The sequence below is a fragment of the Syngnathus acus genome, chromosome 21 (genome assembly GCF_901709675.1).
Source record: "Syngnathus acus chromosome 21, fSynAcu1.2, whole genome shotgun sequence".
NCBI classification, from domain to species: Eukaryota; Metazoa; Chordata; class Actinopteri; order Syngnathiformes; family Syngnathidae; genus Syngnathus; species Syngnathus acus.
Window position 1 is genome coordinate 1,057,808 of NC_051105.1, and position 547,038 is coordinate 1,604,845.

The 547,038-nt window shown below is 47.2% G+C and overlaps 49 protein-coding genes and 3 long non-coding RNA genes across 118 annotated transcripts in view; 28 read left to right on the forward strand and 24 right to left on the reverse strand.

Moving 5' to 3' along the window:
- Positions 1 to 68,415: 68,415 nt before the first annotated feature.
- slc39a10 (solute carrier family 39 member 10) lies at positions 68,416 to 76,449 on the forward strand. Its single transcript, XM_037280866.1, has 9 exons — positions 68,416 to 69,387; positions 69,495 to 69,660; positions 72,996 to 73,171; positions 73,234 to 73,392; positions 73,458 to 73,557; positions 73,613 to 73,885; positions 73,957 to 74,037; positions 74,710 to 74,900; positions 74,979 to 76,449. The coding sequence occupies exons 1-9, from the start codon at positions 68,440 to 68,442 to the stop codon at positions 75,129 to 75,131; spliced, it is 2,247 nt and encodes a 748-aa protein (XP_037136761.1). The 5' UTR covers positions 68,416 to 68,439; the 3' UTR covers positions 75,132 to 76,449.
- A 142-nt stretch (positions 76,450 to 76,591) lies between these two features.
- dnah7 (dynein, axonemal, heavy chain 7) lies at positions 76,592 to 105,228 on the reverse strand. Its single transcript, XM_037280853.1, has 66 exons — positions 104,792 to 105,228; positions 104,264 to 104,354; positions 104,089 to 104,200; positions 103,830 to 103,896; positions 103,484 to 103,664; positions 103,328 to 103,400; positions 103,139 to 103,264; positions 102,955 to 103,074; positions 102,679 to 102,862; positions 102,414 to 102,599; positions 102,077 to 102,346; positions 101,866 to 101,993; positions 101,624 to 101,702; positions 101,316 to 101,540; positions 101,094 to 101,240; positions 100,423 to 100,602; positions 100,207 to 100,347; positions 99,685 to 100,055; positions 99,439 to 99,625; positions 98,001 to 98,194; positions 97,732 to 97,930; positions 97,517 to 97,657; positions 96,921 to 97,133; positions 96,737 to 96,846; positions 96,498 to 96,666; positions 96,271 to 96,373; positions 95,991 to 96,118; positions 95,687 to 95,899; positions 95,411 to 95,509; positions 95,095 to 95,343; positions 94,158 to 94,307; positions 93,482 to 93,664; positions 93,245 to 93,421; positions 93,038 to 93,169; positions 91,930 to 92,151; positions 91,532 to 91,729; positions 91,311 to 91,466; positions 91,076 to 91,244; positions 90,874 to 91,000; positions 90,581 to 90,800; positions 89,885 to 90,511; positions 89,577 to 89,822; positions 89,289 to 89,518; positions 88,894 to 89,224; positions 88,366 to 88,709; positions 88,089 to 88,269; positions 87,826 to 88,011; positions 87,590 to 87,753; positions 87,357 to 87,511; positions 86,358 to 86,548; positions 86,133 to 86,266; positions 85,692 to 86,027; positions 85,491 to 85,617; positions 85,092 to 85,286; positions 84,032 to 84,124; positions 83,787 to 83,963; positions 83,434 to 83,595; positions 83,155 to 83,355; positions 82,877 to 83,038; positions 82,217 to 82,402; positions 81,810 to 81,947; positions 78,986 to 79,216; positions 78,671 to 78,823; positions 78,373 to 78,550; positions 77,761 to 77,864; positions 76,592 to 76,993 (listed from the first exon to the last, which is right to left on the reverse strand). The coding sequence occupies exons 1-66, from the start codon at positions 104,792 to 104,794 to the stop codon at positions 76,787 to 76,789; spliced, it is 11,862 nt and encodes a 3,953-aa protein (XP_037136748.1). The 5' UTR covers positions 104,795 to 105,228; the 3' UTR covers positions 76,592 to 76,786.
- A 92-nt stretch (positions 105,229 to 105,320) lies between these two features.
- LOC119139847 (sterol 26-hydroxylase, mitochondrial) lies at positions 105,321 to 108,567 on the reverse strand. The gene is made up of 9 exons (XM_037280868.1): positions 108,363 to 108,567; positions 108,047 to 108,228; positions 107,579 to 107,778; positions 107,187 to 107,384; positions 106,935 to 107,098; positions 106,580 to 106,746; positions 106,311 to 106,392; positions 105,997 to 106,197; positions 105,321 to 105,860 (listed from the first exon to the last, which is right to left on the reverse strand). The coding sequence occupies exons 1-9, from the start codon at positions 108,558 to 108,560 to the stop codon at positions 105,732 to 105,734; spliced, it is 1,521 nt and encodes a 506-aa protein (XP_037136763.1). The 5' UTR covers positions 108,561 to 108,567; the 3' UTR covers positions 105,321 to 105,731.
- Positions 108,568 to 108,865: 298 nt separating this feature from the next.
- On the reverse strand, positions 108,866 to 111,116 carry LOC119139848 (mitochondrial chaperone BCS1). The gene is made up of 7 exons (XM_037280869.1): positions 110,797 to 111,116; positions 110,372 to 110,511; positions 110,108 to 110,302; positions 109,939 to 110,002; positions 109,696 to 109,868; positions 109,436 to 109,553; positions 108,866 to 109,360 (listed from the first exon to the last, which is right to left on the reverse strand). Exons 1-7 carry the CDS (start codon positions 111,114 to 111,116, stop codon positions 109,108 to 109,110), a joined length of 1,263 nt encoding a protein of 420 aa, XP_037136764.1. The 3' UTR covers positions 108,866 to 109,107.
- Positions 111,117 to 111,197: 81 nt separating this feature from the next.
- On the forward strand, positions 111,198 to 122,010 carry znf142 (zinc finger protein 142). Its single transcript, XM_037280863.1, has 9 exons — positions 111,198 to 111,922; positions 112,177 to 112,350; positions 112,525 to 112,627; positions 112,981 to 113,193; positions 113,383 to 114,207; positions 114,650 to 114,827; positions 117,908 to 120,353; positions 120,489 to 120,594; positions 121,278 to 122,010. The coding sequence occupies exons 2-9, from the start codon at positions 112,177 to 112,179 to the stop codon at positions 121,763 to 121,765; spliced, it is 4,533 nt and encodes a 1,510-aa protein (XP_037136758.1). The 5' UTR covers positions 111,198 to 111,922; the 3' UTR covers positions 121,766 to 122,010.
- Positions 121,826 to 128,488, reverse strand: plcd4b (phospholipase C, delta 4b). Its single transcript, XM_037280864.1, has 16 exons — positions 128,213 to 128,488; positions 126,906 to 127,071; positions 126,660 to 126,818; positions 126,285 to 126,513; positions 125,710 to 125,839; positions 125,404 to 125,635; positions 124,977 to 125,178; positions 124,753 to 124,897; positions 124,514 to 124,669; positions 123,930 to 124,073; positions 123,589 to 123,751; positions 123,408 to 123,524; positions 123,141 to 123,319; positions 122,939 to 123,071; positions 122,717 to 122,866; positions 121,826 to 122,634 (listed from the first exon to the last, which is right to left on the reverse strand). Exons 2-16 carry the CDS (start codon positions 126,922 to 126,924, stop codon positions 122,543 to 122,545), a joined length of 2,250 nt encoding a protein of 749 aa, XP_037136759.1. The 5' UTR covers positions 126,925 to 127,071; positions 128,213 to 128,488; the 3' UTR covers positions 121,826 to 122,542.
- A 919-nt stretch (positions 128,489 to 129,407) lies between these two features.
- cnot9 (CCR4-NOT transcription complex subunit 9) lies at positions 129,408 to 132,559 on the reverse strand. Of its 2 annotated transcripts, XM_037239127.1 has the most exons (8): positions 132,179 to 132,557; positions 131,142 to 131,327; positions 130,963 to 131,078; positions 130,689 to 130,798; positions 130,501 to 130,610; positions 130,181 to 130,279; positions 130,016 to 130,107; positions 129,408 to 129,889 (listed from the first exon to the last, which is right to left on the reverse strand). In XM_037239127.1, exons 1-8 carry the CDS (start codon positions 132,194 to 132,196, stop codon positions 129,721 to 129,723), a joined length of 900 nt encoding a protein of 299 aa, XP_037095022.1. In that variant the 5' UTR covers positions 132,197 to 132,557; the 3' UTR covers positions 129,408 to 129,720. The 2 variants fall into 2 exon arrangements, with proteins under 2 accessions (XP_037095022.1, XP_037095021.1); XM_037239126.1 differs by having other exon boundaries at positions 130,501 to 130,798; positions 132,179 to 132,559.
- A 56-nt stretch (positions 132,560 to 132,615) lies between these two features.
- usp37 (ubiquitin specific peptidase 37) lies at positions 132,616 to 139,976 on the forward strand. Its single transcript, XM_037239124.1, has 24 exons — positions 132,616 to 132,770; positions 133,335 to 133,558; positions 133,833 to 133,983; positions 134,106 to 134,197; positions 134,363 to 134,478; positions 134,607 to 134,684; positions 134,875 to 134,963; positions 135,061 to 135,157; positions 135,244 to 135,399; positions 135,483 to 135,614; positions 135,689 to 135,812; positions 135,912 to 136,096; positions 136,159 to 136,276; positions 136,653 to 136,732; positions 136,824 to 136,982; positions 137,054 to 137,107; positions 137,222 to 137,375; positions 137,467 to 137,680; positions 137,772 to 137,941; positions 138,028 to 138,088; positions 138,248 to 138,363; positions 138,434 to 138,503; positions 138,589 to 138,727; positions 139,033 to 139,976. Exons 2-24 carry the CDS (start codon positions 133,385 to 133,387, stop codon positions 139,115 to 139,117), a joined length of 2,814 nt encoding a protein of 937 aa, XP_037095019.1. The 5' UTR covers positions 132,616 to 132,770; positions 133,335 to 133,384; the 3' UTR covers positions 139,118 to 139,976.
- Positions 139,977 to 139,983: 7 nt separating this feature from the next.
- On the reverse strand, positions 139,984 to 141,434 carry ybey (ybeY metalloendoribonuclease). The gene is made up of 4 exons (XM_037239128.1): positions 140,727 to 141,434; positions 140,456 to 140,587; positions 140,316 to 140,384; positions 139,984 to 140,119 (listed from the first exon to the last, which is right to left on the reverse strand). The coding sequence occupies exons 1-4, from the start codon at positions 140,934 to 140,936 to the stop codon at positions 140,024 to 140,026; spliced, it is 507 nt and encodes a 168-aa protein (XP_037095023.1). The 5' UTR covers positions 140,937 to 141,434; the 3' UTR covers positions 139,984 to 140,023.
- Positions 141,435 to 141,820: 386 nt separating this feature from the next.
- Positions 141,821 to 147,013, forward strand: lss (lanosterol synthase (2,3-oxidosqualene-lanosterol cyclase)). The gene is made up of 22 exons (XM_037239125.1): positions 141,821 to 141,928; positions 142,337 to 142,505; positions 142,614 to 142,752; positions 142,830 to 142,938; positions 143,014 to 143,135; positions 143,230 to 143,326; positions 143,460 to 143,595; positions 143,676 to 143,784; positions 143,853 to 143,971; positions 144,085 to 144,182; positions 144,417 to 144,444; positions 144,530 to 144,586; positions 144,688 to 144,759; positions 144,900 to 144,950; positions 145,033 to 145,182; positions 145,380 to 145,476; positions 145,797 to 145,902; positions 146,071 to 146,136; positions 146,198 to 146,275; positions 146,345 to 146,515; positions 146,572 to 146,650; positions 146,736 to 147,013. The coding sequence occupies exons 1-22, from the start codon at positions 141,915 to 141,917 to the stop codon at positions 146,871 to 146,873; spliced, it is 2,205 nt and encodes a 734-aa protein (XP_037095020.1). The 5' UTR covers positions 141,821 to 141,914; the 3' UTR covers positions 146,874 to 147,013.
- Positions 147,014 to 151,295: 4,282 nt separating this feature from the next.
- Positions 151,296 to 152,646, forward strand: LOC119115428. Of its 3 annotated transcripts, none has more exons than XR_005096140.1 (4): positions 151,296 to 151,447; positions 151,545 to 151,585; positions 152,024 to 152,340; positions 152,436 to 152,646. It is a non-coding gene; the product is annotated as an uncharacterized LOC119115428 (long non-coding RNA). The 3 variants fall into 3 exon arrangements; XR_005096141.1 differs by having other exon boundaries at positions 151,341 to 151,451; XR_005096142.1 differs by having other exon boundaries at positions 151,442 to 151,457.
- Positions 152,647 to 153,410: 764 nt separating this feature from the next.
- hibch (3-hydroxyisobutyryl-CoA hydrolase) lies at positions 153,411 to 159,624 on the forward strand. Its single transcript, XM_037280514.1, has 14 exons — positions 153,411 to 153,531; positions 153,737 to 153,779; positions 153,942 to 154,073; positions 154,151 to 154,235; positions 154,386 to 154,466; positions 154,545 to 154,597; positions 155,098 to 155,176; positions 155,820 to 155,965; positions 156,340 to 156,426; positions 156,499 to 156,557; positions 156,623 to 156,704; positions 157,365 to 157,484; positions 157,574 to 157,607; positions 157,686 to 159,624. The coding sequence occupies exons 1-14, from the start codon at positions 153,500 to 153,502 to the stop codon at positions 157,799 to 157,801; spliced, it is 1,149 nt and encodes a 382-aa protein (XP_037136409.1). The 5' UTR covers positions 153,411 to 153,499; the 3' UTR covers positions 157,802 to 159,624.
- A 350-nt stretch (positions 159,625 to 159,974) lies between these two features.
- Positions 159,975 to 161,763, reverse strand: LOC119139673 (small membrane A-kinase anchor protein-like). Its single transcript, XM_037280561.1, has 2 exons — positions 161,579 to 161,763; positions 159,975 to 160,543 (listed from the first exon to the last, which is right to left on the reverse strand). The coding sequence occupies exon 2, from the start codon at positions 160,395 to 160,397 to the stop codon at positions 160,167 to 160,169; it is 231 nt and encodes a 76-aa protein (XP_037136456.1). The 5' UTR covers positions 160,398 to 160,543; positions 161,579 to 161,763; the 3' UTR covers positions 159,975 to 160,166.
- Positions 161,764 to 161,890: 127 nt separating this feature from the next.
- wdr75 (WD repeat domain 75) lies at positions 161,891 to 169,810 on the forward strand. Its single transcript, XM_037280543.1, has 21 exons — positions 161,891 to 162,025; positions 162,446 to 162,575; positions 162,752 to 162,817; positions 163,025 to 163,115; positions 163,207 to 163,331; positions 163,470 to 163,540; positions 163,639 to 163,752; positions 163,811 to 163,899; positions 164,010 to 164,168; positions 164,264 to 164,320; positions 164,445 to 164,560; positions 164,631 to 164,806; positions 164,899 to 165,059; positions 165,159 to 165,342; positions 166,477 to 166,571; positions 166,658 to 166,753; positions 166,834 to 167,003; positions 167,070 to 167,129; positions 167,460 to 167,606; positions 167,680 to 167,771; positions 168,139 to 169,810. The coding sequence occupies exons 1-21, from the start codon at positions 161,940 to 161,942 to the stop codon at positions 168,362 to 168,364; spliced, it is 2,511 nt and encodes an 836-aa protein (XP_037136438.1). The 5' UTR covers positions 161,891 to 161,939; the 3' UTR covers positions 168,365 to 169,810.
- A 535-nt stretch (positions 169,811 to 170,345) lies between these two features.
- On the reverse strand, positions 170,346 to 175,981 carry slc40a1 (solute carrier family 40 member 1). The gene is made up of 8 exons (XM_037280550.1): positions 175,640 to 175,981; positions 175,496 to 175,563; positions 174,572 to 174,731; positions 174,365 to 174,480; positions 173,486 to 173,612; positions 173,101 to 173,349; positions 172,371 to 173,012; positions 170,346 to 172,100 (listed from the first exon to the last, which is right to left on the reverse strand). The coding sequence occupies exons 1-8, from the start codon at positions 175,671 to 175,673 to the stop codon at positions 171,778 to 171,780; spliced, it is 1,719 nt and encodes a 572-aa protein (XP_037136445.1). The 5' UTR covers positions 175,674 to 175,981; the 3' UTR covers positions 170,346 to 171,777.
- A 1,233-nt stretch (positions 175,982 to 177,214) lies between these two features.
- Positions 177,215 to 182,903, forward strand: cops8 (COP9 signalosome subunit 8). Of its 3 annotated transcripts, none has more exons than XM_037280560.1 (7): positions 177,215 to 177,274; positions 177,840 to 177,910; positions 177,984 to 178,032; positions 178,166 to 178,298; positions 182,158 to 182,265; positions 182,333 to 182,395; positions 182,746 to 182,903. In XM_037280560.1, coding segments are annotated over exons 2-7 (435 nt in total). In that variant the 5' UTR covers positions 177,215 to 177,274; positions 177,840 to 177,908; the 3' UTR covers positions 182,826 to 182,903. The 3 variants fall into 3 exon arrangements, with proteins under 3 accessions (XP_037136455.1, XP_037136454.1, XP_037136452.1); XM_037280559.1 differs by having other exon boundaries at positions 177,232 to 177,403; XM_037280557.1 differs by lacking the exon at positions 177,215 to 177,274 and adding an exon at positions 177,531 to 177,683.
- Positions 179,407 to 180,932, forward strand: trim63b (tripartite motif containing 63b). The gene has a single exon (XM_037280554.1). It carries the CDS (start codon positions 179,582 to 179,584, stop codon positions 180,617 to 180,619), a length of 1,038 nt encoding a protein of 345 aa, XP_037136449.1. The 5' UTR covers positions 179,407 to 179,581; the 3' UTR covers positions 180,620 to 180,932.
- Positions 182,904 to 183,628: 725 nt separating the features above from the next.
- mlphb (melanophilin b) lies at positions 183,629 to 239,677 on the forward strand. Of its 3 annotated transcripts, XM_037280552.1 has the most exons (16): positions 183,629 to 183,830; positions 186,528 to 186,656; positions 231,579 to 231,745; positions 233,738 to 233,959; positions 234,028 to 234,173; positions 236,059 to 236,100; positions 236,579 to 236,637; positions 236,740 to 236,814; positions 236,911 to 236,974; positions 237,053 to 237,300; positions 237,379 to 237,435; positions 237,508 to 237,765; positions 238,155 to 238,298; positions 238,373 to 238,441; positions 238,806 to 238,854; positions 239,135 to 239,677. In XM_037280552.1, the coding sequence occupies exons 3-16, from the start codon at positions 231,621 to 231,623 to the stop codon at positions 239,182 to 239,184; spliced, it is 1,608 nt and encodes a 535-aa protein (XP_037136447.1). In that variant the 5' UTR covers positions 183,629 to 183,830; positions 186,528 to 186,656; positions 231,579 to 231,620; the 3' UTR covers positions 239,185 to 239,677. The 3 variants fall into 3 exon arrangements, with proteins under 3 accessions (XP_037136447.1, XP_037136448.1, XP_037136446.1); XM_037280553.1 differs by lacking the exons at positions 183,629 to 183,830; positions 186,528 to 186,656 and adding an exon at positions 224,409 to 224,566; XM_037280551.1 differs by lacking the exons at positions 183,629 to 183,830; positions 186,528 to 186,656 and adding an exon at positions 230,829 to 231,083.
- Positions 187,126 to 223,460, reverse strand: col6a3 (collagen, type VI, alpha 3). Of its 5 annotated transcripts, XM_037280515.1 has the most exons (64): positions 223,157 to 223,460; positions 219,910 to 219,994; positions 217,029 to 217,625; positions 215,868 to 216,461; positions 215,152 to 215,775; positions 214,431 to 215,021; positions 213,756 to 214,355; positions 212,932 to 213,507; positions 211,905 to 212,504; positions 210,999 to 211,592; positions 210,273 to 210,854; positions 209,580 to 210,185; positions 208,869 to 209,462; positions 208,159 to 208,752; positions 207,390 to 207,977; positions 206,661 to 207,257; positions 205,888 to 206,475; positions 205,159 to 205,755; positions 204,386 to 204,973; positions 203,657 to 204,253; positions 202,892 to 203,479; positions 202,163 to 202,759; positions 201,390 to 201,977; positions 200,661 to 201,257; positions 199,892 to 200,479; positions 199,187 to 199,759; positions 198,226 to 198,837; positions 197,240 to 197,860; positions 196,571 to 197,167; positions 195,870 to 196,481; positions 195,437 to 195,771; positions 195,082 to 195,160; positions 194,785 to 194,930; positions 194,612 to 194,704; positions 194,481 to 194,534; positions 194,274 to 194,345; positions 194,047 to 194,073; positions 193,922 to 193,966; positions 193,785 to 193,838; positions 193,641 to 193,703; positions 193,491 to 193,556; positions 193,251 to 193,304; positions 193,143 to 193,178; positions 192,984 to 193,046; positions 192,622 to 192,684; positions 192,439 to 192,501; positions 192,110 to 192,172; positions 191,976 to 192,026; positions 191,812 to 191,847; positions 191,621 to 191,683; positions 191,449 to 191,511; positions 191,328 to 191,360; positions 191,195 to 191,231; positions 190,974 to 190,985; positions 190,404 to 190,897; positions 190,166 to 190,268; positions 189,305 to 190,006; positions 189,067 to 189,172; positions 188,925 to 188,980; positions 188,494 to 188,760; positions 188,312 to 188,392; positions 188,170 to 188,232; positions 187,892 to 188,077; positions 187,126 to 187,812 (listed from the first exon to the last, which is right to left on the reverse strand). In XM_037280515.1, exons 2-64 carry the CDS (start codon positions 219,992 to 219,994, stop codon positions 187,772 to 187,774), a joined length of 20,535 nt encoding a protein of 6,844 aa, XP_037136410.1. In that variant the 5' UTR covers positions 223,157 to 223,460; the 3' UTR covers positions 187,126 to 187,771. The 5 variants fall into 5 exon arrangements, with proteins under 5 accessions (XP_037136410.1, XP_037136413.1, XP_037136411.1 ...); XM_037280518.1 differs by lacking the exon at positions 217,029 to 217,625; XM_037280516.1 differs by lacking the exon at positions 212,932 to 213,507.
- A 1,576-nt stretch (positions 239,678 to 241,253) lies between the features above and the next one.
- On the forward strand, positions 241,254 to 258,848 carry lrrfip1a (leucine rich repeat (in FLII) interacting protein 1a). Of its 22 annotated transcripts, XR_005101400.1 has the most exons (27): positions 241,294 to 241,887; positions 245,080 to 245,166; positions 247,355 to 247,372; positions 247,451 to 247,522; positions 248,130 to 248,171; positions 248,335 to 248,385; positions 248,650 to 248,679; positions 249,132 to 249,194; positions 249,270 to 249,311; positions 249,595 to 249,687; positions 249,989 to 250,060; positions 250,369 to 250,449; positions 250,544 to 250,645; positions 251,270 to 251,296; positions 251,371 to 251,496; positions 251,606 to 251,677; positions 251,953 to 252,123; positions 252,209 to 252,301; positions 252,438 to 252,530; positions 252,629 to 252,721; positions 253,002 to 253,128; positions 257,308 to 257,357; positions 257,675 to 257,786; positions 257,856 to 257,935; positions 258,019 to 258,123; positions 258,281 to 258,564; positions 258,674 to 258,848. XR_005101400.1 is itself a non-coding variant. In XM_037280542.1 (26 exons), exons 1-26 carry the CDS (start codon positions 241,798 to 241,800, stop codon positions 258,386 to 258,388), a joined length of 2,100 nt encoding a protein of 699 aa, XP_037136437.1. In that variant the 5' UTR covers positions 241,294 to 241,797; the 3' UTR covers positions 258,389 to 258,848. The 22 variants fall into 22 exon arrangements, 21 of the variants coding, with proteins under 21 accessions (XP_037136423.1, XP_037136427.1, XP_037136416.1 ...); XM_037280542.1 differs by having other exon boundaries at positions 258,281 to 258,848; XM_037280521.1 differs by lacking the exons at positions 257,308 to 257,357; positions 257,675 to 257,786; positions 257,856 to 257,935; ... (1 more) ...; positions 258,281 to 258,564; positions 258,674 to 258,848 and adding an exon at positions 253,773 to 256,607 and having other exon boundaries at positions 241,267 to 241,887.
- On the reverse strand, positions 258,643 to 260,678 carry tyw5 (tRNA-yW synthesizing protein 5). The gene is made up of 8 exons (XM_037280555.1): positions 260,532 to 260,678; positions 260,138 to 260,292; positions 259,999 to 260,068; positions 259,886 to 259,930; positions 259,651 to 259,788; positions 259,497 to 259,584; positions 259,285 to 259,401; positions 258,643 to 259,181 (listed from the first exon to the last, which is right to left on the reverse strand). The coding sequence occupies exons 1-8, from the start codon at positions 260,610 to 260,612 to the stop codon at positions 258,919 to 258,921; spliced, it is 957 nt and encodes a 318-aa protein (XP_037136450.1). The 5' UTR covers positions 260,613 to 260,678; the 3' UTR covers positions 258,643 to 258,918.
- A 206-nt stretch (positions 260,679 to 260,884) lies between these two features.
- On the forward strand, positions 260,885 to 262,304 carry maip1 (matrix AAA peptidase interacting protein 1). The gene is made up of 5 exons (XM_037280556.1): positions 260,885 to 261,254; positions 261,364 to 261,435; positions 261,565 to 261,691; positions 261,810 to 261,960; positions 262,049 to 262,304. Exons 1-5 carry the CDS (start codon positions 260,934 to 260,936, stop codon positions 262,125 to 262,127), a joined length of 750 nt encoding a protein of 249 aa, XP_037136451.1. The 5' UTR covers positions 260,885 to 260,933; the 3' UTR covers positions 262,128 to 262,304.
- A 713-nt stretch (positions 262,305 to 263,017) lies between these two features.
- Positions 263,018 to 268,411, forward strand: stat4 (signal transducer and activator of transcription 4). Of its 5 annotated transcripts, none has more exons than XM_037280547.1 (24): positions 263,020 to 263,128; positions 263,198 to 263,333; positions 263,570 to 263,705; positions 264,220 to 264,318; positions 264,447 to 264,545; positions 264,607 to 264,685; positions 264,769 to 264,854; positions 264,921 to 265,072; positions 265,166 to 265,324; positions 265,398 to 265,490; positions 265,556 to 265,615; positions 265,679 to 265,699; positions 265,858 to 265,948; positions 266,017 to 266,058; positions 266,135 to 266,218; positions 266,289 to 266,387; positions 266,471 to 266,606; positions 266,671 to 266,720; positions 266,783 to 266,877; positions 267,040 to 267,176; positions 267,269 to 267,460; positions 267,541 to 267,586; positions 268,044 to 268,149; positions 268,222 to 268,411. In XM_037280547.1, the coding sequence occupies exons 2-24, from the start codon at positions 263,206 to 263,208 to the stop codon at positions 268,237 to 268,239; spliced, it is 2,208 nt and encodes a 735-aa protein (XP_037136442.1). In that variant the 5' UTR covers positions 263,020 to 263,128; positions 263,198 to 263,205; the 3' UTR covers positions 268,240 to 268,411. The 5 variants fall into 5 exon arrangements, with proteins under 5 accessions (XP_037136444.1, XP_037136442.1, XP_037136443.1 ...); XM_037280548.1 differs by having other exon boundaries at positions 263,021 to 263,128; positions 265,861 to 265,948; positions 268,041 to 268,149; XM_037280546.1 differs by having other exon boundaries at positions 263,024 to 263,129; positions 263,192 to 263,333; positions 268,041 to 268,149.
- Positions 268,412 to 268,547: 136 nt separating this feature from the next.
- LOC119139681 (peptidyl-prolyl cis-trans isomerase FKBP7-like) lies at positions 268,548 to 284,401 on the forward strand. 2 transcript variants are annotated; one of them, XM_037280584.1, is made up of 7 exons: positions 268,548 to 268,626; positions 276,252 to 276,347; positions 280,367 to 280,420; positions 282,582 to 282,954; positions 283,191 to 283,342; positions 283,717 to 283,844; positions 283,909 to 284,401. In XM_037280584.1, exons 4-7 carry the CDS (start codon positions 282,752 to 282,754, stop codon positions 284,068 to 284,070), a joined length of 645 nt encoding a protein of 214 aa, XP_037136479.1. In that variant the 5' UTR covers positions 268,548 to 268,626; positions 276,252 to 276,347; positions 280,367 to 280,420; positions 282,582 to 282,751; the 3' UTR covers positions 284,071 to 284,401. The 2 variants fall into 2 exon arrangements, with proteins under 2 accessions (XP_037136479.1, XP_037136477.1); XM_037280582.1 differs by lacking the exons at positions 268,548 to 268,626; positions 276,252 to 276,347; positions 280,367 to 280,420 and adding an exon at positions 282,016 to 282,153.
- On the reverse strand, positions 268,973 to 282,318 carry glsb (glutaminase b). Of its 3 annotated transcripts, XM_037280566.1 has the most exons (18): positions 281,951 to 282,318; positions 279,529 to 279,625; positions 279,171 to 279,292; positions 278,736 to 278,865; positions 278,436 to 278,515; positions 278,029 to 278,192; positions 277,720 to 277,778; positions 275,601 to 275,633; positions 275,468 to 275,526; positions 275,300 to 275,366; positions 275,159 to 275,209; positions 274,759 to 274,935; positions 274,308 to 274,439; positions 273,958 to 274,050; positions 270,625 to 270,686; positions 270,270 to 270,346; positions 269,952 to 270,015; positions 268,973 to 269,873 (listed from the first exon to the last, which is right to left on the reverse strand). In XM_037280566.1, the coding sequence occupies exons 1-18, from the start codon at positions 282,202 to 282,204 to the stop codon at positions 269,726 to 269,728; spliced, it is 1,869 nt and encodes a 622-aa protein (XP_037136461.1). In that variant the 5' UTR covers positions 282,205 to 282,318; the 3' UTR covers positions 268,973 to 269,725. The 3 variants fall into 3 exon arrangements, with proteins under 3 accessions (XP_037136461.1, XP_037136464.1, XP_037136463.1); XM_037280568.1 differs by lacking the exons at positions 268,973 to 269,873; positions 269,952 to 270,015; positions 270,270 to 270,346; positions 270,625 to 270,686 and adding an exon at positions 271,414 to 273,807; XM_037280569.1 differs by lacking the exons at positions 277,720 to 277,778; positions 278,029 to 278,192; positions 278,436 to 278,515; ... (2 more) ...; positions 279,529 to 279,625; positions 281,951 to 282,318 and adding an exon at positions 276,399 to 276,442 and having other exon boundaries at positions 269,726 to 269,873.
- On the reverse strand, positions 284,218 to 286,618 carry osgepl1 (O-sialoglycoprotein endopeptidase-like 1). Of its 5 annotated transcripts, none has more exons than XM_037280571.1 (7): positions 286,088 to 286,607; positions 285,512 to 285,899; positions 285,216 to 285,420; positions 284,950 to 285,098; positions 284,720 to 284,850; positions 284,589 to 284,660; positions 284,218 to 284,525 (listed from the first exon to the last, which is right to left on the reverse strand). In XM_037280571.1, the coding sequence occupies exons 1-7, from the start codon at positions 286,309 to 286,311 to the stop codon at positions 284,444 to 284,446; spliced, it is 1,251 nt and encodes a 416-aa protein (XP_037136466.1). In that variant the 5' UTR covers positions 286,312 to 286,607; the 3' UTR covers positions 284,218 to 284,443. The 5 variants fall into 5 exon arrangements, with proteins under 5 accessions (XP_037136466.1, XP_037136467.1, XP_037136470.1 ...); XM_037280572.1 differs by having other exon boundaries at positions 285,512 to 285,894; positions 286,088 to 286,601; XM_037280575.1 differs by having other exon boundaries at positions 285,512 to 285,913; positions 286,088 to 286,217.
- Positions 286,619 to 286,822: 204 nt separating this feature from the next.
- alkbh6 (alkB homolog 6) lies at positions 286,823 to 288,116 on the forward strand. 3 transcript variants are annotated; one of them, XM_037280579.1, is made up of 3 exons: positions 286,823 to 286,924; positions 287,013 to 287,126; positions 287,218 to 288,116. In XM_037280579.1, the coding sequence occupies exon 3, from the start codon at positions 287,223 to 287,225 to the stop codon at positions 287,934 to 287,936; it is 714 nt and encodes a 237-aa protein (XP_037136474.1). In that variant the 5' UTR covers positions 286,823 to 286,924; positions 287,013 to 287,126; positions 287,218 to 287,222; the 3' UTR covers positions 287,937 to 288,116. The 3 variants fall into 3 exon arrangements, with proteins under 3 accessions (XP_037136474.1, XP_037136475.1, XP_037136476.1); XM_037280580.1 differs by having other exon boundaries at positions 287,051 to 287,126; XM_037280581.1 differs by lacking the exon at positions 287,013 to 287,126 and having other exon boundaries at positions 286,825 to 286,924.
- On the forward strand, positions 286,823 to 289,867 carry adat3 (adenosine deaminase tRNA specific 3). Its single transcript, XM_037280578.1, has 2 exons — positions 286,823 to 286,924; positions 288,211 to 289,867. The coding sequence occupies exon 2, from the start codon at positions 288,240 to 288,242 to the stop codon at positions 289,194 to 289,196; it is 957 nt and encodes a 318-aa protein (XP_037136473.1). The 5' UTR covers positions 286,823 to 286,924; positions 288,211 to 288,239; the 3' UTR covers positions 289,197 to 289,867.
- Positions 286,823 to 300,128, forward strand: pms1 (PMS1 homolog 1, mismatch repair system component). Of its 4 annotated transcripts, none has more exons than XM_037280563.1 (13): positions 286,823 to 286,924; positions 292,025 to 292,159; positions 292,526 to 292,708; positions 292,937 to 293,039; positions 293,152 to 293,315; positions 294,823 to 294,939; positions 296,106 to 296,228; positions 296,303 to 296,449; positions 296,526 to 297,160; positions 297,641 to 298,108; positions 298,466 to 298,596; positions 299,459 to 299,619; positions 299,724 to 300,128. In XM_037280563.1, exons 2-13 carry the CDS (start codon positions 292,028 to 292,030, stop codon positions 299,922 to 299,924), a joined length of 2,565 nt encoding a protein of 854 aa, XP_037136458.1. In that variant the 5' UTR covers positions 286,823 to 286,924; positions 292,025 to 292,027; the 3' UTR covers positions 299,925 to 300,128. The 4 variants fall into 4 exon arrangements, with proteins under 4 accessions (XP_037136458.1, XP_037136457.1, XP_037136459.1 ...); XM_037280562.1 differs by lacking the exon at positions 286,823 to 286,924 and adding an exon at positions 291,314 to 291,446; XM_037280564.1 differs by lacking the exon at positions 286,823 to 286,924 and adding an exon at positions 291,314 to 291,446 and having other exon boundaries at positions 299,751 to 300,128.
- ormdl1 (ORMDL sphingolipid biosynthesis regulator 1) lies at positions 289,274 to 291,452 on the reverse strand. 3 transcript variants are annotated; one of them, XM_037280586.1, is made up of 5 exons: positions 291,312 to 291,431; positions 290,694 to 290,772; positions 290,343 to 290,522; positions 290,110 to 290,261; positions 289,274 to 290,036 (listed from the first exon to the last, which is right to left on the reverse strand). In XM_037280586.1, exons 3-5 carry the CDS (start codon positions 290,514 to 290,516, stop codon positions 289,901 to 289,903), a joined length of 462 nt encoding a protein of 153 aa, XP_037136481.1. In that variant the 5' UTR covers positions 290,517 to 290,522; positions 290,694 to 290,772; positions 291,312 to 291,431; the 3' UTR covers positions 289,274 to 289,900. The 3 variants fall into 3 exon arrangements, with proteins under 3 accessions (XP_037136481.1, XP_037136480.1, XP_037136482.1); XM_037280585.1 differs by lacking the exon at positions 290,694 to 290,772 and having other exon boundaries at positions 291,312 to 291,452; XM_037280587.1 differs by lacking the exon at positions 290,694 to 290,772 and having other exon boundaries at positions 290,343 to 290,517; positions 291,312 to 291,435.
- A 517-nt stretch (positions 300,129 to 300,645) lies between the features above and the next one.
- On the forward strand, positions 300,646 to 303,508 carry LOC119139683. Its single transcript, XR_005101401.1, has 4 exons — positions 300,646 to 300,816; positions 301,708 to 302,034; positions 302,111 to 302,367; positions 302,750 to 303,508. It is a non-coding gene; the product is annotated as an uncharacterized LOC119139683 (long non-coding RNA).
- A 770-nt stretch (positions 303,509 to 304,278) lies between these two features.
- Positions 304,279 to 307,525, reverse strand: mstnb (myostatin b). Its single transcript, XM_037280577.1, has 3 exons — positions 307,112 to 307,525; positions 306,557 to 306,933; positions 304,279 to 305,807 (listed from the first exon to the last, which is right to left on the reverse strand). Exons 1-3 carry the CDS (start codon positions 307,497 to 307,499, stop codon positions 305,427 to 305,429), a joined length of 1,146 nt encoding a protein of 381 aa, XP_037136472.1. The 5' UTR covers positions 307,500 to 307,525; the 3' UTR covers positions 304,279 to 305,426.
- A 938-nt stretch (positions 307,526 to 308,463) lies between these two features.
- pgap1 (post-GPI attachment to proteins inositol deacylase 1) lies at positions 308,464 to 316,849 on the forward strand. The gene is made up of 26 exons (XM_037239491.1): positions 308,464 to 308,737; positions 309,647 to 309,800; positions 309,902 to 310,077; positions 310,157 to 310,328; positions 310,396 to 310,556; positions 310,763 to 310,815; positions 310,897 to 310,963; positions 311,037 to 311,142; positions 311,214 to 311,272; positions 311,351 to 311,434; positions 311,525 to 311,574; positions 311,667 to 311,718; positions 311,812 to 311,889; positions 311,974 to 312,049; positions 312,106 to 312,179; positions 312,254 to 312,305; positions 312,393 to 312,462; positions 312,539 to 312,644; positions 312,797 to 312,835; positions 313,045 to 313,229; positions 313,307 to 313,537; positions 313,815 to 313,950; positions 314,076 to 314,126; positions 314,203 to 314,390; positions 314,539 to 314,643; positions 314,721 to 316,849. The coding sequence occupies exons 1-26, from the start codon at positions 308,546 to 308,548 to the stop codon at positions 314,854 to 314,856; spliced, it is 2,853 nt and encodes a 950-aa protein (XP_037095386.1). The 5' UTR covers positions 308,464 to 308,545; the 3' UTR covers positions 314,857 to 316,849.
- A 1,272-nt stretch (positions 316,850 to 318,121) lies between these two features.
- LOC119115028 (histone deacetylase 4-like) lies at positions 318,122 to 357,976 on the forward strand. Of its 9 annotated transcripts, XM_037239149.1 has the most exons (28): positions 318,161 to 318,320; positions 318,629 to 318,752; positions 334,046 to 334,627; positions 336,685 to 336,870; positions 336,943 to 337,088; positions 337,318 to 337,486; positions 337,556 to 337,676; positions 338,000 to 338,118; positions 339,749 to 339,877; positions 339,948 to 340,054; positions 340,127 to 340,249; positions 340,412 to 340,601; positions 340,736 to 340,950; positions 342,229 to 342,453; positions 343,792 to 343,981; positions 344,047 to 344,180; positions 344,526 to 344,628; positions 345,279 to 345,325; positions 346,386 to 346,493; positions 347,874 to 347,929; positions 348,020 to 348,107; positions 348,864 to 348,983; positions 349,043 to 349,140; positions 351,373 to 351,491; positions 351,997 to 352,130; positions 355,768 to 355,852; positions 356,079 to 356,220; positions 356,339 to 357,976. In XM_037239149.1, the coding sequence occupies exons 4-28, from the start codon at positions 336,747 to 336,749 to the stop codon at positions 356,376 to 356,378; spliced, it is 3,132 nt and encodes a 1,043-aa protein (XP_037095044.1). In that variant the 5' UTR covers positions 318,161 to 318,320; positions 318,629 to 318,752; positions 334,046 to 334,627; positions 336,685 to 336,746; the 3' UTR covers positions 356,379 to 357,976. The 9 variants fall into 9 exon arrangements, with proteins under 9 accessions (XP_037095046.1, XP_037095044.1, XP_037095045.1 ...); XM_037239151.1 differs by lacking the exon at positions 334,046 to 334,627 and having other exon boundaries at positions 318,122 to 318,203; XM_037239150.1 differs by lacking the exon at positions 334,046 to 334,627 and having other exon boundaries at positions 318,161 to 318,413.
- A 3,045-nt stretch (positions 357,977 to 361,021) lies between these two features.
- On the reverse strand, positions 361,022 to 363,291 carry LOC119115385 (twist-related protein 2-like). Its single transcript, XM_037239831.1, has 2 exons — positions 362,452 to 363,291; positions 361,022 to 361,370 (listed from the first exon to the last, which is right to left on the reverse strand). Exon 1 carries the CDS (start codon positions 363,024 to 363,026, stop codon positions 362,490 to 362,492), a length of 537 nt encoding a protein of 178 aa, XP_037095726.1. The 5' UTR covers positions 363,027 to 363,291; the 3' UTR covers positions 361,022 to 361,370; positions 362,452 to 362,489.
- An 8,468-nt stretch (positions 363,292 to 371,759) lies between these two features.
- LOC119115426 (fer3-like protein) lies at positions 371,760 to 373,620 on the reverse strand. The gene is made up of 2 exons (XM_037239883.1): positions 372,694 to 373,620; positions 371,760 to 372,363 (listed from the first exon to the last, which is right to left on the reverse strand). Exons 1-2 carry the CDS (start codon positions 373,277 to 373,279, stop codon positions 372,326 to 372,328), a joined length of 624 nt encoding a protein of 207 aa, XP_037095778.1. The 5' UTR covers positions 373,280 to 373,620; the 3' UTR covers positions 371,760 to 372,325.
- A 9,631-nt stretch (positions 373,621 to 383,251) lies between these two features.
- LOC119115319 lies at positions 383,252 to 386,338 on the forward strand. The gene is made up of 2 exons (XR_005096126.1): positions 383,252 to 383,900; positions 383,952 to 386,338. It is a non-coding gene; the product is annotated as an uncharacterized LOC119115319 (long non-coding RNA).
- On the reverse strand, positions 386,178 to 393,827 carry traf3ip1 (TNF receptor-associated factor 3 interacting protein 1). Of its 5 annotated transcripts, none has more exons than XM_037239723.1 (17): positions 393,571 to 393,827; positions 392,688 to 392,756; positions 392,305 to 392,466; positions 392,099 to 392,227; positions 391,649 to 392,008; positions 391,510 to 391,581; positions 391,393 to 391,413; positions 391,209 to 391,232; positions 390,894 to 390,969; positions 390,786 to 390,806; positions 390,527 to 390,593; positions 390,360 to 390,455; positions 390,168 to 390,294; positions 390,073 to 390,109; positions 389,897 to 389,970; positions 387,351 to 387,565; positions 386,178 to 387,284 (listed from the first exon to the last, which is right to left on the reverse strand). In XM_037239723.1, exons 1-17 carry the CDS (start codon positions 393,691 to 393,693, stop codon positions 387,122 to 387,124), a joined length of 1,836 nt encoding a protein of 611 aa, XP_037095618.1. In that variant the 5' UTR covers positions 393,694 to 393,827; the 3' UTR covers positions 386,178 to 387,121. The 5 variants fall into 5 exon arrangements, with proteins under 5 accessions (XP_037095618.1, XP_037095617.1, XP_037095616.1 ...); XM_037239722.1 differs by having other exon boundaries at positions 390,168 to 390,291; positions 391,649 to 392,011; XM_037239721.1 differs by having other exon boundaries at positions 391,649 to 392,011.
- Positions 393,828 to 394,323: 496 nt separating this feature from the next.
- LOC119115058 (TRAF3-interacting protein 1-like) lies at positions 394,324 to 397,681 on the forward strand. The gene is made up of 12 exons (XM_037239232.1): positions 394,324 to 394,516; positions 394,928 to 394,996; positions 395,053 to 395,214; positions 395,273 to 395,717; positions 395,853 to 395,876; positions 395,950 to 396,064; positions 396,135 to 396,230; positions 396,310 to 396,433; positions 396,544 to 396,580; positions 396,691 to 396,764; positions 396,839 to 397,056; positions 397,121 to 397,681. The coding sequence occupies exons 1-12, from the start codon at positions 394,385 to 394,387 to the stop codon at positions 397,281 to 397,283; spliced, it is 1,659 nt and encodes a 552-aa protein (XP_037095127.1). The 5' UTR covers positions 394,324 to 394,384; the 3' UTR covers positions 397,284 to 397,681.
- A 2,836-nt stretch (positions 397,682 to 400,517) lies between these two features.
- On the reverse strand, positions 400,518 to 442,953 carry adarb1b (adenosine deaminase RNA specific B1b). 2 transcript variants are annotated; one of them, XM_037239753.1, is made up of 12 exons: positions 442,695 to 442,953; positions 428,209 to 428,266; positions 415,144 to 415,191; positions 409,905 to 409,979; positions 407,119 to 408,047; positions 406,310 to 406,424; positions 405,695 to 405,863; positions 405,460 to 405,608; positions 404,529 to 404,697; positions 402,928 to 403,109; positions 402,679 to 402,857; positions 400,518 to 402,602 (listed from the first exon to the last, which is right to left on the reverse strand). In XM_037239753.1, exons 4-12 carry the CDS (start codon positions 409,930 to 409,932, stop codon positions 402,426 to 402,428), a joined length of 2,097 nt encoding a protein of 698 aa, XP_037095648.1. In that variant the 5' UTR covers positions 409,933 to 409,979; positions 415,144 to 415,191; positions 428,209 to 428,266; positions 442,695 to 442,953; the 3' UTR covers positions 400,518 to 402,425. The 2 variants fall into 2 exon arrangements, with proteins under 2 accessions (XP_037095648.1, XP_037095647.1); XM_037239752.1 differs by having other exon boundaries at positions 405,460 to 405,611.
- A 148-nt stretch (positions 442,954 to 443,101) lies between these two features.
- On the reverse strand, positions 443,102 to 444,480 carry LOC119115334 (olfactory receptor 49-like). Its single transcript, XM_037239761.1, has one exon. The coding sequence runs from the start codon at positions 444,227 to 444,229 to the stop codon at positions 443,297 to 443,299; it is 933 nt and encodes a 310-aa protein (XP_037095656.1). The 5' UTR covers positions 444,230 to 444,480; the 3' UTR covers positions 443,102 to 443,296.
- A 907-nt stretch (positions 444,481 to 445,387) lies between these two features.
- LOC119115333 (olfactory receptor 49-like) lies at positions 445,388 to 447,824 on the reverse strand. 2 transcript variants are annotated; one of them, XM_037239759.1, is made up of 2 exons: positions 447,703 to 447,824; positions 445,388 to 446,697 (listed from the first exon to the last, which is right to left on the reverse strand). In XM_037239759.1, the coding sequence occupies exon 2, from the start codon at positions 446,488 to 446,490 to the stop codon at positions 445,510 to 445,512; it is 981 nt and encodes a 326-aa protein (XP_037095654.1). In that variant the 5' UTR covers positions 446,491 to 446,697; positions 447,703 to 447,824; the 3' UTR covers positions 445,388 to 445,509. The 2 variants fall into 2 exon arrangements, with proteins under 2 accessions (XP_037095654.1, XP_037095655.1); XM_037239760.1 differs by having other exon boundaries at positions 445,388 to 446,290; positions 447,703 to 447,816.
- Positions 447,825 to 447,958: 134 nt separating this feature from the next.
- On the forward strand, positions 447,959 to 449,635 carry LOC119115335 (putative methyltransferase DDB_G0268948). Its single transcript, XM_037239762.1, has 6 exons — positions 447,959 to 448,192; positions 448,258 to 448,418; positions 448,708 to 448,924; positions 449,011 to 449,114; positions 449,204 to 449,341; positions 449,429 to 449,635. Exons 1-6 carry the CDS (start codon positions 448,082 to 448,084, stop codon positions 449,529 to 449,531), a joined length of 834 nt encoding a protein of 277 aa, XP_037095657.1. The 5' UTR covers positions 447,959 to 448,081; the 3' UTR covers positions 449,532 to 449,635.
- Positions 449,636 to 449,731: 96 nt separating this feature from the next.
- On the forward strand, positions 449,732 to 452,469 carry LOC119115331 (creatine kinase, testis isozyme-like). Its single transcript, XM_037239755.1, has 8 exons — positions 449,732 to 450,228; positions 450,795 to 450,982; positions 451,047 to 451,201; positions 451,275 to 451,407; positions 451,475 to 451,646; positions 451,724 to 451,847; positions 451,916 to 452,105; positions 452,168 to 452,469. The coding sequence occupies exons 2-8, from the start codon at positions 450,805 to 450,807 to the stop codon at positions 452,344 to 452,346; spliced, it is 1,131 nt and encodes a 376-aa protein (XP_037095650.1). The 5' UTR covers positions 449,732 to 450,228; positions 450,795 to 450,804; the 3' UTR covers positions 452,347 to 452,469.
- A 178-nt stretch (positions 452,470 to 452,647) lies between these two features.
- Positions 452,648 to 458,995, forward strand: ube2f (ubiquitin-conjugating enzyme E2F (putative)). The gene is made up of 10 exons (XM_037239763.1): positions 452,648 to 452,877; positions 453,465 to 453,627; positions 453,704 to 453,733; positions 454,172 to 454,237; positions 455,462 to 455,529; positions 455,765 to 455,835; positions 455,943 to 456,000; positions 456,085 to 456,117; positions 456,224 to 456,286; positions 458,166 to 458,995. The coding sequence occupies exons 2-10, from the start codon at positions 453,513 to 453,515 to the stop codon at positions 458,214 to 458,216; spliced, it is 555 nt and encodes a 184-aa protein (XP_037095658.1). The 5' UTR covers positions 452,648 to 452,877; positions 453,465 to 453,512; the 3' UTR covers positions 458,217 to 458,995.
- Positions 458,996 to 463,350: 4,355 nt separating this feature from the next.
- LOC119115337 (receptor activity-modifying protein 1-like) lies at positions 463,351 to 475,640 on the reverse strand. Its single transcript, XM_037239764.1, has 3 exons — positions 475,198 to 475,640; positions 468,524 to 468,659; positions 463,351 to 463,837 (listed from the first exon to the last, which is right to left on the reverse strand). Exons 1-3 carry the CDS (start codon positions 475,253 to 475,255, stop codon positions 463,582 to 463,584), a joined length of 450 nt encoding a protein of 149 aa, XP_037095659.1. The 5' UTR covers positions 475,256 to 475,640; the 3' UTR covers positions 463,351 to 463,581.
- A 456-nt stretch (positions 475,641 to 476,096) lies between these two features.
- Positions 476,097 to 482,549, reverse strand: LOC119115329 (cyclin-T2-like). The gene is made up of 10 exons (XM_037239754.1): positions 482,341 to 482,549; positions 481,727 to 481,808; positions 481,510 to 481,638; positions 481,153 to 481,213; positions 480,738 to 480,800; positions 480,237 to 480,282; positions 478,798 to 478,961; positions 478,652 to 478,722; positions 477,319 to 478,513; positions 476,097 to 477,215 (listed from the first exon to the last, which is right to left on the reverse strand). Exons 1-10 carry the CDS (start codon positions 482,496 to 482,498, stop codon positions 477,142 to 477,144), a joined length of 2,043 nt encoding a protein of 680 aa, XP_037095649.1. The 5' UTR covers positions 482,499 to 482,549; the 3' UTR covers positions 476,097 to 477,141.
- A 193-nt stretch (positions 482,550 to 482,742) lies between these two features.
- acmsd (aminocarboxymuconate semialdehyde decarboxylase) lies at positions 482,743 to 485,290 on the reverse strand. Of its 2 annotated transcripts, XM_037239757.1 has the most exons (11): positions 485,122 to 485,290; positions 484,859 to 484,903; positions 484,490 to 484,586; positions 484,358 to 484,407; positions 484,039 to 484,275; positions 483,881 to 483,974; positions 483,682 to 483,777; positions 483,439 to 483,611; positions 483,254 to 483,352; positions 483,057 to 483,129; positions 482,743 to 482,928 (listed from the first exon to the last, which is right to left on the reverse strand). In XM_037239757.1, exons 1-10 carry the CDS (start codon positions 485,176 to 485,178, stop codon positions 483,067 to 483,069), a joined length of 1,011 nt encoding a protein of 336 aa, XP_037095652.1. In that variant the 5' UTR covers positions 485,179 to 485,290; the 3' UTR covers positions 482,743 to 482,928; positions 483,057 to 483,066. The 2 variants fall into 2 exon arrangements, with proteins under 2 accessions (XP_037095652.1, XP_037095651.1); XM_037239756.1 differs by having other exon boundaries at positions 482,743 to 483,129.
- A 1,729-nt stretch (positions 485,291 to 487,019) lies between these two features.
- Positions 487,020 to 497,785, forward strand: LOC119115066 (transmembrane protein 163-like). Its single transcript, XM_037239241.1, has 8 exons — positions 487,020 to 487,597; positions 489,373 to 489,492; positions 495,172 to 495,215; positions 495,578 to 495,669; positions 495,821 to 495,917; positions 496,907 to 497,018; positions 497,269 to 497,410; positions 497,498 to 497,785. The coding sequence occupies exons 1-8, from the start codon at positions 487,378 to 487,380 to the stop codon at positions 497,556 to 497,558; spliced, it is 888 nt and encodes a 295-aa protein (XP_037095136.1). The 5' UTR covers positions 487,020 to 487,377; the 3' UTR covers positions 497,559 to 497,785.
- A 2,706-nt stretch (positions 497,786 to 500,491) lies between these two features.
- On the forward strand, positions 500,492 to 502,819 carry nepro (nucleolus and neural progenitor protein). Its single transcript, XM_037239240.1, has 9 exons — positions 500,492 to 500,606; positions 500,768 to 500,922; positions 501,000 to 501,088; positions 501,167 to 501,295; positions 501,364 to 501,438; positions 501,526 to 501,818; positions 501,990 to 502,051; positions 502,124 to 502,320; positions 502,388 to 502,819. The coding sequence occupies exons 1-9, from the start codon at positions 500,522 to 500,524 to the stop codon at positions 502,677 to 502,679; spliced, it is 1,377 nt and encodes a 458-aa protein (XP_037095135.1). The 5' UTR covers positions 500,492 to 500,521; the 3' UTR covers positions 502,680 to 502,819.
- A 216-nt stretch (positions 502,820 to 503,035) lies between these two features.
- Positions 503,036 to 507,081, forward strand: ralba (v-ral simian leukemia viral oncogene homolog Ba (ras related)). Of its 2 annotated transcripts, none has more exons than XM_037239242.1 (5): positions 503,036 to 503,207; positions 505,446 to 505,613; positions 505,686 to 505,894; positions 505,979 to 506,156; positions 506,227 to 507,081. In XM_037239242.1, exons 2-5 carry the CDS (start codon positions 505,500 to 505,502, stop codon positions 506,347 to 506,349), a joined length of 624 nt encoding a protein of 207 aa, XP_037095137.1. In that variant the 5' UTR covers positions 503,036 to 503,207; positions 505,446 to 505,499; the 3' UTR covers positions 506,350 to 507,081. The 2 variants fall into 2 exon arrangements, with proteins under 2 accessions (XP_037095137.1, XP_037095139.1); XM_037239244.1 differs by lacking the exon at positions 503,036 to 503,207 and adding an exon at positions 504,637 to 504,710.
- Positions 507,082 to 544,600: 37,519 nt separating this feature from the next.
- The window catches only part of LOC119115382 (low-density lipoprotein receptor-related protein 1B-like), a 136,665-nt gene continuing 134,227 nt past the window's right edge, over positions 544,601 to 547,038 (reverse strand). Inside the window, 4 exon segments of the mRNA XM_037239819.1 lie at positions 544,601 to 545,505; positions 545,931 to 546,005; positions 546,324 to 546,474; positions 546,949 to 547,038. The exon segment at positions 546,949 to 547,038 is cut by the window's right edge and continues 1 nt beyond it. Coding sequence (XP_037095714.1) covers positions 545,365 to 545,505; positions 545,931 to 546,005; positions 546,324 to 546,474; positions 546,949 to 547,038 — 457 coding nt within the window. The 3' untranslated portion in view covers positions 544,601 to 545,364.

Below are 547,038 nucleotides of genomic sequence, written 5' to 3' on the forward strand. Positions count from 1 at the left end.
TTTACGTGACTTTTAGAAAAGTGTGCAAAGTGTGGGCGCGGGTGCCCAAGGCCAAAGGCTAATTACATTTGTGACTTTCTGAAATGTACACCGTCTCCTGAGAGAACATTCTGCCGCAACACTCAAGCCCCTATCGTATATCTGCTTATTGATTTTGTTTACCTCATAATTTCACCCATGCATTAATAAATCATCTTTTTTCGGGGAGGCGGGGAACGGCAGTGTCGCGGGAATCATTTCGCACATGTATGACCGATGAAGTTGAAAGGTTAGAGTGCACACTTGTGTGTGCGTGTGCATCGTGTGTGTTGATTGGTGGCTTGCATTCGAAGCCAAAATGTTCTTGTAGAGTTGGAGCATATGTTGACGCATGTGAGCTGCTGCATGATTTGTTCTTTCGATAATTAAAGGCCCATTTCCAAGAATTTTAGCGCGCGCCATTAGCCTCTTACGTGGCAACTTCAAGTGGGAGTCCTACACACTTACGCAGCAGGGATGGCAACTTTTCCAAGAATAAAAACCTCGCGACAAACCTCACAAGTCGAACACGTATCATTTTCACACAATAAGTGCTTTGGAAAATGGTTGAAACTGTAAATATGACTCAAAACAATTTCATATCAATTCAAGTCTTCATGGCAACTAGCGTTGCAGCGCCAAAATATGCAAGGGTTGGCTAAAATGGAATTCTGCTTTTTAAAGGAAAAAAGACAAATGTTGATGTCGGACATTTTGTTGTCCTTCATGTGATAGGAAGAAGGGCTGCGCTTTTTGGCTTGGGAGCCAGGCCAGGCCGGGCCAGGCCAGGCCGGGCCGGATGAAGTGCTGCCATGGTGAGGGAAAATGCTTTCATGCTTTGTCATGAGAGTGAAAGCCATACTGTACTTGAAAAAATCTATATGGATCATGTTTTGTTTTTATGGCCTTCCGCAGAAAATAAGTCTTGCGCACACTCTTACTTTTCATTGTGGAAAATAATATACTCATACGGTGTAATCATCCAGCTTTTGAGTGTGTGTAATCACTCAAAGGCACTTGTCAAAGCATGGATAAGACTCATGCCTGATGTGTGGAGGAGGGTCCCCTCCCCACCCCTCCCGCTTGAGTGGCTGCTGTACTTATTCCTCATTTTCTCAGGTTGTGTAACTAAAAAGTTGTGCCCTCGTACCAAAAAAAACGTACGTCATGATCCAAAATGCTCACAAGAGGATTGATTTCATCAGTTTAAAAAGCAAACAATTTGCTCTTCAAACGGAGGGGCTAAAAACCAAATAAGTGCAATTTTCATTTTGGCACAACAAAAACACGCTTTGATGAATGTCTCCTTGAGTCTTTGCAGCAATTTTTGCATTCCTTCGGAAACTCAGGCGAGCGGGGACTCCTCCGGCCGTCATGACTACTTTTTACCGCGGCACCATTGAGAGCGTCCTCTCCAGCTGTATTGCTGTCTGGGGTGGCAGCTGCACTGACCAAGACTTGAAGGCCCTGCAGCGCATTGTGAAAACGGCTAGTAAGACTATTGGTGCTTCTCTCCCCTCCTTGAAGGACATTTACACCTCCCATCTCACTCGCAAGGCGACCAAGATTGTGAGTGATGTGAGTCACCCCGCTCACTCTTTGTTTGAACTTCTGCCCTCTGGGAGGCGGTACAGGAGCCTGCGCTCCCGCACCACCAGACTTTCCAACAGCTTCGTACTCCAGGCTGTTAGGATCCTGAACTCGCTCCCCCTTTCAGCGTAGCGTCCTGTTCTTGCTGTATGCTCACTGGCTTGGTTTTGCCCCTCATATTCAATGGGTTATTGGTCTGTTTTTATTCATCGCTCGTTTTATTTTATTTATTATTTATTTCTTCTTGTTTTTGTTTTGTGTCGCCTACTTGTATGTCTCGTCACCGTGGGATGGAGGAAACGGAATTTCGGTTTCTTTGTGTGTCTTGACATATGAAGGGATTGACAATAAAGCTGACTTTGACTTTGACTTTGACTTTGATTCCGCAGACTTTCCAACACTAAACGTAGCTGTTTCTTTTTTAATCATTGATGATTTGTCTTTATTTCGAACATATTTAAAACATAAAGGGAGGAAAAAATGAATGAGAATAAAATACAATAAATAACACTGCCAGACTTACATCACAAAAACACAAAAGAATTTAGTGGTAAAAAAAAAAAGAAAAGCATTCACGTCTTGCCACTTTCTAGCATCACAAAACAACCTCAGCCCAAATAAAAAAAAAACTTGTTTCATCCTTTTACTCCACAAGCCATGCAAGTCAATGAAAGTGACTTAAAAAGTGCTTCCAGCTGAAAGGATGCTGGAAGGAATGAAGCGTTTTGTTTCCCCTCTTAGCCACACATGGCAAGCAATAGATTTACCCCCAGGGCCCGAGCCTGCGGCAAAGGCGGAGGGAGGGAAGCCAGCTCGCAAGGCGCCGCTCTCGCTCACGCCGGCCCAAAACATGAAAGAACGATCCGTGGCTGTTCAAAAATTCAGCCGATGGTGCCGTCGTTGAAAGCAAACGCTGGTTGGGGCAACAACAGCCCAAAATGCTGGCTGTGTGCAAACAAGTTGGGAACGCTTCAACTCCTCGCTCCGTACTCCAAATGACCATGGCCACAACAACAAAGTGGAAAGGTAGCAGTGAGTCATGCCTCCACCCACAGCGAATGACACCTGCCGCCATCGCGTACGGCGTGCCTAATTCCGTGCGCAAATGTGCATTTGACGCACACGCTCACACATTTCCAAAACAAAGCCGTTGTGTGAGACCATCGTCAACTCAAACGCTAACGTTCAGTACATCTGGAGGCAGCCGGTAATCAAAAAGGACAAAAAAAAGTTGGAGATGAAGAGAAGCAGACCTCCAGGACCTCGGTGGCAATCAGCGTCTCTCTTTGAAGCTCCGACTCGCTCGCTCGCTCGCTCGCCTTCTTCCTTTTGTTCCTCGGAGGCAAAGTGCGCCCACGCTGCTCTTGTTTCATTGATTGGTGCTGATTAGCCTCAAGTTGGCGTCGATGCCCTTTAAAAAAAAACAAAAAAAACTCAACAAAGTCACATCCAAAATGAAAGCAGGACTACCTTGCACACAAAAATTGTATTTCAGACACAGAGAACCATTTTGAGTTTTGTCATTCTCATGCTTTGCAGAAACGGCTGCTTGACTGTCACCGACCGTAACGCCGCCCGCCGTATGGTTCAAACGACGGCTTGTATCTTGGAAAGCTTGCAAGTTGGGCCTCAGATCCCAAGAACAAATGTGCAAGTGGAGCACCCCCAGCGGGCCTCTTACCTCCTCCCTGACATTTATACGCTATCTTGTTGTTTTGCCATAAACTTTGCGTGTGCCATTTTTACACATTGTATTTGTAAATGTCAAGCCCGTCATGTATCATCTATAGGTTGAATCGATAGTGCGCATGAGAAAAATGCCTTGGCCCTCATAGCTGCGTAGAAAAGAAAAAAAAAGAAAAGGGAAAGCTGTTCCCGTCCGGCGGAGAAGCAGCGCTAATTTGGAGTCACGGATCGTCCCTAAGCAGATGATCCTTTCCGAGCATGAAAGTTTCGCTTTTCCGCTTGTCTTTGCGAAAACGGATTAGCGAGTCTTTGTCATCGATTTGGGCCGCCACGGGTTCTGCACGTGGAATTTGGGGGAGACAGTTGAACCATCGAGACCTGCCGTCAAACAATTCACTCATTCGGTGCCATTGACGGTTATAGACGTCGTATCTATGAACTGGGTTGCCAGTGAATGAGTTAAGAAGTTGACGATTAGGATGCTTGTCATTTCTTCAGTCTTGTGTTGGCACCACGGCTGTGCTCGGATTGAAGAGCAACACGCCAGGGCCTCCAGTGAGTAAATCATTGTTGCCTTGTTGTAAAACGAGCCAGTTGAGCAAACAAATGAATCAAATGTGTTTGCCGTGCACCTCCTGGGTACACGGGATAACGCACTCGCCGCTCTTTCATTCATCTTTTGCGTTGCCGTGGCTACCCTCCCAAGCAAAGCCCACGTGACATGCAAATATGAAACAAACACACAGCCGCAACAGCAAATTGTTGTTTGGGCCGCTACGGATTCTGCGCGCTGTCCATGGTGGAATATTAGGGAGAAAGTTGAACCATCAAGACCTAGCGTCAAACAATGAACTCATACAGTGCCATTGACGATTATATATATATATACGTATATCATCGATGTTTCCTGCATGTCCCGTTGAGAGAATCCATTTTTTGCAATGAGCTTTGAAGGTTTCACGTGACCAAATGAAGCAATCAGCAAGGATCAAACAGCACCTTGGCCAATGTGTTGAAGTAAGCGCTCCCTCCATTCAGTTGAAATGACAAGTCGGTGGCCTTTTTCTTGTCCAAAGGTTAGGCGACTTAGTCCTTCCTCTGACATTTCTGGAGGCTCAGTCAATTAAGGGCGCGTTATCACCCCGCTGAATGATGTTGTTTTTCCACAGTTATTTTAATAGCCTTGATGCCGTGGCCTCCCATGGGGGTTGGCGGGCGGGCGGGCGGGCGGGCTTTTCGTCCGTCCGCACGTGACTTCCCACCATCGCCGGTTCCCAACTCGACGACGCCAAATGCGGCTCTGATTTCTCACTGAAGTCATATCTCTGAATCCAGAGCAGAGATGCCGCTCGGAGCCTATAAATATCGCTGCATGGGATCAGAAAAGCCAACCTGAATAAAAGATTAAAGGCAAGCAAAAAAAAAGTAAAAAATAACACCTGAGTCATGTCAAGGCTTGTGAGCAACTCGGCTTCCAGTTGAAGTCGACCGTGAGAACCTTCCGCAGAGATGGATGAAATGGTTTCCTCCCTTTTGCCGTTATCTAACATGATAAGGTCTTAATTGGATGCGGTGGGATCAGAAATATAACGTACATGTAGATTATTTGGAGTGTGTGAACGTTTCTTCGACGAGTGTGCATTTCAACGGCACCATGGAGCCATCCGTGGAGATTCGGCGCTATAATTGTCACGGCATGAAAACAAAAGTAACGACATAGTCTTTGCATCATTTGGTAGCTATAAATTGTGTCGCTAGCTTTGGATTGTGATCCCAAACAAAAAGCTTCCTGGCCGCAAGCACACTGAGCACCTTTCCGCTCTTGTCAGCTTGATTTAAATTTCCGCCAACGTCTCAGTTGAAGCAATTCGACGGTGGCCCCCAAGGACATCATTTTCCTTTCGGGTAATTATTGTGAGCGCTGAGCTGAGGAGCTGAAATGCTTCTTAAATCTTCTCATCTAGGAGGGAGGGACGGTGCCGACCTGCGGGCCTCCTGAAGCGGCTCCTAATGGCGGCCCGGCCGGCTAATTGCTTCGGCCCGGTTCATTCCGCACGCGTTATGATTTGCCCAGTCCAGCCGTTGGCGAAAGGGACAGTAATTAAAAACTGGAACTGAAAGCGGCTTTTGCAAAGAGGCTCAAATGGAGGAGGAGGAGAGTCGTGATTTCCATGACTGTCCTGTCCTTGGACCGAGCTTGACCATTTCATGGCCGCTCAAATTGTAACGTTTGAAATGCGAGAAAGTATTTTGTTGATGCAAGCCACGCTTTTATCCAGCAAATAAATATAAATGTATTGATTTAGTTCATGAATTTCTCCATATTTCCCACCTGCAAAAGGACTCAAACTTCAGATTAGACAACTCTGATGAAATGAAACCAAGTGAGCAAGTAAAAACCACAACAGAAGCAAGGAAATAAAAAAAAAAAAGAGCAAGTGTAATTTTAGCTGAGAAAAGCAGCACACCTGTTGAACAGGTTGGACGTATCTTGGATGCACAGGCCCGCTCGCCACTCGTAATGAAATACCTCAATGAGCAGATTACATGTTTCCCCATTTGGAAATTTCATTACCACTCCCATAATTGGATTCCAAATGTAATTAGTTTTTTTTTTCTGCACTAAACAGCCAGAGAATGGAGGCTGACTGTAAAGAGTGCATGTCAAAAGGTCCTCCTTTGACTTTTTGACACCTGATGAGAATTTCCAAGTATGCGCTACTTGAGTTTTGTTTTCAGGCTAACGCCAAGCAAGAAGATTTCTTTTTTATTTCACCAAGCTGCTCTTGGATGGGCAACAATAGCGGCTAGCTGAAGAACGTGTGAGGGAGGAACCCCAAAAAGCCATTTGTGTGGAGCCATCCAAATTTGCTAAGCATCAAATATCCCCTTTGGAGACAAAGGCTATTTGGAAAGGAGCGCACCTCCTGACTCACGTGACGTGCGAACACAGTGTGCTTGTTCAACTTCAAAAGGGAAACGATTGCCTCCGGCACACCACCGGCGCAAGAAGCCCAGCAAAATATGCTCTTCAGTTTCGATGTTTTCCTGAAACTTGCCCCTTCACGTTCTTTGATTAGAATGATTTCTTTTTTTCTAGCTTCCCGTGCAAGTCCTTGTTGGCGTTTTTGTGCGTGTTTCAGGCCCAGCCCAGTCCAGCTGCAATTGGACTCGGTCGGGTGTGCGTGTTGTGCATCTGAATGCTTGACTTTGTTGTGGAGGCACTCTGGCATTCTCACACGGTCACGTTACTCGCCGATTGCGGAGGAGGACGTGACGGACGGGGATACGCTTAATGTATAGCTCGACCTGCAACAGCGAGAACTGCAAAATGCATTTTTTGGCAAAAATCTGCGTAGCCCCATTTGAGCCCCTCCAACATTTATTTATTTATTTATTTATTTATTTATTTATTTATTTATATGATGCTATCTTCTGTTATTGATGTTAGTATCATCTATCTATCTATCTATCGATCGATCGATCGCAGATGATTTTCTACAATCTATTTTTCGATTTGATCTCTTCTCAGCACCCTATTTGTCAACTTTAGAACCTGCAAGAGAAGAGATTCCAGAAGGTTCCGATCAGCTGAGCCTCAGGTGTCTTGTCCAGGTGTTCTTCATCGTCTCGTCACTTTGTTTGTATTGAGCCGCTTCCTTTGCCTCTCAGACGGTCTTTGCTTTGTAGTCATTGTTCCGTTCCCATTCGCAAGTGCCTCGCTGCCGTTGTCTCTCTGAGCTTCGATGAATTTCCTCCGGCATTTGTGTTGGGGAAAGAACTCTTGTCGCAAACCTTGACGGAGCTTGACAAATACAGAGAGCATTGTGAATCTTAGCCCAAAATGCCACTGTATCATTTTCAACAAGGAATAAATGGATTAGCTTTGCCCGCCCGCCCGCTATTATTCAGGCCCAGCTGCAGTTTGTTGCCGATTGGGTGCACACAAGGCTCCACTTTGTTGGCGGCGGCGGCAGCGGGCGCTTTCGCTGGCTCATGTGATGTCACGGCCATGCCATAACTGAGGACGGCCGGGTTGCAAATCGCAAACAAATATACATGCAAAAGCGCGTGTCGGTGGGAATTGAACGGCGAGCGCTGCGTTTGTATTCACTGCAGACACAGAAAACCTTGAAGAACTTTCAAAATCCGTCTATAGAGAAGAATGGAAGAGAAGAATCAGCCAGCTTCTTTGCTTCCAGCAAGCTTTGACTGACTTTCAAGCGACTATTTATGTGCGACTTCGCCTACATTTAAAAGGGCCTTAAAGGGAACAAAAAAAGAGCAAAGGGCAAGTTCTCGATTGGTGCGCTTCACATTTTATTCTAGTTTGCTGAAAAATAAGCTGCATCAGATTTGGGCTGTTTTCTTGCGGCTGGAAGGTATAAGCCAGACGCCAAACGTGCACACGAGCAGGTTGATCTAGCGGCGGAGCAAAATGATAAAACGTCGGCGACTCAACACGTGCTAACGCTTGTTGCATCGTTGATAGAATCTTTCATCAAAAGTTCATTTGAAAGTGGCTCGATTACACTTTGCCACGGGCCGTTTCAATAGCGTCGCCGTTTGATTAAAAGCCATTCTTCACTCGGAAACATTATCAAGACGAGGATAATTGAATTGGTTTCATTTACATGTTGCGCTAATGCTTGTTTGAGAGAAGGGCTCCTTCCGTCCGTCCACTTTTGCTTTCGAATGGAAACGGCGTATTTGAAATCAAATATCCAAAAATGAAACCATTCCCCATTTTTTGCAACATGCGCCAAGTGATTACAGTAGCCTACTTTATCACCATATTAAAAGGTAAAATCGGGTAACCTTTGAATGTAATCCAACAAACTTTCTTCATGGCCAGACTTTTATGATTTTTTCAAACTTTGTTACAAAGCTTTGAGCCCCCGAGGAAATATTCCTTTTACGGCGACCACAGTCGATGAGGAAAAAGGCGAGTGAGGTAAATGTAGCCGTATATTGTCATTGATTAAATTGTCGTGTCCAATTAGCCCCAAACTTGGAGTGGCCTTCTATTCTTCCTCATGCCCTTTAAGTATTGAAAGTGCCTGCAAGGAAAAAATTAGCTCCATCAAGATGCAAGTTGGACTCAAACTGCGACTCAAGCACCCAAGTTTCTGACCAAAAAGCGGAGAAAACAGGAAACTGTTGACAAAAACCATCCATGCTAATATTCAAGTGCGTGTAAAGCAACAAATAGTGGACCGACATGTGGCTTTTTACGCTAACTCCCGGCACGGCTATTCAGCGCGGCTGCTTGATATTTGCTGTTCACTCCATGACGTTCACGTGACAATCCAAAGCAATCAAGGTCGCCCGTAATTAGTCATTACGGTATTCGAGCAATCTGAATTGAAGAGACCCTCTTCCACTGTCGGAAAAACATCCATACTTAATGAATTAAGCATCAGCGGCAACAAATGGTTGCATTCCAGTGGGCAAACATTTGAAAGTGCTCCTGAAACAATGAAATCGGAATATAAATATATTTTTCATCTCAGCATTAGCTAAGATAATGCCTGCTGCAGTCATAATGAGGGCTGAAGGAATCGGCGGTGCATTTGTGTGAACTCGCCTGGCGCTATTATCAGCCAGGAGTTGCGTAATGGCCTCTCCTTCTCCCCGGGTGCTGTGCCACAGCCCCAAGTGTTGGCTAATTTGCCGCTGTGATATAATTGCTTTCCAGGAGAATAAACTTCAGACAAATTTCAAACACCGGAACAGATAGCGCGTGCGCGTGTATGCATATCTTGTCTGGCTGCGAGCATTTGCTTCATTAAGGTTTAATTCACACAAGTTGAGAAGTGGGTAGAGGAAAGGATAAAAGGTGGAAATAACAACAACTGTGCAGCAGCGTAAGCCGGCGGCTTAACCGATACAAGCGAGCAAATCTACGGCCTGAGAAGTTTCTTCTTCTTAGGATGCCGCTCTGCGGTTTTATCATCAAAACCACAGACAAGGTAGCAGCATTTGCAAAAAGTGAACGTTGATCAAATCTCGCAAAGGCGACGGGGAGGTGCAAATTGCGAGCTAATTAGCTAAAAGTTTCAATCGCCCCACAGGCGGTTCGAATAACGGCGCACTGGCTTTCTTGGACCGACCAAATCCGACGTGAGCCAAGCTGCCCTTGGTCTCGCCGCACGGTGGCTAACGCTAAAGCTAAAGCCAACTGACAGCCAGCCCACTGGAGGCCTCCGCTCACTCAATATCACTCCGACGTCACTCAACAAGCCGAGGCTCGTCATTCCAAAGCGCGCCGTTTCAAATGCCGCGAATCCTTCGTGCGTGCACGTATCGTCTTGAAACGTTTGCATTGTGGCCGCCTCGCCTTCAGCCAGCCAATCTATTAGGCTCGCAATCAGCAGCACATTTCCAGGCTCTCCTTCTGGTCTTGTTTGGATTTGCATTTACTCAAGTCCTTATCGCTGGGCTCGCTCTTGTTTCTTATTATAAATTGCCTATTGATCAGCCACTAGACGATAAGGCTCTTCTCTGCGGGGGATGGAGGCCATTTCTGTGGCTAATATCCTTTTAACTACCCCTAGCCTTTTTTCATCCGGGCACACCCATGTGGAATGGGAGTCACGATGGAGTGGAATCGGTCCAAAAAATCCAGCAAGCTGCAAAGAATTGCGCTTCCACCTCCTGTGCTGTGCTCTCTTGTGGCTTTATTGTCCATCAGCCCGCGAGGGATGCACACACTCTTGTTTTAAAGTGCTCCTTATCTGGGCCATAACTCAGCACCTATTGCCCAAAATTGCTTTTCCACCAAGATGACCAGCAAAAAGTGTTTGGGGGGCAAGATAACGTGCCCACGCGCAAAAGCTTTTTTGGTCTGTGCTGTCTCATTGACATGGCGTCAAATTGGATTGAAATTTCCAAGATGACATTTTTCAGTCGTATTTGTCACAGCAAAAGGTTTTTAGAAGACACAAGAGAATTGTTAAAACGTGTTCCTTGAGAGGAGTAAGATCCTTGAAGACATAAAAACAGAACAAGCCCCTGCAGGAATAATTTGACCACCCCGGAGGACCGTTGCCACCTTGGGTCGGGCTCGCATCTGCAGGCTGTGACCAATTGAGCGTTTCTTTTGAAACGGCGCTCACCATCAATAGCTGTGACAAATTCAAATGAGGCAAGAGCAGCCACCAATGCCTTCGCCAGACCTCCATTTTTGCAGGTGTGCTATTATTGTCTTAAAGGGGAGGAAAGTCTCGGCGCCTCCGGAATTTGTGGTACAGCTGTCGATTGGCGGAGGGCCTCGCTCACTTGCGTGGTCGCCGGCCCATCTGTCTCTTCTCGGCGGGACTCGCAATTTGCCGCCTCGCTTTGGCTTGCTGTCGATCGCCAATTTGCCCATCGGCGCTATTCGCAAGCGTGATGATTGCTTTGAGCTCATAATGGCAACTTTACACACTGTAAAAAAAACCACACACACACACACACACACACTTGCACACCCCTTCCATTATGGGTCAGTGAAGTTGGAAAAACGTTCAAATTTTCTGCTATTTAAGGCAACAATGATGTGGATCAACCCATTGGCAGTGATTACAATGTAGCGGGAAAAGATTGGAGATTGTGTTTGTGAAAAAGTGCTCCAACTATAAAATGGATGCAATTGCAGGAAGTAAGATTGTTGAGGATGCTGCAATCCGCGTGTCTCCTGTGGCTGCATCCCATTAAACATTCATACAAGCAACAAAAAGGTAGGTCAGTAGCAGGATTTAATTAAAAGCCGACAACAGATCATTACTGCGCTGATGAATATATACTTTACAGCAGACGGGATGGCCACACATTTGATTTAATCCTCTTCTGTCCATTAATTGGAATGCTTGCTGGTTATTGATGGCAAAAAATGTAAAGTATTCTTTGCAAAGAACAAAGAACATTTTAGACTGATGAAAACAAAACCATGCTGAAATGCATTCATTGTGACACGTTTCAAAGAAAAGTGCCACTGTCATGTTGTTAAAGAAATGCGACAAATGCGTTCCACTTTTCAATCCTGTCTTTATAGAATGTCTTTTTGTCAAACTACACAAAGGATAAAGAATTACCGGGTACAAGACATCCACTTAGAACACGACATTTTATTTCTTTATTTCTTTAGATGGCTAGACATTTATTTATTTAGATATGTTTAGCCTTCTGAACTAACGTAAATCCTCATCTAGGAATGAACAAATGAATGAGAAAACGCAAACATGCGGTCGGTCGGTCCCTTTGGTATTTGTTCCCCCACTTTTGTTCTCCTCTCATATCGTCTTGCCACTTGAACATGAAGCGCACGCACCAAGTCGTCCAGACCATGCTGTTGCTCGTAAAAAAACGGACAGTTTTAAGTGAGCCCGAGGTTTCGGGCAGCGCAGCGTACGGAGCTTTTTCATTTGAAAAGCAAGCAAGCAAGCTTATTGTACACAAGGCGCCTGCCTTGATTCCATTGCGATTCCCTCGGCCGCTCCCAAAGGACTCCAATCAGCATCCTGTTTTCTGCCACGAGCCCGGCCTCCAATCTCCGCTTGTCCAAATTTGCCAATTGTTTCGTCTGTCTGTCATCTTCTCACGCAGAATGGGGAATGTATCGTCTGCATAAGTCGGTCCATACTCTTGCCATGGCGTCCCATATTGAATTCCAGCAAGGCGACTCGACGCCTTCACTCGTGCCTTATGAATTGTGCATGAATTTTGATTTTGGACGGCGTCTCCCCGCATGATCACTCCCGAAATTGGCTCTTTGCCGCCGACTTCTAATCAGTGCGTTTTGTTGTTTGAGCTGAGCCAGGCAGGCCGTTGTGATGCAAATGGTGGCGGCGGCGACCCACACCGTGGAGCGACAAAACTCGGGAATACTTGACATCAGATTTAAAGTGCCATTGATTTGTTTATCAAATAATCCCGTCACACTCGCCTACTTCAAACACGCTAATGATATCAAAACACGGAGAGCTTTGACATGCAAATTGGCTGTAAGGGGATAGAAGACATTTTTCTATTTGTCCCCGCACAGCTGCCTGCACTCATTTGGAGCACAAAGCTCCACGCTTAGATGGTATTTATAGACGCTTGCGGAGGACACTTTTGATGTTCCCGCACCAGGCTGGAAGAGTGCTAACTTTAGCTCGCGGCTAAACATTCAAACCAATTGGGGGCCAATTGGTTCCACTTGCATCCATTCGAAAATTACCACTACAATTAAGAATCGATGTTGTGATGATGTATTTTTGTGTGCGACTGGAGTCGCTTTGGGAATATGTCAGCGTGACGGACGACATTTAGGGCGTCGTTATTGCTGTCAAATGTCAAGCTGAAGACAAAGAGTAGCCAAGTGTAAGCAGATGTTTCTCCAACTCCAAAAGAAAAACAATTTGGCTATCCATTACTTAGCAGTGAGCCTGCTGCTCCTCTAATTATTGTCAATAGCGCTCATTAAATGATCTTAACCTCCAGATGGCCGTTCACTGTCACTCATCCTCTGCTTCGTCACACTCCCCGTGCGTTACGGCGTGCAAAATTCCAGCAGAACGCTTTGTGTGTGGCGGGCGGACAAAAGTGACAGCTCATTACTACGTTGAAAATTGAGCTGGGTGTGATCTATTAATCTGCCGGGGTGCCTCGGCCTGTCTCGCCATTTACAGTACAGCTCTTCATTAAAGCAGAACAATCGTTCCAATCGCGGCTGATTCATTAGACGCAATCAAAATGAGATCCGGAGGGCCCATCAATTCTGTTGATCGGCGTTCACGGCCGTCGCCGCCGTGCTCAAGGAGATGCCAGATGTCGTGTTGTGCATCATTCATGCGACCCTTTGACTTGTATAGCTTATATATGTATTTTGATTGATTGGTTGATTGATTTTATCATTTATTTATTTATATTTTATCATTTGTTTTTGATTTATTTTGAAGTACTGAGGCAACCGCTTAAGGTCAGCCCGCATCGGCTGAAACTCTCAAGCAAGCCTAATGAGGACAAGCGGCGCACAAAATGGATGGATTAAAAGTCACTTTGATGGGATTTGCATGGCGTTTAATACCTGTCTGTGGGAGGGGTGTTAATTCTCCACGTGGGGTCACGTTTGAGGTCAGCGTCGACGGCTAGGCGAGCGTCGTAACGAGCCAACGGCAGCTAAATGCTGGTATCGATCACTCTCTCCTTTCTATTGATCCTCTTGCCGTATGACAGCGCGAGCAATAATCACCAGTGGGGTTGGCCGCTTGACTCGCATTGCGCTTATCGGGCTATAAGGACTCGCTTTAGTTAAGTTAACTTTGCCAATGAGTCGTACGTCATTGTGAATAATCAGCTGTCAGGAGGAAAACTGCTTTAACCCCTGAACGGAAACGGCGCCGGTGCCCTGCTTAATGATGCAGTCTCGGTTGGCGAGCTTTGACAGTCTGCAAGCGTGTTCATTTGTGCGCACGCTCGACCCGCCGCGCTTCTCCCTTAGGTTGTTCTTGTAATTAATATGACCTTTCAAAAGCCCCACCAGTTGTTCCTTTAATTACATTTCCAACTATTCCAATATGATGGCCAACCTTTTTGCAAAAGCACCACCGTTGAGTGACTGTTTCCTGTTCAAGTCACATTGCTTTTATTTCCCTTGGAATATGTTGTGTACAACTGTAAATATTCATTCAGAGTAAAATCGTAGGGTCATTTCCTAAAGACTAACGTTAAAATAATCGCTCCTCTGACGATACGATTGAAAAGGTTCCTCGTTGCCGGCCGTGAGCGTGCAGACGTCACGGTGAGCAGGGAAAGGCAATTTTTTTCCCAATCTTAACAAGATAATTGTCATTGTGAAAAAAAAAAGGTCCCTCCACTCAGACTGAAGCACATTTTCAAACAGTCACTCGGTCTTCTCCCTGTGACCTTGGCGGAGGTAAAAGTGAAGTTCCAGTGCCCCGACGTCGTCAGCCGGACGGACCAAAAGTTTTCTTCGGCGAGAGGGGGATTAAATGTAATCAAGGTTTCAAAGGAGCGAGCCAAGGTCAGCCAGCGCCCGCCGCCACGGCCCCCTCCTCTGACCCGATAGCCCGGTTGGCCGCCTCATCAATCGGAGGTCTCAACCCCTCGCCCTCGTCATCAAGGTGTCAGGCCGGGATCCGGCCCCCGCTGGACTGATTTGTCAAGAGGACTTAAATTTGATTGTGATGGGAAGGCGGATGTTCAAATCAAACCTTCAGCTTCCATGTTTGCTTTGCCAACATGAGCCAATGAATATTAATCAAGACGCGGACGTGATTTCATAATCGCGCCGCCCCAGTTGAGCGGCGGGTGAACTTTGATCTCTGGCCAAAATCATTCACGTCACCAAAGCGCATTCCGCTCACCGAATAAAATCCGACAACTTGTCTCTGGGATTCATCTTGATTATTTCGTGGCAGTTTTTCAAATTGGATTCTGCAAAGTCTAAACACATTTCCAAGTGACACGCAAGCAGAGCGTTTAGTGAAAAGAGGACCATATTATGATTAGTTTCCAGCCAGCGAGCGGGAATGCGTGTTGGTTTTTTTTTTGTGCCCTCGGGCAATAGTTTCTATCTGACAAATTGCAGATAATTGTGAGAACCTCCTTTAATTCCTCTTGGATATGGCAATGGTGACATTTTGAAGGTCTTGTCAAATATTCTCGGCTGTCCTTCTAGATTGAGTCATTGGCCCCCTCGGGCAAAGCAAGCGCCACCTCAGACTCGCTATACGCTAACAGTCGGAGGTGGAATCGGTTATGGCAACGAGCCACGGAAATCATGTTTTATTCAAATCTTCCCTGCGTTTTGTGGAAAAGGAGGACAGATGTGAACAATGTATTTTCATGAGCAAATGTACACGCCGTATAATGAGGAGATGCGACAGCAGGAGGTCGCGGCCCCGAGGAGACGCAAAGTCCAGCAGCTTTCTGCTCACCATTCTTTTTCATTCTAGAAAGCGGAATAGTGGCAACTTTGAGATCACATTCATTGTTGCTGCAACTTGAATTTTGCGTTCCACGTCGCTCCTCGAAAGTAAACAAATGCTTTGTTTGCCAAAATGGAGACAGCAAAAAGTAATCAAATAGCAGTGAACAGATTGGGGAAAATAATAACTCCCAGATCAGCGCTATTTATCATCTTTTCCATCATTTATGCCAATATTTGGGCCCCGTAATTCTTTTTCCCAGAATTGCTATTGGGTTATAAAACTGTCAGTCCCTGCACACAAGGTTGAAATAGGGCACTCTGAAAAGAGCAATAACCAGAGAGAGATTAAAGATTTACGCATTAATGGTACAAACAAGTGCTCAGAAAAAGCAAAAAAAGCAATAATGGTTGCGTGATTAGGCCGGCAAAACAAGTTTTTATTTGCGCTTTCATCTGTTGCCAATGATACAAAGGCTTCATTTGCTTCCATAATCAAAGGCAGGTGCTCGTCCAGGTAATGCTAACGCTCATTTTGACGGATGGGATTGGAAAATTCGCTTTCATTCGGAAGCTGCACGAAAGATATTTGTCCCGACAATCACTTTGTCTGTCTGTCTCCATCGTCCAAACCTCGTCCAACTGTGGTCATCTTGGTAAAAAAAAAAAAAAAATGATGAACACCTTCGCTGGCAGCCATTTTCAAACTTTTGACTGAGCCACAAAATTGTGTTCTGTCTCCATATAAGCACTCAGTTAATGGTGAGGTTCCTGCTGACGAACAAAAACGTCCACGGCGGGGAAAGCGTTTTATAGCAGTCTTTGGTTTGACGTTAATTAAAAAGTACTCTCTAAAAATTCAACATTCAAGTGCCGTCATAAAACTTGGTAGGCTGGCGCAGCATGGACAGGCGGAGCAAAACACAGGGCAGCGAGTAGTCCATTTGAGGTTCTTTCCAATGGTGGTCTCCATTTGATGGCCTGTGTCCGAGGGCCGAGCGAGCAGCGGGCTGCGAGCGGCTCATTATCACCCTGGAATTATCCGTACTAGGCAGGTCTCAGAGGACACGGCACAGCGCGGCGACAAGAAGCTAACGGCAAATAATGAGTCGCTTCAGCGAGTACCTGAGGAACACGGATCGGCCGGTGAAAGCGTTCAACGTCGTACGGCAGGCACAAAAACCTGCCCTACAGAATTTCATATCGATTGCTACTAAATTTGAATATACTAGTCAGAAGGGCACGGCGATATTGCCAAACATTTGTTTGCCGTTGTGTGTTGATGACAGTTGTGTGATAATGTCACACAATAAATGTAGCTGAGCAGAGGAAGGGAGGGAGGGAGGGAGGGATGTTCATATGTGCCCATGTGTATGATGTGGCTCTTTGCAGTAAGACAGTAAGAAATGTGGCTCTTGGTCTAGGGGCTCCAGGCGTCCTTCTAAATAAAACTTGAACACAAGATTGGAAGCTCACACCAGACCAGACTGGCAGCACAAAATGCAGCAAGTTTTTTTGCCGATGGCCGTGGCCAGAGAATTTTGACGAGTGTCCGTAAAACACAAAACTCTAAGATATCCGCTTTACAAGATTTTCATCACTGCTTGTATCTTTAATTACATTTTGGTTTGTCAATGTGTAGCCTTTGACTGAGTGAAGCCCGATGTGAGGATTGAAGAATGATGAAGCAAGCGCTCAATACTGTGAGCATGCAAACTGGAGAGAAGCGCCAACCTGATATGAGACAATGCGCCGAGTGAAAAGGAAATGGAAAACATAAGCACAATGCTGAAGCATCCCAATCGGACTGAAATATTACATTTCACGTTGCTATGGAAATGGTTACCATGGTGCGCAATTTTCAAAGCACCAATCACCAAAGTGTGACAGCGCTGCACTTTCACAGCTGTTTACATGTTTATGACTCACGTTTTACCTGAACTCAACATCTGTCGCAAAAGATTTTATTCCCGTTTAACGTTGCATGGAAAGTGTGGAAAATAATGACACGCAGCAGTACTTCATAAAAACATACAAATAAAAAAACGGACAGCCCTAGTACCAGGAATGGGAATCTATTCTTTTATGAACGGCAATAAGAAAAAAATGCCTTTCACTAAAGAACACAAATAGCCGTCATTTTCTTTCTTGCACGAGAAACTAATATCCGGTGCAACTTTGTGCATTTTTTCTCCCACAATGAAAATCAACTCGAGATTTTAATATTATTGAGGTACTTTATATTGCTTTTCCAAAGCCACAAAAATGCTTAGGCCTGCTCATGTAGGTCAGTCGAAGTAAAAACCGGAAGCGGAATGTCTGCCATCTAGTGGCAAGTGGTGATATGACAACTTCAAACTGCACTTGATACATATTTGCAGTTCAGCAGCTGGAAATTGGCATATCTGCTGATTCAAAAAAAGAAATCATTTTCAGAATACAATTTTCAAACAAAAGTTAGAAAATGGCATAATTAGATGTTGAAGGATGTGCGTTGGGCAAAGTCCCTCCACATCTGTGCTGGCAACAATAAAACTCCGCATGAACGGCCATCACGGCTCATCAACTATGTTCGGACGTGAAATGAGCTCGGCCTTGATGGATGGCCCGGCGACCCGACGCCGTCACTTTGGGCTCATTCCTCTCCCATTTCTACTCCAAAGCTACAATTTGACCGCGGGTACTGGTCGGAGCTGCGCTGTGACAGCCTCGATGAAATTATAAGAGGCCGGGTCAGGCGCCGGGTCAGGCGCCGTTTGAACCACGGGTGAGCCAGTCAAAGGACTGATGGGAAAATGGCTGATTTAATGCATCAATGTCGCCGGACGAGAGAGACAATTGATAAAGAACGCCGCGATCGGGACTGCTTGAGCCTTTTTCCAGCAGCCGGCACGCAGCGTTCCCCAATCTGAGCCGTGCAATTAACTTGCGTTCGGGACACGGGGTCATAAAAGCACAAAACAAGATGAAGAAAAAAATACCTCCCAAAAACCCAGTTGCGTCCTAATAATGTTTGCAATTTTGTGATTGATGTCTTCAAGTCTCTTTAAGGCAGAGAGAAGAATGGCAAATCATGGAATGTTGCCAGCCCGCATACTCGGTCGGATACTCTGACGCAATATGAATTTCCGCTCATCTTTGGCCAGACAAATTCACCCGCATAACAATGGCGAGAAAAGCAAGCGGCCGTGAGCCAGGCCACGTCTAATGTAATAAAGCCAATCAATACGGCTCGTGATTGACATCTCGGCAATCGATTTCCTTCCCCTCGCTCTGGCCGTAACAGGGCTAATAAAATCGTCCGGCGTCACTTTGCGCGACAGGTGTCACTTGGAACGGCGCTCCACATCAAGGGAGAGAAAAGCAACGGCGATCAATTCATGTTAATGAGGCCGTTGGAAAGCGCTCTGGTTCTCCTCCAAATGTGTCGATGAAGGTCAAGCAAGTGGACGTTTTCTCCCGGCAGAAAGACCAGGCTGACGTTGGCGTCATCTGCTTTCCAATTGGACTTTGACTCTTAGTGTCTCCCAAAACAGCACTAGAATATAAGATGCGCTTTGACTGAAGGTCCAGATAGCCAATGTGAGCCAACTTGAGACACGGCAGACATGAAGTGCTGCACTTCTTGTCTGTCAATCAAGCTTTCATCTTGAAGCGCTTGATTGGATGGATGGAGGATTGGATGACTGTTAATATCTTTGACGTCTCCAACCGTCAATGGCACTGAATGAGTTCAAGTGGCATCTTGATTCCAAAAGTCTTTTTTTTTGTAATGACCAGATGAGCAAAAGGCTTGTGTGTTTCTTGAAAGTTTTGAAGCCCTTTTGTGTCCTCTCCCAATCTTGTCAACGTGATATTTGCAAGAATCCAAGCCAACGATGAAAATGTGCGAGACGTCAGCCAAGGCTCCAAAGCCTTCAGGCAACGATCAAAGCCCGAGACCCTGATAAGAATCCCCGGGGAGCCGGTTTGGAGATCCAGCCCACGCTGCCTGAGGGGAGGCCATCTTGTTGGGTTTCACCCGCTGGATGTGGCAAATATGTTTGAACCTCAGCGGACCTTGGTGTTGGATAGCGCTCATCCACAACGTGAGCTGCATGAAGTTGCTGACATTTAGCAAACGTGTCATGCATGGGAGAAATATAAAAAGGTGCCTTTGGGTAACCTCAGATCTTCCGACTGCAATCTGGGCGGCTATTTTTAGAGGCGCCGGCCGGCCGGCCCACCACCGTAAGGGGGTTCCATTAAGATTAAATGCGGCCGGTCCAAGCGACCTGCACACGTCACATAAAGAAGAGCGAAGGTTGCGGCGCGTGACGTTTATGAGCTGGTTGAGCAGCTAATGAGCATCCCGGGAAGCTGCTTGTTGCCAGTGTGGGAGAAGCAAGCAGACAGCCCGGGATCCCAGGACAAATGATGGCGCTTTTGTTCACAGATAATTACGCAAAGGCGGGCGCGTGATCCGATTGACTTTCACAGTACGCCGTTATTAGCTGCTCTCGCTACATTTGTCTGCGGCAGGCTATTTTGCTTTTGTGTTCATTTGCCTGAATAGAAAGGAAAAACAATCTGAGCTAATTCAATGCAGCAAAGAAAAAGGATGGAGGTCAATGTCATAACTGTTGAAACTTTTTTTTTTGTTTTGTTTTGAAAGACTCAACTCTATTTATAGAGCACAACCAGTTTGCATACAAAGTGCCGCCTCCTGATCACTTCTTTGACTTTTCCGGGTATCTCCGGTGACGTTTTGATTGTGAGAACCTTTGTCACCTCGTGCTTGGTGATGTTTGAACGTGAATCTTGATTGCTCAATGGAGGCTCCGGAATGTGTGCTTGATGAGCAGAGTCAGGTGGGCCCACGACGAGTGTCAGCCTCCAGCGGCCTGCTTCCCTTCCCTCCCTCTTTCCCTCCCTCCTTCAGTCAGACATCCCGCCGTCTGCAGCCATCATTGTGCAAAGGACAAAAGCAATGTGTGCCACCGCTGGGAGATAAGCGTGGTGATTTATGAGAGCCCGTCACGACGGCGGCGGCAGGTAAATATGCACTTTGGGACTCGGCCTGCGATTTCCTCACCAATCAAGGAGAAAGTGACGGGAATTTAAAATACGCTCGCCTTTAATTTGGCCGGAGCGACCATTACGTTGAATATGCAGCGTTATCGTGAAGTGATAAAACAAGCAAAACACTGCCTTGTTTTTTTTGTTGTTGTTTTTTTTGTCACTCGGAATGCAGCCCAAAAAATAACTCATTAGCGACTGATGATTATGCAGGAGAAAAGTCAAATCAGACAAGTGAAGGTTTGGCTTTGTAAATAGGCCAGAAATTATTCAAAATTATTCAACAGCCATCCCAAATGACATTTCTAAAGTCGAAACTTTCAGCAGATGGCCACTTTTAACAAATAAAGCCACGCCACACGTTCAGTTTGTTCTTTTGAAACGACTCAAAGTTAGCAACCTTAGCGTAGGAATAGTTTAGCACGGCCTGTTTTTTAAAGTCGACGACATATTGCTGATGAGCGGCTCGGCTGGGTCGTTGTGTGATCAATTACGGATCGTGTGACTTTGTGTTAATAAAGCCAGTCAGCCACTGCCGCAGCTACTGCGGGGACGGACGGACACAGGTCCCTCAGGGAATATGCTTTTAGGTGTTTTTTTATTTTTCCAAGAATTTCTTTCCTTATTCCGCCATCGTCCAGAGTGAATGTTTATCAGTGTTTTCTGAGGAATATTTTGGGTTTGTCAAAAGAAAACAAATCTTCGTTTTTTGGCTCCGTTGAGATATCCTTGGCCCACCCTAGGAAAAAACACACTAGCTCTCCCAGTGTGGACATCATTTGCGCTGGGTAAAAGCAGTGAGTGACGTCCAGTGGCTGAGGGTCAACGATAGGACGCTGGGAGGGCTCGCAAACAGTCTGGAGTGCCTTTTGATTTCTGCTTCTTGACTTTTAACACGGCACTTAGCAGCGGCGTGACCTGACCTTTTGCTCGCCAAGCGGAATGTCAATTTTCCAGCTGAACTTAAAGGCAGTACAAAGTTTGCCAAGAGGGCACCGGTTGGAGTCTTTTCCGTGATGTCATTCTCAATTTGGTTCGCGTCAAGCGAGCTTTCCTCGGAGATCGGAACTTGCGCTGCGCACACTCAAATGACCTCGAGTCTCGGCCCAGGTTGGATGGACGTGGCCGCATCGACCAACGTACGTACGTCTCGATGTTTCGCTTGTGGTGTGATGACATCAGCAAGAGTGTGTTGGAGTCACGCACGCTATCTTGTCTTGCAGTGCTGCTAATGAAGTCCCGGTGGTTTTAGTTTGTGTCTCGTGCTGCTGTTTTTGTCGAACTCCACACGAGCAGCAGATGTTTCATTAAAAAAACAAAAAAAGAAAGTTTGGTCCTCCCTGAGTGGCCAACACCTGTAAGCCACACCTGCAGGCAAGTGTCACATCTGGGAAGGCTTCTCTTCTTCTTTTTTTTGTGCAACTTTGATTTTGACAACAATTGTGAACACAAGTACGTTTACGGTTATTCTTTTGGCTTAGCGACTCGACTCGACTGGTTGTTACTGGCGCACACGTGCAATCCAAATTTCCTCCTGTCCTAAAACTGTCCATGTGCAACACCCACAAAAAAAAGCACCTGCTGTCTTCTATCAAATTCCACATAGAGGAACTCAATATGGGGGTGCTTTTTGTTAGAGGTGCAGCTAATATGAATGAAGAGAGAAATAAAAAAAGGGTTTTTGTCTGACAGTTGCGGTTGCAACAGCAGACAGCTGCTGGGTGCCAGGGGAACACCTTCCCTCCTCCACTGCCTCCCCCCCTCCTTTGCTTTCTCCCCGGCAGCTTTCTTCCCCGCTCGCCCCTGAAATTCACAAGCAACGTCCTTGTAACTTCTTTCGCCCTAATTTCCTTTCTGCCATCTGTCTTGGAGCAGGTCATGTAAGAAGATGGAATATAAAGGGAGGAGGGAGGAAAGGTGGGGGGGGGGGGGCCGACGTGCCTGGTGGGTTGACGGTGCCCTGCCGGCCTTAACACGAGCCGCCGCTTGTGCCGATCCACCATCACCGGCAGCACATTTTGGGTGTAGAACAATGCGACCTACCTTGTTGCTTTTTGGGAAAAGAAGTTGAAAATTACAACTTCCTCTTTCGTAAAAAAAGAAAAAAAAATCATTTAAGGAATGAAATGGAATGCAAAAATAGTTTCTTCCAAGACATTGTGTTATTAGGATAATATGTAGAGGCAGATTTTGACAAGGGAAGAAAGCCATTTTAACAATTCTATTCATTATTAATTATTTATAGATATTCTTATCATGCTGCACTTTTTTGATGGAAGAAAATATATTTTGAAAAAAATATCATTTTGAGTCAGATTTTGACAAGGGAAGAAATTCTATTCATTATTAATTATTTATAGTTATTCTTATTGTACCGCATTTTTCATTCTGGAAGAAAAGATATTTTAGATTATTATCATTTTGTTCTTTGAAAAATTGGACTTCATTCATATGATCATTCTTTTTTTTATTCTTTCAGAGGTGTCAAGATTTATTTAATGTTAAGTCACAAATAGTTTTGAGCTTTTAATTGAGGAGAAGTCTCTCGTTTATTTTATTGTGTGTCAATGTTTTCACTTCACAGGGACTTGAATGAAATGCTTTTTTTTTTTTTCGTTGAGCTACGCCATTCATATTGAAATCTATTGGCCGTCTCTGGGGGAACTTTCTTCTCTTTTGATGGGTGTGAAGTGAAGGGACTCATCCCTCCAACTGCCAGTCAACATCTTGTCGTCCTTGAGGCCTTATCTCTTCTATCCTGACCAAACTGTCACATGCGCACGCTCACGTGCACGCCCGCCCGCCCGTCTCTGGTTTCACTCGTGGTGGACGTCAGCTCCAGCTGCGTAGACAGCTTGCTGCTTGTCAAGGCCTGGAAGCTGTCCACCTCTGATTATGCTATCAGATGGCCCCCACCAACGCAACGCAACGCCACCGCCACCCTCCCGTTCAAATCAAGCGGAATACAGTTTCATATCAGCCATTAATGTTTTACAAGGCACAAATTGGGTTTGGATATCTATTCACCCTGCGGGCTTTTTCCAATCTCGTTTACAGTGGTGCCGCACCGCTACCTCAGATCTGCTATTCCTGATTTCTCAACTCTTAGAAAAATAGTTGAACTGTCACGGACCCCACACGGGACTATAGAAAATCTTGGATTTAAGAGTTTTGGTCGGAGTGAGTGTGGCGTGCTCCAATCATCGTGAGATTGTAAGAAATCTCGCATCATCGCACGATTCTTTTTGTTTTCTGCTTGCTTTCTTTCCAGACATAAGGCAAGAACCGCAAACAAAACATTGCAAACATCTCCAGCACATACTTGAAAAAGGGGTCAGAAGAAGTCCAATTTATATCATCCGAGCCCTGGATGATCCGGATTGCCATGAGTCTTGTAAATTATTGTTCCAACAGATTTTTAGTTTCACAAACAAGACCACTGCTTGACAAGATTTTCATCAAAAGCTCATTTTCTCTGCTTTTTAGCCAGAAAATGCTGTTAACTTTTCTAGTCAGTAAAGATGACGCTCATATTGTGACAGAACCCAATATTCTGCCGGCTGTGCAAAATCAGTCCACAATACTGGAAAGCGGTTGGCAGCAGATGAATATCGAAAGCTGTTCCCCGTCACAACAAACATGCCATTGCTTTGCTTTTACACAACACAGGCCAGCGCTTGAAGGTGAAGGTGGAAGAATCAATAAATAAAAGACGCCGCAACTCACAAAGTAAAGTTGGCTTCTTGAAAAAAAAGAAAAAAAAAATCATTGCAAGGTGGTGAATCCCGCCGTTGTTTGTCTTGGTAAGCATTTCGAAATGCCACCGGCTCCCCTGAAAGCTCGCCGGCAGGCTCAGCCGTGGGACTTAAAAGGCTTCCCTCGCCCCCCCCCCCCAAATAATAAATAGAAATCACAATACAGGCAGCAGCCCGAGACTTCTTGCCTTCCTAATTTCACATTCAGGCCCGTTATGGCAGAATGTCAATGCATGCAGCAAATCAAAGCAAAGAAAAGACATGCAGCAAACTCACAATTCCATTGATTGGTCCTCCTTTATCGACGCCACGGAACGCCGGTTTTGCCGGGAGACAATTATCGAGTGGCAATATCGCACATATGATCAAATGCACCTTTGCCAGAATTGCAAGCTGTGCCTCACCGCAGGGAGAGCCAATAAAACAACATGTTGACTGTCTCTCACAAACATGGACATTTTTGGATGCAGAACTTGGCAAGTAACGTGAGAAAGGAAGTAGGCACACATTGCTGTCTCCTTAATAGCAAAAATAAATAAAAACCACACAGAAGAAAGCAGCTGCATTGAGTGGGTAGCAATCTGAGTAAAGAAGCGAAGTAGAGGAGTCGATTGCCGGCGGCTGGCCGTTCACATGGCGGCGCTTCAACAAAGAGCGCCGTGGCCTTTTGGCTGGAGAACACGGGGAGCCTTCTGCATGCGTGCGTGCGTGCGTGCGTGCGCGCGTGTGCATGCATACGCGTGTGCTCGTCTAAGTTGATGCTACCACTGGAAAAGTGGTGGGAAGTCAAGTACAAATACGGTAGGAGGGTTTTGACTTATCTGGAATTAAAGGACATTGTGTCGAATTTTTGGGAGATAAAAAAACAATACAAAAAGATAGTCAAATAAAATAGAAGAATAAAATAAAAATCAACAAAATGTAAAAAATCTGGAATTAAAGGGACAGTGTGTAGAATTTTTGGGGGACAAAAATGGATATAATAAATAGTCAAATAAAATTGACAAAAAAAAGAAATAGAATCTAAAAAACAGTAAGTCAATCGTAGGCCTAGTGAGGGCGAATGTGTGTGGCGCCTCACCGTACGTGCATTTCACACACTAAATCGGCGTCAAATCGGCACGTTGGTGTTTCTTCAGTCTTGTTTTCCACAAGTATCTGTAGTTATATTTGAAGCGAGACTTTTCTAGTTCTGTGTGTGTGTGTGTGTGTGTGTGACAGACAGCGAGAGGGCGTCGGGCATAGCGGGGATTCTGGCAGTGGCGTTGTAAACAAATGCGAGCGCTGACTGATTGCTCGGCTTTGGTGCCAGCCTTTCTTCTTCTTCTTTTGGACTCGGAGGCGTTTTACTTTGATGGACGAGCAGCGCTCGTGGCCCGGCGAGTCGCTCTTAAATGGCGCGCGATCACAGCGTATGACAAATAGAGCAGCGACTCCAAGGACAATTAAAGCTGAGGACAGCCACGAAGGAGTCATGGCAGAACCTCTTTAATGGTGACGCCGCCATGTTACACCCACGCTTGGCAGGGGAAGAAGGACCTTTCACAACTTGAGCCTTTGTTTTGTCGAGGCCAAAGAGAATTCCTCTGCGCGAGGCACGGAATGCATCCAAAATGGCCGCCATCCTCTTGGATTTTCGGCATTGTTCCTTTTTCACTCGCTCTTCTGCAATGTTGATCAGACTCTGGCATTTATTGTCAGACTCATTCATTCCAAACATAAAATTTGTTTTCTGTTTTTGTTGGCCCGTTTGAGTGGGACACTTTATTCGTGCATCATTAAAAAGCAACGAGTAATAAATTTGGACAGTTTGGGCGAAGCCTTTTCATTTGATGCTTTCAATTGCAAATTTCGACGCCATTGAAAACGGATGGAAACAGAAATTTGCCCTTTGATGGTTTGATTTGAAATGCGCGGCGCCAGGGAGGGGAGGGGAGGGGAGGGGAGGGGAGGGCCTGCCTCTCGGAGCTCCTGAAAAATTAGAATGCTAATCATACACAAAGCCAATGATGAAGAGGCCCTCAATCGACACGCTTAATGTGCCAGCGCTACTTTCTGTGCCCGACACACACACACACACACACGCACAACAATGGATGTCTCCCTTGTGGCTGAGTTAATGTGGCCTCTTACAAACATCTGATCTGAATTGCATCATGTACTTTTAATGAGGCGCATATTCTCCTCAGTTAAGGGCTCTTTCACAGCCATGGTAAAAATTGCTCAGATGTGGATCATGGCCGTCCGGGGAAAACCTTCTTTGCGTGTACACTACTTAACAAGTAGTACTTTTCACCTCATGTCGTCCGTCTCCAAATGATTTCAGCAATGTCCAAAAATGATTTTACAGCCAGCAGCAAAGAAGACTCGCCACTCGTTGACGGCAAAATGTGGGAGCAGAGCAGACACTAAACTAGCTGTTTTGTAAACTGATCATTATTTGTGAGTAAACATTGCACAAATTGAGATGAGAACATCACAGAGTGGGTGTGAAAAGAACGGGGAGGAACAATCTGCCTCGTTTCAGTCACATTGGATCCATTCGGGTTCCCGAGCTCCAAACTTGACAGGTGGATAAAAAGCGAGCTCGGCTTTGTACGTCTCTGCCGTATCTGACTTTAAAATGTCCACGTCGGCGCGTCTTCCGTTTTGACGGCTCAGTCAAGTGGCGCCAAAAGCGGCCGGCCTCTTCGTTGCACTTGAAGCTTTTTGGCAAGCCGTAGCATCCCAGATAAGCCGTTGCTCGCCGGAGGCCGTGCCATGGGCAAATAAAAGCAAAGCAATCGACACGTAACATCATCTGAGGAAGAAGAAGAAGAAAGCCCCGGTTGCTGTTTTCATGCCACTTCAAAAGACGCTTTTCGATTCTGTTTTTTTGTGTGTGTTCATTTCCATACATGCGGGGGCGCAGGCGATTTTGTTTGCCGACTGAAATATGCTGCACGTTCCGCTACACTTTTTGCCTCTCGCGTTAACACGAGTCACAAGATTGTGCCGCACGGCGCAGCCAGCCAAACCGATTTAGGAAGGCGGCAAAACGGTTCCAGCGTTCACTTGAGAGAAAAAGGAAAGTCCATGTCACGCGACCGTACTTAGGAGCCACCCACACGTGCAGGAAAAGTCTCGCGGCTTTGCCGAATTGCCGTTCCTCACCTTACGAGTGAGACGAAAGCTCGCTGACTTGAGCAGATGGCCGCCGTTTCTTGAAAAACTGCGGGAATTTTTGAAAGGCTGTTTGTTTGAAAACGAACTTGCTGACTCGGCGTTTTGTTGCTTACGTGGCCTTCACCAGAATGTTTCATTTGACAAAAGTGGCAGAACAAGAATTTGGATTCATTGTGTTTGTTTAGTGGAAGCTTGTTTCAAAAGTCCCCAGACTACTGTTTTGTTTTGTTTTTAGTGTTTTAATTGCAACGAGTGTTTGACGCGGCGCGGCCTTCTTTTTTCGGCACGATCTGCCATTTAATTACATCTTTGGTCGTAAAAATAAATGAATTTAGTTTCCGTCTCGCCCTTCCTTAGCTGCCGCCTGCGCTCGACGGCATTTTTAGCAATGAGGAAAGCGGAGCCAAATTGTCACTAATTAGCGGCGGTCAAGCATCCTCGACTTGACGAGCAAGCGACGGGGCCGTGTCAGGTGTCGCTTGATATGCAACTTGACTTGATTTGCATTCAAGTGGCGACGGAAGCGACTCTCGCTGGGGCCCGAGTCCGCTTACAGTAACTGCCCGCACACGGAACATCTTCACCGGCCACAAAAACGAGGTGTCGCTATAAAAGGCAAAATGTGAAATGGAACTCCGCTCTTGTTTTCTTTTTTCTTCTTTTTTTTCAAACTCCACCTGTAGGGTCCACCTGTTGTGTTCGACATGTGCCGTGCCTCGTCCAATCGGGCCATCGCCTGCCCCGCCCGCTCGTGCCTCGTCCAGTCGGGCCATCGTCGGGCCATCGCCTGCCCCGCCCGCTCGTGCCTCGTCCAGGTGTTCTTCGTTGTCTCCTCACTTGGCTTGTGTTTATATTTGTTGGCTTGCTGTCATGGATCTGTTTGTCCCCATGCCACGCTTGTTTTGGTCCTTGCAAGACTTCTGGTGAGTCAGTTCCTGTCTTTTGATGCATTCCTGTACTGAGTTGACCTTTTTGTTCTTTTGGACTGAAATGATTTTGTGAGTGCAAAGCCGCCTTGCTTCCAGTCGTCAAGCCTGTCATGGTTCCCACGTAACTTGCCTAAAAGTGCTGTTTGATGACACATGATCAGAAATCCAATCCTGACATATTTCCCTGGTTGTTTAATTTCACGCTTGATAGCTGGACAAGCCCTCTTGGCAACCAAAATATTTGTTCGCAATCACGAATGCCCGCCTGATCGTGATGACACGACACAACAAATGGAAGTTCCAGCCTTTAATAGCTACTGGAGGGCAAAGGCTGACAAGTGGCATTGCATTTTTACACATTGGCTGAATAGAAATAATGATACATTTCGAAAAATCATATCAATAAATAATACAGTTAATAATAAATGATCAAATAAATAATAAAACCAGCTCTGATTTGTTCATTGGAGAATGAATGAAAGTGCAAAACTTTCTGTGTTGCCTTTTGGTCATGTTTTAAAGCGCTTCACTAATGACTCCAGGGAAAGGGGGGGGGACTTTGAATGTCAAATCTTTAACATTTCCGAAAATGTCAAGGCCTGAAAAACTTCACCCTGAAGGTCACCTGTGGCGTTTGGAATGGCTATTAGGACAACAAAGGCGCAATCTGGAGAGAGCGGGTTCCCGCTGATCGTTTTGTTGGCCACCACGGGCGGGCATTTTGCACACCAAACGTTTTAGCAGACGTACTTAATATTTGGAAGCAAGGCACTTAACCAATTCCTTTACTTTCCTCGGTTCTCTTCTTGAACTCAGTTTTTGTCGGATTTTCTGGGTCCTTCATGTGAGTCGAGATGTTCAGTTCAGTTCAGACCTGGATTAGCCGGAGAAGAACCTTCCTACCTTGCTCGAGCTTCACCGTTGCATTCTCGGCTGTCTGAGAAATGATGGTGCCGTGAGAGAACAACAGAACAAAAGTCTTTTTTGTCTTATTTATCAAAGGTTTAGTACATCTGGCCTTTGGCATTTTGCTTGCTAGAAAACGGCTTATCTTGGTCCTTTGCAACGAGAGCCCAAACCGAGCGAGTAGATGTTCCGATTTGCTAATTCCATGGCTACGAGGCTTTGAGGGTGTGTTGGGGGGCACAGGAGCAAGCCAGCCGGCCCTAAAATGGAGCTGGCCCCGGAGGGCTGCGATTGGCCAGCTGCTTCCAGGCCGAGCGAGCGAGCGCTCTAAGTGCTTTGACATCTTGATGCCATAAATAAAGGTTAAGCGCGTGGCTGCGTGTTAGGCTAAGCAGGGCTGCGCGCATCCCTAAGCCAGGAAATGCCCCCCTAATGGTCCGCTAATGCCTTGATTGCATTACGTCAGCATCTCCTCTTTCATTACGTAACATCTCAAACGCTGGGCCGGATTTTGATGGCGCGATCGTGGCCCCGTATTAGCCGGGCTGCAGATATGAACCTTTTTTTTTTTTTCGTGGATGTTTGTGAAATTCAGGCTTGTAACCCACTAAAAGACGCCCATAGATGGCGCTGTTGCGTCCGTGCGGATTCGAGATCAGCACGGCTTTTGAGCGGAGGATGGAATTTATTAGGCAGGTCAAAGAAAAAGTGAATTGTTTGAAAAATGCACCAAAAGTGTCCGTGCTGAAAATTCCCTGTACGAGTCGTCAGAGCAAAAGCTAACATGGGTATTCCCCAGACATGTCTTGCATAGTTAATGTGGAGGTAATGGATCCACCAAGCGAGAGCTTGAGCTCACACCCAAAGGACTTTGTTAGTGGTGTTAATGACGGTAGCTAAGGGAGCAGGTGGGGAGAGGGGGCGGGGGTCAGAGGTCGGTCTTGCTTTTAGCATCTGGTGGTTTCCGCCCCAGCTTTTGCAAGTAGGCATTTTGTAAGTGAAGCGTTTTCTTTGGCCACATGACAAATTTTGCAAAACCATTTCCGATGGCCGAGCACCGATGACCGAGCGGAAAAGTTCTAAATCAGCAATGAGTCCCGGCATAGATCAACGTGGGCCGTTTGTAAGACGCACGCTTTTGCCTTTTTTAATTACTCGGAACCATCTTTAATGGCTCGCTAGGTACGCAACATCGGCTGCTTAGTATTGTGGAAAAGCCAATCGTGCTTTTGTCCTTGATTGATGCTTTCTTCATCAGTCCTCGCTCACACTCTTAGTTTGCGGTGTGCTCGTCATATCTTTTTTTGCTCTAATCCCAAAGAGCACGGCAGACGAGGGGAGGGCGAGTTGAGGGAGAATAATGCCGTTTCGGGAAAAGCCTTATTTAATTTACTGCGGGTCGATAGAGGTTCTCCAATTGCCTGCAGCAGATTAATAAGTAAGCCACACGCGCTGTCCATCACTGTCCATCTCCCATTAGGCCTCCGAAATGGAGGCCCAAATTGCTCGGCAAGGTTGACTCTGATGGAAAAGGCACTCTTTTGCTTCCATCTCCGCCGCCGTTCATTTTTCCACATGGCTTTGGCTGGCCCATGTTTCTCTCGCCGTCAAAGTTGCATTTGATTACAATTGAATCGCGTGCAATGTGGAATTTACTCCTAACAGAAAATGTGTCTGCTATACAAAGCGGGCAAACGGTTGCTAACGGACAAATTGTGCTTGAAAGCGTTTCGATACAGAGGAACTCAGCTGCATTTTGTAACAAACCATTTTGCTCATGGAGCTAGCATAGCTGCTTGTGATCGGGCAAATTCCTTAGCTGGAGTACAAAACCTGGAATCGTTCAAAATGGCTGCTTTGGACCAAAACTTCCTGTTTAATTTTGGCTGTGCATCTTTACCCCCAATGCTCAGATTTTCTTCAATTATTCCTCCTTTTTGGTCGCGATTGAGGCGTTAAAAGACGGAGGCACCGATGGGAGGCGTCTTCATTTGCAAAGCCGACTGTCAAAGAAATGAGTGAATAAAAATAAGAACTCATCAGCGCTGTCACTGCAGATGATTATACGGCAAAGAATGAGAAGACGGAGAAACAAAGCTCCCGCCATGCTGTGCTTTGATGCTTTACCTTTTCCCCGGCGGAATTAAACCATGAAAGACTGTCACTAGAAAGTGAACCAACGCTAAGGAACGGCAGGGGAGGAGGAGGAGGCTGTGGAAAAGGAGCACACAAAACCGCAATCGGGGAGAAATTAATTGTGATTAACGGTGATTGTACTTTGGAAAAAAAAAAAAAAAGGTGTGGAAAAAAAAACAGCACGCACGCTCGTCAAACCCAAAGTGCTCAAGCCTGACACTGAACAGGAGCTCGGCCATGTTGGAAAATCGGAATCCTTTCGAGAGTGCCTTTGTAAAATGTATGCGGCCAACAATGCTTGACCTCAAATGTCATTATTATACATGCCGGTAGAAAAGTCAAGAGAACAGAATGGCGCTATAATTACGTTCTCGCTCGCTTCCATCATCCGTCACGCGGCGCTTGTTCAATGTCTTCTTGTAATTTGAAAAGTCATGTCGAGCTTTTTCAATTCTTCCACAGCATCTTGTTTTATAATTATCAGCGTGGCGAGCTTATCGGCGCCGTTTTTTACGGGAGGGGAAGTCGTCACACTCGCACAACGTTGCCAAATGTCAAATTGGAAGAGGATATCGCTTTGGAGATTTCCCCGGACGGAGTTGTGTGGGATCTAAACGGACCCCGGGGTTGCCCTGCCGATCGCGTTTGAATTTGTGCATGCAAGGCAGTAATGGCTTTTCCGTGTCATCGGCCCAGTTGCCTTTTGCGCAGACGGGCTCCGTTTAAATACCTCGGCGATTCAAGCGTCCTCGTTTCATGTCGGGATGGGCTTTTAATGCCGTGCCGTGCTGTGCCGCAAATGAACAGGTGCTTTGGGTGCACCGCCATGCAATTAAGTCATGTCAATTATTTCAAGGGCATCACTGAGATAATGAAGGAGGAAGACGAGCATTGATAATATATATTTGATATATAATCATATATATGTCTATATATATATAGCGTCTGTAGGTATTTTAGCGAGTATTGTGGTAGATTTAAAGGCATTTGCGTAACTTGAAGGAGGCGTTTGATGACAGATTAGCAGCCAGTGTAAGTCGTCCCAAACAAATAATTACGGTCTCTTCGTGTCTCTGCAGAATAATGCCGAAGCCGTTTGCGGGGCCACGCACAACTGACACCACTAAACTTTTATGGGGAAGTTATGGCTGCTCGTAAATTACAGTAAATATGTATCCCGTCCGGCCGGCCGCCGGCTGCAGTAACGCTTCGGCGTCTCGGCTCGGTTCCCAGCGAGCCACACCTGCCGCCTGCCATCGTTCAACCGGCCGGACATGGCGCAACGGGGGAGCCGTTTGATGGGGAAAAAAAGGCCTTTCTTTCTTGTTCTTCCTTGAAAGGTGATGAAATAAAAGCAATATTGTGAGAAGACGTTCATTTGAAGCAGAGCGGGGAACTCTGACGGGACTTAAAGGGCTTGTGGAAAGATCAAGCCACAGTGAGTTCATTATCTCCTTCTCACAACGTTTCTTTCCAGAAGCAGGCCGTGCATATGTTGCTCTTTGAAGCTCCTGTGCGTGCCATCCAAGCTTTGAAGGCTTTTCTGTCTCCTCCGTCCTATGATGCGGCCAGGGAAAGACTTGATTGCATGCGTCACGGCTTGGACGAGGGAAATATTGCATCTTAATGAACATGTACCCGGAGGTCACACGCGGCCCTCCCAGGGGGTCCCGCCCCGCTATTTGAGAAGGACTTAACAGGACTGATGTATGCATTCTCGTGCACCTGTTTGTGTGATGTCAAAAAAAAAACCGAGGAGGACATTTATGCCAGGTCCTTCTTGACTAATGTGCGGCAGCGCCAGCACGCCTCTCCGAAAAATAATGACAAAGTCTTGTTCCGGCTGCCAGACAAGACATTATTGTGACATTTGCCGCCGCTGTATAATTGATGGGATGCACAGCTGCAATTCAAGCCGGAACAAATGAGAAAGCGGCGAGTCGGGGATGCGTATCGTTTCAACTAAGTGCTGCTCAAGTCAAAAAATGGAAGCTTTCTTTTTTTTTTTTACAAGCAGGTAACGGATTATTTGCGCCATTTAGCGTACGCGAGCATGATAACGCACGTTCTGTTTTATGAGTAGTGGAGAAATCCCAGATGAGAAATTGTTGCGCTTAATGCCTCTAAAGGATAAATGATATAGTCCTGGATGAAGTGTTGCCCGCCCTTTTTTTGAAGCTATTGTAGCCCGCCGTCACCAGATGATATTCCCTCCGTGTGGTGCAAATGAGATGTCAGGGCTAGAGAGAGAGAGAGAGAGAGAGAGAGAGAGCACTCCAACGCCATTAAGAAGGAAAAGGAAAGGCTCCACTTGCATGAAAGAGCTTCTCCATTCCCTCACGACATACCGCTGATAATGACGCCCATGAAAAGTGTCGGGGCAGAATTAGCATGGGCATAATGGGATTTTTTCTTTTTTTGAACATGCTACCTTAGCTACCACGAGGACAGCAAGTATTGTCCAGGGCCCATTAGCTGCTAACTGGCGGCGTGCCAGCTAGTTTCCCTCCAAACGTTGAGGAAGCAGCACAAAAACAAGAACAGCAACAAGAAGAAGAAAGGCTGCAATGCAAAGAAAGAGCTGGCTGAATTTTTATGCAGCCGGAATTCAGGGAGACAAAAAGACACAATCATCACGAGCATCATGAAAGAAGTGGAGCCGTGGTCTCTGCGTCGCCGCAGCTTGGGGATTTGCGAAATGATTTGCAATTAATCATGTCTTATTATTTCTTGTCAAAGCATAGCCACAAACAGAATGGAGAGTGCGACGCCAACAAAAATAACATCACTAAGTCATTACTCCTCCTTAGTTTGGGTTTGGGGCAATCAACACATTGACTGACGCGGATGTTTCCGTTTGTTCATTATTCATTTTTCCCCCTAATATTGAGGCTTTTTTTGTCTTAGAAATAGGCAACATATTCATGATTATTATCATTATAATATAATATTGATAATAAAGCATTCCGATGAAGTGATATTGTTGTCGCCAAGGTCCATACTTACACTTGATCATCTGATTCGGCTCGGCAGCGCGTAGAGTAAACTTTTCCCGACCGGTGTTGAGCTTGTTTTATTTGGCGTTTCTTCAGCATGGCGGGTGGGTCGTGAAATGTTCCCGTTATTTCCAGGCTGTCTTGCCACCGCCGCCGGCGCACATAATGAGAACCCGGCGCCCATTACCGTCGCCGGAAGATAGCGAGCTGTCACAATGGGCCGAGGCAAATACGGAGCAACCCCACGCTGTCACCAAAATGAAAATAATTACTCGTCAGGGGCCTCTTACCCGAACCTCGTTACTCAGCGGGCAGAGAGGATCCATCGCAAACGTGAAGCTGAAATGACATGAGGATCCATTCCCAGGTGGCTTCTGTTGATCTTCCCTTTGGGCTGGCCAATGTTTTCACCACGGAAGGGAAGGGGGCAGAATGGGACAGGCTCGCCCCCATTCAAAAAGCAGCCGCCGACCGGATAATAAGTCCGATGGCGTGGCGTGGCTTTGAGACGTCTCACCAAACTCACCTTTGCAGCGATTAAAGACACGACGACAAAGGGAGGTCCCGTTCCCGGCATCAATAAATGAGCACGCCTCGGCGGCCGCTGGTTATTTTCGCCGACGTTAGAAGGAGCTGCGTGCCCAAAGGTCGCTCCGCATTAACAATCGGCCCTGCCCTTGTCACTCAAAGAATATCATGAAGTGTGTCTGCGAGCTCTTGAATTTTAAAAAAGGACCATTCGCAGATCCAGCCGTTAAAAGCGCCAGGAATCTTTGATTCTAAAGGGGAAAAAAAAAAAGGTTGCGTGTCAGAGGAGCATTAAGGAAGGATGAGGCTGATTATTGATTGATGCACTTTCTGTATATGTGCCCATTTTACTTCCCCCCTATATATGTGCATGATGTCATATATTGTATCTACAATCTCTGGAGGGTTAGCTGAGGCAAAAGTGCCAAGGAGCATGCCCCCCCCATCGATGAATCGCTGAGGACGCCTGCGAGCGCACTCAGCGGCTGAGCCATGACAACGAGGTGGTACTCCATTTCCATCTCCAGTGTGAAAATCCCCTGTAAAAAGCCACTCTGCGCTTTTTATGGACACTTTTACTTCCTCCTTACACATATACCTGCCACTCAAACTCCATTTGGAAGCCTTAAGAAAAAAAATAACTCTTGACTCTTAAGACAAAAAGCTCCAATAACACAATTAATCAGCCATGGCGAGAGGTGATGACAAATCGCTGTGAACTCTGAATTCATGATCACGATTGAGACTCTTGCAAAGGGCAACGAGTGGAATGGGCGCCAGAATGGACGGCGCGCCGTCGCTTCCCTATCGTGGAGCGACATTTTATATTATCCGGCTGGTTGCGGATGAGAAAAGCCAGTTCGGCCCATTCTTACAATGAGTCTTGAAGTTTTTCCAAAGTCGTTCCTGACAAGTCCGACGGCGTCCGGCTTCTTAAAGTCACCCCGAGCGTATCTCCCGCACAATAATTCAATTTGGCCGCCGCGACGGGAAAGCGTAAAAGCGTAAAGGAGGATTTGGAGCCGACGACACGGCGCGGGGGATTCACCGAGGGCTCGGCTTATCCGGCCCGGCAGAAACAAACGCGATGGCGTCGATGAGGTTCTCGGCCATTACCGAGCTAATAACACGCTGCGTCGTGCGCAATTTGTCCGAGCGCTTATCGGGACCGTCTCGCCGACTCCAATCCCGAGCTTTGGAGATTGCGTTTCTTATCGGATGCAAACATATGATCAAATCATATTTGCCCGGTCACCCCCTCAACCTTGCCTTTGAAAAGAAGCAAAAGATGAGGTCAGGGGTCGTCTTGGCAGTACTGAAAGGCGCAAAGTTGGTGATGGAAAAGCGGCGTGAACAACATCTGGCCGTGTTTGCGGTCACAATGCATTTGATTTGCCCACACGGCGAGACGAGCGCTTTCATCCGAGGCCGCTGCAGATTTGTTTTCATCTCATTAGATCGGGATGATGATAATTATGTGCGATTGTTTGATGAATGCTCCGCCGTCTGCGATGACCTTAAGACAGACAGCAGGAAACCAATCGTGTTTGAGTGGCGGCCGAGCCTGATCGACTGACTCCAAGGGTGGAATCTTAAAAAAAAGAATGATGAACTATTTCTTTCATTTTATGCCTCCACTTTCTTAGTTTTCCTCTGTTTGACATTTACGGGATGGGAACGTTCTTCGAGTGACCGAGAAAGCTCTTTTTTTTTTTTTTTCTTTTTTGGAAGCTCGCCCTACAAGTTGAAAGTGACAATTAAGGTGAATCCGGCTTTAATGGCATTCTTACTCTTGATGCACCCGCGAGGCTTTCAAAGCGCCAATTAGCTTTTGTAATCAAGCGTCGTAATAATGTCCATTAAAGAAGCTAATAGTTAAAGTGCTGAAGTGAAGCTTTTACTTTGCAATGAGAATTTTTATTGTCTCGTTTATTTATAGAGTTGATAGATGTTTACAAGCAAAGTTAGTGTTTGGATAGTTTTGTTGTAATTCTTCCGCACGATGCGCATCCGTCTCTTCGCACATTGCTGCTGGCTGGATGGATTTGAAAATGTGTGTGTGTGTGTGTGTGTGTGCGTGTGTGTGTGTGCGTGTGTGTGTGTGCAAGCTTGTGTGTGTGTGTGTGTGTGTGTGTGTGTGTGTGTGTGTGTGTGTGCAAGCTTGTGTGTGTGTGTGTGTGTGTGTGTGTGTGTGTGTGTGTGTGTGTGTGTGTGTGTGTGTGTGTGTGTGTGTGTGTGTGTGTGTGTGTGTGTGTGTGTGTGTGTGTGTGTGATGCCTCATTTAAACACACTGTGTCCGAGCGCGAGCATCAATCAGCCTCAGTTGAGTGAAAATGACACCTTTACTGTCACTCATCAGCTAATAAGCATCATATTAGCCAAGGCTGTCACTCCACACAAAGTAATGGCCACCAATTTTTTTTTAAGTAGATCAAGTAGTTCAAACACAAAACAAAGTTGAAACACTTGTGTGTTTTTCCCTATACGACAACAAAACAAGTGTGCAACATTTAGTACTTTGCAGTCAGACACCTGGCTAAAAATGTCCCTCAAGTGTCCCCTTACAATCAAAATGGCCGACTTACTGTATACGTATTTCCCGGCTCGGGCGACTGACGAGAGGCGTGCGTATCAAACGTTTTGCATTTCTATTTTGCCACATCCCGTTTCCTCCAGAGGTTGGAATGTCGGCGCCGTTCCCGCCGGCTGCAACATTTGTCGAGCTGCATTTGACTGTAAAATCCTGCAAAAGGTCAGCATCTGGTGGCCTTGATTGCTCGCTGTTAGCACGTCCTAGTTAGGCTTAAAAAAAAAAAATCCAACCTGTTGTTTGTGGGTCAAGCCTGCAGCGTCGTACGGTGGGCTCGTCTATTTGCGGCAAAACAAAAAGGCCGAGACCCCGCACGTGGTATTGTTAGCCCGCGGCGAGGGATAATCGGGCCATTTGACGACATTGAGCCTGAGCACATGCTTAAACGGCGTGGCCGTCGTCTGACGTTCCGAGCTTGGACTTTTTTTGTCCGGATAAGTCACGTAAACCCCGTGATTGACTGGCAACCCGTCCGATGCCAACGAGGATCTCGGCAACCCCGAAAATGAACAAGATAAGAGAAGGGAATCTGACGAGATTCGTCTTGGCGGCCATTTGTCAAGCAAGCATCAGCACGTGACGTGGCTTTTACTCGTTGATCGTGCGGCTGACAGACGACGGGCGACATTTGTACAATTGCAGAGTGGCTCCCACTTGTCTTTATCTCAGCTGTAATTCACGGCGTCCTTCACATTTGACTTTGTCTCTGGCGGGAGGCAGGGAGGGAGGCTGTTTGTTATTCCGCTCGCGCCGGTCTCGCCCCCCTGCCAGCGTCTCGCCCCCGTCCCGCGCTCTCATTTTCGAGGCTCTGTGGAAGTCATAATGAAGCGGTGACGAGGTAAATAAGCGGCGACCTGGCAAGTTGGGCCTTTCCTCAGCCCTCAGAGATGCTTTGCTCCCTCTGAAAGTTGAGCTGCACGACGGCCAATCAGATGCGAGCGAGCGCCTCTGTGTTTTTTAGGATGCTCGTTCGACAAGGTTGGCCCTCACGCTGGTGACCTGCGTTTCCATCAGAATCCTTGACATTATCCCGTAATATTTCTTGCATCCATTCAGCCATTTCTTCTCAGTGAAATGTAGTTCTTTAGTAATTGGAAATAATTGTATTTGTTTTTTATTCAAATTAATTTGTAAAATAAATCGATTCAATTACCATAATTATATCAAAGTTTTTTAAATTTAGATTTTTTTTCTCTCATCGAGAAATCACCTGGCCCATTTGTCCAGTTTAAAAAAAAGAAACAATCCAATCCTCCGTAAATAAATATTGTCATTGGTTAATGAAGAAATGAAGCAATGCAGATGTTCCTGAAAAGCCGCCGAGAGTGACAGATTGAACCGCATCCGTTTTTTTTTAAACCTCCTGTCCTGAACATGCCATTTGCCACGTTTTATTTGAGGATTTGGCTCACCCGCTGTCGAAGCAAGCATCCGTGACGGCGCTCTCTGCGGGAGGGAGGCGGTCGTATGGCTCCGCTGTAAAAACGTCCTTTGCACTCCAGCAGCCATTCATCTGGACCCAAACGGGTCGGCATGTTCCGTACATACAAAGGAAGACTAAAGAGCGGCGGCGGGCGGGCGGGCGCTTCTTTGTCCAACAGGAAAACTTCAAAGAAGAAGAAAGACACGTCGCACTCTTATTTGCCTTGCAAATCTTTCTTCCAGTAAACTTTTGCAACTTTTAAGCCATCATCAACTATCAAGAGAGTTATTTTTGACAGCTTGTCACAGCGTCCCGAAGGGAGCGGCTATTAAAAGTCCACTGTTGGGATTTGTTCTTTTTTTCTTCTTCCCTTGCCCAAAATGGGCACATCTTTGCTTGTTCCCTTGATTTCAAGTCCCATTTTCTCACGCTGGAATTTCACACAGATGCCTTCCACTGGAATTTGTCGGTGGTGGACTTGGCCGATCCGAGACCGCTTTGAAGTCCTTTGCAGTGTCGGCGGCGTGATTCGGCTCCTTGTCACGGAAGCTTCTCCTCATGCTTTATCGAACGCTCGATCTCCTCGTCCGAGCGTGACAATCCGTCACCCTGAGACAAAAAAGAAGCTGATCCCAAACGACAAGCGTGATCTTAATTAGCCCAAGTTGAACGCAGAGGCCGCCAGACCTTGACATCATATCCCGGGTTATAAATATCTCCAGGTTGTCAAGTTGTTTTTGTTTCACTCGACGGCACCTCCTCACGTGGCCAGCGTGTGTTTTCTGCCTTGTCGACACGCATCACGTCCCTGTCGCGCTCCTTAATGCGTGAATGATGATCTTGCCCCCGCAGCTGGCCGGAGGCTCCGAGCTGAGCCGGTTCCGGGCGGGCCCCAATTAAGCAGAAGTGCCGCTTCAACTATGGACGGGCCGAAAGCTGCAATTTGTCAGGTGTATCTAAGACGGCCTCCTCATCCCTCGTGGAACGTAGCTACCCGCTGTTTTCTGAAAAGGCCCCTTTGGATGTCACGTGTGATCCTAACCCTTACACACGGAAGGGCGACTGGATTTCTTTTGGTCGGCTGCTTCCGAGGTAGTCTTCCCGTATCTTTTCGGGCAGGACCTTTTTTGTTCAGTGTCAGAGTCAGTTCAGTTGCCATTTGTGGAAGACCGCATTGGAAAAGAGTTTGCGAAAGCTCAAAAAACACTGAAGTCAATTAAACAATAGCAGACCCGCCTACCAAATTCACGCTTTCTAAATAATACGAGCGGCTTAAATGGTATTTTAACCAGGATGATGATTCAGACGAGCAAACAAATATTACCTTTGTTGTCAAGTGAGCCCTTCTAAAACCAAATGACAAGAAGACGAGCAGCACCAAGCGTTGTGTTGTACAGGTAGTTGATGGACTTTTTTTTTTCCCCATTCATTTGCCCCCAAGCAGCAGGAAAACATTGGAGTTAGTAATGACATTAATGAGGCTTCTATTCCGTGGGCACGCTGTCTTAATGAACGCTATTAATAACTGGCGTGTTTTCCTGCCACTTGCTGTCAGCCATGCTGAAGGAATGAACGTTTGCGGCTCATCCATCAGCGCAGACTGACCACTGTGGCGGACGCCAACATCTGGAAAGGCGAGCAAACGGGAAGGACCACCTGCAGACTGGCCTCGGATGGATCGGAAGGGTCCCTCCAAGAGAACTCGGCCGTAGATTTCATTGTGGTGATTCCAGGCGACGAATTCCGTTGGACGATTGTGAAGTCTATTTTGGTCAAATGACATTTTGGAAAGTAATATGAGTTTGCTTTCTTGCTCTGGATGACTTTTGAATCTCAATCTCCACCTCTTATTTCCGAGGCTTTTGAATCACTTCCCTGTGTTGTCTCATTAGTCTCCATGAGCGCTTAAGGCGAGAGAGACGGTAATTGGAACTCGTGTGTCGGAAAATAATACAAATTACTCTCCGCGAGTCTATATTTGATCCTGAAATGAAGCGCATCCATGTAGATTTGGGGGAAAAAAAGAAAAAGAAACACGGAAGGTTGGTGTCGGGGCTGAAAAACAAAATGGATGGCAAACTTTCCTATGAACATGTTTTATGCCCTCTCCATTTGAAAGCGGTCTGCACTTAAAATAGAACACTCCCCAAATTATGCGTTTGCAGCTAATATTACAATAATATGAATTAGTCATTGTACCATTTATCAGCAGTGCATTAGTGTTAATAAATTATTAACAAGTGTCGAGTTCGTTTCCAAAAGGAAGGTCTAATAGCAGGGCTTCATTTCCATGATGATTGGCTGGCCTCCACGTTCTTCCTATCTTAGTCGTCAAAGATCCTTTTCTTTGTTTTCTCTCTTTGTTTTTCCTCATGTTTCGTATTACCACTAAAAAAGATGAATATACGATCATAAAAAAGATATAATTATAATAATGATAATCTAATAATAAATCGAAATAATATATAACAAATCAAATATCTAGGAATCTGGAGGTGTCCGATTTAAATCGGGCCAAAGCTAAAATAGGAGCAGTCACGTTTGTTTACAAGTCTGGCGACCCCATTTTGTGCGTTTTTTTTTTTTCTTTTCAAAGCTGTGGCCTTGTCACCTCCACTTGGGAGGCGTACGGGCCATCTTCTAATCTGTCTCGCGGCGTAACACAGTCGAGCAATCCATCGGCGAGCCACATTGGCTTTTTTTTTTTTCTTGGACGGGGCAATTTTGCCAGGGAGATGGCCGACGTGATTGAGGTGTCAGCTGTTGACGTGTCTGCATTACGTGAGCAGCAGGTGGTAATGGAACTCGGCTTTCCTTTCATTTAAAAAAGAGAAGTGAGAGGCAAAAAACCTCGCACGTTGCCAGGCTATGAAAACGCTCCACCGCCCAAAAACTAGGACACGCTCGCGCCAAGCCGGCGTGCGTTTCATCACAAAATGAAACGGTAAATGCGGAGAGTCCATCGTGCGTCAGTCACGCTGCAGCGTTAAAGCCAATATTTGACATGTCAACAAAGGGGGTGGATGATGACAAGTTATTTGTCCTTGTTTTTATTCAAGTACCCTACTTGTGCAAAATATTTCTTCCTCAGCACCATGAAGGAAAATGCTCAAGTGGCTGGTGCAGAGAAGGTGAGCGAAAACTCTTCAGACAGACAACACGCTCTCAGTTGTTCACCTTGATGTGTGCCTCACTTGACATGGTCATTTATATAAAAAAAAAAAAAAAAAGAAGCTTTCCTCCATTTCTCATCAGAATATTATTTGGGTCACAATCCGCTTTTCTTTAGTCGGTGCACTTGACCTTAACACAAAGTCAATTTGCTCTGCGGCCTCTCCAAACTCATCTGAGAAATTGGAAAGGGCCTTCCAAAGCCTTTCAAATGAGCCTCATGTGAAAATTTCCCACATTTCAAATGTAAAAATTGATTTGAGGAACACGATGGAGCCCGAAGGTCACAATCAACTTCAGCACCTAGAAAATGTGATGTTGACCATAATTGGCCAGATGATCAACGTTTGTTGTTCTTTCCTGCTCGTCTCAGTTTGAAATAAGTGCCTGACTGAAAGCCACTTGGGACATTTTCATGGGCAATTCCGTTTTTTCAATGGTGGCAATAAAGAGGGCAAGGCCAACAGGGGTGTGTGGTCTTTTGATGGTCACAAACGCTTTGGTGGCATTGGCTTCCTTTCCACCCGGTCGTCATAGCAACGAAAGCCCGATGGGCCACAGCGACACCGTAGCGCCTTTTTTCTTCTCTGGCGTCAGGTGAAAATGCCACACAAGGCCTTTTATGCCTTTTGTTTGTTTTTTGGCAGACCTTGCTTTAATTGAAAGGCTTATACATTCTACATCTTTGAGCTCGGACGTAGAATTTGTAATTAGCGACGCGCATGCTAGGCCAGGTTGGGCCATCTCCTGCAAAAGGTCGCGTCACTTGTCGTGCAAAAATAAAATGATTGTGTCGCAATCACATCTGCTGGCTGTTACTTGGGAGTTTTGACCTTCTGCTCAAAGATTGAACAAATGGCGCTGGCTCGCGTGCAGTCTGACAGCATCTGAATGTCCATCCATCCGCAATGAATATTTAACGAGACAGCGCCCGCAACATCTCCCTCCGCCGTAAACGATCATCGCGCCGGTCTCGCTACGCAGACGTGCTCGATTATACGCACCGTCGGAGAGTCCTCGGCATATCGTCAAACGTCTCAAGCCGAGGCGCTGAAGGACAAAGGCGTTCTCGCGAGCCTCGCTTTGACTTCCGGTTTCCTTTCTCACAAAGGCGAAATGACCTGTCTCTTTGCAACCGCGCTTGCAAAATTAATTGAAGTAATTAGTCTTTTTAATTTAGTCTTCAGCGCGCTTAATTAACACGTTTTTGGGCTGCACGGGATGTAATCCGTGTTGGAATAAATTCCGTGTTTCAATTTCTTTTTTTTCTTGGTCAGACAGATTTCATTTGCGAATCAGTTGCTGATCCCCGGGCAGAATGTGAGCAAATGTCGCACAACTGTGTGTGTGTGTGTGTGCGTGGGTGTGCTAGGTATCAGACGGCGTTAAAGGGATTTCTGTGAGGAGGCTGTCAGATTAGCTGCGGCCGACGTGGACGTGCATGAAAATTCAAGTCTCGCCTTCTTACGCACGAGCCGTAAAAAGCCGAGCGAGCCGCCTCGACGTGGTCCCCCGGCTGCAGTTGAACTTTTTCAGAAACAAAAATCTCTTCAAGTTATCTTGTGATATGTAAACTCTTTGGGGGGGACTCTCATCTCTCTCTCACGCTTTCTGTCGTCTGTCTCGTATGCCTCACCGGCGGCCTTCACATCTGGAAAAAGTCAGCACTCGTGTTTTATACTTAGGCAGAGGTGACAAAAGTACTCAAGATCTGTAGCGTACATCAGTGAACGGACAGATTCTGGAGGTAAAAAAAAAAAAGTACTGATATACGTAGCTTCTTCATTGCACAGGTGCTTTTTTGGCAACGCAGACTCTCCACGCTTCGCTTTCTCGCCACAAGTCTGCAAATGTTCCACAGCGTATCGTCGTACGGAGGTCGACGCTCGGCGTCAGACAAAAGCGATGAAGGCGGAATTTCCCTGACAAAGGCCCGAGCGAGCGAGCGAGCGAGCAAAGGCACGGCATATCCGGGACCTTCTAGATTAACGAGTGAGAGACAGCGCTCTTGTTAATCCTCCCTGACATCACTCAGCCAAGCTGAATCTGCTCATTTCCCTTCCTCGCAAGACGCTTTCTCTCGCCTCAACTTTAATTAGTTTCAGGAAAAAGTTGCTGCTCCTTCAGGTGATAAAACAGGAGCGGCCACCGAGCTTAGTCAGTCGGTCGGGGTTAACAGAGTTGAGGTCGAGTGTGGACTCGCGGGACCTTTTGATCGCACCGTAGAGGAAAGTAATGAGAAGGAAATGAGAGTCACGGCGCGAAGGAGGACGAGGATTAACAAGGCGCAAAGTCAAACGGTTGCGTCCTTGTTGCCATGACAACGTCCTGCCCAATAGTGGACTGTCATATATGGTTTGTTTTTCATTTCTTTTGTTTGCACCAGAGCAGAAAACAAAGTACGTTCTGTTCTTAGTGAGAGAATATGACGTTAGTGTTCCGCAACATGAGCCACGGCGGCCATCTGGAGCTGACTGCTTTTTCTTCTGAATGGCGCAAGAACGCCGGTAGAAATAAGATGACTTTGAATGATTGAAGTCATCTCAGTCAATGCTCTTTCGCTTAACATGACATCAGATTTGTTGCCTAGTCAAGACTCTAAAATTCGGGTCATCTCGAGAAATGTCTTTCTGAAATCTGGTATTCATTTTCATTGAAGAAGAAAATAGTACCAAAAAATAAAGAAAACTGGATACGTGCCACATTTTTAATCAATAAATAAATGAATAAATGGATAAATAAATAAAGTCTAATGTTTTTTATAAAATGACAAGATTCAGTGAAGCAAAATATGCATTGACTGTTCCATAGGAGGCGACAAAATGTCATGGGAAATATTGGACTTGATTTTCAAAAGCGTTTAATTGAAAAAGGCAGCCCGCGCTTAGCATTTGCATACGCGCTTTGTAGCCGCTTGCACGGTTCTTCCGGGCGGCGCTAACAAGGGGGGGCCTTGTCGCAATGTGACACAAACTCGCTAATCCCCGAGGATCCGATCAAAGGAATGAGATTCGATAGAGGAGCGCAATCAAAAGCCGCATCCTTCGATGAATCGTTATTGTTCTACCTCTTCTTTGGCACCTCTGCGCAAAGCAACGAGAGTCAACTTCAAGATGGCCGATTTTCAGAGGTCGTCAAACAACGGGGGCCAATTGAAATACCACACCCTATTTGTTGATTTCAAAACACAGACAGCAAAGGAACGAAATTGAGCAGTGCATCATCGTCAGCCAGCGTAAGCTTGCCTTTTGGCCCATCCTAAAACTCTCCACATGGAATGTTGGAGCAATGTTTTGACAACGATGAAATTGGAGAGGAAGGGCTATTCGAATTCCACCAGAAATTCACGTTGGATGGCGCACGTTTGACCACTTTGAGCCTTTCCCAGCGGGGCGGCTGTTGACTTTGTGTCACGATTACAATTTGCGTGATTGCCAGCGTGTTGGGTACGCGTTGCAAGCATTGGCGGGGCGGGGCGGGGCGGGGCGGGGCCCTGCCCTCCACTCCCGTCCCCTTTTGGAGATTTCTCATCAGCAGATAGCAATCTGTCATATTCAAAGTGACACTTAATTAGTTGCGCGGTGACGCACACGCGCACGTACGCCTGCCTGCCTGCCTGCCCGCGCGCGCACACGCCGGAGGGGCTTGGGCAATGAACGCGGGCCGCCAAGCCCTACGATGTCTTAAGAGTCTCACAACACAGATTCTTGTCGTTAATGAACTCCACTCCGCCGGCTGATGGATGAAATAAATCATACTGTCAGCTCACACGGGCTCTCAGACGCTTGCTCGGGGTTACGTTATGGAAAAGTCACTTTTCACTGAGCTTCCTCGTGGTACGAGCCGACATTTTTATTTATTTTTTGCTTTGTAATGGCTGCAATTTGTGTGATGATAAGCAGCTTTTTGGCAAATGCTAATGTTAACGCAGCATCAATTGTCCATCGGTTCATGATTTTGTGATTTTCATTTTGAAAACACAATTTATTTTACGGGTTTGCGATGAAATAATGGTGTTGATTCCGATTCAAAAGCAACGGCAGACCTATTATCATGTCACCTTTAATATTCATTATTTTTGTGCTTATACATAATACAAATTTTTCCCCTTGTCAGCAGAACGGTAAATTGAGCACTCAGCCATTTATTTGTTCAAAAAAAAAAAGGCCGTGTCAGCTATGCGTCAAGGAAACAGTCGGTAAAAGAGCTGAGCCAATGTGAATGAATGGGAATTATAACAGTTGACCGCAAAGGAATAAAAAGGTGAAATCTGAAGGTGAGTGAAGAATGCCAATGTGAGGAAAAAAAGCCACGGTGCCCAAGTTGAAGTAATCCTTGTCAAACATGGAAGATGCCAATGAGAGCAAAATCAATGTCTTCAATGACGGCCGGGCAATCAATATTCGGAGTAGGCAATGAGAAGGGCGCCCATCGACGATCACAGAATTTGGTTTGGAGGACACGATAACATCGGGGTGAGACGCAAAATGGCAGCCCGACGTCTGCCACGAGAAATACTTCCAAGTATCATCTGGAAGTTTTCATCAAAATTTGGACAAAAGCACAACAAAACAGCTTCCATTGATCTCTTCAGGTCGTGTCCGTTCCTGCATTGTTTCCTCCGGAGATGCCTGACTGAATACTTGAGAAACGCTCCCAGGTCATCTTTTCCAAACGGCCTCTTGGGTGTCACTTGGAAATGGATGGCCGAGGGCGCCGCTTTCGCAAAATGTGCTTTTCGGCCGCCAAAGGGGACGTCTTGTGCTTTTGCTTCAATGGAACCGACATGAAAGCCTCACATGGGCAATTTCTTCTGAAATCTCCCTTCGTAATCATTTTTTTGGGTTAGCTCCATATTGTTGGTGTCGGGTCCGGCCCGATAGCAAAGGTGACGCGGGCCTCGTCCTCGGCGAGCTTCTGCGGCGGGCTCGTCCGCCTGTCACTTAGCCCTGGCGCCCGAGGCGCTCTTGTCAGCCGGTTATTGCAAAGTGCCGCTGCTAGCTCACTCATTAAGCGTGTCCATTTTCACTGAGCGAGATGTATGACCCTGACGACCGCAACATGGCTGCTATGCTACCTTCAATCTTTTTTACTTCTTTGAGGGTCGATCTGGCGACATTTCTTCACACCTTCATGTTCATGCACGGCAAGCTGTCATGGTGTCGACGGCATTATATTTATATTTATGTTTTTATATTATATTTTTATATGTTTATATTTATCAGGGTCGAAGGCACTTTTTTTTTTAAATCTAATCTTGTCGGGATGCTTACGGACACGATGAAGGGTTTTGGCTCAAGGTTAGTCTGCCGACCTTTGTGAATACACGATGATCGCTTTTACAGGTGCGAGAGTGGTTACACGCAAAGAGGACAGGCTGTCATTTCTCTTTGACCTCAAGGTCCACACCCTCCTCCTCCTCCTCCGTTGACGAATAAAACCATCCATGACAATGAAGGAGTTGTTTTAAATTGGTGAAAAGCAGCCAAATGTCTGGTATGGAGGAGAGAGGCCCTCGGCATCCTTCAGTCCGGCCCCTAAACGGTTCTGTCAGGAGAATGGAAAAAGCCTTCAATCATGTTCAACGTAACAGATGCGGACACAGACACGGCACACACGCAAGCGTGCACACGTCGCTTTGAGCCATCTCCTCGGAACGCTTGCAAATGAGCAAATTACAGAAGAGCGGCCGTATTGACTGACGCGCTTTCAAAGCGGACGGCGCGCTAGCATATTTGGCCGGATGGGCGGATTACCGTGCTTTTTGTTGCATCGGACGTCAATATGAGGTTTGGCTCACAAATGGTGTTTATGGCAGCCGCGCGCCGATATCGAGCGCCCGGGAATTGTGGAGCAACTGGGCTTACGTACTGGAAGGAAACATTCTCGGAAGATGGAATATAAATAGCGACTAAAATCTTTGTGCAAAGACAAACATTCATTTTTCCTGACAATTCGAGCTAGTAGTTGGCTAACCATGAAAGAAGAAATCACCTCTCGCTAGTTGCTCTTTTTTATTCACATGATGATGCCGGCATTTGTAAGCAAGCCGATTGAAGCGTTTAACCTCCATTGGCCCGACGCTGATCCGACCGGTCAGGCGGGTTCACCCACCGCTCAAGTCTCGTCAGCGTTTGAAGCGGCGCTTGTCAAGCCTCCGAGCGGGAGGGAGCCTTTATTTATTCCCAGCTCCGGCGGCATCCTCAAATGTCCCCGTCTCTCCGCGTCAAGCTCAAAAGAGTCGGGTGAGGTGGAGCAGAATGCCCGTGTCGGTTGGCTCCAGGTCATGCCAACGCTCGGGCATGCTGGCTACCTTTCGTAGTCGCTCCACTCCTTTTGTTCCCGTCACTGCGATTGCGTTTGATTTCCGTCTTACGCGGTTACTGATATTGTGAAGACGCAGTGCTTACGTTGGGTCGGGCTGGGCCACCAGGCAGTGCATTGATATACTCGCAGAGGCTTTTAAATACTTGACTTGAAGGTGATCCTGTTTTTATATTCCCGTGCTATAAAGGCGCCGTCATGAGCAGTTCAGAAAAGGAATTTGTTAGCGTGCGCTAGCTAAAGGTCCACGCTAATTCCAGCTCTGAGCGGGCAAGCGCGCACAATAATTCTCGCAGATCTCGGCGACCTTCTGGCCTCGCATCGGTATGCAAACGACGGGCGGATGGCCGCAAAAGTTGACGGAGTGCTCAATAAATATTCACTTTACAGCGGCATGAAGGCATAATCAGAGCGAGATTGCGGCTATGCGGGGGAGATGGAGGAAACGGTATTGTTTATTCCACGCAAAAAAACCGAACAATCAGACGCCTCTGTGATCCACCCGCTGAATATGCATTCACATTTGCGCTGATTTGAAATGGAGACGACTGAGCACCGAGTGAAGTAATTAAGCCTTTTCCTACTCAGCTTCTTTTTCTTTTGACAGCAGGTGAGGAGGTCAGGTGAATGCGCTTGATATTTCGCAGCGCAACAGATTTGAAAGTGAATGAATACAAAGGAGGAAGGAATGTCAAACATCTGCTCAAAACAACATTTGCTCATTGGGTTGAGCCCAGTTTGACGTGGCCTCCCTTAAAAGCATCACACGTTCCTAAATGAGGGCTAATCAGACATTTACCGCGGTGCCTAAAAGCGGGTTCGAAGCGAGGGGAGCAAATCCAGCAGTCACCTCCATGGAGGTCGTGGCTCTGTCACAAGCCGCCATTTCCCATTATGCCCCCGACATTCAAAGTCACGCACGTGCGCCCACGCTGGCGCCAGCGTGATCTGTCAATGTCATTTTGCCATTTGAAAGTCCATCTTTTCATTTGAAATCTGCCCCTCTGTCCCTCGTCTGGCGCGGTGACAGATGCAGGTGCGGCCGTTGATCCGAGGTGACGGGCGGCCTCGGGGCCGCTTGGCTCCACGCCGACCGGACGAGGGAGCGGGCAAAATTGGCTCCCGGGTGGCGTGAACTCCAGGGTGGGTCCGTTTCAATTTCGGTATGTCATGAAATCGTTTGCCGCCGGAGCCAGAAGAAAAGGGGAGGGGCCGGTGGGTGATATGTGTGGCACTTCAACACAAGCGGACGTGTGATGTTGACAAATTGGATGTGTTAAATCTTTTCTACTTCCTAACGGCGTCTATTTTGGGATTTCAAACCTTTCCGAGGTGATCTGTTCAAGAATGGCACCACTAGGTGGCAGTGTAATGCATATACGCGTCCAGACACAAAGAAGAACTGTAAAGATTCAAACAGACGGCAATACTAGAGTTCTTAACCCGTCTGTTGTTTTTCCTTGAGTGTTAGCATTAAGCTAGCAGACTTATTTGACGGTTGCTGCATATCGCATTCATTTGCACTCCATCGCTAATATTCGTTCAATTCTCATGCCAAAGTGCATTTCTGTTTTCTATTCAGCCACAGCTTATTTTTTTCATCGTACTGTAAATGGATCCTTTTGAATCAAATTATTCATTGCATGTGGGAGCAAAAGACATTGAAATGTGCTGCTTTATTGGATGAAAACAAGAGTGCAGTCAATGTGTCGCAGACTTAACTGCCTGCATTGACGGCCGCGGGGGGTCTTCCACTTAATACAAAGCTCCACGCACGCACACGCACACCTTCCCTCCCTCCCTCCCTCCCTCCCTTCCTCCATCTGCTGTCCTGCACATATTGCCAAAATGCAGACAACTGTGAGCACCTTTGTGACTTGAGGAGCGCCATCTGCATCTGCTAATGGCGATGTGGTGGGAGGCAATGTGCTGCTAAATAACTACGCTGCCCAACTTGACAACCCGCCGCCCAAAAGATGAACCTTCACCCGCCCGCTTCACTCGACCGTGCGGAAACTCTGGCGTACGACCAGCCCGCCGCCGTATTTCAAACGTGCTCATCGACCACGAACGAAATGGATTTTATTACACAGGCCGGGTCTAAGCCGCAGAGTTATGCGGCCCACGTTGTCTTCTGGCACCTTGGATTAGTCGCCCGCCAATGGCAGGGCAGCACCTCCCAACGCAGAAACATTCACATTGACGGTCACATCAAAATGTGTCGCCTCCAACGTTTGATCTTTTCATTGTTTATCTTTTAATAGCATCTCAACGCATGTTGGACAATTACTACCGCGGCACACGATAATGTTTCGTTTTGATGCAATGGAGGCAAGATGACAAATCTCCTCCAGCCCAGGAGAATTTGCCTTGATCATTGGCATCAATTTGCGACGGATGCAGAATTAATCTCTAAACACAGATTAGCGTGACATGTTTTGACAGCACTCTTGGCAACTGAAAGCTGAGTTGAGGTTATCTAGTAAAGCCAAGACATTAATAACAGCGGCGCATCAAGGCGTGTTTACCATGCCATGAAAAGCCGCAGCACGGCTTTGAAAGGACGCGTCGGGATTCGCACAAATCAAAGGAACGGCGGACACAACTTTCTTGGCTGTGTTCATGATGACGTGCGCAAAGTGCAAGACATGACTCCTGGGACCCGCTTTGCTAAAATGAGACCTAATTTCAGTGAGTTTTCATAGTTTTTCTCCAACATGTTTGTTTTTGTTTTATTTTGTTGACGGAAATGATAGCGATTATTGATAATGTTAGCAAGTCGAGTTTCTGTTTTTACACAGCCCTTAATCTGGCAGAACTTGTCCGTCGGGTCGGGTCATTCCTCTCCAGAGGGAGCAGAGTTTCCTGCTAGCTTGTCTGTCGACCAGTCCCGAGCGTCTCATCGCTCATCTCGCCCGCTTTACTTTTTGACTACAAAGAGCTACGAGCGTTATCGGCGGTTCCCAAACACAAAAACTTTCTTTTTCTGGAAAAGAGGATGCAACAAAAGTCAGCCTGTGATGTTAGTGACACCAAATAAAATGCCAAACGCTTCTTAGTGAAAATGAATCCCGAGCAAACTGGCTTTTTACCAAATGCGTCGCAAGTCTTCATCCGTAGTGGATTTATCGACCGCCAAATAAACAAAAAGAGGGACGAGTTATTCCCTCGCCTTCAAAACAGCTTGTAATCCAATTTGGCATGAAAGTCTCAACGACGTATTCTATGCCACTGTCGGACCCTCTCGGTATAAATACAACAAGCTGTTGAAGAATACAGCGGTGGCCATGAATGTGCCCTGCTGTGGAGCTTTTTTTTATATTCTTCCACATCTCATCAATCCAACACGGACGCTGCTTTTCTGGGGGCAAAAAGAATGAAATCCCTCAGATTGAAGTGCGTTGAGCACGTGACTGAGGCCAGCCGGCACCCCTCGCCGTTATATGAGCACGACCGCAACTCTTTGCCCGGCGGATTGTTTTCACCTCTACCCGTCAGTCGAGGCCAGGCCCTCCCTCCCGCCTGACCCGGGTGTCGAGCAGCGAGACGCGCAGATTGCCGCCACGCATAAATATCAGCTCGGCAGCGGCGCGCCAATTAGCGGTGCGTCGAGACGAGGGCCCGCGTGCACCACCCGAGCGTTACGGCAATTAGTTGCTCGACACACACCGGAGGGGGGCTTTGTCTACCGTGAGCCGCTTCCGGGAAACATCCTAACAGTCGCCCATTACGTTATGTCGTCGTTTTACCTCTTGCACTTTGACGCTTACCTCGGTCATTTCGGGGAAATTACACATCTTTTGCCCGAAAATGTAGGTCAGCAGGAAAGGCCTTGCCCATCTTGACCTCCACCGCTCCTAAAAAAAGAGCTGCTCGCTTTTCCTAATAGTCATGTCAGTCTCCCATTATACCTTTTGTAAGTCAGTCAACAAAATCTGCAAAGCCTTGTTCCTGCTAATGGGAACTACTGGGGCATGTTGTGCTTGTAAAGCTCCCCTGGCTTAAGCCAACGACGGAGCCGCACCTCTACCTCCTCCTCCTCCCCGTACTTACCGCTGGCCATCCGTCCACCAAAGTCACCCGAGGCTTGTGAAATCCACAATTGCGTAGCCACTTACGACCCACAACAGAGTCGCCTTGGACCGGAGGCGATCAACAAGGGGACGGACGGACGCCTCCGCCGAAGCGTAGCGACTTCATTAACGCCGGTACATTAACTGCAAATCCGGGCAGACGCTCCCCGCTCGCCACCCGCCTCCCAGGTCTTCATCCGGACTATCAGGAGAGGCTCAAGCAGAGGGTCAATCTGCAATAAAAGGCATCCGTTTTCACGGGCTGGAGACCTCCCACACTCCTCTCTAAGTCATTAACTTCACCCTTTCCTGGTGGACACAGCGGCTATTCACTGAGCTCCCGTAATCCCTCGCATTGCCTTCACCTGACCTTCATACGCCCGTGAAAAGATGGAAAATGTATGCTTGGGGAAAAAACAAAGCGCATGCTGAAACTGGATGACAAAGATCTAGGCCAGATTGGATGACCCTTTAACCCGTTGTGTGCGGGCGGGTGAAATGTTTGTCTGCTAGTGCATACATTAGCAAATTAAGCATTGTGAGTTAGTCACGATAGCTGGTGAAAATATAATATAATTAATTTAATATAATATAATTCATATAATATAATGAATATAATATAATACACAGCCATTCTTTTCTTGCACTACCTGAAAGTACTGCAAGTAACCTTGTGTAGAGTGATGTCATATCTGTCAGGGGATCCAGTTGCTCGCTTATGTGTGCTCTGTGATTGACTTGCAGCCGGTCCGGTGTGTCACCCGCTTCTCTCGCCAATTGTCAGCCGGGATAGGCCCCCCCCCCCTCAATTCCCACCCACCCATCCACGGCCCTGGTGAACCTCATGAGGATAAGTGCTATATAGTGTACAGTATACTTACTCCCCATATAGGCTTGATGGCGAGCGAAAATGTCAAGCGTCTTCTCCTCAGTATGAAAATAATAAGTGGTAATAATTTATGAATGCGAATCTTGGCTGGCATTTGCTACTTATGTTCTGCTATCATTTGAATTGGATGTCAGACTGCACATTTGGTCTTTGTGTGTTGATAACACAAAGGCGCGGCGGACCGGAGAGAGCTCGGTTTATTTTTATACTTCCCATGGGTAGGAAAAAAAAAAAGGCCATCATGGGTTGAAAACGTGGAAAGAGAATGAAATAGCAATTCAGTTACAGGCAAATGTGGAGTCCCCGCGGAGGCAACATAGCACTCTGAGTTGCATTTGCACTGTTCACCTTGCGTTTACGCACACAGATAAATGGATACTAGGCATTGGTGAAAAGGTGAGTGCTCTCGTCATGTGTGTGCTTGGATTGTTTGTGTGTTGTGAAAACGTACCGCAGTGTTTTCCAAACATTCTGACCTCCTCATTTGAAAAGAATCTGTTGAAAATATCACATATGGAGTGACGCTTTAATGAATTCAACTCTTTAATGTGCACTGCAGCACACCATGAAAAGAACCACTGCGCCCTCTATAGGCCAAGATGGAAACATACTGTGATCTGCTTTTAGAGGAGTTTCTAGTCTTGGCAGTGGTGCACTATTTTTTTTTCATAATAACCTTAACGGTGTCCTACCCCACTAACTCTCTCCACCATAACCTGTAACCCAAAGCACTTAGTCTCAGCCTATCTTCCCTGAGTTTGTTCTGTAGGTTGTAGGTGGGCAGCACTTTCCATTCCCACCTAACGCATTGTAATGCAATGCTGTCAAACGTGTGCTGTGGCTATCTACTGCTTTCATCACAACACAACACTTGCCAGCGGGGTCGCTCTCAGATTGAAATGGCAGCGGCAGCAGCAGCAGCAGCAGCAGCAGCAGCAGCAGCAACCCTCAGGGAGTCACAAGTGGTAGAAGGTGAGGGGCTTAATGGATCCGGTGGAAGACGGAAAGCCCTTTGATTGATCACGACCATGCGGATATCCACCAGGCACGCCGGGCAAGTTGGACAATAGCTCACTTTGACGGCTATTTTTCAGACTCAGCATTTTAGTCAAGTTGACCACAAATGTCCCATTCTACCATCAAGTGGTCATTCTCCAAAGGCTATGGAGCGACTTGGGCTAACGTACGAAATCAATTTGAAGAGAGCCGTGAGCGGGATTGCTTGTTTGTGGCCTGCGACTGACAAGCAACCGGTCGAGGGTGAGTTCCTCTCGCTAAAAGTTCATTTCAACTTACCCGTAACGTCAATGAGAGCAAAACGGAGGCTTGGAAATGTAAAAACCGGGCGGAAACACGGCGCAGAAGCTTCAGTCGACGCGGTGACAAGTTCCATTGTTCCTTGGCCATCTGAGCTCAACATCTGTTGTTGCAAATGTAAACAGCTCGTGTTAAATGGTGTTGCCTCTTTCTTTTTGCCCGCCCGCCCTCCGTGCTGATATCTGTATTCCCAGATAGCATCTTGCGCAGCCGAGCGCTTTGCAGTGCTGGCACGTCAGCCCCGCCGCTGTCATCCCAAGTTATAGAGTAGCGCGAGCGGCTTTCAGGCTGCTGAGTGGAAGTAAATGAGCATAAATTCCATCCCATTATAACTCAGCGCGCCTTCCAGATGACGTTCAAGATGTTGCTTTAAGTTACCTCAACGACAGTAGTGAGACAATGTGGCTGCTCAATAAATCGCCAAAGGTGGAGCTTGGCAAACGTGTTTGTGGCGGGTGAGCGAGGGTTCAACAACCCGGCCTTCTTATACATAGTATATAACCAAACAAACAAGACGAGTGGTGTATATCTTTCTTTCCTCGACTCAACAAAGAGACTGCGGTGTCAAGAATGGCATCGGGAACACGAAATCCTTGCCCGTTTCCAGCTGAAGTGGATCCTTTGCCGTGGCACTTTTGGCGAGAAGCGCGGGGCACAGCCCGAGCGATAATTCTTGAGCTTTCGGCTATTTTGCCAGAAGCGTGTCGCAGGTACACGGAAGATGTATTTCTTCTCTTAATTGAACATTTGAAATCGTCTTGAAAAACGTTACGAGCGGGGTAAGTAGACAACAACGGGAATGAATAAGTGAGGTGGGGAAAAAAGTGTCATAGCAAAGTATTATGGCCACCATTATGTTATCTGAAGGTCCAGCCGTCACGGCGGTCTTGTTAACCACCCGCTGGAAGCACAAATGGGCACTTTGTCAGACACGGAGGCACAGCGGCAGCTCCGATTGTTTTCTCGCACCTAGCCAAGGAGATTCGGCCATCAAACGGCTTCCGGGGCTCTCGGAAAAGTTCACATTTGCATTTTGGATATCAGAAGGCCACAGCTCCCCTCCTCCGAGGCTGCGAGGCGGCCTGAAATTCGCCCGCACCAAAGATCAGACGCTTGGCATGCAACTTGAACACAAAGGAGCGAAAGCAGACGGGCAGTAGGCTCTCTCTGTAATGGCTTTTATTTCATTAGCATGTTCGTTGATACAGTCATTGTCTTCGTGAAAGGTTATTTTAATGTTATGTTAGCCATCTGTCTGGGATTGGGACTTGTTTGATCAGATTCAGCTTTGGAATGCACCCAAAATCAAAGTCAAAGTCAAAGTCTGCTTTAGTGTCAATTTCTTCACATGCCAAGACACAAAGAAATGGCTGCTTGGAAACAAAATGGCCGACTTCCTGTTCAATTAATGGCACAGAGACTTTTTCCTGCGTCCTGTTAGGATGTTGATACTCGTTAGGCTAAAGCTGAAGAACCAAAGGCGATCAATATGTTTTACTGCAATTGAAAAAGAAAAATCCAAGACCTATGGGAGACGGTGACGGATGATGGGAACCCGCATACACGGGTCACCGACATGAAGCTTCAGCCTTAATGGTTCCGGATGAAGGATAAATGCACTCCAGGGCTGGCCTCAGTCAAGTGATGGAGAAAGATTTTTCAAAGTGAGATTGCAATTCTGTTTTTGACAGTAGTATGTAGCAGAAGTCTGTTAAATGCCGTCATCAACTGAGCGTGATGGAACTGCTTTCCGAGATGCTCTTTTATCAATTCTAACAAAGACTGCCGGCCCAAATCATTTTTCTTTGACTGAAAGAATGTGAGTCAAATGCAACTTTGACCTGGGGGCAAATTTTGAGCTAATGTGAAATGAATCTGATTTCAATCAAGAAGTGGGCGGTACTACTGAAGAAACGTCTGTTAAGCGTTTTGGACAAATAAAGCCAGAGCCCGCTCTTCCTTTTGCTCCTTTCATCGTTTCGGTATTTCACTCAGCGTTTGATTCGGCGCTTTCGCCAAAGATGAAACGCCGAATGAAATATGGCAGGACTCGGTCGGTAAAGACAGGTGGCTCATTATCATCTCATCAACAACCACCGAGATGTTCATTTTTGACGTCTCCCTTTGAAAATTCTTGCCGCGCGTAATTAGGGACAAGGACAGCGCTGGAAAAACCCTAATGATGCATTTTGACTTTGTTCTATTTCCTTTTCTCACCTTTTTCTCCTTCCGCGAGGTAAAAGAAAGCTTGGGAAATTTTGCAGAAGGCTCTTGAGAGAATGCAAAATGTCACCAAGAAAAGGCCGGCTAATTGGAGTCGCTAATTGGATGGAACCAAATGAGGAGGGATTGAGTTGGAGACAAACAAAATGGCGGAGAATGTTGGTTGGAGCAATTTGCAGCATATTTTGTCTTGGAAAAGTGCAAAAGTGAGGCAACGGTCACGAGTCGTGCTCTTGACTGCGATCCGTGAGAAATCTGTTGACGGTTGGGCTCTTCGACGTCCGTCACGGCAATAAGAGCCATATCTAATATGGCTGTGTCATAACATTTGTTTTCTTGACATGCCGCTCGTTAGAGCGAGCGGGGGGACCGCTCTTTGCCGGCCCCGGTAACGAGCGGGATGCGTCACCAAACGACATTAGCGTGCTATGGATGCCAGCCGTTCGCCATTCATCCCGCCGTCGCTCGGGTGCACTTGTCGTGACCTCCCGGGAGCGCGGCCGGGGCCAATAAGGACCACTTGGAATGATCTATTCTCACAATTTCAACCATTTTACATTGAAGCGTTTGAGCTGCTCCGGGGAGGAAACGACATTTTGCCATCAAATACGGTTTGAAACGCATTTGCCTTCAGCTCCACCATTCGCTCGGGAAATGCTTTCCATGGCAGATTTTTGTGATGCTCCGAGAAAAGCGGGAAGAAATAGATACTGCCTATTTGTTTGGTTGGAGAAAAGACAATCTAAACCACGGGTGTCAAACTCAAGGCCCGGGGGCCAGATACGGCCTGTCACATCATTTTCTTGTGACAAATTATGCATCAAATTGATGATTGCAAATTGTGTCGCCAGATTTTCTGTCCACCCATCAAATATAAAAATCCAAAAAACGAGAAGTAAATGTACCTTTGTGAGCTGCCGAGTTTCCAAATGTGAGCTCATTTTCATGAAAGAGTCGGTTTGACCTCGCAGAGTCAATTCTGGCATTGTTTCCAAATGTGGCGGAAACACCCCAAAAATGAATCCCAGTAATTGTTGTTTTTATCTCATTCTTTCCATTTCTGGTAACAGTTATTTGAATGTTGTTTTGCCCTCCTGTGGTAAACAGCATCTGCTAATATTTCCAAGTTTCTGCTGGGATGGATATTACGCAAGCGAGCATGAGCGGGCGGACGCGAGAGCAACAAAGACTCGTTTGCAAATTGTTTGAGATTGGACCGCATCAGAGCGGCTGATTAATGGCCACGCTAAAACTCTTAATGGTCCCATTAGCGCCTTGGTCAGCTGGGAGAGGTCGAGAAAAAGTTCAAAAGAAATACAAAAGGGAGAGAGAGCGGCTTTCGGTGGGGATTGAAGCTGGAGAAAACGAAGTCTCCAGACAGCGCCTCGCGTTGCATTATGGGATGTCCTGGTTACCGTGCGCCGCCAGACATGAATCAAAGCCCGGCGGCCCTCCGTGCCCCCGCAATCTCGCCCCTCCCCTCCGCAAGAGATTCATTGGCATTCATTATCCATCGATTGTAGCTTTTTCTCTGTAATCGCCTGTCTCCAGTCATATCTGGGCCTCCTAGGAGATCATTATTTGGAGACGGGAGCAGAAATCCTAATGGCGGGGGATGGCCGAGCAGGGCGATGATCAACTGCAAAAACCTTGTTGCCCAAAGAAATCATTTACCTCTACGGCTCGGGCGTTTTCATAAGGCGCTAACCACGTTGAGGATTGATCGGGGACGCGAGCGCCCCATTGGCTGCTTTTTATTGCCATTCCGGAGCCGTTTGTCGGGACCACTTGGGGTCAGGGAATCCTTTTCACGTGATATCTATCTTATCTAAACGTACCCGCCATCATCGTAACGAATGAGGTTGCATTTTACTGGAGTAAAGTCATATTCATCCAAGATCAAGTCTTACGAGTCGAGTCGTTCGAGTGCTAAAATGGCACACGGGGGAATTCCAAAGTAAAGTTCTGAGAATCAAGTTGTATTTTCCATGTCCGAAGGATACCTGGAGCAAAATAGAAAAAGAAGAAACGAGAAAGAGTTTTTGAAGGACAATGGAACACAGCGGCAGATGCTGGGGGGGGGAAAAAAAATAAAAATAGCTCTGCTTGCTCTGGGAAGTGGCATAAATAATGATAATGTTTCATTTATTCACCCATAATAAGGTGATTGTTCCAGAGTGCACTTTGCTCTTGGCTTCATTTTCACCTTATTCCACCAACAGTGCCAGATGTGGAACGAATATTAAAACGTCCCCGCCGGTGTCGTGAATCGAGTTGCCGTGCCGACGTTAACTAGCGTCACTCAAGGGGAAGGCCTCGTTACATTGCGCAATGAAGGATTGCGTAGCATTTGAGGTGTGACACAGCCAAAGGCAGCTGCGGGCCAAATAAGCGTGACAATGTCGCCGCCGCCGCCGCTTTCTACCCAGGCTTGGTGGAAAAATGAGGCCGGGCGGGCGGATTCATTTTTAAATGAGGACGACTTGTCACGGAGTGCGCGCGTGGGAAAATAAATGAGCTTAATAAAAGTTATAACGTCTGTTTATTTACATTAGGAATTGCTGCAGTTTTACTGATTCCATAAGTACAAGCCTGATAAACTTGCTTTCATGCGGGCATTTTTTAAATAATCACAGACAGATGATTACAATGCAAATGATAAACATATCCAGGGAAAGCAATTACTCCTCCCTACCTTCGCTTTAGGCCAATTAAAAGCTCTGCTAAGACTGGGAGGTGTCGTCACATTCATCTGACATTCCTGCTGCGTCATTAACTCATTTCTACACATACGCTAGCTAGCTAGCTAGCTAGATTGATTGATTGATTGATTGATTGATTGATTGATTGATAGATAGATAGATAGATAGATAGATAGATAGATAGATAGATAGATAGATAGATAGATAGATAGATAGATAGATAGATAGATAGATAGATAGATAGATAGATAGATAGATAGATAGATTTGTACGGGAATCCCGGCCGTTAAGCGTTAATTTATTGGCATGAACCCATTTGCAGTTATAAAGCATCGCAGCATTTGGCAATAAAAGCATTGCAACGCTAGCCAGGGATAATCTATTTTGCAGTAATTTAATACATTCATAGGCGGCAAATGATGAAATATGGCGCAGGCAGGACGGGCAAAGCGTATTACGCAGGCCCTGGGTGGCGATTTGTTGCCTAATGAAGCCATTAACCTCACACTACCAAATCTGATGCTGGCAAAAAGAATGGCTTCATTAGTGCAAGGAATTGGATTGAAGTGTGTTTCTGTTAGGAAGCAAGCGGAACGCGTATTATTATGTTTAATGTGGCGCAAGGCCTCCCCGGGCACAAACGTACATAAATGATCATATTTGGTTTGTTTACATCTCCTATTGTGTTTGTAAGGAATCGATACCGCACCTACAATAATTCATCGTGCTTGAAAATATTGATCAATATAATGGACTTTGGCATCCAAGTTTATCTTTAGGGAAATGATCATCCGCATTCTTATCAAGCAGACTTCACTGGCTAAATAAGCAAGCGTTTGCGCCTGTGGATAATTTAAATGTTGTCATTGTTGATTGTAAGCTGCTATTTGAATTCTGTCAACTGTCACCGGGTTCCACCTCCAGCTGTGGATGAAAACCTGCAAAATAAAAGATGACATGTCCTTCGGTGTCAGTCTCCAGCCACAATAATGGATGAGCTGTAGTGAGATTTTTGGAAGTATACATGTGCAGACATCAAATTGCTGTTAATGTTTTTCCCCAAAGTGCTCCTTCAATCATGTCAGCCTTGGGAAGATCCTTGAAATAAATGTTTATGGTTTGAATGCCCACTATGGCCTTCCCGGCCTCATTTCGCCAGCAAGCCACTTCATTAAAGAATAGATCTCATCGCTAAACTAACTTGTCCATTGACTCACCCGCCGCGGAAGTCATCCATCTCGTGCTAACTAACTTGCTCACCCTTACTTTCATTGTGTGTCTCTTCCCTTGAAGTCAAAAACAATGCAGTCATTTTAATAAGTCACATTTTATTTCTGTACTTTGTTTTCAGATGTCTTTTGTTCTTTTGTTGTCGGTTTTAAAAACAAAGTGATTAAAAAAAAAGAAAAAAAAATACACACGAAAAATACAAACTCCCCCTTTAAGTAGCAAAGAAAATGATTTGTACTTCCCGACTGGTCGTTACCATGACAACGTACAGATAATGGCCCTTTTTTTTGGTGAAGGCGTGTGGGTTTGTCATATTTTACAATCTTCTGATGTTTACAAGGGGAAATGTAATTACAACATTGTGCAATAGCCTCTTTATCTTTTGTGGCTGTCAGAAATTAAGGTTGCAGCGTGGAATGAAATATTTAGCCAGCTTGCTCTTGTTGTATTCCGCGTTGCATGATTTATTCATTCACGTGGCCCGAAATGGTTGCACGGCGGGCGCGCAGAAGGCAGCCAGCCCCCGAAGGCCTGAAGCAAGTGGGTTAGCGCCACGCTATCTTTCTGCCTTGCTCTATTCACCAGAGACGCACTCAAGCTATTCTTTGTCAAACTTAATGTATAATAAATAAAGTACATCTCTATCAGGAATTCTCATTTATCAAACTCAAGTTTCCTTATTCCGCCGCCACATGACTAATAAAGCGGGAACGCTCCAATACGAGCAAGTCATCCATTACTCAGCATAGAAACAATTGCACGTTGGTTGGAATTACTTTTTTTTTTTTTCTCCACTCTGTGGCCTTTACCTAAATTCCATTCAATTTGTTTTTTTCAAGGTAGGTCCAACAGCAAATTGTTCCCGCCATTCAGTGGCAGAAAAAAGATTTGGGTGGGTTGACTCACTTTGCACTCACACACTCCACGTGATTAGGCTTTGACTCTTATTATATAACGCGAAGCCTCTTGTGTATTGTCTAGCCAGGGGGGGTGCAAACAGCAACCGCCGTCGAGACCCCCGGCATGCTCTCACGAAGACCTTTTTGCACAAGAAGCACTTGAACTTTTGAAAGAAACCTCCCTCAACGTAGTTCTAATAAAACTCAAAGCCGGCGCTCTAAATGTCATCCGACATTATTAGATCATCTGAAGCGCGCTGTCGTGCTTGAGGACTTTTTCTTTCTTTTATCCGGTCGTGACAAAGCAAAGTGGCCCGAGGCGGAAGCCATAGAAGCGGCTCTTCTGGGCCATTATGCAAATCTCATTGTTTTTACTACTCCTTTGGCCCCACTCAACTCATGATGACTGTTTTCTTCATGATAAATGTATAATTAGGCAAGAAACGTGTGTATTATTGATCGAATGATGCCATTTCATTATTATTGTGTGAACATGTTCAGCAATAAGATGTCACTGTTGAACGATCATGTGCTTAAATATGAGACACTTGCAACGTATCAAGATTACTGAAAAAAAAAAATGCCGTTTATTGTTACCCATTCATCTTGGATGCCGCCTTCTAATGGGGGCTGATTTAAAACTGAAGTTACCTTGCAACAAAATGCGTACGGTGTCTGGAATTGAGTCAACCCAAAATGGCCGACTTCCTGTTGGAGTCAAAGTTCATCGAGACTATCGGCACTAGATAATAAATCCACGGTCTGCCGGGTCAAACTCGGAATGCTAAATTGCTGGGAAGATGAACACACACAGAAAATCACCACCATCCGTATTTGAGGTGCTCACAGCTAAAGTCAGTTGTTCATATCCTAACAAGGAACGCGGTATCATTTCACGCAGTATTAACTGACGAATTGCTCAGTGCGGCGCGTGTCAATCCATTGATTACTTGGATATAGCACATCATGAGTCCAAAGTAAACAAAAGGACCACTCATGGAGTTACTGATGGGAAAATCGATACAAACTGTGCTCGGTCATTCTTTCTTTCTTATGTGAGAATACATACGCTTTCATATTTTTGCACATGTTTAGCTTTACAGTTGTTATTCCCATGTCTCCCAATGCTGACATGCATATAATGAAAGGGGCTTTTTGCACTCATTTCTGATTGTCGTCATTGTTGTTTTATATCACAGTATTTACAAGTGAAAACTTGTAAAACTTGTGTCTGTTGACACACAAAATGTGTAAAATGTCTAACTTTGTACCTGCAACACACAAAATGAAATTAAGACCACGTTATAGATGTAACATGTGCACCAAAATATAATTGGTGACTCCAGAATATTAAATAGTGATCAAATGATACTAATTTGTGGACAAGGAACGTATAATGAGCGCATAAAATGCCAATATATGGGTTTAATATCATCCCCAAGAATGGACATCAAATGGAGCGCACACTTGCCAGCAAGTGCCGTTCACGACTGCCTCTAGTCTACCAAGGTGCGCTCGATTTATAGGTCTGTACAAAACAATCGTGTTATTGTTATGAATTGCTATTTTTTTGCGCACATTTGATCTATATTGTATAGCGTGGCCACAATTGAGTATTTCGTAGCCTGGTAGGCCCAAATATAAGCTGTCTGCAATCCCCGCTTTGTGTCTTCTTTACTAGTTAGGCCAGTCTGCTCCCTGCTGCAGTGTGGAAGTAACGCCGCCGTTTTCTCCTACGCCAACTGCGTAGGCAGCTTGAAGCACCTCTTTTGCGACTTGGCAGATAGTGCGTAAGCGGCGTTGGGGAATGAGCGCCCCTTCCTCCCGCATACACGCGGAAGTTTCTTTTTCTTTTCTTTTTTTTCTTTTTCGTACCGAGTGGAGAGGAGCTGCACACGGCACTCGAATGAGGTAACGACCCGAATAAGGCATTTACTCTTCATTCACTCCCACAACATGGACACGAGCGCGTTGCTCTGCTCCCAAAGCAAAATTCGCCACTTGCTGCAAACGTTTCCACGATGTCCTTTGGGGGATTTTTCTCATCTCATTTCCTGCGTGCTCATCTGCTAGCTCTTGTTGCCTCGCTTTTTCCAAGCGACTTTAGCAGCTGCTTGTCGCCAACCCATGCAAATAAAGAGGCTGCTCTGAGTCATTTCCTCTTTTTATGATTCCTGCCGTTGCTGCTGTTTTCTCTTTTTGCCTTAATCGTGCGGCAGATTTAATAATCGCGATTTTGACGGAGGCTTCGAGCGTGTTTATCCTCCTCGCCACGTGCAGCGAACCGAGCGAGCGCTTAGCGAGCATCTCGTTTGATGTTTCGTTTAATTGAACATTTAGACGGGTAGTGATGATTTACGGAGAGAGAAAGACAGCCAGTAGGGCGGGTATCTTGCTTTTTCATTGGTGTGGCACATCGACTAAGCCCTGCTGGTTGCCGCCGCCGCCGCCGGTCTATTTCGGGGCCGCTGCACTTAAACCGCAATTGCTTTAAGTGGCCAATTCACCAACTTCATGTGACTACTCAAAACGACATTTTTAAACTCGACACACACAAAGCTATCGGAAAAGCCCCGAAGATGCCTTTTCCCTTAATATATATTGAAGTCATTCACTGCTAAGCATTTTCCATTTCTTAGAAAAATAGAAGAGCACAAGTTGCCCCCTAAGTTTCCATACCTGGATTGTGACACTTTCAAAACAACAAATATACGTATTTCCAACTCTTTAAAAATGCTCGTGTGGTTGCAATTGAATGTAATAGAAAATGTGGAGCACATTGAAATGTTTCCAAAAGGTGAGTCCAAAACAATGTGAGTCCAAAACAAAAAGCCCTTCCTCAAAGTTTTGGGCATCAACGTGGTCCGAAGCTCTACGCCTTCCTTGTAGAACATGAAAGCTGCTAAAAAGGTCATTCGGTTTTTGCCGAATTCCGCGACTGCGCTGCCGGAGCTTAGAAAAGCAAATATAGCGGAATGAAATCCGAGATTTAAAGCAAGACCGGTTAGCCTATGTCCAATAGTGATTTTCAAAAAGTAATTCAATGTTTAAATTCATGGTAATACGTCAAGCAACACAGTTAAGTCTTGCTTTTTGTTTCCATTAGGTGAAATGAACATTATCTCATGTTTGTGCCAGTGTGAGATTTAAGGATCGGAATGTAATGCATCTTAAGTAGCATAAAGTAATCCCCGCATATTTGCTGTTCTCTTGGCACCGACTTACATTTTATATTCCGTGAAAGACTAGCCGACTTAAATTCTGTAAGGTCCTGAGAGGACACACGGCCTACCAGCCTGCCAATATTCTCTTTGCAGTCATTAAGAAAGCATCTTCGGTTAATTGGTGGGAAGCGACTCCCATGTCACTCGCCCGCCCGGCCCGCATTCACAGATACTACAATGTACAACATGAGCATTGCCATGTGAACAAAAGTGAAACCTGCACTTCAAGTGCATATCTTGTCATTTTGTTGTCAAACAAACACTGCAACATAGAATCGAATAATAATCCGTTATAGAAATGTTTGGCGGTTGTTCCTAGCCCACCTGGAAAGTACTTCACAATGAATGCATTGTGACAAACTGTCATGTTGACTAGCCATCTTTCTGTACATATAGTCACCCGTGATGTTTGTTGCTCTCCACTGACAGCCTGCAGGTGAGTGAAATAAGACAAGTGCCAAAGTAAGAAAAAGTCATCTGACCATGTGCTCGCAATGCATTCATTCATCCATTTTCTGACCTGAATGCATGCATGCATGCATGAAGTTGCCATCTATTTTGCTGCCTTACCTGAGTGAAGGTCAGAGCGCTTGTGCTATCTGGTAAACATGGAGCAGGTTGCCGCCGTGGTGGCATTTCACACAGTGTCCACAATCTGCTCCGTGCCACCACTTTCGCACACTAGCCATGTAAGAGTAAGAGTGAGGATTCTTTCATTCCCTCTCTGTCCACCAATTTCTGGACAAAAGGCTGCAATATAATTGTGACGAAGGGCTGAGCTGAGTTAGTCAACAAGTCGACTTCACATCGACGTAAACGCTGAAAGTCAACTCACAATTTTTACGTCTTTATGAGGTTATTCTCATGTGAACATTATAGGACCTTTTGCATGCATTACAAATGGAGCTACCTGACACACACACACACATGCGCGCACATACACACACACACCCACACACACCCACACCGTGGCTCCCTACAAATGAGTTGAGCCTCTGGACTTGAAAGCATTTTGTGGTCTTAGCTTGGGTTCAAACGTTTGGTTGCGGCTTTTTGACAAGCGGTAAGGACTTAGTTTTCTGTTGTTGAACACATTCCGTTGTAGTTGCTCTTGTGATTTAGTTTGTTTTTAGCAAGTACCTGCCTGTCAGTCTTAAATTCTGCTCCAATCACGAACTTTCAAAACAATGCTGGGAAAAAAATATGCTTTCAAAATTTCTTTTGTCTTTTTTTTCCCGGTTCCGTTTTTCTGTCGTTTAAGAATTTGACAAACTGCTACGATATATAAAACAAAAATTATATTTTTGTGCATTTATTTCCGAATTTCAACTCCAAAAGTAAAACACATTGTAGTCATCGAAATGAATGTTTCTTTTTTTGTCAGCTGTACTAATCAAATTGATATAAGTCACTCTTTAAGCGTGCCGACATGGGTTTGACTTTTTGAACTGAGATAGCAAAATAAATGAGTACCATTATTATAAATAAATAAAAAGTATCGTGACTCGTGGCGCCTGCCAACCCTAACCCCAACGTGCTCCGGCTGCCTTCCAACATTTCTGCCCGCTCGCTGACTCTCTCTCGTCACATGACATTTGGCGTTTGCATTTTCCTGGAGTCCCACACTTGCAACTGACACGAGAAGCAACTGAATTGGTCATGTGAGAATCAGATGGAGCAGCTTAGGGTTTCAACAACAGCCCCCCCCCCCCCCCCCATATCTGCAATCCTGCAGTCATCGGTGACCCGGAAAGAACACGGGCGGGCACATGCAAACGCTTTCTTTCACTTGACTACATTTTAGCACGTCTATAAACGAGAGCAACAACAAAACGCTGCTGCATTTGATTTGATAGAAGGCAAAAGTGAACTTTTCATTTGATCATATTTTCTTTCCAGAGTGCCGTTTTGAGAAGAGCCCCCTGAAACAGCAGCATCACAAGTGGAGGTCCCACACGGACGAAAGAATATTCACGTGAGTTGCCAAAGTGTCATTGTTAGCTGGAGTTGGACGTTGGGCATGAAATAGTGGACATTGAAAAGTTTCTTGAAATATTTGTGAACTGCTTTGTATTCACTGCTCACAAATTCAGCTGCATTTGCATTTTTTATTGAGTGATTTTTCCCCCCCCCTCAGAATAGGAACTGATTGCATATTTGCAAATGGCAATGCTATGAATGAAATCACTTTTTTGGGTCTACCCCCCCTCTTTGAAGACTTATAATCAAGGAAAGACAGTAGGCCTCTGTGCCTAGTGAGAGGGTGTGATTTGCTTTTGCCCTCCCTCCCCTATCAGCAGCCAGGTTCATAGGTCACCGCCGCCTTGTTTATAAACACTGTGGACAAGCATGAAGTAGGCTCGTCGCCACACTTAATGCGGAACCTTCAGTCAGAGTGCCATCGTTGGTAATTTCACACCTCTCATCCAGCCGCCCGAGGAGGTAAGTCGCTCGCTCGCTCGCTCGCCTTGGCGTTTCTTCGTACGGCAGTCAAGTCACGGCTCGGGAATCAACTTGACTACGTTTGACACTCTTCTCTTCTTCTCTTCTCTTCTCTTCTTCTCTTCTCTTCTCTTCTCTTCTAGCAAGTGGGACACTTTGTAGCGCTCAGAATGAAATATGCCATCCTCTATTTTTCCACTCCTATTATGAATTGCCAGACCGCACGTTCATTTATTGCTTTACGACTTGCGTGGGAGGAGGAGACAACAGTCAGGAGCTGATAAACTTCGTCTGCCGGTTCATCTGGTATCTGAACCAGACCCCTCCCCTCCCCTCCTCGTAAATGAGTCCTCAAATGGTATTCCGCCACCACGTATGGCGATCAAAGCGTCTTTTGTCGGAGAGTTGCGCACCCCGACAAAAAAGTTTGTTTGCAATATTATCCCACGGTCACAATTTGCGCCTTTTGCTAATTGTCAACTATGAACCCGACTAAGATTGTGTTTTAAGTGTGTGGCCGGCAGCAAGGCTCATCTGACATCATCCGAGTCCTCAGCCCCCACATGCAGCAATCTTGCCCGACTGCGCTCGGCCTCGGGCTTCACCGAGACCTTATGATGATCATTTGACTCGGATGATATTGCTGCTTGGGGCTCTTTTTGGGGGGAGTGAGGAGAACAAGCAATTTGTTGCTCAATTCTCTCAAGCCTGGATTGTGTTCCACAAGGCTTATCTTGCTTATTAGATGCGTAATTCTCTGAGCAAGATGGCAACAGAGAGTGGATATCGCCTTCATATGCGATATTATTGACTTCTTTTTGCATCTTTTGTGTTATAAACGCAGCATCGCCAGTGCTCCAAATATCCTTTGAGAGCTTTTCAGGTTAGCCGCAGCTGATGTCGACGTCGTCACGGGCTCAATTTTATTCCTTGTGCCGAGTAGCTCAAGGCCCCGTTAACACGGAGCCCATCTAATTCGAGCGCTCAAGCGTGTTCTTTAGCGAGCGCGGCGAGAAGGGGGGAAAAAATACAAATAAAAAAAAGATGCGGGCAAGGACAGAAGGGAAAAAAGTGGGCACAACACGCTCTGCACTGAGCTAACTTGCTGGGCAACTGAAGCTATGAGCTGCCGGGTGGCTGCGGATCCAAATCAATTTAGAAGAATTGTTGACTATTTATCGCTGGTGATGGGAAAAAAATAAATAAAAAATACTGTTGTTTTTGCAGGGGAGCAGAAGTCGGGCAAGCACAATGCGAGTCCACGTGCACACCAGATTTTGTTTCCTGTGCGTGCTCACCTTCCTCTACCATCAGTCCAGCCACTGTCACGGCGACGGCCGCCGGCAGCAGCAGCGCGCTCATCGCCACGCCAACCACACCCACAATGACCTGCAGATTTCCCAGGACCCGTACGTAAGAAGAGCTTCTCCGCCGCATCCGTCGGGGGCTTCGTTAGAGGAAGAGCAGCATTTCTACATCCGCCAGTTGTTCCGGCGTTACGGCCAGAAGGACCGGCTGGATTTCCAAGGATTCCAGAGTCTGCTGGTTAGCTTGGGTCTAGGCCAAATCAAAGTGGTGGACGTGGACCACGAGGATCTCGGCCACGACCACGTGGCCCATCTAGACATTCTGGACGTGCAGGAGGGCCTCCACTCGCACGGCGAGGCTCACGACCATGACCACGCGCATCACGATCCCGACACCCAGCGGCCGCACGCGGAAGAAGGAGTCACACGGTGCGGCCAGACCTCCACCACGCCTCCCGGCGCATCTTCGGAGCACCCCCATAAACACCATCACGATCACAGCCACGATCACGCACACGACGCGGATCCGAGCCACGATCGTCCCGAAGATGACGCCCACCGACACTCGGAACACACTCGAGGCGGCACGGATTTGCCTCCCCCCGACCCGAAGCAACCGTCTACCGACCGAACGGATCTGCGGACCTCTCCCGCCCCCGCAGAGGCCAAGACCAAGAGGCCCAAAAAGCCGGGAAGGGTCCGAGGACAACGGGCTCAAAACAAAACCCTCCCATCTGCCACGGGCCTCTCCGATCACAACCACGAGCACAAAAACGGTCACGGCCATTCCCATAAGGAGAAACGGGAAGCGCCCAGAGGGCCCGACACCGCCACGGTTCCGGGCGCCGTTCTGGCGGGACACGCCGGTGGCCTGGCTCACAAGCATGAGGAGGTAGCGTGCGTGACACAAATGAAAATGCTTTTTCAAACTTGTCGGATGTGTTTCCCAAGCGGGCGTTTGCTGGCTTGCCAAACCTCCGTCTCCCTTTCCTCTCCCAGTGTTTGAACCTGACCCAGCTCCTCGCCTACTACGGGCTGAGTCCCGAGTCCCTCATCTCTCCGGGCCAGTTCACCTACCTGTGCCCCGCCCTGCTGTATCAGATCGACAGCCGCGTGTGCATCCGCCATTACCACCAGATGGACGTGGAAGAGAATGTCAGTTCCGGTAAGAGGCGCGCATCCATCGATCCGCTAAGATCAGTCCAAAGAATTGCAGCTGAAGCGTGGCAGCACTCGAGCTAGCGCAGACAAGATCTCACACACACACACACACCCTTTGATTTGGAGTGCACTTAGTCTGAACAGGAAGGCCGGCAGACGTCAAGTCTCATCAAGCACTCCAACGGGTTCAGGTTGTATCAACTTGACCAAAGCCGTATTTCAACCTCTCGCCTCTCCAGTCATTGCATCTATTCAAATCTTTTTTGGGTGCCATTTTAACTTCTCACTTTCGATCATTTCATACTGTACTTTTTGCTCGAGAAAAAAAAATGGATCGTCACAAACGGAGATTGTCAGCGTAAGGCCCTGTTACTAATTAAAAAGAGCAGCGTCATAAAGGAGGTTAAGGATGGCCGCGTGATCTCGTCACTCACGTAAACGCTTCATCAGGTTTACCTGCGCTTTTGTCCTTTTCATGAACCAGAAGATATGATTTCATCTACTGGTTTTGATTTGGTTATCTGCGTTAGAGGAAGTTGGTACTCATTAATAGCCTTGAGTGATCATCGAAAAGCTGAAGAGAGACATTCTTGTTCGATTGCCACTCAAAGCAGGCCTTTCAAACTAAAAATAGCAATCTGACTGGAGAACAATTTGAAATAACATGCCGAGAAAATGCTTAATGAAGAGCTGTAGCATTTTGTTTTTAAATTGAGTCCCCACAGCAAAAGAGCAACATCGCCACCAAGTGTAGTGGAGCCAGCCAAACCAGACAGACGAGAAACGTTGGGCAATTGGGGCCGCGAATTATAGTTACCTGACAACCGAGATGGTCTCATTTCCACTAAAGTGAAAAAGGCTTGCTGTCTTCCTCCCTCGCAGTTGGAATAATCCATTTTCTTTCTTTTTTTCTCTCATTTTCTGCTGTGCTGAGCACTGATGAAAACTCACCAGAGCATCATTTTCAAATCAACAGATTTAGTTTAAAAAAAAAACAACATTCCCAACTAATGGAGTGTTTTTCCCCTAAATGTGAATAAATACAAATTGTCAACCTTGATTAGAACACAAGCGCCATTCTAAAGATGTATTTGGTGCCTTTTGGTTGCATTTCCTGAGGAATGGCTAACAGCCATTGCGGTTTGGGGAATGCTCGTCATAAATTGCTCTCAGAAGCCAACGAAAACAGTGTTTGGAGTTAATTAGTTACGGGATGTGGAACAATGTTCACCAAGGCGCGGCAGGTGACTTTTGTGGCCAGACTGCAAATGAGAGACGCCTTTTGCTCGCAATCTCAATTTGAATTGTAAGAACCACGTGGAAGAGGATGAGCACCCTCCCTCTTTGATTAATGATTCAAAGCAAGCGTGACCGGAACCTGTATCAAATAAATGTGCTCCAGGCAGCACTGCGTCACACTCCTAAAAATGGAAACGTTAACAAGGAAGACGGCCCCGACGAGTGGAAAAGGGCAGCCGTGGCGCCTCGTTAGTGGCGCCATTCGTCGGTGGGCAGGCAACGCCGCGGGGGCTTTCTTCCCTTTACCTCCCGCCGGCATCCGTGGGGGAGGAGATTTGCAGTCGCGCTCCCACAATGCCCGCACCTCGTTTTAGCGCCGTGCCAATTAGGAGCGTCTAAGTGACACCGCGCGCCTCACGGGAGACTCATAATTGGGGGAAGGATGGGGAGCGGCGGGTTGGGCGGCCCACGTTGCCTCACTTTACCTGGACACGCGCAGCAGCCGCGTGCGGCAGCCGCGTGCGGCAGCCGCGTGCGGCAGCCGCGTGCGGCAGCCGCGTGCGGCAGCCGCGTGCGGCAGCCGCGTGCGGCAGCCGATGACCCGGAGATGAGCCGAATTGAATGTGCCGGCGGCCTGCTCTTCACGGCTGCCGTGGACGTCTCCGCGTCATTGCTGCACCAATAAGAAAGCAGTCAAGTGTAGCTGCTTGCGCACTGAAAACCAAAGCGGGGCTTCTGTGTCCACTTTTAACCACGATGATTTGGCTATTATGGCAAGCGCAGCCAAAAGTTGGGGAAAAAGAAATATAATGCACATACGTAGATTGTTTGAAGAGGCACACAATGTCAGCTCTGAAAAGAGTTGGCCACTTGCTGCGTTTGAGAATGTTTGATCTGGCCCGGCCGGAACTAGCATCAAATCCTTTGGCCACGATCCGATCTCCTTGAGCCAAAACATCACGGTAGCGGATGGCTTCAAAGAGGGCCCAGGCGTCGCTATTCGACCACTTGGTGTGAATATCGGGCTTTCGGGTGAAATGCACTTTCTCAATGAACTTTGTTTGACCTTTGAAACTTTTCAACGCACACCCGTGTGAAATGTGTGCGCTCCACTTTGAGACCACAAAAAGATTGTTTGTCTCCATCGATGCTCGCTTCACGGATGTCTCTTGATGCTGCGCGTTTAGCGCTAAGCCAAGCTAAGTGCTACTTGAAATGCTATGGCCAGGTTGAGCCGCGGCGAATGGTCCAGATGTCGGCCAGCCCTCCGAATTGTCCTCACTCGTGGCGTTCCGGCCGCCAAGAGGCATTTGGGCCCGTTTTCTGAGCAAGAACCTTTGCCAAGGGAAATGTTTTCCTCTGATCTTTCTTAATCCTACAGCTGCTTAATGAGACAGTGACAGCTTGATTGGGTTTCTCTCAAAAGCACTCGAGCTGCATCATCTGCTCACCGACTTGGCCACCTGGGGTCCGTTCCGCAAGGGGAAGCGGCGCCGCTGCCATTTTGCTTGCCACTTATTCGTTCTTTCTCCGCTCACTTGAGAGATGTAGCCTCGAGTACGCACGGCTGCGGTATATCGTCTCGCAAAGCTTTGTCAAGCTTCAAGGTGGCGGTCCAAAATGACAAAGCAGCCAATGGCAAAGGCGGAACGGTTGCCACTTGCATGCCAATCAAGTCATTTGACATTTTCTGTGCTCAAAGATGAGCATCCAGCCCAGACTTCACTTGACTTTATTGATTATTATTTTTCTAATTTTCTCTAACCTCGCTGTCAACGTGCTCCTCCGTTCCGCCCGGGTCAGTAAAAGCCCAAAGCAAAGGTGGGCGGTGAAGGCTCCGGCTTCGCTTTAGCAAACGCCGCCGCCGCCGCCGCTCTGACATTGAATTTCATACTCCATTAAGCATTTTGTGACCAAAAAGTCGTCAACTTTTTCCACTTTGGCCTTGTGCTGTTTTGACACTTGAAATGATAGCGTGGCTTTTTACGGCGCTCGCTCCGCCCGGTGTCCTCCATCAAAGGCGTTGAACGCGCAACAAAATAAATGACAGCAGATTGCGCTTTGAAACTTTCTCGCTCCTCTTCCGGCTTTTGTCTCCAGTGTGGATTTGGGTGTGGGGCTTCGTGTCCATCACCATCATCAGCCTGCTGTCTCTGCTGGGAGTGGTTCTGGTGCCCATCCTCAACGGGTCCTGCTTCAAGTTCCTGCTCACCTTCCTGGTGGCGCTGGCCGTGGGCACCCTCAGCGGCGACGCTCTGCTTCACCTGCTGCCTCACGTGAGTCAAAAAATCACCCGTCTGGACCCGATCCCATCTCGATCCGCTTTTTGTGCCGACAGTCTCGAGAGCAGCACGACCACAGCGACCCCAGCCACGGCGATGATCTGGCCACCGACTTTGACGGCGTGTGGAAGGGCCTGACGGCCTTGGCCGGCATCTACCTCCTCTTCATCTTCGAGCATTGCGTCGGCATGTTTAAGCACTACAAGGATCAGAAGGTAAGACGCCAGACTCGTAGCAGATGTCTGGACGGCAATGTTCACTTACTGTTTCTTGTCGCAAGGCCGCCAATAAAGAGGGCAAGATCGGCCGCAAGTTGTCCGACCACCAATTGAATCGGCGCTCGGATGCCGAATGGGTCCACCTGAAGACGCTCGGTGACGGTGAGTAGTGCCGGCTCGGGCTTTTGCCATCCGCTGACGCACGCCTTCCGTTCAGAGCCCGACGGCAGCGTCGTCGCCCTCGACGACGGGCGCGACCCGACGACGGCCGAGTCCCCCGGCGAGGTGGCGCCGACGGCCGACGGCGGCGGCGGCCTGTCGCCCGCCAATGCCAACGGACGCAGCAAGGCCAAGCGGCGCGCTCACGGCCACTCCCACGGCGGCAATTGCCACTCCCATCAGGAGATGAAGGACGCCGGCATCTCCAGCATCGCCTGGATGGTCATCATGGGCGACGGCATGCATAACTTCAGCGACGGGCTGGCCATAGGTACAAACTCCGCCTCTTCTTTTGTGCGCTGTCTAACGGGGGGGGGGGGGGACACTTTTTGTGGTGTGCAGGCGCGGCGTTCAGCGCCAACCTCACGGGAGGCCTCAGTACTTCGGTGGCTGTTTTCTGCCACGAACTACCTCACGAACTGGGTAAGTGGAACATTTGAGTGGCTCAGTGACAGCGTCTTGGTTGGCATTGGCCCCCTGAGGATCTTTGTTTTTGTAAAGTGCTGCCTTTTTTCAAATTCATCCATCTCCTGTGGCGCTTGTTGGAAATCAGTGTTTGCATTCTGAACTTGGGAGTGTTTTAGCCGCATGAATCCAGATGTTGAATGCCGTCTCAAGCTTATTTTGGTTGGCCTCGCCTTTGCGAAAGAACCCAGCGGGACGCACGCACGCGGCGCCGGCCTTTTGACAAGCGCTCCCGTTCAACAACAAAAAGGGCGTGGCTGAGGAGCAGGCAAAAGACGCCCGTCGCCAGCTGAGGCTCATTCGTGGCGGGGGCCACTGCGGAGGAGTCGGGCGGTTCAAAGTGCGTTCTGACTGACGGCTGATGGCGGAGGCTCATTTCTGCATGCTGCTAATTAGCCAGGAAGAGCCACTTGTCGCACGCGGGGAGGCAAATGGAGGCCGCCGCCTCCTCGCTACTCCTCCCACCAGCCCGCCCCCTTTCAAATTTCCGCTGAGAAGCATAGACGGAGGGAGGGCGCAGGCCACAGGCGGCCAACCTCCCAATCCGTCTGAAGTGGTGTCTTTCGGGTCGGAGCCGTTGGCCGACGACTTTTATCGGTTTGTGCTTTCAAGCTGCGCTCGTGTGTTCAGGCGACTTTGCGGTGCTGCTGAAAGCGGGCATGTCGGTGAAGCAGGCCATCGTCTACAACCTGCTGTCGGCCCTCATGGCCTACGTGGGCATGGTGATCGGCGCCGCCGTGGGCCAGTACACGCACAACGTCACCAGCTGGATCTTCGCCGTCACCGCCGGCATGTTCCTCTACGTGGCTCTGGTGGACATGGTGAGCGAGCGCCGCCCGCCGTCGGGCTGGTCTCATCTCCGGGTTGCGCTCAATCGCGCCCGCTTTCTTTCTCGGCAGCTTCCGGAGTTGCTCCACGGCGACAGCGAGGAGCACAAGCGCTGCCAGCTAGGACACTTTATCCTGCAGAACTTGGGCCTGCTGACCGGGTTCGCCATCATGCTGCTCATTGCCATCTTCGAGAACCGCATCGTCTTCCACTTTGACTTTTGAAGGTGGCTTTTCGGTGTTGACAATCGCGGTGTCGCATTCTTGACCTCATTTGTAATGTTTACGCCCCCCATCCATCCATCCATCCATCCATCCATCCATCCATCCGCCACCCGACGAAGTGTGACTCCCTGAAAGCACAAGCGAGCCGGACCGAGCTGAGCCGTTTCGCTCCTCTCCAACTTGTTTTGTCCAAATTGGATGTTGGTGCAAAGGATGCTCCCTTCCTCCCTCCCTCCCTCCAACCTCCCAACTTGCTCACTAGCGCACCCTGAAATGTGAAATGAAGCAACTGTGGACTTGATGGCAAAAATTGTCTTTACAATTTCCAATTGTCCATTTGTGTTGGCTCGATTGGGCAACACGCTGCCCAACCGAAGCGCGTCGCGTCAAGAAAACGAATGCCGTTGATGTTTGCATTAGCTGAGACGTCGAGAACCGTTTAGCAGATATTCAGTCTCATCTGTAGTTCCTTTTTTTTCTTTTTTCACTTCATTGCAGTGTTGATTTTAGTTTCCACCGAGCGGTATTTAGTGTAGTTTCATATTAACGCGTAGTGTTGACAATGTGTAAGCTGCCAATGACGCTATGAAGTGGAGATTTAATATCTCCTTTGAATTTGCGAAATAATAAAAGGATGCGTTTGTTTTTTGTTCTAAATTCAATCATTGCTATCTGGTGAAACTGTTATGTCCAATCTTGACATGACCCCAAAGGTCATCTCCTCCCTTTCCATCGACATTCCACGGCTGCTGATGAGCGAGGCCGCATTGCCGACTTTGGGCCGCTACGACACTTTAACCTGTCACCGTGTGACATCTTTGACTTTTTGGTCGTCACTCCTGCGGATCGGATGATCCTGACCATCGCATGACCGGCAACTAGTGCGTGCTCTTGTGTGTTGACTTTGAAAAAAAAAATGAATTTGAGCTGCACAAGTTCCAATGGAGACCAACTTCCATTGGCTTTGTAGCTCAATTCAAAGAGAAAAAAAAGCCCTTCTGTTAAAATGACCGATTTGATGATTCAAGAAATACAATCAAGTTGTGCCTGAAATGTTCCGTGTTGACGTTAATAATGAGGAGGAGGGTTTCAAAGACATGTTTGTAATGTTCTTTTCCACGGTGTCAAATTTGTTGTCTTCACGGTGTCGGTCGGGTCGGGTCAGCTGTCTTGTATTTAGAATGGTGAACTTTTCCGTTTCGTCGAGCGAGCGCACGATGAATAGCTTGTAAAATGAAGGTCAGCAATTTGGTTTGCTATGTTATATGTCCATATGCTGTCCTAACAAATGGGCAACATTAAAAGGATTTCTCATCAAGATTTTGTTCCTTCATCGTTCCAGAGTGTGCCGGAGTCCGACAAACGTAGCTACAGTGATTGATATGTTTGTCAAAAATAGCCAGAAGGTCAACATTTGAAAGACGATTATTTGTTGCATTGACATTCATTCGTCATCATCATTTTGAAGATTTCACATTAGTCTTTTCAAATGCTCAGAACGACTTTCGGGAGTTCCCTGCTCATATTCACAAAAGCATCAACTTTGTAAATTTGAACGAGTCAGACTTGTATACCAAATAGAGTTTGTCTCTTTTGCGAGATACAAATAGAATGCGTGATAATGGAAAGAAGAGTGAAGCCGTAAAAGGTTTTGTTCAGGCGTTGAGCTGACAGAGGAGCGCCACCCCTCGTCGGATCCAGTGGTCGGCGTCCACGTCCGAGTTGAGCGTCATGGCGATGACGTAGTTGGTGGAGTGGCCGGTGGTGGACAGCGTACCCCGTCGCTCGCTGGTCTTGTAGACGGGTGACAAGTAGCACATGCGTTCGGGAATTTCCAGACGCTTGATGGGCTTCAGCCACATCTGAGTCGCGAGGGAAACAACCAGAGGCACAGGTCAAGCCCAAACACTTGGGCCCAAATTGAAACTTTAGTGGTCGCAAACATGAAACGAGAACGGCGGCGAGGTGTCCTTCCCTTGAGGCCAAAGCAAAAGACCAAGTGGGCCACTCCCAACAACGACGTCAAGAAAAAGCCCAAAAACAAGCCTAACCAAAAAATTTGCATTTCAAAGCGGCCTCTGTTGTTTGCCGCTCCCCGTGAATAATAAACACATTTTTAATTATGTCATGTGCATTATTCATCAGCACTCAGGGCGACAACGAGGTAGAAAAACAATCAGGCAAAAACCTGATGACTTGCTGCTGCTGCTGCTGCTGGCACTTTGAATCTCCCGTCTACTTCCATTTGCTTCACACAAGCGCCGCTAATTCAGCAACGCAAACGGCGGCAAAAGCGCTTTGGCCATTTCACAATCATCACAATAGTGCTTGAAAAAGAAAAAAAGAGAAGACACCTCAGGAGGGTTTAGCGATAAACTAAGCACCACCTCCAAAGAAAAAGGGGGATTAGAAGGCTATTATATAAGGAGGCGTAGCATTCAGGGTTAATTCATCTATTAAATTGATCTCTCGTCATTTTGTGGAGTCGTCAGGGTCACAATGCCTCATTTGGAAAAGTTTCACTTGCTTCGTCGTCGTCGTCGTTAAACTGTTTGACCCCGCCCGAGTTGCAGTCCCGCACGCAGCTCGCCCTAATTCTAATGAAATGCTGCAAATGTTCCTGACTCACCACAGGCATGGCGTCATGCAGCACTTTGGGGTATGACTCGGCCAGAAGTTTGCTCTTCCTGTCCCAGCGGGCGCCATCCAGGAACAGGCCGTGGATGTACACACCTGAGAGGACACGAGAAAAGGGTGTTGGTGCCGATTTGTCCTTTTCAGGTGCCAGCTCCAATTTTCATTCCTACACCTGAGTAGAAGTGGCCGAAGCAGCCAAAGTATAAAAACAAACAAAAAAGTCAGACTTGGACTGGTACAAAATGCCGTACCCAGTCATCTCGCTAACTGAAAACTATAGTCTGTGGAAAAATGGATTAAGCGCAGCAGTGATACTTACTCTTTGTAAACAAATTGCCGCCATCTGCCGTGTTTTTTGTACACTGGCTTGTCTCCAATGAGGCAAAACCACGTCAAGGGAAGAAGACATTTGGAGATAATAGTGTGTCGGCGAGATGACATTAGCAGCCTAGCAAGCGTTGGCGCCCAGCTGGAGGCCTGATTTTTCTTTCTTCTTCTTCTTCTTCACTTTCACTATTCGGCATCCGGTGAGCCAGTTGTCAATTAGCTTCAGCTTCTCAATCTCCACCACGCCGAGCGCAAAGCGTCATATCGCCGGTCTTACCGTCGTCAGGAGCTCGCTTGTACTTGACGTCCTCCAGGACCTCGAAATCGAAGCCCAGTAAGTCGATGGGGATGGTGTGCTTCCTGGCGTAGTTCTGCTGGCTGCCCGTGAGGAAGGCCTGCGTGAAGAAGAACCCCGACACCCAGAATACGGCCGGGGTGCCGTTGTCGAACCATTCCTGTCGAGGAAGGACAAAGGCGGCGGCGGCGGCGGCGCGGTTAGCGCGTCCACCTCGCAGTCGACGGGTTCCGACGTCGGAGCTCATCTCGAGCCTTCCTGACCGTAGGTGTCCACATACCTGCAAGAACTGGAGTCGCTCCAGGAAGTCGTTGATGTAGCTTCCCAGAGGCTTGAGGCTGGGATAGGACCTCTTCATCCACATGCCCGGGATTCTGCCTTTCAAGATGCTGCTCACCACCTCCTCCAGCTCGGACGACATCACCACCAGGCCCTGCGCGCAAGCCCTCCCTCGTCTTACAACAACTTGGAACTTTCTTACTCGTCGACACGGGAAAAAGGAAGAAAAGGAGCAAAAGCAAACAACACCGACTGGATGGAATTGCGACGACGACTCGTGCTTGTGCAAAACTGCCGTTTTCCCGCATGCGTGTACCTTGATGGCTTTCTGGAGGTCGATGCAGGAGTCTCGGATGATGCAGAGCAGATTGTTGAAGCGGCCCATCTCCTGCACCAGCACGGTGTTCATGCTCTCGTTGTAGCTGGTGGGGAAGTGCAGCATGACCAGCTCCAGGTCAAAGTCGGCCGGCAGCTTGCTGAGGATGTCGGCGGCCACCTCGAACACCATGTCGTCCGACGACTTGGCGTCTCCGCCTGACGAGCGGGACTGATCGGAGAGAGAGACGGTGTCATGCGGAGCAGATGTGGCAGGGAGGGAGGGAGCGAGGGAGGGAGAGAGGGAACCCCGCTCGGCAACCCCGCTCGGCAACCCCGCTCGGCGACCCCGCGGGCGCGGCGCCTCAACGTTAGTTGGAAAGCTTCTTTTGAATTGTCAAATGATGGATTGATTTGCATTGGAACAGACGTATTTGGGCGGCTTTGACTTTCATCCCAAGTGTTTATTTGTGGAGTCAGTCCAAGTTGACTAAGTTGCCACAGACGTCTTTTTTGCAGCGTATTCCACTTGCTGGCGCTCATCCGTGAATTTGGTCATTTGTTCAATCCCCCAGCCGCCGTCTATTTGTAGAATTACGAGCTAATGACGGCACGGCCAAGCTCGCTTTCGTTCCGCCTGCTTTGCTGTCACTGAGAGCGAGCGATGAGAATGTGTTAGAATGCTAACAGAGTCCAGGTAATAGAAATTCATCTTGTTCATTGGAGTCCCTAAATGAACAAAGTGTCTCCAAAGGTCAGTGCACACCCTGTTTAACAGCGGAGGCAATTATTTATCTATCGGCCTGCAAATGCTGAAACAAGAGGTGACCTGAAGCCTAAAGTAGCAGAACCAGGTGAAAGAATGAAAAGATTCAAATTGGAGCAACAAACATTTTCATTTCAATATTTGGACAGTGAATCCGTTGCGAAATGGGGAGAGTAAAACAAATGTATTCCCAAAAATATGTTTGTGCTCAAGAGCTGGAGCAACATGAAATGTCTTGCATTTGATCTCTTTGCAGTATGTGAATATGCATATGAGCCAAGCTGGAAATGTGACATCATCTGACAGAGGGAAACTTTTCCTTTTCCAGCGGCGGCTTCAGGCAGGCAGGCAGGAAGGCAGGCAGGCGCTAATGACGCGGCATCACACGGTGGCGGCGGCGGCGGCGGCCTCGGCAACGTCAAAGGCGAGCCGGGCCTCTCAAGGAGAATTTGCATGCACTTTTTGGAGAAGGCTCAACAAACAGCTAAAAAATGCATTTGTACTTTGCCTTTAATTAATCTTGCATGGCATATTTCAACAGCGCGCAATCAAATATTGAAGCCTGGCAAGTTAACATGTAAAAAGACGGAGGGGGCCCCCCAGGAATGTTGTGTGTGTGTGTGGCGAGCATATGCACGGATCAAGTCTTCCCTGGCTGTCAGGCCTGTTTTGGCTGAAATGGAAATATTCACGGTGGGAGGCGAGTGAGCGAGCGAGCGTTCTCCAAATGAAGACCTGGGATGCGGGCCAAAGTTGGGCGTAGCGTGCGGGAAAGCGTCCAACGGCCTCGTTGGCACGCGGCGTGTTTCACGCTGGCGCGCCAAAACTGCTCATTCGCATGTTTGTGGGGTCAGAGATTGATTTGCTTTATGTCTTACTCATTGAAATTGTTGGAGCCAATTTAGTTTCCTTGGCTTCAATTCTTCTTTTTGTTTAAGATTTGCTGGCCTTGCGCCATGGACTTTTGACAAAGCCTTTGGTCACCTGGTCAGTCACCTGATCAGGTAAAGATGGCTGCTGGTAGTCAGTCTCAGTTAGACAAAGAAAGAAGATAGTAGGCCACTTCAAACGACTTCAAGCCTGCTCCAAGCTTGTATTTTTTTTGGAACTTGAAACCAAACTTTAGATGACTTCTTGGAACCCTTTATGTTGAAACCTTAGTTGGATGACAAACAATTTGGATTTGCACCTGCGTGCCACCTGCTTGCCTGCCTGCCTGCCTGCCATTGCCTCTCTCCCTCTGCCTGCCTGCCTGCCTGCTTGCCTCCATTTTGGACATTCTACCTCCACCTTCAAAAAGGTATGAGCAACAGCTGACAAAGTGTTTTAAGATGAGCGTGTGACAAGAACTATACAACATCTAACCTTTGAAATTTAAACTGAACTGAAACTGACACTCACATTAAGTCAAAAACTTTCATGAAGTGCTTAAAACATGGAAACTCAACTTGAAATGGGATTTGTTTGACAATGGAATGTGGATCTATTTGAATTGTGTGTAGCCATACACTTGGATATACTGGATTTTGGAACACATCCTCGCATTGGAATTGAATTTCCGGTGTTATCATCAATTTAATTGGGAAAAAAAAAAATGGTTTGAAGATGTCTCTGTCGGAGTCACCTGAAGTTGAAGTTGCTGATTCTCACACAGATGATGTTAATGTCATGTTTGGACCCAGGAGGACTCAGTCAAAGTAGGTGCCCCAAATGGCCCACTTTGTGCTCAAGTTGGGGCCATTTTTTGGGGGTGTCCTAAAATGATAGACTGGGCCTGTCACTTGGGAACTGGTGGCCAAAGTTCTTTTTTTTTCCCCCGCCAACTTTCTAACAAAGTATGACAGCTGGCATTTGGCCCCAATGGCCCGTCTCAAAACAAAATGGATGACGACCTGTTTAATTTCTCAATGTGGGTCCTTGAGACTTTTTCCTGAATCTTGAAAAATACGCCACTATTTACTTTGTGACATTAAACAGAAAGTTGAACAAAAATGTACAAACACCCTCGATGTAGCGGGAGGCGGTCAGACTGCGATTGTAAAGTAGCAAGAAGGTGTACCTGTGTTAGCAAGATGCTATCAAACAGCAACTGTGTCTCAGACTGGTCCTTGGTGATGTCGGCGTTGGCATTCATGCCGAAGATTTCCGGCGAGGGGTTGAGGGGCAGCGATTTGGTATACTCGATGTAACTGTCGTACTAAAAAAAAAAAAAAGAGAGAGAGTGGGAAAACGCTTGCTGGTAACACAGCACGTGGGACGGCTGACATTTGTTCTAATGACTATGTTAATGCGTGTTCATGAATAAAAGATGTGTGCTTGGGGGCGAGGGGGGGGGGCACACTTGAGAGGCAAGTGCCAAATGCAACACAACACGCATATTGTTTGTCTTTCCATATTGTCGCCACTTGCCTGCAGGTCCACACAAGTGCGTCCATAGCGCTCGTCCAGCGTTGCGACTGTACTTACGTCTCCTTCGGGGGGGGCAAAGTAGATCCCGCTGGGGTCAAACTTGTAGTCGGCATCTTCCACCAGCTTCTGGTGGTAGAAGATGGCGAGGATGGTGCGCAACGTCCGTCTGTCCCAGTCGTCCGTCACGCGGCCGCCGTAGTTGCACTCGCCCGTCATGTAACGCAGGGCATCGAACGGCACTTCCTGGCGGAATTCACAAAACAATATTACGTGGCGACGGATGACTTCAAAAGTCCCTTTGAGTGAAATGCAAAAAATTCAATAAAATACAGATGTAATATAATACATCCTAAATAAATATAAACTAAAAAACATGACAATAAATAATATTGTCTCCTGATATGGAAAAGGAGACCATTGTGATGATATGGCTGGATATGTTCTTCTCAAAGTCTCTCTGACATAATGAAGGGTGAACAAAGGCTGCGCGTTTGGCATTTTCTGGAGGCTGAAGGGCTTAAAAATTCAGCAGCACTTGAGAATGAAAATGTCAGGTCATTAGAAAAAGTGACACATTTATGTCACCATGGCAACGGTGCAATCCTTGAGAATGTGTAAAACTGTTCAAAGGTGTTGTGGAATATTGCTAATGTGAGACGGCCGCGAGACTTATTAGCATAGCAACGGCGAGGATACGACGGAGGTGTGAAAAAAAACCTGATGTTGCTCGAGGAACATCTGTAACTGCATCACGGAGATGCGAAGGTCGGTCTCGTTGAACTCGTACGGAATGTTCCATCCCAGCGGTCCGAACTTTCTCCTCTCTTGGGTGAGAGCGTGGAAGAAACACAAGCCATAGAGGAGTTTCTTGAACACGCCCTGGAAACACACACACACACACACAAAAGGTTAGCCGTAGCGGAGGCCTCGGAAGAGCATCAAAGGGCCACGCGACGGCCGTGGCGGGGAGGAAGCAAAGGGCGCCCCCGACCCACCGGCTTGCTGCAGCTGTCGAACCAGTTTGGGTCGGAGATGGGGTCCATCAAGAAGCAGCGGACGATATTGGGCCTCAGGCCTTTGGGAGCCTCGTTGGTCATCTTGACGCCGTTCTGGAGCACGGCCACCGGGAAGGTGGGCGACGGGTAGCTGGTGAGCCACAAGCGGAATTCCGGGTGCGTGGACTCCGGGTTCAGCTCCTGCGCAAAAGCCAGTTCAAATTTGAGGGGGAACGCAAAACGAGCTTGTGGTACGGAGGGGCTCGGCATAGTTGTGACCTCGCAGACTCTTTCCAACGTGGACATCCACGAAGTGGCCAAGTGACAGTTCTGCAGAACCACCCAGGTGCCGTCGGCGATCCCTGTCTGGATCATTTTCATGGCGATGGGACCTTGGCCTTGGCCCAGAGAAAGCGACGTCAGCTTGTCCCCCGTGAAGCCCTGCAACGCGCGAGATGCGCCATCTTGTCATTTCAAGATCAAAAATGGTTAGCGTAAAGGTGACGTGGTCTCATCCGCATTTGACTTTCGAACAAAATGACTCTCCTGCCAAAGGAGGAAAATGAAGTCAGTCAGCTGGAGTTTTGTGTTGCGGCTCAACCGCCTGGTGTCTTTTTGTGGTGTCTGGGCACCTTTTCGTGTCCAAACTTGAGCAGAGCCGCCATGGGGTCAGAGCCCGGGGACAGGATGAAGATGAGCGGTGCGCAACAGTGGCTGTCGCCGAAGGCGTTCCTCAGGTTGAAGGGCGGCGCCTCGATGAAGGGCCGGCCCAGACTGTCGAAAACAAACTGCTGCACCATTGGAATAATCTGCCGGCCGCAAAGAAAGTCAAGACGAGCATTCGAACCAAAGAAAATGACGGCCGGCGCCGACCGACCTTGTCAGGCCGGAGGCATCGGATCACCAGCATCCTCTGAAACTGGCTCAGCTTCTCCTGCCATTCGTTGGGCAGCGGCGTCTGGTGGGGGTCCTGCACGCGGCGCACACCACACCACACCAAACCCGTTACGAGACGCGTGCACGGACAGGAGAACGTGGCCCTTATTGCGCAACTTATTTACACGTCAACTTTAGGGGTGGCGGCCGCTTGGCTGTTTTATTGAACCGTTCCAAGATGAATCATTGCAATTAAAGCCAAAAATGGGGAAGTGATTTGTCATGGGTGCAGGCGCTAGGAAGATGTATAAATACGTTGGAGGGTCAGAAAAAGATGCAGCCAACAAGGAAGGGGGCAAGAAGAAACGCAGACACTGGGGGCAAGTGAGCGATGTTTAGCGTCTGCGAGACGGGAAGACCTCGTTCGGCTCTCTGGGGAGGGGAGGGAAGGGAAGGGGGGGGGGGGGGGCGCTCGTACGGTGTGAACTTGACTGAACAGCTGTTCTGGCAACTGAGACCCAACCAATGTAAATTCTGCAACTGGAACAAACTGGATTTAATTAGATCCAAGTGTGGTGGCTGAGTGTGTTGATTATAAATCAAAGCGTGTGTGTGTGTGTGTGTGTGCGTGTGTGTGTGTGTGTGTGTGTGTGTGCGCATGTGTGTGTGCTGCACAATACGTGCGCGACATAACAATTTAACAGCTGTTGGTGCATCCAAACAGCGCGGATGCTTCTAGCAAAATAGGGAATGAAGAGATTTAATTAGATAAAGTTTCAGTTCCTTTATCATTTAACATGGCGGAGTTGAATTGCACAGGCAAACAATTTTGGACAATTTTGCTCGAAGGAAACTTTAGCCAGACACTTTTGAAGCACTACTCAAGTGTTTGTTAGTGGAAGTGTTTTGCGTTTATTTACAATGTAATATATATATTTAATATCATTTAATGATAGTAAATATCATTGCTAATATTTTAAAGCATAACTTTGCAGGGGAGGATTGTGCGTGTGTAATGTACAGTCGGCCCTCAGTGCCTGTCATCAGAAGCCGCCACTCACCGGACTGTCGTAGACCTCCTTCCACATGTTCCTGTTTTGGGCCATGTCCCTACGCAAGCCTTTGAATGGCTCTATGGCGTCCAGGCGGCAAAACTCGTCCCAGGACTTCTTGGGCATCCACGTGCAGGGGTTGGAGTAGGGGTTGTCCAGGCCCACGCCGCCCGTCAACAGGAAGTGCCAGTCTTCCTCGTTCACCTACCATATTGATTTACACTCTTTGCTTTTTGTTGTGAAGCAGAATTAATTTTTCTTTTGTTTTTTGCCTGACTTATTTTTTTCTCCACTTTTTGATCAGAAACTGGTGTTTTTTTTGGTAAAAGTGTTGAGCATTAATATTTTGTGGGTCAGTCACAATGCTCGTAATCAGCTGGCAAAATGTTGGTGCGAGTGTTTTCCTACCAGCTTGCGGTGCATCAGCAGACTGACGCAGAGGCAGAAGGAGAAGAGCAGCTTGTCTTTCTCAAAGAGCGAGCGACACACGTTGACGTAGAGCGAGTAGGTGAAGTGATCCCTCAGAATCCGCAGCCTGGAGAACACGAGACGGGTGATACTCATGGGTTTATTTTTATCTTTTTTTTTTTTTTTCCGGGCGCCGCTCACCTCTCCTCCAAGTCGTCGCTCTTGTCCGAGTTGTCGATGGAGCCGATGAAGAGGTTGATGAACCAGGTGAGGGAGTACTGGTACATGGGCTCGATGTTGGCCAGGTCGGCGATGGCGAAGAAGAGGATGGCCGAGTGAATAGCGATGGGTTTGTAGCCCAGGCGAGTCTCGTCGATCTTCACCTCCGTCACCTCGGCCACCGCCTGCTTCTCTGTGATTTCGTTGGCCAGCACCTTGGACTGCGACAGGATGGTCACGGCCGTTTCGTCCTCCAGGATGTTGCCCTCCGAGGAGGACAGCACCTGCAGGATTTTGTCCTCAATTTCCTTCAACTGCCTGCATGCGGAGAGAGAGAGAGAGAGAGACACACAGAGAGACGTGAGGTTGAAAAAGAGCGGGAGAACCTTTTTGGGTGCAAGTGAATGCAGTGGGGGGGTGGACCTTTTGTTCTCAGCTCCTTGAAGGATGAGAGCCTGCTTCTCTTCCTCAAGGTCGGGCCTCTCGCGGGCCACCACGATGCCCAGTAGTTGGTCCTGGATGCCCTCCGGGGTTATCATGAAGTTCAGCAGAGTCACCTAAGGACAAAGCGGGTTGGGAGGGGAGCTCATCAGTGACAAAGGTGGCACGAAGGTGGCACGATGGTGGCACGTCCCCCTCCCCGCTCACCTTGACGGAGGTCTCGGGCAGGTAGTGCGGGTTCCGCAGCTTGGTGGTGATATAAAAGCGGAAGTTGGGTGCATATTCAAAGGTGCTGTCTCCCAAGCGGATGCATATGGCGCCGCCCTGTTTAAAAGTCTGCCTGAGCAGCAGAGGCTCCAGGATGGGGTCCAGCTCTTCACCAACATTCTCCAGCAGGACTGCAAGGGAACATGTTCAATTTGAAGAAAACAAATTGGCCAAATTGGGAATTTGCAGTTGCCGTGATTGGAGCTCTGCCCGATGAAGATCCAGAGCCACTTTCAATCGGCGGCCAGACAACACCGAAAGCGGCATCATGGACAATTACGCCGAAAAGCAAAATGCCATCATGTCCTGGAAATGAGCATCGTTTCAAAACACTTGGCTTCCATAATCAAATCTCTGTGTCTCGTCTTAATGTGAATTATACAACATTGCCTGAATTAGCATTCATGCAAAATAAAATATTAGCATTGTATGAATATTCATGCGGAGCCCTATTAAGTATGGTAATGCTCTTCTCATGTTGGGAACATTAACAGTGTCCATAAATGAGGCAACGCCTGGAGGCGGCCCGGGCGCAAAGCTTTTGAAAAGTGACGCTGACAAACTTTGCCTCGCCGGATAAACTAGGTCACTAACGCATTGTTCGCTGGTGTTTTTAATGAAAGCAATCATGAATACTGTTGCATGAATATTCTGTTTTCTTCATCAACGCTTTGATCCATTTTATTATATATGTTTTTTTTTTTTTATTCTACTTTCAATATTATATTTGATCCATTTTATATTTTGAGCATTTCATTTTAAAGTTCCAAGAGCACCATAATCTTCAAGTGAAGCGTCACAGTCGGGGAAAAAGGTGCAAATGAAAATAACAAATTGAAACTGAGAGCGAGAGCGGCAAGCAGAAGGTGGAAAAAGGAGCCGCGGGTTGCCGACGGCTGCCAAAGGGCGTCCGTCCGTCACCCGTGCTCGCTCGCTCACCTGGCGTTCCAAACTGGATGCAGTTCTCCAGGGTGCGAACAAAGCCGGGATCACTCAGCTTAATGATTGCCAGGTTGTTCGCCTTCTCCATGTTTTTGATCCATTTGTTGGCCTGGCCCTGCGGATCGATCATCAGAGGCCACCGCCTGGCATTGCTGCGCACACGCAAAATGCTAACACACTGAACACCAAAACAAACACACACTAGTTAGCTCGATGGAGAACGGCCTCACGAGATGATGATGCCGTTATCGATGGAGAAGCCGTCCGTCGGCAGCCCGGCGATGGTCCAGGCCCGAATTTTGACTTGCTCCCCCAGAGAAGTCATCAGCGTCATGCTGGGTGAGGAAGGGATCTCTTTAGCCTTGCACAGACTTGACCATTCCTCGATTTGCTCCTGGACGACGAGACGCAAGACATCAGCTTGAAGGTTTGTCAGGGGGCAGGCTCACTCGCTGCGTCCACCTGCCTGTCTGAAGCTGGAGGTGAAGGCCCCCAGGTAGGCCACGATGCCCGATGAGATGAGAATGTCCCCGGTCAAGTTGTTGTAGAGTTTGCCCAGAGCGAAGGCCATTTCGTTCCAGCGCGTCTTCTCGCCGCCCAGGCCGCCGATCAGTTGGGTGGCGCGCTCTAGTTTCTTTTTGCACAGATCCACCTGGAGGAAAACAAAGAAATCAAGCAATCAAACCAGCGTGAGGTAATTGCTCCCTTGCTATGGAAATAAGGCGGCACCTGATCCTCCAGTTCAATTTTCTTCTTTTTGTTGGCGTCCAGAATCTGACTGAGATTGAAGACTTGGTCTTGCACTTCTCTGAGGGCGGCTTGCTTCTTTTGCAGGGCCGTCATGGCCACCTCCAGCTCCGCCTCGGCCCCGGCCAACTTCAGCTTCTTGGGAGCCACCACCTTGGCCACGCTGCGCGACGCATCTCAGGCATTCATCGGCCAATAAGAATCGGGACAGTCAAACAAAGAAAGAAAGAAAGAGAAAACGGCGAGTTTGACGACGTACCCGTCATACTTGTCCATGGCGCAGACCCACTTGCAGAGGCCCTCGGCAGCGGTGGACGCCGTACGAATCTTCTCAGGGACAAAGTCCGGGTTGCTGATGTACCTGTCTCGAATGACGGCCATGATGCTGGCGGGAATGTTGTCCCGGTCGAACTCACGCAAGCTCTGCAGGAACTTGAGGTCGCTCAAGAGTTTTTTGGCAGGAGCCCAGTAGTCTTCCACTTTTTTGCCGCTAGCGGGGTCGGTCAGACGGTCACACTTGATCTTTTTCAGAATGCAGATGGCCTCCATGACCAGCTTGACGCCGCTGGGCGGGCTTTTCATGGACTTGACCAAAGTGATGTCCTGAAGACAAAGAGGTCATGTCACATTTTGCCTTGGATGGAAAAAGACAAACCTAGGAGGTCAAAGCTCATTCTGAATGGTGTATTTGATGCAGAATTGGAAAAGGATTTCTTTGGGGGAAACCGAGCAATGAATCGACAAATGTATCGTTTCCAATTCAAGTGTCGTTTGCCGGCTCGCTCACATTCTGCGTGAGCGTATCCAGCGCCGACAGCGCCGCCTCCAGGATGGGCATGGCCACGGCCAGCTCGGCCTCGCACTCGTCCTTGATGGCTTTGGCGGCCATGGCCTGCTCGTTGGTCACGGCCTCGTCCATCTTAACGACGGCCTCCGTTTCGGCCGCCTCGGCCGACTCGCGCTCCACCTGGACCACCATCTCGTCCACCTTCTTGCACGTCTCGATCAACTGCGGCTGCAGCGCCTCCAGCTCCACCTGCATGGCGGCCACCTGGGACGACGCCGACTCCAGTTTCTCCAGGCCCACCACGTAGCGACTTTTCTGCATCATCACTTCCCTGGACACGGCCGCGAAATGTCAAAAGGGCCCTCTGGGATATGCTGACAGATTTGCGTTCTTACTCTCGTTTGGCCTTCAGCAAAGACTTGAAGGTGGAGATGAGCTCCAGGTAGGAGGTGGGGGTGACGTAGTTGTGACGCTGCAGCTCGTCCAGGAAGCGGGCGGACAGTTGGATGGTGGTGGTGTGGAAGGTCTTGCACATGTCGATGCAGCCCCCCCGGTGCTCGTCCGACATCTCCACGTCCTCCAGGAAGCGGCAGGCCACCGCCTGCAGAGCGTCCTCGGGCCACGTCTGGATGCATCACAAATGGTTGGGACAAAAGGAGTGCATAGCGTTGGAGGGACCATACCTGGAACCAGTTAACGGTGCAGCAGTTGATGAGGGCCGGGAAGCGGCGCAGCCTGTTCCTGAAGGCGTCCCCGATGGGACTCATGGCCAAAGCGATGTGCATCTGCGAGCGACAGCGCTCCACAAACATGTTGAAGAGGGCCAAGTTGCTGCCGTCCGTCTGCTTCTCGCGGTCGCGCTGGCGGTCCAGCACTCGCATCTTCTCAATCACTTCTTGCTTCTCGTCGACCGCAAACAGGTTGGGCACCTGGGAACGCGACGTGCGGTCGTCAAAGGAAATCCCACGTGACGCCAAGCCCTGGCGCTTACCTCGCCCGTGTTCAGCATGTTACCGATGTCCTCCAGGAAGGACTCCATTTTGATCTGGGTGTCGGTGAAGAGGAAGACGCCGTGAGCCTCGCCCGACGTGGACCTGGTCATGATCAGCTTCAGGTCGTCGTGCCAGTCCACCGTGCCGTAGGTCTTGGAGATCTCCACCTGGAAGAGCTCGGCCTCGGCCATGTGCGCCGCCAGGCGCGTCAGGGACTGGCGCCCGCTGCCGCCCACGCCCACCAGGAGGGCGTGTCCGCTGGGCTGCTTGAGGATGCGGGAGATGCGGGAGACGTGCTCGATGGCGAAGCGGAACAGCACCAGGTTCATGGGCGCCTTGCTGACGGTGTTGTACTCGTCCAGGTGGGACTCCACCACTTGGCGGAGCTGGTCCAGGTCCGGCACCTCGCGGTAGCTGCGGTCGTCCCCCTTGGGGTCGTGGAAGTCGCAGAACATCAGGCTGCGCAGGTCGTCCTCCGTCACCACGCCATCCTGGTCCTGGTCCAGGTTCTGGAAGAGCTGATGGAAGTTGACTTCCATGTGAGCTTTAAACACCTCGCACAGGTGGCTCACGAGCCACGAGCGATCCGAGTCTTGGACCAGACGATCGTAGTTCACCCTCAAGACCTGAAGGAGGACGCGGGATGTGGCGCTTTGCAAAAACCACTTGGTCCGTGTCTTCTGTTTCGCTCTTACCTCGTGCACCCAGAGTCGTTTGATGCTGGACGGATCCTCCGCGGTTTCGGGGCGAGATAAACAGATTCCCTGGATGACGCGGGAGATGTCGCGGAGGTTGAACAAGTAGTGGGACTTTTGAGGGGTGGGCAGGAGGTTTTTGGTGGCTTCCTTGTACACGGATATGGTGCCTTTCACAATCTGAGCGGTCAGGGACGCAAAAGGCTTGGGGAAAGAAAAGCTGCCAAAAGGAAACAAATGTTCTGAGCGTAGTATCTTCATCACGGGATGTGATTTTGTAACTGCGTGCTTACCGGATGGTAAAATGCCAGTGTATGATCCTGGAGAATATGGTATACATGGTCTTCTCGTCAAAATCGTTAATGGTGAGCATGTTGAAGTGGCGCAGGTAGCGCGGCGTCACCGGGTTTCGCCCTCCGCCTGAAGGAGGAGTCAACAATCAGCAGGCGTTCAATATTTGGCCAATGCGGTCTCCTCCTGGATTTCTCCACTCACCGGGCGGGCCCATGGCGCACATGACCTGAATGTCCACCAGCTTAATCATGGAGCAGTCCTTCAGGTCGTACCAGTTCCAGTGGTCCAGCCACTGGCGCAGCAGTTCCACGGGGGGCTGGGCGCCGTACACTTCCCTGGCAGGCATGTTCACGTCGTCCACAAATACCACCTGGTCCATTTGGACAAGACACTCGATAACATAAATGCTTTACGGGCACTTTCGAGCGCTAGCTACCATTTTCTGCCCCACGGGAGGACCGAAGATTCCTTTGCGCCGCTTGTCCAGCTTGGACATGATAATACCCTGAGTCTGAGCGGCGGTGGTCTGGGCTGAGAAGTTGATAAACAACGGGTTGTACACCTCCTTGTCCACATGGTTCAGAAGAAAGTCCTGGAGGGAGGAAAAGTTTGAAATGTCGGTGTGAAAAAATTACATCGGATCGCACGAGAACTTACGGTGATGTAAACACTCTTGCCGGTCCCGGTGGGGCCGATGAAAATGGTAGGCTTCTGCTTGGTGACCAGGAGCTTCATGAGCGCCATGTAGCGCACCGTGTTCTCCGTGGGTACGATGATCTCGTTGAACTGCATGTCCTTGGAGAGGGGGGGGGCGCTCTTCAGCTCCGCCGTCCAAGGCTCCCATCGACCCGGGCCCTGAGGGAGTTTGGAGAAGTTCACTTCATTCACCAATCACGGTCACGTGTTCAGTAAACTTTGTTTCTTCACTTAGCATTCTAACCAGTGCACAAAGAAATGAAAATGAAAAAAAAAACATATTCCTGCTGGGCTATTTTCTTCTTGGCTTTGGAGATCAAACATGGAGCTAGGCAGATTGAACAGCAGAGCAGCGCAACCTCTTTGATGAAGCGGTACTGGTAGATGGTGTCCTCGGTAGGCAGCGGCACCGTCAGCTGCTTGGCGGGCGGCCCCACCGTGGTCAGGATGGCGTGGGACGAGCGCGTCTCTTCGCTAAGCGGCCCGCTCAGTATCTCCTTGACCATGTGGTCGAATTTGACGCGGCCCTCGTCGTTGCAGCTGGCGCCCACCGACCACACCAGGCAGAAGACAAAGATGCCCTGGGTGACAACGACGACGCCGTTATTTCTTTTTTTTTTTTTTTTTTCATACGGGTGCTGCAAAGAAAGCCATTTGGTAGATTTGTCTATCAAAGGAGACCTACAAAAAAAGTCTCAAGAACTCAGGGAGTCAGAAATGTTGTTGAAAGCTGAAATGTGATGTCAATTATTAGGACGCCTTGGAACTTTTTACATTGTGAGAAAGAAAAAAAAAAAAAAAGGCATCTAATGTCTTCTGGAATTAATCCCCCATTGGGGATAAAAGGCAGCCAAGCGTTTCAAACCTTTAAATAAATGAGCAAACAACAAAAGAGTGAGAAAATGACCTTCCAAAGTGCCCCAAAACAGTCAAAGTTGACTTTCCTGGCTCAAACGACTGTACGGAGGAGAAGCGCTACGCAGTCATTAAAAGCTACGACGTCTTTGTTGTGCGGAGGGAAAAGAACAGCAGGAATTCTGCGGGAATTGCAAATGACTTTGGAGACCCGTGTTGGTTCCTGCTGTTCATAGGTTGATTAATTGAACGCTTCTAATGACAATGACCGAGTGCGGGAGAGAATCTTTTTACACTGACATGCTTGCTCCATGGGGGGCGGGGAGGGGGCATCAGCAGAGGTTGACAAAAAAAAAAAAAAAATCTCTAATTGTGCATCCCACAGGGAGTGGAAGAAAGGGCTCATTTCCAAAATAGTCACTCAAAGTGCGCCTGTGCTGACAATGAATACAATGCGTTAAACGGAAAAACGCTTTCTTTCAACAAATGAATCTCTTTTTAGGAGACCTTGCTCAAAAAAAAAAACTCACCAGTTTCTGAAAATGGTATTTCAGGGGTCCTGACCGCACAGACATTTCGGCAAAGGTTTGATTTTTAAAAACTTGTACAAACCTCTAACCAAGAGCAGACGTCTTGGTCATTGATACGCTTCATCACGTTGGCGTCGTGAAACTCGTCCATCATGCAGTCCATCAGATTCATCAGAGACTTGACCAGGTTGCTGTCGGAGGTGGGCGACAGCTCCTGCAAGAATGCAAAGCAAAGCGCTTGGCCTTTGATTTCACCGTCCACGGAGAGGCGGGTCCCGATTTACGGCACCGTTGTGGCTTTGCGGATGAGCTCCAAGCAGGCGGGCAGCACGCGCTCGAAAAGGCCTCCGATGAGTTCTTTGTGGGCCGCCGTCACGGTGGCGGGCAGCACGTTGAACCAGGACAACATGAGAGGCTGCCAGCCCAGCATGTGCGGCTCCATGTAGATCATTCCGCAGCGGGACACCTACAAAAACAATTTGAGGGGCAAATATAGAAAACTGCCCGCGCGCTATTTGGGACTCACAGTCGCCGGAGACGCCACTTCCAGGTCCATGGGTTCGAAGATCAGGCTCATCTGGGGGGACATCTGAATGATCTCGCCGCTCATCAGACACAGCTTCTTGTTGTCGTCCAACACCGTGTTCATGTTCTCGATCCACACGGCATCCACGGGCCCGTCGAAAATGAGCCACTTTCTGTCGGGGGTCTGGAGGAGGCGTTGGCAATCATTACGAGGAGAACGTCACGCAAACACATGGTAGAATGCCAACGTGACTACGTTGACAAGTCCCCTCTGAGTTCCCAGGGACCAAATGTTCCCAAGGTACCCAATGTACGGTACGGCCGGGCCAATCGCCGTCTTTTCCATTCTTTGAAGGTCACAAAAGAAAAGAGAGTGGCAAGTGACGGCGGCAGAAGAAGCTAGGACAGCCGTCCTAGGACCCGAAGCCCCAAAGCAACTTAACACAAGTTAGCGGATAAATTGACGTGATTTGTCATCATCCAAAACCAAACGCAGGACGAGATGAAGTGTTTTGTCAGACGGCCGCCGGCTTCGACCGGGCACGGGGGCAAAACACAATAAGATTCTGCAGCGACATCACAATTGAAAGCATCAGTCGGAGCAGCCGTCCGTCAGAGGCGGCGTGAGCAGACTGCATCGCGTGCGTACAAGGCCAGTGGAAGAGAGAGCGTCTGACCTGGGAGGAAGCAAAGTTTCTGTAGCTGACAGCCAGGATGCCATCGGACCACTCGTGGGAAACTGGATCGAACTGACCGTACAGCTGTCCCATGGTGATGGATTTGGGATTGATAACGGTGATCTGCACTTCGTTTTCATCCATCAGGCCCTGGACTCAAAAACAGATCCAAAGTGGCACTGGAGGTGGGATCCCATGCAAAAAAAAGACAACCTTGTTCAATCCAGTTGAATGGTGCAAATTGATTTCACGTGGGCCACAAATGTGGAAAGTCACATAAGAAATGACGTTTGAATTTCTGACATTTTCTCCGGTTTCTTTTGACGTGATAAGTGGTTGTGCGGCACGGCACGGCACAGCACAGCACAGCACGGCACGGAGGAAGACGGTGACAAATGCGGCTTTGCTCGCCGTTCCATCAGCGGGCCTTGGCGCGTCGGCCGGGCCGGATTGATGACGACGGCAAAAACCACGGCGCTGACAAATTGGATGGACGTATTTACGAGGTGTATTGAGCTCAAAGCAATTTGATTTGATTTTGGGAGAGCGAGCAAGCGTTGAGGCTTTTCCTGATAAAAACGCAATCCAAAACGACTTGTTGGCAAAGTCTTTGTTGACAAATTGGCCCGCTTACGGCAGCCCGATAGATGAATCCGACCCTGAGGACATGAAGGGAAAAGCAACCCAGTGAGCGCTGAAGCAATTTACATCGGATATTGATCAACACTTTGTGACATTTAAAGGAAGGAAGGAAGGAAGGAAGGAAGGAAGGAAGGAAGGAAGGAAGGAAGGAAGGAAGGAAGGAAGGAAGGAAGGAAGGAAGGAAGGAAGGAAGGAAGGAAGGAAGGAAGTCCACGACTGGCCTCGTAGAAATCAGCAGCCAGCCATTTGTTGAAAAGCTCCACATTTTTGGGAACAAATGCGACCGCCCGCCCACCTTGACGCAGACGTCATGAAGAGCCGCCGAGAGGACGCGGTAGGCGCAGGTCTTGCCTCCGAAGGGTTCGCCCACCAGCATGAAGCCGTGCCTGACGATCATCATCTCAAACACTTGCAGGATCTTCTCGATGAAAAATTCGGTCACTTGGAGGTTCATGATCTCGCAGTTTTCCTTGACGGCGTCCAACAAAGTGCTGTAGTCTCGCTTGGGGAGCGTGACGCCGGGGAAAAGGTCCGACGTGATGCCCTGAAAGAAAAAAAATGGAGCACGAAGGTCACGGGACGCAGCAAGCACATTTTTGATTGCTACGCACCCCAAACAGTTGCAAGTCCTGTGCCAGAAACTTGGGCAGATTGACATCAATGATGGATCTTAGAAGCAAAGTGTCTTCGTTGTCGTCCGGAAAAGCAAGCTGCACTCCAACAAAGAAGACATGGAAAGATTTCAAATCCTATCAGTGCCAATGTTTTGCAAGAAGTTCCACTCGTGTTAGCATGAAGCAATCGATCTCAACTCAGGGGCGCTTGATCGTTATAAGAAGCTTCTTTTTCCCACACTCAGTCAAGCGACGGTATTCCAGCACGCCTACCTTGAGGTTTCCCGCGGCGGTCAGCACCGACTTGACGGCCCTCATGCCGTAGTCGTAGTGATGTTGCATGGAAAGCTGCTCCGAGCACAGGCGATAGGTGGCCACGATCTTCACCGAGAGGGGTCGCGCCGTCACGAAGCCGCACGAGTACAGCACGATCTCGGCGATCAAGGCGTAATCCGGCACCATCATGGCCACCGTCCGGAACAGCGCCTGCGGACCACAAAGCCCACGCTCAAGCTTAAAAACTTCAAAGAATTTTTGCTGACGACAAGAACCGTTTGTCGTTAAACACATGGGATACCTTGAGGTTGTCCGGGAGCTCGGATCGTCCGGCGTAACCGGGGTTCATGGTGATGAACACGGCGCAAGACGGGTCAAGGGACAGCTCGGTTCCTTCGAACATCAGCAGCTTAGCGTGGGCGGCGATTCCTTCAACGGCAAACGTTTGGAAGTCAAGATGGAAATGTGGAACGAGTGAAGCGCTGCTGACACTTTGAAGAAAGTATTCACAGCACGTCACCTGGAGGGACTTTGGGAATTAGTTATTTTTTTTTTGGAAGGAACAAAGACAAGGAAGGAACCTCTCTGTATGGTGAGGATCTGCTGAGCCACCACGGAGAGCACTTCCAGGTCGATTCTGTTAAACTCGTCAAAGCAGGCCCAGGCTCCACAAGACAACAGGCCCTGGCGCACAAATGCTGTCACTCATACGCTCTTGTGTGCTTTTTTTTTTTTTGGTCTGGGCTGTTTCGCTCCAGGCTTGAGAGGTGCGGAGATGCAACTCCCAATGTCAGACGCCGGTACTCACTTTGAAGAATTTTCCCAGGGCGATGTAGTCGAGTCCGTCGGAGCAGTTGAAGACCACGCACTGCTTGGCTACGGCCTTGGCCAAGTCTTTGGTGGTTTCTGTTTTTCCTGTACCGGCCGGGCCCTCTGGGGCTCCGCCCAAATGGAGATGGAGGGCACCGAACAAGGTGCTGACAAAGTGAGTTTGTTTATTGCGCAATCGTCTCTTCTGCACACGCACACAAGGCAAAGCGGCGTTACCGGTAGCAGCGGTCAGTCAGCGGGGTAATGACCAGGCGCAAGGTGTTGCCCAGATACTCGTAACCGTACGGCAGACCCGCGTTGATCATCTTGGTCTGCAGATCATTTTCCTGCACAGCACAGCTCAGTACAGTCCGACGGATCGGCCCAATATTTCCAATTGGAAAAGAAAAGCGTTCCGTACCACCCAGTAGTAGCGCAGCTGGCTCTGCCACAAAAAGTCGTGCTCGTCGCTGATCCCCTTTTGCACCAACAAGGCCAGCACGTCGCGGGCGTGCACGTCCAGCACCACCAGAGCGCCCAGGGTGACCCGGTTCTGTTTGGACAGCTTGCCCCGCACCAGCGTCACAATGTCGTCGATCTGATGGTTATTTTGAGACAGGTAGGCGTCCAAAGCCTGACGGCAAATCATGCCGGATGGAAACGTCAGTCAACAAAACATCCTTTCCTTGGCGCCGGCCGCACAAAGCCCAGAACGTGCCGTGCCGCCAGGGCACATGAGCGAGAATTTCAGCAGAGTTCACAAAAGGAGAAATTGTCTTGATCTCCCGCTGCTCGCTCACAAAGCAATCTCCAATTTGGACGCTTGTTTATTGACGACGGCTAATCGGGGGCATAAAAACGGACGTTATCCGATGTCGTGCGTTTGACTGAGCGAAGTCGTTCTTTCATCGCCGCCCATTGCGGCTCCGGCCATTCTTCGTGGCCACCATTGATTGCGTGCAAAGTCGGTCATAAAAGAGGCGACCCGTGATCAACGAAGGACGGCTGCGCTTTCACCTTCTGTCCTGATTTGATGGCGTCGTGGATATCCTTTGTCCAGTACACTTGCGAGACGCACAGAACCGCCTGGCCGGGCCACGAGCGCACCCAGTCGATGCGCAGGGCTTTGGGGTACGCCTCGATGGCTTCCCCGACCACCTGCGACGGAAAGTGGCTTAGCGGCTGAAGCTGATCAACGCGGTGGAAGGCAAAAAAGGTCACCAAAAGGTCACCTTATGCAGGGAAGCGGTCATGTCGTTCTCCAGCTCCAGGAGCCATTTTTCCACCTGGCCGCGGGCGTTGGGGGTGCAAATGATGTCGACCAGCTGGACTTCTTCGCCCTCGCTGCTCTTCATGTGAGTGATGTCGAGGTCTTCGGTGAAGGTCACGCGGGCGATGCCCTCAAAACACTTTTTGAGGAAAGGCTGCACCCTGGGGATGCACGGGAAGACGATTTTGAGGCCGGAGTCGTTTGGGGGCAGAGTCGCAGAGTCGGGTCTACCTGGTGGGGTCTTTGGTCTCGGAGAGAATTTCCAGCAGCTCCTCGTTGGACAGGAAGAAAAAGCGAGGGAAGTAGAGCCGCTTCTTCTCCAGGTAGTTGTTGAGCCCTTTGAGGATCATCTCCAGATGCTCGTTGGACTTCTTTTGCCTGTCCAGCATCTGACTGATTTGGATCACCGCCAACACGTGCTTGTCCTGCCCAGTGGGGAAAAAAACACATTTCAGGCTCCCACAACATGAAACGTGTGTGAAGTGCTGCCTCCATGAGTGAAAATTCAATCTTGTGCCACTTTTCATCCGGCAAACCTGTCACCGACTTCTCGTTCATTAAGACTCGCAGGAGTAGTTGTTTTAATTTGTGTGAAAAGATCTGCCGCCCGAAGAAAGTAATCAAGTGAGCGGAAGAGAAAGCGCTTCCTTCATTTGCTGAGGCGGCCGCGTGACAAATCCAAGAGCAGATGCGCGCATTTGTGGGCGCGCTCCCTCGGTGGCCTCATTTTCTTTGCGATAACGGCGCCCCTTCCAGACAAACAAAATCCATCATTTCCATTTAACGCTCGCGCCTGAAACTGACGCATCTGCTTTCAGGTCGCTTGGAAACTTTGTGAGGCCTCCTTGGCGTTGGACATCTCAAGCCGCCAAAAAGTAGTTTTTTTTATTGCAATGTTTGCCCATTTCCCTGGACTTAATGTCTCGTATCGGCTCGACCTTACAACGGAAACCGCACATTGTAAGATTTTTCCCACACGCCGTTTGCTAGCGCTAAAAGGCACGCGATGCTAACGAGGCACCGCTGCGACAACTTTCAGCGTTTTGTATTTGTCTTTTTGCCAATTGAAAGTAATAATCGCCATTTTTCTCCATGAAGCGGTTTAGCCGTAACAATGCGGCAGGCAATGAGGCTGACTGCCATATTGTTTGCTAAAAGACTGATGGGGCTCTCTCTCAATGACGGCCCAGAATGAATCGCCGGCTTCCAAGTGGGATTGCACGCCGACAAAATTGCGCAATGAAAAAGACAGCGATTGGCCGGCTGTCCTATCGGCTGAGGCCATTTTCTCTCTGGTCCCCATTGAGAGCATCTGCATGTGACATGAAAAGGCCATTATGGTGCATAATGCTTGCATTAGAGCACTGTTCGCACTTTGCTTTCCGCTGACTAAAGGCATAAAAAAAGAAGCCTTTTGCTATTGTCCCCGACGACAAGATTTGACTCAATCTGTGATTGTCAGGCGGCCAGAGTAGATCAAAGCGTCCGACCTGTTGACACCCAATCGGATCTGCTTTAGCCCAATCCATTGTCGCCGTCCTCCGTGATTATTCACAGCCCTGCTTGCGATGTGTTGGAAGCATTCAAAGAATTTCCATTTTGATTGCAGAGGCATACTGACAATTATGGAATGGGGGGGGGGGGGGGGGGGGATGAATTTAGTATTTACCGCGGCGACTTGCTTCATGGTGTCCTTCCAGGTTTTGTCCACGTTGGTGAAGCGCCGTCCCTCTTCGGGCATCTGAGCCATGATGTCGGGCGAGCTGAAGATGGGCTCCAGGTAAAGCCACGTGGACTGAACCTTCAGCCACTCGTCCAGGATCTCCTGGAGAAGCAGCAAGGTGCCCTCCCAATCGCTGCAAGTGCAACACAAGCTTCACGCTCCCGCTTTGCCATCACGCACGTTCGGCCTTACCGCATCTCCACCTCGAAAGGCTTGATGAAGGGCGAGCCCTTCATGGTCTGCGTCTTGACAATGTGGTCGTCCAGCAGCATCTGCACCTCGTCCACCGACGAGAGGATGCTGGTTCCCGTCTCGCGATAGGGCAGAAGCTTGAAGGTGATGTCGGCCCACTCGCCGGTCATCTTCTCCAGGGCCTTCTCCAGGGAGTACTCCTTGCTGGCCGACTCGCTGACGCCTTCGAACTCGGGCAGGAATTCCTCCATGTTCAGGGACAGGAAGTGGGACATGTTGGCGGACTCTTCGTCGGTGGTGCTGAGGGGTTTGCCCGAGATTTCGCTCAGCGATTCCCAGTGGCGCGCACGTAGGCCGGGATTACAGAGGACCTTGACAGAGAGAAGCCAAAAGGTCAAAATGGCATGTAGTAGCATTTCATTTTAGAATTAAAAATTAAAATGAAAAAGATTTTTAAAAAAAAACTCAAACTGAACTAAAGACCAAGTCTTCGGCGAGTTCCGGTTGTGTTTGACGGCCCACCTGCAACATGGGCACGTCCTTTCTGAAGGCCTCCACCTTCTCCTTCATGATGGTGGCCAGGCTCAGAGCGCTGGGCACGTCCGTAAAGGATTTCTCCAGCTTATACAAAGAACGCCAATAGTTGCTGACATCTCCTTCAATCTGAAACGACGGCACGAGAGAATTTCACAAAGGGCCGGCATCTGCAGAGAAGGTCGCTGCCGCCGATGGCGCCACCTTGTCCGGGTTGACGCCAGACAGCGGCCCGAAGAGCCACTGGTTGTAATTGGTCTGGAAGTCGTTGGCCGTTTCGTAGAGGCGCAGGAAGGGCGTCAGCTTGTCCTGAGTCTTTTTGCGCAGCGGGTACTGCGAGGCGGGCCATTCGTACGCGTCCTCTTCCAGGTTGAATTCGTTGATCTGTTGACGAGATTCATACCGTGGAGAGAGACCATGACAGAACACCAGCAAAATAAACAATACAATACAATGACATTTTTAATCGGCTATGCATGCCAGCGATGTCGAGTGACAAGCGCAACATTTTACATACAATATTTAATTCATACCGCGTGGAGCTTTTGGGGAACTCACTTTTACAATGACAGCCCTACGGAGCAAGTCAATTTGTGAATAAAGTGAGACCATTTTTTTCATTTGGTGGTGTGGAATGAGATTTTTCCAATGCCTTGATGCAATGAAGGTTTGGTAACAGTGCAGGAATGTGCGAGGAACAGGCCGGTGAGCTCATTCTCCAGCCAATACTGCTCTCTACTGGTAACGTGCAGTGCGTGGCACAATCATGCCTTTAGTGTGAAATGGCTTCACTCCTCTCTGCTGATTCATTGAATTAGCACAACATGGTGGTTCCCTTTAATTGACGTGAAAAAAGTCCCCCCGCCCCCAATTACCCGGTCTAAGGCAGCATCCAGTTTGGAGTTGAGAGCCTGGGCCTTTTTCAGGTACTTGCTGAGATCCTCCAGGTCGCCACAGGACGTAAACTCCTCCACTTGGACGCTGTACGTGCCCAGTTCCTCCTCGAAAAGCTCGCGTAACAACTGCAATCATCAAACGGCTGGCAAAAACATTTTGTCTGACAACACTGAGAGTTGAAAAGCAAAGCGAGGGCAAACCTTGAGGCTGTTCTGATATTGCGCGGTCTTTTCCGACACGATCTGGTCGTGCTCCTCGAAGATGGTGGGAAGACGTCGGAGCCACCGGATGGTCTTTCGGTTCAGCTCCATGTCGGACGTGCTCAGCGACACAAAGTCGATCAGGGAGCAGAGCTGCGTGTTGGAGTCGGCCAACCTTTGCTCCAGCTGCGGCAGGGCCGTGCTCTTCACTTTATTCACAAAGGCCTGGAGAGTTTGTTTCGTTTAAGGCCACCTTGCAGCTGCGTAAGGAGGATAAGATAGATCTGGGAGATTGTGAGAAGGTATACCTTCAACTCCATCATCGAATGCGTGTCAGGCGGCGTGCTCAGCGCCTTCTCTGCGATCTTTTCAAATTCATTGCAAAGCCTACGGAATCAAGAAAACGGCATTTTCTACTTGAGCGCATTTGCTATGAAACAATTGATCCAGGCATCCATTTTTGATAGGAATGATCGACATCCGATAGCAGGACACGCAGTCGACAAAGAAAAACCAAAGGCAATTTGCAGGATAGATTTTTGCAACTGACGCCGTGTTGATGTCTTGATGGCCCTGGAGCATCCGCAAGACCACTTGTTGCCGGAGGTCTTTGGCACGCTTCACCAGAGCATGGATGAGCTTGTGGGACTGGACCTCAAACATGCCCAGGCTGACCACCTGAAAGGACACAAAAAGATCATCGCTGGTGGCAAGCAATCGGATTCAATCGGGAGGGCTTTTTACGTCTCGCGCTGGCGTACCTTGCGCGAGGTGTACTGGATCTGGTCGATGAGCTCCTGGTAGTTGATGACTTCCGTCATGAGCTCCTCGAAGGTCGGGTCCGACCCCAGGAAACGCTCCATGGCCTCCTCGGCCTCCTTGTTCACCAAGGTGGAGTATTGGTCGTACTCGTGGATGTACGCCACGGGCTTCACGTACTCGGCGAGGATCACCTTGCGAACTTCCTCTACCTGCGCCTCCACAATTTCTGGCAGGATCACAGGTCTGAGGGTGTCCCCGGAGCCACTCGACTGGGAGAAGAATAAAATGCGGTTTGACTTTCAAGAGAAGAAACAAATGGTGATGAGCGTTGCTTACCGGTACCCAATCTGCGTAGAGTTTGGTTTCCACGCGTGGCAACAAGGTGACGGACCTGAGCATGAACTCAAAGACATTCAGTAGAATGTCTTCAAAGGATTTGAGGTCCGGCTCCAAAGTGATCTCGCGATCCTCCAGAATCAGAAGCAGCATAAAGCCCGGGTACCCAAAGCTCTGCTCTGACTCCTGAGAGAAGAGAAGAGAAGAGTCGTTCAAGGACTGCGGCCAGAGTGCCTCGACGAGCCGACTTTTTTGGAGTCCGTACGGGAATGGGGCAAATGAGCTTGGTGTAGTCGCTCATGGAGTCCAAGACCAGGTTCTGCAGCTGGATGCCCATGAGCGTGGCGGCGCAGTTAAAGAAAGACTGCAGCTTGTCCACGTGGCTTTGAGGGGGCACCAGTTTACGCCGACCCCCGTGGTAGAAAATGTTGTGCACTTCGGGAAGCCACCTGCAAATTCAAATGGAAAGAAATGGCCAAGGGGAAAGGCAATCATCAGCCGTCCGGCCGGCATTGGCACGCCATTTTGCCATCTCGCTCACTTGTTGAGAAGGGTCATTCGAACGTTCCCAATCTGACCGTTGGCGCTTTGCTGAAACGCCGACAACTCCATGGACTCGGCTCTGGCGCGGAGTTCGGCCGTGTCGATCAAACGCAATTCTCTGCGGGAAGACTGGGTTTTGCCGTGTCGTTTGCTCGGAGCGCGGGTTTTGAGAGGAAGCAAACCTGTAAGCGGTGTTCCACAGGTTGAGCACCTGCTGCATGGTGGGGTTGAAAGAATGCAGCCAGTTGTTCATCCTGTTGCGCGCCAACACGTAGGAGTCCTTCCACGCTTTGGGCACCCACACCAACCTGCCGTCAACAAAGGATGCCTTCAATCAAAGCTCAAAAGGGAAGATACTAAGATGAACGTACTCGAGTCTGTGAAGAGGAAGCTCTTTGTCGGGGTCCTCTTCCGCTTCCGCCGGATCGCTGAAAGTGTATTTCACTGCGAGAAAGAAATACGAAGGCAGAAAAGGAATTCAAACGGAATGTTACAATCATGAGTTCAGAATTGAAGTCAATAATTACGGATTGCCGTCTTGATGCTGAGCAAGTAGTCCTCCCGGACTTCGTCAAGCAGCACGTTTAGCGTTTCGTTCTGGTTCTTCAGGTGACCGGGGACCTTGCCCGTGATGTTCTTCACCCATGAGTCTTGCAGAGGCGTCAGATTGTGCAGGTTGATGCCGTTTCGAATGTAGTGGTAATATTTCTGCAACGCAACGTAATTGCTAGGACAAGAACGCTCTTTATAACGTGGCTGAAATGACTCTTGTGGGATGTTGCCTTTACGATTTGTTCATTATTCTGTCAATCATCTCATCGATTATTCAAGTCGTGGCATCGAAATTAACATCTTGATATTTTAGTGGATCACCTTATCGATCAAATCATTACTCAAAAAGTCATCATCCTCTTCCGGCTGTTGCAGGTGGTGCTGCTGGCTGAAAAACAAAAAGTAGCAACAAGTAACATTTCCTTGATGCAAAAATAGTATGACCAAAAAAAAAAGCTAAATAAAAAAAACGGAGGCCAAAACTAAAATGTAGTAATAGGTTCACTGGACTAACTAGCTTTTGAGAGAAATTATAACGCAATAAATCATTTACGAAGAAGTAAAAAATGGAACAATTTACCAAATGTACTTCACCAGACTCCTTCGTAGGCTCCGGCGTTTTTTAATCGGGAGCATGCGGGAGGACTTTGACGAGAGATTTGGCATAGCATCTGCCTCTCCGTCGACACACACTACCAAAAGAAAAACAAAACAGTAACAATCACGTCCAACCCCAATCTTAGAAACAAACTCACTTTCTCTATTTGTTCCCCGAGAATTCTCCTTGAGGTTCAGCCGTGGTGAAAATGAAGGTCTCGATTCCATCCATATCTCCTTTTGGTGGGCCTTTGCGAAGTGAAAGTCACGTAAGAAGGCCAATTTTCACTCACTAACGTGATTAAAGTCCATGTAAAGTGAATGAAGAGTTTTGTCTTCACCCAAAAGATTCATTGTAGTATTACTTACAGTAAGCAATTTGTCTTTAGCCATCTATCAATGACAGGTAGAAATTTTAAATGCTATTTAAACCATCTAGTTACCAGACATCATTAGTTCAGTTTAAATACATTTTTGTGCCATTTTTGTTTGATGATGTGACGAGTGATTTTTCTAATGTCGTTTTTTATTTTATTTATAGGAAAACATTGTACAGTAAGTAGTCATACATGAAACCAATGTGTTTGTCTTCCAGGGAAGATATCCTATTTTCCTAGACGCCGATTAAAACGACGCAAACCAGTTGCTATGGTAGTCAGAAAAATCAAAACGGGGTCAATGCTTACCATTCTGAAGATAACACGCCCACCGAACACATTCAGGTTGAATAAAAAAAGTCTTTTAAAAGACACATTTTAGCCCCGAACAAACGTTTTACGAGGTGTACACGACGAGACGAATCTATTTGTTTGAAGTGGAAGATGCATTTATTTATCTCCCGGGAAAACAAACTAGTTACTATGGTGCTATCCGAGGAACACTTGAATGCACCACAAATCGCAACAAACCCAATCTGTGACGTCACACCACACACGCACGCGCGAAAGTCAACAAACGACTCAAATCTGGACACATTTGAAATGTCAAACTATGTAAAAGACACATAAAATACGTGGTGACGTCCGTAAGAGACATCATGTCAAAAAGACATGCTTCAAAAGCAGCAAGAAGGGGGGCATTGAGTATGCGTTGCGTTCAAGTGAAACACGGCGATGTGATGTTTTATGACGTGACGTTGGCCGTATCTCGTGGCCATATTCAAAATCGCCAATTTTCAAATAAATGAACCCAGACGAGATATAACGGAAAGACAAGTTAGTTTGACTTGTGACTTATATTGTACACATTACACATACATGTACGAATATGCTTTTGTAAGTAGTAATGAGGGAGTCGTAGAGGATGAGTGACCAAGACTGGATCCAGTTTGGCATCAAGCTGGCTCATGAGCCTCATGAGATGGTGGTTGCTTTGCTTTGCTTTGCTTTGCTTTGCATTGAGTGCAGTCATTTATTTGGACTGCAATTGTGTACATGCCAGACGAATGAAAATGATGCTTGATGATCATCGCTGTTCAGTGCTTTGCGACTATCCGGTGGCAGCGTTTCCATTCTTGCCTTGTGTTAGCCATCCTCAGCTGTTGGCTGGCGGTTTTCCGATCTTCTTCGTGGCGGCAGCGCTCGACCTGACCTTCCCCTGCAACGAGTGTCTTTTACGAGCCGATTTCTAGGCTGGCTTTTCGCATCTGTCCACAAAATAGAGACTGATGGGTCGGTCTGGAATGAGAACGGTGCGGTTGATACATTTCACGTCGCCCATCCCGGGGTCTGGTTTCATTTCAAACGTCCTGATGATCTGAAAGACAAACAAAGCACGGAATGAAGTTGCACTCATCAATATCATTAGACGATGAAAACTAATAACTATGAAGTCATTGAGAACCATCATAAGCGTAGGCAAACTTGCATCCCTGCGGTGAAAATGTACTTACTTGAAATACAAGCAGATGCATCTCCAGCTCTGCAATCCTGCGACCGACGCAGCCTCTCACGCCAAAGCCAAACGGGATGGAGCTGAAGGCGTTGGGCCTTTCTCGGCCGTCGCGGAGCCATCTGTCTGGCTTGAAGGTGAACGGCTCCGGAAAGTTTTCCTCGTCGTGACTGATGGCGTAGTGGCAAAACGTGAAAACTGTCTGGAGGAGGAATAAACAAACATACTTTGGAAAAGGATGTCTGCGGGGGAAGGCTCTCTGGATCCAAAAGGTTTGAGAACCCCTGAGTCAGAGTTGGTGTGAGTAAGACCTACATTTGGGGGAAAGTGATAGCCATCAAGATCCAGACTTTTTTCCGTCATGACTCTTGCATTCAAAGGAACAACTGGGTACATCCTGTCGTGGAAATAAACAATTAAAACTGCAAGCACTGACCAAATGTTGTTTTTATTATTTCAATATTTATTTGTTGAATTAAACTCAAGGAAATATCTTTGTTGCTGACGCGCTTCTGGGCTACGCTTGGGAATACGACGAGCTGTGAAAAAGTAGCAGAAAAAAACCCAGATCCAAGGACCTGTACCTCAGAGCTTCCTTGATGACGGCTCTTAAATACGGCAAGCGGGCAAAGTCCTCTGCAGACGGGGTTCCATCTGCTGTTTTCAACTCAGATACTTCTTTATGAAGCTTTTCTTGGATTTGGGGGTATCGGGACAGCAGGTGCAAAGTCCATGTCAGAGTGTTGGAAGTCTGGACAGCGTAAAATGAAGACGAAAGTAGGAATAACATAAGAACACCCTTGACCATCTCTTATTTTTTGTAGAGGATTAGAATGAAGGTATATTAGTTAATACATTCTTTTCGATAATTATTTACAAAAGATTTTGCACATTTTGACATGGCCTAATTGTGCAACTTGCTTTTGTCACCCAAATTACCGTGTCCACTCCGGCTAAGAGAAGCTCGGCTATGCTCCCGTAAACGTCTTTGATGTCCATTTCGGTGTTTGACAGCAAGTACGTCAGGTACTCTCCCTCCACATCCTGGTTGCGGTCAACGCGCTGCCGAATGTCGTCCAGCTTCTTGTCGATCAATGGTTTTGCTCAAATATAAAGGCAGAGAAGATTCAGGGCAAATCCTCCAAATGTTCATCAAACGAGTTGAAGGCCATGTCTCAGAAGTCAGCTTACCAAAGCTGAAGATGCCCTCCCATCCGTCGATGAAGCGTCCCCAGTAGGGAAGCAGATTCCGGCTCCACTTGGGCAGAATCACCACAGCCAGGCTGTTGGAAAACATTTTGGCGATGGCGTCGATAAACTGCTGTGTCTCTGCAGGAATGTCCTTTTCCAGAGCGCCCAATCTGGTTTCAAACAATATTGTGCCGATACCTAGGTGGAATAGTAAGTCACGCTTGTCTCAGAGTTTATTGAACCACCCGCATTATTTCAGTTGCCGCTCAAAAATGGGTTTCTTTTTAAATGACTTTTACATCGCCCAATTCTAGCGTTTGAACAAGGGTGTGTGAACTTTTTATACCTCCTGTATTTGTCTTTTTTCTGCGTAACGCAAATTGGGTACTTACCTTCGAGTGAAAACCGATGGAACTCATTGGCCAAATTCATCACCATATCGCCCGTGGGGCTGCAGCGGCGCACATCGCGCAGCCTGACCATGAAGTCGTCAACCACGGCATTGAGAATCCTGCAATATCGAGCCGAATCTTTGGGGTGCATCATTCGCTTGTTCAAGGCCACCCTCAGCTTGTACCAGCTCTCGCCCTCTCTTGGGACACAAACAAAATGACATTTGGTCACATAAATGTGGCTCCCTTCAAGCTTGGAACATCACTGGCAGATATAAACATTGGTCAATTATTGTCCAGTTCTTATCTGTTGCTCGGTCTTCTCTGTTTGCGATTGCATTTGCCACCAGTCGTGCGCCCGGATTGACCGTACGTGTTCGCATGACAAGACTTTGCCTCTTTTACAAGATGTGGCTGGGACACGAGAGGGAAAAGAAATCGCAAAGGCGCTTTGTCGTGTGCGCTTACACTGTAAAAGGTCCATAGCCCAATCCTTTCATGTCACGATAATCCTTCCAAAACGACATGTCTCCCCTGCAAGGGAACTTGTCATCTCTTCTCAAGACTTGCTCCAGCAGCGCCACACTGTTCAGGGACACGGTCTTCAAGCCGTCTCGGTATATGGGCCCGTAGAGCTGCTTTTCGTACAGCTGACGAGTGAAAGAAAGTCGTCGGGATCACCGAATGTGTCCATCATCAGTCACACCAAAGTCTCAAGGACCCGTGCAGGATAAAGCAAAGGAGTGATTTCAACCTCACATTGAACACGGTGGGCGTAGTGTACCTGAAGCTCATGCCCCCGGCTGTAGAAGCCCTGGAAGACCATCCGGTAGAGCAGCTCCAAGACGCCGACTTGGGGGAGGTCCTTCACCGTCCGAGGCTTCTCCAGTGCGCCCAACTCGGAGGACGTACTCCTCGAGGCTCTTTGGTAGATCCAGGCCGCGGCAACCGGACCTCTGTGCAAGAGGCGCATGGTGGCCATGACGGGTAGAAAATAGCTTTATGCTCGTATTACAGTCCAGCCAAGAGCTCAAAGGGGAGGGGCTATTCCACATTAAGTTTAACCCTCTAGGCTCGCTCAGGAGAAATATATTACCACAAACTAACCTTACAACTTATTCTGAAGTTGAAATAAATGATTAGGTTTCATAATGTTGTGAAGCTTTTCTGTACTTGCACTCACAACACAACCCAGGCTAAACTTAGCTCCTCCCTAAAGGTACAGCCTCGTCCCAGTCGAGAGGATTATTTCAACATTCTTCCTTGATGCCCATTTTTATTTAGACGGTGCTTTGGGCCTTTCACAAATGCCATGGTGCCTAAATATACCCTTTTAACATCGCTTAAAACTCCAACGAATTATCTCAAATCAGCTTGAAAATGAATGCAAATGCCATTCGTCCATTCCCGTCTTCATAGAAATAAATATATGGAAATATTGTTGGAATATCAATTTTAATGGGGAAAAAAATAGCACTCCATAATGTTGTAGAGTCATAAGAAAAAGAAAAAAAAATATCCCACTCCTGTTATTCCTTTAGTTGGACGATGTTTTGTATCGATCCCGCAGGGTCCATTTTGTGCAGCAGAAAGTGTCCTTGCACCTGAGCCGCACTGATCTCAGTGCGGGCCGCCAGCGCGCACGTGGCAAAACGTTCACCCTCCGAGACGGCCTGATCCGGATAGAAGCGTCCAAACATCTGGCTGAGCTGCCAGTGGCTACAATGGCCGATATACTGCTTGAGATCCACGCGGCCGGGCCGGATCAGCGCTGAATCTAACCTGTGGGCACACCAAAAGATTGATGCTGTGTGGAAATAATCACAATGATACGTGAAGTGTCTTTTCAAAGAGTACCTGTCAATGTGGTTGGTGGTCATGAAGACAATTCTGGCCTCGGATGAAGCCACACCGTCCAGAGAGTTCAGCAGGCCACTAAAAGTCAGCCGTCCCATTCCCTGGTAGGCCAAAGGATCTGTCAGGAGGGGAAAATGCTCATTTCAAATCAGAGAACAGCCTCTGTGTTTGTTTGAGAAACAGCTCAGCTCTCATGGCACACTGAGTCAAAACATGAAAAGCAAAGATCACGGAGAGTTGCTGAGCCAAGGGGGACTTACTCTCCGTCGGAAGCAGCTCTCGGCTTACGAAGGCGGCGTCCACGTCCTCCAACAGGATGATACTCTGTTGCGGTGCCACGCTCAACAGGTGGTTGAGACGATCGTCGGAGAGCGAGCGATCGCTCAGACTCATCAAACAGATGCTGTAGCCCAGCTCGCCGGCCAGAGCCGTGCTAAAATACAAACGCTTGCGTTACAAAAAAGACCACGTCAGCTGCAAAGACAAAGCCGTAGGAAACGAACATAAAGCTGCTTTTCCCGCATCCTGGGGGTCCGTACAACAGATATCCTCTCCTGTATGGGATGCCTTTGGGGAAAAGGAATACGTACAAAGTCAATAAGTGGTGATCAGTGTTATTGTTGGGGGGGAGGTCATTTTTTCTAATTTCTTACTGAATGATTGATCACTTACCCCTATCTGTGTACCACTTGGGGTTCCCAATAAACTCCTTCACATCAGCCACAATCCTTTCAGCCACGCCTGCCTCCAGGACCACAGAGCTGAGGGGTCTGCGTCGCCGCGGAAACCCAAAGGGGCGCCACTCGGCGCCCATGGCCGTGTACATCACCGTGCGTCCTTCTTCCTGCTTCAAGGCCAACTCCCTGGCTGAGAAGGTGGTCGGAGCCTCGGTCAACATCCAGCGGTCATGATGCGAGACTACGGCTCTGCGTTTACCTTCTTGTAAAATATTGAAGAAGACTTTGCGGTCCCGGCCCAACGCCGTGAATGTGACGGACTCCCATGGGGTGCCCGTGTGCATGTCGATCATCTGTTTCTCTCTGGTCCTCTCTACCCTGATCCACTTGTGGCCATACCTGCACAACAGAAAACAAACTTACAATAACAAAGTCTGTGTAATGTTATCAGAATCTAGTCATATTGTGATGGAAAAGTCCTTGTCTAGTGTGAATTAAACTGTCATAACATTCCTGGTCACCAACAGAAGGGAGTCTTATTTATCAAGTGAATTTAAAATGACAACTTGTTCTTTTAATATTGCGCCTTTTTATACAGCAACATGCGACTTTAATCTCTTACGTCCCATTTACAAGCTCAAGTGAATACTTTTTGGAGTCCAAGAACATGCATTTGATGCTGACCAGATGATGTGGTTCCCCGGGCTGGGATGGAAGTCGAACTGGGTTTTAACGCGTCCGCTCTCGTGCGCCATGTAGGACGTCTCCACGCTCAAGTGCTGGGTTCGAGTGGCATGCTTGGTGATCCAGCTCAGGAGCCAGTGGTAGCTCTTGTCCTTGCTGGGCACCTCCAGGGTGATCATGTAGTTCCTGCGGAAAAACACCATCCCCACCTGGGCTCCTTTCCTGGCCAAGGCCAATGCGGTTCCGACCCCTACCAGTCCGAATCCAGCCCCGAAGTAGGGGTTGTCCTTCAGACTGTCCAGAATATCTGACAGTGGCATGTTGTATTTGTGTGCACAATCAAGCCCCGACCACCATCGTAGAGAGCAGCGTCTTATTTGGGTGTGTCTTATTGTCCGGCAATAAGAACATGTGATGAGGTTTTCAAAAGAATAGTCAAGAACATGATAACATTTGCTTTACAGTGGTCGCCACCTATCGCGCAGGTCCCGCGATAGAACCGGAAATGACGCTCTGTCAGTGTACCGTGTTCGTTTGCCATTTTCCAAATATAAAGATAGACGCCATAGCCCGGTGTGGATGCTTTGTCTTTACGCCTTGGGTTACCCAATATATATGCCTTTCTTTTGCCGTTGGGTGCAAAAGAAGTTTGTTTTGTGTTGTTTTTCTGTGTCTTCCGACGGGGGATCTGCTCCGTTGAAATTCAGTTCCGAAGACGTCCGCTTCTAAATTATTGTCATTAATAAGATATAGCTATGTTAATGGAACTAACTAAATTGTTGTTTAGTCTTTGATCCTATAAAACCATTTAAATGAGTTTGGTGTATCAAATAGCAAATAAGCGCAAGTGCCCACTCCGCACGTTTCCGGTGTTCATTTTACAATATTCCGGCTGAGTACATCCGCCATGTTCTATTTCGACCGCTATTCAAATGTGTCCCCGCATTTCGCTTAAGTTAAGCGTGAAACAACACATTTATTATGACTAATACATTTAGCCTTTAATCTGCCAACCTATTTGCACTATGGGAAAAGGATAGCAATATTTTGCTGCCCTAAATTGACAAGAAGCTAATGCTATGGCAAAGCTATCGACGGCGTTGGAGTCAAGTTGTTATTCTGTGAAGTAAGTGATGTAGCCTAAACGTTATGTAATGTCAAATTTCATAGTGTATACCAGTCTGCTGAAAAGTATTATGACACAGTTGCGACCTACTACATGGAGCAGCTACAGCAAACCCCTGCCATGTGCCATTGGCAAATTCACTTTTCATGATTACAATTTTCTATATTATATTTCGTGCATTACTGTTAGCCGAAAAAAATAAAGCTGAGTATCCACCGCTTTTCCCTTTTTGTACTGTTCTGTGACTCCCATAGATGCCGCCCGTGCGCCGCCTAAAAAGGGTTCTGCCGCTCCAGGAGAAGATCAACCTCCTGGATTTGCTCAAAGAGGGCAAAAGGTTTGCCGAGGTTGCCCGCTATTATGACCTCAACGAGAGTACAGTACGCTACATCAAGAAGAATGAGACGAAGATAAGGATGAGGCATAATGTGGGACATTTTGCATTTCTCTTATTGTTATGGGATGGCATTAGTGGTGTGAATAGTAGTTGGAAGTTTTGCCTTAAAGCTCCGAGTGTGATGGTTGAGATCTTAGCACAGTGTATCTTTGGGGTCTAAGCACTTGTTATAAGCTAACCAAAGCTTTGTTGATTTTTGTTCCAGAGCTTGGGTGGACTTGTCAAATGTGAAACAAGCGGGGAGAATGTTGCAGATGGTGGCCAGCCCACTAGTAACTTCTCAGAGAGCTGTTTGGGCAGCTTCAAAAGTAGGTCCAAACTTACATCGTCTCCTTACCCCTGTTTAAATTCTGTGGCAGGTGAATTTCAGTTGGAAGGAAAAACAAAAACCCAACTGAGGTGATTTCAAAACAAACAGCTAAGATGATAAGTGTGCACTCCCCATTGCAGTTCAAGTCATGTTAAATGTTCATCAGCCTGACAGTTGCTGCCATTTGAAGTGCCTTCCATTAACTCCAAATAAATGTCAGCTTTTCCAATACCGGCAGACATTATTTTTGCTCTCCACTAGAAGCCTGAAGGTTTGGTGTGAACACTGCTTTTATAAGTGTTTATAATTCCCTTCACCCAGACTGAATCATCATCTACTTTTTGTTCACAGCTAGTGAAAATGCAGACCTCCAACCCCAAGTCTCCACTGAAAGGCCCAAACGAAAAAGGCAATCAAACTTGCCTTGGACGTCACCAATAACATCAGATTGGGGTGAAGCAGAAGTTGAAGTAGAACTGGAAAATGATAAAGACGCAAACGCAAATGGTCACAGGCTGAAAAACCAGAAAAATGTGAAGAGAAACGACAAGTTGCAGACCAAAGGTATGTTCACACAAGTGCTATTCAAGAAGACAGATGAGGGCCTTTTCCACGATTCATATGTGTTCCCACGTGTCTTCATACCATTTTGCTGACATACTGTTCAGGCTGTACGCAATCAGGATTTTGAAGTTGAAATAAGTTGCAATAAGCGATTGTCGAAGAAGCTTTTTCTTATTTGGTGTTTTTTAGCGTGCATCGCAGACAAGGCAGAGCACACGCACGACACCTACATTTGCCACAACTGTCCACGGCGTTTCAAGATGCGCTCCCATCTGGAAGAACACCTGCGTTTGCATGATCCCGACCCAGGTCTGCAGTGTCCCACCTGCCTGCGCTTCTTCACCAGCAGAAGCAAACTGCGTCTGCACCAGCTCCGCGAGGCTGGCACAAAAAGCCACCGTTGTCATCTGTGCGACTACTCGGCCGTGGAGGCCAACGCCATCCGCCGCCACCTCGTCGCCGTCCACGCGGATGAAATAGAAGATGACCCAAAGCGCCACGGCTACGTGTGTCCCGCTTGCGGTCAAAGCTTTGGCAAGAGCCAGACACTGAAGGCTCACATGAAGACCAAGCACGTCCAAGCACCCAAAACGGCGGTGGCGTGCTTTCACAGCGGTTGTCCTTTCCGGAGTCATTTGCGCAGGGCTCACATGCGGCACTCGGCAGAGGAGCACGGGATCACGGCGGTGGCATGTCGCCATTACACGTGCGTGGCGGTCTTTCCCAGCATGGAGAGCATGGAGGCGCACTTCAGGACTCATCTGGCTTACCACTGCTCGCAGTGTGAGTTCTCGTGTTCCAACAAGGCCGCTTTGCTGGAGCATCAAGGACAGGGCCACGCGGGCAGCCAGAAGCACTGCTGCGACTTTTGCGACTTTTCAACATTCAACCCGGTGGAATTCAAACGACACGTGGAACGCTCGCACGCCAACGAGAAGATCCACCGTTGCTCGCAATGCGACTACAAGACCTCACACAAGAGTGCCTTGAATCGACACATTCTGACACATAGTGGTGAGGATCGTTCTCGCTTCTTTTTGGGGGTGGGAATTTGTGCAAATTTGGCAGAACGTCTGACATATGTTGTTGTTTGTCTAAATGTGCTCCACCGTTGGCTGGGGACCGGTCGAGGGTGTAAGAAGGACTTTGTCAGTGGCAGACAGAAGGTTTCAGACAGGCCAAGTCAATCCCCAGACCTAAACCGCATCTGTTTTACTTGCCAAAGAGACTGAGGGTACTCACCTCACAAATCAAACAACAATTGGCTTTGTTTGTCCGTTGAAGTACTTTTTGAGGGCAATTTTGAAGGTGAGAAACACCTCAAGTGGTATCCTCGCGAGAGAAGCTTTGGACTGGCCAAGACGCAATGTCCAGACTTCAAGCCTGTAATATGCATTTGACCTGCTGAAGCTTTGTGTGTTTGAAATACATGTCCACGTTTCCTTTGTCTTACAAGATGAGAAGCCCCACAAATGTCACTTGTGTGACTACCGCTGCCGAGAAGAGTCGTACCTCTCCAAGCATATGCTCACACATTCGGGCGACAGGAACTTCCTGTGTGAGGAATGTGGATATGTCACCAAGTGGAAGCACTACCTCACCGTCCACATGAGGAAGCACGCGGGAGACCTCAGGTAGCATGTCACTTCTTGTTCTGACCCTCAATAACTGATAGTGTGTCGCCTCCAAATTCAGTCGTATCTAAATTGGAGTCATTGCAGTACTTGGGTTTTTTCTTTGCTTTGTGTGGCGGAGCCAAATTTGAGGGAGGCGCAATCTTCAAATAACCCACCACCCGAGTGAAAATGAAAAAAATCTTGCAATAAGGGAGGGCCCTGTAATTATCTCATCAAAACAAAAAAGTGCATTGCACATTCTCAGCTATTCAATGAAAAACTCTATCAATATACTTTTCTACTTTCCTGAAACGTCCTTAAATAGGCTGGTGCTGAAGTCCTGGCTAATAGAAAAGTAATAAGTGTTGTCAAGAGTAACGTTGACTTGAGTTTGAAATGATGTTCCATTGTTTTGAGGTCATTTCAAGACGGTACTTGAATTTGTATGCAAGTCTCACGAACCAACACAAAATTAGAACTCGTCACAATTCAAGTCGATATGTCATTGAGAAAGCCCATTGAGTCCATATTTATACAAGCAATCAAGTGGCAAATAAAGCGCCGCTGACCATGCGTGCTTGCCTACCTGTTAATTGCATGCTCTTTGACCCCTCGGAGTATGAGAAGCAAGTATCGCGCTAACCTGGCGACCATCTGTACACACATATGAAAGGCAGTTCCTCCCAAAAGTATGACAACTGTGAGGTCAATTCCTTTATTTTTGCATCTTTATGTGTCATGGTTGCATTAGTGAAGTGTTTTTTTTTTTTTTTTTACGCTTCATTTTCAAGCCCTAAGATGTTGCCAAAACGCTCCGCACCTCTGGTGTTTATTGGCCCGAAGCTCAAACGCAAGAGGAAGATGATTCCCCTCTACGAGAAAGTCAAGATCCTCAATATGCTCCGCGAAGGCATGAGGTTTTCCGCAGTCGCACGCAGTTGTGGAATGAGCGAGTCGACGATTCGCTCCTTCAAGAAAGAGGAAGCCAAGATCCGAAGTACAGTATCCTTGAATGGCTCGCAAACCTTGAAGAGGGTGATATCCAATCGAAACAAGTACATCGTTAGGATGGAGTCGGCATTGGTTCGGTGGATAAGCGAATGCAGGGAGAAGAACATTCCTTTGAATACCATTGCCATGATGGAGAAGGCCAGAGAACTTTACCAGGAACTGGCCGGTGAATGTCGACAACGTGACAAAGAAGACTGCCAACAAGGAGAATCGACCTCGTCGGAAGAACCGATCGAATTTCTCGCAAGCAAGGGCTGGTTTGATCGCTTCCGAAAGAGGTACCAGCTCAAGAGCGTGTCGCCGCATTGGGAATCCGCATCGGCAGACGTGGAAGCGGCCAGCAAATACCCGGAGACCTTCAAGGCACTGGTGCAAGAGAAAGGGTACAAGCCTGAACAAGTCTTTAATATGGACCAGACAGGCTTGTTCTGGAAGAAGATGCCAACTCGGATGTTTTTGAAGGAGGAAGCCGGAGCCCCCGGATTCAAAGGGCAGAACGATTGGGTGGTGCTGATTATGTGCGGCAACGCGGCTGGTTTTCTGATGAAACCAGCATTGATCTACAAATCGGCGAACCCTCGGTCCCTGAAGAACAAAGACAAATCCCTGCTGCCTGTGTTCTGGATGCATAACTCAAAGGTGTCGATATCGAAAGCCCGAGTAACCGAGTGGTTCTTTGAAAGTTTCATCCCTCAGGCTAAGTTGTACCTATCAGAGAAGGGAATGGACTTTAATATTTGCCTGACGATGGATAAGGCTAGCTGCCACCCAGTGGATTTGTTCTATGAGGGAGTGCATATTGAGATCTTGCCTCCTAACATTCAGCCTTTAGATCAAGGGCTCGTTCGGACATTCAAGGCTCTTTACACTCGGAACATCATGCAACACATCGTGAACGGAAGGAGTACCGACGGAACTATTCCAGTTGGAGAGCTGTGGAAGAAGTTCAACATAGCAACAGCTCTTCAGGTCATTCAAGTATGTCTACAGGAGTTAAAACCGGAAACCGTTAACGCATGTTGGAAGACGCTATGGCCGGAATGCGTCCATGAGGGTGAAGGCCTCTCCGCTGAAGAAATTCAACGGTCGGCGGTGGATAAGGCAGTCAACCTGGCGGAGCGTTTAGGAGGGGCAGGTTTCTACAACATGAACCCTGATGACTTGAACGACCTCCTCGACACAAAGTCTGATCCAATGGCCGATATTTCAGACATTTCAGATCTCACCAAACCAGCCAGTGAAGAGGCAGAACAAGAAAGCGACCCATCGCAGGAGGACGGCGAAGACAAAGACTTGTCGTTTGAAAGGCTCTCAGTGATGTTTAAAATGGCAAAGGACCTTCAGGGGATGGTGGATGCGTGGGATCCTGATATGGTTCGTGCATTGCAGTTCAAAAATGCGATTGATGCTGCGATGCAAACATATGAGACCCTGCTTACCACCGTGAAGAAACCGCCCCAAAGATTGCATATCACTCAAGACAAGCCAACAGTGTCTTCAGAGGAAACACTTGAATATCCGGAATTCTATGGGCTACTCCCTCTTGAAGCGTCTGATGAAGAGGCGTTGAATGAAGAGCTATAAATGCACTGCTTTTCTGTGCAGTACAACCCACATTGTCACTGCACGACCTCTTCACTCAAGTTTCATGTCTTTACTGGTAAGTACGCTGACTTTAAAATTGGACTTCACTGTATATGAACTGTTTATCTATCCCTTGTCTCCTTCTCATCTTATTTGTTTTCGATCTACAGCACAAATACAGTCGTTGGGCACCCCTAATCATTTTCAAGATTTTTCCAGAAATTGCTGATCCAAACAACCAATGGAGGAAAATCTTGAAAATGATCAGGGGTGCCATTGCATACGACTCTAAAGGAATTGGCCTCACATCTTCCAATGCTTTTGGAGGGGAGTATTTACTGTGTAAAGTCCAGGCTGACATACCCCAAAAAGGACGAAACCAGAAATTGCACAAAAATGACAAACCCACGGCCCTAAGCTCATAGCGCGGAGGTAATAAAGTCCATCTGTCCTCGTGATTACCTAATAAACAACACCCAGCCTAACATACCCTCTTCTTCCAGGTACGATTGTGATCAGTGCTCATATCGTTGTCATCGCGTGGACCAGCTCAACAGCCACAAACTACGACATCAGGCCAAAACGCTGGTATGCGAGATCTGCGCCTACGCCTGCAAACGCAAATGTGAGCTTCGCAATCACATGTTGCTCAAACATTCGGCTGAGGGAACGCCGGCGTCTGTGCACAAGTGCAACTACTGCCCGTACACGACGTGTTTCCGGCAAGCCCTTCAAAACCACGAGAATTGTAAACACACCAAACTGCAACAATACGGCTGCGCTCTCTGTTCCTATTTGTCGTTCAGTCGCATCAGTCTCTTCCTGCACAAGAGAAAAGCTCATGGTTACGTGCCTGGGGACAAAGCCTGGCTGGACAATTATGCAGCTAAAGAAAAGGAAAAGTACTCCAATAGCATGTTGGAGGACTCGCTGATCGCGAATGAAGGGTCTGAAGTGTCCAAGGAAGAACCAGTTCCAACAGGAAAGCCTGATCCCGGCGCTCTAGAAGATCAGTTTGTTGGTGAAACTGCCGTAGTTCTTTCAGAAGCCGTTCCGTTACCGGATGCTGAAGATGCCCTGAATAAGGAGGCGACCGGTGAAAGAACATCGCAGAGTTCTCTACCTGATACCAGTCCAGAATACTGCACTCTTGTTTTAACAACATTGACTCCTGAATGTGAAACATTTTTTCTTCCTAATGAGGACGCGACTTCTCACATTACGTCCACCAACTCGGATTCGGCCAAGGAAAGAGATGCTATCGTTTCGTCAACCAACTTGGCAGAAGATGAGCGAAAGCCTGTTCATTACAAGAGTGAAAGATCTCGCTGTGAGTCTGAGGATGAAACTCCAAAATGTCCACCGGAAAAAAAGCACGTCTCTTGTCTTTTAGAGCCTACAAGAACGCAAGATGGAGCTCTTGTTCTGGACGGCAGAGTCCAGATGCTTGCGATGCCAACGCAAGACGTTTATCGCTGTGACCGGTGCTCTTATGTCACCAAGAAGGAGAAAACTCTTCAGCGCCACCGTCGATCTTTGTGTCGTGGTAGACCCCAATATCACAAGTGCCAGGCCTGCGGTGCGCAGTTCAAGCAGAGACGGGGCCTTGATGGCCACCTTGCCAAGAAGTGCCCACAAGCGCAAGCATTTATTGGCCAACAAATAGAGGATACTGCCAATCAGGACACTTCTGAAAACCTCAGAAGAGCTGAAGTTCTCTCTCAACCAAAGAAGATTTCAGCAGAAGTCCATGATCCAAATGTCTCTGTTCATAGTGTCTTGACATCCAGTGACTCAGAGCGTAATCCAAGTCACCATGGAGATATTCCGGTACATCAAAACATAGCACATCCCAAAAGATTCATGTGCAACTTTTGCAGTTTTTCATCAGTCAAACTCGCAACAGTCAATCGACATATTTCCAGTTGCGCAAAAGGACAAAAAGACAGCCAAGTAGCCAGGATGTCAGTCAACGGAAAACAACCTGTTAAGGAAACTCCTGGGAAAGGCAGATCGGGAAACGCTTTAGCTCTCCAGGAAGAGCTCGATGTGGTCCAGAGTTCCTCGTGTGCCGCCAAGCCCAAGCATTTACACCAGAGCTCTCCCGTCAAGCGAGAAAAACACAAGGCACGAAAGCAGACGGGTGCCTCGTCCCCTCACGCGTGCCGTCACTGTCCTTTCACCACCACCAGGCGCTACCGTTTGGAAGAGCACCAATCCCTTCACACGGGAACCGGACGCCACGTCTGCGATGTTTGCGACAAGACGTTTGGAGCCGCGACCAAGCTGCGGCAGCACAAGCGACGCGTTCACGACAGGCGACCCGCTCTGCCTTGCTCATTTTGCGACTACTGTGGCTACACGGCGGACGACTTGAGGCGACACACTCGCAGGTGCCACACGGGGGACTCGCGTCACCACTGCGCCGATTGCGAGGCTCGCTTCACTTCGGAAGCGGCTCTCAGAAAGCACCGCGCGCGAGCTCACCGGCAGCAGGCGCGTTTCTCCTGCGAGAGCTGCCGCTACGCTTGCAGCAGCGAGACCGCACTGAGGAACCATCGACGGAGTCAGCACCGGCACTCTTTTGAGACCCTGGACGACGTTGAAGCTCATCTGAGAATCCAACTCGCTCACCGCTGCCAGCTCTGCTCTTTTGCCGGCAAAACCAGGCAGCTCCTCGCACAACACCTTCTGGATGAGCATGAGGGTGGTCCCCCCTCAGACAAACCACTCCGGTGCGGAAGCTGCGCGTTCGTTTGTCGGCACCCGCTGGTGTTGGAATGCCACCTGCGCTCACACGGCGGAAAGCGCATGTACAAGTGCGCCGATTGCAATTACTCGACGGGCAACAAGCAGAAGATCACCTGGCATGTTCGCATTCATACGGGGGAGAAGCCGTACAGGTGTGAGCATTGCGGCTACGCCTGCGTCGATCCCTCCAGGCTGAAGGTAAGCCCAAAATGAATCCAATGAAGTTTCATTTTCAACATGCAAACCCTCCTGTCGTTGATTGAAAGTAAAACCTTTTCGAAGCACTATGCACATGTTCTCAGCTCTTTCTCTCCATGTTGTGCCTCCCTCAAGCTTCATATGAGGGTTCACGGAGATGAGAAGAAGTACCTTTGTCCAGAGTGCGGCTACAAATGCAAGTGGGCCACTCAGTTGAAGTACCACATGACCAAGCATACAGGTGAGATCCAGAGGTGGCTAAACTTATTAGCACGGAAGTACAGCTACTATTGTCTAAAACTAAGAAGTACTGATTCAGTTAAGCTCTGAAATGGACTTAAAGAAATAGTGAACATTGAAAATGAACGTGGGAATTTGTACCCTGCTCAGTGGCTTAGTGGTAGAGTGTCCGCCCTGAGACTGGAAGGTTGTGGGTTCAAACCCTGGCCGGGTCATACCAAAGACTATAAAAATGGGACCCATTGCCTCCCTGCTTGGCACTCAGCATTAAGGGTTGGAATTGGGGGGTTAGATCACCAACTGATTCCCGAGCGCGGCACCGCTGCTGCTCACTGCTCCCCTCTCCCCCAGGGGATGGATCAAAATCACATGGGGATGGGTTAAATGCAGAGGACAAATTTCACCACACCCAGATGTGTGTGTGTGACGATCATTGGGACTTTAACTTTATGTTGATGGACCAAGGTGGCTTAATGTTTGTCCTTTTGCATTTGCAGTTAGGACCAAAGAACGTGAGACACGGCGCGATATTTCGCGTGTGGTCTGGACCTAGCATAAGACGACCACAACGGTCCATTTGCAACGCCCTGAAATGTGCTTGGATTTTGCTCTGTCTGCTGGTTGACAATTTGTTCTCAGTTGCCTTAGCCAAGCTGAAATGAAACCCATATCATTTGGCCGTAGGGGAAAAGCCGCACGCCTGCGACCAGTGCGACTACCGCACCAACCGGGCGGACGCCCTCCGCACCCACAGGACCACGCGGCACTGTGACGTGCGGGCCTACGTCTGCGAGGAATGCGGCAAAGCCTTCAAGACCGGCTTCATCCTAAAGACCCACCAGCGGCAGCACGGCGACCGGCAGCCGTACACTTGCGGGGTGTGCCACAAGGCCTTCCGCTGGCCCGCCGGCCTCAGGCACCACTTCCTGACCCACGCCGAGCTGCTGCCGTTTGGCTGTCGTCACTGCCCGTACAGGGCCAAGCAGAGGTTTCAGGTGGTCAAACATTTGCAGAAGCACCACCCGGGGATGCCGGTAGAGCAGGGTGTGGCGAGGGACTCGGACGCCGGTGGCCTCACCCTGAAGGAGGCTATGCGAGGAACGCTCAACAACAAAGGAGCGGACGAGGAACAAGATGGAGACACCGTGAAGAGCAGACAAACTGTGAGTTGAAGGCCAACAAATGTTTGTATCCTATATTTTGACAGTGAAATAATGAGCAGCACAATGTCATCAAACCACAATGATCTTTATTTTGGATGCATAGAATAAGGTTTGCATATACGTACCAAAATTGTACACAACAGGCTGTGTGTGCATGGCCAACTCATGCAAGCTTGCATGTTGTTAGAAAGATCAAATAACAAAGCTGCATAACATTTGCATATACAAGATCAATACTTCGTGTTCCATAAACATCTTCTGACTCCGTCACAGGACTCCGTCCGGCACTCCTTTTTGGGGGCCCATTTGAACAATGCTCTGATTTGCAGCAAAGCACTGCACACTTGTAGATATTATTTCCAGGTAAGGCAGCCACAATTAGAGAACGGGAATTTGGGGGGCCTTCTTGGTCTCACGTTGATAAAAAGGATGCGTCATGATTTTGACTGTTTAAATCATTTTGGAATTTTCTTTCTCTGTGATTCATGAATCAATGGATACTGATGGTCACTTTTTAAAGTTTGCACAACATTGCAATTGATTAAGATATAATACACATCAAATGAGAATATTTCATTTCAAGTGTTAGTACATTAAGAAACATTTCAAAATGCATTTTTAGAACTAAAAATATGAAAGCAATAAATATTGATGGGAATGTTTAGTGAGGATGTTAATTGTGAGTGAGATATGTCGTGTTTGTTGGGATGATCATTTTTGTTCTGATAATTCAACAAGCCCCTGGGGTCAATCTTGCTGTTCCTGAGAACTGGAGGGTGAAGCAGTTCATGTGAGTTGGGAGATACTGACATTAACAAACAATGAAGCAGGAGGGACGGCCGTCCCGTCTTTTGAAAGCAGATGAATGTGACGGTAGCCTGCAACAAAATAAAGAGGAGAAAATAGTTGAATGTCCCGTTGAGGATTGATTTTTCAAAACAAATGTCACTTGCTGCTAACCTGCTTGCATACTCCTAAACGGTAGCGTGTACTGTCCGATGAAGTCGTTTTTGGACGTCTTGTCGTAATCTTCCACAACAAAGCGAATCAAGGCCAGATCAGGAGTGTGGATGACAAAATTCAAAGTCTGATTCCACACGGGGTTAAACCCTGCAGGAAGAGCAATCATATTTAATGGCCTGAATCAAATCGAAAGCATCCATTCGCACAAGCCTCTTGCACCATTGTTGTTGATGTGACTGGTTTCCTCCTTCGCCTGGTCCTGCGCTACCCCGTACACCTCCACCCTGACCAAGGGGTCTACAATAGAGCCCTCTTTCTGGTTCACCTTTGGTAGTTGCTGCCCACTTATAACCTGAAGGACAACGCAAGTCGGTAACAATTCAAATCATTGGCAATTCACCCCAGGACAAGACCTGGTCACCTGGATTGATAGGCGCATGGGTTTGTAGCCTGGCTGCTCTTGGGGTTTCTCCGGGTTGAACCGCGTGCGGTTGTCTCTCAAGAAGCTCGGTTTGAGTACGTACCCACAGTGAGCGTTCTGTCGAAACAACCCGTCGTTGAGGTCCATTTCCAGACCTGCCGTCTGGAAGTTCAGAGCCACTTTGAGAAAAGAGTGAAGCGCGCCGTCATTCGAGAGTTTGCCATCTGGCGCTGATGAGCACGATTGGAATAAAGCTTTGCTCCTCACCTATCTGGCATCCTACATTCCACAATTCCTGAGGGTTATAATTTGAAGAGTCGGTCCTGAGGCCACTGGGGTAAATCCTGCTTAGCTGTTGCACATTGTGCCGCACAAAGTCTGCTCCTGTGGAAAGGTACAGCGAGTGTCGTGCATCAACGTGCAAGACTCATTCATTGTCTCTCGCTACCTGCTTCCTTGGCGAGCCTCTTGGCTTTGGACTCGGAAAACGAGGACATCTCGTTACATTTGCCGTGTAAAGGGCTGTCCTTAAAACCACGGAAGTGGACGCTCTTGCAGTAAACCACCAGATCAGATAGCTCACGCGAGAGGTTGGACTTGGATTCCTGAGCCTGAAGAAGAAAATGTGCGCAATGAGCACGAGTGGTTGGAAAATCAACAAGCATTTTCAGATGCAAGGACAAATGTAGTCAAGGAACAGTCCGCTGTTTCCGCAAGGCACCGTTGAGTAAATCATAGTCCGAATGTCACGTCCTAATCTTTTGCATAGTTTTCGGGACACGGTTCTACCTTCTCGTGTTGGTTCTCAACATGTAGCTCTTTGACAGCTTCACCGTTGGCCATCTCTTCCTCGTCGCTCATGTCATCTGTGAGTGTTCCGTCCAGGGCTGCTCCAATTTTCTTGGCTTTTAGCAACACCTTCCCTTTCAGCTCCTTTGTGTCGACAAGACATTATCATTAGTGCTGGACTTTGAATGGATTGGAGTACTCTCTTGAGGACACCGTGTCTTCTTGCACTTTGTCTCCTGCCAGACGCCAAAATGCATTTTGCCTTTGCCATGCTGTTGCGTGAAAATCCATTTGCTAATGGCTAATGGAGAGCTAGCTACAAACAGGATTGCGAGTGCTACGATGTATAAAGTTCTACTCCAAATTGTACTGACAATCCACATATTCTGAGATTTGCTTCAAACTACACGTGTTCTGAAAAGTTGATATCGAGTTCATTTTTTTCACAGCGAATTTTCAAAATCATCAGGTGTTGCTTTTTGAGCCTTGTTCCTGAGTCTTGTCATGATAGACATATCCACCCTTGCTTTTGGGCGCTCCAACTTTCCAAGGGTTGCTATTATTATAATTGTGATTGGACCGACCTGTGGCGAGGGAAGAGACTGAGGAGTGGCGTGTCCGTCCAAAACGTTCCTTAGCAACGTGTCACCCAAGATCTTGCTCAGATGGCGAGCCATGACCGTCTGCTGCTCCACACTGCAATGATTCTCAAGGGACAAGATGACCGGGAAGTCGGATGTCTATCGAGAAAAGTCAGAACCGCATATCAGGTACATTTGCTTTTTTGTTTTGTTTTGAGTAATGTGCGGTAAGTGCTACCCACCGTGAAGGCGTATTCTTTCAGTGTTGCTATAATGTCCTTAAAGAGGATCTTGGAGGTGAGAGTGTGGCCGTGATACACCACTGGCTCCCCGTCGCTGCCGTCCCAGCAGTCCACCTCAACGCAGCGACAGCCTCTCTTAAGGGCCCTGTGTTGCACACAAATGGAAATCTCAAGTCCACTGTCCGATTCATGACGTGGCATGTGGTTTGAACAGCAGCTCTTACTGGATGTAGGCCTCAAGGCTGCTCTGGCCTCGCAGCTGATCCTCCATCAGGTAGGTGTTATGCGAGGAGGAGATAAAGTAGTGGCTGAGCGGCTGGCTCATGTCCTGGTAGAGACCCAGACGGTCGGGTTTGAATATGGAGCCCTCCGGGGAGCACAGGTACATTTGGAAGCCATCAAGGGACATGGTGCCTTGCCTCTTGGCTGCTCAGAGAGAGATCAGAATTGAACAAGTGACCATTTCCAAGAAGAGGTGGCCTTTAAGAAACATCCAGAGCTTCATCAAAAGACTATTTACATGCCCTCTGAAGAATCTAACCAAGCTATGATGAATTGCTCATGTCTTGGCTTGCAGTGGGTCGTGCACTAGGCTCCTCCATTTAGCCCCTCTTGTTGGCATAACGAATACATATTCAAGTCCGAACTGACCTGTTTCTGATGGTTCATGGCACTCTATCAGCTCCTTGGCATGCTGGGCGCTTCCTTCTCCCTCCTGTTGCTCTACAGTCAGGAAGTTCTCCAGCTCCTCCAGCATTAATATCTCCCCATCTCCAGAATAGTCCTGGAACACTCTCCACACTTCATCTCTCTGGGTCAGCATCTTGTAGAAAAGGACAAACTGCTCGAGTTCTAGGGACCCGCTCTGCGTTCGGTCAGCCATCTGGAAACCAAACGAAGATGGCTGATGCTTTTGTCGACATGTTTGAGGGCCAAAGAATTATTTGCAAATCATACTGTGAAGAGATGGAGAGCGTGTTCCTCGTTCATCTCCACGTTCATCATCTTCAACAGTTTCCGCACTTCTTTGAAGTCTATTTTCCCGTCTTTGTTTTTGTCGGCCTTTTGAAACCAGTCTTGGACCCACCTGAGAGGATGTTCAGGGAAATTTGGAATGGATTTATAGATGAGTTGGCATTTATGAAATTGAAACAGTGGTTCTTAAACTGGAGTCCAGCAACCCTCGGGGCTCCGCAAGCCATAACATGGGGGTCCACAAAATGATTTGTAGTAGAATGTCATAAATTTAAGTCATTCACTACAATAGAGGTCTTGCCCAAAGTCAGCTGTGATGGACTACAGCTCACATGTGACTTAAAGTCAAAGTCAAAGTCAGCTTTATTGTCAATCCCTTCATATGTCAAGACACACAAAGAAACCGAAATTCCGTTTCCTCCATCCCACGGTGACGAGACATACAAGTAGGCGACACAAAACAAAAACAAGAAGGCACAAACCATAAATAAGAAATAATAAATAAAATAAAGTGAGCGATAAAGAAGGACATGTCCCGTAGTAAATATTAAGGATACTGGTTGAGTCTCTGTTTCTCGTCCATGGTTTGAGCCCTATGGATGAGCTTGCGTAATCCCTGGATCCAGGCTCGAGTCTCCTCCGGGGACTCTGCCACGAGGTCCAGGTTGCCTTGACGACCGTGAAACACCAAAGTGAAACAGAGGTCGGCCGGGAACTCGTCCGAGATGCTCTGCAAGACCTCCGAGTGGTGACCCTCGCGCACCGCTTCCACGTCCATGACCGAAACTGTCAAGAAATCATTATGGGGGGAGTTAACTCTCGTTACCTAGAACCAAACTGACAGCAATATTCCAAGAATTTATTGATTAGTCATGAGATTGAAGGAGTAAGATCTACAGTAACGGAGTGACATTTGGTCGTTGGGAACTTACAGGTGGAGTGTCCTTTTCCCAGCCATCTGGACTTGTACCAGATACTAAGACCATCCTCCAGGAGTCGGAAATGCCTTTGCTTCTTCCACGTACGGGCCTTGACCTTTCTCAAAGTGGATCCCGCCATCATCACCTTGATGTCGGGGTCATCGTGTAGACCTGGAGGCCCAAACAATATCATAAATAGCGCCAACATGAAGGAGCCACCTTGGCCGTCCGTCGTGTGACTCATTCGCATGTACTCACGTGAACCCTGAGACTCCATTTTGTTAGCCCGAAATCATGCCAAGGGAAAGCTGCTAAAACGAGGCAAATGTTAGCGGATGGGATGGATTTGATTTGCTTGAAGACAATGTTTTTCCACGGAGCCTGAGTTGGCACCCCCGAGATATCTTATCTTCTCAACCGTATCCTGAAACAACACAGATTTAGCTTTGCTTCAAAAACACCGAAGTTCTCCAACACCTCAAGTTTAACTCTCAGGAACATGAGTAATGTCCCCGGGTCCGTTTGACCCGATCATGTTCAAGCAGCTGGCACAAAAAATCTTGCTTGGATCCAATTAACTATGAGTATGAGTTTTAAAGCTAAATTCAGACAATTCAATTATTCACTTTATGCAATAATAACTCTGTTGTGCAGTCACAAGGCGCTGTGAATAAGGTCGCAATTGTGCACTTTTATTTTTAGCGCCGTCAAAGTGAATTCACTTCCCTGAGGCGAGATGAGTCATTGTTAAAACCAATCCCATGGGGGGGAAGTTCACTGACCACACACGCAAAGCCACCCAGATGTCTGGCCAGACGGAATCTGGAAATGAATGACTCAGCCAGCCAGCAAAACAAATGTCTTGCGTCTGCCATTCATTGGCTCAAATCTCTCGAAATTGCTTCTGCTCGGCTTCATTCTGTTGCCCTCCTTTTAAATGTCGGGAATGGGACTGTTCTGGCTGTCTCATTTCGCCTCTGATCCTTGCACGCTTCACCGGTTCATGTGCAAACGCTGTCCTAAGACGAATTGATGAGGAATAGGCACAGGAGGAATATTGAGGACTTTTTGGAAATGAAAATCAAAGCAATTGTCCGTGATTTGTGATCTGCAGCGTGATCTGTTAGCGGCAATGCACTGAGCCTTAATTGACTACTTGAGCTCATCAGGAACTATAAGCAATTTGTATCCGGATTTGTGCCATTTGGAACATTTCAAGATCATGAAACAAGCAGGTCACTCTGATTGCTGTTTCCGGAAAAACGGATTGAACAGGACGGTTAAAGGTGGGATCGACAGTCCCATATTGCCAAAACAAACATGTCACAATCGCAGGAGACAGGCAAACATGAACCGGGGGGGCTCAGTCGTTTCCCTCCTTCCTCGCACAAGTAAACACGGAGTCTGCTCGCAGAGAACTGACCAAAGTCTTTGCTGCAGACTGTAAATTAGAACCAGAGACTATAAATATGGGACTTCATCTTACCCACCCCCCTCCAGAAAAACCCCAGTATGAATACATATTCATACGATATTACGGTGATACTAAGAATAGTTTGATTTACCGAAAGTGGAGGTCTCCCAGGAGACGAGTCAGACGCGGTCGACTTAAAGCGGCTCCCCCACTAACGGTCTCTTGCTTGTCCTGGGGGGATGGGCTTGATTCATTGTGGGCAGCCTGAGAGATTGTCCAGAAAATCAGGGATGACACGTCCTTGGATGTCGCATCCAGACGCTCGCTCGCTCGCAAGGTCCGGGGAGTGTTTAAGCACTGGGAGTGTCCGAGGAGAAGTGTCTTGGTCACCGAGCCACTGGGTTGCATGAGCTCCTCCTCCTCCTCCTCCTCCTCCTGAGGCTTCCTTCCCTTTGCAGCCACTCCCTCTTGCCGCTGCAGCCTGCATTTGCCTCATCTGTGGGCATCATGTGCCAAGTCTTCTCCGTGAACAATTTGGCAACGATTCAAAGGGCATATCCTACTTCCTTCCATTTTCTGAAGCGAGTATCCTCAGAGGGGGGATATGAGGGAAAATTGGACTTTAAAAAAAAAAAAAAAATTGCTCGTCCTGTACACAGAATTGGGTCCCCAGAGTGCATGTCCATTGTCCGCCCAAGTATCAAAAAAAACATTCTTTGTCATGATATTCAATTCCTAGTTTGATTGAATTTCTAAACAGCTTTAGTTTTGCTGCTTGGTGTTTGGCGGACTTAATATCTATTCAGTGCGTGTGCTGTTTACAATTGAGAAGAAGAAAAAAGTCTCGTTTAGGTCATGTAAATAAGTCAAGCCAAATGTATTTATGGATGGCATAAATGCAGACTCCTTTCCAATCTGACTAATGCACTCCAATATTGACTTGCTGTGTAGTCTCTGCTTGTAAAAGGCTATTTGGCAAGAATGCAGCGCACGTACTTCGTTCGGAAGAGCTCGCGTTGAGAGTAGACAAATGCATCTGACAGGATAATGGAGGCTATATGGTAGCATGCTACGCTAATGCACTGGCCATGCGCTTGTTCCTGTTGGGATGATATCCACCCAAAATGGCATTGACTTTTTCATTGCACAAAAAGTGATTTAACTTTTTGTCAACAGTCTGTCTTCACACATGGAACATTTGATTAAAAAAAAGACAACAATTTGCTATTTTAAAGTTTTATTAATCTGAAATGAACAATCCTGTTTCAAGTGTGTTTTTCTTACATCAAGAAAATTTCAGGAAAAACCAAAATTGGCAAAAACATTTTGGAAGGGCTGGCAGTCGCTTATGTGCTAGTATTTAGCCAAACGTTGACATTTGCTATTTACAACAGTACTGAAGGGACAGTATTGACAGCTTCAGACATGATTTGGTACAAAACCTTTTGATCATTCAACCGTAAAACAATTCATGGACTTCCAAAACAAAACACAGGATACCCACTAGTGGCGGGTCTTCCATCTAACCATGCCAGTGGAGATCAGGAGGCTGGCCACAAATGTGAGCAAAACCAAATGTAATCGACAGTAACGGAGCCCTTCACCACACAGCCCGTCTTAGCACCGCTTTTGGCCAACATACGAGCGACTCGCGCAGCATCACTGCGGGGCCAAGGGGATTCCCCGGGCGTCGGTCACCTGGCCCTCCTGGAGGTTCTTCACCAACTGGGCCAGCCAACGCTTGGTGGTTGTGTCATCTTTCAGCACCTGCGCAAAGGTGCTGTCCTTCAACTGGTCGGGGAGACACTGCCGCAGAGCTTCTCTGGCTCTGAACACACAAAAAGGATGACATTGTGTTGAAGATCCCACATCATCAATGGCTGGCTACACAGTATTCATCTTCCCATTTGCTTCTTTTCAGGTGAAATGAGAACGACACCTCTCCGCTACGTACCGGAGATTATCCGAGAGGCGGAGGTAGCATCGAACCACGTGCTTCAGCAGACGCGCCGAAGGCTCCTTGGACAACTGCAACACCATCTTGCCCTGCAGACACGAGGAGCGGCAGCGTCACTCACTCACGCGCTGCGAGCTTCGGACGGCGGCGACCGACACTCACCAGGATCATGGCCACGTGGGAGAAGCGCTCGTACGTTTGGCAGATGTAGGCCAGCCCAGTGTCGTCCAAAAGGATCTTCTGCAGGATGAACGTGGCCACCTAATGGACCAAACGGAGACATTAGAGACCAGCGACGACCTGAAGCCCAAAGTACTTGTAAGAAGACATTTCACTTTCACGAGCTTTTTTCTCAATTCATTTCAAATCACACAACTTGCTCTCAGACACCTTTTCAGAATTGGCCAGATTAAAAAGCACTTTTCCCATCACATCACTTGTCTTGAGGAAAGCCTTGGCTTCAACGCAGGCGTGTATCGTACCGTTTTGGAGAGTTCACTCCCAGATTCCATAATACGCAGACACAGTGGGATGATCTCAGTCGTGAGGAGGAAGTTGATCACTTCCTGCTCATCTGTTTTGACCAAAGCGCCTGTCGTGATGACAGAGAGGCTGCTTAGGCTGACAAACGGCAAGCAAAGACGTCGAAAAGTGTGGGAAACGCACGCACCGATGACACCCAGGCTGGTAAGGCGCAGGTACTCGAACGGGCGCGTTTTGCTGACTGTGTGCAGAAAGGGATACAGGAAAAGGGGGATGTGCGCTGCCAGAAAGGCCGACCTAGAGGCATTCAAATTCATTCTTTTAGGTTTGATTCAAAGTATGACTCAAATAATGATTTCACCAAAATGCTTTGCACATCATTCAATAGAGGGTGAAAAAAAATGCCAACTTTCAGCTATGATTCGGCTGGCAAAAAAGGCGATGAATCACACGTGCGTTACCTCGTTTCCGGGTGCGAGGCGACACACTGGAGAAGCGCTAATGCGTTGCACACTCTGTTGGACTGGTGAGCCGTCAGCGTCGGCGGGTTTATCGAGGGATAGATGTTGACGATTTCCTAATACGAGGCCAGAAACTTAAGACGACGATCACGGGAAATACACGAGTGAAGCTCGGATACCTGCAAAAGGGCGGCGATGGTGCCACACGAGTGCCAGAGCATGGGGGCCAGGTCAGGCACAGATTCTCGTTTCTTGCTGAGCTCCAGCAAGGCGTTCTCTCGGGTCTCGGGGCTGGACAGCTCATTTATCCACTGGTAGATCTTTTCCCGGTCTACCTGAGCCAAGGCTGTGACGTTGGTGACAGCCTGTCAAAAGGCCAGAGAAAGTCACAAATGTGCCATTTTTGTACCCCCTCAGTAAAACAAAATGAACCTTTTCAAAGTCCCACCACGATTCTCGCTTTTTCAACATTTTGTCAAATTTGGGTCATCTTTTATGACTGAGAATTGACTTTGTTCTATGCCAGTGTTGTTTCTATGCACCATTTTGTTTTAATATGTAATTTAAGGGATCAACTTTTTTCCTTTTTTTTGTGCTTCTTGGAAGCACAAAGGAATAACTTGAACCTTTATGACATCAGGTTCAGGGCTTAATCTGACTATCATCTCTGACGCCCCTTCTTCCAAAATTTTCAAAGGATTAAAGCTTTATTGAAATTTGTAACATGTTTTCCGCAATAAGTCATTTCTAAAATCCCAGCCACAACTGACTTTTGAGACGTTTTCCAGAAATTGGTACGTTTTCACCGTTTGTAGGAGTAACAACCTGATATTTGTCAATTGAAACAAATAAGGCTCATCATAGGTCGACGCTATTTTGCAGGTATCTTATCAGATAAGCTGTACAATACGTATTTAATGTAATATATTTGAGTTGGATCAATAACGATTGGGAAAGACTAGCGATATTTGCGTCGGAAAAGGGGTGTGCTTTTACAAGCTTTGTGCTTAACCCAACATTAGTAGTAGTATGCCGGTTTTAAATGATGTATTTTGACTTGTGAAATTGATTTGCTTGATAAAAAATGATGTCTGTGAATTTACGTGCATGACGCAAAACGGTGGGAGTGACTGTCTGGTTGTTACAAAAATAGGGGCATTCATTTAGCACAATAGTTGAATAACTCGATAAAACAAATGCTGAAAAAAAAACTTACGGCTCCCGTAGCCAGCATTCTCACAATCTTAGTGGGGATAGTTTAAAAAATAAAAAAAATAAAACATTCAATGGCGAGTGCAGGTAAAGTTGACCAAACTGTTAGCGCTAACGTTAGCCGCAACTAGCCGCTAGCAACTCATGTCTTCACGCTGGAGCAGAGTGTTCACACTACATTATACAAACAACTCAACGTGGCACAACCAAAAGGAGAAACAAATTGCGCCCTGGTCTTCGCATCCCGCAAACGCAAACAATACTTTGGAATTGGCGTTATCGTCGCAAAAGAAAAAGGCGGTCTCCACTTTCGAGTTCAGCAAAACCGCTAAGAGCTAGTAAATTATCGCGTGATCCGACGCGAAGTGCGCAAAGTGAACACCGTTTCTCGCGTCATTTCCGCGGTATTTATTTGTTTCCGGGGTAGAATTTCAGGTTCCCGCCATCATCGTAATACGCCGCTGCGAGTCCTCTCCTCCGTGTCAACAAGATAGCGTACAAATCGCCGGCGGTGAATGCCGGCGAAACAAACTTTGATATCCGAACAGCGACGTTTTGATAGTGAACGTTCCCGGGCGAGCGTAGACCAGCAGAAGGTAATCCCATTTCGAGCTATGCAGTGTCAAACCAGGTCACCGTTTTCACCTCCCCGATATGGCAAGCAGGCAAATGAGCCTGTTAGCCACGTTAGCTTTACTAGCCGAACCGCTAATGTCGGCCCTCCATCCTTCCATTCGATGCGTGTCGCCGAGAGGACGTTATTGCCCCCGCCCGGAATGGGCAACTCCGCGGGGTTCTTGTGAATTGAAATTGTTAGGACGTGTCCAAGTTTTATTGGTAGAATTTCCTTTTATTGAGCGAGTGCTCGGTCGCGTCGCCTTTTCGCTCCGCTTTCCTGCGGCGGTCACGGAGTGGACAGGCGTCGTTCTAATTTACCCCTCACGTCACGAGGCGGCAGAGAAGATAGTTGTTCAATTGACCCACAACTTGACTCGCGTGGACTTTCATCAGAAAAGTATTTGCATCTGTACTTTTTCATTTTATGCAACGTGTTAACGCTGCGCAAGCTAGTTTGAACTTTGTCTTTCAGTTATTTGTATGAGAGCTTCATTTCATTTGAGTTGAGCAAGTGACCAGAAGATGTGTCTTCTTACACACAGGATTCGATTGACCCACAACCTCCAAAGTGCACCGACGGGATCGCTAAGCCATGGCCACCCTAGTGCCCAAAGTGTCCAGTGGCGGCGCTGTGAAGATGCGCTACACCGGCGATGATGTCGGCGTCTCGCGTTGGAGGGAAGGCACCTTTGAGATCCTGGAAAAGGACAACAAAGTCAAGTTGTGTTTGAAATTCAACTCTGGAGGCTATGCCAAAACCTTTGAGGTAATATTGAAAGGATTCAAGTATGTTTTATTCTCTTATTTTTGCTTGCGAAAGCACCGTTTCTATGGACTTTCTCTGAGTCATCATGTGGATCTGCCATTGTTTTGACCAAATTGCCGTACAATTACAGCAATGGGTTGATTCTTTTGTGAATGAGTAGCTATTGTTGTTTCTGATAAGGTACCTTCATTGAGATTTGGTGTGACTGTCGAATGCCTTCCAAAATAAAAAGCAATGTAATTAATGAAATCGTAATTTCTTATCTCACCCCCAGCTGAATCAAAATGTGAAGAAAGTCTCCTTTGGCATTAACCGAATCTCGCTGTATTTGAAAGACAACCGGTTGATCGTCCTGGACCAGATGTCTTCCACTTTGGCCCGGAAGACTAATGACTATCTGGAGAAGCTAATGCAAGGAAAGACAAGTAATGGGAGGCCTATGACGATACTATTACTTTATCTTCCTTACAAAAATATGAGAACAAAATCACCAGTTGTCAAATCTGCAAAAAAATACTTTTACCAAGATTCTTCTTTTCTTTCTAAGGTGTTTTAAAATCATCCAACGGAAGTGTAAACTTCAGTCTGCCGACCCGCCGCTCATTGAAGAATGACATCAGTCCCTCTGCGGAGAGACAGGTGAGCACTGGCATTCAAATTTCACGATAAGCAATAATGGTAAATAGTAACGCTTTATTTATGCAACTCTCTGCAAGTGTTTACTATTTTCAGAATAATCACTCCTGCTTAAATAAAGTTGAGCCATATTGTAAGCGAAGGGTTTGGCCTTTGAACATCTTGCAGATAACAACAAGACGTCAGATTGCCGAGGGACGGGAGGATTCCACGCCGCGTAAACCCCTGTGCAGCTCGAGCAGAGCCGCCTCCACACCTACTCGAGCCGGACATTCCGACAACCGGCACGTTGAATGTTTGCTTTGCTATTGATGTTGGAAGCGACTCCTTTTTGGTGTCTCAAAGAAGCATTCGAGATTGTTTGAATCGTTTGCAAATTGTTGTTTTGTTTGCAAATCGTTGTTTTGTCCAGGAATGAGAAGAGAAAGCGACACCTCGCCTCTGAAAATGACTTGACTGAGGACTACCCCAAGGAAAACGACTCCTCCAGGTAAAAGTCATTCACACTTGAACAGAATTGCAAAGATAAACTGTGGATACACAATATTCAGTAGCCCTCTTGTGCGTGCGTTTCCCATCATGTATTAGCATTAAGCTGGGGGGGGGGGGGGGGCTAATAGAATGTGTGCAGCTGTATCAGTTTGGAAACATAAAAAAGTTCTTTGTGTTTTTCCTCAAAGCAACAACAAAGCCATTTCGGACCCATCGAGGGAGTTTTTGCTGATTTTCAAAGAAAAACTGAAGCAAGCAGAGGACAATCGCAGTTTAGGTAAAACCCCCGGCCGGCAGTGCCATCTCGATTTCTTCTCGCCGGTGTCACGTGTTGCGCAGTATCTTTCAGCGCTATTCTTTTGACTTCCTCTCAGCTCCCCTGGCTTCAACGACTCCCCTCCAGCCGACTTCATTCTACAGCAGAGGATCCGTGACCAAGGATAACAGCCAGGGCCACTCCTTTTCAGAAAGGTCAGCTCCGCGCGTCTTCCGCAAAGAGCGTCCCTGTTCGTTTGACATCGCCCAGTCAATGCGAGCGACATTTCCCAAAATCGCAGGGCCACAAGTACATCGGCGTCACCCGCGGCCAAGCGCAGCCTCCTGCTGCCCGTTCACTCCACTCCTTCCAAGAAAGTGCGACCCTCCGTGGATTACGGCGGCTGGAACAAGCTGAGGCCCTCGGCCGCAGTCCAGTCGCAGCCTCCCCTGCAAGGGTAACGGTTTAGCGCATTAGAGGCCAGCCTCGCCGCTGAGGTTTTCTGCTGACGGCGCTGTCCGATGTGTGAACGCTTGACAGGTTTTCAAATTTGGGCAACACTTGCTACATGAATTCCATTCTGCAGTCACTCTTGAGCCTCCCGTCCTTCTCCAATGACTTGCTGAGGCAGAGCATCCCTTGGAAGAAAGTGCCCACCAATGCGCTGCTCAGGTAGTCCATTCGATTGGCCGCGCCGCGCTCCAAATGTGCCGCCTTTTCTTCAACTTGTTGTGATGTGCGTCCAGTCGTTTTGCTCATCTTCTGGCCAAGAAGGACGTGGGTTGCCCGGAAACGCAAAAGGACCTCTTGAGGAAAGTGAAAAGTGCCATCTCATCCACCGCCGAGCGTTTCTCTGGAAATATGCAGAATGTAAAATGGCCACCTCATTCATCAAAGACGAATCTTTTCGCGGGTCACTTTTTTGTTTGAACAGAGTTGTCTTGTGTTGTGCCGCCTTTTCACCACCAGGACGCTCACGAGTTCCTCAGCCAATGTCTGGACCAGCTGAAAGACGACATGGAGAAAGTGAACAAAAGTCAGGCATCTGCAACCAAGCCGGATCCCGGCGAAGAAGCCGACACCTCTCGCATCTACACCTGCCCTGTGGCTGTCAACATGGCGTTCGAAGTGCAGCACACCATCACGTGCAAAAGGTGAGGCCGGAAGCTTGATGGCGAACAAGGCGAAGACTTCTAACTCTGTCTGTCTTTTGCAGTTGTGGCGAAGTGTTAATCAAGCGCGAGCAGTTCAACGACCTGTCCATCGACCTACCTCGCAGGAAGAAGACCCTCCCGCTTCGATCGATCCAAGATTCCCTGGATCTGTTTTTCAGGGTGAATCCACTTTGATGCAATCCTTAACACTACAAAACTTCGTATCGATCCTGTAGGTTTTTTTTTTAAATTATTATTATGATTATTATTTTAGAAACTTCCACTCCTGTTGTCGGTGCGAGCAGTCAGTAAGGAATGCTATTCATTAGCCTGTCTATGGCATTTCCTGTTACGTCTTAGCATGAAGCTAACAGACTTTAAGACGAGTGCACGGTGGTTTTGAAGACAAAACTTGCAATTCATGTACAGTCTGACATGGAATTTCACCTGGGAGTGGAAACGGCGCCGCCTTCTTTTTCCCCCATTATGTGTTGCAAAACCCTCTCTAAAAATACTTCAAGATACCCAAGTTCAAAAGAATGTTTCCCTTTTGCAGTTGGAGGAAATTGAATATTCCTGTGAGAAGTGCAATAGAAAAACAGCCACGGTTACACACAAATTCAGCAAACTACCCAGGTAAACCGCAAACGAGCATGGGCGGAGTAACGAACAAAAGCGGTGGCTTTTCGGTTGACTTTTTCTGTTTCTTTTTTTCCTCCCCTTGCAGAGTGCTCATCCTTCATCTGAAAAGGTACAATTTTAACGCCCAGCTGTCTCTGAACAGCAAGCTCGGCCAGCAGGTGGTGATACCCCGCTACCTGACCCTACTGTCACACTGCACCGACTCCACACGACCCCCCATCCCTCTCGGCTGGAGTTCCCAAGCGTAAGACCTCCAGGACCCCCCCTCCCTCCATTTTACTGAAATTTTTTCTTTCTTTCCCATCCTCTTTAAAGGTCCAGAGCACTCAAAACATCCCAGCCACTCAGTGCGTCCATGGCTCCTCTCCGGTGAATGCTGATTATGCAATAACGTTCTCTGTCTGGTGTTAAAATGGTTGCATTAACAGCGAACAATTACTCTTCAGCCAGTTTGAATGTAGATCCTGATGTTGTGCGTTATAGGAAGCTCGCAGGGAAGACAGTTAATTGCAACAACAACGCATCGGCGCTAGTGGAAGAGGAAGAGGAAGAGGAGAAGCTTTGCAGAAAGGCGAGCACCGCTCGCAGACGACGAATCAGCAACAGTCTGCCGGAAGATGATGAACGACCAGAAGAGGTGAAAGTTCCTGGAGGGGGAAATGACTTTTTCCCCCCTTCCACTGTTTTGCTTTTTGGTTTTTCCTTGATGCAGTTCTCGTTGTTCTTAGCGGGGAGATCCAACCGATCTCAGTGGGATCAACGACGATGAAATGTTAGAAGCCGTGCTAGAGTTCAGTCGGCAGGAGGCCGGTGTCACCGCGCCGCCTTTGGTCCTGGACGACGAGCCTACGAGCAGCCCGGACACGGGCTTCGGCGACACGGATGCCCAGGAACTGGCCTATCACACTGAGCTGATGGAGACGGACACCAAACAGCCCGCAAGTATGTGTGTGTGTGTGTGTAAAAGGCCACATTTGACCCCCTGCCGCATACTGGGTGGAGAGCTTTAAGTTGCACCTGTACCTGTATTTAGACGTGTTGGATTCCTTGGACTTGACCATGGACGAGAACAAAGAGAACCAAACCCCAGAAGGTTCGCAAGGCCAACAGGGGGAAATCGATTGGGTCCAGCAATACAACTTGGATCAGGAGAGGGAGGATCAGGAGTTGCAGCAAGCGCTGGCTCAAAGCCTCAAGGAGCACGTATGTCTCTGGAAATGGGACAGAAGCATTTGGAAGGAATCTTTCTACAGTTTCTAATTTGTTGTTTTCTTTGCATTTGCACACAGGAAGCCCAAGAGTTGAGAGAGGCGGATGATCTGAAGAGGGCCACCGAGCTCAGCTTGCAAGGTGGGAACCGGTCGGCGGCCTTTCCATATATTGGTGCACAACGTTTGGGGAAAATTGGCAGCTGCCAAAAGATTCAAAAAGTTCCACTTTCCACCACGTTTCTTATAAAGCCGCAAAGGTGTCGTAAATATGAGCTCAACAGTGGTGTCACTCTGACAGAGTTCAACAATTCTTTGCCCGAGCACATATGCTCGGACGACGACTCCGGCAACGAAGATGTGCTCGACATGGAATACACGGAAGCCGAAGTCGAGAGCCTCAAGAGGAACGCGGAGGTAGCTCACATTCATCCGTGGCGACGTGAGCGATTGTGTTTCTGAAGACCCCGTGGCATCTCTTCCGCAGTGCGGGGACTTGGCCAACTCTTTTCGGCTCATCAGTGTCGTCAGCCACATCGGGAGCAGCTCCACCTCTGGTGAGAGACTCCAAATCTTCTTTCTGCTCTTAAATGCTCCTTTTATTTTGGCAATGCACGGTAAGCGGGTGGCTTCTTTTGTCAGGCCATTACATCAGCGACGTTTACGACATGAAGAAGCAGTCGTGGCTGACTTACAACGACCTGGACGTGTCGCGCACCCATGAGGCGGCCGTCCAGCGGGAGCGCGACCGCAGCGGATACATTTTCTTCTACATGCACAAGTGAGTTGGTGGCAGTTTTCTGATTTTCCCAATCCAGACGTGATTTCAAAATGATTCAATGGCAAGAGTGGAGTTGTTTCGACCTCTTCCAAATGCACTTGCCGTGTCTAATCAGTGACGCGGGTGAGTTATCGTGTTAGAGGAGACGGACTTCATCACTGTGGGTGAGATGGCGGTTCAAACCAGTTCCTGCTGTCTCAATCAGCGATGACACAATGTTCTGCTCGGGCAGGAAAACTAGATTTGGACGTCAGCAATTGATTTGATCATAACCAATATTTATTTATATTACCTGATGTCCCCAGGGATGTGTTTGAGCAGCTGTCCGAAATGGAGAAGGCCCCCGGCAATGTCTCGGACCTGGGGAGAAATGTTCTGCAGCCCCTCTGAGCCCCCACCACGCCTTCGACCACGAAACAGCCTGAACGTAACTAGACTGGTGTCTTATTTACTACTGATTGCTCGGCCCCACCCCACCCAACCCAGTTTTCAATGTTGGCACTTGTTTCGCACAACAGAGAACAGAAACAACCCCGTCGTATGCGTGTCTGAAGCGCTTAAAACCCATTTGATCAGTTGTTTTGGGGTTTATGCTTTGCTACAGTTCTATCAACTAACTGTTTTATTAACTTGCCACAGCAGGAGCTACTGGAAGTGTTTCGATTTCCTCCCTCGGCCCTCTGTTTTGTGAACCGATTACAAAACGACGATGTTGGATGATAAGCTATTATTTAGAGTGTAGAGAGTGTTACTGTATTTTGCGGGTACAGTCAGTGCAATATCCTTTTTTGACACAATTCAAGCACTGTGTCGATTTTTCTGAAGCTGCTCTTTCTGCTTTAGTCCTTACAAGTTCCAGCAAAAAAGCCCTTCTATGTCTTGCGTTTTGCTCGTGTGCCTCCTCAAGTCTTTCGTAAATGTTTATGTATAAGCTTTAAACTTGTTTTTTCTCCACCCGATATTTTTGTCAAAATTAAGCAATTTTTAGTCAAGAGTTTTTCTATTTATTGCAACCTCGGGTTGTCCAAATCGACCGGCAAAGATGCAGAACACCAGGGAGGCAAGATATGTTACGTTTCAGTCTGAACCTTCATCAGTCCCATTCGGTCTTTTTGCAGAGACTAATAAACTCATGCCCGTAACCATGACACCCTCCAGGAATTGGCCACGTTCAGTTTCCTGTACAGCCTCCTTGTTCAACCTGACAGAATTCTTACAGCAGACTTTGGTAATAAAACACTTCAATGAACGTGGGATTGGTTTTGGAGTGTTTAATGAACTGGTCCCAAGCGGGTGTCACCTGTCTTGGTGGTATGGCTTCATCATGGGCATCAAATGTTGCCCTGTCAGTCTATTGTACTCGCCAAGAATGTAGCTTTCCTTCTGCAGCATCTACAGAAAGAAGCACAAAATGTCTGCCTTTGCCAAGATAAAGGAAGGCTACATGTTCCTGAGTCTTTCTGTCCTTGGTGTGCTTAACAACCCTTACATCTCAACAACTGTTCCTGAGACGCTTGCTATTTTCAAAACAACTTGGAATTGGGTCAATTTGGCCTGCAACATCAGGTAGAACCTTCTGTGAACATACCTCATGCCATTCCTCCTCTGTCTCGTGTCTGTAGCCAAGCAGGTGGCAAATGCCGTGGGTCGTCACCACCTTCGAACGCACCCGGTGGTCAACAAAGCCATAGCGAGGAATCGGATCAGTTGTTTCGTGCAATCACTCACGGTGAGCGCTTCGTGTAGATCCGTGGACTCCTCCTGACACTGTCTCATGAGGAACTCCACCCCCAGGAAAATGTCACCGAGATTCAGCTCGTCTCTGTGGAGGGGACACGGCATCTTACCGGGTCGCAGACCCTGAAAAGCCAAGCCAATCAACCCAATAGGCATTTCTCTCGAGGAGACTTAACGCAAATAAGAAATTGGGACAAACACTATCATCAACATGATGGTAGCAATACAAGATTCAGATCGGATTCCATCGGAAGTGATTTACCTCATGGAATGGAAACGAGAGGACATCGGTGGGTTCGTTTTTCTTCCTGTAAATGTTGTTGATGTGCTGAATTCTGCGGTTGTCCACACAAACGACGCCCAAATCGAACTTCTGGATGCCCAAGATGTGCCTGAGGGTGTTCACGTCCTTGCGGAGCCGGGCGCGGCGAAGAGGAACTACTTTTTGAAGATTCCGTACCACTACACCCATTTCAAATCTGCCGATCTTTTAATACTATGATTTAATATCGCTAAGACAAGGGGATTGTTTGCAGTCACACTGATGATACGACAGCGGCCATGTCTGAAATCAAGGTGACACGCGCCGGTAGCGTTTAGTACACAGTAGGGCAATCGGTTGAGTGTTACGGACCATTTCAGGGTGAATGTTGTGGTGCACACGATAAAAAAACTTCAGTTTAACTGCTGTCTATGGTTATCGTTTAACACAATTTAGGTGAATGAAACGCTCCGCAATGGCCGAATACACATTGGCTGTGTTGCTTTCAATGAAACTGGAACCGGCCGACAGTTTCACCAAACGAGACGAGCTACCCGCCCCAAAAAATATGAACGATGTCGTCAGTCAAACGGTCATCTAGGACAAACCTTTATTGAGGTCGTCAACCACGTTTGCCAGATAGTTTGATGTTGAAACGCGTCGTATGCAAGTGGCACGTTTTCGATTCACCAGTAGCCTCGAACGCAACGTCACTGAATTAGCACACCGGAAACCGGATATAATTCTTTTTGTAACAGTCGGTCGGAAATACTGTAGCCCCAAGGCTGAACCCTTTATAATTTATTAATTTGTAACTGTATTAAAAATTAAAACTGTAAGGGTGTCAAGCGTGTTGTTTCATGAACAAACGGTAGTATGAGAGCACGTGTAGTGATCCCACTAGGAGGGTTCTGATTGGTGGAGCTCTTAACGAACTCCGCCCACACGCCGTCATCTTTGCTGTCTGATAGGTCAGCTGCTCTCTGACCATGTCTTTCCATGCTGAAGTGTTTCTCGAACGTTGCCGCTATGCTTGCTGGGAATTGTAGTTTTAACTGTGGTTTACTTAAACGCTGTTTGCCTTCTTAGGCACTACATATACCACACGTAGCACATTAGAGGCGGGAACCTTCGAAGGTACCTGTAGACGTTCGTTCATCGGGAGGATGCTTGTTGACTGTGCCAGTTATGACTGAGAATATGTAAGTATTGAGCACTCTTAAATTCCTCTAAATAAGAACTTTTTGTGTGAAACGTCTGTACTTGCCGTGACCAATATGAGTTTTAATATATTAACTTTTGACTTGTTCAGGTTAAAGTTGCTGTCAGTAGTTCAATTTGACCTCTCACCAATGTATTAGCAAACATCTCATTATGGTTCAGTGCAGTCAGTTTTTCCAAACTTCCGTTTTTGTGTTGTATATCATTCCGTTTTTTCATGTCAACGTATTTTGGAGTTGGCAACACTGAAATGAGTCAACTGCGTACTAGATTTGGATGAACATATTGAGTGGCCCAAGCGGTACAGAAGATGGATGGATGGATGGATATTGAGTGGCCTTCCTTGCTTCTGCAGCAACACATTTTATACTTTTGTCGTCTTTGCTCAGGCACTTGCGGAGGCGAGGAGGACCGTACAAGACGGAGCCGGCTACGGACCTGAGGCGCTGGAGGCTTTCTAACGTCGAGGGCAGGCAGACCTGGTCATACCTGGAGCATGTGGATGCCTCAGAAAGGGAGCAGACCATGCTAGAGGCCCATTCTTTAGGCTTGGACACGGTAGGCACCAGTTGATATATTGTGTGCTTTCCAAAATAATCTTCCAAAAATCCTTTTGTAGAGCCCATGCCTTACGGATGAATCGGAATTTCCATTTTGTCACCACAGAGCAAGTTTGTGCACGACTCCCCAGCCGCCCGCACGGCCGTGGATGCCGCCCTGAAAGGTATGAACTTCTACAGCCACCTCCAAGCCGAGGACGGCCACTGGGCGGGGGACTACGGAGGACCGCTCTTCCTGCTACCCGGTATGCCGCATGTGAAGACGAGGGACCGATTCCAATTTGGTCATGAAAGTCGACAATGTTGCAAAATCTGGGTGCAGGTCTACTGATCACTTGCCATATTGCTAAGATCCATCTGGAGCAGACCTGGAAAAAAGAGATGGTGCGATACCTGCGCTCTGTTCAGCTGCCAGATGGAGGCTGGGGCCTGTAAGGCGCTTTGCAGCTTTTTGCACGCGGCACAATGTGAAGGATGACCTCGCCTGGCGTGTTGTTTGTCGGCAGACATATCGAGGACAAGTCGACGGTGTTTGGCACGGCTTTGAGTTACACCTCGCTACGGATTCTGGGTGTCGATCCGGATGATCCCGACTTGGTTCGGGCGAGGAACAACCTGCATAGCAAAGGTTTGAACAAAGTCTGCCTACTGCTAACCTTCCTGTTTATGTTGCAGGTCAATTAAGATTTAGCTATTGATCCTATCGATCTATTTCTCCGCAGGCGGTGCGGTGGGCATCCCATCCTGGGGTAAATTCTGGTTGGCCATTTTGAATGTCTATGACTGGGAAGGAATGAACACGCTCCTACCAGAGATGTGGTGAGATCAAAAGTTAGGAATTGAACAGACAGTGTAACATGAAGATGTTTTTCAAGGTCCCAAACCTGACTTTGATGCATGTGACGTGTTGTCATGCTGTGTGACTGAAGCGCTTCTTTCTATTTGACGCCAGGCTGTTCCCCAGCTGGCTGCCGGCCCACCCGTCTACGCTGTGGTGCCACTGTCGCCAGGTCTACCTCCCAATGAGCTACTGTTACGCCGTGAGACTGGTGGCCGACGAGGACGCCCTGGTCCTTGGCCTCAGACAGGTGCCACAAGGGGGCGCCATAGCGATACTCTGCATGACAGACCTGGAAGAAAGAATTTCATTTTTTTCCTCTCCACCTAGGAGCTTTATATCCAAGACTATGCCAGCATCGACTGGCCAGCTCAGCGCAGCAATGTGGCGGCGTGTGACTTGTACACTCCACACAGCAAACTGCTGTCTGCAGCCTACAGTAAGTTCCCAACGGAAAAAGAAATCAAAGTATTTTGACACCGAGTGGCCCTCACGCTCGTCTTGCAGCCATGCTCAATGTGTACGAGGCCCACCACAGCGCCACGCTGAGAGGAATGGCCGTCAAAGAACTGTACCAGCACATCCAGGCCGACGACCTCTTCACCAAATGTATCAGCATTGGCCCGGTAGTGGAGACACTTTGGGAAAAAAAGAAAGAAAAAAAAAAAGCGAATCGGCCATTAGTAAATGTCAACCAGGCCACGTGACACCATCTTGATGGCCGGGCCCTGTGCTGCAGATCTCCAAGACAATCAACATGCTGGTCCGCTGGTACGTAGACGGCCCCTCGTCTGCAGTCTTCCAGGAGCACGTGTCCAGAATCGCCGACTACCTCTGGTTAGTCTGCCAGACTGAGCTGCACGGGGGGCGGGGGTCCTGGGTTTGCAAGTTAGCGTTTGTTACACGTGGCCACGCATCACACGGTAGTGCGCGAGCTCAGTCACCCCCCACACTTGCTGTTTTTTTTGTTGTTTTTTTTTCTTCTTCCATAAAGTCCATCATAAACCCAGGACCCACTGAAGAGATGATAATAATGCAATCTGACTGAATGTAATCATTTTTGCGTTTTAGGCTGGGACTGGATGGTATGAAAATGCAGGTGAGTGATTGTGTCCCACAATCTGAAAGATGATGTAAATCATCTGAAAGCCATTGATTTGTTTACATTGTGTGCTTTTGTGCAGGGCACCAACGGGTCTCAGCTCTGGGATACTTGCTTTGCTGTTCAGGCTTTCCTTGAGGTAAGTCACTCTTGAAGCAGAGGGCAGGAATTTGAGTTTGACTCATCGGGATGTCGGCGGGCGAACACATTTCCCACGCCTCATAATTTGGGCTCTTTCAGGCGGGAGCCCAAGACAACCGTCAACTCGCCGAGTGTCTCCGACGCGCCCGGCAGTTTCTGACAATCACGCAGGTAAGAAAATGTGAAAATCGTGAGCTGCTTATTTTTGGAAAAGTGAGAGAGCAACTCTGGAATTTTGCTCAGGAAGGAAAAGATCAAAGTGTGATTGTAAAATTGTTGTTCTTTTTGTGTGCATGTTTCTCCTCCACCAGATCCCAGATAATCCTCCCGATTACCAAAAGTACTACCGTCAAATGAACAAGGTGCACGCCGTAGCAGCCGCGAGCGAGCCTTTTGACGACAAAAATGGAAGCAGTTTGAATTTGATCCCGTGGCTGCGTTCAGGGAGGCTTCCCCTTCAGCACGCGCGACTGCGGCTGGATCGTGGCCGACTGCACGGCGGAGGGCCTCAAGTCGCTGATGCTGCTGCAGGAGGCGCGCCCCTCGCTCGGCGAGCCCGTCGCGCCTCAGCGCCTCTACGACGCCATCAATGTGGTCGGTCGCCGCCGCTGTAGCGCGTCACGCCGCCGCTGTAGCGCGTCACGCCGCCGCTGTAGCGCGTCATCACGCCGCCGCTGTAGCGCGTCACGCCGCCGCTGTAGCGCGTCACGCCGCCGCTGTAGCGCGTCACTCCGCGCTCGCTCGCTCAGCCGTATGCGCCGAGCCCCGTCGTCACCTCTTTTTGTTCCTAGTTGCTGAGCATGAGAAACTCTGACGGCGGCTTTGCCACGTATGAAACAAAGAGAGGGGGGAAACTTCTCGAGCTGCTGAACCCCTCCGAGGTCTTCGGTGAGTCAATCACCCTGTTGGCGTTTTTTTTTTTCCTTTTCCATCGGTGATGTAAATGTACATTGATAGAAGTGCAATATTGTATACGTGCTTTCGAAACAAACAAAAAGTCTTCTGTTGACACATTCAAAACGGAACCCAGAGCGCAACTCCAGGCCGTGGGACAGATGTGTTGGCAACATGCAACCAACTGCAAAAGGAGAAGCTAAATATGTCTCGCAACAATTTTGACGTCTGGCTCAGATGTGACCAAGAAAGGACAAGTTGCAGTTTCCTTCTTCAAAAGATGCCTTGTGACAGAATCCACCTTTCCCAACCAGGTGACATCATGATCGATTACACCTATGTGGAATGTACGTCAGCAGTGATGCAGGCTCTGGGCCATTTCCACAAGGTGCATCCTGAACACCGCGCGGAGGAAATCAGGTATGGCCCAGAATGCCGCTCCGTTTGAAAGATGGCATCATTATGCATCGTTCTTTTCTTTTTTGCACACTTTTGGATTCAATTCAATGCAGTCTTGTCAGATATGTCGAGTTTTCCCGCAGCGTTGTTGCAAAAGCACACAAAGGGATTGTTGTACGTGCACCCCAGGAAGACCCTGGAAGATGGGCTGGAGTACTGTCGCAGGACGCAGAGGCCCGACGGATCGTGGGAAGGGTGCGCTCAGCCGTCGCGCGTCACGCTTTGACTCTGCGCTGACTCTGCGTTTCCCGCTCAGGTCCTGGGGCGTGTGCTTCACCTACGGGACCTGGTTTGGCTTAGAAGCCTTCGCTTGTATGGGACACCATTATCAGAGGTGAGTGAGGTAGGAGGAGGTCACCTGCGTCCAAGTCACACGCTGACGCCAGCGCCCGTCCTCGGCTAGGAACGGCTGCGCGGAGGTACGCCGCGCCTGCCGCTTCCTTTTGGATCGGCAGATGGCGGACGGCGGCTGGGGGGAGGACTTTGAGTCGTGCGAGCAACGGCGCTACGTCCAGAGCGGCTCGGCGCAGATCCACAACACCTGCTGGGCACTGTTGGGCCTCATGGCGGTCAGGTGAGGATTCTTTTATTCTTCTCAATGTGAATAAACGTCAACGCGTCCGTCCGCAGGCACCCTGACCGGCGGGCCATCGAGCGAGGTGTCAAGCTGTTGATGGACAAGCAGCTGCCCAACGGAGACTGGCCTCAGGTGAGGTTCTCCTCGCTGTTTGCTTTCCACCTGAGCCAACGTGACGGCGGAACACCACTGACTTTGCGTGGTGTCCCCCTCTTAGGAGAATATCTCGGGCGTGTTCAACAAAAGCTGCGCCATCAGCTACACCTCCTACAGGAACGTCTTCCCCATTTGGACCCTGGGCCGCTTCGCCTCTCTCAACCCCGGCAGTTCTCTGAGCGGCAAGGTCAAGCTGTGAACGCGTCAAAACGGAAGAGCCGAAATGTACATTTCAACTGTCAAAGTGTCTCTCCGCATTGCCTTGAGACTTTTTTCTGCGAGCAGGAAATGGCTTGTTTACAACCAGCGGAGTGGCAAATTACACAACCATTCATTTGAGAAAATACTCGAGCAGTAAAAGAACAATGTTTGTGCCTTAAAACTATTCTGACAACTACGTTTTGTCCAGAAAGTGAATTATTAGCCGTGTGTGTGTGTGTGTGTGTGTGTGTGTGTGTGTGTGTGTGTGTGTGTGTGTGTGTTCGTTCCACTTGATGGCTCTGAGGTGGACATTTCAATCACGTAACAATCACGAAGGAATATTCCTCCGTACAATTGTTCAAGTTTTGACTCACACTGACACGCCCAAAGTTTTCCATTCAAGCGCAGCTCGGGTTTTGTTTTGGCCGTTTGGTTGATTTAAAGGCGAGTTTTTGAATGTTTGGGCCCAATCAAGGTGAACAATCTCCACTTTGTGTGAGCAGTGGTGACGGCTAACAGATCTGTGATGAGGATAACACTCGAGCTGGTTCATCCTGTTCTGACATGACGCTTTGATTCATTATGCGGTTCATGGGTCATTTTAGATTGTTCCGAAATGTCCGAATGAAAATAAATCCCAATAAATATGAAAAGCTAGTTGAAACTCAATTGTGAGTAACTTTAAACGGTATGTTGTCCTCATTCAAGCAAAGCAAGTCACTTTTCCAAGTCTCCATTGTCTTCCTTTGCACTCGTGCATCCTCGTGCTGATGATGTGACTGGCCACATTACAGGAGAGTTCCCAGACACGTTTGTGCTCTTGTCAATCCAAACAGAAATGGCCCAAATCCCCCTTAAATGTCCAATTTTCCGTCAACGCCCATGTTGTCTTGACACTTGCATGGTATGCTGGCCTTGCATTGTTTGTGGTGCACAACATACAGTATTTGTATGCCCAAGCAAGCGCATGCATTCTCCTTCCTTCAATTGTTGTCCTTGAACATTCTTCACGCGCGCCGATGCAAAGAGTGGAGACGGCACTTTGTGTCTGCTGGTACATTGCCAAGATAGTTCAGATTCACCAGATTGTCAAACAAACAACACTTTTGTCCTCACCTAACCACGTATTACTGCCCCCCCTCCCACAATGAGGGCGTGCCAGCAGGTAAATAAATGTGCACGGACCCACACCGAGAAGATATCTGCATTGAGCGCAAACGGTAAGTGTGTGGATTTCTTCACATGGACACTTCTTCTGTGTTGTCTTGAATTGTTTTGGTGTCATTTCAGGCATCAATGCATCACAACAAGCAAGGTGAGAGAGAAATCCCTCGTCGCTTCTTCCTCAGCCTTCCCAAGAGCTGACTGATTTTTTTTTTCTCTCTCTCCAAAAGGACGCTGTGGTACTAGAGGTGGTGGGCATGGCCACGGGCACGGCCACGGGCATGGCCACGGGCATGGATGCGACCGAGAGCCCGGATGTAAAAAGTGTCGCAGACGGCGGCACAGGAGAGGACACAAGCATCGCCGCTGTCACAAGAAAGGGAAGGAGTGTCACGGGGTGAGTTTCGCAAACTGTTGTCATCACAAACAGCAACAATGTGTATCTGATGATTACACGAAAGTCACATTTTAGAGGTTGAAAAGTCAAATGAGCCGGAGGTTTCCACCAAAGCTTTGTGACTCCAAATGTGGTTTTGTGCTTTGCGTCTGCAAAAACTTGACGTTGTGTTCCCGCCGCTCTTATATTTGCAGTCCTCCAGCAGCTCCTGCAGCAGCAGCAGTAGCAGCAGCAGCAGCAGCGACTCCGATTAGAAGAAGAAGAAGCAAGTTGGAAGGCCTTCCACTATCCGCTTTGCACAATGGTTGGATTGAAAACATTTTGTGCTTGATGTAACAAAGTGGATTTTCAAATAAAATCAGAAATGAAGGTTTCGTGGCACGTCTCTGAAGCACGAGGCAAAAGCTCACAATTCGGCAGCTCGAGTAAATGAGCTATTTGGAAAAACAAATGAACTCAAAATGGCCACACAAAAGTAACGCAAAGGCCGACTTCCTGTCTCATTCTCGAGACTTTTTTCATGACGGTCACAAATTTCAAGGTGCAGAGTGAACGTGGCTCCGGGGCCTGAATTTCAATTTCCACCAGGACCAAGACGGCAAGAAAATCGGTTGTTTTGGAGGAAAGGAAATTCCCCAAGACGCGTTGAGTCATTTGGTGCAACGCAATTGACGGCGACGCAAGAATTTGCAATTTCGTTAGGCCCCGCCCTCCCTTCCTTTCTGTAGGTGTGGCCGGAGCCAGAATGTTTTGTCAGACTCGTTATAAAAGCGCTGCCCGTCGGTGGGCAGGTGAGCAAGTGAGTGTCTCGACTTCAGCGCACGGTACATTGGGCAACTCTGCACATTTGAAGGCAACTTATCAAAGGTCATTTTACAATTTTGCTGTCTTTCATTCCAGATTGACCATTTGGAATTGGGAAGCTGAGATTTTGACAAGCGCAAGGCAAATCAAGGTAGACCTATTCATTGCTATTGCTCCAGAATCTCTTTTTTCGGAGCATTACTGTTCATTTCCTCCATAGGGAACAAGCTGCCAAAGCGCACCCGTTTGACAACATTTCCTGTTTACTTTACTTCCTTGTTTGCAATGGCTTCTGTGAGCAACAATGACAAAATAGAAAAGTTTCTCAAAATGTTGATATTCAGGATGCCTGCTTGCCATCGGGCCCCATTTGGACGGCGAGTTCCAATTTGCACAAAAAGGCCGCTTCGAACTGAAATGGCCGACTTCCTGTTTGAGTTTGGCAATGGATGAGTGAAACTTTTCCATCTTATTACCAGAATAGACACGCCCACCAAATTTTGTATCGATATGTAGATCTGGTGTCCAGGGTTGATTTTTGTTTTTGTCATTTTATTTGTGACAAATGCCAAACCTTCAAATTTTCTCCCACTTTAGGTTCATCTTAGTGACGATGCCGTACGGTCCACATAGGCCACACACTCCTCGGGGGGTGCACCACCATGCACACCCGGCTTACGGAGGTTTTAGGCACGGCTGCGGGGGGCACGTCTACGGCCACGGCCTTCATCACGGCCTCGGATACGGCCACGGCCTTCATCACGGCCTCGGATACGGCCACCTCGGATACGGCCACCTCGGATACGGCCACCTCGGATACGGCCACCACGGATACGGCCACCACGGATACGGCCACCACGGAGGATACAACCATGGACACCCCTCCCACGTACATGTTCGAGGATGTTCGATACAATAACCTTGAAATGTACCCGTTCACATATGCAGCATGTCCTGTATATCTCGTTTCAATAATAATCATTCGAACAGTGGCCCATAGCGGTTGTTGCAATAAAGTGCGATTTTGTTTTCGCTATGTTGTTGCTTTAAATTTCGTTGTACATGTGTGACAATGACAATAAAGATCTATTCTTTCATGTTCGTTTCTCAGGAACAGCAATGCTGTTGACCATGAATATATTTTGGGGTGTACCGAAATAAACAAAGATAACAGGAGAGGAAAGAAAGAAAGAAAGAAAACCACAGTGCCACCTGGTGATCACCAAGCCTTATTTACTCCGAAGCAAAAAAAGGTCATGTCCATCAATGTGAGCTCACCATTGTTTGCCTTTAGCAAAGTCCATCAGGCATAACACTCCCACCTCCGCCTTCCAAGTAAACCCTGACTCTAGGCAATTAATGGGCAGAGCGAAAACACAAACATGGACAAATGCCCCCTTTTTCTGACTGACTGATTAATGACCGGCAGGCAACATTTCTGCATTGACACCTACTCTTCCAAACTCACGCATGTTCACGTCCAAATTGTCCACAAGTGCAAATGTGAGTGGAAATGAACACACTGCGATTGGCTGCTGGCTTGCCCAGCCAAATTGGCCCGAATGCGGGACAAGCCCTCCAGTAAATGGCTAGGTAGCATGTTATCAGCCTCCTAATGTGTGTGTGTGTGTGTGTGTGTGTGTGTGTGTGTGTGTGTGTGTGTGTGTGTGTGTGTGTGTGTGTGTGTGTGTGTGTGTGCGTGTGTGTGTGTGTGTGTGTGTGCGTGCGCGAGATCTTGTTTGTTTTTGTTTGATCACGTCGTTGTGTGTCACAAGGGAGGTCTGAATGAACACTTTTGTTCCCCACCATGTGATTTCTGTGAGCGTGTTAAATCACATTGCTGGTTTGAGGGCATTTACTTGACTTTTGTTGTGGAATTTCTGTCAAGGAGGAAAAAATGAATTGAAAAAAAAAGAGCTTTATTTAAAGAGCAAATGAGACGGCTGCAAAAAAGGCCTGTGGTGTAGTTCAAATGATGTCTGTCTATGTGCGCCATGTGAGCTGTATTAAAGCTCCAGGCGCAATATTCAATATTGATGCCAGGACAGTTGAAGAAGCTTTCTTATAGTAAAAACAAAACAAGCACTTTCTGAATGTCATCTTGTGAGATGGAGTGCAAACGGGGAGGCAAGTCAAGGAGTGGCTGCTCATAAAAGGAGCTCCAAAGAAAGCAGGCGGCTGCATTTGCAACTCCACTCTCCAACGCAGTAGGTAGAGGTTCTCTTTTTGCTCCTTCATGATTTACTGACAAATTGTGCCGATTCTTAACTTTGTGTACTTGTGTTTTTTCCATCTCAATTGTAGGAGCTGCACTTGCTGGTGAAAAATGTACGGCAACAACCAAGGTAAACCACAAGGCTATTCAGATTTTTTCTTTTTTTTTTTAATCCTTTTTACAGACTTTTAATAACTTAAGTTTCAGTTTTCAAGAAAAGCCGTAATGTCCTCCAAAAAGTGCTGTTGATTGGATATTATTCCGCTGAAATGGGTCTCTTTGACCCCGAGCATAACAGGTGCATTTACTGTACGGTATTTCTGTTGCTAAGATTTTTGACCTGCAACGTACAATAACGGGATGAATGAATTTTATTTTATTGCAAAATTTCAAAAAGAGTCAACTTGACCCGTGACACAATGGGAACAATTCCATGTCTTTAGGGTTCAGTTCGACCTGCCGTCAAAAGTATTTCCGTGACTTTCAAAAGGGACAAATTGACCGGCCTGTATCTTAGCAGAAGGAGTCACTGAATCGACTAATTGCGCTTCTTGCTCTGTTTGGAAAGGGAACCCTAAACCCAAAGGCTACCCCAACCAGCCTGGGGCACCAGGGGGATGCCCACCTCAGCCTTGCTGCCCTCCTCAGCAAGGCTGTGGACCGGCTCACGGGCATGGACACGGGCAAGGGCATGGACATGATCACGGACACGGCCATGGACACGGCCATGACCATGGGCATGGTCACGGTGGTCATGGAGGTCACGGTGGTCACGGTTGTCATGGTGATCATGGTGGTCACGGTGGTCACTGCCATGGCAAGCACAAGCACAACAAAGGCCACAAGCATGGCAAGTGCCACAAAAAAGGAAAGGACTGTCACGGGGTAAGACTCGTTGTTCCATGTCAGCATTTATGAAAAGCAGTTTGCTAGCGTTTGTTCATGGATTGTCCATCTTTCTTCTTGGATTTCCTTTTTAGTCATCCAGCAGCTCTTGCAGCAGCGACTCAGACTCGACCAAATGAGCAGAGACGGACGGCGGCAGAGATGTGAAGCCGCCACGTGACATCTGAAGAGAACGAGGGTGCCATCAACCCCTGTTATGTGATGTTTGCTTCTTAGCTCCCACCCTACACCCTGGTCGCTGGGACTGTTGTTGAACTATTAAAAAAAAAAAGTACTTTTTTTGCTCGCCATGTGTTCTTTTCAATGCAAAAGTACATCCAGTGTTTATTTTAACAAAATGAATACAAATATATACTAGAAATTTAAACTTTTAAAAACATGACATGGTTATGTTTAACCATTAAAACCTGATTTGACAAAATTGGTTAAATATGTCATGTAAATGAACCATTCCGAATATAAATTTACAGAAAAACTTCAGCTCATAGAATGCAGGGGTGAATTTGACCCGCTTCATTTTTACCAAATCCGAAAAGTGAAACTCCCACAAGCTGACCTCATGCGTGGGAGAATCTGACCCGTGTCTGTTTGTGCAAGGCGCACCTTATCCCAACACCATTTGTCTTATTGGAATCTCATATCTAATCCCGTTTTGATAGTCACAATAAATCCAAGATAGCTGTAGCACACCTCTGCCCTTGGATGGACCTCGCCTTGCCGACCGTTTGAGGACCTACTTCTTGCCTATACACTCATGCTCTTTGCTGTAGACTTGAATACGTCTGGCTTGTGGGGGGTTTACATTTACAATTTATACTGCTTCAGCTCTGTTTCTTTCCTTTGGTTCGAAAACACAAACTAAAAGGGCTTGGAAATGACACTTTGGTCTTTTTCTACGCCTGTGCCCACTTCTGGTTGTCATAGCACCATTTGTCCAGTTGGTGTCAGTGTCGCCCCACACACACACTAATATGCACGGGCCCAGGGAGAAGTAGAAATGGTGCGGCTTTCATCCGGGTGTTTGTGGCGTCACGAATACTGACCAATCAAGAAGAGTTGCGACCTCTTTCAGGAAGTGAACACGGAGCAGACGCCGTGTCCCAAGAAAACACACGCTCAAGCTAACCTAGTCCAAGTCATGTCATTTACAAGAGTAACGTCTAAACACAGGTATTTGTCTTCTTTTGTTACCATGAAGCGTTTCCTTTGGTGTCGTTGTGAAATGCTGGAAGCGTTTTGTAAGGGTTGTTGTAGTTTCTGACAACTCTGTGAAACAAAATAATCACTGCCTCGCCGACCAATCGGCATAGCGTTCATCAACAATAACTTCTAGGGGAGAATAAGAAGGTCATCGTCATGTTGTTGCTTGTTTCAGACTCAGAGCCATCTGCAGACTTCATCGAATCCAAGGACACATGGTGAGAAAACGACTGCTTAGGCTCCCCGCTTTACGACATGCGATGTTTTGAGGTTACGAACGGCGCCTACGACCGCCCGTGTATTTTTCATTGTTTAACAATGACGATATTCAATGAAGTTATTTTTACATATGAAATGAAATTGTTTTCAATTGATTCTAGATGTCCAGTCACGTGGAGCCCGAGGTTCTCATGGAGAAGGTGGGCCGGGCTGGTGTGATCACCATGAACAGGCCCAAAGTGCTAAACGCCCTCAACTTAACCATGATCCGATCCATCTACCCTCAGCTCAAGGTACGCGCGGACATGCTCGGCATAAATGTTCAAGCCCAAATTCATGGTGCGGCTTTAAAACATTGCCTCGTTGTCAGAAATGGGAGAGTGACAGCGATACGGACCTTGTGATCATCAAAGGGGCAGGCGGGAAAGCGTTTTGCGCCGGTGGAGACATCCGAGGTGAATACGAGCGATTGCACGGCAAGCCTGCACTTTCAAATCGTTCACTCACAACATTAGATTACACCTCTGATAATGCTGCTAGCGCAAAAGCCGATACGGACTGTTGTCAAATATATATAGTTATTTTTTTACACGATTCCCTTTCAGCAATTACGGAAGCGGGCAAAGTTGGCGATCCTCTTTCGCAGGTCTTTTTCCGTGAAGAATACATTCTGAACAACGCCATAGGTGAGCTTTACCACCATTTTCTTTGCACTTTAATCCCCACCGATCTCTCACATTTGTACCCGCGTGTGATACTTTCAGGAACATGCAAGAAACCATTCATTGCCTTCATTGATGGAATAACAATGGGAGGGGTGAGTGAATTTTTCAAATTGAAATCATAATTCAAGTGACACAGTGCTGCAGATGGTAGAGAAAAGACTTGCATGGATAGTCCCCCCCCCCCCCCCCCCCCAACGCATTTTTCAGGCTGCTCCACCGCTTCTTCATGGGGTGGAGGTCGGGGGCAGGAGGAGCAACAACACGCGTTTTGACGTCACGTAGTTAGCGCCGCCACTGAGGTGCAATGTGAAATTTGCTCCGAGGGGGTCAGCAGAGGACCGTGCGTCACCTGCGCCGAGTGCACGGTACCGTCTGATTGGATGACGCGGCAGTGTTGCCACCCTGCAGGAGTCGGCTATAGCTTGAATTGAAATGATGACCTTACTCCCCCCACCCCCACTCAAAATAACCAACATGAATCGTTAGAGAGCTTTGCTGCCGGGTTTCCACGTGTTTGTCATTCAAGCCCCCTGTCGTCTTCAATGTCGTGACTGAACGGTTGTCAAATTGTTTTCTGGTTCTCCACTCGCAGGGAGTTGGCCTGTCGGTTCACGGACGCTTTCGAGTGGCCACCGAGAGAACCATGTTTGCCATGCCAGAGACCGCTATCGGTAAGCCGCAACAAGGCAGGCAGTGAGCACTCAGGGATCCCTTTGGGGAGAAGAAGGATGACATTAGCTGAGGGAGGGCGTGGACTAAATGCGGATACTTTGAGCCTGTCGTGGCCCGACGCCGTTTACTCGCAAGACTTCAAATCGACGACCGTCGCTCGGCCTCACCTTGATGATGCGGTGTAGGGAATTGCTTCTAAATTTGGATGCTCAAACAGCACAAATATGGTCACAACAATAATCGCGTACTCTTGCTGAACTGTGAATATCCCCGCGACAACCTCGTCACATTTAAGCCTCATCGGCGGCGTGCGTGCGTGCGTGACGGACGATAATACATTTTCCCCCGCAAATGAGGTCAGGCGGCGGGATTAGGCGCGTTTGCCGAGCCTCGGCCACGCAAAGACGCAAAAGCCTCCTCGCAAATGCTGAATTCCACTGCAGGCACTGACTTGGTTTTATACGCATCACATTTCGCAAACGCTGTCGAAACCTTTGGGCGTGAGTCTAATGTGCATCTCTGCTTTCTTTGCCCCCACATTTAAATGCAGCGGCCTGGCGTTAATAAGACGTTTGCGACGTACTTGCGTCCTGGAACCAGGGGGGGCGCTCAATGCAATCAAGTCTGTCCCTTTGCCGGCAGGTCTGTTCCCCGACGTGGGAGGTGGTTATTTCCTGCCGAGGCTTCAGGGCAAGCTGGGCCTCTTCCTGGCTCTGACGGGCTTCCGCCTCAAAGGCCGCGACGTGCACCGAGCTGGAATTGCCACTCACTTTGTCGAGTCCGACAAGGTACCATCGCGCTCGCCTTGTATGATTGTCTGTGAAATGGCCTCAAAAGGGAGCATTTATTGATTGGTTTAGCGTTATCCGTCGTCATGGTAACATCGGAGCATCGTCGCTCGAGCCGTTTCGAATCGAAGAACGACAGCACTAATACATTTGATTCATCCTTTCCTTTGCAAGTTATCGTGACCTCGATGTCTGAGTGTCCGTGCAGACATTGTGGGGGTGGGGCTTTTGTTACCATAACAACCAGGGCCTGAGCTCACCAGCCGCTTCTTGTCGTGCCAGTCTAGAAAAGTGACGTCCGTAGGAGTCAAAGCGCCGATTGTATTTTCCCTCTCACTTTGCTCCTTTTTGGCGTACATTTTCCCCCGCGCTAGATGTCGGACCTGGAGAAGGAGCTGGTGGACTCGAGGTCCCCCTCTGCTGACAACATTGCCAGAGTCTTAGATTCCTTCCATAGCGAGGTGAGGAGCCTGAGCCAAAGTGGTGCGGGCGCCCGCTTTGGGTGTTGATTTTCCATTTGGTTCTTGTCTCAGAGCAACCTGGACTGTGACAAGCCGTTTGTCCTGGAGCAGCAAATGGCCGACATTGACAGGTAGGCGGCTCGACTGCTGCACGCGCAAGGCCGCATCGCCATCGTTGTGCTTGTCGCCCACGCAGGCTGTTCGACGCCACCAGCGTGGAAGGCGTCGTGCGCAACCTGAAGGCTGACTGCTCACAATTTGCAAAGAAACAAGCGGAGGTAGGCAGACATCCCAAATATGTCCTGGCTCGATGTGAATGCTTTTTCATTTTCTACCTGGAGTGTTTTTGAACAGCTGAGCTTCTCATTTTGCTGCGGCTCCAATCGACAGATCGCAACCTCAAAGAGATCCAACAAAAAGCGCTCGGCACTGTGCGAAGAGGCTTGTCCCATTAGCGCCTGGCCATTTTAGTAATTAGCAGTTAGCGCCGCTAAGCATTTAATGGGCTTACTGGTGTTTTGGGGCCTCCTGGGCTGCATCTCAATCCCCTTCCAGGGAGGGGCAAAGGAGCCTCCCGAAAACTCATTTGCCTAATTCTGTTTTTCCACCTCATTTCCATTTGCGCCGTCCACTGCGGTTACATCCAGGGGGATTATTAAAAAAAAAAAAAAAAAAAAAAAAAAAAGATTAGCGGCCCCTCCCCCACATACACCTCCACTATTGGCTGCTCTTCACACTCGGGATTAATAAAGCAAAAGCACTCTGTTCAATCCCGCTGTTTTGTAGCGGGTCAAATGGACCCATTTTGTAAACAAAGCAAGCATAAAAACATGTATTTGGTTTCTGCGCCAATCTTGAATGACCCTCAATGGATGGAACGTTATCAGAGTGGTAAATTTGCTCGAACGATTGATAGCAGTGAACTTGTGGTCCCGCAGACTTTGTCCAAGATGTCCCCCACCTCCATGAAAATGACCTTCAAACAGCTGCAGCTCGGCACCACGCTCAGCCTGCAGGACGTCTTGCGCATGGAGTACCGCCTGAGTCAGGCCTGCATGGTACAGACGTTCAACACTTGCGCAGCAAAACCACTAGTCTGTCATGCAATGAAAAAGTCATGTGAGCTCAAACCGTGTTTGCTTCGCAGCGGGGCTGCGACTTCTACGAGGGCGTCCGAGCTGGTAAGTTTTTTGGTGGCGTGCGCACGTGTCTGGTGGTGTGGAAGTGGCGCTCAACTCGTTGTGCGTGCGTGCGTGCAGTTCTGGTGGACAAGGACCAGACTCCCAAATGGAAGCCGGCCACCCTGGAGGAGGTGACCGACGCCAGCGTGGATGAATGGTTCACCTCCCTCGGAGACAAAGATCTGGCCTTGTGAGCTCGCCCGTGAGTTTCAATACATGCCCCGTCGTGACCGATGAATTTTGAATCGAGAAACCACTCCCGTCCGGGCTGATGAGTACAAAAATAACGATTCTTTAGTGATATACGCCATGTTGCCGTGTCTCATCAAATGTGAAATGAAACAAGCAAGTCAATCTTGTGTTTTCTGCGATTTGTGAACAAGCGTTTGTTTGAGCCACTTGTGAATTTAGGCCAGTGAAAATGTCCCGCCCCCAAAGCGCTTTGTGTGCCTTTTTGCTCGTCGTCACCGATGCCTGCTGGCATGTCCTTCTACGGGCAAGGCGTCTCCGCTGATTTAGAGCCGGCGGAGCCTCGCGTACTCATCAGCTAAACAAACGAGAGTCCTGCTTCATCCGGCCGTGCTTTTCTGTCTTCCCTCGGGATGGCCACGCAAACTGGCAACACATTGCAAGAGTGACTTTTCCCTCATTGTGTGGACTCCTTCCTTATGTTGCCTTCTCCATTTCAAAATGCAGCCCTCATGAAATATGCTAGTCGAGTTTTTCAAGAGTAGAACCACAAAAACAAAAAGTCTCGAGTATCCATGAGAAGTCTTCCATTTTGTTTCTACCCTTTAGGATCATCAAATGAAATGGAACCACAGACATGATCTCTTATTGATTCTTCATCCCAATGCAGCCAGACTCATCATCAGCGGTTCCAAATGGAGATCTAAATGACACAAAAAACAAACAAATGGGCAGCCACAGGAAAACCTAATAGCTTGTCGTTGACGCGGACGGCACTAAACGAGACAGGCCCGCAATTATTGATGCGGATAAATGGCATCAAACAAGATAAACGCGCCATCTTGAAAATGGAGTGAAGCGCTCACAAAGGCCGGATTTTATGACTCCGGCTCAACGGCCTTCCTGTTCCACTCCCGCCTTAACAACCCTGGCTGTGTAATCATCAGCCCGCCCGCCCTCATCTGGCCCATTTCCACACAATTTATTTAGATTGCGCAACAATGTCGAAAGAGCACAGCAATAAAGATTCCCGCAGAGCAGCAGCACGCCATTTGCGTCCGCAGCCTCCCGCTTGCTCTTTGTTTCATGTGACGCACCCGTCGAAGCATTTAACAAGAGCGCGCAATCTCGGCACGTAGCAAATATAAGATCACTAAGAACTACAATGGCCACAGATGGTCACGGTTCTTCCACCGTTATTGTCCATGTGCTGAGCGGCCGACTGTTCCAAAGGGTCAACTTGCACCAAAATGTGTATTTGCGCTGTGTTTTCAAGGTCATGCTAGTTACACAAGCCAGAGCAGGTTTTGTGAAAACTGGGACGTTAAAAAAAAAAAAAGTGTGTCAAAAGTGACCCGCTTCATGGACAACGAGCGCAGCGGCTCCGCAGGTGGAAAGCTCGCTTCTCGAAAGACAGATTCATTAGCACGCTTCAAAGACACATGTTTTTCAGATTTCAAAACATTTCTCAGGTGCCTCAATATCAAAATGCCAAAAGACCCCGAAGCTCAAGTCCACGTTCCGCTCTGGAAAACAGGCAGTCCTGTCTTGTGCAAATGAGCCGCTTGCTCACCGCGCCCCCTCAATTCGGAGGTACGGCTGCTGTTACCATGACAACCAGGGGATGACGACAAGGTGAATGGAAACGGGTCAAAAAAACTCTTTTAGTCTGGCCGTGTCTAGCCACATTTCCATAATATGCCTTCTTTTATGATAGTGGGAACGGTACAGAACTTCGCGGGAGGTCATTAAGGCGAGTGTGAGAACCAACACAGCAGTTTAAAAAAAAAAAAAAAAAAAGGGAAGGGAAGCTCCAGCCAGTAAGCGCTAACATAAACACACAAAGTGTAAAAGGAGGACAAACAACGTTTCAGCTTTGATGCGCATAATCCCAAAATATGTGCGGGATTGCTTCGGGACGGAGGCCAGTTTCTCCAATCGGTCCACGTGTAATCCAGTCTGGAAAGTAGGTCAGAAGAGAAAGCAAAAACCTTCACACATGCCTACGGAACGATGGAAGACTCCATTTCATTGATCCGATTGTTCCTCTCGTGTTTCTTTGGCATGTCCGAAACGCAATATGACAACAATCCATGAAATGAATCAAAACGAAACAAATGTCATGTGGGTGTTTGCCAATAAAAAAAGAATAACAAAGCAGAAATCGCATGAGGGTTGGGGGCGAACGGTAACATCCGTCAAGGTCCCTGGGGCAAGAGCTTCACGCCAATTCCCAGCCACCGGCGTCCCCGAGCTCCGATAAAAAATGGCTGATGTCGCCTAACATGTCGCTGTGCTGACCCCTGAAAGTCCAAAAGTCACTTCCTCTACTTTGATGTTATGGTCTCCGGAACATTTGGTCCCTCATGGTCACGGCACGTCGCACTCGATGTACGGGATGTCGCCGTAACGCCGGTCCACCTCCGCCCACTGCTGCACAGCCCGGGCCATGATCTCCTCCGAGAGTTTCTGGGCGTACTCCAGCAGCGCCGGGTCGGCCCGAGGGGAACCGTCCTCCGAGCGGACCAAGTAGGCCTTGTCGCCCCGCGCCGCTTCACTGTCTCGGCGGGAAGCGCTCCCCTTGGATTTGACGCAACCCATCGTCTGGAGGATGTGGCAGGGGTGGACTGCTGGGCCGAGACCAGAGGCCGCATGTGGAGGTGTTAGACAAGAGACGGGGCGGGTCTACGGACAGCCATCCTTGGTGGAGATGCTTTGGATCCTCTGGTGCTGGTGACAGCTGGTCCCTGGAGAGAAAAGAGGACTGACGGTGCGTCCCGAAAGCTTTTGCAACACTTGACTCCGAAAATGGATTCAAGTCGTTTTTGAAATATCTGTGGGTTGCGCCTCAAGGCATCTGGCCACTTTTTACAATGCTTGCCTTTTTGCACATTGAGCCGGCCGAGTGTCAGCGTCTGGCGGTGGGGGTTGCTTGCTTGCTTGCTTGCTTGCGGCGGTGTCACTTTAAAAGCCGCCGACCTCCGCGACTCTCTTGTGCTGCGAGTGTTTTACGGCTTTCCGCCCTTTTGGCCCATTTAGGTGGCACGGCACGTCGTCTCGCTCCCATCTGCTCGTCTCACTGAGCGGAGCAGCTTCGAATGATTCACAAAGACATCACATTGTGCCAGCCGGCTGATTTCCAATGAATCTTTTTGTCTTTTTCATACAAATATTGACTTGAATTATGACTTTATGTACAGCATTATTGTTGCTTTACGCATAGGCTGCAGTGCATTCTGAATTAGGTGTGATTTATGTCTGCATTTTATCATTGAGAACTTTTCCCATGCAAATTTGATTTTTCATTTTGTAAACCATATTGTCTTTTTTGTCACATTTTTGAGGCGCAATGTCAATGTTTAAACTGCATAGTGTAACAGTGGCCGACAATGATATGAAATACTAAATGAATAAACCTTTGGGCCTACTACACTACTGTATTTTAATGGTGGGTGGTTATGATGATGGCACTTTTTTGTTGAGGTGGTAGCTGGCGTGAAAAGTTTGAAAAACACTGGTGTGGACTCCCTAGCAAAATATTGCCTGACAACGGAAAGGATGTTTTTGTATGAAGGGCACAGGGCGTTCTCGACTTACGACCGGCCCGACGTATAACGTTTCGGGGTATCAAATTGTGTTCCGATGTACGCACATGGGAACGCGGCTCCGTCGTATCGTGAGATCGACCCCCTGTACGCTGCGTCATTGTATTGAATAAAAAACAGATGCGTATCAACCTCTGCATGGAAGAGCATGTGAGCCCGAAAAAAAGTATGACGTACCCCGAAAAGCGTCGGCATCCTGGTCTTCTCCGTGCCCGGGGACGGTCGAGTTGACGCGTGCAAATAAACAAAAACAATCTTCCTCATCCACTAGGATACAATTCGCGCTGGTGCCGCTTCTCGTGCTCGCTCGATGATCTTCCCGACTGATCTCAGCCCAGCAGGCGACGTGCATAAGTGAGAGAGAGGTCACAATTGACCGAAGCCGCAGCAGCAGCGGCAGCAGCAGCAGCAGCGCCATCTGGTGAACACTCTCACAACTGCAACAGATTTTACGCAAAGACCTCCAGTGCTGTTGGTGGCGCTATTACGTATTCTCAGTAAGACGTCACCGGGTCAAAGTTGAACCCACAGCGAAATCATGGTGGAGCACGAGAAAATACGCGTGGTCCAATGTGGCGGGTGTAGACTCAACTTTAGAGCGCCTGTTGTTACAAACGATTCCAAGTAAGTACACGTTTGTCCACGTTCGAAGGTGGCCCGTGTGCGTTGGCGAGCGACCCTCGCGGTGGTCAAGTTTTACAGCTGTGTTGCTATCCCGGGCTAGCAATTAGCATCACGGACGAATCATTTTGCCTGTGGAAAAGTTCTACTAAATGCTTGTGATGATTGTAATGATCGATTATGCATTTATAACAATTGATCTGAATCGGTAATTTGCTTGATTTATCTTTTGTCGGGATTGGCATCATGTACACGGTTTGGTTTTTGTTTCAGCTGCTTGCTTTGTCCACTGCTGCCCCATCTAGTGTAACTCTTAACAGAGCGGTGTGCTTTCGAATCTCACTGATACAACTCTAATCTAGTCGCATTCAGACATTGCATTGTTGCTGGTCACCACTCAAATAGTGTGCGGTGTGACTGCAGGTTCCTCCTGTGCGCGTCTGGAGTGTGTGTGAAGGTGTACAGCACTGCCACGGAGGAGTTTGTTCATGAGCTGCGGGGACACAGTGACCTGGTCACGGCTGTGCTGATCAAGCCCTCCAACCACCTGCAGGTACACTCATCTTTGACAGTGATTCAAAAGTCATTCGTGGCAGCATTTCCTCAGCAATCCAACCTCCAGTTCTTCGATGTCTCATTAATGTGGAGGAGACCTGAGATGTTGTTTGATGTACGTACACTATAGTCTTAATCCTTCATTCGACTTTTGTGTGTTTGTTGTTGTTGCAGGCCTACTCCTGCTCTGTAGATGGCAGTGTCAGGCTTTGGGACTTTACAGATGGGATCCTCATCAAGGTGATTTTTTTTTTTACAGATGAACAATGCAAAATTGTGAAGCTTTATTTGCCACACCCATCTAACATAGCCATGGCATTCCTGTAGATTTGATGATTAACAAGCTTGCAAGGGTCCGTTTCATCATCACTTTTTGAAAGAAGGGCCTTAGCAAAATTGGTCACAGCCAATTTTCTAGAATCCTGACTGATTTCTCTTCTCTTCTAGTCTTACTTTATTGGACAACCAATCTACGCCATGTATGCCACTGCTCAGCACAAAGGAATGGTCTTCATTGTCATCCAAAACCAAACAAATGGTAAGACATTCTTCAGATGTACTAAGCTTAACATCTTTTAAAAAAAAAAGGTTAAAGGTCACAAGTCGTTTGCCTGTGTGTGTGTTTGTAGAGGTCTTCCAGCTGGTGGCGGTAGAGCTCTCTCAGGATGCCGATGAGCTAGTGAAGGACGAGGATCGGTCCTTGGTGCTCCCACACGTCAACGCCAGTCCAGAATGCATCGCCTTTGGCAGAGAGGTGTGTGCGCCGCTTCTGTCGGAAATCTTGAATGGCAACTTGAGAGGCATATCGCTCATAATTCCAAAAATATCCATACCACAAACGCTGGCCGTGGCTCGAAAAGGGACTTTAATTTATTTATTTTTTTTGTCTCAGAGCGAATATATTGCTTCTGTCGAGGCTTTGTGTATGACGGTCTATTTCTTCAGGAAGGGAAAAACATCCAGGTGAGCTACACAAAAAAAAGGGGCGGGGCATGATGTCACGATGAGCACCTCTTTGGTTGTCCGCTGTTGTCTGACTGTTTTTGCTGCTTTGTCAAAAGCTTTCCGTTGTGCAACAAAAAGACAGTCGGCAAAAACACCTTCACGTGCGTCGCCTGTCACCCCAAAGATGACGTCATCGCCACCGGACACGTGGACGGAAAGATTCGCTTGTGGTGAGTCGCATACCAATAAAATGTCGATCGTTTGAGTCTCATTGTGTGGATTGTCCAGGAGAAACTTCCACCAGAAGAAGCAGTACACCCAGATGACACTCCACTGGCACCACGACACTGTCAGCTCGCTGTGCTACACTCCGGAAGGTCCGCTGCACGACCGCTTTACTGAGATCAATTTCCTGCTGGGGCGGGCAACTGGTCCCTCGCTTGGGTTCTTCATGGTTTCAATCTGCATTTTTTTTGCTTGCGAGCAGGTACCAACCTTCTGAGCGGAGGTGTGGAGTCTGTGCTGGTACAGTGGAAACACGGCCAAGAGAGCCAGAAGGAATTTCTTCCTCGACTCGGTGCCTCAATCACACATGTGACCGTGTCGCCCGACGGTGCGCTCTTCTGCACCTCGCACTCCGACAACAGTAAGAGCTTTTGGACCTTTTCAACCAGCAATAAACACACACAGGAGAGGGAATGACCATCCTTAACTGTGCCCCCTCCTTTTTGTTTTCTTCAGAAATCACAATTATCAAGAGCTGCAAAGTGTCCGCCGTCATTCAAGGCCTCGTCAAAGGTGAGCGATAAATTGAAATGCAGACTTGCCTCTCAGAGTTTGCCCAAGCCTTCATTCCTAAATGTCGCCATGGCAAAAGTCACGAGCCCTTTCAAGAGCTAAACACGGCGTGTCGCGTGCGCAGGACAAAGCATCGCCACAGACCTGTTGGTGGACCCTCGCAGCAAAGCGCTGGTCCTGAACGGAAAGCCCGGCCACTTGCAGTTTTACTCACTTGAGAGGGATAAGCTGCTTTTCAACGTAAGCCTTTCTAGCCGCGCCTCGCCATTTTCTTGCCGTCTTCCCGTCCGTGCGTCCTTCCCTCCCGCAGTTGGATATCGTCCAGCAAGAGTACATCCACGAGCTGGCGGTGCTGCAGTTCCGAGTGGTCAAGGCGGCTTTCGAAGCCTCCGGGGAGTGGCTGGCCACCGTGGAAGAGCTCCGACCCAAAACGGCCGAGTTGGAGCTTCATTTGAAATTGTGGGCCTTTGACCACCAAACGCAAAGGTGACGCACACCAGATGGCTCGGTGCTCCAATTTTCCCAGCTGCGCTGTACCCAAGAAGTCATTCAATGAACAATTGACGTGCCGTCGACAGTTTTGCGCTGACCACGACCATCTCGGCCCCCCACGAGGGCGAGATCACGGCCATGTGCTTCGGCTTGGCCGACCACCGCGGCGGCCCCCCGCTCATCACCACCAGTAAGGACGGACACTTCAAAGTTTGGCGGCAGGTGCCGTCCCCCAACCACACAGAAGGTAGACAAAAACCTCCCTGATTGTTGCTACTTGGGTCGATTTTGATTAGCATTCACCGCCTCGTCGTGTCAATATTCTGTTTCTCTTCGACCGGCACAGATGAGGCGGGTTGGTCGTGGGCGTGCGACTTTGTGGGCTCGTATCACAACCTGCGGCCTCATTGCTGCTGCTTCTCGGCCGACGGCTCCCTGCTCGCCGTGGGCTTCCGGGAGGTGGTGACGCTGTGGAGTCCGGCTACTTGGGAACTCCTGACAACGCTGTCCCAGCCGCCTGGGGAAATCAGGTCAGGTTGATGTTTCACGAGGGAATTGTGCACTAGATGACCGCCTTGCCCATAGTGGTGCCGTGGCAACCAAAGGAGCCTCCGGGACGTGACTGTGGTGCCTCCAGAAAAAACGTTCCGTTCGCCAACCGTATGCGTTGGCGACTCCATTTTGCACTTATGGCCACCCACGAGTGAGACGGAACGAAAACGATGCGCTTGCTTCGTTGACTAAATTGTAAAATAAGCCAATGCAGCGCTTTTCGTGCGGGGCAGATTCCTCGTTGGCACTCGTCTCAGCACTCGAGCTGTTTTGTGGACAAACTGGAGAATCTTTGGCAGCCTGTTTGCAGTAGCCCGGCAATATTCTCAAGCACGTTCTGCCGTCGTTTAGTGACGGAACACTTGGGAACCGAGCGGTCCACTCGATTATTTGCGTCGTCGTTCAGCAGCTAGAAATGCCGTTCGACGTTCCCACGGAGCGAGTCTACTTCCTCGTTTCTGTACCACTTTTCTTCAAGGAAGGCAATGGTGGGGGGGGGGGGGACTACTTTGGGCTGTTTTGACAGCTGCCAGCGGCGCCGTCTTGTGTAATCACCGCCTGCCTATGGATGTGTTGAGCCGGTCGGTCGGCCGGCCGGCCGGCCCAATTGCTTGACCTCAAAGCCGAGCGTCTCCTGACTTATTGTGAAACTGCCAAATATTGAATAATGCTGAGCTCAGCTGCTGAGCGCTGCGGCTCGGGCTCGTGGTCCTGGATGACCCTCAAATCAAGTACACGCTGCAAATTTTCATCTTTTTTTTCTTTCAATGTTTCCCCCCACGCAATGACGCATTGAGTTTTACCATGCAAATTTTAAACGTAAAAAAAAAAAGAAAATAATCAGGCTTTTGCTCATTTTGGCTGCTCAACTTGGACCAGATGCGTGTCGCCAAGGTGCGGAGGTTTACACAGCCGCCGATGAGGTGAAGCTGTTTTATTTGATCCATGTGGGTGTTCTAGCCCATCTTGCAAGTTCTCTTTGACAGTCTTCACAGAGTGGCAAAGGGAAAAAAAAACCCATAATCCTTTAAAAATGTTGTCTGGAGCTGGCTCTGAAGTCTTGACGCACGCACACAGACAACTAAAGTCACTTTTTTTTTTGGTTCTACCAGGAATCTTTGTTTTGGCCGACTAAGCTGCTCCAAGTACTTGCTGGGGACGACGGCAAAGAACCTGCTCTGCTGTTGGAATCTCCTCACGTGCTCGCGTAAAGCTCTTACCATGTTCAAACACACTTGCACATTGTGCACATATCCAAAAGTCCCGTCCTCTTTATTTTTGTTTGTTTGCCAGTGGAGTGGAGCACCTCCATGGACGTCAGCTTGCTGCTACCTGACCCGCTGTCTGAGAACATGGCGGCGTTCTGCAGTCAAGACAACTGCGCCGACCGTAAGCGCCGCATTTGCGCATGGTTGCCCGTCAGGCCAACGTCACGTCACATCACGTCACGCTCGCCTTCTTGCGCTCAGTGTTTGTGTTTAAGCCCTGCGAGCCGCGGCCGCTGTTTTGCCAAAAGGCCGTGTGTCCCGGGAGGGTGACCCGGGCCGTCTTCACCCCGAGGGACGCCATGCAAGACAGCTGCGACGAGAGCTGCCAGTGGCTCAACCGATCCCGGCTCTACTTTCTCAGCCAGTGCACGGTGGGCCGTCCGTCCCCATAGCGTTGATCTTTTTGCGTGAATGACACACGTGCTTTTTCAATACAGGAGCTAATGACGTTTATCACAGAGGACGAAGAGAAACAACTGCTGGCTTCTCATAAAGAGGTAGACCGTGCGGCGACATTATTTGACCCGTCTTGGATTTGACAGCATTTTAGGACATGAACTTGCTCTCAGTTTCCGTTTATCTGCAACAGAAGTCTTCAATCATCACAAAATGAATGTGTGAAAATCAGATAAATAAAAATATTCCAAATAAAATGATAAATAAATAATAATAATAAACAATACAATGTTTAACTAGTTAAATAAAAAATATATTTTTTGCTTCGTTGTTAAATATTCATTTTACAACTTGACGTGTAAGGTAAACGCGCTCGTGTCTTTTCACCTCGATTGGATAACCGACAACGTGCACTTCTCGCTCCTTGCTAGTTCACCATTGACGACACGGTTGCCAAGACGCCGTTCCGCCTGTTACTGGGCCAACAGCCGCAAGGAGGAGGCGATCTGGACCGACCTGATCATTCCGACACTGCGAAGAGAGAGCCACCCCCGCGGGGTTCCGCTGCCGTTCGAGAGGTGGCGATGCTGACGAACAATCGGGGAGGGGCGGCAGAAGAAGGCTCTTTTGACTTGTGGCTTTTGTTTGCAGCTTCTGCAGACCCCCAGCCACGTCCTACCTGCCGCCACTTTCCTATGCTCCATGTTCGTACAGTCGCTGCTCATCTCAGTCGCAGAGTCCAGGTGGGTTCCTCCCCTCCCAATTCAATGCTTAAATCGTACACGAGCATATCCAGGTATTGGGGAGCGGGATTAGTTTCTACCACATGTAATCGTGTTTGCACTCGCTTGTCAGTATTTGCAGGTAGCGCTGTTGCATGTTAGCACTAGCTTCAACTTAGTAAAACACACTTTTTTTACATGGACGGGGCTAACTTGAGGTCATTTTCAATTTTTGGCTCTGCTGAAATTGCACAAGCGGATCAAGCAACTTCTGCAATTTTTGTCAAAGGGGTCACATTGCATGAAAACCCCCCCAAAAAAAAGTGCATTTATGATGAAAAACTGCAGAGTCACGCTGAAGTTTTTTCGTTGTTTTGATGCCCTTCAGTGACCCAAAACACGTCGAGAAGGAAATGGAGAGCGAAAAAGAAGAAGAGGATGACTCTGAGGAGGAGGAAATGGAAACTGGCCACGTTGGAGCAAAACGGCCGTCGACGGCAGCAAGCGAGGCGGCCGAGGACGCTGCGCCGGCGATGACCCGAGCGCAGCTCAGAGAATTGAGGCGAGTGACAAAACTGGACCGCAGCTGGCTCAGTGGCCTCCTTGACTCTTGAGCAAATTATTTTTCGTTATTATCATTGTTATGGGTCTATTTTACAATAAATGTGTATCGGTTCTTGTTTCTCGGAATCAATGAACGCCCCATCCCCAAAACACTTGCTCATACCCCCCCCCTCAGTTTTAGTGCCTCGTACACGACAACAATGCTGCAACTCCACTGCTGCTTCCTACAGGATGGATTTGCATCCCGGTGATGGGCATGGAATTGGGCTGACGCGTCTATGATAACAGGATGCACAAAATGCTCTCCCTTGCCGTCTGTGACACCAATCATACTTTGAGTAGCGTCATTCTTTCTGTCCTTTTCTAATATACAGTACGTAGTACGTGCGTCTTTATACTTGTTGCTGTCGCAAAGGTTCAACGTCTACAGACAAGAAGGCCAGATAAAGACGGCCTTCAAATGAAGGCTTTTCCTTCTTTGCAAACAATTTAGGGACTTGAGCGAAAGCAGCATTTTTGGAAGGAGGTTTCCGAGAAGACAGTAAACTCAATCGTTACGTCACAAGTCCGAGCGGAACTGATAGCGTGGCTGATTATTGCAAGTTGAAACCTTGCTCCCTCAGACAAAAGGTGAATGAGTCTACGTGCGGACAAAGTCCGGCACGGATTGAGAGGAAAATGCAAAAAAAATGAAGTGCACTCATAAACGTCTCTGTGCTGGAAGGTTGACCAACTTTGGCCACCTGACTAAGAAGCAAACCCAAAGTTGTAAGATGGCTACATTCTTCATCTTGCAAATGATACTGTGGCGGCTTTTTTTTGGTCTTCTCGCTAGCTCCAACGACCCGCTAAGGAGGGAAATGAAAACTGCTGATGAAAGGGAAGTCTTATCCGACCGACCCTGAGACCAGAACGGAAAACCGCCGACTCGGAGCTTTGGGATTTGGGGCTTAAGGCAAATACTTTGCTACCTAAAGCTGTGTGTTTGGCTGCTTAGTCATGCAGTGAGGCCCATCGGCGTGTCTCGTTACGCTCGACACTTTTTGCTGCGTAACGGTTCAGTTCTGCAGGGCGTTGGAGCAATCAAGTGCAAAAGAGCAGGCCAGCGCAGTATTGTGCCCTTTGTACGGAAAGGCGCCTCTGTTGGAATGAAGAGTCAGGTTTTACTGAGAATCAAGAAGTATATTTGACGTTTTTTTTTCTTTCTTCAGATCCCATGACCCCAATTTATTTGTATAGCCCTAAATCACAAGCAGTGATTGGACCCCAATAACCATTCAGCATGACACTATTTGTATGATGAGGCTTGTGATACAATAGTGCCAAAATAGAATAGCGATTTGGAGGCGTCAAGAATTATAAATCTTATCTTGATGCTCCAGATGCTCACTTTACGACTTAGTTTGTCAAGGAGATGATGACGAGCTCAACCTTTATGAGGTCATGTTTCTCAGGTTTACTGGAGTCATCAACTAAAGTGTGCTAAAAAAAAAAAAGGATTGTTTCATACATGTAGGTGGAAACCAGGACACATGTCTTAAGCAGTCCATATACTCAAAAAGAAAGAAAAACTTTGAAAAGAGTCACGAGGTGCTTCCAGGTTGCTTGCGTCAATGCATCTTCTTGCCCCAATATTATTGACACGCAAGGAACTGGCAGTACAGTTGCAGCATTTTTTCTCTCTTTTAATTCCGGTCCTTGAGACCGTTTTGTATTGATCAATATGCCCACCCAATTTTAAATGGACTTTTTTATGTATTAAATTGACTACAAGACTTTTTTTTTTTTTTATGTATTTTTGACAACTTTCCATCTGTGTGAAAGGCAGTCAGTCATGTGAACCAGTGACATCAAAATCCATCAAATCCCTGCCCCAAAGAGAAACTCTTAAGCCACTCTTAAGTCTTTTGACCAGGAAAATTTAGAACAAAAGGGATTTTGTGGCGGGAGGAATGTGCATGCCAGACTGTCAAGCCAAGAATTCCTACAAGAGAAAAAATGGGCCGTCTATAAAATACTCGACACACCGTAGAGAACTGAAGGTCCTTTATTTTAGATGCCTCTTGCATCTCAAACAGTTCCCTCAATTTAGTCTATGGAGTGATTCATTAAAAAAACAACAACACTACGATTCAATGAAACACACATTATGTGAACAGACAAAACTGCGTCAGGTTCATGCATATAACTGAAATCACAAAAATATTCAATTAAAAACAAAACTAATATAAAAACATTGAAAACCCCACAATGACATCTGACATATTTTTTGCAATTGGATATTGATTCCGACTGACATTATAATGTTACCCACGTAGAAAATATGCTCATGGCCTCTTGTAATTATTCCTGAAGAGCTCTTGGAAAGTTGCAATCAAAGTCTGGTGACCAACTGTAAAGCCGAGCCGCGTACTTAAAGCAACTTTGCACTTTGTTGCGCAACCTCTTGGAAAATTGCCCTTACTTTCGACTGCATCTGGCGCTAGCGGCGACCAACTTCTTTTTCCTGGCTGACCAAACGTTTTGTGTTGAGTGGCTGTCAAAGCTACCATACAATAAGTGGTTCTTTATCTTGCTGAGATGCTTTGACCATTTCCTCAATCGAGCTGTTGAAAGTACTGTCTACAAAGATGTTTTGAGGTAGCCCCTGCAAAACTGCAGCTCGCCAAGCTAAACATGGCCTACATTCAGACCTCCCACCTCACAGGGACTCTTGCCCAACATAGTTCTGCACTTTTTCCAGCCACACCCCAAAGGAGTGCAAAATGTCCGACCAACTGATGTCAATCACGTAAAGTGCCGGCATGACAATCACAAACCAGGGGGTGAGTTAGAGAAGAACAGCAACAAATCACAACGGGGGCGGTCGGTCGTAAGAATAACAAGTCCACAGAAATGACAGTAGGATATCCACCATTTTTTGTCACCTGATACAAAATAGCTTTTCGGAATGCTTCAAGACACGTAAGTGGATTTCCCTCGCCTCTTCCTTTCGCACCACACGTACGAAAGTGGACTTTGGTAACTGAGAGCGATCGATGCGGCTGCATAGACTGATTTTTTTTTTTTTTTTCTCCTTCCCGGGCTAAGTACCTAACTGCTGACACCTTTACCTGAATAATTTCACCGTATTTAAAAGACGAGATTCAGGTGTTTGTTTGGTTAAAGTCATGGAAAAAAAAAAAGAAACGCATCACGTCTACCTTAGCACAGGACGGTGAGTGAAAAACGACACTTGAGGGAGGCACCCATGCCATCACTACATTGCTTTGCGTGTTGGGAGCGAGAAACAAACCCCTGCTGGATCTTTGGATTAGTACGCAGCTACGTTGGCAAGCTTTCACACTTGGACTGGCTACATGTGAAGAAGACGTTAGTAACGCTGGATTGGGCCATGTCTGTTTGTATTGTGCTCACACCAAGCGAAGCTGGGTATAGCAAGCATGGCCTGTGTGAAAGGCAGTTAGACGGCGGCGGCGTTGGTAGGCGAGGGGCTGTCGTCCGTCTCAACATTCGGCTCCGGCGAGCAGCACAGGAACAGACGACGGCCGAGACTCTTGAAGGCAAAGTAGAAGTACATGGCGTGGCCCGCCGCCACGAACGACACCGAGATGATGACCAGCAAGCCGAAGGCCTCCGGGTTGGGCGCCAGGATCACCATGATGAAGTGCAGCAGGTCCAAGAGGTAATTCATGGAGTTCTGGACGCCGTTGATCACGCCTCGCTCTGACTCGATGACATTCTCCTGGATCAGCTGAGTCACCGTCAGGTCAAAGGACCACAGGCCTGGTTGGGAGGAAGAACGGCACGGATCAAAAGTCGAGCACGGCGCCACTTTGTAACGACTTTCCACCTCAGCAAACTCAAGTTGCATTATTATTGGCATCAAGGGTTGGATGTTATTGCTCTGACGTGCCGCCGTACAGTCACCAGGGAAGGGTTGAGGTGACGAAAGCCGGCTTTATGAAGCAAGTACTTCTGATTTATTGCTCTCGAGTGCCACAATTAGGAGCAGGCGGCGTCAAGAGAAATAAACTTCCAAAAGTATCAACTTACCGACCCTTGCAGCAATGACGCCAGCAAACAGCAAACTAACAGACATGTAGGACTTGATGCTCGGTATTTCTTGGGTCGGCGCACTGGTGGCGGCGGTCACGTTCCCGCCGGTAAGGGCGATCACCAGCTGCTCGGCCTCAGGCAGCGTCTTCTCCCCGACCAGGTGGGAGTAGACGTCTTGGAAGGGTGAAACGCTGAGATCCAGGGGGCTCCCGGGAGCGAAGACGGAGAAGACGCACAGCACGAGGCAAGAGAGCTGCGCCACGCCGGAGATGAAGCCCGTCCGGACCAGGCCGCACTTCTTTCGGACCCACGTGAAGGCGACGGTGCCGCAGATGCCCGACACGGCCGAAGCGCCCATCAGGAGGCTGAGGACCGAGCCGTTGAGGCCCTGCGTGTAGGCGTAGCCGGTGGTGATGCAGTCGAATCCCAGCACCGTCATGTAGAGGAAGGCCAGGGACATGCCGGCGAAGAAGATGCTCTGGTTGTAGTACGCCTTCCAGCCGGCCTTGAAGGTGCGCAGGGGTTCCGTCACCTGGTGGCAGCAGCCTCGTTCTTTGGGGGCCACGCTCTTGACCGCCGCTACGTTGGCGTTCATCAGCGGTTGAGAGGACTCCTCGGGACTTTGGCCTGTCTCCGATTCTGAAGAACAGAACTGGGGATTAGCGAGGGTTCCACCTCTGGACACCATGGCATTCCAGGGCTCCAAATGTTGCTGGAGATAAGATACCTTTGACAGGGCTGAGTTGTTTGAGCTCCTGCTGGTGCTCCGCCTTCTGCCCGCCTTTGACGGCCAGCGCCGGCGTCTTCTGGTAGACCTTCCACAGCAGCGTGTACTCCAGAAACATGGAGAAGAGGTTCCAGCCCGAGATGAAGCCGCAGCCGATGAAGTGCGAGCCGAAGGCCATGATCTGGCCCACCAGCATGGGGGCCAGGATGTTGGTCAGCTGATCGATAATCCGCACCGTAGCATTCATATCTGGTGTAGGAGTGAAAGGTTTATTGGCTTCTGGAAATTGCCGTTTGATTACAAGCACAAGTCCAAACGGAGGCTACAAAGTCCAACGGGGCTGTGATAAAGGATCACGTGAAGGCCACGTGTATGACACACTGACCTGCCAACTTGCTGCTGTCCTGGCCTGCCACCACCACCACCCAGTCCCGCTGGATGGTGATGGACATGGCCGTACTGGCCAGGTTGGCCATGTTGGCAATGCTGATCACCAGAATGTAGCAGGTGGTCTGAGAAATAGATAGACAAAGGAATTGCTCTTACCATCATGTGAGAGTTAACGTTTGTGTGCGGTGAAAAGAAATGGATAGACAGAAGGAAGTTGAGACTATTATTACAGTGGTGCCTTGAGATAAGCGATGAATTTGCTCCGTGATCTCGCAAAGCACATCCCAAGTATTTTTTGTTTTGGTTTCCTGTTGAAATGAATACAAATGGTACGTAGAATGTGTTTTGGGGAAGCATTGGGCACCATTATACCTGGCAGACTGCTGCTTGTTGTGTTAATGCGGGACTTGCCACTGACTTTGTTTGTTATCTTGTGTAGCAGCCAACACAGCTGCTGCTGCTGCTGCTGCTGCTGCTACTGTTGCTGCTGTCTGGTCAGAATAGCAACAAGAAAAATGCATCAACAGGCCTGGCCACATTTCACCGTGTGTCATATGACCGGCCTTGAGGAACTCGTTGCCTTCCATCAGATCCCTAACTCGGAGTCAGTCGTCCAACAAGTGTGAACATGCCTCCGGCACTGTTTGCTTTCTGCTTTTGTTGCTTTGCTTACGGCAAGGCCGTCTGGTCAATCCCAATGATTGGGAATTCTTATTATTGGCCAGTGACTCTCTGGTTACAATATTTATGGTAGATTCCGGTGGAAGGGTCAAAGATAATACAGACGTGGAAGTCCATTAGCGAGCTGTTGTGGTTGAGGTGAAAGGGCAAAGAAAAGCTTGCTTGCAGAGAGTTCACCAGTTGAGCGTCTTACCAGCAGCCACCCGTTGTAGGCCTCCACGAGTTGCTCTTTGAATCGGAAAACCACCATGAGGATAATCCCGCACAGCATCACGCAACTGTTCTGGACGATCAAAGACATCTGGGCCACTGCGGGTGAGCAAATCGGACTTGAACGTATACCCGACTGTGGCGGGGATTTTGTGAAGCGCGTAGATTCCATTCCCAAAAGGTGCCTCACCTTTGAGTCTGGGATTCCTGTCCACCCAGTCGCCAATGATGGCCCCGAGCAGCAGCACGGAGCCGGCCACCACCAACCCGTACACGGCCGTGAGCAGCAAGCTGTTCCCGTACAGCTCCACCAGGAACACGGCCACGGCAAAGTTCCACATTCGGTCACCCTGCAAGTTGAAATCAAAGCTGCTCTTAAAGGGGTGGAAATGAATGACTTGCATACAAATCGCTGGGTCTCCTCCACCCGGTCAGCAAGTGTGGAATGAAACGGCTGCTTTTGTTAGCGGCCTGTCTTGGAAAAGGTTTTCTGGACATTTACATTGATGTCTGTGTATGTTCTTCTGTGGGTTTTTAGCTTGTTTTTTTTATCTTTTTATTCTATATATTTTTTATCGCATGCGCGGATCGGTTGGCACTTTTTAAATTTCGTTGTACATGTGACAATGACAATAAAGATCTATTCTATTCTAACAATGTAACAAGGACATTCATTCAACTTCGAGTGATTCTCTTCATTAGCTTTGTGACTGAGCTGGATGTGATCATTTGAAAATGTAAACAGAGTAATTATTGGGTGAAATTCTTAACATGATAGTGTCTTGAAATGAGAAGCATTAATTAGTAACAGCATATTACAATGTGATTTAAAGGTCATTTGAACCATTTTGTAATTTCAAATGTGTGGGTCAAGCTGTCACTTTCCTAAAGGATGGTGACCTTCCTTCGAGTCTTCATTTGACCAAAGTATTGACTTTCATGGTTGCCAGGCAAGGCAATGCTTGCGACAAACGACCCCTCACGCTCCGCTCGCATTACACTAAACGATCAATTGGTTTTCAACGTGGGGGTCGAGAATTCAAAGTGTCATGCAGACAGACGTAAATACCACCACAACACTCTACTGCAGCAATTTCAAAATGGCTTGACTTACCCAAGTGGACAGTGCATGACCCAAATAGATGAGGAATTTTGCTGAAGTGAAGAAATCTTGAACGGATTCTGCAGGGGGGAGCGCAAAATATGTATGCGAGAAATTCATTCAAAAATAACAATCACAAAGCCACTTGCCACCTACCACAGCATGTCTTTTTGGCTCGGGAATTCTCCATGTTTAAAAAGAGGTTTTGAAGGAAGCGCTAGAACCTTTTTTTTTTCCTCGCCTTACTGAGCTCGGCAACAATTGAGACAAAAAACCAGCAACAAAAAAATTGCAGGCAACGTCTCTTTCTCTCGTTTTTCTCCTCTCCAAACTTAGCTATCACTGTAGCTGAAGTCGGAGAGAAATGCCTGAATTAGGGGGCAAAAGAGGTGGAAAAAGCAGCCGAAAGCCGTTTCCCTTTTGGTGTTGTTGTCTCCCAAACGTCACTGGGCTGTGAGCGCCTCTCTTACTCTGCAGCGGCTGCTGTGTTTACGTTCTGCTCGGATTTAAGCCTTCTCCACCCCCACCCACCCACCCGACACAACCCCCACCCACCCACCCGACACCACCCCCCAATTGCTCGTGTCACGTGACAGGATTTCTTCTCCCTGGGAGTCACCTGATGCTGTCATGACGCTGTTCTTTTACTCATGAGAATGCAAAAGAACGGAGCTTGTTCTTTTTCTGCTGAAATAAGATCTTCGTGGTTTGAAATTCATGAAAGGATCATGCAACTTTATGTGTCAAACTACAATGGAGCTCTTTTTTTGTGCATACTGATTTAGACATGCTCACCCAATTTCGCGTGAGCAGAACATTAGAGGAAAGGACTGGTCCAACTGGGCCAACCAGGTGATCAAGCATGCTGTTAGTGGCCACACTGGTCAGTGTGTCAGCAATTATTAATGACTTGCATTGTGTCGCTGTCAAAACCACACCGACACACCCTTAAAACGATGTCAAGAAGCACTAAGTGTTTGGGGGGGCTGTCAAGTCCCAACAACAGAAGATGATCAACCAGCAGCCGAGTGACCAAAACACCGCACGCCTGACTTTTTGGCTTACTCACGTTCGGAACAGGGTCACGGCCTTGGTGCCTGCATGGCCGTAAATAAACGAGAAAAAAGGTCACTGTGTGTTTGCTTTTATTTGACAATGTTTGCTTTCTGGTTTCCATGGAACAAGATGGTGAACATTTAACAGCTGTTTGGGATCGATACATCATATACAGGTTATTACGCAAAGCTCACACGGCAGTTTTTTTTTTTTTGACACACTGCATGTCTCAGGGGGAATTATATCAAGATTCAAGAGATCCACCAGATGAATGGAGCCTATCCTGCAGTCATCGGGCAGTGGGCGGGGGACAGCTTGAACCGGGTTCCAGGCAATCGGACTAGGAAATGTGTTAAATAGAGACTTTGACGTGTTGATAAAGTGTATATACCGCCCTCTTGTGGCCAGAAGAATAAAGCACAGGTTCACCGGGCTATTTATGTTCGGAACGGTATAGTGATATTATTCACGAATATTGTATTCTTCTTGAATGTTTATTTATACCGGTGCTGTTTTTTTATTTTTTTTTATTAAAATAACAGTTTTTAAGTTTCTTCAAGTATGTCAGTGGCCTGGCTTTATATAGCGCTTCCGTAAAGGAATACGCGTTGCGCGTGTGCCCTTTCCTTTGGTAAAGTGTACTCGGGTGTAACCTTCTCCAAAGGTTACGTTTTTTTTCTTCATCAGCTGTTTTTGGAATGAGCGAAGTACTTCCGGGTCACCTCGCTCCGAGAGGTAAGCAAAGTTGCTAGGCGAAAACAAGAATCCGAAAAGGCTCGGACCCTAATCATCATGCCTGCTGCTGTAATTATGGAAGAAAGTTTTGACAAACTATTAGAGCAGTGTGAAGCGCAAGAGCTCGAGGTACATTACGAGGAATGCGCGAGTTTGTTTCATTTGTGTGCGTCTTTTCCCTGCTCATACTTTAGCTTGGAATGTTCTGCGGCTAACAGTGCTCGACTCGATGGGTCTGATAACACGAGTCACGTTGAACATTTCTGTGAAAATGTCGCTTTTCCGCTTTTGTTACATTTCGTGTGTTTCCTTCACCAGCTTGTCGGTGAGTCGTATAATTGTGGTGGGCGGATCAATCCAAACATTCGTAGCATCGCTTTGGGAAGCGGTCATTAAATTTGTGTTTTGGGTACGTCTCATTGATCGATTATAGATGTATATTTGTCCATACTTGTCAAAGTCAGTGCGATAGAGTCCAGTTATAACAACCGTGTTTCCGATTGGTTTCATTTGTACTTGTAATAGTCTACTTCATTACTGATATATTATTGTTTTGTTCCAACAGGCACCAGGAGGCATTACAACCCCTCAAGTATATGCGCAACTTCTGGCACTTTATTTACTACATAATGATATGTGAGTTTATGTGTCATTAAAACAAAAAACATCAGTAGATTTGTTTACTGAATTGTCCTTGTGGCTTGTACAGGAATAACGCCAGGTATCTCTGGAAGCGGATTCCACGGGCAATCAAAGTGGTAAGAATCTTGATACGCTCTATCCGACCGCACATTTCAACCAGTGTAACCAAAGAAAGTTCAATTGTGACCATTTCTGGTGGCTCCGTGGACCTTTTTATGATTAAGGTGGATTTTTCTTTCTTGCACTCAGGCAAATCCTGAATTAGCAGCAATTTGGACAGTTGGCCAGCACATATGGCAACGAGATTTCCCCGGGATCTACACGTCGATTGCAGCTCATCAGTGGTCCGAAAATATTCTCCCGGTAATGGAGGCCCTTCAAGGTATGTTTTGCGCTCTGACAGCAGGGCAATGTGTCAATATCACGATGCAGATGAAGGCAAGATGTTCTGAAAACATGTATGCACATGGTGAAGCTGACCTTTGGTTGGCGTGTGTGATTGTGTTCTCCTGCAGGGGGCGCTAATTGAACACTCTTTCAAGCCAGCTAGGACGGCAGTTTTGTATTAGGAAATAAAACGGTTGTTTTTATCCAGCTTTGAACACCAACACTAGTTTAATTTCACAGCAAACATCAACTGAGATTTTTTTTTTTTTTTTGCATTCACATATATTTATCTATAATTTGGAAACTTTGCATCGTGTGGCGCGCGTGGACTTGTGCAAGCGTTATTAATAGCGTCTCCGTCATGTTTGCGGTGGCGCCTCGTGTTGATGTTCCAGTGGTGTGTTGAAGCTGACGTACAGTTTGTCACAAGACACTTCGTGGAACCCGCAGGATGATAATTGCGACGTGTTGACGGATGTGAAATCAAAACTTGACTCTGGAATTATGAGTAAACAAAGCTGATTTAACCCTATTTATGTTTAAATGTTAGGTTGTGTTATACAGACCGTTTGTTTCCTTCTTGACAATCACGCCACGTGTTTGCCGTTCAATACCCAATAATATCATCAAATTGACTGTGCGAGCAGAGCGCCACAACCCAGTAAAGAGCCGTATTTGTTTTCCATTGTAGATGTTCAACGCGAAGTGACTCTTGCTGTAGTTTTGTCGTCGACTTGGATTTTCCATCGTTCACGTTTTTCGCCAACAAATATTGTTAATCGCTCATCTCTACTGGATAAGAGGAGGAAATCTTGTTTGGCAACCGTGTTTGTTTCTCACAGAGCTGTAACAAACAAACGAACAAACAAACTTGTGAAAGCTTGAGACACACTTGCTTGTTTGGCTTCCTTGGACAGCGGTCACATGCAGGCTGTTTATTTCACAGTGCGTCCACCATGTCCAGCTCTCACTTTAGATGCCGCGCACAGCCAACTGGGACATGTGACGCATGCCGTGACTGGGGGGGGGGGGGCATTTCTGTGAAAAGTTCCTCGAGCCAGCGAGCAAGCAGGCAGGCATGTGCACTTTGGTGGGTTGGATCAAATGTCAGCAGCAGGAAGGGAGGTGCTATAAAAAGGGACAGCCGTCAGTTGGCCAGCCAGAGTAGATCCCAAAGTCACCTAGCGGAAGGACCCCCCTGAGGATAACGCAGCGTCTCGACTAAATCCTTTCGAAAACTTTTTACCCCCCCGTGAGGTCGCACATTAAATCGCCCTCATGGACGTCCAGAGGACCGGATCGTTGCTTCGCCCTCCGAGCCCCATGGACAGCCTGGAGAAACAACTGAGCTGCCCCATCTGCCTTGAAATGTTCACCAAGCCGGTGGTCATCCTGCCCTGCCAGCACAACCTGTGCCGCAGCTGCGCCAGCGACCTCTACGACTCGCGCAACCCCTACCGCTTCTCCGGCGGCGTCTTCCGCTGCCCCACCTGCAGGTTCGAGGTGGTGCTGGACCGCCACGGCGTGCACGGGCTCCAGCGCAACCTGCTGGTGGAGAACATCATCGACATCTACAAGCAGCAGCAAGAAGTGACCGGCGGCGGCGGCAATACGGAAAGCTCCCTCAAGCCCAAAGAGTCCAAGGAGCCCAAATGCCAGGAGCACGAAGACGAGAGAATCAACATTTACTGCAAAACCTGCCAGACCCCGACCTGCTCCATGTGCAAAGTGTTTGGCCTGCACAAGGACTGCGAAGTGGCGCCCCTGGAGAGCGTCTTTCAGAGCCAGAAGACCGAACTGAGCAACGCCATCGACGGCCTGGTGGCCAGCAACAGCCGCCTGCAGTCTCTGCTCATCCAGATGGAAGACGCCTGCCGCGTCGTCCAGGAAAACGCCCAGCGCGCCAAGCAAGGCCTGGCCGAGCGCTTCGACCTGCTCTACGCCGTCCTGGAGGAGCGAAAGACCGTCCTCCTGGAGCAGATCGGCAAGGAGCAAGACCAGAAGGTGGCCACGCTGCGGGCGCTGTCCCAGCGTTACGGCGAGCGACTCCAAGCCAGCACCGACCTGACCGACTCGGCCGTCAGGGCCCTGGAGCAGAGCGGCGCCGCCGAGTTCCTGGTGGCGGCCAAGGGCCTCATCACGCAGACCAAAGACGCGGCCAAAGGCTCGGCGGGCGAAGAGCGCCCCGAGCCCGGTTTCGAGAAGATGGATCATTTCGCCGTGTCGACGGAGCACGTGGAAGCGCTGCTGGCCAAGATGGACTTTGGCTCCGACGACGATGATGATTTCGACGATGCCGAGGAAGAGGAGGAATGATGGACAATGACGTTCTGACAAGAGTACGGCGGGCAGGGACCGGGGCCATGTTCACAAAGTGGCGGGAGGGGTGAGATGGGTCGGGCTCGCGTCACTCGCCAGTACTTTCAGTGCAATATTTAACAGCAATGTGGAATACATTCACTTTCCTTTTTATACTTTTGTACTTGGAACCACTTGAATGTTGGATAAGAGCAGATGTCAACCAAGCAATGTCAAAGATTTTCTTTCAAATGTAGCTGATGCTTAGAGACATTTGCCACTTTGCTTGACTTACTTGGAACCCCAAATAAAGCTGCATGATATGAAATTGTGAGACGTCTTCTTTGTCGGCTGCAAGCGTCGCTAATCGCAGACCCCCGTTGTTCTTTGCGAGTCTTTGGATCGGAGCGGCGCTTCGGGCCGCATTTAAAAATAAAGGCATCGCTATGTGTCGCCCGCTTTGCCTTTGCCGGTGAAAGCGGGGGGGGCTATTTTTAAGAGGTGAGAGGCTGAGAAGTGATAGCTGACCGAGAATAGACGGCCAGAGAAGGACAGGCCGGGTCCTGTCACCCCCCCACCCCTCCCCCAGCTCTGGATAAAACTCCGCTCCCCCACACTGACATGTTTCTCAGCACGCTTCAACCCAAGTTGGGAGCGTCGAAAAGGGCGATGCAGTTGCCGCTCTTGTCATCGACCTCGGGGTCGAGAGACCGCGCTAAAAATACGAGTCTGCTCCCTGACTGGGTTTCAGAAAGCCCCTTGAGATGACCTGCTTGGCCTGCTTGCTCACTCCTCACCAGCACTTTCATTAATAACCCTCACGTCATGTCAAGATGAGCCACTTTAAAAAAACAAATGTCGATGAGCTTCGCATAAGCACCGTCGTTAACGCCAACCGATTGACACCGCAATCAAAACTCAACAAGTGTTTGCTGGACAGGAAGTTTGCTGGCCGGTAGTCTGGGAAAAACAGCCTTGACAAATCTCGGGGCTTCTCCACCAGCTGTCTTTCCTCATCCGTCGACGTTATTGTCACGGCTGCCGCGAGCGTGCTGTTGATACACATAAGCGAGGTTGCTTGGATACCAACAACCCCGAGCCGTTCAGCTGGCGGAGGTGAAGGTGCAGCCGACGCATTTGGGCCCCCTCGCACTTGGCTCTTATCTCCTCAAACGACGGCGGCTTGAAGGAAGCTTTGACATTTGAGACAATCCAGCCCAGGGTTGGCCAACTGGCGGCCTGCGGCCTGCTTGCGGCCCACGCTCAGCCCCCGCCCCCCCTGGCGGCCTGCTTGCGGCCCACGCTCAGCCCCCGCCCCCCACTCTCGATAAAAAAAGATGATGATAGGACAATGAGCTCTGAAACTGGGGAAATGTTTGTCGGATTTTCCAACGCAACGAAAATATCAGCGTCAATACTTGTTTTGGTGCCAGTACGATGAAGTTATCATGATTTCATTTTTCTTTTTTTTACCCTTTCATGATGACGACAATTTATACAAATGGGCCACGTTAGGCGTCCAACTGATGTCATGGCGTGTTCATTGTGCTTCCCAGAGAGTACGCGACAAAGGGCCTACGGGCTCGTGGCGCAGGCGTACACGTCCATAAGCGCCGAAGACTTCGCCGCCTTTGTGGGCTATTCGGTGGAAGAAGCCATCAAAGGTAAGGGGGGACAAAGTGGGCGATTCGGGCAAACCTTTTTGACTTGACCGCTTGTGTTTGCCTGAAGGTGTGGTGAGTCAGGGCTGGCAGGCGGATCCCACCACCAGGATGGTGATGCCCAAAAAGCCAGGTAGGGTTTTTGTTTTTGCTTCTATTTTTTAAATCGGCATCTGCTGCACACATGTTCAGCATCCACGTCGCCAATTGCTAACGGCGAGTCATCTCATGCTAGTTATCATCTAAATCACTCGCGGGGGGGGCGGGGTATCTGTCTGGTCGGGATGAGCCTGACGTGAGGCAATGTTGCTCTTTCAAGTCAACTCAGTCACCTCTGCGTGGTTAAAAAAGAAGCGGAGGTGGCGTGAGATCGTTTGCCCTTGCTGACACCTGAGTTGAAAAACGTGGGGGCAAAAAATGGCAGCCATGTAAAAAAGGCATGACTCAATGCACTGCGTTGTCTCTATGTTGTCCTCCGTGCAGATCCTCCCCCCGTTTCGTCGGTTCCCAACGAGCAGCAGTTGGCCAGACTCACCGATTACGTGGCGTTCTTGGAGAACTGATCACCACAACAAATATTGTCTTTAGATTTGTGCAGACTTATCATGCTTTTGTGTTATAAAAATAAATACTTACAAACACTCTGGTGTGATTATGATCTCTTTTGACATATAACCTCAACTCCATCTGGATGATGTTTCGCTAAAGTCTTATAGACCAGGTATGCAAAATCTCAACGAATTGAACATAAGTTGAAAATGTGGAGACATGATTTTGTTTTTATTGAATGACAGGGTTGGATATTTTGGGCTAATGTTTCTTACTATTACTACTTATGTACGGTGCCCTTTCTCCCATTTCTGCCAATGTGTCTTTTGACATTTGGAAAGTGCAATGTATAGATGGTTGCTAATACATGTGCGACTCCTGTGGTTCTTTTGAGCCATGCATGCATGCATCCATGTGAGTCCGTCCATGTGTTGCGTCTTCTTGACGGTGCGCATACCAGCCAGCCAGCCAGCCAGCCAGCCATGCATCCAGCCAGGCATCCAGCCAGGCATCCAGCTAGCCAGCCATGCATCCAGCTAGCCAGCCATGCATCCAGCTAGCCAGCCATGCATCCAGCTAGCCAGCCATGCATCCAGCTAGCCAGCCATGCATCCAGCTAGCCAGCCAGCCAGCCGCTGCGTGAGCGTGAGAAGTTACCGGACTCCCTGCTGGCCTTGGAGGATGTCCGCCAGAACTAAATTTGCTTCCTTGTGACACGTGCAGATAAAATTCACACCGATGAGCGCAGGATGCAGAACTTTATCGGTGGGTTTTTGTATTTTCTTTTTTCAACCTGTAGGGGAAGGCTTGCGTCAAAATGGAGAACAAGAGCACACGTTAAAAAAGTTGGCAGTAAAGTATTTGATTGATTGATTGACTTGCATAATTACGCGTTTTATTGTAGAAGTATTTTGGAGCACGAAAGCCAAGCCTGTCACATTGTGCACATCTATTGTTGCTATTTTTGCAAACGTGTGAAGAGGACGAGAAGGAAAAAGCACAGTCCGAGAATGGTGCAGGTACTTCCCACTTTCGCAGTGCGCGCACACCTGTCAGCCATGAAAGAGCGCATGGCGCTATATAAAGCTAGCGAGATTGTTGACCGCTGTGCAACCTCATGCCATGCAAACATTCCAAAGTGTTTCGATTGACTTCGTGAGGCAGTGTTGGCCAATGAGAGACATCCAAATGTGTTTTGGTGAGTTGATGTTGACATTTGAGCAACCACGTCGTGCGTTCAGCTTTACTGTTTAAAAGTTGCAAAGTGCACTCGGTGAGATTGTTGACACTTTTTCTACATCAAAATGTGTTTTGGTCCGTTGATGTTGATTGATCGTTGAGGTGAGTGACATCAACGACGTGCTAGCTTGCTAATCGTGTGTTAGCTTGTGCAGAATCGCTAAAGTGCAACAAAAGATTCATGCGCCAAATGAAAATGAGAAATATTCACCTTTTTTTTTTTTTGCAACATTAAAATGTGTTTTGCTGCAAACGGAAATGTTAAGTGTTGGGCAACCGCGTGTCGAGTGTTAAAGCAGATATGACTTTTGGGACATTCACTGTAAATGTGTAGGTGATATTGGCGAGGTCGTCTGAAAGACAAGCCCGACTTAGGCTGCTGGGAGCTGTTTTTGTCGCTAGCCAGTAACCTGATGCACTCAAACGAAATTGACACTTTATTATGATGATTAAAATCCATCGAGGCATTCATGCTATCAATGCTGTGAACGTTTGTTTTGAAATGGACACTTGTGTCACCACCGGGCGTCCAGAACAACTCCTTGGATTTCCTCACATTTACGCAAATGTTGAAAGAAAATATAGGACAACAAAAGGATCAAATTATTACAACAAATTATTGTACAAAAATACAGAAATGGAAAAAAAAAATTGAATGTTACACGTCATATAGCTACATATGGAAATATATGAATATAGATATTATTATTATTATTCTGCTCGAGTGAGTCAGTGTCCTGTAAATAGACTGCTATTGGTAACGTCACCTGTTTTATAAACATGAACCTCCACTGGACAGCACGCCACTAAATACAGTATTGTGTTGTCGAATGTTCAGCGCTAGAGGGCAGTCTTGTGCAAATATTGGTGAGTAGTTGCCATAGACTGGCACAAATTGCCTCACTCGAATGCAGGGAAATGGAAATATTAAAGGGCACACTATGGGGTCCCAAAATGTATTTGATAAAGATGGACTTGTATTTTTGGAAACTGTTGTGAATTTTTGAATTCAATTGCGAATTGAGGAGTCATCGGCATCACAGTCTCGAAAGACCATAGATTTCTTGTGTCTGGAGGTTAGGTGTTCTTTGCACAGCGTCTGCTGTGGCTGGTGAGCCTCTCCAGTGCGCAAGAAGCCTGGGCAAGTTTTATGGAAGCCTTGAGTTTCCCAGGCATCAGGGCTTCCCTCTCGGCCTGTCATCCAAAGGAACATGACTGGCAGGAAAGATCGAGAAATACACACAAATTGACTCCGTTTGGCTCACGAATGCAATTTTATTTCAAATTCTATAATATTATTTGGATAGGGGTGAATATAATCGAACATTATGAGTGGTTCTTAAAACATGTTAAAGGTGCCTTTACATACGCTTTAAAGTAGTAAAAATATGGGGCAAAATACATGTTTGATGAAAATTATACAGTGCATAGTTTATATTACACATCTGACAACAAAATGCAAATATTGGATAAAATATACAATTTTAAAATATTAAAAAACAAATTGATCCTAAAAAGATACTACAACAAGAGGGGTAAGAAAACAAAAATATGAAACAGTTCCCCAAACAAAAAATATTAGACAAGAATAACAGATTTTTAAAACTATATAACGTTATAGAATCTATTACTTGTTCATAGAATGCAGTTGGGTTTAATCAGGGGGGAAAAAAGATTAGTGGACCAACCTCTCATTCCTTCCCTTTTCCGTTTGCTACCACATTGGGGAGTTGTTTAATGTGTCGGTGGTCTCAATCCACACAGTGAAAATGTTTCCATGTGGGAAACGAGATGAGTCACAACCATGCGAACGTGGGAGACTCAAACGCGAGCGTAGATGAGAAAAAGATGGCGTAGAAGAAGCCAGGGGAGTCCGTGAGAGCAGGGGAAAGGGGCTCAGAGGGTCCGGTAGGAGCCAAAGAAATGCGGTCGGGAAGGAGGAAGAGTACTCCAAACATTACTTTTGAGTCACTCAGTAAAGTGAGCCGTGATGAGTCGGAGTCACCGGCTGCTAGCTGGAGTCGGTCGGTGACCTCCTATGACCCCATCCAGTTGAATCTTCAGTAACCCCCCACTGAAATGTGACTTTTAGCAGACTCGAATGCTTGCATTTAACCAAATAAAAATGAGGGGAAAACATCTCTTTGATGGGCTAACGCGGTGAGCCTGCTGGAGTCAATGTAACTGCTTACTGCTGCTCAATGTGAAAGTCATTTACAGCCCCCTCAACTTTTTATGGCGCTTGCTGGAAAGACGTACCGCCAACAGTGTTAGTCATCGTTAGAACGGTTTGGTTTGGGCTTCACAGAGGGCGGGTGTGGGGGCAGTGGTCTGTCATTTTTTTAATTCAGCGGTCAAGCCAACCGCAAGGACATGATGAGTGGAATCATCTTGAAATGATTGATATTGGCACTTTGATGTTGCTTTCTGATCAAATCGAGCGCCGTCCAATCATGTGACTTCTTTTTCTCCCGTAGGTGGACGTGCGGCCTACGAATTTCTGACAGCGGGCAGATTATTTTGCTCCAAATGTTCCGATTGTCTTGCAATTCCATCGTACCACGCGCACATTCAAGCCCGGAACATAAACGCCTTCGCGTTTCAAGGTAAGACCTCGTTTGGGAGTCTGTGTTTTTCATTGCAATTTTTTTTTTTTTTCTTCTTGCATGCAAGCCAGAGTTGAGATGTTAATTGAATGGGGAGTAATACAGGAAATGGAGAGTTTATCGCGTTAGTATTTGAAGAATCCCAAGAGATATAACATCTGGAAAAACTGCTCGGTTGAGAAGGGAAGAAAAAAAAAAGGACGACACATCCGCTTGGCAGAACAAATTCACTTTTTGAAGGGTGCATTCCTTTCCCACATTTTGTATTGCTGAAAATCTTGCTCCAACTAAAAGGTGTACTTTTGAAGGGTAAGTGATTTTGGCAAGATGTCAGCAATTAGAAAGGAGTTTCAGCCAATATAAAGCGACTGTTTTTTTTTTTCCTTTTCCTCATGTGTGTCTTTGAATGATTTTAGAGGCAAAATTTTGAACTGGAAAAATTGATAAAGTGGTCAAAAAAGCAGAAATGGAATGGTTATTAGAAAGTCTGTTTTATTTTGTGTTTGATAAGTCAGATGAAACACAAATTTCCGTAAATGAAACAAAGAACAAAGACAGCTGAACAAATACATTCTATCTTGATATTGCTTTGGTTTGTTTGAGGCAGTAGCTCTTGTGTGCACTTCATCTACTTGCATTCTAGCACTTGCTACCATTTTGAATACAAGACTCGTGTCAACGTTTTGTGTGTGGCTATCGATATACGACATAAGAAGCTTCGTGTAGTAATTCATGCAAATCCTGAAATGGCTGGAACATATTTTACCGCTGAAGTAAAAAATAACCTGCACTACGGTAAATCGGACGACTTGACTGTACAAAACAAAATGCACATCATTACCATCTGCAAAACAAACACTAAGTAGCACCAGTAGATTTAAAAAAACAAACAAATATCATGCGGCAAATGGTGTTGTTTTTCATTTGTGACGAGGGAACTGAAAGAAGTGAAATGACTAGCTGAAGCTATTGGGGCGGGTGGGGTCAAGTCCATTTGTGTGGAATCCAGTGCAGCCTCCATTCGTACAGTATGACCAGTGTGGTGGATGGTTCTCCTCAAAGCGCATGGACGGACGGACGGACGGGCTGGCTGGCCACGGCTGCCACGCGGCTCCTTATGTGCTTAGCGAAGCCATCCCCCCTTGCTTGAAGGGCGCTGCCGACAAATAGACAAGGTCACGTGACGTCCGGTAAAACATTCGATTGGCCATACTGCAGGATTTGGACTTGGTTACCTGGTTGTCCACAAGCCTTGGCACACTGTTCATGCGTGTCGAAGCGATTCTGGTTCCCGCCGCAGCCTCCGTACCAGAAGCGCGCGCAGCTCTTGCTAGGTGCGTCGTAGTGCCACTTGAGGACAAACTTGGCGCACGTGCCCTCCTCCTTGGGGAGTTGGCAAATGTCCACGGTTGTTGAGGCCGCTGTCGAGAAGCCAAACACAATGATTTCCCAGTTACATTTGGAAACGATGAGACGATAGATGTCAAGCAATGGACATTTTTGAGGATCCAACCTGGAGCTGGTTGGCGCTCCGCCGCTTTGCCTACTTGTTGCTCCTGGGGTTCAGGCTCCGGCACTGTGAAAGTGCATATGCAGATTTTTGAAGCATTGAAGCAAAGTGATGGGCTAGCTCTCCAAAAGTTAAGCCCACTGACCTGTGGCTGGTTTGTCCAGTGGCGTGTTGACTGGAGCGGTGATGACCTGGCTGCTGATGATTGGCCGCTGCGCCGCTGCCTCTGTCAGTGACACAACCGGCAATGTTCGTCATCCGCAGAGCCTCATTTAAATATTCATCATCAGTCGTGAGCAAGCAGCGTTGGGAAGTTTGAGAACTGACTGGTAGTCACGACGCCTTTGTGGGTGGCGAGCACGTGGCCGTCGGCGCCGTGGCCCGTCACCACGGCGTGGTACGTCTGCCCGCTCTCCAGCTTGTCCACGGACAGCTCGGAGCCCGACACGTTGGTCTTGACGGCCAAGGCGTGGTCGCGCAGTCGCGTCACCGTCACTTGGAAGTAGACAAAGTTCTTGGGGTCCGGGTTGGTCCAACGCAACTTGAAGCCGCTACGCGTCACGTTGGACACGTGAAGCTCCTCGGGGTCCATCGCTGAACACAAACAAAAGCAAGCAAGCGACATTTCATTATTAGTGTTTTTTTTCCCCCCAGTGTTTTTCTCATGTTTATATTTTCCTGATCAGTATTCATGTTTACAATATTTTGTGATGAAATAAAATCTCATCAGTTTTTGCTTTCGTACAAACGGATCTCACCTTTGTGCTTTACTGGATGAGATTCCTGCTGCTTTTCGTGTTGTTTTGTGTGGCTCCTGTAAATGGCAAGATCATGTGGAAACCTGATGATGATGATGTTGTTAAGGAAAAATAAAAAAGAATCAACAGAACAGTAGCTTACTCGGGTTGGCGTGCCAAAGTGGTGAAAGGGTTTTTTAGGGGCTGGTCACTCTGGAACCACTTGCAGTGTTTGGACACTTCAGGGGACATGAAGAAAGCGTTTTCAACTGCAATGGAAGAAAAAAGAATTAGAAGAAACACTCCAAAATATTATGACCGATCCCCAAATATCCCAAATCTACAAATGAGAGGAAATAACATGAGGATACAATAAATCAAATTGTAGTCAACAAACTTACTGCTGATGTACTTGGGCAGCATCTGTCCAAAGGTGCGCAGGTGCTTATCGTAAAACTGCGAGATGGTGTCCAGCCTCTTGAAGAAGACGTCGGTGGGCTCGCTGGCCATGCGGGACAGGACGCGAGCGTCGCCGGCGCTCAGCTTCTCGCCGACGCCAAAGATGACCAAAAAGTAGCCTCTGCACTTGATGTCGATGGCGACGCGTACCAGTTGCTCCTCGAGCTCCTCCACGCCGCCCGTCACAAAGAGCATCAACACCTTGCGTGGCCGCTGCAGGGGCGCCTTCTCAAAGACGTGCTCCACCGTCCACTCCATGGCGGCCGCCAACGAACGTCCGCCTTCCAGCTGCGGCGTCTTGTCCAGCAGGAACTTGACGATGCCCTCCGCCGACTGGTGCTCGGTCAGGCCGATGTCCACGTGGACGGGTATCTTGGTGTGGTTGTGGATGAACTGGTAGGGCGCCTGCTGGAGGACGGCCACTCTGGCGTGGTGAGGGGACGTCTCGGGGCTGGAGGACACCTGCAGGTGCTCCACCATGTGCGCGATGTAGCGTTTGATCTCGGTGAAGACGGCGGGGTACGTGCTTTCCGAGCTGTCCACCACGAAGCTCATGTCGATGTCCACGTCGGTGGTGAAAGACCTTCTGTCTCGACCGGGCGAGGGCGGGATGTAGTCGCACATTTGGTCAGGGGCGCAGATGTCTGCAAAAGAGCAAAGCCCGCTCTCTACATCTGTGCTTCTCAAAACGTGTTTTCCATCTAGCTCCGCTTCCAAAATCATAGACATAACATTTCTAAGATTCTTCTTCTTTTGGCTGTTCCCGGTAGGAGTCGCCACTGTCTTTAGTTAAACATTCTTACCGAAACAAAGATGGCAGTTCATGACTTTTGTCATGACTGAATTAAACTGGGCACTTCCTGGGTTGGGCATGACGATGACCTGGGCCAGAGCTGTGTTGTTCACCTTCGTGGGGCAAAATGACAGCATATGATTAAAAAATGGGACTCTGATTGGTTCGTCGGGCTCGAAGACATCCCAAGCGAAGAAAATCCCAAAGCAGGGCAAAAGTGTCGCGGTACGGCACCGCATCAGCATTACCTGCAAGGCTCTGGTGAGCGCCCTGTCGTCACTCTTGACCAAGAACAAGGTGGCGATGCCGGCGTCGTGGAGGCGCAGCGCGGCGTTGGTGACGGCCTGGGCGTTGGCCACCGAGCCGCCCACAAAGAAGACGGCCACCTTCCTGACCAGGAAGCCGCTGCGCACTCTCTTGAAGGTGTTGTGCGCCACGAAGCTCATAGCCGTCTCCAGGCTGCGCCGCTTGTTGGTCTGCAGTGTCTGCAGGCCCTCCACGTGGCGCAGCAGCGCCCGCTTCTTCAGCGCGTCGCTGAAGCGCACCTCGGTAGTCACCTCGCTGTTGTAGAGCGCCAGGGCCACGCGGGCACCTCGCGGACAGTTGCTCTCCGACACGGTGATGCCGTTGACCAGCCGCAGCACGGCCTCGCGCATGCCGTTGAAGGCCGGCCGCCCCACGTCGTTGGACGCGTCCAGCACGAAGGCCAACTCCGTCGGGTACAGGGGGCACTCCAGCTTGCCTGGGGAAGCCCACCGACACGTTTAGTTTTTCGTCCACCATGGCTAAAAATGGAAACGGCGGCGTTTGCTCCTTACCGTAGCAGCAGGCTGTTGACGAAAGGGACAAAAAATGAGTGCGGTGTACATAAGAGAGCATCGATTGTTCAGGCGAGACTTAAAAGGGACAAATTATGGAGGCTGCCCATTTGAAAGGATCCCATTTTGTTTTGGAGTTTGACTTCATACATTGTTGTAGTAATTCAAATTCAATATTTGTGCTGTGTTTCTGCATGCTGTGTTGAACGCCTGAGACTTACGACAATTGTCTCTGATCTTCTTGACGAGGTCGCATTGCTAATGAGAAAAAAGAAACAAGAAACACGTGACCTCACTCTGGAGCTCTGTTTAAAGTAAGCAGGATGATGATGGTGTAAAGTACGCCAAACGTACCACAACTCCCGGTCCTCTCGGCCCCTTCAGACCCTAAAGCGCCAAAAGCACAAATGGTGATGCTAAAGTCCGGACAAGATCAAGATTGCCGGATGAGGTGCGAGTGAAGGACGTTTCTTACGTAAGGCCCCGGATAGCCGACCTCTCCCTTCTGCCCGCCCGTTCCGGCATTTCCGGAAACGCCCTGCCGGAAAAGAAACGTCATTGCTGTTTCCGTTTTGGATTCACATGGACAGATAAACATAAGAATTGAGAAAAACAAGTGAATGCATAAAAACAAGCGCCTAGTTTACCCTCTGCCCAAGATTTCCTCGAGGACCAGGTGCACCCTTGGTTCCTGCGTTACCAGCTTCTCCCTGCACGGTTGGAAAAAGAAGCAGGAGTGCAGTTAAAGTTATTTGCCAGTGGGTGGAAATGTTTTTGCGAGATCAGTTAAACACCTAGTTGGCAAATAATGCCAAACTGAAAATAGTCTCTTCCTCACCTTTGGCCCCGGGAACCCTGGGAAGCCTTCATCACCCTAGAGATGAAAATCAATCGGTTAGGGTGGACGTCCAATGACGTGTATATTTCAAAACGATCCCAGCATGAAGTAAAATCTGAGCATATGTTAGCAGTACAAACAACGAGAAGACAAAATGGACTTGCCCTTCTTCCTTTGGGCCCCGAGATGCCGAATCCATCCCTGCCATCTTCTCCCTTGGAGAAAAACACAACACGTCCGTTTGAGCTGCCCGCCATCTTTCATCAGCATTACAAATACGAGATCAAAGATGTCTTACAGACTCTCCGCGGAGTCCCAACGGTCCGATGACGCCTTTAATTCCCGGATCTCCAGGCTCTCCCTACACGACCCCAGACAAAACAGGATGTACAGACAAAAAAAAAGTATAAGTTAGACATCTCTCTTCGGTACGTATTGAAAAATGTGACCAGGCTGTTTTCTTTGGTTTCATCTGTGGACGTTGCTGTTTTCCTCCAATTTATTACATATGTGCGAAGTAACATGAGAGAGAAAATAAGCGAGGCTCAGGCCCCGCGTGTTTAGAAATTAAACAAGGCTGTCGCGGAAGGAACACAAAGGCCCGCCAACATTAGTTCCAGTGTGTACCTTGCGACCGACTGGTCCTCTTCTTCCCTTTTCTCCCGAAGCACCTGGGCTTCCCCCGGGACCCTGCAAAGGAACAGCACTAGATTCTAGATTCTTTTCTCAGAATTCTACACACAGCATCCTAAAATGCGTGTGTGAATGCACAGGCTATGTCGAGATTTGATTTTTGTAAGGCTGACTCACTCTGGGTCCAGGATTTCCATCTTCTCCTCTGGGTCCTGGTGCACCGTTTGGTCCAGCCGGACCCTAGTCGAGAAGACGCAAAAAGGCAATTGTGGTGATGGGACATTATGTCATGTGAATCAGCGCCCCAAATGATCATTTCAAAGCAAAATAGTTGACGTCCCTTTCAGTTTTTAGAATGGCGCCTTGAGAAGGAGCAGAAGCGTCCCCCCCAATTTCGTGTTGATTGATTCAACTGGTGCCAGGGGCTTTCCAAAAAGCACTAGTGAGGGAATTCACCCAAAGTGGCTGCTTCAACCCAAAATGTCTGACTTCCTGTTCAGTTTATGGCCTCATTCTAAACATTTGCAAAGAGGACTTACTCTTGATCCTCCGATTCCAGGTTCCCCCCTCACACCGTCAACTCCAGGTGGTCCCGACTTCCCCTTTTTAGGCAACAGCAGCATTTTAGAATCAGGTGACATTACCCTTGTCGTTTCATGCCCCCCCCCCTCCCCCTCAAAAAAAAGGAAAACACTTACAGCTTGTCCCGGCGCGCCTCGTCTCCCATCCGCTCCCTAATGAAAACATGGGGATATTAAATACAAAATGGCCACATGGCAAAAGCAATCCGTGGTTGAAGGCCTTACCCTTCTTCCTGGTTCTCCAGCTGCTCCCTTGTTTCCGTCCTCGCCGGGATCGCCCTAATGGTCAACAACAAAGTCAAGATGTCCTACAGGCGGTACGGATCAAATACATTCCAAACTAATGACAGCACGTTTATGTAGCAACGCAAGTGGGGAAGTGTACTGACAATTTTTCCCCATGTGCTTATAATGAATTACATTATTTAATACATTTTAATATACTGTATGCTAGTATGGCATTACCGCTGGTCCCGCATCACCAGGGTCTCCTTTTGGTCCGGCTCTGTTATTATCCACTCCACTTGTACCCTATTAAGACAGAAATATCCAAATCAATAGCCAGAACAAACCTTGTTTGAATGGTTACAATCAGGAAATGTCGACGAAACTCACAGGGTCTCCTCTGATTCCCAGTTCGCCTTTGTCTCCCGCTTGGCCTTTGATGCCTTTAGGACCCTTGAAGATTCAAACACATCAAGTCAGCTGAGAAAATATTGCCTGGGTAATGATAATCCGAAGAAAAATTCCATGACTCACTCTACTGCCAGAATGTCCTCTGTCTCCCGAGGGCCCAGCCACTCCACTTTTGCCCTATAAAGACCCCAGCAGTTGCAAATTTATTCAAGTCTATCCATAAGGAAAAAAAAAATGGTTACGTTTTAGGACATCATTACCTCTTCACCATTAATTCCATCCAGGCCAATTTCTCCAGATTCGCCCTGCAACAGGTTAGCATTTGTTTAACATTTTACAAATCATTGAGTCTCACAATATGAATTTGAAAAGGAAATTAAATCACCTTTTCTCCAGAATATCCTCGAGAACCCTGTGGAAAGCGTCGGAAATCATAGTTAGCAAAAATACGTTTTTTAGTACATAAGGCCCTTGGAGACCATTCCATCAAACTTTCACTAGGCTGACAATTGTCTGCGAAAGGCCACAAAACAGCATGTAGGCCGAAACGTAATGATGATAAAGCCATTTCCTAATTCACTATAAATATGTCCAAGTGATCATTCCCCTCACCTTGAAACCTCTCTGCCCAGGACATCCCTGGAAGCCCTGAGTTCCATTCACACCAGGAGGACCTCGCTCTCCCTGTATTTGCCACAAAAAGGTTAACACGTGACAATAAAGAAATCAAAGAATTCATAAGAACCAAATGACTGCAAACAAATGCAGTTTACAAGTCTAGTGAGGGTTCGGTCAGAAAAGGACCACAGATAAGCTTACCGGTCCGCCCTCATCACCAGGATGTCCTTGGCTTCCTGCGCCACCCGGACGACCCTGAAACAACAATACCAAATGATCAGATTTCTTATTTCCTCTTTGAAGATGTTCTGATCTTGGCTTTTGACCCATACCTTAGGGCCTGAAACTCCGATGGAGCCTCGGTCTCCCCTTGTGCCTGTACATTTGCACGGCACTCCACAGCACTCCTTCTCTGCAATATTGTCCTACGTAACAGTAAGGAAAGTCCATGTTAGTTCATTTACAGTATTTTGTATTGTTCTGCATATTGACAGTGTCCACATACCAGTTCCTCCATTAGCTCGTAGTCCAAGTCCAAGATGTTAAGTCGTAGGGGTCTGGTGTACCTAAAGCCACGGCCAAATTCCAACAACGCAGCGTCTTCAAACCTGGGAACGCGTTCCAGGCCGACCAGAATCAAACTGCTGACTCCTGATTGGAATGGGATTGCAAAAAAAGTTTTCAAAAATGATCCTTTCACATCATCTCAACGCATTTAAACTCATCCTATGGCAGGTCTGTGTGTTAGTATCAAAGCGTAAGCAGTTCCTGGGTGTGTTCATTTTGGAAGGGTAGTCGTCACCTGATTGGCGGAGCTCCGCAATTCGCCTTTTCATTTCAGGATAGGGTGCATCGATACCATCAGTCAGATGAATAACAACCTAGAATAAAAAGATTACGCTCGATTATCATCGCGTCAACTTCTGTAGGCGGACATCCTGTTCATGAACAAATCAGTTTATGAACAAGACTTCAATTCACAAACTCAGTTTACGGTGTATTTTTTGGGAATGGAACTGGAACGGAATAATTGCATCTTTCATTACGTAAAAGGGAAAAATGACTGGCTCGTGACCGAGTCTCTGAAGGAATGAAATTTGTGAACAAAGTTTGACTGTACTTAGAATGACCAAGGCACGTGTGTCTCGTGAACCCACCTTGACGGCATCATCTTGTCGGTTTCGGAATCTGTCAGTGTAAGCCGAGATGGTCTTGCCACTGAGAACAAAGGGGCCACGATTGCGAAGGCCTCTAAAGGCCTCCAATAGCTTGTTGGGATTGTCGGAGAAGTCCACCTGGATGGGCTGCCCGGTGGAGTCGATGGCGAGCATGCCAATTTGAATGGAGGGAATTTGCCCCGACGAGCAACTGATGGTCGACATTTTGGCGATCCTCTGTAGAATGGCGCCCACTTTGCTCAGGAGATTGGTTTGGGCACTGAAGATATTCTGGGCAGAAACGTCGAAGCCCACCAACACCTCGAGGTTGCAGGCTTGAAAAAGAGAACCATTTTTAAAAATGTTTTTACTGTGTGGCGGACAACTTATTGAGCTATTCAACGACCATAATCGTGACAAAACAATGCCTTACCTCTGGGAGCTTCTTGTACACCAACGCACAGCTTGCCCTTCACTTCGTCATCTAACGTGCCCAGGATTTGCTCATTGAGTTCGGAGAGCTCCTGATAGGTTCTGGCTCTGGCCACAGTGGAGGAGTCACTGGCCAGGGTCTCTAGCTCATTCTCCATGTCCCCCACTCCAACAGCAAAGATTCGCACACCGCTCTTCTTTAAGCCAAGTGCAGCTGATTTGGCGTCATCAGACGACGGCCCTCCTTGGATGAGCATGAGGATCTGAGGAGTGCCTTCATCTTTTCTGCTGCCCTTCGGTTTGGAAAACTGAACATTTTGAATGTGTCGAATGGCTGCCCCCGTGTTGCTTCTACGTCCCCCTTTATAATCTGCACTCTCTATGGCACTAATAATGTCTGGTTTGTTATTGTGGGTGTTAAGGTAGAACACATCCGACACGTCGGTCCCATAATGCGCCAGTCCAATCCGCAGGTTGTCTCTGTCAGTGTAGAACAGGTCAACGAGTTCGGCGACAAACGCCATCACTTTATTGAAATTTTCTCTGCCCAGGTTTATGGAGCCGTCCACCAAAAACACGATATCAGCCTTCTTAGATGCAGGTAGTCCTTGTGCTGGGAAGAATTAGAGAAGGAAAAATGTGTCATTAGTTATTCTAGCAGCTCTAACATAGACTGGTCATAGTCATTTCCATGACACTCACTGGGAATCTCTTCTGGGGTGGGGTCAACAGGGAGGGTCCCCTTCAGTCTGGCAACAAGTCTGTCGTTGATTTCCGGCAGGCCAGGGAACGTACGAACCTGAAGGACATCTTCTGATGACTTAGCAATTTGGGCAAGTTGCCTTGTGTCTGCCCCACTTGCTCCAATACCAATACAGTTGACTTTGGATCCCTTTAGCAAAGGTCCATAGAGAGACACATCTTGTGGGGAACGTCCTCCTGTGAGAACCACAAGATGCTGGGAGGCTTCCACTGGACGAACACCGGCAGAGGGCTTTAACTCATTCTGTATGACATATTCAATGGCATCAGCCAGGTTGGAAGAGCGACCGCCCATTTGGCGTAGTTTTCTGACGGCCGTGATAACGTCTGGCTTGGCGCCATGTGAATTGAGCGAGAACTCTGGTTTGACTCCGTCGGCGTACTGGACAAGGCCCACACGCACTTGGTCAGGTCGCACGTCAAGTTGTTTGACGAGGTTCAATATGAAGTCACGAATGTGAGCGATACCCGTGGCGCCTGTGTTGTCTGAGCCGTCAATGAGGAAAATGATGTCCTTTCGCCCAACATCTAACACATCTGGAAAGAGGAATAGAACAAGCATTCTCAGTTACTTGTGGACGCAAAGTTAATTCAACATTAACATCTTACCGAAGACCTCATCCGGAGGGCGATAGCTTTCGATGATATCAGACGCAGACATGGTTTTGACTGAATTAATGAGCCGCTGCTCAACGGCCGGAAGCTGCTGGAAACTTTCGACTGTGTATGCAAGTTCAGGCTTCAGGGAAATTTTCCTCAGCTCATCAATGTCTGAATTCCTTGAACCAATGGCAATAGGTGCAACATGGCTTCTCTTAAGTTGGTCCGCTGGAGCTGTAACATCATCTGCAGAGGGTCCACCGGTAACTACAACCAAAAACTGAGGTACTCCGTCTTCTAAGCGGCTTCCCGCGGACCTCTGGTAGATGTTTCGGGAGACCCACTCAAGAGCTTGACCTGTGTTCAAGCGGCTTCCTCCTATGCTTCGAAGATCCGTCACAGCCTGGCGTACTTCGTTTTTGGTGTAATATTTTTTTAGGAGAAATTCTACCTTTGTGTCGTCGCTATACTGTACAACTGAAATTCTGACTTTATCCTCTCCAACATCCAACTTCTCCACAACTCTTTTGATCATTTCACGAATGGAAGGGAAGTCATTTCGTGCTGTACTTGAACCGTCGATGAGAAACACAACATCGCTCTTCTCTCCACCTGCGCTTGGTACAATTTCTGGACAAAAAGAATTCAAGAAACCAAGGTATAATTGGCAATACATTTTGTAACAAGCTAAATAACAATATACAGTTGACCTCCGCATACTTGTGGTTTGACACCCGCAGATTTGTCTATTGACGAAATTTTTAAAAATCCAATATTTTAAAATTGCATTTTTTTTAAAGAAAATTAATAGGTAATGCTTATCAGCCTTTCTTAAAGATTTGTTTGGCTTTGGAAAAAAAACCCATCAATTACACGCCGCCTTTCACTGTTTGAGAGCTAGCCCAGCTTTTATAAGAGCGAATAGTGGTGGTCCACTGTATAACAACACAGCATGACAATCAATTTCATAAGAGTGCAGCAAAATATGTAACTACCTTCAATGATAGGGAATTGTGGGACGATCCTGGCGATGTCATCATCGGATAACTCCGTAAGCCTATTGATTACGTTTTGTTGGACTGTATCCAAGCTTGGGAGATCATCTACAGTGAAAGCAAAGTTGGGCACAAAGGAGACGATTTGCAAGTCTTTAGGGTTCACGTCTCTGGTTCCAATGCTGAAAGGAATGACCCTCGATTGCTTGAGGGTGGTTGCCGGACGATTGATGTCATCTGTTGGCGACCCACTGGAGACAACAACCAAAAACTGTGGTACACCTTCTTGTTTCCTGCTACCTCGTGCAGCTGTCAGCATATCATCACTGACAAACTGTAAAGCCTGACCCAGGTTGCGCTGTCTTCCTCCCCGCTGCCTTAATCCCCTGACAGTATTCAAGACTGCTTCTTTGGTTGTATGTGTGTTCAGATACATGTCAGGATTTGCGTAATCGCCAAACTGAACCACGCCGATTCGGATCTTATTTTCGCCCACGTTCAGATTCTCAACAACCCTACGTATGAACTCCTGGATGATAGGGAAATCTCTTCCAACGCCGTCAGATCCGTCGACGAGGAAGATGATGTCTCTCCGGGGGCCTTGTGACTCGGCTAAGGAAAGAGGAAAATGGGAATTGAGTTAGTTTTCTCCGAGTGAGAATTATAGGTTCAAGTCATTGGAAAAATGCTTACAATATGCCCGCACATGGAATAAGATAAAAACAACAAACTCATATTTCAACAGACCGAGACTCAGGATTCTTTGGAAAGATACAAGAAGGGTAAACTTTAACCTAAACTAAAAGGAAATTTTTTAAATACCATCAAAGATTTTCTTCAAAAATTCATTCAAAACATTTATATTCTATTGTTCTGTGTTTGATTTCATTTATTTACGGGATACTCGTCCTATAAAAGAACTGCAGTGGGGTGGCTTGTTTGGGATGAGGACCTTGCTTACCAGTTACTGATGGTCTCATGGACACAGCACTTAACAACCTGTTCATTACAGAGGGGAGGTCAGTGAATTCAGGCACCGATAGCGCGTATCGGGGGTCGTGGGCTATCTTCTGCAGCTCTCCGCTATCGGAGCTCCTGCTTCCGATGGCAAAGATCAGCACTCCCAGCTGTTTGAGAGCAGAAGCTGGCGCATCCACGCTGTCAAGCGACCTTCCGCCGCTCAGCAGGATTAGGACCTGCGGGACACCTTGGAGGCGTCTGCTGCCGGCAGAGGCTGTGAAGACATTGTCCCTCAAGTACTGGAGAGCTGCCCCGGTGTTGAGGGGTCTTCCGCCTCTGTGCCTCAGTCCTCTGACTATGTCAAGGATCTCGCCCTTTGTGGTGTATGTGTTCAGATAGAACTGGACAGCCGCATCTCTGCTGTACTGAACCAGGGAGACGCGATCTTTGTCGTCATCCAAACTCAGTGTCTCTACGACTCTTTGGACAAAGTCCCTCATAGCTGGGAATGAGTTTCTTGTGGCCTCAGAGCCGTCCAACAAGAAAACCACATCCCTTCCTCTCGGTCTCTCCGCTGCGGTGAACAAAACATAAGACGTATTAGGGTTACCCCAAAGTCTAGCACCCACCCGCAGGTTGATTGGGCATTGGTCATCTCTTTGCGCATTTGAATAAGAGTCAACTTGTCATGTGTTCTCTGGCTTACCGGTCACTGTTGGTGTCATGGGCGTGGCTCTGAGTACCCTGTTTATTACCGAGGAGAGCTGGTCTTGGACACTGGGGAGGTCAGTGAGCTCAGACACTGCTAGAGCATGACTAGGGTCATGGGCTATCTTTTGCAGCTCGCTGCTGTCAGAGTTCTGTGTTCCAATGCTGATGGTAAAGACGCCCTGCTGTTTGAGAGCAGAGGCTGGCGCAGCAACGCTGTCAAAAGAGCGGCCGCCATTTAGCAGGATCAAGATCTGCGGAACACCTTGCGAGCGCCTGCTCCCTGAGGAGTTTGTAAAGACGTTGTCCCTGACATATTGGAGGGCGGCCCCAGTGTTGAGGGGTCTGCCTCCTCTGTGTCTGAGTCCTCTGAGCGCATTCACAACATCCTCTCTCGCGGTGTACGTGTTCAGATAGAAACTGGTCTCTGGATCTCTGCCGTACTGGACCACAGAGACACGGTCTTTGTTTACGCCCACATTGAGTTTCTCCACCACTTGCTCAACAAAATTGCGCATGGCCGGGAAGCCATTCCTTGTTCCGTCAGAACCGTCCAGAAGGAAGACAACATCCTTTTTGGCTTCAGCTGAGAAAAGACGGGAGGACAAATGATAAAGAGAACCTCTGCAAAACGCTAGCTAGCCGACAACCCTTATGGGGGGGCGGACGGACGGACGGACGGACGGACGGTCGGTCGGTCGGACGAACGGACACTGCTGCCTGGGACCCACACCCAGTGAGTGTGCTAGCAGTGCTTGTACACGTACCAATGACTGATGGCGTTTCTGGGGTGACGTCAATCACCACAGCCTCCACGGAGGACTGAAGCTGTTGTTGGACACTGGGGAGGTCAGTGAATTCAGGCACCGATAGCGCGTATCGGGGGTCGTGGGCTATCTTCTGCAGCTCTCCGCTATCGGAGCTCCTGCTTCCGATGGCAAAGATCAGCACTCCCAGCTGTTTGAGAGCAGAAGCTGGCGCATCCACGCTGTCAAGAGACCTTCCGCCGCTCAGCAGGATTAGGACCTGCGGGACGCCTTGGAGGCGTCTGCTGCCGGCAGAGGCTGTGAAGACATTGTCCCTCAAGTACTGGAGAGCTGCCCCGGTGTTGAGGGGTCTTCCGCCTCTGTGCCTCAGTCCTCTGACAATGTCAAGGATCTCGCCCTTTGTGGTGTATGTGTTCAGATAGAACTGGACAGCCGCATCTCTGCTGTACTGAACCAGGGAGACGCGATCTTTGTCGTCATCCAAACTCAGTGTCTCTACGACTCTTTGGACAAAGTCCCTCATAGCTGGGAATGAGTTTCTTGTGGCCTCAGAGCCGTCCAACAAGAAAACCACATCCCTTCCTCTCGGTCTCTCCGCTGCGGTGAACAAAACATAAGACGTATTAGGGTTACCCCAAAGTCTAGCACCCACCCGCAGGTTGATTGGGCATTGGTCATCTCTTTGCGCATTTGAATAAGAGTCAACTTGTCATGTGTTCTCTGGCTTACCGGTCACTGTTGGTGTCATGGGCGTGGCTCTGAGTACCCTGTTTATTACCGAGGAGAGCTGGTCTTGGACACTGGGGAGGTCAGTGAGCTCAGACACTGCTAGAGCATGACTAGGGTCATGGGCTATCTTTTGCAGCTCGCTGCTGTCAGAGTTCTGGGTTCCAATGCTGATGGTAAAGACGCCCTGCTGTTTGAGAGCAGAGGCTGGCGCAGCAACGCTGTCAAAAGAGCGGCCGCCATTTAGCAGGATCAAGATCTGCGGAACACCTTGCGAGCGCCTGCTCCCTGAGGAGTTTGTAAAGACGTTGTCCCTGACATATTGGAGGGCGGCCCCAGTGTTGAGGGGTCTGCCTCCTCTGTGTCTGAGTCCTCTGAGCGCATTCACAACATCCTCTCTCGCGGTGTACGTGTTCAGATAGAAACTGGTCTCTGGATCTCTGCCGTACTGGACCACAGAGACACGGTCTTTGTTTACGCCCACATTGAGTTTCTCCACCACTTGCTCAACAAAATTGCGCATGGCCGGGAAGCCATTCCTTGTTCCGTCAGAACCGTCCAGAAGGAAGACAACATCCTTTTTGGCTTCAGCTGAGAAAAGACGGGAGGACAAATGATAAAGAGAACCTCTGCAAAACGCTAGCTAGCCGACAACCCTTATGGGGGGGCGGACGGACGGACGGACGGACGGACGGTCGGTCGGTCGGTCGGACGAACGGACACTGCTGCCTGGGACCCACACCCAGTGAGTGTGCTAGCAGTGCTTGTACACGTACCAATGACTGATGGCGTTTCTGGGGTGACGTCAATCACCACAGCCTCCACGGAGGACTGAAGCTGTTGTTGGACACTGGGGAGGTCAGTGAATTCAGGCACCGATAGCGCGTATCGGGGGTCGTGGGCTATCTTCTGCAGCTCTCCGCTATCGGAGCTCCTGCTTCCGATGGCAAAGATCAGCACTCCCAGCTGTTTGAGAGCAGAAGCTGGCGCATCCACGCTGTCAAGAGACCTTCCGCCGCTCAGCAGGATTAGGACCTGCGGGACGCCTTGGAGGCGTCTGCTGCCGGCAGAGGCTGTGAAGACATTGTCCCTCAAGTACTGGAGAGCTGCCCCGGTGTTGAGGGGTCTTCCGCCTCTGTGCCTCAGTCCTCTGACAATGTCAAGGATCTCGCCCTTTGTGGTGTATGTGTTCAGATAGAACTGGACAGCCGCATCTCTGCTGTACTGAACCAGGGAGACGCGATCTTTGTCGTCATCCAAACTCAGTGTCTCTACGACTCTTTGGACAAAGTCCCTCATAGCTGGGAATGAGTTTCTTGTGGCCTCAGAGCCGTCCAACAAGAAAACCACATCCCTTCCTCTCGGTCTCTCCGCTGCGGTGAACAAAACATAAGACGTATTAGGGTTACCCCAAAGTCTAGCACCCACCCGCAGGTTGATTGGGCATTGGTCATCTCTTTGCGCATTTGAATAAGAGTCAACTTGTCATGTGTTCTCTGGCTTACCGGTCACTGTTGGTGTCATGGGCGTGGCTCTGAGTACCCTGTTTATTACCGAGGAGAGCTGGTCTTGGACACTGGGGAGGTCAGTGAGCTCAGACACTGCTAGAGCATGACTAGGGTCATGGGCTATCTTTTGCAGCTCGCTGCTGTCAGAGTTCTGGGTTCCAATGCTGATGGTAAAGACGCCCTGCTGTTTGAGAGCAGAGGCTGGCGCAGCAACGCTGTCAAAAGAGCGGCCGCCATTTAGCAGGATCAAGATCTGCGGAACACCTTGCGAGCGCCTGCTCCCTGAGGAGTTTGTAAAGACGTTGTCCCTGACATATTGGAGGGCGGCCCCAGTGTTGAGGGGTCTGCCTCCTCTGTGTCTGAGTCCTCTGAGCGCATTCACAACATCCTCTCTCGCGGTGTACGTGTTCAGATAGAAACTGGTCTCTGGATCTCTGCCGTACTGGACCACAGAGACACGGTCTTTGTTTACGCCCACATTGAGTTTCTCCACCACTTGCTCAACAAAATTGCGCATGGCCGGGAAGCCATTCCTTGTTCCGTCAGAACCGTCCAGAAGGAAGACAACATCCTTTTTGGCTTCAGCTGAGAAAAGACGGGAGGACAAATGATAAAGAGAACCTCTGCAAAACGCTAGCTAGCCGACAACCCTTATGGGGGGGCGGACGGACGGACGGACGGACGGTGGGTCGGTCGGACGAACGGACACTGCTGCCTGGGACCCACACCCAGTGAGTGTGCTAGCAGTGCTTGTACACGTACCAATGACTGATGGCGTTTCTGGGGTGACGTCAATCACCACAGCCTCCACGGAGGACTGAAGCTGTTGTTGGACACTGGGGAGGTCAGTGAATTCAGGCACCGATAGCGCATATCGGGGGTCGTGGGCTATCTTCTGCAGCTCTCCGCTATCGGAGCTCCTGCTTCCGATGGCAAAGATCAGCACTCCCAGCTGTTTGAGAGCAGAAGCTGGCGCATCCACGCTGTCAAGAGACCTTCCGCCGCTCAGCAGGATTAGGACCTGCGGGACGCCTTGGAGGCGTCTGCTGCCGGCAGAGGCTGTGAAGACATTGTCCCTCAAGTACTGGAGAGCTGCCCCGGTGTTGAGGGGTCTTCCGCCTCTGTGCCTCAGTCCTCTGACTATGTCAAGGATCTCGCCCTTTGTGGTGTATGTGTTCAGATAGAACTGGACAGCCGCATCTCTGCTGTACTGAACCAGGGAGACGCGATCTTTGTCGTCATCCAAACTCAGTGTCTCTACGACTCTTTGGACAAAGTCCCTCATAGCTGGGAATGAGTTTCTTGTGGCCTCAGAGCCGTCCAACAAGAAAACCACATCCCTTCCTCTCGGTCTCTCCGCTGCGGTGAACAAAACATAAGACGTATTAGGGTTACCCCAAAGTCTAGCACCCACCCGCAGGTTGATTGGGCATTGGTCATCTCTTTGCGCATTTGAATAAGAGTCAACTTGTCATGTGTTCTCTGGCTTACCGGTCACTGTTGGTGTCATGGGCGTGGCTCTGAGTACCCTGTTTATTACCGAGGAGAGCTGGTCTTGGACACTGGGGAGGTCAGTGAGCTCAGACACTGCTAGAGCATGACTAGGGTCATGGGCTATCTTTTGCAGCTCGCTGCTGTCAGAGTTCTGGGTTCCAATGCTGATGGTAAAGACGCCCTGCTGTTTGAGAGCAGAGGCTGGCGCAGCAACGCTGTCAAAAGAGCGGCCGCCATTTAGCAGGATCAAGATCTGCGGAACACCTTGCGAGCGCCTGCTCCCTGAGGAGTTTGTAAAGACGTTGTCCCTGACATATTGGAGGGCGGCCCCAGTGTTGAGGGGTCTGCCTCCTCTGTGTCTGAGTCCTCTGAGCGCATTCACAACATCCTCTCTCGCGGTGTACGTGTTCAGATAGAAACTGGTCTCTGGATCTCTGCCGTACTGGACCACAGAGACACGGTCTTTGTTTACGCCCACATTGAGCTTCTCCACCACTTGCTCAACAAAATTGCGCATGGCCGGGAAGCCATTCCTTGTTCCGTCAGAACCGTCCAGAAGGAAGACAACATCCTTTATGGCTTCAGCTGAGAAAAGACGGGAGGACAAATGATAAAGAGAACCTCTGCAAAACGCTAGCTAGCCGACAACCCTTATGGGGGGGCGGGCGGACGGACGGACGGACGGTCGGTCGGTGGGTCGGTCGGACGAACGGACACTGCTGCCTGGGACCCACACCCAGTGAGTGTGCTAGCAGTGCTTGTACACGTACCAATGACTGATGGCGTTTCTGGGGTGACGTCAATCACCACAGCCTCCACGGAGGACTGAAGCTGTTGTTGGACACTGGGGAGGTCAGTGAATTCAGGCACCGATAGCGCGTATCGGGGGTCGTGGGCTATCTTCTGCAGCTCTCCGCTATCGGAGCTCCTGCTTCCGATGGCAAAGATCAGCACTCCCAGCTGTTTGAGAGCAGAAGCTGGCGCATCCACGCTGTCAAGAGACCTTCCGCCGCTCAGCAGGATTAGGACCTGCGGGACGCCTTGGAGGCGTCTGCTGCCGGCAGAGGCTGTGAAGACATTGTCCCTCAAGTACTGGAGAGCTGCCCCGGTGTTGAGGGGTCTTCCGCCTCTGTGCCTCAGTCCTCTGACAATGTCAAGGATCTCGCCCTTTGTGGTGTATGTGTTCAGATAGAACTGGACAGCCGCATCTCTGCTGTACTGAACCAGGGAGACGCGATCTTTGTCGTCATCCAAACTCAGTGTCTCTACGACTCTTTGGACAAAGTCCCTCATAGCTGGGAATGAGTTTCTTGTGGCCTCAGAGCCGTCCAACAAGAAAACCACATCCCTTCCTCTCGGTCTCTCCGCTGCGGTGAACAAAACATAAGACGTATTAGGGTTACCCCAAAGTCTAGCACCCACCCGCAGGTTGATTGGGCATTGGTCATCTCTTTGCGCATTTGAATAAGAGTCAACTTGTCATGTGTTCTCTGGCTTACCGGTCACTGTTGGTGTCATGGGCGTGGCTCTGAGTACCCTGTTTATTACCGAGGAGAGCTGGTCTTGGACACTGGGGAGGTCAGTGAGCTCAGACACTGCTAGAGCATGACTAGGGTCATGGGCTATCTTTTGCAGCTCGCTGCTGTCAGAGTTCTGGGTTCCAATGCTGATGGTAAAGACGCCCTGCTGTTTGAGAGCAGAGGCTGGCGCAGCAACGCTGTCAAAAGAGCGGCCGCCATTTAGCAGGATCAAGATCTGCGGAACACCTTGCGAGCGCCTGCTCCCTGAGGAGTTTGTAAAGACGTTGTCCCTGACATATTGGAGGGCGGCCCCAGTGTTGAGGGGTCTGCCTCCTCTGTGTCTGAGTCCTCTGAGCGCATTCACAACATCCTCTCTCGCGGTGTACGTGTTCAGATAGAAACTGGTCTCTGGATCTCTGCCGTACTGGACCACAGAGACACGGTCTTTGTTTACGCCCACATTGAGCTTCTCCACCACTTGCTCAACAAAATTGCGCATGGCCGGGAAGCCATTCCTTGTTCCGTCAGAACCGTCCAGAAGGAAGACAACATCCTTTTTGGCTTCAGCTGAGAAAAGACGGGAGGACAAATGATAAAGAGAACCTCTGCAAAACGCTAGCTAGCCGACAACCCTTATGGGGGGGCGGGCGGACGGACGGACGGACGGTCGGTCGGTGGGTCGGTCGGACGAACGGACACTGCTGCCTGGGACCCACACCCAGTGAGTGTGCTAGCAGTGCTTGTACACGTACCAATGACTGATGGCGTTTCTGGGGTGACGTCAATCACCACAGCCTCCACGGAGGACTGAAGCTGTTGTTGGACACTGGGGAGGTCAGTGAATTCAGGCACCGATAGCGCATATCGGGGGTCGTGGGCTATCTTCTGCAGCTCTCCGCTATCGGAGCTCCTGCTTCCGATGGCAAAGATCAGCACTCCCAGCTGTTTGAGAGCAGAAGCTGGCGCATCCACGCTGTCAAGAGACCTTCCGCCGCTCAGCAGGATTAGGACCTGCGGGACGCCTTGGAGGCGTCTGCTGCCGGCAGAGGCTGTGAAGACATTGTCCCTCAAGTACTGGAGAGCTGCCCCGGTGTTGAGGGGTCTTCCGCCTCTGTGCCTCAGTCCTCTGACAATGTCAAGGATCTCGCCCTTTGTGGTGTATGTGTTCAGATAGAACTGGACAGCCGCATCTCTGCTGTACTGAACCAGGGAGACGCGATCTTTGTCGTCATCCAAACTCAGTGTCTCTACGACTCTTTGGACAAAGTCCCTCATAGCTGGGAATGAGTTTCTTGTGGCCTCAGAGCCGTCCAACAAGAAAACCACATCCCTTCCTCTCGGTCTCTCCGCTGCGGTGAACAAAACATAAGACGTATTAGGGTTACCCCAAAGTCTAGCACCCACCCGCAGGTTGATTGGGCATTGGTCATCTCTTTGCGCATTTGAATAAGAGTCAACTTGTCATGTGTTCTCTGGCTTACCGGTCACTGTTGGTGTCATGGGCGTGGCTCTGAGTACCCTGTTTATTACCGAGGAGAGCTGGTCTTGGACACTGGGGAGGTCAGTGAGCTCAGACACTGCTAGAGCATGACTAGGGTCATGGGCTATCTTTTGCAGCTCGCTGCTGTCAGAGTTCTGGGTTCCAATGCTGATGGTAAAGACGCCCTGCTGTTTGAGAGCAGAGGCTGGCGCAGCAACGCTGTCAAAAGAGCGGCCGCCATTTAGCAGGATCAAGATCTGCGGAACACCTTGCGAGCGCCTGCTCCCTGAGGAGTTTGTAAAGACGTTGTCCCTGACATATTGGAGGGCGGCCCCAGTGTTGAGGGGTCTGCCTCCTCTGTGTCTGAGTCCTCTGAGCGCATTCACAACATCCTCTCTCGCGGTGTACGTGTTCAGATAGAAACTGGTCTCTGGATCTCTGCCGTACTGGACCACAGAGACACGGTCTTTGTTTACGCCCACATTGAGCTTCTCCACCACTTGCTCAACAAAATTGCGCATGGCCGGGAAGCCATTCCTTGTTCCGTCAGAACCGTCCAGAAGGAAGACAACATCCTTTTTGGCTTCAGCTGAGAAAAGACGGGAGGACAAATGATAAAGAGAACCTTTGCAAAACGCTAGCTAGCCGACAACCCTTATGGGGGGGCGGGCGGACGGACGGACGGTCGGTCGGTGGGTCGGTCGGACGAACGGACACTGCTGCCTGGGACCCACACCCAGTGAGTGTGCTAGCAGTGCTTGTACACGTACCAATGACTGATGGCGTTTCTGGGGTGACGTCAATCACCACAGCCTCCACGGAGGACTGAAGCTGTTGTTGCACACTGGGGAGGTCAGTGAATTCAGGCACCGATAGCCCAAATCGGGGGTCGTGGGCTATCTTCTGCAGCTCTCCGCTATCGGAGCTCCTGCTTCCGATGGCAAAGATCAGCACTCCTAGCTGTTTGAGAGCAGAAGCTGGCGCATCCACGCTGTCAAGAGACCTTCCGCCGCTCAGCAGGATTAGGACCTGCGGGACGCCTTGGAGGCGTCTGCTGCCGGCAGAGGCTGTGAAGACATTGTCCCTCAAGTACTGGAGAGCTGCTCCGGTGTTGAGGGGTCTTCCGCCTCTGTGCCTCAGTCCTCTGACAATGTCAAGGATCTCGCCCTTTGTGGTGTATGTGTTCAGATAGAACTGGACAGCCGCGTCTCTGCTGTACTGAACCAGGGAGACGCGATCTTTGTCGTCATCCAAACTCAGTGTCTCTACGACTCTTTGGACAAAGTCTCTCATAGCTGGGAATGAGTTTCTTGTGGCGTCGGAGCCGTCCAACAAGAAAACCATATCCCTTCCCCGCCTCTTTTCTGTAGTACACATAAAAGACACACTCCTTTAAGATGTCCATCTCTCCCATCTACAACCTTTAAACAGTTCATACTAAGTTCGAGTCATATTTTGTAGTGTTTCGATGGTGTCTTACCGTTCATTTTTATTGACATGGTTGCAGCCCTTATCACTCTGCCCATTACAGAGGAGAACTGTTCTTGGACATTCTGTAAACTAGCAAAGTCAAGTACTGCTAAGGCATAGCTTGGGTCATGGGATATCTTCTGCAGCTCGTTCTTGTCAGAGCTCCGAGTTCCAATGCCGATTGTATAAATGCCTTGCAGTTTGAGGGCAGAGGCTGGCGCATCCACACTGTCAAAAGATCCTCTGCTATTTATTAAGATTAAGATCTGTGGAACACCTTGGAGGCGCCTACTCCCTGTGGAGTTTGTAAAGACCTTGTCGCTCATGTATCGGAGAGCAGCCCCAGTGTTGAGGGGTCTGCCTCCTTTGTGTGTGAGCCCTCTGACTGCATCCACAACCTCTTCTTTTGTGGTGTATGCGTTCAGATAGAAATTGGCCTCAGGATCTCTGCCGTACTGGACCACAGAGACACGGTCTTTGTTTTCACCCACATTGAGCTTTTCCACCACTTGCTCAACAAAATTGCGCATGGCAGGGAAGCCACTTCTTGTTCCATCAGAACCATCCAGGAGGAATACAATATCTTTTTTGGTGTCAGTTACACCTAAGAAAATAATGGAAAACTTTACTAAAGTTATAATATGTTTACATTTAGGTAAAATACTGTCTCTCTAAAACGGAAATGATTGTTTTATTCAAATTGATTTAAAACGACACTCACCAAAACCAGGCTCGGTTATGCTTCTATGGGATAAAATTGCAGAGAGCAATTGTTGCATTACAACAGGGAAATCGGATGGTGCTTGGACAAAATATGCAGTTTCAACATTTTGTGAAATTTCCTGCATTTCTTGTTTATCCGCACCATTCATTCCAATGCTGTAAAGGTCAATGCCAGCCTCTCTCAGGCCATTCAGCGGCTCTGCAACACTGTCGTCAGACTTTTTGCCACTTAAGACAATCATTGTTTGAGGTATTCCCTGCTGGGCTCTGCTTCCAGCTGATGCCGTAAACATGTAATTTCTCGCATATTGAAGGGCTTCACCGGTGTTCACTGTGGACCCTCCTCTTAGTTTTACATTACTAAGCTGAGCCATTAGATCATCTTTCTGGCCGTAAGAGTTTAAGACAAACTCAGCTGTGGGCACTGTGCTGTACTGAATTACAGCAACTTGTACATTGCCTGGCCCAATTTCGACTTGTTGAACAAAGTCTCTCACAAAGTCCAAAACGGGTCCTTCATTTGCTCGCATATCATCAGATCCAGCGAGTAGAAAAACAATATCAGCAGGACCACCAAGTTCTAATTGTGTTACTGTGGAGGTACCTGAAATTACACACAAATGCAGATGAATTCTCTCAAACGGTGCAGTTTCTTTCAAACAAACGCCAAAAGAATCGGTCTACAGCTTACCAACAGAAGGTGTATATCCGGTTGTATCATCAACATCTTTCATCATGGCTTTGACAGACTCATGAACACTTGGCAGATTAGTAAAGCTTGTGACGGAAAAATAATGTGAGGGTGTAAAGGAAATGTTTTGCATCTCCAATGTATCTGCATTCTTTGTTCCAATCGAGAACGTCCTTATTCCATTTTTCTTGAGGGATTGTGCTGGCCCTCTTACATCGTCCTTGGACCTGCCGCCACTAAAGACAAACAGATACTGAGGAACCAGAGATGCGCGTCGGCCTCCGACCGAAGCGGCAAATACGTTGTCTCTGACAAACTCCAGCGCTTTGCCAAGGTAGAGGGGTCTGCCGTACTTATGCCCAATGTTTCGGATGGAATTGAGCACATCCGTCTTAGACGAATAAGAATTCAAGTAGAAATTGACGGTGGAATTGCGGCTGTATTGAACGACGGCCATCCGGTCTCTGCCGTCAAAGTTCAAGGTTTCTGCCATTTGCTCGATAAATTGTCGTATCGCTTCGAAATCGTTTCGTGAGTCATATGATCCATCGATCAGAAACACTACATCATTTTTCCTTGGTTCTGTAGTAGAGAGAAAAATGTACAACAAATCAGTCACCATAATCAATCATTGACAAGTTCATATTTTTTCATCTTGAATGATCCTTTTGAACCAAGAGAATTCTCTCGTAAAATCGAGAAACAATTCCACACAGAGCAGCTTACCAAAACTCTCCACTGGGGCTGATTGTTCTAAATGGTGGTCTGCCTCTTTAAGTAGCGACAATACGCTTTCTTTAGCAACAAGGAGTTCCTTGTAATCGCTCACAGAAAATGCATATTTAGCATCGTGAGACATTGTTTGAAGTTCTAGGGTGTCGGCAGTAGCTGTCCCAATGGCAATTATTATCACACCGACGTCTTTCAGCATTCTGACGGGTGCTCTTATGTCATCGGCTGACCTTTCGTTGCTCAGCACAAAAAGGATTTGTGGAACACCCTGAGGGAATCTACTACCTGCATCAGGCGTAAAAATACGCTCCCTCAAATATTGGAGGGCTGCGCCAATGTTGTTTGGTGAACCGCCTTTGTGAGCTAGATCTCTTATTGTGCTGACAACAGAGTCCGGCGAGGAAAACCGCTTCAAGTCAAAGTGAATCTGTGCCGTGTCACTGTACTGAACCAAAGCCACCTGGTCGTTGTTTTCATCAATGTGAAGCTCTGCTACTACCCCTAACACAAAATCCTTAATATCTTGGAATCTTGGTTCAGATTTATCGGTTCCGTCAAGTAAAAATACAATGTCCCGTCTCATGGAATCTGTAACCACATAGGCAACAGAAAACAACAATACAGTTAGAGAGGTGGCCGGCCGGGTCTGTGGGAACACAAAGCAAAGCTACTGGGGGGAAAGGTAGGTAGGTAGGTAGGTAGGTAGGTAGGTAGGTAGGTAGGTAGGTAGCTAGCTAGCTAGCTAGCTAGCTCGCGAGCGGGCTCGCTAGATGGCAGGTATGGGAGGGAGGGAGGGAGGGAGGGAGGGAGGGAGGGAGCCAGGGAAGTAGCGAGGTGGGCGGACACAAAAAATCAAAATAGAATTTGGCAGATATGATAGGGACGCAAGTCATTTCTTACCTAATACAGTGGGAGGCTTTGATACGGTCTGCCGAGGCACTCTTTTCACAAAAGAAACTAGCTGCTGATAGATTCTTCCAGTATCCTCAAATTGTCGCAGAGCAAAGGCATAGGATGGTACATCCGCAATTGTTTGTAGCTCGAGCAGATCGGAATTTTTGGTTCCAACACAGAAGGTGACAACTTGGTCTTGTTTAAGAGCAGCCGCAGCGCTCGTGACCTCATCTTGAGATGCCCCTCCACTCAATAGAATCAATATCTGAGGCACACCTTGGTTGTGCCGGCTCCCAGAGGACTCTGAAAAGGCGTTGGTCCTCACATATTCAAGAGCTGCCCCAGTGTTAAGAGGCCCACCACCTTTGTGTTTCAACTGCTCGACAGTAGTAAGGACATCTTGTGAATCAGCATAGGTGTCGAAACTAAAGTGCAACTGTGGATCGCTGCTATACTGAACCACAGAGACCTGGTCCTCGTTCTCACCCACAGTGAGTGTTTCAACCACTTGTTTAATGAAACTTTTAATGGCTGGGAATCCACTCCGAGTTTCATCTGAACCATCCACCAGAAACACAATGTCTCTTTGTGGGGACTCTTGTTCCACTAAAAAAAAAGAGCGAAGCCATGTTAAGGATCCAAAACACATTTTAAAGAAACATCATTTACATGGTTTCTCGGCTTGGTTTGTAAGGATCATTCTCGAAAGACAAGTTACACGCTCGAAAATACAAAAGGCAAAGGGCATCCTGAAAGAGAAGACTACCATCAAATCCAGGTTCGATGTCAATGATCCGATCATCATTGGCTCAAGGAGGAGCTTCAGAAAGTGAGACAATGTGGAGCTGTCAAGAAAAGGCTCTCCAGAGAGAAAAGTAGGTGAGCCGTGGAAGGAAAAGGGTATCCAAGTTTCTCTGAACAAGTGGAGAAACTTTAAGCGATATGAAACGTTTCAGATATGGATGCAGTTTCATTGAAGCTCGAAAAAGGTGCAAAAGTCTCAAAACAAAGCAGAACCAGAGTCAATTCTTACCTAGAGGAGGCTCAAGTGCTTTCCCCACCTGAACAAATGACACTATCTCTTGTTGGACAGACAAAAGTTCACCAAAAAAGGGTAGATTGAAAATATAAGCCGAAGAGGAGGCGATTTTCTCGAGCTCCTCTTGTTGAGCGTTTTTCATTCCAATAGCAAAAGACAGAACGCCAAGTTGATGGAGGCCAGCTGCAGCTGCCGAAACGTCATCAGCGGATTCGCCTCCGGTCAATAAAAACAGAATCTGAGGGACTCCCTGGACAACCCTGCTTCCGGAGTCAGCGTTGACAATGAAATCCCGCAAAAACTCAAGTGCAGCTCCAGTGTTCCTTGGCCTCCCTCCTTTATGACGAAGGCTTCTAACGGCATAGACGATGGCTCGTTTGGAATCGTGGGCTGCCAAGTTGAAGTAAACGCTGGTGTCGTCGCTATATTGAAGGACGGCCACTCGGACCTTATCGTCGTCAATGTCCAGCTCTTCTACCATTCTTCTGATGAACTCCCGGATTGCCGGTAGTCCGTTTCTCGAGTCGTCTGAACCGTCGACAAGGAACACTATGTCCCTCTTAGTGCGGCCTGCGTCGTACGTGTGAATACATAGAAAGACCATTCAAAGACTATGAATAAGCAGGGAATGAAAGATAGACCCTAGTATGTCAAAGTATCACAAGAATCGTGGCGTGGAAAAAGGACACTACGGTCGCACGGCTATGACACGGAAAACAGTCTGGAGTTGATCAAACCAAAAGAATGTCATAATGTTTCATGCAAAACGCGTATCGAGAGAATTCATGAAAAAGCAATTATTAGGATGGGATTCTTACCTATTAAATCAGATGTGGATTCTGTGGGATCTTTGTTTGAGTTCAGTGCAGCAATGAGTTTAGATTGGATCGAGGGCAAGTTGGAAAGACGAATGACCTTGTATATGAAACTTGGCTCAAAGGCAACCATTTCCAAATCAGAAAAATCGGAATCGCCCACTCCGATCCCCACAGACATAATTTCGTGGTCCTTAAGCGCGAGAGCTGGGCTCCTCGCGTCATCGGCCGATGGTACGGTAGTTAGAAGAATCAAAATCTGCGGCACTCCTTCCAGCCTCCTGCTGCCGGAGGAGGACGTAAAGACACTGTGTCTCACAAACTGCAGTGCAGCCCCGACATTAAGGCGTCTCCCTCCACCACCGTGCCTCAAATTGTCAATGGCATTCATAACGTCGCTCTCGCTCTTGTGGGAGTTCAGATAAAAGTTGACATTGGGCTTTTCGGCAAATTGAACCACAGACACCCTGTCTTGGTTTTCACTGACATAGAGACTCTCCACTATGCTCTTAAGGAAGAGTTTGATGTCTGAAAACCCATTTCTTGTGTTTTCAGAGCCATCCAGTAGGAACACAATATCCCTTTTTACACCATGACCTTGTACTATAAATGAAAAACATTAATGCAGATTTTCAGGGAAACCCTTGAGCAAATGGTAGAAATCAAAGTTTTTCTTACCTTCCCGCAGGACGATGTCGAGCTCGGCTCTCGGAAGGGCCACGTAGTTATTGAGTCGTTGAGGCACGGTGTCGAGTTCGCTAAATTCCTTCACTTTGAAGGCAAACGAAGGGTTGTGTGAAATCTCCTCGATCTGCTTTTGGTCAGCGTCCTTGACGCCTACGCCGAACGGCACAACGCCCTCGGTCTTCAGCACGCCGGCAGGCTCCTTCACATTGTCCCTGGATCGGCTTCCGGTCAGAACGATCAGAAACTGCGGGACACCTTGCGCCCTACGGCTGCCGTAGGCCTCCGACAAGATATTGTCCCGCATGAACTTGAGAGCCGAGCCTGTGTTGAGACTACGTCCTCCGGCCAGTGTCATTTGACTGACGGCTCCCACAACCTCCTCTTTGGTCTGATAGGTGTTCAGATAGAAGTTCGGTGTTGGCCTCTCGCTGTGCTGAACCACCGCTACTCGCACCTTGTCACGCCCGATGTCAAGCGGTTCAATGACTTTGAGGATAAAATCCCGGACGTAAGCAAAGTCTGACCGAACGGAGTCGGTACCATCAATAAGGAAGGCGACGTCCCTTTCGGATCCAGTCACGGCTGTGGGGGAAAAAGTCATAAAAAATAACATTACATTGAGAAAGGAAATATACCGTAATTATCTGCCGTATTGCAGACGTTATCATGTGTTTAACAAGTTCAAATGTGTCAGACAAGAATAAACCCTCACCGACTTCTTCAGTGGTTGTTGTCAAGTCCGTATCTCCGACCACCGTGATTAATTTTGGCATGATTTGTTCAGCCATAGCTGGCAAATAAGCAAAATTAGCCTCATGGTAAGCCAAGTCTGGAACAAAGGCCACCGTTTGCAGCACAGCCTGGTCTGCTTGCCCTGAACTGACCACAAAGGTCAGAACACCTTCAAGAGCCACCTTATCAGCAACACTCTTTATCGCATCCTGGGTCGGACCACCCGTGATCAGAACCAACACCTGCTGGACTCCTTGCCTCTTACGTGAGCCCGCCCTCGTACTAAACATGTTACGGAGGGCAAACTCCATGGCGGCGCCCGTATTCAAAACGGCGCCTCCGGTCAGTCTGAGTTGTGAAATCCGGTCCACGACACTTTGCCTGTCGCTCAGGGTGTTGAGATAAAACTCAATTTTGGGCTGCTCGGCAAACTGCATGAGGCCAATTTGGACTCTCTCAGGGTTCACTTCCAGTTGATTGACCACGTTAATCATAAAGTCTCGCACATAGGGAAAGTTATTGCTGCCGATGTAGTTGGAGCCATCCACGAGGAAGACGATGTCTCTGATCACTCTTTGGGTCTGCACTGTTGTTATCTCCACCACTGAGGAAAAGCAAAAATACCACAAATAATGCAAATTAAAACAATGTTCAATGGATGAAATGCATCCATGTTTTTGGAGAACGAAGCCGGACCTGGCTCAGTGGGTACTTCAGTCACCACGACGCCAGCGAGAGTGGAAAGCGGGGTAATGATTATCTTGGGGCTGCGGAGTAGCTTGCGGAAGTCCGCCATTAGGAACAAGACACTCTCGTCAAAGGCGATCTCTTTCAGCTCTTCCTTGTCGGCCGTCTTGGAACCTGCGGCCATGGTCAATACGCCCATTCGCTGCAGAGCCCTGGCCGGCCCGATGGCTTCGTCGGAGGACTTTTTTGATGTCATCAAGAGCACAAGCTGCGGGGCGCCTTGTTGAAGACGACTGCCCTTGTCAGGCCGCAGCATGTTGGTCCTCACAAAGTCCAAGGCGGCTCCGATGTTGACTGATTGGCCCTGTCTGGGTTTGATTCGACCCAAAGCGGACATGAGCTCATCCCTGGTTCCATAGGAGTTGAGATCGATCTCCATTCGGGGGGTATCGCTGAACTGAGCCACACCCACTTGCACGCCGTCTGGGCCGATGGGCATGGTGTCGACGAACCTCCGGATGAACTCTCGTACGGAGTTGATAACAGTGGCGCCCATTGTGCTGTCAAGGAGGAAAATGATGTCTCTTGGTCCAACGGCCACAACTAAAGAAGAGAGAGCGTAGATTAATGGGAAGCACCACGTTAACAACTGTCGATAAATACTACAAAATTGCTAATTCCCCGCTAAATCATTAACCCGTTGCGTCCATAAAAAAATACAATATATAGAAACATCTAAATGTACAAACAAAAAGTAGATATATCAAAATATAATGGCCACCAACTAATTGAAGGTTTGAGACGATGAACTGCCTTAATTTAAGAGCAGAGGTGATGATCAAAATCTTTTTTTTAACCCTAACCCTGACATTATTCATAGTTATGCCAGATCAAAAGTATGATTCTGACCACCACCTACTGTACGATTGATTCCCCAGTTGCCCTGAAATGAACAGCAAAGATAACTGCCAAACCTTTTATGCTGTCAAATACTTGTGGCTGTAGAACATCTTCAACCCAAACGATATTTGTAATGCTAAAATGTCGTTTTTGTTGCTGTGCGTTCATTTTGAAATTGACAGTATTACAAGAAGTAACCGGATAAAAACACATGAGTATATGGACCATTGGGTGCCCCCTTAAACCCACAATGACAGAAAGGTGACCTACCTTCTGTGAACTCATTCTGTATTATAATGGTGCGCTGGACCACACCCTGAACAAACGGCATCAGCTGGTCAACCGTGCTCGTCACTGTTCTGAAATCAGGGGCCGACAGGACAAACGACCTATCGGTTGCGACCGCTTCCAAATCTGCAGGGGCGGTGTTACCGATGGCCACGCCAAACGTGACCACTCCGGCCCGCTTAAGGGACCGGTCGCCGGCGCCGGTATCGTCAGTGGATGGGCCAGCACTGATAACCACCACCATCTGGGGAACGCCCTCCTCTGCCCTGCCCCCTGCCGATTGGCTCAAAAGGCTCTGGGCTACTTCTTCCAAGGCCAGGCCCAGGTTAGATTGGGGACTCCCTGAGTATGCAAGTTCCTTCACAGCCTCCAGGACGGATGCTTTGCTCTCATAGGTACTGAGATAGAACTTAATCTCTGGGTTGGCGTGGTACAGGGCCAAGGCCACCCGAACGGCCTCCCTGCCCACATCGAGGCGCTCAATGATTCTCAATGCCAATTCACGCACGTATGGAAAGTTTGCTGCTCCAACGTTCTGCGATCCATCAATTAAGAGTACAAGGTCTGCGGAATCTTGCGCTTTAAGGGGGGGGAGAGAGAGAGAGAGAAACAGAACAAAATGGAACTTGTGAAAGGGTTAACGGTGAAAAGGTGAGAAAAAAGATCTTGGGTGACAAGTCAGTGCAAACAAATCATTGCAAAAACATCATGCTGCATGTCGGCTGAACCAAGGAGATTTGCCCGAGTGCTTTGAATTGTTTCTGGTTTGACTCGAATAGTTCAAAATGTAGTTTGGAATGAGGCGGTTGCTTTCACAATGATGGAACGTGTAGCTTGATTGGTTGACCACAATGGTGTCGACGACTTCCTAGAATCTTACATTGTGAAAACAAAGGTTCCCTTGTAAATGTAATGTTGCTCTGGTCTTATATTTATCTTTTTCATCTTTACAACCTAGTGGCGACTTCACTATTCCAATACTTTTGGAGGCGAGTGCATAGAACACCATGCGAAAATCAATTGGGTGTTGATGACGGGATTGAAAATGTCTACAAACTCCTTGGTGTCGGCCACTCATGCAGACTCGTGTTATGGACCTTCGATAAACGTGACCAGTAATGACCCACCGGCTCATCCTTTTGCTTGCGGAAGTTTGTACCAAGTCAGATTGGCGTTGTGATAGTTCGCAACGATCTCAAAAACAAACACTTGACTTGTTTTCAGTACTTGTTCAGCAGGATGAGGATGGAGCCCAGGTGGATTCATTACTGTCTCAGATACACAACGTCACACTTTTTTTAAACAAACACACAAACAAACAAAATACATTTACACATTGGGATGGAAAAGGGCAAACATTGTCAAGACACATCAGCAAGTGGTGGTGAGAGGTTAGCGATTGTTGGTGTGGAAATTGTGACACGTGTTGTGCTGTTATGGTACTAGGAGACATTTTGTCAGCTCTTAACCCTCCTCTTCACTTTGGAATCACTTTGACCCCATCCCAAGTCTTGAATCAGACTTTACTACATTTTCCTATTCTAATCAGGTAACAAACACCTTGCTATATCTATTTTCAATGTCAGACGAGGGGGCAAAATATCTGAAATATTATTTGGAATATTTAGGCAGTCAACAACTGCCATGTCAATTTGAAATCGACAAGAAATATTGTAGGCAACAGGAGGGTTCATTTTACAATGTTAATTAGCAGGTGATGTATGGTATGATGTATGTATGTGTATGTATGTTATACAAAATGTCATTCATAATTACAATAATTTAATTTGCATATCCCTAACCCGAAGGACCAAATTATGAACAATTCAGTGCGTTCGGTTCGAACACGAATTGTTGTGTGTCGACGTACGGCATGCATCTGAGGTGATTTTCTGAATGTGCATATCACAAGTGATGTTAATTTTGTGCATAATAGAAGGTTACCGTATTCCAAAGAGAATCCGATTGTGTTAATAATAAAAAAGTCAGCCGCATGTGCAGCGGAGTCCATCCGGCACATGCGGACACATTAGTATGGTAGTGGACGACCGTCCCATTTCATGACCTGTCCCTCCTCCGACCCCGGGGGCTTCGTTTGGCATCGACTGCGCCACGGCGCCGCAAAACCCCGCCACTAAGTCTCGGCTCAAATCTCGCAAGGCCGCAAAAGAGTCGACGCTGAACACGTGCGTTTGACGAGGCTGGCTAGCAATCTCCCTGAGCTCCCAGTCCACGGCGTCCTGAACCCCGACCGCAAACACTTCCACGCCGGCCATCCGCAGCACTCGCGCCGGTTGGGCCACGTCGTCCTGCGAGCGGCCGTCCGTTAGCACCACCACCACCTGCGCCGCTCCGTCGCTAGCTCGGCTGCCGGAAGCGGCGTTCAAATGGGTGCGGATCAGGAAGTCCAAGCCCAGTCCGGTCCGGGTGCCCCCGCCGTGATACGACATAGCCGCGACGTGCGCCAGGACTCCCCCAGTCGTCGGGTAGCTCTTGAGGTGGAACTCGGTTTGCGGCTCGGTGTTGTACTGCACCAAAGCGAATTTGAACCTCCCCCCTCCGACCTGGTCCAACGCTCGTATCGTACTGTACAGAAAATGTCTGACGTGCTCAAACGACGAATCCACGAGAAAGTATACATCGGCTGCCAAACCGCGGGCACAATCTTCGAAAAGAAGAAAAATTGCTATTTGGATGCCATGTGAAAGGCCAATTGAACACTTTTATGTGCTAACGTTAGCATTCTTAGCTTTTTGTGGGTCTACCTGACTGCTAAATTTCATCAAGCTAATTGGAGTTGGATTTCCCAAGGGCCTCATCACCTTTGAGAATCACCTGTAAAAGTCAACTCTTGTCAACTTACCCTCCTGCGCTTGGAGGTTTGGAAGAAATCCTGCAAGCAGGACCCCCACAAGGGCGCAGAGCGGTATCAGCCGATGCCGTGTCATCTTCACAAGAAAAACAGGAAAGAAAATGAGGCCAAGTTAGTCCACACGGGTGAAACCCAAATCTGAAACTCACAAAGCAGCAATAAAAGGGCCATCGGAGACTTTTTTTTTTTTTTTTTTAAATGGTAAATGATTGCCAAGGACATCTGAAATCAAACAATTTCCCCCCAAATCATTTCTGAGAACAATTTGGGAAAATACCAAAAATGAGTTGTGGATAGCCGAAGTAAATTTGTCATCGGCATTCACACCAATAGACAATTTGGAGTTAACTCGCCATGTATTTTTAATTTTATTTATTTATAAATTTAGAAAGCAATGCAGGCACTAGGAGAACATGCAAACTCCACACAGAGACACTCCAACCGCACAAAGCGGAAACTTCGCGCTGTGAGGCAACAGTGCTGACCGCTTTTCTACTGTGCTGGCCCACAAAAATACATGTTTGCAAAAATAGCACTCTGCGTGTGTGTTTGTGTTTGTATATGCACGCGTAAGTCATCTTATGCAACACGCTGACAAGGACATATTGAGGATGTTTAAGTAGGCCAATAGGCGCTCGTAGGGCGAGATTCTCCAGGCTGCAACCAATGCGAAGGTGGGATTGGAATGGACCACACACACACACACACAAATTGAACGCAGCAGACTGCACACATAACGACGCACTTAATAGAAACAAAATGTTATTCAAGCTGCGAACGATGATGAACGGGACCTGGAAGCGAGCCCAGGAATGCGCCCAGAACCAAAATGGCCGACTCGCTTGGATTTCAAATATGTATAGGTCCTTGAGACTTTTTTCTTCATCCTGTTAAGATAGAAATGTTGAATGCATTTTCTGTTGATAGCTGAAAGTGGTGTGATGTGTTACATAACATGCGCTTTGCTGCAGCTGTTGTGCAATACGACGTATAATTGACAATTTTGTATTTGCATTAGATTTCAGGCTTGCTTGAGACTTTTTTTCCAAACATAAGCTATTCCGTTACTTTCCCCAATTTCCTGTCACGGTAGCCACGTCCACCAAATTCCAAATGTGTATATACAACTACACACACACATATACACACATAAAAGTGTTTTGGCATGTCGAAGCTCATAAAAAAGTTGCCTTGGTTGCTGCAAAAGTAAACCCAAGCAACAATAATTCCAAGGGTGCCTTTGCGCTGGCCTTATAAGGCAGAACTACTTTTTGAGAGGCTTCCTTAGAAGCATTTGACACACCCAGAGATTTAGTCCATTCGTTAGAAATAAACGCTTTTCCTTCCTGATACGTTTTCTCCACGGAATTCGCTCCAGAGCAATCTTGATACATTTTACCGATAAACACGAAATTTGGTGGGCGCATCATTCCGAATAGGTTTGACTCCACACCGCCACCTGCTGGGCACAAAGCAATTCTGGGCTTGTGTAGAACCTCCCAGCTGGAGGATGTGACTCGCACATGAGAGGCGGTTCCATGATAAAGTTACAAGCTCGGGGAAGAGGGGGGAGTCTTCCACACAGCTGCTTTGTGTTAATGCGTCTGACACGACGGAGCAGATGTCCGCCGGCCGGATGACGGTGCCCATCGCGGGCCCATCGCCAACCCGTCACCTTGGCACGGGATGGCAACGAGGACAAGAGTCGCCACTGAGGGAGACGTTCGATTTTCAAGTTGCATTCCTTCAAACACTTGAACCGCCCGCCGCCTGTTGATTTACACCCTTTGCAATTACAGATAGCTGCTGCCATAAATAATAGAGAAGCTTTCAGAACCTTCCAAGTTTCCAAACATCTGCACCGCATCATGGAAGGGAAAGATAGAAAAAAAAAAAAGGCGAGTGCGCATGAGAGAGTGGAATAGCTATTAAACATGCTGATTTATAGTCTATTTCTTCAAAACCTTTGTTAGGAGTTCTTCTGCCAGAAACAATACAAGCAGCCAAGGGGGGGTGGGCGGGTGCCACTAAATTATGTGAACACAAATCAAGAGCACCTAGTTAAGTGGGCCTACAATCTGCGCCTCACAGCAAAAGACAAGGCTAATAACTTTTGGTGCTTGTAACGCCATCAAGATTTGTTGAAATAAAACTCATCGTGCATTAAAATAATCTTTAATGAATCGATTAGTCGTTCAAAGGCATCATTTGACAAAATCGTGACTTTGTCCATGCAGGTGAATGTGTGTCCTCAGCAAATTGCACTAAAACGGGATATTGACAGATCACACCTGGCGTCACAAGTCGCCCCCCCCCTCCGTCCCTCCCTTCACTTAGTCCTTCTCTTCTTTCTCCTCGAAACACGACTCATCTGGCTCGTTGTGTGGAAAAAAAATACTGTCCTGACACTTTTCCATTCTCTTGCTCACTTGTTGAGGAAGAGTGAGTGAGCGAGGAGGGTGTGGTTTTGGGCTACCGCTGCAGTGGAAACATCTCGCCTATCCAAAAAGACTCCTTAGTTATGCAAGTGCAGGCAGTCCAAATCTTCTTGAGCTCCAGACTTGAATGCAAAAGCCAGAGCAACTTCAGCAACTGTCATTTGTGGACAAAACTGACATTTGAAGTTGAATTTGTACCGTTTCATTGGAATGCTTGCATTGAAAAACTCAATCTGAAATTGTACCATTTAAATGTACGAGTTTAGCAAAGAAGTCCAATAAACTTAAAACGGAATTTATCATTACGAAACATACATTTACTCTGAACTGGGATTTGATTCTCACTGAGTAAATGTAATCTGAATGTTTATTTTTTTATCATTATAATGTACACATGTATCTGTATATCTGTTTAATTTTCCCCAGATTTTCAAAACTGAATCCATTTTTTTATTTGAGATTGTCTGAAATATATTTAAAAGATTTTTCCTAGATTTTATACATGAGTTAATATGATCCACTGTTCATGATTAGAAAAATAGAAGTACTTTTATCCTTTTGGGGATGTGATTTCTGTTTGCATTGATTTCTGGATTTTGAGCCAGTCCTGGAGGGCCCAGGTAGACGCCACAGCATTGCCACCAGCAGAGCAGCATCTGTCCAACGTCACCTTTTGCATTGCAGCTCACCTTTTGGCCCCTCACTAAGCCAAACGGACCAGCCTGTCATTAAAGCTCACCATGGACACGTGCACGTCATGAGCGCAGCTCAGACCGAAAAGCAGAGGTTGCAAAGCTTACCCTGAGCTGATGCGGCGCCCGCTCCACACTCGACTTTCTTCTGAAGTGGCAGGAAAGAAAGAAATGTATCAGTTGTAGATGTCAGCAAGAAGACTCGTGGTCATTATCCTCGATAAGATCCCAAAGGGTGGGGAAAGGGGTTCAGGACAGAACGGGAAGGCAGGAAGGCGAGCGAGCACCCTCTCGGTCTCGACCCAAAGGAGCTGTGGCGCCGAGTTCACGGCTGGGATGGGACAAATTTCCAAAGTCTTGGAATTCTGCCGCCTCGCTCTATTCCTCCCTCCCACTTACTTCCCTGTGAAGGAAAAGGAGGAAGGAGGGGATGGAGTGGGGACTAAATGAAAAGCAGACACATACTGCTGCCCTCTTTGGTCTGCTTCTGGAGGCACTGAGATGATGTCACAGATTTCTTTCTACCTCGCTTGTCATCTCCAGCAACTTGTGACGGATGTGCTACAAAAGCTTCACTTGTTAACATTTCAGTCTTCCCTTTCAGACGCACCTCTCCACCTTTTTGGGGTTGTTTTGATAAATAAACGACATTTTCAGGCCGACAATGGTCAAACAAAATACTTTTTCCTGGGCTCCAGGAATAAGGTAAAGTCATTTGTGTGTGTGATTTCCTTTTATGGTGAGTCTCCAGGCGTCCTATGATCATTTCAGCCAGGGTGTACCTTGTCTCTTACCCAAACTGCGAGCTTGAGATGTTTCAAAAAAACAAACAAATGTTATTCTGAGGTGCCGGCCGGACGTGAGGCTAATGCTAACCGTGTGCTCGTAAAGCACTTTTATTATTTGGTGTGTTTTCCTGGATAATGCCACACCTTCATGCTGCTACCAAGTGCCAGCTTTCAAAATGGCGGTTGAGACTCTTGAGGCTGTAGCATTCAACTGAACTTCAATTCATACATTTCTTCCATTTTGTTTCAAAGTATGATGAATTCGATGTGATGCTGTCAATCGAAATGGCCGGAAAATATGCAACCCCGCTCTCAAGAATGTGCAATTTGACTACATTGGTAATTACGCTGCGGAGTGAATGAAAGTCTTTGGCTTCAACAGAAAAAAAATAGCCTAAGCGCCAAAAAAGCAACTTTTTTATAGTTTTAGAATGACTGTTTGTGGCACGGCACAGCAGTTGACCGTGCGAGTCGCGCGTGTGCCACCGCCGAATTTTGGCGGTGTAACTTTTTATGAGGTGCAAATGAATTGATACGTACATATTTACAATGTTGGCCTCACAGTGACTTGCATAGTGTTGCTGCAAAATTTTACTTTGCAGACTAAAAGAACATCAAGCATGTTTTTCTTGGATGGATTGACGTGCTTTCTTGGAGGTCACGTCTCAAAGGTGAAAACTCCGGCGACATGGCTGCGTTGACGTCTGCTCTCTCGCCTCCGTGGGCGAAGGTAAGCTCTGGTATCTTCAAACATGCAGATCTTCATTCATGGAGTGCGCGCACACAGCAAAAAAGACTCATATGGAAGCGCTTATAACGCTGGCCTGTGTTGTGCTGAGTGCAAAGCATTACTCACGCCAACATTTGCAGCACAGCAATGCTCTGTTGTGGCGCCCGCCGGTTGCTAGGCAACCACTGCTGGATGAGCTGCTAACTTTGAGAATTTGATAAGTGCTAAGATCCCTCTATAAATAAAGCCCAAATTGTCATCTACGAGGCTCATGAAAAGAGCTTTATTTGATTTTCTTATTAACCCCACGCTTATGTGGAGGGTTAAACGGACCCCTTTTGAAATTTGCAAAGTGGAGGAATCTTCAGTTTTACTTTTCCTGTGCAGGCAGGCATCTGAATCTTTTTTGAGGTGGCTCAACTGTGGTGAAGAGACGCTTGGATGGCCGGCCACACGCTTCTTTGGCTGCATAACAATGCAGCGCTTGTTGTCAATCCCCTCTGACTTATCGTTCCCTCAGTTCCAAAATGTAAAAAAAAAAATGAGACAAACGGTCGTTTTCTTCAGTGGTCTGGGAGGGGTTCTTCCATATATGTGGAAATTGTGAAGCGCATAGCCGCATTAGTCATCAACTGAGAGTATACTTGGCATTTTGACTCATCATAGCAAAATGACACCATCACTTAACTGTCCTTGCCTTCTGACGACGTTTGATGTAAAGTCACCGGAGGAGAACATGCACTGGCCTGCACGTTGAGGAGAAAACTTTCCTCGCTCCAAAAAGAAACTCTGAGTCATGCCTAATATATACCAAACACCATTTTCTGTGGTTCACTTTAGCTTAATCCAGTGGTCAAAGCAATCTGTTGCACAAACGACTCGAACAAGTGGCACTCGAGCGAGACTCCCAAACGGAGTCATCGAAGAAAACCAGCCTCGGTGAGACGGTAACCCGATGGTCACGCCAACGAGACCCCGTGCGCCGACGCCAAGTTCCAGAAGATTAGCCAGAACTGCAACACCGGAGGACACAGCCAAAATTCTCTGCACTGATGCAACCTGAAGATTCTCTCTCATTCATCCAGGTGATGAAATAAATCATGGCTGGAAAACATGTTGCAGTCGCCATGGCTTCAACGCCCTGAGGATCTGATTACGAGCCACAGCACGGGCCCGGTTAACTCATTCACTGCCAACCCGGTTCATATCTTTGACGTCAATGGCACTGAATGTCAATGTTTCAGAAGCAGATTGAGCTGAGTGGGGGAAATGTTGTACACAAAAGGAAAATATGCCGCCATTTCTGCTTTGGGTTCTTTTCACGTGGGAAGGCCAACAAACAACAATCTCCAGCCTACTCATTCTGACAAATCGCTTATCGTCCGTCTCTGTTGTACTTGGCTCGGCGAAGCAGCTGCTGCAGAAACTCTCATCTCGTCAAGTGTCTGCTCGTTTTACAGCAAACGTTCGTCTCGTTCGCTTTTTTTTTTCTGCGGGACACTAATGAGTCAATGACAAACGCTTTCACTTCGGCTTCTCCATCTAGGATTGTGGAACGCCAAAATCAATTATTCATGGTCATTTCCTTTGAAAAGTGGAGAAACTGTGAAAGTTGTTCGCTAATGTTGGTCGTGGCCGACTTCCTATTTGCAAAGGTTGAGCCGAGGCAACTGGGCTTTTCTTGTTTGTCCAAGACGTTTTACTACTTCAAGCCAGATGGTCACCCCCCCCTCCCTGCCCCCCGGTCCATTTTGGCCACGGCTTCTCGATGATTTAGCGCCATTGAGTACATTCGGACGGCCCGCCTTCAACAATTTTCACCAGGAAATGTCAAGAGCGATTGTTTCTATTTGCATGCCACGTTTGCGTGTTTCTCTCCACGAAGAAGAGTCACGGGCTCAGGGGGACGATTCCAAGAGGAAGGCCCCAAACTATTTCTCCAGCCCCGTTTGGGATAAAGTCCGTCTTGAACATCTGTTTCAACGCTCTTTCCGTTTTGCATCTGCTCGCGTCTACGGAAAGCCGAAGCGGACGGCGAGATTTCGCACTTTGTCGCCTGGTCGCTCATCCGAACATTGCATCTTTTGATGGCTTGTTTATTTATTGTCCAAGTAAACAATTAGAAGCACATTTTGGAAAAAACACTATGGCCGCATAGCTCAAAGCACAAGTCTTCAGCAGGATGTCATGTTTATGATTTTGCATCACTCAACCTATTTGGATCCCCTTGATGGTTTGATTAGGAAAGCGCATTATAAAAAGAAAAATGTTGACGACCACAAGGAATGAAAACATGGGAATATGTTGCACATTTGCGAGGGCGCGCAGCTGCTTCCCATCCCGAGGGATCCTTTGATTTGCTTCACTGGTGGACAGCCACAGATTATACTGCCATTTTGCTTTTCTGATGCATCGGGCACAAAAAAAAAAAAAATCTTTTCATGTGCAGAGCTCGACGCTCCCGTCACATTGTCGTAATCATCCGTTCATCATGTCCGCACGGCAACATGTAAAAGACTTTTGTGTTTTGCGGAAAGATTTTACAGAGTCGAAGATTATTCACAATTTACTGTCTCTGATCTCATCTTGTGGTTGAAATTTGGTAAGAGAGCGCAACTGGAAATGACCAAAAATTGGCCCAAGATGGCCGACGATGCGTCTTTTTGCGTCTGTAGACTCCCTTGATAGACATGTCTACCAAATTTCATGTTGCGAAGTCAAACCGCTTTGGAGTTTCTTGGCGGATCATGTCTGTTCACAAAAAATGAAGACCAGATGGGCGGAACCGTTTAGATTGTAAAGTGGTGTAGACCGTCCTAGTTCTTGCTAGTTGGGCCATCTTGTCCTTGACTTGCAAATGTTTTGACATTCGTCAGCATATTTTGCTTGGGAATGTGTCCAGATTTCAGCTTTCAGATGCGTCCAATAAATTCTTTTTAAAATAATAGTTGGCTGCGTTTTATCGCTTGAGCTTCTGGATGTTTTTGTTTCGTTTTTTCGGACGACGCTTTCCAGAAGCTTCAATGCGTCGAAAGCAGTTAAGGTCTTTCCAATCATTCATTCACTTGCACTATAGTGAAAAAGAACTCAGTGTCTCCAGAGTCACGTTTGAGGAGAAAAGCCGTCTCTTACATGAGCCGTTTAGTGATGCGCACATGTTTCCACAGCCTATTTGGGGTTTGGAAAGTCATTCTGGAATATTCCTCTCCCTCCCTAACCCCCCTCCCCTCTTACTCAGTCTCTTTCCCACAATGGCCATTTCATCAGCGTTGGAGGTAAAGTTACAAGTAACATGTCCAAAAGAACATTTTTGCATCCCGTTGAAAAGATGTTGAAAAATGTACGCTGTAGCAACTTTCATCTCATCATTTGAAATTGATGCAGGAACAACCGGTTTGAATGTGGAACGGTGTCCACTCCAGGCTCCCGTTTGCGTCCGGAAGCTTCAAGAGTAAGCGGCCTTGGCTCCGGCTGGATCCTCAGGTCGGGTTCTGCCAAGCCCAAAAAGCTCCCTAGACGCGACGATCCAAGCGAACAATGGCCGCTATTGAGCGGCCGTACTGTGCGCGTTTAATCGACAGCTGGAGTCGATTAACGTTCAGGCCGGCGGCCATGACGACGACGCATGGCGAGCATGGTGCGGATGCGAATGGATGCGTCCGTTTTTCTTCCGGGAGATTTTGCCCCCCCCCCCTCGAGCTTTCAGCTCGTCTTTTCCGCCACGCTGCTTTACAATTTTTCGGTCGCCATCTGGAATTCATCGGGCCTCGCATCCTGGTCAATGATGGCCTTCTAGCTATTATCTGTCTTTTGACACTTGTTTGACTTTAGGAAATTGCTGTCAAACTTTATTTTCTAATGGTTACTCTGGTAGCAAATGAATTTCAACTCCACAACCTTCGTCGGCTTGACATTTCCATAGGTACAGTTTGGATGCTTGTGGGTGGGTGATTGTCTGGCCACTGTTTTGCCTCATTTTCTTGCTCTTGTAGAATTTCGGGCTGAGCTGTCTGCTGGAAGACAATGGACTTGTTTCTTTTCAGCCATTTTTTGTGGGTGCATGCTTTTGGTCTTCATTGTTCTGAACAATACAGGATTTTCCACCCAAACTTAGATGCTTTACAGTGGATTGTGCTTTTTGCATTCGTGTGTGTGTGTTTGAGGTGGAAGTTTTTACGAGCAACATTTATACGACAGATGTTTTCGAGGGTGTGGAAGGAATGATGTTAATGAACATTTTTAGCTTGCGGTCAGCCAAGAAAGACAGAAGATACCATGAGGAGTGTAAATGTGGTTGTTGTCTAAAATGAGGTCATTACAACTTTGGTCGGGCCAAAGGACAGCTTGTGTTATTTATTACATTTTGCAATTTTGTGTCATAATGGAGGAAAAAAAACATGATGTTTTTCTTTTAAAACCCCATAATCAGCTGTGAGTGTGTGTGTGTTTTGGCGGTATTACAAGTTGAGTGTGCTTGCATGTAGCAAACAACTTGAGCGCTGGCCCACATGGCTTGGTGCTACTTCATGACTGGGGAGCGAGCTTCCGGACCTGCAGCATCGTGTTACTGTCTGCATTTCCATTTGGAAATGTGTTTCAGGCAGTCCCCGAAATAATGAGAAAAGTACACATTGGTTCATTTTGATAAGACAAACGTAATCGCAATCGTCCGTGAAGATATTGTGTCTGTTTCAGATTTGGCCAAATTCCCTCGTAGGAGTTCTCCAAGTACGAGCCCAGTGATTGACCTGGAATGACCGCTTCCAATCAAAATGGCTGACTTTCTCTTCCATATTGACCTTGAGACTTATTTTTGCGTCGACTTTTTCATGTTATGATATGTTCCAATCATCTTGGAGCTTTGAATGGTTCCAAAGCTAAAGTAGGGAGGAGAATTAATGTTTGTTATTTTATTGGCCCCTGCTCTCCATATGTTGATTTTTTTTTAAATGAGGGTTAGGTTTTTGTGCGGGACGCCAAGTTACAAGGAAAGACTCAATTTGAGAACCGCCGAACGAGAGCACATGCTTTGATATGTTGTGCAACCCGAAAGTTACATCATGTTATGATCCAAACAGCGTCCATATGTAAAAAGAATCTCCAAGTGTTGGATGCGTGAAAGGAAACTTTGGACGTATCCAAAAGCTATAAAATGGAGGTTTTCCTATAAAACCGCTGGCTATCATCCACGTTGCGTAACACACAACGACCCTTTGAATAGGGGGCCGAAATATCTCCGTTCTAGTCCAAAGGCTTACTTCACTCAATGTTTCATATACTGTGTGGAATTTGTGAGGGAGACACACTCTCGCTCACCAGTAGGCAGTTTCTGTGTGTATACATTTACAAAAGTGCATGTTTGGGTTCCTGTCTGGGCTTTTATAAACATCCACAAAGGCCCGGCCGGTGGGGGGGCGTGGGGCATTTGCGTGCATTCAAGTGGGTGGAGCGGAGGAGGAATGCAAGTGCAATTATGGCTTCATCACAAAACGTTCTTTTTTTTGTCGCTCGATAATTAGCGGCAACTCCTGCGCTCCGAAGGGGAAAGAGAGAGAGACGATCCGAGACGCCGTATCAGAAGCGATGCTTACACTCGGATCTTAATCTGACGACACAGGAAAACGCTCAAGGAGACGCCCAGACGTTATTAAGTTAATTGGTCAACAGCTTTTACCACATCACCAACAGCTTCACCAAATTGGATCCAAGTGGCCGGACCAAAAAGTCTCGACAACCCATGCGTAAAATTGAATCGGCCATTCTCTCCTTGTTGATTATTTGACGTGGGGATGAGTTGACCTTTGCTCTTTGTCATCTTCAAATGCATTGTCAACGTCCGCTCAACTGCCGTCCTCCTGTAGGTGGAGCTAGTGCACAAGACAGCAGCCAAAGGACTGATGGAGAAGCCGACGTTCAAACGTTGACAGCTTGATGTGACCTCACTGACATTTGAGGCTAATGGGCACGTGGTTGTTGGCAGTAAAGCTCCTATGGAGTTGCTGGAAAGGTGCTGTGGTGTGTGATGCAGTGGGGGGAGGACCCTCAGTGGCCCAGGAAGATGGAAGAGCTTGTTGACTAAACAAATGAGGAAACAGGATTTCTGGCCCAAGGGGGATCAAATTAGCCACTTTGAAAACAACAACCAGTGAGTGATGAAGAGCAAATTGGACCAACGACTTGCCACACTGACAAGACACATGTGTTTCATTGCGCTCGTCACGTTAAATCCCACAAATGGTGACCGGCCGGTCGACATTCGCCCGTCCACTAAGTTGTTACGCATGACATGTGACTTGAGATTTTGGCTCCATTTAAGATGGCTGCCTCCAACGTGCTGCCCTTTTGATGTGAATTGGCTTCAAATAGTGCTGTCAAATGGAAGCGGCTTGTCTCAGCCCCCCCTTTCGCCCTCCTCCTCCTCCTCGCTAAGCAGACATGTGATTAGAATTGCCGGCGGCCGCCGCTGGCGTTTGCCCTCCAGTCGGCTCGGTGTTAGGCTCCTCGCTGGCTCCGCAGGGTAAGCAAGCCGCTTCCATCTTTGCGTTTTACATCTCCTCATTGGTGTTTTTCCTAAATAATCGTTTTTGGGTTTTTTTGCTGAAAATGTAGGCTACTGTTCTTTGAAATGGGAACTATTTAAGGGGGAAAAAAAGTGGGAAAATAAGCTCAATGGATATAGTTTGAAATATGCATCTCTGAATGAGAATTTGTTTTCCTGCCAACTTCTTTGGAAAATAAGCAGCCGCTTAAATACCTGTTGAGCTCATCCATGTTAAAAGTGCTGGACGTGTCGTTTGAAGAGGACGCATGGAAAAACGTGAGCAGGAACTTGAGCATTTTGGTTTGAAGCAGCAACATTTTCAATGTCTCCTGCCATCCCTTCCTAAGCTGCCACTGATGGCTTATTATAATCTTTCTATTTGATTTTTAAATCCATTCATTCATTTATTCGTTTTATTTTGTTTTTATTATGATTTTTTATGTGTCATTTTACATCCACCTCGTCTTACAGAGAACTGTTAAAAGTTATCAGCCAGGCCTTTGATTGACGAGAATGATGGGCGGCGTGAGCGTCCAGGAGCTGGATCTTTCCAAGCTCACCGACGACGAGGCCAAACACGTGTGGCAAGTTGTTCGGCGAGATTTTGACCTGAGGAAGAAAGAGGAAGACAGACTTGGGTAAGAAAGTCGAGCACTTTGTTTACACTCCTCTCTAACCCCGCCCCTCCCATCCTGTCTTACTGTTCCAATACTTTTGGAGGCCAGTGTCCATGGATGTAAACAAACATGTCAAACATTGTTTCATAATGGGATAAGTTGAGTGGGAGTCCAAAATGGGATTCACATGCCTGATCGTAAAAAGCCTTTTGCGCTCTCATCATGTTTCCACATGACGCTCGAGCAGCTCGACACTACAAATATGAAGCAAAAGTCGCAAAACTCTTTGGAAAGTTTGATCCAGACCAAATCATTTCTTTGGCTTTGTGTAGCTTTTTTCCTTTAACTTCTGTTTTTTGGTCCTCTCAGTAGTGGTTGCATAAAAATTGGTTGTAGACTACATGATCGAGATGGTTGTCAGATCATAAATTGCATTTATTGCCTATTGTTATGATTTCTTGGCTGTTCACACACGATCAGGCGGTCAAGTCACTTTCTTCTTGCATCACGAGAGGCTGATTTTACACCAATTTCCTCCCATGATCATAATCAGCCATGCCTGCCTGCCTGCCTGCACTTTTGGCTCAGTGAAGTTCACAGTTTGAAATGGAAATTTTTTTCTGGAGACAAGACACGCCAAAAAAATCGACACCGAGACCATCGCTTTGTCTGGGAACAATCTGTTGCTTAAGTCTTTACAGCTGTTTGAGTCTGAGTGAACCAAAGTTTGGCCCATGTCCTCACATTCCCCGCTTAAGGTTTGCCAGCGACGCAAAAAGAAAGAAAGAAAGAAAGAAAAAAAAATCCTCTCTGCTGCCTTTTTTAAATCAAATATGAAGGATTGACCGTCTTCTCACTCCTGAAAAGCTCAGGCCAAATTAGAGGCGCACTTATGATGCTGAGATGTCAGAACATGGAAATGGGTTCAAGAGACCGCCCTCTTGTGGTTGTTGACAGTGAGCGCATCCAGTCATCCTGCTAGCTTGCTTTCAATCAGGGCATGTTTGAACAAAATCGACTTGCTTCAAAAGAAGTTTGAGTCCTAAAATGAAATTTGCCCCAAATGACCAAAATGGCGCACGTCCTGTTCAATACCGGTTTTGGCGTGTGCCGTTATCCCACCCAAATTTTCGGCGAAATTCACCCAACAAAAAGGCTGCTTGAAACTTTCAGGCTGGCATTTCTTTTCAGCGTCATTTTAAGATGGTAAAGAAGAAGAACTCTCTTGTTTTTCTTCCCACATCTCGTAAATGTTTATTAGCTTGCCGCTGCATCTACGTATTTTTGTGAACTGAATCAGGCAGGCGGTTGCCTTCCAAATCGGTGATCCTAAAAACACCCGAGAATGATCTGAGCTCACGACTTAAACATCAAGTGGCATGAATAATAAACCCAAACGGAATTGAAAGCTAATGCTAACACTGATGCTAGCCAAGTCCAGGAGAGGAAAAGCTGCGTCTGGCAACAATAAACGAGTCTTGTTTTGTTTAGTGGATTTGTGCCTGACGTGATGTTTCAAATCAAAGCAGAATTACATGATTATTCATGGCCGGCTGCCAAATTTGCTGCAGTTTAGCGGGACATTAACAACGTCGTTTATTCCGTTTGACCTATTAATCGGGGCAATGAGCTAAAGATCTGGCCTTGAAGGAAGGCAAAATGAAAAACAAGCATCCTCTCATCCTTCCTGGGTGTTCTGCCAGATTCCAGCAAACAAGGCCACGTCTGATGTCTGGGACTAGTTGCCTGTTCTTCAACTTTTGGGCCAGCACATTCTGAATAATCAGTACACTTTAGCTTCAGGTCATGCCGCATTTGCTCAAAGCACTGAAGTCATTGAAAAAAGAAATGCGGCCAAGTCACAGCAAGGACGTGTTTGTTTGAGCAGGACTTGCGCTCGGGTTTTCCGGCCCCCCTTTTTAGTAGCGTGCAAACGGCAAAGTTGCAAAAGTAAAGCTCATCTACCACTTTGGTTTGAGGCAATTCAAGCACCAATTTGTTCTTCGTCCCCAGAGAACTCAAGACCAAGATTGAGCGAGAAGACTTTAAAAGAGAGATGCTGGCCGAGTGGGCCCATTTGACGCAGTCTCACTGCATTCGCTGTCTGAAGAGCTTCAAGTTCCTGGTGAAGAACAAGCGGCAGTGTCTGGACTGCCGTTTGCACGTCTGCGGCTCGTGCAGCCGTTACAACAAAAAGGAGCACGGCTGGCTGTGTGATGCCTGTCACATGGCTAGGTAGGCCAACAAAGGTTGCCAAACTGACACGTTCAAATCCAATTTGAACACAATGTTTTCTCCAAAAGGGTCCTCAAGATCGGCACCCTGGAATGGTACCACAAGAACGGGCGCATGCGCTTTAAGCGTTTCGGCAGCGCCAAGGTGATGCGATCGCTCTTCAAAAGACTCGGCGGGGAGAACTCTTGTGATGACGATGACGACGATGATGCAAGTGAGTGATCCCGCTCCGCCGTCCGGACCTTTGCACAAAGTCTGGAGGCGGAGTGAGTGACACCTCATCTTATCGCTGCTGAAACCCGTGCGAAAATCTGCAGGAAGTAAAAAAAAAAGTGCAATCACTTTTTAAACTTGGCAGTCAACAATGAAATTGATCATTGATTTGATTGATCAATTTGATCGATCGTCATCAATTTTAGCTGGTAGCTGGACTTCATTGACTAGAATGTTCTCCTGCTTTTTGTCGCATGGATTCAGGGTTATGCTGAGCTTTTGGGTTGGGGCAGGGCTAGCGGTTAGCGTTGAGGCTTCCAGAAAATGATTCGCCTTCAATTTGGGATTAGCCCGATTTGTGTTCTACTGCTTCTCCAAGCAGCTCTAAATTGGTCCTGTAACATTTTGGGCGACGCCTCCAGCCTTTGTGTCCCACGAAACAGACTTTTGTTGTCGGGGGTGTTTTGTGGTGAACTGCTTCTTCCCATGATGAGCTTGTGAGGACACAAGATGGAGGAAGCCTGTTTCCACTTAGGCAACCATGAGGGACCTTCTTGGGGTTCTGCTCCTGAATATTTATTTCTGGTTTAATTGAGTCGTTTCACTGACTTTGCGGTTGTGCCTTTGTTGTGAAATGAGCTCCATATCAACTTGTATAGTACTGTAACATCAACTTGGCTAAGCATCATTGTGACAAAAAGGGTATTTGTGAAAAAAGCCTGTTGTCCAATTCTCCAGAGATTTGTCAAAATTCAAATGCGGGATGAACGGCGAACAGCTCCAGAAAGCCGATGTGATTTGCGTGAGCTTCTTCATTCTTGTGACATGCAGTCAGGCTTGGGCTTGGGCTTGGGCTTGGATAACAAGTCACACATTTACGCTCTGCCAAATCTCTGATGGGATTTAATCTTTTCCATCTTTTCCCGTCCCCCCATCCTGGCTCCTCGCAGCTGCAGCCGCAATCGAGTCTCCTTCTCTGAGCTTTTTTTTTTTTTCTTTTTCCCCCCCCCCCATCTGGAAATATCCCATGTTCTTGTCACTCGGGATCAACCGGGAGCGGGAGGAAAGTTATACATGCAAGTGTTTATATGACACAATGTAAAAAAAACATACCATGACGTAAAGACAGCTGCGACTCGGAGGAAGGAACGCAACGATGAGGCCAACCGATTCGGAAAATCAGAATAATCTCTTTTCTACGTATTGCCGCAGAATTATTTTGAAAAAAAAAAACAAGATAAGGGAAACTTTCAGTTAAACGAGTTGTCATGACGATTTTTGATCTTGACCCGTGGGCCTAAGCAAGCGACACTCAATTACGATGACCTCACAGTTGGCGTTGCCGCTCCCTTTCTCAACTGATGAACTTTTGGCAACCTGGCCAATATATTCTCACGCCCGAGCGTGTAAATCAAGATACGCGAGTGAATTATGCAGACGCAGCTGCATAATTCTTCTCGCGTATTCGTCCCGGTCTCGCTCGGTCACACGGTTTGGAAAAGATGGGGAGCGAGCGTTGGTGGGCGGGGCTTGGCTAAGCCGACCTTGTGATCATCCAGTCACGTGTTTGCTTGCCAGTGATACCATCTGCTCCCAAAAGAATGCTCGCTAATGTTTGTTTAGATGAAATTGATTTGGAAACGACGAGCTTACGAAAGAGCTAATTACAAGGCGATGGCCCCAAATATTTTTTTTGGTGTGATGGCCGGTTGGTCGGCTGCTCCAAAGTAGACGTTCATGTGACTGCGGGGATTAAATGCATCTTGCATGACTTCACACACGTTGGCTGCGCTTTCCTGTCAACCTTTACGAAAACACTGCACTGCACCTTCCATTTGTGTTCAGCACACTGTTAAGACTGTAAATTTGCCCCCCCCCCCCACCAGAGCATCACCAATACGACACACAGAGCAACCCCGAAGTCCACAGTAAGTCCATTTTGAGATCATCTATTTCTTTTAATCAACTACAATCAACAATCTAAACAACACTCCCTTTTAAAAGGAGATGTGTAATTTTGCAGCGCTTTGCTGTTGTTTTGATGACATCCAGGGCCGGAGCTAGCATACAACAAAGGAAGGGCTCACCCAATCTTGCCAACAGTTTGCAGTCATTTGGACTCTCTTTAAAAAAAAATTGTTAGCTATATATTAGATGGATGACATTAAACATTAGATTTTTTTAATGATAATTTTTATTTATATATTTTTTATTATTGTTTTATTATTTTGATTATTATTTTGTTATTATATTAGATAGATGACACTAAGCATTTGATTTTTGTATGTGATTATTTGTGCTCGGAGCGTTTAAGTTTATTGACTCACCATTAAAGAAAGAATTCTTCACAAGACCAAATATTGTGAAAAATGTCAAGATGCATTGATATCTTATTGTGTCCTGCAGCACTGGGATTGGAAGACAGTTGTATGAATGCCACCGATTCACAGCGCTGCGTTAATCAGGTACACGAGCCCACACTGGAGGAAGTCATGCTGGAGTTCTTCCATCTGTTTTATTTTTGGACTTAATCAAATCAGTCTTGGTCATTTGGTTTTTCCCGGCAGATGAAAAAAACCCGAAGGCGTCTCACTGTGGACCCCATCGTTTTTGGCCTGGACTCGGGACCAGGCTCTCAGCAGGTGTGTGTGTGTGCGCTGAGCAAAGTCACCCACGGATGATTGATGATGAAGAATTTGGGCACGAGGGAGTCCGACATGACTTCTGTTTTCCAACAGTTGCTGAAAGACCAAGGCAAATTTGTGGACGTCGGTTCGGACCTTTGCTTGACTCCACAACGAGGTGAGGAGCAGAGAAAAATGTGGGATGAAAAAAAAAACGGTGTATGATTTGGATTCTTACGCCATGTTGTTTTTCTAGATGACCCGGTGTACTCGGACAACGGCACCTTTCCGTCTCGCTGCACTTCCCGGCTCAGCTACTCTTCTTATGGCAGCGGGAGCGGCGGGGCACCCCAGCGAGGCTACTTCCTGGGACCCCGTGATGATGATGACGACTCAGAGGAAGATGATGATCTCGCACGGTCCTACCCGATGTACCGAGCTCATTTGGGACCTCGCGAGCATGTTTCACAGGAGAGCCTCAACTACCCCAAGCAGCCACCGCAGGTTAGCGCCGACATGCTAACCGCTACCCGCCGTGCCGCCCGTATCCTCTTCTTCCTCCTCGGTGATCTTGTTCCACAGATCAGCGAGCTGAACCGACGAATGTCAGCCATCGAGAGCCTTTTAAGCCGCATGCAGGTCACTCAGGTAAATCGGATCTCTTGTAAAACAAGAATCCTCTCTCTTAAATGTCTTTTGTCTGTCCGAAAGGAGGCCGAGCTTTGTGACGACGAGGCACCTCAAGCCAGAGATAGTGCCTCTCCTCTTTGCGAGTGGGAGGACATGGACCTGAACATGGAGGAGCATCAACTAAGACAAAAACTGATGGCGATGGCGGGCGACATAAGTGACCACAGCCTGAGTTCTGACGAGGAGGAGTCCAGCCGCTCTCAAGAGACCTCGGCGGAGAAAATGTTCAGCAGAAGCGTGGTGGTCCCTACATGGAATGTGCTGACAAGCTCTCAGAAGGTGCTTTACAGTTTCTTCTTGCAGGTTGAATGAGGGGGGCCCCCTCTTCCATTTTGGGCAGATGTCATTTATCAACGCGTTGTAAACGTTTTGCTGTAGGACATGTGTAGCATTTCCTGGCAGAAATAAGTTCAACATAAATCTGGAGAACAGAACACTAATGAAAGCCAGGCCAGCAGTGGGTGCTCTGACGCTCCTTGATACTTTGGCTCCCAGTGTGAAGTTGTTTCTTGCCATTTGACACGACACCACGACAATGTAAGACTTGGACTTTGGGAGCGCCGCACCATTGCTTCCATAATTGTTCCACTCAGGCAAAAGGGTCCAGCAGGGACAAATGCAAAACTGTATACAAATAAGTGGCATGATTTCATTTGTTGTTTCTTCAGGCAGAGCATTCGAGCGAAGGCCTGGAGCACAAATGGCAAGAGGAAGGCTCCAAGTCCAGCTTCAAAGGTTCCACGGCGTTGCTGTTTGAGCTGGAGGACAAAATAGCCCAAGCCGCGGCCGACGTGCACGACGCCCAGACTCAGGTGAGGAAAACGCTCCATGCACCTTTTCGGCGTTTTCTCAACCTTGACGATCTTCTTTTCTGTTCGACATTGAGGTGTCCTTCATTGAAAATCGGATCGCCGCTCTCAACCCTGGCGGAATGCCGCTGGAAAAAAGACAAAAGGTGGTGGCAACTGCTACACAATAGGTCATTACAGTACAAAATGTTACCAAATGAGCCTTCAGGTTTTCCAAACAACCTTTAACTGACATTCCAATCTCACAGCGGGATTTTTTTTTCACCCCCATTAACTCCCCAAATGTTTGCTGTTCTTTGCTTCCATCTACTGGAGGAACACACTCTCATTACAACTCATTTTATGTCTATAATCTTCAATTCCATTTATTTACCAATCATTTCGAGATATTGTTCAAGGCAGATTAACAAAAAGGTTCAATGAAGGAAAAATACAAATGAATGCATTTAAAATGGTTTGCTTTAGCATTAGCGATGAGCTTCCGCTTATTTTGTCTTTCATCTTCTGTAGTCCGGAGTCCTGCTCAGAACAAGAAGACTTTCCCAATACTTCCCAGCAAGTAAGAACCGAGACGCGTACTCGTCTAGAGCTTGATCCCAAAAAAGCCTTTTTGCTTCATTAAAAAACATTTTAATCTCGTTAAACCCTGAGAACAGAATGGAGTGTTGTGAGTTGCATGAACAATGTGCCCTTTTTGCTTCAGCGCGCACTTCCTGTTGGATAGAAATGGAGCATCAGGGCATCCAGCACTACGCTGGCTTTTATGGCACTACCGCGTCCTGTTCACTTTTTTCCCTGCTTGCGATCACTCCTTTTCTCTCTCTTCTCTGTTCTTGCAGCAAATGGGAATGAAACAGGACTCATGAGGAGAAGACTAAGCTTGGTGTGAGATTTCAAGAAAACTATGAACCGTCCTGTGATGTTTGTTCTTCGAAACGCATCACACCACCGGTCAATATGACCCGGTGCACCGTTTTGGACAAGCTCACCAATGGCACGATATAGTTGTCATATTACAGTGACACAATATTTTTTAGAATATAGTCAAAACAAAAATAAGGAAGAAAAATAGAAGAGGAGCATATTTTTTTCTACGTTTTAAATTAACACACGAGGTTCATCTAAAACAAGTGAACCCATCTCAAATGCATTTAGCTGACATTGCTGTTTGTTTGTTTGTTTGTTTGTTTGTTTTAATGATACACTTTGCAATCAATGTATGCCATTTTAATTCATCTAATTTGAAAGCACTTTATGCAATAACATTCCTTGTCTTATTATTCTTGATAGAATGATTATATTTAAAAAATCATTTCATTTCCTCCTAAATCTATTAAGACACATGCAGCTTGTGACTCCATAAAGATGTGACGTGATTATTGGCCTCGTGTTCTGCTTTTGCTCTTTGTCTGACTTTTGAACATTACGAGCAGCATCACGCAGACGGAAAAACAACAACACAAGTATCTGAGCGTCACGGTGAAATGAGATATCGTTGAGAGTGCCCAAAAGAACTCCCCTGAGGAGGAGGAGGCGGCGGAGATTGAGCTCATCTGGCATTCGTCACATGCGCGCGCAGCAGGTTTATACAGCAACAGCTGCGGGGAAAGACAATGTTTGGATGTCACACTCAGCGTGGAATTACTGACTGAACAACGTGACACTACAATCGCCACAAAACACAAAGAACACGATTAACTCTCTTATCTACGATTGCTAACCCGACGACTAAATCCTTCCACAGTTATGACTACTACGGCTACAACAAGTCGTTGCTTGCTACTATTGACCTGCTACTTGTCCATATTACTCTGTGTGTGTGTGTGTGTTTAAAGGCGGGGGTGGAGGGAAACTCGAGTATTCATTGGCGACCTCAGGAAGCTCCTTCCCATGACCTCAGTGAGGTTTACAAGTCCTGTGCTTGTCTTCTCCAGCTTCTGCAATCCTCTCATCTAAACAGAGAGAAGACAGAAGAGAAAGCACTCAAAGCGCAGCTGGTACTGGTACTCAGTGAGGCTTATGACGACATATTTACAAATGCACAACTCTCACTATATGGGATCATTTCATTATTTCGAATTTTTTTCATTTTGCACTAAATATTCCAGGCCAACCAGGAGATATAGTTGCTCCTATCACTTCCGTTCTACTAGTACAAATTATTAGTAAGACTGTTAATGCATACTACACACAATTAACGACTACCATCGCTGTCCTCATTACACCACAACTACTGCTTGCATATCCTCCCATTTCTACTTGTTTTTACATCTTCTCCTTGACCTTCATGCTCGTGGAGCTACAAGTATTCATCGCTATCTAAAGAATGTGGAAAGTGTTTGTATCTTATCAGATAAGTGCCTAGCATGTTAACACAACTATGGAATGCAATAACTCATTTCATCAGACATGCACGTAAACATACCACGTTGCTCACAGTTTGTGTAACGTTCCTCCTTGACACACTTTTGAGCTTGCCTGTCTACTGTACTGTTTGTTATTTTTGCCTGAATCCATCCAGAGTTGCACTTGCACAAAATGACCACCTGAGGTCGCCATTGGCTTTGACTCACTTGTGACACTTCAAACACTTGGCGTCATATTAAAAAAGAAAAAAACAATCGAGCGTTTATTTAAATAAAAATGCCCATATTTCATTATTATTATTAATACGATTTGGGGGCACTGCCTCTTTAAGAAGAGTATGTCTTATTTTAGAAGTTAGTGGCGGTGGACTTTAAAAATAGAATGGGATGATGCGTTCAAACGCCGTGTGGAATTTTAGAAGACTTGTTTGAAGCCTCGCGTACTCATTGTGACTTCATTGACTTGTTCCTGTGGTCAACGCGCGTGATTCATCACTACAAATGAACTGATTACATTTTTCCATACTGCACTCTGCGGGAGTCTCAAAGTGAAATAGTAACACCGTCATGACTCCAACGTCACTGCGTGTTTGTCCCTGCGAGTCGTGTCTGGGGTTAGTTGCGCGGGGTTGTCAAACCATCGACATATTCCCACGTTCATTGAAGGCAGCGTTATTGAGTGACGATTTGAAGTGAAGTTCGTCCCCCGCCCCACCATCGATGTTTCACTTTCAACTTCCTAACTCATCCTATTGATTTAATGTTGTGACTTTTAATGGCGCGGGCTTTCGTTTAGTTAATTTTCCGGTAGCGCCGTGGAAAAGGAAAATGCTTTCCCACGTGGGTAAGATGCGGTCATTTGAAATGGATATGGCAGCGAGCCGCGCGTGAGATTGGCTGCCGTCCGTAAAGTCAGGAAGACGCGTGAACAACGGATGTGTGACCGTCCGTGACGACCGCCGACGCGTTTTGTTTCGTGCCCTCGTCTGAAGTTGACGTGTGCCTTCCTCCGGCTTCCTCTGGCTGTGGGTCGGTCGGACACGCACCGGTGGCACCGATCGCGAACTCCCCACAGCCGCGCCGTTCCGTGCCGTGTGTGTTCGAACAGGTCCTCTCTCCCTCCCGTGGGTTCAAACATGGGCACCCAGGGCACAGGACGCAAAAGAAACAGTAACAAGGAGCGAACCACGGCAGAGGACGATGCCCTCAATCTCATCGCCAGAGACGTGAGTAACACCAATCTGTCCGTGAAAAGACTGCTTTGGGATTTAAAAAGAGTGACAAAAGTCCGTTATACCGGTGTTTTCCCCCCATGAAGAAAAAAACCTATTGTTTTGATTGTCCCAAAGGTGTTAAGAGCACAAAACGAGTCACCGGCCAGCTAATATTGACCCACGATGTGACTCACAGCAAATGTTCTGGTCGTTCGTCATTGTGTATACTTAAAGTTGAATCAGCCGGATATGAAAAGAGATTTCTCATATTGGGTGAAAAACAACCAATCGTTCTTGTTGTCCTCACACAAAATGACCTTCATGTGACCCAGACCTCTCAAGTGAGAAACAACAATTTGTTTTGAGCATCCCTAACGCAAGTTATCGAATATTTCCGCCAGACAAACATCCTGGTGTTTTCATATTTATTAAAAAACAACAACCCATTGTTAAATTGTAATATGATCTATGCTTTAGATGATTGACAGACTTTGTGGAACTGGCCCAGACCAGATTATTTCAGTGCATCCTAGTGAAAACCAACCAATTATTCACCTTGTTGTAATGTCTCCTAATATAATGTCAGTACGAGCCACCAGTGATGAAAATGATGTTGCTGTTAATCGGCAAGACACATGTACGAACTTGCACCGCAACCAGCTGGGAGTAACACAAGACTGCACTTGGCACAATTTACAATCTGTTTCTAAACACTTGTTGAATTCAGGTTAGGGCAGGATTTTCCCCCTCCACTTTGATGGGGACAAAGTTTTACATTCATACAGCGGTTGATGATTGTTTTGCATTATGCTCTGTGTTTGTGATTGCCGCCACTGAGCGCAATAGAAATGTATAGAATGGCAAGAAATAATCCAGTAAGTAACAGAATACACGTTTGTCACCAATTGTCTAGTTTCCCTAGCATGCTCGGAAGAGGCGAGCCACGGCCGGCCGGCCGGCGCCATGGCTCAAGAGTCTTTTCCTCTCGCCAGGCCTCACAATAGAAATAAATGGAACAGCAAGAATGAGAACCCAGTCAAAAAAGTCATTATTCTTTGCTTGCCTAACCAGTTATTCCTAACGGCCTTCCGTGCCCAATACAAAGCCACAGAAGAATGCGCAGAAATGCTAGCGCACCTTTTGAAGCGGCAGCAAAGTCAAGTTGCTCATACACTATGTGACCAAGCGGGTGGTGGTGGTCCAAACACTCTGATGACTTGGCCTCAAGTGTTTAAAAATAGCATGGCCGAAAGATCAGCTGTCGCAACACCCTGCTTTTGGAGGAGGCCAGTGTGGGACACGGCTGTGCCAAGTGGCCGCCGCTGGCACAGACCAACGCCCAATGCAGTGGAAGAAGAAAAATGTGTCAAGGACCAATGCGGTGGTTTGAAGCTGACATTTTTTGGCTGGGTTTCAGTACAAGTCGTAAGTGGGCCAAATGGAAGAAAAATGGTAGCAGTGTTTTGAAGTAGTCGGGAAAAATAACATTGCCACATCCGCTGCTTTTGTATGGGAAACAAAAAAGAATAAAAAGAAGATTAAAACGGGCAGGTTGTCCTCACTGGGAAAGCTCAGTGGGGCGTTTTAAGAGTATGAGGAGTGGATTAGTCTGGTGGGCTTTGGTGGCAAAACAAAACAAGCCAACTTGTTAATCATTACTGTGAGCGGGGACAAGCAAAGTTCATGTCCACCAAGAGCCCACATTGGGTTTTGTCGGCTTGGGGCCAACACGGGACTTGCGCCCCCCTAAAGCTGCTTGCCAGTACCGTTTCTCCTTAAAAGGATGTGGTCCATTTTGTGTTCGCTTCCTCTCGATGACATCATCTCATCAGATTGTTATCGCAAACTGCTTCCTGTTTATTTGGCCCGGCCAACAACTTGAGGAAGTGAATGGTCGTCGCTGGAGCTCAGGTGCTCTGACGTTTCGAAGTCCAGCGGAAGGTCTCGGATGAAATGAAGGGTTCTCAAATGAACGAGGAAAATAAAGTCTACATTGTAGTCCAAATCAACATTTCAGTCACTGACCGTGAAGCTTTATTTGGTGCCACGCACCACCTTTGTCTTGACGTTCACCCCGGAGGAAGAGTCACGTGTGTGCTCAATTATGTCCCATTTAGTCCATTGAGGGCAATATAAATAGCTGTCATGGAAGCAAAGAAAAAATGCAGTGCCACGTCTTTTGGCCTAGTTTGGCGAATCCCTCTTGAGGTGGCAGCGATAACAACTCCCAAGAAAAGTCACTCATTACGCTTTATTTTTTCACAATGCCACCAAGCAAGTTCAAGTGTGACAAATGATTTCTACAGCCAAGCTCACTAACACATTTGATATTTTGTTGAGTTACAGTTGGGAAAACGGGTGGGTGGCTACATCCGGCCATAGTCAGCCAACAAAGTGAGTTGACATTTCAAAGAAAGCCACTTCCATGGCCATTTAGCGCCGGTCCCGACACATTGTACTGCATATTTTCCTTCGTGGCGTACGGGAACGGCAGCACTCTGCGATCGTGCGAGCTACGCCGGTGACCGGCTGCTGCCCCGGACTATCAATTGTGCCCTTAAATGATCAGACGCCCTCGCTGATAATGCTAATCTCCGCAGCCGACACCAGCGCAGCTCTGCTTAGCTTTGACGTGATAGTGGTTGTGTCATTTCACACTTGATGGGTGGGCAGGCCCAACTATTTGGATACAAGCAATTACAAAGTCGATTTTCTGTAAGACGCCCAAAAGTAGTGAGTGTTGGCACTTTGTTGCTGCCTGCTAACGTGCTTGTGTGTTCCCGTTGCTTGGTCATGCTGAGTGACATGAAGGAAACGCATTAGCGCAATCAAAAAAAAAAAAAGCCCCTCCTTCTGCACCCCTGCCTGGAGGCAAAACGCAATGTCCACCGCAATGTTAGAGGAAGGAAACGCTGACGCATTCTTTTCGCACAAGTAGTGCTCTGAGAGCTCCTTTTAAGGAAAAGACCCTCAGTTCCATTCATTGGCGAGTAGAGCGATGGCAATGTTCTCTAAACACGACGAGAAATACATCCCATAATTCACAGATTTTTACCGTTTGGAAACAAAACGTTGAAGTAGTACAGATGAGTGGTGAGGTTTTGCTGTGTCAGCGCCTGCGTTTGGCATGTGTATAGATAGATCCAAATGCCCCGATCATAACCATTTCCTTTTCCTCTGTTTTTGTTCCTGTTGCCCCGACAGGCCGAGGCCCGACTGGCAGCCAAGAGGGCAGCGAGGGCGGAAGCCAGAGAGATCCGCATGCGGGAGCTTGAGAGGCAACAAAAAGAGGTAAACAAAATGACAATTGGCTCCAAATGAGCTTTTCTTTTGTCCTTCCAAATTGGGCCTGAGCCAAGTTTTGAACCCAGAACCGACAAACATGTCAGTGGCGTTATTTTCTGCATTCCTCACTTGTTGTTTCTGTGGCCTTTCTTTTCTGGTTTAGCACGTCTGATCTCTACCAAGGGGGCTTTTTTTAGCTCCCTATTATTAGCGTCACTTAATCTCATCCATGCAGACAGACCCCGCCCCCCCAATTTGCTGCGACTTAGCTATGAAGCGTTAGCGCCATTAGCCTAACAGGTCCTGAAGTCATATGCACGGGATTACTGACCATTGTTTTGTGTATGTGCGTTAAATCCCTTAACTCAGTTGTAAAGTAGCTTAGCAGGTTGGGCTCTGCGGTCCAAGTTGCAGTGCCACACTCAGTTTATGTTGTTGACTCGAGCAATGAGGGCCACGGCACGCCGGCCACCGTCCGTTAGGCCTTTCGTAAAGGAACGCTTTATGCAAAACTGAAGACTTGGACACGACGGCAGATGTCTTTTTTCAATTGGATCGAGATTGCTTTCCTGAATCCCGTTTGGATTTAAATTGCGACTGGTTCTGTTGAACAATGCGCTCTGTCCCGGTACCCTGATGTCTACAAAAACGGCCGGGCGTCTCCTAGCGGGGAGGAGACTGAGGGCGGCCTTCGGCAGGCGCCCTCGGAGCCCCCCCGTCCAAAAGGCCAGCACGGTGAGTTCAATAGCGTTTGTACAAACATGATAAGCTGATTGATTGATTGTACGACTCCGTCCATGAATGGGCTTACGTGAGCCACTTGGCTTTGGAACTAATTAGTGTCCAGACGCGGTTAAGAAAAGCTTTGTCTGGGTTTCTCTTGGGCTTGGTGACCCCGCCCCCTCAGACCCCAAATTGGAGAAACTGCTTGTGTGTATAGAAAATAATAGACAAAAGCAAAACGATGTCAGGATTTGGGTCCTACCTTAACTACGACATTGATGCGCCGTTCCGTCCCATCGTTGTAAAAATGTCCGACACCGACCTTCAGCACCCAAATGGCTGATCCGGGACAAACACGCTGTTGAACCGGCAACTCTGCCTCAGTAGCTCATCGGTACAACTTGACCTAACAGAACCGGAGCCAGAACATTGGCTTCACAAGGGCATTACTGCTATCCAAGCGAGTGTTAATGAGGTCGCGAAGGGGTAAGTGGCAAATCTGTTCCGTCCATTTATTGGGCAAGCACACTGTACAACAGAGATGCTAGTAAATCTGGATTGAAGTGCCGAGTTGCTGGGACGGAAAGGTTGGCAATTAGCACACTGGAGGCATTTCCGAGTGATACCGCAATAAAATCCAGGGGATACTCCTCTTCCAACTGATCAAACGGATCGTCATGACTTTAGTTCCATTCCCGATCGACAGCCTGGAACGGAAAAAGTGGCTTAGCCTAGCTTTGCTTAGCTTAGCTTGGCGATCAACTGCCTCAGTAAGCTTGCTCTCACTTGAGAGGTTCTGGCTACAAGCCATTTGGAACAGTCAACAACTTAGCCGCATGGGAGCCAGGGCAAAAGTTTGGCCGGCCGGCGGGAGGGAGGGAGGGAGGGAGGGAGGGAGCGAGCCCAATCTTACGGCTGTCTGCATTCAAAGTACCTGATGCGTGACAAAGTCCAAAATGTGTCACACGGTGATTGGCTGTTGCCTTTCATCCTCCCGTCACTATGACGACTATGACACTTTCCCTGAAGGAGGAAGATTGACAGAACAAACTGGCACCGCCCGTTCTGCGATGTTTGGAACAACAAGGTAGAAAACCGTAAGTCGAATTAGTTCTGTGACAGTGCTCGTATTGAGCGTTTGTGAAAAAATCCCCTCAATGACATACCTAATGGATTGTCTGTCCTTGTTCTTCTTTTGTGTGATCTGTCGATGACGTGAAAAGCATCTTATTGGCACAGTAGCGCCACCAACTGATCTCGTCCATCCACTGCAAGGAACCTAATGTTCAAGGAAGCCTCTTGCCTGTATTGAAAGCATCAGCCTTCATTTGTTACTGGCTGCTCTTTATTCAGTTGCCATTTTCTGACTGGTTTATTTCTGTTTCCGTATTTTTTGACACTCTGGGATCTCTCTCTCTCTCTCTCTCTCTCTCTCTCTCTCTCTTCTGCCCCGGTTGCTGGTGGTGCGCAGATCTTTCAGGTGCAGAAGGTACGCTTGGTATTCAGTGTGTGGCCAGTAAATATTGACCACGGTTGAAGTGTTCCATAACTTTTTTTTTTTCTTTAGAAATATTACGGCTTGAATCCTAAAGCAGATGACCGATCAGACAGCAAATGGGGCGATATTGAGCAATGGATGGTAGCGTTTTTTGTCCTGCGGTGCCACTAACTTTTCATTCACTTCCATGCACGATATTGTTTGGAGTTGTGATTTGCGGTGGATTTCTTCTTGTTGGTGTCCCCCTTTAAAAAGCAACACCTCAAAGCTGGAGCTCGCCTGGGCATCTGCCCTCTCGGGCATCTGCCCTCTCGCGCCCTCGCCCTCTTGCTATGGCCAGCATGCCGTTTGCTGTGTCTGATTTCTCATGTCAGGACTGAGTTTCACTTTCACCAGCAAAGTTTATTTGACTGCACGCCGATTGTTTGACGAGAAGCGCAACGAAAGAAAAGTAACTGTCAAGAGCGCTTGAAGTCCCTGTAAAGTGAAATCAACTTTCTGAATTCACTTTACAGGCTCCTTCATTTCTGATTTATGGACTGAGTTAGTTGTTTGAGGTGAGCTATTACTAATCCTGATGAAAGCAAGCAGAACTTGAGTGCTGATCAAAAGTGTCACAAAGAGCCCGTCCAGCATCATCGAGTGCTTTAATGTGAACTCTTTCAAATCCATCGTGCGCGTGTGTGTGTGTGACCTGCGACTCTTCATCTCCTTTTCCCTTCCTTCATCTTTTGCCACCGCCATGCAGGAGGACAGTGAGCGATACTCGCGACCTTCGCACACGCATACGGTTTGTAGACCACGCGGATTTGTACAATTGTTGACATCTTGCTTCCACAAAGTGGCAAAAATCCAAAACTGACTGACTGACCGATGATGATGGGGCGTAATTAATATTCATTGACAAAAGGTCATCAGCCCTCCTTTTGAAACGTGTCTCGTTTCTCTCGCAGCTTTCAGATGACGACGAACGGATGTCTGCGGGGAGCCGAGGCAGCGCCAGGGTCAGTATCAAATCCATGTCAACACGTTTTCAGATTTCAGTGTGTGGCTATCGTCGAGAATTTCGATTGGTGAAAACACATCGTGCCAAGGTTCGGCGGATTGTTTGCTCAAGGTTTCGATTGTCTTGATGAAGCTTTTCTTGCGTCGTTGTCGATTTGATGCAAGGATGCCACAAACGCGTCAAAGGACATGCAGGAGTTGTTTGAACTCGTAGGTTGCTTTTTAAAAGTGGCACACTTGATGCTTTGGTGTCTCTTGCACAGTCGGAACTTGACGCAGTTTACGGTGCCGGGGTAAGGTCCGACTGTGGACTGCAAGACTTTGAACGACATGATCATGTGCTGTGCTGTGCTGTGCTGTGCTGTGCTGTGCTGTGCTGTGCTGTGCTGTGCTGTGCTGTGCTGTGCTGTGCTTCCTTTTTTTTTTTTTTTTAACTGTCTGCGCATGACTTGTGAGCTTGGTGTATAACACCCAAGCCGCCAGTTAATTAATCTTGACAGTTGCTGCTAACTATGAAGAGAGTACTGCTGAGTTTCACGTTCCTCTTTTGCACATGTTCACACCGTGTGACTCAGAATTTTTTATTTATTTTTTGCTGATTGTGGATATCTCACATTTGGTGGCCTTTTGGTGTTACCTTGGCTGCTTGACAACCTCCCCCCCCCCCTCACATGCGCTGCATGCCGCTGTGTGTATTTCTGAAAGCTTCTGCTGATCTTTTTTTTTTCTTTCTGCCACACTCAAGGGCTCGTCCTTGCTCTCGCATAAGTCCAAGAAAAAGAAGAAACATAAGCACAAAGATAAGGACGTATGTGATTGTCTTGGTAACTGCTGCGGCTTGGCCTAACCTTTGAAAAATGACTTTTGCACTCTTGCCTTGTAGAGGAACGGCCACGATGATGAGCACAGTGTTCTATCCAGCCGGGTTAGTAGTTGTCAAAACTCAAAAATCATTCCGTTTCAATCGCATTCGAGGAAATTGAACTCGTAAACTCAGTAAGTGTCATTTTGGGGATGACACGTAAATGTCATGTTTCCAGGCTGGGTTGATATGATAAGATTCACCTTGTGACCCAAATGTGACCCGTCATCAGGGGCACTTCTTCCTGTTCATTGGCAAAAAAAAAAAAGTAGCGCTAATTCCTCCAACGACAGAAAATGGTTCCCCGGTCTTACTGGCGATGTGGTATGTGGGCTCCCTCTCTCAGGCATCGTACGCCGCCTCATCTGACATGTACAGCCTCAATGGCCTGTCCGCCGCCGCCGCAGGCAGGAACCCGGCTTCGACTGGTTCCTACCAGGTTCGTATGGAACAAAGGCCACACACAAAAAAAAAAGGGCTGCCCTCCACTTGCACTTCTGCTGGGAGACTCTTTGGCCAACATCACACTTGGTCAGCCAGTCATATCGCATCGGACTTTTTATGGACTGGAGCGTCATCAGTGGCATCGTTCTTAAGCGCCTGATTGAGGGCTTTTCGGCAAACGTTGTGAAACGGAGCGCTTTCTCACCACTGAATAGAAATGTGTGAATGTGAACATGCTGAATTCAGCGTGAGCAAAAAACGGCCTTGTGGTCTCTATCATGTCGCATGAAATCCAGAGCTCCTTATACGAGGACGGGCTCTATTCCGGGTCGCGCCAAGTGTCCGGCTCCAACTCTGGCTCCCATATCGTAAGTCTTTTTTTTCTTTTTTGAGGCATGATGGAATTTTTGGTGTGGCGTGTGAGCTAGTTGAATGATGGAATCATTGTGGCGTGTCATTTGGTTCTTTGGTTTGAGAGCCCTAACAGTGCGTAACTGATGCTCGCCACCAGACGCGGGTCGGGCTCACACCTAAAAAATGAATTTGTGACTAGCAAGTAGGCAGAGGTTTGTTGTCGTGCCACCAACGTGCTTGCATCTGGTGCTAGCCTGAGCATGCGTGTGTCCGTCGCTCCACTACGGCCGGTCGGAAGCCCTAACGACCGTTTCTTTGACAGCCAATAGAGTACGCTAGCTACCGCAGCAGCTCCAACTCCAGAACTTCCAGTCGGGCCAATTCTGCCCGTACCAGCCCAGTGGTGAGCCTTGCCTGCAACTTTCAAAGATTGGAATATTTTGTTGTTGTTGTTGTGGTGTCAAGCCCGTCCGTCCTTCCGTCGGTGACCCTTCTAGGACGAGCGCGGTGGCTCTGTTGCCAGTCTGTTGAGAAGCGTTTCCGGTAGCAGGGGACTCCCCAGGGATCTGGCCAATGTTACCATTCCCGATTTTTTAGACGTGAGTTGTCGCCTACCACGGGTGGCCGCTGTTTTTAGTCTGCCGCGTCCTTCCTTTTCATCATGCACTTAACCCCACAAAGGTCTTTGTCTTGTCTTGGTGAGTTATGCGTCGGACTGAAATCACTGGAATGCTGAATGCTAAGACATTACCCAATGGAGTGACTCTGACTGAAAATGTGACCGGGGCACCTCCGCCATCAAGTGTGAATTTAACCCAAGTTTTGTATGCTGCCTATTTCCGCTAATGCACAGGTGTCAAACGAAAAATTGCAAGCAATGTCTCTATTTTGAAGTGACGACAATTTGTCATTTTAGTCATGACACAAAGTTGATGCAAAATTTGTCTTGGCGGGCCACATGAAATGATGTGGCCCCCGGCCGGGCCTCCCCGGCCGGGCCTTGTGTTTGACACTGATACGCTAATACGTGTGTGTGTGCCAGCTGCTCTGTCACAACACCCCTGAACTGAAAACCTGATTGTTTTGAAAGCGTGTTTGATGCCGAGTGACCCGAATGAAGGATTTGAGTCCGGTTTGTTTGTCGCATGGTTGCGGGCGGGCCCAGCGGCCGGCCTCCGCGTCAGCCTGACTTTGCTCTCATTGCTTTTTATCTTGCTCCACAGGTAGACGACAGGGATTATCCTGAGAAAGTAAGTGGAACAACAAAACGCTAAGCAGGTTCTCGCGCTACCTTTTTTTGATTTGCGCCACTCGCGTTTTGCAGGGTTCTCGAGCGGCTTCCGCATTAACGGCGACCACTCTCACCTCCCTCGGCGGGAGTTCCTCACGGAGAGGAAGCGTCGAGAGCGCCCTCACCGTCGATGCGGAAAGTGCCACAAGGGAAATCAAGGTAGCGCAAGAGAGCGAGCGTCTCTGTAAAGGCGTCCGCACCTTCCTTCCTTCCTGCTTTGCCGCCACCTGATGCGCCTCTTGCTCTTTGCTGCTGCGCTTTTCACCAGGAAATTCATGAACTGAAGGATCAGATTCAAGATGTGGAGTCCAAGTACAGTCAGAACCTAAAAGAAGTCAAGGTAGAAACCCGAGACTGTTTGCTCCCCGTTACGGTTTGCGCGCCCGTTGAGAGAAGCCAGTAGACAACTAAAACTCTCGCACACTTTTCTTTTTCATTTTTATTTTATGGCTACTTAAGTAATGCTCTTGTCATGTGTCCCATGTTAGAATGTGTGCTCATTGCATCAATGCTTTCTCTCATTTCTACGTTTCTGCTTGCACGTCTCGCGGAACTTTACAGACGGAGGAAGGTGTTGGCTTTTCACTTTCCTTTTCTGAATTCTTTTTTTTACAGGAGGCCTTAGCAGAGGTGGAGGAGAAGTACCGCAAGGCCATGGTGTCCAACGCCCAGCTGGACAATGAAAAAAACAACCTGATGTACCAGGTGGACACGCTCAAAGACTCGCTGATGGAACTGGAGGAACTCCTGTCTGAGTCAAGGCGGCAGTTCGAGGACAAGCTCAAGGTACGGCGCCACGTGCTCGCAACTCTCGACCGCGCTTGGCTTTTTTCTGCACAGGGTACATTGAAATTGTATATTGTGACTGCAGGATTTTGAACGTGAGCAACACGCCCACAGTGTGCTTCAGTTCCAGTTCAACGACATGAAGGAGACCCTGAAACAAAGCGAGGAGCTGCTAAATGTGAGCGTCGACTCGAGTCAACGCGGAAGCGGCGGGAAACTTGCATGCCGGGATTTCATCTCACGCACATTTTCCTTTCCCCACATCAACTCTGCTTCCTTCTCCGTTGCTCTTCTTTCTTCTCTGGTCACTGTAGGAGATTCGCCAGTTGCGTTTGAAGCAGGAGAGTTTTGCTAGGGAAATAGCCGATCTCCAAGAAACAGTGGAGTGGAAGGATAAGAAAATTGGGGTACGACCCAATTGTGTATTTGTGTCATCTTCTCGGGCCGCCGGCATGACGTCTTGTCTTTCGCTTTCCTCTCCGTTGTCAACTGCAAATGTGCTCAGGCCTTAGAGCGACAGAAAGAATACACGGACGCGATCCGAACCGAGCGAGACGATCTCAGAGAAGAGGTGGTGAAGCTGAAAGATATTCTGAAGGTACTCGGGTTGTTCTTTGACCTTTCTGAGCGAGTGCAGTCTTCCGGGCTTGGTCTTAAAACGTGGAAGTCTCAAGCATGCTTGCTGGCAAATGAACGGGAAATCTGGACTTTTTGCTTTTGGGCAAATTCCCGAGCTTCTACTTTGACCTACGCCTAGACAATTGCCATGGATGACGCTGAATCGGCATTTTTACACCTGTTTACTTTTGTATCAGTACTCCTAAAGTACAGTCGGTCACAATTGAAGGGTATGTGAAGCTTGTGACTGTTTTTGCCAGAAACACGGAATAGTGCTGGGACCCGACCTGAGCGTCAACGGCGACGCCAACGAGACGGAAACGGACGCGGCCGCCGGCGGAGACGGCGCTTCGCCGAGCTCCCCGGCGGAGGGGAGCAGCGTGCTTGGTAAAACAAATCATCTTTCCTTCTTTTGCATGGCTTTCCAATAACCCAACCAAAAGATGTTAGTTTCCAAAATGGACACTTGGAGTCAATTGAGGTAGAACAAATTCAACTCGGATATTTTGTGCTTTTGGACTATCATCTTGAGTTTTCATGCTCCCTCTCTTAGTTGTCTGGCAGATCTTAAAGAGGAACCACACACTGCCAGTACGAGTTGCTCAATCAGACCTTTTAGATCTTTGAATGACGTTGATTAGATTCTGTGAACGTCCACAAGTATGGGTAGTATTCATTCAAATAAGTCAAGGCTTCTCAAAGTGTGTGTAGTTTCTCTTCAAGTGACATGCTTGGAAAAAGGCACTTTCATCCTTTACAATCGTTTGAAATCTTCTTCTCATCGTACGTCCAAATGGATATTCTTGGTGCTTCTCGTCAAAATCTCAATGGCAATGTCTTCTCCCTGCCTGCCTGCCTGTCTTCTACATGTCTCGTGCTCCCGCCCGGGGTCCTCCTCCTCCTCCTCCCTCTATGCGGTTCTCTGAATCAAGCAGGTTCTTAGCTTTGTCTTCTGCCGCTGCGCTCCTGCTGGAGGTTTCTCTTGAAAAACGCTGTCTCCGTATCAAAGTATGCTCTCCGTGATTTCTCAGGAAGCTCAGACGACTCTGGGTTGAGAAGTAGAGGCAAGGAAGCGGTGGATCAAGAAGAGCGCGGACAAGTGTTTGAGGAAGGCCAGACGAGCGCCGCCGATAGGCTCTCGGACACTTATGAGGCGTCCGGCTCCGTGAAAGAAAAGATGGCAAATGCCGTCGTTCAAGACAATGACGCAACGGGTCAAACAGTCACGCGAGTCAACTCTGATTTAGAGGAGACAGACGCAATAATGAATGGTAATTTGATAGAAGCTGTCCAAGAATTGTGCCCCCAAGATCAAACAAGTCCCCAAACAAGTTGCCCAGTAGGCGCTAATGAGTCCGAATCAAGTCGCCAAGAACAAATGAAAGATTCCGAATCGTGTCCCCATCTGGAGCTCCTTCATGAAGAGATGGGAGACGTCGTAGCTTTTGAAGAAAATTCCCAATCGTGTCCCTTAGATGGTGAATATGCTGAACCGTGTCCCCGTGTGCAAGGCGTTGGAGAACCTCAGTCTGGTCTCCAAGCAGATTTGCAATCATCTCCTCAAGAAGATATTCCTCCATCTAAATCCTGTCAAGGGGAAGATGTCAAAACATCTCCCCATGGAGATGGGAAAGATTTCGAATCAAACATTCAAGACCCAGAATGGTGCCCCCAAGTAGAGGTCAAAAGTTCTGAATGGTGTCCCCAAGTGGAAGATGCAAAGGATGACGGACAAGAAGACGGAAATGATTCGGAACCGTGTTCCCGAGTACAAGTCGGCCAAGACTCGCAATCTGGTCCGCGAGTCGTGGAGGGCATCGCTGAACTGCAGCAGGAAACTGCTGAAGCAAGCAGCGGTGACGCAGAAACAAATGTCACCAAGCCTGCCGCCGGTAAGAGCGCAAACGTCCGTGGGAAAAAGAAAAAAAAGAAGAGGAGAGGCAAAAGGAAAGCTGAGGAACTAAGTCATCAAAGGGACAACAAAGGAGGAAATGGGACCACGGAGCAAGACAAGCTCCAGACAGAAGGCGCAGGAGCACCATTAGCAAACGCAGACTGTGCTCACGACATCCAGTGCCTTCAAGAAGCCACTCAACAGGCGGAGCCCGCAAACCTTCACCATCTCCAAGAAAGCACGACGGCGCAAATGCTCCATGCGGATGAGCAAAGCAGTCGACATTTGGAAATGGAAAAAGTAGAAATAGTGCAAGCGCAAGCTCCAAAAGAAAGTTTTGATTCTGCCGAAGCGCAGGAAGGATCAGATCCCATTTTGGACAAAGACGCCATTATAGATGACACCACCATCGTTTCAGGTCCTGGTGACACGACCTTTGTCCAGAATGAAGTTGAAACAAGTTCTCCAACGCTCAACGATAATAAGGAAGACTCCGTAGGCCAGTTGGAAAGCTGCGACGAAGCGGCCTCAGAAAGTCACAATCGGGTGTCTGTGACGTCTCCCGACGACATCGGCGACGGTCTCCAAGACTCGTCGTCATCGTCTGCGCTACGAGCCGATAGCCTCACGGAGGTTGTTTTCAAACAGCAAACGTTTACAAATCAAGAGGATGAGGAGATCTTGAAAAAGGACAACGACCACTTGCTCACTTTTGTCCAGCCGGAGAAATCCTCGCATGACCTTGACGAGGAGGAGACTCGGGCCGGACTCGTTGCCGACGGACGGACTTTGCTTTGCGAAGATGGTTTTGTTGACGCTGCCTTGGACACGCTGGAGTCGCAGAAAGTGAGCCATCAAGTCACGAATGAAAACCTAGCTGCTGCAGAGGAGCATGAAAGCATGGAAGGTGACCATCAAGCCGCCGATCTCCGCGCCTGCCAGCAGGACAGTGGGGAGGATGAAGATGAGAAAGGGCATTCCTTTGATTTTGACGACATGGACCTGGACACCGCCGTGGAGACGCTGGGAAATCCTGAGCGGCGGCGAGTTGAGGTGGGAGATGAAGACGTCGCATCAGATGAGCTCCAAACCGACAAGAACAGAAAGGATAGCGAGGCGGTCGCACCAGAGCAGACAGATGTTGAGATGGCCGTGGAAGTCCTGCCAGATGAATGTAGTAAGAATAATAATAATAGCAATACTGAAACGCCAACAACGCGGAGAGATGCGCGTGGAGCCGCACCAAACGTTTTGACCAATGTAGAAAGCCACGGGAAGGACGGCCAGCCTTCCAACACTGGACTTCCGCAAACCCCGGGCGAAGACCAAATCCCAGCTCAGGCCGCGCCGTTAGCGGTAGATAGCGTTGAGAATGCGCAAGATGCAAGCGCCACCCTTAGCAACATGGAGGCGCCCGTCTCTGGAAAAGACAGCAAGAAAAATGGAAAGCAGGGAAAAGGCAAGGGCAAAGATGACTGCAAGGTGACTTAGAGCTTACCTTTCAAAATGACTCTCCGGTGTGATAGGCAGTTTTTTTTCTGATTTGATTGATGGTTGCATAGCTTTAGAATAGACATCATGAGCTTTATTAGTTTTATTTTTTGCAAGTTGTATGTGGCAAAAAGCAATGAGAATGAAATTTACAAGCTTTTTCAACAATGCTGTTGATGTTTTGGGGTCCCTCTCTCTATTTGAGGGAGGAACTTGTTCAGCTCTTTTTGATGATGAAGTTAAATCATACAAAGTGGAGAAAAAGCATTTTTCTATGCAGGTCAAAATCAAACATGCTTGTCAATTCAGGCTGTAAATTTCACCCACGGCAAGTAGGGGAAGTGTTCAAGGTCAGGGGTCGAGATGGGATTGGGTCGGGGTTAGGATAGCAGCATGCACATAACAATGCATGTTGCTTTTTGTTGCACTTACTGAGTGTGATCCATCCACAATAATAAAAAATATGAAACAGAAAAAAAAAGAAATCTACTCGTCATACTTGTGAAACATTGTCCACAGTGAGCCCCCTGCCTGTTTGCACTTCGGCATTTTCAAATTTACATTCATAGTTTTTGGCACCCTATCTTGATATTAGTGGAAAATCTGATCGATATGCTGGTACGTATAGCAAAGCAATATAATTATTACTTTGGCGCCATCTGGTGGAAGCATAGTGTTGATGTTCAGTTTACTGTGCTTGTATTTCCTTCCATGTAATATTATTTAAATGCCAAAAAGTACCGTTTGTGTAAAGTTCTCGTATTTGCCCATGTGTGATGTTCTCTTTTGTGGATGGAGCCCTGTCATGGGGAGTCCACTGTGTTGTTGTTGTTTTTTTTGCGAGTGTGCTGTAGTTGCCTGTGCCGTGTGCCCTTCTCTCCTGAGATTGTATGCATGTTAACCGAGCTCGCTCCCTCCCTCCCTCACGCTCTGCTCCGTCAACCCCTCCATGGATGCCTGCACTTTTTGCATGCATCTGCCTCCCAACCAAGCTCCCCCTCCCACACCGCATCTTTGGCCCCGCCCACTCCTGGTATGTTCACTTCGTTATTTTATTTCTCCTTGTGCAGTTCTGATATGTAGTCATGTTAATCTTGGCACATCCCTGATATTCTTTGTGGCTTGCTGCTAGTTGCTGCAAAATTGTATTTTTTTTTTTTCCCCCTGCCATGTCCTTGCAGAGATTCGTCTCAGGAAACTTGTGGATGAGCGGGAAAAAATGATAGCGCAGGTAAGTCATTGACATTTATTTTCCTCTAAGAATATGTATTTAATGCATTTCTAGATCATTGCTGAACGTTGCAAAGCTGCTCTGAAGAAGCCCTTTCAATGGCTAACATGGAGGATTTGTCAATAATATTGTTTGCAGCAATTCTTATCCATTTACAGTACAGTAAAATGAGATTCTTACAACACTAGCACGGACTGCAAATTGCACAAATATAAATAGGACTACTATAAAGCCACCGATTGTCATTTTATCCATCCAAGTAGTTTATTGTGATCTTCCATGTTCTCCCCCCCCGCCCCTTCTTGCTATGTTTTCAGATCAAGACGCTAAAAGCTCAAGTGGACCAGAAAAATGGCACTGATGGCAGTTTGAGTGCAGAGGGTGAACTTTTGGAAAACGGGAGCGATCCCAACATCGTTGAGCTGCAGAGTAAGCTTGCACATCCATCAATGTTTTAGCTGCAATTGACCAACATTTTGTGTTTGTTCATTCAATCAGGAGATTCCAGCAGGCTAATAAGCGACATGAAGTTCAAACTAGTAAAGGCAGAGCAAGAAGTGACTGCACTAGAACAAAACGTGAGATCACAAACATGGAAACATAAAGGAAATCTTTTTTTTGAGTTTTTATTATACAGCGTATTTTCTTCATCATTGCGCAGGTGAGCAGACTTGAGGGTCAGGTGAGCCGCTACAAGTCAGCGTCCGAAAATGCAGAAAAGGTAGAAGATGATCTCAAAGCGGAAAAGAGGAAGCTGCAGCGAGAGGTAAGCTGTTTTATTGCAGTCGTTGAGCTTGAAATCCTTCCTGTTTTCACAATCGTTCAAATTGACAGTGGCAAACAAACTATAGAAAAGCTTCCATGTAGCTAACTTAAGCATACAGCACATTGAGCCAGCCATCTGCCCACTTTGGCTGTCTTAGTTGCGCTCGGCACTGGACAAGGTGGACGAGCTGGAGTCCAACAACAGCCACCTCAATAAGCGGCTGGAGAAGATGAAGTCCGGCCGCGGCATGGCCCAGACGCCGTAGCCCAAACCGTACTCCTCATTCATGCGCCCGCCAGCTCTCGTTGAGTCCGGTAAGAAACCAGGAAGCTGCTTTGAGCGGAGGCTCCACATGAACGCCGACGCGCATCCCAGGCGCTCTGCTCTCCTCGCCTTTGGTTTACCGTAGCGTCGCTGTCAACGTTTTAGGAGCGCCAACGAGTGAGCGTGTGCTTTCTGTGTGTCTTTGTAAATCAAAGAGCACATTTCTGAGTGTTTTTGCCTTTTTTTTTTTTTTTTTTTTTGCTCACTTTGCATTTCAACGCCAAAGTATTTCGATGATACTGATGAAATGTGACATCCGGGACTCAAAGCGGTGAAGACGTCAAAGACACTGAGGGAAATGCTGCTTCACTGTTTACAAAAAAAAAAAAGCTTAAATTATGAATGTGTCAAACAAACAAAAGTTATCTTTGTGCAATAAAGTGTCAAAACCTTTGCTGCAATCTTGCCACTGCCTTTTTTTTTTTTAGGGCCTGAAATGTGTGTGCTTTAATGCCACTTTATAGCGTGAAATCACTCCAAGTCCACCTGTGGGCACAACGTTCGCTCACGGATTCGCTGAATCATGCGGCGGCCGTAAAAGTCAGCGTAGTCTGACGGCAGTTCGTCAAGGCAGCGCAACGCCCTCTCGAGGCCTTGAAGGGCGCGACTCGCAGCCACGGGGTCTTTGTTGCCGTACGGGTCCTTTTTGTCGTAGCTGTCGGCGGGGAGCTGGCGCCAGAAGACGTTGACTCCCACGCCGAACTGCAGCGCCAGGGTGTTGTGGAACCACAGGGCTGCCAAACATACACAAATATCATTTTCTGCAGCTTACCCGTAACCCTAACGAGGGCAAGCGCTGTAGAAAATGGACAGATGGGAATGCTGAAGGTGTTTTACCAGGAATGAAAAGCAGATCTCCAGGCTCCAGCACGCATTCGTATCTCACAGCCTTCACAAACTCAGGATACAAGTTCACATCGGGCGAGTCAATTTCCAAGACTTCGGATTTGTCACCTAAAAGAAGCAGAAGATGTAAAAAAAAAAAAAGAAAAAACGGATCCACCACCACCAACCAAAATGTCAGACCTGGATAATCGTGACCCACTTGCCTGTCAAATAGAGGTGCAATGCATCCCGGGGGCTGTAGAGGACAACTCTCTTCCTTCCCGTCACCTGAGCCAGAAGGTTATCCATCACCTGGACAGTGTGAGGCTTGAATGTTAAACAGCAACGGTTCATTTCCCTTTCGGCTTGTGCACTCACATCATAGTGTGTCCACAGCTGCAGATGGCGGGAGCTGATGCGGAAGACGCTGGAGAAGAACTGACCAGGATCAAAGAAGTTTGGGATGTGAAAGTCCTCTGCTAGCTCAGGGAACTGTTTATGCAGGTCAGCTGGCTCCTGAGGAAACACGACAAAGGCAGAATGCAGCAAATTGCTTCAGATACCGGGATGGCTACATGAGATCTAACAGATGATAAAGAAGCGTAACAAGTACCTTTCGAACATCTTCTCCCAGGGACCGAAGGTAATAGCTCTCATCCTGAAATGAGATTTCAAATGTTAGAGAATGTATTTTGATCGTCATGCTGAGCATGAATCCAGACGTACCTCACACAAGAAGAAATCTGTATGTTTCTCCTCCGACGTTCTTTTCACAAATTCATGGAACGGAAGAGTCCTGTTCCCCACCACGAGGCATGTTGACCAATGTGTTTGAATCACTGCTTTTAAGTGCAGATGAGCTCACCTGTATACAAAGTTTTTTTTGAGGAAGTTCATCTGTGGTAAGCTGGAGACATGGATCTTCACTTCCTTGTCACCTCCCTTCTGGGCAAGATACTCCACAGTCCACTTGTCCACGCAGGGACCCAGAGACACTCCTCGCAGCACAGCAGGAATACGCTGGGGGGGGGGGGGAAAGGGAGGGTGTTCAAATGCTAACACAGTACAACGGTAATGTTTATTCTGAGAGGTAAACTGCTATTGAGGCAGACATCCATTTGCCAAAAACCGAATCCCCATTGATTAAAAAACAAACCAAAAATACAATAGTATTTCATATCACGTCTTGGAGTTACTCAGGTACTACACTAGTTGATGTACAGGGAGAATAATAGAGTGAGTGAAGTTGAAAACATCACCTTTGGATATATTTGTCGGAGAAAAACATTCCTGTCCACCTCTGTAAACACTGGAACAGACATTTTCATCTGAGTAGCCATTTAAACATAAACTGGAACATAAATGCCATGTACATGACAGCACACTGTTTTGTGTAACATTCACAGTAACCCGCCGGCAACAACAGTTGTTCCGGTATAAAACAGGCTTCATAGTGAACTCTAAAAATCTTATCCATCCATATTTATATGACTCGAACTTTTAAATTTTGGGTTCAACGTAGACTTAAAAAATACGAATTATAGACGTAACTATAATTTATACATTAAAAAAAAAGACAAGTGCGTAAGCGATGACAGCCAACACACAACAACAACACCCGAATGGTACAAAGTGACGGACCGGAAATCCGTTGAAACAAGATGGCGCTCTTCACGTTAAGATATTGTTCCAAATTGGCGTCGTTACGCGGCTTCGCTCGCGTTACAACCCACGAAAGCGTTCACTTAAAACGGTGCATAAAATCCCAGATATGTGTCCTTTCTCCCGCCGGGGTCGGGCAAGTGGTGGCGCTGCGGCCGTACAGCTCCGACCGCGGCGAACCAAAAGCCATCCAGAAGGTGGTTGTCGTCGGCATCCCGAATCCCTTCATTTGGCTTCGGACGCGGGTCTACTACTTCCTCATCAGAGCTTATTTTGATTCCGAGTTCAACATAGAAGAGTTTACGGAAGGGGCTAAACAGGTTCGTTGGATGACTGAACGGAATACAGTCATATTCTGCCATGTGGAAGTCCCTTCCAAATATCAAGCAAAGGCTCAAGCTCATTTGCCCGTGTGCTTTCTGCCTTCAGGCTTTCTGCCATGTTTCCAAGCTGCTGTCACAGTGTCAGTTTGCAGCTCTCGAGGGGCTGGTGGCCGGTGACGTAAGTACACATTGGCAAGCTGCTGTCACGTCAGCACATCTTGCTCGATGGCTCGCCCACGAGTCAAAACATGTTTTACCCTTTTAAGAAGTTCTGGGTTACATCTCTCTCTTTGCATTTTTGGCTCAGTTAATCGGAAAGCTGGAGGAAAAGTGCAGCCTTCTGCCGCCGAGCTACAAGACGGCCCTGTCTGCCCGGCCCGACGAGCTCATGTACAGCACGCCGGGGGACGTGGGAATCTACTACGATGACACGGGTCAGTTTTGATAACCCTAAGTTAAGAAATAAACTACTGGTATGTTCCCCAAATTCAACTTTGGAAAGACTTGAGTGATATTGCAATATATTGCTTACGTACGTATGTTGTCCACCAGGGAGAAGGTTTGTGAGTATTTTGATGCGTTTCTGGTACCTGACCAGCGCGCATCTGCCCGAAGACACTCTGGAGGGAACTCGCGTCTTCCAGGTGGCCATTGGTGGAGAGCGGGAGGCGGAGAGCAAGAGGCTGCTTACCGCTAACTACGAGTGAGTGTTAACTGCACGTTCCACACCCGCCTGTGTTATTTTAAAATCTGTATTGAATTCTGCGTTTTTTCCCCCCCACCATTACCAGATTTCAAAGGGAGTTTACTAAAGGGGTGGCACCAGACTGGACCATTACACGGATAGAGCACTCCAAGCTTTTAGACTGACGGACAATAAAAAAAAGAAAAAAATCCTGTGATAAGTGCCCCAAAACATGAACTTGAATGAATGAATCCACAATGTACTGTCTGCAAGATTTCAGAACCCAACTGAGATGATGTTCCACGAGGGTTTGTCTTTGTAGTTTCTACTTATAAAATGAATTTTGTTAATTTAACCTTCAAGAAGTGTATGTGTCTTGTTGCCACACAGTCACGTTTATTTCTACAGCCCTTGATTACAGAAACGTAGCAAAGGGCTTCACATGCCCACATTTGACAATTATCCTCGACACAGTGTCAGTTTTGTCGGCCTTAGTCAAGCCTTTTTATTTATAGTTTTAATACTTGTTCTAAAAGTGTGGAAGTACATACTTTATTTACATTTCCACCTATAAATAATAGCCTTCATTTAATATCAAGACACGACTTGGTCTTTATACATGGGCGAAGGGTCAACATACGTATACTGCAAACTCAGCTGACTCTGAACTCAGCATCTGAATGAAGACATCCATTGACACATTCAATATGGCGGACGTGTTTACGTAGCAAGCAACGGGTCAAACCATAGTGTCGTCTTCAATGCCTTCCACAATGACGCCGACAATTATTTACTTTAAAATGTCCGCATTTTATAAGCAAACTATATTTTATAACGTTCTCTCACATGTTTTCAAACAACAAAAAGTCAGCCTCTGTCACCTATATTGTGACGTTTCATTATTTGCGAAATGAGCATTAGCGCCACCAACAGCACCGGAGTCCTCCGCGTCAAACAGCGTTCCCAAAATAATGACTTTTTAAATGAAAATCTGAATTGACACTATTTATAATGTACTAATGCTTATATTGACATCATTGTTGATTAAATAATAAATAAATAAATAAATAAAAAGTGTAAACGTGGGCAGCTCTCCAAGTCCCTGACTACAAGACTTCCTGAATATGAAGCGCACTGAAAACGAAAGTCAGAGAAGCGTGCTCACGGTGAACGAAACTGACGGGAGGTAAGACAACAATTCCCTAACTTGACATTACATTTCAAATGTAATTTGACGCTGTCGTTTTCACTCAAGTGTGCAAAATGAGCCAGTGGAAGCAAATTCAGCAGCTGGAGATGAGACTGCTGGAGCGTGTGGATGAGTTGTATGATGATAATTTTCCGATGGACATCAGGCAGGGTCTGGCCTGTTGGATCGAGGCACAGGATTGGTGAGTAAGAGAAAAAAAACAAAAGTTCAATATTTTATACAAAGCAGTAGCGTGTGTTTTTCACGAAAAAAAACAAAAACAAGACCTATATTATCAAAGGGAAGCTGCCATATATGTTAGGGCAAAAGTTATTTTGAAGAAAAAAATTGTAATGCTTCGGGGAATATTTTTTTTGTTTTTTTTTATTATTTTAAATGTAAACTGTATGCAGTGTATAAAAATGTCTTTCTCATTAGGGAGTCGGCGTCTGCCAACGTCTCCATGGCGGCGGTGCTGTATTCCAACATGTTGTCCCAGGTGGAGGTGGCACTGTCTCAGGAGCTCAACTTCCTGCACAGACACAACATGAGGATTACGCAACAGCATTTACAGGTAGGCCGATTTGGATACTTAAGAGCAAAAGGAAGTAAAGGTTGTTTTGTTGATGAAGCGCACTTTGAGCTTTTGTTTTTATAGCATTCTGCTATTGCCTAACACTTGAGCACTTTGAGCTTTTGTTTTTAGAGCATTCGAAGCCCGTGACTCTGAAGGAAAGTTTCTTTTCTAAAAACTCAAGTAAAATAAAAAAAAAGAACATTCTTTATCTTTTTCATGTACTTTTGTCATTATTCTTTTTTTTTTTTATGACTAAACATGCAGTTTTGGTTAGCCCCCAAAAGCCAAATGTGGAAAACTAAACATCTTTGTAGGTCATCTGCAAAAACAATGCGTTACATACTGTATTGAGATGATAGAAAGAAAAAATCCCTCCTTACCACAGAAGCGTTTGTACTCCACTCAGTGGTGGGGGTGCATTCAACCCCAGAGGGGAAATTTACTTTGTGCAGAAGTAAGAGACATCTTTTTTACCAAGTTGACGTGACTGGTGAAAAATCATCTTCTGCAGATGAAATACGCCAGCAACCCGGTGGCCATGTCTAGAGAGATCGCCAACTGCCTCGAAGAAGAACGGCGGATCCTCTCCAGTGCTTGCATGCAGCAGCAGGTTTGAAGACACTCGTTCATCAAAATATCTCCAGATTCATTGTTAAGATGCAAGGGGAATGAACATGAAGGTGGCTTTTTTTGTGAGGGGGGGGGGGGTCAGAGTTGTGACGCAACATGTTTAAACAGAGCCCACTGGAGAAATCACTACAACTGCAAAATTCGGCGGTCCTCGAGAGGCAAAAGAACTTGGACCACAGACTCGGGATGATCCGGACTGGTGTGCAGGTAAAATATCCCAGATGTAAAAAAAAAAAAAACAAAGCCAAGAAAAGTGATTTGTGCACAGATCATGGAGCAAGGAGTCAAGTGCATCGAGAACATGCAGGATGATTTTGATTTCCGCTACAAGACCCTGCAGTCTCGAGGTTGGCCGTATAAATGTGCAAAAAGCAGAAGAGCCACACTTCCTACCGCCCTCCATCTCGTATCTTCTTTCGATGTTTCGCAGAGCCATCGGAGAGGAACTCTGAGTTGATGAAACAGGAAGTAACCAGACTACAGGAAATACTCAACAGACTCGATTTCAAAAGGAAGGTAGGTGTCTGAGCGCACGCTTTCGCCGCGCACTTTTGTTTCATCCGCGTGCCGCTCTTCGGCTAGGAAACCTTGTCCAAGATGGCCGTGGTCATCCAGGAGATCGACGACCTGATGAGTTCTCAGCTCAGCGTTGAGCTTCGGGACTGGAAGCGCCAACAGCAATTGGCCGTCATCGGGAGTCCGCTGCTCACCGGCCTTGACCAGCTGCAGAGTTGGTAATCCAGATTGAGGTTTTGTGAGAGGGGAAAGAGAACATGTGGGACAAGAAAGACTTGAAGAAGAGGAACGTTTCTCCCGTCGTCGTTCAGGTTCACTCTGACGGCGCAGAGTCTGTTCCAGCTCAAGCGGCAACTGGACAAGCTCGGCGAGCTGGTTTTGAAAGTCACCTACGAGAGCGACCCCATCCCCGCGCAGAAGCCTCGCATGGAGGAACGCCTCAAATGCCTCATCTATCACATCATCAAGAAGTAGGTGTGCGCCAACCATGATGCCTTTGGAAGAAAACAGGGAAAAAAAATCCCATCCGCGCTGTGTCCTCAGTTCCTTTGTGGTGGAGCAGCAGCCCTGCATGGCCACGCATCCGCAGAAACCGCTGGTCATCAAGACCGGGGTGCAGTTCATCACGAAAGTCAGGTAGGTACTTTTTGGAGCCATTGCATCCATTGGTGGGTTGGTTAATGACTGACTCTTTTCTGAAGGCTCCTGGTGAAACTTCCAGCGGTGGATTATCAGCTCAAAGTGAAAACAACGTTTGACAAGTAGGTGTTTTGCTCTTCTTCTCTGCAGATGTTGCAGAATTTGATTTGTTTTTTCGTATTTAGGGACCTCCCCCCCGGCCGTGTGTGAGTACCGAGAACCTCAACAGGAGATGTTCCGCCGTCCGTGGTTTGCGGAGTGGCGGGAAGTTGTCCGTCCAAACGTGTCGCGCCTTTCTGTTCACGCTTGTCACGGTGTCTCATTTGCATTGAACGTGTCGCTTGACTTTTATTTTCAACCTTAGAAGTCGCCAGTTTTTCATCGTGACCAATACCACCAAAGTCATGGACGTGGACGAGGTCAACGGCTGCCTTTCCGCCGAGTTCCGACACGGGGTACGTTTTAGGCGGCTCGCGTTGCGCCGGCCGACGCACGTTGACGTTGAACTTGTCACTCCCGACAGCTGAAGGAGAAGAAGTGCGGCAATTCCGCGAAGAGCAAAGAGGTAATCCCTCATCATTCCTTCAGTCAACCACAAACATCTTGGAATTGAGCCTGTCCATGTGTGGTTTTCTTTTCAGAGTCTGCTTTTTGTAACAGAAGAGCTTCACTCTCTGAGTTTTGAGGCCCACTTGACAACGCAGGGCCTCAACATTGACTTGGAGGTAAGCGCCAACATCTGGGGCTGCTCTGGGGATCTTGGGTCACAACACCTTCACCAACACCTGCTTCCAGACGTGTTCCCTGCCCCTGGTGGTCATTTCCAACGGGATTCAGATGCCGGGCGCCTGGGCCTCCATCATGTGGTTCAACCTTTTGAGTCACGAGCCCCAGGTCAGCCATTTTTTCATTTGTTTTCCAATTTGAAATATTTGGTTAGCCCAGCCCAGAGCGTGTCCGCATTTTCACTCCCGCAGAATTTGGCCTTTTTTGGCAGTCCGCCGCCAGCCACCTGGGCTCAGCTGTCTGAGGTTCTTAGCTGGCAGTTCTGCACTAACTCCGCTCAGGGTCTCAACAAGGAACAGATTGACATGTTGGGAGAAAAGCTTCTTGGTAGGCTTGGCCTTGTGCTGCAGATTTCCTTTTTTCTGCCACTGACTACTTTTCTTTTTGGTAGGTCAACACTGCTCCAATAGTGACCAAGTCCACTGGTCCAAGTTTTCCAAGGTACGTCAGTCTCAAAGCAGCATTTTGATGGATATTTGTCATATTTTGTTATCTCTCTTCAGGAGAATATTCCAGGCAAGCCTTTCAGTTTCTGGGTATGGCTGGACTCTATTCTGGAATTGATCAGGAAGCACTTGCTGCCTGTGTGGAACCAAAAGTAAGGGCGAGCTTTGTTAGACCTAGTACCATTTCCAAGCTTCTGATCTTCTATCAACCTCATAATGTTCACCTAAAATGGATTTTATTTTGTGAGCGTGTATTTTGTATTGCTCTCTCGTTGAATCGCAAAACAAAAGATGGTTCTCTTTTGTTGTTGTAGCTACATCATGGGATTTGTGAGTAAAGAGAAAGAGCGCACTCTGTTGCGGGAGAAGGAGTCGGGCACCTTCCTCCTGCGCTTCAGCGAGAGCCATCTTGGAGGAATCACCTTCACCTGGGTGCAGCTTGGCGACAACGGTGACCACCTTGAAGCCACCCAAAACCGATTGTCGGCTGTGCAAGGTTTTGTCTACCCAGGTGACTTTTATTTTTGGGGGGGTGGGCAACAGGAGAAGCGACGTTCAACTCAGTTGAGCCGTACACCAAAAGCTTGCTGAGCACGCTCCCCTTTCCTGACATCATCCGGAACTACAAAGTGATCTCCGATGGGCTGGTCCCCACCAACCCGCTCAAGTTCCTCTATCCTGACATTCCTAAAGATAAGGCCTTTGGGCAGCTTTACAACAATCTACCAAGCAAAGGTACAAGTTCCAGTCTGCCCACCCTTTCGATTTTTAGGCCTGGATTTTGATCAAACTGTAACATTCTTTCATTTTTCCAGCTAATCCATACATACCGTCCACTCTGATCCCCTGCTCGGAAATGCGGTGAGGTCACGACACCTTCAAATACACTCATGCTATGTTTTATTCTCATTTTCAGCAAGATTATTTTTCTTTTTGGGGAGTGCATACTTTGCTGGATGCAGGAAGATTGGAAGCTGCCAATAGGGGGGGCTGTTGTAGCTCCTCTTCTAAGATTTATTCAAACTGACCCAATTTTAGTAACACGTTAAAGAATCATCAAACTACCACAGGACTCAGGCTTGAAATTGAAGGAAAGATAAACAAAAAATGAAGAGAGGAAAAACCATCGAAAGCAGTGCAAGTGAAGGGTATCATGATAAGAAGAGAGAAACAATTCACCTGGCCCGGCCGGTTCCCGCGCTCTGTTTCCTTTTTCATTTTCCTTCGAAACCTCAGCCCTTGAATCCATATTAATATCACTCAAAATATTCCTTTCCGAATTGGTTCAAGTCATTTCTCTGTTCATCTTGCGCAGCAGCTCCAACGTGAGCCCCCCGTCGGCCCCTTGTGATTCGCCCGAGCCACCCATGACCCCGGGAGAGTTTGACATGCTTAACCAGACCCTGTGCTTCGACATGGACGTTGTGAGTCACACAATCCCGCTGAACCTGATTGTATTCATCACACGAAACATGATTTGGCTTTTTATTTTCCAGATGAATTCTCCCTATTGAGAATCAAAGCGGATTGACAGGATGCAAACCAAGAAGAACCTGCTCACATCATAGCTTGCTGTGCATTTTGTTAATATTTGGGCTTTTTAGTGCGCAATTGCATGTTTTGTGTGTTCTAGTGAGTAAATAAAGGCAAACCGATTTTTTGCACAATAAAAAGATGTCAAGAAAACGTTGTATTATTATTAGGAATGTAAAAAGTCCGCAATCATTTTGTTGAGACAAACAGAAGAGAAGGTGACAAATTTGTCATTTTATTTGGGGGTGTGGCGTTCCGGGATTCACGTGGCCTGTCAAGTCGCTTTCCTTCCTTCCTTCAACTTGCTCGCTTTATTTGGTTTGCAATGCACAAAGCGCATGACGCGACCACGACGCGAGCGACACACAGTAAGTAATGCTCAGTCTTAATTTTTCACTCAGAGGCAAGTTCCAGTTTGCAAGTGTTATTTCCGGAAATTCTTCTCGTCAATACGCTTTTTTTGATGAATTCATGCTAACGCCGTTATGCATCCATCAATTTTCAACACCGCTTATCCTGTTCTGCGATGTAGGAGACCTTCTCTTCTCTGATCACTATCAGTTTGGTAAAGCCACCAAATATTCATTCTGAAAATATTTGCGAGCAGATATTCATTCACGCATAGCAATAATAATTCAACTACTTCCCGTGGTAGGAAATGAGTAAATAGAGGTGAAAATCACATTTATAGTTGTCAATAAGCATATTTCATGGAAGTGGTCCCCAAATCAGCATTTATTTGCTACAAAACAGCTTCATTTATCAGTCTATGCCAGTAACGTCTAGTGACAGGCAAAAAAAAAAAAAAAAGATCTTCCTGACACAGGCCCACCTTTCACACTGAGTTTGTGGATTGAGTTCCACTGTGCTCCTTTACTGCGAAGATTGACCGTGTCAGGTCAAAGATCATTGTGCTTGCCAACTTATTACTTTGGCATGAAACGGCAGCCATTTTACATTTTTCCAAAAATACAGACAGTCACGATTCTGGGAAGAAGAAAAAAAAAAAAAGATAGCTGATGCCTTTAGTCGGTGTACATTTTCTAAAAAGCAGCACATCAGCGTCTGTTGCGAGTGGAGTTCTTTTCCAAAATGCCATCAAGAAAAATTGTGCAACCATTGTTTGATTTTAGTTAAATGTTCAGTGTTTATACCATGAATACCTTTTTTATTTTTTTATTTGGCTTTTTGGAAAAGAGCTCTTTGAGTCATACCGGAAAATATATTTCAAATACATTCTTGATCGTGTGAGTTGATTAATAGGTAGAACGCTTTTCTAAAAACGGCGGGATTGCAATAAATGTCTCCACAAATCTACAATTCTATTTTCCCGTTTCCACACACGGCAACGACGGAAAAGAGAGAATGCGCGACAGTTCACCAAGACACAATTTCCACTGAGATAATAGACCATATAGCCATCCGGGTCGTTTCCTGCGGACACGGGGAGGACGACGGCTTCTGCTCCTACAGCAGACTGTCCAAATTCTTCTCTGCGTTCTCCTTGTCGCCCGAGTCGTCGGCCAGTCGCTGTTTGTTGGCGTACGGCTGCAGAACCGCCACCAAGTCGTGGTGGCCAAAGTGCACGGCCTCGTCCATCGGCGTGTTCCCCCATCTGCGCGGCGCGCACAACCACGTGTTTGTCATGCAAATGGGAGAACCCGGGGTGGGGGGGTGTAGACTTTTTCTGTACCTGTCTCTGGGGACCGGGTTGACCTTGCAGGCCTCCAGCAGAAAACGCACCACCTCCGTGTGACCTGCAAGCACACTTTGGGTCAGTGGGACACGGACAAACCTTTGCGATACTTTTTCTTTGCCTCGCTGCCAAAATGTTGCTCGGTAGGCTCTGCGTCCTAAAATTGCTTCAAACCTTTCGGAGAATTCAATTTTATGCAGTTCACTTGTATAATGTCAATCTTCTAAGTTGTGTTGTATATTATATTGGGCAAAGTTAATCAAATTTGCTAAAATGAAGGAAATGACCAAACGTGAAAAAGACGATTGACGCTACCCTCAGCCGCAGCCACGTGGAGGGCTGTTCTGGAGTCGTAGTCCCTCTGCTCCATGTCCATAGACGACAAGGCGAACCTGGAGCAAAAAAGGAGAACTGCGTGCGTATAGAAAGGGAATTTGGACATTCAAAAATAATGGGCAAGTTCAATTTGATTCCAAATTTGGAATAATAATACAATCAAAATGACCAACCACGCATGAGTGATTCTGTTTAGTTTTTTTCCTAGCCCACGTACAGATTGGATTTCTTTAAACCGGTGGGTCAATTTGAACCGCAGTGTAGATTTATGAAAAGTTATTCAAAACGAAATATCAGTTTTCCAATAAAGAAGCATGCGTGCACAGCGTTTCACCTCCTCAGTGCGGAGACGTCTCCCGTGTAGGCGGCAAACAGCAAGTTAATGACCGATTTGACCTAAAGACACAAACCACACAGTCACAATTGATTGCTCGTTGTGCACTTTTGTGACTTGGTCAGCTGTTGGCGATGCCCTTCAAAGAGCCATTCTTGTTTTTTTGCTCTCTTACGACCCCCGTGGGGACAAGCGGTACACATAATGGATGGATGGATTCAATGGAAAGTAAAAAAAAAAAGTGTTTTGCGCACCTTGGCCATCGGGGGGCAGTGTTATGCTACAGATTTATTTGACCGCAGCCACGAAGCTTCAGTCGTGAGTCTTTTTTACAGAGGATAAAGAATGTATGATTAGGAATGTTATTCTCTTTACATGCGTGGCCATAACGTGTTCAAATACAAGTTGTTTAAAGCGTCGTTACTCTTACCACGACATTTAATGCTAACATTTTGCTTTGTGCGTTAGCAATAAACTAGAAGACGTTTGTAAGACAAAGGATTTTTTATTGCTTCATTTTTTTTCTTTGTCGCCTTTTAAACGAAGCACCGCTGTGTTGCGGTTGCAATTTTTATTCCTGAAACTACGTTAGCAGGCTGTGTTGTTTTTTTTGTGGCTGTGCTTTTAATCTTGCTGTTTTTCCTTCTGTCCAACCGCGCGCTAGTTTTTTTGGTTTTTTTTTTGCTGTCGCCTAGCTTTACCTTGGCCTTACCACACACATTTTAGCAAGCAGGTCTGAATTGTCGATTCTGGGCTAAATGCATCAATTTTAACACGGAAGTGGAGTCTTAAAATGTCCATGTGAGGCGCTAAAAGTGCTTTATTTGTTTTTTTACAATACCATATATCGAAATATATACTGTCACAGTCAAACAAAACAAAACAAAACAAAAAAAGCATGAAGTAATGAAACGAGTTACAAGTGTGGATTTTATGGAGATGTTTTGATACACTCGAGGACAGAAAAAAATAAATCCAAAGACAGAAAAAATGAACTTGGAAATGCAGGGTTCATTCAGACAACAATTTCTTCATATTTTTTGTTTCTTTTTTTTTTTAAAAATCACGTCATTTTGCCAACCTTGCAAAACCTTACATTTCCAATGTCAAGCTTAATGTACATAGAATTAATGATGTCCCAAGACACAAATCAAGCATGATAACATTACAATTTTGTAATTTTACATGATTATCATACAAATGATACACCAAAAAAATGTGTGCATGCAAACAGTGAGTATGACAAGTCAAGAAGCAAAACAAAAATTCAGAAGCCTCTGCCGGTGACTTTGATTTGCGTTTGATTTTGCGATTGTTGGAGAATGTTCAGAAGCGAACAGCCGATTCGTTGCGCAAGTGATTTCAAACGGCGGTTCTCAAACATAGCAAGTTTGAAGAGCTCTGATTTAAAGAACGCCCGCATCCATTTGAAGGCGGCGCTCCTTTTTCATGCACGTCGCAATCTCAGACACGTTCTTAAGAAATAGGCAGCTCGTAAATACAAGTGATTGAAAAATTCAGCATCCTTGCCAGGTCCCTTCTGAGCGGAATCATTTGTCCTTTGCAAAAAACAAAACAGTCACGAAGCAGTCAAAAAAACGCCCGCGACCTGATCGTCACGACGACGCAATTTCAGTAGCAGCGTCAAAAGTATTGCTAGTCTGAGTAACGAGAAATCGTCGTGACCATCTGAGGAATAACGCTAAATTGAGGCAAGACTGCAAAACTTTTGAAAGGAGACATGTTATGTGCCTATGATTTTTTCTTTTTTTTTTCCCTCCTCAGGCCGAAAGGTCGTCATATGCTACAAAAGGTGCCGTTTCCATAATATGTGTAATATGGCCGCTTTTGCAAAACTTTGCCTGCGCTTGGCTGGCCAGGACAAGTGGAGCAGTAATTCATGCTAAGGTCACTTATTTGAGAATACTTTATTCCCATTTAACTGTCAATGGCTGGCTCTTTGGATTGCGCTGTTGAACACGCACAGGTGTTCTTATTATTAGGTCCATTTTTCTGGATGGGTTCATATGAATACAGACTTGAAACATACAAACGTAGCTTAAAAACAAGGCCAGCAACTATTTCTTTATGCGCTAGCAACGTAACAGGAGGGTTGAAAGACACCCAGTTTTTATATCTTAGGATCGCCCGTCGGTACAGTTTGGAACGACTAAGCTAGTAGGTAGCGCCGGTTTGCAGCACCCCATTACGAGCGGAATGAGTGAATCCCGAAACTGAGACGCGGTACTGCACAGAAGTTTCGCATCTCTTGACCCGGACAGCCAATTTGTCTGATTTGGGCCAGCGCAAAACAATGTGTAAAGAAAAATACAAATAAATAAAAGTTTTGTGAATAATTAGGGATATATTTGAGGCTGATAAGCTTTTTCCACAAAACAATAACATTAAATAACTGTCCAAGTTTCTACCAATAAAAATAATTTGTTTTCATCTTTAATTCTGATTTCTAAATAGTGACAAATTGTTTTCCTAAATAACGTAAATATGTCAAATTCTACTAAACCAGTTTTATTATTTACAGTAAATCGATTAACCGATTGTTTAATACGATATAGATATTAAATATGAATACATTTGAGGGCAAAAAATGGCTAGATTATTATTAATACAAGACATACACATTTGTGTGTATGTTTAACACGTGTGGAAGTTTACTTTTAGCTCCAATAAATCAATCAACCGTTGAATGAGGTCAATATTTCTTTTCTTTTGACTAATGTTAGAAAAAAAACACACACACACACACAGACTCACACCTTTTGGTTTCAAATGTTAAGTGCTGAACAAAAGTGAGCTTGTATTGCGTGCGACTAAGTCACAAGGTCGTGTACACACTAAGGCAGCTAGCGGGTCGGGTGGAAAAATAAACGGCCAGTAATGAATCCATCCCTTACATCAGTCACAGTTTTAAGAAACCAAAAAAACCCCAGTAGTAACAGCTTCACAAGCAATAAATAGTGGTGCAATATTTAAGGGTGACGCGGTTGCGCTAATGTTCGTTTACGCCAATGAGCAGATCTACTCGCTGACGTTGTCCATCCTATAGACTACGGTGGTGGAGGTATCCTGGTGCGACTCGGTGGCCGAGACTTTTTTCCAAAGGGGGGCTTTCAGAGCGAGCTCCTGTTGGAGGCTCTCATAGTCCAAGGGTCCGCGCAATGGCTGCACGAATAACAAAGGAGTCACAAATTGGACCGCAAATGGTATCTCAAGCAAAGTGAAGACCAACGTTTGTGTCGGCAGGTTTACGTCAATACCGCCCAACTGCTACAGCGCGCGCACACACACACATTTGTGTTTACGTGTCCTTACCCGCTGTTCTCCTCCCTCCCGGCGAGGATCGTGCTTCTTTGCAAAGTGCCTCAAGTTGTCGTAGTTGTGGAAATTAAAGAGTTCCACCAGTTCCTGCAATGCAAATGACACTTGAGTCGAATCCTCATTTGTTTTCCTGACCAGCAGAATCCGGCCCAGCCCGTGTCTTACTCAATGACTTCCTGCTAAATAGGATTAGAACACCGTGGCTCACTTCCAACTTGTCCAGAATGTCACGAGAGGTTATTATAATCATCATTCAGTGATCAGGCCAACACGATACATGAAGACTTGGTGCGTATTTCCCGAGGGAGGCCCGCCCTAAAAATAGCAAAGGATGACTTCCGTACCGTGCAGAAGTGAATCCCTCTGACCGAGTTGCCCATTTTGTCCAAGGGCGGCGACCAGCACATGATGCCCATTACGTTGGGCACCACCAGCAGGATCCCGCCCGCCACGCCCGACTTGGCCGGCAGACCCACCTAGGGCGGGAAAAACAGGAAGGACACGATACGTTAACTGTATCGGGAACATTAGCTGCGCAGGATCGTTAAGACAAGCCCAAGTTTGAAGTGCCTCAGGGGGGAATGTATGGAATGACGTGGCGGAACGTCCAGAAGACGAGCCACTTGGAGATACGAAACTCAAAAGTCACAGAAAACGTGATGGCATGGTGGCACGCTTTTTAATCCATTCTCATCGTCTTCTTAGGTCAATTTGACCCATTATCAGAAATAAAAAAAACAAACAATTGGCTCGAAATGCCCCCCCACTCCCCCTTGGAGTGTCTTTTGCACTTACGTGGAAGGCAAACTGTCCGGAGAAGTCGTACATGCCGCAGGAGTGCATGAGGCTGAGGGTATTCCTGACCGCCTCGGGGCTGAGAACGCGCTCGCCCGAGATGGGACAGATGCCGCCGTTGGCCAGCGTGGCCGCCATCACGCTGGCGCTCTCGCAATTCACCTCGATGGAGCACAGCTGAAGGGCCCAAAAGTTAGTAGCGTTTTAATCATACACTGCTTCATTGCCCTTTTCTACCCACTTATAAATGGAATTGAAAAAAGATATTTATATTGATTCAGTTAATTATTTATTTATTTTTTAAATTAATTTAATTAAAAACATTTCTTTTTAATGACATTAAAATGTGTAAATTTGTAGACAAGGCCAACTTGGCAATGGAACGTCACTGATGGGCAACCTGAAAGTAGAGGTCCAGCACAGACGTCATGTCGGTCCCCTCGGGGAAGCACTGCAGGGGGGGGGAAAAAAGTGGCTTTAGACAAAAAGCCAAACACTCATGGCTGGGCTGAATATTTGCAGCAGCAAAACAACGCCCAACCTTTTTTTCTTTCAAGTAGTAGCCGATGGCAAAGTTCCTGTCTCCCGACTCGCGCTCCGACTGGAATCTGTTGCGCAAACAAAACGCTCGCATTGTTAGGTCATTTCAGTCATGTGACCATCTTGCGACCCCCCTCCGGTCGAAAAATGCCGTTTGCGAGTGACTCACGTGGCGTTGCTGAAACCGACGTACTCGTTTCCTGCCATGTCCTTCAAGAAGTTCATGATCTGGTGGCAAAAAAAAAATCTTGACATAAGCAAACTTGTTTGGTGAATTGGAATCAGGAGGCGCAGACACTTACATAGTCAAATTTTTCTGCGTTTCCTTCACCTTGCTGAGAGAAGAAGAAAGAAAAAGCAAGGTGGTTACGTGCGCTCCTTTGCGGGTGGAAGGAAACATTGTCGCGGTCAAATGATAAAACGCTACGGCAGCAGAGTTCTAAAGAATGAGCAGATATGAATAGATGCTTACAAACAGGCGTCAAATCACATAGTAATGCTATGAGTTACAGAGAATGGCTACAGATTTGTGTCGAGGTTACCAGGAGGGAAACGCTTTTGTACTTGCCTGGCTGGCTGGCTGGCTGGCTGGCTGACTGGCCGTTTAGTAGACAAAATTAAAATGAGGTGATTATGTGCAAAAAAGCTGTTTTAAAGCACAGCACAGCCCCTCCCTTCCTGTGTTTACCTTTAGAAATCATTTTGGCCACTTGTGTTGCTGTTGTCTTTGTTGAAATGGGAATGCATGTCGAATGTTGCTGAATACATTTGCAAGTATGTTCTTTTCTTTTTTGGCTATTTTAAGCACGTCGCCTTTGCCAGGGCTGCCGATGAGCACCGAGAGAACACAAAGTATTAAATGGACATGCATTTGTTCATCGTTTTACATGTTACATGTTGTTGTTTTTTTTTTTTATACCCCCCCCAAATATGAATTTCTACTGTATTTTTAGGATCTCCACTTAATTGTGCAGAAGAAATCGAAAACAAAGATGCACGGATGGAGAGTCACTACAAAGGATTTCTACAGGCTGATTGGAGAAGAGAAGGTAAGGGGGGGAATGCGAGGAAAAAGATATGGAAAAGGAAGAAAAAATTACCAACGTCATTTGACCTGCAGCAGCAGTCATTATTTCCCACAGTTCCTAAGTCTGGAAAATATGCAACATACAAAAACAGCAACAGTATGTGTAGCACCACGCAACACTTTGGGGAGGGAGGGATGGGGGAACTAATTGCTGTCACCAAATGTGAAAAGTGCTAGGAATACTTTTCCGGCACGCTCTTAGCCACAAAAGTCTTACTCGGCGGTAGACGAGGGAGAATGAGCGAGCCGCCCGCCCGCTCAAGTCCAAATGGGGCATTCCCAAGCACATGTCATGTCACTTGCAAAATGCAGACACACGTGGGCACTGCCCCCGTCAAAGTCGGCCAAAGAGGGAAGACTCGCACATTTCCTACTTTTCCAGGAACAATCACCTGCATAGTTGTCGTTCGCAATTCACAGATTTTATTTTTTTAAAGCATACATATAGGCAAAAAAGGTCAGGCTCTTTTTTTCTTTTTTTTAAAAATGAACATATAGGCAGAAAAGGCCAAGCTCTTTTTTATTTGATTTTTCAAAGAGAACATATTGGCATGAAAGGCCAGGCTCTTTTTTCTTTTTTTTAAAGCTAACATATAGGCAGAAAAGTCTCATAGGAAAGTAGTAAATGGTGTCAAGCGAGGTATGTTGACTGAGGGTTTAGCCTGGAAGCTGTCGCAAAAAAACCCCAAACAAAGCGAGCTAGCAAGGTTGCTGTTCCAAAAAAAACAAAAACAAATCGAGCAAGTTTATGTCCTTGAATCGATCCGATCATTTCAAATCATTGAAATATCACAAAGACTGTTTGCCTGGATGATATTTTCTAAAGGTCATGATGGGTTCTTGTTGCTCCGTTTACTTGTAGATATTCTGCCTCGCGATCGTACTACATAGAGGCAACCGAGGCAGTGTTTCTTAACGAGCACAGATCAAATCGAATTTGCTCAAACAAAAGCCCTGCACAACGGTCATCCGTCGGCGCCATGAGGCAAGACGACCGCGTGTCGATCTTTGGAATGAAGCCAAACCGGCCGCAATCCTCGCGCAGTCTGGAATGGAGCGTATGTTTGGCTGTTGAGTCCAAAGTTTGGAATGTGTTGACGCATATCAACACTTGTGTCAATCGGCAATTGGGGTCCTTCCACAAGTACAACCACGTTGGACGTTCTTGGACGAGGGAGGCGCAACGACAAGTCCGACGACCGCTCAAACGTACGCTGCGGCAACACCTCAACAAGAAACCGTGACTCGTATTTGTAGATACAAAGGGCTACATTTGGTTTAGCGTCGACACGAAGTGAAGTGAGAGAGGGGAAAAAAAAGAAAAAAGCTTTTACCTTTATCAGAGAAGTACAAACAATGGCGCCGGCGTTCACCATGGGGTTGTGGGGCTTATCTGCAAAGCGTCAAGCGCTCGGTTAGTAATTGCTAACCCGTGATGCAAAGCGAGCTCGTAAAGCCACAGACGTCGCAGTTTGTTTGGCAGTTAATCATTTGCCGGGAGATAAAAACAATGCGAGTCCCTCGCTAAGCGGCCAGGTTGCGTCACCTTCGAGCGCACCGACTGGCACGGCATAACTTCAAATTAAGAGATTTCCTCATGCCGTAGAAAAGAAAGAAAGGTGTGGTGGGTCCAATCTACCCACCGTCTTCATCCAGAAAGAGCTTGTTGAAACGCAGGCCGCTGGGCTCCTTGCCAATGAAACTGTGCACGTACTCGGTGCCGTTGTCGTTGACGGCCACGGCGTACTTGAGAGGCTTGACGCACGACTGCAGACAGAAGGGGACCTTGGTGTCGCCCACGGTGTGTCTGCAACAGACAAAGCTTTTGGAACTGGGAGGTAGGTGGTCCTTACGAGAGCATGCCATTAGTCCAAAAGTGCCTACACTTTGTAAACATCAGTGCACTTAGTCACGGTGTCCCGCAGGGGTCCGTACTCAGACCAGGACTGTTTACGTGAGCAAATTCGGTCAAGTTCTACAGCTATGTTGATGGCATGCATACAAGCCTGCCGACTGATGAAACTATTCAGCACCGGCTCCTCCCCCTCACCTCTGACCATCCACCGTGCACAGAGAGACAGCCCACATGTCTGGGCTGAATTTGGCAAGTTGAGGAATGTAGTCAGCCACCTGAAAGAAGAGGAGGGGAAAAAAAGAATCTGAAGAAAGAACATCACAGCCACAGCTTGAGAAATGTGACACCTCTTCATGAATCCTCCAGTCAGGACAGCAAGCACAAGGACCACGCGGTTCATGATTGATACGCAAGCTGCCATCTTTTTTGCTTCAAGGCCAAAGTTAACGCATGATCATGCCAGAAAACAAAAGTGACGTGGATCTACGGACAAACCTGCCCTTCAGAGAGCGATTTGGCCTTCTCGTAGAGCTCGTCAATGTGAGAAGTGAAGGACTGGAAGTCGGGGATGACGAACTTCTTGCGGAAGGCCTGCGTGAGCAGGATAATGTTGCTCTGGACACACCTGATGAACAAGACCACAAACAAATCGCATGCTCAAACACAGCCACCGCATGCAACTAAGAGCGGGGGGGGGGAATAATAAAAATAGTTTGCTCATCGAGTTCGCAACTCCGATGTGAAACAAACTTCGGTTTGTCGATGAAGAGGCTTCATGGACAATATGGTGGTTTATGGCTTCAGCCGCCATGAACCCATATTGAGAAGATGGCCGCCGTCCGTCATTGTGCTTGATGGAACAACTTCAAATGGCCGGAAGCACAAGAGAGAAACCACATGGCCTGAGTTATGCGTGTTCCTCTCACTCACTTCTTGAACTGCTGCCTGTCCAAGGTGACGCCGTCCGGACAGCTCTTTAAGGTCTCTTTCAGTGTTTCCATACATTCTTTCAGTCGGGGATCTCCGCTGCGAAGTCCTGTGCTTTTAAGAGCCTCAAAAGATAAGATAAGAAACATCAGCCTTTATTTCACCTCTCGTTATCTGATAGCCAGTCAAAATCGGCCCAATTTCACATCACTATGGGAATTTTAAAAATTCCAGGGGGCGCTGTTAGGATGTTAAAGGCCTTTCCGAGCAGCGACCCCAACGAAAGCGAAGAATCGACACCAAATAGGTTGCCTTTTGGAAAATCGTCAAATGTAAAAATAAAAGCAATTGCAGGACTTACTGTAAGGAATTTATGCGCCGGAATAGTTTCTTGACCTTCGGCGACTGTGTAGAAAAGCAAATCCTCCAGACTGGGCAGGATGCCGGCATTTCTTCTCCTAGGTGGGGGGAAAACAACAAGCCGTTTGCAACGTAGAGCTCATCTTGTTGCTCAGGTCCGCAACTTGCTCATAAAAAACAACTCTGTTATGCAAACCAGCAAGAATTGGCTCAAATCCAATGCTAACATTTGCTGCTGCTGATACTGTTCACGCCACAGATATCAGTTGAACATTCAAAATCGCCCCCAGTAGTCTGAAATGCACCGTCAAAAAGGATCGATAACGGCAGCGGGGTCAAGGCTGCTACCGTGACGACACAAGCCGCAGGGAGAAGAGCATCGGTGAAGACACTAAAAGCATCCGTTCCGTATTGATTGCATTTTCACCCGTGGAGGCGGAAGTTGAGTGTCATCGGATTCCACAGCTGATTCATTGTTGTCGTTTTCCCCGTTGATGCAAAAAAAAAAAAAAAATTGCAGTTTGCTGGTAAAAGTGGCAAGGTCGAATTCCGGGGATTCTCCGGCCTTGAGCCCCGCCAAATTGTCTGTGACGCTCGGATTAATAGAGTCAACACGGCAGTCCTGTTCACACGCCGATTGGGACAAAAAAAGTCGCACCACTCCAAAGCGCCAAATGTTCCCCTTTTGAAAACACTGCAAAATGATGTGCGTGCGTGCGTGCTTGTGTTGCACATGGATGATGCATTTCGCAAGACTGTTTTCCCCCCACTGAAGATATTTTCGCAAGACTGCCCCCCCCACCCCCCTGACGATATTGCCCTTTTTCTTTTTTTTACAGCACGTCACATGAGGTTATAAACAACGCGCAAACATCCCAGCCGAGCTGTTCAAGGTGAGTGTGAAAGTCTCGACTCCGAGTGCGTTCGGTGGCTGGATGAACTTTAACCCTAGTAATGCCATTGAGCACCATGAGTAGTGCGTCTGTCACAACTTTGAAATGTGTCACGGCGATTATTTGTCCATGTCATAGCAGATGAACGTAATCGTTTGGTCTGCTGGGCGGCTTATCGTGCCTAGTTGGCTCTCAAAGACGGCTTCTGCTTTCTATTTCTGTCCGTCATCCAACACATTATCTATCACGAGGCCTTAATTTGCTTTTGTTGACATGACTTCATCCTTCGCACGCACACCAGTGAGTCAGCTCCCTCTCTCAAGTTTTGCTGTGCATCTTCAGCCTCCTCTTATGTTTGTTTCCCAAGAAGCCACGTGTCACACTTCATGTTCAAGCATAAAATAGGAGCAGTGCGTGGAAAACCTTAATTCAGACTAGATTCACGGCCATAATGAAAGCTTTTAAATAGCACCCCCCCCGCGTTGCGTGCCGAGCTAATCGACTTTGTCAGCTCCAGTCTCAATTAACTTTGAAGAGAGCTCGCTGGGATTTTTTTAAGAGTGTGTCGCTACCTACATACCCCATTTAGACATTTGGCACCGTGTCCTGCTGGCATGTCATGTGTCAGCCGGTTCCCACCAAGCGCTAGTTTGGCACACAATGGGATTTAATTTGGAGCTGGTAGCCTAATCAAGTAACCGGATAGAAGTTTCCAGATTCTTGAATTGCACAGTCGCACAGAGTTGTTTCCTACAAATTTGGCAAATGCTGCTTTTCACTGCACCATCGGTTCTGAGACACACGCTTTCATTTTTTTCTGTCAAATGTTGCTGTTTCACATACCTCAAGCAAAATGTTTGATCACTAGCACCGAACTTGGTCTACCTGTTGGTCAAGGTCATAATCTTCTCGTAGCTCTTTTCTGCTGAGTGGAAATATCAAAAGGCAGTAGAAACCGCAGGCAAGGGTCGGAAGGGAATTTAACGTACAGGAATTGCTGTTTAGCAATTGCAGTTTTCAGTTCATTACGGTGGTATTACCTTTTTTTTTTTTTTTTTTTTTAGGAATTGGAGCTTTTGGCTCGTGTTTCTTGTTTTCCCAGATACCACAACCGGTTTTTTAGATTTGCCTTTTTTTTTTTTTTTTTTTTTTTAAAGCCTCTAACTAAGCATGTTGAAAATCTAAATGTAAACAAACAGGAGTACAGGGATGGGCACAGTATGTACTTTAAGTCGGCATGTTTACATTTCAGCACTCAGCGCCAAGAGCTATTTGCGCCATTACGACGTCATATATTAGCGGCAGAACCACGCGCATGTCAATGTGTGACTTCTGTTTCATATAAGCGGTTAATTCCACTTCCAGTGGACTGTTGCACATGACTTTTGGTTTCGTTTGGCGTGTTTTAAAAACAGAATAGCGAATCGACCAAATGTGACGCCATAAATACGGGCCCTGTCATTGAGCTCCAGACAGTCTTCGCCCGCACGCCAACTACGGTACAAGAAGCCACGACGGTAGCCGCCTTACTTCTCTGCGGCCGCATCAATGTCGTCGTCCTTCTTCTTAGGTTCGTCTAGCTTCAGCTCGCTCCCAGCCTTCGCGCAGTATGACCGGAGATGGACGGATGCTGCCGGGTACGCGCGGCCATTGAGGAGCTTGAGTCCGGTGGAGGAGGCGGCGCCCGAGCACCGGTGGCGGCTCGCGAGCAACCCGACCGATGGACACTTAAGGTTGGCTTTCAACAACTCCTTGAGCGCTGTGGCGATTCTAAAATGGAACATTTCAATCCCCGTCGGGTTATTGAAGACGCGTTGCTTAGATTAGAAGAAGAAGGTCCCGCGTGGAAAAAGACGAATGAACACACGTTAGGACGTCTGAGGCGATGACTCATAATACACCGGCGCCGATTTATAAATACAGACGCAAGCCACACCCACATCCGCTTCCATTGGGTAAAAGACGGCGACGTCACATATGACGTTTACTTAGTGTGTACAGTACAATGTGAGAGGATCATATTCGCGGAGAGAGGTACATCGATTTACAAGCCTGTTTCAGCTGTCTACTAGCAGTACGGGGACACATCCTAAACTGTTCAACAGCTAATCTCACAAAGTCCTTTTTCAATATTAGTCTCTTTTTGTTGTTGTTGTTGCAGTGGATCAAGAACAATCCAGTACAGGCAATCATACCTGTCAAACGAGACTGAGGGCAACAAATCCCAACTTTTTCCTCCACCACGCCCTCTAGTGTCCACACGCCAGAAGGGGAAAAGTTGCCACGACTGCAGCAGATAGACGGACGGACGTCGTACCGTGTTGCTCAAACATGTGCAAGTTGGTGAGCTACTACACACTGTGCGTCTTTGTGTGCTGTCAGCTCCGTTTTGCGAGCGTTTGGGCGGACGATGAGGTCAAGATCGAGGTGGTGCAGCAGCCCGACACGTGCGAAAAAAAGAGCAAGAAAGGAGACCTGATGAACGTCCACTACGATGGCTTCCTCGCTAAAGATGGAACTCAGTTCTACTGCAGGTTTTTATGGTTTTATTGAAATGCCTTTCTCAAATGCATATTGTACCACCTTCGTATGTCGTTAAAGTCTCAACACACCTTCATTTAAGAAACGCTAGAGATGTTCCCTTGTCTATTAAAGACACCAGAGCAAATAAAGAACAACTTTTTATCTGGAGCGTTACAAAGCATGCTAGGAAATGTGATGATGGAATGATGGAGAAAAGAAAAAAAATCTCACCTGGCCATTATTTCAGCCGCCACGACAAAGCCGGTCACCCGCAGTGGTTCATCCTGGGCGTAGGGCAAGTCATCAAGGGTCTGGACATCGGGATGCTTGACATGTGCGCAGGGGAGAAGAGAAAAATCACCATTCCACCCTCCTTGGCCTTTGGAGAGAAAGGCAAAGGTGTGGACGCCATCGTCGCTGGTGTCTCTGTCCAATCGGATCTTCTTTCACATTGTGTCTTTGCCTTGCAGCTCCTCTAGCTGAGGGGAGGCCCTCGCATCCCCTTTTTCGTCTCTCCGTGGCATGACCGTAAGCATGCGCTCAGGTTTTAAGCTTCTACACTTGACTTTGCACACCACTTCTGCTCACTTCATTGACTTGCCTTTGCACCAGTCTGCAATGCATGCGTGTGGGGGGGTCTTGTTGAATTGAATTCGCTTTAGTGGTTTCTGGTTTTCACTTGTGGAAGCAGCACTTCACCAAGATACATCAAGCCCCCCTCCAAAAAAAACAACTACGGGTATACAAATAATTTTAAAGTCTTTTAAATCCAGGTCCTGTCCCACCCAACGCGACGGTGGTCTTTGAAGTGGAGGTCTACTCCGTGTCCCGAGGTCCACGCAGCATGGAAGCTTTTGGCCAAGTGGACACCGACCAAGACCGAAGTCTCACAAAGGCCGAGGTAGGAACAACGGCGGGATCCCTACCCAAAAAATTGCCCTCTCAACTTTTGCCCGTACTTTCAGATCAAGGCCCACTTGAGGATGGAGTTTGAAAAAAACGGCAAGCCGGGAGACGACGCCCACTACGAGAAGATCATCACGGACATCTTCCGCAAGACCGACACCGACAAAGACGGGATCATCAGCGCCAACGAGTACAACATTTATCAACACGACGAGCTCTAGTCCTCTCGGCCGGTAGTACGTTCCTTTCTTTTTGAACATTTTTATATTCCACAAATGTATTTTGGGTCTGAAGGCACTGAAGTTAAAAACCAAAATGCAGAAAGGGTTTCATTTTGTACAAGTGCAAAGGAGATTTGTGTTCGCTCCATAGAGGCCTTTGCGTCTTTAATGGCTCATCCAGGAAAAGGTGCCAAGAGATGAGAATGTTGGAATTGATTTCATAATGGTGGTTTGAGATCTGTGTACGTTTTGAAGACACTTAAGTGTCAGAAAATGTCAAGGGAAAAAAAACGAATAAAATCTTGACAGATGCGGTCTGAGCTGACATCACGTCCCATGTGCTGCTTTGCTTCTGTTACATCGGGTTGCAAGTTCATGAGATGTTGATCCGGATGGACGGCACTCTGATGGCGGCCGCCTTCACTTGTGACGTCAGGTCCGCACCCAGCGGTGCCCTGCAACACCACGTTTCAGCGGCGAAAATTCTGAAATATGACGACCCAAACGCACGCACGTACTTTGGCTGGTAGCTGACGTCCGCGTTGGGAGGCAGAATTCCTTTCCCTTCCCTGAGTCGCTCGACACCGTTCCTGCAAACGGGTCCGTTTGAATTGAATTGATTCAAATCGTGTCACTTCATGTCACGCACCAAGCGATCATCACGCCGTTGTCAGTGCAGAATTGGGCCGGAGGGCAGAGTAGGCGGAGGCCCGTTGCCTCGGTGATGACGCCCAGAGCTTTGCGGATATACTGGTTGCTGGCCACGCCTCCCGACACAACCTGGAACCGAGGAAATTTGCCGCTCAAGTTTACGATTTGAAAATCTACTTCATGTATCATGCCTGCATAATTTTGGCATTTGGTGACACGCGCACTCACCAGTGTGGGCGCGAGCGAGGGCAGCAGTCCGTTGGCCTTACAAAAGAGGACGGCGCGATGCGTACGCTTGGCCAGATGACACGCGACCGTGTGCTGCGTCGCCGCCGCAATGTCGTTGACGCAGGAGAGCAGAGTTCCCTGTTTGATTCCTGCGGATGGAGGGAAAGAAGCACTCATTCTACTCATGATCTCAGTTGCTTTTCCTTTTCCAAACAAAATATGCACGTGAACATTTTTGTTGCCGTCTTCCCACTCTTCACCCGTACCTTCCTCCGCTTCTTTTTTTTCTATGGTCAATTTAATTTGATTTCGTAGGCCGGCAAAAGAGAAACTGCAGTCGTATGCTTGTCCCATGGGTGTCTTGAAAGGAAACCTTAAGCGGTCGCCGTCCCGGGCCAGCCGCTCGATGGCCTGCCCTCCGCTCAGCGCGGAGCAAAGCGGGTGCTTGGTCAGCGACAGACGTCTCGCCACCTGTGGGTGTACACAAAAACATCCGCCCAAATGCATTACACGGCAGGGTGGGGCACTTTGGTGGGCGGTGTAAGACTTCAACGTGTCTCACTTTATCCAGAGTATCACCTGGTGCTTCATCCAGTGTGCGACCCAGTAGAAGAAAATCGTCCACGCCGCGAGCCACGGCTAGCAGCGAGTGCCCGCCCGACACGAGCAGCACCAGGAAGGGGAAGGGGACCGGCTGGAGCAGGCGGACAGTCAGGGCGTGGGCCTCCATGTGGTGGATGGGGATGAAGGGCGTCCCGTGGCGCCTCACAAAACTGAGGCTGAACTCCAGGCCCACACCCAAGCTGAGGGCCAGGCCCGGCTTCACCGTGGTGGCAACGGCCGACAGCTGACGCGGGTCCACGCCGCTCCGCTCCAACGCCTCGTGGACTACGCGCTCTATGTGTTCCCTGTGAAGCTGCTGGGCCACAGTGGGGATGATGCCGCCTGTCCTGCAGTGGGAGACCTTAACTCAGGGAAGCAATTTTCTCTGTTTTTGGGGTTGCGGTGGTGCCTCAACAAAAGTTTAATTCATTCTATGACAACACAAGTCAAGGGACCACACTGTATTGCTCATTATGTATTTTGTTTGTCCTTTTAAAACATGGGGGGTAATGGCAGGTGAACAGAGGATGCTCACCTGAGGTGCACCTCTTTCTGGGAGTGTAGGGACTCCCCCAGGATAGAACCCGTCTCGTTGAGCACGGCCGCTCCGGTGTCGTCGCAGCTCGTCTCGATGCCCAATACCAGCCGCGAGGGACCAGAACCCGGGGAGCCTTCCCCCGTGGCGACGTCGCCATACCGCCGCTGTTTAAATGGTGACCGTAGTCTCTGAATGAGCTTGTTCGCTTTGGAAGCGAACATACTAACAGGAATTTACAGTCAGTTTAAATGAGCAAGTGACTGAGAAAAACTTCATCCCACGTAAAGTTTTAATCTATACAAATAGAAAGAGAACGACTGTTGATAGAAAGAACGTTGTTGTTTTTCCGAGGTCAATCTATCTACTTCCGGTTCATGTGTTCTTCGACTCCTACGCCGTCATCCCTGTTTGGCACCTCAGGGCGATGGCGTGCAGTGCAATTAAAATAAATAAATAAATAGCAACATCCATAATAATAATAATAGTGATAAATTATTCGTCTTCTTCGTTTCCTATTTCCTGTGCCGGAGCATCTTGTTAGCACAGTGACATTTATTAGGACATAAAATAATATAAACAATAAATAAGATATAATAAAATAAACCCAGGAAAGCATTTACAAAAGTATGGTATTTTTCTTTAATTACTTCGATTTTGTTGTTTTTGAGGCCCTAGCGGTGTCACATGGTCAAGGGGGAAGGCGTTATACTACGTCATTTCCGTTTAGATGAGGGGGGACGCTTTAGTCAGCTGTACCAAGTCACCGCCGCTAGAGTCACGTTGTAATTGGCTCTTTTTACGCTGGAGGATCATCAAATTGATGTCCAAACGAAGGTAAGGATGCTCATTAGTAACTTTATTCATGCTACTTATCAATGCGACGTTACGGCTATATTTTGTGTTGTTTTGTGGCGGACCTCAGGATCATGCTGTCTTTGTTTCTTCGATGACGATATCTAGCCACAGTTGTTGGCAGACAGTCATGGAATAAAGACGTGTTCCTCACTTCAGCCACAGTATTGCTGCAACGTTTTGGGTTTGTGCTTCCTGCTCCATCGTGATGGTGTCTGCACCTTTTTTGAACAGCGTTTTTATCGCCAACTTTTCCATATAATTTCGCCCTCAAGGAGACATGGAACATCCGACATCTATTTCCCAGGAATTGAGACAATTTGTCGTGCCCGGTGCTCCCCCGACAGTCTATTACATACCTGATTTCATATCTGCTGAGGAGGAGGCCTACCTCCTGCAGCAGGTCTATCGGTCCCCCAAACCCAAGTGGACCCAGTTGTCCGGAAGGAGGCTGCAGAACTGGGGAGGGTTGCCACGTCCCAAAGGGATGCTGGAGGAGAAGATCCCCGCATGGCTTCACAATTATTGCCAGAAAGTTTCTTCGCACGGGGCTTTCGATGGGAAAACGGCCAACCACGTTCTAGTGAACGAGTACAAACCAGGAGAGGGGATTATGCCCCACGAGGACGGACCCCTGTACCACCCAACGGTCACAACTGTCACCCTGGGTTCGCACGGCCTCCTGGACTTTTACATGCCCGTCAGCCGGCTGGAGGGCGACGATGACGCCGTCACCACATTGGAGGAGGACCGGCATCTTTTCTCGCTGCTGTTGAGGCCACGCAGCTTGTTGGTGCTTCAGGACGACGCGTACCAGAACCTTCTCCACGGCATCGGAGCTCGTGAGATGGACGTTCTGACTGACAAGGTGCTGAACTTGCGCGGAGCTGTGGCCCGGCCGGGCGAGACGCTGACTCGAGGGACCAGAGTTTCGCTGACCATTCGACACGTCCCCAAAGTCTTGAAGACCAAGCTGCTGCTTGGGCGGAAGTGATCGAAGGAAAACAGTGGACTACGTGAAGGCTTAACTTTTGTCATATAGTGGAAGTTAAGTGAAGTTGGATCATGGAAATGTGTGAACACAAATCTTTCTGCATAATGACAGATAAACGTCATTGTCATTTTGACTTGAACATGAAAAAAATAAAAGTGCGCACACAAGTGTGAAATCAAACAATTCTGTCAAATTGCATTTTTGTATCAATGAACCGAGAGACGAGAATCTGGCCAGTGTGCCGACGCTAACCTGCTCCAATTTGGTCTGACAGGAGGACATAAACAAAACAAAGGAAATAAAATGGAACCGGCGAGCAAGCGGCGGAAAAGCGAGGCGTGCGACTCCGACTCCTGGACGGCGTACCCCGTCCTGTCGGACGAGCAGACTCATGCCGTAGAGATGATTGACTTCTTTGCCGCGCCCGTCCTCGACAAGCGAGCGACGTCCCGATTGGTCGGAGAACTCAACGACCGCTACCCCTTGAGGGGTCTCCAGCACCTCAAGAGGGTTCGGCCCGCCGCGGCCCAGGATGGCCGCCCTCACTCACTGGAAATCCTCCTGTGTCCTGTCAGTAAAGTTCCAGACTCGGACTTGTTGTGCGTCGGATGTGACGGGCTGGGCGAACCCTTTGTGGTCAAGGTCCCCGTCCGCCCTCCTTTGACCAGACCCCAATTTGAGCTAGCAAGCAAGCACTGGCCCACCTCCTTCAAGGAAGACAAACAGGTGACCGAGGCCCTCCGTGGAGAGTCCTTCGGCCCGGCTCGGAAGGCCCAAATGCACGCTTACATGTCGGTGGCTTTGGCCGCCGCCCGAGAAGGGAAGGCCTTGGGGATGGAGGCCGTGGGGGCCGCGGTGGTAGACCCGCTCAATGAGAGAATAGTGGCAGTGGGCCACGATTGTCGAGGGCCTCTGCATCACGCCGTCATGGTGTGCATCGACTTGGTGGGCCGAGGGCAAGGCGGCGGTCGCCACCGGTGGGACTCCTACCCCGCTTGCCGCTCTACACCCGCCTCGGCCGAGCAGCCGTACATCTGCACCGGCTACGACCTGTACGTGACCAGAGAGCCCTGCGTCATGTGTGCCATGGCGCTGGTCCACTCGCGGATCGCTCGCGTCTTCTACGGGGCGGCCTTTGCTGACGGAGCGCTGGGGACTAAGTTCAAACTCCATGCGCTGAAAGACCTGAACCATCGCTTTGAGGTTTACAAAGGAGTCATGGGACAAGAGTGCGAGGAGCTGGAGGGATTGTCTCTTTGAAATGTATATTTTTGGACTTTTATACAATGTGTACTTTTGAAATATTTCGACAAAAAAATGTGCCACACCCGGAACAATTGTTGGATTGCACGGAGAGGCACAAACAATTTAATAGGATACAAGAAGTTTCAACTTTCCTTAATCAATAAGAAGACATTTCCCTCACTTCCACAATACCATTTTACACCACAAAAACTTTCACATTCTCAAAAGAAATGCACAAAACACCCGCCCAGTGATTGACTTAAAGTATTCATAGAATATATATATACACACACACACACACATATATACGTAGTTTAACAGTAGAAATTCCATTCCGTTACTTAATGGGGAATAACTTGACAGAGGTAAACATTTTTGTTTGCTGGGAAATAATACATTTGAAGTATTGCCGTGGTTAAAAGCAACAAACGTAGCGTCAGCTTGTCAATTCAGGTCGGAGAATAACAAACAAAAACAATCACTTTGCTGATACCTGGGCCAGCCCGGGTCAGACCCAACTAAAACTGCATTCATGTAGATGACTCAAATGTAGCTTTGACTTAAAAATGTGATGTTTCACCCAAATCAGAGACGCGCACGGCATCCGGTCCTCAGAAGCTCCCGTGATTACAAAAGTTATTCTCTCACTGATCTCATAATTGCGCCACGTCTTGCATTTTGCGTAACACGCCAAGAGGAAAGACACCGTCGAGAAAGACTCAGTACTTGTTGATCCCAAAGACTCTCACGCCGTGCAGCTGCGGTAGCTTGGGGATGAGCACGCTGAGAAGCGACGCCGTGTTGATGAAGAAGTGCATCGCGTCGTACTTGGTGTAGAAGCTCGCCAAGAAATAACTGGGAACAAAACAAGACAGTAAGCCGGCGTGGGACCGACAGTGAACAATTGGATGCTGTCTGACAAACTTACAGGATGATGGGGGAAATGGTGAAGAACTTTCTGGAGGACGTGAACTGTACGCCGTAATCCAACTGTTCCCAATGCGTGAGAAGTCTGGCCTTGCCCTGATCGGGGGTCTCGAAGGGCGTCCCTTTTACCGCGTGCATGAACACGTACATTCCCTGCAGCGTGGCAAAAGGAGCTTGTTAAAACGACCAAAGGAACGGGAAGACAAATGGAACTGGCAGCGGTGTTCTTCTCACCAAGTTGTGGATGACGTTGGTGAGCGTCCACACCAGCGGCACGCTGAAGAAGGGAATGCTCAGGAGCACAACGTGAAGGATCCCCACGCCCAACGCGTAGCTCAGCCAGATGCCGCGACTGTTCATGACCCGCGTGTTGGGGTTCACCTCGCTGTGTGCCACACCCACATTCATTCTGCTCTGGAACACACACACAATAATATAATAATTAGAATTTATCTCGCTCAGCTTTCCAGGACATACTAATGAAGAACGATTCCAAATATAGGACATTCGGGGCACTATTTCCAAACCATGACACAAATGGTCCAAAGAATTTCCAGACTTGAACTTTAGCCCAAAATCTGATACCAAGAAATGAAACTAGCTAGTCTTGTTGAACTTTGCTCCCTGGCCCGATTTCAGCTTCCAGCTTGGATGAATGCTTGCACTGTTTGCAACAACACATAGTGAAACCTGTTCTATTGCAGATTAAATTGACTCGGAGGAAAAAAAGACATCTGGATGCTTTTAAAATCCCTGTCAACTATGAACGATTTAGAGTCTTAGTGAACAAAACAAGCAATCGCTCCAACGTGAGGCACTGCACTAACCACTAAATGTTTTAAAATCTGTTTTATAAAAACATTTATAAATTTCATTATGCAAAAATGAAGTAAAAAAACGTAACAAAAAAACAAATCACACACGTATACGGTATTCTCGTCCACAAAGAGACTCCAAGCCAACTCGGGGCAACAGATGTTAGATAAGATCGGTGCGTCACAATTGACAAAACTGGAACAAACATCTGAAATATAATCGCAATTCAGTTATTGTGCATTGTTACTAAGTGGAAATATACATTTTGTGTAGTGTTTCACATCTAGCAGTAGACAATCTTACTGTCGATGTGTAGCAGATGGTGTGTAAATCTACTTTTCGTTCGATTAGGTGAAAAATGGAAATCCAAAGGTCCCGGACACTTACAGGTTATAGCAGCGAGTCGAGGAAGAGCTTGGAGTGGCGATCTGCTACGGAGGGGAAAAGAAAACAACCTTGTTGTTTTTGTTGATGTGCTTCACTTAGCCAACGGCGACTGGCGCAGTGAGACACAAAGCGGAAGTAGGTGGATACCGAATCCGTAACGTCATGCATTGTTATTAGATGACTTGCAGGCAAATACAAGTTTACATTTGGGCCAATAGTGCGTGATTGTATTAAATTTATATGCACACTGCATTATTTTATATTGTAAAAGTACGTGCATTTTTTTTTTTTTATTGCATTTACTATTAACGCCGAACGAAGATGAAATTGCCATTATCACGTGCCTTGCAGTTTTAATTCAGGGCAACGTAAATTTGGGGTAACGCCTACTTCTGCGTTTCAACCAATCAAGCGCTTAGTTAACCGGCCGGGAAATAGTTTCCGTTTTTGTTTATGATGCAGACCCCGGACGAGGCGATTTAACACCGGACCATTTTTTTATTTTAATTTTATGTAACATTCAGGCTTGGTAGTAACGTGTGAATATCCGCGTGACTATTTATTAACGCCTTAGTTGCTTTCAAACAGTCGCAGCGACCGCAATCAGTCAATATTTAGCTTCGAAATACATGACGTCATCTTTTTGCGACACATGGTCCCCCTTCAGTCACAAGTAGTACATATTCCCCCCCATTTGTTTTTGTGTCGTTTAGGTCATGAAGCAGCTGCCCGCAGATACCGTGCGGCTCTTGTCCAGCTCACAGGTCATCACTTCGATGACGAATGTAGTGAAAGAACTGCTTGAGAACGCACTCGATGCTGGAGCTTCAATCATTGACATCAAACTGGTACTATTGACATGAGTGAAATTACACAACTGTCATTCTTCAGTGAGCTCCGTGTTGCTTCCAAATATGTCTGAACGTGGTCTTTTGAAATTGTGTGTCAAGATTAGTAGGGTTAGTGGAATTAGGAATTGTTGCCATTTGGGGTCAGTTAGTAGTCTTGGGGCGAAGTCAGTAAAGCTGGGCTTTTGAGCTGGTAAGAGTAGCTGTAGCAGTTCAAGTTATTCACACGCTAATGGACAATTTTCTGAAGTGCTGCCTCCACAAGTGAAAACTCTTTCTTAGTCTTCTGCAAATCGAAGCAGCTTGCCTTGCCAAACCTCCTTGCACAAAAAGCATATGGAAATTCTCTCTGACTTGCTACCGTAGGAGAACTACGGCCTGGATCGAATCGAGGTTCGCGACAACGGCAGTGGAATAAAAGCCGCCGACGCCCCTGTCATGGCCGTGCGCCATTTCACCTCCAAGATCCATAGCCACGAGGACCTGGAGCGCCTCCAGACGTACGGCTTCAGGGGCGAGGCGCTTGGCTCTGTTTGCGCCGTGGCAGAGGTTAGAGGCTCACAGGATTTTAATTTAGATGTTGTCGTGTGTGATATTGAGCATTAAATTAAGTATTCTATTGATTAGACCTTTGATTCATCAATGTATGCAATGTAGTTTTACACAACCACATCTTTATTACATTTTATTAAACATTTATCGCTGCTTATTTTTTGACACGGTTTGATTCTTGTTTTCTGTGTTTGCCTCAGTGTTATTTTTACGATCTCGCTCCAGGTTACCATCACTACCAAGAGCGAGAACGATGACATCAGCACCCAGTACTCTCTTAACGCCCAAGGCGGCATCGTTTCTCAGAAGCCAACTCACTTTGGCCAAGGCAAGGCATCATTTAATATTCAATTTTGTCATCAATTGTTTGAAAACGATGAAACTTTTTTTTTCTTCAATGCTATGTCTTCTTTGATGATTGTGGATGACGCGTCTTACAGGTACAACGGTTAGCGTCATGAAACTTTTCAAGAACCTTCCCGTGAGACGACAATACTATTCGTCGGCGAAGAGGTGCAAGGACGAATTGAAAAAAATGCAGGACCTGCTGGTGGCCTACGCCATCATAAAACCCCAATTGAGACTCACACTCACACACAACAAGGTAAGCCTCCATCTTCTATCACCACCTTTTAACACAGCCTATGTGGAAAGCTCAAATGTGGATGTCCGTGTTTCGTGTAACCTTGCCGTTATGAAGTTTAAAAGTCGAGCAATTTTTACGCTTTGTCTATTGAATATTAACACAACACACGCAAAGGACTTTTTTTTTTTTTTTGCCCAAGAAACTGAACATGAGGCTTAACAATAACGTGTTAGACATGTTACAAGTGAGTACTGCCACAAGGTGTCCTCGGAATCCTTCTCATGTTTTCGATTGTGTACACTGAGAAAAATGAAGGTTCGCAATTTACAGTATGTAACAAAATACTCCTAGTATATTTTCTGTATAGTCCCTTTCTTTTCTCACGTGAGAGAAATGTCGTCACATACATACAGCGGTGTATAAATATTTCCCAGATTATTTGAAGACATTAAAAAATGGAAAGAAAATCAAGTTTGCATTCATTTATTGCTGTTTCTGAGAAACCATTGTGACAAGAGCATGAAAGATAAAATGAAAATTCACTTTTGTTCAATTTTCAAACGGGTCATCTTGGTGCAGTGCATTTTATTGTTGTTTGATTTTGAATCTCTATTTGAATCTTTTTCAAGTAGGCTGATTGGATTTGCTGCGTTTCCTCGCTCTTGGCACAGGAGTGAGTAGGTTGACTTTACCGTCTCTCGCAGCCTTTCTCGGTGTAGCTAATCACGGCCGTGAGGCGCTCGCAAGCACAAATATGAGCGAGCCGATTATGACGCTTGAGTAAGTTGCTGAACTCAGCCGCAGTTTGAGTTTCAGGCCGCGTGTATGTAGGCTGCGCCGCGGGTCAGCGAGAGGGTACGGCAGCGCCGACGTGCATGGCGTTCCTCGAAATCCCTTTCCAGGTTGTTAACGATGAGTAATGAATGCCCCCATTTGGTACATTCAGCTCTGGCCGGCCCCTATCCTTTACGACCGGGCCGTGTGTCATGTTTCACGGTTTCTTTACGAGCTGTTTACAGGAGCGATCCGTTTTCATCTGCTAACTGTACGTCAAATCGCTGATGCGCGAGCATCTCAAAGCGCAGCAACTGAACTGAGAAAGAAGTTATTCACGTCAAACTTAATGTCAAAGATCAGGTGCTTAGTTCCACATTGATTCCGTTTTATCATTTCGTTGTGTTTATGACCTTTGACAATTGCAATAGGAAGTTTTGTTTGCTTTGTTTATTGCCTGGCTGCTCTTTCATTCGCTTCTCAGACAACAGCAAATACGGTCGTGAGTCAGTTAGACCCCCAGGCCTGTTTAATTAATTAATTCCTCAAATAGGTCATGTAAACAAAAAAAGTATTCCTATTTTCAATTCACGCAAACAAGGAAAGGTTCCTACTAAAGGGTGGATTTTGCTCCCGATGTTTCTGTCACCGCTCAATTGTTTTTTGAAGGCGTGCTTGCCTTCTCCTGCTATTTCTATGTTTGTTTTAGGGATGGCAAATGTAACGTTGCACGGGTGTCCCATTGTTCCAGGTGACGGTGTGGCAGAAGGCCAAGGCGGCCGACCGCAAGAGCGCCCTCCTGGCTACGCTGGGCTCCAGCACACTTGCTAACCTGCTCCCGTGTCACCATCGTCAAGAGCAAGCAGAGGTTGGAAAGCGTCTGCTTAATATTAAGCCTGTCGTTTCTCTTAAATGCTCACTCCATTCATTTGACCCTGGCAAAAATTGGGGAGAAATTAGCGTATGCGCATCCTCCACCGATTGACACGGCACGTGATGAAGTGCTGCCTCCATCAGTGAAAATCAATCCGGCTGGAAGCATAACAAGGAGATTGTCTATAGAAGATGGATGAGAGTCCACGTTATAGCTGAGCGTGAGCTAATAGCCAAAAAGCCTGCGCTGGTCTGGAGCCAGCAAATGTGCTGAGTTGGGTGCCTGCCAACTTCTCCTTCTTTCCTGATGAAGAGTGAGCAATTTCTTTGTTAGCTAAGTTTGTTGTGCTGACGCTAAGTGAATTATGCTTTGAGCGGTAATCGCGGCAGGTGCCGTGTTCACGACCAATGCGCTCTGACAGATATGGAGCAGCACCTCATTTTTCTCTTTTGCCTGTTGTTGATTCGCCACCGTTACGAGATCGACCTTTCGAGATTTTTCTCCACTTTGTTGGGGATCGAGGGGAGCCGAGGGGGTGGACAATGGCAATTGAACGCGGCGACCGTTTTACGCCATCTTTCCTTCGACTTAGCGCCCTTGGAGGGCAAGGAGTCGCCTTTTGTGTTGCCGTAAAGCAGGGGTCTCAAAGTCCAGTCCTCGGGGGCCGCATTCCTACATGTTTTCCAAGTTTCCCTCGTTAAACACACCTGATTCAATGATCAGGCTCCCGCAGAACGTGAGGATGAACTGATCATTTGAATCAGGTGTGTTTCACGAGGGAAACTTGGAAAACATGTAGGAATGCGCCCCCCCCCCCCCCCCCCCCCCCCCGAGGACTGGCGTTTGAGACCCCTGCCGTAAAGTGATCGTAATGAGCAGAAAGGAGGAGGAACACATGTGGCCCCCAAATGAAAGCGTACTTCGTTTATTGACGAGCACTGCAAATAATGAGCCCGAGGCCGTGGGCATAAAAAGCGCGGCCACCTGGAATCCATACAAGGTTCATAGTGCTCGTAATGTCTTACAAGCTTGCTTTCAAAATGGACGTTTGAGGAGGATTGTTGGATTTTATGGCCACCCGTCAAAGTTTTGCTCCCAGGTGTGTCCAAATGTTGATCATGTCCTTTGTAGCCACCTTAACGCCTCTCTATACTTGTCAGATTCTTCTCGAGGGTTTTTTCCCGAAGCCGGGAGCAGACGTCGCTTTGACCAGCACTTGCGTTCCAGACAAAACGTTCATATTCGTCAACGATCGACCCGTCCACCATAAGGACATCATGAAGGTCTGCTCCTGGATGCGACACTCTTGGTTTTCAAAGCATTATTCTCTTCTTTTCAATTTGTGTTCCGTCGTCAGCTACTTCGCCAACACTACGCTGCGCAGTATGCGGACGAGTCGGCACAGAACCGCTACCCTATCCTGACGCTCGAAATCACCGTTTCCCCCTCGGCGTTAGATGTCAATCTCACGCCTGACAAGACCCAGGTTCTTCTCCACAACAAGGTATTTGGGGAAGCTTCAAAAGTGACGAATGAGAGCGGCGGCCTGATATCGCCATCACGTCTCTCTTTGCCTTTAGGAAGCCTTGTTTACCGCGTTGGAAGCACTGCTGGTTTCGCTCTACGGGTATCGGCCCGCTTGCCACGCTCCGGCCGAGCAGATCGGCCGCGGTACCTCATTTTTGCCGTCTGCCGCTGGAGAACCGGAGGATGCCACCGCGCCACCGAGCGGGCGGGCTTCCGACGGTAGCTCCTCTGCGCCGGAGGACCCGAGTGTCGGCCGGGCGCCCGACGGATTCGATTCCAACTTCTCTCTGGGTGATGACCAAACTGGACACGTGCCAAGTGAAGTCCCCGAAGAACTCGAGGCGGACGCGAGCGTACCGCGCATATCGGCGGAAGACTGGAGTAGGGGCACGGCGCTGACAGACCCGGTATCGGGAGAGCCCCTGCAGCCCGTCAGAATCCATCAAGCCGCCGAGCAGACGGAGACAAGCAAAAAGACGTTCAACGTCATCACAGAAAAGCGAGCGGCTCTGACCGCCTTTGACCTCATCAGCAACCGGACAATGAGAGCGCCGCTGTCTCCGGTCGCCCTGTTTGAGAAGCAAGCTCGCGTGGAACTTCTGAGGGGGAAACCGAGCGCCAGCCTAAAGGAGATCAGCGACGCCGTCGATGACGGGTGGAAGAAGCTCATGGAGGACGAGCGCAAGAAGTAAGTCTGAAAAGCTCAAAGGGTTGTCGAAAGACGAGCGTGACATTTGCCGGTTCTCACCGTTGTTTGTGTTCAGCCACACTTACTTCACCGGTGCTCAGGGAAGTGACACAAAGTTGGCTTGTCAAGAACAGAGTTGGCAGCCAACACATGGACGTAATGAGCCTTAGCGTTTGACCCCTTTCGGCCCCCCTGCGAGTCAAAGGATTTAACGTTTGTCAAGTTAGGCAGGGATGGAGTCATTTAGTGGCAAGAGAGAGAAGAAGAAGAAAAAAAAAAGCTGGTCTCAAGTTTGTGGTCTCGTCACTCTCATTTGTCATAGTTTCATATCTGATCATTTGGAGGATATTTGATCCAGTTTCCAAAGAGGAACCTGCTTTGCTGCTCAACGTGACATTCGTCAGCACACTCTTGACAAAAGAAGCCGGCTTGTCGTGCATTTCCGGTTTCAGTCCCTTTTTTGGTGTCTGTATTTCACAGGTATGAGGAGAAGGCCCAAAAGCACCAGGAGCACCACGAGCGCACTTGCGCTGCCAAACTAGCCGGCGGTTGGAAAGAGAAGCGCGGCAGCCCCGCTCTGGCTCGGAAGCGCAAGACGCCGCTGTCCAACCAGCAGCTGCTGGACGAGCTCTTCTCAGCTCCGCCGCCTCAGAAGAAGCCCCGGAGCCCGAGTCCGAAGCCCTGGCAACCCCTCCCTTGTTGCGTGTCCAGCCTGGGCGCACGGCTCCGGCGCCTCTGGGCGACCCGGAACACGGCGGCGCCGCCGCCGCGGGGCCTCCGACTTATAAACCGGCTGCCCTCTCAGAGCGTCTGGCTCATTTTATGTGGTCAGAGGCTGATGTTGTTAAACCCCTTTCGGGTCCAGGAGAGCTTGCTGCTGAAGAGACTCCTGCAGAATCAAATGGTTCCAGCGGTCACTCTGCAAAACGCTCTGCAAGTAACAGAAGGGTAACGCATCACTCGCAAACGCCGCCGGCCACCATCCAACAATGCTTTTAGTACCAAATTAGAAATGGCAGAATATGAACGTTCCGCCGACATCGGGAGTAAGTATCGGACTGTTGTCGGCAGCCCGAGTACTCGATGGCTTCCGATCCGGCCTGATACGGATACTTGGTCTCGGTGCCATTCACTCATCACGAGTTAATATTAGCAAGAGTCCTGCAATATTTGCTCGTTCAATTTACCCCCCTTCCCCATAACCTTAGTTGAATTAAATTTGAACATTTCTTTTTGATGATACATAAAAGCAATTGTAGTTTACGCACCTACACTGCTGATGTCGCTCCATTGTCCCCCGTGCAGAGGTTTAGGGGGACGAGACTACATGGAGACTTTGTGCAACATGGAGAAAGCCAGCCCCGATGTCAACGGCAGGATGTTCATCTCCGACCCAAGACTTGTGGCCAACGGATTTCAAATCAGAGTCACGCCAGGTGAACCGAACGGCAGTGGAGAAAGCTTTGATGGGTTGTTAATCGGATCAATAACCTGCGGCAGACATGGCTGCAGCCGCATTTCAGATGAAAAGAAAGTCAAGCCTCTATAGTGGCTCTGAATATTATTCTTGTTCTTTCAAATTCAAGCAAGTTGGCTAATTTAAAGTAGCTGCGGTTTTTTAAAAATGTTTTTTTAGCATCAATCTTTTAAGAATGACTTCAAGTTTCTTGTAATATCTAATATTACATGATGGCAGCGAACAAAAGAAAGCGCTAAGAAGCACCTTTCATAACATAATCGCCGCTCAGTCAGTGTTTGGCAGCATTTTGTCTTCATTAGCGGGATTATTTCTCAGCTTCCCGTGACTTTTGCTTGTTTTTGTTGCTTCGCCGCAGTCCGAGTTGGTGTTTTGCCCGACACGGCGACCTTTTCAGCGGGTCTGTAGCCCAGCGTGCAGTGCAGGTGATGGCAATGATTGCCCTTTGAAAGAATTTGAGGAATTTCCATCGCTCGCTGCCAGCCAGCTCCCGGCGGGGTGTGTTGCCTCAGTCGGACACGGACGGGGTCTTGGAATAGTCGCTTCTTGGAATGCAAACTAAAACACTGGCCTTGTGTCAGAAATATACATTTGCGTGATTTGTGATATTTCCTCTTTAAATGACAGGCCGTCTTTTTTTCCCGCTTCCTTTTGGTCTTCTGGGCCTTCTATTAGTCATTTAACACTCCATTTGGCCCTCCGCGGTTTGACTTGGTCAGCGGCCAAGCTGTAAATCACAATATTTATTTATTATGATTTCCCGGAGATAGAATCTTCGTCCGCAAATCTATTCATGCCGGTTTTCCACTCATCTGGGCCAGGCGCCGTGTCGACCGACGGACATCTGGAAGTGACGGCGCTGGCCGACTGCGTGCCTTTCCTGGGCTTAGAGGACCTCGGGGAGATCGTGACGGCGGTTCTTCGCAGGAAGGCCAAATGTGTGCAGGAGTGTCGCCCGCTCAAAGTCTCCAACTACCTGCAGGTGAGTGGGAAAAAAAAAAAAGGACCTTGACGGCGGGCAATATCCAGAGCCCAAATGCGGCGGTAGAACCGGCGTAGGTGAATCCGGCCCTCTCGTACGTGCAGACCGAAGCCGTGCGACTGGCCCGACAGATGCCGACGCATTTGCCCAAGGAGGACGTGGAGGACATCCTGAGACGGATGCAAGAGCAGCTTGGTGAGAGCGCGCGCACCTGTTTGCACGGAAGGCCTTTCCTCCAGCCGCTGTGTGACATCCCTCAGACGGAGCGCCAGGCCAAAGCACTCTTTAAACCTTTGGAACTGTGAAGGTAGTATTTTAAACATGAACACATCATTGTGTCACGTGTTTACAACTAACTATCAATTTGACGATGTACTATTACGGAGCGTGCAGGACATGACATAAACAATTATGGCTCCCCCTTGAAGACTTTTGCAGATGGATGCTAAAATGTCATTGAAGGAAAATTGTTACATGCTAAATGTAATAAAGCTATGTAAAGTAGCCAAGACGTCCTAGTTTGTTTCCATATGAACATTCACTTTATTAGGTACACATGCTCGGTCTCGTCAGTCAGTCATATGGCAGCATAAAATCTTTCTTTCTGATGCAGATGATGATTAGCCGATGGGTCAAACTGTCACAGTATAGTGCCACCTACTGCCGAGGAGGACTTACCAGAATTTGTATTTACTTTTTGAGATTTTTGGTGTTAGTGGCTGATATCGGCAAGGCCTGCAAGTAGCAGCACCTTAAAACAAATGTTCAACCAAAAAATGAAATGGGAACCCTGCTCGTTTGATGAGGTGGCCGCATCGGACTGGAAAACGCTCGCGCAGAAATAATCTCCTTGGCGTATACGGCCACCGGTGGGTTTTCACTCCCCGCCCCGTGGAGGACATCCGATCCCCCGAGGGGAAAAAGTGCAATCCGAGCGCTTATCTTAGGATAATATTATAGTTCGGCCGGCGAAAAGGTCAAAGCGTGAGAGGTCTCCTCTTCCATGTGGCTCCAGCATTGCTGCAGGCGACGCAAGGGCCGCTTGGTCCCTCGCTGCCGCCACCGCGTCAAACTCTCGCAAACACGCACCCGAGCTTCTCGTGTCACCAAATGCGTGCGGCGGCTGCGGAATCTGCTCCCGACGCGCTCGCCTTATCGCCCGAGGGCCGTATCCCGGTATTTGGGGAGGATTCAAAGGTCAGCAGTGCGAGGTGCTGCCTTTTGCCAGCTGTCTTGACGCCGCCCGCCACCTGTCGCATCTCTTCCCTTACCGTTGAGCAGATTTGCAGAATGCAACAATACAATATTTCTTCAAGACGGTCTGGTTACGTGGCCGATGCGCAGAGCCACGTGGTGCAAATCGGAAAGCATTCGGTGCGAGCCGAGATTTGCTTTCACTGAGCTTTTTCTTGATTCCAGTCATCAAATCTAAAATTAAGACGTGAATCTATATTAAACGGCGTGTGCCGTCTATTTTCGGAGCAGTGCCGTAAAAAGAGGGCCTGGCTTTAATTGGAGCACCTGTTTTTGTTTACAAATGTGACACTTTGCAACGTGTGAATAAGCTGACGCGCATGACTCATCATTAAATGGAATCGTTTTGCACATTGTGACTTAAAATATATATATATTAAAAAAAAAAAAAAAGAGAGTTGCTGAATCCCTCCCTAAATTTAATTGCAGCGATTAATACAGTCTAAGTATGCCACAATAAATGATACCAAAATATTTCATTTTTATGATGTAACTCATTTAAAAAGAAACATTTTTACATTATGTTACATTATGTTACAAAATGACAATCAATTAAAAAAACAAAAAAACCGCAGAGATGTTGCTAAGTCCATTCGGCTGCTTATTTTATTCTTATTTAAAAGTTGACTTTTGGTTGGGTCCAGCATCATTTGCATCTCTTGCAAACGCATTGCGCACAAACTATAGGCATGAATGCTATTTGGGAGATTTGCAAATCCCGCTTGACCCATAGCTGAGAGTCCAGCACATCCGTCTTGCGTTGGGAGAGCGCGCCGCATATCATCTCCTGACAGCAGCTTTCCATAATCTGCCCTCCCTTGGCCTCTCTTTCAGGAACATTTATTCTTCAACACCGTCACGTCTTTTCCCGAGGGTGTCGCGGCCTTGGACCTGGGCCGGCTCGGGGGGCAGGAGGTTTTTTTTTCTTCGAAGGCTCCCTTTAACCCCTCCGTGGACGGTGATTCATATTGTCAACCCTTCTGGAGTGGACACTGAGTTTGCGTCCAAACTTCCAGTGGCTGTACAAAGTCATAAATCATCGGACGGCGTCCCCGAGGTGACTGTCAGTGTCCACGTAGGAATAGTGATTCCTTCTCCCTAAGTGAAAAAGCAAACGGCCAGCAGACGGAAAGGATAAATCACTCCTTCAGGCGAAGACAGGTAGCGTTCAACAGCTGGCCATCTGGCCGTTATCATGTCCTGCGTTGCTTTTATGACTTTTCATTGCCTTCCGCAGACCCGGGAGGGATCGAAACAAACAGGCCGTCGGTCCGGACCGGCCTCGGCTTGTTTAAGCCATTACCATTTGCGACACCACCAAACGTGACAACGGCGGCAAAAATCTCCAAAGTGCCAGGCGGGAAGACTGGCCGATATGACACAAGTGGAGCACGTTGTGAGAGTTCTGCCCCAACCTTCCAAAAGCGGGCATGGTAGCTTCATGAAGCCTCCACCAATTGTCCAAATGGCTGCACCAAAGTCAGCCAGGGCAAGGTAAGCACTCGCCACAATGGATGGATTCAGAAAGGCCCGTCAGAAAATGCCTTTTCTTTTCAATTCTCTCTGTTGTTCAACTTTGTTAAGGCTTCATGTCTTTTCAAGAATCAATTCTAAAAATTACCAGGAAACATGCAAAAAGAGGTAGTCAAAGCCCAAACGCTACTTTTATGACTATTTAGCTTCCCTAAACAAATATATTGTTGACTATTCCCCCCAAAATAAAAAATGAGTCCCGGTCACATCCATTCCAGTTCTGTTAATGTTAGACAACAAGACCTGTGTCCAATAACAGGGTCTCCAGCTGTCTTGGAGCACTCGCGTATCCCCTAACATCCTTCTTCCCTGTTCTCTCACTCTCACTTCCTCACCTGTCAAGAGTTGGAATGTCACTGGCGGATGCAGTCCTCCAGAGTCCCGCCGTCAAAACAGATGTCGCTGCGCTCAGGCCGTCATAAACGGCAAAGGACGCCTCAACCTGGCTCGGGACCGACGCACGATATGTCACGCCGACAAAACATAAAGTTGCCCTGTTAGCGAGAGGTTTTGGACCTTTGGGCTGTGCCGGTCGGTCGGTCGGTCGGTGGTTTGTTTGTTTGTAAGGACAAGGATCTCTCTCATTGGGTTTGTTTGCCCGTCAAGTGTTTTAGCAAATATATTCATCATCATAAAAATTGTAGTTCTCTTGAGAAAGACAGAGGGAAAGGTCTCAGATGTGCGTTTGGGTTTGGCTCTTCTGACTGCACAAAAATAGGCCATGCAGTCTTTTCAAGTTTCCAGCGAGACGGGCTGGGCCAGGCCGGGCCAGGCCGGGCCGGGCCCCGTTTCTGCCGGTCGTCAGTCAGTCACCCCCATTAGCGATAATGACACGGACCGACCAAAATCCATTTCAATCAGAACCCAGGTCTGAAGTGGTGGCCATATTGGATGTGGCAAGACCCTCTCGCATCCGGGCGAGACGAGAAACACCGAGTTTCTGCCTCGGGTTGGGTCGATAACAACACTAATACTTGTTTTTCTGTCCTGTGTCAAATTAGAAGATGTTTCTTTTCACATTAGAGATACTTGAAGACCGTGGTTGAGAAATATCTCGCTACGACTCCGCATCTGTTGCGTCATTGTCCTCAATACCCTGTTCAAGCATATCTGTTTTCAAGTATCAAATTGATTTCAAATAACGACGCTCCCTGACAAATGCGACTCTAACCTGTCCCCAGTTTTCTGCACTCTCCGAGGAGGAAGAGGCCAAAATGTCAAAAATGTATAAAGCGAGGCTTTTGTGGCCGGGCTGCGGTCCAGCTCTCAGCGGGGAAAGGAAGCGACTCTCCAGGGGCCGCGCTCAATTCGCCCTCTACCGGGCGGAAGTCGAGTCTCAATCGGGCCCGCCAGAGGTCACGCTGTCACTTCACATCCTCTCATTAGGCTGCCGTGCCCGCCCGCAACAAGAAGCAAACAGCTGAGTCATGGGATTCAAAGCATATTTGCACCTTTGCCATCAGGTACAGTGGATAGGACCTGCGTGTTCCTTTCACTCGCACGGCGCCACGTGTCTTCTCGGTTTACAGCATGTGTTGAAGACATACAGATTCTCAGCTGCTGAGGCCAAGCTCTTCGAGTACGTCAAGTCGAGCCTTGCGCCCGCTTGTAAATCAACAGCTGCAAAAAAAAATTCAAATATCGATTAGCAGAAGGGGCTAAAAAGAGGGACACGTACATGGAGCTTTTTATTGGACGCAGTTTGCAAACGTTGAGCCTTGTGGGTCGAACGGAACCCATGCCTTGGGAAAAGAAATGTCTTCTACACGTGACACACGACAGGGAAGAATATTGCCCACACCCGCCAAAAAGGAAGTCACTCAAACTGATTCCAAGATGGCGTTTTTGCTAGCTAAAAACAAAAGACCAAAAGCCAAGCTAAACATTTTATTTGGTAAAATAAGTACGATATAGGGAGTTGCTGCATTACATCTGTTACTTTGTTAGAATTGCAGTTTGATTGGTGTGTACGGAAAGCGGTTATGAAAAGAAAAAAAAAGCAGATATATGATGTCAACATATAAAAATCAGTTTTTACAATTTTCGTAGCCACCAACTGTTTCCTTTTGGTGTGCCGTAGTGCAAACCGCATTGCGCAGACGAGTACTCGGATGTCAACATTCGGACAAAATCCACTTTTGTCTGCATTCTTTGTGCCTTCGCTTTGAGTTCTTTTCAATCCTGCGATTGAGTGTGATCCGGTCGTGATGTCGTCGATGATGATGATGAAAAACGGAGCCGGGAAGCCGACAACATTTGAGTCCGTCCCCACCAACGCTTTGAACCCGAGTCCACACGTTGGGGAAATTAGAAAGTCAAGAGCGGGTTGGTGTATATAAAAAGAAAAAAGAAAAGTCTTTTCAACTGTGTGATTATGGACACAGGATTGAAGAATTTAGTCTGTTTGGATCAGTGATCACAATCTCAGACGAGCTTTGTCTGGGAGGAGCAAGTTAGTAAGCAGAGGTGGGCACCTGACTCGGTTAGTGACAATTACGCTGACCCAGGAAAATCCTCTTCCGTCCGTGCTCAGTCTGTCATTTTTCAACGTTCTCGTCATTCGCCGGCAAAATGGACCATTAGGCCAGACTGACGGAACGTAGTGCCTAAATATGGAGGTCAAAGTGATACATCTGTTTTGTATGTTGGGGAGAAGTTAAGTTTAGCCTGGGTTGTGTGTGTGTGTGAGAGTTTCTTACGCCTTGGTCATTTTCTTTTCAATCAAATCATGCGTCAGACATTTTTTATGCTAATGTTGCAAGAGTAGCTTGAAAGTGTTTTGTTTAAAGCTCGACGACCGTTTATGACGTTTTTGTAACATGATGTGCCTCGTTGGGTTAGCGTCTCCTTCGGAAGGAAGCGGCAGTAAGCCAGCCGCCTGAGCGCTTTGGGCCTATCGGGGCCTCGAACCGCACCAGGAAAAAGAGCGCAATTGGTGTTTTGGGGTGGAAAGGTCTGCGGGGCGGTGGCCCCTCTCATCGGCTCCCTACTCTCTCGTAACGGGGCGGGGGGGAGGGGCTTCAGGAGCAGCCGCAGCGGTCCACCACCATGGACGGGATCTTGCCGTAGATGATCTGCTCTTTGCGGTTGAAGTAGAGCATGTTGATGGGCGACATCTTGGTGGGCGTGCAGCAGGGGCCGGCGTTGCCGCGGGGGTTGGCCTTGTTCACCAGGTGGGTGTGCGGGTACTTCTGCAGGTGCATGTACTCGCACTTGCCCGCGCAGTAGTTGGCCTTGTAGCGCTTGGGCGCGATAATCCAGTCCCAGCCGAAGTCCTCAAAGTCTACGGTGAGCGGGTAGCGGCAGCAACGAGACTCAGGCGAGTTCTCGTCGCAGTCCAGGCCCGAGTCCCTGCGGAGGCGCCGCGGAGCCTCGCTCAGCTTCACCTCCATGAAGGGTTGCTGCAGACACAGGCGCAAAGAAAAACAAACAAACGTGGAAACAGCGTGCCAACACAGTTGATAAGCATCCCTTTTTTGGGAAAGTGGAACAATTCGATTCAGTAAGGGTTAGGGTTCGAATGGTTTTCTGGTCAAATCCAGTTTTGTTCCACCCCTACTAACTCGCGTGTCTAATTGGCCTGTTTTTAAAAAAAAAAAAATTATTATGTTACGATAGCAAATTTTAAAGGGGGAAACATTTTTGCATATTTTTCTGAGAGAAAAAAAACGTTACCTTTGCAAGAAAAGTGACCACTTTGGTCGGTAAAAAAAAAAAAATCTCACAAGAACAGTCATGTATTTAAAAATATGCTTAGAAATACACATTTCAATAAAAAAGAATATAATACTATAAATATGAAGTTATAGTTTCAAATAATCCTATTTGAGCAGCAGGCAATTATTATTATTGTTGTTATTGAATATGAAGATGATGATGATTATATTTATTATTATTATTCAATGATTATATTATTATACAAACAAAGCAATGCACTTGACATGAGCAACATTTTGGAAGTCGAACAACCAGTGTCCATCAGAAATGGATGGTGTGCAGGTTGCAGCTTCTCTGACGGCAGCCGCTTTGCCAAACGCGGCGCAGTCACAACAGTATGAAACCTTTTTTTGGCTTCAGAATACAGTGAAGGCAATTGTGCGAACCGTTTTGCATTGATCCAAAAGTCGACTCTTTTTGGAGCGAATCTTACCAGTCCTTCCTCGCCCGGCTCGGCGGAGGTGACGGCCAGGTCGTTGCCGACGTTGTCGTAGGCGTTGATGTGGATGCCCCAGTTGGTGTCGGGCTGGCGCAGCCAAACGCTCAGCACTTGCTTGACGTCGATGCTCTGCCACGAAGCCGCGCCGGCCTTCACGTCCAGTTTGAGCGAGCGCACGCGCGCGTGCCGCCCGCCGTCCGACGCCGCCGCCGGCGTCAAGCGGGAGATCTGCAGGAAGACGGCGCTGTCCTCCTCGGCCGCCCGCATGTGCACCCAGAGCTGCGCCCGCAACACGCGGCTCGCCTGGAACTTGGGTGTCAGCGAGAAGAGGCAGCATTTGGGCCAGCCGTCGGTTTGCACCGCCGGGTCGGCTGAAGGAGACATTCATCGATTACGGAGCTGCCTTCCTCTTCGTTCGTGCATGCAGACATGAATCAATTACTGCTTAACTGCTCGTTCCAAATCAAATGAAAGTCCGCGCGTAAAAGTGACTTCAGGTTGCGCGTGCGATCCGGACCGAATAAAGAATCCAATCGGAGATACACTTACGTTCGGTGGCCATCAACATGATGGTCTCGGTGACGGCGTGCTCATCGTCGTCGTCCGCGACCACGTCCCGGTTGTCGTCCCCCAGGACGTCGTACTGGTCCAGCAGCTGCTGCAGCGGCGGCGCCCTGGGCAGGAGCTGCCTGACCACGTCGCGGCTGATGTTGGGCGCCTCCTTCATGCGCAACTTGCTCAGGATTTGGTACTTGATGGCGTTCAGACGCATGCTTTTGATTTGCTGCCGCATGTCGCAGGTGGCGCACGACTCCGACGTTTCCTCCGGCCCGCCGGAGGACTGCTGCGTCTGCGTCTGTGTCTGTGTCTGCTGCTCGCACAGGCACACGACAGCCAAAACCAGCAGCAAAGTCAAGCCAACGTGAGAGAAACGCATTGTGCACCCCACAACAAAAAAACACGCGCGTGCTTTAGGAGTCAAGTCCAAACACTGATTGGCATCACTTGATTAGCGCGCACGCTTTTATACGCACACACTTTTTTTAAGGTGGCGTCCCAAACGATGATTGGCTGGCCAGGCCAACAATGACTTTGAACCATGATAACTTTTTTTTCTTTCCTTGTCAAACCATAAAGGGGGGAGGGGAGGGGAGGGGGGCTGTCTGGGTCACGGGCAGATTGTGGATAGATTGACTTTTCGTCCGGCGATTGCGCAACCAGCGGAAGCAAACCTGGCCTTGTTTGCACAAGATGTAATGTGCTTGTGCGCCATTTTCATCTACTGTGCGCGTAACAATATGGGCACGGCAATGTGGCAACTTCATTTTACATACTAACACGGGAAGAAAATATTTTTTCCCATTGACGCACATGAGATTTCTCCTTTATTCATTTTTCCCAACAGAATTTGTTCTCTTCATTTTGAAATAACATTGCCATTTTTGAAAATATTTCGTTTTTTTAAAACCAAATCCCTTCTTTACATACTAGATTAAATAATAATTGTAAACCTAATAATTACTTGTCATTAACCAATGACGTTTGAGTTCAAATTCAATGTGTTATTCGGAATTCAATAACCTCTACCTTATTGTTATTGTATTCTGATACAAAGTGTTAAATGACATAAAATGGATGATTTTCGTTGAAACGGACTCTCACGCACAACCACACTGACAGGCACAACGTCTGAGGCCCTTTTCACACACGCACTCTCACATTGATTCATTTTATACTCACGAGATTCAACGATTTGGATCCAAACCCATTCCAAATAAGAAGCGAAGGAAGTGAATTGTAATACAACAGCGCTACCTAGTGGGCATTTGTAGCCGTGCGTTGAATTTTCTTCCTAAGGGTTCCATCCATCCCTTCCGCCACATTGCGGAAGTGACGTGTCAGTGCCTCCTCCGTCGCCATGGTGCCAGTTGCTTCCGGTGGCTGCGTGTGACAGCCCGGCGGAGAGTCTCGTCGGGGGGCAACATGACAAGTGACACGCAACCCCCGGGAAGATGCGAGTGGTTAGGAAAGTGGGGAAGAAGCACGAAGGCGGCGACGCTGCTCTTTTACGGCTTCGCTTTGGGGCTCGTCGCTCTCGGCGTGAGAGAGGTGCTAACTGGCTTTGAGGAGAACCGATGCAGTATGACCTACATGTTCCAATACCCCGAGTACCTGGTAGGTAACCATAGGCTGCGACTCATAGCTAATTCTGTCAAATATAAAAGAACAATGTTGTCAACATGAAAGCCGTTGGTGAAGAAGTAGTGAGGCCGCCATTCCGCGACATGACACAAGGGACGGAGCGGAGAGTCGTTACTACGACGCCACCCGAATTTGTACTGACGTCACAGAGACCGACGTCCTAATAAATCCACTGTCAATATGTTGATTCGCCAAGAAATACACAAGTCTAAAGGAATACACAAGTGACCGCTTCCGAAGCGTTTTATTATTGTTGTTTTATATGACTTTGAGTAATTAAGCATATGAAAAGTAGATTTTGCACAATAAGAAGACGTACATATGAGGTGCGAGCAGCTATGTCAAGGAGCCCTGGCAACATTGGGATTGGAATTTCGTGTCAATCAAGTACATCGGATTCAAAGCTACTTTGATCAAATATGACCTCAGTCAAAAGTGAAGCAACATTTCAAAGGAAAGTAAATAAACAATGGCCTACTTCCTGTTGAGTTTAGAGTAGAGCTCCAGTGACCTTTATAGGTCTTGGGCTGTTGCAACATTTGCTAGATCTCGGTGAAACATTTAACAAAGGCTGTTTCTAATTTTTGCTGTTACATAAACCACCAAATTGCCAAAAGAGGGCAGTCAGTCGTTGATGTTTCAGCGTTACCGGTTAGTCCGACCCTCCGTTGCAAAGGATGGCCACGCAGCTTTTCCTGACAACAATGGAGCAATGCGATAGTTGTCAAGCAAGTCAGGCGGGAGGGAGTTTTGCGCTTAGTCATGACAAGTGGCTGCGCTGCCTTCTGCCCTTTCCAGCAGGCTTCATGTGACAAGTAAAACGCAAAGTGCTCACCAGGCAGAATTCCGTAATATGGCTGCATTACAAAATGGTCTGTCCAGCGTGTGCCATTGCCTCGTCGCGTGACCAGGCAGTACCCGGCGTACGGGCTCTATCTGTACGGGGAAGGCGCGTACACTCAGGAGTCCCGCGAGCTGCAGCTCTTCGGGGCCCCCGTCATCTTCCTGCACGGAAACTCCGGAAGCTACAAACAAGGTACCAACACCACCAGGAATTGATCATTTCTTCAACCAGCGCATCTCGTCGTTGGACTTGAAATGGCGAGCGAGGGACGTTCTGTTTTCTGTGCGTCGCAGCGCGTTCTCTGGGTTCGGTGGCCTTGAGGAAGGCGGAGAATGCAGAAGGCGGTCTCCATTTCAACGTGTTTGCCGTGGACTTCAACGAGGAACTGGTGGCCCTCTACGGCGGCAGTTTGCAGCGGCAGACGCACTTCCTCCACGAGAGCATCAAGGCCATTCTCAAACTTTACAAGGTTGGGCCTCAAACACTTTTTTTGTAAGTTTGAGGACAGCACAAATATTTGGTTTGAGACGCTCTGCTTGTTTTTGTAGCACCTGAAGACGCCCCCCAAGAGCGTGCTGCTCGTGGGCCACTCTATGGGCGGTCTGCTCGCCCGGGCACTCTTCACGCTGCCCAACTTCGACACGGCTCTGGTCCATCTCATCATCACCCAGGCCACCCCTCACTTGGCCCCGGTGCTGGTTTTGGACCATTACCTGCGGGGTAAGCACCACGCGCCCGCACGCGCGGAGATGCGTCGTATTTTGACCCGTTGTCTTTTTGCCGCCAGATTTCTATTCAGCACTGAGGAAAAAGTGGGCGGAGCAGGCGGACGGGCTCGAGAACGTGACGGTGGTGTCCATTGGCGGCGGACACCGCGATTTCCAAGTGCGCTCGGGTCTCACCTCCATACCTTGCTCTCCAGGAGACCCTACAAAGTTGTCATTGGTGGTGAGTTGAATGTTGTGCATCATCAAAATAACATCCCAAAAACAAAGCAACATTTGGTTCCGCCTGCATTTCAAAATGGGATGATGGGTTTTTAGCTTTTTAGCCTATACACACTTGGCACCTCCACGACAGGAAATCTCACCGGACCTGTTTTTCTTTCTGCCTGTTACTTGTTAACACGTCTTTTTTTCCCCCCACCCCCCAAGGCCACTGCAGTTCCGAGGACGTGGGTTTCCACTGACCACCTATCCATCGTGTGGTAAACACAAACAACCCATTTGTTACTATTTTTTAATGAAGCTATCAAGCAGATGGTGTATGTTCATATTTTCCCAACCAGGTGCAAAGAGCTCGTTCTCGCTACGGTCAGAGCTTTCTATGACCTCATCGATCCCAAAACAAGACAAGTCCGTCCGCCGTGGCTGGTTAAGTTTGATTTGAAATTTGGCATGTCACTGGATATTTTTTATTTTTTTTCAGTTCACAGACAACCTGGCTAAGAAGAGCGCTGTGCTCAAACACCATTTCATGAGACACTCTGCCCAAATGTTGGGAGACACTCAAGAAGCCGCTTTTTCCCTGCAAGGTGGTTTTATATTTACTCACATTCAGTCATGTTCATTTCCTAATTTTCACAAATATTTTGGATGGTTTCAGATGCCGAGGAGGCTTTGAGCGAAGTGAACACTCTGCGGCTGGCGTATCGCACGCCAAAGGTACGCCGCACAATTTGGCATGTAAGATGACTTTTACTGCCTTGACTGCAAGCACCCCACTGGGCTCTGCGCTTCCAGGAAGCCGAGGTCAAATACTTTGTGTTCGCCCTCTCCAGTCGCAGGAAGGCCTACAGCCATTTCTACTGTCGGAGCAGCAACTGGGTGAGTTGCGCGGAAACGATCGCAGCCGCGCTCCGCCGTAATTAGCCAATGGAAATATCATCCGCACATTAATTCACGCGTGTTCGCCAGGACATGAGCGGCTGGGTGTACGGCTGCGTGCGGCAGAACGCTTCTTTGTGGTAAGCGCGCCGGCGCTACTCGGCCAGCGGCGACATTCCACGCGTAATGGTGTCGCCGTCCTGTAGCGCAGTAGAAATCTTTTTTTCCGCAGTGAGCATGCGGTGGATTTGTCCAAGGCGACGGAGCTTCTTCCTGCGTACAAGGTGATTGATTGGAGGACATTGGCTGTCTGAGCTGAGCGCCACTCGTGCCACTTGTTGATTTGTCCCGTCTGTCCCTCTCGGCACCCTCTCCAGGTGCTGACGCTGAGCCTCGGCGAATTGTCTCCGTTCACTCATCTGGTGGTGTCAGCCTCCAACCCCACCGGCAAACAGGTGGCGGCCACTTGAACCCAGATAAGCGTAACCCGAAGTCCGCTTGCACTTGCCTGACTGGCGTTGTGATTTGGTGGCTTGCAGTTCACGCTGGAGTGCGAGTGGCAGCGGCGAGAATCGTTGGTTCTGTCACTTCCTGTCCCGCATGTTTTATCCTTTGGTGAGTTGTTTGCGCTCCATCGAAGATGAGACGACATTTCAAAATACATTTTTTAGGTTTGACACTCAGCGAAGTCACCGTGAGCTCCAGTGGACTTTTCCACAGCGTCAAGCTGCAACACTTTCACGAGGTACGCGGCGAGACGTGAGCATCGCGTCCCGGTTTTGCCGCTGCACCGCTGACATCTGCCGTGTGTGTGTTTAGGTCTATCAGGCTTTCAGGATTCACGTCGCAAGTGAGTGTAAGCGAGACAATGGTAAGCCTTGACACTCTTTAAGCAAACCTTTGGGCAGTAGGTGGAAGAGAAAAAAAAACTTGACTGCAATTATTTTTTTTTGCTCAGTCTTTCGATTGCCAAGTGTCTACAGAATGAAGGTGCCGTGGTTCTTTGAAGATGTTTTAACAAGCGCCAGGTGAGTGATCATTTGTCTCCGCTATCATCCGTATTCACATTCTGACCCGCTGCTCCGCGTGCCATCGTTGCGCCAGTGCCCCATCGGTGACGGAAATCTCGGCGATGCTCCACACGAATCGTCCTGACAACGAGTCCAGTGTCCACCTTCAGCTCCACACTGCCCCCAACTGCCAGTATAAGGTTGCGGATGCTAACTTTGAAGCAGTTCACATGTGAAGTGTCAGAAATGGAAGAAAAAAAACAGTTTTTAAACTTTAAAATGTCTCCTTTTCATGAGGACCGTCTACTTTGAATTCTGAGCTCCAATCCCTTCATATTTTGTCTTTATCCAGGTGTCGGTGAGGACGTCTTTACCCAAGGTGTTGGGACAGGTAATTGTTTTGTTTTGAATTCTCTGTTTTATGGGAAGGAAATGAGATGGATTTTATTCTTTTCATATTTTGACACTTTTGGGTCGCTAAGCAGGCCCTTGAGTCAAGCTCCTGTCCGTAGCAGGAGCGTTAAAGTGGGACAGTCCCCGAACGTCAGCCCTGCCGGCCTCGCACTCTTGACAGGCTTTTGTGTTGAACTCCTGGCACAGATCCTGCGCTTCTTCATCCCCATGGTGCCGGTGTACACCACCGTAACTCTCCTGCTGGCCTGCGGCGCGCAACTGTCCAACATCTGCAAGTCACGCCGAGCTGTGTCCATGAGCCTGGCGCTCCGCAGTGGCCTGCAACCCCATAAAGTCAACTTGTCCGTTTACATCCTCCACATCCTCTTCAGGTGGGCGCGCTGCGCTGCGCTGCGCTGCCACCGGCGTGGCCACGTCAGCCTCGTTGAACATCTTCTGTGCTCATCAGTTGTAGTTGGTTGAAAAACACGTGGACGCTGCTGTGCCTTCCCATGATGGACGTGGCCCCGCCCATCTTTCCCGACACGCTCCTGGACGACGGCACGGCGCCGTGCGCCGAGTGGCCGTACCTCCTGCACCCGCTCCTGTACGTCATTGGCGCAGCCGTGGCCTACTGGGGCACCGTGCTGCTCCGACTCAGCACGCGGCTTCTTTCGTTGCTCTTAGCTCTGCTGCACAGGTATCAACAATTCGGTCTTTTTTGTCTTTTTTTTTTGTCTTTTCGGATTCAATTCCTCTGTCGACCACTGGATGGAGACAAACTAGTTGAGTCGGGTACATTTCAAAGAGCAATTAAACAAAAAAAGTCTTTTGTAATGTAAAGTAATGAGTAGCATCCTCTGTAATCCTGCTTTTTACGCCTACAGTTGATGGTTAAACATGCAGCACGGACATTTTTGGTGTATCAAAGAAACACAACAACCGGGGGTTCTTATTAATTGTTCCCGCCGTACCAGATCGTCCATCTCAAGACACTGCGGCACTCTGCGCCTCCCCGCTCAGCTCATCGTCATGGTACTTCTGACCATTTTGGGCTGGAACACCTGTGGAGCAATTTCAATCATGGCTGCCTTTGGCATTCACCTGTACAGGGTGAGTGAATGAAAAAGAAAAATGTCCCTTTCTAGATTTTTGTTTGAATCATAAAACGAATGTGCCCATTGTACATCATGTCAAAAGTTTAACTGGCTGCCACTTCTTTGCAATTGTGTGTCCAGGTACTGAGACTACAGATGACGGAAAGATCCTTGCGTCACATACTCAATCTGGTGAGTCAAAAAAGTCAACAACGCAATGCAATTGAACACAGGAAGAAATTTCCATTTTTCCCGCAACCGCTTCCAGGCCCCTCAGACGCACAGAAAACATTCCGGAACGGAGTCCAGAGAATGCGAGAGTGCGCCGCTGCTGTCAGAGTGTGTTTTGCGGGAAATCCGTGATGACCTGCAGCTCCACCTGTGTCTTTCGGCGCTCTTCACCGTCCCCGTGGTCCTGAGCGCACCCTCGCTCGTCTACTGGAGCCGTAACCTGAGGTGCATTTCGGCACGATAACGACTATTCCGTATTCTTTGATTTTTCGAATGCAAAGTTCTAGACTTTGAGCTCAGGGAATCTGCGGACAAAGTCAAGATCCTTTTTTTTAACGCAATGATTTACTTGTTGCGCTCTGTTCTTTGGCAGCTACTCCACCCAGCTGAATCAGGACCCTTATTGGCCGTACTTTGTCCCCCTGTGCGGCATCTACTTGAGGCTCGTCAACTGCGACAGTCAGAGGCTCACCGACAGGTAGGTGCACGTTCGCCCGGCTGCAGAAATACAGCCACAGCATCCCAACATCGACTTGCCCTTTCCCTCCCCCCCAGTAAACTGCTGCCCCTGATGTCATTTCTCCTGTTGCCCGTGTCCATCGCTATGGTGATCTTCTGCCCATTCCATCTATACAGAGTGACGTACTTCCTGTTGGGAGCCCTGGCCGCCCTGGCGTTATGTTGTCTCTGACGGTAGTTGCTGCTGTTGTTTTTGGGTTTCTTCTTTTCTTTTCGAACAAGCCTCGCCACTCAAAGGTCTTTTTGGTGAACACTCGGTGGAGCAGAGCCATAGATATACACATGACTCGGCGAACCACACTGGCGCCTTGACTAACGAGCGGTTGAAGACGGCCGGGCTCGCGCTGATGTCGCAGTCGTCGTAAGCCTTTAAGCAATGGCGATGTCGCACACAAACGGTGCAGCAACACATTTAGCGCGGTGGGGCTGGAGCCCAATCCCCAGTGAATAGCAAAGGTCCTCTGAAAAATGTCTGAATATTACTGTGCCTTACTGAGCTCAGATGAGACTTTTCTTGGTGCATTTGATTTGTCGGCAGTATTTCTAAGCAGTATACTGCCCTCTAGTGGAAAAGGAGCAGTACAACGTCAATGAACATTTGACATTCTCTGTCATTTAACTATGTTGTTTGAAGTGCAATTTTTCTCATCACAAAAAAGCTGGAACAGATTAACGGACCGGAACGTAGAAAAAAGATTTGAGATTTGGCACTCGTATCACAAGTCAAGGCACCGCTGTACCTGCACAAAGTGCTGCCAAAAAGGAGCAAGCCGGTGAGCCGAGTTTGCCTTCCGCTGTGTGTCTATAGCTCTGCCCCAAGTAACACTTGGGATGCGTAAGCTCATCGACAGGGCTTGAACCCTGTGAATGTTTTTATGATTTTTAATTTATGGCATGATACTGTTCACTGTGTATAAAGTCCTACACTGCCTTTACCGACGGACTGTTGAAGCTCAGCCTCATCTCCTGCCAGTCGTCACGCATTCCAGCCAGCCCAAAGTTGACGCCGCACACAAGCCAACGCAGTACACGAAGAACACAACGGGAAGCCTTCATGTCCTCCTTAACCTCTCCTCTTCTTCTCTTTTTCAATGTCCTCTCTCCCTTCTTACGTTGACTTGTCCTCCTCCTCCTCTCCTCCGGCGGTCCCCAAGCCCCAGTTGCTCATTCACATTGAATCAAAAGGACATAATGAAGGAAAAAGTTGACTTTTGAATGTGACTTGTTGCCCCTCCCGTCAAATGCAAAATGACACAGCCAATGGTTTTTGCACAGTGGCAAGCTGTCTGTCCCCTTCTCAATTGTGGGGGAAAGCTTTTAAGTTGAGCAGTGATCAATTGACCTCAGTCTGTGTGGACACCAGATGCCTTCACACGAGCTGGCTTTGCTAGCCTGCCTCACACTACGGCGACACAAATCCCTGCCACATCATTTGATTGGCAAGCTTCACACTTGTTTCCAACGCTATATGGACCAAGTCGCTGTCTATTTTACTGCCCGCTAACACTAAGCTTGTCCGACACTCGTGTGCCTCGCTCCACCCTCCCGCTCAGCAACCGCTGTTCAAGAATGCAAAAGTGATGTTTGCAAAACGTCGTGGCCATGTGTCAGGCGGGAGGGCTAAGCATACAGCGCTGACCTTAACACTTGATGAGCCGTGCGTGTGGAATCATCCTTTCATTTCAAGTGCCTCTTTGGAAACAAATAACAGCCCAAGTGGTCCTTTGGAAAGGCAGAAAGTGGGACTCATTTGCTGGATTTTGTTGACAATTTGTAATAACCAATAGCAAAAGCTGTGTGATGACGTGCCAACTTTTGTGCTTTTGGTATCTGTTGAGTGTCTACGTGGACGTGTCCAGCAACACTGTTTTTATTCGATGTACTCCTAATCGTATTTAGAACAACAAGGCCTTCTTCGGATCTGACGATATCTGATTTTCAAATCTGCCACTTGATGATACAAACTGGAAACTGTGAGGCCGATACGCGTGGTAACGCAGCACAATATTTTTGTGCTATCGTGTCAACGTGTTTTGTCAGCACAGTTGAGTATTGTGGATCAAATGCAAAACTTTCACTCGAAATTAATCACATGGACAAAACCCTTTAAGAACCCACAAACGGTCCTCTGTAATGACTTGAAACTGATGAGTAATAAATAAAAACTAAAAAAAAAAAATTGGAGCGTTGCCTGTTTTGTAGTCCACCATAATTAAAGTGACCTGGATGACATTTTATTATGACATGCACTCTTTGCGCCAACGGATGAAGCTAAGCCACATTCAAGAAGACACGAGCTGAAAAAACGTCAGCATGTCAAAGCCAAAAGGTAAGCAGAGCTGCATCACATTTTCTTGGAAGCACACTTTTCCAAGATAACGCGTTTATCAAGAGTTGTGAAGATGTCTCAAAGAAGGTAAGTCGAGTTGTATTTATTGGGGCACACATCTGCTACACTCATTGAATCATTTAGCGGCGTGAAGTGCTGCAAATGGAAAGGAAAATACAATACTGTCCGTGCCATCTTGTTTGGAGCCAGTTATAGTCGTCATGGTAACGAAATGGGGCGGGGACACGGATCGCCCCCGCTATCAAGCTGTGCTTTTTATTGGCATCATTATCCCAAATATTTCCTTTCAAAGATGCTCTGTTTCTGTGGAGCCATAGCAACTAAAACGCTGCGTTGATCATCTGCGCTCCCACTTTACGGTTCCCTCCATAAGTGGAAAGGCGAGCAGGAAATTGCCAAGTAGGCTCCCGTTGAGCGGGCCGCTGCTGCCATTTCCTGTCACTTTGCCAGCGCCACTGCGAGTTTATCTTGGACTGCTCGAGAAGGTCTGTCCGCCTGTCCATCGGTCCATCCATCCATCCATCCGGCCAGTCGTGATCTTAATGAGGACAAGCGCTGTTGCAAACGGACGGGTGGATTTCTTTGAAGGGCAGTTGTTGGCCAAATTAGAAGAAGCCATTAGTGAGTCGGCAATGAGCAATTACTTGCAAAGTGGGAGGCTGTGATCATCCAAATTGGATTTAGAGGACATTTAGGAAATTGTCGCAGTAAATGCTGTGGAGTTGCACCCCGTTGCAATTATTTCCAAAGCAAATAGCTCTCGTCCACCCGCTGGCACTCGCCTTTGCATTTGTAGGAAGCAGCCCAAGGCACACACATGGTAGGACACTATTCTATCTTTTCGAAAGTCGAGCATGTTAGACACTGAAAATTCCTCATGTACTTCAACCCACAATTTGTTTCAGCTAAGCCAAAATAAAACGGAGGTAATATAGTTTTTGTCAATGGAAAAAATATATATATATGGGTGTGAGAGAACGCATGGCGTCACTGTCTTTCGAAAACCAAGACTTAAGTGTACCTAATGGCGTGTCCGTCCACGCTCCGCCACTGTGACGTCGCAGCCGCCAATCAATTACACTGATCTCCGAGAGGCTCCGCCCATTCCGGAAATGGACGAAGCGTGTTATGACAGCTGAGTGGAAGAAGAAGAAGAAGAAGAAAAAGGAGTGAGTGGGAAAAGTCGCATTTCTGCCGACCAACTGATTTGATTTCGCTCTTTAAAGTTCGGCTGAAGCGGCAGAGGAGCACCAAAGGGTGCAGGCAGGCTGTCGTTGGCACAAAATGTGAGCGCGGCTCAGACTTTCGGCATTATTTGGACCACACAAGTTGTATTGTTTTATGTCAAGTAACGAGCTAACGCTTGAATAGTTTGTCAGGTTGGTGTTTTGTTTTTCCTGACTACTTTTACAAGTACCTACTGCTAATTTTAGCTTAGGAGACGGAGTGTACTTAAACTTTTGTATGTTGTCAACAAGCGCGGATATGACGTCCAAATAAATGCATAATAGAGAGTGGTAACATTTAGTTTTTAGGGTTAGCTCCCCAGCTGTTTGTGTGATGGAGGCCAACTTTTTTGCGTCTGTTTCCTTAGTGGACTGCTGGAGTCTTCCAAAAGTGCATCTCTGCTGCATCATGACGTCACTGGAGCAAAAGAATTCCCTCTTCAGCCTTTGAGCTCTGGAGAGCAGCCTTGCTGGGTCCAAACCACTGCAGCGGTGAGATTATTATTAGTTTAAAAAAAACAAAAAAAAACACTTGCAACTCTTACTTTCAACTGGTCCTTCTCTGATGTAATTTTTCCCCTCACCCTATACTTGGATATATATATGTATATATATGATTTCATAAAAGACTTCAAAGTAGGCCCGGGACTGGTCGATTTAAAATAGCTGTCACCTATTTTATTAGCATGCTTGCGTGGAAAGCCCTTGCCTCCTCAAGGGGGCGCAAATTCCCCATAGAAACCTTCATGATCTATTTTTCATGATGCCAATAGAAAACCGTCCCTTTTTCCTCAAAAGTCTCCGGCACTGTCGGCAGATATTAAAGTCAATCAATCCTTTTTCAAATGTTACTTTGGAGACCAACATTTACACATCGTTTTGCATTCTTTGGATTTATGTTGCTCATGACCGCTTTGGCACACACGGTCGGATGCAAAACAAAAGCGAAAGCGCGCCGTGATCCCTCTTTGCCCCGTCGCATCCCCCATCATGAAATATGAAGTTGACGAGATGAAAGAAAGGAAGGCGCTTATTGGCCGGGAGCGCTAAAAAGCAGACAAGGGGAAGATTCAACGCAGTCAAATGAACATCCAGCATTTAATGGGTGACCCTGCAGAATCGCTCAAGCTTGACTGATGCGATTTGAGGCTTGATGAATCTTTGTGTTGATCCAATGAGCTTGCCGCCGCAAAGCTCGCTCGCTCGACTTCCTATAGTTGGCCGTAGCCCGCGACGCCAACAGTAGCCCCCTTTTTGTGGGGTGGGGGGGGCAGCGCTACGCCTGGCCGGGCCCCTGTCCTGACTTTGAACCCGATTCCAAAACTCATTTAGCAAGTGTTGGAAGGGTTGGCGCTTTGGAAAGGCATCCTTGTTTGTGGACATGTTGTGGATGTCACGCTAATGCTTGCTAATGGAGTCTATTAATGGCGCCTCGTGAAAGGAGCACGCTGTGCTGGGGCACGCTTAGCCACGACCATTGTGGAGGCCGTCAACAGCCGGCGGCCCCTTTCATGCCTTTGCTCGCCTCACCGGCACCGGATGGACGCCCGTTTGGTCGCATCGATGGATGGATGGATGGATGGATGGATGGATGGATGGATGGATGGATGGATGGATGGATGGATGGATGGACGGACGGATGGATGGATGGATGGAGTTTTTCCATATATGGCGTTTTCCATAGATGGCGTTCATATCCGCCCTTGCCCCGACAGCAGATGTCGCGCGCTCTCGCTCCGTCTCCTCTTTGGACGCGGCAAAGCAGCAGCTCGGCGTCTTACGTCAGCGCACGCCCGTTGGAGCGGAAAGTGTCACTTCCTTCTTCCCTCGCACTGGCACCTAGAACACTTTGATCACTGACTCCTTGACTTAGTCACGCTCACAACTTACTTTCCCTTCTATCCAATGCTTGTACATGTCCATCTTTCTTTCTTTCCTTCCAAGTCGATGTTGTGTAAAATGAGGCCGATCAAATTCTACACGTCTTCGGAGAGCGTGTCGGTGGGAAATCTTTGGCCGCTGGCGGCTGAATTATTTATAATCAATTAGAGCAGAAAGCCCGGCCGGCCGGGGGCTGTCGGCGCGACACGGCGCAAGTGCATTCCGGATGAGCCATTTGGCGAGTTATGGCAAAGGAGGCCTTTCTTAATCCCCTGTTTACTGCTAACTATTGCACATTTGCCTTTTTTTTTTTGGTTAGTGGGAGTGAGGATAAGATAAGAGAAAGTTAGCTGGCGTTAGTTCCCGTATTGCTCCGCCCCTCCTCCGTCCGGTTGCTCTCCTTCAGGCCTTCTCCAAGTCCGTGACAGTTTGCTCTTTGCCGTTTGAGGAGCGCTGAAGGGCTTTTTTGTGCGCCTTAAACCTGGGTGGCAGAGGCTGGCATGTTGACACGCTACTTGGCATTTTGGACCTCTCCTTATGGCCTTGGACGCCAGAGTCCGAACACACACACAAAGTCTCTCATTCGCCGCCTGGTGCCAGCAGCAGTAATGGCTGGTGGGCCCTTGCGTCAATAAATAGTGATGCAGCAGCTCGCTACCTCAACACACACAGTCAGAGAGAATCCCTGTGCAGTGTGTTGACGCCTCCAACTTTGAACAAAATGAGAGCGCTGACTGGCCGACGCTATTCTGTACCGCTCTTTGTCTTTCTTGACGGCAGCACGGTGGAACAATGGTTGGCGAGACCGCCTCGCAGGTCGCCAATCTTTCCCTTGCGGAGTTTGCACGTCCTCCCTGCGTGTCTTCGGCAAGTGTTCCAGCTTCAAGCCAATAAACGGATTTCCAAATGATCCGTGCTGTCAAATTGAGAACGGAAAGGGAGTTAACTCGCAGATGTCGAGCTTGGAAGACGTGTGTGACATTCTGTCAGGTGCTGCATCAGGCTCAGGAAATGTGTAGAAAGAACAAAAGCATCTTATTCACAAGAGTGATCCGTGACAGGTGGTTGTGAATTATTCATGTGACGTGCGGGGAGCCGAGCGGGGACGTGTCGGTTTTATCCCGGGGATTTTTTGGTCACAAGGAGGAGAAGACAACAAAATTAAGACGGCTTGCATTAGCTCTATTTAAAGAAGAAAGAAAAGAATGTACAGTGCACTGTCGAGAATGAAGGCTTGTGATTGGTCCTCACCTTTACTATCTAAAGGAACACTTTTGACTGTCTTGAATTCTAGTAAAAGTCCCTCCTAAAAAAAACATTTCTCAGTTTTGCTGGCAAGTTTGAGAGCATTACGTTCATCCTCTCACGGTGTCGTTCTGATCAGCGGCGAGATGGAAGGAAGGCGCCAAGAGTTGATGGCAACGCTCTCTTTTGGAGCACAAGGGAAGCTCTTGTCGGCGAGGACACATTATAGCCTCATTATTGTTTGCCCTCGCTTTCTCTCTCTCTCTCTCTCTCTCTCTCTCTCCCTGGTTCTCGCTCGCTGTCTAGCATATGCGCCGCTTCTTTGTGGAGGACAAACGATTGTGTTCGTGTAACTTCGCATTTCGCTGGAGAGCGCTGAGCTTCTGTGACAGCTTGACCGGCGAGATTGTGTCGGCAGTCCAGATGTCCCTCGCAAAAGATCTGCAGATTAAGTAACACACAAGACCTCAAAGATGAAGCCCAAAGGCGGCACATCTGCTCCAGTATTAGTTCACAATCCAAAGTGGAAAACTGGATGTTTACTTCCCACCGCTGCCGTATTTGCGGCCCTCCTTGATGTCCCGTTGAGGCTGTGACCACGCGAGATTTGTTGTGTAGCCTGCGGCGGCGGCGAGGCCGGTCAGGTGGCTCGCTCGGCGAGGATGTAATCCCGCGGCTTCGATAACCCGAAACAAAATCCAATGTTACACAATGCCGCTGAGCCCAGCAGAGCGGAGGCTTAGCGCCGGCTGGCTCTCGGCAGCCACAATGAACTTTTCCAGCCACTAATCTGCGCGGACGCCATGAAATCTAAAAATGGAGCCGCAAATCTGGACAAAATCGCCGACAGATCGGGTAGCCTCTCCAAATGTACGCAATGAGATTTTGTTCTTTGCTCCACTCAGGATTTTCCCAGATTCGAAGAGATCTCGTATTGGTCGGATAAGTCAAGTTGGGACTCCTTGAATGAAATGTGCCAGACGTCCATTTTGTGCGGTGGCGGTAGTTTGATGTGAAACTAAAAAAAAAAACGAGCCACAGATTGTTTACGTGCGTGACGGTTTCATTTGTGCGTGCGCATGGGCATTGCGCTGACATAACAAGTGAGCCCATTTGTTTTTCTTTTACGACGAACGAACAGAGGTAGCGATCGTTGTCCCGCTTGTCACCCCGGGCCGATTGTCTCGTGTCGGCAGCCATCGGGCATTTTCACACGATTGCGCCAGGGGGGCGGACGCTCTAATGAGCGAGCATCCGTGCGGTGGCGGGACGCACTTTTCGCATGGAAATGCCATTGTAAGACGCCGACACACACACACACACACACACACACGGCAACACCGGACCATCCGTGGGAATGTTTGTTTGACCCCACAAAGATGCCTTCTCACACAGCCAGCTGGCGAGCCCAGGCTGCTTGTCCACAAGGAAAATACCGGATATCTGTGAAGAAATAAGAAGACATGAGGCAAAATTTACAACTGTCCGCCTTGACTCCAACATTTCTAATGTGAGACATTTGAGTTGTTTTTGTTCAAGGCAAAATTCATCTCAGGCTTTAGAAAATCAGTGAAATGATCACATGCCAAGTCTCCTGCTATGATGATTGATTATTCCGTGATGATTATACCCAGTGTGGTATTTTAAAAAAAAAAAAAAAAATCTTGAATGTTATTTGAGTCTGTCAGCTGACAATGTAAATTTGGCTTTGGCTTGGGTGCAATCCAATCCATAGATCACCTTTTTTGTCTGCTAGATGAGAGTGACGAGCTTGACTTGCTTCTCCCTCCCTCAAACAAAACATCAATTTTCATCTTTTCAGCGGGCAATTTGTTTGATTGGGACAATAACGCTTCTGTCATTAACCGTGTTCAGACCGCATGCTGGCCAAATTGGCCCTTTATCTACTTTGCTGATGACCAATTGTATTTTCCACACTGATGTGAGGGACATTACATCTGGGTTTCTTCATCTCGTGGAAAAAATACTTAGTCGTTGTAGGCAAGGTTATTTCATGGACACAAAGAAAATCGAATAATAGTCAATGCGCGCAAAGAATAACAATGTCAAATTCTATTCTTAGACACTATTAATAGACACAAGCAGCCCTGTTCTCCCTGCACACGTGAATCGGGTCCACAAAGGCCATTTTGTTGGGCATTGCACGGATGGATCCCAAGGGGGCCCCTCACCTCTTTTGTCCGCCGCAAATCAACAGTGGCCTGCCACCAAAAGCCAGCCCAAGAAAACCCAGCAAATCCAAAAGAAAGACAAATATGGCACCTTGCAAGCGGCGGATGACTTGGCCTCGTTTTTTTGGGGCGGATTTGCCTGATGCCAACAAACAAATTCTCATGTGATGCTCCATTCTGAATTGTGCCCCTTGAACTCAGAGTCCAGTCTTTGTCGGCGTCTCGTAATGCAAGCCCCGCCCCCTCGTTTTGTCTCACATTAACGATCCCGGGCACTTGGCTGGCTGCTGAAAGCCTCCAAATTGAGCCGGCGTCCGCGTTGCTTAATGGCCGGCCGGCCGGCGCACGCGGCGAGCTCAAAGATGTCTTACCCGCCATCATGAGGGAAAAATAAACCATCCGCCAAATTAGACATGAAAAGTTTCCCTTTCAACCTTGCATTTTATTTAGCATTTCTATTGCAAATGCTGTGTGACTCACTTTTTCTCTCCGCCGCCATGAGTCACTCGACAAGAGACAAACGCGTCGGTAGGTCGGAAATTGCCGCGGCGAAAATGTGCTTCGCAAAGACGACTCCGCTCCAGAGTAGATTAGTGCTACCGATGGATGAAGCTTGTTGACATCAGATGGCGGGGGAACTCTCCGTCCATTCGCACGGCTCACAAAAGAAGCTCAGGCAAACCCAAAGTTGGCACGTACGGCCGGGAAAAAAACCAAACCCGCTAAACCCAAAGCAAGTATCCCCTCATGTTCCCTTCAGATTGAGCGGATGGTGCCAAGAACATTTTTTTTTTTCTTTTCCAGCTCAGCCCAGCTCAACTATAGAGGAAGTGAACGATCAACTCCGATCGGACAGATAATCCCCTACCGAGTCTTATTCGGGTGACATGTCCGCTCGACGCACGCTCGCTACGTTTTCCTCACGTGGATATTTCAAATAGCGGGGCGGATTCAACGGGCGCTGGGAATTAAGACAATCCGGCCTTTCTTCTTCTGGCTGGCTGGCGAGCGAGCGAGCGAGCGTTTCAATGAATGAAGCTTTTTGATGTACCCAATGAATCCATGTCAACGCCTTTGCCAAAATACACCGGCGTTTGAAAGTGCGGGCGTTCGGAGTCGCCCAAATAGCCGCCGTCAGTTCACATGAAGACCTCCAAACCTCACCCGGCCGGCGCCCAGCTGGAGGAGCTTTGCCAAAAGGAGCCCAACGCTAAACATTGATCGGGGGAGCCGGCCGATTGACGTCAGAGGCATGTAATAAATTCCTCCCTAATTACTGTGGATGCATTGTACCAAAAGGCCCCTCCCAATTTGCTGCTCCTCACGTCATGTTCTTGAAGGCCTCCACCGCAAACGCCCCTTTGTGATCTTTGCCAGGATTTGGAGAAAGCAATAGCTTCTGCCGCCGCTACGTTCAGTTCCTGCTTTTCTCGCTACACCTTGGAAGACTTTAAAAGTGGTGCGGAACAATTCTGCCGTGCGTATGTTTCAATGCAAACTTTCTGAGCCTCGTGGCGGAATCTGCCATGTGATGTCCACATGTGTCCAAACAGAGAGGCCCTTCTGTCTTCCCGCTGACCCCTCCACTGCGGAGGTCACGGCACATTTTTCTCCACTTTCTTTTCCACACGCGCACGTTTTGGACTGGGCCCACTCGGGAACTGAATTTGCCGATTGGCGTCAAAGCCAGCCTCGAAAATGCCATGGATTAGGACTAAATGTTGGAGATATCCGTGGATGGCATGTCTGGCGGCATCCAGGTTGCTCGGGCGGGGACTCGCAGCCTCTCGGCAGCCTCTCGGCAGCCTCTCGGCAGCTTTCTCTGCCATCTCCCCAAAGGTGGAGCTCTCCTCGTTCCCGCTTGTGGGCCAACTTGTCTCCTTGCCAGTCACGGCTGGCTTGGCGTTGGCTACCTTTCCTTATTCCATGTGGCGTTCACGTATGTCTACCCGCAAGAAAGTCTGTCTCGGCCTTCCAGTCGACGTGTTATTTTTATCGACCGCACGTGCGCCGATGATGCCGTTTGTCGATTTCTGTTTCTATCAGACATTAGGAAGAAGGCCGGCCGCATTTTTTTCGGCACCGCCTGTTTGATTAAAACCTCTCCCGGACCGAGGCCCCACGTTCGCCTTTGCGTGTCTTTAAGCCTGCAGGCTTCTAACACCTCTCGAGTTGTTTGTTGCGGTTACCACGGAGACGGTCCGTCCCTCCTCTCCATTCCTGTGTGTCGAGGCAAAGAGCCCTTGACCCCGTCTTCCTCGCCGCTCGTCAATGACGTCGAGCTCACGTGGCGTTTCCTTACGTAGTCATCTGCACTTCTTTTCAGATCTTTCTTTGTGTCCCATCTTGATTGGCTTCAGTGCAATGAAGCGATGACACTTTTGAGTGCGTGTGTTTCCATCAAGTTGTGGTATTGCCTTGCGCCATCTGCTCAGATGCAAAGTAGTAGCAGCAGCAGCAGCAGCAGCAGCAGCAGACTCCTACTTGTTCCAGTTGATCATGGCAAAACATAGTACATAGTTTGTGAGGCCGGGGAACAAAGAAGCCAGGCTGAGCTTTGAATTTCCCAACTTGTGCATTTTGTGTGTGTTGCTGTGCAAGATGTGAATATTTAATCCGGTGCCTCCTTCTGCCATGTATTAATCATGGCGCGGTCTGCTCGGGCTGAAAATAGCGCCTAGCAACCCTCGAAAATGTGTAGCCTTTGTGTGTATTTTCTGCTCTGTTGCTTGTTCATGTGTGACATATAGCACACGGTCTGAACCCCCCCCTCCCCTTGCCCGCCGCGCTCCGTCTGACTTCAGGGGGAGGCTGGCAACGGCGGCGATGGTCTTTGCACAACACATGTTCACCTTTTAAAGAGCTTCTCGCTCGTCTCTCTAGTTTTGGAAAGCAACATTTTTGTTCTGTACCAAGGCCCACTTTGGATTGAGGTTCAAGCTTTTTGATTTGATTCTATCTAATATTCCACCTCAAAACCAAATAAGGTTAAGTGGGATGATGGTGGGACGGACAGGATAAAAGCTCTGTTTGACCTTCATGGGCCTCTCAAATATGTCCATAGAACTAAAATATACTTTTAGTCAAGCAAATGAAAATAAAGGGCCTAGGAAATATTCGGCGTAGCCTTGTATTTGTGTTGGAATGAAAAAGCAGGACTGATGGCTAATTTGCTAGAGGCGGGACAAAGGGGGAAATTGTCCAACTTCGTTTTGGGCGTTAAAATGAGAAGACAGTCGTTGTTGCACCGGTTGCATTTTCACGCTGCTGCGAGCGAGGCCAGATGAATTGAGCAAACATACGCTGTGAAACGCGAGAAGCCATAAGAGAGAGAGAGAGAGAGGGCCCATCTGCCCACTGCGCCTTTTTTATTGGGTCAACCTACATGATATGATATTGCGCAACCTAGCCACTGCCGATCTACCCGAGGTTTGTCCTGTGTTTATGATCAACACATTTTGACTCCGGAAAACGTTGCTATTTTTGCAGGCCGCTTCGCACCTAGTTAACGTGACACCATGTCATGTATTTTTTTTATTTTTTTTTATCGTAACGCTCTTGTGGAATGATGCTGCCCGATAACCACGTGTGGTGTGTTTATCTCGTGTGGCGGAGGAAATACTGATAAGGCATCGATGGAGCAGATGGCCGCGGTTACTAATTTTGCTCGTCACGTGCAACTACTATATTGTGCAATGCGCATGCGGTCGTGGATTGTCTTGCCAGTCTGTTTATGATCTATATTGCCAGGCAGTCACGTGGCGCAGCACTCAAAGAAATGACACGGTTGTCATTGGTCGCCGTGCATATTACGCATGTTGTTGATGTTGTCAACTTTGACATGAGCCCCATATATTCTGATTTATAATTGATATAAAACCTGTCAGAAATTGCAATCGATTTTGTTAAACAATACGGAGTCAACTTTCTAACTGAATCACCCTGTCGACGTCCATCCTGTCGGCAATCTCTCCGATTTTGCTCTTTGCCGGCCTGCCTGCCTGCCTGCCTGCCTGCCTGCCTGCCTGCCTGCCTGCCTGCCTGCCTGCCTGCCTGCCTGCCTGCCTGCCTGCCTGCCTGCCTGCCTGCCTGCCTGCCTGCCTGCCTGCCTGCCTGCCTGCCTGCCTGCCTGCCTGCCTGCCTGCCTGCCTGCCTGCCTGCCTGCCTGCCTGCCTGCCTGCCTGCCTGCCTGCCTGCCTGCCTGCCTGCCTGCCTGCCTGCCTGCCTGCCTGCCTGCCTGCCTGCCTGCCTGCCTGCCTGCCTGCCTGCCTGCCTGCCTGCCTGCCTGCCTGCCTGCCTGCCTGCCTGCCTGCCTGCCTGCCTGCCTGCCTGCCTGCCTGCCTGCCTGCCTGCCTGCCTGCCTGCCTGCCTGCCTGCCTGCCTGCCTGCCTGCCTGCCTGCCTGCCTGCCTGCCTGCCTGCCTGCCTGCCTGCCTGCCTGCCTGCCTGCCTGCCTGCCTGCCTGCCTGCCTGCCTGCCTGCCTGCCTGCCTGCCTGCCTGCCTGCCTGCCTGCCTGCCTGCCTGCCTGCCTGCCTGCCTGCCTGCCTGCCTGCCTGCCTGCCTGCCTGCCTGCCTGCCTGCCTGCCTGCCTGCCTGCCTGCCTGCCTGCCTGCCTGCCTGCCTGCCTGCCTGCCTGCCTGCCTGCCTGCCTGCCTGCCTGCCTGCCTGCCTGCCTGCCTGCCTGCCTGCCTGCCTGCCTGCCTGCCTGCCTGCCTGCCTGCCTGCCTGCCTGCCTGCCTGCCTGCCTGCCTGCCTGCCTGCCTGCCTGCCTGCCTGCCTGCCTGCCTGCCTGCCTGCCTGCCTGCCTGCCTGCCTGCCTGCCTGCCTGCCTGCCTGCCTGCCTGCCTGCCTGCCTGCCTGCCTGCCTGCCTGCCTGCCTGCCTGCCTGCCTGCCTGCCTGCCTGCCTGCCTGCCTGCCTGCCTGCCTGCCTGCCTGCCTGCCTGCCTGCCTGCCTGCCTGCCTGCCTGCCTGCCTGCCTGCCTGCCTGCCTGCCTGCCTGCCTGCCTGCCTGCCTGCCTGCCTGCCTGCCTGCCTGCCTGCCTGCCTGCCTGCCTGCCTGCCTGCCTGCCTGCCTGCCTGCCTGCCTGCCTGCCTGCCTGCCTGCCTGCCTGCCTGCCTGCCTGCCTGCCTGCCTGCCTGCCTGCCTGCCTGCCTGCCTGCCTGCCTGCCTGCCTGCCTGCCTGCCTGCCTGCCTGCCTGCCTGCCTGCCTGCCTGCCTGCCTGCCTGCCTGCCTGCCTGCCTGCCTGCCTGCCTGCCTGCCTGCCTGCCTGCCTGCCTGCCTGCCTGCCTGCCTGCCTGCCTGCCTGCCTGCCTGCCTGCCTGCCTGCCTGCCTGCCTGCCTGCCTGCCTGCCTGCCTGCCTGCCTGCCTGCCTGCCTGCCTGCCTGCCTGCCTGCCTGCCTGCCTGCCTGCCTGCCTGCCTGCCTGCCTGCCTGCCTGCCTGCCTGCCTGCCTGCCTGCCTGCCTGCCTGCCTGCCTGCCTGCCTGCCTGCCTGCCTGCCTGCCTGCCTGCCTGCCTGCCTGCCTGCCTGCCTGCCTGCCTGCCTGCCTGCCTGCCTGCCTGCCTGCCTGCCTGCCTGCCTGCCTGCCTGCCTGCCTGCCTGCCTGCCTGCCTGCCTGCCTGCCTGCCTGCCTGCCTGCCTGCCTGCCTGCCTGCCTGCCTGCCTGCCTGCCTGCCTGCCTGCCTGCCTGCCTGCCTGCCTGCCTGCCTGCCTGCCTGCCTGCCTGCCTGCCTGCCTGCCTGCCTGCCTGCCTGCCTGCCTGCCTGCCTGCCTGCCTGCCTGCCTGCCTGCCTGCCTGCCTGCCTGCCTGCCTGCCTGCCTGCCTGCCTGCCTGCCTGCCTGCCTGCCTGCCTGCCTGCCTGCCTGCCTGCCTGCCTGCCTGCCTGCCTGCCTGCCTGCCTGCCTGCCTGCCTGCCTGCCTGCCTGCCTGCCTGCCTGCCTGCCTGCCTGCCTGCCTGCCTGCCTGCCTGCCTGCCTGCCTGCCTGCCTGCCTGCCTGCCTGCCTGCCTGCCTGCCTGCCTGCCTGCCTGCCTGCCTGCCTGCCTGCCTGCCTGCCTGCCTGCCTGCCTGCCTGCCTGCCTGCCTGCCTGCCTGCCTGCCTGCCTGCCTGCCTGCCTGCCTGCCTGCCTGCCTGCCTGCCTGCCTGCCTGCCTGCCTGCCTGCCTGCCTGCCTGCCTGCCTGCCTGCCTGCCTGCCTGCCTGCCTGCCTGCCTGCCTGCCTGCCTGCCTGCCTGCCTGCCTGCCTGCCTGCCTGCCTGCCTGCCTGCCTGCCTGCCTGCCTGCCTGCCTGCCTGCCTGCCTGCCTGCCTGCCTGCCTGCCTGCCTGCCTGCCTGCCTGCCTGCCTGCCTGCCTGCCTGCCTGCCTGCCTGCCTGCCTGCCTGCCTGCCTGCCTGCCTGCCTGCCTGCCTGCCTGCCTGCCTGCCTGCCTGCCTGCCTGCCTGCCTGCCTGCCTGCCTGCCTGCCTGCGATTGTGCGGCTTAAAATACACTTTTGCCACATGCCAAAAAAGCTTTCTCCCACTCTGCACAAATTAGCAGCAGCAGCAGCCCACACGCTACTGACACATAGCAAGCTATCAGAGCACTGACGCCGCAAGGATTGAGGAGGAAGGTGGGAGAAGAAACTAGACGGGCCAGAAGACAGCCTTGCGTTACATTGACATATTTTGTCAGCCAAAATGTACAGGTTGCAAAGTCACCAAACATTTTATTCTCTCTATGAAAATATAGAAGCAGCACCTGGTGTGCAAAATCATTCAAAGCAATCGCCGTGGATTTTCTGCACGCAAGATGGGTGAATTGGTGAGCGGCAAACTCCTAAGTCTGTGCTAATTGGCTGCGATTGCAGCGCATCAATCTTCAGCTTAGCAGGGTCAACATCACCCGTGGCGTGGCGTGCACTTCAAGCAGCCATGTTGCGGCAGGAATTCGGGCCCCCGAGCCAAACCAAACGGAATATCTGTCGGCGGGAACACTTAGGAAGAAACAAGGCTGACTTAACTAACAGCTGGCAAGCCTCCCGACTCGCCGAGCCCAGCAGAAGCGTCTGCGTGCGCGCCGGCTACACAGTGTGTCAATATTTAGAATTATTTTAAGTGACGCAACTTGTAAACGGAATGAGCAAAGGAACGCCTTTGCAAAGCTCGCCGGCAACTATTTGGAGAAGCAATCAGTGACCACAGAAAAGTCACTTTGCTCATTTACACTCATTTGCTTTGATCAATAAATAATTCAAAATACGTCCTTCATGATACATGATTTTTTTTCCCCTAAAATGTCACCATTACCGCCCAACCTTTGCATCTGGGCAGTGAACCTAGATGGGCACCTGCACGCCTCCTGTTGGATCAGCAGGGGGCCGCCCGCGTTGCCCGCGTTGCCCTCGGGCCTGCTTGCCAGTTCTCCAGATGGGCCCGCAGAAACCCACCGCCACACCCACACGCTTCTGACCTGGCATGGAGATCCAGGTCTGCTGCCAGTTTGGAGTAGGCAGTATTCAGTGGCAGCTACCTCGAGTACCCCCCCTTGTATATCATACTGCAGGGGTGTCAAAATCTTTTTGCCGCGGGTCGCATCATAGTCATAGTTTCCTTCTGAGGGCCATTCTGGCTATCGAAGCCTTATATTGTATAAGGTATAGGCTACACAACAAACGGATGAATAACTAGCTTTAAAATCAGAGAGTAGTAAAAACTGTTCAAATACTTTTAAAAGATCAATGTTAACATAAATTGCTAGCAATATCTGTATTTTTTTTAAAAGTGAAGACAATTTGTAACTTGAGTATTGATGAAGTCAATGCACAATTTGTCTTGGCGGGCCGCATAAAATGATGTGGCGGGCTGTATCTGGACCCCGGGCCTTGACTTTGACACCTATGTCATACTGTATTGTATTTTTTATTTTTCTTTGTGATTTCCAATGTGAAAGTGCAGCAGTTTATCACGACCCAATTATAGCTCGGAGGTCGTGACCTTCATGTCAACATGCCTAGACGCACACACAGCTGTCAGCATAATGGCAGCGGAGCAGACAAAGTAGGCTAAAACATTGTCTGCTCTGCTGGAAGACAAAAACAAGTCTGGCTCTGAGCACGCCACCATTCTTGCTCGACCTAAAACAATGACAATGGGTTTTGACAAATATGATGATGGCTGTAACATTTCCTGGATCTGTTACGCAATCTACACAGTTAGCCGTAAAATTTTAGTGCTCTTTAGAAGAACAAAACAAAGGAAATGTGACATGACGTTTTCCTTTCCAAGTCTGAATGTTGCTTCATGCCAGGACATTATTGACTTTAAAGAGTGGCCAGGATGCTCCTGCTTTCTGGTGTCAAAAGTTTTATCACTCAGGGCTGCTTTGACGCTTTGTGCCAATGTTAGGTGGACGTATATTGTCTACATCTGTCTGCGGACATTCCTCGGCCCTCTTTGGCTTCCTCTGGCTAGTTAATGCAGAGGTGTGTGTGCTGTGTAAAGGCTTTTAAGAACCCGAGCAGAAGCTTCTGGAAGCCATGGATAATGGATGAGCACTCGAGACCTTTTGCTTTACGTTCCCAAAGATTTTTGCTGGGCTCGTGGACCACAAAACCATCCACGCGCTCGCACAAAGCGCTTTTTGTGCGCTTGCTATTTGTCTGTCCTCAACGGCTTCGGGATAAGAACCGGGACGTGAAAATTGCGCCCTAGCTGTCGACCAATCAGGAGTTGGGATGTAGGGCCAGTTGTGGTTCGAGGCGCTTCAACTTCTCAAACGTGATAAGCTGCGATTCATCGCTTATCTTCGACTCAAAAGCTACGCGACTCTCAAATCCAAAGCGACGCAACGCCGCCATCTACGGGGATCTGTTTGTCATGACAACATACTTGACGAATATATTCGTCTGTGGCAGTAAAGGGCGGAATTACAGTTGACAAACTAAAACAACGTAAAAAAAACCCCATCAAGAATAGATTTGCATGACGACTTCATGTCCTGTTCTGTGCCGTTTTGCCATTTTCGGTTAATTGCTCCAGCGTTTGCCTTTCGAGGTTACTCCAAACTAAATGTGTGCACAGGGGCAAGCGTAAGTGCCGACGGGCCGGCGTGGCCGCTGGCAGCTAATGGCTCTCGCTCTATTGCAAGCTCGGCGCGGGCCCCGGAAGGCATTAGCGTGGAAGGAGAGTGTGTAAAATATGAATGAAGGGAGTTCCTCGCTCGAGAACAAAAACAAATGTGTTTTGCAAACATTCGATGAAATAAGATCTTTTCCGTGATGGATGTCATTTTGCACATTTTCTTCTCAAAGACCGACGTTTTTCCTTATGAAATGTCACGTCTCACCAGGCCACATCAGTGAGACGACGTGACAGAAGTGTAAAGAGAATGCCTGTGTATTATAAATAACCCGAATCAATAATGTATGACAGCGCAGCTCACGTTTTCCGAGTCCCGGTCGGTACGTGACTCTCGGGGCGAGGATGAAAAAAAAAAAAGGTCCACCTCCATTTCCAGTCTCCAAGAAAAATCAAAGTTGACGTTTTGGGCCCCGAACTTTGCCGTGTTTGCGTGTACATTACGAGGCCGATGGCTTTGCATGATTTATTCATCGGTGCTGTCTGCCCGGCTGCCGCCGACTTCGACATGCCTTGAAATCATTATGCCGCATGCATTATTGAATGCGCACGCACACATGCACGCCGGATAACTACAGGAGATATTTAGCTGGGATATGCTCACTTACCGGCCACTGCAAATTATGGCACATGGACTCTTTAGTTTTTAATTTTTACCTAAAAATAAAAATGTGCGCATGCTTCATCACTCCGATGGACTCTCAAATCATCCCTCCCCATTGAAATGAATAAAAACGCCATTAATTCGTTCCAGCTTCCCCAAACATCCCAACCAAATCTTGAAGGCAAGGCATCTCTCCCCATTGAAATGAATAGAAACACAACTAATTCGTTCCAGCCTCCCCAAAAATGCCAACCCCAAATTTAAGGCAAGGCATCTTGTTTTATTGAGGGTATTTCATAAACATTGTGCTTGATAGTTACAAAACAACTTTTCAAAGGCAAAATAATTCATGTCATTTAAAAAGAACAGCATAAAGCTGACTTTGACTTTGACTTTGAATAAGTACGAAATGCTCCTGCACCATTTTTGCTTTGAACATGTATTGGATGTATTCACGTCCTAACTCCTAAAGCAATGGCATGCATTTGAAATTGAACTTCGGGACAAAGCAATCCCATCCAAATCGGCAGTGATCTTTGCCCATGTTTCATGCTTCCCGCTGCCTGTTTACCGTCACTTTGGTCGCCGCCACCGTGTCGGGTCATTGCCCTCCAGCGACGGGTCGCTTCCCCGTTCTAAAAATGAAGAGCGGCTTCGCGTACTATTTGGGCTCTTATCGAGTTTGCGGAGCTTAGGTAAGCCTTTGACGTCAGCGCTGCTGATAAGATGTTTGTGTGTGTTTAGGCATGGTAGAAAACCTGGACGTCATCCAACGTTCTACTCCAAAATAGTTCTGGAAACGCGGCAGGCGGGCGGGCGGGCGGGCAAGTAAATACATGCACACACACACACAACGGCTAAGCACAGGTAAACATCAAGTCACAGATGTTCTCATACTCTGCACTGGCAGATAACAAAAAAAAAAAAACTTCACACTGCACAGTTTTGTGCCAGAACCACCTGCGATGGGTGAAAATCTCAGATCATATAATTTATTTTATAAGCCACCCACATTTTGTTATCATGTTGAAACATACTTAAGATCGCTGGAAATGTATTTCTATGCAAAAAAAAATATATCCAACAGATAGAAGAACAGTGTGATAGGTGAAATTCACTATATGATGGAGTAAAAAAAATGAAAATAGAATGTCACTCAAAGCCTTCAAAGCTTTATATAGCCACTTTATGTCTCTTTGAATAGGAATGCAAGATTTTTTCTTTTTTTTTTTTTGAAAGCAAGAAAAGTGGTTACCACGTAAAAAGGCCAGGCAGGTGGTGCCCACTCATCAAGGGAAAGCGTCTGGACTGTTTGTCGGGCTGCTGGTGGGTAGGAGGAGCGCTCTGCCGCAACTGCGCATGTGTGGACCAACTCACACACACACACACACACCGAATGCGAGTCGCTCTGCTCGTCATCTGAAGCGTCCCCAAATAAAAAGCAACGTCGGTCAAATCTTGACAGGCGAGAAAGCAGAAAGTGACCCTCGCAGAAAAAAAGAGAGAGAGAGAGAGAGCGAGTAGGAGGGGCGAGGGAGCCAGGGAGGGAGGGAGGCAGCCGGAGGGCAGACCTGACCGAGCCAGTGAGGGAAAACCGAGACAGAGTGGGAAAGAGCTCTCACTCTCGCTCTACTAGGAAAACAACATCGGTCCGCTGTGTTTGCGTGCGAGAGTTTTTTTCTCCCCTTACGGACTAAGCAGCTCACTTCACTTTTCCACTTTTTCTCGCTGGCAGTAAACCTTGCTCCGAGGAAGCGCAACTGATGGGTAAGAGCTTCTTGTTATTGCTCTGTATGGAACGGAATGGAAAGCGTGTTTGCTCAACCTTTTCCGGAGCCTCCTGACGAGACTTGTTTGCGTTGCGTCTGAGTCAATAACGTGGACTCAATCTGGTTCTCTTGCCGTTCTGGCGCTCTCGCTGTTGCCTGGCCGGCCCGCCGGGTTGTCGCTCTCCTCCTCCTCCTCCTCCTCTTCTCCTTGGATGAGCTGCTTGCTGTGTGTGTGTGTGTGTGTGTGTGTGTACACACTCATTTGCTGCGTGGGTGTGCAGGCAGCCTTGAGTAGAGCCGCCAGTGTTTGTTGAATGGTCCCGGTGTGTGTGCGGAGACTCTCCTCCTCTCGCTGCCGTCCAAGTGGACGGAACAGATTCGCATCTGGACCTCCCCGAAGCTTCTTGCGCTCTGCCGTGCACAAAGGTTGACGGTCAGTAATCTGTCACAAATAGGCCTCGCCGAGGTTTGTTTTGAAAAAAGTTGAGGCGACCGACGTCAATTGGATTTTGAAGGTCTGCCTGGAAGTTCTCAGGTTTGCATGTGCACCCTGGCACGTTTCCAAAACATGCTTGATTGAAGACTCCAAATTGTCCCGAGCAACAAGTTGTCTGTTTGATTCCCTCAAGCCCAAGTTAGCTCCAGGTCAGCGTCGTACGCAAGTCGTAGCTAGCTTCAAGAGTAGCTAGGCCTGCGCCATGATTTGCCATCATTTTGATTGGCTGTCAAAGGTGCCTTTGGCATCTCTTATCTTATCTGCAATTAATGTGAAGGATTTTTAGGGATGACCTTTGAGATTTATCGGCCAGCTGTGATGCCTTTTCAACCTTGCAAAGAGGTACAAGTTATCGCAAAACCGTTGCTAACATGTTGATGTCGTTGTTGACGTTTGAGCACAAAATGCGATAATCAACCTTTGAACGGAAGGGTGGGGAAGAAAATGCTGAAATTGGTCAATCTTATTGATATGTTTACATCTGATCAACTTGATGAAATTAGCTCATTTAAGGAGCATCCCATAAAACTAATCACCCTTGGTGTCAAGATCTGTCGTATGACCTTTACAAGTAAAACACACACACACACACGCTGATGCACCAGCATGTCTGGTCCGGCCGGCCCGCCACACCCTTTCTTCTCTCCTTGCCGTTCTGTTGACGAGGTGTCAAGTTCCAAGTGCCGAGCATGTGACCGGCTGGCTGGGCCAGTAACCAATCGCCAGCCGATGGGTCGGCGGGGATATGTGGGAGACGCTCGCCAATGGCTCGGAGGTATCGACGAGCGGCAGCGGGCCGGTGTGATCTTTACAAACGGAATGATAAACAAACGGATCGCATCTCAAAGTAGCCGAGCGAGAGAATTTGCGGCCTCCCTCGTTCGTTGCGATACCACGCTAGATGGTTTACCACGGTGACCGGCAGTTTGCTTTCAGCCGTGTCGAGACTTTTCCGTCCCGCCGCTCGACACGCTTCACGAGCGTCCGCAACAAATCTGCATTGGGCTGAAAAGTGAGCGACACACACATGTGCGTGTCAATCAAAGTTCTTCTCACCCTGTCCGCTTTTGTTTTTGAATTCATCAAACAGTTGGCAATAAGCTTTTCTTCTGCTCTAGTTGACGTGAGCGCAGCAGCACTGCCCTCGCAGGTGCCCCCCACCGCCACAACCATCCTCCCCATGGACCTGCGGATGGTTGACCACCATCATCATCACCGCCACCATCACCACCAGCAGCAGCAGCAGACCCCGTATGGATTGCACCCGGCACCGCCCGACGAGCCGAACAACGGGCCCGTCGTCGGTGAGCGCCGTTGATCTCGGAGCCGCGACGACTCCGTTCGGCGCAGAGGCTGATTGATTGATTTTTTTGAAGGCCACCAAGAGCAGCAGCTGCAGCAGGAGCTGGTGGCTCTCAAACACAAGCAGCAGCTCCAGAGGCAGTTACTCATCGCTGAGTTCCAGAGGCAGCATGAACAGCTGTCCAGGCAACATGAAGCTCAGCTACATGATCACATCCAGGTGAGGGAGCCTCGGCCACATGGTGGCGCTGTCCAGTGGGGAAAAAAAAACAAAAAACAGACTCATTAAATGTCAAGTTTTAATCTTCTGAAGCAAATATCAAGCAAGTTTTGAGTGAGCGCAACCATTAACGATGAATCGAATAACTTCAATGATCTGCTATTGGCGAGCTAAATGATGACGTTAATCAATTCCCGTCTGATGATCCACTCTTGTGTTTTGTCATCAGCATCAGCAGGATCTGATGACGCTGAAACATCAGCAGGAGCTGCTGGAGCACCAGCGCAAGGTGGAGCAGCAGCAGAGGCAGCGGCAGCAACGCAACGAGCAGCAGCTGGAGAAGCAGCACCGCGAACACAAGCTCCTGCAGCTCAAAAACAAGGAACGCGGACAAGAGAGTGAGTGCTCAGAATGCGATGGAGACGAGAAGCCAGGAGAGGCCGGCTGACTTTGCGCCTCCGTCTCAGGCGCGGTGGCCAGCGCCGAGGTCAAGATGCGACTCCAAGAGTTTGTCCTCAACAAGAAGAAAGCCTTGGCGCATCGAAACCTCAACCACTGTCTGTCGGGCGATCCGCGCTACTGGTACGGGTGAGTGGCGCAAAGAAAGCATCAGCAAGTTGGCACACCAGTCTCATTTCTCCCTCCGGCGTTCAGAATGCTCCCCTTGACCTTGCAAATGGAGACAGGCTTTCTTTGAGTTGTTGACGGTGGATGAAGTTCATCCCACGGCTGGCTTTTCAGGGGCCGCTTGAGTCCCACGCCGACGGCGGTGATGGCTTTCGTTGCTACGACAATCGGATGCAAAGCGTTTGCGATTTAAAAGCTTGCGCCGGTTCACGCGGCACGTCGGACACGGCGAACGCACGAGGCTCGCGGGTTTGGTGACCTTTGAATCTTTTTGCCGCCCGCAGGAAAACCCAACACAGTTCTCTGGATCAAAGCTCCCCCCCACAAGCGCTGATGTCAGCATACCAGCACGCAGCGCTGGGCACGTACGACGCAAAAGACGACTTCCCGCTACGCAAAACGGGTAAGCCAAAGCAGCGATCTGAGAAATGGCAGGCATGAGGGCTTTTTTTTTAGTCTCTATTTTTCTGCCCCCTGGAAGGACCCGATGGCTTGATAGCGACAACTGAATTGAATCGTTTGCTTTTTCGACGCAAAGGGCGAAACCTAATTTGCGCTTTTATTTGCGGACGTCTTGGCCGTGCCCCGCCCCGCCCCGTTTGCTCGTCGTGTTTGGACAGATCCAGACAAATCCCCGATGCTGTCCCGCCTCAACCTTTGCCTCGGGGAAACGTGCCGTTCTCACGTCTCGCTCTCTGGCAGCTTGTGACATCACCAGCGCCGTGAACAGGAAGTGAGGAACACAGGACGCTACTGTTGTGCGCGCCTCTGACGAGCAACCCTGTCACGCACCGAGCGCCCCCCCCCCCCCCTCACGGTGACCCATTTCAGTGATGTCCATGTGAATTATAGATATGCTGAGAATTATTTTCCGTCTAGTGAGCTCAGACAAAATGCAAGAAACGAATCTGCAGCCAAACACTTAGGCTGCTGATTAGTGTAAAAAGTTTGGGATCCACTTGCTGGAAGCATGTTTGATCGTGTGCGTCATACAATATATATTTATTTATGTATTCATTTCTTTATTTCCCATTTAGTTATTTTTCCATTTATTTATTTATTTATTTATTTGTAGGAATGGATTTCCAAATATGCTTATGTTCTCTCGTTGAGCACATTTGTGGACCGTGATGAGCGTCAAAGTTACTTGATGAACCGAGCCAGTTGTCTGAATCAATTGTGCCGCCTGCATTTCCGGGAATTGGCCCTGTTGACTTTCAGCGAAAGCATTGATTGCTGCACATCTTGCTGCTTTTCCTTGAAAAAGCTGAATGAGCCAATCCGCGCGGGTGACAACAACTCACCGGTGTTCCAAACAGACAATTGATCAATATGTTTTGACTAATGGAAGCAATTTCCTCCCTCGTTGTTGATGGTCTCATCGAGGTGAGATTGTCCTGCTGAAATGTCTGCAAAAGTACAAAGCCCACCACGCCGTTGAGAAACACAAAAGAGCAGAACGGTCGAGCGTCCCACTTGAAACCATGTGGAAAATTCCAGATTTGCTTCATGTGTTATTTTTAGCTTTGGGTATTGCTGAGATTGAAAAAAAAAAAAAACTGAAGTTATGCCAAGGGCAAGGGAGAGGCGGGGAATTAGCGCCAGAGACGAGCGGAGGTGAGTCAAAGCGCCAATGTCAGCAGTAAAAGCAGTCTGGGCCCCGCGCACGCACGCACACGCACGCGCACACACAGCGGCTTCTTTTTTTGCACGCTCGGCGTTAACGAGCGTCAAAGTCACGATGCCCTCGTGCGCTTCTCTCGACCTCCCTTTAATCCGCCGCTTTTTGTTGGCTCTCATTGTTTCAAACTTAGTTGTAGAAAGGGATGAGTCGAAAGTCGTTCTCAGGATGTCCACAAATGGTCACCACGTTTTCCAAGCGGCCCCGCTCGAGTCATTAAGCCGGGAAGAAAGCTCCTTCTGTTTGAGATTTTCTGACAGGGGGGGGGGGGGGGGAAGGGCAAGGCTGGGCAAGGCTGGGCAAGGGCCGTCATCCACCATGACGGCTAACTTTGTCCTTGTGCCCTTTGCAGCCTCGGAACCTAACCTGAAGCTGCGTTCGCGGCTCAAGCAGAAAGTGACGGAGCGCCGCAGCAGCCCTCTCCTCCGCAGGAAAGACGGCCCCGTCCCCACGGCCAAGAAACGCTCCCTGGATATCGCCGGTGAGCGCATTTCCACGGACGCGGCGACGTTTGGCTCTCGCGAATCGCCAACGGCTTTTCTTTCTTTCAGACTCGGCATGCAGCAGCGCCCCCGGCTCGGGTCCCAGCTCCCCCAGCAACAGCTCCAGCAACATCCCCCACGAGAACGGCGTGCCCATATCCGGCAGCCCGGGAGAGGTAACGCCACGATGGCTTCTCTCTCACACGCAACCCGAGCGCGGCAAACGTGCCTCTTCTGTCCCCATTCAGACGTCCCTGCTTCAGCGTCTGGTTTTGAGGGACGGCTCCGTCAGCCATTTCTCGCTTTACACCTCCCCGTCGCTGCCCAACATCACCCTGGGGCTGCCGGCCGCCGCTTGTCCCGGAAGCGCCGTAAGTGTCCAATGTAAACGCACGCAGACGTCAGCCAAGCATCTTACGTAAATGACAGCAAGCCGCTTTTATTTCCTCCCTTCGGTATGTCTCATTTGACTTCCTTTTGCGTCTCAACAATGTCTGGCTTCTTTTTTTTTTTTCTTTTCTTTTCTTTTGTAGGCAATATCAGGACATCAAGACGCGGAGAGCCGCCTGGCCTTGCCCGGCGCCGCCGCCATTCCTTTGACTCCCCCTTTCCTGCCCGCCGCCGCCTACTTGGCATCTTCAGGTCTGGAGCGAGAGGGGGCGGCTGGCCACGCCCCCCTTCTGCAACACATGGTGCTGTTGGAGCAGAGCCACAGTCCAATGGGTCAGTACCGTCGGCAGTGGAAATTGTTTCCGGCGGCTCAGTTATGTCTTTCAAATGTAAGGTTCATAACAGATAAAAAACAGAAAAGTATCGGGTCCCAACGGCGGCGGCGGCGGCGCTTTTGTGTTTGTCAGTCGGCTTAGGCGGCCTGACGCTGGCGGCGCCTTCCGTGTCCAAGCTGGCGCGGGGCCATCACCCGCTGGGTCGGACCCAGTCGGCGCCCCTTCCGCAGCAGCCGTGCGCTCAGGCCCAGGCCCTGCAGCAGCTGGTGGTCCAACAGCAGCACCAGCAGTTCCTGGAGAAGCACAAGCAGCAGTTCCAGCATCAGCAGCAGCATATCATCAGCAAGGTGCCGTTGTTTGCTTACTTTTCTTTTCTCCTTGATAATCTACCATCTTAATCTGAATTAGCATAATTATAAGATTGGAAAATGAGCAAGGATTATGATTTTATCGTTTATTTACTCTGCTTTAGCATTCCAAAAAGAGATTTTCTATATTTGCCCAAATGATTTAGATTTAATTTAGATTTATAAATGTGGCCCTTGAACACCAAGGTTTGTTTGTGGTCCTTCCTAAAGGTGAGTGAGTGATGCCCTAATGTCTCCAAATCCAAATGTACAGCGGGCAATCAAAAAAGTCTCCTGAGCATTTAGTCTGTGCGTTCATGTTCTGTTGGTCGTCATGGCAACTGTTCTCCCGGCGATGCTGCCTCCGTGTATGGCTTCCAGGAAATGTGACTCACCCTAATGATGGTGGGCGTGTGTGGCGCGCTGGTGTGCGTATGTACAGTAGATGCGAGGTGCAAATGAGGCTTGGGCCAAGGACAAGCAAACGTGCCGCACATATGTGAGAAAATTACCTGAAGACTTCAATTATTTCAAGACCTCTTAACCGTTGTGCTTCTTAAGTCTCTCCACAAAAAAGGTCCTGGATGCTTTCATGAATCATTCATATGCCCTCTTTTTTTTTCTTTTCTGGTTTTTTTTTTATTTATTTTTTTTATTGCTTTTGACAAACTTATTACTTACCAAAATATCCAAAAGCTCTCATTGAGACATTGTGCGTTGCTAATTAGTGTGCAAGTGTGTGTGCATGGCGTGGTTGTCCCGCTCCCACTTTGCTTGCACTCTTTGGTGCAAAGAGAGAAAAGGAAGGTATTGAGGACGAGTGCCAATCGCTCGAGCGCGCACCACTGAGTGGCTGTTTTGAGTTTGTTTGGAAAAGAAGGACGGGGATGAAGCAAGAGCCTGCGCTCTGACGTCAATGAACTGTTCCCTGGGCAATATGCCCCCCCTCCTCCTGTGTATGTGTGTGTGTGTTGCATGCACAAACAGTGTTTCGCTCCATGTCTGACCCACACAAACTCCTCGATGATGTACTAATAATTCAATCACACAATGATTCTTAAAAAAACAAACAAAATATGCCTTTTCGCTACTTCCTCAAGTTTTTTTTTTTTTGGTAGCGCTGCCATCATTTACTCGGTGTTTTTTCCCTTTCACGCAGGCCCGGACACGTTAGCCATGCTTAATGAGTCTTGACTTCTGAGAACGGGTCCGCTCGAATGCTTGAAGTGAGAAATAATGTGCCAGTGTGACATTTTCCGCATTTTCCTTTCTGCTCAGATGATGTCCAAGCCGGGCGAGCAGAGCTCGGCCGCCAGCTCCACGGCGGGCGTGTCGTCGAGGCAGCACCAGAGTCACCCGGAGGAGACGGAAGAGGAGCTGAGGGAGCACCAGGGGCTCCCGTCCTCCTCGCCGGCCTCTTGCTCCGTGGCCATCAAGCAGGAGCCCCTCGACCCTCACGAGCAGGACAACAAACAGGCCGAGCAGGAGCTCCTCTTCCGACAGGTGAGCGAGCAACTTGAGATGCGCTTCAATCCCTTCTTGCAGTTATTACGCAAGACGAGTTTTTAAAAAAACGTTAGCATGAAAGGAAAATACCGAAATACCTTCTCACAATTATTATGCAAGACGAGGTGTTTTTTTTTTGTTTTGTTTTTTAAAATATATATAAAGGAAGCGAGCAGACAGCCAAGGCAGATGGACAACAAAACACCTCACTCGCACTCACGCTTGAACTATTCTGTCAGTTTCATTCGCACCGGAAAGTTATGCAACACCACAGCGCGGGGCGGGGCGATGGTGGCGAGCATTTCTGTCTGTCCCGCGCCGTCGATGCCGAGAAGAGAAAAGCCGTCTGTACGTGGCCCGCGATTGGTTGGCGGCCAGTCCAGGGTCTCCCTACTTTCTCAAGCAACATGTTTGCGACCATGAGACCTTCCTCGTGTTTGCAAAGTCATGACCCGTTTTATAGACGAGATAAAAAAATAGCCCCCGGTACATTTTGAAAGGACACGGTCTTACGCAATTTATCTGCTAGCTTTCCGCGACCCACCGGTTGAGAATGTGCAAACACTCGTGACACCAACAGATTGTGTTTGTTGATGGAGTAAAGCGGCAGCGGCGATAACATCTTTGCGAGACACGCTCACAAACCGACACGCATAGTCAGGACGCCGCGTCCGCTTCCTATCTCGCTCTGGCCCATCCCTGCCGGCTGCCGACTCGCCGGCCTCGGCCAAATTCAATCAGACGCTCCGCCGGCTGTCGCCATGGCGCCCCCAGTGTAAGCGGACACGCCTGTCGGGATGGCAACGCACGAGTGCTTGATGGCTTGACTCGGGGAGTGGAAAACGCTCGCCGATGCTTAACGCAAGTTTCATCAGATTGGATGTACGGTTGTACAAGGGCACTTTGATGTCATTTTCACTTTTCACAGTTTTTTTTCCCCCCTCCAAATACTGTCGCTTTTTTCAACCTCACGCGTCAGCAGTCGCCATCTGGACTCGCAGCTTTAAATGTGTGCCCAGGGCGCCCTCTTATGGCCAGAGCGAGCACGCGCAGTCCCCACTGACAGGCCGAACGTCCCGAAAACAGATGCTTAAAACCTCCGCTCGGGTCTCGGCGACTCATTGAAAAGCTGCGTGTAAATGATTTGCCCCTTATTTGTTTGCAAGTTGACTATATCGGTGTACGCTCATTAGCTTTCGCTTGAGTAGGCACTTTAATACTTTAGGACGGACATTTGGGGGATAAATGAGCAAATAAAATAAATAAATAGACGAATGAAATAAAATGATAAATGCGGGCCCACCTCACTTAGCAGTGTGTGTTTGTGTGTGAAAGCAGCAAGCCCAGCTGTTGGAGCAGCAGCGCATCCAGCAGCTGAGGAGCTACCAGGCATCCATGGAGGCGGCCGGCTTGCCGGTTAGCCTGGCCGCCCACCGCCCCCTCTCCAGGGCCCAGTCCTCTCCGGCCGCGGCCTCCTTCGCCATGATGGTGCAGGAGCCGGCCGTCAAGACGCGTTTCACCACAGGTCTGTTGGGAATCATGGTTTTGCAAGGATGAGCAAATGTCAGTGCTTTTGTGTCGATTGCTCAGGTCTGGTGTACGACTCGTTGATGCACAAGCACCAGTGTATGTGCGGCAACACAAACAGCCACCCAGAACACGCGGGTCGCATCCAGAGCATTTGGTCGCGTCTGCAGGAGACGGGCCTCAGAGGACACTGCGAGGTAAGAACTTCAAATTGAATGGGATTGATTCATATAACAATCCAAGTCAAATGTACCCGTTTTAAATGGCGTCCTTAAATACCAAGATGGCTTCGTGTATTTGAAAATGATCCTCATCGATTACGTTTTGATTACAAACTGAACGGACGTCAGAGCGCAAGAGTGGCTTTCGCCGATAGGGGGCAGTGTTTCGCCAGTTATCGCCTTGAGCTCACGTTTCTGTAGTCCAACTTGAAATAGATGGAGACTTGTTAATTCCGTCTCATCCATTCATCATTTTCTCGGAATGGCTTTGAGGCACTGGATAGTTTCCGAGTGTGGCTAATAGGTCTTTCTTGTGTCCAGTGCATCCGGGGAAGGAAAGCCACACTTGAGGAACTCCAGACGGTCCACTCTGAAGCTCACGTTCTGCTGTATGGAACCAACCCGCTGCGGCAGAAGCTGGACTGTAAGTAGCGCTGCCATTCATTTCTTGCAACTAAACAAACCAAAAAATCGAGTGACTTCTGCAGACGCTGCAGCTCTGCTTACCTTTTCTTTGCGTCTTTGGAATCCGGCAGCAAGCAAAAGGTTAACTTTGTTGTGCAATCTGACTGGCAAGTTAAAGAATATGCTATTGTCCTGCTGTCAACACTTTGTGTTTTATTTTCTTGCTCTCACAGTTTTTTTTTCCCCTCCATGAAACAGATCCTCTAAAATTGACTCTCCCAATAGACCCCATTGATGTTTTTTTTTAATCCCACCCCCAACCTTCAGCTTTCCCAATTAAGGAGTGGCCTTGAACACTTACTCACTCCTGCAATAGGTCACAAAGTCAAATGCAAGAGATTTGCGAGTTATGCAGCAATCTGTGAGAGTTAAACTTGTGTTTGCCCTCGTCGGGCCGGAGCAGCGGGTCGTGAAGTGCTTGTGTATTTGCGTTTTACAGTCTCTACAATCAGCAGTGATCTCATTGGCTGTCGTCCGCACATCAGATCTAACAGAACCGCTAAGCTCACGCTAAATCGCCGTCCAGTCTGACGACCGTTCTGAGGAGTGGTCATCAGCTGGAATCTTAATTGCTGTTTTTCCCCTCCCTCTCTGCTCTTTTGCTCTCAGGTTCCGTCAGTCCCATGTTTGTGAGATTGCCATGCGGCGGCATTGGGGTAAGTTGATAAAAGCGCGTCATTAAACACGTCTGGCCTTACACGCTTAATTGTGTTGTTGCAACAGCAGTCAAATGTTTTTGGGGTAAACAAATAAGTCCTTGACTTGCAGCAGCCACTCACTCTGCGTCCCCCGCCTCAATAATAATTCCATTACAACACACACACACACACACACGCACACACACACACACACACACACACACACACACACACACACACACACACACACACACACACACACAGAGCCCCCAACAAGCACCGGAGGCAACAAAAGCTGTTGCTCGCCTTTCCGCTGTGTTGGTAATTGTAACCAGATGTGTTGTGCATGAGAGGTGTGTGAGTGCGTGCGTGTGTGTGTGTGTGTGTTGTTTGTATAACAGTGTGTTGGGAAATTAGCGGGACAATAATTGGCTTTCTTGCCAAGTTTGAAGCGGCCGCGGCGGCGTTTACCTGCGGCTCGATGTGCACCTCCATTAAGAAAGTTTTTCTTCATCTCGTCTCCATCCTCCTCCCCTCCCTCCCCTTTCCTGACTCCCTCCCTTCGTCCCACGGGCCTTTACGGCTCGCTGTGGTGGGAACAATAAGCGCCAGAGCTGAGTTCTGCTCTTTATAACGGCAAATGGAGCTAAATTGTTGTCTTCCTGTCATACACATGCATACAAAATGCGCACGCTGGCTCACAGAGGAAAGGGGGGCTGAAATTAGCCTGTCAGCCTGAGGAGAAACATCATTCCATCACAGCAGCATGCTTTTTTTTTTTCTCCTTACATCATGCGCACGTAAACATCACTTCTTGCCTTGAAGCACCAAATCTTGGCCCTTTTCCCATCCTATTGGTCCCCTGCAAGCCGACTTGAATACAATTGCCAGCGATGGATTCCTCTCAATGCTTGCTCCTGAAAGACCCCAGAAGTTGTTCATGCAATGTGCTCCTGCCAAATGCATCTATGAGGAGATGCTATAAGCAACACAAATGGTGGCGCAACAAATTAAACAGACACTATCTATTTTTATCCTCTTTATTTATATTTTTTAGCCTCTGTGTGTGTTTTGCCAGGTGGACAGCGACACCATTTGGAACGAGGTCCATTCGTCCAGCGCGGCTCGACTGGCCGTCGGCTCGGTGGTGGAACTGGTCTTTAAAGTAGCGTCGGGAGAGCTGAAGGTTGGTCCATTCACATGTTCAAAATTAGTTAGAGCAAACAAATTAGGTTCCTTTGGTTAGTTGATGAAGATTTCCTGCATTACATTTGTCGGTTGAGGCCATTTTGAGCCAGACCTTTGCCAGCCAGCCACCCACCCACCCAGACCTTTGCCAGCCAGCCAGCCAGCCAGCCAGCCAGCCGTCCTTTGTCTGGACGAGCGGCTGCTTAGCGTTTGAAGGCAGCAGGGCGCCGCGCGGCATGTTGGCCCTTCACACTAACGAGCCCCTTTTATTGCGCCCACGCGGCAGCCACCTGCTTAGCACCCACCTTTGCGGGCCACATAAAATGATGTGGTGGGCCGTATCGGGGCCCCCGGGCCTTGGGTTTGACACCAGTGTCTTAGGGCATTACAATTGGTTCACACTGTTGTGTTTTTTTTTTAAATAAATGGAGATTGACTGTCGGGAACATTTGTAAATAGCAAATAAGATGTCGATTTAGTAGATTAATATTATTCTGGTCCGCCTAGTGGTTGCCACGGTTTCTCGTCTTCAATATCAACAACTTTGTTTCCAACTAGGAAAAGAAGCGCACGTCTTGTGTGAATATTATGAATGCGAGGTTAAAGTTGACTGTTATTGACTTGCCCTCGGCTTAACCTGAGTTTAACACATGCGCGTGCACACACACACACACCAGCTTCCACACGAGGTCGTCTGAGGAGCCCAATGAGCAAATTCCACCTGCGCCAACAACTGTCAACGCCGCATGACGCCGTAAATCGTCTCCTCTCGCACTTGGCCGCCCCTCGCGACCGTGTTTGTTTTTGTCCCCAGTGACGTTTCAACGTTTGGTCTATTTTTCTGCTACTTGGAAAAATAACGTCGCTCGTGTCTCTCAGCTGGGTTTTTTTTTTTTCTTTTCTCAAGGCAGCTGTACAAGTTGTCTGTGGGCTAATCTCCCGACTGGCTGCTAATCCACAGCAGCTGCCTCAACATCATTAGTCCATCTTGCCTCACTTAACATCACCCTGGACATTTATCTCATGTCCCCTTATAGCGCTGGGAGTCCCCCAAAAACACTTGCCTTCAAGGAAAAAAGAAAAAACACTTTTAACTCACTGTGGTGTGTGTGTGTGTGTCTGCATATGTATGGGCCCAAAACGGAAATTTTCGAGGTGCAAGGAGATAATTTAGCGGTGCATAATGTTAATTGACTTGCCAATCAATATTCATAATGCTGGGCAAATAAAAAAAAAATAAAATAAAATATGTATTTCTTTTTAAAATGAACAAATAATAATAATAATGAATAAATAATAATGAAAAATGTACTGCTTGAAAATCGATCAAAATATGAAAAGGCACTGGCGTGACCTGCACTTTGTTGTCTTCTGCCAGAATGGTTTTGCGGTCGTGCGACCGCCTGGACACCACGCTGAGGAGAGCACGCCGATGTAAGTCAATTGTCAGTGTGATGTGTGTGTCCTTTAAAGCTGGTGACTTGCAAAATGTTGACGTTGTGTCTCACTTGGCTCCGTCCTCAGGGGATTCTGTTACTTCAACTCGGTGGCCATCGCGGCCAAGCTCCTGCAACAGAGGCTCAATGTCAGCAAGATCCTCATTGTGGACTGGGTGAGTTCCAGACAAAACACTCCCGAGCGGCTCCCGTCCCGAGCAGCAGAGGAAATGTGAAAATTGATCCTTTTTTTCTCTCTTTGCATAAGCGATATACAGAAAAATAGATCACCCCTCCATCCAAATGAGCCATTGTTGCTCGGTGATTTTTTTGTTGACATTTTGTTGGTACCTGCTGTTTGAAAGGGCCGCCACATTTCCGCACTCGTCGTGCAGCGTGCCGCTAAGCAGATGAGCGGCCACGTCCGAAGCGGGATATGTCAGTCCGAAGGCTTTTGAAGCGCGCCGCGGTCGCGTCGAGGTGGCCCCGGCCGCTCGTGGCTATTCTCAGAAACCTTTGAAGGGCCTTTTCATTTCCTCTCTGGCCGATCATCCATCCGTCCCGCCAGCACGTTGTCGCGCCGCTCTGCCACCATCCAGCCAACAGGGACATTTTATGACTGGAGTGTATTGAAATACATTATTGCGTAATAGATTCTCAAGTCTTTTAATAGACACCATATTGCCGACCAGATCTTTTTGGGGGGAATTTGTATCCATTGCAAGGACCCGAGCCTGCGATTGATCAGGAAGTCAGCCATGTTGGTTTGAAGGCCTGAGATCGAACAGGAATTCGGCCATCTTGGTTTGAAGGCCTGAGATTGAACAGGAATTTTTAAGGGAATTCTGATCATCTTGAGCATTACTTGAATATATTTCGTTTTGATGAGACTTTCACAGTGTGAGCTGACTGTTTTGGTTTTGCGTAACCAGGACGTTCACCACGGCAACGGCACTCAGCAAGCTTTCTACTCGGACCCCAGCGTTCTTTACCTGTCGCTGCATCGTTACGACGACGGCAACTTTTTCCCAGGGAGCGGCGCCCCCGATGAGGTACGATTCCTAAAATGTATTTCTTGATGAATTGCTCGCTGACTCGCTGGCAACTTTAGGTCGGCAGCGGTCCCGGTACTGGCTTCAACGTGAACATGGCCTTCACCGGAGGACTCGAACCACCCATGGGGGATGCCGAGTACTTGGCGGCTTTCAGGTAAGACTTCCTGTAATTTCTTGTCACTGCTGATTGGCCGACGTGGATAATGGAAAGAGCACGCGTGTATGTTTCCGGCATGATGTCACACTATTTACGTAACTAATGCCGTTATCGGCCCAAGACCGCCAATGGATGGATGGATGGGTTTTTTGGGTGGATGGATGGATGGATGGATGGATGGATGGATGGATGGATGGATGGATGGATGGATGGATGGATGGATGGATGGACGGACGGACGGACGGACGGACGGACGGACGGATGGACGGACGCCCCGTAGCCCCAAAGCTTCCTCTTGTGCCACGTTTCGTTTGCAGGGGATCGCGGTTGAGCCGCAAGAAAAAAGATAAGATTATTGGCTGTAATGAAATCCAGAAGCTCTCTCTCCCTCTCGCTCGCTCTCTCGCTCTCATGCTGGCTCTCTCCTGCTCTCCTTTGGCTTGCTCAATGAGAGGGGAGAAGAATTAAAGTTAATTGAAAGCAGCTCTCCTCGGAGCCAGATGACATGGCTTTGAAGTGTTAGTGTGCGTGTGAGTGCATTTTTTTTTCTCGACTCTCTCATTCCCTCTTCTGCTCGACGTTTTTTATGAACGAAGGGGGAAGCCCTGAAGCTTTGGCAATGGAGCTTTTTGTTGGCGGCTCTTGCTGGGTTTTATACCAACATGGCTTCTTTTGCACATTGTAAAAGATGATTACATGGACGTGCAGTTTTCTTATGAAGCACATCGAGCATTTGCAAGAGTGTCCGTGACAAAAAATGGTCTCTGCATGAAGAACGGCATTCTCAAAGATAATAAATAAATAAATAAACAAAGCAACCAAACTGCAGATCTTATCTAAAAAACCTTTCAAATGGAGCCACTTGCATCTCTGTGAAATTTGTTCCAAAAACACCTACCTGGTCAATAGATCAGTCTTCCTTCCAAATTCCATCTTCCTCCCACATGCCAGTCTGCAAAGCCATTGCTGGAGCTTCTTCCTGCCGAACATGTCGAGGTTTGATTCCGCTTAGGGAGGGAGGGAGGCACCAGTCATTAGAGCAGCTGCTTTTATCATCCTCATCGCTCAAGGTTGGAAGAAGAGGAGTTCCGAGCAAATGTGGCGGTCAAGGTTTTTCCCTCGGCGAACAGCGAATCGTCACTGTGCCCCTAAGGCCATTTGAAACTACAGAGGATCTACGGCGGATCCCTGTGGTACTCCGCCGCTCCCCACGAAGCAACGCTACACGCCTAAATGTCAGCTACTCCCTCCTTCCCCTCTCGAAAATGTGCGTTCAGAGCCCTAGCCACGGAAAGTCGCCGGGAACCACGTGTTTGGCCCTGTGGTAAGCGCTCACCAAGCAAATGAAACATCAATGTTAACTTGTGGTACGCGAGGAACAGTAACACACTTTTTACGGCTTTATTCAAACACTGTCGGTCCCCGTCGGATTGTGCCGCTTGGATTGAAATGGAAGCTCGCTCGCATTTATTGGCCGCGGCGTGTCGGCGAACCTGCACAAAGTGTTGTCATTCACCACACCCATCCCACTTTTAGAAGTATCTCCTCTACTTTACGTCCATGCAATTATAACTGGCCTCGCTCTGCTTTCTACTTAAGGAGCTTCTATTACCGCTTGCAAATGTTCAAAATTACCCTTTCTAGAAGGTCGTGCGGTGACTTTCGCTTCCGTGCACGCAGTTGCTCTGCTTGTGTCTATGCGTGTGTCTGTGCCTGTTTGTGTGTGTCTGTGCGTGTGTGTGTTTGCTTAAAAATCTTTTCGAGTTGAGTGGTGATGTTTTGCTGTTCATTATGTCTCAGTTCTTGGTAAATACGTTGGAAGGCTCAGCAGTGACTTTGACTTGACTTGACAGAGCAACTTGAAGATTGTAGCCAGTTTGATCCTATCAAAAGGGAATGTCATCAATTTTGAGGGATCATTATTTGCTGATCCGGACTTTGTGGTTTTGATTGCGCTCCGGAATGGGTGGAGTGACAGTTCTTTTCTCAGGAAATGTTGTGTTTCTTGGAGCGCTCGGCGTCTGGCCTCGTCGGCGGCCGTCGTATCGTTCCGCCAACCTTTTTGCATGACAAAAATAACTCTTAATGAAATGCGGCCACACGGGACCGGGAGATAAAAAGTGACTCGGCATATTTAAGGTTTCCGCACCTGCCTTACGGTGTACATATTTTTCTTTAGGTACAAATTTGCGTGGTGTCGTAAAGTTTCCGCATTTGCCTCCCTCGTAGGACGGTGGTGATGCCAATAGCCAACGAGTTTGCGCCGGACATGGTTCTGGTATCATCTGGGTTTGATCCCGTGGACGGACATGCTCCACCTTTGGGTGGATACACGCTGACCGGCAAATGTAAGTTCACCATTGATTTGCTTTGCTTGACAAATAGTGTGTAAGAGTTGCCATGTGACAATTAATTCATTCACTGCTCGCCCAGTTATAAACGGAACGTTGACGTCTATAGCCGTCAATGGTAGTGAACGAGTTGGTCAGAATTTGTTAAAGAAAAAAAAACACAAGTGAAAACTGCAGAAGGCCCTCGCTATACCATGTTTTGAGATCACAAACTAGCTTGCACAGCGCCATTAGAACACGTTAGCCCCTCAATGTGGAGCCTCGGTTGCAGCTTCATCACAAGGCGTATATTGTAGCGTGAAACCTGCCTCATATTCTGGCCAGCTTTTGGCCCCAATAAATCCACAGCGCACCTCTTGTGGATTGTTTCCCTTCTTTTAAGCCATGTGCAGGCCCACTTTTTTGATTTCTTTGATCAAATTCCAGAAAGGAAGTGGGAGCTTCATCGGCCTCCCTCTGACTTTTTTTCCCTCTCTCTCACTCTGTTTTCCTGCATATCCAGGTTTCGGCTACCTGACCAGGCAGCTGATGGGTCTGGCGGGAGGTCGGCTGGTACTCGCCCTGGAGGGAGGCCATGACCTCACCGCCATATGTGACGCGTCTGAGGCCTGCGTCTCCGCTCTGCTCGGCAACGAGGTAAGATGAGAGAGAGCGAGAGTCGGGATAGGGAGGGGCGGGGCGGGGCATCATTAGTGTGGAAAAGGATAAGCCTCATCACAGCTATTGTTTGCTTGATTTGAAACATTTCACCGGCTTTTGTATGCAAGGCATTTCTTCTTTCGCGCTTGTTGTCGACACAGAGATAGAGTCCTTCACGTTTGACAGGAAGTCAGCAGAGGCTGCCAGAAAGACGGCACTGGGAGAGGCTTTCCGGGCAAAAGGTTAATTGTGGGCGTGTGTAGGTTGGATTCTGGATCGCGGCCGGCGCTGCGATTCATGGCGCTCGACAGAATAGCCGCCTCCACTTTTTTGGCTTAGTGGAGCTCCAGTTCGCACTCGGCTCCAGATTATGTAACCAAGTTAATTTTACATCTCTTGCTGTCCAAATGTGCTCCAGTTCATATTTTTTCACCAATTGATACAACAAATGTTTTTTTAGACATTGAGTAAACATAGTAAGCCATCAAAGTAAGTCATTCGAGATTTATTCCCGCTTAGTCAGCCATTGCGCCAAGAGTTAGCAGAGCTAGCTTGTGCTGTGAAGTTTGTACTGAGGACTTTCCAAGTGAAGGACAACTGCTTCAAAAATTCTGAATTGGATCAGGAGTTTCGGCGGCCTGCCGAGCACCAGACGTGGCGGTGTTTTTTCCCCCCCCTCCCGTCAGGAGGTCAATGGACGAGTGGCGCGTAGAGCTGAAAATGTGAAAATAGGCAGGAGGCGTCGAGCGTCGATTGCCCCACGGGGCCGCCCCGCTCGCTGGCCGACGCACATCTGAAAGCGGTTAGCCTCGCACCTCTTTCGGCGAGGTCAGTCCAGGCCTTGGGATCAGATGAGGTAATTGTTTGAAGTGGAGCGTGAGGAAACCAACCTGGGTTATTTTCATGCTGCTTTTATGATGGATTCTATTTTTGCATCATGCAAGGAGTTTGTAATTGCCCACTTGGAATGGCTGATGCTCTTTTCAAACATGCCTGAAGGTGGAAAGATTTGGGGCAAAAAAAGCCTCTGACAACCAATTGATCGACAGACAAGAAATGGAATGGTCACGTCTATCGTAACAAGCCACTTGGCTAAATTGTCCGGCATTGTTAGCTCCGCTTTTTTAATGTAGCTAGAGCATAGCTTCACAAAACTAACACCGCTTAAGGAAAGTTGAACCGTAACCAACAGAAAGCGAGTCAGCGTCAATAGAATTGTCTTGATTTCTGGTGATGCCAGTCAGCAGCAGCAGCAGCAGCAGCAGCAGCGAGGGGGGCACGTTTAGATTGCCGGAATTTTGATACCTGACAACCGGGAAAAAGCCTGAAATATCCCTGATGGTATCAAAACAGGAAGCCAGTAACTGCTTTATCATAATATCAGCAAAGGTCCTCGTAACGGATCTGGAATGCGGCTGGAAAACATCAATGGCGCTTTGCTGCTCCGAAGAGAGAGAAAAAAAAAAGAAACGACCGCTGCTTGGATGGTTTTTGGCTTTTCCCAGTTCACGAGTCAATCGTGGTCGGCTCCATGTGCTTTTTTTTCTTGCTTGAAAGTTTCTGGATCTGTCAAACGACAGGCAAGATGGGGAACTTGAAATTGACAGCCAACGAGGTTGCGGTCCTCTGCAGGTTTCTTTGGTTTCTGCCAAAAGCAACTCTTGCATTCAATCAAAGACCCATTTTGAAAGTCTCTATTTCTGCTTGACCTCTTTGACCTTTGACCTGCGTCGCTTGTACTTTTACTGGCCTTCCGAGCGAGAAAGACCTTTTATTGCCAAGTTAGGAAAAGCTGCGCTATAATAAGCATGAGGTTGCTTTTGAAAACAAAATGACAAAATGGTTGAGCTAAGAGCATTAGCTCTTTAACTATGAGCTAATTTATGATTGCTAGCAAACAGATGCATAGACGCACGCTTGTTAGCAATGATTTGATAAACAACAGGCTAATATGCTAATGGCTAGCACCCGTGATTTGATAAACAACAGGCTAATATGCTAATGGCTAGCACCCGTCTGTGCCTTTTTTGGGCATGTTTTTGCTCCGGTTCCAGTAAGACGCTCAAATTCACCTGTCCCCTCTCGGGGCCCAGCAGTGGAAAAGATCACCTGCTTTGCTCGCCACACGTCGTTCGCCCCGCTCACTTAGCATGACATAATCAACAGGTTTTGGTGACCGCTAACACATGTAGGCCGCCGCAACCGTAAACAATGGCCGCCTTGTGCGGCCTTTTTCTTTTGCTGAACAAGTGGAATCCCACCTCTTTCCACTGTTTTTGTTTCAGCCTCCCCCTGGAATGTTTATACCGGCGCACATTCCTCGCTCGTAGCTCGTGGCTTTCCGCGGCGTCTCGCTGCGGCGTCTCGCTGCGGCGTCTCGCTGCGGCGTCTACCTGTGGCGTGCCAGGACATCAGTCAACGTGTCGTAGAAGTCTTCAAACTGTTCTTGTCGTCTTCTTTTCATACCACCGTGGACCTTATGGGTTTCTCTGTAGCCATTCCTGCCAGGTGGGGACCCCCAGAGGACCCTGACATGAGCCATTAAAGTTTATAAGCATGGGGCCCGGCTGTCAGTCATGCAGACAGACCGCCCTCCCCAACCCCCCCATCCGAGCGCTGGCTGAGGTGAGCCCCCGTGAAACCCCAGAGAACCCCTGACCTCGCTTTGACGGAAAGCTCAAGCGAGCGGGCTTCGTCTGGTTTTGACGGGCTGGGGGTTACGGCAATTCGTTTTGGGCTTTTGCCTGAAGGCTCAAAGGTGACTTTGCAACCAAATAGTGGTCCACTCTGGCTTGCGAGAAAAAACTCTTCAAGACTGCAATATTGTCTTGTTTTTGAAAATGGTTGGTTCTTTTCAGATCCAATGGGCGGCTTCCGTCTAGCTTTGAAACGTTTGCAAAATCACGTGTGTCCATGCACAAGTACCCGCTCCTTTCCTGTGCTGGTGATGTAGCGTGGCGTGACACGGATGGATTAAAGTATCCCTCTCCCTGCACTGCCTCTTCCTTCCACCGCTACGGACCCCGCCCGCACACTGTTTGTTCAAATTAAAAGAACTATTCGGACCTGGTGGAAGGCAGCCAACTTGCCCTTGACATCTTCCTCTTTGGCTCTTGCCTGCCCGCCGACGGCCAACATGAACGTGTGCGCATCTCTCTTTGCAATCCACTTGATTGATTGGCAGCCAGTGAGGTTGCGGCATCATGTGTTGCCGGACAAAATTCGCCATGTAGTGCGTGTTTGTCTACACACGTATAATTTGGTGTGAGCAAGCAGTTTCCATGTCTGTGTCCTAGGGGTGGGTCACAGTACAAAGAGCATATTGTCTTTTTTTTTTTGTGGTCATAGTTCTGCGAGTTCACATCCAGAGGTGAGCTGGGAGGAGAGTTACTGGTGGATCGCTTACAAATAGTTGTGCCAATTCAAATGCAGCAAGAATGCGCAGCTTGAATCGGCCTCCTCGGTGAGCTCATCACAATTTACAGAAGAACCGCTCAAAAGACATCAATGGAAGGAGCAAAAGCATAGCCCATTAAACGTGGTCTAAATGTGCTACATTAGTCTCCATCTTTAAATACACAAAAGGATTGCAGAGTCATGTGGCGATGACCCTCATTTCATTTTTTCCTTTCAGTTGGAGCCCATTCCGGACGAGGTCTTGCAGCGCAGACCGAACGCCAACGCCGTCCACTCGATGGAGAAAGTTCTTGAAGCTCACAGTGAGTGAACTGTAATTGTTTTATGCGTCAATGTGCTGTTGTATCAAAAATCACACAAAAGTCCGCATGGAAATCAAACAAAAGTCCATTTTAAAAAAATGGTAAATTATTTTTGGATTTTCTTTTTCTTTTAATGTATTTGGTTTTTTTTGTTTTGTGAGTGGATTTTTTTTCATGCATATTTTCTTTTCTTTTTTCCACCAAATCTTGTTTTGTTTGCGCCCAGGTAAATACTGGTGCTCACTACAACGCTCTGCCTCCACGCTGGCTTGCTCATTGAGCGAAACCCTACGGCGAGACGCGGACGAGGCGGAAACCGTCTCCGCTATGGCCTCGCTCTCCGTCGCCAACAAGCACTTTGGAAAGAAGTACGTTTGCTCCAAATGCTTTTCATTGATTTTCTACGAGGCCCAAACACGAAATTGGCAAACTGTCATCTCTGGATTTGCTGACTTGTGTGCTCATTTCGAATGTGTGTGCACACAGGACTGAAGAGGAACCGATGGAAGAGGACGCCCCCATGTAAAGCGTCCCCGTTTGCCTTTTCCAGCACTGAGACTTTGCCACTCCGGCCCGTGTCATCGCACATCGCGTACTGGACAGGACAGGTCGGCACAAGCATCATCTTGATATGTACAAATGGAAACGAATGGAAGAGCACGAGCATCTTTAGTGCCAGTACTTTTCCCCCACACTAGAGTGACACACGATTCTTTTTTTTTGAACGCCAGTCAACAACGGACACAATACAGACGGACCAGCCGCATCCTTGAGCACGTTTTCATCAAAAGTGGTCGTGAAGAATGTGATTGTGCACTTAGGTTGGAACCTTCCCGCATTTTCCCCAGCTTCATTATCTGAAAGAATGGAACAAAGAGATCAATTGGGTGACATTTTTTTCCAACGTCTTATATGGTCCTTCTCATTCCAAAATGGCTGACCGTGTGGAAGAAGAGTGTGCATTTGTGCCTTTTTTTTATTTTTGGGGGATATTTTTGGATACTTGCTTTGCCTTAAAAAGGGGCTCCAAAATAACGGCGTCTCCCAATTCCACACGACTCGGCGACACATCGAGTGTGTGCGTCACCAAACTTGCCTTGTCAACTTTTGAGGCTTACTTACTTAAATGGCCTTATTTTTTTTTTTTTCCCGTCTCATCTTGGTAGGTGAGATCCAAACGTCCATTGGAGGCACTTACACGTAGCGTAGCATGCACTGATAAATAGAAAGCCATGTTCCAAATTGTTCAACATTAGAGATAGCGTAGCTTTAAAACGGAGACAAAAATCGTCCGAGAATGTTTGAACGTTATTAATTGGGTTTTACCCTGTCATGTGTGAAGAAGAAAAGCGTCTTACACGAATCAAATTGCTATTTGAAAGGCTTCACGTTATTTATCCCAAATTACATTCCGTATGCAAGTAGCTTGCATTTTTTGTGGCTTCTTTTGAGTTTATTAGCCCAACACTGGAGTCTCATCAAAGTTGCCTTATCTTTGGCAACTTTCATCTTTGCCCCAACATTGCTCTCAAAAGTGGATTTTTGTTGTTTGTTGGACATTTTGAGATCTATTTTCCGAGCACAAACTTTTGTTTTGTGCACCGTTGCAGGGATGTTGTGACCTTTTTCTTTCTCATTGTGTATATTTTCTTGATACGTATTGCCTTGTGTTGCGTCACAAAGCTGACAAGACTGGTCTGGAAATGGACTGAAGGGTTTGTGTGTGTGTGTGTGTTTCTACTTTGTATACAATTGTGCATCGTCTGTTCATAGTAGAGTTGTATACTATATATGAAAAAGAAATGATTCTATTGTATGATGAGTGTGTTGCGTGTACATAGTAGGCCTCCCGAAGACGCCGTTTGTTGTCCTCGCTTCCATTTTGCTGTCGACTGCTTTTCTTTTCTTTTCTTTTTTTACGCGCCGTCATTTGGGATGCGTCGGTTCCCATCGGCCTGGCCTGGCCTGGCCTGTCTGCTTCCCGTAGTCTTGCACATATTTGTACTTTTCCAAACGCTCCTTGTCTATTGCTGAACATGCATTTTTTTATATGGCACCTGTTACATTTGAGTCATTCAAAAGAAACTGAGACCAACATTAAATCTGGATTTTACATTTCATAAACGTCTGAATGTGTTTAGCTCAAGCAACCAGGCTTTGGACTGTCAAGAAATTTGATGAATAGAATTGATATTTAGCAAGTGGCTAGCTAAAGCATATTTTTAACTGGCGTTGAGGAATAGCGTCGAGGGTCCCACGCTAGTTGTGCCACCCGTGGGCGAAGGTCAAAGGTTTGAGCTTGTCTCCAAATAAACAGACGAGAATCCCCGTCGGTGGCGGAACTAACGCAAAGACAACACGTTTCAAAAGCAAATACGAGTACCTTCAGCTCCTACTCAAATAAACACGCATTCCGCCACCGCTTTTGTCTCACCGCGACTCGGAATTAAGAGAGTAAGAGTGTCAATAGCCATGGCGGCCGCCTCGGCCTTTGTTAGCTCCTCAGATTGTGTAAATCATTCGGACGCCGCGTCGCGTGAAAGGCAAAGCCACCGAGCTTAACGGACAATATTTGCAGAAAGCAACGAGCCCGGAAGAATGCGCCAGCTCCAAACGACCTAACACGTCGTGCACCTTCAGCTAAGCTAAAGTGGGCTATGCTACTGAAAAAATACTCGTAAGGCAGCCCACAACTCAGAAGAATCGCTTTGCGAAGCTTTGACGACTCGCCCTTTGCAAACATTGTGATCGTTTTCTGAGGAGATTGGGAAGTTTTTTTGAGCACACTCCACACCGCAGGAGAATCACTCAGGTTAATCGTTTGGAGACATCCGATTATCGGGTGTGCCCGCATTCATCATCATCACCACCGCATGCGGACACGTAACCCCGTGACCCCGCCGCAAAGTCGGGTCACCGGGGAGGTGGAGAAGCCTCCTTCTTCCTGGAGGCCTGCCCGCAAGATGGCGGTTGGGTCGCCACAACAAAGCGCACAAACGTCATGACCGATTGAATGATGGCAATACCAAAGCCCCGCCTTCGCTATCTTGGTTTTTTTTCCACTTGATTCCTCACTATGACATTGCGGTCTGCGGCCTCAGCGTCTGCCGTTGTCAGTTGGCTCTATCATTACGCAGCCACCCGGGTGTGTGTGTGTGCGCATGTGTGTGTGCGCATGTGTGTGTGTCCACCCAGCTGGACTCATCACACAGCACATTTTAATTGCAGGTTTCAGTGTCTAAATGAGTGATGTCGCTCGGGCCAGCGTGACTAATTACAGATGACGCTCATTACAATCGTTTTTGGATCGGTCGCAAAACAGACTTGGAAAAGGTAGACGGCAGGCTTAGCTTTAGGCCCCTTACTTTTCGGGCCATCTTGTTTGACGACTTTGGTGTGAAAAACAAGTGATCGCCTTTTTTGTTGCTGTCCATTCTGTCTCTTTAGAAACAGGGGAGGCTCCGTTATTTTGGCTTCATTCTCCGGGGGTGGTCCGGCACGGCCTGCACGTAAAAGCTCCTGAAATAGTGCGACCCTTCCGACGGGCGTTGATCTCTGCGGCCCGGCCGGCCATCATTGTCGCTGATGAGCCCAGGGGAGAACGTTCTCCCCTCATCGTTGATGTGGAAAACAAAACGCCTGGACCGCCTCCATCAGGCCCTGAAACAAGCAGAGTGAAAACGAAGGACTCGCTCTGTTTACGCGCTGGATCGCTTGTTGCCGTTACAACAAGCCTTGAAAATATTCCCCGGTTAGATTTGGTATTTCGGTCGGAGCGCTCTGCTCGTAAAAACTGTAATTATTGTTTGGCTGACAACACGGACGCTTAAGTTAGATCCGCTTGCAAGATGCTCCGTGCTGAGGTAAAACTGTCAGAGCAATGTGCCAAAGCAAAAGAGGCTGATGAGGCTTGATTACTTCAGGGATGCTCGTCATGGAAAAGGAAGCAAAGAAATTGGTGCAATAGCCCAGACGACGCTGCCTCTTGGCTTGGCATGACACACTTTTTTTTTTTTCTTCCACCCCCCCCCCCCCCCCCCCCATCAATTCACCTATTTTGAACTCTTTCTGTGAAGAGGCCACCAAGTCCAAATAGGAATTGGGTAAAAGAAACAAGCCCCATGTTGTTGTCCTGCTTCTTTCTACGGACGAAAAAGCCGGCCGTGGGAGGCAAATGAAAATGTTGTCGCGTTTTTCCGTGCCATTTTTACAGGAAACATCTGGATCTCCGGCCCCAGCCGAGCAGCGTGGCCCCGGGTGATTGGGAGCCGCTCAGATGCGAGGGCCCGGAATAATGAGCCCGTATCAAACGGGCTCCCGCCGAGAAGCGGGGGCGGCCGGCGGCGACGAGCGAGCGAGAACCAGCGCCAAAGGTCCAGCACAAAATAAAGAGTGCAAAAAAAGTGAATGGGAACACTGTTAATGTGCAAGACAATTCAATGCAGCTCTGCTTACCTGGAGAATGCTTTGGCTCTGCGGCGTCGAGCATTTTTTGGAGTGCAGATCGTCCTTTTGACCGTCTCCTATTTCAACGACACAGCTCAAGCAACCGCAGGCTTTTCTTTCCTTTTTTTTTTTTTTTTTTTTTTCTTCAACACCAACAATGCAAAGTCACATCACGCGCCAGCTGCAACCAACAATAACATTTGTAAACACTGGCAAAAACATGTATGATGCATTTCTGTATCAGATTAGATTCGAGTTTTTTTTTTCATCAAGGTCATTTTTTTTGTTTAAAAAAATGCTGTGTGAAATCAAACATCACCTTCATTCAGCAAATGATTTTGAACGTTTTGATGAAGACTAAGACGCCACACATTATGAGAGGAAAAGAATGCCAGGTGTGAGGCTATACTTTTCTGTGCACGTGTGTGAGATGTGTGTATTTTCTACGTTGTAGTTTTGATCTTGCTTTCAGCTCATTGCCACACGTTTTAGCAGACAAGCTTTTTTTTTTCATGTGTTCAGGGTTGAAAGTGGCTCAAGTTCCCTCTGCTGTTAATAAAGGTGACTTTTATGATTATTGGGTGGGGGGCGCTCCATTATCCAAGGCCAAACTTTGTGTTTTGGCCCTCGTAATGAATGCTGCATACATGGAAATGTAATCAGCACAAACTGTTTCTCAGTTGAAAAATTCTCCTTGTCAGATAAAAAAAAAGCTGCACAAGGTTTCCTTCAAAAATATGTTTTAATAAATAAGCAAAATGTACAAAAAAAGACTTCACGGGGATCACGTGTTTGGTCCCTTTGCAGGCTATAGGCGCACTTTGGACATCATTCTGTACACATTTCGACATGTCCGGGAACAAGTGAAATCGATTTATTTGCATCCTTCTTTTTGACTTTTGCTGTCACATGACAGTCAGCAAGTGGACAACGTCACGCACGTCACGTCCTGTCAGAGGCAGCGTGCTGGCTGCGGCCACGCATGCGCGCGTGACGCTTCTCAATGCACGCGAGTGCGGCACATGACGTCCACGGGCTCTTCGTGATAGTCCATTTGGGTCTCGACGACAGTCTGCAAGAGAAGAAGTGGATCAGGATCAGCTTTCATTCAAGGTGTTCAAAATCCAAATGACATGAAACGTGAACCTTCAATGTTGACATTAACGATGCATGACGTCTTTGAGCGAGATTTCCATGTTTTCATTTTCTGAACATCTTAAGCCTTTTTTCTTTTTTTTTTTTACATAGTTGAGTTTTTAAAAAGGAGCGATACAGAACTCACAAACTATAGGGAATGCAGGTTTTATTTGTATTTATTGTGACAAATCCTATTTGAGACTCGCCTTTCTGGAAAGAACTGATGATTCCAATTTGTTTCTTGGATCTTGCAAGGGTGCATGCGCAAGCCTACAAACGATCTCGGCCTGTTCGTTTAACACGGTAATGGTGCATTTTGTCCTGGCCGCCATGCAGTTCGTTTTTGCACTCATTCCTGCGGTGCGCACACAGCAGTGCATGGCCTGTTGCAGCCAGCATGCATGCACGCGAAAAAACGACGAGGTAAAAAGCAAATGCCTGCTGCGTAAAAGAAAATGGTCTTTTCATGAACACTATTCCATATTAGATCATGTAATTAATGGACTCGGATTGAAACCCCCAAAAAAATAGCTTTCAGCCACCAATGCCTAATATTTTTCACACAATCTGATTTCCCTTTTATTTGTTGACATTTTTATTTTTAAACATTCTTTTAAAGGATTTTTCTTTTTCCCCTCCGCTTTTTCCATTTTCGAATCCTTCCCGCAAGCAACATATACATATATATGGCCGATAATATTGCCAACACTAGGCTTTATAGGATCATAATGTCGAACTAAGATAATAAGTGATCTAATGATAAAAGGGCGACCGGGTAAAACAAATGATGTTATCACACCCAGGGGCGTTCCCGTTTTGAACAAAATACAAAGCAAAACGTCTTGGGAAAAAATGAAGGGATCCAAAACGATTAGATTCTCTGAGAAAGGTGCGAGTGAGATTAAAAAAAAATAAAAAATCTGCATGACTGGGCCTTCTTTTGAGTGAGCTTTAAAGCACGCGTTGGGGGGGAAGAATGTAAATGTGCTGCGTGACGTGTGTGGCAGGCGACGCACCTCTTGGGCATCGCACCCGGCGCGCGCCCTCGCCGCCTTTAATGCGAGGTGGACATGGACCAAGCGCCCTCCATCCTCCAGACGGAGAAGGCGTAGCTGAGTCTCTCGTGGGCCACGTAGCTGCAGCTGGACATCTTGTTGTCCATCTCGTCGCTCTGCAGCACCTGACACAGGAAGTCGATGTAGCGCGACGCCAACTTGAGCGTCTGGATCTTGCTCAGCTTGTCCGAAGGCAGCGTGGGGATGATTTTACGCAGAGACGCGAAGGCTTCGTTGAGCGACTGCGTCCGTTGGCGCTCGCGCACGTTGGCCAGCACCCGCTGGTTCTGCAGCTCCTCGTACGACTGGGTCCCGGCGGTGCCGACCACGCTGGGGCTGGGCTTCTTGCTGCGCTTCAGGGGCGCCGGGCTTCCGCCGCCGCTGCCGCAGCTGTCTTCTCCGCCACCGCCGCCGGACTTTTTGCTGGGCCTCCGCTTGCGGGCGCAGCGCTTGCCGGGCCGTCGGCGCTCAGCCTCCTCCTCGCTGGTGCCCAGGCTGTCCGCCGGGGACACCGGGGATCCGGAACCTTCTTCCATTTCTCGCTTGAAGAAATGCAAGGGGAGCGAGGGGAACGCGACGTCCACCTTGGAAGCCGTGGTGACGAATTGCAAAAGCCCCCCCGCCGCCCCACAAAAAGTATCCGACAAGATGGGAGGAAGAAGCCGAAGCCCTCCGCGCGCGCCCTGCCCTGCCCTGCCCTGCCCTGCCCTGGCTTACTTCAAAGACGTCCGAGTGCACTTTGGCATGCCTTCTCCTCGCGCAGGAAGTTTTTCGCAAGTGTTTTTTGGGGGGGAAACCTCATCCCGGGTTGGGATGCTAAATAGTTTGGAGGCTGGAAGGGGAGGGCTTTTGCAGCTGGAGGGGGAGCCTGCATGCGCCCTCCTGTTTCTTCGCGACAGTGCAACTCTGGAACTTTCTTGAATTCTTTCACTCGGTTATTCCAATGTCACCTTTGCGACCTCGCCAAACAAGGCCCCGTCGCCATCAAACGCAACACTTCAAGCAAATCGGTCCATCATAAGGATAACAAACAGAGACAAGAAGATCAATCTTTCATCACAGGCTTCTAAAATGCACCTTAAAGGAGAGGAAAGTCCATACATACGAATACGCCGGTGTGCATGTTGTTTGTCAGAGGTCCAGCTCTTCATCTGACATGTCATGTTTATTCTGCACACATGGCTCACATTACTTCAAGCGCCGCCAGAATGTGCACACGTTTTTCCCTAATAAAGTGGCTAACTTGGAAAACATATTGGAACGCGGCCCCGAGGACTGGAGCTTGACACCTGTGACCTTTGACCATGATGTTTCCCTAATAAAGTGGCCTGTTATTAGCTACACTTGAAAATGGCGGTGTACCTAATGGAGTGTCCGTGTGCTTCCCTCGTTAAGTGCACCTGCGTGAAAAGTTTTAGCTCATGCTGAACGTGAAAATGACCAAAATCTTTTCACGCAGGTGTGTTTAACGAGGTTAAGTTGGAAAACATATTGGAACGCGGCCCCGAGGACTGGAGCTTGACACCTTGACCTTTGACCGTGATGTTTCCCTAATAAAGTGGCCTGTTATTAGGTACACTTGAAAGTGGCGGTGTACCTAATGGAGTGTCCGTGTGCTTCCCTCGTTAAGTGCACCTGCGTGAAAAGTTTTAGCTCCTGCAGAACGTGAAAGAAGCTAAAACTTTTCACGCAGGTGCGTTTAACGAGGGTAACTTGGAAAACATATTGGAACGCGGCCCCGAGGACTGGAGCTTGACACCTTTGACCATGATATTTCCCTAATAAAGTGGCCTGTGATTAGGTACACTTGAAAATGGCGGTGTACCTAATGGAGTGTCCGTGTGCTTCCCTCGTTAAGTGCACCTGCGTGAAAAGTTTTAGCTCCTTCTGAACGTGAAAGGAGCTAAAACTTTTCACGCAGGTGCGTTTAACGAGGGTAACTTGGAAAACATATTGGAACGCGGCCCCGAGGACTGGAGCTTGACACCTTTGACCATGATATTTCCCTAATAAAGTGGCCTGTGATTAGGTACACTTGAAAATGGCGGTGTACCTAATGGAGTGTCCGTGTGCTTCCCTCGTTAAGTGCACCTGCGTGAAAAGTTTTAGCTCCTTCTGAACGTGAAAGGAGCTAAAACTTTTCACGCAGGTGCGTTTAACGAGGGTAACTTGGAAAACATGTTGGAACGCGGCCCCGAGGACTGGAGCTTGACACCTGTGACCTTTGACCATGATATTTCCCTAATAAAGTGGCCTGTGATTAGGTACACTTGAAAATGGCGGTGTACCTAATGGAGTGTCCATTGGCTTCCCTCGTTAAATGCACCTGCGTGAAAAGTTTTAGCTCCTGCAGAACGTGAAAGGAGCTAAAACTTTTCACGCAGGTGCGTTTAACGAGGGTAACTTGGAAAACATATTGGAACGCGGCCCCGAGGACTGGAGCTTGACACCTTTGACCATGATATTTCCCTAATAAAGTGGCCTGTGATTAGGTACACTTGAAAATGGTGGTGTACCTAATGGAGTGTCCATTGGCTTCCCTCGTTAAGTGCACCTGCGTGAAAAGTTTTAGCTCCTGCAGACCGTGAAAAGAGCTAAAACTTTTCACGCAGGTGCGCTTAACGAGGGTCACTCGGAAAACATGTTGGAACGCGGCCCCGAGGACTGGAGCTTGACACCTGTGACCTTTGACCATGATATTTCCCTAATAAAGTGGCCTGTGATTAGGTACACTTGAAAATGGCGGTGTACCTAATGGAGTGTCCGTGTGAATCCCTCGTTAAGTGCACCTGCGTGAAAAGTTTTAGCTCCTGCAGCACGTAAAAGAAGCTAAAACTTTTCACGCAGGTGCGTTTAACGAGGGTAACTTGGAAAACATATTGGAACGCGGCCCCGAGGACTGGAGCTTGACACCTTGACCTTTGACCATGATATTTCCCTAATAAAGTGGCCTGTTATTAGCTACACTTGAAAATGGCGGTGTACCTAATGGAGTGTCCGTGTGCGTCCCTCGTTAAGTGCACCTGCGTGAAAAGTTTTAGCTCCTGCAGAACGTGAAAGAAGCTAAAACTTTTCACGCAGGTGCGTTTAACGAGGGTAACTTGGAAAACATATTGGAACGCGGCCCCGAGGACTGGAGCTTGACACCTTGACCTTTGACCATGATATTTCCCTAATAAAGTGGCCTGTTATTAGGTACACTTGAAAATGGCGGTGTACCTAATGGAGTGTCCGTGTGATTCCCTCGTTAAGTGCACCTGCGTGAAAAGTTTTAGCTCCTTCTGAACGTGAAAGGAGCTAAAACTTTTCACGCAGGTGCGTTTAACGAGGGTAACTTGGAATACATATTGGAACGCGGCCCCGAGGACTGGAGCTTGACACCTTGACCTTTGACCATGATATTTCCCTAATAAAGTGGCCTGTTATTAGGTACACTTGAAAATGGCGGTGTACCTAATGGAGTGTCCGTGTGCTTCCCTCGTTAAGTGCACCTGCGTGAAAAGTTTTAGCTCCTGCAGAACGTGAAAGTAGCTAAAACTTTTCACGCAGGTGCGCTTAACGAGGGTCACTCGGAAAACATGTTGGAACGCGGCCCCGAGGACTAGAGCTTGACACCTTGACCTTTGACCGTGATATTTCCCTAATAAAGTGGCCTGTTATTAGGTACACTTGAAAATGGCGGTGTACCTAATGGAGTGTCCGTGCGCGTCCCTCGTTAAGTGCACCTGCGTGAAAAGTTTTAGCTCCTGCAGAACGTGAAAGTAGCTAAAACTTTTCACGCAGGTGCGTTTAACGAGGGTAACTTGGAAAACATATTGGAACGCGGCCCCGAGGACTGGAGCTTGACACCCTGACCTTTGACCGTGATATTTCCCTAATAAAGTGGCCTGTTATTAGCTACACTTGAAAGTGGCGGTGTACCTAATGGAGTGTCCGTGTGCTTCCCTCGTTAAGTGCACCTGCGTGAAAAGTTTTAGCTCCTGCAGCACGTGAAAGAAGCTAAAACTTTTCACGCAGGTGCGCTTAACGAGGGTCACTTGGAAAACATGTTGGAACGCGGCCCCGAGGACTGGAGCTTGACACCTGTGACCTTTGACCATGATATTTCCCTAATAAAGTGGCCTGTTATTAGGTACACTTGAAAATGGCGGTGTACCTAATGGAGTGTCCGTGTGAATCCCTCGTTAAGTGCACCTGCGTGAAAAGTTTTAGCTCCTGCAGAATGTGAAAGGAGCTAAAACTTTTCACGCAGGTGCGCTTAACGAGGGTGACTTGGAAAACATGTTGGAACGCGGCCCCGAGGACTAGAGCTTGACACCTTGACCTTTGACCGTGATATTTCCCTAATAAAGTGGCCTGTTATTAGGTACACTTGAAAATGGCGGTGTACCTAATGGAGTGTCCGTGTGCGTCCCTCGTTAAGTGCACCTGCGTGAAAAGTTTTAGCTCATGCTGAACGTGAAAATGACCAAAATCTTTTCACGCAGGTGTGTTTAACGAGGTTAAGTTGGAAAACATATTGGAACGCGGCCCCGAGGACTGGAGCTTGACACCTTGACCTTTGACCGTGATGTTTCCCTAATAAAGTGGCCTGTTATTAGGTACACTTGAAAATGGCGGTGTACCTAATGGAGTGTCCGTGTGCGTCCCTCGTTAAGTGCACCTGCGTGAAAACTTTTAGCTCCTGCAGCACGTGAAAGAAGCTAAAACTTTTCACGCAGGTGCGCTTAACGAGGGTCACTTGGGAAACATGTTGGAACGCGGCCCCGAGGACTAGAGCTTGACACCTTGACCTTTGACCATGATATCTCCCTAATAAAGTGGCCTGTTATTAGGTACACTTGAAAATGGCGGTGTACCTAATGGAGTGTCCGTGTGCGTCCCTCGTTAAGTGCACCTGCGTGAAAAGTTTTAGCTCCTGCAGCACGTGAAAGAAGCTAAAACTTTTCACGCAGGTGCGCTTAACGAGGGTCACTTGGGAAACATGTTGGAACGCGGCCCCGAGGACTAGAGCTTGACACCTTGACCTTTGACCATGATATTTCCCTAATAAAGTGGCCTGTTATTAGGTACACTTGAAAGTGGCGGTGTACCTAATGGAGTGTCCGTGCGCGTCCCTCGTTAAGTGCACCTGCGTGAAAAGTTTTAGCTCCTGCAGAACGTGAAAGTAGCTAAAACTTTTCACGCAGGTGCGCTTAACGAGGGTCACTCGGAAAACATGTTGGAACGCGGCCCCGAGGACTAGAGCTTGACACCTTGACCTTTGACCATGATATTTCCCTAATAAAGTGGCCTGTGATTAGGTACACTTGAAAATGGCGGTGTACCTAATGGAGTGTCCGTGTGCGTCCCTCGTTAAGTGCACCTGCGTGAAAAGTTTTAGCTCCTGCAGCACGTGAAAGAAGCTAAAACTTTTCACGCAGGTGCGCTTAACGAGGGTCACTTGGGAAACATGTTGGAACGCGGCCCCGAGGACTAGAGCTTGACACCTTGACCTTTGACCATGATATCTCCCTAATAAAGTGGCCTGTTATTAGGTACACTTGAAAATGGCGGTGTACCTAATGGAGTGTCCGTGTGCGTCCCTCGTTAAGTGCACCTGCGTGAAAAGTTCTAGCTCCTGCAGAACGTGAAAGAAGCTAAAACTTTTCACGCAGGTGCGCTTAACGAGGGTCACTTGGAAAACATGTTGGAACGCGGCCCCGAGGACTAGAGCTTGACACCTTGACCTTTGACCATGATATCTCCCTAATAAAGTGGCCTGTTATTAGGTACACTTGAAAATGGTGGTGTACCTAATGGAGTGTCCGAGTGACGTCACAGATCAAACAGCCAATCAGAAAGTGGGGGTGAGGGTCACTTTTATTCAAGCCAGTGCTTCTCAATTATTTTCTGTGATGCCCCCCCTAGGGAGAAGAAAACATTTCGCGCCCCCCCCCCATCTTATTAACATTAAAGAAAACAAAAAATAAAAAATAAAGATCAACTTACAATAAAGAATAACTTTATTAATATTGTTTTTTTAGTCTGTAACAGAACAGATTCAAAATGCATCACTTTTCCTTAAAATAAAAAATCAATTATAATTATTCAAACTATAAACATTCTTGACCAACTGCCATTTTATGCTGAAAAAATACAATAAAATAATATACATAATATTAAATAACAGCAATAAATAATATTCAATTCAAAGTAATCAGCAACATTAACTCAGGAGCACAACATATAAAACATTCTAACCTCGAAAACAAAAATGAATAAAACAATTTGTGCTCTAATCAAAATGAGGCAGCATTCCACGACTGCAGATAGTATCAGCAATGGTGTTTTTTTTTTTTTGCACTGAGCAATACGGTACGCTGCTTTATATGATGCTTACAATGCTTGCTGGTTGACTGAAGTAGCATTCACAAAGTGGGATGATTGTTGGCAATATTCAGCCTCAAGCATCTTATCAGCGTGATTGGGGTGCAACGACTTCATAAGTGCCGCCTTCATTGATTTGGCTTCATACTGTCCACTGCCAACATTGTAAGGCACAGTAAACACACCGCTCTTTCCTCGTCTCCCATCGTAGTCATGGATGGATGGATGGATGGACGTCTGGTGAAAGGATTTGATGGACACGACAGGAACCCAAAGTGGAAGGCCAAGCCCGGCGAGGTGCACAGGGGTGGTGTTGGGGGGGGGCTCCTCTGTCAAGTTTTTAGTGCCCCCCCCCCACGTGCTCAAGTGACGTTATGGACAAGATGATTTGTTGGCACGCGTCGCCGCTGGAATTTGGACTTGGAGGTCGTCACGACGGCGGTGACGCTCGGCCCCGAAAGATCTTGGGCCGAGGATGTAAAGGGTGCCGTGCGCGCCTATGCTGTGTATACATTCTCACCTGATTATCTCCACCTGCCTCTTCACGCATGCCCTCTGCTATGCGCGCCCGCCTGCCTTTAAGCGCTTCAAGATGTTCCGGCCGAGGAAGCCTCCATGCAGCTGCTTCTCATTGTGCAACGGCTTCTCGGCTACTTGCGGCCCCACAGATGGTATATATTGCATTTTCTATCCGTGTCACTACCAAATGCTCCAAATGTGTTGATGACATCATCAATGTATTCTGTCCACTTTTCTGAGTGAGCAGAATTAAATTAGTCAGTGGATCAATGTTTCTCAATTTCAAAATGTGTTCTTTGTGTGTCATTTGGGTGTCGGAGTTTGTGAGGCCAAAGCAAAGCGTTTTACTGCGTGTTGCTTTTCCAGTAAAGTGTGACTCAGCTAAGTCCTTCCCGAATATCAACTCGCACGTCAGCCTTGATTGCGAAGCTAATTTCGAGACGCGAGAGGATTACATCACGACAAAGGAATAATGCCTCATTAAAAAAAAAAAAAAAAAGTCATTCCCGGCATTTAATTGTACTCTCACGACACAATGCAACACTTCACATGATGTGAAAGCAAAAGGACCAAACCAAACAAAATGCAGGTACATAGAAAGTGAGACTTTCTTCTCCTCTCCTGTAAGCCAGCCTCCCTTGGTTGATATCCACAGCGAGGTGTTTCTGAAACGACATTAGGGTTCCCTTTCATAAAGCTTTAATTGGGAGTGCGGAGCAGCTTGAAGCATTTTGCGTTTCTTTAATGCCATGTAGACTCACTGCTTTGTCTCCTGCATGCGTGAAAGGGGGCCCGGCCCGGCCCGGCCCAGGATACCAGCGTCTGCTTTGATACGTGAGGATGGAGGCCCCCCTTCCCACTTTCTTCTCAACACATACTATAAACATGCACCCCCCTCCCCAAATACTGTACTGGAGCTTTGCAACCCCATGAAGTCATGCAGCCATAGGGACTAACATGAATAAATAAATAAATAAATCCATACATCCGTCCGTCCATACATCCATGAATGAATGAATGTAATCTAGCATGGCTCAAAAACGTTTCAAAGCTGTGGCAGGAAAACAAGGTCATTGGCGCTCAGGGCTCCAACGGATTCTTGCTTTGGTGCCGTAAGAGGGCGGCAACGTAACCCCAATCAACTCAAATACACTTCATTGCCTGGACAGTTACAAAAAACAGCACCTCGGGAGCAATTATTCCGCTTATAATGTCATTATATCCATTATGATGTACTACTTCCAGGATGTGAACTTTGAAACGGGGGGATGGCGCCGCACTTGTCCACGGGGTCCGAGTGAATTTGTTGAGCAAATGACGGCGTGACTGTGCACTTGGGTGCTGTTGGCCTAGCCTCCTGCACAAATAACCTCACCTAATTAGCGCTGCACTTGTGACCCGGGTGCCAAGGTTAGCATTACGGTTTCACAGCGCCATGTGGGCCGCGGCCAGGTGCAACACGCACCCGGCCGGGCCGGGCTGGAGAGGAGCTGCGCTCGTTTGGAGGAGGGCTAGGAGTGGGCAAACAGAGGCCGTGTTGATTCTACTGATTGGCCCACGTGGGGTGAAGACAAAGAGGCGGCCTTTACACTCCACTGTCACTCACGCAATGTCACCTGTGTCACTAAAAATATTCTCAACTTCTTAAGCCTGCGATGTTTATCTTGCGTCGTAGTGGGACTGATTCCGTTTGCAAGATTGATACAAAAAAAAAAGGTGTGCCACATGGATCAACGGTAGAATCAGAAGGTTGCGCGGCCCCCCACCGCTCGGGTCCTTGAAGGCGAGCCCCCGGGGACGCATTGTAAAGACGACACTGCATTTTTGCCTTTGCGCGAGGCTCGCTGAGGCTCAATGTGTGCTCTTGTGAAGACCTGTAATGAGAAAAGCAGGTGAGCGTTTTAACAAGGCTTTCGCAGCTCTCAAAACACCAACACATTGGGTCGCCGTGGCGACGAGAGCCGGCCGGGCGCTTCTGGGGAGTCTGCGTTGAAATGTTCTTTTGCAGAGACGTGATTTTGCAATATGGACTTTCATACTTCATTTATGATACAACAGTTTCAAGCAAACACAAATTGGAGGAAGATGCTTTGTTTTGAGCAAAACTGCAGCCATGTGACCTTCGAGCAGACATTTTTCGAAGCAGACGTAAATTGTTCCAGCAGGATGTGATGCATCTAATTGTATTTACAAATGCAAGGCCCAGACTTAGACATGATAAACACAACTGCCTCGCGTGTTTGTCAGTACAAACGCGCCGAATGTTAATCAAGAAACCGGGCCGATGCAAAAAAAGAATGACTGCTCATCACGTTGAAAGAATTTGACTGGTCGCGCTCGAAAAAATGAATGTGGAGTTGAGATAAAGCAATCGACATTGCTTTGCGTCAGCCTACAGCTTTATTTCAAAAAGTTTCATAAAAAAAGATGACAAAGTGCACCGTCACACAAGCTAACGTTCACATGAGCTCGAGTTGAACAGAAATGAGCAATAATTAAGAGTTCAATAAATAAATAAATAAACATATCAAGAAATAAACGATGCGAGAAACAAACAAAAGTGTCAGCAAGCTGCCGTAGTGGCGTCATCTGGGTCTCGCCGCCGCCGCCGCCGTCTCATTTACATGATCAAGACTCTTTTCTCACACATGGAGACTCGTGGAAAAAACAAAAACACTAACGCTGGATGCAAGGGCCCTGAAAGTCGTTCAGTCTCATGCCAGTGTGGCCCACTCTCGCTCTGTGACAAGTGGCATCCATTTGGGCAAACAATGCCCACGCCCTTCCGTCCCTCCAAGGCCTCGCCGCCAAAGCCTCTCAATGACCAGTGGACAAGAAATTACAATATTAAAAGCCCGAGGTGCGTGCGTGCGTGCGACCCAGTGAGAAGTCTGCAGATGTCGAGGAGAGAGCAAGACTGAGATCTCCACATTCGGGGGTGCCCCAACTAATCCCACTTTATCCAGGAGAGACGAGCTGTCAGATCTGGGGAGGGACAAAAGCAGGGAGTTTTGATACGTTTCAATGACTGTTTAACGAGATCTATATGGAGGCACACTTACTACTCAATGGCCACAAAAAGACACTTGAGGGCAGAATTTTATTAAGTAGGCTCAAAAAAAAAAAAAGATTAGGTGAACTATGGAGTACTAATAGCCAAAAGAAACACACAAGTGTGCAGCTAACAAGTGAAAAAGACTTTCCACCCAATTTGGGAGGAGCAGTAAACATAGAGACTAAAAGTAAAAAAAATGAAAAAATAAAGAGAGGCTATGATTGTGACTTAGAAGGCAGAATTGGATGGCTTTTGCTCACCGCTGGTGTTCCAAATGGCGTTGGTGTGATTCTTGTAGCCGTTCTTCATGCACTCGTCCACGTAGGACTTGGGGTCGCAGCCAGACATGAGGATCTCCCTGAGGAGGGCGATGTAGGCGATGGCCAGCCGCAGGGTGTCGATCTTGGACAGCCGCTTCTCGTACGGGAAGGTGGGCACGTGACAGCGGAGCTCCTCGAAAGCCGAGTTGATGCTCAGCATCCGCTTGCGCTCGCGGATGTTGGCGGCGTGCCTCTGCACCTTGTACGGGTGCTGGGACACCTGCAGCCGGTGCGCGCGCTGCCGCTTGGCCGCTTCCGACGACTCGTCCGCGGGGAAGCCGTCCGCCTCCTCGTCCGCGGGCGACGGCGCGTCAAAGTCGGCCAAAGTGAGCTGGGCCTCCGGAAACACCGACTGGCAACCCAGCGACGACCAGGGCGACAGCTGCTCGCCGGCCGCCGCCGCGGTGCTGCAGTCCAGCAGCAAAGTGTCCAGCTGCGTTTGGAACTGCAGGTTTTGCTCCATCTGACCCCAGAAGGCGAAATCCGGCAAGCCATCTTGGTCCAAATCGAACACAACGTCCTCCATCACTCAATCTTGGATTTTGGAGCAGGTGGGAGCGGAGGGAGGCCGCCGCGCTCGTGGAGTGACTGACGTTGCGCGTCAAAATTGCGCACGTTAAATACTTGCAGGGCCTCCATGTTTTCTGAAAGGAGCCTCTTGAGAACTCTCACTAAAAAACAATTACAAAAGGATCGGTTGATCTCCAAATGACAAAAAGGGGAAAAACACATGTCCAATTATAGACCCCCACCACACGCGCCCCAGAGCGCCTCCTCCAAGTAGTCCCGCTAATATTGACAAAACACTCCCTATTTAGCGGAGTGGAGGACTTGCGCCGCTCATTAAGTGGCGCTGCCTGCCTGCCTGCCTGGGCCTGTGTCTGAATGGGCACGTTTGGATCTATTTAAGCTCAGCTTACTACTGTCAAAAACACACGGAAGCCCTTCCAAATCTCATTTCATGACAAAGGTGCCGTCTTTGCATTCATCTGAAGTCATCATTCAAATAGCGCCAGAAATGAAAGAATGAAATGAAATTTGACTCCCACAAAATGAACTTTTGAAAAGAAATAAACTTGCACTAAGATGTTCATTATTTTGGTTCCTTGATTTAATGTCAAATTAATCTAAATCAAAGATCAAAAGTTATTTTGTCTTTGTATAAAATCAGTTAGGGATGCTGCCGGTCTACCTAATAAAGTGTCTTGACGCGTATACGCACAGCCTCAGAATGATTTTTTTTTTTTTTTTTTAAATTTGTTCCACATGAATTACCGCACTGACCATGATTGTTTCACGACAGATTTAAGATGAAATTGTAGTCCACTCATGAGTGTTTGCCAACACGCGCTTCCCATTTCAATGCTCAGTTGTAGCAAATCTGTTTGCACTCGTTAAAAGGAAAGCAAGAAGCAAAGTGGCCTCGGCAGCTAATTCGAAAACAAAGACACATGCAGGTGAAGCTTTTGACCAAACAAGCGACAGCAGGCGTTTGTCATTTTAAATGATTTACATGTTTATTAGTTCATTTAAGACTATTTTATTTTGAAATGGAATGTGGAAAATGTGTTATAGCTCATCTAAAAGAACCACATGAATTTAATCAGTGGTTTGATGACGGGTCAATTTAAAAATTAAACAATAATGACATCAGCATTTTCTAAATGTTTTCCCCTCGCCGTGAAATGTATAGCTAATAACGGTTTCCGAATAAACACGCGCAAGTTTATTTTGTAGCAGTTCCCAACAATTAAGCCATGGTCATTTACAGCAAACATTGTGATAGGCTATGCACCATTCAAACGTCAATAGCATTACGCAGGAATGTAACGAGGTCAATTTGATTTAAATGTGCCTAACGGGGCCGGTGGGAGGTTGTGTGTGTGTGTGTGGGGGGGGGTCTGGGTTTTTGCTTGCTTACCTAGAAATTTGGCTTCCATTCAATAGACATTGTGCTCAGCCTACTGGTGTGCACGCCTTGGCCAGTTGGAGGCAGTATAATACAGAAATCCTGATGAACAATTAGCCAGAAAGTCACAGTATAACAAACAGTTCTTTACAGAGGAGAAAGAATATACACCTTTAGCTATTGTTATATTATTTGTCTGCTCAAGTAGCCTTCAAAACCAAAACGCTATTTGCTAGTCTTTTTAGGGCGTTTTGCATGTTAGCATTATGCTAAATAGACTCTGAGGCAATTCTATGCAAATGCTCGGCGGGCCCCTCGAGCCGCCCCGTCAGCACCGTCTGGCTTCTCTCTGCCAAAGACAGCTCTCCCCCAGCTGACACTCCACCCATCGGGTCCTGTCAAAGCCAGCTTGGCCTCATTGTTCGTTCAATGAGCCGCCCGCTCGGGATGCTTGTTGTTGAGCAAGCTATTCGCGTGCTTGCCAAAGATGTTATAAAAACGATTGGATGTTCGCAGTGAGTGAGAAGTACGGCAAAGTCAACAACAGCGAGAAGGTCCAGAGTTGCGTTCAGCGACGCGCGTCCTGTTTGTTTGCGCGCGAGGCCGATAAGCATCGTGCCTCCAAAGGCCTCCGGGATCCAATCTTTTGCCCGCTTTTGATCCGCGCTCGGCCATTAGAGCGTCACGCCACATTGAAGCCACGGCTCAGAGCGCAAGTTAGCCTTGACTCGACGGCCGATCGGCATTCCGATAGGCCCGATTGTTTGCCTTACGCCGAGTACGTACAAATATACGGGCGGCAAGAAGCGGCGCTGTTTTCATGGCCGTCTGCTTTTCCGCCAGCGAGTCTGCTAAAGGCATCAAGAAGGTGAAGCAGGCCCAAAAGCAAACAGGCCCTCCAGGGGCCCGGAGCTGAATGTCCTGCAGCCTCCGCTTTGATAAAAACACATTTAAAAGACGGAGAGCAGGTGGAAGGAAGATCATGTGACCGTGTCCCCTTCACTCCACGCTCGTATCAATCAAAACAAATAGTAGAAAGCGGAGACGGTAGCACTGTCAACAACATCGTGACGTAGCCAGCTCCGCTCCGGCTTCAAAGTGGAACAAAATGCTCCCGATTTCATACGATGGAACTTTGGCAAACTTTTGAAAGTCAAGTTTGAATGCAATGGTAACTTTGGGGGGAAAAAAAGCACATCCATTGACACATTGTTTACTTCTTAGCTTGAGTCATCTTCATCCTGATGCGGCTCAACCTTGACGAGTTTGCCGTGAAGCCTGCGGGCATCTGAAAGCAGATGGAAATGTCCTCAGTGGAGAAGAAAAGAGAGTGTAGAGTAGACGCACGGGCGGTGTCCAGCTGCTATCTTTGTCATGGTCTCATCTCTCTTTTTTGTTCTCTGACCTGCTTGTCGCCATTATCAAGGTGCTTCAGAGTTGAATAGGGAAGAAAAAAAACATCTTCAGCCTGTTCATCCTTTCCTTCTTTCATTTATCTATCTATTTATTTATTTACTTAGTGCGGACCCTGTCCAGCGTGGACCTTGCGACTGAAAAGGAACGCTTTCAATTAGGACCTTCGACGACCTCGCGCAGTCACGCTGGATCTCTTTCTTCTCATTGGCTGAATGTGTCCGTTGTGGTGACAGATGTTGACCCATCCAGTTTCCAAAACGTTTGCATGGGATCAAGAGAGAAAAAAACAAAATAGAAAAAATAGAATAACTTTATCATCAATGATTCAGTCAAATGATTGAAGTTGATTTATGGAGGTTGTTTCTAAACTAGGCCAAGGGGATGTTTCTTATTAGCCGATGATCAAAATCATCAGGAAACAAAAGGCTCGGGCGGGATTACAGAGCAATAATAAAAAAAAGCCATTCGTTCCATCACAACGGAGGAAAGCAACAAGCATGTCAAATTGGACCGTCACAGACTTCACCCAGCTGGTAGGTAAAGTTCGGTTCCGACGGGTCCCATGACTACTCATAGGCTTCTCCGATCCAATCCAACCTTTGACTTCATTCCTTTACTGAGAGTTGGAGTCCATTTTTGTCGATTGCATCTGGACTCTCATCGTCGGGCAGCGTATCCGCAGAAAAACAAATCGGATGCATGCCGTCAAGTATGGATCCATTTGGCTTTGCCTCAAAGAGCGCATTAGCAAGAATGTGTCTTTTCAAGTCAATATTTACGCTTTCAAGTGGCAGTGACAGCAGCTGTGTGAACTTTGCCTCTCAGCAGCACGCAAACATCTCAACCTTCTTCTCCGTCTCATCCACGGCCAAACACTCAGCTGAAAGTCCATTTGTCACACAAACCTATTTTGTTATCAGGAATTTGGCCCGGATGAACCCGTCGCGCTCCCACACCCATTTGGACAAAATGGTTGGCGTAACAGAACACGGTCACACGCACGCTCAGCGTGGAGCTCGCACCAAGCGCTTCGCCATCTGAGAGCAATTAAACGTCTGCTTTCCATGAGCGGCTGACAGTTGCAGTAAAGGGGGGCACCCGACCCCCCGCCAATCCTACCTCCGCCCACATGAAAACATTCGTGCGGAATAAGAAAAAAAAAATGTCGCAATCAGAATTACACAACCAGCGATATTCGAATCCTCCCACACAATCGGACGACGGCCCCAGGTGGGATTCGCACACTGGAATCTTTGTTGTATTGATCAACGGACACACTAAGGTGGATTAAAAATAGAATAAAAATCAGCGAGCTAACATTCACCAAGCAAGTGGTGTCGGCGTTCTCAAACCGCTTCAACTGCTGCCAGCTCCGAAAGCTTCGCAACGTTGCGTGTAAACAATAGCGAGCAAATCTCGGGGTAGGAAGACAAAGAACTGGGTTGGGAGGAAAGAAGGTCCAAAGAGTGAAAAACAGAAACAGATTGTTCAACATAAACATCAATCAGTTGACAGGAGCAGAAACAGGAAATTAGATTCCCAGGAGCTGGGGGGGGGGGAAGAGCTAAACATCCACCAGCGAAAAATGAGAATCAATGATTCATTGTGATTCAACATTGAGTCGAGGAAGGTGAAGGGGTGGGCGGCCTTTCAAATGAGGAACGTGAAAGCAAACTGAGAAGGACAGGAATTCAAATGATAGGAAGAAATCAAAAGTTGTAGCAGGTCCAGGCTGACAAACGTTTGATTGAGTCCATTCGCTTTGGTTAGCAAGATAAGCGGCTAAGGTTGCCCCGCAGCTTTTTGGGAAACAAGTTTCCTCAAATTCTCTTGGGCCTTCTTTTCCTCCTGACTTGTGAAGCAAACCACATCTGTGTTTTACAATAGAAATGAGCTCATTGTTTTGGTCTACATCGCGTAGCAACGGTGATCAATGGAGTCGACCAACATCCCGCTGAGTCACCTGAATGACCAGAACCGTGCCACCAATTTGATGAGTCGCCACATTCTCAAAGCAAAAGTCAGACATTTTTTTCTCCTAAACTTGAACACAATGGGAACATTTGTCCACAACAACAGTTTAGGTGCCTTGAACCGGTCCAAGGTGTACGCCCGCTGGCCCCCAAGTCACCATTTTGAAAATGGATGGATGAGCGTATTCCTACTCAAACGATACTTTTGAGGGCCATCATGGTCCAAAAGAGTTGCTTGAGTGAAGATGGATTGGACAAGAAGTCCATTTAGTAGCTTTAGCATGATATACAACCCCACGTTGCTCGGTGGAGGCAACGATGGCTCCCATGATTCCAAGTGGCAGCTCACGGGTAGGAGCAAGTCTGACCTTACGACCTGGACGACCGTCACGAGGGCCAGGAGGCCAAGCCCGCCGAAGTCACAGAGTTTTGGTGGCAATGAAAAATAATTTCCTCGTGAAGATGAGCCCCCGGGGAGCTGGCCGGCCCGGCCTGGCCAGCAGCAAAAAGGAATGAGACATGCTGGAGGAATTTGAGGGCGGGAAGACTGAGAACATCAGAGGGAAATGGCAAAGACAGACAGCCGTGTCGGGCGGATGGCTGGACTCCGGCCGGACCTGCTTATGCGATCCGTGATCGAAGCGCACGTAGAAAGAGCTCAAAGACTTATTTGAGATGGGGACAAGTCCATTTTTTAAGAGAAAAGTTGGTCAAATACAGCAAAGCTCAACTCACACTGATGGAATGGGATAGACGGACGAGGAATACAATTGATAGAGCTGAGCTATTAGCTAGCTAGCTAGGTAACAAACAGGATGTTCCAGTCGTCTCCACAAACAAAACATAAGTCAAAGCAGTGGTGGCAAACCATGATTAAAGATTTGCATGTGAATATTAAATATGGAAAAGGTAGCGTCATTTATTCCACTGTGATCCGAAAGTCCGGAACATTACATAACATTATGAATTACACAACGCGTGAACTTTGTGAACGGAACAAAAGAGCCTGTTTAACATCACTAACTGTTTCCAATCAAAGCACCCGTTCCAATTAGCAAAGTGAAAATATTTTTGCTCCAGCAGCAGGAAGAATTCAACTGGTCCGAGTGACCTTGGCTTCCATCTTCCAAATGGATGCCCGGTTCTTCTGTTGTTAAGACAGCTTGGGTGGGAAATGAAAAGAGCATCATGGAAAATACTTCCCATCCTGACCATCCATCCGTCTCTCCAAGTTTATTATGAGGAAATGGTGATTGGTGTTTTCACAGAGCACTGCCATCGTCTTGAGGTCTAATCAGGCCTGGCAACGGCACGCGGGGAAGTTAGCGTTGCGCAAATCTACCGGCTAAACGCCGCGGTGTTCGTATAGTCTGATGGGAGGCCAGGTTAGGAAGTACACACGACACATGACATCATTCAACTAAATTCACTTCAATGATGCCTCAGTCTATGGCGTTTAGCGTTGTTCGCTAGCATGAAGCTATCTAAAGCCACATAGCATTAGCCTAGCAAGTCAAAGCAAAAGATCGTATAACTAGTAAGGCAGGTCATTCATATTTCGAAGCACTGCTAAACAGAAGCCATCTTTTATTTTCCCAGCATGGTGTTTTAAGGTGCAGACATCAAAGCGCACTTGAAAAGGTAGCGCTTTAGCTACTACTCATCCAGAATGGTGCAATGTGGTTCATATTATTTGATAAGCATCCCGTCTTGGCCAAAGTATTTTAATGACCGCGGCGTTCAGGCTTCTCCTCGGCGACGACGCCCTACCGTCTCGACTTTATCACACAATAACACGGCACGCGACGGCTAGGCCGGGCTTTCCTTTGGCTCACGACACTGGAATTCGTCTTCTTTCCCCCTCCTTCTTTCCGTTTATTTTTCACTGTCTGGAGATGTCAGCGCAAGCATGCGTTGTTGCCGTGCCGCGACTGGACCGGCGTGTACGGACGGCCGTGGAGAGCGACCGATTGTGTATTTTTGTAGGCCGCCTTGCATGCCAGCTGCCACGGATGACCTTAAGCGAAGTTTTCCTAAGGCCTCCGTGTTTCTCACTTGCTGGAAGTGCAGTCTGTGAGGTCCGCAGTGGCCTTCAAACAATCGGCCGATAAGTTCAGACGCAAAAAATAAAAGCCGTGCAGAGCCGTGGTGGGGTTGTCAAATGGCCGCCTCGGCCACCCAGGATCTGCTGCCAGAAGGTGGTAGACCGACCACGAGTTCAAATGTGGAAAGAAAACAATTGACGATGGATGATCGCTTTTGCCCACATAGGGAATTGTCCCTTCGGAATTCAAATTATACTTCAATGACAACAGCAGGTTGATGGAATCCTCCGAGTTCAAAAAAGGCGATGCAACCTAAAAATGGGCTAACGCTAACTGCACTAAATGTACGTCGGCATTTCGACGGAAAAGCTTAATTTATTTATTTTTTTCCCCAAAAGCCATTATTTTAGACAACTTTTATGTGCGGTACATTTCAATTGAGATCATTTTTGAAGATGTGTGGGGTCTCTGATCAGCTAATGTGATTTTAAAGCAGCAGTAAATTATTCCTACTAAACAGCGGCTTATCTTTGTCATTTTTTTTTTGCTATGGATCATTGGCATGTTTTAAGGCGCTGGTGAAATGTTTCATGCTTTGTTTGCCTTCCTAAAGCTCAACCACAAAAGCTAAGTGTCACCCTTGGGGCTTTGGGTTTTGCTGCTTGGCATTTATTTACAGACATGGGAGTTTGTTTTTGTGGATGACTTATGGACTTACTCAGCTGCTCTCTTCTTTTGTGGTTATCTGAAAGGCCCCACAGTCTGACTACATGCATGCAGAGGGCGACTTCCTCTAAAGTGTCACACAGCAACTTCTTTGTTTCACGCATTGGCGCAGTAAACGCACGCATCGCTTTCCTCAACTTGCACCCAAAGTTACAATCGGAGACCTCGTGGCACTTTGGGCCAGCGCTAAAAGCTCCAAAGCCAAACATCGGATTACAAAAGGTCCGAAGAAGAATTATTACTTTTGAGGGACCGAAATTGCAACATTTCTAAACCATTACCCGATTTTTGAGACGATTAATTGGATAATGTATTTGTTGTTGATCCATTTTGTGCAGGACACAAAGGGAAACGCAGGGCAAGCTAAGGTCGGCCATCTGACATGAAGCGTTGCGCTAAATTAGAACACAAAGTGCACTCTTGACAGGAGAATGATGGCGCCCACGCAGCTGCGTTGTGCGATCTCAACTTGCGGGAAGGAAGCAGGTGGAGGTGAACTACTTTTGGAAGCAGAGTGTAAATCAAGCGGCTCGTGCTGCAGAGTTCAGGACTTTCTTCTTCTATCCAGTCTGTCTTGACTTTGGACTGCCTTTGTTTGATGCCGGAGCCGCCGCCGCTACGTCCAGAAGGAATAGATTTGCTCCCCTTCTTTGATCCTCCTGTTCTGATTCTTTTATTTTCTGCAGTCACATCCGACGCTCATCCCCACAAGATGCTTTGAATTAGCCAATGACACGAAAAGAGGCCAGACTCGTCCGCTCGCCAACAGCGTGACCGAGGTGACGTGCAGGTGTGAAAAACGTCTTCACGCCAATTGATTTTCACGCAGGCGGCACGGCGAAGTCTGCCTGGCGGTTCCGTGGATCTGAGATTGGGCCTTCTGTGCTCACTTTGCTTGCGTGGGTGGGTTGGTTTCAGACATTCCAGAAAATGTCTTGCGTGGATCTTCCGACGTGTGTTCAAAGTTTCGCCATTCAACAACAATAACTAGATTAAAAACAGCCGCTAACTGTTTTCAAGGCTTTAAATCAAAGACGTGATAACACATTTAAGGATGTCTCGCAGTACGAAATCTCACTTAGGGACTAAGGACGTGTCCTAAAGTGACTGTTGACATGCGTGTTGATCGTAAATGGCGACTTGTTTGTGGCAGTAAATTGAAAAGAAGAAACCGCAGCTGGATGAGGGCTTTTTCGGAGCTATGAGGATACGCGATGATGAATTTGCCCTTCGGTGCGGTTGCGCAGCTCTGACGTGTCATCCTGTCACTGGTGCTACACGCAGAAAAATACACGTTTGTTTGTCGAGCTATTGGAATGTGTTTTCGCCTCTTCTTTTTCTTTATAGTGTGCATGCTTCACGGCAGTGACGTGCGGTAAGGTTCATGACTGGGGAGGCACTGACGTCAACCCCCGCCCCCCCCTGGTAAAAATTTGTCCGACACCTAACCGTGTCACAAAAGAGGTTGGGGAACGCTGCTCTAGAGTGGCTTATTCATGATTTAATTTGAACTATTTTAATTAAATTCTCATATCAGCAGTCTTCACACATAAAAACACTCAATTAAGCACATGGAATCAAAAACTTGTTTTCGATCGTACGTACCACTCCGTTCCGAAGTCACGTGTGTCAAACCTTTTAACTCCGGAGTTGCGCTTCCTTCACTGATGACCTCCTGCTTCGACCGAAAATCCATAGTTGAAAATCGTTTGGATATGTAATCCTGAAATGTAAAAACGAAAAAGAAATCGCGAATGTAAAACGAAATAAATGGACGACTGCTCCTCAGCTGTTCACTGTAAATTTGAACTGGAGATCACTTATTCTACAGGTGGGCGCATGAAGCATCCGGGATCACTAGCGCCCCCTGCCATAAGGCTAGAGAACTGTTTCTTCGTTGCTTCCGTTGGGTCTCTTTTCAAAGCTGTTTTGTTCATCTAAAGAAACACGACGTTACAGACAGATGACAAAAAACACTAGATTTTATATACATCAGCTTAACTACGGAAATTAGTTAATAAAGTCACAGTGTTTGAACACTTAAACAGCGACATAGACAGACAGCAGTTCAGTCGAACTGCATAGCATGTCAGCGTAGGCAGCCGTGTGATTACGCAATCCATATAGATAGTCCCAATCTATATTATTAATAATAATAATAATCATCACAATTTTACTCACCCAGCAAAACTGTCGATAAAGAAAAAAAAAAAACCCCAACTTCATTCGTGTATGCACAAAAACCCACACGCACACAATACATCCAGTCACACGTGTGTGCATTCATCCCAAAAATGTGTTGTCCATTAGCACACGTCAAGTGGATGTGATAAATAAAACAGTATCAAGATCTGACATGTTTACGCGTTGCAGGCAAATAAACAACAGGCCCATTTCCCGTGCGGGTCTTCCACACTCCAAAAGAAATACACGAAAGCAGTCAGCAGCAATCCGAAGCGTGACGGCTCATTCTCGTCGTGGTGGTGCACACAAATATGCTCTCGAAAAGCTCACCCCAAATCGTTTACTACGTGTCTGTGGCGAACCACACAATTGACGAGTTCAAAGCCTCATTTTTTTTAGTCATTGATCATTTTATTGTATTCAGATTAAATATGCATACGTATGAACTATTTCTGTTGTGAATTTTGAATCAGCACAATTCAAGGCCACTTGCACTGGGGCGATAGAAAAGCAAATATAAGCTGAACTATGAAGTCGTGGAAATGTAAAGCAAGTCGCTCGCGTGCTCCGCTGACTTTGAGAAGCGTGCGGAGGGGGGGGGGCTTTATTGAGGCGTGTTTAATACGATTGACAGCCAAAGTGGCATGTTTTGTCATTTTTTGCTGTGTGACTCATCACGATCCATCTGCTCAATATCATGCACAAATAAACAGCCTTGTTAAAAAGCTTGCCTCTTTGTTTGGGTCAGATTTTCTGGTGCGCAGTAAGCCACAAATTCCCTTTCATCTTCTCATATTTGAATGATTAGTTACGCCCCCGATGTTTCCCAGGAAACGTTGACGAAGTTGCTAATCCAAAGCATATTTCTCGGGAAAAGTTGTCTGTGAATTTCTTGTTCCGCGTTATGCAAAGGAAAAAAAAATCGCTTTTTAAATCTCTGGGAAGGTTCAATGAAATAAGCATGAACGAGTTCATTTAAGTTGTGCAAATGCTTTTGAGATACCTGATGATTTCAAACAATGAAATCGTCCACCACCTGTCCGTCCACCTGCTGCAGTTTGCAAAACTGCTCCCCTCCCGTCCCCTCACTCGTTTGGGAGTGGCAGCAGCGGTGGGTGAGAAAATAAGAGAGAAGCGGCATCCCTTCCAGGCGGCCGATTAAAGACACGAGCTAAGCTAATTGCTACCTGGCAGCAAGAGCGCACAGCGGCGGATGATCGTCAACACTGATTTATACATGCTGCTGGGTCCACTAAATGCATCTTCCTGGTCGCGGTCGACTGCAGATAGCGTCCTCTTTCATTTCCTGCACGGGCTGCGCATGAGGTGGGCGAGATCCTGGTTCCTGAGTGGGCGTCGTTTGCGCACATGCACGAAACAGAAGTGCCGAGGCATAAATTGAATGCATGAGACGCTCTCGTCAACCTCATCGCGCACACGCACTCCAAGTCAACGCAACCACAAACCTCCTCTGTGGAATTAAACAACAGGAAGTTGACTTCGTCCAACTTTGACACGCTCCATGCTATGACGCAATGGAGCCTACGTTAGCTTGTCTGAGATGGAACTTGATATTTTTGAAAAGCAAAAATTGGACAGGAAATCGACCCAATGGGTTGCTTGGATACAAATACAGTGGTGCCTTGAGATTCCAGTTTCATCCCACATTCAAAATACTCAACTCATCTTTTCGATCAGGCCGATACTGGTCTTTTTTTTCGAGCTATTGGGTACTCATGGGGGCCTCCGATACCAGCAATCGATACTTAAGGCAAAGGAAATTTGATATTGAATAGCTGGCGCAAAATGAAATTGTATCCATCCAAAGTACTGTACTGTACTTACAAAAACAAACATTTAAAGAACATCCAGTTCTTTGTTGGCAGCAACTCTTGGGTGGCGAGTCTAGGGATTAGCTAATCATCATGACAACGTCGTTACAGTAAACTGCCCATGTTTAATTCCTTCCGTAGAGCAGCAGGCTTCCTCATGGGGAGGATTTTCCACCACCAAGAAGATCCCGCGGTCAGAGAATGGGCTGCCGAGGGCTAACTCGAACAAGGAGGAAGAAATCTTTGGAGTGAGCGGATCTCAGGGTGGGATTGAGCGGTGGACGGAAAAAAAAAAAAAAAAAGAGAATCAGGAAGAAATGGGCAGCTTCCCAAACCGCTAGTAACATCACGGCCAAAATCTCAGTCGCGAGAAGACGAGGAAGAAAGTCATCCAGTGGTCGCCACTGTGGGAATTTGGTACACTGGCCTTTGCTGAGGGCTTGGGAATCCCACAGTAGAGAGCCAACCTGCGGGCATGGGAAAAACGGGGGCCGGTCACTCACCCCCTCCCACCCACCCACCCACCAGAGCAAACGTTTGAAAAATAACATTGGGCAGGAGCTGCATGGTGCAAACAGGATGCAATTTAGCCGCGTTGCGCCTTTTCACGAAAAGCCCACGAGCGTGACGTCACTTTGCGCTGAGTCCTGCAAACATTGAGTGACCGCTGACGGGCCGAGGAGAAAACTAAAGGCAAGAGAGGCAGCATGCCAAGTGATCTGGCGCACTTGAAAGGAGGACAGTGCCATCTAGAGACTTCGGAAGAGCCGACCGGCGGCAAAGCGCACCGGCTTGGCACAGCGACTCAATCACAAATGGACATTTTGGTGACATTTCCACAAGCGTTTGGAGAAAGTGGAAAAGCAGCCGGGGTCAAGTTGACTGTCTCAACGGCAGCAGTTGTTCATTCCGCAGCTAATCACACCCACAAAAGGCACGCACGCTAAAGGGGCTCCAGGGTCAGTCGGAGATCCGAGCCGAGGTCAAGATAAGCGCTTGCGGGGATTAGCTGGGCCTGCTTTACTGCAGAGCGCACGCGTTCAAAGGTGTAGTCGCTCATTAGCAAGCCACGTCAGCTTTTTTTTTTTTTTTTTGCTCTCAGGCTTCCTTCCACTGAGAGCGGCTCAGCTTTTTTTCTACCAACTTGCAATCCAGCAGGTTGCGAGCAGGTTGCGAGCAGGTGGCCTTTCATTCACTTGAGTCTTTGCAGCTCAGAATCTGCTTGAAAAAAAAAAAAAAAAAAAACGTTTCACGAGGTTTGGTGGCTGACAGCAGCTCTTTCATTTCTTGCTCGGATCAAAGTCGAGAGAAAGCGTGTTTTGAAAAGGAGTCTGTGATATTTATTGGAGCCATTTATTATTGTACTTCACTACAAAAAACATCAAATGATGTGCTCTATAATAATGTGCAGTGTACTAGTAAGTTCCTTGACAATGGACTTTCTACAATCTCATGACTCAGATCTGGTCACATTTTCACTCTAGTGTTAATGGACTCCAACATGGCGTTATGTCAAAAATAAAAATGTATTCTACTTTCAAATCTATATCCAACGCGTCAAAAGTGCAGCTGTGCCTGAAATGTAGACTTGACTGGCAAAAAACACGATGTGAACACGATTGCTGAGGAGAATGTTTGGAAGATGGATCCATTTGATTGCGTGTGACATCGGAAGGCCATTTCGTATCACATCCCCGACTGCTGAGCTACAATTTCTGCGCAACATTGAAGTGAGCGAGTCAGACCAAAATCCAAGCGTGCAGCACATTCAGAAAGAACTCCAATGTCAAAACTAATCTCAGAAACGGAAGAAAATAATCATGACTGCTTCTTTTGGCGTGTGCTTGACTTCGGAATAGGGCACGCAATCAAGCCAGCGGCTTTTGTTTAGTTTTTGGAGATTTCACATTCAAAGGCCCCATAATAGGAGTGAAATGGGGACTACATATGACAATATTTGTCTGCAGTCAATCAGTTTTAGTAAAGTGCGTTCAACTGTAAGGCGAGCCTCTTCTCGTATTTTTGAGACGACAATGTGTTTTCTTCTAAAGTGTTTTCAGGCAGCGTGCACGCTGAATAGCACCACACTGCCCCTCACAGGTCAGCTGCAGGACTACGACAAATGTTGACTGCATCTGCACAGCTTAAGGGATGGTCCAGTGTGGAAAGACTTTTTTTTTCCTCCCCCAACTTGGAGCAAAATATTGCTCCAAGGCATAAGGGGAGGTTGTGTCTTCCGTCACGCTGATGTCAGCATTTTCTTTCTGGGAAGATGATCTCACTTCAAGTGGAAGAGGAGATGATTCCAGTTAATTTCTTCTGAATCTTCTCTTCATTTCTCAGAATGTTGGACCTCGCCGCAGAAATTTTGTCCTGGTAATCCTTGATCATTTGGTCCAGCTCATAAAGTTCCGCCTTGAGAGGTTCTAACGCCCACTCTGTGGCTCTGCACACACGGATGGGCGACGGTCAATGACGACAACGGCGGAAGATGTTTACCACGTGCACTCACTTCTGTTCCTGCAGCAGAGCCTGCGCGTGCTCCTTGTTCTCCTTGCGCCAGCTTTGCAGCTCGGCTTGCATGGCGTCGATGTCCTCCTGCACGTAGTCCATGATCTTGCCCAGCGGCAACGCGCTCTGACACACCGACTGGATGGAGGCGCGTAGACGCTCCACCTCCCGCGTCACCAGGTCCTGCTCCTTCTTCGTGGCTTGGCCCGACGCCGGCTTTTGAAAATAAAACAACAGGCAAGAGATTGAAAGCAGACATTGGTTGAAAGCAGCTGAATTGAAAGACGTGAATTTAAAATGCGTCTTCGCAAGCAGGAAGCGGGGCGAGCGGGGCGGTATGCCGACTGGCAGACGGGATCAAAAAAGTCGGGTTGCCTCCCTTAACACGCGGCAAACCGGAGGATGTTTGCTCAGCTGGGCTCGGCCAAAAAGCGGTCCAAGTGTGCCCGAGAAGCCAGACACACACACACACGTCCGTGCAGACATAAACACTCGTTTGCGCGGGGACACACACATGCCCCACCTGCGCTGGTTTTGTTTAGTTTGCTAACAAGCTGTGGCGGCGGGCTGATTTTTTTACTGCCGTATTGAGTAACAAACGCCACACTCGGACCTTCTTTCTTTCAAGTCCGACTTGAGGGCTCGCCATGACAAAGACATTGGGCACGAAATGGAGGCAAAAGACAAATCGGACTTTTTTTTTTTGGAGGTCTGTCTCGGTGGGTGGCTTTGCGCCGGGTGATGAGAAGCCTGCAGCTACACAAACACTGCGGTCTCTCTCTCTCTCTCCCACCAGCCTTGTGCAGACGATGGCCAGGTCCTCCTTTCTTTATTTGCTAGCGCACGCTGACCTCTTTTGCTAACAGAGTGTGAAAGCGGCAGCTTGACTTTAAAGGTCACGCCGGGTCGACGTCGGGCTGTCGTACAGAAGTACTTTCTTCACAGTGAAAGAACTGAAAGAGAAGTGGCAAGGAGCATGTGACCAAATCACATCTCGAAGAATGATTCAAGTTCATTTCCTTGGGCGCTCCCCAAATTCAGAAAAGTGTTTATGAAGTATTGCAGAGGGGAATATTTATTTTCTCGGCGTTCACTCGACAGCCTTCCATTTGGGTGCCGCGTTGACGGTTTATTTATCTAGAACAAAACCTTCATCAAGGCAAATTTCAAAGTACACAACATTCTTGCTGCTGCGAGGGCCATATTGTGTGTAAATGCAAGGAGAAGTATCTTGAATAAATACGCCACGGCGCCACCGGGGTCAAGGCCAGGCCAAGCTTTCAATATGCATCAAATGTCCGACTCGCGCTCACGTAATTGAATTAGCGAGGAGAGTACAGTCCGCCTCTAACGTCAGCGTTTGCGGTCCGAAGCGGCCGCTCGCTCGCTTTCATGAATTGCGCCAGCTGAAATTTCAAAGCTCAACCAGCAAGTTGAATGTTGACATTGTTCAGCCCGGCACGCTCCGCCGTGATTACGCGGGGAAAATGACTCCATTAAAGTGACCTGGCTTCATGCACTTCCATGTCAGGAAGGAAGGAAGTCATCCCACTTATTTGGGCGGCCTCATACCTGCTCTGCTCTCGCACAGGAGAGTCGCAGGTGAGTGAAAATGGAGAAACTTGAATCAGGACAATTTGTAGAAAGTCACTTCTCACTTGACGAGGGCCTTTTCTATTTGGGAGATGAAAAAAAAAAAAAGCTTTGCTTTGCTCGGAAGGTTATTCCATGAAAGAAAAAAAAAAGGACTTGACAGACTTGATGTTCCTCAGTGGCGAACATCAAACCTGCCGTGCGTTTTATGACGGATGATGTCGTCTCGCTCCGACAGCCGACGGGAGGGCTCGAGCGGGACGCGCGCTTCATTGGAGAGGACCACCCAAAGAACGAGGCCTCCCGCAGCCACAAGGGAGACAAAAGTCTCACGTGAAATCATGCTGACGGAGGCGCGCGTACACGTGTCCAGACAATGAGGCGGAAATATACACAGTCGCACGGACAGACAAAATACAGCGAGACTAATACCGACAAAAGATGGCTTCGACAAGTGACGTTGACTTTTCACGCCTGACGCGGTCCAACGTGTTTGATGAGCAGTTGTCTTTAGCCGGCGCTACATAAGTGGAGGGGAAACTCCAAGCCAAGCTAGCAGATATTTGCTCACTCGCAAAGCCGCCATGTTTTTTTATTTGGGCCTTTATGAAGCTATTGAGCGAGACCAGAGCTTGTTTTGCTCCATGTGTGCATCACTTGTGTGCGTGTGGTCTGCGCAAAGCCGCGCTCGCTCGTCAGGACGCGAGACCTTCGGCTCGGGCGGAGGGGAACATTTTTGTGGTTTGGAGGCAACATAATTGCACGGCTTTTGTTTACATCTGTCCCGTGATAATGAGCAGGGTCGCACGGCACATTTCAAAGCAATCACCATCCGGGGACATTTGCCAAATGTCAGATTCGAGTCATTGACAGGCCCACGGCTGCCTGTGGCACACGTTTATGCGTTGAGGGCGCTCTCTAGTGGACAAGAAAGGAAAAGTCTGAACATGCTACCTCTTTCCGTGGAATGGAGGATGGTGATGCTTCATAGTCCTTTTTGGTCTCGAGGATCTTTTTCACAAGGCCACCTGCATTCACGGAAACATTCATTTACTCTTCGACACCGTTCACTTGCAACTTCAACATTTTTATTTTGGGTGGGGGGTGTAGCAACAAAAACATGCGTGTACCATGATTGTCATCGCCGATGAGGTCCTGTGCAGCATCCTGGAAGAGAAAAAGCAACGTTGCAGTAAGGTCCTTTTCCTCTGTTCTTTTCACCAACCTTGTCACGAGCTTCCGAAGGTTCAGGGGCCGCCTCCGCCACCAAAAACTGCTCGTCTTCCTCATCCTCGTCGTCGGACCGCTTCTTGCCCTCTCGGATGACTGACGGCTTGGCGCTGGAGAGCCCGCAAAGGAGACAACCACCGAAATTTCATACGTGACAATTCCGGATTAAACGATGCGACGAGATCACCTCTCAGCCGGGACGCCGTCATTGAAGCTCTCCTGTTTCTTGACTCGAGGAGGAGCCGGACGCGCACTGCTGGGCCGTGCCGCCGTTCGCTTGTTGCTGCACAATGGAAGGAGCTTAATACCATGCGTAAAAAAAAAAAAAGAACAATTAAAGTTGCTGCCGCTAACCTGGAGGTCATTTCAGATGGAATGGAGGAGCTCACGGCATCGCCACTTTCCTTGGCAGGATGGGCATCTGCAAAAGTCCGGCGGCCACGTCGTCAATATTGGCTATTTAGCACATTCACTGAAAAGTTCCTCGGAGATTAAAGTATTGCAAATTTGGGGGAAGTGCTTATCCTGGTTCAATTTCGTGCAAGCCAAAGTGAAAGCTTTGGGAATATTTGGGTCATGTTGAATGAAGTGTTCTTCCAATAGAAGCACTTACCGCCCTCACTGTCAGATTCATCTGCAGACAGAAAGCAAAGACATGAAAAAAAAAAAAAAAAGAACACAGGGTTTGTAAAGAACAAAGATAGCAAAAATGAAGCCTTACCCTGACCCGCCGTTCTGGGCTTCCTCCTTTGCCCTTTGGCAGAAGACGGCCGAGGTATTCTTGCCGGACTGTCCGACTGTGAGGAGGTCGACAAAAGAAAGAGGAGAAGGGGAGCTGTATTAGCAAGAACAAATATTGTCTAGATATTATTTTAAAGTTGTGGGTCAAATTGACCTTGTTAAAAAAAAACAAGATGTGGAATTCATCGATCATTTTGACCTCCTGCACATTTCCTTTTTGTTGCTCAAAATAGATTTTAGGATGGGTCAATTTGAGCCGCCTGACGAGAGCAGGAGCTCCTTCAAAACTCTTTACCTGGTTTTCAACGTTCTCCGCAGGCTGCACGTGCAAACAAGACAACGTTAAGACAAATTGTTTCGTGGCAATTCCGGACGGCACTACAATTGCAATGATCACGCCACGTCGCCGGCCGACAGCCTAAGAAATCTCAAAAAACGACGCAACTACTCAGGCCTGATCGTTGGACAGGATGAAATACCTCATCGGATGGCTCCGCTTCCTTCCGACAATATGCGGAGGAGCAAAAGAAAAGAAAACAAATCTCACTGACAATATTGATGATGAAAAATAAATAAATAATTTTGAGAGAACTTACAGCTGCCAGTGGCTTGGCTGATTTTCTGGGCTGGTCCTCGCTGGCTTTTTGTTGCACTTGTGCTATTCTCTCCTGGGTACAAAAAAGGTGTTTGATTTTCAAAATCATTCGTGGGGCAAAATAACGTTTTCCCGCTCACCTTGCTGTCACTCTCACGATTCGTGTTCTTGTCTTGGCGCCTTTCGGCTTCTTTGTCCACTTCTCGTGCTTTGTCCTTGCTCCTCTCCGGCTCCCTTTGAGAATCTCTTTGCCTGGTTCCGTCTCGGTCTCGACTCTTGTCGTGATCTCTGCGGTGCTCTTTGACCTTCTCCTTGTCTCTGTCTTTTCCTCTGACTTTGTCCGGGTCTCGCACCCGTTCGCGACTCTTGTCTCCGTCGCGGCGGTGATTCTTGGCAGAACGCTCGGCGTCGTGGCGGCGCTCGCCATCTGGCCTCTGGCCTTCTTGCTCTCTGGGCTGCTGCGGCTCCTTGTCTTCTCTGCTCCCGCTGCGTCGGATCCTCTTCTTGACCCGAATGAGTCGGAAACAACTTTGACATGAATGGCGGAACGGCGAGGCCCGTGGAACGGAATTTACGAAACGTCTTATTACCTCTCCTTCCGTCGGCTGTTGCTCAGGCCCTTCGCGGTTTTCTTTGTCTTGGGACTTGGATGTGGCCTTAGTTTTCAAGTCCGCCTTTTCACCGGACAGCACTCGTTTCACCGCCTCCTCGCTGGACAGCTTTGGATGAAATATTCGTCATGAATTCAACACGAAGACAAAGAGTAACGTGAACTACAGGGACTCGGACAAGCAACCTTGTTGAGGCAGCACTGGGCAATGGCCTGCAGCAGCTCGTTGGTCTTCTCGGGCTCGTGGCCGGCCACGATACGCGCCGGCTTGGCCGCGAGGGGCTCCCCGCTGACCAGTATGACCACATCGATTGCTTTCTGAAGGAAGCCTATCTTACTTTCTTTGTCCTACAAGACATGACAACGAAAAAAAGAAAAATGCTGCTTGAATTTTGTTGTCGGCCGTAACATTAGTGGGCTCAGCCAACTGTGTCAGCAGCTAAACTCGACAGAGACACTATTTACATGTAACACGAGAACCGACCCCGCCTTTGTTTTGTTGATGCCTTTATGTGAGTGTCAAAATTGAGTGCAAAATGAAGTTTGGGCAGCAGGGAAGGCATCCTTACCTTTACATTATCCGACTTGAGTTCGCTGTCTTTGTAGAGGCCTTTCATGAACCCGGTGGTTCTGATGATCTGAAAGTGGGGAGGGAGAGCAGATGTCAATTTAAATGGCTAATACGAGCTGTTGAATTTTTAAAAAATTGGACGATTTTTTTTGCCCTTTTTTTAATGACCTACAAATGCTGACACATTGTGCTTTATCAAATATACATGCACACAAGGTGACGCCGTACAACAACACGAACGACCCGAAGAAGAGTGTTGATGTCTCATTTAGAAGTGGAAACTTAAATTACCGAGCCTGACACCGGTGTCACCTGCCGTTAAATCGTGAGAAGGTCATTGTACAAAATGTTTCATAGATAGATAGATAGATAGATAAAGACAGACAGACAGACAGGTACTTATTGGGGAGAAATTCAGGGAAAATAAAGCAAATACAAGAAAAAAAAGGGGGGCTTTGTTTTGAGCAATGTCAATTTGCTATCTGGCAGACTTGTTTCTAATAAAATGAACGGATTACGTTGATTTGATGCAGAATTTTAAAGATCGACTCAGTTGGTATCCCTCGAGCGCATCTAGCAACCTTGACAACATTGTTTGCGTTGTGCCAATGGCAACGGGACGACCTAACTCACCATCCGTTGAGTCACTTTGTTTGCCGCTGATTTGTAGAAGCAGCACACAGTTGTTTCCCAACAACATAATCACGCATCTCGTAGTTTCGTCAATGTTGGCGAATTAAAATGGCTAAGCGGCTCTGCTAACGAGCTAATTACTTGCTGATGAGCTCAGTCTGGTTAAACAGTAGGCATTTTCCACATATGCGGAGAAAATGAGCAGAAATGTTTCATTTGGCAAATTAGCATGACCGCATCAATCTCACCTCGCTAAAGATGTCGTGCAGGTATCGAAAGGGTGGTTTGCCGAGCAGTTTTTCAGTCAGCGGTGGTTTCTTTATCACCTTTCCGAGCGCGTCTTGCGTCTTTTTGACAACCGCCGCGTTCATTATTATGTTTTTTTTTTAAAGAAAGAAAAGCAAAACAAAAGTAGCGCTAACAGAATCCAATCCGAGACGCTTTTGTTTTAATACCGAGGTTAAAACGTCGCGCATGCGCATTTGGGAGAATGGCTCCGAGCCCATACTTTCTTCTTCTTGTACAAATCTTAGTAGTTTGGCTCTAGGGCCCTGCCTATACTGCTACCTGCTGCCAACAATGGCAAATACAATAGCTTACTTAAGGAGTTCGTTTCATAATCAATTCCCAATATCCAATTTAAAAGCACACACGCACATTTGAATTCAAATTTAAATTAGAACATAAAAAGTACAAATGAAAACAAATAGCACAAAATACAAGCAACGATAAATAAATAAATGCAGAACATAGGCTACATTGCAGTTCATTGCTGTTACGGTTTACCTGACTTCCACAAGAGCGTGTTTGGGTAATTGAGGCCATAAGTCATTGATATATTGATTGTTGATTATTTTTCAAACAATGATAGAGTGTACGTGGCGAAATTGGCACTCCCTGGTGAAGATTATGACGTGCTTGTGACGTCACTGCTCATCAACGTGACGAAATAAAGGCAAAACAATTTCACCGGCCCCTCGGCATTTTAATGACCGAATAAGTTCATTTGCCAAAAAAAGACAAAACCCAAAGATAATCGAGTACCAGCTTATTAGTCAAATAATGGCCACCATAAACAGCCAAATAATCAAAAAGACACAAAGCACACTGGGCAAAGTGATAAAGAAACCGGCTCTCACTGATAAACTGCTGAACAAACCGCCGTTTCGATACCTGCACGACATCTTCTCTGAGGTGAGACTTCTGCAAAATAACGTTGAAAGAAAAGAACGGCCAACCAGAATAGAACTCAGACATGCATTTGTACAACGGCCAACCAGAATAGAACTCAGACATGCATTTGTAATCACCACAAACCGCAGAGATGCCGCCTGATCTGATCAATAACCTAATAATTGAATAAAATAAAAACCTACTTGTTTATGTTATACTGACCGCACGTTGTTCTAACGCAAAATAGCCAATAGGTGGTGCTGTTACTTTGTGAGAAACTTTGGATAGGTCGAATGAACAAGTTAAGAGTGGCTATGCTCTTACCCAATAGCAAGATGGCAGCAATTTGTTCATAAAGTTGTTGTCAAGATGACGACGTAAGATTGAACTGATGGCATCCATGTGATCGCTTGCTTCCTGCACCTTTCGCAGATCATCAGGACCACTGGCTTTATGAAAGGCTTGTACAAAGACAATGAATTGAAGTCAGAATGTATCAAGGTAAGTTGGACAAAAATCAAGACACCCTACTTGGTAAAGCAACCAAGCATTTTTAGGACAAGGAGATGAAGCTGGCGTTCCTCCAGAAAGCCATCGATGTTGTGGTGCTGGTCACTGGAGAACCCCTTGCGGTCAGACCGGCGCATATTGTCGCCGGTCATGAGCCCGAGAAGACCAACGAGTTCCTGCAGACCGTTGCCAAGTGCTGCCTCAACAAGGTAATGAATGTGGCAAATGTGGGACCGGTCTTCATAGTCATGCTGATGTGTCGCTCAGATGTCCAGTAAGGAGGCCGTGAGGAGAGTTCTTGCAGGAGAGAGGTTGGACGTGAGGGCCAGGGAGAGTACGCTCAAATCCCAAGACAAGGACGTTGCCGAGGGGCGCCAGGAGAAGAAGACGACGGAGCAGAGCGAGAGCAGGGTCGAGGAGGAGCCGGAGCCGCACGGAGAACCTGAGAGACGGCGGCGAGACGGTGAGAGGGAACACCGCAACGCCAAGGAGCACAGGCGGCGGGAACAGGAGCTCGCCAAAGATGGCGAGCAGGAAGACAAGAGTCGCCAGAAAGAACGGAACGGGAAAGACAAAGGTCAAGGCAACAAGACAAGAGAGAAGGACAAAGTCAAAAGCGCAGCGAGCGAGCGACACAAGGCGGCGTCACGCACGGAGAGTCCGACCGGAACAAGTTCTGCCAAAGGGCAAAGAAGGAAAAACAAGTTTGGAGGTACATTTGCTGCACGGAAATGTTAATGTGCTAATATGAACCTCATTTCCTCGGCCGAGTGCGCAAGGAAGGAAAGAAGGAAACGACTTTAGGAAGCTGATGTTTTCTCTCATGAGGTTTGTCTTTTGTCAACAGACGAATCGGACGGTGAAGGCGGCGGTAAGTCAAAGCTCCTTTCATTTTTTTCCTCCTGACAAAAGTGCTACTGGTATTGAAGTCTTGTTTTGCGCAGGTGTCTCTAAAGAAGCCACCATCCAGTGCAAAGACGCCGAGCACGGTCCGAGTCCTCCTAACAATGAAAGCGGCGATGTTGCAGGCTCCTCACTTTCGCCTGACGTGGCCTCCAGGTGGGCGGCGCCGACCTCGACTCACATCCTCAATCCATTCGGTGCAATTGATGCCTCTTGGGTTGCCTAGCAACAGCCGAGCGGCGCCGCGGCCCAGCAGCGCTCGGCCGGCTCCTCCTCGAGTCAAGACACAGGAGAGCTTCGTCGAAGGGCTTCCACCTGAGAGGTGAGGTGATTGCATCTTCTCGTCTCAGACGCAAAAGCGGTTCCTGTATTTGTACAAATCTGCATTTGTGCTTTTGCAGGCTCTCCAGTGCCAAGTCGTCAGTCATCAGAGAAGGGAAGAAGTTGTCTGATGATGAGGATGAGGAAGATGAGCAGTTTCTGGTAGCGGAGGCGGCCCCTGAATCTGTAGATGCTCTAGAGAAGGTAAGTAAAAAAATCAGACAAAAGCATCTTTCAGGAGGGCAGTGCCCCACCTTTGCTCCGCAAGTGGAACCGCATCATTTTAGCATTATCGTGTGTCTTTTCTGTTCCAGGACTGTGCACAAGACCTCCGCAGTGAAGCAAAACATGGTAAACATTCTTTTCCTCTTTTTGTTACGCTCCATCAAAAGAGCACAGCCAAGTTAAGAAGGAGTTGCGCAATCTCTGGCTTTGTCGAACCAATGTTTCCGTTCACGCAGGGGGACTGGTGAAGAAGATCCTCGAAACCAAAAAAGACTACGAACCGTCGGCGTCCTCCAATAAATCCAAAGAGGTCATCTTGCCACCGATGAATTTCTTTTTCGGATTTCAGTAAAAGACAACACGGCCGTTGTTTGACTGTCTCAGAAGCTGATGTCCGAGGAAGCCCGCCGGAAAGAGGAGGACCTGGTGACACGGGAGGTGGAACGTCTACGCGCTTCCATCCAGTCGGTGTGTCAGAGCGCGCTGCCGCTGGGCAAGATCATGGACTACGTTCAGGAGGACATCGACGCCATGCAAGCCGAGCTGCAAAGCTGGCGCAAGGAGAACAAGGAGCACGCGCAGGCTCTGCTGCAGGAGAACAAGTCGGTACACGCGCCGAGTCACGCCACGTTAGCGACGTTAGCGAATGCGTGTGTGATCCCGCAGAGTGACGGAGCAGGCAGTGGAACCTCTCAAGGCCGAACTGGGCGAGCTGGACCAGCAGATGAAAGATTACCAGGACAAGATTTGTGCTGTCAGGTCCAACATTCTGACCAACGAGGAGAATATCCAAAAGAAATTGGCGGCCATTATCTCTTGCAGATCCTGAAAGGACCAACGCGGGCGGCCTTGGGAGTACAAAGTTCTGGTTTCTCCGGCTGGCCAGATTTTAATTAACAAGATGTTCTTGAAGGTTCTCGTGGTTTTGCGCTCGCTTGAAGTCAGAGAGGGGGAAAACATTTTAGATAGGTCAGAAACTTTTCATTCATCTCCCTTTTAATGATTCAAACTTTGCCGCATGTTTTTTATTTGAAGTAAGCGTGAGCTAGCTAGCGCTCCATTACGCTTGGCCCAAATGAGGGCAGTTAGCTTATTGGCTTGCTTTATGGAGTTGGAGGAGATGAAGCTCCTCTGCACGCTAAACAAATATTTGCCCAAACAGAAATGAAGACTCGAAACGGTGGCCGGCTCTGTCGAACGAGACAAAAGCCGCCCGCTGACATTTTGGAAGCAGACTAATTAAGTCATTATCTCCATAATAGGAATTCAAACCAAGTAAACATGACACTGACTTGTTTCGGTTTTTAGAGCAGCTTTTGGGCACCCAAGTGTCCATTTTTGTTTACAGCTTGTCTGGAAAAATAAAACAAATATTCAATAAATAAAAATGTGTCTGTGAGCCATAAATGCAACACGAAAACCAAGGAAAAAAACAAAAACATGTTTACTACTTCAACATTCAAAGTGCATCGGCAAGCAGTTGTTAATTTGAAGTTTGCTTGAATTCTGGCTTCAAACACAAAGCAAAAATAAACAAATAAATGAATAATGTTGTTATGAATTAAAGTAACTAAAAACCTTATAATCTGGGTTCAAGCTAAGCTCGCCCTGCACTTGGGAGACGCTAATACCGTTAGCTTGAACTAATCTGCGCAATACAACAAAACTCATTGCAGCTCTGCTTACCTTTCGACTTGTCACAGCGGGGCCCTTTCTACATGATCATCTCCAACACACGACGTTTCTCTGTTGACCACACACACACAGACACACACACACAGACACACACACACACTCGCAGACGCCTCATGCAAAAGATTTTGTCCGAGGCCTGTCAGCGTCAAGGGCACGGGGCTATTAGCGGCGCTTTGCACACTGTTTTGACAATTTAGCAATTCAAACAGCGGCGGCTTGCTGCAAAATAGCTCATTAAGCGAGCAAGAGCTCTGGGTAATATGCCATCAATCTATTCAGTTCCTCCCCCCTCCCCTCAGAAAACACACTGTCTGAATGCATCTCGAAGAATGGGATGCCCCTGTGGTACTTAAATGCAGCCCCACAGGCACGCTGATATGATGCGGCGCGTCTGGAGGACAAGCAATTTGGCCGCCCCGCGTACAGCGCAAAGGTCACCATGCAAATGTCAGCTCGCTCGCCCGCCCGCCTTCCATTCTAATGACGCTCGTCGCCCTGCCTGGCCTCACCTCTCAATGAAGTTTTGCCACCAAGGTCTGATCTGAAGCCGATTTGAATCTGCTTGACGGCGCTTTACCTTGAGAGGCATTTATTTCCCTTCTCATCCATTGGCCTTGAACACGGCGGCCACATTACAGCGAGACACACGCACGCACGAGGTCACACCGGCAAGATGAGGAACGGGCGGACGAGGTAGGGAGCGACGTCGCACTGCCATCAAGTCCGCTAAGCAGAAAATTGAAATGCGGGCCTTGGAAGAGAAGCTTCCATTAAGTGGCGGACCAACGCTAATGATTTGTCATTCCTGTCTGTGGAGGTGGTTGAAGCCCCCTCCGGCCCCCCCTTTTACACGCCCCTTCCGGTTCTTGTTGATCTCACTAATTTTCATGAGCTTTCAACTTTTGCTTTGTGATGCATTATTGAGTTCGAGGCGTGATATTAGCACGCCAGCGTGCCTTCATTTCCACATGTCACATTTAATTGCGTTGAAATGTTGCCGCTGCTCTGTCGGGGGTCGCGTCGTCATGTTGAAAAGAAGCTGCATGAATTATCAACGGCGCCGTCCGTGTTTGGATGACTCAAAGATGACTTGTGAGAATTGGGAGTTATGTCACGGAAACTTTGGACTTTTTTGTTTGTGCCGTTTCACTCAATCAGCTTCAAACACTAGCTGTGCCCCTCATCAAAAAAAAAATCTGTCTTGTTTTTACTTTAAAAATAATCATTTGAAATTGTGAAAAAATCTAGATTTGTCATCAATTAGTAGAACCATTTTAAGAACATTATTTTTAATTATTATTTCTATTTTCCATTATTCTTCATTTTGTTTTCGATTCATAAATGTTTTGTTTGACTCAACAATTTATTTTGCATGTAAATTGAATGGCATTTTGTTTGATTTTGACATTTGGATTTGTTTTTGGAACGTGGCAGGCAGTCACGTCACATTGAAAGAAACACTCTTGCAACACATGCAAAAGTAAACTAAGAACTCTTTTATTCTTTTTATGTCTCTATCTTTATATTTTTTTCTTCCCCCCCTCCACGAGTCCTTTTAAGTTAATCATCATGCGAGGTGCAACGTTGGTAAATACATGCAAGGTTGTACTGTCGAGTTTGTTGGTTGGGGGGCTTCACACATGGGGGTGGGTGAGGGGCACTGAGCATCATTGAAAATGTACAAGTGGAGGTGCGAGGAGAATTCAGTTCAGTTCTTACTGCCGGCATCCACCAGCCGAACCCGAAACGGTTTCTTATGACATCATCGGTTGACATCTTCAGTGCAGTCGAAAGAAGGAAGAGAGACAACTTTACAAGCAGGAAGTCCTCATGTACAAAAAGAATAAAGTGTGTGTCTGGGGGGGGGTTAGGGTCAATTAAAGTGACATCACAGCGGGGGCGGGGCAGGGGGTATTGCATGTCACTTTGGTGCAGGATCCTACGCTCTTCTACCATCTTATCAAAATGTCACATTTTACATTCAGTCCTGGAAGATTCTCAACTCTTCATCAAACGACGGGAGGGAGAGAGACATGCGCTACTTATGACATCACACGTGTCGGCCGCTATGCTACGACGACAAGTGGGGGCCTGCAATTGTCACGACAGCGTGCGGGGCCGAACAATGAATACTTCACGCTGAAATATCGACAGCACTATCCCGGAAAGAAGGAAATAAAAATCACATTTTGAATTCTTCCTGATGGCGGGGTAGAAAATGCGCAACAAAAGCCCGACTGAGGACTTCAAATCCTTGGATGCAAGGGGGAGGAGCTTAGTTTAGCCTGGGTTGTTGTCGGTCGGAAGTGATCTGGAGTTCCTTTCTTTCGTCCGAGTCTTTGATTTGGTTCCATCAATTATTTGTGGATTTTTTCTACTCTTCGTGGGCTTCCTGGTCCCTGAACGCCCGCCAATAGGAAGGCTTGACTGCAAATTCAAACATCTGGATTCCCCCAAACACACGCACGTCGACATCATCTTTGGTGAAGATTCCGAGTTTGCTTCGCTTTGAGAAGCCCGAGCACCCCCCCGCACACGCCGAGCGATTACATCAAAGTCACAAAAAGACGTCAAACGTGTTCTCGTCGCGTCGGCGTGGACGACGTTGAGTGACATCACGGTGGAGCAGTAGATCAGATGACGTTGGGTGCACAAAGAATGAAAACCGGGACGATTTTGAGCCCAACAGCCAATCAGGAATTTGCAAATGCAAATATTGAACATGCTTAATAAGGTTTTCAGAAAGGGAAAAAAAAAAGCCCACTCGTTACAGTAATTGGTTGAAGAAAAACTTTCAGACGCAAAATTCGTCCCAATTGTCGGCATGCGCGTACCCGGCTTTACTGTCACTGTAGTTTTTTTTTTCACATAAAATGTCCTTCAAGATGTGCAAATCTTGATACAAAACAAAAAGTCTGAAACACGGGTTAGTGACACCTACAGGACCAAAGAGGAACAGCAAGACAGTCCGTCGGCTGTCAGGACAAATTTCAGCAAATGACTTGAGAATTTCAAGTAAGTTCAGAAGCAGTTTTGAGTATGGTAGAATCGGGAGGAAGTGTTCTACTCGCTAACGCTTCACCTTTTTGATTGAAATCCTACCAAGAGTGAACTCCAAAGTGACAACATTTAAAATGACGCTCACGTCAAACAACTAGCATACGATAAATACGACACTACCGTCTAGCGGGCCATTTTGCATAGTGAGTACTTTTTAAATACATTTCACAAACAGTACGTGTGTACCTTCAAACGTGTACGTAAAAATATCAGCCGTTAGCTCAATAGTGCTGTTTTTTTTTTTTTTTAAACAAATATCTGCATCAGTCAGTATTTCCACCCACCCCTCCCCCAAATCAAAAAAAAATCCAGTATCACTTAAAAGCTCTTGTCTTTTTGTTTTTTTTAAAGTATAATCCAGGATCTACAAAAAAAAGCCCACCGTTGAGAAAACATAAGCGACGTCTCCTCCGTAAACCCAAACAACCAACAGCAGAAATGTAGAAAACACAGACACAGATTGAAAGCTGCCTGTGGAGGAAGATGCTGGCATTCATTCGCACGCACGCAACGGAGGCTTTCCATTCTTTTTTTTCTACTTCTCCGCATGCGCCGCTGTCTGCTGTGTGGGTCCGCCATGCAAAAAAAACTCAACTTTCCCCAAAGCAGCAGCAGCAGCAGCAGCAGCAGCAGCAGCAGGCGAGAGCCGGCCGGGCTTCCGCCAGCTCAAGTCGACATCGGCACGGCCGCACACCGAGAAGGAATGTACGAGTACACATCAAAGTCCAAAAAAATCTAAAAAGAAAATAAAATCCCTTTGCGGTGAGCACGTCTCATCTAAATATCGAAGATCCAAATGACACGTTGGATGACGAGTTGGTTAGGATTTCATTTCCCGGCCTTCAACTTTTACACGTCTCTCATCTGACGACACTTTCTCAAACAAAATAGCGACATACACTTTCTCTGTCTATAGATTCCAGTTTTAGTACGTGGGGAAGCCCACAATCTGTCAAAAGCAAAAAAAAAAATAAAAAAATAAAACAAAGCACACAATTTCATGAGGTGAGTCCGGTAAGTGGTGACCCTGATGAGATGGGCTGTTTTTTTTTTTGTTTGTTTGAATTTTTGGGAACTATGCACATTTAATTTCCACGAGTTAACAGCTGCAAGTGCGTGCAAATATACGGGAAGGACGCGGCGGCTAAGGGGCTCTACACGAGAGAGAGGCTAACACCAGTTCTGGGGCGGGGGAGTTCAGAATCCCATAGTCCCCTCAGGAGGCCAGAGTGAACTGGTCCTGCTCGCTGGGCTTTTTGACCCAAGCCCCCAAGCCGGCCTTGTGGAAAGCCTTGATGAGCGCCTGCTTGGCCGAGTGGTACTCGGCCGCCGCCTGCTTGGCGTCGTGGTACGAGGCCGGCTTGAGCACCTTGATCCGTAACACAGCGGACAGCTGCGGGGGGGGGGCAGGCGAGACCACCAATCAGCAAGGGGATCGGAAAAATTTCCGCAACGATTGCCGTACGTACCTTGGAGTGCAGGCGCACCCAGCGGCTATAGAGGGCGTGCTTGCAGAGGCGCGAGGCCCGGCCCATGTCGTCCTTGCCCGTGGTGGCGTTGATCACCTCCAGGCCTTGGTCACCCACCGTCCAGTTGACGCTGAAGTTAGGCGCTTTGCCCGGCTGCCTGGCCTCGGCGTTGCTTATCCCTGCAAAAGTGGTCGGGCCGCTTGATCACAAAAAGGTTCCACAGTTGTTGGTCTCAAATGATTTTCTCACCGCTGAGAAGAGGTCTGTTGAGCGTGAACTGCTGGGGGAGGTCCTCGATATCGGCGATGCGCTGGTACATGGCTCGGGAGAGGTGGTCGGCGTGGTAGAGGCTCCCCAGGATGATGCTGGAGAAGTAGATGGGCTCTGTGAAGTAGCTCATCAGGGAGCCCTGGATGCCCACCACGTTCCACCTGCACCAAAATCCAGGAAATACCGTTCCATCCATATGCTGGAAATCCACCAGTGTCGGGTTGGCTGCTAATTATATCAACACTATTTTATTTGAATTTCCATTGTCAAATTTGCGGTTGTAAAGTGGAGAGGCGATAGGAATATGTTGTGCTGAATGGCAACACATGTAAGATAAATGAGATACGATGCCACGGGGCAACGCGTCGTAGCGCACACAATCCCACCGAGGGATCCAATTTTTTTTTTAATCAAATTGCCCTGTATTTTTGTGCTGTATCATTAGCCATCGCTCCCTCGTCATTTTCCCATTGACATGCTCTGCCAAGCATCACGCTCCCGCCTCACTTGGAAGGAGAAAATGTGCGTGCGTGCACTAAAATGTGGAAGTGAGGAAGGGGGGTGGGGGGGGACGCTTTTAAGAATAAGGCTCTGTCCCCAGTGTCCCCTATTTAGTGAGGCTAGTTCCGATTTGATCCCGTTACTCAGACTTTAGCCAGAATATCGTTCAGACTACAGGAGCCACGTAGAACATTTAAAAATAAATAAATAAATAAGCAAAATTAGTAAATAAAAAAAAATCTAATATGCAAAATTAAATAAGTAAATAAAATGAAATGCGCAAAATAAAAAAAACAACAAATAAATAAGCAAAATTAAATATGAAAAATTAACTAAATAAATAAGCACAATTAAATAAGCAAATACAAAATATGAGATATTAAATAAATAAATGAATAAATAAAGGGGCTGACTTTAAATGCAAGCGTTTGATACTGAGTACTACACTCGTAAGTGAAGGCCAGGCTGCTTCATGAACTCAAAGCGATTGCAACTTTCTCCCAACCGTGCCTGGCATCACATCATCTGAGAGGGCCAATCAATCGTTACTCATTAACTCCAGCGTTGCTTTCTTGATAGAAGCTATTTTGCCCTCTACTGACTTAGATCCCTCTACGTTTGACAAAAGGCGACAGCAAGACCCCCAAAAAAAAAAAGTGCAATCGATAGCACACGTCCGACAAGCTGCAAGAGTAACGGCACCCTGCAAAACAGAACAGGAACAGGCACAAGGCCTTCACTCGGCGTCCAATCATTCGGTGCACTGAGGCAAGGTATTACCGTCCCGAGACAAGAGTTATGGAGAACGTCAACGGTTTGCTCGGCAACGGGCAGCCTCGCTTCATCAAAGGACGGCCCGCCGTCGCCTTGAACGCCGACAGGGACTAAAGACGCCATGATGGCCGCGTGGAGAAAATGATGGACTCGGCAGGATTTACAGGCCCGGCCGACTTGATGGGAGGAGTAAATCTAGCTAAGGGGGAGACAGTGGATTTTTTCTTCTTCTATGACAATTTGCTATCAGCGGGGGTGGGAGGGCAAAGTCATAAAAACACTTTTGCGTATCAATCAATCTTGACCTGGCAATCTTGTCGCTGCAGGACATGGTGAGAAGCCGCTCCCCCTGGAGGACGCCGTCCCACGTTTGGATGGTGTTACTGGACCTCACGGGTATGGTGCCCTCGCCCGACTCGATCTTGGTCCGAAGCTGACCTCTTGCTTTCCGATTGGGGTGTCTGTCTCCTTGGTCTGGAAGGAGAAGGGAAAGGTTGCAAATTGGAGGCCGAATTTTGGAACAGCTCAATGCTGAACACCGTATTTTTGCAAATAAACGGATTTTTTTCTTATCAAGTGTCAACTAAGAAGAATAGCCTGTCTCCTTGACAGCTTTGAACTGCCCCGCAATTCAATTAGCTGGCTCGCAAGACATGAAAGTCGGCAAAAGCAAAAAGGTGCAAAACTGACAAGCAATTAGACGGCATCTGCTCGCACCCGAGACCGACGCCTCGTGTTTGGCCGGCTCCCTTCGACCGGAACTATGATACATTCACCATTGACAGACCTTGTTGAGTTTGGTACTGCAAAGAATGGCATGAAGTGAAAACAAAAATAAGCTGCCAGAAAAAAAACAGCAATATTTGCGTATTCATCGGGTAATTGAATGTGGTTGTTCTCCCGTTTACCCAAACACGAGGGAGGTTAATCAGTCCGACCGACAGTGAGGGCGGGTCGCCTGATAGACGCGAGCGGCGGCTAACAAAAGCGCTAATTAACGAAGCCTCCTATTCAATGCGTCGGATGCTTGTTGCGGCAAATTTGTAATTAAATTGAACCGAGCGGAAGATGCTCGCAATCTCAAGGATTACATTTGGCAAACTGTTGCCCGTCCTTATAAACATGTCGGTTAGGAGCAGGAATTCAAATGATCTTCCACTCACATTTGAGCTTTTTTCCCCATCTTAACTGGTCCAAGTGTGCCATCTTCAAAAGTAAGCCCCGCCCCATCGTTACCTTCCACTCCGGCCTCGTGCGGGGAGAAGATCCTGGCGTCTCCGCACGGCGAGGTGCTGATGTAGAGGTGGAACTGAATATTGTCCTTAAGCTTGTAGCCTCCTTTGTCACACTGCACGAATATCGACTTGTGATGCTCTTCCTTGGTGCTGCTACGGACAAACGTGGATTATCAATTGAGCAAAAGCTTGCTGACGGAGGTTCCGACGAGATGATGGAAGGCGCGTGCGCTGACCTGAGGAAGAACTCCAGCTGAATGTAGAGGTATCTGATAAGCGAGCGTCGGGCGATGATCTCAGCGTGGCAGTCGTTGAGGGCCAGGCCGCGGTCGCTCATGTACTCACCGTTGATGCATTTGGTGCCCGTCGAAACGCAAATGACCTGCGCCTCTTTTACGTCCGTTCCTGTTTGGAAGAGACAGACCCAACGGCTCAAACGGAACCACTTGTACACTAATCGCGTAATTGCCTGTCGTTGAAAACTTTCAGAATGTGGATTATCGTGACCAGAATGGCAAATGAATGAACAATAAATAAATAAATAAATAAGCGAATTAAAAAAAAAAAATAACATACTTAAAAAACATAAAACATACAAAATGTGGATTATCATGACCGGAATGGCATATAAATAAATAAAACAAGTTAAAAAAAACAAATTCATACATAAAAACAAAAACATTAAAAAAAACACACACACACACACACACACACACACACACACACACACACACACACACACACACACACACACACACACACACACACACACACACACACACACACACACACACCCACACCCACACACTACTGTTGCTTGCCGCACAATATCTTCCTTCACATGGATCTACCTGTTGTCATGACGACGCCAGCCAAGACTTTCCGCCGCGCGTGCGGGGAAGTGAAGTTGTCTGTGAGCTCGCTGAACTTATCCACCACCAGTCGAGAGACGGCGTCGGCGAGAACCTGCAACCACATGCACGCACACGCGCACACACAAATCTGGTGTCAAATCCGACGGATGGTGAAACACGAGCAGCGGTACCTGTCAGTGTTTGCCTTCGGCGCCAAACAGGAGCCAGAAAGTTGAAACAGTTCAACCTTAGCAGTTGAGAAAATTATTCAACAATTAGGACAAGAGAATACGTAGTAGACTTCTTTTTGGTTCCCTCACAATGTCAACTCTCGATAGCTCCGATTTTCACCTAACGGCGGCAGTTGTGCGCCACGAACCTCGAAAATGCCTGCCCGAATATCTTTCAAGGTGTCTCTTAAGAGAAAAGGTCCGTGCGGTTCAAGCTCCAGCGAACAGAAGACGACGCGTTCTTTGACAGCCGCTAAGCTCTCGGCTCGGCGGCTAATGTGATAGAAAATGACGACCACAGCTGGATGGACGCAAACTGATGAGATGATTAAAATATTACTTTGCCGCTAGCTCGGACTCACCCGCTCGTAGTCGGCGTCCTTTAACTTTCAAGTGACAAGGTTATCGACGTGACTTCTTTGACAGAAAATAATGCAAACATGACCAAAAATGCATTGTAAATAAAACGCTGCGACATTTTGATCGCCCTACGCCAAAAAAATGGCCCCAACTCTATATTTGGGAGAGGTCGCCCCACCGTCCCCCTAGTGGTGGCTAGCGGCAATAATGTCTTACCTGCGGCAGGTGAAGCTGCAGTCCCTCCCTGGGTATGGGCTGCCTGGACGGCGTCTGGTCCAGTTGCATGTTGAAGAGCGCCGAGAGAGCGGCCTGCGCCGCCCGGGCCTTGGCTAGCTTCTTGTTGCGCCCCGAGCCTTCGAACGTCTGCGCGTCCACCGTCACCGACATGACAAAATTCTTGGCGTGACTCTCGCCGCTCTCGGACACAAAGTCATATTTCAGGCCCGGCCTGAGTTCATTGAGAATCATGACGGGGTTTTTGCCGCTCGCGGGGGAGCCGAAGGCCGAGGGAGGGGGCAGCGGCGCCTGGGCAAGGTTGCTGCCAGGCGGCGTGGGCAGCGGGTACTCCCCGAGCGAGTTCAAAGCGCCGCCGCTACCGTTGGAAGCCACAAAGAAGGGCTCGTCGGGTACGGCCGGCGTCTCAAAGCCGTTGAAGAGCATGTCCGGGAAATCGGCTTGGTCGGAAGTGAAGTCCGTGTTGACGGTCAGCGTTCGGCCCATGGCCAGGTGCGCCTCGGAAGCGTTGGGGAACTGGACGAAGGAGCGCAGCGCTTTCTCGGCCGCGTTGAGTTTGGCCTTCTTCTTGGTGGGCCCCATGCCCTCAAAGGTCTGTCCGTTGACCTCCACCGTCATGACAAAAACCGGCGCGTGGACCGGTCCCGTTTGGGACAGCAGTTTGTACTGAAGACCCGGTTTGATTTCATTGAGCTGCATCAGGGCGTTCTTGGGCAGGATGGGCCCGGGCGTTTTCTTGCGTTTCTTGGCCCGGAACTTGGAGTGAGCGTGGCCATTGTTTCCCTCCTCCAGGGGGCGCTTTCGACCGCCCGGCCCGCTTCCATTGGGGAGCTGCTCGGCCACACCCACCCCCTCTTTGCAGGACACGTTGTCCAGGTTTCGGTTTTCCTTAACGTCAGTGCTGCTCGAACCTGCGGTGCCCAGAAAGAGTAACTGACAACGCCTTCGTTGCAGGACCTTGTAAATGCAAAATTTATAGATTCCTTTATCGCTCTTTGGAACTGAACCAATGATTTGTGTTCCTGCAGATCAGACTCTCTCTCTCTCTACTTGCCATTTTAAGCATCACTAACGGTACGGCTAGCGAAATAAACCACACTTGAGAGTCTCCTACTGTATTGATCTAGAAACAATCGGGCGCTCAAAGTGAGAAAAAAAACGGATGCGCTAATGTGCTAACGTGCTAATACTCGACACACGGACTATCTACAAACGGACAGTTTTCATCCCTTTATGACGTACAGTGAAATTAAAATGATGAAATTATTTTCAAATGATGAATCAATTTCGCATTTTTCATGGAGGACAACTTGAGGCTAAGGTTGTTAGATATGCTGGGGAACACGTATCACTGAGCCCAGTAAGCAAAGTGGATGGAATATTGGCAAAAATTTTCATTTATAACATCCTTCAGCAAAGGCTTGATAGGTTACTCCTTGCGGTACTCGGGAGAAAGAGAGGCCGCCGCAGTGTGCATGAGTGGGACTGTAGCTTGGGTTGAGGGAGTGCAGGGGAGGAGTGCAAGGGGGGGGGGGGGGCGAGGACCAGGCAAAACGGGAGAGCACATCAAAACCGGGCAGAACCAGAGGACTCTGCCGATCCTAAAAAGCTCGGCCGGTAACGAGCGTGACATCGAGCCCGCCCTTCACCGAAAAGAAAAAAGGACAATAATGACATGTCGTCGTCGTCCAAAAAGGAGGAAAGTTTCAAATTAGCGGGTCGTCGGTGTCTCCGAAATCCCCCGGCCCTCCCCCGGCGGTGTTGTGGTGACGTGCCGTTACCACGGCGATCAAATCGCGCTCATGTCTTAAGACAAGCCAAACAAAAAAAGGGACTGCGCATTCATCGTTTTCGTGCACTGGAACAGGCACATGCGCTCCTCATAGTTTGCCACTTGACGAGAGAAGGAAAAATGTTACTCAAGATCAATAGGTCAAATTAAATTCCAAACCAATGGAAATGAATATAAGCTTGATTGGTCACATACAACAATAATTGTGGAACCTTGAATTAAATTTGGTTTCAACACAGATCAATGCAGTGATCAAGGTAGACCTGATCACAATGAAATAACTTGCATGCAAATAGAAACAAATGGATTGCATGACATGCTTGCACGTTGACCAAAACGGGAACCAAAGTGGCGACTCAAAGCATGACGACGGAAGACCAAAAGTTCAACGGCGGAGAGCATCGACCAGGAGCCCATGCGCTAAATTATGGACGACCAAACAGCTCAAAACATTCTCTGATGCATTACTTTGAGATATTGTACGACAGCAATTCTTCAATTTTTTTTTTAATTAATTCATTTTTCGTTTTATTATTATTTTTTTTGTATTAATTTTAAGTTCAACAGAAAAGATTTTTTTCATTTATGCAGGGAATTTTAACTCATTCGCTGCCAACCCAGTTAACATCTTTGACGTCTATAACCGTCAATGGCACTGAATGAGTTAAGAAGTTGAAATCTGTTTGTTGACGTGAAGCATCCCAGATGTACGGGATTAACTTTTCCCTTGAATGTTGTCACCGCTGCACGTGCGGCTTCGCGCCAGGACAAGAAGTAACCGTTCCAGAATGTGCCGTAGTTTGCTTCGATTTACGCCAAGCGGTAAAAAAGAAAAAACATGATTTGCTACTTTGGGGTTGTACTGATGACACGTGGGAAGAACATCAAAGCAAAGCTCGGAGGACATGCAAGCAAGCAAGCATATTGTGAAGCAAACGACACCAGAGCTGGGCCGGGCCGGGCCGGGCCGACTCACTCATATTCTCCTCCTCATCCATATCCATGGCGACGGGTTTGTCCTGACCTGAGAGCGGCCTGGGCGCCACAGCACCTGCAAACCAGAGGACAGGACAAGAGGACGGCTTGAGTGCCACCGGGATTGATTTTTGGATGGACCAAATTCCCATTCTGGCCCACAGCCACAATTTGTATCAAAATGGGAAAGCGGGAGTGAAAGAAATAGCGCAGGAAGCAGGACTCTGAACCCGTCACCATGTCAGAGTCAAAACAGGTGCTGCCAAAACTTAAGAAGGTCACCATTCCAAACTTAGGAGGATGGATTGACGGAGCAGACTTACGTAAAGGCGGAAGAAAAATGGAAAAGAACAGAGGCACAAAGATGGCATTATGCTCGGCGGCAGATTTTCTCTGGCGCTCGCTCGGCTCGCTTCCCCCGTTCGCCAGTCACACACTCGCCCGCCTAAATGGGCTAATTAAGCTGGCCTAATGGTGGGTGACAGTAAATATGCTAGCACGATTATCACCCTATTAAAGATTCATATTGCCAGGTCTAATTGAAAATGAAAAGGTGGGGTGAGAGGGAGGGAGGGAGGGAGGGAGGGAGGGAGGGAGGAAGGGAGGGAGGGAGGGAGGGAGAAGGTCCAGCCGAGTGGAACGCACAAGATTCATTTTAGCGCAAGTCAGGTGTTCAATGCGGACGGACCTTTCTGTGCGGGAATTTGGTCTTTGAGCTGAGTTGCATTTCTATTTCATCGTAAAATAAAATAAAATATAAAAATATGAAAATAAAATAATTCAGATGCGTGGGAGAAACTCACTGCTTTTGAAATGTCGTTTTAATTAGGAGAAAGAAGAACATACTTCATCTGAACTCCAAACTACTGGAAACTGAAGAGATTGAAAAATAAGACCGTTAAAGGTGGCCAAGGCTTGCAATTGTTTCAGGTTTGAATCCGTGCTGAGCGTCGTCTGGCTCCAAATGAACCAGTGACACCACGTCGTCAGCTCGCTCGCAGGTAATTCTGACTTGAGCCGCAGGAGGCCCGCAAAAAGAGAAAGATGAGAAAGAAGATGAAAAAGGCGCTCATTTAATCTGCCACCGTCAGAGGGACTGTGGGGAAATGCAAGGCTTTTTCATTTGCCTCTCATCCACCCACTTGTGGCGCCACGGAGCCGCGGCGGGAACGCCGAACGAGAGACCGGCTGGCGGCGCGAGAGGAGGGGGGGGGGGCATCGTTGAGCGCTACGGAGGGGTGAAGGTGAACAAAGGCGAGAAAATGAGAAAGAGCCAAAATCCTATTTCGAGAAAAAGAATATCATTATGTCGGGGAAAAACACAAGACAATGAAAAGGTCTGCCCTTGGCGTGTTGCGAGGTTCAAACCGACTCAAAAAAGATTTTGCAACTGCTGCCAAAGAACTACAGATCTGGAAAAAAATAAATACAAAATAAAATATAAAAAGAAATGTAAACGTGATCATTCATTTTTACAATCTAATATTTTCAGACTCGATTACTTTTTCGATTACTCTTTCGATGATTCTATTGATTGAGGAAATAGTAGTACTCTTCATTTTTTACAGTTATTTATTCCACCACAGCTTTGCAATCGGCAGCTTGAAACTTGCAGACTAGTTTATTCGCGGCCGATGGCCGCAGAAGTCTGCCGAATCCAAAAATGGCGACGGGAGAGGGAAGGCGTCATATCTGACAGTGGGTCATTTATCATGGTGAAAAGGTGGAGGAAAGCCCAGCCGGAGTATCAATATGAATTTTGATTTGATGGCTTTTTGCGGGAGATTGCATTTCAAAGTCAAGGTTCGGCCAAGCGTGACGAGGAGATAGAGTGAGAGAGCCAGACAAAGGCCAGATGTGCCGTGATGTTAAAGAACACGTTTGCTTCATTGGGCTAACTGTTCAGTCAATGATCACAATGGATAATCCTTCATCAATAAAGTCAAGCACTTTGTTTTGGTCGCAGTGTCCCCAACACTTAACTGCTGTTTTTTATTTACGTTTAAATTTCTGCTCGATTACTGTGTACAGAGAAGCAGACTAACGCTCAAAGGCTAACGGACACTTTTGTTCTGCAGAGCTGAATGACAACGAAATTGATAAAAGGCTGCATGAGCAAAAGGGGGGGGGGTGGGTGCAAATATGAGGCTGTGGGGGGAAAAAGTGGACAGAGACAAATGACCAAGGGAAACGGCGTGTGCAGGAGAGGCTGCCTGCCGAGGAGATGCTCAATTTTTCTTTTTTCTGAGACGCTCCTTCTTAACGCAGACTGAGCGGCCCACCGGGCGATGCTTCCGAAATTCCAAATTTATGTCTCGAAACTACGAGTTGTTTTGAACCAGAAAGAAGAACCAGGCCCATTTTTTGCAGAACCTTGTTAAGCATCAATATTAGAGCTTGGAGGACGACTGTCTGACTGCAGCTCACGGTCGCTCCCATTACGTTCGTCAATAAAGCTTTGGCAGCCCGCTGATGACTTCATGAAAGAAAAGCACATTTGATTTGAAATGCTGGTGATGCTCCTCGGGCGAGGTCTCCAGGTGCCCCGACCAACACGGTGGGCTCGAGGCCCGTCTGATTGAAAGTGATGGGCCAAGGTAGAGCGGGCCACCGAGTTCCGCCGCCCTGTCAGCACCCCGCCCGCGCCGGCCTCATAGTCCATTATTCAATTTGGCAAGCCAATTAGGCTGCCAGAAAAGATTTGCCTCCGATCGGCACGCCGGATAATACCTTCCCCTAAACGGCATCGTTTGCGCAGGAAGCCTTTTAAACTGGAATCCGGGAAGCCCGAAGTCTTCATTAACGCACTCCGGACATTTTGAAACAAAATGGTGCTGAATGGACTCCAGTCAAAGAAACCAGGCGGAAATGAAGAGCACGCCATTCGGGATGATGTGGAGCACTTGTTGTTCGGCAAAGACCCGAGCGTAAACGTCTGATTGGAAAAAAGGAGATTGTGGCCAGTGCGCTCTTAAAAAGGAAACGAACTCTTTTACACTTTTTTGTTGTTGTTTTCAAGGTTGCTGGGTGCCGTAAAATCCACACCACAGTTTATGAGCTTAAAACCATCTTTGGATTCTACGGGAACTAAAATTGATACACAAAAGGAGCGGACAGGTTGTACTCCAGACAGCGGAGTGGACTGGGTCAAAGGTCATGACAGGGTCCCGCCTCCATTAACAAGTTGAAGGACCTTGATGGAGTGCATGAATGTGACCTCGCTCCCCCGGTGATGAACGGATGACATTTCTGTCGCCCTCCCCGTGATGGTTCACCTAACTAGCATTAGCAGCTTGCCCAAAGGAGCGCTTCAAAAACTGGACTGACACCACAGCAGTGCTTCCCGACCACCTGGTACCGGCCTATACCTTTTTTTTTTTTGCAGGTGAACGGCCAAAACTTGAGACGACACAATTCCTGCTTGGTTGGCGCTTGCTTGTCTTGGAGGAAGATGAGGGAGGCCAGCAAGGTGCGGCAACAGAGCCGTGTAATGCTGATGGATGGAGTCAGTCACACAGCAAAGGGAGCTCAAGGGAGGATCGGGGATGGGGATGATGGGAAGAAGAAAAAAGAAAAAATTGCCGCCTCAGCAGCGGCGGGCTTATTTGGCTCAATGCAGCCGCTGATGAGATGAGGGGAGAGTGGCAGCTATCAAAGGCAGCCTGCCGGACCATCCGGCCGCTGGGATTTGGACACCTTTGCCACCTTTGCTCTCGGACTTAATCCCCGGAGGAGCAAACTCCCCCCTCTCGACTTTGGCAACAAAACTTTGATAAGCTTAAAGGCAAAAGATAACTGGTGTACAGAATTACAAATAAATAAACTGGCAGAGCGTAAGAAAAACGCAATGGTCACCTATAGCAGTGGTGTTTCGGAGCCTCGGTACTTCAGCTCCAATCATTTCTGTCGTCCACATCTTTGGGAAGCGATCATTTCCGGAGCCCCAGTATTTAGAACAATTCGAGTTCTTTTTTTTCCCCTTTTCCCCAATTGACATGTGGTAGAAAACAAAGCTTTGTGACATCATTTTACACAATTCGTTCATTTGATTATTATGATATAATTATTAGCAAATTAATTTTAACGATGGACTTTCATTGAATATCCTTGACTGCTTGTTTGGAATTCATACAAAAGAGCAATCATTTAAATATAATATTTTGGTCATGTTTTGTCACTGCTGGGACAATTTCTTTTTTTTTATCATTTTGCCGCATGCCGTTTCATTTCTGCATTGAGGTATTTTATGTATCAACGGCCAAGTCCAACCCAAGTACAACCCGACGAAACCCTGGGAGCTTTTACCTTTGCGTTCCGAGCGTTTCTTGCGCCTCCTCTTGAACCTGCGTCGGACCAGGCAATAGTAGGAGTCCGGATTGTGCACAGCGGTGGCGTCGCTTCCGAGAGTCATGGCCGTCTGGCTCGCTAGGTAACAGCCGACCGGTGCTGCCACCCGACTGCTCTCCCTCCACACGACTTTCAGGCAACTGATCACACCTGAAGCATGTCTTTGGATCCACTCTGCTCACCCTCCCCAACTCCCTCTCTCCCTCTCACTCTCTCTCCCCTTCCTCTCCGTGTTCGAGCCTCGTCCGCCCTTTTCATACAATTACTATACACCAGTGCAAGCTTAACTTAAAGGAGGCATTCTGCAGAAACAAAGACCCCCCCCCCCCCCCAGATTTCTAAACAAATAAGTGGCTGCTAGGCTGGGATAGTATCCAGAGCCACTTTTCAAGCGACTACTCGAACATCAACCATGTGCCTGCCATCATACACTAGTAAAATAAAATAATAAAAATATCTAAAGCGGTACATAATTTTGTTTTTAAAAAGTGCAGCATCGCGTGAGGATAAAAGACTGAGGAAATAAATGACTGAACTTCAAAATTAAATATCTGCTCAGGTTCTCATTACATTACGTATGATATGTTGATGTCATTATGTCTGTTAAGACCAAAGGAAAAATAGGTGGTGGTGGCAAAATTTCTATTTTATTATTAATAATATTTCATATTTGCAGTTTTGAAATTTGTTTTCTTCATTCACCGTTAGGGAGCATTTTGGTTTCTTCCCTCATGCAGTTCATCTTGAACACAATGATACTCTGGCGCCCTCTAGCGGCTTTACGACAAGCGTAACAATTGCTTCCGACCAAGAAAATGGGGGAAAAGTTTAAATGTTCACCTTTTCTTTAAAAATCTATTTAACTAAATCAGTTGATGATTAAAAAAACTCACCTTTAGTTTCGGGTGAGGTCCTTTTGCAGGTCTCGGTAAGAAGGAAACCTGGTGGACACAGAACATATGAAGAAAAAAAAAAAGTTAGTAAGAAACATGACAAATGTCAATATCGCTATTTGAAACGCAACCAGATGTGACTTGCACATTTGCAGGTCATCTTATAGAACTGCTTTTCTTTTTCTTATCTTTTTTTTTTTTTACATTATGTGCAATATATTCATTAGATATTTTTTGAGAAGAGGGAATTCCAAATAAAAACAGCGCAAAAAGCAAGAAAGCCTGTAGTAAAACTTGGACAGCGGCCTTCTAAGTCGGTTCAACTGCGGGCGTCCTATTTTTGGGTTGGACCGGAAAAATAACAGCCATTGACAAAAACAAGCTTCTAAAAGAGAGCGGCGGGCGGTTTGGGCAGGGAAGCCAAAGACTGCGGTGGAGAGGAGAGGAGAGGAGAGCCCATCTGTTGGTACGCTGCATGCGCCACAAAAGCGCAAAACACTAAAAATAGACTCAGCGCTTCCACTCGGAGACTTTCAGACCTCTCTTACGGACATACAAAAACAAGAGAATGGCACGCAGAGGGCTGACCTCCGCCAAGGTGGAACTGTTATTAAAGGGGGGGGGGATAATTGTGTTTGTTTGTTGGCCCATTGCTGCAACTAGCAGGCAATTTCCCTGTCAGCTCTTTTTGAGAAGATAAAAATGGACCTCAAGGCAAACATTTTCTTGGCAAGATGATCAATGTCTCAACACGTTATTTTGATCATATTGCACGTGTGGAATAAGATTTTCATCCGATTTTTATCCAGTAGCGCCCCCTGCTGTCGGCTGAAACTGACAACAAAGCGCCCTCGGGCTCGCAATGTTTAACTTCAACTGTGACGACGTTGGCAATGAGGCGGATGAAAAAAGTTGGATTCATCTGCTTAATTCTTATTCTACAAACACAGATTTTCCTCTGAGTGATTATCTGGCCAAACACCAACAAGGTTAAGACAAAAAACAGTCAAATAGAGCTTTGGCGTCTATAGGCGTCAATGGCAGTGAATGAGTGAAGCGAGCGTGTAACCTAATGACAGGACGGAATGTTTTAATTGTCATTGCTCCTCGTTGTGTGACGTTCGAAACCAAGTGGGAACAACCAAGTAAGTTCCAACTTCTAAAATTGTGTCTGGGAGCCGGGTTTTTCCGCATTTGCATCATGACACAGTCCCAGATTGCCCGCAACTTGACAGGCTCAACTTGAAGAACATGCAACTACTTTGGGAACAATATTGGAGTAAAGCAAGCCGCATTTTGACCACTTTCAAGTCTTAGCGACAGGGGAAAAGGGGGAACGGCATAACGTGTTGATTTATATTGCTCTTAATGGCATCTCGTCGGCGCTGACCTTCTCGGGAGACCGAGGCCGACTCGAGTGCGGCAGGTGGAGCGGGAGCTGCATTTCATTTGACAGAGGTGCTAAAAACGCTATGGAGACACTCAACTTGAAGAGGGGGAATGAAGGGAGGGAGGGAGGGAGGGCGAGAGAGAGAGCATGTGTATGTGTGCGTCAGTGCAAACTCCACTGGCGGGCTTCAGCAACAAATTAGGCCAATGGCCGGCCGGGTGAGCGGGCACTGGCTGCACACAAAGCCGCTAACGAGGGTCCCAACAAGCCGTTAAACAATGCCAGGCCGGCTCCGACGCTGACCTACATTTGCCGGCAAAGACACACCCCGGGAGGGACGCTGTTTTAATTAACAACATGCTCTATTAAATGTGCTTGTCATGCTTTCGTTATTGATTGCGTGTGTGCCGCTGCGTTCGGCTCATCTCACCAAACAATTGAGATGAAGTGGCCGGCAGTGTTTTTGTTGTACTTGCAAGTGGCCAGCAGAGGGAAGCACTGCGTCAATATTAGTTGCATGCTCGCGGCTTCGTACTCCAGGCAGCACATCATTTTAGTTCAAAATTGATGACTAAGATCAATCTTGACCTGCTAAACTTTTCACATGATATGTTTTGCACATGCACTTGACAATTTAATTTACTGCCAGCGGGTGGCTTTATCAAATTATTTCAATCATTCTTACAATAAAGACGATGACATCAGGCTTATTTCCTACAGAAATTCAACTTGTTTTTGTGCAAGGTTTTAGTTTTACTGACACCTCAGTACTGGACAGGCCCGCATAGGGATCTGAAAAAAAAACTCAAGACACAGGGGAACTAAGCAAGCACAAACACACAATGTGAAAAGTGCTGATAATGCAAAAAGGTCTCCGTCACATCCTGGACACACATGCGAGTGCTCACAGTGACTCACTGATAGGAGTTCCTGAGTCAAATGACAAAAGTTTTCACTTCAAGGAGACATTTTTAAATGCCATGTATACAACAAATGGCTGTGTCATAAATTAGCACCCTCATTTTCCTCAAATGTTCTTTTATGTGGGAGGCCTTCTGAAATTCTACACGTGCAAGCACTCGCATGTCAAAGTTAAAAGGTCAACGATAATAAAAGACGATTTGCAGCAAATTTGGAAAAGGCTCACCGAGCAGCCCTAGACCATTTGAGAGACAGAACCAAAACTTAACTCAAGTGTGATTATAAAATCATTAAAAAAAATAATAATAATAAATAAATTAATAAAAATAAATACAAATAAAAGAGGCACACGGCACTCTGGTGTTTCCAAAACGTTGACATCATTTAATTGTTTTGCCCTTTCTACTCGCGTCCACGAGCACTTTCCTTTATTACCAACAACATGGCGGGCCTTTGACAATCAGTCGCGAGTATCTGAGCCAAAGACGGCGAGCCAGCACTACTTGCGCGTATTTATCACGCCGTTTACTGCCGTAGCTTGCCGGTGAGAGAGCCACTTATCAAAACCGATCGGACCAGACGACATTAGTTGGACCATACAGTAAATAATGCTATGTAAACAACATCCATTATCAGACACGCGCGACCAGGCCAAATAAGGTTCGCTGGCTTTCTCCACAAGTGCTTGCCTCACTGTGGGTCTGAAGAACGTTACTGTACATCAACACAAAGGTGGCAGACAAAAGAGACTTTGCAGAGTCTACATTCTCTTTATCAGGGGCTTTCCAAACTACGGGCCTAGGGCCCTTTTGGGGCCCACGGTCCAGAGCTTTAATAACATTTCTCTTGATAAGGATGAATTAAGACTTTGGGCTGTTTCAAGGTCTGATTTGTCAACATCACATCACAACTGATGCACAAATAACCGCTGTCAGCTAAACTACAGATGCTTCTTGTTTTGCTTTGCAACATGGATTTTGGATTGGGCCAGGGGCAGCTGGCCAACAGAGGGCACTAGAGAGTCACCCCACAAATCATCAAAACATATTTACAAATATATGTATAGCTATTTTTAGATGTGACTTTATAGTTAGTATTATTAATTTATCGTTTGTATGTCTATCTTTTCATGTCGACTTTGATTAAAAGCTGCACTGCTCTCACTATTAAAGCATGTTGGGGCACATCCCCAAATCCAAAACGATTTCACCATTATTGTAACCTGTGAAAGAGCAATTTTTTCAAATAACTACTTAATACACATGCGAGAAATAATGTCTTGATGTGTGCATTACAGTAGAAGAAAAAAAAAAATCCAAATGGTGCCCCATAGGTTTTCCTGGATGCGGCCCCAGGATGAAATCATTGGTGCACGCTTACTCAAAAGCGACAGAAACAGAAGCCTGCTTCTGTTCAAAAGTATCAAAATAGGAATGACTTAATTCTTCCTCTGGGAGTCCTGGCTGGGCGCGGCCCCCCCGCCCCCTCCTTGCCATTACGGGCACATTTGAGGGTTTGCTTACTAATTGAGCCGCTCTATCTTGATTTTGCCTACAGGCATGCTTGGGAACAATGGGCCAGTCTGTGTAGAGTCCCTCTGGCAGGATGCATACCTGAGGGCTAACGCCAAGGCTCTTAAAGAAGGGGGCCCGGATAAGAACAGTCACATGCTCACACGCAAGGCGTCGTCACAGTCGTTTTATCAAGTGCCACCTTTGAATTGGTTACATTTTATAAAAAATAAGACGTCCCCACGAAGGTTTTCAGACGAGCGGCGAGCAACATTTTGCTTTATTTAAGATTTGGGTGGGAAGAAAAAAACTGGAGGGGGCTCCCTAGTATCCTTTAGAACATTCACTTTAAGGTAATACGCGAGTTGCCGTGGCAACCCGGGCGAGCTGGCTGACCTTGCAACTCGCGTGGTCGTGAGTTTTACTCAAAACTAAGCAAGCTTCGAGAGTTGCAGGAGAAAACTGTCTCGAACTTAAATGTGGAGTTCTCGCCATGGCTTAGCAGTGAAGAAAGAGTCTTGAATAACATTTGCATCAGAATGTTCTGTCCAGCCATGCGCAATCTGTCATCCAATCAATACGCTGACAACATTTCCACAGCGGCATACATTTCATCTGCTTTAATAAATGTGATTAGACCTCCCCGTTTGTTCCTTCTCAAAGACAGTTCATCTTGCTAACCCTGTTCCTGCTGCTGCTGTTCCACTTATTAGTGTTACCAAATCAGTGGCAACTAACTTGACATTTCCTTTCCGTTGGTGGCTTATGAAATGTGCGCCTGTGCAAAGCAGTTTTTGGTTCAGAGAGGAAAAAAGAAAGAAAACACGAGACCAAGAAGAAGCTCATTGTTCAAGGTTATCAATCAGTCAGGAGAAGGCTACCAAAAAAAACTCAGCTAGTCGCTTCCAAGTGAGCTCATGTTTAAACATTCCGACTGAAACGTAGCTTAGCTGTCAGCGTGTTCACCGTCTAACGGCGTCTGTTTGTTGTTCGTGATCATCGCGGTGACGTCTGTGAACATTCTATTCTGCTCCAGCGATTTGCCAAAAACAACCGGTAGTCCATTTCTTCCAGACAATAAGCAAAGGCCATATTTTTTTTTGCTGAGTCAGACCCCGTCATTGCTTTCTGCTTTTTCCATTGCGTGAGGCGGGCGGGCGGGCGTTCGTTCTGATGCCACTTGAAGACATCAACTTGCATCAACTTGCGGTCTCAGACAAAGCCGCGTGCTTGGGTGGCAATTTGTTCAACACGCCCATTTGAAGGGTTCCACTTTCTTGGCTGAGGCCAACCGATCGACCGACCGACCGACCGACCGACCGCTCGACTGGCAAAATGGCCGCCGTGTGAACTAGCTGCGGCTGTTTCCCGGTATTCCTTCTGCATTTACTTGCTGAGCAGGCCAACATGGGTACAGAGCAGTGGGGAAATAAAATAAAATAAATGATGGGGACGAGGGATATAATCTCTGGAATAACCTTCACTTGGCTTTCTTTGAATCTGAAAAGCGCACAGCCAGGCACCGACCCAGAAGCCAAGCAACCTGAGGCCTCGCTCGGCATGCTCCCTGGAGGCAAAAGCCCTCATCTATGTTGACATCACCAAAGGGGTACTCGTCTGTCTTTGGTCTGGTTCTGGTTTCAGACGACTCGACGTGTCCAAAAACCTAGGCGATGGAACTTTGTTCACTTTTCCTATCGCTCTCATAAAAGCGCTTCGGGCTTGCCCACAGTCTTTCTATTGACAGAGACCAAAGATAGGTGCTCAGAAGTAGGACGAGCCATATTGTGTTTCCCTCTTTGTGTCACAAGAGGATGCAAAATAAAAAGTCTCCTGAAAGTAGGCCACATCTAAGGACGGACGCTTCCCGGCTTCCTTTAGCGACTCGCAGCCGTTGGGCCAATAACTCCGACAATCAGGGGAAGACCAACACGGATGGCGCAGTCACGCCGCTACGAATTGGTGACTCACCATCGTTGCGAGCGGCTGGGGCTCCGTCATTACCATTCCCGCTCTCAAAGTGGGACAAACAAGATACAACAAGCCGAATGAGCCGCGTGAAGTGATCGAATCCGAGCAGTTTTTACAAACAACGAGCGGGAACGCAAATCGTGTGGAGAGGGGAGCGGTCGGGCACCCAAACAGAGCGTAAATAAAATAAATAAAGGAATTAATTAAAAAAAAAAAAAAAAAAAAAAGATTCAGGTCTGCAAGGAATGCAAATTCCTTTCCTGCAACAATGGCCTTGCGCCATTTAGCCAAGACATAACTTCTCATGGTGAAGGTATTTCAATGGAGTGAGCGAGTGCTCTTTCAGTCTCAGGCCAAGAGCTCCTTTCTGGGAGCACAAACACGTTCTGAGGCCAACTGGAGCCCTTTTTCCTCCAAGTCATCAAAGGGCACATTCTCGGATGTGGCGGCGGAAAGATGATCCCAAGTGACTTGTGTCGTGCGTGGAGAATAGTTTTTTACAAGGAAGCAAGTCTCATCTCTAACCTATAACCCGGGAGGACTCAAAGTGTAAACAAGAAGCGACATTTTTGCCGTTTGCTGGTGTTGCTTTCATCGCGCCGGGCCAGAAAGCACAGACGGGGAACCGAGGCATGCATGATGCAGATGCGCCCGTGGCCTCCTGGCCTCCATCTGCGCATCTCCCCCCCCCCGCTTTCTCATTTTGACTGCTTTCCTTTTTGGGGGTTCGGCGCGTAGAAATTCTTTTTGCTCTTGGTGGCCGGCAGCAGGAGTTTGAGGTTGCGACCGACGGCGCTTATGTTGGAGTGTGTGCGTGTGCGTAATTATACCTTAAGCAGTCCAACTTGGGTCTGCTTTTGATTTATGAGGATCAAATAAGACGCAGGGATATAAAAATAATAAAACGCGGCCCTGGTGAAAAGCAACATTAGTGGAGGCCATTGAGTTGGGACAGAAAAGTCAAACCATAATTGAACGGAATAGCTTTTTTGTGGAACTACAGTTTGGCTGTGCTGGTGTGTGCCTAAACTGTCATTACAAATTGTTTTCTTGCCGCACCAGCGTCTCTTCATAAAAGCCAGTGGAAACCAAAGCCGCCATCCCAAGGGCGGCGAGTCGGGACAGGGGCCAACCATTGATTGAGCTCGGCCGATTTAGCTTCGCTACGCATCCAAACGTAAATTGGAGGCTATCATAGGACACGCTGAAATAGCGGACAGGTCTATCCTCGCCTGGGACCGTGTCAGAGGAAACGCTTTGACCTTCTTGGACTTTGCGGTGCCCGCTAAAGATGATAGGGGCATCAACAATGAAGGAGAGTGAAAAAAAAAACACAGCACACGGATCAATATTGTCTTTGTTACACAAGCTGGGAGTTATCAGAAGCCGACATCGTTGGGATCACAATGTACGCGCGAGGACAAACGGGGGAAGAAAAGGGATCTCAAGCGCATCAGAGAAGAAGCACTTCAATCATGCGGTTACTCCCTTATCCAAACCACAGCGCGATAGGAATCGGGCGGGCACAGTCACAATGGAGAGAAGAACTCACGAGCGCACCGTCATTACTTTCCCTCAAGGACTACTGTGCAGAAACTCAGGCGGATCTTTTTTTTTTTTCCACTTCAAACCTCTGAAGCAAAAGCTTGTCAAGGGAGCTCAGTTTGGCATAAATAAATAAACTGATCAAATAAAATATTCTTAAATAAATCAATAAAAATAATGCGTACATTGCAAATCCCCCCCAAGATTTTAATTTGTGCCGTATTTAAAGTGATCGCATTGTTGTGGTAAATATAGCTTCATTTTAACATGGCCCCCGATAAAACCTGGCTAGCTTAATGCTAACAGACGATGCAAAACTCAGTTGACAGGCTACCAAAACTAGCATCGATGGTGCCGCGTTATAAGCAAGCCTTTGAGGTACAGAAAGGGCTGCAGCGCAGACAATTTTCATCATTGGATTGCGTTAGCGATAAATAGCTTGTCGAAAGTAGACACTAAACATTTCAGCCTGTGCTGACTGACCTCAAAGTTTTCCAATCTTACCAGATTGTACGGACTCAAGGCGCGCTCGCCAGAGTGACGGAACAATCAATTAGCGGGACTTTCTCCATCATGGCTCCTTAAGTGCATCATCACTACATTGGCGACAGCCCTAATCAACTGCGGTACTTGAGAATCAAGTCGTCACCATGCACGTTTTGTACATTGGAACTTGTGAATGGAAAGCAAAAGGGAGGACAGGGGCGCCATTGTGCGTGCTCTGTGACAGCGAGCGGCGTGTTACAAATGGCTCAAGGCGTGTTTATATAACCGCTTTCCGAACATTGCACTAATGATGACATAAGAGCAAAAAAGAGGCAGAGAGTCCTTGCAAAACTCAAACGCGTAAACAACAATCGTGCCGATTCGCAATTAGCCTCGCAAAACAGACGGCCGCAAAAGGACGGACGAGATGAGCGGCAGGCAAAGGCAAATGTTTGACGTGAGCAGACAGTGAGGTCACGAGCCGCTCGCGAGCTGCCACAGCCCGTTTTGCTCGGAAGGTTCTCGTTACTGCAAACACATGGCGCTAACAAGAGAATAACACAATGCAGCTTGCCAAATGTTTGTTGCTTCTCTGGCCAACTAACAACCTCCTTTCCTTCCTTCCTTCCTTGCTTGCTTCGACAGCCACTTTATTTAACGCGATGCGATAAACACGTCAAGCCCCGGCACGCTACATACGAAGACACGATCGAAAAATAGCTCCGCATGGACGAGAAGAGATTTTTGTCGCGCGGTAAACAGGAAAAATCCATCAGCCATCTTTGGAATCATGTCGAGGGTCAAGCGACGGGACGTCACGTCGGCTGACGGCACCAAAGTGCACGAAAAGATGCCATCAAATTGATGTGGTTTTCCGCATTCGTCGTTGCAAGGCCATCCATTTTTCAGATATTGGCTTAGCTGTCAGATGTGGACTCAACTTTATCACGCCACGTTGTACCGTACATACGTTTTCAAAAGAAAAACCTATAATGGCTCGAGGGCGGGGGGCGCTCTGGGGAAAATGATCTTCAATATTTTAGATGTTTCCTCTAAAAGGGTAAACCGGCAATGGTGCATGACCGCATTTGATGGAACCGGAGCAGAACGGCCATTAAGTTGCAGTGGGCAGAATGCTCACATCTTTTCAGCAAATTTGTCATTGGTTAAAAAAATAAAAAAATAAATATATACATATATATATATATATATTATTATTATTATAATAATTAATAATTAAATACTTCTCTTTTTTTCGCAATTTTAATACAATATTAAATAATACAAGATGGCTGACATACAGTATGGTGCTGTCTGGCCAGACATTGGACACCGCAGTGTAAATCCAGTCCCACTTCCGACCCCTTATTGTTTCTCAACATGTGTGGGAAATCCCGTCTAATCTAATTAGGAGCACAAAAATGTGTCTGTCACTCTGTCTGCTGTTGGGGGGGAAAACAATCGCAAAAATGGGCTTTTGCTCAAAACAGCCGCGACACAGCTTGAAAAAACAAAGATAAGGGAAGGGAAGGGCGCGCTCTGCTCTCCGTTCTCTCGCCAGGCTTCAGTGGAGCCCGCTAGCCCGCTCGCCAACGCCATTTACCACCCCAATGAACGACTCCATGCCATGTGACCCGATACCTAGTTGCCTTTTGCATGTTGTCTATTTAGACTTCCCAAAGTGCCACAACTGAAATCTAAAATAAAATCATTTTTACAGTTCTGGGTGAAAAGGGAGTATTATTATGAATAATAATTATTTTTTTTTTTTTATTAATAATAATAATAATTTTCAAAGTCATTTTTGGACCTAAAAATTGTGTAAAGTTGACTTTTAAAGAGTCATAGTGGGCACGACGGACAAAGGACATTGCCGTATGTAATGTGTGTCTTTAAGCAAAGGTCAGACGTGACAGCATGCTGTCCTGTGAATAATGCATGCGTAAGCTTCGGTAAATATTCAATGATGAAAAGAAAGAAAAAAAAAAGATCATGACCTTGAACCTTCTGTTCTTCTTGAAAATGAGAACCTTTGCTGTCTCTGCCATTTTTAAAGCCTTGCAAAGAGAATTGAGAGATTTGATGATGCGGGTTTGAAATTGACCAGGTTTGTGAACAACGAACGCACTCGATTGTGCTGTGTTCAATTGAAAAGACATATTGACACTTTACAAGGACTTTGATAAATTGCAATTTAATAAAGTGAGACAGCAACGGCGCTTCTCTGCCTGCCAACACACACACACAAAGGCGCTAATGAATGAGTCATCAGTGCTAATTCGAACCGCGCGAGCTTGAGGAAACCTTGCGAAGGCAGTACGGCCAAGCCTGGTGCCAAATTTGGTGACGCCGTTGTGAAGGAAAATGGCAAAATCCTTCCAGAAAGGCTGCCATTTTGTCTTTGGAACAACCAGCGGAAAATAGGAATTCTTGATCGTTATTGCACTGACAATACGTTCTGAAATCCATTCAAAGTCAAATTGTTCTCAAACGGTGCCTCGTCACACAAAAATACAATCAAAGAAATAAAATCATACAAAATAAAATAAAAAATTAGACTTACAAAAGTAATATATTATAATAATAAAATGAAATAAAAAAAGGATTTGTAAGGTGTATTAATGTTCTGAATTCAGTTCTTACGCAATGGGCATCATTTCAGAAAAATGTGACGCCAAACCTATGCCACGATGCAGTCATGTTGAAAGTTCCCACAGCCGCAGGGGGAAAACATCACTCCACATCACCAATGCTACTCAGCCAGTGCACCAAGTTGAAAAAAACACACACACACACATCCACACGCGCGCCTGCACTTGCAGCAGACCACTAAAACAACAATAAATTGTGAAGGCCCGCAGTGGTGACAAGATGTTTATGTGCGAGATGGTAATGCTGATGAATATGATGGAGATTTTTGTCTGGCACGTACGTCACTTGTGTTGACATCTCACATTTGTGGACCACCACGCTCGCCTTTTCCGTAGTCGGACCTCAAATAATCAAACCTCGTATGTCCAAATATGGTCAATTGCAGCTGCTTTCCATTCAGACACAGCATTTAATTGTAATCGTATGATTAGGTGAACATTTTGGAGCAACATTTGAAGACAGCGGCGGCACGACAAGAGCTCACGTCGGGATTATCCCAGTTTCAACATAACACTTGCGCTCAGCGACGCTTGAGGGCAAAGTTGGGCCAAAGACACCAAAAAGAGCTCAAGCGTGCACGACGACTAACATACAGCGGATGGCTATGAATATTTGACGTGAGTTATCTCGCCGCTCCTTACGTAGTTGATGAACGAGCGGCTTCGCCTGGTTTAACTGGAATATTCTGATGAGGTGAAGGCACGTCGCATCAAATGAGAGCGTGTTTACATTTCTCCACAGGTTAACAATTATGCAATCCAGATTGAGTTTCAGAAGAAAAAAAAATTGCTGTAATTGTGGAGGGCCTCAAAATTACAAACGCAAGCGTTTGCATGATGTCACAATTAACGATAAGGCCGGATGCAAAAAGTGACAGGATGTAATTTGATTCTCGACCGTAGACGACATTTTTTTCTTCTTCAACTCTTTGCCGTGTGCGTGCACATGGACACACTCGCCTGCAACTGCGGTAATTAGACTAATTCCGATGTGTAATCTGATCAAGGTGAAAGAGCTCAAATCATAACCTTTCCGTTGAGCTGCCTTGGAAGCAGTGGGGGATGATATGATAATCACATTTCAGTCAATGGCTTATAACAATAGGAATAAAAACAGATGGAGCTTATTTCTGCGTACAGCACAGTTTTTGTCATTCTTTGAATATATGAATTTCCAAAGCGCAATTATTTTACGATACGTGCACGCGACGGGTTGTGACTGGCACGTTGCCAGGAATCACTCTGCCATGCAGTTGATGTTTATGCGTGTCCCAAGCCCGCCCCGTGATTTATCAAAGCAGAACGAGGATTACAAGCGACATATTAATGCAGCTTTGCTATTGTTGTGCGAACCTCCTCGACCCGCCCAATTTGCGCACGGCAACACAGATGTTGGTCGGGAATGAATGAACGGCGTCGGCGACAGTGGGTCCGAACGAGGCCGGGCCTGAATGACGCCATTGTTTTTGCATCTGGCCACCGCTCCCATGGCCAGGTTTCCAAAACAAACGCCGCCTTTGATACTGGATCCATCTGCGTCCTGTCTCCTCGCAGGGACGGACGGACAAGTGGATGCAAGTGAGGAACTTGCAGATAGCGCCGATAAGAAGGTAGCTGAGGCAAGCCCAGCGTGGGCAGAAGGGTGCGGAACAACATATTCATTCGGTAAATAGAAACACCGCCCGCCTGCGGTGTTGTGACTGACTGACTGCATGGTGACAAAAAAAACATAAGCTGTTGCAAATCTGAGCTGAGAAGCAAAAAGAGAGAGAAAAAAAAAAAAAGATTTCTGCGAAATGCACCAAAAGCCAGAACAAGCCACAAGACACTGAATTGCATCCAAGTTAGAAAACAGCAACCGAGCCGGCCACACACAAATTTGACTCTCGACCTGACATCCACTTTATTTTGGGATCCGCGTGCTAAAGGTGTTTTTCCGGTCCTCCGATGGCTTTCTCAAATAATGACGTAAATGAGTCACAAGAGAGCGGCAACGTGCTCGGAATAAATGTGGATAAATGGATTCCCACGCTGCGTAATTATCCATGAGTGACGGCTTTGGGAGTTTGGTGAATAACAAAGCAGAGAGTGACAAGGAGGCACACAGGAACGAACGAGCGAGCCAGAGCGAGCCGGGCTCCCCTGATATTTCTAAAAATAGCCACGATAAAGCAAAGACCCTCGGAGTGGCCCGCACAACGGGGACAACCATGCTTGCGTATCGAATCCAAATTGAGCCAACGCGAGTAGCTTACATCACGATAGCATCGGGAGCCCTCCGTGAGCCGAGGAACATTTCGAACGAGCCCGAGTGCTTTTCTGCCGGATTGGGGTAATTAACGAGAGGCGGCGATGCCTGCCACCCGGAGACAAAGATGGATCTGCAACAAACCCCGCTGCGTGCTCCACTTTTACAGATTTTGTTTTGAGTCATTTCTGTCCTCCGCGACGTGGCAACAGTCCCAAAGATATCTCAAGTCGTCGAGCAAATTATTTGAAGCGCTCATTATTCCCGCGCTTCATTTGGAAGTCATAATGCGGACGCGTTGAATAAAAAATGAAATCAAAGACGAGGCCGAGCTCCACTCACCCTTCCGATGAGTCGTCAGGGAGACGCCACTTTGATTTTCCAATCCCTTGAAGTCAACCTGTTAAAAACAAAACAAAAAACAGATTATTAGAAAAAGATAGAATGACTAAAATGTCAATAAACTGACTGCGGTATGATTCCTTATTGAAACTGGCTTGAGAGTTTCCGAGATGAAGTTGTGATACGATGTGAGAGGAACAATTAACAAGTCACATTTCAACAAGTCCATTTGAATAACTATTCTCTTAATATTAATTCCTGTCAAATATGTCCTTATTGGCGAAAACATCGGTGTCAAACTCAAGGCCCGGGGGCCAGATACGGCCCATCACATCATTAAATGTGGCCCACATAGACAAATTGTGGATCGACTTCATGTGTCAATAATAAAATTGCAAATAGTTTTCACTTTTAAAAACTACAGATATTGCTAGCAATTTCTATTACCATGCATATTTTTAAAATATTTGCAGTTTTTACTAGTCTCTCTGGACAAAAATGAGTTTGACATCCCTGGTCTAAGACAACAGTCTTTTTTAAAAAAAAAAATTAACTTTATTCATGCAGTGATGACAGCCGAAATGATCAAGCATAAACATTTTCCAATCATCTGTAATTGGCTGTGCAGCGCTCGCTTGCTTAAGTGCCTTCGAGCAGTCAAGCGAGTCCAAAACATTAATGAGAGGTGTCCTTGACACGCCGCGCATCTGCCTTGTTAATATTCGTTTTCATTTAATTGCAGTCGTGCGGCCGCCCGCGAGCTACGAGCAGCTCGCGTGCTTCCACGGGAGAGTCATCAGCGCGGGAATTCGCCGCAACTCGAGTGACGATACACCGGCCAGCGAATATTGCATCTTTTTTAGGCCGTGTCGGATTACTCCACGTGAGTCTAACAAGTTTCAACAAGCTCGGCGATTTGCTTTCGGGATGTCTCGACGTCTGCTCCCGCCTTGCCGCTGAAGTGGAGTCACATTATAATATTGCATTAGAGAGCAGAAATTTGCAAAAATGGAGGGTGATGACCCGACCTAGCCCCGAAAGGCCTCCGAGCGCTAGCAAGGAATTTGCATGATGTGATTTACCCTGACAGTCATTACAACTGAAATGCAAAGTCTGTCGTTGTTAGCGTGCTAGCGTGTTAGCGATCCAGCACCGAAGCAGTCGGCCGTATGCTGGTAGGAAAAAAATGACAACGTCCATGGTAAGAAACGGCGAGCGATGATCAGTGAGGTGGGCAAAGGTTGCCGATTCCCCTAATGGGCTTAGACAACTTCCGAAACCGTAAACGGGAAGAACAGCTTCCAAGGGCCACCTGGTGTTAATGGAAATTACCCAGAGCTAATTGGAGATGACACTCTTTTGCAATGAATGTTTTCAGAGAGTCCAAAAAGTTCCCTTGGACATCTGACGTTCACCACAGGGGATGTTTGAGGTTGGAACATTTTTTATTTTATTTTTTTTTAACTACGATCATCAAAACAAAAGAACACGGAGCCCGTCGGGTACAACAGTAAAAGTCGAACCAACACAAAGGAGAGGTAAACTTTTTTTTTTTTCCCCCCCAAGACCTCCACATCCAGGATGTGTCACAGACAGATTACAGCAAGATGAGTGTCCGAGATAAGCAACATTTGGGAAGACAAATCACATGCAGATGTGCTGGGATAAGCACGGAGCTTTTTTGCCAAGGTATTTCAAATAGATCGATATCGTCTGCGGTGTTTATGGGATCTCGTTGCGCGCTGGCAACGGCAGATATCGAACCATTGTCCCTTGTGTCCTTCTTGAAAGGATAAACGATATTGAGATATCAGGTGTGTTGTCGAGGAAGAGCCAAAAGCAGTCGGCAAATTGCGAACTTGATCAGCGATGGGCAAAATTATTATTTGAATGAGCGGGGTCAACCCATTGATTCGGGCGTGAGGTGGAGAAATTAGGCAGATGGCACAACAGCTGATGGCTACGGGAGTTGTTTACTTCCAAAGAAGGGGAAGGAAAAAATAAAAGGCAGAGATTGGAATGGGAGTCACATAGTGGGGAAGAAGCAGCAGCAGAAGGGGAAGGAATGACTCACTCTCACTCCCAAGGTATCTTTAAGGAATTAGCACCCAGGCTAAAAAAGACGGAGCTACGCATCCGCCCACAGTCCAAGGCTGTCAGTCTGACTTTGAAATATAACAGAAGAGAGTTGATCAAAACCGCCTGCCCTCCAGTCAAATTGTCACGTGGATGCAAAAGTTGCACACTCCCATTCAAATACATTCTGGAAAGAAAAAATAGAAAATTCCAGATGTAAATAGGTTATGGCTCAGCGTTGACAGCTTTGCGCGGCGGCACCTCAGTGCAAACGCAGCGTAGCGAAAAGACGCCCGTCAGCCAAGCCGAGCTGAGCCTCCTCTGAGACCAACGCGGGATTCACTTTCAGTCAGTGCTCAACAAAAGCAGCAGCAATGAAGTTGAATGGCTAAAAGAACGACAACATAAGGACGCCATCATTTAAAATGTACTGCTAAAAAAAAGAAGAAGACTGGCCTCCATCTGGTGGCAACCCGACCTGAATTTGTATTTTGAATTCACGACACGTAAACCTTCGCAATTAAACAACTGTCACAACAGTCATAAGACGTGATTTGTTCTTGAAAAGCACGAACGTGCGGGCGTATGACAATAGCAAAGAAAAAACCATGCTCGCCACAGGGGAGGCGGAGACGTACATAATTCCCTCCATGGCGTGTTCACGTCAAAGGGGAATGATTGAATGTGACGCGTGGCTTGCTGTAAAGAATACGCAAACGCCATTCGGTGGGCTTGCCTGAAATGTCATGTCGGGCTAGAAAATGGACTCCCCCAAGACATCGCCATCAATTAGGTCTCAGAAAGGCAGTGAAGGAGTTAAGTGCACTGTGCTGGTTATTACCCACTAAAGCGTAGTATGTTGAGAGAGCGGTAAGGACACACATGGTGATGTTTATTGTCACCAGTGTGGCGTCTCACTTTGAGAAAGAAATCGTTGGAAAGCTTTGCGTGCCGCCGACCGGCTAGAAAAATCACGTTCGGATTCCTATATGTCGACGCGAGTTGATTTCTGACCCATTTGCACAGCAGGCCGGACGTGCGGAAAATCAACATTGATGTGGAGCCTTGATGAACCCCGCGGCGTTTGTACACACTATAGATTATGAGTCACGAGCGAGCGCTCATTAGAGAAGCAAGGAAACAGAGCGGCCATGTTAAGAGGTCATTGGCATTTGATTGCTCCCATCGCGTACATTGTGAGTCAGCTCGGTCACCTTGGGCTACTCCTGAAAGGGTGTACGTCAAAAAAATAAATAAAAGGAAAATAGATTTGGAGTTTAAAAGATACACAAGCGAATACAAGATTATGGTTAACAGCCTTGGGAGGTCCAACTGCAAGAAAAACTCTCATCGCACACCACAAGAGAATCAATCAAGATGAGATCGATAATGATAAAACATTCAAATACAAAATAGCATTTTGACTGATCTGAACAGAATATTGTGCTCTGTGGCACCAAAGCCCACCAAGAACCTCAACTCATAAAAAAAAAAATTTAAAAAAGAAAATTCTTGCTGGCTGATTTTAGTAGAACATGGCTAGTTTCGGACCCAAAAGAGGAGAAAAAAAAGACCAAAATGCAGCTTTCTTGCATGCTTTTGCTCATTTACTCTGCCTCATCCTTTTCTCATGATCACAACACACTTTTGACTAACTACCACAACAAATATTCTTTAATGAGTGTGGCCTACATTTTTGCAACATTTTTTTCCCTCAATTTGGCCAAGGCCCCCATCTGTACTTGAAAACGTACTTGATCGCGGTGCTAACCAACTGGATTCCAGATGACAGATCCAAGCGTGCACGGCGGTGAACATGTTCACGTAAATGGAGGTTGAAGTCAACTGTTAAGTCTTACGGGGCGGAAAGCAAAATGTGTTCCACTTTAATATTTTATAGAACACAGCAGTTGGCTTCAATTAGCTAACATCCTTTATAACCTGAAGGGTTTAGCACTCGCTCTTCCTGCGCCGGTACCGAGATATAAACAAGAGAAAAAGGCCTTCCTAAGGTTGAACTAAAAAGAAACACAAGCAGCCGCTTTGAAATTTGCATTCCGAGAGTTATAACCTTCACGTTGACCAGGAAAAAGCAACGTTCCCTCTTTGAATCACGGCACCCCGTTTAACCTGCCAAGCGCTAAGTGGTCGGGCTTGGCCTCCGCTGCCACAGGCAGATGGTGGGATGATTTGCACAACGGCCACGGAAATAAATCACAACAAAAATGGGGTTCAGCCCGGCCCGTGCTATTTGAACCACAACATTGGCGGCGCGATGACAAGTCCAGGCCGTGGAAGCCAAAATTCCACACCCCAAACTCCAAACTTGAAGGCATTGAACATTTATATGGACAGGGCACAAGTTCTCTCCGATATAAAAGTAACGTGGCAAACTTAAACATTGAAGAGTCAATTTATTTTTAAGTATTATTCTCGACAGGTCAGTGGAAGATAAAAGGACAGTAGAAGCTACGAGAGGACAGTTAGGGAGCGCTGGGCAGTGGTGTGTGACTAATAATGCTTGCATAATGCTTTACAACGCTGTAGAACTAATAAGACTACAGGGGGGGGGGGGGGTCCTCGGTTTTGGACGGCCGAGTTTTCAACTTTTGCTGTGAGAATTCAAATAGTTGTCACTTTTCACTGCGCGCACAAAGGAGTGAAGCACTGGCTAGTTATTCCGATTCCGATGCATACGTCTCGATAGACGACGCCGTGAGGGAAAAGCGCTCATCTGATAAGGGGGGGGGGGGTCAGAGGAAAAAAAACCAAGTAGGCAAGATTATAACCTGTGCTTGTTGGTCACACACGGGCTGCGCCAACGGCACTGCCTGTCAATGAATAATGGAGAAATGCATCGACAAAAATAGATGTGCACTGTCAGAGGGGATCAAGAGGGAAAAATGCGGCGGAGAAATGATCCGGCAACAAATTAAAAAAAGAAGAATATAATATAATATAATCATTCATATATGGTATATCATTACAAGGGGCATTTTCCTTCCCTTGCCATTCATTTGACGTTCTTTCGCCTAATCCTGGTGGGCTGTCGACCTCACGGAGACAGAGGACACGCTTAACCATTCAGTCATTCACAAAGCGGAGAAAGCTTCCCTTGTTCACGCCACATAAGTGCGCACTTATGCGTGTTTGCGTGTATAATTTGCAGCATGATATTAAAGTTGCCGGCTGCCACGAGAAGATTATTGTAAAGTGTTGTGCTTCACTCAGGCGTCTCTTCCCATTGAATGGGAGCCCAGGCCATTCAGAAAGATTCTCTGGATGGTTCTTCTGTGGTTTTAAAGTGAAACGTTACCCATGGAAAACATGTCGAGAAGCTTGAATGATGTTGAAAAACATCCTTGACAAGTTTATTAGTCGGTGGTGGTAAACCGATGGATTCCAGTATCCATATGAATATCAAAAATGGCTGGCAATGTTGCTGTCATGGTAAAAAAATAGGCAAAGATGATGAAGAGCCCACACAACGTAGACGTTTAAAGCGTGGTCTCGGGCGAGAATGCCCCCGTGCCATGCTAAACGCCACGTTGTTGCTCCGAGTGTGAGCGATCACTTGTGACACATGGACAAACAATGAAGCACGTCCTTGAGGCATTGCCGCTGACAGCTTATCCAGTGCAAATTTCATTGAAACGCCATCCATCGGATTAAAAAGCAACTCCTCCTTTATTTGTTTCTGTCTTTTTAAAGTCACGGCAGGAACGGGTGAGAGACGTGTGAGTGCAAGTCTGCAATTGCCAACTGCTGTGACGAGAATACAATGGGACAACCATTCAAAGCTCCAAAACAGAATATATGGGGATGTGATTTTCAATATATATATATATATATATATATATATATATATATATATATATATATAAAAAAAAACTCATCAAGCACAGTGACACTTGTATCTCAAATCATCATTGACATGAATGGAAACGCCTTAAAAAAAAAAAATCAGTGCAAGATGAGTCATTAATTTAATTTAATGAATTGAATTATCATTGAACTAGCGGTGGAGGAGAAGGACGATGTCCTTGTTGTCGAGCGTACACAAGTACAAAACAGTCGGATGCTTCTGAGTGAAAATGACGTTGGGGCGCAAGTATTTGTGTTTGTGCAAGTCCCCGCTTTCAAGTGCACGTGACGTTAGTCAACACCAAAAAGCTCAAGCGTGTCAAGAAATCTCGTAAAGTCTCGTTTGCGTACGGACTTGCTTGGCAGCAATAAACAAAGTGTGGAGGGGAGGGGCGGAGAGCACATATTTCCAGCGGTAGATGGGAATGTCACCGCATTGCTTTTTGCTAAACGCGTTGGAGGATCTTGGAATCCAAAGCTGGTCAAAGATGACGACTTGCAGGTTGGCCGACTTGATCTGGGCTTGAGCGCTTATTACAAGCCGGTTGTCATTACATCATCACATGAGGTGCTAAAACGATGGGAATAATTCAAGTTCCAGCCAAAAAAATCTTTGTCGCCACTGGGAGCAAAATAAATACGTAAAAAGCACATTCATATGCAGACCGGCCGCCAAACTGAGCCAGCTCAGCAGGAGGCCGTGAATGTCTGCCAACAGAGATGCTTATTATCAATTATAAAAGATCTTTACAAGTTATTTATTGATTCTATGGCTTCTGAAAACCCTGCAAGTAAAATTCGGAAGTATTTGAGGCAATGTTTGCTCATCTTCAGCCAAGTGCTTTGGCACACATTGGACATTTGCTAGATTGACTGCGATGGCGCCCAGAACCAAAAAGAAGATTCTGTCCCAATATTTTTGAAGCTGACAGTGTAGCGAGACAAAAGAAAATCAGAGGCTGCCTAAGAACTTATCAGATGTCTTGTAATTGCTTTCAAGGAAATCTGATCGGATTGGGGCGATGTCACGAGAGGCGTCGGTGGGCGCTCTGCATCCCCAACGCTCGACGGCACGTCTACATTTCACAGAATCAGCCGTCCCGCAGATTCCGATCAAGCGTAATGAATCTTGTCGAAACACAATCTTACTTTCTACGCCGTTCGTGTTCACAGGAATGGCGGGAAAATCAATCAGCTCGAGAAATCTTGCTCGCACCCATACAGGCCGAGAGAAATAGAAAAGCAGAAACGATTTCAAAACAAACTTGTTAGCTTGAATCGTTTCCTGGAAGATTCTTTTTTGAACGGATTTGTAAAGGGTGGATGATTCGGAAATTTCTGGTGGCATTCCTTCGCCTCAGGGAAGCAAAGTAGAAGAATCAGCCAAGCGAGGAACTTGAGACTCTTTTGGAAAAGTGGCGTGCATCTTCTACAAGTAGGAGCCTTCAGCCATGTGAACAAACCACAATCGGCCTGCCATCGATTTTACCAACAAGCGGCATATGTTTTTCATACATGGCTCGTTGGACCAAATTTGTCAAACCGCAAGTGGTCCATTATTAGAGTCGCAAGCGGAAATGAGAGCGAGAGAGAGCATCACTCAGCCTCCCTCCTCTAACTTTGTAATCTTGTTCACGTTTATCACTTCATCGAAACCAGCGTTTATCATCTCAAGTGCTCTGCCTCAAGTAGTCTCTAAAATCAGCAGCCAGCACTCATTTATGACTTGCCACAGTCACAATTTGCAAATTTCCGTGTCACGGGAAATGCTGCAGCAGCAGCAACACGTTTGAAATTGAATGAAAAGTAAGAAAACTCAAAGGAGAGTGTCGATGAATAATATTTTTTTTTTTATCTTGCCAATCGCTAGGCACGTGCGTTCGCGTTCAATTTGATTGCTAACTTGCTTAAAAGTCTCGATCGCAACAGTGTCCAATGTAGGATGGAAGCCCCTAGTGGACGAAAAGATAACTGCACCTCACATGCACATTTTTTTATGGATACTTTGCAGACAGCTTTCAAATGATAATATCGTCTTTGAGGATGTTCCTCTCTCTCGTAGGGGGTTCTGGAATGGAGCCCCGGCGATTAACGAGGGACTAACGAGAAAGGCACAGGCTTTGAATCCTGCAAGACAACACTGAGGATTTGTCGCACGCATCGGCAGACCTGCCAACTTGAAAGCAAGTGTCCAAATCTGCAAGGCCAACTAGAGGACAAGAGGGACATGAGGAGGGGGAAAAAAAAAAAATGGAACAGCACTAGGTCAACTAGAAGAGAAGAAGCAAAGCGCAAAAGACGTGGGGGTGGGGCAACTAGTTGAGGAGGGGGTATGAATCACCCAAAGTGTGCCGTCAGCATCCTCGGCCGGGGCCAGCGGGGAGCGTTAAGTGAGTTGACGTGGGGCGCCCAGTTCCCCCTTCTCATCTCCTCCATTTCTCCTTTTGTCTTTCTCATCCATATGGCAGATTCCACCTCGTCACCCCCCCCCCCCCCCCTTGCCCTGCTGCACACTCCATTGAAATGGCCTCTCTCTCTCTTGCACTCTCCCACACGCACACACAAACCCACGCTTGCTTGCACAAGCATCCCGCATGAGCCATGTCTTATTTACGGTTCAATTATAGCCGAGCGCCCTGCAGGACGCTGGTGCTCTTCCGCCTGCCTCCCTTTCTCCTTGTGCCCAGATGTTGCTGCAATAATTGCTTGAAAGCCGTTTGGGTTGTAAAAATGTGTGTTTGTTGTTACAGGAAAGCTGCAGCGGCGCGCGCCACCGCAGCGCTGAGCCCAATATGCATAAAAGGAGCCCCTGGTGAACAACTATTTATTTTAAACACAGCAGCAATTTTCAAAGTTGACAAACACGCAAACGCACCTCTATAGGACGGATAGCTGCGGGTGGAAATCTCCATGCGGCGCATAAGTGAAGAGCAAAAAAAAAAGCTCTCCGGCGAGCGTGCGCACTTCGATGCAACAAGGTCATAAAATGAGTGTGCGGGCGCAACCCCCAGGAGCCGTAACACAGCACTACAAAAAAAAAGGAGCCGAGTAATAGGGCGGCTTAAAAAAACACACACACACACACACACACGACAATGGTGCAGCAGCAGCACTGTAGCCGCATTCCACCAAAGTATGCAACATCGCTCGGCTGCCGCTCGTAAATGCGCCAGGATGCGGGAATCCTCCGAGAGGTCCCATCGTCTCCTTGGTAGCGACTGCGAAGTGAAGCCGGACTTCATTTGATGATGAATAAAAAACATTTTTAAATGCTAGGACATGGTGTTCCACCGAGTCGGTGATCATCACCGATGACGGGCCTTTTATGCAGGTACAGATTGTTCAAGAGTGACATAACGGGGTGACAATAAAACACAGCACTATCTTTCAAAGTGGCAGGAAATGCACAATTCTGAGAGCTAGGTCCCACTTTGAATGATCCATTGTCTTTAGATCATCTGTTCATGACACATCCATTGGTTGGAAAGCTAATTGGGCAAAAAAAAAACATAAAATGCACAATTTATATCTGTTGTTTTGTTTCCATCTGAAAAACTGCTTGAGACGGATGGTTGCCTTCCAAGACCAGCATGAAGTCATAAAGGAAGACGTTACATCCTACAGTACAGTTTGAAGAAAGAGCAAACCTTTTATCTGCCTCCAATCACAAAACGTGCTTCTACCGCTGCCACAAACGTTGGAAACGCAGTCCAAGTCTGCGAGCCAGAGATGAACACGCCACGCAGGCAGCCAGGCAGGCGCTCGCTCCCTCGCTCACCCAAAACGACCCGATATCCAGGCCTCGCTGGGAGTTGTATGCGGTAATTATGCGGATCTTCATCTTGAATATGTGACAATTCTTCGCGTCAATCCAACATTTCAAGTCTCAGTGAAGAAAGGTACCCCACCCTATAAAACCAACAATGGCTTCAAACTTCACAGTCCCATTGTGACGTTTGTCGCTAAAACATTTGTACACTTTGCGGGCTCGCCAACCACCGCAGCGGCTTCTGTATTGCCCGGAGGCGGAACAAATCTGGACCTGTTTTATAGAAACATAGGGATTAAATTTAAAATGTTCCCAGTCAGTGAGCACAGTAGACAAATATGCCTCCATAGACGTGCAGCATCTGTCTCGCGCTCTGCTGCCAAAGACCCCGAATAATGGTTAGCGTCGGCCGAGCTAGCGTCTAAGCTAGCGTCCGAGCTAGCGGCCAGAAGAAAAAAAAACAGTGCCGGGCTATTATAACCCTTATCAAAGTAACAGCATATCGCTTCATATGAACAACTAACGTGATATCTATAATATTGACGTTTGACGGTGCCCGGCGGAAACCGGTTTTAGCCAGATTTGATGTGAGCCTTCTTCAAGAACTCCTGAGTAATTGCTTTGGCGAGAAAGCCATAGATATGAGAGCAGTTTGACCTTGGTATTTGATCGTAAAATTTCTAATCTAATTCTTCACTAACGCAAAGTCCAGAGAGGCTTGGCGCCACCTTTGAAGGAACGTTCACGTCCTCGCAAAACTATCGGAGGGGGGGGGGGGGGGTCGTCGGTCAAGGAGGAAACAAAAGTACGTGCTGGAAAAACACACATAGCCATAACGGAGACAGAAAAATATAGTCTGTGAAGGAACTGAACCCTAAAATAACATTGGGGGGGTGCAAATGCTTTTCCATCATGGAGGACATTTAGCTAGAAGGCATTGTGGTTAATTGATTTCTATGAGGCTATCTGAGAATGCTGAGGTTTGGCCTCTTTGACCTTAGTCAAAACATGCTAGATGGCAGCTACATTAAAGCTTTCAAACGTGACTGGCGGCATAAACACAATGAAAGGGACACTGTCCGTCATCATCGCCACTCATTTGCCTACATGCCGTAGCCGAATGACCTTGTTAGGCGAAACTGACCTTTGTATTATTTGTATAGACTGAATTACATTTGTCTCAAAGCCGAAACTATCTTCAATTTCATAACCCTCTCAGGAATGAGTTGATTTGTAAACAAACAGAGCAGAAATATTTTTTATCTTATGCAAAGAATATCTGATAGGAATTGCTGTAATAAATTAAATAAAAATATAATTACATAAAATAAGTCTAAAAAAAGAAAATGATGTACACACACACACGCACACACACACACACACACACACACACACACACACACACACACACACACACACACACACACACACACACACACACACACACACACACACACACACACACACACACACACACACACACACACACACACACACACACACACACACACACACACACACACACTACTGGATAGCAAGCAACCTTCACGGGCCGCCGCGGCAGGTGACGGGGTCGGCATACGGCCTCCGACAGGTTGAAGTTCTCATCCGCCACGTGCGGCGTGCCACCGAGGCGCACGTTTTATCAAAGCCGGCCGGGGTTACTCTTTGAGTGACAGCAAGTAGCCACGGGCAAGGCTGCGGTAGAGTCGAGTTGCTCTGCAGCTCTGTGCCAAGACTGCTCTTATTCACCATTTTCAGAATCTGGCCGCCGAGAAGATTAAACGACGTCATGATGGCTGATACTGACGGAAACCTGTACGCAGCCATTTTTCTGCTGAAGAACAACAAATAATATTCATCCCCACGCACGCTACTGATGCATTTTTGTACCTTCAAAGAATGTTGCATAACCTTGCATAGCAATGGAAGAACAACAACACATTAGGAATGAGCCATCGGCTCGCTCCCACTTTTCCAAGGCAAATGTTTCAAATGCTCATCGTGCTCTACTATCCACATGAAGGAAAATAAAAAACATTTGGAATTCGCGTTGTCCGGCTACAAGCCAATTCCCTGGTAAGCGTTCATCAATCAACATTCGCCTGGAACGGTTGCCAATCGCACCTTGGACTGTAGCAATCATGACTTTGAGTGTGTACGGCTTTAAAAGGCGGGGCCTAATCTGGTGAGTGACATGGGTGTCAGCAAATTAGCCGGTTGTTTACATCACTCACATTGCACTTGATCTTCTTTTCCAAATGTGAAATGTTCCCAAATTTTGGACATTTTGTCTTTTACACACCTTTCCTTGCTGAGTGTATCAAATGCTTTTTTTTGGGGTAGAAATTGCAAAGCTTCGAGACATATTTTACAACCACTGTTTAGAAAATGTATTTAATTTATTCAATAACTGGTGCCAGTCCTATAACATAACATATAGTGGCTGTCTGCCTGCCTGCAAGCAAGTGTGCGTGTGTACACAACACTGACTCTAATGTCACATCTGTGCTGTGATGCTAACGTCACGCGGCATGTGCAATTCGCCCTTTCTCGTACTTTTGCCGAGAACTCCGGATGACTTAAAATAGGTATGGGGCGGGCCCGACGTGGACACTTGGAAGACCGTGTACTTGACTTGTATTTATAGGTTTCGCCCCTTAAGTAAGAGTGATGCATTATGCATAAGCCAGTGCGTCACAAGTAAGACTAACGCATGAATAAGGGCCACAACCTGCGGCTCGCCATAATTTGGTGGCACGGCCGATGGAGCGGCATTGATGTAGCCGCCCCAAGGGAAGCCAAGAAGTCACGCGAGCTGGGGTCACGCGGCGTCATTTGCACTAGCCCCTCCAACTCTTGCTTTTGTCCAAATTCATAGCCCAATGTCCAAACGACTCTCATCACAGACGAGAGACAAGTGAGGACCAGAAAGACTTGCCGCACTTCCCGACAGGAGCAAGGAAGATTGCTTTCACTCAAGGTTCTCGCTGGCTCGCTCGCTCGCTCGCTCTCTTGCGTGGCCTACTTTGTTAGTCTGATGAAGCGCTCTCAGCAGTTTCAGCGGCAAATGCCATGAAAAAGAGGTCTTATTCCCTTGTGCAACGCAAATGCTGAGAGCGCATGAAAGGCTAAGATGGAGTGGGGCAAATGCAGTTGTGTCTTTTTCCTTTCAACTTTGTTACTTTTGACGCTGCACCGTCTAGAGCCAGCCAAAGTCGTCCGACATTTTTTGTTCAGACAGTGAAACTCGGCTTTTCAGGTCGAACTCCAGGAAGACGTGCGGCTAAGTGAGGAAATCCCACCCCCGCCATCAAGTCTCTGAGGTTTTCTTCATACACGTGCAATATGGCTTTGCAAATGTTGTGGAGTGGGACTTGGTTCCTTACTTAGCAATGCCGCATCCATCAAGGCTAAAACAAGCACGTCTTGGAGGCAGGGGCCATATGGATGGATGGAGAGCTCTGTCCACGGGGATGTGGGGGTCTCATCCCGTTGCCTCCGGTTACGTACGACACTTAGATTATAAGAGACTTGCCCTCACGGCCAGCTACGTTAGCTTGGCCTCTTGACTGCCACTGCTTGGATTTGCCAACACACAACCGAGGCACCCTCGCGGCCGCATGCAGTGGCGTGTGTGTGTGTGTGTGTGTGTGGTGGGGGGGTCAAAACTCACACGCACACACTCAGGCAAGCTCCACTTAAAGCATGTCACATCAGCAAGGTCAGCAGTAAAATTCTTTTGTAAATAATACAACATATTAGGGCAACTTTGCTTTGAGACGCTGCCTTTTTACTTCATATATAAATATTTGATATCAGATGACTCAGCAAGAAGGAGCAAACTGTACTTGGTTTAATACTGTTGCGGGCTAACGGCAAGTTCACTGCCACCATCCAGTGCTCGGCTCTCACTTTTGCAAGCGATGGCTCATATCGAGGATGTGTCGGATCACTCAATTGTCAAGGCACCAACACGAGTAGCGTCCCGTAAAATAAAACAAGAGTGATGACAAATATTTGGAGAAGATGCATTTGAAGCCCCATCCTCGGAACTGTGAGGCCGCCATGCTTACCGCTCATACCATCCAGCAAAGGTCAGACAGGATTCCCAAAAAATGTACACAAGAGGACCCTGGCACATTGACATCTCGTAATCATAAATCGATATATATCACTTTGTATAATAATATTGGAGTGTGCAACCCCCCCCCGAAAAAAAAAACAGCAAGACAAGCGACTGCATGCTTACAATAACAAATCGCAACCGGGCCCAACGTCATGGGGTGTTTTAATCATCCACGGGACCCCCAAAAAGCCTCGCCGCAGCCCGAACGCCCAATATCGGTTTTTCCCTCTCTCTCTCTCTCTCTCTCTCTCTCTCTCTCTAATCTAATCTAATCTAATCCAATCCAATCTTGCCAGTGCATCGAAGACATCATCTGACGGCACACTGCGGCGAACACCTGCATTAACACCCCCCCGATGTGTTGCAACCAAAACTGCGCGAGAGCTTTCCTCGGTTGACCGAGCACGATGCGGTAGATCGGCAGCCAAGCTGCCAGGCAGCGCTGTCAGGTACAACCGAGGGGACACGACAGCCGCCTCGCGATTTTTTTTTTTTTTTTTTGAGGGGGGTTGTTTATTTTTGCCACCGTTCCGCCCTCCACAGCCAATGTAATCTTTGCACACGCAAATGCGATCTTAAATAAAGATCGTGTGGTATTGCACAAAGAGACCCAAACGAGACAATATTAGCAGGCGGTTTCGTACTCACAGCTCTTCACCGTGGGGGGAAAAACAAACAGACAGACGTCTGGAAAGAAGCCTGCGCGTCGTCCGACGGTGGCGTGGAACGCAGAAGAAGCGAGGAAGCTTGGAGTGCTGGTTTGCTGGCGATCGCGTGTGCGGTGGCGTTGGAGCTTTGACTGGACGTGCCGCAGCAGTGGCCGCACGACTGAGGAGGCTGGCTGCCTGGCTGCCTGGATGGATGCGGGCGGGCGGGCGGGCGGACGGTTCGGCCTTCTTCTCCGACGCTGTGGCTCCGCGGGTCGGAGAACTCGCTGGATGTTGCGGTGCACTAGCGTCACCAAGTGACGCGGAGTATGCTTTTTTTTTTTTTTTTTACTCCGTGGTCTTTTTAATGAAGACTCCGTACAAAGGCGTAAATGTGAAAAAGAAAAACTTTATTCTTGTCATGAATACCAAAAAAAAAAAGGTAAATAAAAATGATGCCATATTCTAATGCATGTAGATGAGTCTGTGCATATCATTATGTGAAAGTGAATTGCAATAAGCATAGCAAAAATTAGATTCAACATTGCTCCAAGTTTTGTCTTTCCTTGACAAACGCATCCTTCACAACAGTCTCATCTCAATCTAAAAGCTGTGGATCTTCTTTTTGCTGTGAAAAAGGCCCACTATCCTGTTGCGGATGTGCGTCAGCTGCAACCCGTAGATGAGCGGATTGAAAATCGGAGGAATGAGTAGAAACTCGATGGCCATAAAGTTGTTCAAGTGTTGCGACACGTCGGCCGAACCGAATCTCATATACAACAAATCCAACAGCACGGTGCCGGTGTAAGTGATGAGGCAGATGGCATGCGGCATGCACGTCTGCTTGAACCTCTTCCACATCTGTGTGGACGAAATGCACATTTTAATCAGATACGCGTAAGACCAACAAACAAACAGGAAATGAAAAAAATAAAAGGCAACGTTCAGCCAGGTGATGATGGTGTGGGATCTGGGTGGCGAGCAAATGAGGCTGACCACCATCTGGTTGACGCAGTAGAGCCTGTTGATGTGAGAGCCGCACAGCTTTTTGCCCAAGATGGACGCCGTGTTGGTAAACATACAAAAGAGAGGCACGAACCAGGAGAAAAACACAAAGAGGGACACTCTCTGCCTCGTCATGTAAGATTGATAAACCAGAGGCTGACACAGGGCCACGTACCTGTCGTAAGCCATCAGCGCCAAGATGGAAAATTCGTACGTATTGGACGAGTGTATGACAAAACCCTGCAGCAAGCAGCCGGCGTAAGAAATCACATGAGACGACAGGAGGTCCACCAGGAACTTGGGGTAGAAGCCCACCGACCCGTACACGGCATTGATGCATAAGTTACACAGAAAAACATACATGGGCTTGTGGAGCTTCTTGTCAGTAAGGATGACAACAATAATGGTGACATTACTCAGCAGGATGATGAGGTACCATAGCAGCACAAGGACAAAAAGGATTAGCCGGTGTACAAAGGGGAAATTCAAACCAGAGAGAGTGATCATTGTGACACTGGAAACATTTTGCATCGTAAACAACCTCCACACAGACGCATCAAATTACCTCATGACACAAATGCAGGCGGGAGACGCGTGTCCGCCCCTCCGAACCAGCGTGCGCGCCGCCGGCTAGTTAAAGGCTTTGGGAAGAGCACGGCGTGACCTTTGGGACCCGAGCCGACCAATGGCTGCCTGTCACGTCGACGGATGTAGCAAGCCTTGGACGAGCGCGCTGACTTCAGCGCTCAAGCCAACGGGGACGCGACAATGCCAATCAAATGAAAAAATCGAATTGTTGCATGTTTGCTTTCTGGGTCGCGCAAACGTTTTGACGCCTTTTTCGTGTGAGTCAAATGAAGTCAGGATAGCCATTTTTTCTTTTTAAACACTCACCGTTAGGTTCTACTCAGCTAAATTATAACTGAGCATCTCCTTGGCAGCTAATCTATACTTGACTGCTAAAATCTGCGACTGTCACAGTCCACAGGTGCAAAATTGGAATGATTTTGCGGTCCACTAGCTGGCGCTCATGGCCCAACTTGAAACTGCGAGTCCATGCATAAGAATCACAGGAAACTGGTCACAATGGTGTCACCTGCAAGCTGAGCCGTGATTGGTCGCTACCTGAGCTGTGATGTCATTTTCAGTCGACAGCAAGAGACAAGATGGCCGCCCCCTGAGATGGATGAAAACAAGTGGATTTTGCCATTTCATTCCAATTCTACAAATGCAATATTTGTCAGAAGAGCTAGTAGGGCCACATAGTATATAAAATAGTAAAGACAATTTTTGACTTGATATCTCCTTTAATGAATCATTCCGTCTCCATGTGCTCCTGCCGCAACCCCAAAACACAAATGCTTGCTTCATTAAATATGTGAATGCAAGTGTGAATGGTTATTTGTCTCTACCAGGAGTCCTCAAAGGCCCCCGCAATGTTCTCATCTTCCTCAAACATAAAAAAAATATTTATTGGTTTCAATCCAATTTAAAAAAAAGTAATGTCAAGATTTTAAAATCAATATTAATAAAGCTGACAAAAGAGACAATTGACGATGTTGAGATATAAGCATGTGACATTAATAGAATAAAAAACAAAAATTAGACAAGAGTTGGCATTGTGAAAGGCATTCTCCTGTGATAAACACATTTGAATAATTTAATGACCAATATAAACCAATTTTCCACTAAATTCTACTTTATTTAAAGGAACCTGGAAATTACATGATGTGAAAAGGATATTCTGCGTTGGCTCCAAGTGAAATCATAACCAAAGCCTCTTTCACAACCATCCACAGTCTCATCTCAATCTAAAAGCTGTGGATCTTCTTTTTGCTGTGAAAAAGGCCCACAATCCTATTGCGGATGAGTGTCAGCTGCAGCCCGTAGATGAGCGGATTGAAAATCGGAGGAATGAGTAGAAACTCGATGGCCATAAAGTTGTTCAAGTGTTGCGACACGTCGGTCGACCCGAATCTCATGTACGACAAATCCAACAGTATGGTGGTGGTGTAAATGACCAGGCAGATGACATGCGGCATGCACGTCTGCTTGAACTTCTTCCACATCTGCGTGGACGAAATGCACAGTTTGATCAGATACCCGTAAGACCAACAAACAAACAGGAAATGAAAAAAATAAAAGGCAACGTTCAGCCAGGTGATGACGGTGTGGGATCTGGGTGGTGAGCAAATGAGGCTGACCACCATCTGGTTGACGCAGTAGAGCCTGTTGATGTGAGAGCCGCATAGCTTTTTGCCCAAGATGGACGCCGTGTTCGTAAACATACAAAAGAGAGGCATGAACCAGGAGAAAAACACAAAGAGGGACATTCTCTGCCTCGTCATGTAAGACTGATAAACCAGAGGCCGGCACAGAGCCACGTACCTGTCGTAAGCCATCAGCGCTAAAATGGAAAAATCGCAGCAATTTGATGAGTGTATGACAAAACCCTGCAACATGCAGCCGGCGTAAGAAATCACATGAGACGAAAGGAGGTCCACCAGGAACTTGGGGTAGAGGCCCACCGACCCGTACACGGCATTGATGCACAAGTTACACAGAAGAATATACATGGGCTTGTGGAGCTTCCTGTCAGCAAGGATGACAACAATAATGGTGAAATTACTCAGCAGGATGACAAGGTAGCACAGCAACACCAGCGCAAACAGGATTATTCGGTATGCAAATGGGAAATTCAAACCAGAGAGAGTGAGGATTGCGCCAACGGAAACATTTTCCATCATAAACAACCTGGACACAAGCGCACTAAGTGAGCGCAGGACACACATACAGCCGGGAGACGCGCGACCGCCCCTCCGAACGAGCGTGCGCGCCGCCGGCTAGTTAAAGGCTTTGAGAAGAGCACGGCGTGACCTTTGGGACCCGAGCCGACCAATGGCTGCCTGTCACGTCGACGCGCCAACAACTCGGCGGATGTTGGCCTTTCGTCGAGCCTTGGATAGAGCGCTCTGACTTCAGCCAACAGGGACGCAACGCTGCCAATCAAATAAAATTATTTTTACTGTGCAATAAAATATTTGGAGTTGAGCTGTTATTTCCAGTGTCACGTAAAGTGTCAGGACGAACTTCAATTCCCGTTCCAAGCGTTTCCCTCTTGTCAGCCTTTTTTTCTTGTTGTACGGTGAACCGAGCCACATCCTGTCATTTTCCCTCCGTTGACATTAAGGCCCCATTCTGAGGTCTTTGAATCGACTTACTTTGCTCATTCTGATCCAAGATCTCTGATCAGCTGTTTACATGCGATGTGATCAATTGGATCAGAACAACTCATTTACAGCCACGTGGCATGTGCAGATCCATGTAAATGACGTGATTCATGAAGACTGAGTTCATTCGTCCGTTTAATAAAAAATATAAAATTAGGAATAAAAAAAATAGTTGCGATTGTTTCATATCATAAATATAATAAAGATAAAGGCATGGATACGTTTCCCTTCGGTCTCGATACATTTCCTTTTAAATTAGAAAAGGCTATTTAGGTGATTGATTTGATGTGACTCAGTCTGTCAGTAGCTCAAGATTTAGGTCTTTGTTTTTTTTAAGAAAGCGACTCCAAGTGTTAATTAACAAGAATTTGTCATTTTATTTTAATTGAACTCCAAGTGCTAATTAACAGGATTTTTTTTTATTTCATTTTAATCTAACGAGTTTGTCATATTCGGTTGCTGTTTTCCTTAATCGGTTTTACTTGTTTTGAAAACAGTTACTCGATTTAATTTCAGTTCTGATGGATATTTATATTGCATGAGTGAGGTTAAACTAAGATCGAAGCTTCTACTACGATTAAATGTAATTACAATGCAAACACAAACAGAACATGACGAAAAGATACTTCTATTCATAGATGGTCAACAGGTCATTATTTGTCCCTATCGCTGTCCCTCGAGAACAATTAGTAGCAAAGTGCTCTCGTGGGGCATTCTACAATAACAAACATGTTTTTCAGTCCGACAAATTGTCCAGACGACTCATCAACAAACCCTGATGATGATAAACACAATTCTTGTGCGTGTCACTCGAGGTCGTGCGTTGTGCGCATGCGTACCACACCACGGAAGCGTTCCATTCACGCATTTGAACAATTGACAAAAGGATATTTCACAATCCGAATTGGGCATTGTAATTTACAGCGTGAAATTAGCCGTGGCTTGGTGTGGTCTGCAGCATTCCACGATGACACCCAACAAGAAAATAAGACGCTTTCCCTTTAAAGGCGCTCACTGTCAAACATTCTAATGGGGTCTCCCAGTTTTACAATCGGCCCACTGTTACTGCCTTTTTGTCTCTTCGTACATGTGACCTGAATATTGAGCGCGGTCCTCTACTCTCCGACGAGTAGTTCAAATCGTTCAACTGGTCATGGCTCACCGTCTATTTGAGGGCAAAGCTCATGCCGCTTCTTATTGGAAGTACAGAATTTCCCCATCGGATCAGCTGATCCAGCATGTGATGACATTTGTGGAAAAACAGGTAGGCGCTCAAGCGTCAAAATGCGCACACGTTGTTTGGGACTCAAGAGTAAATGTTCTCGTTAGAAAGGTGGACCCTTGTTGCTGGCCGTGGATGTGGGCTGCGGCTCTGGGCAAGGTACGGTGCTGCTGGCCAAACACTTTGCGTCCGTGGTTGGCACGGACGTGAGCCCCGCCCAGCTGGAGGTGGCTTTGCAGCGCGCGAGAGAGCCAAACGTCACTTATCGGTAGGTCACTTGGAGACGATTCAACTCCGATTTGAATGTGAAAATGACATAACTGTGCAAGCCATCGTTTGGATGTCAAATGTCACCGTTTCTCCCTTGCCTAAAGTCAGCTGGTATTTTTTCTGTGAAATGCAATGATCAGGTAAACAAAGCAATCCCAGTCAAGAACCGGTCGGTTCACGACTCCCATTCCTACCAACAACCCTGATGAGAAATGCTGGGATGGATGCCAGCGTCCTGAATGTTAAAGGTGTTTTTTGTGCATGTGTATGGACGGTTGCACCTTCAGACAGTGCGTGGCTGAGGAGCTCCCGTTTGCTGACAGCTCAGTGGACCTGATAACGGCCATGTCCGCCTTCCATTGGTTTGACAGACGGCGCTTCTTGCATGAAGCCCACAGGGTCCTGAAGCCTCACGGTTGCCTGGCTTTGCTCAACTACACTCTGGATATGGAACTGGACTATCCGGGCTGCTGCCTGCAGTCCCTCAACCAAGTTTGCAAAGAGGTGAGGTGAGGTTTTTTTTTTGGTAAACGTCAGCCAACAGTCGGTCCCATCTGTGAATCTTGCGCTTGTAATTTGCTCTTCTTCAGTTCTATGCGGCTTTGCGTCCTTATCGCAGTCCTCTTCTCGGTCCAAATTCGATTGACTTGTACCGGGAGGCCTACAATTCCATCCCTTACGCTGACAAAGAGTGGTAAAGCACGCAGCGACCTGGAATAGGCACACCGTCTTCTCGCGACCCTGAACGGGAGAAACGACATTGTGGATGATTTTCCGCTGCAGGTGCGAGAACGTGTGGGTGAAGACGCCCATGCCGCTCTGCGGCTTCATGGGCTTTGTGGAATCTTTCTCCAGCTATCAGGCTCTAGTGAGGGAAGACCCCCAAAAGGCAGAGAAGCTCTCGCAGGACATTTGCCAAAGGTGATTTTGACAGCTCCTCGCCCGTGGTGACATCGCAGATATGTTTTTAGAAATTCGTTTTTCCCCTGCCTGCCTACCTCTCTGCAGGTTGATGTCCATCATGAAGGTGACCTCTGCAGAGACACAAGTGGTGGTGGGTGTCAAGTATTTCTACCTGCTGGCAAGCAAAGATGGCCCACGTGACATCTAGACAAGGAGAAGCGTGCGCCATTATAACACGTAGCCGTTCAAAAGTGTTTTTATTTTGAGGAATTGTTGGTTATTGTGGCAAATAAATGAATGCATACATCCTCATCTGTGGTCTGTGCTAACGTCAACAACTCGAACTCTTTGTAGATTACAATCAGATTCAAAAATGAGCTCTGGGAAAAATATAGCACAATATTATAAACTGCCGCAAGAGGGCGACATTGTATTGACCTTTCCTCATTTATTGTCAATAAATGAGGCATGCGGCGATTAGTCTGGGGTCGAAGAACCCCAGAAGAACCCTAACCTAATATTTACAAAATAGAAACGTATGGGGGCAGATTATTATTTGACAAAACCCCTTTAAACAAACCATGTCAAATGTGCGCTTGCATGCGCGACGAGCGTGACGTCACGCAGGAGAGTCATTCAATGAAATGAATAAATAAACCCGAACGTCACGCAAGTACGTTTGGAGAAAAGCACCGCACAAAACTCGTTGCGTTGCGCTCGTCACCTTTGAGAGCCTTTGTCACGTCACGAACACAACACGCGCCCCTGTGATGCAAAGCGCGTCCGACGGCGTCGAGCTGGCCCGAATAATATAAAACCAGACTTTTTTTGGTCCAGAAAAACAATTGTTGCGTGCGAGAGCATCTTCACAATTTCATCGATCTTCTGAAGTGTTGCTGAATCAGGTAAGTGAGAAGAACGACCCATTTCAGCTTTTCACATGGATGGACAGGAAAAAGTCATTGTTGAAATTGAGCATGCAGGTGCATCGCTAATGCTTTACATTTAAAATTTTAAACTAATCAAATAAATATGAATAAATGAAATAAATATAAAAATGTGTATGTTCAATGTGATTATTCAGGAAATATTTTATTCAAATGAATACTCATTCAAAAAGTGAAAAAAGAATACGTATTTCTAAAGTTGCTGAAGACATGTTCAGCTTTAAAATTTCCAAAAGTACATTCTTGACTAAAGCTAAATCAGTCACGTCAAATGCAATGTTTATGAAGTTGATCATATTTTAATTTTGATACAACCAACTGATAAAGATAGTTCTTCAAGAATGTTCTATTTTGTGGAGGAAAGCTTATGACATCATACAAACATACATGCTTTGTGACTTCATCACTTTGGTTCCAAAAGGCCTTGATGCATTTTATGGTTGACCACGGTTGCCATTGGGCCTTCAAGCCCAACCTAACGATTGGCCTCCATTGGATCTTTGACGCTCCTGTTTGGCGTTTAGCTCTGAAGGAATGGCCAACCGCAAGAAGAGAGGGCTGACGGCCGCCGACGAGTTCCCAGATCTCAGTCAGCACAAGAACCACATGGCCAAGTTCCTGACTCAGGACATGTACACCGCGTTGAAGGAGAGGTCCACTCGCAGCGGCTTCACCATCGACGGCGTCATTCAGACCGGGGTGGACAATCCCGGTAAAAACTTTGGGATTCCCAAGCGCGGTGCCACTCTTTTTGATGACTCATTTGGTTCTTGCAGGTCACCCCTACATCATGACCGTGGGCTGCGTGGCCGGCGACGAAGAGTCCTACGACGTCTACAAAGACCTCTTTGACATGGTGATTGAGGACCGACATGGCGGCTATAAGCCCACAGACACGCACAAGACTGACCTCGACCCGGGCAACCTGCAGGTTGGTGGATTTTTTGACTGGCAGTTGAAAATGAAAGAATCATTCGGTACCTTATTTTGCCCCCCTCGTCTAGGGGGGGGACGACCTGGACCCCGACTACGTTCTCAGCTCCCGTGTCCGAACAGGCCGCAGCATCCGAGGCTTCTGCCTGCCGCCGCACTGCTCCAGAGGAGAGAGGCGTGCTTTGGAGAAGCTCTCCATCGAAGGTCAAGGGAAACGCACACTTGTCGTGGCCCAATTTGTCACAATTTTGATTGTTTTCTTCGTCTTCAGCTCTGGGTTCTCTGACTGGAGACTTTACCGGCCAGTACTACGCCTTGAAGAACATGTCGGAGGCGGAGCAGCAGCAGCTGATCGATGACCATTTCCTGTTTGACAAGCCCGTGTCCCCTCTGCTGCTGGCCTCCAGGATGGCCCGCGACTGGCCCGACGGCAGAGGCATCTGGTGAGGAACCGCCGGCGAAAGGTCTCATCCCACAAGTTTCTGTACTTGAAGTCAAGTTCCTCGCTCGTGTTCCAAAGGCACAACGAGGGCAAGACCTTCCTGGTGTGGGTGAACGAGGAGGACCATCTGCGCGTCATCTCCATGCAGACAGGAGGCAACATCAAGGAAGTGTTCACCCGCTTCTGCACCGGACTGGCTGAGGTGTGTCGACCGGAGGTTTTTGTGGCCGGTGCTTAGCGACTCAACTTTCTGCTCCCTGCCTGTGATAGATCGAGGCTAGGTTCAAAGAGAAAGGCCGCGTCTTCATGTGGAACGAGCACTTGGGCTACATCCTGACCTGCCCCTCCAACCTGGGCACCGGCCTGCGTGCCGGCGTACACGTCAAGCTGCCAAACTTGGGCAAGCACGCCGAATTCGAGGAGATCCTCAAAAGGCTGCGTCTCCAGAAACGCGGAACCGGTACCTGCAAATTTGATCTTTGGTCCACTTCTGCCGAGTACTCAATGCGGTTTGTCAACCAGGTGGCGTGGACACCGACGCCGTGGACGGGGTCTTTGACATCTCCAACTCGGACAGACTGGGATTCTCCGAGGTGGAGCTGGTGCAGATGGTGGTGGATGGTGTCAAGCTGTTGGTGGAAATGGAGAAGATCTTGGAGAAGGGGGAGCCCATTGACGATATGATACCCAACCAGAAGTAGAAAACCATTTCAATTTTTTCTGACTACTATCATGAATGCAGTTTCTGCTATTGTGTAAGGCTGGGATGGACTTGAAATAAAATGCTCAAAACGTTAACACGTCTCTTGTGTGATTACAACTCGTTTGAACGACTTAGCCCAGTCAAGCAAGGCAAACATGGAAGAAATGCAGCTTTGGTCAATTTGTTTAATAAATTGACCAAAGCTGTATTTTTTTTCCTGATTATAAGAAAAATAGGGATCTGAAATGAAACGATTTGTGGCGGAACTTCTATTCTGCTGCCTTTTCTACCCGGAAGGACATTCTGTACGGACATGATCGCACTTCCGCTCCCCATGATACCGGAGAGAAGTTCTGACAGCTGAGGTTCCACTCGGGTCATTCCCGGCCCCGGTCCCTTCCCCAAAATCACCCTTTATCATTTGCATCCGCGATTGCCTCAATTAATCGCCGAGTGGCGTTTGGGCGAGTGAGTGAGCGGGGGGCGTCCGATGATGCTGTAGCAGGGGCTGCTAGCTTCGATTTTACAGGTAAACAACGTCCGGATAACGCAAGCTAACACTGCCGGTCAGCTGGATAGTTTTGAAAACAACTTCAAAACAATCATTTGAACAAGTCAAAGTAGGCGGTTTTGTATTCGCATCTTTTGCTTTCAGTGGGGAGACATTATTAAGTGTGACACGATCATGAGCTGGGGAAATTCTCTTTGCTAGTTGTGGTTACTACATAGCTATTAGTTATGTAGTGACAACTGTCAGGCACATTACATTCTTTTCCTCAATGAAATTTCCCAATAACATGAACCCGTTCCAAAACCTGGTACGTGTCAGTAGAAAGACTTCAGACCTAGAAAATTGATCATCAGAAGTGATCTATAATGGATTTGGGAAATGTACAGGGAAGTGGATTAAAGTGAATGGATTAATCCATTGTAACGATGCACATCCAGTTTAATTAACTTGTTAAAATCTCCAATGCACTCATCATATCCAGCGGCGATTATGCAATATTAGGTTCAACGCTGCCCTGAGGGCAACCACAGGTGACCTGGGCTCAGAGACCCTGATTCAAAGGATTCAAACCGATGATGTTGTGTGTGTCATTCACACTGTGACAGGCGTTTGAGCAGGGGGCGGGGCGGAGCACAGCAGCGCCTGCAGTAGCCATGCTGACGCTGACCAGCAAGCTGAGGAGGAACGATGGCGGGCAGACGAGCCAGGCCGGCGGAGTCTCGGACGCCACCCTCAGGGTCTCCATCAGGGACCGTCTCCTTACCAAAGGTTTGCATTTTCTCCTCCAGGCAAGTTCACAAAGCTCACTTTGGCTGTGCTAACTGTGACTGTCGACTCTCCACAGAAGTTGCCGAACTTGAAGCCAATCTTCCTAGTAAGTTCGGATGTTATTTTTACCATTTCAATACTGTCTTCAGAATTACTGCAGTAGTCAGTCTTGGTTATGTTCTGTCAATGTGCCTTTGGGGGGCCCAATTTATCATCGGGGCTGGTGGGATGCGAATTTCGAAACTCCTCGTTCTCTTAAAATAAACTGTCAGTGAGGGGAAAAATGGCTGGTGACATTTTGTGCTATTTGGAGATTGGTGTTGTAGTGGCGACTTAAATCTTTCATGGCTCATAGCGTCCGTCTCTCAACCAACTAGGCAGAGTTATATCGTGAAGGTCCTTGAACAGCAGGGGGTAGTATGGAGCTGCTTTCAAACTCAGCCATGTTTGCATAGGGACACTCAGCCACGGCACTTGTGTTTGGAAAAACGATTTTGGTGTCTAAATGCACACCCGTATGCATTCACTTGTTTCCCTCTTCCAGGTACATGCAAAGCCAATTTCCCAGATGAGGACAAGTTGCACCATTTTCAGCTGGCCGTGTCTCCGGGTAAGCAGAGAACCCCGTCGACTCATGGGTGCGATCAATTGACATTTGGCCCTACCTGGCTGCCGTATATCCCCCACCCTCCCCTTGTAAATTGCGTTTTGAGCATTGTAAGATTTTCCACAAAGTGGTGCGCACACACACGTGCCCTATCTGTGAGTCATCAGTCTCCCTGTCGCCCCAATCGTTCTGGTCCCTCCAGCTAAGTTTCACAAAGGCCTCGGTAAGCAAAAATCCATGGCGAAAATCAAAGATCGGCAATTGTAGCAAAGGTCCGCTGTCATTTTTCTTAAGTGAATCCGATAGTTCCCAGAGGAAGACTTGCTCATTTATTCAAAGCTACGGCATCATATTATTTTTTAGATTTATGATCCAAAGCCCCCACCACTGTAGCAATCAAAGTGAAAATGCTTGTGTTTTCTAACATTAATTGCTAATATGTCAGGCCCAAAAAAGTCTCGGAGGAAAATTGCACTCGCAACATAACGAATGAGGACACCTTGGAAAAACGACCTTTTGTGAATTCCTCAATTAATTGTTCGTTGAGCGTCGCACTCGGTGGTGCTCGGCAGCCGTGACAAAAGAATGCAGGAGTCAGCAAAAGAAAACATTTGTGTAATGTCATCCTCACTTGAGGCTGCCTTGCTCGTGTGAGTGGTTCTTTTTTTTTTTTTTTTCCGTTGTTTTTAATTAACTTGGATGCGGGTTTCACGCACGCACAACTGAACCCGTTTCGCTCATTGTCTCACTTATTTCAAACAGAAGGATGACTGAACATATTTTCAGCGGCACAATGAACACAAATACAAAATTCCTCATATGTTCAAAAACAACTCTGTGTGCATTTTCTTTTTTTTTTTAAACCTAATAAGATTTTCAAGCGTTTGCCTCGCGTGCATATCATCAAAGTGAAATGAAAGTAATTCCAAGAAGTCAGCCAAACACAGCGCCTGCCGCCTGGACCTGTCGGGAGTTTGTGCTTCATTGTTGTTTCATACATACAAAGAGACATAAAAGATCAAAGCTCCTCCAGGCAAGTCTCATCGTTTGCGCTGACTGGCTCTGTCGGCCGTGCCGCTTAAAACTCAGAAGCCCGCTTGAGTCCTAAAACTTGGATTTTCATTCGAAAGAATTGAACCGCAAGCTTAACATATTACATATATAACATGCATATTTTCCTCCCATGCTGTCAATTTCCGCTCAATTCATTTGTGCCTCTGCTTGCAGATGAAGGCTACTACCAAAGTGGCAGGTTTCAGTTTGAAATAAATGTGCCCGAAGCCTACAACATGGTGGTGAGTCAAATCCACTCACTCATCTTGCCCGAAGCGTGTGCGTGCGTGCGTGCGTGCTAAATAAATCGATTTGATTGCCACATCGGCAGCAATATGAGCAAGCCACAAAGTGAAAAGGAGAACAAAAAATGACATCTCATGTACGCTGGATGAAAAAATTCCCACATGAAGCAAAATGTGAAAGCAGACCGAGGCAACAGTTGAGATTTAATGAGCGCTCTGTTTGCTCTCACAGCCTCCAAAGGTGAGATGTCTGACCAGAATATGGCATCCAAACATCACTGAGAACGGAGAGATCTGCCTAAGGTAGGAAATGTAACTTTGAAGACATTGCTCAAAGCACAGCACATAAACGGCGGCATCTTGTCTGTCTGTCTGTCTGTCTGTCTGTCTGTCTGTCTGTCTGTCTTCAGCCTTCTGCGTGAGCATTCGATTGACGGCACAGGGTGGGCCCCCACCAGAACCTTAAAGGTAAACAAACTCATAATGCAGAAGCCAAAACTTGGAGGGATTATTTTTGAACGCAATCTTTTTTTTTCTTCCCCCCCCCCCTAGGACGTGGTTTGGGGATTGAATTCCTTGTTCACTGTAAGTTTTTTTTGCTGTATGCCATCTGAGAAATATTAGCCACTTGAAAAGCTTCTAGTGTTTCACTACTATTGGAGGCTCTTTTTTTCTCTCTCGTCCACCTCAGGACTTGTTGAATTTTGATGACCCGTTAAACATCGACGCAGCGGAACATCATTTGAGAGACAAGGTGGGTTTGTGGTGCCGACAAAACACGTTCTCCATTCACGAGCCGCTTTGTTTCCTTTTCGAGCTTAACATTGACTGACGGCGTGATCTTCAGAAATAAATGACAACGCCCGGCCCGGGGTGGCGCTTCTCGAGCGAGCGAGCGTCTCGGCCGGCCGGCGTTGCGGTGAGACGTAGGCACAGCTGGTGTTTTGCAAAGGCTCTTGGCCCCGCAACGGGTGCGAGCAAGGCAGGCACAGCAACAATCTGCAAGTCAAAGCAGCACTCAACGGCACCTCGGGAAATTCAATAGCGGAATCCGATGCGTGACTTTTTCCCTTTTTAGCCGGATGGATGTTTGCAGGAAGTGCACTTTGCTATTCATGAACTCGCCTTTTTTTTCTTTGGAACTTTTCTGCAGGTACTTGGCTGAAAAACTCGCATTTGCACTCTCGTTCACATGCCGCAGATGGATAACGAGACGGGAAAGCGGCGATTGGTGTCGGGGAACTATGTTCATTCGAAGCTCAAAGAGGAGCAAATCGTGTTGTCGATTGTTCTCGAAGGCAGGACGGGACCTTGCGGAGGCTTGCTGACTCGCGGGACTGCGCAGCTCATGCATAGCAAATTCTTAGTCGCCTATCGACTCTCGAGTGGCTCGGCCTCGTCGGTCGATAGTCCGTCACTGCATTGACTTTCTTGATGCCCCGAAGCAAAACACTTTGCGTGGCTCTGCCGCTGGTCACCAGAACCTACGCACTCGGGATTTGCGCGCAGGAGTCGGCAAGAAAAAAAAAGGAAAAGCGAGCACAATGTGAAAACATGATTGTTTTTCGCAGCCTTTGTTTACACCCTGCCTTGTCGTTTTCACGCACTGAGTACTCTGATTTGTTTCTCAAGGCGTTTGAGTCGTCACCGCCGGGCTTTGCTGTGCTGTGCTGTGCTTGATTTTCAACTTTTTCTTGCCGTTTTTGGAGAAACACTTCCTGCCCAAAGGCGGCGAAAACTCCCCGCACAGATAATTAAGATAAGCGAGTGACTGGGGTACTGCCCAAAAGTTTTTAGTAGACTGCAGTGTTTCTTCAAGCTAATGAATGGCCAAATGAAGCTGGAAAGTTTTTTTTTTCTTCTCCCATCCCCAAGTGGCTAACTAATGATCTTTTTTTAATTGACTTATCTTGGATCCTTTTTCAGCATGGTGAAAGGCAAACGGGAAGTTTCATTTTGAAAATGAGCTCAGCTCCTTGCCGGTGGGAGAGGAGAAAACACCCGCTTCGAGCGAGCTTGACTCCTCTCCATCGTGTCCAAGAGCCAAAAGCAATTGGATTTTCACGAGAGGTCCTCTGGCTGGGGAACTCACACAATTAAGTTGTCACTGGCAGCTTTCCAGCACATTGTGCGAGCGGGTCCGTCCTTTCTCGTCCGCAATCCACCAGTTACCGTGTCCCACTTATGGTCGTTTCTACAGATGACTTTGTGGAGCTGTCAATCAACGCTGAGCATTATTAGAATGCGATGCGGTTGCTTTGACTTTAGACTTTGCGCTTGAGGTGAATGTTTGCATTTCACAGCAGCTTTGTGGGAGAGCGTAGGGACATGATGCAATCCTGATAAATGGCTTACAAGTTAATTAAGCTCGCTGCTAACAATGAGGTCGCTCGATGAAGTCATGCGCTAACAACTCGGTTGAAAAGTAACACGTTTTGCTGTCAAAGTCTTCTGAAGTAAGAGATGACAGAGGAGTGCCTCAAATTATCCTCATGATTGGATTACAGGGAAATAATAAAAAATGTTAGGGTTAAAAAATATACGGAAAAAGGGCAAGGAAGGAATGATGAACAGTTTGTGTGTTGAGCTCCCCCTGCTGGTTAACGACATATTGTGTATTCGTCTGCTTTCAGGAGGATTTTCGCAGCAAAGTTCAAGATTACATTAAGCACTACGCCAGATGATAGCCGAGGCATCGGGCCGCAGCGAATCTGCTCGCGCTGCTCGCTCCACCTTTGCCTCAGCTTTTCTCAACACTGAATGGGCAGCGTCAGCGGCTGACCGGCCAGTCGTCTCCAACGTCTCGCCGCGTTCACCTTCATCGCAATAAACCTCCACGCAAACCATCACGGGAAACGCATCATTTGAGCAAGGACACAAAGCTTTATGCTTTCATTATTCTTCGGGAGGTGACGGCGACGCGCCGGCCCAACGCCGCTGCTAGCTTGACGCCAAGACAGCCAACATCTTTTTGTGTTTGGTTTTGCTTCCGAGTAATGAATCAAGAGGTTTATCATTTATGTGCGTGCTCAGTTCCAGTGCCTGCAGTGTTTGTGTTGGCAGAAAGAAAAAGAAAAAAAAATGCATGTGAGTTGACATGATGTCACGGAAAGACATTTACACGTTTGCGGACACCTTCCGTGCTACACGCTAGCAAGCCAGACAGCGTTTGAATGATCAGCAACGTAGCGTCCTCAGCTCTTGTCCTGCACACACACACACAAACACATTTCGATCTGCTTTTTTTTTTTTTCTCGTCGTTGACGTCTATGTGCAAAATGGGAGACTTTTCACATCTTGTCATTGCTATTTTCACATTTCCCCCCATGAGTCTCACAAACTGCGAAAATGTATCACTGAGGAGAAGATAAAACACAAGAATACTGAAGTCAGTGTTAAAAATGAGTTGGGCAGTCGTGCTCCAAGGGCAACAATAAATGACCTGCAAGTGTTTTCTTCCAAATCTTCACTGTCATTATGACGACACGTTCTAATACAAATTGGGGTTATGCTTGGAATCTTCCAAGCCATCGAGAGACTACCGTGACTTTTGCTGATCCATCCCCCCACCCACCCAGCAAATGAACGGCACCTACACAATACCAATGCACAGATAGTCCTAAAAGATGCACTTGCTTGTTTGATTTCACACTTAATTATAGTGGCTGGTATTCCAGAGCCCCATTAGGCTGTATAGAAGCTATTAAAAAGTCACATTTTCATCATGTTAAGATGGAACATGAATTAGTAAGGCATATAGTACATTCCAAGAGAAATAATACAGAATGAGCTGTGTCATTATTGTGGTCTGGTTTTGAGCCCTTCTGCTAATGTGGTCAGTCACATATGTGAGCGTCAGGCCGGCTGTTAGGGAATTCGCCGGTGTCAGAGATCCAATCATAGCCAACATTTGGCCCGTGACAGTGAAGGCTGGCAGCCAGAGCACAGAACGAGACTAACGAGAGCGCCATCCTTTTTTTTTTTTTTTTGCACTCCCCCTTCTGCCTTAGCCTTATAAAAAGAAATAAAATAAATACGCCCTTCAGCCAAAATCCATTCTCCACTTGGGAAGCCACTTTTCAAACTTTGCTTGTTTTTGCCTGTGAGGAATTAATGAGGGGTCGAGCCGAAAGCTCCAAAAGGACTTGTGAGGACAGCAAACCCGCCAAAGCCATCAAGGACCTGATTAATGGGCTGCAACGAGGCCTCATTTGTTACCCAAACGCTTGCATGCAGCCAATAGTGAGTGCTTCAAACCCACAAGAGGAGCTCAGACAACACACGCGTTCAGAAGAGGACACCTCCATTCGTATAGCGTCAACAGAGAACGGCCAGATTAATGGCTTGTTGAATGGCACCAATGGTTTTTGGATCCAGCCTTGTTGCCATAGTAACCTCTCCAAACTGTACTGTACCGGTGTTCCTTTTTCTCACGAGTCTCATGGAGGCATCTGGCTGGAGTTTCTAATGAGGGTCAGCGGATGGACGGTCGCTTGTGAAATTCCTGCTGATGCGGATCTCGCAGCAGCAAGGCCGACCTTATTAGTCATGTCAGGCATCCCCGAGGCCAGACAGTCAGATATGAATCACATGTCAGACTCGTCTTTACGAACACGCACACTTTGTGCTCGTGTTGTCTTGTGATTTTTTTTGCTTCTTCTTCTTTTTCGGTGTTTGTTGTAGTGACCTGGTGGGCGTCGTGCGCTTGCCGCGCGTTCCCTCGCCTGGCGCCTTGCTCCGTCTCATTGCCAGGCCTCATTTGTCTGCGCGCAAACTTGCTTTCATCCGACACGGTGACGCATTGTTGTTTCCAGCCTGCATCCAATTGCGCCAAACAAGGCCGATGATTTACGCGGTGCTGGCTGACAATGACCTCGCCGTGTGTTTTGTAACATATAGGTTGCTGTATTACAAGTGGCAGGCAGCTTCTTGAACTGCAACAAAACTCAAGCAGTGAAGCCTCACTAATGCAAAAATAGCCAAATAATGGACTCCCCCAACATATAATTAGCTAGATTACATTCTCAAACTCACTGTACATTAAAAGGCTAATAGTTAACTGTGACCATGAGCCAGGTTTTTACATGATTTCAAAAAGTCATTATGCGAAGTCTAACCTTAACCGTGGCAATTTGAGCATTGCAGCACAAGAAAGGAAAATGATGTTTATCAGCGTGTGCGTGCATGCAATTAAAGCTTGCTGTTTGGGCACACGTACAGTATGTCCGCTTTAGTAAGTGGCTCTCCATTTGCTTTGTTGTGCTTGAAAGGCTGGCTGCCCACGCCGGCGCTGCGGCCGTGGGCGGCTTCTGCCTCTCGTTTCGTTGTGTTAGCTTGGCAGCCAGCAAGTCACAAAAGACACGGACGGCGTCAGACGTCAGGCCTACTGCAATGCAAACAGAAACAAAGACATCCTTCATTGCATTGCGTTTGGCTAAATTAGCACAACTCAAGCCATTGTCAACCGACATGCAAGCGGCAAGGAACAAAAGTGGTGTTTTCAGACCAACACGTTGCTTGGCAAGGTGAGTGACGATGCAATTAGCGATTAGAACAGCGCCTCCTGTTGCACAACAGGAGTACGTCATCTTGGTGATGAAGTGCTGCCTCCACCAGGGAAAATGCGAGCCCGCATTCATTCCAACTCCATCTACTCTGACTCCACTTCTTCAGATGTTTGCCTCTTTGTTTTTTCAGTTGCACGGGAAAAGACACAATTATATGACTCGACGCCTTGCGGGTAGACGATGACCCCCCCCCCCCCCCCCATGAATGACACGAGGCCCCCGGATTGGTTGCGTAATCTGGCCTGGAGACGCATTTGTTGTTTCAGGTTCCAAACTTTGAATTGGTGAATCCAAAGTCAAAATGTGACAACTTGCTGAGTCAGCGCTGGCTCAGCCACTGTGGATTTGAAAAAGTATCTTCAGTTAATGTTACATTTTTGCTTGAATCTAAATCCAAAACCAGCCTTCATCAATCCATTTCTGATGTATCTGCAGCAATGGCAACAACCATAATCTCGGAAATGATTGACACCCATGCATTTTGAAAAAAAATGGCCTTATTTTAGTTTTGTCATCGTGTTCAGACCTCATCTAGCAGAAGTTACACTGGGGAAATTGCAAACAAGACGGAAATCCGCGAGGGATGCCTGGGAATGGGAGAACGCACACACACACACGGAAACTAACATGCATCCACACACACATTTCAAACATCTGTGAATGACATTATGACGTCCAATGGGATTTAGGGCAAGGAAAACCATGTCTGCTGTCACGTCTTGCTCCTTGCACTATTTCATAGATATTGCCAACTATATACATATTTGATGAATTTGTCTTTAGAGACCACCACCGCAATGAATTTAAATGAAAACAAAGAAGTCAACATGATGGAAGTCGTGATAGCCACCTTCTATATTAGGTACTCACGAAGGCTGCCGATACCACCCGTGGATTGTTGCTTCGATGGATGCAGCAGGGACATTCCCCGCTGCATCCATCGAGGCTTCCGCTCGGGATTCCATCTTGATGCCGTCCCGCCCTTATGGAGCAACGTGCTATCTTTGTCCCCAATCCCTCAGCAATGACGCACAGGTACTCTTTTGGCAACGACGTTAAACAGCTCCAAAGCATTGGAGCTTTACTGAGGTTGCCATGGTCACCCACCAGCGATGTTTAGAAGCAGCTACATGACACCGGAAGACCTCAGTAAAGATCTCGGACTTGGCGGCAACACCGAGAGCGACTTGTGTAAAAAAAAAAGAATAATAAAATAAAATTGGACATGCGGGGTCACGGAATTGTTACAAAACAAATGCGGCTTTGCGCAAGTGTGCGATTTATGACATTTGACTCTTCTCTTGCCTGCCAAACAAAGCAGGATAGCGCGAGTGCCCACGCTCGCATCCGTACAGAAAATGCTTCTCTTACAAGGTCAAGCCGTCACACCGTGCGTGACGCAGCGGCAGGAAGCTTCCAAAAAAGGACACTTTGCAGCACCAATCATTATTTTGGTTGCTTTTTAGGGAAATCATTCAAGAGGGAACTGCAGATATACCATTTGAACGGAAAGCAATAAACACTTTCAAAATACCCCACAACATTCAGTCCTGACGCACATCAAGTCACTTTATTAAAGGCTTTCTTTCTGGTCTTTTGGTACATTGGAATCATTTGAAGACAAACGTTTTTTTTTCCATTGCAAATGCCGCCCTCGCTTCTCCGAGAGGCTTTGGCACAAAATACAAAGTGGGAGCGTGTCATGAAGGAGTGTGTGTGTTTTTGTTTCTTCAGAGAAGCAGGTTAGAGCTCAGGCTCCCTTAAGAGGAAAGAAAGCATTCAAAAATATCAATGAGGAAGGCGTTCGCACCGCACACTCAGATCAGAAATCAATCCCGAGCTCAGGTCTGCCATCCAAAAGCTTCGCTTGAGGCATCGGCAGCGCTTAGCAGAACTTGATCTTCCTTTGGAGCTTTCTTCTTTGAATTCTTCAGACATTTCACAAATTCACTTGGACACCGAGGACAAGTAACGGGGAGGAGGAGGACGACTCTCCAAGTAGTACAAACAAACAGAACGGGAAAATGTTTTGCGATTAATCGACAGAAATATTTGGAGATGGGGTCATTTTAAAACTGAGATCGCTCACTACAGTAGACAACATACGAGCATATCGCCAAGGAAGGATATATTGCAGTACCAAGACTGACATGTGAGAGGCACTATGGACACGGCATCCAGACTGCTGCAGTAGAAGAAGAAATAAAAGCTGTTAGCTTATCTGGGAACAAGTTTGTGAGTTAGAAAACTCAGGCTTAGCATTTTTGCAAGTAATTTAGGATGAGATCACAATTTCGTGCAGTGTTTGGTGGCGGGAGATTCTTCTCATGTAAAATATGCCTTGGTCTGGGAAAGTCCAGTGCTGCTTCAAACCGGTACCGGTCTGCTGTACAAGGAGTTTGGAGGTCATATAAATAGCTGCGAGATTCATCCCAGAAGAGTTTTTAATGTCCGAGGTTCCTCCCTGGAGAAAAGCGCTCCCCTACACGACGCCCTCGCTGCGCTTGCTCCTCCACACCACTAGGGCAGTCATGAGCAGGGTGACCAGAATGGGCATGGCGATGAAGGGCCCCAGGATGCGGTTGGGGGGGTCCCTGAGCAGCCGGCCCGACAGCGAGCAATTGTGGAAGTAGGTCTTGTGCACCTGGATGAAGAAGTCGTCCACCAGCAGGTTGGGCCAGAAGCAGTCCATCTTCAGCGCCACCAGAAAGGTGCAGTTGGTCAGCTCGCCGTAGAGCCTGAAAGGGCGAGCGAGCACACGGCGTCAGACACGTTTCATCTTTGGAACTTCCGCTTGGAGTTCCTCGTTCCGTTTTTCCTCATTTGCTCTTTGTTATGTTCTTCTCTCCACACAACAAGCCGTGATTGTCCTATTTGGGTCAGTCTTTCATTTTTAATTTCCTTAACCACACTAATTAAAGGACCTAAAAATGCAATGAGGAAAAATAGTCATCCTAAATCCATGATAGATTTTGTTTTCTACAGTTTTGTTTCAAATGACGTATTTGTTTGATTTGTTGATAGTCCCAAATTATCCATTGGTATTTCCTGCTTTCAAATGACATTAATACTTTTACTAGAACATCCCCATGGGGCACTTTGGCACATTCAAAGCAAACCATGCTTTATATAAACACTTTGACGTTTCTTTAATCCCACAAGAAACTTTTAAATGGGAACAAAACCAAAACAGAAAACTGAAAATCCAGCCACCACATATTATTCCATAATAAATAAAAAATAGATAAACATTTTTGATTTTCATTTTTTTACATATCACACAATTATTATTATTATTTTTTTAAGTGTTTAGCCTCAATTTTGTTGTTCTGAAAAGTAAGCAGAAGGACCAAAAATGGCTGTTTTGGTTGCCCGGGACAGGCGGATGTTTTCAGACGTGCTGCAAATTGCTTTTGTGGACTTTGCGGACACGCTAATTGGCAACAATACACCGGAGCAGCGGGAGGAGTCTGGAACCGCTCGTTCATTTTCTGGACGACCTGACGGGCATAATCAAATTGTGTCAGGCGAGGAGCAAAGGAACAAGATGACATTCCACCGCTCACACATATTTGCTATGTTTTGACGTTTTATTTAGATACTGAATGGCAAAAAATCCTCCCTGATCTCATGAAGCAACTATAAAACTCGGCTTCGATCTTTTGAGTTGAACTCGTGAGAAACGGGAGCGACAACAAGGGTTTGTTTTTGTTCACATCAAAGCAAATATTTTTAAGTCGGAATCCAGCGACATCAATTCTCATAAGGGCGTGAAAAAGCTCCGCGCTGCTCGATGTTATCAAGTGGTAGAAAGCGCCCGAAAGCCATTTGCAATTGTACGCCTAATGAGACGCCTAATTGGAGAGCGTCGCAGAATTGAAACGACACTTGGCTTTCCACGCTACTGAGTGCGCTATTGTGCCCGGCCGGCTTTTGTGCACAATCCAATGTGAGCTCAGACACAAAAGACTTCAAAATTATTACAGATAGCGGACAGACAGGCATGCACCCATGGCTGAACAAAACAGTCTCACACAAAGGGGGGGAAAACAAAACAAAAAACCTTTGAGGGCAAGATCTTGAGCTATTTTTACACTCTGAGCCTGGAGTAAAAAAAAAAAAAAATGGAGAACAGAGCCAGGGGAACAAACAGCTGTAGTTTTGATTAATCATAAGGCGGAAAAAATTAGCCTCCGGTTGATTCCAATCTTCTGTGCTCGCTCTAACTTTCAGAATCTCATCTGACAGAATTTACATATCTTGAAACATTATTCGGTCGTAGCTATGCTTGGCACACAGATCAAGTGGAGCATAGTTCATAGAGCGCTTATTCATAAAAAGTGGATTATGGCAAGTGTTTGATCCCAAGCCTTTTGGGAAGCAACAAAGGACATTGTGGAGCTAGCTCGCTCCAGCACACGTCAAAGTCGGCGAGACTCGACAAAGAACGGAAATAATAATTATATCGATGCGGCAGATCTTAGCACAAAATTAAACTACGGTTGGATTGCCCAATTGCAACTGAGAAGGCCGACATCCATTTTTAAAAACTTTAGACAGGTTTGAAATGAAAAATGAAAAAACACTGAATCTTAGGAGTCTTTTCTTTGTCTTGTGAGTACGATACTGCCTCCTGGGGGCCAAGATGGGCACACCAGAAGGAGCAGCACGATGAAATTGCTTGCCGAAATAAATCACGTTTACATTGTGTTTCATGAAATTATTATCGAGTGTCTGCCCCTCCTGATGAAACCAATGAAAAATAAACTGATCTCAACTTGTATATGCAAAAACAAACTGGCACTGTGAGCCCACTGCTCTGTGAATAACAGTTCATTCAAAGTCATTAGCAGGTTTGCAAGCACTGCTTTGTGGAGTGGAGGAAAAAATAAAAAGGATTGCTTTTCAAACACACACAAAAAAAGGAAAACAAGCTATGTCATGGAACCGAATGTGAAAAGTTCCAAAAAAAAGCTGAAAACAAATTAACAGTGGACAGAAATTCAACATGACACCGCAAGCTAAACATGCCACATGGCAGCAACAACCAACTGACACGAGCAGCTCAAAGCTGGGAACTAAATACAAGCAAAATAACGAGACAACGAGGCACACATGGGCTCGAAGGGAGCTGATTGGTCGATGAGGACCGGCGCTAACGAGAACAGGTGCGTCACATGACATGGAAAAAAAAAATATGGAACGGGTTTCATTCCGAATCTAATCAAAAAGTTGACCAAAAAAAAGGTTTTGATTTCTCTAAGATTAAATTAAATATGGCCAGCACTCAAATTATTGTACCGATAGGAAAAAAGTCAGTTCTATCTCTACAGTTTTTTTTGGGTGGCTTTCATTGTGAGCAATTTGGAGGAAGCGATGACATCGTTAAATGTTACAAATAAAAGCGGCTTCGCAGGTGAGACGCCATTTATCAGACAAAACTGCAGCGAAATGAAAACTCGCCACGCGTCGTCGTCCTTTTCGCAATCCCGGCGAAAAAAACCTGCTGGGCTCCACAACTCGCAGCACTTAGTTTGCGCTATTTAGTTAGTTTGTCCTTATTTTAGCTCCGAACGCATAATTGCTGCGCTCATTAAATACAGAGTGACTCGGGCTGTGAAAGAACTTTTCTGTTGGGCGGACTGCGGAGAAAATGAGAGTCAAACAAGTCATGGCCATCAGGACCAAGCAATTAATTCAAACGTTTTGCCGGCGGCGGCGGCAATTATATGAGCTGAATTTGAATTTACGGATAAGCCATTTTTCTTGCATCTCTCCAAATTGTTTGGATTCCATTTCAGAATCAAAACGATGAACATCAAAAAAGAAATTTTTACGACTCTCGGCTGTTTGCTCGTGACGAATTCTGCGGTTCGTATCGGATCGAAGCGCATCACAGCGTCACTCCTTGTGAAAACGACTCACCGTTTCCGACGCGTGTAAACAACTTTCCGGTATCGTCGTGAGCTGACCTCCCGCAAGTCTCAAGCCTCGGCGTATCGAGTTCCGAGACCATCCCGCCCCGTATTGATTCGGACAGTGAAAGAGAGGCCACGCGAGCTCGCTGCCCCGGTCTTCTCTAATTGCACGCTTGAGTAGCAGGGGAGTCAGGAGGGTTGCAGGTATGGATGGAAAAATATGCTCACTCTGCAAGCGAAGGGGAAGGACAAAGCGTTTTGAGTCTCTCACCTCTTATTAGATTCTCTTTGAACGCAAAGACGGCTTGCGACGCGGGTGTGGTGCGACGGAATGCAGCTGTGAAGCTGTGACGGCAACACGCCGCATGCTCTGAATAATGCATTCCAACATGCTCCGAATGTACGGGCAAAATGGAAGGTCTACTGAAAACAAGGATTCAACCATATAGGCGCAATCATTTGACGTCCCACCGTCCGTTTTAGAAACCAAAGAAAGAGATGTCAAGTTGCTCCCCACGTGGAAGCCATAAAAAGACAAACGAGTCTTCTGAAAGTGAGATTTAAACGCAGACGTGCACATGTCAGATTTCCCTCCAGTTTGGATCGACCGTCCCAGTAAGTCTACTTGACCTTTTTCTGCAGATTTAAATTTGATAGCTTCATTATCTTTTGCATGTTTTAACTCACGGTTCTGCTTTCGTCACCAGGTTGCAAAACGAGAAGGTGACAATCGCGCGTGGCTCCGATATCTTTTTACAAACCACACAACGGCTGCCCCACTAAACGACCTCGATGACGCACGAGATACTCAAATTTCAAATTGGCTGATAGCTTGACACAAACACGCAAGAGGTTTGAATTAGCCCGAAGTAATGAACACTGAATCAGAGTTTCTGGATTCGAATCAATCAATCAATCATTTCATATTAGCTTAGCTAGCTAGCCAGGATACGGCTAATGATGCTAGTAGTAAGCTACTATTTTCACCTAAAAGAGAAAACGTCGGTGTATTTTAGAAAAGGTCCCACGGCACTCAGCGCTTCGTGAACCAAAAGGTGAACTCAAGTGAATCTACAGCAACCTTGACATTTGCAACGTGTGTTTGCACTATGGCTGAACCCGCATGAGTCAAATAGCAAAAGCTATCTTCACAGAAAGGGAAAAAGGACTGTAAGCCTAACTTGATCAGGTCATACCGGGAGGCGGGTGGGGGGAGTATCAATTATTTAAAGAGCCATTCCTTCCTGACGCTGACCTTTAAGCAGATTTGCTTGGAGCTCACTTGGACAAAAAAACCACCCAGGAAGAAATTGCCTATTTTTAGGTCCATCCTGGATTGGTCGATAGCCAAGCCGTACCAGGTATGGCTTGGTGGACCTTGTGAATGGAGCCTCTGTGGCTACGCTACGCTATACTACGCTACGCCTATGAACAGGAAGCCGCATGCAAATATGGAGCGTTTTGTTTTGTTTGTTTGCATGTAAAGGTGGCGTTTGCAGAACTCACTCGACGGTGTCCTCCCAGCTGCACCAGTGTCCCTGGTCCAGTTCTTGCATGTCCAGTCTGAATTTGGCCAAGCAGAACTCTTCAATGGCGTACTCGTAATGGGGTCCGCAGCCCAGTGCGCTCACACACTGAGTCACTGTTGAGAGAAAATGAAAGAAAACAATCTTATAGAAAGGATCTCATCTTGTCATCTTTCATTCTACCAATGCAGCAAGCGGCGCGTGGTGAATGTGAACCAGGACGTCGGCAAGCATTTATTGATTGACTCCGAAGAAATAGGGACACGGCCTCACTATGATGAATAACACTTGATCGTCACACACGGATCATCTGGGTTTTCGTGCCCGAGATGTTACAATTGCGAGCAATTCCAAAACTCACGGCTCTTCTGGTGTGTTGGATAATCAGATCTATTTTTTTTCCAGGCTAAGATTAAATAAGCTGCGAGATGGACTGCAGCTATTTCCTCTCTCGCTGACGTCAATTTTATGTGATGATTCATGGAGAGGGAAATCTCAATTTCTGGCTTTTCATCTAACTTGCAGCTGTTACAATTCAAAATAGCAGCGCAACGCCCACTACTCTGACTTTTAAACCGTTTTTTGGTTGTTTTGCCGCAACTCATAGACGAGAATGCAAATGGGTTCTCACCCCCACGGCTTTGAACAGCTGACAACCGGGCCGGAAAAGCAACAACAAGCGAAAACAACAACATTCCTAAATGGGCTCTGATGAACTTTAATGGCAACCAGCGCGGCAAACTGCTTAATTGAGTGTTTGCGGCAAAATCAAATCAACTTGACTTTGAATGTACCTCGAGTGAGTGCTCAGTGAAAGGAAAGAAGAAAATAATTGCCGGTTCCGTTCCGCAGGCCATTCAAACACAATCAGCTACATTCAGGGGGAATATTATGATTATGTTTGATCAGAAGATATCAACTTTCCAGGCAGGTCACACAGCTCTCGCTGTAATGATCCCCCACACGGCTCCGAGCAGCTGTTCGCTCTTCTCCACGGCTTATTTATTCAGTTGGCTTTTGAAGAAAATGCAAACATAGCATAGAGGATCAGTAGAAATGGTCCATTAAGCATCCCCCTCAAAATATTAAACACGATAATTTAATGCCAAATTGCCAAATGCTAAAATTAGCCTGGCCTTTGGAAGTGCGTCATTACAGCGCTACCTTGAGATACAAGTTGAATTCCTTCCGTGACATGCTTGTGACGAAACACACTTGAATTGCAAATCGTCCCCATCGGAAAAAAAAAACATACGAATTTTGATATCGGTGTCTATCGGCGGCGAGGAAAAACAAACGATTCTAAGCGTAGGCTAATAATTACGTGGCGGGTCAAATTCAACCCAAGTCAGGTCAAAAGGTCGACTGCAGTCAAATGAGCCGAGCCGGGCAGACACAGTTTCTCGTTTTCATGAGACGAGCCGCGCATACGTCCGACAAATTAGAGGCGAGGGTGAGAAGTGCTGTCTTTCTATTTCACTTGGAACTCTGCAGCTGTCAATCACGTGCACACACACACACACACTCGCACATACCTCCGCCGATATCTAATAAGACAGCGGAGACCCAGGGGGCGCACTTCATAATAACTTCTCTGAACTGTTGACATCGTTGAGTGGAGAGCGAGATCAAGGACAGATTTTCTTCAAACAGAAATGTCGAACTGACCACTTTATTCTGTTTGCGCTGCTTAGCATTTATCAAGATGAAAAAAATGAAATAGCCTTCAATGAATTGTATGTTCAAGTGAAGCTTCAAAAGCATCTGTAAACCAGCGAATATGAAATACTGGTTCTTTGTGAGCATATCTTTATGGTTGAAATGATTCATGTCGGCGGGAATGGCACACTTTGCTATATTACCCGTAATTTAGTTCGAATGAAGCAATATATTTTACAAATGTAAAATGTATGTTGTTAGCCTAATAGCATAGTTGCTAAAGTCATTTTATTCCTATTATTCCAGACATCAGTTCGCGGTCAAAGCTCGGTCAGACTGTGTGCATTGTGTTATCGACTCAGTCCAAATGCTATTCGTCGTTGAGCTAACAGGCTGTTTAATGGGCAGCAGTTAAGCGGCTAATTAGCCGCACTATCTGACCGGGCAAATGGCTGCGGGCGGATTGTTTGTCAAGCAAGCGGCGGGTGTTGCCATCACGACGTTAGATAAGATGGAGACGCCGCTACAAAAAGACTTTGCGGCTTTTCTCTTTGATTGAGGGCCTCGGTGTGACGGGCGTTATCGCTATTAGCTTTGCTGTAATCGCTATTAGCTTTGTTGTAATTGCAATTAGCTTTGTTTGTACTCGCATGGTTGAAATCAGCGGATCGCAAACGCAAAGACTGTAACGACCTTGTTTTGGGCTAACTTTTCATTCTTTTAAGCTGTGCTGTAAAACTTGAAATTTGTGAATGAAGCCTGGAATATTCACTCCTCTATTTTTACACCGGCAATCATTGGCTGCGACCGACCGAGGCCGAGAAAGCCATTTATGACCCAGTTGGGATGATAATATGCCGAGAGCAGGAGAAGAAAAAAATTAAAAAAACGCGGCGGCTACAAAAACACCCACCCAGCAAATGTGATGATGCATGCATGAGTAAGTCAATGTTATTTGGGTTAAGACGATTTGACACAAACAAACAGCCTGTGACAGAAAGGGCTTGCCTGAAACAAGCGCAGAAATGTGTCGATTAATGTCGTGTTGTTGTTGTTTTTGCGCGGAATTATATAATTCAAGTATGATCGCAACGGCTATAAATAACACTGAGTGAAGTGGCGCTTCAGAGGGCAACGTAGAGCTTTCAGGCTGCTGCCATAGATGGAACCGTAACAAATGTCTCGCATTAAGCCCGGGTCGTAAAATCTCTCCCGTCAACGGGATCTGCAAACGCACAACAGAGTTGGATCAGATGGATGATGTTCTACAGATAACGCGCTGTCATTTAGAACCACTTGAATTGGGCAGAGCCGAGAATAAACGACGACGACGACTTGACTTTGCGCTCCGATAACCATAAAGAATCGATGCCATCCGAGACAATCTCGCATCTTCAATGAGCCTGAATTCTTTTCGAGTGTGGGAGAAAGCCGGCTTGGTCTTCAAAATTAATTTCAGGCATTCTATACTCCACTTTTCCGTCTTTATGGTTTGAAATATGTCACATTTGACGGCCCGCACTTGAACGACGCCGTTCGGCTAGCCCCGACCTGCTCAGGCTAAAACAAAATTGCACGCCTACGCTACACGTTGATAATTAGCAGGCGTGTGCGTGATGCCATCCATCAGCGAACGGTCATTAAAGTGAGCGGGCGGAGCTATCGGCAGGCACTCTGAGGTAAAAGCAAGCAATTAGTGGCGACAACAATCGGAGCACAATGTTGGAGAAACATCCCCGAAGGCTAGAAACTAGACAAAGCAACCATTTTCTTGACATTTTTATCATTTTATGAAATGCGAGATCATTGACTTAACGAAACAAATCCGTTCCTGTGTTTTTAATGTCGGAGAAGAATAGCGCCACCTCACATGCATATTTTGGATTCTTGACCAGAGCAGCTTAAAGAGGAAAAAAAACATCCAAGAATCTTTAGGTGTTTACCCCGTGGATAAAGAGAAACACATGTGCCGGAATTTTCCATTGCTTTGATCACTTTTATCTTTGTGCTCCAATGTAATGATTAACAACAGGAGGCAAACTCGGAACTTGCGCAAAGGGGAAAAGGATGAGCCGACATTCATCAAGAACCTTCCTTGTTGCATTGTCCCAACTGTCAGAATGTTCCGACTTGCATGAATTTTTAAAAAGCTTCCACACACGGACGGAGACAGTCCCTTGTCCGTGTTCTCGCTACTCGGCACGGTTAACTTTTGTCTCGACTGTTAAAGCTGCTGACCGCTGCTCTTTTCAAATGGATCGTTTCTTTTCTGACAATGGCAAGGATGCACTCAAGCAGGGGGGGGGGGCATGTATTATAAATGCTTTACAAGGACGGACGGGAGTGTGTCAATCGATGCTTTGGGGAATTTTACAATCTCAGCGTTTGAATGAGCACCGTGGAAGAGCCAAGTGCGGCTTGACATTGAATCTCTGAGGATGTTTTGGAGAGCGCATCAAGTTGTGAGATTCAGATTCCTGCAAGTGAATTAGCCGGGCTCCCGAAAGCGGAGAGCTCGTTATCTCGGCCCCAACTGTGGCCAAGGATTTATTAAGTGTGCCGGACTTCAAGAGCTTCCTGTGGTTGTTTTTGTTCTCAGCTGCTAGAAATAATATTTCCACATCATTGCTACGTTGACATTTTAATAGGAGGCATATTGCGGAAAATGTCCTTTTAATTGCTCGTATCTAGAGTTGCTGACCCATCAGGTGTAAAATAAAACACAGAGTCAATCTTTTTGCGAGCGGCCTGCCATGTGTGCCAATTGGAACGTCACCAATTACCACTAAAATGTCTTCACCGGATTGTCTCAATGAAAGACAATGTTAGACATTACGCACACACGCTGCGCTTGGTTTTGGCAATACGGGGACGTCGGCGGCTCGTGCAAGATTACCGATAAATTTAATCCGCAAATGTTTTCACTAAATACTGAGACCGCGGTGTAATCCCATTAGAGAATGCCACAAAGCTAGTTGGCGGGGGAAAGGCCAAGTCGGATCTCGGGCTGGTTCAGTGGACACCACGCAGGAATCAGGATTTAGTTTTTAGACTTTCTAAAAAAAAATCACTTTGCTTTTTTGTCGATCTGACAGCTAAACTGTGGACGAGAAGACCAAAATCACGCCACAAAAAGGAGAGTGAGAAAGCAAACGAGTGAGCAAGACAGCGGCATTATGATTTGGTGATTAGGCCAAAGGCCAATTAGGACAGTGTCATATTTTCCATTCCGGGAGGTGTAATTGAATTACAAATGCTGTTTGAGACACAGCAGAAGAAAAGGAAGGGAACCCAATCAATGGCGCGTCTATCTTCAGACGGACGCTACGGCCCCTGAATACAAGACGGGATGCCATCTGTGCCGAGGAAAAGCCACTCAAGCGTGCTTTCCGTCCTCACGTCCTTTTTTTTATTTATTTTCCCGCTAAGATTTTCTCTGATGGCAATTGTGTTTTGGTTCCTCCCACCCGCGGCAATCGTGTGTCAAATTTCCCTCAGGTGTTCAGATTAGTGTTGTAATGGGTTTCCCCACGATGCACTTTTGACATTGTTGACTGGCAAGGCAGAGAGAAACATTCATTGTGTCACCATTTGAGACGTACAAACACTTGATTGCAATCAGCGTATTTGAGCAGCTTTTTTTCCCTTTCGTCCTTGGAGGATTGTTCTGAAAATGTTTTTTTATTTCTCAATTGGTTTGTTTGCTTGCTTGCTTCCTCTCCTCCTCCCTCCTTTTCTATCTATAAATACCAACATATTACTAGTCTGGTTAGATAAATGCCTGTAGGAGGCGTTTTTTTTTTTCTGCGGCCCCGAATTTAGCACACTTTGACGTGTTCTTTCAGTGAAGCAGAAATGCTTCAAAGAAAAACGGTAACCCGCTGAACTCGTCTGACTGATCCGCAGCAACGAACGTCGTGGACCCTTGACGGGAACAGTTTGGAAATAAATCTCACCAGAGCGAGATTTGAAATGAGTCTCTGGAGGAATTATTTCACATTTCACACTTTGAAGAGCAGAGTGGATGATTTCCATCAATCACACTCAAAGATGTCCAGGCCGAGCCTCCCTGATTTAAGGACGGTGTTCCTTTACGGCACTTTGCTGTTTTAGCACAATGTCGGAGACAGATAATAAATACGACTCACTGAGCACCCTGGGAAGGGCCAAAATATTAGAAACACCGCCCTGGCATTCTTGTTCCAGAATGGCTCTCGCGTGTGCTCCTGCAGAGTTTATTTACTGTGACCAATGGAGACGCGCTACTGGCGGGAATGTCAACCCAAACACAAGAGCAAGTTCCGTTCCTATAGACCTGAGTCGGAACGCGTCACCGTCTCGGCTTATAGGCGAGCAAACGGACGTTGTTTTATTTCCTTCCCCACAACGGTTTACATAACCGCATGGCTTCTGAAGCCAAATGCTCAAGGCTACTGGAAACGAGGAGATTTAATGAAGGTGCTCGAGAGGTTCATTCATCAAAGGCGGTAATGTATAACCAAGCAACTTGACCTTGGTGAACAAACGCTGAGGAGTTCAGACGAACAAACTTTTTTTTAAAACTTTCTCAGCATGTCGGTGATGCATTTCCTTTTTTTGTTATTTTATTTTACGGCTGCATTTTGTATCCAAGCGGATTCTGGTTTGAAACCAGTTGCATCCATTCCGGTCTTGACACTTTGACATACAAGTTCAGTAAAGCGCTCAATTGTTTCTGCAAAAAGACAGCTCATAAAATACTCCCAGCAAAAAGAGTTATGAATATGGAAGGGGAAGTTGTTTGAGTTGCACAGCTCTCCTAATATGAATATGTATTGCAGATGTAGGAACATTTTGTTGACAGAAAGAGCCAACAAAATACTGCAAAGGTGGAAATATTGAAATATAAATATTGCACCCGCAAAATGTGTCGAAAAAGCGCAAAACTCAAATGACTTGATGCAGTCACGACACACAAGCGGAACACAGTGACACTGTTGTGTGCTGTTGACTTACCCACAATGAACCACAGGAGCGTCTGTTTGTGCTGGGCTGCCCTGGTCACGGTTCCCATCCTGGCTGCCCCCTCCCCTTGAAAAAAAAAAAAACTCCCCGGACGCAAAGTTATTTAGAAGCACCGGTGTCCCGCTGGACGCTCCTGAAGACGCATGGCGTGCTGCGCGATCCACCACAGTCACTGAGAGTGAGAGCGTGGCCCCCAGCACACTCACATGCAGCGGGGGGGGGGCGTGAGATGGGTGTGCGTGTTGGGGGTGTCGTTCGCTACCTTCCACCTCGGAGACGCTCCACGCGGTGCGCGCTCCTGGAACGCGCCATGGGATGAAGCAGCCCGAGTGGCGACGACGCTTGTCCGTGCGCGAATGAAGTTGTCTTTTTTGGGGGGTACTCGGACGGAGCAATTACTGCGCAGGGAGGCAGCTCGAGGCGCAATGAGGGGTGGTCGGGCCCGGGGGAGGCGCTACATTCTTTATGGTTCTTTTTCATTGGCTCATTGGAAATTTGTCGAATATAACTATGAGGCGGACAGTATAGGTGTATTCTTTTGTTGTTGTTGCGCAGTAATATTTGTAACGAAGCGGAATGGCTTTGCAAATACATTAAATGCAAAAATAAAGTTATGTTTGGGAGCTTAATTAAATAGTCAGGGTGTGTAATTGATTGGTTTGTAGTGTTGGCTGCTTTAAGATGCGTGTTAGTCAAATTGCATTGCATTGTCAGTTGGTGCCATCTAGCGGTCAAGTGAAGGCATGCAAAGTGCACCTTGCAACGGAATGAACTTTTTTGGCTTTGGCAATCGAGCTAATCGATATGGATCTGTTATGCGGGGGAGGGAACTATTTGTACAACTGATTTTCATTACGAGGTTGGACGAGAATCGACTTGATTCATGATTATAGGATTCAGGAATAGAGTTTAATGTCGAGAACTGTGAAGACAATGCTTGTAAATGTACCAAATGGATCAAGGACGACAACTCGACCAAGTTTGTCCACCAAAAAAATTAAATAAAACACAGCAGGGCATTTTAGATGCGATTGTTTTTTTCTAAATAGAAATTTGGCATAAAGAGTGACAACTTAAAGTGCCTCATTCAGTACAGACTTCCATGGCACACTATTGTCTTTTTGTTGTTTGGCGCTGGCTGATCACTGCATTTTGCAGCATTTTTTTGTTTGTTTTGAAATTGGTTTCTTCCAATTGTATTGTTCTAATTCCAATTTGCTCCAAACCTGAGTATGTTCGCATACCAAAACGTATGAACATGAATTTGTCTCCACTTCCTGTGAATGCTGAGCGTGTTTGAACGCATCCCTTTGATGACAACTTGGAAATCAAACAGTACTCTAGAAAACAAACTTAGTGAGGAAATGATAACGACACTTAAAAAAAAAAATGCACCCATCAATATTGCAGTAAGGAATGACAACAGACAGAAGTTGAACTCCTCATGCTGTCTATCTTTTTTTTTTTTTTAAATATAAAACCGAGAGGAACGAAAGAGGAGGATGCATATTCCGTGCCTTTGTAATACTTTTGTTTTCCTATTTGTGTATGATGTGAAATGCAGGGAGGTTGTTCCCTTGGATGTAAATACACACTTCCACCTGCCACACACACACACATAATTTCAATTCAAGGAAGGAGAGCAGCAGCAATTTGACCCCAGGAGAAACTGCAGGACTGCGGCCCACCCGGCCCGGAGGTGATAGAACGAAAGCTTTACGTTCCTCTCTCGTTTCTTTTATCACAAGCCCACCGCAGACATCCTTTTTTTTGTTTTTGTACGATGTTCTTTCTGCCTTTCAATAAAGGGTATATCATCAGCCAAGTTAGCGCCGAGGGCACTGAACGAGGAGACGAGCATAGTCCAAGTGGTAAGTGTGGCTAGTTTGTTGTTGCAATTCGCACGTGAAGAAGCAGGGCTGCAGAAGAGCTCGCTCAGTGTCTCTGGTCTCCCACTTCATGGGGCGACCCGCTAGGAGGGAGGTACTGCCGAGACGTCCGCAGCCCACCTGAGTGTAACAGGAGGAGGTTAGCTTAGCTTAGCCAGAGAACCGTAAGCTAGAGCAGACACACTGCGTGTGGTACAGGAGAGGCGCTAGGAGGAGAAAATACCTGCGGCACCCGCACCACCCTTGGAGAGTTTGCTCGCTTTGGAGCAAGAGGAGGAAGAGGAGGAGGAGGGAGGGTGTTGGTTGTGATTGACCTCAGGGTGCGCCCTCTTCCGCGACGCGGATCCGCTGTGAGGAAGCGCGAGTCCCTCAAGGGTCATCAGTCCCGGGGGTCCTCGGAACAGGCCGTCTGAGGCCCCTTGTCCGTTCCCGCTGTGAGCGTATTTGTGATGGCCTCGGTGCGCTTTCTCTTTGCTCACCAGCGGGCTGGAATGTTTACTCTTGATGGAGTTGTTGTTGTTGGCGGCCGCCGATTCGTCCGACGAACTGTGGCGCTCGGCCGACGAGGAAAGCTTGATTTTCATCTTGAGCTCCTCCTTGCTTCTGTCCGACTGGCTGCTTCCTCCGGAGGCGGGAATTGCCAGGTGGAGATTGAGCGAACTTTTGTCCCATTTGTCAGCGTGATGGCGCTTGTCCTGCCCCGACATTGCGCAAGGAACTCGGGTTTTGATGGGCGAGGCGGTGGCACCGCTGGTGTGGCCACTTTGGGTCACTTGATGCGTCTGCGAATACTTTCTGTGATCGACCTGGCTCAAAGACGACGGGTCCCCTCTCACGTTGTCGTCGGTGAGCGCGGCATGCTGTTGCTCTGCTCTGTTTTTCTGGCCGGAAGCGGCAAGCTCTATGGCGTGTTTTTCTCTGTATTTGTCCAGTGACATTTTGGGGGCCGAGGAGGGCGGCGGCGGATAGGAAGACGAAGTCGACGGCTGATGTTTGCTTGCGCACGCTCCTTTGAGTTCCTGCTTGATGTTAAGCTCGCCACTTTTCTCAGTCTTGATTGTCAATGCGGGTGGATGCAAAGAGGAAGCGGAGGCCTGCGAGGGCAGCGTCTGCGCTTGGTGAGGGGGGTCGAGGGGTTCCTGTTTGATGCAGATGCCTGCTTGACTCAGGTTGCTTTGGGGCCATTCGCTGTGGCTCGGTGGGTTGAAAGCGGCCAAGGAGTCCAGCGACAGCGACGCGCATCCGGGGGGAGCCGAAATGGGCAGGAACGGGGCACCCGCTTTGGGAAAACCCGAGCGGGGAACCCCGACGAGGGGGCCGTCGAGCAGGGAACGCTCTTGGAGCATCGAAGGACCGGCCATGGAGGCGTCTGTCAGTTGGCTGCTCTCAGATTTGGGCTTCTTAGCAGCTTGCGTTGCCTGAGACGAAAAGAAAACAAGTTCACTTCTCTCGATCTTGACAGATTGTACAAATTGGTCTTTCAAAATCCCATGCCTATATTCTTTATCCTTTGCAAAAGGTGTTCACATTGAAAAGAGGCAAAGGATTTGTCTTACTCTCCAGTTGCGTATTCTCTTCAAGCGGCTGGGCGTCTTTTCCAGAATCTGCAGAAACTCATGCGTCAACTCTGGAAAACATGAGAACGTTGCATTGACGAAACGGCGGCTCCTCTTCACGCGGCGGCGGCGGCTTCACGTCTTACCGTCGAGCAGCTCGAGGGTGACGGAGCTGTCCACGTACACCCACCAGTGCTTGCCATCGGTAGACACCGGGATCTCCCAGTTGGACCACTTGCATGCCAGGTGAATACACACGCAGGCAATCACGGTGGGCTTGTACTGAAGGCAGAACGTCGTCAGGTGGAGACTGAACGTGTGTGTGCGCGTGCATGCGTGTGTGTGTGTGACGTGAATGAGTGGATTGAGGCATTCCAGCCAAGGTCAGGATTGGTCCCACATGTGAACAAAAGAGGACAGAAGGCGCAAGTGGTTTTAATTCATTGTTTACATAAACACGCACACAAACAATTCACTTGATTTTAAACTTAACAGTAACACAAGTTTAACGTTAAATAAGCTAAAAGACCGAGCAATATAAACAACAGAGTGTTTTGATTATCATTAGCTTCGCAGTTAGAACTAGCAAGATGTCGAGTATATGAAGCTAACACCATCTGTTGTGGAATTTGATCTGTCGCCACAAAAAAATCAAACAACGTCAACAAATTGTGGACATCAGATGAGCTACTGTAAATCTGCGTTAAGTCTAATTAGCCCGGCATGGCTTGTAAAAGCTGAAGGTCGGGTTCACTGAATGGCTCTGCAACAACAAATCATCCCGTAAGACATTTGACAATTCTAAATTCGTCACACACGAAAGGGGAAAGAAAACATGCACTGGATAAAGTCGACATGATCAAATGAGATCACGTTTGTTAGCTGGGTGAAAGAAATACTTGCTTGCTATCAAGGTGATGCAATTGAAGTCAAACCCTTTAAGGACCCACTTTCAAATGCAATGACCTAAAAATATCTCATACAGACTCCAAATTGGGCCTTCGAATTCTTTTCCTAGCATGCAGGTCGTTAATGGGTAAGATGAAGTTTCCATCAATGATATCAATATATATTTTTTCAAAAGAGAAACGCCAATGTGCATTTACAGAGAATCAAAAGACATGAATATGAAGAGAGAATTGTAAAAAATGATTTGGCTGTACTTACCGGAAGGATCTCTATGAGAAATGTTTACGTCTGTGAAATCTTTAGCGGCTATTCAGGCTACCAAAGTGTCTTTTTCGAATTCTGCACTTTTTCGCAACCGAACAAACATGTGGCTTTTCAAGCGCGCCACTACACTTCGCATCTTGCATTCAACCCATATCGGTGCCAACACATGGTCCCTTGTACAATACACCGCACTGCGACCGGGGCCCGGAACGCCACGGGCCGGGCCGGGCCTCGCCGAGCCGGGCCGGCCCCCGTCCCGCTGACGGGGACGGAGCGGCGGGCCGGCCGGCCGCCCGGCGTCCCGAGGACCGCCGGTGCAAGGAGGGCCCGTTGGACACTGAAAGGGCACCCTGCATTACAGGAAGCAATGGTGTGCGGTCAAAGTGCAACAAAGGAGGGGCAGGGTAACAACCTGTTGGTAGCCATGAAATAGGAAGTCTGTGCCAGATCCTTGCTCGCTGCGAGAGACACAAAAGACAAATTATACGACGGGGGAAACCATTTGAGTGCCTTCAAGACAAACCGCGACAGAAAAGCAGCGACCCGAGCGCTGTTCGGATTCCGAGCGATTCAGAGTCGACCGGGTTTTTACTTTTTGCACCGAGCGCCATCGATCCAAGACTGAAAAGACACGACCAGAGTAGCAATACTAGCATTTTTTTTTTAGAGGTACTCGTGCAGTCAGCTTTCCGAATAAAAATGTGAGCTGAGCGCAAATCATTTCAGTCTTGGCCGAGTGAGCGGCTCAAAAGGTTTCGAGTATGCAATAATCACCAGACAAAGTCAAAATGAATCCAAAGCGACAAGTACGTAATTATGTCATCGGGCCTCCACAATTATTAGTATTTTTTTTTTGATGAGGCGGGGTAGGACAAGAGCAGAGGGCACAACAAGCAAAGAAAGAAGCCTCTACCTCGCACTAGCTGGGAACATTTCACCACATCAGTGTGTGGGTGATCAATTGTAATTTCAAAGCCTGGAACAAAATACATGACAGGTGAGTTCAACACAGACACTTGGGAGGTGACGTGTCATTTTTCTTCTCGTCGCGGTTACTCGGACGGCGCAAACAATGGCAAGTCAGTGTTTGAGTGGGACAGAGGATTTTTTTTTTTTTTAAGTCAATTTGGTGAAATAGAACTTGCTTGAAGCCATTTTCATAGCCAACGGAAAAAAGAATGACATGTCACCTTATGCCAATCCACAATGACAAGAGTTGATGTTGAGTTGTCGTCAATAGCAAGAAAGCCTCACGTATGTTTATGATACAAATGGTGCTCTCTCTCTCTCTCGCTCTCATTTCATCCACTCGGGTCACCACTACTTACCAAGCGTTTGCAGCACTATGGATTCAAGTATCACCAGCTCTTGAGCTTGCTGGAGGTATGCCTGAAGTTTGATAGACAGTCATTACATAACAATTGTAATGAGTCTATGATCTCAACCTTAACAGCTGAGTTGAAATGGCCAAAGCTGAAACCAGAGAGGCCATTACGCTAGTCAAACTGAAGCGCGTGGAGCTGTTTGGAGCGTGCCAACAGCAAAAACCACCCCGGCGACGGGGAAGTGGCGCAGGTTATATGTTGGCAAACCGTGGCCAATGAGAGGAGTGGAAAGGTGACACATGGAAGGAAAGGAATATGGAAGAAAAACGTTGGACTTGACAGAGAGATCCCCCTACTTACGTTACTCTTAGTGTCAAGGGGTGACTCTTGCGGGTTTAGGCAGGCGTGTGCAACTTTAATCACATATTCCAGTTTGCGTGGCTGCTCTTCCACTTTGGCAGCCAAAAAGAGCGTTGTAGGAGATATTGTCTGGAATGGACATTATGAAACATTTTAAAAGATCCATCTTCAATGTTTTAAAGTAGGTTTAAACATTTATTTAGGAGAACATACTTACATTCCTGTGAAATTTGGTGAACGAATGGTGCATGAAAAATCTATGCATGTAAACAATTGCAGTATTTATAGTTAGTTGAGAGCTGGAATGTGGGTCAAGGAAAATATTGCAAAATAATTTGAGCGTTCCCTCGGCCACGAATTCTTACATAGCGCGCCGTTCGTAACCTCGTAAGTCGGAACCGTGGCGCCGTTTAAGGTACGGCCCAAATCTTCAATGTTGCATAAATGACGCTTCGTCATGCGCAAATACATTTGTCAATGAGTACAAATATTTCGGGCGACACTCCTCTGTCGGGATTGCAAGCCCCTTTCACGTTTTAGAAACCAGGTGGCTGACCGAGTGGACATAGCCGCAACCCTGGTCCACGGCCTGCTACTTATCGACACGACCCTACAGCTAGCATGCTAGCACGCTACCCGGGGCAAAGAACAACGCGTTCCCGTCGGATTAATTCCGAAAGAGCGCAGACAATTTACGTAAGACACTTAAAAGTAAGTCATCGCTCTTCAATTGTACACTCGGAACACATCAGATCCGCACTGGGGGTCAAATCGGAACGTTTATTAGCTTTAAGCGTCAAGCTTAGGAAGCAGTTTGTTTACGAAGGATACACATTGAGCCTCTGTCCCATGTCTTGAATCAGATTCGCCGCTTGTTGGCGGTAAGACAGTTCCCGGTCCGGTTCTACTCCGCATCGGCGAGACGGCGTGCTTTCGAGCTGCTCACGGCTGAAAACCCATCTCGAAGAAGAACCCCGGCTCGCCGCCATTGCTGTTTGACAGTCATGGAGAACGCGGATATGACGTCAGTGTAGACCGGAAACCGTGAAAAATTCATTTCAATACAAATAAATCGAAATCAACTTTATTTACACACTGACGGACCAGGCAGAAACAAAACAAAACAAAATATAACAAAAAACACCGACAGAAAAGCCTTTTGGTCTTGTGATCACTAAATGTTATGTTAATCCAGCAATTTAAAGTTTGTTTAGTATAGATAAAAAGAAAAGCTGTGTTTAAACCACTTTGGGTCGGTCTTTTATTGATCATTAAAACTTCACATACAGTTAACAAAATTGGGTATGATGAATCTTGGAGTTTATGCAATAAAACAGCCCATTGTATCTTTTTATTTAGATAAACTGGGGACAAGCGGTACAGATAATGGATGGATTGTTGTTTTGTTGTACGGTAGTTTCCTTTCTCAGACGTTACGATTCAGAAAAACCTTTGGAATTTAATACTTAAAATGACTGCTAAAGCAAGCATAAACAACAACACAGACTCAACCCAATCTGAGATTTGAACTTTTATCAGATGTTGGAGTCTATCTTGTTACTCAAATTGTTCTCTTTTGAGGCCCAAAAACTCCAGTGCATTCCCAGCTAGTAGCTTGTCCTGTAAAACAAAGAGACAGTATTGTACTTATCCCCTGTAAAGTCAATTTGTATTGGTGACCAATTAACCAACCAGATGGCCCAAATGGAGTCTTCCTATAATATCGATCAAACATGACTAGTACCTTTAACGTTTGATCAAATTCTTCCATGGACTCAATCAGAGATCCTGGTTGGAGCTCACCCAGCGGGAACGGGTAATCCGTTCCAAGCATCACTTTATCCTGAGAACAAAAAAAAAGGTCGGCTCCGGCTCCCCCACACACCGCCCAGTGCAGGACCCTTTTCTGGCTCTGACACGGGAGCTCACTTTTCCAATGACGTCAGTTAGCAACTTCAGCGAGACCGGATCATGCACGAGGGAGTCGGTGTAAAAGGAACCCAGGTAGTTCCGGGGATTGGACTGGTTGTCCACGGCGCACAAGTCGGGCCGGACTTTGTGGCCGTGTTCAATTCTACCAATGGTGAATGGAAAGGAGCCACCTGTGAATCGTAAAAGGAGAAACACATTTGTATTGTCATGCGGCCTTGCTTGTATTAAACATAACGTTACCTCCATGAGCGAAGCAGACTTTCAGCTTTGGAAATCTCTCAAGGACACCTCCAAAAATCATGGAGCAAATAGCCATTGTTGTCTCTGTGGGCATGCCTTTGTGATGGATGCAAGAAAATTGCACACATAAAAATTCAACAAGCATAAAATGGGGTAGACCTGCAAGCAATCTCCAATGTTTCTACTCCATCTCCCTCACCCACCAGCCATGGCAGCCAATACTTAGCCATCCTGCCATCCATCTGCATGTCCCAGGGGTGGACAAAAATGGAGCAATTCAGCTCCTCGGCTTCCTGCGTGGGAAACAAAGCGTCCGTAAATATCGGCCCGTTAATAAAATGGAAGTGAAATTCTTACGGCGAAGAAAGGATGGAGGTCAGCCGAGTTGAGGTCCCAGTTGTTGATATGCGAGCCGATCTGCACGCCGGGGAAACCCAACTCCTTCACGCAGCGCCGCATTTCCAGCACGGCGAGGTCGGGGGCTTGCATGGGCAGCGTTCCCAAACCCACGAACCTTTTGGGGTGGCTACGCACCGTCTGCGCCAAATCATTATTTAAAAGCACGCAGAGATCCAAGGTGTCGTGTGGCTTGGCCTGAAACCGAATCAACCGCATTCAACCTTGAATCTCAGAAGAGTCGTAGCCGATTGCGCAATTGAATCACTAGGCCACTTACCCAGTAGTTGAACATGATAGGAACGGTGGAAAGGGCTTGAAGCGTGACTCCTGAAGATTGATAGAATCCAAAAGGTTCTTTGAGTTTATTGGTGATTAGCTTAGCGCTTGTACAACACGTGACGGTTTTTACCGTGTTGATCCATGTCTCGCAGCCGCGCCTCGGCATCCCAGCAGTTTTCTTGAACCGCACGAAACAGCTTGCCGTCCTTCATCATCATCGCCTCACCCTCAAACGCAGCCGAAAGTCAGTTCAAAAAGTTCGATTCGGTTTCTCTTTGTTCTACATTGAAAAATGAACTTTTCCGTAATACGGCCCTTTTGTGGAAAGCCAGCAAATGAATCAAACAGGATTTAAACACTGGCGCTGCTAGATAAGGGGGGTCGCGGGGCCACTGCCCCCTGAGATATCCTTGCACCCAAATCCTAATTCCGCCAGTGGATTCGAAGACTGCAGCCACTCTGATGATGCCATGTAAGAATCCTGCAGAACTTGACTCACCTTGCAGTGATGCTGAAGCTGGACAAAGCCACCGTAGCCGTACCTCTGAAACGTATTCAACAACAGAGAGAACTGAGCTTTTGTTGAAACGGATCAATTTAGGATTCAGGTCCGTTTAGAATAATGGCAAGCTCTGCGTGCTATATATTGTACATGCAAAAAGAAAAAAAACCTCGACTGCCCTCCAGCAGTAAAGTTGGCCAATCGTTAACCAAAGTCGAAATAGTGGCGGATAAGGCTGCAACATTCAAATGTGTGCCTACCTTGTTCAAATCGGGCCATTCCTTTGGTAAAATGTGACTATGTATATCAATCTTCATCCTTTTGGACACGGTGTAGCTCTCTTGACAGCACTTTCGGTTTAGTACCGCTAAGGAAATCCGGCAAAGTCCGCCCCAGCCTCGACTTGAAAGCAATGACCGTCAGGTGAACAACACCCGCTGTCATTTATTAACCGAGCTTGCGGTTCTCTGCTAGTTTCATTCATATTCCATAAACATCATATCATATCATGAAGGTGTTTTCTTTTTTTAATGCAGCATTTTGTAAATGACACTTATTTGCACTATTGCAGCTTTCATATGAAATATATTCACTGACCCCGCCCAACATCAAAATGATCTTTCTTGTAATTGTGATATTCATGCTTGTTTCTTTCATGGAGATGAAACCAACTGCCATGAAACTATTCAAAGGGCCGCCACTAGTCTGCGGCAGAAGGTTGCTCTCTGTTTAAGAGCAAATTCCACCTGCTCTGGTGCCAGTTCTTGACTCTCTCACTCAATTACAAATCCAACAGCATGATCGAGAGTTGAGATCGACAGTCAGCGGGCGATTAAATGGCGGCGCCCGTTTCTGCTGCTTTGGCTAACCATAGTTTGGCCAATCTATAAGTCTAAATTGGTTGAATCTAAAGATCTTGGAAACTATATGTGACCCTCAGGCACACTAACTGGACAGTGAGTACATTCAGCTCAGACCTTCACGAGACTGTTGTGAATGATATTCAGTTATGTGGCATCATGTGCTGTTTGGCCAACGTCCTATTTCTTCAGCCAGTGTTTCATCACGATGGTGGTTATTAGCACACATGTAGTTAGTCCCTCAGCATGGAGTCACATGTTCAAGTGTGACAGAAGCACCACAGTGGCCCGGCGTGATTTTGACCTGACTTAGCGGCTCCTCTGTCTGTGGTCGCAATGCGTGGAAGCTAATTGTGTAAGACTCAGAAAAAAAAAAAAAATGATGTAAGTTCTCAGGAGACCGTTTCGGCCGACGGGAGGATATGTGGCCATTTACTGTCGCAACCTAAAACCAGCCTGCATGGAGTGTTTGAGAGCAAAAGTCTACACACCCTGTGGTGATATGTTTAAATATCAGCCAAATGAATGCTTGAATGTCCATTAGACTGATTTATTTATGTTCTTTTTTTATTGTGTGTAGTTGAGGTTAATTTTCAAAAGCGCATTTGCATTCAAGTTTTGTCGCTTTTGTGAATTGAACTGGAACTAGATTCCTACGGAAGAGGAATTAGGGCCAGTGAAGAAAAAAAAAACGAGGGGTGACAGGATTCTGACTTTTTTTCTCAGAATTCTGACTTTATTCTCAGAATTCTGACTTTAAAGTCGTAAAAAGTTAGGCGGAGAGCCCCCCCGAGCACCGGCTGGAAGTCAGCTGGAAGCTCCATGATCCGTTGAAAATGCTTAGCCGAGGCCCTGGAAGCCTCCTCGGGCGTAACAAGTTAGGCGGAGAGCCTCCAGGAGGACCGGCTGGAGCTCCGCTAAAAGCTCCATGATTTCCGACTTTAAAGTCAGAATTCTGAGAATAAGTCAGAATTCTGACTTTAAAGTCAGAATTCCCAATTTCTGACTTTATTCTCAGAATTCTGACTTTAAAGTCAGAATTCTGAGAATAAAGTCAGAATTCCGACTTTAAAGTCAGAATTCTTAGAAAAAAAGTCCGAATTCCGACTTTAAAGTCAGAATTCTGATAAAAAAAAGTCAGAATCCTGTCACCCCTCGGTTTTTTTTTCCTCACTGGCCCTAATCCTCTAACATCGGCTTGGGTTTACAAAAATAACTTCACCCACTCGTGTTTATTATTTTATTCACGCAAACATGAGTGACGGGCAGAAAAGGGGGAGGAGAGCAAACGTGAGGGTACCGCCCGTCCGTCCGTCCAGCGCACAGTGCGGTGTATCGCATCACCGCATCTGTCTCGCACCTGCTTGGCACGCCCTTGTCGAGTGTGCAGGTCACAAGTTGCTCTCCTGCCCATTATCGGAGAACAAATCTTTTTTTTTTTTTTTCAGTCTCTCAAAGCCCTCCTCCTCCTCTTCCTTCCCCCTCCTCCTCCGCCCCACGACGATTGAGCCGCCCGGCACTGGAGTCGTTATAACCCTCGCGCGTGGATGTCTATTGCGCTCCATCCTTCTTCTTCTTCTTCTCGTCGTCGCCGCCGCCTCTGCTGCTGCTCCACTCTCAAACTATAATAGAACTCAAAGCAAGCCAGCAGGAGCAATGACAGACCCGACCAGCCGAGAGTCCTACCCAGTCCCGGACTTGACCATAGTGGACCCGTCTGCAGTCACAGTGCGGAACGGCCAGCGCGCCCCGGATGGCTTCGGCAATAACCATCACAACCACAACAACCAGCAACAGCACGTCAAGAGCCCCATCCAGCATGAGGCGCTCACCTCCGGACAAGAGATGAAAATCACAGACAATGTGGAGGGAGAAGGTACACCAACTCTCTGTTTCTTGTGTATCTTATTTTTGGTTATTAGACCCCCCCCGCTCGGACCGGGGAATGAAGTGCGGTATTTTTAGCCTGCCCCTATTTGAATAATTTATAAGTCAGAAGGATATTAAAGGAATCTTCCATACCCGAGGAGCAAAAAAAAAAGCAAAGATAAATAGCTTTGGGCAGCAGTGGATAGGCTGGATGCCTTGCAGCTGTCGGTTCAGGGTTTGAATCTGTGTTGAGGTTGGATGTTTTTTGGGTGCTTATGAGGGGGGGGGGGGGTTCTGAATATGAGCTTGATTGGGTTTGCTGGAAAAGTATGATGACTTGGCTGGTAACCAGTCCAGGCTCTATCTGGCAAGGTGCCAAATTGAAATGCTGACTGTATGTATTAGAAATATAGAATGGGAGGGAGAAATTGATGAAATCTGAAAGATGAGAATTTCTCCACTCATTTGGGAATTTTCATTTTAAAAAAAAAAGGGGGAATATTCAAAAAGAAATATTCTTTTTGGGAGGTTTCAGCCTTTGTCACTGGAATGGTTTGTATCAGAATCATAAGCTTAATTTTCAGAAATGTACACATTTTGGAATTTAACAAGTGAATGATGAATTCTTTTTAAATTATTGCGCAATCCAGAGCCCGAGGCTGCACAGACATTTGTTCCTTGAAGCCCCCTTGGTACCAGTCACAGGCATGACCAACAAATCCCTTTCTGTGTGTTTGCATGCCTGAAGAAAGACAGAGCGAGCAAATGGAGTTTGTGAAAGAGATTATGTATGACTTTTTAATCCCATTCATTATATGCACCATCGTGGAACTAAACATTCCATAGTGGATAAATCAGCCCATGTTGTATTGTTTGGTCAATCCTGAGCCTGTAAATGACTTTGTGTGGGCATCTAGCAGATTTATTTCATGTTTGTTTACTAAATGCGATTTCGAAGCACCTTTATCATGTTTAACCTTGTGAGCCTGTACACAATAAGAACTTTGCCACTTTGTATGTTTCGGTCGAACATTGGATTGTTATCAAGAATGTGAGTATAATTTCTAATTTATGACATGATCCATGTAATTGGTGGAGGCTAAATACAGGTCAAGGAAACACAGACTAGCTCACTCACAGACTCTTTTTGATTCAACTCAGTGATAAGTATGGAGATGAGTTTGGTGGTTTTGCCCAGTCAGCATAGAAAAAACTGCATGAAAGGGAAATTGACCATTTGTTAATCCCAATAAAAGTCTGTAATTGCATTTTATAGTGTAAACCTTTAAAATAATTCCCATGTGCCTCCATAAACGCTGCACTCACTCTCACTTATGGTTGAAATCATTGACAAGGTCATTAGAACAAACAAAAACGCCCACTCAACAAACTACAAATTTGAGACTGACAGCCAAACCATCAGACTAACCAAAAAACGGGGAACTAAATACAAAACCTCCCCTGACGAGACAACGAGGCACATCTGCACTAGACAAACGCGCGGTGGAAGCTGATTGGTTGACACGAGGAAGGCCGGCGGCGGCGGCGGGGGGGGGGAACGAAAAGACAGCAAAACTTGACAAAACATGAAACAAAACTAATCGCAACAAAGTAAACAAAACCACACATCATGAAAGCGATAAATATCCATTCTGTGAGCGACTAAATGGTTTTCCTTGAGTCTTGAACCGGCCACTTGGTTTGACCTGAGCCTGAAATCTTTTTTTAATTTAATATCTTTCATTAATTTTTTTAGTTTAATTAAATTTTTTCTAATTGCAGGTCTGTTGGAGAGCAGCATGCGCCTGAAGCCTCACGAAGCTCAGAACTACAGGAAGAAGGCGCTCTGGGTCTCGTGGGTCTCCATCGTGGTCACCCTCATCCTTGCCGTGACGGCGTTCAGTAAGTATTCAACGGTCCGAGTCGTGCTGCTCCTTTGCTTTCAGTAATTGCTTGTAACAAAAGATGGCGTCATGAAAACAAAAGTTATTTCCTTGAGATCATTTTTTGGGTTGCCAGGACCTGACAAACCCAAGTGAGACCAAAAACCTACAAGATAAGAAAGTCATTCCGCAGAGTCAAATGTCAATTTTATTTTCTTCGAATGATTGCCGTGACTGCTGTTTGTAGGTATAAATGTGTCCTGGTATTTTTGGTAACCTTATTCTGGTTTTAAGAAGAAGCTGATGAAAATCCAGTGAGACAATTGATTGTGGGCTTGAGTGGACACATTATCACTGGATTCTTTCAGTGTGATTGATTGTTCACACATTGCATGTGTGGCGCTATTAAGAATAATACTTTTTGATTTCACAATCAAGCGGTAGGGGATTTAAATCATCAATCGATTTCCCATTCAAGATGTATGATCACTGTCCAGTTCATTGGGGACACTTTGGTCACAAGAGTATTTTTTTTTTCCAAACTCATTTTGGGGAACTAAGCAGGGTCATGTGGTCAAAGATGGATGTTTTTGTTGTCTGACGCATGACTCAGCGCGACGCGACGTTGCGTGTACGATTCAAGATGTTGCTTTGTCATCCCGACTAAGCGTCCGTCAAACGGCAAAGTGCCGTCACATGTTCGCCGCTTAGCACATTTGCACTTCTCGGAATGATCTCATCTCCAAAGTGACACCCAATTTAGAGCCATTGACGATTGTTTGTCGTCGCTAACAGGATGTACATACGTGACAGGCAAATGTTATGCTAATGTTAAGATGTTGTTACGCTAGCGTTGCCGTTCCAAATTTAATTTATCAATGCGTTATCGGTTATTCCGAGAGTAGGAGTTGTCTTTTGGATTTCCAACATCCGGCTGCCAGATCAGGAATTCTGACAAATAATCTAGATTACGACAAGAATCTCAAAAAAGATATACTCGACTGGAAGGACGCGAGAAGTGCAATCTCTCAGCGGGCAAGAGGACAGGTCACAGGTTCACGGTGGGTGGGGAAATCAATCAGCGACTACGCCTTCACCGCTTCGACTCGGAAAGCGGCACTAGCGAGACAGCGAGGAACACGGAGATAACGCCAACGATAGCGACGGGATGAATGTTGGCAGGCGGCACCTGGGATTCGCTGGTTGTGCTTGAAACAACAAACCTGCCCTAGTTTCTGCTCGTTCCTCTCGCCATCTTGGCGATGTCTCATCATTTGCGGGCCTCTGACTTTCCTTTCTTTTTCGCTTTTCTAATGTTATCATATAGGACAGGAAGAGGAGAAATTGCTCATCTGGAGTACGCCGCACTTTAAACACTCAGTCTGTGTGTACCCAGCTTAAGACAACAACTGCGCTTCCTCCTTTGTTCTGTTTTTTTCTGCTCCCCGCCGAAGCACCGTCATCAGTGTGAGCTCCAACCCAGATACATAAAGTAAAAGACACCAACAGGGTTATAAATAAACCATGGACATTTGCCAATGGCTGTGATTGGGGATCAAAACATGTGACCAGAAGGACAAACAGTTGCGTTTGCATTTTCTGATAAAAGGCATTTCATGAACCAAATTGGTGATCCAAACAAGCGATGGCGCTCAGAGACCGACCATCTTGCCGTCATTACGTGGACATTTGCAGACTGCGGCGTCTTGAATTCATCCGGCGGCTGAGAGAAAAACAACAGCGGCGTCGCCGGGCCATTTATCACAGGCAGGTCGAGGCGGGAGCAATATTTTGCCCGTCTTGCCGCAGCTCTGCCTCCCCGCAACCAACTCCCGCGGGGGTCCTCGGCAGCCAGCCCCGCCCCGCCCCTTCCGATTCTCTCATCTTCATTTCTTCCTCACCGGCTGCGATCTACTCAAACACCCCAGATCTTCTTCAACACCTCGCGTCTGTCTTGCAGCTGAAAACACAATCATTTATTCATGTCTCTATTTTTAGCTGCGGCTAAGTCTATATATAGATGGACTAAGTGTGATTTGGCTTGTAGATGGAAAACCAAAGAGGCTTGCTTACCTGGCATAGAGATTATTGCTGGCTACGCCAAGAATTGGTTGAAGACCAACCACGGGTTGGACCCCGGCATACTTTCTCGGATTAGCCGTCACGCTTGAGATATTTGCGAAGAGCGAAGCAGAATGAAGCCTCAGACGACACGTGCGTTGGTATTGTGCCAAAGAAGCGGAGTCGCTAGCCCAACCTTTTGTCCCGTCCCAAACTTATTGCCGTTTAGCGCCAATTACCGAATGAACGGCAAATTGTGAAAGGGGGCCCGAGATCGCAACAGTGTGTTACTGTTCAAATCACGCAGACGGACAAAAGCTCCGCTTTTACCAGTAACGACCGTGTCCGAACAATGTAGAATTGCAAGAATGACCCGGACACAGCGTAACCTTTCAACAATCATTTCGAAGAACACAAGGGAGCAAGAAGTGCAACCGGGCGAGCGAATGATCATGACGGTAAAAAACCTGACGTGGCACACGAGTGACCTACAAAGATCCCAAACAGGAAATAATTGGAGGCCAATGCACAGCTGGGGAAGGGCCTGCTGAAGGACACCTCACCTCCAAAAACAGGAACAAAAACTGCAGAATACAAATTTTAAGCATTGACTGTGTTGGGGAGAAAAATCAATCCATATCACTTCAGAATCTTTTTCTTAAACCATGACAGCGCGAGATAGCAGCCAGCGTTTAGCTTCAGTTGTTCCAAAAAACCTTGCGACATGTTCTCGGGTTTTGCGTGGTGCTTGGCTGTCAAAAGCTGGCCATCTGCGGCGTAATTATAGGACTGGCCGTCTTGCTCTCTTGTGCTCGCTCTTATTTAGCAGTAAACACCGCTTGAGTATTTTTACCTCTCGTCGGAAAGATCAGATACATATACTGCGGGTGGTGGAGAGGAAGAAAAAAAAATGGTGACATCTCAACTTTCATTCTATCTGCATCCAGAAAGAATTTTCCGGCTTCCCTTTGGCCAAAGCAATCGGCATCTTGTTTCGTTGTGATCGATGGTAAACTGACGACGGCGAGGGATTCGTTAGCGAGAGGCCCGGGCTTTTTTCCATTTTCGCACAGCAGCGGGGTACAAATGACGTGCTGGGGAGAAAGGAGGCGTTTGGAAAAGGGGAAAGCCGAGCCGCTTCATCATTGATGAATTATTCATTAAATCCACTGCATGCTTGGAAATGTAAATAGCCAGATAGAAGGTGCTCAAAGTCTAATGTAAGACTTAAAAAATATATATATTTAAAAAAAAATGAAATTGTCCAAGACCGAAAAAAAAAAAAATATACAAAAACAATGAAATTGTCCCACTGACAATTCCAATATTTTTTTTGTTTACTCTCGAGCTCTGTGAATAATTATGTGAAAAAGTCACAAGGACCAAATATGACTGCATGACACATTTGATTTGTTCACACCACCCAATGATAATTTGCATTATTTGTGTGTCAAAGCATGCGCTCAAATGAATCGACTGACATTAAACACAAACACTCATGGCGCATTTCTGTACAAAAATGATTAAGTTGCCATCAAACGCTCTTTCATTTTCAGTCTTGATAGTTTGAGGTTTCACAAAAGCAAAACAAGTCTCGATTTTTGACACATTTGTTCCCGCCTAAAATGAATTTCTTCAGTTTTGGGTGACAAAACAGTGTTTTGGGTGTTCTGCTGCTAATGAATGAAGAATAGAAACAGCTCGAATCACACTTTTTTTTTTTTTTATTCGAGTGACTGCTTCCTTAATTACAATCTGCAAGAACTTGATTGGCTTTTTCTCGTATTTTCAGTCACAGTATCTTTTTAACAAGCTGCGCAGTGTTGCATCTGGTGAGCACTAAAGTGATCTGTGTGTGTGTGTGTGTGTCTGACTTGATTCCTCTTGCGGCCACAATCTGGTCGCCGCCAGACTATTTGACCATGTGGTCGGCGTTAACCGCAACGGCTGTCGGGTTAAAGCAACGGTTACCAGTGTTATTGTGCCGGATTAATAAACATCGCTGTTGTTTAGAGAAGTGCATGGAAGGTTCGGTAGAGAGTAAAAATTGGAGTATACTTGAGGCCAGTTGCAAGAAGCTCAAAGGATGATAATGGGATTAAGGTTGAGAGACATATATTGCGCAGAAGAAAGGGTTTCTTTTTTTCCTTGGTGAGAAGAAAGACTGAGGCAAGATTGTTATGCACGAGGGAGAAAGTAAAAGATATATGGGAGGTTAATGGGAAGGCATGTTGAAGTGGCAGTGCAGCAGTGCAGCAGTGCAGCGCAGTCGCTCTTGAATTATTGAGCGTGATATTTTGCAGCTGGGCAAAGGGCCGCAGCCTTGTCGGGTGTCCGCTAAGAGGCAGGAAGTATGCATCAGTGGGCCGGTGATGCTGCAGTATTTTTTTTCTGACTGACTTCACGTGTGCCTCATAAGTGCTTCACTGCTGTGTCTGTTAGCATCAAGCTAGGTCATCATTTTTTTTTTTTCAAAACAGCTCCTGTGGAAATGGTCATTTGGTATTTTTTTATTTAAATGTATTTATTTAAATCTATTTATTTATGTATTTATTTATTTAAACCTATTCATTTATTTATTGTATATTCATTTAGAAAAAAGTTTAGTTTGCCAAGAGGTAAGCAAAGCTGCAGTGAGTTTAGTCAGATGCAAAGATTAGCATTCGCTAACAGCGTTAGCTTCTGTTAAGTGGCACGTCGTTGATGACTCGGTGAAGTTCCCGAGTAGTAGTTCAAAACAATGGCAACGCTTTTATCGTCTTTCTGGGTAGTTGCATTATTTTTACGCACCCTGGGCTTCACTTCCGTAAACCGACACGCTCGCTCATCTCATTGCAACCACCTAGCTCTTCTCTTCCCTGGGTTGTCATGGTAACAAAAGCCACCATCGATTTTCCCCGCTCGGGCAGGCGAGGTGAGCCGTCCCCTCGTTTGCATACGAGACTGAACCCTCAAAACGGGCCAAGTTTCTGGGAGCATTAAAAATGCTATAATTGGACCCGTATCACTTTATCAAAGCAATTGGGTATTGATTTAAATGATGAAAGAAAAAAATGCATCTTTCTTGTGTGCACATACTGAAGGATTGGTAGTAACCCATTTGCAGTTGCACCAATAGCACAAGTTCTTTACCCTTCTGTCGTTCTCTCCTCAATTATCACTTTCTCCGCACGCCAGCAGCCCACTGAGCCCTTCCTGTCGACACCTCTCTTATCCTCTCTCGCACCCCTTCTCCACTTCAGCCAGCTTGTTAGCGCTCGTGCCTAAGCCTAAGCGTACACAAAGGTGAGAGAAATTGATCTGCCAGCAGATGACAAAAATGAGAAAATAACACCTACTTGTTTTACGGATTCTTCAGTTAGCCACGGTATAATTAGATGAAAGAATAGAAAAGGTTGTGATATCAGAGCTATGTCATTTTGCATTCTGGTCGGATCCAATCGGGCTCAAACAAGCCCATATCAATTGAGCGAGAGGAAGATTCGTTTCGGAGAACAGACAGATGGTGTGTCAAGCCATCTCTGCACGTTGATGCGATTGAAATAGAATCGGTTGCAAGCGTGCAAAAAAAAAAAGAAATGACGTGTCTGTTAACTGCTCTGTGTGTGTGTTTGTGTGTGTGTGTGTGTTTCCACAGCCGTATCATTCATGAGACACAGCGCATCGGCCTTCGGATTTGCCGTGAGTTTCCGTCCTCCATTTGCATTGATCAATTAGTCAGAACTTTGGTCTGGGTGCTTTATTAATGAGCCTTGCGAGTCGACTTTTATTGGCCCCCGTTGTCTCCAAGGTAACAGAGCAGAAAGGAAGGACTGAGATTACAGTGCAGGTGTACATGAGAACCAAGCTAAACGGGTGCGATGATCCTATCTTTAACCCATTCAGTGCCATTGACGGTTGTAGACGTCAAAGATATCATCTGGGTTGGCGGTTGTTTAATCGTCTACTACAATAAAACTTGTGAAATGGTATCTGATGATAACAAGGCCGTTGGGCTCGTGATTAAGTCGGCACTTGTTTCTCCCCTTGACTTGTTTGTGCAGTTTGATGCCACCTTGGATGTTCTCTCATCCATCATTGTGCTGTGGCGCTACAGCAACGCGGCCGCCGTGCACTCGGCGCACCGAGAATACATGTAAGTGTGAAATGCGTTACACCTTCCATGATGTTCGCAATTTAAGGTCTTGTTTGTTCATATGATGAACAAAATGTCCCAAGCTAGGAATCGGGACGTATCCAGATCCACCTTGCTCAAATCTTGTATCTGCTGTCTTGTGTCTCTGCAGAGCATGCGTGGTCCTCGGAATTGTCTTTCTGCTCTGTTCCCTGTGTATTCTTGGAAAAGCAATTCATAATTTGGTTACCAGGATGCCCCCAGAAGTGGTAAGATGACACACGTTTATGAGAATACTCACAGATGTGTAATTGCCAATACTTGCGGGTTTAAGAGGAGGAGGTGGTTCACTCAAAAAAGTATCAAAATATAGGCAAAATAATTCAAATATATAAAATAAAAAAACACAAATAAATAAAAATATATCAAATAAACAAATAAGATATATTGAGAAAATAATAATAATACACTTCAGTGGAGCCTCAAAACCCAGATGCTCAGAGCAATCTGGAAACAGGGTGGGAACATTTTATCTTCTTGTCAATCCCGTCATCTTTCTCTTTTTGCGATTGTCACACTGTGTGCAAATCGCTTGGTGTGAATTTCAACTGTATCGTCATTACTGTTTCCACTTCATGTTCCGTGGCCTCCTCTGGGCTCTTTTCTGACAGCGCTCGTCTTTCATTGGCACAATTAGAGCCTTGTTTCGGGGGTGTGAAGCTGACCTTTTGCTACTTTGATGTGTCCCTCGAAGTTATCACGCATTCTCGAGCCGGTTGTGATCACATTTGGGTTACCGTGAAGTATTGGGGAGGGAGGGAATCCACATTCGCGTCACGTCCCAGCTCACTGCTCTCGTCGCGAGCCGTCTGCATGCAATTGAGACTGTCATCACCGCGCTGCAACAAAAATGAGACACGGGAACACACTACAGGCTGTTTGCAGCATATTATTAGAGAAAATTGCAAGAAAGGTGTTTTGACATTTACATGCCTTTGTGACACAATCCACCTCATTATACCTTCTCTCATGCTCCAGCACAAACCGCTGCGTCGACGTGTTTGTTTGAGTGGCGGCGGCGCCTCTGCAAAACACAACCACGGTAGTCATTGTGTGAAATTAAATAACGGCGTGCGAGGGCCCGTCCATGTAACTAATTAACTTTAAAGGCCAAGTTTTACTATACGTACCGTATCTTGTCACCGTACTACAATGCAAGTGACTATGACGGATAAATAATGGGTTATTTGTCCTTTAGGATGACTTCCTCTTCAGTGTGTCCATCGTGAGTGGATTTGTGTGCACCGTGCTGGCTGTTGCCAAATTCTGGCTGGGCAAAGTGCTCACGAGCCGCGCACTCATCACGGATGGTAGGTCAATAGAAATAATCAAATGACAATCAAAGACTAAATGTAGCCAATAGATGCACAGGGGTGTGTAGATATACATATATTGTTTTGTATTATTCATTTAATTTAATTTAATTTAATTTAATTTAATTTAATTTAATTTTATTTTATTTTATTTTATTTTATTTTATTTTATTTTATTTTATTTTATTTTATTTTATTTTATTTTGGATTCATATCCTCAAACTAGATTTCTTGTTTTTTTTGTCAGGCTTTAATTCTTTGGTTGGCGGTATCATGGGATTTACCATTCTTATCAGCGCCCAAGTATTCAAGGACCACCCCGATGTCTGGTTCCTGGATGGCTTGATTGGAGTTCTCATTGGTCTCATCATCTTGGCATATGGGGTCAAGTAAGGAAGAAACTAACAGTTTACCACTTGACCTTTCCAAAACTTCATGTGTAGGACTCGCTTTTGACACCATTTCTGTGTCTGCAGGCTTTTAATGGACATGGTGCCCCGTGTGAGGCAAACACGGAACTACGAGCGCTTCGAGTGAGCTTCATTGACTGGTCACCTCCCTGCTCGCGTCTCTTTCCTTCGTAGCGCTTGGACATGGGATTTATAGGCGTACCGTCATCACAAGCGACTGTCTATGCTGCATTCATCCATTCTCAACACCGATTTATAATTTGCTTTCTAATACAAAGGCAAAAGATTCAAAGTGTAGCAGCATCGAGGCAACAACCGTAACTGGTCTGTAAATGTAATGTGTCAAAAAAACAACAATACGCAAACATCATGTTTGCACATTCTGTAGGCGACACTGCTGAATAGTCTCCATTGGAATTAACTGGTGCCTTTTTAAGGTATTCACCCTTTCATATAGGTCACGCTCATGTATTTATTTATTTATTTATTCCATGAATTTTATTTGATCTGAAAGGGTTTTTTGTGACACAAACTTGAACTGATATCTTTTAAAAGGGTTATTGAAAAGTGAACTAAATGAACAGTAATAATACCCAAGTTTGTATATCAGGGTTTTCAGCGACAGTATATCGACAAAGTTCCTAATCAAATCATCAATCGTGTGGGAGTAGACTTCAACCCAATTTGGGTTCAAAATTGGCCCGACCCAGGTTGTTTTTTTGCAAAACAACCCTTCCTGGGCCGGTCCAATTTTTAAGCCAGCGGTTTTAAGGCTCATGCTGTGTTTTGTTTGTAACTTCCTCTCAGGTTTTGATTATCAATACAAAGGCACTGAAATCTGAAGTCCTGTGCCACAGTCTTGGCTTGACTTGAAATATCTCATATTTACCTTTTGTTTGAACATTCTTTTGGCAAAGTTGGATCAAGCAAGGCACACACATTCCAATTTGTAAAATGTGATCGACTGTCATGCAGGTTCTGGTAATTCCCAAAAGGTTGACTGGAGGCAATTGGACCGTTGCCTTTGCTGCTCACCATGATGGATGGAGCAGAATGTACAACAACTCTGCTAATACAGCGCACATTATATTCTGAATTTGCTCACCAGCACATGAGACCTTTTTGTGCATGTTTCCATATTGTACTGAACAGAATGTAAATAACAACTGCACAATATGTCAAACATAGGGCCCGGATCCATCAGTTGAAAGAAAAGAAAAATCACAGATGTAGAGGTATATATTAATAGACCCACATAAAAAACATTTTAGACTAGGAAGCTTTCATTGAAAGTGTAAAATGTTGACGCTATAGTCCTTATATTCCGTAAATATTGTTTGACATACAGTATGAGTAATAAGAAGTCAAATGACACATATATATTTTTTTGGCGCAGTTGGGTGTCATCTGACAGCAGTGGTGATTTCTGGCATGTGGATTATGTACGGCCTTACAATAATTTGATATGTGCCCCAAAACTGAACAGAAAATGGTTTTTGAAACGATTGTGTCAAGCAATGTCATGACGAACCAATTGTTGCCGTTTGTTTGTGGAATTTGCGCCCCCCTGCGGTGAAGAGACGTAGGTACTGTATCCTCTCGCTATTGTGATTTTCATTTTCAAGCCGCTGTCCGACAGACTTGTTATCTTGCAAACATGCTGTCAGTTTGCATTTCCAGTGATCTCAGTAGGAGCTCAGCTGTACTTTCAATCCGAATCTTCTTGAAAATGTGGCTGATGTCCATTTTGTGTACTAGACAGACATCCTCGTGGGGGTTATGCTTAGTGTATGCAGATGATAGTGGTGTGTGTTGACCCAAGGTTAATAAATAATGACCCAGGTATTTACGGTATTGCACGTTGGCTTTTGTAGCCCTGTGTATTTGCAATACTGGTGAGCCCCCTTGTGGCTAGAAATGACATGGCAACGGCAAGAAAGAAGAAGAAATGCCCTGTCCATCCATAAAATGTGGTTTGACCTTGTCAGCTCACCAACAGCACAACGATTCGTATTCCGCCCACTCTCCCCTCTATCTGAAGCATCTGTGACAATCTTGAACAAAACATCATTTGAAGCACAGTGGTTCATATTGTGAGGCACAGAACAAGCATGATAGAATCATCAGGATTCATTCGAGTTGTTTATGTAGCTATTATGCTTTGGATCGAGACTTTTCTACCTCTCTCTTTGCACTGTTTCATTTCGAGATCTTCTAGTGCCCACTTCCTGCTCCTTCAACCATCTTCTAATGCTGCCATGATGGTCTTTTATTCCTGAAGCTTCATTCAATCTCACACTTGAACATGAATCACATATAGATAGCTAGACGTTTGTTGTTGTTTTGCTTAAAGTCCAATTATGAATGGTGGACCGACCCAGCTCTGAATTGTGATGGTTCACCCTTTTCTGACAGAAGCACATCTTTTACTGTTCAAGTTGCACTGATGATCATAGCAAACTGTTGACGTTACATGACTCGTCTCTGTCAATAGGCTTTGCATGGATTTAATACAGTGTAGTCCCCTCAGTGCTTACAACACATTGCAGAGACGAGACACACGCTAGAAATATGTGACAAAATGTCTATCTTGCCATGTTTGTACAGTAATATAATATGTGGTATTACCTACAATGTATACACCATCTATTTATGTAAACAAGTATTTAAAAAAGTGTTTTATTGATTAATAAAGATCATTCCTGCTTAGCCATCAGCAGATTTTTTGGTCTTTTTCTTCCACAGAGAGATATATTAACTTCAGCAATGTGTTTATTGTTAGGCTCTATGTGAGGAGCTTGTCGAAGTGCTTTGTGATTGGCTGACGATCAGTCCAGTTACCGATACTATTTTGCCGATTTTGCCATCCAGTCTTAAATACACTCCTTATTGATTAGTACGTCTGACTCATAGTCACAGCTTCCTCCTACATCATAAAAACATTTCCCCTCTTATTTTGGTACAATGACAAACGAAAAATATGAGTTGCGCAAAACTGCGCAGTTTTGATTGTTTTAACCTCTACTTCGTGACGTCACGATCTACACGTTTGCTATTGGCTGTCGCATTTCCGTGTTTTCTCAACGCAAAATGGCACGGGATCCCTGGAATAGGATCATTATTCCCATTCCTGGTGCTATTTCCAGTGTCCGCGTAAACTTCACTACAGAAACAGGTTAGATATGTTGTTCGGATGCTATTTGTGTTGTATTGTAAATCCAAACTAACCCATAAAAGCGGGTGCGTGGTGTCATGCGCATCACACGTGGGAGACACCTACTGTGCTTGTGTGTAAACATACAGTAGTGATTGTGACGAAAAAAATGGCGTTTCCAGACTTGATTGTGAAGAACCTGCTGACGGAGAACGACAACGTCCTCAAAGTGCTTCGGAGTACGTTTCTACAGACGGAGGTTCGAGTTCTGTACGCCTTGCTGTACAATCGCAACCATAGCGCAAGATCCAACAAAACCTTTCGAGTGCTAAAGCAGGTAAGGACGCGTGGTCACGTGTGTGATGGTGGGCGTGGCAGACCAGAGTGAACATGCGTCGAATTGATGTCATGCAGGTGGCACAGTGCCTCAACAGACTGAAGGAGATGAAGCTGGATGATGCTCTGCAGGGTCTGACGGATTTGTGTCCCAATAGGATTCAACGGTAGACAGCCAGCAAAATCCGATCTTTAGATTTGTGAGGTGGTGTCACTGACATTTTTGTACTTGTGTCTCCTTCCAGAGATCTGAGCGTGAAGGCGGGCGAGGGCGATGTTCCCAGTCAGCCCTCACTGGAATGGCAGTGTCTCAAAGTGCTGGGAGCTGCTCAACTTATGAGCTGCGCAATGAAACACTGCAGCCGAGCTTTCCTGTATCCTTTCTCTCAGTTTTTTTGCTTTCTACTCAGCGTCGCCACTTTCCCTTAAGTTTTTGCTTCAGCTTATCTAAGCAGCACATGAAATTCGAGTTCGTCGTCCTGAATGTGGTGATAACCAGCATGCTCAGTCGCTTCTGGTGAGTCACCTCATTTTTTGTTTTATAAACGCTTTGAGTGGATTTGCACGTCTGATGATTTGTCCTCGGTTGTTTGTTGGCCACCAGGGTTATTGTCAGAGGAATCCTGACCAGCCTGTCCACTCTCTACCAATATTTGTTGGAGCTGCGGGCAGAAGTGGCCCTCGCTCGGCCCATGCCATTCCTCACAGACTTCAACCTGCCCGCCAATATGGCCGACTTCCTCGGGCCTTACGATGCGGCTTTACTGCTCACGAAACCAAAATCTGGTCTCCACGTCACCACTCACAAACCAAAAGTGGAGAGACGGAAGGCTCCCGTCGGAGTTCAGAAGAGGACGAGGAGGGTTCGAGAAGACCTGGGTGTTGCTGTGCGGAGAGGTGCGACAAGTTTTTATCTGTGCTACTGGCGGGGCCACACGGGGTCGTGCACTCTTTCAACACATGTATGACCAAAAAGGAAAATGTCCACAGATAAGAGAGACAAACAGAGCAAATTTAACCTTTGGCAGAGTTAAAAATAATGACGATTTCTAAAATCAATTTTTGCAGTGGTGTTACCCGATGCCAACGCGGCGGCGCCTGTTCGAACCCTCAATCGGAGCGCGGCGCAGGTATGTCACCAGGCAACATTCGCCGTTTCCCGGCTCCTTATCTGATCGACGTTCTTCTTTCAACCACTCGAGACGACGATCCTCCCGAGGAGGCAACGGGCGTTCCGGAGACGCGCCGCGCGTGCCGCTACCTTCGAAGACATGGCCTCCTGTCTGGACCAAATGATTGTGTGGTGCAATTCCCAGAAGATGTCTCAAATTAAACGTCGCTTAACCTTTTTGAGATTAAAGTGCCGGCAGATGAGAGGAGCTGAGGCGGCGGGTTACAAGTAAGGACGGCGGCAGCGTACCCCCGGGCGACTCGTCCAGTGACGTGCGATGCGTTTTCTTTTGCAGCGTGCGGAACAAGCTGCTGACGTTCAAGCGGGAAGCTGGCCGGGCTTTCTGCGGGGTTCGGAAGGCTCGACCCTCCGCTGCCTGCCGGGGACGGGGCCACCCAAGAGCATCACTCGGGAGGAGACAGTTTTTTCGATTTTTAAAAATGAGACATAATGCAACAAGTAAAGTCAAGCCAAAGAGATGCGTGTCATCCCCTGACGATTGGATAAACCGAACAATGGCGACGATGGTTAATTGTGACAGCCACGATGCCGACATTGATGACATTTTTGCCTCTGCTGGTCTGTGACGCGTTTTGAAATGCACTAGTCATTGCTTGCTTTTTTTTTTGTAACTATACACTGCAGCAAAAACACCGAACCTAGTGGAAGCAGCAGCATTCATGAAAAAAATGCAGCCATTATAAAGTTTCAAATGAGATGAGAATTATTTTTGTGTGCAAGCTCATGATTTGTTGACGTATAACGCTGCCAGAAATCAAGCATCCCCTTTAATGGTGTTGCGTAGTATGTTTATCATGGGTTTGTAATTAGACCAGGGGGGGTGTAGACTTTTAATATGGGACTCCTGTTCACTATGTGGCAGTATTGTGCTCCAATTGGAAGGCGAGGAAGGGGGAAAATGGAGAAAAAAAACAGGATGACGACTGTTGGCCGTTCGCGTTTGACATCCGGAAGGTGGGGCTTTTGCTGCTTGTGCCGTTTTTTTTTTTTTTAATTTTACTTTTTTATTTTGACGGAACCAATGCGTCGATATGGTACGTTAACCCCAACTTCCAGGTAGCATCGACCAAACCACAAATACAAATCCTGCATTGGTAAGTTGAGAATATTTAACAAAGCTGTTGAATTCGCGTCTGGTTTTTATCGTTAGCCCCCGAGCTACCTCTCGGTGGTGTTATTACTACTTTACTAACCATATCTATTAGTCACTGACAAGTTTCCTCACTTTGCAACTCTCGTCATTAGAACAACCGAGCGCTAGTATGGTTTTAGTAACGTCGTTTATCATTTAATATGTTTTAAAGCAAAGTCGAGAATGACCGTCTACTACTATTAACACCGAAGCTAACACAGCTAAAGCGTCCATGCATCATTTGATATTGAAAGTCGAACAGTAGGCTTGCTGCCTTTTCTTTCCCCATCGTGGTGAATATTTGCTGCTCCAAAGTTTTCCTGCTGAGTAGGCGACACACCCAACCGTCCTCGTGATGTTCTTCTACGTCCACAGAACGGCCATTCAACTGGTCCGCTATTATTCGTCGTAAGTCGAAGCGAAATGACCAAATGTTCACAACTGCCCAAGATTGCACTTGTGTGCATTTTGTGGTTAACTTCAGAATTTCATCAGGAGCAAGCAACTGTCGTTTTCAGCGTGAGGGCAAAACAAAAGCAGAGCATCATGGCAAAACAACGGAACATTCACATCTGTTGATAGTGTCATCTGTTAACTGTCCTGTTTAACAGAATGCTAAACACGGATTCGATGTCGGATGGCTTGGGTCCAAATTCTGCAAACAACCAGTGAGCTCCTGGACTAATAACCGCTCGACTTCAACTCATCTCCCTTTAGTTTTGCTCGTTTAAGTGGTGAAATGAAGAACCATACCAAGCTGTCAGCGATTGTCTGTATTATGTCAACAGGGAGAGAGAACTGGTGCGTGTGTGTGTGTGTTTCCAATAGTTCCACTCACACTTCCACAGCTGGTTTTCTCGGGCCGAGTGAAAGAGATCGTGATCCAAAACCGGTGACGTCTTTCCTCACAAATTCCGGATAAATGTTTTGAAATCCCCACTGGGACTCTTCCCAGAACAAAAGTGGACCATGTCACAACTGCAACGCCCCATTTTCCTTCCCCTAACGGTCCATTTCACAGTTCTGACATTTTGCAGCTGCTGAGTTTTAATAGTTTGGTGGCGCTGATCAATGGATTCCGTTTCCTGGTGGCGGCTTTGGTCAAAGAGCCCTCTGTTGACATCCCCTGCCTGGCATCGTTTGTGTCCTTAGTATGCTGCTCTTGCCCCATTTCCGCCCGCCGGCTTTGGACCGTCCTTTCCAAGACACTCATTTGCGCTTAATATCCGATTCATTCTTCTCCGGATGCTTGATTAGGCGAAGAGGCACAATCTGACAAGATGATTAGAAGTGCATCGATGAATAGATTTTTAGATGTCTTTTGTATTCACGTGGCCTGCTTTGGCAACACACGGACGGACGGTGTTGTTGTTCTTGTTTCCGTCCGCTTTCATCACAGTCAGCGGGGGGTCCTCCGCTCGTTGGATCCAAGCTTGAGTGGGAGGGAATGTTGGCCGCCCCTAAAGTGAGTCTTGATGAAATCCATGTTGTACACTTTGATGTATATTTCAGAAGCTCAAGTGGTCTCGCAGCCCCACCACAACAGACAGTCTTGCTAATATGGGTCACTCAGTCCTAAATCCTATTTTGGCTTTTCCCATTGCTCAAACACTCAGGACGAGATATTTGGATCACTAATCGGGCCTTATTATACATGAAGTAATGATCATTATTTGCAGTGTAACAAATGTCTTTGTGTGGATGTGGAAGTGGGTCACGTTTGAATCATTTAGGCCGTCCCCACCCCCAAGGCGTAAATGCTGAGTGGGACACATGCAGGCATCCTGTCCGTCAAGCCTTTCGCTGACCTGCTTTGTTGGCCAAGGCAGGAAGGACCAACTCACTTCCTGGTCTGATGAGGTCACAACGGTCCTTATTAGTGTCTGTCATAAAATGAGAATACTCACAGGTATTTCTACTTGATCCTCCGCCGCCCAGAACACACTTCTATCATGTTGGTGCGAAGATACGGAAAGGGTGTCGTTTACAAGCCAATAAAAGAAGCTCTTTGCTCGACTCAGACCGAAGTCCGATGAAAGCAATTGACTCTCGGCTTGTAACAATTATTGCGCAACGAGATTTGTCACGCGTTCCCGAAACCTGCCCCCGGCTTTGTCTGTTTACATCTCGTCAACTGACACGGAAGACGTCATCCTAATTTCTGAAAGGTGATTCTGAAATGTCCGCTTGTCATTGGCAGGTTGCGTCAAGAGCGAGGGGAAGTCTTGCGAGCTAGGCCCAGACCACTGCGACCATGGCGACGGGTAAAAGTAAAAACCAGAGTTCTCTCGCTCTGCACAAGGTGATTATGGTGGGCAGCGGCGGCGTGGGAAAGTCAGCTCTGACGCTACAGTTTATGTACGATGAGGTAAGTGGCCATGTTGGAGGCGGCGCCCAGCAACTCCATCGCACTTCAAATCACCTGTTCTGTCGTCGCCAGTTTGTGGAGGATTACGAGCCCACCAAGGCCGACAGCTACCGGAAGAAAGTGGTCCTGGACGGGGAGGAGGTCCAGATCGACATCCTGGACACGGCCGGCCAGGAGGACTACGCCGCCATCAGGGACAACTATTTCCGAAGCGGGGAGGGCTTCCTGCTCGTCTTCTCCATCACCGAGCACGAGTCATTCGCGGCCACCGCAGAATTCAGGTGCTGCTGCGGCAGTTTTTTTTTTTTTTTCTTTCTTTCCGTGATTCGTGTAATTGGGGTGCACTCAAACAAATGTGGCGGCAGGGAGCAGATCCTGCGCGTGAAGGCGGAGGAGGACAAGATCCCGCTGCTGCTGGTGGGGAACAAGTCGGACCTGGAGGACCGCCGGCAGGTGTCTGTAGACGAGGCCCGCGGGAAGGCCGACGAGTGGGCCGTCCAGTACGTCGAGACGTCCGCCAAAACCAGAGCCAATGTCGATAAGGTACGCGCACTCACGCACGCACAACCTTGGCCCGACCTTTGCATGCCGAGCTTTTGTTGTTCCACGTCAGGTTTTCTTCGACCTGATGCGCGACGTCCGAGAGAAGAAAATGTCGGAGAACAAGGACAAAAACGGAAAAGGCAAGAACAAGAAGAACAAGAAGAGCTTCAGAGAGAGATGCTGTCTCCTCTGAGATCCTTCGGCAACTTCATGACGCACAAACCAACCGTCCGGTTGTTGTTTTTTTGGGGCCATTCAGTCAAGTGCACATTTTTTTTAGCCAGTACGAGTTCACGGGAAACTAAGCACGGATCCCGCCTGCCAAACGGCCACACTAAACTTAGTTTTGGGAGGGGGACGGAACTCGGAGACGCCGACTGCCATCGATGGCGTCCGCCCGCCATCACGGTGCAACGCTTTTGTTTGTTTTGCGCTTTGAATTTTAATGTCTACATTAGCGGCTATTTTCTCTTTTGACTGCAAACTAACTCGATTGTCATGTTAAAGCAAATTGACAGCAAATCTAATCTTGTCTTTTGTGATGCAATTGAAAAATAACCTGTTGAGAACATCCGTGGATGAAGTCATATGAGTTTTTTTTTTTTTTTTTTCCTGGTGCTTCTCCAATATTGATGTGATTGTAAAACCTTGCCGCTTTTTCCAAAGTGCACGTCGTACTGTCCGTTTGCTACCACAGCTCATCTTAGACGACTTTTCTTTCTTTGGAAGAACACGCACTACAGCAGATGTTGGGAGGTTGCCACTAAAAATATATATTCAAACTACTTGAACAGCGGCAGCGAGTTTGTCTTTTAAACACCTTCCTCCAACTAACATGCAACTTTTCCAACATTGTTTTTCCCCCCCCATGTTTTTATTTCTGTCCTGTGAGCATTTCTAAATAAATGTGTTTTTATATACACTGTATTGGCTCTTCATTTTTTTTTTTGCAGTCATAAGCAATTTGATGACATTGAATATTGATTCCCTGCATTCCAATGTTATGGATGCTCCTGCTATTAAAATGTGCCCTCAAAGCAGAAGTTGCTTTGTTTTTGTCCAACTCAAGTTATTGTACTCCCAAAGCTGACAGTGATAAAGTGCCATCCATTTGATGAAGCCCAGTCTTATCCCACATGGAGGAATTCTTTCTATCCACGCGTTTGTGACAGTGTCCCCTGACAGCGTGCAAAGCAACCACAGACTTAAAGTATTACTGTGAGTCTCCAGCAACCAAAACATAGAAGTCATTAAGTCCCTTAGTCCCACGAAGGGGGTCGTTTGTGTCTTTTTAACCCAAAGGGGAATGTACATCGACCTAGATTAGCGATTCTCGCGGCGTACCATTAGTGGTGATTTGTCGCCCTCTGGTGGTACAGGAAAAAACACTAAATTCTGCCTGACGTCAACACGTTTCAATCACACGATTTAACTGTATAATCTTGGTCATTTTACTTGAATTAATTACATGACATCAGTCATTAATATAACAGTTGCATCCCTTCCCCAGCAAAACCTATATTTAAGTGCTAAGTATATTTAACCTATATTTAATTAAATCCGACCCATGCATGTTACAGTCCTTTTTTTATTTATGATTAATTCCACGAATACGCACCCTGAGGCCCAATGTACACCACTAGTGAACCCGATTCGCCTTTTCCAGCATTTCCACTGGAGCAAGCCCTCCTGACGCTCGCTCGCTCGCCCGACACTGCACCTCCGCCCCTCCTTCGCTAAATAGACAGATTAGGTGGTCGGTTAAACTCACGGGACGGACGCCGCTTATTTGGAAAGATATGAAAGGGCAACGCGAGGCGGCCTAATGACCGATGCAGTGTCACCGGCACACTCCAAGGTCTTTAATCATTGTGCAGAGAGAGTCACCCGTCCTCTGAGTAACCCTCATTATATCGCAGCTAATGTTGGAGATGAGGATGTTCAAGTGATAAAACACCATCACGCTCCTTCATTAGACGCAAAGAGAAACACACTCGGTGGAATTGCACTCGACCTGCGAGATAAATGCGATGGACAAGGAATAACTTCTATTTTGGCGACTGCTGCTGCGGTCTCTGAGGAGCAGCTTTTCACCCCTCATCCGCTAGATGGCAGTGTTGCTATTGCTTTCAGTCCTAACAGTCTTTTTCGGACTATCTCAGTGGCCCGCCCGCCCACTGTGCTTATATTTGACTTATTTCTGCTCCTCCGCTGAGCTTCCTTCACTGGTGAGGTTTGGATTAAGTGAATGGCAGTGATTCGATGTTATTGATCTTTTAAACAAAAACTTGGTTTGATTGAAAACTTTTTTAGAGTCTGGATGCTTATGTTCATTCATTTGGTAGGTCAAAGAAAGTCTATTTTCCTATTAGTACTATTTAACTGTTGCCTAAAAATCTGCATGTGGCGGAGTGCAGCCACACGAGGAAAAATACAACAGTCCGAATTAAGAACAAAACTTATGTGGTTGGCTCCGGGGCCCGACCGACTGCAGCAAGGATCCAACAAGACTGAAAGAAACCAGGGAATTAAATACAAGCAGACAGGAAACACCCAGATTGAAGGGAGCTGATTGGTTAACAAGGGAACAGGCAACAGGTGGAAACAAAACCTGAGGCAGAAGAGAAAAAAGTTACATGACTAAACAAGACAACATGAAATCAAATGGTCATGTGACATTCGCAAACTGAATCCTTAGGCACTATGATGTCATTTTCAATTGACTGCAAGTGTAAAAAAGACAAAGAAAACATCAATTCATCAGTTGCATGATTAATAACACCACAACACAAATGCATTTAAAGGTTCAAAAGCAGATTTTTGTGTTCAGTTGTCAAATCTCCCTGTGAAGGTAAGACAGCTGCAAAGATGTTTTGTCAGACAAAGCAGGACTGTCACAAAACCACCGCTACTTCTGTCATGAAGTGAATGGAGCTGGGCAACTAAATGCAGCTCGGACCAGGAACTCAAAAGACAGACTATGTACCAAAGTCAAATTCCATGTTTGCATGGCCAATCAAATTTTTGGAATCTATAGAGGCGCAACTAGGGACGAGAATAACTGAACAAGACGAGAACAGACAAGCAACTAGAAACACAAGAAGACATGAGACGCAAACAAACCGACAGGAGTGCGGGGCAGACAGGACTTAAATACAAGACAGCTAACGAGAGGTAGGTGAGCGTGATCACACTGGTCAGGGCACAGGAGGGGAGGGGCGAGCACACAGACACGCCAACCCAAACGATGACAACATTAAAACAAGGAAACGAACTGTGACAGATCTTGACAACTTCAGAAGACATCAAACTTGAACAACACGACGACTCATCTTTACGATACCGTTTGGATTTCAGATGTCGTGTAAGCTACATTGGAACTCATTTGCATCGAACTGCCTTTTTGTAAGCAACTTGCAGACTTTATTGAGAAATCCGAATCTTTTGGAGCTGTAGTCGCAAGTTTTGCAATTCCCCCGCACGCAATTTGGTATTGTGCATTATTCAGTACTTTTGCTTCTCATCTGTCACATAGCGAGACGAGTTTTGGGAGTTGTGACTAATGGATGCCGAAGCCTATCCTCATAGGGCTCCGCTCAGCGGGGGCTGCAGTATGTGGCAGAAGAGTCCCGCAGTGCTGGAAGACCAACAAGAACATCCCATCCCGTGTCCCCGTTCCTGTTCCATCCAGCGCATTCCGTCACGGGCCTTGTTCCCAAATGCGGTCGGTCGCTTGATGCGTGCATGTCAAATTTGAACCCCCCTCAAGGTTTTCAAATGCCATCCACAATATTAAGGACAGCTAAACAAGGGGTTCTGGAATAAGATATTTCTCCAAGGACCCCCTTCATAATCCAAGCAACAATTAAGCCCTAACTCACATATCGTATTTGTAGTAACGGCATTACACCGCCCCCCGGTGGCCTAGTCACGCAGCTGCAATGAATTAATAATGATACACAAACTTCGATGCGGATCAAGGCGCCACTGTACATGTTAAAATAAAAAAGTGCATTTGTACAAATCCAAAAGCTAACGATTTAAAAGCAGTCGCGCGGTGTATTGTAAGCTAGCTCATCCTGACAGCCGCCTGGAGCGCGCAAGCTACTGGACAGAGTCAGAACTCAATTTGTTGATTCTCTCCAGGTGTCGTGTTGCGTGATTGACGGGCGGAGGTGACAGCACACCACCGGCTCCCCAAACTATAAAGGGAAGCAGAGGACTCCCAAAGGGCAGCTGCTTCCGTCATTTTGCTGCCTCATTTTATTTATGTCTCAGGCCTGTCTGCTACTTTCTTGATGCTTGCTTCTGGCCAGCCTTCAAGTGAAGTTGAGGTTGCAGCCAGGGGGTTGTTGCTTCTTTTCCAGACAAGAGCTCGAAGCGTGCTTGTGGAATTGGCAGCCGATTCATAATTGATCAAGCCGTTATGGATACGGGTCACTCAAGGCGTCACAATTTTGTGCTTGGATCTTTGGCCAATTGAAGGTTTCACCATTTGCCAGGTCCAAAATATGAAAAGAGCACATATAAAAGGCGGATCTGAAATAGACATGTTTTCTAAAAGTAGTGAATATACGTGCGCTTGGCCTTTTCCTTGAGAGAACACAAAAGCACCCAGCAGGCAAGCTGTTTGGTTTACTCCACATGAAGGTTTTTTTGCGTCACACACGAACGAGCATTATGATTTTCAATGTGCTCGCTTTTGATTGACACTGAAAGCTTTATAGAAACTCTCAATAGTAGCGCTTTTATTTGTATGGCACTTTTAAGTGGTGTCATCAACATTCATTTCACAAAATGGCATAGAAATATTTTTAATTGTCGTTGAATGAAAAAAAAATGTCTGCATTACGCCTGTCAGCATTAACGCGAGTGTTCAACTTTGAAGTGGTTTCAAATGACGGCTCGTAATGAGCCATCGACAATGTTTGGGAGCTTTCTCATTTTCCCTTTCTGACAGTTTTGGATAATTAAACATGATGCGGGTCAAACTCACTGACTGAGGTCGAGCGCTGTTTCTGAGAAACAAATGTTAATGTATTAAAATAACCCTTTTTTTTTTTTAAATAACCCTTTTTTTTGGGGCTTAATGAGTTTTTCTGGATAAACATGAAATTAACAGCATGCTATATTTTCCATGTCTCCTACACACGTTGGAAGTATTAGTTCTTTTTTAAATCATAACCAAAGCCAAGACAAAAAGAATCTAACGTTATTACTCTTTCCCTGTGGTTTTATTTTTGCCGTTTTTGACAAAGTTGAGTCACAGGCTGCGAGAGATCCTTTTTATCAAGTGGACGCCATCATCAATCCTGACCTGGTCCCACTTTTGATTAAGCTCAGGAAGTTCCCGGCAATTGGTGTGACCTGCTGATGGATAGATAGAAAGAAAGATAGACAGATTGTCTGCTTTCTAAATGGAAGGATGTGGAGAGGAAAAGATCTCTCTTCTTCCTGACGCCGGTGGACAGGATGAGGCAAAGGCTCGGCTGCAGAAGATGTCCGGTGACAGATCAGCGTCCCTCGATGCTCTCTGATGAAATTCTTGCCCAGGGGAGCGTGAAGACACAAAAAGTGGCTGTCCTTTTTCTTGGCACCAAAGGGGAATTTAGTATCCTGTTCAACCGCAACCTGGTCGAAGCGTCCGCTCAGGTTCTTCTCGGGTTTCTGTCAGTCACAATGGCCTTGGGTGAAGATCAGGAAAAGAGGCTGACGTCGCGTCGCATTGCCTCTACCTGCCGCGAGCATTTCTTTGTCCTGCCGTGACAGTGGAGGACATTAGCTTCATTGCTTCAGCACGTTTACTTGCACAAAGTCGCCATTTATCTTTTTTGTGTGACTACGTTTAGAATATTCCCTTTGCAGCACGATTGCAATTCTCGGAACGAGTAGACGCAACGTTTACAAAGCATGTGTTCAAAGTGAAGCCGACTACATCATATCAGTCCGATCCAACCGTGTGCCGAGGGAAAAAAGGCTCCAGAGTGTGCGGGAACTTAAGTAAACAAAGCCTCGCTTTCTATCTATCCGTCTGTTCAATGCAAATGAACAGCACTAGCAAGTCCAGAGACGGTTGTTGTTGTTGTTGTTGTCATCCCCGGTGAACGGCACAAGATGGGCTAAGCGCAAATTAAACTTCACTTTTCGACGCGAGGGGCGGTGAGAGGAAGTCTCGGGTCGTCGCCGTGCAATCCCGGCGCGACGTGAACGGGCAGCGACCCAGCTGGATCTGGCTCAGAAATGCAACCGCCATCCCATGTGACGCTTTCTGGCCGCGGGCGCTCACAATGGCGATAACTCATGTCAAAGGTGGATGGGGCGGGCTTTCATTAGAGACTATTAATAAATGTGAGCAGCGGGGTACCGCCGGGCTGCTAACATTGATTTGCATTTGCAGTGTGAGCAAGGATTGCATCAGGGCCTGCTGCATTAAGGATGGAGGCCTGGAGATCAACAGAGATTTTTTTTATGGGTCGAGCCTCCACGGGATTACCTTCAATTTGGTTCGGAAGTAGCTAATCGCCAGGCAGGCTCGCTGTTTGTCAAATGCCCCTCGGCTAGCTAGAGAGCCCTTTGTGGACCTGAAGGGTCATCGAGAGGACTGGAACACAAAGCCCGAGTGGCTGAAAATTAGCTGGCGATAATTGAACAAAAGTCCTGATAGGAATAGATGGATATTCTAATCAGTTCCTCCGTAGAAACCCGTCCTCCAGATAGACTTGCTATAATGGCGGAATTAGCGTCCACCGTTTTCCCGAAGACTAGCTCCATTTATTTGTTTGACCTTATTCATTAAGATCGATCGATCGATCGATCGATAGATAGATAGATAGATAGATAGATAGATAGATAGATAGATAGATAGATAGATAGATAGATAGATAGATAGATAGATAGATAGATCGCTAGCTAGCTTCTTTGGAAAGAATGGCAAAAGGAAAGGAAGGATTCCAGGACGATAGTGATTACATGCCGAAGAGGCTCCATCGATTCCTGGTGACGAGGCTGTGGGGCATAAAAAATTCAATGAAAGTCTTTGGCTCCCAAAAACAAAACAAATCCGACAAGAGATTGAGAGTGGCAGTGCGGTAGCCAGGTAGTCTTCCCCATGGCAGGCTTTTGTGGCTGGATGCATAAGATCATCTGCAGATCAAAGCTGGGGCGCAGTGGGAAACCCAAGATAAGCCCAGCGAAATACACAAAAGCAATAACAACAACTAGAGTTGCGGCGAGATTTACCGTGACAGCTGCGAAATCACAAAAAAACAAAGAGTCAACCGGGAAATTTATAGATGCCGTAAGAGCCTCCGACCTGCTTCATCTTTTACTTTCAAAATCTCGCCGGGATCGTATTGTTGGTTAGGAGTAAATTCCAGAGGCGAACGTTAGAAGACGAGTCGGCTTTTTTTCAGATTTTGCTTTTGCCGCTGAATACAAAAATGAGGGCGTGAAAACGGCTAACAGACATTTTATTTTTAAAGCATCGCTTGACATCTATAGGGTACCTAGAAGGGAACGCGAGCGGATCAATATGATCAAGATTCTTCAGTCTTCGTATCCCAGCTGATAATTAAGTACTCAATAATTACCGTAATTTCTTGTTGCTTTTTTTGCATTATAGATCTGCTCCTATTTTTTCATTCCCCTGACCACGACATCGATTCGCTTCGCAGTCGTAACCGAACGTAATCAATTCAACGAGCAAAGTAAGATAAACGCTGGCGCGCATCAATATTTAATTTGATTGGGATCCGTCTGCAAATAATGTATCGCCAGTCGGGACTGTGCTGTGACTTCAAAACAAGCAGACGGAATTGGCTGCTCAACTTCCCCGCTAGCCTCGTAAACATTGGTGTTACACTTCTCCAGGCGTACATCATCCTCCGTTATATTTGCCCCCGTTTAATATTGCTCGACCGTTTTGATCTCGACGCCAAACTATAAATCGCCGGCCATCTCTCAGAAGTCCCGCGCGAGGAAGATTTCTGCTTGCTTTGCCGAGCAACTGCTAACAATGCCCCGCGTGAGCCGCTTCAGCGTTACCCGGCCGGCCACGTTTATTATTCACTTTTTATTGTGGATTTTATTTCCAAAGTTGAAGCTACTAAATACTAAACGGAAGCTAATAATGTTAATGAACCTGTGTCGACTCGGTCGAGCCTGCCAGTGAGTTCAGGAAATGTTTTCAACAAGACGACGAGTTTTGCTGGAGAGTTTTGCTGTGTCCAGGCCCTCTGGGAATTAATTTCTGCCTCTCTGTATGCGGTTTACATTTTTGTTTTGTGCTTGTGTGGGTTTTCTCTGGCCACAGTCCAGAAAAGGGTATAAACTAGCTTAATTGAAGGTGTGAATCTGTGATTGACAGACGACCTCTCACCCTAAATCAGCCAAAACAATCCACGCTTACTTGACCTCAGTCGACATCACCGTACTTCTGCCGTTGGTACCTCATTGCTCGGTCGGAAAGAATTTATCTTCTTTGTCTTCCGTCCTAATTTTCATTGGCATCTCATTGTAAGGAATCACAAATTGAATCAAATCCGGCAGTCATGATCATATAGTTTAGCACTTGGAAATCGGTGAAAAGATACAGTATGGTGTGTTCAGTCTCGCAATCTCTTGCCTGCTTCTCCATCTGTTCCATTAGCGAGATATTCCTCCACCGAAAAGTGCGATTTGGGATGCGAGATGTGGTGATAAGGGCATTAGCCAACTGCTATTTTGCGCAACGCGGACAACGTTTGACATCGGCGGGGCTCTACACCATTAGCCCCCAGCTGTTTCCCCGGCCTGTTACACCATCTTTCATGTGGAATCACCTCGCTGGTCCCAGATATTCATTCGCTTCACAGACGCTTCCCTGGTGATTTGACAAAAATATAAGAAACATGATTCAGATGGCTCACACTGCTATGGAACCTAGCCAAAATCTGTACAAATTGAGCAATTTGTTGGACTTTGCATCTGACTACTTTTTGACTACAATTTGAATGTAGCAAGCATGATGAAAAAACGTCAACGGGTTTATCGTAAGACTTGTTCATGGTTGTGAATGTTTGTTCAGAGAGGCACTCCATTTATTTCCCCTCAAAAGTGTCAGGATTCCAACATTTCTGCGCAGTGTAGAGAGAATGAAAGGCTTATCTCCAAGGACAAAGGAAGCAACTAAAGAAGTCCTTAAGTTGTTTGTGCCTTTGCTTTGCCGCACTCTCACATCTCTTTCCCAAAGCACAGAACAGAAGGGGGTAAGATGAAGCAAGTCTTGATCTTGGCTGGTTGTTTTTTTTTTTTTGGGAGGGGGTTTGTTATGATGGATAGTGTAGACCGAGTGCCCTGATGTGTGTTCTGCATGGCGACCGGCGGGGTCACTCATCGATTCGCAGCCATCTCCACGAAAGCACTAATAAGACACTTGGCATTTTCCCGGCTCCTTTGTGAGCTTCCTCTACCCCTTTCATTTATTGAAGGGGGGTGCATTGTCTGCGCTTGAGGGAGAAACAGAAGACAGAGAGAGAGAGAGGGAGAGATTATGACTATCCGTGTTGTCACATCATCCATACGACTGCAAGACGCCTGCTGCCCTTTGTGTTGAATGTAAGCAGCTTGACGGACCCATCAAAGTTTTCCCAGGAATGGTCACCTTATAAACTAATGCCCGAACTTTGCCCGTCATACCATCTTTAGCTAGTGCCGTTATTTCTAACGTGGTATCTTTAGCTAATGCTAAGTTATTTTTAACATGCTAGCATTTTTAGCTAACAGGCGCAGGAATGAGTCGTTCACCAAATTTGTACAATCTCAAGAAGGATTTTGGCCCTCACTTTGCCCGTCATGCCATCTTTAGCTGGAGCTAAATCATTTTTAACATGCTAGTATTTGTAGCTAACAGGCGCAGGAATGAGTCGTTCACCAAATTTGTACAATCTCAAGAAGGATTTTGGCCCTCACTTTGCCCGTCATGCCATCTTTAGCTGGAGCTAAATCATTTTTAACATGCTAGTATTTGTAGCTAACAGGCGCAGGAATGAGTCGTTCACCAAATTTGTACAATCTCAAGAAGGATTTTGGCCCTCACTTTGCCCGTCATGCCATCTTTAGCTGGAGCTAAATCATTTTTAACATGCTAGTATTTTTAGCTAACAGGCGCAGGAATGATTCGTTTCCTGTAGTTGCTCACCAGATTTGTACAATCTCAAGAAGGATTTTGACCCTCAAATGTCTTGACTGGCTCTTGAAGCTTTCTTTAGGATTAAGGTCTGGAGACTGAAAAGTCACTCAATGACCTTTGATATAATTCTTTTTAGCTACTCTGCTGCAGTATGTTTTGGGTCAGTGTCAAGCCCGACACCCCGCCCTATCCGTGACCCTTCGTCAGTGTTCTTGCTGAGGAAATGAGGTTTTCATCCAGGATTTGTAGTCCGATACCCTTTGCAGGGAAAAACAGCTCCGAATCATAATGTTGTAACCTCTGTGCTTGACTGCGAGGGCTTAGGAGAAGGCTTAGATTCGACGGTGATGATGAAATGAGTTCCGATCGGGGCAATTCTTCATGCGAGACATCTGAAAGTTAAAACGGCCGCTAAATGAAAACACTGAAGGCACTCTGAATTATATGTTTTCTCCCCGTGCTCTATTAAAGAGAAATTTGCCAAGCGAATTGGCGGAATCGCTGATCGAGCATCAACAAATTGAATAAGCGCAACGTTTGTCGGAAGACATCCGCTCAGCTGAGCGCAGGATTGTATTGAAAAATCAATTTGAAAGGAAAGCCACTCACACAAGCCCAGGAGATGATCTACACCGACATCGCGCCGGGTGTCCCAGGACCAGCGACCTGCATGGTAATAAATTTGTCCCAGGAAAAATTATGACAAATAAAGGCCTTTAAATGTTCCTATTTTCTCGACACGACATGTCAGCAAGAATTGATGTTTCACTATATGCTGCCACAAATGACCCCCCAAGAGAATAAAACAGCTGAGGGGCGGAGAGGAGAGGTGGAGCTTCCAGACGTATTCGGATGGATCGGCCCGCGGGGAATTGAGTGGACCCTACTGTACCTTCCATCACGGCCCACGACTTGATGCAACATCAGCGAAACCGCTCTCTACCTTTGATAAGTTTCAGCTCGTTTTGATTCGAGGTCTCACCGGCGACTCCATCACCGATGACGCCGTACCTCCTTGCCACGCACGGATGGAACTCAACGGGACATCTCCATGCAATATACTCAGCGCCTGGGTCTCACAGAGTCAAAGATACGTAGACGGTCAGATCATAATGGTGAGAGTGGGTTGTTGGCAAATCCCGACGTGCCTACCGCAGATTGCTTCCGTGCTGCTTCAAGCAACAGGAGCACGCCGGCTTCATTAACTGATAGGATCGAGACACCCCGGGTGTGGTCAGAGAGCAGCTTGAACACTTTAGCGAGGGCAAACACATCACATCTCGTACCTCGGGAAAGCGTCGACATCACGGGCCCGTTTCCGTGTTTACTCTCTTCGGCTTGGTGATGCTGGGAGAGATTGCAACCAATCAGAGGTGCTCTCGTAAAGATGGATACTGCCAAATGATGGCCTGAATCTAATTACACTTGATTCCAGCATACAGGTAGGCGGGAATTAAACAACCAGAGGCAGTATTACAAAAGGATCCAGTGGATGGAAGGAAGGCACCCTGCTGCTTCTGTTTGTTATGCAGTCCATACTTTGAGATAATGACATCCCAGATGATTTCACAGTCCTGGCAGGACCATCTTTTCGGAATCCAAATATGGTCCTTCGAGCAGGTATAGTCTGACAAAGACAAGAAAATACTTGGTAAAAATTAGTATGGGATAATTCCTTCGCTTAAGGTGGTAGATATGTATTGGGGCAATACCAACATTAAAGCTAACGATGACGCCAGCACCAGGGGGAGCCCGTCGCGAGAATCTACCAGAAGAATTCAAGTGCTGTTTTTCTCCTTTAGGTGAAATGGTAGACTGCGGTGAAATGTCATCAGTCAAAAAGTGAAACAAACAAATAGTGTATTGATTGCTGCCGTTGCAGGAGAGGAGGGGGGACGGGGGGAGCAGACCTCTAAATCGTTGAAAGGAGCTGAAGCGGTCTGCCTCAAGTCCCACAAACAATTTGAAGTGAGTGCTAAGTTTCATGATGTTGCTTTTAAAGACGTAGCCGGCGACTGCTTCCCATTTTTTTTTTTTTTCCTTCATAAGATTCCAATTGACTTCAATGTGTGAGCTTTGTAATTTTGTTCTTGCTTTTTAGGCTTTCACACATGTTGTTGCCTTTCTTTGCTCAAAGTTGTTCAATAGATTTTTTGAAAGTCTGGCCACACCATTATTTGTCTGGCTTTCAGATAAAAAAAAAAGACGACAAATCTAAGCAGACGACAAAAATTCGTTCATTTTCTAAAGCATTTGTCCTCAATGTGGTGGCGGGTGATGTAAAAAAAAAAAAAAAAAACATTGTCTCTGTCATCTTGTGTTGGCACTTTCCAACTTGCTGAAAGCCTGCAGCGTCTTCGACGGGTGCCAAAAAGTGTTGGCGGAAAATGCCGGGGGGCAACAATCGTTCACATCCTTCCTTCATTTGGAAAGGTGCGACAAGAGTCGTGACCCAATTTGTTGCTCCAACTTTGTTATGTCGGGAGCGGAACTGTCACATTCAAAAGTTCGGGCTTGGCGAGAACTCGTAGAAAAAAAAAATAAAAATAGAAAATAAAAAAAATAAATAAAATAAAAAAATTGGAAACTATCCGTCATTGCTGTCCTTGATTCCACAATATATGGACACAAATTTGTTCTCCTGGGCCAGCATGTAAGGCGCTCACAACCTTTCATGTGTTGAGAGCAACAAGATGGCATCAGCTAAAAACTGAGGCAAAGTGACGACGGCGCAAGCGCTTTGCCAACCCTCGTTATTTTGTCGCCCTGACAAAATATGGACTCGCCTCCCTGAGTCTCAGTGGAGGTCATTAGAAAAGAGGATAAGCATATCCGTGCATTCTTTGCAGCTGCCTGCGACATGGCTTCAGAGAGAGAGAAAAGTTGACAAAAATGCTTTGTGGGAAATGTTACAAGACTCGGTCAACAATAGTCAGCGACAGAGAAAATATGACCCGTTTATTCCAAATCAGAGAACAAACGGATTCTGGAATGTAAACGAGTGCTAATGTTGGAGATTTGCAATATCATCAGATCATATTTTAGATCGGGGTGTGTAGACTTTTTATATTTATGTACCATAGCTGCATGGATATTTGCTCGAAATACAAATGGAGCAGTCCTCATGGGACGTAACCAAATTTATGCTAGCTAGTCCTGCTTACTTTCCCTTTTGTCCAAATAAACACAGTCAGTGGTGATTTAAATTTACTGGAAAATAAATCCGCAGCTGCCGCAGTCCGACAGAAATGAGCTGCACCGGTTGCTATCGTTTGCATATTGAATAAGTAATACGGAATTTGTGTTGAGCGACTCCATTTACTCCGTGCGTGATGAAGGATCTCCGTGTCAGTCGCACTTAATCTTTGTCACGTTGCCACTGTATTATTGCAAATATAATCTCACGCCGGCGCCATCAATTTGCATGTGATAATTGGTTGCAAGCCGCAAACGTGCACGGTAATTGCCAGTCACCGAGCGGGCTCGCGTGTTTGCCACCGATTCTTAAGCAAAAACAAACTCGTGTTGATTTCATGTGATGTGACTCAAGGTTCGCTTCTTCCCAGTTTGAGCAAGATGCTACGCGGGGGAGACGCCGCCACAATGCTATCGGTGGGCGTCAGCCGCATATTCCCCGTTGAGGCCTTAATTGCCTCTCTGGCTAATCCCGCCGCTTGTCAGGGAGTCTTCTGCCCGTGGCCCTTTACAGGAGGATAATCGCCAAACTGATACGGGAAAAACAGAACGCACCTGCTTTAAGAAGATGACAAATGAACAAGGTTGCCATCTTTTCACACAGTTGAGAGGAAAGTAGTACATTACGGCGGCAAAATGCATGCAATCATTCTCAAGGTGTTGTATATGTACCGTAGGTGGGATGTGAAAGAATTCAGTAATGTATATTTTGTTACGTACAGTTCAGTTGTATTTAACTTCATATCTCCAATTTGCCAATTAATCATTTATAAATTGTGTTTTCAAACAAGGGTCATTTTTATGGCCAACACAATTGAATTAAGTACAATTTTGGATTTTCTTCTATTTAAGGACAATCTTGTGATGTTACAGCGGTTTAAAAAAATGCCTTTTCAAACAATTATAGTGTTGAAATCCGTGTTAAATGAGAATTTAGCAGATTTATCGCAAGCAATCGCTCCAACCGCTAAAGACACTTTTTTGTGAGAGGACAGGAGCGCATTGTGCTGCTACTTGACATTCAATTGCTTTGGACTGGAAGATTGAAAGGAAAAAGAATGTGCGGGTTAAATGCAGCCCCCAAGCCAACAACTTTTAAGCTGCCTGTCAAAGAAAAACACTAAAGTCCGACTTTCATCATTGCGGTGACTGTACCAGGCCTGCGCCTACAATATTTTTCTTTTTCCTCTCAACCTTTCTCTTTTTTTTTTTCTTATGTTATCACAACATAGCAAGTCTTTGAGCGCGATCAACATTGCCAACAACAAAGGCCTTGTTGTGCTTGCTGCACACACATCTATTATTAATACTGGCACCATCAATATTTCACCAAAAAAAGAATACATTTTTTTATCTGTATTCATATATATATATATATATATATAAAATCGAATTGATCAACGTTAGTCTGGTGATGCTCAACTTCTTTTTGTTCGATCAGAATTGAGGATCAATCGTGGACTCAACTGCAAACATCAGTGAGAAAAGCAGCGAGGTGATAACATCACGGATTGCACAAAGACGGAGCTGGACCGGAAAACTAAACGCACTCAGGTTAATGAAGCGGAGGAGACACAGCTGGTAGCACAGGAAAGGATCTGATTGGCTGACGCAATCGCTGTGCCCAAAGTCGGGCTGCGTCCATGGGGACGGACGGACGGGGGAATGTGCGTTTGAAGTCTGCTGACATCTTCACGCCACGTGAAGCCGAATTCACCAACGCCTGAAGGCGCCTTCAAATGCAGTCCGGCAAATGCGTCCGTCTCGGCCTCTTTCGACTTTGGATTTATTTGCACATTTCTTCGCCTTCCGTATTCCAAGATGAGTTTCAGCACTCACAAATCAGGTCTAAATGGGGTCGTATTACGCAATATTGACTTTATAACTGCGCGTACGCAAACAGTTGGCTCTCTGAAGGGTCTGACCACTCACCCAAGTGTGAAATTAAACAACAGTACATTTCTGAGAATGTGAGCCATTCACACAGCCCGAGAACTATTTTTTCAATCACGACAAAAAAAATCCAGTTTGGCTTTTGTGCACCGGTTGATGTTGTGCAATATCTTATCATGTGTGCCTTATTACCCCCCATTGTCTTCTGACAAACTTCAAATTATGAGCTCAACGCCTGAAGTGACAGAGTTAGCAATTTAGCGGTTTAGCGAAGGTCACCGTTGCCGAGGCTCAACATCATTAATGGCCCTCCAGAGTTACAAACCTGGGTGACCTTAATGGTTCACCTTTACAAATGGTGAAACGATGGCACATTGAGAATTGTCTACACCGCACCAGGGAACCCGCATCCTGCCTCAGTGGACTTGAAGCCACTCACTTATAAATGTGACAAATTACCTTTCCGGAGATCTCGGTCCCAAGCATTCCCCAGCTGCCATCTAGAAATGACCGTGGTCATGACACTAGTAATGTAATTCCACCTTAGCGGACATTTTAATTGAACGGACCCTAAATGGGATCTGTAATTAAAAATATTTGAATTCTTCCCCATTTTCAGAGTTCTTTTGCCGCGTTCACACCTGTCCAACTGAACTGATTAAAATGACCTGAAGTGCACCTTCCAATGGCTGCTGCCGTCTTGAGAGACAATGGAGCTGTTGAAAGCAAATTGCAAATGTGGGAATCGGAGATGAATGTGTTACATTTGTCTTTTAGGTGGCATCTCGCCAGATCAGTCTTCTCCGACCATCCGTCCACTTTCCTGAGTTCTTGTCCTCATTATGGCTCGCGGATGAGTCTACACGAGTTCACTTTGGCAGCCACATAAGGACAATCCAGAGTCTTCCTTATCTATCTATCTATCTATCTATCTATCTATCTATCTATCTATCTATCTATCTATCTATCTATCTATCTATCTATCTATCTATCTATCTATCTATCTATCTATCTATCTATCTATCTATCTATCTATCTATCTATCTATCTATCTATCTATCTATCTATCTATCTATCATGAGCCTTTGGGGTTATTAACAATCCCAAGGCGCTAGCTTGCGCGGATCTAAATAATTTGCGGCTGTACTGTAAGCGAGAAGCTAGGCTAGGCTAGGCGGCTCCCGTGGGGAAGCATAGAAAGAGGATCTTATTCTTTTTTTTCCCATTTCTTGCATGAGTGGCTCTGAGTGCACACTTTGCTATGCTTTTGTCTCCTCTTTCTCTCTCTGCTAGTTCTCCTGCGTGGTTTCTGTCTCATGCTTGACATTTCTCCATGTGGGTCAGTCTCTCTAGGAGCGCAACGGAGAGAAAAGAACAAAACCCCAGGGTGACAGAAGAAGAAACAACTATTTAAGTATGCTCTGGTAATACATGGCAGCAAGGGTTCAATGCTAATTGTCTCCGGTCGCAGGACAATCTTTGCTTCATTTTACTCTCCCTTCTCGACGAGCCGGCGTTTCGGTTAATTAGTAGGGAAAGCGAATGTTTTGTCCGCTAACGAAAAAGAAATGAAAGACCGCGACGAGCGGCGGCGGCTTATGATTACACAGAGGTATATCTTAATAGAAAAAGAACTCAAAGCGAGTGCAGATCAAATGTGATTAGCAGCTTGTTCTGAGACTCGGCGAGTGAGGCAAAGTATTAGCTTGGGGAAGAAAGCCTTTGGAATTTTAAGTAAGGGCAAGATGGTGGAAGATCTGATCATTTTTGCGCACCCTCTCAATCATCCGCCTGTGAAGTCAAACACGGGCGTCGGCAGATAGAGTCATTTGTAAGATAAATAAAGCTCGACGCGGCGCTGCCGAGCGAGCCGACGGAAGAGCGCTCAGGTGTCTTCCCGTGTCATCTGTCGCCGAGCCGGGAGCTCAGCCTGCTAACCATCAGGAAGATGATGTGTCTCTCGAGACTAAGACGATCCTCTAAATCATCTGAGAGCTACTTTTCTGGCAATACTCCAGCGTGGGTGGGCACTTGCAAAATGCTCATACCCGTGTTTTTGTTTAGTCCATAGCAAAAAAAGGCAAAGGGTCCATCTTGTAAATTAGAGATGCCGATTGAAACACGGCTCATGTTTTCAAAGAGCCCGGCACGCTTGAGTGGAGAGTGACGGAGGGAATCCATTTCCGGCCTTCTTTTCCCGCCCATTAGGTCTGCACGGAGCCGCTGCCAGCCCTCGCCAATGATGGGCCGAGCGGATCAGCCAGAAAGGGCCATCGTTTGTCGACGCTCAGTCAAGAGGTTTGATGACTGACCGACCTGGAGAGGAATCGCATGCCGTATCAGATTGATGGAGACAATTTGTCTGTTTCCTTCATGGCGAGTTTAAAGTTATGGAAGTGAACTTGTTGGGAGTCCGTGTGGAAATGTTGCGGAAAGGGGAACTTTTTGCATGCAAACTTTCCGCCAAGACTATTTTCTGAGCAGATCGAGGGGGACATGCTAATCCAAATCCGCTAATTGGGCTTTGGCTGACTTTGACCGGAAGGGCTCCAAGTAAGCTCCGATACATCTCAGCAGGGTCGTAGGAAGCCAAGCATTGCACATAATCACAAATGTAATCCATTAGTCTATATTTATGATCAAATCAAAGGCACGCCATCAAATTAGACTAATAATCTCCACGTAGCAAAACATTGCTTTCTCTAGTTTTGCTTTAAAAACCGCTCTCGGTTAATCAAGGCGGATGCAACAAAATAAAGAGCAATGGACCTGACTTTACAACTGTGAGTAGAGGTTTCCATTTTTATCCTAGCCAATGGCAGAGTGGGAACCTGCGTGGAGTCCAGGTTATACTGTGCAGAAAAAAACAGAAGCATGATTTCACATCTCACTGGAGTGTGTGTTTTTTCTTCCCTTGCCTATTGGGGGCACTCAACCCTCACAAACTGATGACACACGAGCTCACATTGTTACAAGTGAGGACCAAATGAATAACGTGATGAGAAGAGTAACATGCTGAGGCAATTGAGATATAAAAATATCAAGGAAACGAGAAGAATCGAACGGCAATTTCCTGATTCACTGATGTTGATAAAAAAGTTGCTTGGCGTTGATAATCTGCCGCCAATGAGCCTCCCGCCTGCCAATAAAAGAACTTTGGCAGCCAAAGTTATGACACCTTGAGCAATCGAGCGTGGATGCAAAAAATATTGTCACTCTTTATTAGGCCTGTAAAACAAATTGAAGCTTTAATCAAGACAACGGCGCTGTTTATGATGAATCACAAATGAGTCACATACGCTCGCTGACGGCAAAGTGATTCGTTTACTCGCCCGCCAGACTCATTGACACTGTCAACAAGAGCTGTGCACTGGGGGGTGTCATTTTAGAATTTGACCATCTCCTGAGCAGGATGGATAGAAAATGAACAGATGAATCAAACGCCTGTTTGAACGCCGTTCGTATCATGTGGTGATCTAGCAACAATCAAAGTATAAAAAGCGGAACCACGACGGAATGGCTTTTCCGTTCACCAACCTGAGAGCAAGATTGCAATCCGGTTTCAGGAGGTCTCACTTGTATTGTTCTCCTCAACTGGAGAGCCAAACTGTGCACTTTTGTGACTCGCATGACAGCTGAATGGAACGCACGTTCACAAGCGACAGTTTTACCGGATCCTGCCGTCATGTCGCTCCTGTCAGATTACTGGCGCCTGCTCAGCTCCCTCTTTAATGATTAGTTAATCAGAGTGCCAATCAAAGCGGCAAGACATTCTAGAATAGACGCGACGGCCGTCATTCAAAGTGTGTCGAAAGCAGGCGGTCTGAAATTTGTCCTCATACTTTGGAAAGCCTCATGCCTGGAATATAGAGCAATTCTTTTGTTTTCCTCTAATGTTGTCTTAAGCCTATTAATATTACGCAAGTCTGTCTGGTAGACCGACCTGAACGTCAGACTGTGATGTCACTTTCAGCTCCAACCGGTTGTTAAACGTAAAAGCTCTCCATCGCAAGAAACACCTCAATTATACCTGCAATGGAAACAACCAGATTGCTGATGACCATGTTCAGTTTCCTTTTCTAGGCTGTCTCATTTCATGGGCTGCTCTTACTGGATATTGCGTGTCAGCATTTTGGGTTGCGGGTTCTGTGAATATAGGCCCATTATGCTACAAGAGGAGATGGTCATTAGCCATTATTCGGACAGCCGGCCGGCAGCTGCAGTCGGATTCCAACGAGTCAGTTCGCTCTCACTGGCTGAGCCTCATTTGACACCCCCCCCCCAGCGCCATATTTCAAACAGAGCCACTGTGAAATCATTTTGAATTTAGATCAAATGGATACGAGCAAGCAAATAATCACATTGTGCGTTTTTTTACTGTAATCGGGTCGTTCTCCGATGGCTGGATGAAGATCAAGAGTTACTTTCAAGGAATATAAAGTGGCCCCAAAATGTTTCAGTCTACCGAATATCATATGGGTGCTCCTCTGCCAGATATGTTCAGCTCGTATTGTTTCAGCAAGCAGTGAGCAAGAAGCCAGAGCTCAGGAGGTGGCCGGCCGGCCGGGCATTAAAATGATCCAGTCCATCGCTCCCACCTTCATTATCCCGCCAAATGTCAGAAGAAACAGCAATTAAGCGCATAAAGAATCGCTTTGATCGGGCCTCTACTTTATATGACGAGAGTAGATTTAAAAAAATATTTTTCAAAGTGGTGTTGCTGGCTGGCGATTACGATTGTCACCGCCGGCTTGGGGGGGGGGGGGGGCTCCAAATGTGCATCCATCCAGCTCTCTTATCCCCACATTAAAAGCGATTCATTCCAGGAGAGCCTCTGGATGATTTCCCAGAACCGATTTGATTAAACGAACATGCTTTTCATCACAAACTGTCAGTCACGCAGTACAACTGTCTGTTCCACAAGTGGAGCTCGGCAACTCGAGTGAGACGACTCGCATGCGAGCTTTTTCAAACAGTTATACTGAAAGGCCATTTAATATTCACGGCACGCCCTTCCGGGATGAATATACGCTAACGATACGTGGGTTCGTCATCCAACTCTTTTGTCCGTCTCATAATATAGCTAATTTCAATTCTACACTATTTGTGTACTTGTCGTAGAATTCATTTAGTATAAATGTGAATTGCAAATGTAAATGGCATTGACTCATTCTTTATGGTGGATGTAGTTTCAAGGAACAGGATTAGTTTGGGGAATTTCCAGATATAGGGTCACATGAACTCATTCAGTACCATTGACGGTTATAAACGATATGAACTGGGTGAATGAGTTAAGGGAAACAAACCAGTACAGCAAACCAGGCCAGACAAAAAGAGCGAGCCTTGTGAAATTCGGACACCGCCGCCGCCGCTGAGAGAAGAAGCTCGCTCTTGATGAGATTCATGATTTGGCAATGGCGGACTTTGTCCAATTAGAGCGGGTCATTTGACGTAGGGTCATAAAGCAAAAGGCAGACAGCGTATTTCATCAAACGCTGGCCATCTGCGCTGTGTTCCAATTAGCGGCGGTGGCGCGTCGTCAATTGAAGACAAACGCTTCCCTTTTTTCCATCAGGACCAAAAGCAGAAAGTCTAATTACCGCAGTATGCACGTTCTATCCTTTCAACGTGGACATCAATTATCAAGCGGCAGTTCAATGTGACAAATGGAAAAAAACGGTTTAACCGCACTCGATGCGTCATCCGACTCTTTGAGGAACCGGAGCCAAATATTCCATTTAGCAGCATCAGTGACTGCGCTCATTATATGATCTCGTTTTGCCATCAGTCGTCCGCGTTTGGTAATGGAGCTAAAACTGAATCGAGTAGATACGGAGGCCGTGTTGGTAACGACGGCAACATTTCTTCTGGCATCATTTCGCACTTTGGCTGTCACATTAAACACCTTTTTGGAGATTGCTTGCTTCGGAAGATGCGCGTTTAGGAGATTGCCGCTCATTTCCTTAATGCAGTCTTGAAAGTTGTGTTAAAATCACCAGACATTTTATTGGAAGTCTTGCCGCTTACTTTTCAGGATGCAATAATCACGATTGATTTTTTTTTTCTCGTTTGTCACTTTTGCATAATTAGAGGACTATGTGTCAACAGAAGCTCACTTGGGCTATGAAAATAAATCAATAAATAAATAAATAGAATCAGACATCTTTAGGTTCGATCGGTCCGCTTTCAAATGTGGATAACGAAACATAAAATTGCTTTCAAAAATAAAACGCCATTTTTTACACAAGCTGACAAACGTGAAAGACACGGAAGATGGAAATGTACCATCGTTAGTAAGCTAGCAGAAGCTTAGGAAGATCATTTCCATATTTGGGATTGTAAGCTAATTTTGCAGGACGTTTCTGGAGAGCAGCATTTATTTTTTCTCTGAATCCTGACAGACAGACAATGGATTTCGGTCCCTAATCCACCGGCATTACCTCGTAAGCATTCAAAGCTGTTGTGACATTGTTAAAAGTTTTCGATGTCACTTACTTTTCCTTTTTTGCTGTCTTGTCAGCAGTCGACGCCTGGTGCACTTTGCAAATGGACAGCAAAGTCTTCTCAGAGTCGCTCCACCTTGTAAACTGATCAATTACGTTCAAATCCCCTTAATGGAAAGAGAAAAGAAGAAACAAAAAACCTCTTGTTATGCACCCAAATTGGGGAATATAAGAATGATGACCTGACACAAACAACATTGGAGCAAAGTAAAAGACATATTTGGGTCAGAAAGATTGCCAAAGCACTGATTGATTGATTCTAACATATCTTAATTAAAGTCATCCACGCCAGTAAAAAAAAATGGATCGACTGAGTGACTCCCTTGAAAATCTGTCATGACGCCGATTAAAATGGAAGATGCCTATTTCGTTTCGAACAGACTTCCTCGTCTGGAACCGATTAGGCGTTCATTCATGCCAGCTGAACACTTTGTCCTCCATTATAGAAAAGTCATCATTGTCGTGTATCATGTGTTACCTTCCCCGCGGGAAGCGCTATGGCCTCATCATCTCAGAGTTTCCATTGTTGAAGTGTCCTTAAGCAAGACATCCAACGACTAATTACGTCTGGCAACTTGCGATGTAGCGGCGGCCATTAGCGTCTTAATGTGGCTGACAAAAACGCATTGAAAAGTCACACGAGAAGAGTGCCACGTAAATGCCATTTGCGATTAGCGTTTAGGAACTTAAGGGGGGATTCGTCCGGCCCTTTTACATTAGCATTTAATTGTCCGAGTGGCTAACTTCCAAGGAAGCATTTTGTCCACTTGATCAAAATGGTGGACACGAGCAGTTTACGGTTCCAAATATCAGCACGAGTGGAAATAAATACCCATTGGAATGTTTTTGCCAAATTTGAAAACTGTGAAATCACATCCACGGATGACGAGCTACACTTTGCTGCATTTGCACAGAGATGAAACAATAATACAAACACGCACAACCTGTGTCAATACAAAATGAATACATCAGACAATATTTATGTATCACAAAAACCCGCCCAGACATGGTTTCTATTTTGGCTCGTCTAAAAGCCCTCTTGTCGAACACATTTATAGTATTTGTTCACAGATTGTCACAAATCGGGTCACGTTTGTGTGCGCTTCTCTTGAGACTCTTTTTGCACTCTCAGCTCAGAAAAGATTGACAAATCTTTGGAAGTTTAAAAGTCGCTTGTCTTGACACAAGAATAAGAATCTGAGTTCTCCTCAGACTCGGCTAAATAAGGAGTCGGTAAGGCAGCCTGGTCTTTATGTTTGCTTAGTCATTGCGTGGCTGGATGGCTTCCAGCAGAACCCGCTAATGTCTTGAACCATCGCGAAATAAAATTATTTATGCTCTGCAACTATGGGCTTTCTACAAGATGACAAAAACTCAAAAGAAACATTAGAGCAGTCTGACGGCCAAAGATTGAGAACACAGTAACAGACAAGCGCAAAAATGGCTACAAAGTACTCCCGAAAGATGTTTCGCCGTTTCTCGTCTCTCCCGACGGAACTCGAGCTCGGGCCTATATTTACACGATCTTACAAGGTGGATGAAAATGGCTACCGTGATCAACGATGTGTCCAAAAGAAATGTTTTTTTTTTTTTCTACCGAGAAGTTAAGTCGCAGGACTTTGGTGCTAACGGCATTCGTAGATTGCGTTCTAGGGAAAAGCGCCCGGGTGGACAACATATACGTCTTTGAAATTGTCTTTTGAGTGCTGCCATCCAAATACACAACGGCCTTTTGAATTTGGATAGCAGCATTGAGTCAGATGCAGTAAAAAAACAACCCAAGAGAGTTGGAGGCACCATCACCTTGCCGCGTGGAGTTGATCATATTCATTTATAAAATCAAATGATAGAAACAAAACGAATTTTTTGTCTGGCCAAGTGCACTCTTTTTTATTTGATTGGAGGACGGTTAGAGATGAAATGATGTAACAAGCAAGCTCTTGCCTCACAGATTTGCCGTACTGAAAATAGTATCCAGGCATCCACAGAGACGTCGGAGAGAAAATACATGGGCGACTTTGTAAATTTGGGTCAGATCGGCCACCTTGGGGAGCAGCTTCAGGCAGATGTTCACAGCAAGACTTGCATCTGAACACCAGAGTAGCGGAGAAAAGCACATGAAATCTATCTTACTTCCTTTTTCATGTTTATCACTAAACTCACTCATGACTTTGTGTCCAAGTGGTCTCGCCCGACCTCTTCAGCTTCCATACACGCATTGCGAGAATAGTGACTGAAAAGATGCGCAATCAACTAAAAGTCGAAAGCCTGCATGGGTTTCGAATCCCAGCTGTACGACAATTTGTGTCCCATTGCCTGCGGGTGTTATTCAGAATTGATGACCCATATCAAAGTACAATATAGTTACCAAAGTGCATGCGGGTGGGAGCTGGCATGAGCCAGCGCGAGCTTGCAACTCATTTGGCATGCAGCCCTAATCACCGCACGTCTGCAAGACGCATGAGCAATCGCTAGCAAGTAGCGAACAGCACAAGGACAAAGTGCGAGCGAAGTCGATGAAGTGGCGATAACTTTGAACGAGCAGCGAGACGTTTTCTCGAGACAACCGAAATTGCATGCATACAAACGTGTCACAACAATTTAGCGGAAAATTACAAGAGTGAATATGTGACTTTTTCAGCGACCTTACTTGCCATATTACAATGCTGACAGCTCAGTGGCCTAGTGGTAGAGTGTCCGCCCTGAGACTGGAAGGTTGTGGGTTCAAACCCCGGCCGGGTCATACCAAAGACTATAAAAATGGGACCCATTGCCTCCCTGCTTGGCACTCAGCATTAAGGGTTGGAATTGGGGGGTTAGATCACCAACTGATTCCCGAGCGCGGCACCGCTGCTGCTCACTGCTCCCCTCTCCCCCAGGGGATGGATTAAAATCACACGGGGATGGGTTAAATGCAGAGGACAAATTTCACCACACCCAGGTGTGTGTGTGACGATCATTGGGACTTTAATCTAATCTTTAATCTGACATCATTTTATTTGTACTTATAGGTGTCAAAGTCAAGGCCCGGGGGCCAGATACGGCCCGCCGCATTATTTTTACAGCCGCAAAATCTAAGGCCGGCTCCATCGTTGCACAGTGACGGCCCATTGCATTTTCCTGTCAGTCTAATGACAGCCTTCTCGCTACGACTTAGCAAACTAGCGGCATATCCCTGCTTTTATCGAGACCGTTATGCTTAACGGAATGGCTTTCCGAGACAGGGCTTTCTGTAATTGGTGAGAAACAGGTTCGGGCCTTCTTGACAATAGAGGGCCGAGAGAGCGCACAATTTGTCAGTTGCGCGCAATGGCGTGGAACTGGATAAATTGGGCTAACTGGTGTGTGAGCTATAGTATCTAAGGAGCACAGTGATCACCCTCCATTTGCTTTAATGGCTTCGCTCGTCCCCATTGGCCTGTTAGGAACATATTGTGTGAGATGTTCTTTTGGAGTCAAACATTCCATTTGTAAGGCTCATTGACACAGCCATGCGACGACGACATTAAAGCTCTGTTGAAATAGAAGCGGCCGTGGCAGGCTTTTCAAATATGGACTCAACAGCTATAAAACACTGACTTCCAATTATGCCAGTATTTAATAACGACATGTGACTACTCCCATTTATCCACATCATTTTACTCTCAGGCCAGTGAATGGATCACAAGTGGACTGTTCAGCTTTATTTATTGATTTATCGATTTATTTATTGATACTTTATAATTTAATTTTAAATTTAAATTCTTTTAAATGTATTTATGTATGTATTTCAATATTTATTTATACTTTATCTGTCATTTAATTTAGTTTAACATTTAAATTCATTTAAATGTATTTATGTATGTATTTCAATATTTATTTATACTCTATCTGTCATTTAATTTAGTTTAACATTTAAATTCATTTAAATTTCTGGATGTATTTATTTATGTATTTAAATAAGGACAATGCACATTAATGAACATCAGTATAAAACCAAATGTAAATATGACAGATTATAGCTACAAAGCTTTCATCCGTAGTCCCCGGGCAGGCAAAAACCAAAATATAACAAATATTGTATAAAATATTGTAGGGCACTCACGTAGTATCTGCAGAGGAAGCCTGCTCCAGATGTCAGTGGAGCGTTGTGTCCTGCTTGTGATGTCACTTCCCTCCGACGCCATCGCCGTCCGTCCCTGCACGTGATGGAGCCCAGCTAAATGTTTGCAAAGCCTGGCCCACATCAACACGTACGCTCGGTCTCTTGGGTGAAAAACAACTCAGCTTGTGCGTATTGGGCCTCATGACTCTCTCGTGGGGAATTGTCCTCGCAGCGGGGGCCTCTGGGAGGACATTAACGCCCACCCATGCGTTGACTCTGGCTAGATCGGCTTCAACGCTTGCTTCTTGTTGCATTTTCGTCCACAGGTGTGATTCTTCCTTTATTGCGGCGATTTCAAAGCCACGGCTAGTTTCTTCTCAAAGCACATTTGAAGTTGTGCAGCTCACTAAACAGCAGGTGCAATTATGATTTTTTTCTTCTCAAAAAGTGGCCAATCACAACGGTTTTGTTTTGTGTATTCTACTTGGAGGTCTCAATGTGCATGACCGAGTGTGTAACTACCAAGTTCAAATTTTTTCCGCCTATTTCTGAAAATGTGTTCGTGAGCAAGCACAGCAGTTACCATAATGACTAAGCGCACGGTCAGTTCTTCTGATGTGTTAGCCGCCGCCATGTTTTTCAGCACAGCTGTTCTCTCGTCCAAATATTAATGCTCCCTTTTATTGCCTAGAGATTGTGCGATAGCACGTTTATGACTGGAGGAAATACATGACCCAATATGTTGGTTTTAATAAAGCGCCGCACTAATTTGCAATATATTCATTTTGACTAATGGGATTTGTTCCCCTAATTTACATTTGCTGACACTAGAATCTACATTCAGTGTGATGAAGGACTAAAACAGAGGCTGGAGGTTTAATTAACTGGTTGAATCTGTAAAATGAGCAAATATTGTGATCTTTTGAGGATGTATGGAGATACTGTGCTAAAACATCAAACATTTCAAATGTATCTGGAAACAAGTCTCTTGATTACAAGCTGTATGTCTCTTTCTCCACATCGAAACATAAAACCTGTGATTATTTTTAATTTTTCATGTTATTTTACGTTATTTTATTTGATATATATTTGTATTTATTTATTTAGGTTTTTATTTTATTTTCAATCTTCAATCAATATTGCAGAATGCTTTTTGGTGGAAAGTGTGGGGGTGATGTTGGGAAGTTGGGGTATGCAGCCGGAATACGTGAAGGCAACAGACGACTCTGTTAGCCCGTCTGTCGCTTTGGCTCCCATACATCAAACTGGGAAGAAGGCCGCTTTGCTCGCGAGATGATGTGCTCGGAAGAAGATCGACAAATAGAGCTGACAAATGTGTTACGCTTGCATATCGAGGGGCGGCTAGGTCCTGTCAAAATTTCGCCTCCTTAAATCGGCTTTCAATTGCGCCTGTCCTTCCTCATAATTGCCCGCATCATCGATTGTCTCCTCGGCGAGCGTCCGTCCGTCCTTCAAATTGAGATCGAGGTGAGGCTTCCGTTCAAACTGAATGGGATCGTCACACACAGTTTACATGGGATTTATTCATATAATGATGAATAAATAATATATTCATTAAATGAAGACCCCCCCCCCCCCCCGGAGGGGATGTCATTGAAAGTTTTTCGGCAACTCAGTTGAGTTTTAATTGACATTATCTGTAAAGTAATTGACACCTTCTGTCACCCATGCAGTGTTGTCACAAATAATTTTGTTCAAGGCCCCCGCGGTTTGACCTCCACCGGATTCAAAATATTTAAAATTCAAGAGAAAAAGCCAAAAGCATTATGCAGGCCTAGCGCTACGCTCGGAAACATTGCCATTCCGCATGCAAGTCATTTCTCATTGAAAAACACTGCTCTGGCTCCTGTATTGAGGTGCAGGCTTAATGATGTATTATTCCCTCCCCACACTTGTGACAGAGAAAACCTTGAATAGCTGCATGTGCAATACTGTTCTCCTCCTACTGTTAATCATACCTGCGCTAGGTCTGGAAGCAAAAAGAAGAAAAAAAAGTGAGTTGCAATTAAGGTTTAGTTTGATTCAAATCACAGAATAAATCCAAAAATGATGACAAAGATGTCAACTGTAATCATATAATAATTTACCTTTTAAATACCTGAGCCCAAAATAATTTTTTCTCGAAAGTAGTGAAGGTAATCTCATTTGACTCTTTTGAAGGATTCATTTGACTCAAGAGACGTGGACTGTGCTCGTATGTTTGTTTGCACGAACATGTTTCCCCTTTTTTTACCACAGCAATAACATCTGGTCCAAAATGGCGGCATTCCGGTAAAGTCAAATCAAGTTGCAGAGAAGCTCTTTAGTGTGTGCGCGCACTTGACTCGTATCGATTGTGACGGGGCGGACTTCAAAGAATTGCCGGAGTGATTTTCAGATAGATCTTTTCTCCGAGCGCATAAGACAACAGGTACGGTATCAAAGCCTTGCAAAACGTCTCCCTCCCGCTGCAGGCAACATGGAAGCTCTTGTCCGCTGTAAGATGAAGCGAAAGCGGCGGGATTGCCAGCGAGTCAACGGGAGCTCACCAAGGCTAACGTCTTGCTTCCGGGAACAAAAGCCTGTTCTTCTTGCACAAGAGCAAGGGCATAACTTATCATACGGACCCTGAAAGGTTCCCATATTTCCCCCCCCCCATAACCGTGCTTAAATTTCTCTTCCAAGAGCTCGAAGCGATGCTTAATTAATTTGGGTTTGACATTTTTATGGAGCGAGTATATTGGAGAATTACGGTCGGCTAATAGGCTAGTAAATTTCAAATTCTCTCGCTTAACGGCACAATTAATCACTTGAAAATAAATTACGTTATTTGGCAGCAGAAGCTCCAAATATGTACCAAAGAAATGATCATCATTTGTCCATAAAGAACAGAAGTTTACTCGATACCGTTACTCGGGACCTACACTGTCGTCCACAATATTATACAAATGATCTTGTTGTCCACTATTTTTATTTTTCTGCCGTCCCCCAAAGTCAGGGGTATAAAAGTCATTTTTGTCGTGGGCCACATCGTAGTTATGGTTTCCCTCGGAGGGCCATTATGATTGTCAACGTCTTCTATATACAGTATAGGCTACAAAAACAAACTGATGAATAACTAGTTTTGAAATCAGAGACGAGTAAAAACTGTTCAAATATTTGAAAAAGACCAATGGTAATGATTTGTCTTTGTGGGCCACATAAAATGATGTGGCGGGCCGTATCTGGCCCCCGGGCCGTGACTTTGACACCTATGCCCAAAGAGAAAAACAATGGGCGCGATCGATAATGAGGTGAAAACCGCCTCACTGAATCAGCATGGTCCGGCGTTGCCGTGGCAAAATTGCTTTTGTCCGCTCGGAGAGCAATTGAATTTCTTTTGCGGCTGTTTCCGACGAACGCCGCCGTGATGTTGACAAATGTATGTTGACCAATGCGGCCGTTGCAATTCGCAGCAGTTGTATGTAAAAGCTTTTAGGGTTGGATTATACAAGGAGACGCCTGAAAAGGCAATAAACCCCCCCAAAAAAAAAAGCCAAGGTGGAACCGCGGGGAGGCATTGACCTCCACTTGGTGTGAAAATGATCAGAGATTGAGAGCCCCCCCCACACCCCCTCCTTGGAGATCCACGATCACCCGACGTTAAATGGATATCAAATGAGTGAGAGTGCCGGAATGTTCCCTGGCCAATCCAATGGCGCATGGGGACTCTTATTGATCAATCCCACCTCCTGATGAAAACCATCAAGCTCCCTCTTTATTTGATGGAGATTAGGTCTGATGAGGCCGAGGCCACATCGGAGCGGGTTCACCGAGCGGCCGCTCCAAATCACCCAATGGCATATATCACGGCGAGATATTTTTTGCAATTAACCGATAATGAACGACAAGAATTTTTTTATTAACACTTTCGGCTCTTCCATTTAGTTTTAATGAGCACTTTATATGCACATACCTAATAGCTGTCCCATAGGTAGCTGTAAGAAAAATATAATTATTGAAGCTACTAAATTAGTGTAAACACTTTGCCACAGAAAGTAATACACAAAGTAATACCCGAGTTCCCTGTAGGCACTTCACATTGTCATCATTGTCTTTACACTTTCAAGACTAACAAAGCCTGTGACAATATACACGCCTAGCCTAGCAAAAGTGAGCACCCCCGCCTTCTAGCAGAAGAAAAGTTGAGGTAGTATGGGAAACCATTTTTCACTAATGCTGAGAGCGACGGTTGCTTTCAACTAAAAACACAGTTTCAGAACAAAAAGTCGAGAAAATAGATTTTGTGACCTATGACCCGAGATCGAAATCCCAACTGGAAAAGACTTTGTGTCATTTTTGCTTTTCAATAAGAAAGAAAAATGGAGGTCCCTTTGCAGACTCAGCTGTTTGACATTCGTCAGAGATGGCCCAAGCTCTCTGGGGAGATGATCTCATCTTAAATAGAAGAACAAGAAGGTCAGAATTTCACTCAAAGCTCTCCATTCAATAATAATAAAAAAATATTTGCTGCAATATTGTCATTTCCTATCAATTGGGGCTTTTACTTCATGTCCTCGAGAGAGCCGCTATTGGCTGCACTTTTTCCATTTTTTCCGGCTCCCTTTGGATCATATCGTAAATGTCATCAAATGGGAGGAAAAAAAAAAAGAGACTACTTTCAGTGTCGCCTGAAGGGGGGCCGGCCAAAATTACCAGACAAAATGATCATTCAAGCTACCTATTTGCTGCTAAATATCAAAATGCAATAGTTTACCTTGAAGAAAGTAACTTTAGCTATTAATGGCGTTTTGTTTGTTTGTCTATTTTTGGTGCTTTTATTGTGTGACGCACGATGACTTGCTTTGTGTATGAATTGTGCTCTATGAATAAATTTGCATTGCCTTGTGCTTTTACACAGAAAAATGAAATTTGGAGTTCAGCTCATGAACAATGGGCACAAAAAAAGTCTTGGGTTTATATTCCTCCCTTTATATTTCTACTTTCTTTTGCATGCTGATGTGCTAATATTGACCACATCATTTTGCATTTTAATTGAGAAATATATATATATTTTTTTAATCTGATGGTCACTCTGTTAGGTGCTCAATCAAGTTGTTACCTGAGCGCTTTTAATTATGTTCAGCACCCTAGAGTCCAATTTGAGAGATTAGAATATAAACGGCAGAAATGAGACCGCGCTCAAAAACAAAAAAGGAGGACTAAAACAAGATTCCTCCACACATCACCGCATTCAATTTGTAATAAATCACCCCGAAGTTGGACACACTTTAATTGGACTTTACAACTTGTCCGCGCAATAAAAATCCGCCATCTTCTCAAGGATATCCCCATGGTGATGGATAAAAGACTCAAGAGAATTTCATCTGCTAAGCTCCATCTTTGCCTGACCTTGAGAGTCAGTAATTTATTCTTGGCTCTTCAAGCAAGTCGTACACACAATGCCACGGACGTCGGTGGAGGTCACGCCAAAGCATAACGCCGCCTGTAATTGCCTTGTTACACCAGGCGGGTTCATTTGAGAAGCATCCAGGTTAGGAGGAGCCGGCCAAGATGGAACACAGCTCAACGCTCTTTGCGGATCTTCCCATAAATAAATTGCATTGAGTTCAACGGCCTCATATTTTACAAGTGACAAAAAAATGGTGCCAGATTAAAGTTATGCAAATACGAAGAAGAAAACAACTAATCACGCCGAGGCTGCCTGAAGGGAATTTGCCGGTTTGCACGAGTCAGAAGGTTGATCAAATATAACAAGAATAGACGTGACGTAGTATCTCTCGGCAAAATAATGTTTTGTTTATTTTATTGCATACGCAATTGTGACATGGGAAAAAAAAACATCACGCTGCTGGGGGACTACGAGGAGACTTTATTAAGTGCCGTCTATCGCCCACAATGCCGCTGAAACACTTTGTAATGTCGAGCGTGTAAAAAAACATGGCTGCCATAGATTTTTCTAATGATCTATTTAATTGCTCTGAAAGCTTTTCACTGACAACCTCGCAGTCGGGTGCACTTTAAATACTTTACATTGATTTTTCAAAACGGCACCGCATATTCGCTAAATTGCCGGAAAGTCGATCCATAAGTGAAGGATTTGGGTCTTTGTTTTGAGTCAATCTCCAAATGTGTGAAATTGCACATTTTTTTCCCCAAGAAAGGGGCAATTTGAGACCTGTTGCCGTTTTCAGCCGTTCTATGATAAATTGCGCAAATGCCTCGAGACAAAACTTAAAAGCATCTGCGCCAGATCGGCAAAGAGAAAAGTGTGTACTATTTGACCTGCTTTCTCAAGGATCATTTCAGTCCTTCTTCAACCGCCCGCCATCAGTTCACGACTGCTCATCACAGATAAGTGGAAACCAATGCAAGTGTATCCCCCCAAAGAAGATAGCGACTGTGCCTAATCCTATTTTAAAGAGCTCAAACGGGAAAAAAGCTAGCTCCTAGCACTTTAACCAGCACCAACGATGCTCCACCACACCAGGCAGATCTGGACCACAGAGACAAAAAAAAAAAAATTCCTCACTGGCCTCTCCATGTGTGCCTCTTTTGGCCCTCCACTGGAGGCATCAACAGAATAAAGTTGTAAACGCATTACGTGTGGCCAAAGCCGGAGGCGGGGCTGGAATCCCGGATGGCACATATGGCGGCACGGGGAGAAAAGATAAAGAACACTTGAGGCCAAGCAGGAAGGCAAGGGACCGAAGAAATAGCCAATAAGATGGAGTCGGCGGGTGCCGCTGGAGCTGCGGACCCTCCATGTAACTAATCGCAAAAACCACTCTTCCACCATTTTCATTCTCAAGACAAAACGAATAACCTGAAACGCCAATCAGACTAAAAACATCCATAGTGTACATTAAATCTGAACCTCCTCTATCTTTACCTTCTCATTCATTAAAGATATTATCTCCATTTAATGTCCTAAAGTTATTTTAATGATTGATTTTCCTAGCGCCTCAAATGGTTTCCTAAACGTCCTCGTCCAAGAGCATCAGCAAAGATAGCGTCGCAAATGACTCCACATGCGCAGATAAGCATTGTCTGATTGCTTGGCTGGATAACCGCCCATGTATATTTATGCACGTCACGCATTTTGCAGTCCGGCGGCGTGCTCCGAGAGACGGAAAAATGTCGCTCTCTTCTGTACAATATGGGGCGTCGCTTCCAGGCTGAGAACTTTTGAGTCAACCGACGTGAACGGCTAACAATTACACGGACCCGTCGGCCTCGTTGCAGGCGTGTGCTAGTTGTAATTGTTCAACCGGGAAGGTTACACAATACACCTAAGGCGCTGGCGTATGGAATTGGGGAAAAATATTCTTCTTATTGGGGATGGCTCAGTGAATTCCAATGAGGAAGACGGACACTATGGCGCCGATGACATCATCGGCGCTTCTAAATAGTATGGTCTTCACGGAAGTCAGATAAACGCTGCGATGCAACACCTCGGAACTGATGTTTTTGCAGAACTCTGGACACATTTGATCATTTTCATTTCCGGCAACCGCTCCCATTTGCCCTGCGGCGTCGAAGCCTTTTATGCTGGAACTGATGAAACAATGTGTCCTTTTTGCGCCAAAAGGCTAAGTTAATTAATTAGCCGTCGGTGCCGCTGTGCCAGGAGGTTGTTGATGGTATCGCGCTAAGCCGCCATCCTGTGTAAATTGAGCGGGATTGTGATCTAACAAGGCTTTGACCTGGATCCCCCCCAACAACCTGAAACATTGTTGAGAGGATTTAGCTGGACAAGGCGAGGGGACACGTTATCTCGACGCATGCCATCCCTGGAGGGCAAGCTTGGTGCTTTGGAACAAACGCTCGCATCGTTTCAAACTGACCCGTTGGTTTGAACTTGAAATATCTTTGGCCAAATCAAACTGAAAGCAGTTCGGAAGCCCGATTGATATGTGGATTGGACTTTTAATTGGGTATGCCAAATACCTTCAGAGCCAGGACCAGGTCGGAATCTGGAAAGGGGTCCGTCCGTCAAATGTACCGTCGACCACAGAAGAGTTCTCAGCAGGCCTCGCTGACTGCAAATAGCGCATTTACATGACAAACACAAGATTTAAATTCAAATCATAGACATGTATAAAGCCCCCCCGCGGGTAATTCGAATGAATGACTGTGCGAACTCGCCACCCACCGAAGCCCTCTTGACTCAGCGTGTCTACGTTGGTTAGCACAGCATGCGTTGCTGGCTTTTCCACTTTGTATTTATCACACTGAGCTTGACAGTTAATCACAACTGTAGCATAAGCTACCCTAAAGAAACAATTATTTCTTGGCTGATTTTCAGTTTTTAAATCCCCAACTTAGTCTCATTATGTCCTTTGGTTGTGTCATCTTTTTTAATGCAACGGTAAACTCTTAAAATGATTCAGTGCTGCAAGGGCTCATGGTAATTGTGTGGCAATATTAGGACAAAAGTTCTCCCGACCTGTTTTGTGCTGTTTATTCTTGTGTTGAAAGCACGTAAAGACGGCGAGGTGAAGCGAGGCAAGGCGAGGCAACGGCTCGCATATCCTTTGCAGAAAAAATGACATTGGCGGTCGCGCCGCGGTGATTTGTGAATGCCTCGTCCTTTGCACGGGTCATCTAGCGCCGCAAGGTACAGTGACTGTTATGAGGCGGCCCCGATGGCTCCGAGGGGGCTTGCGAGTCTGTTCGTTGCCGTTCCACATGCAGAATTACAAGTAGAGCGGCTTGGTGAGCAAGCGCACATGTACCCCGAAACCCACAACGATAGCAAAGCAACCTAAACAACAGACAAATTAAAAAACAATCCGTTTTGAATTTTACCTATTCAATGAGTCATCTTTGTGCCATTTCTGTCCTTATACAGGAAAATAAAAGTTATCTGGACACTAAAATAAAAATGGAACCCTGAAGGAAAACAGCAGTCCTCATAGGGATCACGAGAATTGAAAATTCATTGATCTCGTGGGATGCCCAAAATTGAAAGGCTTGAAGCAATTATCTATTAAGCGCAGCTAAGCTAACCCGTTCCTTCCATAACGCAATCACTTTACGAGTACTACTTGATGTCAGGTAAGCCTTGCTATCTACGCACTTGTACTGACCCTAAATTCAAATATCTAATCATTCACTCCGCTCGGAATGATTTAAAGCGGCGGCAACCGGAGAGTTCTTCCCCTGGTAGCCATTTGGAAGATTTTTCACAAGGTCCACGTATGCCTTTAGTTAATTAAAAATGAACTGCAGATGATTAATTGATCACCCTCAATAAGGATATCGGTTCATGCTATCACTTGCTTCCCCCGGCAGGATCCAAGAGTCATTTCCATAAAAGTCATTAGCTAGAAGCCTTAGAAGCGTTCCATTACAATTTCGGTCTCTGATTGAACGTCCCTCAACCACTTGGCATTGTAATATTACATTTAAGACATGGAGAAAGCCACATGTCAATACCTGGAAACACAAAAAAAAAAAATCTAATGGATGGATGGTCCATTTTTTATCTCATCTTCATCTTTTGAAGGGGACGCTAACAAGTCTCTCGCTTATCCGAGGCAACTGAGTTGAATCGTCAACAATTTCTATTTTTGTAATTCTTGATTGTGGACATTTTGACCACGGCATGTCTGGGGCATTTTACAACAACTGTTTGATTTTGACGTAAATGGCGAGTGTCTCCTGAAAGGATGATAATCAGGTTTCGCTGCAGTGCACAAATTACAACTCCAACATCCTATTAGGAGATGACGTTTTCTCAATTGATGCGACATGGGAATAAACAGGCTGACGACGCTTTGTTTGTTTACGGCCCGTCACGATCGTCACATCAGAAATAAATAAAGTGCGAAACTTGACGTCATGGCGCTTTGAGCGCTTCCACACAAAGCAGATGGAGCAGCATGGTGCCATGGACAATTTAAATGTGTGACATCATGCTGAGAAGAGCGGCGAGTGTTTTCTGGCAAAAGGCTTCTAACACATATTTTCTAGTCAGCTTGAACTGATGTCATGATCCGGCTTTGATTTGGTTTTGTTCCTTATGTCAGCATCTGTCTCGGCTTTTCCATTAGAGGGCAGAATTTATTAATTAGGTTGGCGGTGTTTCGGGACATTTTTCCATAGTGAAACGTAAATATTTAAAAAAAATACTTATTTGATAATTGTAATCTGTGTCAAAGTGTTCTGCGCTGTCACGATTTGGACGTACACAATCATTACGGAATCAACATTATGCAAATTGCATCGAGCAGAGCAAGGCAACTCATGTTTATAATTGATTTGGCGATGAGGTTTATTGCCACCTCGTCTTATTTACGGAGACGTGCGCGAGGCTGCACTTTTGATTTGAAAAGTCGTCGCTGGCAGAGCCTTATTTATGTATCCGTGCCGGCCGTCAAGAATATTTATACGACGTGTTATCAAAAAAGCTTTGGGACCTTTACCAGCACACTGAACTCAACTTAATTTGTGGAACAAATCGACACAACACAAGCTCTTTGTGAATTAATAGCCTCGGCGCTAAAAGTGTCATCTAGTAAATCTCTGAAAGCCAAAGCCGGACATCATTTTACTACCACTAAAGTTGTTCTGCTTGCGACAAAATTTAAAGTTGTTTCTCCTTCTTCCAAGGCCAGTTTCCCATCTGTGATGTTTAGCATTAGCCCAGATATCGCGCGTGATGATAAACGAGCCTGTGATTTTCCAGTCAGGCACTAAGACGATAATTGCCTAAAAGTTCAACAAAAATGAAATATCCATTCCAACAATATCAACGCGGAATCTCTGAGTCTTTATCTTCGACTTACGAGTCGTTATTATCGTCATGGTGACAGCATCTAGCGAACCGCAATCCATGAAAAGTAATAAGTGAGTTTTGATCCTAAAAGATCAGCCGGACATGGACTCACACGTGTTGAGTTGAGCTCGTAGCTTTAGCGAATAAAGGTCACGGTTGTCGAGGCTGGGCGAGACACAAAAGAGAAAGCGGAACTTCCGCTCGGAATTCTTACGGCCTGATGAGTCAGTAAGCTCCGCAACTTTCTGTTCCACGCGGAAAAAACAACAGGCCAAAAATACGAAAGATGCCGCCGTTTCAAATCTACTTTACAAAGTCTCTTCCGATCTCATTTGCCTTCATTTTAGTTTTTAGTCGAGGTGACCAATCATAGCAGGGTTAAAATATCGAGAGTAACCCATCGTGCTGAGCTCAATGGAAGTGCAGCGTCCACTGTGCGGATTGCAATTCGGAAATCCGCCCATTAGTCAGGCTTTGCAAGGATGCCTCACATCCTGCGTGTTTGCATGTAAATACAAGGACTTATTGACTAACCTTTTGGCGCACAAGAGCCATTCTTTTGTTAAGCAGCTTTAGCCACCGAGATAACTTGTAAAAGGCCTTCAGATTTACATTTCGCAGGAGAGCGCAAACATCTCGCAAGTCACACTGAAGAATGGACCTTGTCACTGGGGTAATTTGTTAGCTTTAGATTTACATTTCTACAAGGTCAGGCTGCCATTTGAGTTAAGCACCCTTTAAAAAGAACAAGTCAGTGGTCATGATGATAATGAGATTTGATGATGATTTCCTAACATGGGTGTTTTAAAATGTCGCATAGGCTTTTATTTGGACCATAAATTTACTTTTAACATATTCCAGGGTAACTTGGAGTCAGTAAACCCCTTAAAAAAATTTTTTTTCTACAAAGTAACTTTGGTTTGACATTGGAATAAAATGATCAGGTTTTATTTCATAAGTTCCACTGCAGTTGTTTTAATTCTATTGTCTCAAATAATTGACAGCTGGAACAAAAAATACCTGCAGAGACAGAAATGAAGTTCCAGGTGCGTTCCTGTGCTCAATTCTTCAATGTTGACCCTTCCAAAAATAAGGCAAGAGAAACAGTCAGTTAGGACTTTTTTTTCTTCCAAAGCAATGATTGACATTCTTAATTGACCACATTCAATCTGTCCTGCGTTTCCTCCTGAAACAAGCACAGCCCACTAATTGGTGCTGTAAAGTGTTATGAAAGTCTACCTTGGATTCCCTGCTAATAAATAGCAAAAGCTCTTGGTGAATTGCAATCCCAAAGCCCAGAGATGATTTTACTTTCAGCCATGTTGTTCATTACAGCTACTCCATGCGGAAGATCCTCTTGCGAAATCTGAGAGCTGTTGGTGGTCAAAAATATAGATTCAGATGGTTGCTTAGTCTTAAATATTTTGAGACGATTTTAAGACCTTTAGGTATCAGAAATATTGCACAAGAATATTTATAAAACCAAAATATTGCTTAAATTTGCTATTGTTGGTCAACCCAAGAAGAAAAAAAAAAAACCCTTTCACAATGTTTTGATGTCCGCAGAGACATGGCTTGAAATGGCAACATCCACAAATGTGGGACAGAGAAAGGGCAGGCAGGCAGGCAGCAACGCAGGCAGCCACGCAGGCAGGCATCAGTCTGGTTGCTATGGTGACTGTGGACGGGGAGTTATGTGGCTAGAAAAACACATCACAAGGGAGAGAATGGCAGTGCATTAAAATGTGCTCGCATTGCTTACATCCTCGTGTAAAAGAAGAAGCATTTTGAATTTGGTCATAAGGAAGTGCGGCTGCGTGGAAATAAAGCCCCTTTATTCAATATTGATTTACATTTTATATATAAAAAATTACTTACATTTAATACATTTTGTCAAAATACATAGCAGTCAAACCACATACAAATCAAATATAAAATTATAAAAAGTCTTGATATTTATCCTCCTCCTTTTGGAAAGTAACAGATATCATCTATGATAAATCTTGCGTGGACTAGCTTTGCGGTACAACTGCTGCGTACATACAAACTGTAAGACACCAGCTTTAGAAAAATATGATATTCAGTATTTTGTCCTCTCAGCGTACAGTACGGGATCTGATCGGAGAACATTCAAGGTGGGCTTCCGTCTCTTTCAGCAAAAAGAAACATTGTTTTTGTACAGCATATTGGTGTGGTGACAACCACGCATTAAGTTCATGGCAATGGCAAAGACCATTCAAAACACTTGAATCCGAGCAGAGGGACGTGTAACGTTTTGAGGTTGAACCCAAATATTTTTTTTAAAAAATCCCCCAAACCGTTTTGTAATGACTTGATCAAATAGCTTCTGTTTCCCACTAAATAGATATTCAAAGCGTTTAAAATGTGCAGGGTGAATACATTTTTTTTTGCACCTCAGAGGCTAAAGTGCCATTCAGTTGAACGGACGTTAAAAAGCAACGTGATGCGATGTGAGGAAACACAACAAAATAAGCTTTGTAGAAAATTAGTGTTTTGCCGCCTTTGTGTTCTACATTGTATACCGTGGCTTAAAAAAAAATAAGTAGAAAGCGTCAAGTAGGCTATGCAGCAGTTTCATGAATAATCCCCTCGAATTTCTTTGGGAGTAGCTCTCTTCTCTCGTCGATATTGATGAGCGGCTTCTGACCGTTTTGTCCGTCCATATACATCTTGGCATACACCGGGTTGCTGTAATTCATGGGCTGGATGGAGGGAAGGAAGAGAAAAAAACATTCAAATAAAATGCAATAGTCATGATGTGATGCCCTGCTGAATTTTGCTCACAATTAATTAGCAGTCTCCAATTCAGATTTTTTTTTACCTTGTGTTTACAACCGTCTTGAAAGGTCGACAAATAAATGAATACATTATTAAATAAAAAGAAAGTGTGCTTTAGTAGGTCAATATCAGTATGTGCATCTTGAAAGTGAAGAAATGCAAAGGAAATGAGAATCATGAGACCACTTAACATGCAGCAAGACAATCATGCAAACACAAATGGAAGAATCGTCAAGACAAACGACAGATTTCAACATCAATTGCAGGCCCTCGTTGATTGCTTACATTCTATACAACGATGGTTCATGTCCTTATCAGGCAAAGTCATAGTGAGGTTTGAAAAATTCACCTGTCCAGGGATTACCTCCTTGGGCACCGAATTGATACCCAAGGTGCGAGCGTCACTGGATTTGACACACCAGCCCTGAAACACAAGCAAGCCACGCTGCTCATCATGCAAAATGGCCGTTAACTGTTTGCTAGAAGCATGCGGAAAACCACAAGTCGGAGGAGGTTGTTGCAGAAGAGCAAAAAAGGGTTTGAAATGGAGCTGTGCTGAGCTAACAATAGCAGATGCCGAAAGGTGCCGTTTGTCGTGTTAGGCGTTCTTTGCGGAGGATAAACAATATATGCATGTGAGTCGTGTTATAGCACACCGGATTTCTCGACGCAATTCAAAACCTGACTCGTAAACGTACGCCAAACCTCTGGGAGATTCTTCAATGGCCGCTTGGTGACCCACCTTATGAGGGTCAAGCGTGAAGCTGGGTCGTAGCAGGCTGCCCGCATCGGCGTGGTTGTCGTGGTCCACTTCGTACATGTTGTAAGACGGGTTGCCGATCTCCACGTTGATTCCGCCGTTGGTCATGGGCTGCCTTTGGACACGTTTCCCCCTACAGGTGTCACAAAATACAGATATGGAACAGGTTCAGCCATTTTCTGTTGTGGGCGGAGTCAACCGAGCCCATTGAAGGGAACGTTTTGAGTTTTCCTGTTTCCTGATAGCGAAGCAGGACTGAAAAAACCTGGGACTGCTCAACTGTAAGTCATCTTTGCGAATCATTCCAGCAAGTTTCACAAAATACATCAAACAGAACTGGCGAGAAACTGAAAAGCTGAACTGCAGTCAGAGGCTTAATGGATTATAACGATCCGAAAAACTGAAATCATGCTCGGTTTGAACAAAGCCCTGTTTTATCCTCATAGATTTTCACTCGGCAGCACAATGTGGACGTGGTTAACCCGTCTTTCACATTTCTGAGGTTCTAGGTTTGAACCTCGGCTCGCTCCTGCGTAAAGTTTGCGTGTTCTCCCCGTGCTCGCGTGGGATTCTGTGTGGAAAACAGATGGCCGGATCGGTCACCAACCTTTGTTTTCGTCTGCAGATGTAAATACCCGCCACCACCATCACGATTAAGATGACCAGCAGGACCAGAGGCACAATGATGGCTATGCTT

Bases quoted from the DNA above. Each gene is read 5' to 3' on its own strand.
- slc39a10 (XM_037280866.1), top strand. From the start codon at position 68,440: ATGCGAGTCCACGTGCACACCAGATTTTGTTTCCTGTGCGTGCTCACC. The intron at 69,388-69,494 runs GTAGCGTGCGTG...TTCCTCTCCCAG, and splicing joins TGGCTCACAAGCATGAGGAG to TGTTTGAACCTGACCCAGCT. The intron at 69,661-72,995 runs GTAAGAGGCGCG...TTTTGTCTCCAG, and splicing joins GGAAGAGAATGTCAGTTCCG to TGTGGATTTGGGTGTGGGGC.
- dnah7 (XM_037280853.1), bottom strand. The intron at 86,028-86,132 runs GTCCACCCCCCC...CTCCGCATGCAG, and splicing joins CAAGGAGCTGAGAACAAAAG to GCAGTTGAAGGAAATTGAGG. The intron at 85,287-85,490 runs GTAGGAAAACAC...TCAATATGGTAG, and splicing joins TGCTGATGCACCGCAAGCTG to GTGAACGAGGAAGACTGGCA.
- LOC119139847 (XM_037280868.1), bottom strand. From the start codon at position 108,560: ATGGCCACCATGCGCCTCTTGCACAGAGGTCCGGTTGCCGCGGCCTGG. The intron at 107,779-108,046 runs GTAAGCGCACAC...TTGTGTCCCAAG, and splicing joins GGCTATGGACCTTTTACAGT to AGAGGGCGAGAGCTGGTACA. The intron at 105,861-105,996 runs GTAAGTACATTT...TTTGTCTTTCAG, and splicing joins TGCATCTGCTTGTATTTCAA to ATCATCAGGACGTTTGAAAT.
- LOC119139848 (XM_037280869.1), bottom strand. From the start codon at position 111,116: ATGCCACTGTCAGATATTCTGGACAGTCTGAAGGACAACCCCTACTTC. The intron at 110,512-110,796 runs GTCAGCATCAAA...TCTGTTGTGCAG, and splicing joins CCGGGGAACCACATCATCTG to GTATGGCCACAAGTGGATCA. The intron at 109,869-109,938 runs GTTCGTTTCCTA...TTTGTATTTTAG, and splicing joins TGCGGGAAAAGCAGCTTTAT to CACGGCTCTGGCCGGCGAGC.
- znf142 (XM_037280863.1), top strand. From the start codon at position 112,177: ATGCCGCCCGTGCGCCGCCTAAAAAGGGTTCTGCCGCTCCAGGAGAAG. The intron at 113,194-113,382 runs GTATGTTCACAC...GGTGTTTTTTAG, and splicing joins CGACAAGTTGCAGACCAAAG to CGTGCATCGCAGACAAGGCA. The intron at 120,595-121,277 runs GTGAGATCCAGA...ATTTGGCCGTAG, and splicing joins CCACATGACCAAGCATACAG to GGGAAAAGCCGCACGCCTGC.
- plcd4b (XM_037280864.1), bottom strand. The intron at 125,840-126,284 runs GTATCCTTAATA...ACATCCTCTCAG, and splicing joins GAGAAACAGAGACTCAACCA to GTGGGTCCAAGACTGGTTTC. The intron at 122,635-122,716 runs GTTAGCAGCAAG...ATTTTGTTGCAG, and splicing joins GTTTAGGAGTATGCAAGCAG to GCTACCGTCACATTCATCTG.
- cnot9 (XM_037239126.1), bottom strand. The intron at 130,799-130,962 runs GTAACGCACGTG...GAATGCCTCTAG, and splicing joins GCCTCGCACCCGGAAACGAG to GTCGGCCTTTCTGGCAGCGC. The intron at 130,280-130,500 runs GTACGATACACG...TTGGTCCATTAG, and splicing joins GGAGTGAACTCTCCAAAACG to GTGGCCACGTTCATCCTGCA.
- usp37 (XM_037239124.1), top strand. From the start codon at position 133,385: ATGGCCACCCTAGTGCCCAAAGTGTCCAGTGGCGGCGCTGTGAAGATG. The intron at 136,097-136,158 runs GTGAGGCCGGAA...TGTCTTTTGCAG, and splicing joins CACACCATCACGTGCAAAAG to TTGTGGCGAAGTGTTAATCA. The intron at 137,376-137,466 runs GTGAAAGTTCCT...CGTTGTTCTTAG, and splicing joins ATGATGAACGACCAGAAGAG to CGGGGAGATCCAACCGATCT.
- ybey (XM_037239128.1), bottom strand. From the start codon at position 140,936: ATGGGTGTAGTGGTACGGAATCTTCAAAAAGTAGTTCCTCTTCGCCGC. The intron at 140,385-140,455 runs GTGAGTGATTGC...GTGCGTTCGAAG, and splicing joins ATCTACACGAAGCGCTCACC to GTGGTGACGACCCACGGCAT. The intron at 140,120-140,315 runs GTATGTTCACAG...TTCTTTCTGTAG, and splicing joins CAGAGGAGGAATGGCATGAG to ATGCTGCAGAAGGAAAGCTA.
- lss (XM_037239125.1), top strand. The intron at 142,753-142,829 runs GTATGCCGCATG...ATCTGGGTGCAG, and splicing joins ACCGCTCTTCCTGCTACCCG to GTCTACTGATCACTTGCCAT. The intron at 146,137-146,197 runs GTGCGCTCAGCC...TTTCCCGCTCAG, and splicing joins CCCGACGGATCGTGGGAAGG to GTCCTGGGGCGTGTGCTTCA.
- hibch (XM_037280514.1), top strand. From the start codon at position 153,500: ATGTCATTTACAAGAGTAACGTCTAAACACAG. The intron at 156,558-156,622 runs GTAGGCGGCTCG...TCGCCCACGCAG, and splicing joins CAAATGGCCGACATTGACAG to GCTGTTCGACGCCACCAGCG. The intron at 157,485-157,573 runs GTACAGACGTTC...TTTGCTTCGCAG, and splicing joins GCCTGAGTCAGGCCTGCATG to CGGGGCTGCGACTTCTACGA.
- LOC119139673 (XM_037280561.1), bottom strand. From the start codon at position 160,397: ATGGGTTGCGTCAAATCCAAGGGGAGCGCTTCCCGCCGAGACAGTGAA.
- wdr75 (XM_037280543.1), top strand. From the start codon at position 161,940: ATGGTGGAGCACGAGAAAATACGCGTGGTCCAATGTGGCGGGTGTAGA. The intron at 162,026-162,445 runs GTAAGTACACGT...GTGTGACTGCAG, and splicing joins GTTGTTACAAACGATTCCAA to GTTCCTCCTGTGCGCGTCTG. The intron at 164,321-164,444 runs GTGAGCGATAAA...TCGCGTGCGCAG, and splicing joins CATTCAAGGCCTCGTCAAAG to GACAAAGCATCGCCACAGAC.
- slc40a1 (XM_037280550.1), bottom strand. From the start codon at position 175,673: ATGGAGAATTCCCGAGCCAAAAAGACATGCTGTG. The intron at 173,350-173,485 runs GTCAGTGTGTCA...CTCCTACACCAG, and splicing joins GGACAGCAGCAAGTTGGCAG to ATATGAATGCTACGGTGCGG. The intron at 172,101-172,370 runs GTAAGTTGATAC...CCTCCCAACCAG, and splicing joins CGTCATTGCTGCAAGGGTCG to GCCTGTGGTCCTTTGACCTG.
- cops8 (XM_037280557.1), top strand. From the start codon at position 177,546: ATGTCGCTTTTCCGCTTTTGTTACATTTCGTGTGTTTCCTTCACCAGC. The intron at 178,033-178,165 runs GTAAGAATCTTG...TCTTGCACTCAG, and splicing joins TTCCACGGGCAATCAAAGTG to GCAAATCCTGAATTAGCAGC. The intron at 182,266-182,332 runs GTAAGGGGGGAC...GTTTGCCTGAAG, and splicing joins GGTGGAAGAAGCCATCAAAG to GTGTGGTGAGTCAGGGCTGG.
- trim63b (XM_037280554.1), top strand. From the start codon at position 179,582: ATGGACGTCCAGAGGACCGGATCGTTGCTTCGCCCTCCGAGCCCCATG.
- col6a3 (XM_037280515.1), bottom strand. From the start codon at position 219,994: ATGACACGGCATCGGCTGATACCGCTCTGCGCCCTTGTGGGGGTCCTG. The intron at 201,978-202,162 runs GTACGTGTACAA...GTCTTTTCTCAG, and splicing joins AGAAACGCCATCAGTCATTG to CTGAAGCCAAAAAGGATGTT. The intron at 188,393-188,493 runs GTCAGTTCTCAA...TGTCACTGACAG, and splicing joins CAAAGGCGTCGTGACTACCA to AGGCAGCGGCGCAGCGGCCA.
- mlphb (XM_037280552.1), top strand. From the start codon at position 231,621: ATGATGGGCGGCGTGAGCGTCCAGGAGCTGGATCTTTCCAAGCTCACC. The intron at 236,638-236,739 runs GTACACGAGCCC...TTTTCCCGGCAG, and splicing joins CACAGCGCTGCGTTAATCAG to ATGAAAAAAACCCGAAGGCG. The intron at 237,436-237,507 runs GTCACTCAGGTA...TCTGTCCGAAAG, and splicing joins GCCTTTTAAGCCGCATGCAG to GAGGCCGAGCTTTGTGACGA.
- lrrfip1a (XM_037280521.1), top strand. From the start codon at position 241,798: ATGGGCACCCAGGGCACAGGACGCAAAAGAAACAGTAACAAGGAGCGA. The intron at 241,888-245,079 runs GTGAGTAACACC...TTGCCCCGACAG, and splicing joins TCAATCTCATCGCCAGAGAC to GCCGAGGCCCGACTGGCAGC. The intron at 250,450-250,543 runs GTGAGCCTTGCC...TGACCCTTCTAG, and splicing joins CTGCCCGTACCAGCCCAGTG to GACGAGCGCGGTGGCTCTGT.
- tyw5 (XM_037280555.1), bottom strand. From the start codon at position 260,612: ATGGCTACTCAGATGAAAATGTCTGTTCCAGTGTTTACAGAGGTGGAC. The intron at 259,789-259,885 runs GTACTTGTTACG...GTGTTTCCTCAG, and splicing joins TGGGAGAAGATGTTCGAAAG to GAGCCAGCTGACCTGCATAA. The intron at 259,182-259,284 runs GTAAAACACCTT...TATGTTTGGCAG, and splicing joins AGATCTGCTTTTCATTCCTG to CCCTGTGGTTCCACAACACC.
- maip1 (XM_037280556.1), top strand. From the start codon at position 260,934: ATGGCGCTCTTCACGTTAAGATATTGTTCCAAATTGGCGTCGTTACGC. The intron at 261,436-261,564 runs GTAAGTACACAT...TTTTTGGCTCAG, and splicing joins AGGGGCTGGTGGCCGGTGAC to TTAATCGGAAAGCTGGAGGA. The intron at 261,961-262,048 runs GTGAGTGTTAAC...CACCATTACCAG, and splicing joins CTGCTTACCGCTAACTACGA to ATTTCAAAGGGAGTTTACTA.
- stat4 (XM_037280546.1), top strand. From the start codon at position 263,206: ATGAGCCAGTGGAAGCAAATTCAGCAGCTGGAGATGAGACTGCTGGAG. The intron at 266,219-266,288 runs GTAAGCGCCAAC...ACCTGCTTCCAG, and splicing joins GCCTCAACATTGACTTGGAG to ACGTGTTCCCTGCCCCTGGT. The intron at 266,607-266,670 runs GTAGGCTTGGCC...TCTTTTTGGTAG, and splicing joins GTTGGGAGAAAAGCTTCTTG to GTCAACACTGCTCCAATAGT.
- glsb (XM_037280566.1), bottom strand. From the start codon at position 282,204: ATGTTCCATTTTAGAATCGCCACAGCGCTCAAGGAGTTGTTGAAAGCC. The intron at 274,440-274,758 runs GTAAGTGCAAAA...TTCCCGCCCTAG, and splicing joins CCGGACAGTTTGCCTTCCAC to GTGGGTCTGCCGGCCAAGTC. The intron at 274,051-274,307 runs GTACGGAAGTCA...TTTGCATTGCAG, and splicing joins GAGGGATTCACTTCTGCACG to GAACTGGTGGAACTCTTTAA.
- LOC119139681 (XM_037280584.1), top strand. From the start codon at position 282,752: ATGTGCAAGTTGGTGAGCTACTACACACTGTGCGTCTTTGTGTGCTGT. The intron at 283,343-283,716 runs GTGTGGACGCCA...TTTTAAATCCAG, and splicing joins CTTTGGAGAGAAAGGCAAAG to GTCCTGTCCCACCCAACGCG. The intron at 283,845-283,908 runs GTAGGAACAACG...CCGTACTTTCAG, and splicing joins GAAGTCTCACAAAGGCCGAG to ATCAAGGCCCACTTGAGGAT.
- osgepl1 (XM_037280570.1), bottom strand. From the start codon at position 286,311: ATGTTCGCTTCCAAAGCGAACAAGCTCATTCAGAGACTACGGTCACCA. The intron at 284,661-284,719 runs GTGCGTGACATG...ACCCGTTTGCAG, and splicing joins AACGGCGTGATGATCGCTTG to GAACGGTGTCGAGCGACTCA. The intron at 284,526-284,588 runs GTACGTGCGTGC...GTGGTGTTGCAG, and splicing joins GACGTCAGCTACCAGCCAAA to GGCACCGCTGGGTGCGGACC.
- alkbh6 (XM_037280579.1), top strand. From the start codon at position 287,223: ATGGAACATCCGACATCTATTTCCCAGGAATTGAGACAATTTGTCGTG.
- adat3 (XM_037280578.1), top strand. From the start codon at position 288,240: ATGGAACCGGCGAGCAAGCGGCGGAAAAGCGAGGCGTGCGACTCCGAC.
- ormdl1 (XM_037280585.1), bottom strand. From the start codon at position 290,516: ATGAATGTGGGTGTGGCACACAGCGAGGTGAACCCCAACACGCGGGTC. The intron at 290,262-290,342 runs GTGAGAAGAACA...GCCACGCTGCAG, and splicing joins CCAACGTCATCCACAACTTG to GGAATGTACGTGTTCATGCA. The intron at 290,037-290,109 runs GTAAGTTTGTCA...TTTTGTTCCCAG, and splicing joins ACCATTTCCCCCATCATCCT to TTATTTCTTGGCGAGCTTCT.
- pms1 (XM_037280563.1), top strand. From the start codon at position 292,028: ATGAAGCAGCTGCCCGCAGATACCGTGCGGCTCTTGTCCAGCTCACAG. The intron at 292,160-292,525 runs GTACTATTGACA...TTGCTACCGTAG, and splicing joins CAATCATTGACATCAAACTG to GAGAACTACGGCCTGGATCG. The intron at 293,040-293,151 runs GCAAGGCATCAT...CGCGTCTTACAG, and splicing joins GCCAACTCACTTTGGCCAAG to GTACAACGGTTAGCGTCATG.
- mstnb (XM_037280577.1), bottom strand. From the start codon at position 307,499: ATGCGTTTCTCTCACGTTGGCTTGACTTTGCTGCTGGTTTTGGCTGTC. The intron at 306,934-307,111 runs GTAAGTGTATCT...TGTCTCCTTCAG, and splicing joins CATGTTGATGGCCACCGAAC to CCGACCCGGCGGTGCAAACC. The intron at 305,808-306,556 runs GTAAGATTCGCT...CTGTGTCTGCAG, and splicing joins AGCCGGGCGAGGAAGGACTG to CAACCCTTCATGGAGGTGAA.
- pgap1 (XM_037239491.1), top strand. From the start codon at position 308,546: ATGACAAGTGACACGCAACCCCCGGGAAGATGCGAGTGGTTAGGAAAG. The intron at 313,951-314,075 runs GTGAGTGAATGA...TTGTGTGTCCAG, and splicing joins TTGGCATTCACCTGTACAGG to GTACTGAGACTACAGATGAC. The intron at 314,391-314,538 runs GTGCATTTCGGC...GTTCTTTGGCAG, and splicing joins TACTGGAGCCGTAACCTGAG to CTACTCCACCCAGCTGAATC.
- LOC119115028 (XM_037239145.1), top strand. The intron at 337,677-337,999 runs GTGAGTGGCGCA...TGCCGCCCGCAG, and splicing joins GATCCGCGCTACTGGTACGG to GAAAACCCAACACAGTTCTC. The intron at 338,119-339,748 runs GTAAGCCAAAGC...TGCCCTTTGCAG, and splicing joins CTTCCCGCTACGCAAAACGG to CCTCGGAACCTAACCTGAAG.
- LOC119115385 (XM_037239831.1), bottom strand. From the start codon at position 363,026: ATGGAAGAAGGTTCCGGATCCCCGGTGTCCCCGGCGGACAGCCTGGGC.
- LOC119115426 (XM_037239883.1), bottom strand. From the start codon at position 373,279: ATGGAGGACGTTGTGTTCGATTTGGACCAAGATGGCTTGCCGGATTTC. The intron at 372,364-372,693 runs GTGAGCAAAAGC...GTCCCTCCCCAG, and splicing joins CGCCATTTGGAACACCAGCG to ATCTGACAGCTCGTCTCTCC.
- traf3ip1 (XM_037239721.1), bottom strand. From the start codon at position 393,693: ATGAACGCGGCGGTTGTCAAAAAGACGCAAGACGCGCTCGGAAAGGTG. The intron at 392,228-392,304 runs GTTGCTTGTCCG...TTTCATCCAAAG, and splicing joins CCCAGTGCTGCCTCAACAAG to CTGTCCAGCGAGGAGGCGGT. The intron at 390,110-390,167 runs GTTGGTGAAAAG...TTTCTCTTCCAG, and splicing joins CTTCGGAAGCTCGTGACAAG to GATGCTGCACAGGACCTCAT.
- LOC119115058 (XM_037239232.1), top strand. From the start codon at position 394,385: ATGGCCACCATAAACAGCCAAATAATCAAAAAGACACAAAGCACACTG. The intron at 394,997-395,052 runs GTAAGTTGGACA...AAGCATTTTTAG, and splicing joins TGAAGTCAGAATGTATCAAG to GACAAGGAGATGAAGCTGGC. The intron at 396,581-396,690 runs GTAAACATTCTT...CCGTTCACGCAG, and splicing joins CCGCAGTGAAGCAAAACATG to GGGGACTGGTGAAGAAGATC.
- adarb1b (XM_037239752.1), bottom strand. From the start codon at position 409,932: ATGGATATGGATGAGGAGGAGAATATGA. The intron at 406,425-407,118 runs GTAAGACATTAT...ATGTGGTTGCAG, and splicing joins TGCAGCTTCACCTGCCGCAG to GTTCTCGCCGACGCCGTCTC. The intron at 402,603-402,678 runs GTACGTACGGCA...CCCCCCCCGCAG, and splicing joins GGGTGCGCCTGCACTCCAAG to CTGTCCGCTGTGTTACGGAT.
- LOC119115334 (XM_037239761.1), bottom strand. From the start codon at position 444,229: ATGCAAAATGTTTCCAGTGTCACAATGATCACTCTCTCTGGTTTGAAT.
- LOC119115333 (XM_037239759.1), bottom strand. From the start codon at position 446,490: ATGTGTGTCCTGCGCTCACTTAGTGCGCTTGTGTCCAGGTTGTTTATG.
- LOC119115335 (XM_037239762.1), top strand. From the start codon at position 448,082: ATGGCTCACCGTCTATTTGAGGGCAAAGCTCATGCCGCTTCTTATTGG. The intron at 448,925-449,010 runs GTGAGGTGAGGT...GCTCTTCTTCAG, and splicing joins TCAACCAAGTTTGCAAAGAG to TTCTATGCGGCTTTGCGTCC. The intron at 449,115-449,203 runs GTAAAGCACGCA...TTTCCGCTGCAG, and splicing joins CCTTACGCTGACAAAGAGTG to GTGCGAGAACGTGTGGGTGA.
- LOC119115331 (XM_037239755.1), top strand. From the start codon at position 450,805: ATGGCCAACCGCAAGAAGAGAGGGCTGACGGCCGCCGACGAGTTCCCA. The intron at 451,202-451,274 runs GTTGGTGGATTT...CCCCTCGTCTAG, and splicing joins TCGACCCGGGCAACCTGCAG to GGGGGGGACGACCTGGACCC. The intron at 451,848-451,915 runs GTGTGTCGACCG...TGCCTGTGATAG, and splicing joins TCTGCACCGGACTGGCTGAG to ATCGAGGCTAGGTTCAAAGA.
- ube2f (XM_037239763.1), top strand. From the start codon at position 453,513: ATGCTGACGCTGACCAGCAAGCTGAGGAGGAACGATGGCGGGCAGACG. The intron at 454,238-455,461 runs GTAAGCAGAGAA...CTCTGCTTGCAG, and splicing joins TCAGCTGGCCGTGTCTCCGG to ATGAAGGCTACTACCAAAGT. The intron at 455,836-455,942 runs GTAGGAAATGTA...GTCTGTCTTCAG, and splicing joins AACGGAGAGATCTGCCTAAG to CCTTCTGCGTGAGCATTCGA.
- LOC119115337 (XM_037239764.1), bottom strand. From the start codon at position 475,255: ATGGGAACCGTGACCAGGGCAGCCCAGCACAAACAGACGCTCCTGTGG. The intron at 468,660-475,197 runs GTAAGTCAACAG...TTCTCTCAACAG, and splicing joins GCTCCTGTGGTTCATTGTGG to TGACTCAGTGTGTGAGCGCA. The intron at 463,838-468,523 runs GTGAGTTCTGCA...TCGCCCTTTCAG, and splicing joins AGCTGGGAGGACACCGTCGA to GCTCTACGGCGAGCTGACCA.
- LOC119115329 (XM_037239754.1), bottom strand. From the start codon at position 482,498: ATGGCGGCGAGCCGGGGTTCTTCTTCGAGATGGGTTTTCAGCCGTGAG. The intron at 478,723-478,797 runs GTAAGACGTGAA...CATGTTTTCCAG, and splicing joins CACCCTCGAGCTGCTCGACG to AGTTGACGCATGAGTTTCTG. The intron at 478,514-478,651 runs GTAAGACAAATC...TTTTCGTCTCAG, and splicing joins AGAGAATACGCAACTGGAGA to GCAACGCAAGCTGCTAAGAA.
- acmsd (XM_037239757.1), bottom strand. From the start codon at position 485,178: ATGAAGATTGATATACATAGTCACATTTTACCAAAGGAATGGCCCGAT. The intron at 484,587-484,858 runs GTGAGTCAAGTT...GCTGCGTTTGAG, and splicing joins AGCTTCAGCATCACTGCAAG to GGTGAGGCGATGATGATGAA. The intron at 483,975-484,038 runs GTAAGAATTTCA...TTTCCCACGCAG, and splicing joins ACCTCCATCCTTTCTTCGCC to GAAGCCGAGGAGCTGAATTG.
- LOC119115066 (XM_037239241.1), top strand. From the start codon at position 487,378: ATGACAGACCCGACCAGCCGAGAGTCCTACCCAGTCCCGGACTTGACC. The intron at 489,493-495,171 runs GTAAGTATTCAA...GTGTTTCCACAG, and splicing joins CCTTGCCGTGACGGCGTTCA to CCGTATCATTCATGAGACAC. The intron at 497,411-497,497 runs GTAAGGAAGAAA...CTGTGTCTGCAG, and splicing joins ATCTTGGCATATGGGGTCAA to GCTTTTAATGGACATGGTGC.
- nepro (XM_037239240.1), top strand. From the start codon at position 500,522: ATGGCACGGGATCCCTGGAATAGGATCATTATTCCCATTCCTGGTGCT. The intron at 501,089-501,166 runs GTAGACAGCCAG...GTCTCCTTCCAG, and splicing joins TGTCCCAATAGGATTCAACG to AGATCTGAGCGTGAAGGCGG. The intron at 501,439-501,525 runs GTGAGTCACCTC...GTTGGCCACCAG, and splicing joins AGCATGCTCAGTCGCTTCTG to GGTTATTGTCAGAGGAATCC.
- ralba (XM_037239242.1), top strand. From the start codon at position 505,500: ATGGCGACGGGTAAAAGTAAAAACCAGAGTTCTCTCGCTCTGCACAAG. The intron at 505,895-505,978 runs GTGCTGCTGCGG...ATGTGGCGGCAG, and splicing joins GCGGCCACCGCAGAATTCAG to GGAGCAGATCCTGCGCGTGA. The intron at 506,157-506,226 runs GTACGCGCACTC...GTTCCACGTCAG, and splicing joins CCAGAGCCAATGTCGATAAG to GTTTTCTTCGACCTGATGCG.